The 487,587-nt window shown below is 45.8% G+C and overlaps 1 protein-coding gene across 4 annotated transcripts; it reads left to right on the forward strand.

Moving 5' to 3' along the window:
- Positions 1-99,466: 99,466 nt before the first annotated feature.
- Positions 99,467-477,166, forward strand: SEPTIN8 (septin 8). 4 transcript variants are annotated; one of them, XM_078653090.1, is made up of 10 exons: positions 99,467-99,801; positions 259,878-259,995; positions 296,450-296,645; positions 307,261-307,447; positions 395,417-395,578; positions 430,768-430,864; positions 435,844-436,012; positions 446,645-446,777; positions 449,186-449,376; positions 473,147-477,166. In XM_078653090.1, exons 1-10 carry the CDS (start codon positions 99,772-99,774, stop codon positions 473,148-473,150), a joined length of 1,287 nt encoding a protein of 428 aa, XP_078509216.1. In that variant the 5' UTR covers positions 99,467-99,771; the 3' UTR covers positions 473,151-477,166. The 4 variants fall into 4 exon arrangements, with proteins under 4 accessions (XP_078509216.1, XP_078509217.1, XP_078509219.1 ...); XM_078653091.1 differs by having other exon boundaries at positions 99,490-99,801; positions 259,881-259,995; XM_078653093.1 differs by having other exon boundaries at positions 99,530-99,801; positions 259,881-259,995; positions 395,417-395,569.
- Positions 477,167-487,587: the final 10,421 nt, after the last annotated feature.

Here is a 487,587-nt window from a genome sequence, read left to right on the forward strand (position 1 = left end):
TGGTAGATGGCGTTGTGTTGCAGGTGTAGTGTTATCAGTGTTACTTAGCTATGATTGTGCAGCAGGTGCAGTGGCACGAGTGTGGTGTAAGTATCTTTGGTGGAGCAGGTGCAGTGGTACCAGTGTGGCGTAGGCGTAGCTACCATTGGTGGAGCAGGTGATGTGGTACCAGTTTAGTGCAGCAGGTGCAGTGGTACCAGTGTGTGGTAGCTACCATAGGTGGAGCAGTTGCAGTGGTAGTGTTGCTTAGCTATGATTGTGCAGCAGGTGCAGTGGCACCAATGTGGCGTAGCTATCATTGGTGCAGCATGTGCAGTGGTACCGGTGTGGTGTAAGTATATTTGGTGGAGCAGGTGCAGTGTTACCAGTGTGGAGTAGGCGTAGCTACCATTGGTGGAGCAGGTGCTGTGGTACCAGTTTAGTGCAGCAGGTGCAGTGGTACCAGTGTGTGGTAGCTACCATAGGTGGAGCAGTTGCAGTGGTAGTGTTGCTTAGCTATGATTGTGCAGCAGGTGCAGTGGCACCAGTGTGTGGCAGATGGCGTTGTGTAGCAGGTGTAGTGTTATCAGTGTTACTTAGCTATGATTGTGCAGCAGGTGCAGTGGCACCAGTGTGGCGTAGCTATCATTGGTGCAGCATGTGCAGTGGTACCGGTGAGTGGTAGCTACCATTGGTGGAGCAGGTGCAGTAGTAGTGTTGCTTAGCTATGATTGTGCAGCAGGTGCAGTGGCACCAGTGTGTGGCGTAGTTACCATTCGTGGAGCAGGTGAGGTGTTATCAGTGTTACTTAGCTATGATTGTGCAGCAGGTGCAGTGGCACCAGTGTGTGGTAGATGGCGTTGTGTAGCAGGTGTAGTGTTATCAGTGTTACTTAGCTATGATTGTGCAGCAGGTGCAGTGGCACCAGTGTGGTGTAAGTATATTTGGTGGAGCAGGTGCAGTGTTACCAGTGTGGCTTAGGCGTAGCTACCATTAGTGGAGCAGGTGCTGTGGTACCAGTTTAGTGCAGCAGGTGCAGTGGTACCAGTGTGTGGTAGCTACCATAGGTGGAGCAGTTGCAGTGGTAGTGTTGCTTAGCTATGATTGTGCAGCAGGTGCAGTGGCACCAGTGTGTGGTAGATGGCCTTGTGTAGCAGGTGTAGTGTTATCAGTGTTACTTAGCTATGATTGTGCAGCGGGTGCAGTGGCACCAGTGTGGCGTAGCTATCATTGGTGCAGCATGTGCAGTGGTGCCGGTGAGTGGTAGCTACCATTGGTGGAGCAGGTGCAGTGGTAGTGTTGCTTAGCTATGATTGTGCACCAGGTGCAGTGGCACCAGTGTGTGGCGTAGTTACCATTCGTGGAGCAGGTGAGGTGTTATCAGTGTTACTTAGCTATGATTGTGCAGCAGGTGCAGTGGCACCAGTTTGTGGTAGATGGCGTTGTGTAGCAGGTGTAGTGTTATTAGTGTTACTTAGCTATGATTGTGTAGCAGGTGCAGTGGCACCAGTGTGGTGTAAGTATCTTTGGTGGAGCAGGTGCAGTGGTACCAGTGTGGCGTAGGCGTAGCTACCATTGGTGGAGCAGGTGATGTGGTACCAGTTTAGTGCAGCAGGTGCAGTGGTACCAGTGTGTGGTAGCTACCATAGGTGGAGCAGTTGCAGTGGTAGTGTTGCTTAGCTATGATTGTGCAGCAGGTGCAGTGGCACCAATGTGGCGTAGCTATCATTGGTGCAGCATGTGCAGTGGTACCGGTGTGGTGTAAGTATATTTGGTGGAGCAGGTGCAGTGTTACCAGTGTGGAGTAGGCGTAGCTACCATTGGTGGAGCAGGTGCTGTGGTACCAGTTTAGTGCAGCAGGTGCAGTGGTACCAGTGTGTGGTAGCTACCATAGGTGGAGCAGTTGCAGTGGTAGTGTTGCTTAGCTATGATTGTGCAGCAGGTGCAGTGGCACCAGTGTGTGGCAGATGGCGTTGTGTAGCAGGTGTAGTGTTATCAGTGTTACTTAGCTATGATTGTGCAGCAGGTGCAGTGGCACCAGTGTGGCGTAGCTATCATTGGTGCAGCATGTGCAGTGGTACCGGTGAGTGGTAGCTACCATTGGTGGAGCAGGTGCAGTAGTAGTGTTGCTTAGCTATGATTGTGCAGCAGGTGCAGTGGCACCAGTGTGTGGCGTAGTTACCATTCGTGGAGCAGGTGAGGTGTTATCAGTGTTACTTAGCTATGATTGTGCAGCAGGTGCAGTGGCACCAGTGTGTGGTAGATGGCGTTGTGTAGCAGGTGTAGTGTTATCAGTGTTACTTAGCTATGATTGTGCAGCAGGTGCAGTGGCACCAGTGTGGTGTAAGTATATTTGGTGGAGCAGGTGCAGTGTTACCAGTGTGGCTTAGGCGTAGCTACCATTAGTGGAGCAGGTGCTGTGGTACCAGTTTAGTGCAGCAGGTGCAGTGGTACCAGTGTGTGGTAGCTACCATAGGTGGAGCAGTTGCAGTGGTAGTGTTGCTTAGCTATGATTGTGCAGCAGGTGCAGTGGCACCAGTGTGTGGTAGATGGCCTTGTGTAGCAGGTGTAGTGTTATCAGTGTTACTTAGCTATGATTGTGCAGCGGGTGCAGTGGCACCAGTGTGGCGTAGCTATCATTGGTGCAGCATGTGCAGTGGTGCCGGTGAGTGGTAGCTACCATTGGTGGAGCAGGTGCAGTGGTAGTGTTGCTTAGCTATGATTGTGCACCAGGTGCAGTGGCACCAGTGTGTGGCGTAGTTACCATTCGTGGAGCAGGTGAGGTGTTATCAGTGTTACTTAGCTATGATTGTGCAGCAGGTGCAGTGGCACCAGTTTGTGGTAGATGGCGTTGTGTAGCAGGTGTAGTGTTATTAGTGTTACTTAGCTATGATTGTGTAGCAGGTGCAGTGGCACCAGTGTGGTGTAAGTATCTTTGGTGGAGCAGGTGCAGTGGTACCAGTGTGGCGTAGGCGTAGCTACCATTGGTGGAGCAGGTGATGTGGTACCAGTTTAGTGCAGCAGGTGCAGTGGGACCAGTGTGTGGTAGCTACCATAGGTGGAGCAGTTGCAGTGGTAGTGTTGCTTAGCTATGATTGTGCAGCAGGTGCAGTGGCACCAGTGTGTGGTAGATGGCGTTGTGTAGCAGGTGCAGTGTTATCAGTGTTACTTAGCTATGATTGTGCAGCAGGTGCAGTGGCACCAGTGTGGCGTAGCTATCATTGGTGCAGCATGTGCAGTGGTACCGGTGTGGTGTAAGTATATTTGGTGGAGCAGGTGCAGTGTTACCAGTGTGGCGTAGGCGTAGCTACCATTGGTGGAGCAGGTGCTGTGATACCAGTTTAGTGCAGCAGGTGCAGTGGCACCAGTGTGTGGTAGATGGCGTTGTGTAGCAGGTGTAGTGTTATCAGTGTTACTTAGCTATGATTGTGCAGCAGGTGCTGTGGCACCAGTGTGGCGTAGCTATCATTGGTGCAGCATGTGCAGTGGTACCGGTGAGTTGTAGCTACCATTGGTGGAGCAGGTGCAGTGGTAGTGTTGCTTAGCTATGATTGTGCAGCAGGTGCAGTGGCACCAGTGTGTGGCGTAGTTACCATTCGTGGAGCAGGTGAGGTGTTATCAGTGTTACTTAGCTATGATTGTGCAGCAGGTGCAGTGGCACCAGTGTGTGGTAGATGGCGTTGTGTAGCAGGTGTAGTGTTATCAGTGTTACTTAGCTATGATTGTGCAGCAGGTGCAGTAGCACCAGTGTGGCGTAGCTATCATTGGTGCAGCATTTGCAGTGGTACCGGTGTGGTGTAAGTATATTTGGTGGAGCAGGTGCAGTGTTACCAGTGTGGCGTAGGCGTAGCTACCATTGGTGGAGCAGGTGATGTGGTACCAGTTTAGTGCAGCAGGTGCAGTGGTACCAGTGTGTGGTAGCTACCATAGGTGGAGCAGTTGCAGTGGTAGTGTTGCTTAGCTATGATTGTGCAGCAGATGCAGTGGCACCAGTGTGTCGTACATGGCGTTGTGTAGCAGGTGCAGTGTTATCAGTGTTACTTAGCTATGATTGTGCAGCAGGTGCAGTGGCACCAGTGTGGCGTAGCTATCATTGGTGCAGCATGTGCAGTGGTACCGGTGTGGTGTAAGTATATTTGGTGGAGCAGGTGCAGTGTTACCAGTGTGGCGTAGGCGTAGCTACCATTGGTGGAGCAGGTGCTGTGATACCAGTTTAGTGCAGCAGGTGCAGTGGTACCAGTGTGTGGTAGCTACCATAGGTGGAGCAGTTGCAGTGGTAATGTTGCTTAGCTATGATTGTGCAGCAGGTGCAGTGGCACCAGTGTGTGGTAGATGGCGTTGTGTAGCAGGTGTAGTGTTATCAGTGTTACTTAGCTATGATTGTGCAGCAGGTGCAGTGGCACCAGTGTGGCGTAGCTATCATTGGTGCAGCATGTGCAGTGGTACCGGTGAGTTGTAGCTACCATTGGTGGAGCAGGTGCAGTGGTAGTGGTGCTTAGCTATGATTGTGCAGCAGGTGCAGTGGCACCAGTGTGTGGCGTAGTTACCATTCGTGGAGCAGGTGAGGTGTTATCAGTGTTACTTAGCTATGATTGTGCAGCAGGTGCAGTGGCACCAGTGTGTGGTAGATGGCGTTGTGTAGCAGGTGTAGTGTTATCAGTGTTACTTAGCTATGATTGTGCAGCAGGTGCAGTGGCACCAGTGTGGCGTAGCTATCATTGGTGCAGCATTTGCAGTGGTACCGGTGTGGTGTAAGTATATTTGGTGGAGCAGGTGCAGTGTTACCAGTGTGGCATAGGCGTAGCTACCATTGGTGGAGCAGGTGATGTGGTACCAGTTTAGTGCAGCAGGTGCAGTGGTACCAGTGTATGGTAGCTACCATAGGTGGAGCAGTTACAGTGGTAGTGTTGCTTAGCTATGATTGTGCAGCAGGTGCAGTGGCACCAGTGTGTCGTACATGGCGTTGTGTAGCAGGTGCAGTGTTATCAGTGTTACTTAGCTATGATTGTGCAGCAGGTGCAGTGGCACCAGTGTGGCGTAGCTATCATTGGTGCAGCATGTGCAGTGGTACCGGTGTGGTGTAAGTATATTTGGTGGAGCAGGTGCAGTGTTACCAGTGTGGCGTAGGCGTAGCTACCATTGGTGGAGCAGGTACTGTGGTACCTGTTTAGTGCAGCAGGTGCAGTGGTACCAGTGCGTGGTAGCTACCATAGGTGGAGCAGTTGCAGTGGTAGTGTTGCTTAGCTATGATTGTGCAGCAGGTGCAGTGGCACCACTGTGTGGTAGATGGCGTTGTGTAGCAGGTGTAGTGTTATCAGTGTTACTTAGCTATGATTGTGCAGCAGGTGCAGTGGCACCAGTGTGGCGTAGGTACCATTGCTGCAGTAGGTGCAGTGGCACCAGTGTGGCGTAGGTACCATTGCTGCAGCAGGTGCAGTGGCAGCAGTGTGGTGTAGCTATCATTGTTGCAGCAGGTACAGTGGCACCAGTGTGGCGTAGCTACCATTGCTGCAGCAGGTGCAGTGGCACCAGTGCGCCACATTGGTGTAACAAACTCACTACCACACACTCACCCCCACAGACTCACCACCACACACTCACCACTACACACACAACCACACACACAACAACACACCACCAGCCGTCAGTGCACGCTTTCACCAGGGCCAAACACCACCAGCCATCAATGCACGCTTTCACGAACCACAAACACCACCAGGCGTACAACACCAGCAGACAGTGCATTCTTTCACAAGGCACACTCACCAGCAACCGTCAGTGCACGCTTTCACCAAACACACACACCATCAGCCATCTGTGCACGCTTTTACCAACCACACACCCACCAGCCGTCAGTGCACCCTTCCACCAGGCGCACACACCTCCCGGCGGCAGTGCAGTCTTTTACCAAGCACACACACCACCAGCCATCAGTGCACAATTTCTACAGGCAGTCACACACACCACCAGCCATCAGTGCATGCATCAATTGTTAACGCATCCACAATTAACTATTGTAGCAATCTCAGTATGGTACACTTTACTTTTAAACATATTCACGTAAAGCACAGCATGCCACCATTGCTACAATTCCAATCTAACTCACATAATTCCACTACACACCACATGCACACACTCCATAACACATGGCGAAAAGACATTGCCATTTACAATGCCATTAGCTCAAACTCAAATAAATCCGAGCCCGATTGCATTTCCAATGCTTGTTTCTAGAGTCTTCTAAAAATACCACCTGGCTAGCCCTGATACATCTATGAACACCCATAACCCCTGTGTTCAAAACCAGTCCAACATTCCACACAAACACTTGGGGGCCCGGTGTATTTAAAGTTCCCTGCCATGTCGATTGAGAGTTTTTGTTTGCAACTGCTCTCATAACCCAGCAGTAGTACTTTTGTCAAAAGTTATTTCCTATCAAGCTTGCAAGTCATGGAGGTGTGAGTACAATTCGTATTTAGACGTATTGTTATATGAAAATTAGTATGAATCCGTTTAGTCTAGTTAGTAGGTGGAATTTGCACTTTATATATCCCAATGTACTTTTATGAACAAGCACTTTATATCTCATGTATGTATGCCTTGTAACTCGACAAACTTGAAGTATTGTTAATTTTTTTAATAATGGTATCTCTGCATTTTGTACACTAGATTTTTCTTTTGTATTAGTATGTGTCGTTTTTTAAATGTTAATGAGGATTTCTTAAGCTGTTAAAATTGCATACCTTTTATGACACAATGTAGGAATGTTTATTTATTAGTATGCTTTTATGGTGGTATTTGCTGCAGCGAATAAAGCTATTTTGAATTGAATTGAGTACTAGTCCTCATTTTGTATTATTCAGAAATGATCCTAAAGCAAGGATTTGTTTCTGGAACCCAGTGCATAAACGTCTCTGTTATGCAGTGAGTTTTCCCCTAGTCTGTCAAAAACATTTCTTAATTGTTTCTAACTTACTCTCTCCATGTCTTTCATGAGAATCCTAAATAGTGAAAATCAGAATAATTCTGAAATGCCATTGGTCCTGTGACTGGTAGGCCACCTGATAAGTGCTTATTTCAGATGAACCGAATGAAGCTCCCCATTGAAAAATTGACAGTACCCTCAACTTCAAAAAATGCGGGGGAACCAAGAGGTGCGCAGAACAGATATCTACTGACTTGCAACCGATATCCTGTTACTTCCCACCTCAAAGGAGACCTTCCTCCATGAAGTATGGCAGACGGATGTATGACGTTACAACGCATACTTTTACAACGCCTACCTTTACATCGCAACTTTTACAACGCATACCATTACAACGCATAATGCTTTTAGGCGCTGGATAGTGAATAGTTTAATTTACTATTCAAACTCCAGTCCCCGTGGATAGTAGGGAAGGTTATTGGATAGTAAATTAACCTATTCCCTATCCTAGAGCGCCCCCCAGAGCAATGCATTGTAATAGTTTGCGTTGTAAAAGTTGCGTTGTAATGGTAGTTCGTTGTAAAAGTTTCGTTGTAAAGGATGTTTCCCATGGCAGACACACCAGGGAGGTCTGAGGGTGATAGATCATTTTTCATTTTAGGGCTCAGATCCCAATGATTGTCTAGTGTGTCGTGGGCGTCTGGTGGGTACATGGTCAAAAAATCGATTCCAAAATATAGACTAACACAAATATCGATTCCAAAATATAGAATGGACAAAATATCGAATGGACAGAATATAGACATCAAAAATATCGTTTTTAAGGTAAGTAATGTAATATCGATTTTAAAAATATAGAAAGTCAAAATATCGAAGTACATAATATAGGTTATTATAAATATCGAATGTTTAATAATATCGAATTTAAGTGTTTTGTATGTTAGTATATGTGTGAAAAGTGTAGGCCACCAACTTTCAAGTACTTAGTCACTTACTCATCATCCTTGATAACCTCAAGTCTGGAAACAAGCTAACAACACATGACCACTGCTAAAAAGAAATCCACCCAATCCTGCTCATTTTCAGTCTATCTCATTGGTGCCCCTGGACTCTAAGACCTTTGAACGTTTGATTAACAATAATCTTTCTCTATGTATTAAGCATACTAGTTTGGTATACTCTGGTCAAGCACGCCTCTGCCTTTGCCACACCACGGCACTCGGGCTAGTGGCTGCTATAGACAACTTTAGACTCACCGTGGGTGATGGTGGGAGGGCATCCCTATCGCTGCTTAACCTCTCCACATCTTTGGACACTGTCTGCCACCCCACCCTTGTGAATTGGCTCTTCAAGGTGGGGGTAAGAGGCAGTGTACTTGAGTGGCTGCCCTCTTTCTTCTCTGGCTGATCGCAAGACCTTTAAGTCTAATTCCAGGAGCGGCTCGTGCAGGTTAGAGCAGTGGGGCTGGGTTTGGGGGTATTCGACAGACGACCACGAGGGAAAATTAAATAATTAATTTTCCATTGTCGTCTGACGAAATCAAACCCCCCTCACCCGGCCCCACCGCTCTCACCTGTACGGGCCGTAGCTGTCCAATTCTAGGCCTCTCCCGCGTGGAGTTCCACAGGTCTCCTCACTGCGCCCTCCCTTGTTCAACATATATGCCTATCCTCTTGCCACACTTATCTAGTCTGGCAAATTGAACTTGTTTTGTTACATGTATGACTGACAATGACTTGACTTCTACATCACCAAAACTCAGGACTTTTCCAGTAGTGTCTATCAGCCTCTTGTGTGAGTTTCAATTCATTAAAGTGCAATTGAAAGACAGACGTTCCTATATTTGTGGGCCTCACCTACTCTTGGGCTCCCCTTCAAGCCCTGCTATGTTTGTTAGCAATCTTAGCATCCTCTTCGAACCACATCCTTCTTTCCAGGAAAATTTGAACAAACTGACATCCGTGTTGTCTTTGCGTATGTACTCCCTCACCTCCTGTTACAGTATTGCAAGCCTGTCACTCACGTCACTGTGCACCTGGACCATTGCAACAGTTTATCTAGGCCAACCCACATGGCCCCTCAAAAGGCTACATTCAAAATGCTAATGCTTCATTTCTCTTCGGTTAGCACCCAAGAGTCTCTCTGCTAACGCAGGGATATACTCTCCTGTGGCTACTGTTGCAGCTGAAATTTCTCAAAGAGTTTATGTATCTCTAGCTGGGCGATTTATAACCTTGGCCGTCTGTTCGTTCAGTCCCATAATTTAATACCCAAACCACCCATGTCCTCCTCCAATCGTCTGCTGAGTTGCGGAAGGTTCCCATGACCACCACTCTCAGTGGGAAGGAAGATCTTCGTCGTCCATAACAGTCAAGCTTTGGAATTATTTTCCACTCTCTCTTTGATGTCTACCTAATCTTGCCATCTCTGGCCAACATCTTAGGACTTCTTTTTCCTGTAGATCTGCCGCTCATTAGTCTGCCTGTTGCCTAGACATTTGTTTTCCAGAACTTTTTGCAACCCTGTTGAGGTCATCAGGGTGCTTTTTCAAAAGGTCTTTCATTTAATCTTTTATGCATTTCGTTGCCGTGAATTATGTTTTCCACTTGGGTTGCCAGGGTCCTTGTGCGTGTTTTTTTTGCCATTGGTATCACCCCAGTTCCCATGAAGGTCAGAGACCTTTCGGCCGCCTGTCAGGAACTAAATTTGTCCGTGCTGAATGCGAATGTATTGACCTGGTATCTCCACCACCTTTGTGTCGTGAGATATCTGTACTGTCCAAGACTAACGCTGAACTGGCAGACAAAGACTGCAAATAATGTCTGCCCACAAAGGCATTGGACTATTCCGAAATATCAGTACATTAAGAGGATCACGATCGTCATTGTTTGATAATGTTAAAAGAAGCATAGATTTTAAGTTCAAGTAATGATTGTGAACAGTATTAATTTCTAATTTGGCTGCAAGTAGTTGTAAATTCTATCTAGTTTGTGATACTTTGTTGGTTTTTGAGTTGTACATTTATTTTGTTTGGGTCTACGTTTTAGTGTACATACATATATATTTTAAGGCATTGTTAGGGTGGTATTCATTCTCAAAAAAATTACCCTGGCAGGGCATTTTATCCTTATAGTAAATGTGACAACTGTGCTATGCTGTACATGCTACCCTGCCCCCACGCCTCTCCCTCTCTCTCTCTCTATATATATATCTATCTATATATCTATATATATATATATATATATATATATATATATATATATATCAAACAAGTGCAATCACCCAGGCTCCGACCACAGCGACCCAGGAAATTACGCGGATCCAGTAAGTATGAAGCACAGATTTTTATTTACAAGCTGAACCAAGCAATCTGACGCGTTTCGGGCATCCGCCCTTGCTCATATATATATATGTTTTTCTTTTTAGTACGCAGTGGCAGTTGCCACTGAGTAGTTATAGTTAGGACCACGTTTCCATAGGAAATTGATTTTTCTGATTTTCTAATGAATTTGGTACCGTTCACAAAACCTGTCAAAATTGTCTCATCCACCTAGGCTCTTTTCTGGAAAATTTTGGGATGCTCTATCAAAGGGAGAGCAATAAAACAGGGCGGTCCCAAAAAAATAAGTTTTCCCATGGAGTTTCTCGTAGAAAACTTGGACACAGCTACAGCCAAAACAGCTGAACAGAATTACACCAGGTTCGGCACACAGCTAGATCTTGATCCTGAAAGTATGCTTTTTGTAATTTGGTGTAAATCCGTTCTGTAGTTTTTGAGAAATTAAGGTTCAAAGTGTCTGTATATTCACCTTGCTGAGGATCCACGGACCAGACAGATCAGATCTCATTGGCTGCAACAACTTCAATAAAGATGTTGCAACAGCCCTTTTAGAACTCATTCCTCTGTCCTGCAAAAAGGTTAAAAAAAAACACACAGGGGGCAGGTTAGGGATACTTACATTTTGATTTTACCTGTACCTTTGACTCACAGAGTGGGCCAGGGCCCAGTGAGTCAGTGCAAGCGTATATTTTGGGGAGGTGGATGTGCGACTTTTCTCTCCGAGCCAGTAGAAGTTCCTGGGGACACAATCCACTGGGTCCTAAGTGCTTATTTTTGACTGGGGGTGCGGTCCCACTCTCTAAGCCTTTAGAGGGCCCCTAGGTCCCCATCCCTCTTGTCAATGTAGTTAATTTGGGGAGGGAGTGTGTGACCTCTGCCCTGAGCCAAAGGAGGGCCCCGGGGACCCCATTCCGAAGAGCCTGAAGAGAGACAATGTCCAGGGGACGTCAACTCTCTGAACACTGCCTTGTTCCCTGCCTGCGAGGGTGAGGGCAGGGAATATAACTGTAATTCCCTGCAAGCACTCTCCCAGGCAGGAAACTTAGCGTTGCTTCTGCCCAGCAGGAGCAGAAATTGGAGCTGCTCCCACTGGATGGGAGCTAAGTAACAGAGGCACACTCGTCGGCTCTCATAGTAGGTGCTGGCAGGGATACCGGTGGGGGCCATAAACTAACCTTTGACACCCCCAAAGATGGCATTGATGTTGGTGCCTCAGTGGGACCAGTCACCCACTTAAACTCCCCTAAATAAATGAACATTTAAATTACATTTTAAAAAAGACCAGGAAAAAGTGGAGTGGGCTCCCCAGGCTGTATTTTTAAAAAGTTAATAGAGGTAGCTGGTGCCGTGGGGGAGACCGGCATTCAAGTACATATTTAAAAAAATATATATTGAAGTGGTGAGGTCGCTAATAAATTATCCACTGCTCCCTCTCTGGAGCTCACCATCTTGCTCTGCATGGGCATTTTAAAACAAAGTATGCTTGTTGTGGTGTCCCAAGGCCAGGCACCTCAAAAAGTGTTCTGTGAAGCTACAAGGAGCACAGCAGCACCCCAGGAAAGTTTTGATTTTTAAACTGTAAGGATCCTGGGTCATTAAATGCATGATCTCAGGAGAGCTTACCATAGTTTTAAAGCACTCCAAGCTGTAGCTATATGCTCCTCAGCTGGGGTGTGGGGACCTCTTGTGGTTGGTTCTGTGGCTAAAGTTTGTGGCCTGAGGAGTGTTAAGGAAAGACTCATACACACATTTAGGGCCAAATTACAAGCCTGGCGGTCCTCGGACCACCAGACTCATGGTGGGGCAGCGGTGGTGGTCTTCCGATCACCACTTTACGACTTTGTCGTGCTGCTCTGGGACCGCCGACTCCGTCAGGGAACTGCCACTGCCTGGCAGTGGCGCAGCGGTCTTGAGGCATCAATATGCTTGCAAGGAATTTGCAACTTTCTTCACCGCCACTGGTTTCATGGAGGTCTTTCCTCCATTAAAACAGGTGGGCACAACATGTTCCGCCCTGTGTGCATGCACCCCAGTTCCAGCACAGCATGGAATTCACAGTCCATGCTGTGCTGGAGCCTCCTTTACCATGCTGGAACCTCCTTTGACGTTCTCATTTCGGTGTCTATTTTATAGGCACAGCTGTGGGAATGCCAAAGAATCGTCTGTCAATGACTAAAAAAGTAATAATATGATGGGCAATTCTCATGCGGGTTTGGAAGTGTGGTGGCAGGGGGTGGTCCCGCCGCCGCACCATCCTACTGGTTATTGGGCCCTTAGAGTTGTTTGGAATAAAAATTGTTTACTTCCAATATTTTTGTGACAATAATTTTATGCATTGCCATGTGGTTATTTGTGAGGATTATTTGGGGATATGGGGATTGATAAATTATTGTGGTGACTTTTTGACAAAGCGAATAGCTCTGCTTTATATAGGTTGATCTGCTGACTCCTTGCTAAAGCCAATAGACCAGCTTTTTATGTTTTGGTGTTCTAACTCATTGACAAAGCCAGTGGGCCTGCCTTACTTGAAATGACGTCTCTTTATATTGTTACTTGAAATTTTTTTTAATACTCAGAAATTCCCTAAAAAAACAAAGGTTAAAGTTACATAGTTAGTTCTGGCAATGAGATATTACTTTACATTTAAAAAAAACAGGAATTCACTGAAAAAAGCAAAGGTTAAAGTGATATTATAATTATTTCTGGTAATGATAACTCCCCCCCTCCTTTCCTTTGCATCTTTCTCGGCTCACTCCCGATCCTGCCTCTGGCGATTTAGCAGTATTTAGCACGGGGACACACTGTTTTTTGTGCAGCCAGGCGCTCTAAAAATGGTTTTATTATTATTATTATTATCTATTACTTTACCTTTAAAAAACATCAGAAATTCACAGAAAATTCCAATGGTTAAAGTGGCATTATAGTTAGATGAAATGTAACATTTAAACTCTAAAAACCACTGAAATTTACCAGCTATGGTTAGCTGAAGTAATTATAACTGGCATCCTCACCATGCACTGCTTGTAACCTCACATATATATCACTCATGACATGTCCTATGACATCATTGTTAAAATCACAGATCTGAAATTACATTTATGACAACACTGAGCAATATACACAGTTATAGCTAATTCAGATAACTATACCGGGTGAATTTCAGTGGTTTTTAGTGTTTAAATCATTACCTTTTGCCTAAGTATAATGTCACTTTAACCTCTGTTTTTTCAGTGAATATAGATATATATTTACATATTTTTATATTCAACCACAACTTTCAAACTAGTTCCTTTGAGAAAGGCCTTTTCTTCTTGAACACCCTATCCCCGATAATCATCAAGGCTTAGAAATCCAACATTCCCTTGCAGACCGAATGGTCTCAACAGAACATTCCTTACACCTTGCTGTTTTGTCAACTACTAATATGTTTATTTTTTGCAGTACCAAGGAGCCTACTGGTGAACATATGGCTCGAGTCACTAAAGCATTTATGAGTACTGGAAGTAGTACTACAGGAGAGCTCTTTTACATAGTCTTACATAGCCTTAAAGGCATTTGTCAATCCACCAAGGAAGGTCCAATTTATTATTAGAAGAAGCGCAAAGAGGGCACAGTCCTCTCTATTTGCCCTTTCTATTCTTATTAATTATATATGAATATACCATGGATAGTACAATTTTCTTCCCAGGTAAGATTTTTTGAGGACTATTCACTATGGCATATATGAGCACGTAAAAGAGTACTGCAGGAGTATTCTTTATGTACTTTTACATGTCTTTGTGAATTTGCCCCATGCACTTTAGACTTATACCATGACATATCTTAGGATACATTAATGAAAAACCTATGCATTCATGGATATAATGCTCCACACAGATCCATAAAAGAATGTAGTTGGACATCAGCAAAAGAAATCACTAAACAATACATTCATCTACTTCAACCTTTGGAACTACTCTCCAATATAACTCAACTCTAAACAGCACGAAACACAACTACATGCAATAGCAAAAAGCATTTACAATGCAATGGTCTCGGCGTCATTAAAGGTAGAGCTATTGGCATTGCTCATGACATTTTTGTTTTTTTGTTTTTTAATCATCAATGGATTTGGTGTTGTGTGCGTGGTGGAAGTCTGCACTGGCGCATGGTGTAGTTTGTGCTTGCTGAAAGCGTACATTGATGGCTGGTGGTGTGTGGTTTTGTGTGTGGTTGTGTGTGGAGTGGTGAGTCTGTGGGGGTGAGTGTGTGGTGGTGAGTGTCTGGTGGTGAGTGGGGATGAGTGTGTGGTGGTGAGAGGCTGGTTAGTGTGTGTGTGTGGTATGTGTGTGTGGTGTGTGGTTTTATGTGTGTAGTCCTATGTATGTGTGTGGTGAACTTAGTTTTAGTGTTTGTCTCCTGCACGCTCACACAGTATCCCTACACACATACACTGCTCACTCTGCACATCCACACTGTTCATCCTGCATAGTCACACACTGTTCATCCTGGACACTCACACACTTTGCACCCTGCACACTTACACACTGTTCACCCTGCATACTCACATACTCACACACGGTTTACCTTGCACACTCACAGACTGCAGTCACTGTCACTCTGCAGTCACTGTCACTCTGCAGTCACACTCATGCTACAGTCACTCTGCAGTCACACTCACTCTGCAATCAATCTGCACTCGCAATCACTCTGCACTCACTCTGTACCTGCACTCCCTCTGCACTCACTTTGCACCTGCACTCACTCTATGCTCACTCTCCAATCACACTCACACTGCAGTCACTATGCAGTCACACTCACTGCAGTCACACTCACTCTGCAGTCATTCTGCACTTGCACTCACTCTGCACCTGCACTCACTCTACACGCACTCTGCCCTCACGCTTATTCTGCACTCACTCTGCACTCACATTCAGTCTGCACTCACTCTGCACCTGCACTCACTGTGCACTGACTCTGCATCTGCACTCACTCTGCATTCACTCTGTACTCTGCACTCACTCTTTCTGCACTCACACTCACTCTGCACTCATTCTGCACTCACTCTGCACCTGCACTCACTGTGCACTGACTCTGCACCTGCACTCACTCTGCACTCACTCTGTATTCTGCACTCACTCTTTCTGCACTCACTCTCTCTGCACTCTGCACCTGCTCTCACTTTGCACTCACTCACTGTGCACCTGCACTCACTCTGCACTCAGTCTGCATCTGCATTCACTTTGCCCCTGCACTCACTGTGCACTCACTCTGCACCTGCACTCACTGTGCACTGACTCTGCACCTGCACTCACTCTGCACTCACTCTGTACTCTGCACTCACTCTTTCTGCACTCACTCTCTCTGCACTCTGCACCTGCTCTCACTTTGCACTCGCTCACTGTGCACCTGCACTCACTCTGCACTCACTCTGCATCTGCATTCACTTTGACCCTGCACTCACTGTGCACTCACTCTGCACTCAGCACTCACTCTGCACTCACTGTCATTCTGCACTCATTCTGCATGCACTCTGCACTAACTCACACTCTGCACTCACTCACTCTCACTCTGCAGTCATTCTACTTTCCCTCTGCACTTATTCAGCACTCACTTCTGTCACTCTGCACTAACTCTCACTCTGCACTCACTCTAACTCTGCACTTACTCTCACTCTACACTCACTCTCAATCTGAACTTACTCTCACTCTGCATTCACTCTCATTCAGCACTCACTTGGCACTCACACTGCATTCACTCTCACTCTGCACTGATTGTGGTATAATAAACCAGATGCGGACTTATTTTAAGCTTTGTACAAACGTATAGCGAGAGCCCAGATTTTAGATTACGTGCCACTGCTAATAGTTTTTAAGCACAGGACTCCTGTTACTGTGACTGAGAAAATATGCATTCACCGAAGTAATATTAAACTTTATGCGCTAATATTGACTCCGTCATTTAAAATAGTGTTCCCTAAATGACAAATGTATTTGTTTGGCGGCGTTTTGAACTTTTTAAATACATATAGTGTGTCTGCTTGCGTGTATGTTTCGAACAGCACTCGCCGACGCCCAAGTCACCGCCGAAAGAATTTATTTAACAGGGGTTAAGGGAAGGGTGACTGCATCCTCTCTCTCTCTCTCTCGAGGGAGAGTCTACGAAAACTGAGATCCCTGGGACACCGTTGATAATACCCTGCTCGTCTCCCAGACCATCCAAAGGGGGGCCGCGGCTGTGAGACAGAACACATCTGAATTCTAGCACTGGATTTCCCACTTGACCCTATTGACTTAGTTCTGGTCACTGCAATCTCCCTGTGTCTCCATTAGCTAAGAAGACACATTTAATAGCGCTTAGAAACAGGCGAACACCCATAGCTGCTCTGTTAAAAAAACAGGCACGTAGATTAATTTACACATCACACAAGCAGCGCGTTGTTTGTTTAGCAGTTCTCAAAAAACGCAATGGTTGTTACTAGCATGAGACCTCTGGCCCACTCTGAGCGCTTGGAAGAGCCCTGGGTTTACCTAAGCGCTATGGGAGTACTGTACGCAATTAAAAGAACATCAGAGGATAGAGACAAATCGCAAAGAACACAAACCACCTTGCATCGTATTTGAGACAGGGAAGCAGTTAAAGAGTGGCGCCGTCTATAGAAACAGCTAACTGTGGCATGGACCTGCCAACCCCGTGCTTGGGGAAGTGACAGGTGCCCACACAATGCCACCCACTCCGCTGGGCGCCGGAGGCAGGGGGTGGGGAGAGTACCAGCCTGCGTCGCACTTCCTGTAGTGCAGCCCTGCAGACACACAAACCTGAACCTTGGCACCTCAGTCCGCCCGGCCAGCTGAGAAAACTGATTGAGCCACGTTTAAAAACATTTACTTTATAAATACAATGCCATCAGAAATGCTGTGATTTTGAAAAGTGCTGAACGCGCGAACAGGGGGGGCCTGGTGCGAGTGCAACGGGGGTGGCAGCGCAGTCATCGTGCTCACCGTTCCACTACACACACAAGCTTTGTCAGGGAGCCAGCATGCGCGCACACACAGCTGAAAAAAAAAGTAACTGGAAAGTGGTGAATGCGCGCCGAGCATCTGGCTTCAATTACCGTGGCCCCTGACAGCTGGTAATTGATGAAATATGGCCTTCTGCTGCTCGTGTCCGCACGGAATATGCAGGAAGCGGAGCAACTCTACAGCCTATGGCCTATTGCGTGCTGCCTTTTAAAAACACAGGCATACAAGGCCCAATTGCCATGCAGCTGCCATAAATAACTACCAAAAATCATGCGCTTTTCTGGAATTCGTAGGTTAGATTTTCAAAGTCCTCAGAAAAGGTCTCTTAAGCCACGCACACTTCGTGGGACGTAGGCCGAGTCCTAAAAACTAAGGTTTGACTCTAAGAAAATCCAATAGAAGAATGTTCCAAAATCAGGACCATACTGTGGTGAGTTATAGATAAGCCTTCAACATAACATATTTAGAGACAGGCTGTATTTTATTGGGGTGAGGGACCGAGTCACCCAAAATGGTAATGTCTGGCTACATTAGGGTCAGCTGGGTAGAGGACACCCTAAATTGTGTTATTGACTGAAGAACGGCCTTCCCAGAATAGTATAGGCAGGTGGCAGTGACGTAGACTACAAGTGGTGTGGTCCATTGGTGTTGCTTGATCAGAGTGGACATGACCTGGGGAGGTGGGATAAATGTGAGGGGTGGCACTTAGACTGGAAAGACTGTGTTCACATCCCATTTTAAGTTTAATGAATTGTGCAGTGCTTCTTTATATTCAGTGCCCTACGATTAAGGAAAGCTTGGGTGCCTACAACGAAGAGCATCTATCTCCTACCTGTGTATGTCAGAGGGAGGAGGCAGGTCTGAGGAGGAGGTCAGATTGTAGGGACACTTCGAACCAGCAGAGTGGAGCCTTGTTGCCAAGGCACAGAGGTAAGGTGAACAGGAATTCGTATGCCAAGAATGTATTTTTTTTACTTCTTTTTATTGGTAATACAACAAAGTATACAGCAGCAAATACACCAGAGCTGGTGTGGGCGTAAGCAGGTTATACAGCATTCAGATGTACACTGTTAAGACAGATTCCCCTCTCTGGTCCCATTGTTATGTTCATCAAAGACATTGAATCCCAAGGCAGCGGTTCTGTTGAGGACACCTGTGGATGCAATCCAGCTTATGCTCTGTGAGACAGACAAAAAGGGCACTGATATAATCATCTTTAGCATTATTTAGGATGCTATTCACTACTGCATTCATTTTGGGGGGCTGTAGGGTAGCATGCCTTGATCGAGGTCACTATAATGGCTGAGCCCCAGTGCTGGTAATGACCCTTTCTGCAGGGTCAATACCAACATTTTCACCTTCCTCCTCCCGTTTTTTGCTGAATATTCTTTTTGTTGGTTTTAGGCCTCTGGGCACTTTACCATTGCTAACCAGTGCTAAAGTGCTGTGCTGGACTGCTGCTCTGGAAGAAATGCTTTTCTGCTGCGCTGACCTGTTTGCTGCCTGCTGCCCATCTTGCCTGTGAGAGAAGGACTGGACTTAACCCAATTGAACTCAGAGTTGCTCCAAGGGTTTGTCTGCTTTCCTCCTGTTCTGAGTCTTAGGGACATCAAAGACACTCCTTCACCTGCACCAGCACATGGTCTTTGCCTGCTTCAAGTCTTGCCTTGCTAAGTGGTTCCACTCCAGTCCTGGGTCCTTGGGAATAGGTATAAATTGACGAAGCTACCAAAATCCATGCATCGACGATGTTGCGCTGTTCAGAACTGACGCATCTCCCTTTGCATCGCTGTGTGCTCGACTCCCCACCTCCAGCTCCCAAAGCATTGCCTACAGTTTGCGGCTCGACGACGACGCATTCCCGATTTGCATGGCTCAATGACGACACATCACCTACAAATCCTGTACTTCGCCGTCAACACATTGCCTCCTGCTCCATGCATCTCTGCTTCATTGACGGTGCAACCAAGGAGCTTTTCAGCTGGACCAACTTGGTTCCTTTATCTGACCCATGCTGCATCATTTTCAGATTTGACCCGTTCAGGTGCAAACAGATAGCCCCAGTTGGCCCTTTGAGCTTTTTAGCACTACATTTCAGTATATTCTTTAAAAATTCATAAATCAGGTTCTGCTTGTTGGAGTTTTGTCTCTTGGTCTTGTTTTGTTCAATAAATAAATTTAATTTTGCACAAATACTTTACACATTGCCTCTTAAATTAAGCCTGACTGCTCTGTGCTAAGCTACCAGAGAGAGAGCACAGGTTAATTTAGGGTGTGTATCTGACTTAACCTGACAAGGATTGTGGTTCCTGCTTGGACCAAAAACATCAATTTCTAACACCCAGGTTTGTAGCTGCTGGACAACACTGATAGCGTGCCTGAAGAGGTCTCTCTCAGGTTTAGTCCAATTTGTCTTATCATGGTTAAAGTTTGAGGAGTCCAAAAACGGTTCTGTTAATTTGTGTGCAGTCACATGCAAACAAAAAGCCTTTGTACAACTCTTTTTAAGTTTAAACCTAAATACATTTTCAACAATCATTTCAATAACACACTGGTTAAAATGTACCTTTTGCGATGCACCGATCAAAAGCAAACATAAGAAAACGATTGCAAGTTTATGAACTAAACTGGAGTAAAAGGGGCGTGTACCAGTGCCTCCCTTCTTGCAACCAACCACTCACCCACCCCAATCCCTTCCAGGAATCAGAATCTACTTGAGGGATTTTCACATAACACAAATTTGGCAGACAAATTGCCAACAGAATAAAAATGAACTATTCAAAAGGATATGATTATTGACACTAATAATGAACCTGCCCTAATAGTGTCTTGACAAGTTAGCTTAGCATGAAATAGATTGCATTAGCATTTAAGCATAATCAGAGGCTGCAAAAGTAATTAACAGTATACACAGTTGATTAAAGGTAGGAAAATTACGATCGTATGCAAGTCTAAGCTGTAGCACCAAATTGTGGAAAGTTGTATTTGATAGATGAGTGACTTTAGCGGAAGCAGGTTCTTAGTGATTTTAATATAATTTTCTGGGGCTATTATATACCGCCGTGCTCTCTACGGTGATCAATGCAGCATTTGCCGCACACTCACCCCGGGTGCAGAGTCTTTGGTCAGTTGAGGATACCTAGGCGTTTTAAAGCATGGGCTACGTGGGTAATTGGCCAGGTTCCCCAAATTTCAAGGGACCCTCTGGGAAAGGGAACTTTCTCTCTTTGACCTCTGTCTATTCTATTTCTCTATATAGAACCCTCTCCCTCTCTGCCTACTTCTACCTCCTGTTATCTTTGTGTGAGCCTGTTAAATTTTAAAATATGATTTAATATTGTTTGGCATCATGCTTAAGATGGCACTGCAGTTTGAAGCTCGATGCATGGATCCTCTCGTACATGGTAATGCAGTCTAAGAATGAAGTGCAGCGCCACCACCCACATGCCTTAAACCAGCACTGAATCCCTATCCAGCAACAACAGGTTGTACTTTATGTTCCAAATTCACATACTACCTACTCCACCCATTGGACTAGGACAAAAACACAGGCATGGTCGAGGAAGAGAAAGTTAGCCCGCATATATATGGTACCACTTCCCCTGGGATCACAGTTTACTGGACTTTGGGCGCAGCTATTACTCGTCTACCGGTTTGTGTCACCGTCACCCTCCCCCTCTTCTTTCATGCTGTGTCTCTCACCCTCCCCCTCCTCTTTCCCTCCTTCTTTCTCTGTCTACTTCCCCTGCTCCTTCCCTCTCTCCCCTTGACTGCTTTTTCCCTTTCGTATCTGTCCATATTGTTTGTCTCAACCTAACATGTAACTATATAGCTATGCTCCAATAACTGTGTAACCTTTGTAACAATGTAACCTGCAACTATGGTCTGATACTTATGTACAGCGCTCTGATACCTTCGGGTCTACCCAGCGCTATATAAAACCTTTCAAATAAATAAAATAAATAAATAAAAATGTTTCTATGTGGGTGTTTCTATGTGTGTGACATGCAAGCATCTCTTGCCCAAAAGCCCTTGATAATTTTCTTCACATATACTTCAGCAATTACAGTAGTGGTACACAAACCATTAAGTAATCAGCATACCCTTCCTGCTCTCCATTAGGGACCAGCCCATCTTAGCCACCATCAAGGAACCAGTCGACCTTGGCCACCAGTAATGAACCAGTCGCCCAGGTCACAAAATTATCCAGCCACCTTACGTATAAGAAGATTATCAATAATTCCCCGGATCTACTCCAGCCACTTAAAGGGAAGTGGGAGGTGGACGGGTTGGAAATCGATGAGGAGGAGTGGAGGTGTGCCCTGGCGTCCCCAAAGGAAGTGGCCATATCGGCCAGACTATGGCTGATTCAGCTTAAGATTCTTCATAGAGTCTAGATATCTGGTACTAGGTTGAAGTTGATGGGCCGCAGTGAGGACGGGCTCTGTAGAAGAGGGTGTGGGGGGAAGGGTCGTTCTTCCACATACTGTGGGAATGTCCGCTGGTCCAAACCTACTGGCGCCCATTCACCGATGCATGCAAGAGGTGTGGGAAGTGGCACTGAGAGTAGAGGCAAAAAGGTGTCTTTTAAACATTTGGGAGCCTAATGACTTATCCACGCATGGGAGGTTGTGGGCCACGTTAGGATTTGCAATTGCTAAACGGAACATAGCCAGGCTATGGGGGGCAGGTACACCTCCGAAACTGGACTCATGGAAAACTGATATGGACTGGTGTATGCTCCAGGAAAAAACAGTATACGTGGCCAGAGGCTGTCCCCAAAAATGGATTGGTGTTTGGGCCAACTGGAACGAGTACAGGGGTCATATCTGCGAACCCCCCAAGCGGCCCCGGCTGACCACCAAACCGTAGGGCCTCATGCTCATTGAAGGACTGAGATATTTGCTTGTAACCACCAAAGTTACGTGACGAAGGGTTTTACCAGGGATATTTGTAATCCACTGTATTGAATGTACGTGACAATCACCACTGTTTATTTATAACTAATAAAAAGAATTTTAAAAAAATTTTCCAGCCACAAAAAAGCAACCCATGCTGGTTTACTGTTGCTAGTTCTTCTGCAATTCCCCTATGGCCAGTTATTAGCGGCATAGCTAGACCTTTGGCTGCCCATGGCGATACCTGCGTTTGCAGCCCCACAGCAGCTGCATGTAAGAGCAGGGGCTGCTGGTGATTCCTGCGTTTGCCGCCCCGCGACAGCCGAAAGTAAGAGCGGTTTAGGCCACCGCCCCCTTGCTATGCCACTGCCGGTTATGTCATCCAGACCCACCTACAACCCAGGCCAAGGCTCAAGTATCACATTGAGAAGCGCTGCTTCTCTTCATGCTCATATGTACACTCACTCATGCTCTCTGGGTAACACTCTCCCATATGCTCACTTTAACTTTCTCAAGCAATCGCTCGAGCATTCCTGTTTGCTAACATGCTTACACACACACATGCAATTGTATTTCTCGTTTATATGGATTCGCTAGTTCTCTCATACAGTCTCTCTCTCTCTCTCTGTCTCCCTCTCCCACCCTCTCATTCATTCTCACTCAGAGGGTTGTAGCCAGCATGACAACAACAGTGGGACAGACTATGTAAAATGTCCTGGTGATTTTGGGTGTGGTGTGGTGTGGTGCACGTGCCCAGCACATATAGTTAAAGAGTTAGGGAAAAAGTCAACAGAAGTTTAAAGGTAAGTGGTGCAGGTGAACTATCAGTACATTAGGTTTCGACAAATGACCAAAGCAGGCAAGATTTGAAGCCCGCTTTATGGATGTTTTGGATCTTTCCCATGAAATTTGGGTGACTGTGCCAAAAGGTACAATTTTAAAGAGATCAGACTAGCTTTGTTGGCACTTAGTACAGCCAGGACGTCACGGGACCTGAACCGAAAAAGGTTGCAGAAGAAAACAAACCAACAACAGACACTCCCCGTGCATGTGCCCGGGGTGTGGAACGGCATTCCCATAGCCATCAGGTCAGGGCCAACCCTACTCCTTTTAATGTCATGCCCCTTTAAAAAATACTACTTCAGGAGGCAGTTAACAGTAGTTCAACTACCCCTCCACTCACACATTGACTTTATGTTTTTTGTGACCAATCAATCAATCACGGGTTTGTTAAAGCGCGACTACTCACCAGTAAGGGTCTCAAGGTGCTGGGGAGGAGGGGAGGTGCACGTTCCAGTCCATCAAGGAGGGGGTCTGTGAACTGTCTGTATAGTTCTAAGCTGCCATTCGGTTTGGTCGGTACCATACTAATAAATATCACATATGTAGTGGGTTGAACAAAAGAAAACGTGGTAGGATTTAAAAACTACTTTACAACACAAGTTGAGTTTTTTCCCCCAAACAAATTTGGGACAAAGTTAGCTATTAATTGTAGTTGTACAACTAGTTGCTATAACTTCAATCAGCTCCTACCTGCAATTCATTTACTATCAAGATCAATGAGTGGTTGAGGACGGCATTCTGCTGCCTTTCCAGGCTTTGTAGGATAGGTACGAGCTACCCAAAGGCGATTATCTGTTACATTCAGCTCTGGTATCAGCGATTCAACAGCACTGGGGAGGGAGACTGTAAGAGCAACGAACAGCCCTGGCCTGCCAGTATGTTGTGATGGCGGCGGGCACGTTTAAAGCTATTACATGTTTATATTAGCGAATGCTGACTGAGGGGGTGAAACCATTAAGTAAGCTGCAGTAGAAATGGGAGGCTGACATTGGTAGGGAGATCCCTGAGACCACATGGACCCAACTAGTTGAAAGAGCATGGAAAAGCACACGCATTGCCAGGTTTCAATTGGTTCATTTTTATATATTGCACAGAACGTATTTGCACCCGGATAAGATTAATAGGTATTTTAAGGTAGATACTGCCCAATGCCCGCGTTCTACCTTAGCGGGGGCGGACTTTCCCCACATGATGTGGAGCTGCCCGCAATTGGGGACATATTGGGAGGAGGAGGTTGATCTGCTAAAGGAAGTCACAGATCGACAAATTGAACCAAACATGGGGGTGTGCCTACTGCACTGGTTTCCACAAACAACTAAAACGAAAGTTACAAGCAAGTTTTGGGACCTGGGTTTGTTATTAGCTAAGAGGGAACTAACAATGCATTGGAAATCTAGGCAGGGCCCTACCGTTGTACGGTGGAAGTCTGAACTACTTAAATGGGCGACGAGTGAGATCATGGCTCATCTCCAACAGGCTAAGAGAGCTAATAATGAAAAAGCACTTGAAACTGCTAGAGCGTGGGAAGCATTAGTTAGATTATTACATGAGCCAGATGTAGACTCAGACGGGGACGCTATGCTAGAAGCACAAACAGAAACACCTGCTGAAGCTGACTAACAGGACAGTTGTGGGGATGACCGAGTACCTCAACAGGGTGAATTGGGCTTGAACATCATGTGCTGAGTACCCAAGTAATTATAGTACGAATTAAGTTTGTACATTGCAGAGCAAGATTTCTTTACTATTGTTGTATATAGCCTGAACACGCCAATGGTTCGAGATAGGTAAGGGGAGGGGGGGGGGGAGGGTTGGACTGAACTGGTTTGCTTATTAATGTTGCGGTCACCTGCCTATCAACATTACTGTGTCTTGTTTGAAGAGCACTTATGATGTTACATTTGTAAGATAACACCTATATAGCCGTAAAGGACTGAAGCAAAGATTACCATGGATGGAACTGTAATCACATCGTCGTAAATCCTAATAACTGGACACATTTATTGAACAATGCTGGTAGGAAATGTACTGATGCACTGTATGCAACATATGTACCAGTCGGTTTGGTTGAAAAGTTAATAAAATACACTTGGAAAAAAAAACAAGATCACTGAGTGGTCACCTTAGCGTGCACAGACAGAATATCGAAATGTCAACATACACAAATATCGAGTTAGAAATATCGTGATGCAGAAATATCTTCAGCAAGTCATTAATATTGTTTGCAAAAATATAGTTGTTGAAAATATTGATTTTTTAATTAGTGTTACTGTGGGCGTGGGAGTAGGGACGGCCGTGACACCAGGTGTTGGATTCAATTATGGTTTTATTTTTAAGGTTCTCTTAGGTTTTGACATAAACGTCTTTGTGTTTCGGAAGGTCAGTCTCTCTCTGGCAAAGGTGCTTTGGTCCGTGGCGGTGGTCTTCTTCCGTTTCTTACTGAGGTCTGGGGGTTCTCTACACCGGACACCGTCAGCTCCGTACCATGTAAGAGACCAAAAACAAGAGGGAGGCCGTTAGGTCACAGTCCTCTATAAGAGTTGCACCAGGGGGACCGGGGAATGTGATGGCGAACCCAGTGACTCGTGCTTCCTCTATATACAGTGCTCTGTGTTTTGACGTGAGGATCAGAGGGGTGGGGGTAATGGAAGTGGAAGGGCAGGGTAACGACAGAGGGAAGTGACAGATAGGGACATACACACTGCTACTCTCTAGCACTCCGTCTCCCCACCCAGGCTGCCCAACGCCGCCGTACCTGTGACAGCCACACTCCTCCCTCGGGAGTGTGGCACGGCGGTTCACGGGGTCGTTGGCCTCCTGGCTCTCCTCTGGTCTCAGACCCTCCGTCCTCTCCGCGTTGTTCCTTCTGGTAAACTCTTTCTTCTTCTCCTTCTCCGCTTCGTTCGCTCGCCTCCGTTCCACCTCCTTCCGCCTTCTCCTCCGGGGTGATTACACACGCCGTGTAAAACACTTCCTGGCTTTTACCCAATCTGGTTCCTCTGACGTCCTTCGGGGCCGGGTCTTCCTTCTCAGATGCATACGCCCACTTAAAGGACCCGCTCTCTTCTCCCTCGTCGTTTGATCCGTCCAGTCCGTCCTCCCACTCGTTAGTCTGTGGAGAAGGCGGAGATGCACATTCAGCTGGGCAAGGGCTCCACCATTCCCTCGTGGTACGTGTCCCTACTCCGTTACATTCCACCCCCCCTGGTTCCTCCCGATCGGGGAGAACTGGCATCCTGGAAAGGTAATCGGCATTCCCGTTGTCCAACCCTTTTCGGTGTATGACCGTGAAGGCAAAAGGTTGCAAGAAAAGAAACCAACGCAGTATTCTGGCGTTTTGGGAACGGTTTCTTTGCATCCACTGCAGGGGGGCATGGTCGGAATAAAGGATAAAGGCCTTACCCTCCAGGTAGTACCTCAGTTTGTCTATCGCCCATCGAATGGCCAGGCACTCCTTCTCCACCGTAGGATACTTCTGTTCCCTAGGATGGAGTTTCCTGCTTACATAGAGTATGGGATGTTCAGCACCATCCTCTCCTTCCTGTGACAACACCGCCCCTATGCCTGAGTCTGAAGCGTCGGTTGCTAGGGTAAAGGGTTTATCAAAGTTCGGAGGTATGAGGACGGGACTCGTAGTAAGAGCACTCTTTAGGGTCTGGAAGGCTTTATGGGCCTCTTCGGAGGGAGGGTTCTGAAGGGTGTTCTTGACGTTTTTCTGTAGGAGATCTGTTAGGGGACTGGAAAGATCAGCAAAGTTCTTAATAAAACGCCTATAGTACCCTATGAGGCCCAGAAATGCTCTCAGTTCCCTTTTCGTAGTTGGAAAGGGAGTATGGGTTATGGCCTTGACCTTCTCCTCTTGAGGGGCTATAACACCCTCCCCTAGCATGAACCCCAGGTACTTTACTTTTGGGAACGCTACTCTCAACTTTCTCGCGTTCACATGTAGTCCGGAGGCCTGTAGGGTGGTTAGTACTTAGGCTATGTGTCTCAGATGTTCATCCCAAGAGGCACTAAAGATGACAATATCATCTAGATACACCGAGCTGTATTGGGTGTGAGGAGCCAGGACGGTGTTCATTAATCGTTGGAATGTGGCAGGGGCTCCATGTAGCCCGAAAGGGAGAACATTAAACTCAAAGAGACCATCCTCTGTAGCAAAGGCAGTTTTGTGTCTGTCCTCCTCCCTCAGTGGCACCTGCCAATACCCCTTTGTCAAGTCAAGAGTGGTTATATATCGTGCCTCTCCTATCGGTTCTATTAGCTCATCCACCCGGGGTATCGGAAAGGCGTCAAATGATGACACAGCGTTCAGGGCTCGGAAGTCCATGCAAAAACGGGTAGACCCGTCGGGTTTTGTAACCATGACTATAGGGGATGCCCAGCTACTCTTGGAAGGTCGTATGACTCCCAGCCTGAGCATCTCTTGTACCTCCTTCCTCACGTCTGCCCTTTTAGCTGCTGGGATGCGATATGCTCTTTGTTTCACTATCTGTCCTTCTTTTGTGTGGATTTGATGTTCCGCCAAATGTATACAACCCGGGGTGTGTGAGAATATCGTTGAGAACGGGTATAGAGTCTTGGATAATTCCCTTCTTTCTGTCTGGGTCAGCTCTTGATTCACTGGGAGGTGCTCTAAGGACGACCCTGTATTACCGGTAGGTAGAGCAAGAATGGCCGGGCTAGGGGGTTGTCCTATCCATTTCTTTAGGAGATTGATGTGGAAGGTTTGTCTCCTAGTTGGTGACATGTGCAACCTGTATGTTGTATGCCCAATGGTCTCTACCACCTTATAGGGCCCCTTCCACTCACTCCGGAACTTTTGAGTGGAAGATGGTAGGAGCACCAGGGCCCAATCCCCTATCCCCAAGGTTCTCCATTTTTTTCCCTTATCGTAGTACCGTCTTTGAGAGTGTTGGGATTTTTCTAGATTCGAGTACGCCAAATCCCTCAGTTTTCCCAGTCTGGATCTTAACTGCTGGGTGTATTCCAGAAGGGTTTTCTGTTCGGCAGCTTCCTCCCGCTCCCAGGCTTCCCTGGTTATCTCCAGAAGAGACCGTGGTTGGCGGCCGTAGAGGAGCTCAAACGGGGAAAACCCCAAACTACTCTGTACCTGGGCTCTCACCACATAGAGGGCTAGGGGTAACATCCTATCCCAGTCCTTGTTTTCTGTGGTTAATAACTTCTTGAGGGTTGTTTTCAACGTCCGGTTGTACCTCTCTACGAGGCCATCCGTTTGAGGATGATAGGCGGACGTCCGGATGTGGTGGAGGTCCAGCATTTTACATACCTCTCCCATCATCCGGGAAACAAAGGGAGTACCTTGATCCGGTAGGATCTCTCGTGGAAACCCCACCCTTGAGAACAGCTCTACCAGTTTGTCAGCTACGTTCTTAGTAGTCGGAGCGCTAAGGGCAAAAGCCTCCGGGAACCGTGTGTTGTAGTCCACCACCACTAGAGCGTATGTATGTCCTCTTGAGGTACGGGGTAAGGGACCAATCAAGTCCATCCCTACTCTTTCCCATGGGTTGCCTATTATAGGAAGGGGTTGTAGGGGAACCGCTGGGGGTCGGGTTAGGTTCTTCTTTTGGCACACCTCGCATCGTTTACAGTAGGTCTCTGCCTCCTTATATATGCCTGGCCAATAAAAAAGCCTCAATATGTTGTGTGTCGTTTTCTCGGCCCCCCTATGCCCAGCAGTAAGGTGGGTGTGACCGTAGAAAAGGATCTGCTCCCTGAAGTCCTTGGGGACTACCAGTTGGGTTGGTTCTCCAGCTCTGCCTTCGCGATATAACAGATCATTGTCAATGCGGAATCTTGGGTACCCCTGGGCAGGGGTGGTCTGAAAGATGTGGGCCGCTTCCCACGCATTCAAGAGAGAGGGATCGTTGTCCTGTGCGAACTTGAAGCCCCTGTCCAACACCCAAGGTTCTATGGATAGGTAATTCCCTACAGGGAGGTCTTTCAATTCCCTTTTAAACAGTGCTAAAAAGTCCGGGTTGTCTACTCCTATGATTAACTCCTCAGGCAAGGATCTGACTACTCCCACCTTGACGGAACATGGTTCCCTACCTATTGGGTGTAGGGTTATGCGGGCCATAGGGTATGGTTTAACGTCGCCGTGAGCGCACCTAATGTGCACTGTTCCCTCATGGCCTACCTGGCTGGGGTGTAATAGTCGTTCCTGGACGACCGACTGTCGGCATCCTGAATCGAGTAAGGCTTTCACCTGTCTCTTGTTTACACGTACCCTTACGTAGAATGATGGGCCCATTTCAGCGGTGTACATCACCGCTTTGGGAATGTAGCCAACCTCCATGGGTTCTTCGGGGGGTCTTCGTTGGGGGCACATCCTGGCTATGTGTCCCCACTCTCCGCATTCGAAGCACTGGGGCCCCTTCATTATGGGTGCTTCCGGTTTGTATGGGCGTGGCTTGAGTGGTTCAGGGACAGTCTTTTTTTTCTCCGGTTTGGACGGAGTAGGGGTAGCTTTCCCTCCTCTTTCGGTATCCCACGGAAAAGTACGTGGTGCTGCCCTGTTATAGTTGACAGCCATTTCAATGGCTGGGGCCGCCGTCAGTCCTGGGTGCTGCCTTAGCCATCTCTGGGTCCCATAGGGTAATATCTCCATAAACTGTTCGAGGATGATACTGGACATAACTTCCTCCTTGCTTCTACTGTCGGGTCGGAGCCATTTCTCAGCGGCCATCTTTACTCGCAGATACATGGTTTTAGGATTCTCCCCCGCTATCCCCTTCTCCCTTCTGAAGCGGAGCCTATATGCTTCTGCGTCCATCCCTAGGTGGTCCAGAATCACCGCTTTTATGTCCACATAGGAGGACGTCCCCGAATGGTTTGCCACCTGGTAGGCGGTCTGGGCTTCTCCGGTCAGTAAAGGGGCTAAGAAGAAGGGCCATTTCTCTTCCGGCCACCCACATGCCCTGGCCGCGTGTTCAAAGTTCACAAGGAACGCATCGGGGTCTTCTCCTACCACGTATTTGTGTAACGCCACTCCCGACGGGTGTGGTCCGACCGGTCTTCGGTCCACCGGGGAGGAAGCGCTCGGGGCTTGGGCTACCTTCTGTATGGTGTCCAATTGTTGTGCCATAGAGGTTCGGAACAAGTCCCGATCTGCATCAGCGGTGCTGATCTGTTGGCCTATCGCCCATTCCAACTTTTGTTGACCGTCTATAAGGGTCTGTATCACCTGCTCCATTGCCATGGTCGCTTCTGATGGGGTTGATCCCACTTCTGACACCAGTGTGGACGTGGGAGTAGAGACGACCGTGACACCAGGTGTTGGATTTAATGATGGTTTTATTTTTAAGGTTCTCTTAGGTTTTGACATAACCGTCTTTCTGTTTCGGAAGGTCAGTCTCTCTCTGGCAAAGGTGCTTTGGTCCGTGGCGGTGGTCTTCTTCCGTTTCTTACTGAGGTCTGGGGGTTCTCTACACCGGACACCGTCAGCTCCGTACCATGTAAGAGACCAAAAACAAGAGGGAGGCCATTAGGTCACAGTCCTCTATAAGAGTTGCACCAGGGGGACCGGGGAATGTGATGGCGAACCCAGTGACTCGTGCTTCCTCTATATACAGTGCTCTGTGTTTTGACGTGAGGATCAGAGGGGTGGGGGTAATGGAAGTGGAAGGGCAGGGTAACGACAGAGGGAAGTGACAGACAGGGACATATACACTGCTACTCTCGAGCACTCCGTCTCCCCACCCAGGCTGCCCAACGCCGCCGGACCTGTGACAGCCACACTCCTCCCTCGGGAGTGTGGCACGGCGGTTCACGGGGTCGTTGGCCTCCTGGCTCTCCTCTGGTCTCAGACCTTCCGTCCTCTCCGCGTTGTTCCTTCTGGTAAACTCTGTCTTCTTCTCCTTCTCCGCTTCGTTCGCTCGCCTCCGTTCCACCTCCTTCCGCCTTCTCCTCCGGGGTGATTTCACACGCCGTGTAAAACACTTCCTGGCTTTTACCCAATCCGGTTCCTCTGACGTCCTTCGGGGCCGGGTCTTCCTTCTCAGATGCATACGCCCACTTAAAGGACCCGCTCTCTTCTCCCTCGTCGTTTGATCCGTCCAGTCCGTCCTCCCACTCGTTAGTCTGTGGAGAAGGCAGAGATGCACATTCAGCTGGGCAAGGGCTCCACCATTCCCTCGTGGTACGTGTCCCTACTCCGTTACATTCCACCCCCCCTGGTTCCTCCCGATCGGGGAGAACTGGCATCCTGGAAAGGTAATCGGCATTCCCGTTGTCCAACCCTTTTCGGTGTATGACCGTGAAGGCAAAAGGTTGCAAGAAAAGAAACCAACGCAGTATTCTGGCGTCTTGGGAACGGTTTCTTTGCATCCACTGCAGGGGGGCATGGTCGGAATAAAGGATAAAGGCCTTACCCTCCAGGTAGTACCTCAGTTTGTCTATCGCCCATCGAATGGCCAGGCACTCCTTCTCCACCGTAGGATACTTCTGTTCCCTAGGATGGAGTTTCCTGCTTACATAGAGTATGGGATGTTCAGCACCATCCTCTCCTTCCTGTGACAACACCGCCCCTATGCCTGAGTCTGAAGCGTCGGTTGCTAGGGTAAAGGGTTTATCAAAGTTCGGAGGTATGAGGACGGGACTCGTAGTAAGAGCACTCTTTAGGGTCTGGAAGGCTTTATGGGCCTCTTCGGAGGGAGGGTTCTGAAGGGTGTTCTTGACGTTTTTCTGTAGGAGATCTGTTAGGGGACTGGAAAGATCGGCAAAGTTCTTAATAAAACGCCTATAGTACCCTATGAGGCCCAGAAATGCTCTCAGTTCCCTTTTCGTAGTTGGAAAGGGAGTATGGGTTATGGCCTTGACCTTCTCATCTTGAGGGGCTATAACACCCTCCCCTAGCATGAACCCCAGGTACTTTACTTTTGGGAACGCTGCTCTCGACTTTCTCGCGTTCACATGTAGTCCGGAGGCCTGTAGGGCGGTTAGTACTTTGGCTATGTGTCTCCGATGTTCTTCCCAAGAGGCACTAAAGATGACAATATCATCTAGATACACCGAGCTGTATTGGGTGTGAGGAGCCAGGACGGTGTTCATTAATCGTTGGAATGTGGCAGGGGCTCCATGTAGCCCGAAAGGGAGAACATTAAACTCAAAGAGACCATCCTCTGTAGCAAAGGCAGTTTTGTGTCTGTCCTCCTCCCTCAGTGGCACCTGCCAATACCCCTTTGTCAGGTCAAGAGTGGTTATATATCGTGCCTCTCCTATCGGTTCTATTAGCTCATCCACCCGGGGTATCGGAAAGGCGTCAAATGATGACACAGCGTTCAGGGCTCGGAAGTCCATGCAAAAACGGGTAGACCCGTCGGGTTTTGGAACCATGACTATAGGGGATGCCCAGCTACTCTTGGAAGGCCGTATGACTCTCAGCCTGAGCATCTCTTGTACCTCCTTCCTCACGTCTGCCCTTTTAGCTGCTGGGATGCGATATGCTCTTTGTTTCACTATCTGTCCTTCTTTTGTGTGGATTTGATGTTCCGCCAAATGTATACAACCCGGGGTGTGTGAGAATATCGTTGAGAACGGGTATAGAGTCTTGGATAATTCCCTTCTTTCTGTCTGGGTCAGCTCTTGATTCACTGGGAGGTGCTCTAAGGACGACCCTGTATTACCGGTAGGTAGAGCAAGAATGGCCGGGCTAGGGGGTTGTCCTATCCATTTCTTTAGGAGATTGATGTGGAAGGTTTGTCTCCTAGTTGGTGACATGTGCAACCTGTATGTTGTATGCCCAATGGTCTCTACCACCTTATAGGGCCCCTTCCACTCACTCCGGAACTTTTGAGTGGAAGATGGTAGGAGCACCAGGGCCCAATCCCCTATCCCCAAGGTTCTCCATTTTTTTCCCTTATCGTAGTACCGTCTTTGAGAGTGTTGGGATTTTTCTAGATTCGAGTACGCCAAATCCCTCAGTTTTCCCAGTCTGGATCTTAACTGCTGGGTGTATTCCAGAAGGGTTTTCTGTTCGGCGGCTTCCTCCCGCTCCCAGGCTTCCCTGGTTATCTCCAGAAGAGACCGAGGTTGGCGGCCGTAGAGGAGCTCAAACGGGGAAAACCCCAAACTACTCTGTACCTGGGCTCTCACCACATAGAGGGCTAGGGGTAACATCCTATCCCAGTCCTTGTTTTCGGTGGTTAATAACTTCTTGAGGGTTGTTTTCAACGTCCGGTTGTACCTCTCTACGAGGCCATCCGTTTGAGGATGATAGGCGGACGTCCGGATGTGGTGGAGGTCCAGCATTTTACATACCTCTCCCATCATCCGGGAAACAAAGGGAGTACCTTGATCCGGTAGGATCTCTCGTGGAAACCCCACCCTTGAGAACAGCTCTACCAGTTTGTCAGCTACGTTCTTAGTAGTCGGAGCGCGAAGGGCAAAAGCCTCCGGGAACCGTGTGTTGTAGTCCACCACCACTAGAGCGTATGTATGTCCTCTTGAGGTACGGGGTAAGGGACCAATCAAGTCCATCCCTACTCTTTCCCATGGGTTGCCTATTATAGGAAGGGGTTGTAGGGGAACCGCTGGGGGTCGGGTTAGGTTCTTCTTTTGGCACACCTCGCATCGTTTACAGTAGGTCTCTGCCTCCTTATATATGCCTGGCCAATAAAAAAGCCTCAATATGTTGTGTGTCGTTTTCTCGGCCCCCCTATGCCCAGCAGTAAGGTGGGTGTGACCGTAGAAAAGGATCTGCTCCCTGAAGTCCTTGGGGACTACCAGTTGGGTTGGTTCTCCAGCTCTGCCTTCGCGATATAACAGATCATTGTCAATGCGGAATCTTGGGTACCCCTGGGCAGGGGTGGTCTGAAAGATGTGGGCCGCTTCCCACGCATTCAAGAGAGAGGGATCGTTGTCCTGTGCGAACTTGAAGCCCCTGTCCAACACCCAAGGTTCTATGGATAGGTAATTCCCTACAGGGAGGTCTTTCAATTCCCTTTTAAACAGTGCTAAAAAGTCCGGGTTGTCTACTCCTATGATTAACTCCTCAGGCAAGGATCTGACTACTCCCACCTTGACGGAACATGGTTCCCTACCTATTGGGTGTAGGGTTATGCGGGCCATAGGGTATGGTTTAACGTCGCCGTGAGCGCACCTAATGTGCACTGTTCCCTCATGGCCTACCTGGCTGGGGTGTAATAGTCGTTCCTGGACGACCGACTGTCGGCATCCTGAATCGAGTAAGGCTTTCACCTGTCTCTTGTTTACACGTACCCTTACGTAGAATGATGGGCCCATTTTAGCGGTGTACATCACCGCTTTGGGAATGTAGCCAACCTCCATGGGTTCTTCGGGGGGTCTTCGTTGGGGGCACATCCTGGCTATGTGTCCCCACTCTCCGCATTCGAAGCACTGGGGCCCCTTCATTATGGGCGCTTCCGGTTTGTATGGGCGTGGCTTGAGTGGTTCAGGGACAGTCTTTTTTTTCTCCGGTTTGGACGGAGTAGGGGTAGCTTTCCCTCCTCTTTCGGTATCCCACGGAAAAGTACGTGGTGCTGCCCTGTTATAGTTGACAGCCATTTCAATGGCTGGGGCCGCCGTCAGTCCTGGGTGCTGCCTTAGCCATCTCTGGGTCCCATAGGGTAATATCTCCATAAACTGTTCGAGGATGATACTGGACATAACTTCCTCCTTGCTTCTACTGTCGGGTCGGAGCCATTTCTCAGCGGCCATCTTTACTCGCAGATACATGGTTTTAGGATTCTCCCCCGCTATCCCCTTCTCCCTTCTGAAGCGGAGCCTATATGCTTCTGCGTCCATCCCTAGGTGGTCCAGAATCACCGCTTTTATGTCCACATAGGAGGACGTCCCCGAATGGTTTGCCACCTGGTAGGCAGTCTGGGCTTCTCCGGTCAGTAAAGGGGCTAAGAAGAAGGGCCATTTCTCTTCCGGCCACCCACATGCCCTGGCCACGTGTTCAAAGTTCACAAGGAACGCATCGGGGTCTTCTCCTACCACGTATTTGTGTAACGCCACTCCCGACGGGTGTGGTCCGACCGGTCTTCGGTCCACCGGGGAGGAAGCGCTCGGGGCTTGGGCTACCTTCTGTATGGTGTCCAATTGTTGTGCCATAGAGGTTCGGAACAAGTCCCGATCTGCATCAGCGGTGCTGATCTGTTGGCCTATCGCCCATTCCAACTTTTGTTTACCGTCTATAAGGGTCTGTATCACCTGCTCCATTGCCATGGTCGCTTCTGATGGGGTTGATCCCACTTCTGACACCAGTGTGGACGTGGGAGTAGAGACGACCGTGACACCAGGTGTTGGATTTAATGATGGTTTTATTTTTAAGGTTCTCTTAGGTTTTGACATAACCGTCTTTCTGTTTCGGAAGGTCAGTCTCTCTCTGGCAAAGGTGCTTTGGTCCGTGGCGGTGGTCTTCTTCCGTTTCTTACTGAGGTCTGGGGGTTCTCTACACCGGACACCGTCAGCTCCGTACCATGTAAGAGACCAAAAACAAGAGGGAGGCCATTAGGTCACAGTCCTCTATAAGAGTTGCACCAGGGGGACCGGGGAATGTGATGGCGAACCCAGTGACTCGTGCTTCCTCTATATACAGTGCTCTGTGTTTTGACGTGAGGATCAGAGGGGTGGGGGTAATGGAAGTGGAAGGGCAGGGTAACGACAGAGGGAAGTGACAGACAGGGACATATACACTGCTACTCTCGAGCACTCCGTCTCCCCACCCAGGCTGCCCAACGCCGCCGGACCTGTGACAGCCACACTCCTCCCTCGGGAGTGTGGCACGGCGGTTCACGGGGTCGTTGGCCTCCTGGCTCTCCTCTGGTCTCAGACCTTCCGTCCTCTCCGCGTTGTTCCTTCTGGTAAACTCTGTCTTCTTCTCCTTCTCCGCTTCGTTCGCTCGCCTCCGTTCCACCTCCTTCCGCCTTCTCCTCCGGGGTGATTTCACACGCCGTGTAAAACACTTCCTGGCTTTTACCCAATCCGGTTCCTCTGACGTCCTTCGGGGCCGGGTCTTCCTTCTCAGATGCATACGCCCACTTAAAGGACCCGCTCTCTTCTCCCTCGTCGTTTGATCCGTCCAGTCCGTCCTCCCACTCGTTAGTCTGTGGAGAAGGCAGAGATGCACATTCAGCTGGGCAAGGGCTCCACCATTCCCTCGTGGTACGTGTCCCTACTCCGTTACATTCCACCCCCCCTGGTTCCTCCCGATCGGGGAGAACTGGCATCCTGGAAAGGTAATCGGCATTCCCGTTGTCCAACCCTTTTCGGTGTATGACCGTGAAGGCAAAAGGTTGCAAGAAAAGAAACCAACGCAGTATTCTGGCGTCTTGGGAACGGTTTCTTTGCATCCACTGCAGGGGGGCATGGTCGGAATAAAGGATAAATGCCTTACCCTCCAGGTAGTACCTCAGTTTGTCTATCGCCCATCGAATGGCCAGGCACTCCTTCTCCACCGTAGGATACTTCTGTTCCCTAGGATGGAGTTTCCTGCTTACATAGAGTATGGGATGTTCAGCACCATCCTCTCCTTCCTGTGACAACACCGCCCCTATGCCTGAGTCTGAAGCGTCGGTTGCTAGGGTAAAGGGTTTATCAAAGTTCGGAGGTATGAGGACGGGACTCGTAGTAAGAGCACTCTTTAGGGTCTGGAAGGCTTTATGGGCCTCTTCGGAGGGAGGGTTCTGAAGGGTGTTCTTGACGTTTTTCTGTAGGAGATCTGTTAGGGGACTGGAAAGATCGGCAAAGTTCTTAATAAAACGCCTATAGTACCCTATGAGGCCCAGAAATGCTCTCAGTTCCCTTTTCGTAGTTGGAAAGGGAGTATGGGTTATGGCCTTGACCTTCTCATCTTGAGGGGCTATAACACCCTCCCCTAGCATGAACCCCAGGTACTTTACTTTTGGGAACGCTGCTCTCGACTTTCTCGCGTTCACATGTAGTCCGGAGGCCTGTAGGGCGGTTAGTACTTTGGCTATGTGTCTCCGATGTTCTTCCCAAGAGGCACTAAAGATGACAATATCATCTAGATACACCGAGCTGTATTGGGTGTGAGGAGCCAGGACGGTGTTCATTAATCGTTGGAATGTGGCAGGGGCTCCATGTAGCCCGAAAGGGAGAACATTAAACTCAAAGAGACCATCCTCTGTAGCAAAGGCAGTTTTGTGTCTGTCCTCCTCCCTCAGTGGCACCTGCCAATACCCCTTTGTCAGGTCAAGAGTGGTTATATATCGTGCCTCTCCTATCGGTTCTATTAGCTCATCCACCCGGGGTATCGGAAAGGCGTCAAATGATGACACAGCGTTCAGGGCTCGGAAGTCCATGCAAAAACGGGTAGACCCGTCGGGTTTTGGAACCATGACTATAGGGGATGCCCAGCTACTCTTGGAAGGCCGTATGACTCCCAGCCTGAGCATCTCTTGTACCTCCTTCCTCACGTCTGCCCTTTTAGCTGCTGGGATGCGATATGCTCTTTGTTTCACTATCTGTCCTTCTTTTGTGTGGATTTGATGTTCCGCCAAATGTATACAACCCGGGGTGTCTGAGAATATCGTTGAGAACGGGTATAGAGTCTTGGATAATTCCCTTCTTTCTGTCTGGGTCAGCTCTTGATTCACTGGGAGGTGCTCTAAGGACGACCCTGTATTACCGGTAGGTAGAGCAAGAATGGCCGGGCTAGGGGGTTGTCCTATCCATTTCTTTAGGAGATTGATGTGGAAGGTTTGTCTCCTAGTTGGTGACATGTGCAACCTGTATGTTGTATGCCCAATGGTCTCTACCACCTTATAGGGCCCCTTCCACTCACTCCGGAACTTTTGAGTGGAAGATGGTAGGAGCACCAGGGCCCAATCCCCTATCCCCAAGGTTCTCCATTTTTTTCCCTTACCGTAGTACCGTCTTTGAGAGTGTTGGGATTTTTCTAGATTCGAGTACGCCAAATCCCTCAGTTTTCCCAGTCTGGATCTTAACTGCTGGGTGTATTCCAGAAGGGTTTTCTGTTCGGCGGCTTCCTCCCGCTCCCAGGCTTCCCTGGTTATCTCCAGAAGAGACCGTGGTTGGCGGCCGTAGAGGAGCTCAAACGGGGAAAACCCCAAACTACTCTGTACCTGGGCTCTCACCACATAGAGGGCTAGGGGTAACATCCTATCCCAGTCCTTGTTTTCGGTGGTTAATAACTTCTTGAGGGTTGTTTTCAACGTCCGGTTGTACCTCTCTACGAGGCCATCCGTTTGAGGATGATAGGCGGACGTCCGGATGTGGTAGAGGTCCAGCATTTTACATACCTCTCCCATCATCCGGGAAACAAAGGGAGTACCTTGATCCGGTAGGATCTCTCGTGGAAACCCCACCCTTGAGAACAGCTCTACCAGTTTGTCAGCTACGTTCTTAGTAGTCGGAGCGCTAAGGGCAAAAGCCTCCGGGAACCGTGTGTTGTAGTCCACCACCACTAGAGCGTATGTATGTCCTCTTGAGGTACGGGGTAAGGGACCAATCAAGTCCATCCCTACTCTTTCCCATGGGTTGCCTATTATAGGAAGGGGTTGTAGGGGAACCGCTGGGGGTCGGGTTAGGTTCTTCTTTTGGCACACCTCGCATCGTTTACAGTAGGTCTCTGCCTCCTTATATATGCCTGGCCAATAAAAAAGCCTCAATATGTTGTGTGTCGTTTTCTCGGCCCCACTATGCCCAGCAGTAAGGTGGGTGTGACCGTAGAAAAGGATCTGCTCCCTGAAGTCCTTGGGGACTACCAGTTGGGTTGGTTCTCCTGCTCTGCCTTCATGATATAACAGATCATTGTCAATGCGGAATCTTGGGTACCCCTGGGCAGGGGTGGTCTGAAAGATGTGGTCCGCTTCCCACGCATTCAAGAGAGAGGAATCGTTGGCCTGTGCGAACTTGAAGCCCCTGTCCAACACCCAAGGTTCTATGGATAGGTAATTCCCTACAGGGAGGTCTTTCAATTCCCTTTTAAACAGTGCTAAAAAGTCCGGGTTGTCTACTCCTATGATTAACTCCTCAGGCAAGGATCTGACTACTCCCACCTTGACGGAACATGGTTCCCTACCTATTGGGTGTAGGGTTATGCGGGCCATAGGGTATGGTTTAACGTCGCCGTGAACGCACCTAATGTGCACTGTTCCCTCATGGCCTACCTGGCTGGGGTGTAATAGTCGTTCCTGGACGACCGACTGTCGGCATCCTGAATCGAGTAAGGCTTTCACCTGTCTCTTGTTTACACGTACCCTTACGTAGAATGATGGGCCCATTTCAGCGGTGTACATCACCGCTTTGGGAATGTAGCCGACCTCCATGGGTTCTTCGGGGGGTCTTCGTTGGGGGCACATCCTGGCTATGTGTCCCCACTCTCCGCATTCGAAGCACTGGGGCCCCTTCATTATGGGCGCTTCCGGTTTGTATGGGCGTGGCTTGAGTGGTTCAGGAACAGTCTTTTTTTTCTCGGGTTTGGACGGAGTAGGGGTAGCTTTCCCTCCTCTTTCGGTATCCCACGGAAAAGTACGGGGTGCTGCCCTGTTATAGTTGGCAGCCATTTCAATGGCTTGGGCCGCCGTCAGTCCTGGGTGCTGCCTTAGCCATCTCTGGGTCCCATAGGGTAATACCTCCATAAACTGTTCGAGGATGATACTGGACATAACTTCCTCCTTGCTTCTACTGTCGAGTCGGAGCCATTTCTCAGCGGCCATCTTTACTCGTAGATACATGGTTTTAGGATTCTCCCCCGCTATCCCCTTCTCCCTTCTGAAGCGGAGCCTATATGCTTCTGCGTCCATCCCTAGGTGGTCCAGAAACACCGCTTTTATGTCCACATAGGAGGACGTCCCCGAATGGTTTGCCACCTGGTAGGCGGTCTGGGCTTCTCCGGTCAGTAAAGGGGCTAAGAAGAAGGGCCATTTCTCTTCCGGCCACCCACATGCCCTGGCCGCACGTTCAAAGTTCACAAGGAACGCGTCGGGGTCTTCTCCTACCACGTATTTCTGTAACGCCACTCCCGACGGGTGTGGTCCGACCGGTCTTCGGTCCACCGGGGAGGAAGCGCTCGGGGCTTGGGCTAACTTCTGTATGGTGTCCAATTGTTGTGCCATAGAGGTTCGGAACAAGTCCCGATCTGCATCAGCGGTGCTGATCTGTTGGCCTATCGCCCATTCCAACTTTTGTTGACCGTCTATAAGGGTCTGTATCACCTGCTCCATTGCCATGGTCGCTTCTGATGGGGTTGATCCCACTTCTGACACCAGTGTGGGCGTGGGAGTAGGGACGACCGTGACACCAGGTGTTGGATTCAATGATGGTTTTATTTTTAAGGTTCTCTTAGGTTTTGACATAAACGTCTTTCTGTTTCGGAAGGTCAGTCTCTCTCTGGCAAAGGTGCTTTGGTCCGTGGCGGTGGTCTTCTTCCATTTCTTACTGAGGTCTGGGGGTTCTCTACACCGGACACCGTCAGCTCCGTACCATGTAAGAGACCAAAAACAAGAGGGAGGCCGTTAGGTCACAGTCCTCTATAAGAGTTGCACCAGGGGGACCGGGGAATGTGATGGCGAACCCAGTGACTCGTGCTTCCTCTATATACAGTGATCTGTGTTTTGACGTGAGGATCAGAGGGGTGGGGGTAATGGAAGTGGAAGGGCAGGGTAACGACAGAGGGAAGTGACAGACAGGGACATATACACTGCTACTCTCGAGCACTCCGTCTCCCCAACCAGGCTGCCCAACGCCGCCGTACCTGTGACAGCCACACTCCTCCCTCGGGAGTGTGGCACGGCGGTTCACGGGGTCGTTGGCCTCCTGGCTCTCCTCTGGTCTCAGACCCTCCGTCCTCTCCGCGTTGTTCCTTCTGGTAAACTCTGTCTTCTTCTCCTTCTCCGCTTCGTTCGCTCGCCTCCGTTCCACCTCCTTCCGCCTTCTCCTCCGGGGTGATTACACACGCCGTGTAAAACACTTCCTGGCTTTTACCCAATCCGGTTCCTCTGACGTCCTTCGGGGCCGGGTCTTCCTTCTCAGATGCATACGCCCACTTAAAGGACCCGCTCTCTTCTCCCTCGCCGTTTGATCCGTCCAGTCCGTCCTCCCACTCGTTAGTCTGTGGAGAAGGCGGAGATGCACATTCAGCTGGGCAAGGGCTCCACCATTCCCTCGTGGTACGTGTTCCTACTCCGTTACAGTTACATATTGCTTTTGTTTTTTAATATATGTGTTACATTTTTAGTAGTTATTAATTTTATATTAATTACATTTTAATTGTTTTAGTTCTGTAGCGGGTTGTGGGTTTATAGGGGAATAGGGTGGGAAATAAGTTAATTATAATTAGGGTTCCCGGTTTTCCGTTTAAACGGATTTTTACTTATAAATAAAGACGGAAAACAAGTTTTCCTTTATCTGTATTTATACATAAAAACGGGAAAATACTAGTACATTTTGTCATTGACCAACTGGTGTCTCCCCCTCCTTAAAGGGTTACGAGGTGTCAGCCTGGGCTGAGACAGCTTCCCGGGCACACACTCAGCCGCACCCTAGTACTTCACAGGTCTTTGAAAGACCGTTTGGTTGTTAATGAGGCTTTGATGTTCGTTAGCCTCTGCTGATTGCACCAGCACCCGTCTTTTCCTCCCAGACTGGGTTTTACAAGGGCAGCTTGCGATGTGCGCACATACAGGTGGTAGGTTAAAAAGGGCTGGTGCTGTATATTAAATCATCCAGTTTACAGTCTACGCCGACGCAAGGTCTCCGTCTCTTGCTTCCTGCCCAGACAAGACAAGGAAGGTGTGCGCTTCTGCACTGCCGTGGGCAGCTCCCCCCCTCTCTTTCTTACTCTTATTCCCTCTCTGTCTGTCTAACTCCTCCTCACTTACCAGAAACCGTGACTCAAGAAATGGTTCTCACCCTCTTTTTCTTCCCGATGTTCATTGTTCCCCTGTGAAATGGATGCAAAAAAGAAAAACACTTTTAATGGAAATGCCGTTTTGACATTTTTCTATTCCAAAGTGCAGCCACGGAAATAAAAGGTTCAAAATATGAAAAATCAATAACTAAGTAAAGCTCGACGAAGTGTACTTAAAGTGGCCGGATCGGTTTTATTCAAACCCCAAAAACATAAATGTCACTTTACCGAGTTTGCCGGTGAAGTGCTGTTTTCCCCTGGTGGGGAAGTGCGCCAAACCTGGAGGTACAGCAATACCTGGTTGATTGGTGGATTGGAAAACAAAATGTTACGGCGGCTTTTTGTTCACGAATTTGGTCTTTTTAAACAATACTGTTTACGTTGTAAGCATATAAGCGTGGACATTGAAATGTGTGCTTCCTGGGCCCTGTAGTTTTCTGGCATAAGCACTCACTGATTTCTGAATAGTGAGTGTAAAAGCGTTAAGTTCACCATGTTGTTCCTACTTATATTTAAATATTTAATCTTTCATTCCCTATGAATGTTTGATTTTTCCAGGGTGTTGTTACTATTTCCTTTAGGGAGCATATTGCTCTTGCCTAGTGCGTAATTTGAATTGAGTCGCACCCAGTTGTTTATAGCAGATCAAATTGGATTGTAGTTGAAGGTAGTGTGAATTTCTCTTTGTGGGGCAGTATGGTGTTCAATGAGGGAGCGGGTGTGGCACTCTGCCTATGACAGAAACTGCAAGGCTCTGAGACAAATGGCTTGTGATAGCACTTTTAAGCATATTTGGGACATTCTGCAAATGCAAAGTTTTCAGATGAATGTATAGTGTTGACCAATAAAACAAGCATTTACAATGCAATGGTTTTGCCTTTGACAATGTTAGAGCTATTGGCATTGTAAATGTTAAAATTTCCATCTATGTTTTTTTTGAGTAAACAGATAAATAAATGGTGTTGTTGTTTAGTAGTAAATAGCTTTATTTTTCGAAATTGTGAGACTTATTGCATTTGCACTTACACACACACAGGTATATGTACACAGAGCTATACATACACAGAGAGAGAGAGAGAGAGCTAGAGTGAGAAAGACAGAGAGAGAGAGCTAGAGGGAGTAAGACAGAGAGAGAAGGAGCTAGAGAGAGTAAGACAGAGAGAGAAGGAGACAGAGGGAGCTAGAGGGAGTAAAACAGAGAGAGAGGGAGCTAGACAGAGAGAGGGAGCTATAGGGAGTAAGAGAGAGAGAAGGAGCTAGAGGGAGTTAGAGCGAGCAAGACAGAGAGAGGGGGAGCTAGAGGGAGCAAGGGAGAGAGAGGGAGCTAGAGGGAGCAAGGGAGAGAGAGGGAGCTAGAGGGAGCAAGACAGAGAGGGAGCTAGAGGGATTAAGATGGAGAGAGAAGGAGCTAGAGAGAGTAAGACAGAGAGAGAAGGAGACAGGGAGCTAGAGGGAGTAAAACAGAGAGAGAGGGAGCTAGACAGAGAGGGAGGTGGAGTAAGATAGAGAGAGAAGGAGCTAGAGGGAGCTAGGGCGAGCAAGACAGAGAGAGAGGGAGCTAAAGGGAGCAAGGGAGCTAGAGGGAGCAAGACAGAGAGAGGGAGCTAGAGGGATTAAGACGGAGAGAGAAGGAGCTAGAGGGAGTAAGACAGCTAGAGGGATTAAGACGGAGAGAGAAGGAGCTAGAGGGAGTAAGACAGAGAGAGAGGGAGCTAGACGGAGCAAGACACAGAGAGAGGGAGCTAGACGGAGCAAGACACAGAGAGAGGGAGCTAGAAAGAGCAAGACATATAGAGAGGGAGCTATAGAGAGTAAGACAGAGAGAGAGAGAGAGAGAGCTAGAGTGAGAAAGACAGAGAGAAGCTAGGATTTATCATGTAGTTGGGGGAGTCTTAAATGCCAGTGTCCAGCACATTTACTCAAAATGGCCTTCCCTGTTCACTTGTAATATCTAGGAATCAACTTAGACATCACAGAGGCAAACTGTCCCCGTCTGCCTAAAAATGTCACGTTTCTACCGACAGGGGCAACCTCGGATGCCGGGATCCCAACGAGCCAATTGCATTTTTTCCTTGTTTCCCAGGAAACAAGGAAACTTTGTATAGGCCAGGCATAGGACCATGGATTGCCAGGCTAAAGTTAAGATAACATACACATGGCACACCACAAACTTCTTCAGCAGGATCCGAACGAATTTTACTTCTATTCTTACATAGGATATGGGTCCTTTTGCCCCAGTAGGTATAAAAGTGGCCTTGGAGAGCAATGTACTCACAATATACTACACCATTGTGGCATAATCTTGGCCATGACTAAAATGATTTGTGACTGCACGATTAAATTTCTCAAACAGCTTTTACGTGCACATTGAGCCAATTGCTCGTGTAACTTGAATTTACATGCGGATATGGCTCTGTGGATAGAGTCCTGCACAGGTGGTGGGCGAGCTGTCTGCCTCACTTGCAATATTTGTGGCTTTTTCAGCGACAGGAACGCTCAGTGCTCTGACAGAGAGACGCAATATTCGTACAGCAGGCCTCAGCTCTCTAAAAGAACGCTGTGCACCCGTCCGCCCCCTCCCACTCCCCAGGCACATATGACGTTGTGTCAGACTGAAAAGGCGCGCGCTCGCGCACCAGTGTGACTGACATCGCAGGGTGTGGAACATATGCCAGCCATGAACTTCCTGTTCTATTTCTGAAGCACGCATGGCACACAACCCAACGTGATTCTATAAAACATGCCCGATATATTTTTAGTAACTAACATGAAAATACGGTAATAGACTAATTATTCGTAGCATAATCCGTATTAGCAAGAGTTGCTCCAAAACCCGCCTGAAAAGACTTCTTTTTTGGACGGCCGCAAAAAAAAAAAAAAAAAAAAACCCCGAAACTCCGCCCACCGCCGCGATGACGACATCGCAGAGGCGGAGAAGGGAAAAATTCTCGGGAACGCCCCCGAATCTGGTCCGGCCTTTGACGGACAGATCCGGCTCCCAATGGCTAGCCTCCATTTATGGAGCTAGCCAATGGGAGGAGGGGGCGAGGAGGGGGCGGGATACCCAACCCAACAGAGAAACATAAGGATTTTGCTAGCGCATGCGTACTTCGTACGCATTGCCAGCAAAACCTAAAAATACCTCAATAGAAAGAAGTATATATATTTTTTAAACGGATGCTTCATCACATGTATGTGCAATTCACAACTGGAATGGCCTTTATTGTTGGGCCGTGTCGGTGGGGTTTTGTTTTTATTTGAAGACTTCTAAACATTGAGTTTTACCAAGCACATTGATAAATAGTCTTTTTTTCTTGAAAGCAGTGCATGAACGGTGTTCCTGCCCACAGTGCTTTAAGTAAGATAAAAAAAGGTGGTTGTTCCTGAGATGGGTGTGGCTTGGGAAGCCTTTACGAGATGTGGCCAACGTAATTAATACGTGTGAACTAGAATCCCGTGTTTGACATATTCATAAATTGTTTCCCACTGGACAAAGCATAATCAAAATCAACAGGCTATTTTATTTCAGAATATATAACACCTTTATTTAAAAGCTGTAACATAACGTGGCAATAAGAGTCTCAAAGTAGTGGCAATACATTAGTTATTCAGTTGAAATAAAATAGTGCTTTAGGCCCTCGAACACCAATGGTAAACAACAGTAGCCACCTGTCACTTAGTCCCTGTGTCACAAAAGGGACTTTAAGTGACATTCCAATTCAAATTTATTATATATGCATAATTAGTTAAAATCATTGCATTCAGAAGAGTAAAATATATCATCATAAAATTCTTAAAATCAATGTGAATATATAAATCAATGCCTTATCAGTTAAAGTTAATCTTTTACAATCTTCGTTTTATACTCAAGCTTTATAAAGGGGCAGTTTAAAATAGTGTCCGTTGGGTTAAAACCAGCAAGAACTCCTTCCGACAGGGGCGAATGCCACGTAGGTCAAAGGCAGCTCTTTTTTATCCTGCAGGAATGCCAGACAGATGCATGCCAGATGAATTGTGTACTCTTAATGGTACCCCACATAGACGGCAAGCATTTGTCTGACTATTTAGTTTCCATGGCAAGCTGTGCATGAGCAAAGGTAGATGACCAAAATGAAAGTTAAATAACTTGCCTTCTAGGAACGCTGAAAGACTCAAAGTAGGACTGTGATTTTAAAGTTGTGTTGTTTAACAGCGTTGAGGTGTGTGAACTTTTTGAAAATGTCACCTTGTCTGAGGCCAGCGAGAGTTCCTTCATGGAGCGAATAACCACTTATTTTTAGAACAGCATAGAAGATGCTTTCGGTTCCAGAGTGATTACATTTCAAGGGCTTGAAGAGCCAAGTCCTGATAGTTCCTTGCTGGCATAGTGGAGCAGTTAGCTACTGCGCACCGTAGAGTTCCATTGATCGATTTATCAGTTGTGGTTTTTAATTCATAACGCATATTTACAGTTGATTGTTTGATTAACCCAATTTTCCGGACGTATCTGGTCCAGCAAGGCGTTTGTAGGTAAATTAAAGATCCATCTGAACACTTTTGACATTATTATGTCCAGTAGGCCTGCATGACGACCTCACAAGACCTCACTGCCCTAGGTCAGGATGGGTAAAAGTTTAGCAGATACAATCTTTAAACAAGCGTTTACAATGCAATAGGTCTCGCAACATTAAAGTTTGAGTTACTGGCATTGTAAATGACAATGCTTTGCAATAATTTTTTTTTAAATTTGCAGTTGGTATATAAACATTGTTTGTGAATGGTTAGCTGTTGCTGGAACAGCTGGTGCTCGTGTAAAGCGCCCTGATACCTTCGGGTCGAGTTCGAGCTATATAAAACTGCAGAAAAACAAGAAATAAGATGCAATGCACTCTGACCAGAAGGATGCAATTTGCGTTGGGAATTTGACAATTCCGGGTTTAACCAAGAAGTTACCATCACGACAGGAAGGTGAGGCAGTTACAGTGGCAAGGCAGATTTGTGGCACCACACATTTGGCCATAAAACACTTTCTGACGTGTATTGCATTCATATCAAACTGGTAAGTTAACGTTATTCCCCCTACGGCCTTTGAATGTGTCCGACAAATTGCATGTACGTAGGGCAGGTGTGGAAATGTTGCATCACTTTAAAAAAGACCTGTATGTGCGATAACCGCCGCGATGACGACATCGCAGAGGCGGAGAAGGGAAAAATTCTCGGGAACGCCCCCGAATCTGGTCCGGCCTTTGACGGACAGATCCGGCTCCCAATGGCTAGCCTCCATTTATGGAGCTAGCCAATGGGAGGAGGGGGCGAGGAGGGGGCGGGATACCCGACCCAACAGAGAAACATAAGGATTTTGCTAGCGCATGCGTACTTCGTACGCATTTGCCAGCAAAACCTAAAAACGAGCGCAGGTGTGCATTGTCAATTTAAATAAATGTGGAAAAATACTAGCTGTAGCATCGTCTTTTGCTTGTGGCAAAAATAAATGTGGATAAATACAGAAAAAATGCCCAAAAAATAAATATGGATAAATACAGACGGAAATGGCAAAAAAATAAATACCATAAAACCGGGAGCCCTAATTATAATAAATGTATATTTTCTAGTGTTAATTGAGGGAATTAATTTATTATTAATTATTTATTATTTGCTTGTTAATTATTAGTAATTAATTAATTGGTAATTAATTATGTTAATTGTGGTGTTTTCTTAGGAGTGGGTGGTGGTGCTTATAGGGGAATAGGGTGGGAAGTAATTTATTTAAAATTAAATTATTTGTTAATTAATGCTAATTAATTAATTAAAATTAAATTTGTCAATTGTGTAATTAATCTAAGATCTTAGTTGTGGGGTTTATAGTGGTAAAGAGTGGGAAGTAAATTCTTTTACATTAATTAAGAAGTTGTTTTTAATTGATAATAATTTATTAATGTAAAATTAGTTATGGAAATTGTGTAATGAATTTTAGGTGTAGGTTGTGGTGTTTTTTGGGGTAGAGTGTGGAAAGTAATTTATGTTTAATTATTAATTAGTTGATCCTTAATATTAATTCATCAATTCATAAATATTCATGATAATTGTTTATTTTTATTTTGTGTGTGGGTTTTGGGTTTATAGGGTAACATTTGGGGAGTACATTAATTTGTATCTGTTTAAAAAATTTTTTAATTAATAATATTTCTTTCATTGATAATTATGTTAATTATGGAGGTGCATTTTTTATTATATTTGGATGTGTGTAGTGAATTGTGTAGTGTTAGAGGGTAGGAATTAAAAAAGATTACATTTATGTAATAATTAATGTTTTTGATTAGAAATAATTTCTATTAAAAATAGTTATTTGTTTATAAATAATGTTTACATTTTTTCAAAAAAATCTTTCTAGGTATTTGTTAGATCTGTTTAACATTATAATATGTTTCTATATTTTGGATTTTTTTTATATTTGTATATATGTTTTCTTTTTTTGTTTTTTTAAAAAACATTTTGTGTTGTAGTTGATATTTTGTTTGTTTTTAATTTTAAAGTGACCTTAATGGGAATATAAATGTTTACCCCTCTGCTATCCAACACTTTCCCTACTATTGCACTCACTGGAGTGGGAATAATAATTTTTACCCCTCCGCTATCCAACACTTTCCCTACTGTTGCACTCACTGAATGTCAAGCTTGTAAATATAGTTGCCTCGGAAACACCATGGAATTGACGTAATGTCCACAACTCCCCCTCACAGGTCCACTCTGCACCAAAGATATATTATAACTGGTAACAGAAAGTGATGCCAGTGTGGGGAAAGCAGGGAAACAAAACAAGGAAAGGCGGGGAAACACAGGGTCTGGGACGCAGGTAAGTTGTTCTTTTCAGGGGACAAGGAGACTTCTGTTAACCATTCCCTAGGAGGCAAAGAATAGAGGTTAATACCAATCCCTATGTTTCTAATGATATATGATAGTGAATAAAATAGTAGACTACCTGTCTGTTATACTGCATGAATATTTGTGGATTCTCCAATGTCCTGTTCACTTCACAGAATAAAGGGAGATAGGGAAAACAATGCCAGGAAATGTCTGGAAGGTAAATATATAGTATATCCCTAAGTGATAATACTTCAATCAAATATCGTGAAAAGCTGGAGGAACATGTGTTTACCTGCGTGTTGAATGCCAGTGTCTATATGGTGGGGATCTCCTGCGTGTTTAATGTCTTTAGATATTCTTCTGTTATCGTCACATCAGAATATAGATAACACTGCTACTGCATAAACCCTAAAATACATATGCAATACTGCTGTGAACCAGATCAAACCAAAAGGTCATGTATCAGAAGTTTCTAACTCTGATTACCTGTGTGAGGTCTTTATATGTGTTTTCCTGAAAGTGAGACTCTAACCGATGGTGAGTCAAAAACATAAATCAATAGACAACGCTCTAAACACTGCACTGTCGTTTAGGCACAATAAGCCCAAAAACGATACAAACAATATCATTACAACGGTCACTACCAAAGGACCAAGAAATAAGGCACAAGATAATTGCCTCCGTACAAAAAGAAAACGGTACCGACTCTCCGAGTACGAATACCTGAATTCGGCTAGGAAACCAGAACTGCGGGGAACTGCGAACGCCGAGAAGATTCCCGACGAGACCCGACTACCGCCACCACCGTGACCCGGAAGAACTGCAGCCACGACGTAACCCGGAAGGAACGCGAAGCATTTCCTGGATGTTGAGGAAGGACTAAATACTTATCACACGCCTGCGCTGACCTCCGCGCATGCGTGTTGGCGGCTCTCCGTGTTTTGCCAACCATCGTGGGTTCTAATATTGCCAATCACAGGACCACGATCGGTACAGGCACGACACTGAAGTGGCAATAGTAATTTTTACTCCTCCCCTATCCAACATTTTCCCTACTGTTGCACTCACTGGAGTGGGAATATTAAGTTATACCCCTTCGTTATCAGACACTTTCCCTACTGTTGCACTCACTGGAGTGGGAATAGTAATTTTTACCCCTCCTCTATCCAACACTTTCCCTACTATTGCACTCACTGGCGAGGGAATAGTAATTTTTACCCCTTCACTATCCAACACTTTCCATACTGTTGCACTCACTAGAGTAGTAATTTTTACCCCTCCTGTTGAAAGTTGGGCTGAAACCGTCAACATTATCGGCGCCCTCTTGCTCTCCTTAAACCTTTTGTGCGCGTAAAACAGCCGCCATTTTGGGCACCATGGCTTCCCTGCTCTCGCCGAGAGCCAGCGCGCCTCTCTCCCTCCTAGCTTCGCTGACAACCCCCCTGCCTGCACCTGCCGCGAATCATAAAACCCCTCTTCGGCGCTGCTCTGCCCCAGGCCCTCGTCTTGTTCCCAGCGCAACACCTCCCTTCTTCCCATTTATGATCCCCGGCCCTTTGATGCAAACCCCTTTTCCCCGTGTGCCCGTTTGTCTTCCCCGTTCCCAGGCCGACACCCAGCTCTGCCGATACCAATCCCTTGCCCCTCCCCGTACAATAGAAAGCTTCCCTCCTCAAAGGACCCCCCGAGATGATCAAAGCCCCCCCCCATCCCACGAGATCCGATCGAACCCCACACACACCGTGAATCGGCGGAATATCCAGCTGCGCGATGATCATCACCTGTTGTGAACGGGGCGGGGACTTCCACTGTAACCTTGCGTGGGAACGGGCTGGGAAGGGGGGATTCTGAGGATGTCTTTCCGTACATCAAAGTATCGACGAGAATGTGTTACATGCAATAAACAGATAAACGTGTGTATAAGAGGCCAGGCCTCAGGGATGCAGTTAGAGCACCTCAGAACGATACCTTCTGTCCGTTTCGTTGTGTTCTCCTCCGGAGAGAATAAAAACCTTGTTTCCTGCCTTCCAGACTCCAGCGCCTGCCTCTTCAATAGTTTAACTTCTTTGTGGGTTCAAGAGGCGACACCGCCGGGCAATACTTAAGGATCTTATATTCTGGTTGGTAGTGCCCCCCAATTATATTCAACAATTGGCGTCCCAAGCGTGGGGCCCATCAGCGACTCGTGGATCCAGTGGGAGAGGTCCCGACGACAGAGTGAATGACTGCAACGATCGGGAACGCGTCTGTCCGATAGACCCTCGTCTGACAGCCGATCATCCGAACTTCACTGGTTCCGAACAGACCTCTCTCGAGTGATCTACGGTCCTGACTGGGAACCATCAGGAGTGCCGCGAGGATAACGGAGAAGAGAGGACGATCGGGCGCTGGATTCGGAAGACAGGAAACTGTCCATGCGGTCCGGGTAAGGTCGTGTTACCACGACAAGTTGCGAAAAAATTGCTCGATTGCTTGTTTGTTTAAAAATACTAGTATTGCTCTTTTTATTTATTTGGAGATTCACTGTCTGCAAACGGAGAAACAACGGGCTCTCTCTTTGCAAGCAGTGGAAGATAGGTAGGGAAGCAGCCGCGCTTATTTTTTCTCCCCCACTCAATAATCACTTGAAACTGAACTGTTGTTCGCAAAACTATTGTTTCCTGGAGATTCCCTGTCTGCAAACAGGGAAGAGACCACCCTTTTTGCAGATAGTGAAAAGGGTAGGTAACGCAGATCTTTGCGGACCTACTCATTCTCCCCATTGTTATTTATTGGTCTTTTTGTTATTTTGATCCATGAGGTATTCACTGCCTGCAAACAACGTAGAATAGAAATATTCTGTCCAGTCTTTGCACCTAGTGATAAGATAGGCAGTGCTGACTTTTTAGTCCCTCGTTACGAGCCGTCATGTCTGTCTTCTCCCCACTGATTAGTAGCCTGTTTAGCCCGGACCGCCTATTAGAGATGGACCATCCAGCCCCACTGGAAGGCACCCCTAATAAGGACATGTTCATGAAGCATGGATTGACCGCTATAGCCTATAGTAAACTATGGCATAAATATACAAAAAAGGGTCAAGAAAGTCAATGGCCCCTGATAGGATCCTTCGATGATGATAAAATAAAAACGCTAGAAACTGCCCTGGGTAAAAACAAGACAACACCTACTATGCTTGACAGCTTCGGCATGTGGCGAAAAGAAACTGAACAACGTAAAAAGAAAACTGAGAGTAGGTTGGAAAAAGAGCTACGAAAAGCAGCCCACCTAGCTGCTCAGAAACTAAAAAAAGAGATAAAGGAAAGAGAGAAAGCTAAACAGAAACTAGAAATGGAAACGCCAAGCCAGTGTCCGGTTAGAACCCCCTCCATGCTCTACCCTGATTTACCCTCGAAACGACAAGCCAATGAGGACCTGCTGTTAGGTCCTCCTATCATCTACATGCCCCCTCCATATGCCCCTTCTCAACCCTTGGCGCAGCACGCGCCACCCCCAGGTACAAACGAAGGTACCGCCACAGCGTCGGCCCCAATGGCCTCTGTGCCAGCCGAACCCCTTGTATTAAAACCCGCATCAACAACAACGTTAGACGACCATGAGACTCGAGGGGCTGGCCCTGCAAGAACAAACAGACTAGACAAAGATGAGCGAGCGGGGATCGACAAAATAGCAAGGACACTGGTAGAAAGGAAGGATGATGAAGAGTACATCACAGATATGTTCAGCTCGTATACAGGGAGTCACAGACGACATTTTACCGTACGACTGTGTTATCATGTCTTGAATGCATACGAGGACCGATATCGAGACAAAGGTCCCGAGAGCCTAAGGACTCTGTACCGGAAGGTCGATATCGGGGATGAGGGCGAGTGTGATGTGTCGGACCTCCTTACGCGTACGCTTGAGGTTTTCCGCCACCTCACTGAACGAAAGCCGGGAGCTAAATCCGCAGCCTCCGTAGTGACCGAACCACCAACCGAGCAATCTAACACCATGATGCCGATACGTGAGGCTGCCCCTTACTGGGTTCCTCCTCGGGGTACAGGGACTCACGATGATGCAAACAACCAAGATGCGAAGGGAAGGGTAGTGTACAACTGGGTCTACCAGCCATGGGACCGGCAAGAGATACTGACATTCCGGAAATCTCTACCCGACCTACGTAAAAACCCCACTGCCTTCTATACTGAATTGGGTACAGCCCTGGGTTCAACGATCATGACCCTGGCTGACATCGACTTGTTCTTCGGGTTATGTCTACCAGCTGATGTGTGGAAGCAAATCCGGAAAGTCGACCACCTTGAGCTGTTTGGACATACCTGGTCACAACTCGATGACCTGGACAAACAACGGGGACCAGGACAAAAGCCGTTGAAATCCATTCTAGACCTCCCAGATAAAATCGTAGAGAAATTAAAAACCCTAATCCCAGAAAAGAAAGTGGACTGGTCGATAGTAACAGCCTGTCGCCAAAAACCCCAGGAGGATGTATCGGAATACTTCTCCCGGTTTGAAACGGTGTTCTCCGATTACAGCGGCCAGGACATGACCACTGCAACCGGACACCATCTGTTTGTCCAGAATTATGTTAAGGGCCTATCATCGGAAATCTCCCAGAAACTACAGGCCAGCGAGAGTAGTTGGGCAGCCTCCAAACCTACAGCGATTCTCCAAATGGCCCAATATTATGAGCATCAGAAAAATGAAAACGATAGGGCGACAGAGAAAAAGAAGAAGGACTTAAAAGAGAGGGTGATGATTGCCAAACTGCAAGGGGTGACTATAGGATGAGACCAATACCGGGGAAACTACCAGACAAACGTCCCTAAGACTACATTTCCCCAGGACCGCACTCTGACTTCCTACAGTGGACGCACAGACCTTAGAGAAGACCAGTGCGCTTTCTGCAAAGGGACTGGCCATTGGAAATCCCAGTGCCCAGTTCTTCTGGAAATGATCAGAAACAAAGACCCCAGGGATGTAGCAAACGGACCGAGACCTAAGGGACAACAACGAGGGCCCCCAAATGACGCGACTAATGACAGATCAAGCAGACCAAATACGTTCGATCGACCCAGGCAGAACCAATATCAACAATCTGACTATGACGACACTCACACCTTCGCATAGGACAGCCAAGGGCGAGGGAGGGATCCAGTCGAGCTCTATGTTGACCAGCAGGGCCCTTATGTCACTGCTAAGGTCCTGGGTACCAAGTCTCCATTTCTGGTAGACACTGGCGCAACACGTAGTGCGTTATCTAAACGACTGATTCCAAGGGCACCCTTGTCTGGCTCACTCATAACATCGACAGGTTTCGATGGAACGCCCTCCACCAACCCTTTGTCTGCCCCGATTCTCTTTGACGTAGAAAACAACACCACCGACACCACGTTCTTGCTTTCCTCCAATAGCCCTGACGCCATTATGGGACTTGACTTACTGAAACACTTCCGAGCGACGATTAGGTGTTCTCAAGATGGAGTTCGAGTGTTTCTTTACGACAACCCCGTTCTGCTTAGACATTGTTCCCCCCGACACATGTTTTCCATCACCGACGTTGACGCGTCCCTGCTTGACACTCTACCTCCGTATCTGTGGGCCAAAGCGGATTCGGACGTAGGGCGTATGTTAATTGACCCAGTGCACATTACTGTCCGACCGGACGCAACACTCCCAAAACTCCCACAATATCGGATATCGCCAGAGGGCGAGAAGGCATTGGTAATGATTATCCAGTCACTGATAGACGCAGGAGTGGTAGAGGAAGTGGTTAGCAACGTTTGCAACAGCCCTATCTTGCCCATTATCAAGAAGCAGGGAGAGGGAGATGAGAAAGCATACCGTTTCATCATCGACCTCCGAGAGATCAACAAAGTGGTGGTACCCCAGTACCCTGTGGTCTCAGACATCACCACCATCCTGACCTTGATTCCATCCACTGCCACCACCTTTTCCGTCATCGACCTCAAGAACGCATTCTTCTCCATCCCCATCCACCCAGACAGCCGATATCTCTTCGGCTTTACCCTAAAAGCCCGCTCATATAGGTTTTGCCGAGCGCCTCAAGGCTACACGGAAAGCCCTAGCATCTACAGCCAGGCCCTCAAAAGACAACTAGACCAAGTCCAGTTACCCGACGGGGTGGTGTTGGTACAATATGTCGATGACATCCTTTTGGCAGCCGACACCACCCCTCTAGCGGTTACCGCCACCATTCAACTCTTGCACTTCCTTGCGGAAAATGGCCACAAGGTCTCCAAGAAGAAGTTGCAATTCTGCCTACCCCAGGTCACTTACCTAGGCCACCTTTTGTCCAAAGATGGAAGAAAACTCACCCCTGATCGAATCCAAACCATTCTAGATACCCCTGTCCCTAAAACCCAGAAGCAGGTTCGCTCCCTATTAGGCCTCACCTCCTTCTGCCGACAATGGTTACCAAACTTCAGCCTCGTTGTAAAACCACTGCTTTCTCTGCTAAACAAAGACGTCCCTTTCCCACTCCCTTGGACTCCTGAGTGTCAAACTTCCTTCACAGAACTGCGAGATGCCCTTTGCTCAGCCCCTGTCCTGGGTACCCCTGATTACAAAAAGCCCTTCTCCCTTTACACTCACGAAAGGGAGGGGTGCGCTTTATCTGTCCTGACCCAGGCCATCGGCCCTAAGCAACGACCGTGCGCTTACTTCTCTGCCACTCTTGACCCTGTCGCCAGAGCCTTGCCTGCCTGCCTTCGAGCTGTAGCTGCTGCTGCAGTCTCTATCCGACAGAGTGAGGGGATTGTACTCTCGAATTCCCTCACGGTACTGGTACCCCATGCAGTCGACACCCTCCTGAACCAAACCAAGACGCAACATCTGACGAGTGCACGACTGACTGGATACGAACTGACCTTGCTTGCCCCCCATATCACCCTGAAAAGATGCACCACACTGAACCCAGCAACTCTGTTACCCTTGCCAGAGAACGATCCCAATGCGCACCCCGTACATGACTGCGTGACTCTTACGGACGAACAGACCAGGAGTAGGGTCGATCTCAGAGACACAGCTTTCCCTGACCCCGACGGGGAGTTGTGGGTGGACGGTTCTTGCATCAAACTCTCCGATGGTACCACTTCCGCTGCCTATGCAGTCACCACGGCTCGAACTGTAGTAGAAACAGCCCGCATCACCCAGCGATCTGCCCAGGCAGCGGAACTGATTGCTTTGACGCGAGCCTGCATCCTGGCAACAGGAACCACAGCGAACATTTACACCGACAGCCAGTATGCCTTCGGGGTGGTTCACCATTTTGGGCTCCTCTGGAGGGAGAGAGGATACTTGACCTCACACGGCACACCCATTTTGCACGGGGATTTAGTCTCCGCCTTAATCAAAGCTGTCCTCCTCCCCAACAAACTTGCCGTTATCAAATGCCAGGCACACAAGAAAGTGACAGACATTATTGGACAGGGAAATGCACTAGCCGACATCACCGCCCGAACGACAGCTGAAAATAGAACGACAACACATATGTACGTGACCAGGTCGCAAGCAGAAAACTGGACTGACGCCAAGGACACAATTAGAGACATACAAACGACTAGCACACAACACGAATTGACTGAATGGACACGGGTGGGATTGAAAGACGATGAAGGCTGCTGGCGGACAAAAGACACGAACAGATGGTTGCTACCTGATTCGTACTTGATTCCCATATTAACCATGGCACACTCCCCTGCCCACATAGGATCAGCCCCCATGATCGAACTTGTCTCCAGGGTTTGGCACAATGACAAGATCCCAGATTCCGCCAAACGCCTGGTCCAACAATGCTTAATATGCCTGCAACACAACCCCGGGAAAGGAACTGTAGTACCCCGGGGGGGATTTGGGGTCCCAAACCACCCATTTGAAGTCCTGCAGATGGACTACATCCAGCTAGACAGATGCCAAGGCCTGAAATATGTACTCGTCGTGGTGTGCGCATTTAGCAAGTGGGTGGAAGCATATCCAACCCGTGACAACACCGCTATGGCCACTGCAAAGGTTCTGTTAAAGGAGTTTTTCCCCCGTTATGGCCTCTGTCGTGTTTTATGGAGTGATAATGGCCCCCACTTTGTAGCCAAAGTTATCCAGCTCATCCTAAATGGGCTGGGTATTAAACAGAAATTCCACGCAGTCTTCCACCCTCAATCTGCTGGGCTTGTCGAACGACACAATGCCACACTAAAGCTTAAACTGGCCAAAATAGTGGCTACGACGGGCCTGAAATGGCCAGACGCCCTCCCATTGGCATTGCTATCGATGCGCTCTACCCCCACCCGACATCACTTAACCCCTTATGAAGTTGTCTTCGGTCGACCCATGAGCGTCTGGTCTGCCCCGAAACCAACTTCCATTCATGACGTTCCGGATGTCCTAATGTCTGATTATCTGTACAAATTGACTGAAACTTTGTCTGTCCTTCATCAGCAGGTGCAGCAGGCCATCCCCGATGCTTCCAGGGGTCCGGGTCACGCCATCCAGCCGGGGGACTTCGTGCTGATCCGAAATTTTCAGCGATCAAAGAGTTTGGAACCCCGGTGGACGGGCCCCTGGCAAGTGCTGATCACCACTCGGACCGCACTTCGAGTGGAGGGGAAGAAACACTGGCTGCACGCTCATCACTGCAAAAAGGTCTCTCCAGCCCTGGCCACGACAGACACCGTCAACACCCAAGAAGAGCTCCTGAACCAGGACCGACCATCGTTGAACTGCTACCCTGATACTGAGACACTTGAACTTTCAAAACATCCTGACCCCACTGTGCCATCTCGAGAAGGGTATTTCCTGCGTCGAAAGGAGGGAGCTTCGGCTAAGTAGGCCACGGACTAGGTTAAAGGATCTCAGAACGGTGACCCAAACTACCAAGGGTTACCTGGAGAGAAGCTAAAACTAAGTCTGTGGTCCTGCCCACTACCGAGCACCTTGAAGACGAAGATGATGGAAGCGCCAGATAAGAAGATGATGGAAGCGCCAAATAAGAAGCCGACGGAGACAGCAGGAAATACCCACTACAGAAATCCGAGAATAGACAGACTCCATAGCTCAAAGACAATTGCACTCTTCATCGTAATCCTCCTCTGTTTTCTCCTCATGACTACGCTCTGGATTATGGAAGAACACGCACCTGCTCACGAAACATTCCTAACCACTGCTCAGCCTACCACCATGAAGGAACATCATCTAATTTCGCTCTCTCCTCAACTAAGAGAGAGGCGAAAGGAGTTTTGGAACAACTCTTTCGTGCAGCTACTTCACCAGCACAATCTTGCCACCAACACCACCAACTGCTGGATCTGTGGGTTGCTACCCCATGCCACTGGACATTCAATACCATTCATCCCTTCACCCTTCTCCGTCCACGGCTCCTGCCTTGCCTGGCTGATCCTCCTGCAAGAGAGCTATACGGGCAATGCCACCTCCAGCAGAACTGCAGCACATTCTTCTCATGGGGCCGGGCGAAACAAGACAAAGACACACTTCTGCCCGCTGACCCCCAGCGACTCGATCCAAATGGACATCCCGGCCAAAGAACGAATCGAAATGCAGGTGTTCAACAATCCAACCAGACCCACCTTCTCCTATCTGCGGAAACGAACGGCTGCCACTCTGACTGTGGCCCTGTCGGTCATCAACGTCACAGGCCACATGTGTGTAGAAGGACTTGGGACACAGCTGGTGGGTCGCAGCGCTTGCCGCTTTACCAGCACTCTGGATTCCACGGATCCACCTTCCTTTGTGTCATCCCCAAACATGTATTTCATCTGCGGCACGAAGGCCTACACCTGGCTCCCCAAAGGCTGGGGGGGCACTTGCTACATCTCCTTCGTCCTTCCTCCAACTTATGTGGCCCCAGCGAATCACCACAGGCAAAAACGAGCCAAAGACGTTGAGCAAGCCGACTCAACAGGGGCGCAGTTCCTCGATGCTATGAAAGGACTCGTCCCCCTCTGGGGCCCGATGGCAAACAGCCGTGCCATCCGACATTTGACTCAGGCAGTCGAGACAACCATGAACATCACAGCGGGCATCTTTGCCAACAACACTGCCGAGCTCCAAGCGGTCCGTTTGGTGGCTCTTCAGAACCGCCTCGTTCTAGATGTGGTTCTGGCGGACCGTGGAGGAGCATGCCGCATTATTGGGTCCAGCTGTTGTACATACATACCGGACAACTCACCCTCAGTGTACAAAGCCATCGAACATCTTCACAGACTCTCTTCGGAAGTTCACCAAGAGCAAGAAGAATGGTCGCTTGGTGGTTGGTTCTGGGACACCGTCAAAAGCTGGGGCTGGAGACTGCTCACCATCATCCTGATTCCCGTAGTTGTAATATGTGGCCTATGCTTAGGAATTCAATGTTTGCCACCTATGTGTTCTTTATGTGCGAGTTGTATTTTTCCCAAAACTGTGGACATTGGAAGCGAACATATGAGAGCATTGTATGATACCGAAGTTAGGAATTTGATGAAAATTGACATTGAGTAAAGCAAGGTGGCTAGATATGTTGAAAAGGGGGGACTGTTGAAAGTTGGGCTGAAACCGTCAACATTATCGGCGCCCTCTTGCTCTCCTTAAACCTTTTATGCGCGTAAAACAGCCGCCATTTTGGGCACCATGGCTTCCCTGCTCTCGCCGAGAGCCAGCGCGCCTCTCTCCCTCCTAGCTTCGCTGACAACCCCCCTGCCTGCACCTGCCGCGAATCATAAAACCCCTCTTCGGCGCTGCTCTGCCCCAGGCCCTCGTCTTGTTCCCAGCGCAACACCTCCCTTCTTCCCATTTATGATCCCCGGCCCTTTGATGCAAACCCCTTTTCCCCGTGTGCCCGTTTGTCTTCCCCGTTCCCAGGCCGACACCCAGCTCTGCCGATACCAATCCCTTGCCCCTCCCCGTACAATAGAAAGCTTCCCTCCTCAAAGGACCCCCCGAGATGATCAAAGCCCCCCCCATCCCACGAGATCCGATCGAACCCCACACACACCGTGAATCGGCGGAATATCCAGCTGCGCGATGATCATCACCTGTTGTGAACGGGGCGGGGACTTCCACTGTAACCTTGCGTGGGAACGGGCTGGGAAGGGGGGATTCTGAGGATGTCTTTCCGTACATCAAAGTATCGACGAGAATGTGTTACATGCAATAAACAGATAAACGTGTGTATAAGAGGCCAGGCCTCAGGGATGCAGTTAGAGCACCTCAGAACGATACCTTCTGTCCGTTTCGTTGTGTTCTCCTCCGGAGAGAATAAAAACCTTGTTTCCTGCCTTCCAGACTCCAGCGCCTGCCTCTTCAATAGTTTAACTTCTTTGTGGGTTCAAGAGGCGACACCGCCGGGCAATACTTAAGGATCTTATATTCTGGTTGGTAGTGCCCCCCAATTATATTCAACACTCCGCTATTCATTTTTACCCCTCCTCTATCCAACACTTTCCCTACTGTTGCACTCAGTGGAGTGGGAATAGTATTTTTTACCCCTTCGCTATCCAACATTTTCCCTACTGTTGCATTTGCTGGAGTGGAAATAGTTATTTTTAACCCTTTGCTATCCAACACTTTCCCTACTGTTGCATTCAATGGAGTGCAAAATGTAAGTTTAAAGACTATTAAATATTTTAATGTTTTAATTTATAATATAATGTTATTTTTTATTCTTTTATTTATAAAGTTTTATATAGCGCTAGCTAGACCCGTAGGTATCAGAGCGCTTTACATACACAAAGGAAAAGAAAGATTGCATAACATCGCATGATATGAGGATGCATAAAGATATAAGCAAAGACATAATACTTATGTATCCAGTGAGGGGAGAGAGACGCAGGGGGTTGACACAGTCAGATAACCAACATCCTTGAAGGTCAAAGTGAGGGGGTAGTCCATCATGTTATTGATGTCTAGGATGGTTGACTTGGTCGGGAAAGTATTGGTTGAGGAGGAGTTTTAGGTCCTCTTTGACCTCAGATGCAACCCCTCCTTCCCTTGCTTCAATCGGGAGTGCGTTCCACATCCTGGGTACGTTGCCAGAGAAGGACCGGCACTGGGTCGTTTTCTTTTTCAGTTTCGGAGGGATGAGAACAAGTGAGTTGGTGCTTCTCATAGTTCTGGATTTTCCTGCTTTTCCTAGTTTGCTGTTTAGGTAGTTTGGGAAGTGGGTGTGAAGGGCCTTGTGTGTGATGCAGGCCAATTTGTAAATACATCTACCTTCCATGGGAAGCCAGTTGAGTGTTGAGGGCTGGTGAGATGTGTTTAAATCTTTTTACACCAGTTATGAGTCGGGCTGCCATCTTAAGAACTGTCCTTAGTGGGGCTAAGTGAGCTTTTGGTGACTCTGTTAGGGTGACATTTCCATAGTCCAGTTTAGAAAGGACTAGGGATTGTACAATTGTCTTGAGATCATCTTGAGGAATGAAAGGTTTCATTTTCTTGAGGTGTTTCAGAGAGTAAAGCGCTTTTTACAGAGATCTTGATGTGGACCTTCATTGACAAGTTATTGTCCAGGGTAATGCCTAGTGACTTTACCGAGTCAGATAGGATGAGGGAGCAGTTTAGAGCATCAAGCTCCTTAGGCCAGTCTTGGATTGGTTGGTGGTTACTTTTTGGAGAGAACAATATTAGTTCAGTTTTGTCTGGGTTCAGTTTTAATTGGTTTGCGTTAAACCAGGTTTGGATCTTGGTTAGCTTGCCATTGAGTTGTCGGACATCAATGGCTGATTTGATTTTGTAGTATACTTGTGTGTCGTCTGCATAAAGGTGGTATTGAATCCCAGCTTCTTTCAGAATAATTGCAAGGGGTTCCATGAAGAGATTGAAGAGGGATGATGAGAGGATCACTCCTTGTGGCACTCCAAGTTTGACTCGTGTTGGTACAGAGAGACAGGAGTTGATTTTAATCTGTTGAGAACGGTGTTGAAGGAAGGAAGTGAACCATTCTACTCACTGACCTTCAGGAGAGGAATTGAGCTGTTTGTTGTTCGTTTGCCAAAGGAGTGAAAGTCCGTCCTGCCTTTCATCTCGCTGTTCCCCGAAGCCTCCCCTCGACGAGGACTCGCTGGTGTGAGCAAGCCCTGCATTCGGCAGGGCTGGTGGCACGCTCCCAGCTAGAGACCTACGGGTTGAGGCTCGGGACATATCCTTTCAGCGAGCCGGGGGACTGCGAGGACCAGCATCCTTCAGGTAGCTGAGCTGGTTCCTCTTCCCCCGGCGCTCACGCCCACGGACATGCCCACCAACCACCGGGAATAACTTTCGTGACACCCGCTTCGCGGGCGCCACTCACTGACCTTCAGGAGAGGAATTGAGCTGTTTGTTGTTCGTTTGCCAAAGGAGTGAAAGTCCGTCCTGCCTTTCATCTCGCTGTTCCCCGAAGCCTCCCCTCGACGAGGACTCGCTGGTGTGAGCAAGCCCTGCATTCGGCAGGGCTGGTGGCACGCTCCCAGCTAGAGACCTACGGGTTGAGGCTCGGGACATATCCTTTCAGCGAGCCGGGGGACTGCGAGGACCAGCATCCGTCAGGTAGCTGAGCTGGTTCCTCTTCCCCCGGCGCTCACGCCCACGGACACGCCCACCAACCACCGGGAATAACTTTCGTGACACCCGCTTCGCGGGCGCCACTCACTGACCTTCAGGAGAGGAATTGAGCTGTTTGTTGTTCGTTTGCCAAAGGAGTGAAAGTCCGTCCTGCCTTTCATCTCGCTGTTCCCCGAAGCCTCCCCTCGACGAGGACTCGCTGGTGTGAGCAAGCCCTGCATTCGGCAGGGCTGGTGGCACGCTCCCAGCTAGAGACCTACGGGTTGAGGCTCGGGACATATCCTTTCAGCGAGCCGGGGGACTGCGAGGACCAGCATCCTTCAGGTAGCTGAGCTGGTTCCTCTTCCCCCGGCGCTCACGCCCACGGACACGCCCACCAACCCCAAGTACTTAACTACATCATCATTCCCGCGTCGCGGGCCGCCGGGCGAAGCCCGGGCAAATGGCGGGCCGTCTGTGGCCGTCCGAGGACGGGACGGGCCATTCCACTTATTTCTGTTGCACAAACCCCAAATCCTTTTGAGGTTCTACGAAAATATGGTCCTCTCCATTAAATAAATGATCACATAAATCGGCTTAATATAATAATCGCTACTAACGTGAAGTGTGATAGAGGAACGTCAGGAATCTACTTCTAACAACGGAACAAATTAATTCCTGGCGAAACTTGATATTAAGAAAGTATATCAAGCCGAAAATAAGTTCAGAAATGGGTTTCAAAAAATTGCGATCTCGCACAATATTTATGAAAAGAATGGGTACTGAGAACGCAGTACGGAAATCTTCTGATAAAGCTATCAAACAAGGACGATTAACTCACACCCCGGCAATTAGCACATATTTCTCTGCCCTTACAACTAAAGAGGAACCAGAAGCATATACTTCGGAAAAGGAAATTACTCTCAATTTATCAGTAACCACTGGGGCAGCAGAAAAAACCTTAACGAAACTCCAATCACAACTAAACTCGCCCTTAATGGATTCTGTGTTAAGCAAAAAATTAATCTGCACTCCAAAAGACCTTCAATCCTTGGATCACGAGGCAACTCATTTAAAAACCTCAACTCCTATAAAAAGCTGTAGGAGCTTTTCGCTGCTTGAGGAATTAAGCTCTAACAAATCAAATTTAATGAATCGAAAGTCAGAGCTTAGGTCAAGCAACAGTCCTCCGAAAATAACGTCTTCTCGAGCTCTTTCACTCGATTCTTCATTGGATCCTTTCAATTTCAAAAATGATAATATCATTAATACAGTTACACCAATGTCTAAGGCCCTTTTTTCGCTCCAAGAAATATTGGAATCTGTTTTATCTTTTCTGGGAAACATCTTAGAAAATTCTGACCAAACCTTGGACGTTCAAATAGGTATATTAAAACATCTAGTTGAAGAAAAAAGGAAAAAAGAAGAAAAAAGGAGGAAAAAAGAATTATCTGAAGCAGAGAAAAACAACTCGATACCAAAAACTAAGCATGCTCAACAGATTATTTTAAACAAAAACAACAACGATAAGGAGGAAACAAAACGTGATTTTGGTACTCAGACGTCTGAAATCCAAACTCAACAAAAGCAAAAATTGGATAATCAAAATGATTCAGCAATATATTCTATAAAAAATGTATTCAAAGAAAAACCTCAACAAAAAAATCAATACCCAATCTTTTCAAAAATAGGTATAACAGATAAACAAAAAAATTACTCTGTATTAAATGATCAGAATACATGCACCAATAATACATCAAGTAATGAAAAGGGAGAAATAATTGTTAGTAAAAAAACGGAAAATGAACAAAAAGGAGGAAAAAGAAAGAGGATAAAACCAACAAGAAGGATTCAAAAAAAGAAAATTCGCAAACTAAAATTCCAAAAACTTACCACTATTAATAAACCTCAAGAGGAGCAATCTGATGATAACATAAAGCCACAAACCATTGAAAAACAGGAAATCAGAAATAGAAATCTTGAGGAAAAGAAGCAATTATTGGATCCAAGAGCTGAAGAGTACGCTCCACTCAGACCATCAGTACAAACAGGCCAAAGAAACATAAAACCAAGTGAAGAAATTATTAGGTACAGTCAAAAAGGTGAAGAGACACACTCCAAAACTCTACAATTTGAGGAACTTTTCCTACTGACTCAGCTCCACTTAACAGAGGAAGGATTATTAACCTTCTACAACACATAAGGTCTTTACAATCACTGACCAGTAATGAGCTTGACTTAGTGATCTTTCCCAAAAAAGATAATAACAAATTAGTGACGGTAACATTCTGGTCATCAGTTATACCAGGGATCATACATAACGAAAAGGAGATATTACACAAACATGGATATGACGTAGTTGAAAGAGAGGACCTAATGGTAAATAAAAATCCAATATGGTACAATGACCAAATACGATCAATCTCCAACTCTCACGTAAAAAAATCCCATAGAAACGGAAACGTTATAGAAGATCTAGCAATACTGCATTCAGGAACAACACGTTTAGGGAAAGATACCCTAAAAATTCAGGTGGATAATGGAGAAAGGGCAGTATGGTGCTATGACTCAAAAGAAAACGAATATAACAACAGCATAACATCTTGGTCCTGGGTCTCGGAGACCTTGAATAGCAACAAAGTCACGACCATTCTACGACAACCTGTTTAGCACTGGATTAAAAATCATATCCTGGAATATCGCTGGTAGAACTATGAATAAAATGTCTGAAGTTTCGATCAACCAGCCTGATATCCTGATTTTACAAGAAACCTGGGCGACTGATCCCTTCTCCGAAAAAGGCTACTATGTCTATGACACTCCAGCAACACCGACCAAACGTGGTCACGCAAAAGGTGGCTTGGCCATTCTATTGAGGGAAGAATACTCGTGGAATCAGGAAATAGTATATACAAAACTAGATAATCTACAGTGCATTAAAATCTCGCTCAAAATACATAGTACAGTCGTAGAAAAGGCAATCTTGCTCTTTAACGTATATGCCCCCCCAGGCAAAAAACTAGATATCATATTTTTAAATATTATGGAAAACATTATGAAGATTATAGAAGACCAACACTTTTTGTCTTACTTAATTGTGGGAAATTTCAATGGTAAAATCTCCAACTCTGAAATCAACAAGTGGGCAAAATTATATATAGAAGAATCAATGGAATTTACGATTCCAAACTTTCCAAAAGGAATATCAACTGACAAAAGAGGCAAATTGTTATTATCATCACTGCCAAATCTAAATGGGGTAATACTGAATGGCAATACGGAAGGAGACATCCCGGCAAATTACACCAGACGGGGCAAGGGAACTCTCTCCATTATTGACTATATCATTAGTAGTATGGATTTACTGGAAACAGTTACAAATTTGAATATCCAGTTTACTCTTGAGAGTGATCATGCACTAATGCACCTAACTACAGACTGGATACCTAAATCTACACCAGCCCATCATATCATCTATCATAAAAGTACTATAATGATAAAAAGTGAACAGAGACGTATATTCTGGAACTCTTCGACGCTGGATAAAATCTCTGCACTGATTGATCACTCTCAACTTCTAGCAAAAATATACGCGGATAATCCAATAGAAAACTTTGATCTTATCATCAAGGATATCAAAAATTTTATTTTAAATGTGCTACATCAGGGAACAACAGGAAAAAACGAGAGGAAAGATAAAAATAAGAACAGTACTCAGAACTCTGTAATAAAGAAAAAGCTTAATAAACTTATACGTGCTCAATACTTGAACTCCTCATTATCTACAAAGAAGGAAATAAATAAACTAAAAAATCAATTGAGACGAGAGAACCAAAGCCACAAAAAAGAAATGCAGGATCGTAATTGGGTTAACATACAAATTGCAGCTAAAAGATATAATCAGCGCAAATATTGGTCCTTAATCGCAAAAATAACAGGAACAAAAAAGATAATTCAATCCATTCCGGTCCCACCGAATGACTGGGAAACTTACTTGTTAGATCTTTATAAAGCGAACCTATCAAAATTAGATGAAAATAATGAGGACTACATTAAGAAAAAAGATAATCGATCAATAATTAAAACCACAATAATATCCGTGGAAACTAACATTCGCAAAGCAAGAAGCACAGGTGCCTCCGGCCCTGATCAGATCCCGATCAAGGTTTTGCAAGCAGACCCAAAGGAGTGGAGTCAGTTGCTATGCCCCCTATTTAACTATATCTTTAACATCGGCCAAGTACCTAAATCATGGCAGGGGAGTATCATTATCCCCATACATAAAAAGGGAAGCAGGATCTTAGCAGGAAATTACAGACAAATAGCTCTCATGGACGCCGCAGGAAAAATATTTGCAGCAGAAGTACTAGATCGCTTGAAAGACTGGGCTTTTTCGTTGGGTCTGATACCAATGTTCCAAGCGGGTTTCAGACCGAAACATTCTGTTACAGATAATATCGCGATTATTCAGGCCACTCTAGATAAATATGTAACTCGAAAAACCCAAGTTGTATATGCAGCATTTATCGATTATTCTACGGCGTTCGACCGTGTTGACCGTCCAACACTATGGAAAAAACTAAGGAGGTTTGGAATTCAAGAACAACTGCTGCAAACCATAGTAAACCTTCATACTAATACTTGGTGTCAAGTCCAAATGGGGGGAGAAAAGGGCCTAACAAAAACAATCAAAACTGATAACGGACTAAAACAAGGGTGCCTTTTAGCCCCGATTCTATTCTCCCTATATCTAAGTGACTTGCCACATCAACTGCAAAAGGGCACGAGCTTGCCTCCAAAAATCGCTAAACAAAGCATACATGCATTGCTTTATGCTGATGACATAGTGTTGTTAGACTTAACACCTTTCGGACTACAAAGATCCTTGGATATTTTGGATAATTATTCCAAAGAAAATTTCTTAATCCCAAATATAAAGAAAACAAAAGTTGTAGCTTTTTCAGGGAGGAAACATAGCGCAAAATACCGCTGGAGGCTTGGAGGAGAAATGATCGAAGAGGTCAACGAATATCCCTACCTTGGCAGGATCCTTTCGAAGAATCTAACAAATACAACTCAGATAAAAAATCTCCAAAGGAAAGCCGAATTACATGCCACAGCCCTTTCAAGACTCTACAGTGCCACTGGGAACAGGCATTTTTCCTCAATGCTGAAAATTTACATTGTAAAAATACCGCCTGTATTATCTTATGCGACAGAGTATATCCCAATAAAACAATGGGGCTTTATGGATCGCAAAGAAGGAAAAATTCTAAGAAGGATCATGAAGGTCTCTGTCTCTGTACCTGTTCAAGCACTGAGATTAGAATTATCCATCACAAGTGCTTATGCCACAGCTGTGGCCAATGTAATCAGGTGGGCCTACAATCTATTGCATGCTAAAGAGAACACTTTAAGATCGTTGCTGAAAAAAGAGACTTTTGGGTTGGAAGCAAAAAAACAAATTTTTCAAGAGAATATGATTGTTGCATTCCAAATGGCAAAAATCAGTCCAGATATTCTACTCACCTGGTCAACAGCGCAAATGAAACTTTTCTTAAAATGTTTTACTCCGAAACTGAGCTATGAACTAGACATTGACCATTGTAACAAACTACCTACTTACAAACCCTTTGCAGACTTACTGGAATATAAACAAATCCAGCCGTACACTGGGTATACCTTATCGCATGGTGCGAGGAGGGTGATTACTATGTTTCGACTGGGCATCCTACCTGTATTAGCATTCACATCGAGATGGTTACCTGGAAAATCGCCAAAATGTACACTATGCGAAGGGGGTGTTCAGAATGTAGAGCATTTATTATTTGTATGTCCTAATCTCAATGTAACCAAAGCTCGTGCAAGAATCCTAGACCCGATCTATCGTTCCTGCAGAATTACAACGGTGAGAGAACTAATGATATTGTGTAAGCAGCCTCCGAATGAATTTGTATGCTATAATTTTTATAAATTTCTAAAGTTCTTTTTACTTTTATATTGAAAAATATTGTATTTTTTTAAATTTGGAAAAATTTTTGATTGTGTAAAAATGTATACTTTGTGGTCCTCTGTCGAGTACCAACACAAATAAACTTTTGACTTTGACTTTGACTTTGACTTTGACTACTACTGTGCCGTTAATGCCAGATTGCCTCCTCAGAGACTCAAGTAAAGCTTGATGGTTTATTGTGTCAATTGCTGCAGATAGGTCAATAAGGATGGGGAGACAGGCTTCACCTTCATCTAAGGCTCTGTGGATATCATCTGCAATATTGAGCATTGCTGTTTCAGTGCTACAACCTTTCCTGAAACCGGACTGAAAGGTGTCGAGGAAATTGAAGTCGTCAATATGTTTGTTAAGTTGTTGGAGAACGCACTTCTCCAATGTTTTAGCTAGGAATGTGAGGTTGGAGGTAGGTCTGAAGTTGTTGAGCTCATTGGGGTCGGCCCCTGGTTTCTTGAGTATAGGTGTGATGTGTCCTAGCTGAAGGGAGTCTGGGACACAACCTGATTTGAGAGAGGGGTTGATGATTTTTGTCCAGGAAGGGGCAATGACATGGTTGAATATTTTTACTATTGTGGATGGGAGGGGTCCATAGTGTGGGAAGTAGGCTTTAAGCTTACAATTATATTGAAGACTTCGATTTCCGACATGGGTTCGAAGTTTGACCAATTAGACAGGGCTGGACTGGAAACCGAAACCGGCCCTGGCAAACACCTCGGCCGGCCCCCCATGGAGGGAGGAAGGTGTAGCCGAGCTGTTTGCGAGGGCCGGTTTCAGATGATTTTGTTACAGGGGGCCGATATTGCCGACCCCGGTAACAAGAACGCCCCCCCCTATGGTGCAAAACCAGCCCCCACCCTGGCGTCTCACCGGGGAAACGCCTGGTGCCCGCTACGGCCGGGCCGGCCCTGCCAATTAGCGTCATTTTTCAGTTGGAAGCGTGGAAGCGGTCCTGGTTGTCCGTGGTATGATTTCGATTTGTTTGGTCACGGGCAGTTAAATGGGGCTAGGTTGCGAGGGAGGGAGGATTTGAGGTTTGGATGAAGGATTGCTCAATTTTTGTGACTTTATCTGCGAAGACTGTGGAAAATGACAAAATGTATATGTACATAAGCGGCGTTCATTTGTGTTCACCCTCGCCACTGTTGAAGGTAAAGAAAGTCACGAAACAGTGGCCCCGCCATCTTGTTCCCTTTTAGGCTCCAACACGAACATAGATAGTAGCCATCCTTGTGTCATGACCTCCCTGCCCATTGCCGATAGCCATCATCTCTCTCTCTCTCTCTCTCTCTCTCTCTCTCTTCCTCCAGCCCCGCAAGCACCCCGCGCCCCGACAGCCCCCGGTCTCTCCTGTTCGGGCCATAAACACACCGCTAAACACGACCTTGTCTCCGTGCTGAACCCCTGCCCCTCGCTCTTTCATTCTACTCATAGAACGGGCCCTTTTGGTAACCTCTTCCTCCCTGCCCGATTGCCCGGCCTGATCCCAGGCCATCACCTAGCCCAACAGATGCAGTTTATTGCTTCCTACAGTAGGACCTCGCCTCACATCAGAGGAGCGGTGATTAATCAAGGCCTTCACACCCCTCGATCTGACCGACACCCCCGCATCCCTCCCAGGAACACCCTTCCTCTCTTCTGGTGGCCCCCCCCCCCCCCAGCTACACCTGGCCTCTCGACCCAGTCCCACATCTTAAAACTAGGTCTCGTGGATGTACCCCTCCGGCCCCGCATAGCGAAACATGATCTTATCGCCCGCCCAATCTTAGATCTGACCACCCCCTCCTGCCCTCGTGCCCTGTTGGAATGTCCGGCTGCAGATTACAATCACATGTCACATTTGGGAGGGGAAAACAACATCAGAGCGGTCAGTATGGGAATGGGCCTGGAGCTGGGGTCCCAAACATGCCCTTTTTGTACTTCAAAGTGTCTTTATTGCAATAAGGAATGTTTGTACATCATAAACCTGTGTATAAAAGACGGAGCCGTAGAGAAACTTGTTAGAGCACCTCGAGAAGATACCCTGTTGTCTGATTTGACGTGTTCTGTTCCGTCAGAAATAAACTCCTGTTTCCTGCCTTCCAGTCTCCAGCGCCTGCCTCTTTATTTGGGTAATCGTGAGTTGGGTGAGAAGCGGCTAACGCCGGGCAAACCTAGAAAAGGGGTAAACTACCTGATCTGCCTGAACCCTTTTTCATCAATTGGCGTCCCAAGCGTGGGGCCCATCAGCGACACGTGGATCCAGTGAGAGAGGTCCCAACGACTGCAACGATCGGGAAGAGCTCCTGCCCGATAGACCCTTGTCTGGCAGCCGATCATCCGAACTTCACCGGTTTCGAACAGACCTCTCTCGAGTGATCTACGGTCCTGACTGGGAACCATCAGGAGTGCCACAGCAATTACGGAGAATAGAGGACGATCGGGCGCTGGAAACGGAAGACGAGAAACCGTCCATACAGTCCGGGTAAGGTCGTGGAAACACGACAAATTGCGAATTGATTGTTTGATTGTCATTGGAAAATACTAGTATTACGCATTTTGATTGTTTTGTCCTGAGAGATTCTCTGTCTACAAACGGGGAAGGATAGGAGTATTCTCCCTTTGCAGATAGTGAAGGGTGGGTAGCGCAGGCTTTTGCCCCCGTTGTAACCCGTCGCGCCTACTTCCCTCTCCATTTGATTGATTGTTATCCAAGCATTTATTGTTTTGGAATTGGTTCTTTTTGGATCATTCTCTATTTGCAAACAAGCACAGGGCTGCCATACTCTGTTTAGTCTTTGCAGATAGTGAAGGATAGGTAACGCAGGCTTTTGCCCCCGTTGTAATCCGTCGTGCCTATTTTTATCCCTAACTGATTGATTGTTTGACCGGACCTTGATCGTTCGGAATTGGTTCTTGGAAAGGATCTTCTCTGCCTACAAACAGAGAGGAACAGGAAGATCTCTCTCTTTGCAGATAGTGAAGGGTAGGTAGCGCAGGCTTTTGCCCCCATTGTAACCCGTCGCGCCTATTTTATTCCTCATTTGATTGATTGATTGTTTGTCCGAACTTGACTGTTTGGAATTGGTTCTCTCTTTGGGTATTCCCTATTTGCGAATACTGTAGAATAGAAATAGTCTACCTAGTCTCCGCAAAGTAGTGAAGGATAGGTAGTGCTGACTTTTGTCCCCGTTGTAACCCGTCATGCCTATCTCCCCCCCATTGCTCAGTAGTTGGTTCAGCCCGGACCATTTATTAAAGGTAGACGATCTGGCTCCACCGGAGGACACCCCTAATAAAAAGGACATATATAAAGAAAATGCGGATTAGCCGCGGTATCGTGCTAGCAAATAAAAGAACATAAGAATCATTAGGAAAAACAAAAGGAATCGAGTAAAGTCAGTAGGCCACTGATGAGATCTCTTTTCAACCTTACTGAAATGGAAACATTAGGAACAACCCCTCAGGAAGTATGAAACTAGTGAGGAAAGCCGAACTCAACGCCATGACGACTGCGAGACAGCTCGGCTCCACCGACCACCCCGCCCAATTAACGACAAACCCTAGGCAAATATTAGAAATATACAACACTATAGCAAAGTAACAGGTTAAAACGTTTTTATTTTGAACAAAAATATATTAAACAACTATTTACACGGCAAACGGCTGCAACAACAAACCCACAATGCATTTCGCCGTCTGCTTGACGCCGTTCCTGTCCCTCCTTCCCCAAAGTAGCAATGTCGGGCTACTTTGGGCTACTTTCTAGTAGGCTTTTGGGCGTCAGAAAGTCTACAAAAGCCGTCGGCGGCGGCCTGGGGTGGAGAACCATTACGCGAATAGTCCGGAGGCGACACCACGCGCCAAGGCCTGTCCCCGGGATGAACCAAGGGACCCGTTCCTGGGGCCGTGGCAAAGAACGGCCGGCCGCCGAAGGCATGGGCCCGACCCGGAATGAACTGGTCCTCCCATTCCCTTCTTCTCCCGGCGCCTTGCAGGCCACGGGGGGGGGATGTCTTGCATATGCCTCCGACCCCCCCCTCTTCTTCAACGCCTGGTCCGGCCATAACAAATGTCAGCGAGACGCCGTGGGGTGCACTGGGAGGGAGAGGCGGCGCGGGCGAGCCTCTCCCGCCTCCCCAGGTGGAGGCCCCTCAGCTGCACCCCCAACGCTCCACGCACCCGGCAAAGGGTTCGTCCACTCTTGCGGTGCAGTGTCGCTCCACACACCCGGCAAAGGGTTCGTCCACTCTTGCAGTATAGGGACGCTCCACACACCCAGCAGGGTCTCGTCCACTGTGGCGGTGCTACGACGCCTCACCCAACAGGCTGGAGTCCGTCTGCTCATTTGACCCAGTGACTGCCGGTAGCTGCAGAACTCCTAAAAATGGCGGTCGACCTTGCAGGAACGAACCTGGCGTGCAAGGATGGCCTGGTCGCTGGCCAACTAGAAAAACAAGTCCTCCGTTCAGAAACGTTCTCCTCAGCTTTGAAGATTCTACGAGAGTTGCGGAGGGCCCTCGACCTCCGCGGGCCCCCAACCGCCACCGATGGGAAATGACTGCCATGATCACCCGCAGAACGACCAAGACGTAGCCACGAGACGTCGGCGCCCTCATGCTGGCGCCAGCCTCAGTTTTGAATGACCCAAGATACTGCAGACTACCGATTTGATCAGTTCCGGTGGAACATCAGTACGACCCGGTAGGAAAGATTGTTGCCCCTCCCTTTTCTTTGATTGATGGTTCATGTCACCGGTCCCTTCTGTTGCCCCTTAACGAAACTTCTGGACTGCCGAAAAAGAGGTTCTGGTCCAACCACGAGTTGGTAGAGACATTTTGACTATACTTGGACCCGCCTGACCCCACCCAAAATGGCGCCGGTACAAACGAAACTCACAATTCCCAATTGTGTTCCGGATGCTCAGACTTGATATCGTGAGATATGTATGCAGTTTTGAAGCACATGGCGGGAGGGGATGAGTATTGCTTGAACATTCGAACAATGAATTTGATATTAAGTTCTGACGCATCATTGATTACAGTATTATTGAAAGTTCGAATCTTTTTGACACTGATGGTACTTACCCACAATGAATTTTCGATATGATTTTATTGCACTTATCGTACCTTGATGAAATAAAACAACCACCGACTCAGTTATGTTTTCCGCAGATAAATATGCTCTCATGTACAGTTCCAGTCTGCTCCGTGGCTGGCCCACGTGGTTGTAGGCCTGCCTTTGTACGTCAACATTTTTAAAATAAAGATTTTGTGACAAACAAATAGTCGTAAGCTTTTGGATTGGTAAGTTTTGAATACATAGCCCTTGTTTCCGATCTACGTAAAATATAGGCGAAATAAAGCAAGTCGATTACTGAAAGGTTAAAAAGCAAAGTACCTAGAAATATTGACAATGTGAACGATCCAAGTTGTTGCGTGTGTTTTTTTTTTACTTTTGTGCAACCTAAGGCAATCGATAAAGGTCCCGGTGTTCTGTTTTACTTTGTATGCCACATATCTCAGGGAAATTGTTCTAGATGCCCCTAAACCAGACCCGGTACCACTGTAGACCACCCCGACTCCTCGAAGAAGAACACGAGTTCACCCACTTTACCCTGATTGCCCATTTGTTTCGACCCCCCCCCACACAAGATCCGCAGTACCACACGTGGGCGATCTATGCAATGTGCAGTCCATAAATGATTATGCCTCCCGCACCACCAGTCCCATGGGGCTTAAAACGCCGAGATGGAAGGGACTGCACCCCGCGGAGATAGGTCGAAATACGTAGTAAGTAAAAAGCCTTTTAGGTTTATGCGCGCGAATGTGTCTTTAAGCGCCGCCCCCACCCCTTCTTCTTCCCCTTCTTTCTGCAGGTCGCATCAGAACATCGACTAAAGTGTGGAGAAGACCTAAGCAATGCGGATTTGGGTGATATGAATGCATGTGTGTATGACCGAATGTGTGTAACTCGACTGGATATACGTTGCACGCGTTGACCTGATAAGAGAGATGTCTTTGTACGACTTGAGTGATGATTGGACGGCCGATGGAATGGGGAAAAAGGGGGTCTGAACATAGCACCTATACACGATGAACAGACAGATATAACGAACCCTTACTTAGAAACGACCATCTCTCTAATAATGCAACCAAGAATGACGTGCACCTACAAGTAGATTCTTACGCCATGAAACTCGAAGTTGCCCATTGTTCCCCCAACTAACACCCTCCGTTGCCTTGGCCTGGATACCCGTCCGCTAAAAATGATTCAAAGATCCCACCGTAAGTACTAGCCCGACCAGGATAGTTCCCGAACAATTGACGAAAGTATAAGTATTTGCAACAGAGACGAAGCCAGGCGAATTAAATAGGAAACTAAGGATGCGCAGCATGCAGGAGGAAATGTCTTTGGCCAAGTACTGTTCTATGTTTTGTCTTGAATTCTGTATGTAAATGCATGTACCCCCCCCCCTCGCCTGAATTCATGTGTACGTGGTATATGGATTTACGTTGTCCCTCAGTCTGTGTTTCTATATAATATGACCCCTACTGTTTTGTGTTTTGTGCGCATCAAAATGGCCTATTATTGTACACGTTTCTCTCTCTCGTCCTTTCCCTTCATGTTGTACGTGTACCGAATAGTTCATTTAAAATGCGAACGACCCCTGCTCCCTCTTCCTCTGTGTGGTAATGTTGTGCCACGCCGGCACGAGCCTAATTGGTTTTTCGAACACAAAGGTGATCGACAAAATTGCCAGAAACTAAAACAATTGTAATTTGCCATGTTACTACCTCTCCTTTTCTGTAAAAATGACAGAACTCGAATTGGCTATAAGGAAAGGACAGGTAAGACGACTGATGTCCCCCTAATCTGGCCCTTTTTTATAGGAGGACTATACGTCAGTGGCCTTCTGCTCTCAGCTCGTTAGAAACACAATGTCCTAGGCCCAGATTGCCCCACCCCTCCGCACCCAAGTACGGATGTCCAAAACTTCCCCGTTTCTCCTGCTTGACCCCAGCTCCGTAAACTCGAGGTATAACCGATGACCCTGGTTAACTGTTGCTCCCCGAGAAAAGAGTGTTTAGCCTCTACCCCTCTCTCATGATGATAAAAGACTGCCAGGGCTAGGGTCAGAAAGCCACATGCGACATGAATGAACGCCAAATAGACCTAGTTCAAAATCAGTAGACACGCCTGTATATATACTCCACAGTGATAACTTCTGACCGTGACCAATGAAACGTACCCCCAGCTACCTAGATCTGGGACGGAATTGAAATGTATAAATGCCTTCTCTTGCCAGTTCGCTAAAACCTGTTTTGTACCCATTCAAGGATACACAGCCACCGGAGGAGAGGGGCCGGACGTGACGCACAGCCAGGCCCCAGATCGTGAGGCGCGTGTGACCTCGACCTAAGATGGAGCCACAGAGCAACGGGACGCGGGACGATGCACCACTCTCAAACGCAGAAAACGAAGGAATGGGGGGCTGCCTTGAAGCCCTCTACTTGTTGACCCACGCGTGCCAGAAGTCCCCGCCCCTTTGAGCCCGATTGATGGACCTGCCTGCGCATCACCCTTTTGCTCCCCTGGTCCGTCTCAAAGATCCGGTCCCACTCCGCCCTCTCCTCCCTCGATTATCCGACAAAACCCCTTCTATCCTTTCCACGTGGATTCTGATTCCGAGAAAGAAATGCAGGTGCCCAGCATAAGGCACCCTTAAGAGAGATTAGCTAGGAAACAGGACTGTGGCCTAACGGCAAAGGACAGATCACACCCTGCGACGTGTAAAGAAGGACCCGAGCTGGACCTATAGCTCCACCGCCGGTGCTCAACAGCGCCAACGGAAGAAAACGAACTACCAGAACCTACCAGTGATGACTCGCTACTAATAAAGACACTGTGGCGAAGACCCCCCATTTTTCGGACCTTTCTACACCCCTTGACTAATTGCTTGTATTGGACTAAATTCCTCCCTCAATCACTTTTGCCTGTAAAATGTTTGATCGGTCACTTTTAAGTACGACAAATGTAAATTTATATGTATTCCACCTCGTATGTCGCATCAACTACACACGGTTATATGTAAGTCTACCAATATTGACAAACGCTATTTCATTGACTACACACGACTATATGTATGATAAACACGGAAATGATCTATCTTATGTAAAAAGCGGCGACTGTGGAAAATGACAAAATGTATATGTACATAAGCGGCGTTCATTTGTGTTCACCCTCGCCACTGTTGAAGGTAAAGAAAGTCACGAAACAGTGGCCCCGCCATCTTGTTCCCTTTTAGGCTCCAACACGAACATAGATAGTAGCCATCTTTGTGTCATGACCTCCCTGCCCATTGCCGATAGCCATCCTCTCTCTCTCTCTCTCTCTCTCTCTCTCTCTCTCTCTCTCTCTCTCTCCAGCCCCGCAAGCACCCCGCGCCCCGACAGCCCCCGGTCTCTCCTGTTCGGGCCATAAACGCACCGCTAAACACGACCTTGTCTCCGTGCTGAACCCCTGCCCCTCGCTCTTTCATTCTACTCATAGAACGGGCCATTTTGGTAACCTCTTCCTCCCTGCCCGATTGCCCGGCCTGATCCCAGGCCATCACCTAGCCCAACAGATGCAGTTTATTGCTTCCTACAGTAGGACCTCGCCTCACATCAGAGGAGCGGTGATTAATCAAGGCCTTCACACCCCTCGATCTGACCGACACCCCCGCATCCCTCCCAGGAACACCCTTCCTCTCTTCTGGTGGCCCCCTCCCCCCGGCTACACCTGGCCTCTCGACCCAGTCCCACATCATAAAACTAGGTCTCGTGGATGTACCCCTCCGGCCCCGCATAGCGAAACATGATCTTATCGCCAGCCCAACCTTAGATCTGACCACCCCCTCCTGCCCTCGTGCCCTGTTGGAATGTCCGGCTGCAGATTACAATCACATGTGACATTTGGGAGGGGAAAACAACATCAGAGCGGTCAGTATGGGAATGGGCCTGGAGCTGGGGTCCCAAACATGCCCTTTTTGTACTTCAAAGTGTCTTTATTGCAATAAGGAATGTTTGTACATCATAAACCTGTGTATAAAAGACGGAGCCGTAGAGAAACTTGTTAGAGCACCTCGAGAAGATACCCTGTTGTCTGATTTGACTTATTCTGTTCCGTCGGAAATAAACTCCTGTTTCCTGCCTTCCAGTCTCCAGCGCCTGCCTCTTTATTTGGGTAATCGTGAGTTGGGTGAGAAGCGGCTAACGCCGGGCAAACCTAGAAAAGGGGTAAACGACCTGATCTGCCTGAACCCTTTTTCATCAAGAAGCTGCCGATTTCTTCGCATCAATCTTTGGTGGCTTTTATTTTTTGTGGGGTGTGCCGTTTGTTTGACTTTTGATAATGTTGAATAGTTCTCTAGGCCGATTTTTCGCCTGGTCTAGTTGGCTGCAGAAGAAAGTGGCCTTTTCTCTAAAGATGTGTTTTTTATATGCTGACCGGGTTGATCTAAGTTGTGCTAGGTGAAGAGTCGATGGGTTAAGTCTCCAAGTCCTTTCTGATTGTCTGAGTTGTCTTCTTTCGTTATTAAGATCCACATTGAACCAAGATTTTGATTTGGTAGATCTAAAATGTTTGAGTTTGAGTGTTGTTAATTGATCTAACACCTCTGTCATTGTGGAATTAAAGTGGGCTGTGAGATCAGCGGCCGTCATATTGGAAGGCTGGGGTTGTAGATGGGCATGAATCTTGGATTCCAGTTCAGTTATGGGAACTCCGTTGATGTTCCTGGTCCAGTGCTTAGGTTTTTCAGGTCGTCTTGGTTGGTTTCTCACATGTAAGTCAATATTAAACTGTATGAGGTGGTGGTCAGACCAGTCAATGGGAGAAATCGATCTCAAAGAGACCAGCTAATTTTTGGTGATGATCGTATCCAGAGTTGCTCCTTTGTTGTGTGTTGGTTCATTGCAAAGTTGTTTGAGGTAGGTAATTTCAAGCAGGTTGGAGAGATTCTAGTTTGTAGTGTCTTCTGGGTTGTTCCAGTGGATATTGAAGTCACCCAAGAACACGTCTTCCATGTCTGTTAGGGAGAAACAAGTTATTAGGTCGGTTAGTTCTTCAGGGAAGAGGGTACATTCACCAGGAGGATGGTAGATTGTGTGAAATTTGATGGGCGTGGTGCCTTTGACTGTAAGTTTAACACCTAGGTTCTCAAGAGTTAGGTATTCTGTTGATTTTAGTCTGGTAAACTGTATTCCTTTTTAGGTTTCGACTGCAAAAAGCTGCGCAAGCAGCTTTTGCGCAGGAGAAATCTTATGAGAACTGTAGTGTGGCTTTGGGTCGGCCCTCGTCATTCATTGGCTGGCTCCATAAATGGAGCCTAGCCATTGGACGAGGGGCCTGTCCATCAATGCCGGACCAGACACGGGGGCGTTCCCGAGATTCTTTTCCTTTTGCCGACGTCACGCGACGCCGGGAACGCCCCCGTGTCTGGTCCGGCCGGGCCGTGTTTGCTGTTCCCTCCTCCCTCCCGACGTCCGTGTCCTTTCCCGCCCCCCTCGTCCTCTCCCGCCCCCTCGTCCTCTCCCGCCCGCCCCCCTCGTCCTCTCCCGCCCCCTCGTCCTCTCCCGCCCGCCCCCCTCGTCCTCTCCCGCCCCCCCGTGTCCTCACAAACAAATATTGGTATCCCGTCCCGCCCGCGGGTTTCTTCAGCCGGCCGGCCAATCCCAGCGCGGCCGGCCGGAAGTGCCCGCCCCCCCCGCCGCCCAGCGCGAGAAGAGGAGCCACGGCGAGCGCTGGAAGTCTGCGCTGCTCCCGGCCGGGTGACAGCAGACTGGGAGCCCAGAGAGGAACTCCCGCAGCACCCGGGTGAAGCGAGGCGGGACTGGCCTGCAGCGCTGCCACCCCGGCCGCCTCACTTGGAAGGAGGAAGAAGCGGGCGAGGGTGGGGGGCTAACCGGACAGGAGCGGAGGGCCGGCCAGCCGAGGAAGTCCAGGTGAGTGGTTCGTGCTCAGAGCATGAAGCACAAAATAGAAGTTTACTGTCTGCGTTTTCTATGCGTGTTAGCTTGAATTTGCACAAATGATACCACAATGAGCTTTCAACAGCTTGTAGGTGAGCCCCGAGTATTTTAAGGAGGTCTTGAAACTGCCTAAGAGAAAAACTGGACGACTGGTCTGTAGGAATTAAGCCTCTCGCCACTACCCTACCTGATCTCTGGCAGTCGAATGCTTACAATTACAAAATCCACTCTTTAAATTTCAATTCATATCAAAAGGCACAGTTCTAGGGATCTGGCTACAAATAAGAAAAGGTTAAGGGAAAACAAACAGCAAATAAAATGTTACAAAAACGGGCAGACCTAGTTAAAAGCACTTTCATGTTTATAGGGAGCGTTAGTTTCTTTTGAATGACGTCAAGAGTCATGTAAATGTACAAGCTCCGATCCAACATGGCAGAAGTGTAACCCATTCTTGCATAATTATGGCTTCAGAGCCAACCAGGAGATGATTAGGTCAGAAAACAATTCAACCGTACTCTATTCCAAGGGAGTAAATGAACAAGCTAACTATTGCTCTGAACACACCAACAAACCGTAATGGTTAGTTAAATGCTATTTAGAGCAATGACTTCAGAAAAAGTAAAATGTGACACCCTGTAAATACATGTGCTAGCATGTACTGTTGTAGATTCACGTGCTCTGCCACTCCAGTCATCAAGTAGTGGGCTCAGATGTCGCAACATGTTTTTCTTTTAAGAACTTGGATTCACAAGACACGGCTCATAGTCCACACTACATAGGGACACAGGCTACACCTTAGATTCCCTTCTGTCCAGTGGGTGAGTAGTGTAAGGGTAGTGTCAAAGAGAAGTGTGAACATCGCCAGCTTCTGAGGAAGAGGGTGCGCATATGTGATCTATAGCACAACACGCTAGGAACAGATGCTTACAGGGTCAGTAATAACAGATATTTTATCTGTAGATACAAATGCTCTTTATAGACTTAAATGCATTTTACCCAAAGCAGTGGCTAGCGGGCAGATGATGCAGATGTTTGGAACAAAGCCATTGAAGTTTGGCCCACAAGTGCCTCTTGACGGGCTAGAATATACAATCAGAAATGTTTGGTAAATGTATGCGAGTTCACCAAGTGGCAGCTTCACAGATGACAGATATCAGGATGTTATAGAGGAAAGCCATAATGGCACCCTTTTTAAGCATGGTGTGGGCCTGTCTGCTTGACTGTTTATTGGTATTTGAAAATTCTGGGTTATTTTATGGGCTGTGGATGCCATTTTAGGAATGAAAGGTTTCGGGCATGGCAGTGTAACAGTGCACAGTGCGAACATATTTATCCAGTATGTTGGTGAATGCTGGTTAGATTTGTGTCTTGCATGTTGGCTAAGCGCATGGACATACTGCTTCTGATTTTATCGGGTACCTTTGGCATGCATGTTGGGGAGCTGCAAGTTCTCGCTGTTAGTCAGGCTTGGTCATGGGCTCGTTTCATGTGTATCTTCACGTCACATATTCAGTTTTGGATCATGTGCTGCATGTTAAGTTTACGTCTTGAACAGGCTAGTTGTGTTTTTTTTTCTTAAGTCAAACTGTGAGCAACATGTAAACAGACTGTGTAGTCGCTTACATCGTGTTATGTTTGTGTATAAGTCGTGGGCTTGCTTGTGTCATGTGTTTACTGTATTTAAGTCATGGGCAGACTGTGGGTCCCATGTGTTGCATTGCACCATGTTGTGGTTGAATCATGGACAGTCAATGGATCACAGCATGATTTGCTTGGACTAGTTGTAGTTAATAGACAGGCTGTGGGTCACGTGCACCATTGCAGAGGGTGTGCAATTCATGAGCAAGCTACGTAGTCCCATGATGATTGTTTTGGCTACATTGTGTTTGTGGTGTATTTGTGTGTGTATTGTGTTTGTTTTCCATGCTAGGTATAAACCGTGGGCAGGATGGGGCTGTCACATGCTTCTCACCATGGTTTGCTTTGTGAGTGTGGTAAATAAGGATGCCTACTTGTGCTTGTTGGACAGAGGGAGGGGTGTGCCCTGTATGCTGTGTATCTAGTGTCTGCTGACTGTGTCTATAGTGTCTGTGAAGTAATGTGCAGTATATTCTACCAGTCAGCTGGAAGAGCGAAGAAGTAGTGCTGAACTGCTGTCAACGTGTTCCTGGTGGGGGTTTATTGCCAGTGGACTTACTTCGTACAACCCACTTCTTGTGCCACATCGATATGCGCAGGTATGGCTTGATACGTGCTGTGGTCAGTTCCTTTCAGCCGTCTGCATTGGACATCTTGCTCTATATGAAGACAGCTATGGACTGAATTTCTGCTTGTAACTACCCCTCTTTGTGTCGACTTCTAGTAATAAATCTCCATTTGTGATACATTTTACCCGGATATATTGCTTACTTCGTCATTACGCTCCATTCACTATTGAACAATGAAAGTAAAAGTACATGACCTAGGAGATTCCTGTACGTTTACCCCCTTTTTAGGTCTGGCTTGATAGCCCATCTGCTGCGAGACCTTCTGTGATCATCAGGGGTACTACATAGAGTTGCTCCGGCTACGCACACATGTTGGTTGTCAGAAGCACAGCATGTGATTGGACATCAGTTGTAGTAGTCCGCCTAAGATATTGTTTAATTGCACTTATGAGTCATGCACCGTTCATGATATGCTTTATAGGTACTTTATTTTCCCCACATCGCCAAGGACTCGACCATCCCTCAGCACTGACACCGCAAGCTTTAATAACCACAGAGCTAAGGTTGAAAACAGTAGTGTCCGTCTGTCTGTGTGCCTGTAGTGTCCGTCTGTCTGTGTGCCTGTAGTGTCCGTCTGTCTGTGTGCCTGTAGTGTCCGTCTGTCTGTGTGCCTGTAGTGTCCGTCTGTCTGTGTGCCTGTAGTGTCCGTCTGTCTGTGTGCCTGTAGTGTCCGTCTGTCTGTGTGCCTGTAGTGTCCCGCTGTCTGTGCGCCTGCAGTGTCCATCTGTCTGATTGCAATGTCCGTCTATCTGTGTGCCTGCGGTGATCGGCTGTCTGCCTGCCTGCAGTGTCCGTGGTCCGTCTGTCTGTGTGTGTGCCTGCAGTGTCCGTCTGTCTGTGTGCGTGCAATGTCAGCCTGTCTGTGTGTCTGCAGTGTCCGAGGTCCGTCTGTCTGTCTGTGTGCCTCCAGTGTCCGTCTATCTGTGTGCCTGCAGTCTCTGTCTGTCTGTGTGCCTGCAGTGTCTAAGGTCCGTCTTTCTGTGTGCGTGCTGCAATGTCAGCCTGTCTGTTCGTTCCCCCAGCAAAAAAAAGTGAGCAACCACTGTCAAGGAAACCACAGTGTCATGGAGCAGCCCCTCTCCTATCTGTTCCTTCCTTCAACAAATCTCGCACAGGGTGAAACGCCGAAGATGCACCACTCCGTGCCAGCAGGAATAAGAGGACTTTGCAAACAGCAAAAAAAAAAATGGAGCACATTAAAACTTGGCTGCGCAGCCATGTAAGAGGCAGGGCATGTCTGCGCTTGTGCAAAGTAGTATATTATAACCAGCCACGTAAGAGGGCCGATCTGCGCTTGCGCAGAGTCCCCATCTCCAGACCTCACACGCGTCACCCAGCATCACAGGCACTGGTCACGCTCGAACCCGCGCCATCTTAAACCTTTGCACCTAGGATCTCCGTGCAAATCAGAGCGCTCCACAGCCCGGGGATGAAGTGCTGTGTAAATGTCACAGTGCAGTACATGGTATAGGCCAATTCTACTACAGTACCTGCTTCAGTGCACACTTGCACTGAGAACAACTGCTGTGCTGTGACAGCTGTGTGGGCGGATGGCTGTGAGAGCTGTGTGGGCTGTGAGAGCTGTGTGGGCTGTGAGAGCTGTGTGGGCTGTGAGGGCTGTGAGGGCTGTGAGAGCTGTGTGGGCTGTGAGAGCTGTGTGGGCTGTGAGAGCTGTGAGAGCTGTGTGGGCTGTGAGAGCTGTGTGGGCTGTGTGGGCTGTGAGAGCTGTGTGGGCTGTGTGGGCTGTGTGGGCTGTGTGGGCTGTGTGGGCTGTGTGGGCTGTGTGGGCTGTGTGGGCTGTGTGGGCTGTGTGGGCTGTGTGGGCTGTGTGGGCTGTGAGGGCTGTCAGGGCTGTGAGGGCTGTGAGCTGTGTTGGGCTGAGAGCTGTGAGGGCTGTGAGGGCTGAGAGGGCTGTGTGGGCTGTGTGGGCTGTGTGGGCTGTGTGGGCTGTGAGGGCTGAGAGAGCTGAGAGCTGTGTGGGCTGAGAGAGCTGAGAGCTGTGTTGGGCTGAGAGCTGTGTGGGCTGTGTTGGGCTGAGAGCTGTGTGGGCTGTGTTGGGCTGAGAGCTGTGTGGGCTGTGTTGGGCTGAGAGCTGTGTGGGCTGTGTCGGCTGTGGGCTGTGTGGGCTGAGAGAGCTGTGTGGGCTGTGAGAGCTGTTGGCAATATAAATAACAATGCCATTTATTTATAAGTAAAAAAAAAAGAAATGTCATGAGCAATGCCAATAACTCTAACTTTTCCAAAGGCGAAACCATTGCATTGTAAATGCTTGTTTATGAATGATAGCTAGGCCGCCACCTGTTCTGATCGGTCTGTCGCGTCTGCTGATGTTATAGCCTGGGGGGTGAGAAGGTCTAGGATGGGGGTAGAGTGGTCATTGAGCCAGGATTCTGTGAGGAATGCGATGTCTATTTCTTCCACGAGTATAACTTCAGCAATGTCAGTGGCGTTTTGTACTGCTGATCTACAGTTGAGGAGCATGCACAATAGAGGCTGGGGCACCTCAGTGTTGGTGTGTGCTGTATGTATAGAAGTGTATTGAGCCGGGGGTCTGGGCGAGATGAAAGGTCTAGGGATTCTATTAGTGCTAACTAAAACTGGGATTGCAAACGGGGCTGTGTTCAGGCTAATTTTGAGGTAAGAGTTGTTGATATCCTCTGCTTCTCGTTCTGAAATGGGTCGGAGAGCTCGGCTAGGTCGATGTGCCTGATTCCTCACAGGATTGGTGGGCTATTGGGTGCCAAGTGGAGCCATGGAAGAGGCTGTATGGGGGAAGGTGTGTAGTTACCCAGAGTGTGTGAGCAGGGGGGCTTCATCTGGTTGGGAAGGTTTTGTTGTAGGTGTAGAATATCTGCCGCTAGAGAGTCTATTTTCTGCTCCATTTGGGTCAGTAGCTGGGTAAGTGTGCTGAAAGGGCATGTTGCCTTCGTCGGGAGCAGTGTATGACTAGGGTCGGTGGAAGGAGAGGGTACTAGGTTGTGGGATTGAATGGCATCATTGTGGGTAGGAGTGGGGATGGATTGGATGTGAGGAGTCAGGTCGTTGTTGCTTCCGGTCAGGAGGTTAGGAGGGGTGTTGTGGGTCTTGGGTTCAATGGGAGGGGAGTGAGCAATGGTAAGGAGGAAGTCTGTGTCTAGGGCAGTGTTTCCCAAACTGTGGTCCGCGGACCCCCAGGGGTCCCTGACACATTCCCAGAGGGTCCGCAGACAGCAGTTTTAAAAGCACTGCAAAGTATCTTGTTTTATTAGCAGTTTTCAAAGAACAATAAAAGTGCCAAGATAACACCAGTGATTAATGTCCCTGCTGGAGAGAGGAGAGTTTTTTTTCTGGGGGCAGCTTTGACTTATCCAATGTAGCACAGAGGGTTAATATGCCTACTGCAAGAAAGTGTACCATGAATTTTAAGAAACAGTATTTTATATGCATAGGTCAGTGGGTTACTGCTTTTGTCACAGGGATTCTTTTGTTACTCTGCTGTTCATAAGTGACAGTCGTAATCTAGCAAATAGACATATAAACTGTCATCAAAGAGCTGCTTGCAAACTGTAAGGTACAAGTTAGTAACTTATGTTTTTTCCCAGTCTTTCATTATCTTGACGCTGCTAAAAAGGTTTATTTGGGTAGAAATACATTTTTATTGTTAAAGTAATTACTAACCCCTGTGTTATTTTCTGAATGCTGGGTTTGTGCTTCTCCAGAACAAGCACTCTTTAAAATGCCTACCAGTATGAATGACATGTGAATTCTACACCTCGTTGTCCCCTTTGCCTTATGTAAAATTTTCTATACACTGATTTACATGTATGATTCACTGTCTCTATATGTGTGTGATGTAAAGTGCTCTGAAATCACTACAATGGTATGAGAGATGCTATAAAAAAGGAAATACACGTGGCAGAGCGGGGCTATGGAGAGATGAGAAGCACTGTTAAAGAACCCCCAGAAAGATTGTTGTATTCTGGTGCATAGTCAGGTCTTCATTTACTATTCGTTAAAAGCTACTACAATTCAATATATAATGATATGTGTTGTAGACTGCACCATTGTTTCCTAAATTGCTTGGGGGGAGAGCCACCCAAAGTCCCCTTTGTAGTGGTCAGGCTCACTCACTGCACTCAGTATGGGAACTGGTCTGAAATCATTTGCAAGGGCTGCTTTGGGTTTCCAGTCTGGCCCTGGCAGGAGCAGGAGCCTTGTACTGCGAAATAAAGCCAACCATTGAAAAGTTAGTCACGGAGACGCAGCACCAACCCTCCCATTAACTTTTTTTGTTTTCTTGCAAATTCTTTCAATATAAAATACAACAGAAGTGGCAAAGAGTGTTGTTAGCCTCCTTGGCTTAACAACACACTCCACCACTTCAGAAACGCAGGGCTGCACCATATTTACAAGATTATCGTGCAGCCCTGCGTTTCCCCTGCGCTGGCGCTACACTTAACAGGCGAAGATTGTTTATGTACAGGAAGGTCCCCCTTCCTGCACATAAACAATCTTGAAGTGTTGTTTTGTCACTTCTATGTGTGCTGCTTAATGCAGCACACATGAAAGTTATAAAATGGCATCTTTTTTTAAAAAAGATTGTTGAGGTGCAGGAATGGTCACCTTCCTGAAGATAAACAATCCAAGGCGTTTTGCAAAAACGAGTAGAAATTAAGCATTTCTCCTGTTAAGACCCGGTTGTCCCTGGTCTCAATTTTGGCGCTGCCTCCCATTTACGCTGCCCTTGTAAATAGGGGGCAGCGTCAAAATCAAAGGGTGTTGCAGGGGAAATGCCCACGCAACACCCACTGCCCACCCTTTAACACTATGCATTGGATGAAAGGGGGTCTTATTTACAAGGCAGCGTTAAGCCATGTTAAGTGGCTTAACGCTGCCTTGTAAATAAGGCGTAGCCCCTATCGCCATGGGAACGCCGCAAAAAGAGATTTTCCATGGTGATAGGGGCGTGTAAATATTTCCCTAAAATCATTAGTAATTCGAGTATTTGTTTTGTGTGCAAACGTGTGTTCATTGTTTTCGAATTACTGTTTTAATGTTTGAAATTTAAATCCTACAAATTGCTTGGGGGTCCCCGGCTTCCAGTGGTGACTCAATGGGGGTCCTCAGGAGTCAAAAGTTTGGGAACCACTGGTCTAGGGGATTGGCAGTGTGATTCGAAGTGGGGGAGGTTTGCGCATGTGGCGGTGAGACGAGGGGGGGAGTGAGCAGTGGCTAGAGGGAGGTCAGTGTTCCAGTGATTATCGGTGACGTTGGGTATGGAGGTGGTTTGGGCAGGAGGAGTAGGGACAGTCGTGGAGTTAAGGATAATTAGCGAGGGTAGAGTTGGGTCGCCTGAAATTTTATGTTATATGTGTATGTATATAAATATAGATTTATTTGAAATTTTTTATATATTTATAAATTTTTTAAATACATTACAATTAATAGTTTCTTAATTGTTTTAAAGTAAATATATATATATATATCATTTTATGTATGTATGTTTAATTTTTTTAATTACATGTCTTATATTTGTTAAAATGTATATTAAATCCCCCCAAAAAATGTAAGTTAATCTAATTATTTAATATAGTTAACATTATTTTTTATATATATAAAAAATAGATATTTTGTACATCTATATTTATTACATTGATATTTTTATTTTGATATTTTTATAGGATGTCGATATTTTTTACATCTATATTTATGACTCAATATTTGTGTATGGGGATATTTTGGACTTCGATATTCTATCAATAAACTCACCTTAACAGCCACGGGGAAGCCAAGTCAAATCTTCTTTGTTCTAAACTCTCCTATCGGATGGCTTGTACTAGCGCTTCGAGGTTTGTTATTGGTGGAGTCTGATATACAAGTGTTGTAGCTCAAACGAGGCAAGTAGGGTTTAAAAACTTTATGGTATGGCTGTGTGGACCTGATTTTTTCATTAAAGTTAAAAGAACTTCACAGAGAGGCTAAGCTGTGACATTTCATAGCTCTTACTTAGTGCTTAGTCGATATGACTCTTTTCTTTTGCGGAAAAGGCCCACCTTTCTTGCCCACACACATACAACCCCAAATTAAGAAAAACATAGCTTCCCTTGCTTGAATGTTTGTATTGAACATGCAAAGGTATTATAAACATATTTCAACATCGTCAACAAACGAATTTTAATACTGACATTTATAAGCTTATCTGAATCCATTTCAAATGCAAAGCTTACAAGGAATCCCAGCAGCAAGTTCACCAGTACTCAATTTGCAAAAGAAGAAGTACTCAGGCGCAAAGTTTTGCTCAGATCAGGGCCAGACTGGGAACCAAAAGCAGCCCTGGCAAATGTTGTCAGAACAACCCCCATCCAGTGCATAGTGAGTGCAGCGAGCGAGCTTGACCACTACAAAGAGTGGAGGGGGGTTTAGCAGCCCCCCCGCCAGAAAATGTGGGGTCAAACAGTGCATTCTACAATACATTTGTCATTATATATTCAATTGTATTTGCTTTTAAAGCATAGTAAGTGACGACCTTACTGTGCACCAGGATGTGGCAATCCTGGTTGAGGCTCTTTAATGATTCCCTCATTATCACCCTCCAGCAGTGCCGCTCAGCTCTCCATAGCCCCTCTCTCACATGTATTTCATTTGTTTTATAGCACTTCTCATACCAGTGTAGGGTGTCGGAGCACTTTACATCACACACACAAACAGAGACAATGAATCATACATGTGTAAATCAGTGTATGCAAAATGTTATATAAGGCAAAGGGGACTACAAGGTGTAGGATTCCCATGTCATCCATACTGGTAGGCATTTTTGAGAGCGCTTGGTCTGAAGAAGCACAAATTCAGGATACAGAACATAACACAGTGGTTCGGGTTGACTTTAATAAATAAGTATGTATTTCTACCCTAACAAACCTTTTTTTAGCAATATAAGGATAATGAAAGACTGGCAAAAATACAACTTTCTAACCTATTCCCTTGCAGGTTCCAGGAAGCTGTTTGAAGGCTGCTCATAGCTCACTGTGCTAGATTATGATTGTAACTTGTGAACTGCACAGTAACAAAAGAATCTCTATGACAAAAGCAGTAACCCACTGAGCTATGCACATAAAATACTGTTCTTTGATTTGGATGGTACACGTTCCTTGCAACAGGCATATCAACCATCTGTGCTACCTTAGATGAGTTAAAACAACCACTAGACAAAACTCCCATCTCTCTTCAGCAGGCACATTAATCACTAGAGTTATCTAAACACTTTTATTGTTGTCCAAAAACTGCTGGATATAAAAGAAACTTTGCAGTGCGTTTACAACTGCTGCACTGCTACACAACTGGCCCCACTAACAAACCCCTCCCACCCACCCCACCCTTCCAGCCTCCTAGGGAAACGCCTGATGCCTGGTAAGGCCTGTCCGACCTTGACTCAGATGTCAGCGGCCGGTGCTATCGAAAGTCGAGGTGCCTAAAATCAATGTGCATTGTCTTGATTCCACCTCATGTCTTTTTCATCCACCACCGGACTCTACCTGCCTCTGTAAGGTCCTGTTACATCCCTGTATTGTCCTATTGTTATTAAGCACAACGTCACACGCAACCTCCGGCTCAAATTAAGCACTGCCTACCACTAATGCCATAGTCACTGTTCTAGCTTGCTTATTGGGTGTTTTGTTTTGGAGATTCAAAGACGTCATTATGTCCAGTGGACTACATTGGAAAGTCGTGCAGGATGAGCACAGCAATATCAGATGACTTTTGCCCATTGTCAGCCAGGATTGGTTGAAAGTGGGGCACGTGTCACCACTGCACGCTTGTGCTTTTATAACTAGCCTTGGCAAAACCAATAGGTCTGGCTTGCATTTTGATTCCTAACTAAACTCTTTTTTTTTTTTTACAAATCCTGCCTGATGTAGCGAGAAATTAAACGAACAACATTTGTGTTCTATGCATTTATGATAAATTAGATAATATGCCATGATTCAGTTTACTAGAGCGATGTAAGGTAGCCCCTCTTGCATTGCATTGCAAGCACATCCAAGGAGGTGGGACGCTACAACAAACAGCCAATAGAATGATGATATGAGAATGCCTATTTAGGGCGAACACAAAGCCCAATCTTTATATATTGTAAAGAATTAGTAAAATAGGCTTAACAGACAGCTGCACTGTCAAGCCGAAATCCTGAGCTAGACGTGATAATGTAACTTTGTAGTGTGTACAATTCTTCTTAAACATGGTGCTTAGGCCAGTCCTTGTTTTTAATGCAAAAGCCCCATTCACCATGTACATGTGGCCCTTATTTATAATGGAAAATTCACAACTGCAATGTCCAGAAGGTAAATCGCTATAGGATAAAAAGCTAGAAAGGGTTGCAATTGGATTGCAGCTTGTAAGCCACAAACAGGTTACAGCAAAAACAGAAATAAGGAAAGTTAGCCAAGGGTGTTACACTAGAAATTGAAAGTCACATAAAGCTTTTGGGACCTCACAAATGGAACATGTCCTAGGGCCTGATTGCAAGTTTGACAGTCTTCCTGCAGGCTATCATGCCAGCGCCCTGCATGAAGACCACCAAAGTCATATTCAGACCGCCTGCCTGATTACGAGTTGAATCCTGGCGGGTGGTGTGTGTTGCAGTGGTCCCACGGCGGTGCCTTTCTAAGACTCAAAGGAGAGCCATAGAAAGGCATAGCCGTGGACGCGCCGTAGCACGTTCCTGCACAGTAAGAAATGTACAATGTTGCACATTTTTTCCCTTGAAGGAACTGGGTGTGCAGAAATACAGGGGGCACACTATGTGCCCCCCTGCATGCACCCTTATGCACAGAGGAGACAGGAGGGCCTGCTTGGGCCCTTATTTTTCTCACCACCCTTTTCATGGCGGGCTCACTGCCATGAAAAGGATGGCGGTGAGTAAACTCATAATATGCTTGGCACAACAGGATATTGTTCCTCGGACCGCTGCGCCACCACCATGAGATTGCAGATCCCCAGCAGAACCGGTGCCAACCGCCAAAGTCATAATATGGAGGGTGGCTCACCAGTCTGGCGGTCCACAGACCGCCACAGCGTATTGGACCACCGTAGTCTTCATCAGGCCCCTAGTCTCTTGCTGTAGAGGGCACCCTGCCTCACCTGCTAACTCCCATTAGCTATGCTTCTGCATGTTGCACATGTGTTAGGGAGTGAGTCTTTACTAAATGTTAAAGAGCCCATTGTCATATTGACTGCCTTATATAGTGAACAGGAAACGCTGCATGCTTGGACTTACTCTCTGAAAAAGCCTTTTCTACTAGCTTCAGGTATTTGGCAGTGTCTCTCCTGTTTGCGCTTTTGTGTTCCTGACTGCCTGCTCTGCTTCTCTCAGCTTGTCCAACATTCTTATTGGTTAACTTGTTGCTGGGATTCCTTGTAAGCTTTGCATTTGAAATGGGTTGATATAAGCGTATCAGTTCAGTATCAAAATTAGATTGTTGAAGGTTTTGAAATGAGTTTCTAAGGGGCACATGCATCAAACAATTTTGCAATCGCAAACAGTGCGATTTGCAAAAATTGGTCGTTTGCGATCGCAAAATGGCATTTTCTAATGCATGAAATGTTTTTTGATTAGCAAATTAGGTTATTGCAATTTTTTACGATTCCCTTAATTGCTACTGCAAATAGAGAATTGCAATTTTTGATTCCCTAATGCACATGCAAGAAGCCTTTCCTAAATGCGAACTGTGCACTTAGGAAACGCTAATTACATCAACTTCAAGTTGATGGTAACCATGTGCATACTTTGAAAAATGCACAAAACTGCACTTTTCAAAGTGCCATGTGGCGCACACATACCCCTAGTCCATGTGTGTGCCTTACATGTGCACCTTTTTTTGTTAGGGGCACCTCAGGGGGGCCTTAGACCCCCGGGCACCTTTGCCTTTGCATTACCTAATTTGCTATTACCAATTAGGTAATTGCAATTTAGGTAATGCAACACCATTCTCACCTATGGGCCTTGAGGCACCTATGGGCCTTATGGGCCTTGAGGCCCATAGGAACTAATGGAGTCTCAATTACAATTAGCAATTCTCGAACTGCATTTGCAATTCTTAAGAAATTGCAATGACAGAATCGATATTTCATGTATGTTTTGTTACATCGATTACCAAATATCGATTTCTAAATAATCGCTTATTGGTAATCGCAAAATGATACCTTCATGCATGTGGCTCTTAAACCTTTGCACGTTCAATACTAACATTTAAGCAAGGGAATCTATGGTTCTCTTAATTTCTGTTCAAACATTTTATTGGGTTCATTTTACCCAGAAGCAAGACATGTGCAATCCAATACAAACATATTATTTCAAGGAGGGATCTATGCGGACATCTGTCATGGTTCGCTAAAACAGTAGGTGCCTGATGGCACTCTTCCCCTGTACCCTACACACATGGTCATAGGGTATCTCCTCTTCCCCTTCCCTACTCTTCTCCCCAACTACAGAGGAGTAAGCGTACCCAGTGTGTCCGCCAAATCACTTGGGCTCATAGTACTCTGTCTCTGGCCCAAAGGCCTGCTATCTTCTTTGGATACCCAACACTACCAAGTTGTTCTTCCTATTTGATAAGTAAGGTAAGACATCAAAAATAGCTTTGTTGTTCTCCTTTTAAGAGTGATTGATATGAAAATGAGGCTGATATGCTTTGCCTTAAAGTCATTACTTCCTTGACAATCCAATAGAACCTCTATACGTTTCAAGGGCATGTTCATATGCCCAACAAAATCTGATATATTTGTTGGTTGCAAACCATGCTCCCTCAAACACCCTAATGGATAAGCGGCTGAATCCGACTACCATGTACTCTGCTACCACTGAGGGGCTGAGATCCAATTGGGAAAATAGAGGAAATAATATACTGCTTCCTAACAGATTAGATGGACTGCTTGAGGTTTTTGCTTGGGGGGATTTTTTTCATGATCCCACTGTCATCGGGAAAACTTAAACAGAGAAAACAAATTAATAGACACTAATAGTGAAATAATGTAAAATATTATTTGTAGCACGCTTGTTTATTTGTCTGTTCATTTCCGGGAAATGGAAATATGAGAATTTGTCAACATTGTATCACACAAGAAAATAAAACCTGGTGGTCTCATTAATTTGTTAACAGTGCAGGTTATTCAAAAAGCAGAAAACACTTTAACCGTTATTTCATAACCACTGTTTCAAATATAAATTGTAATAGTATGTTGGGAAAGGAAACTTTTAAATTCTTTGAAAGCAGTAAATGAATAGAAAAATGAAATGTCAGCATCATAAAGACCAACTATTTGTTTTTTTCTTCCATCCTTACAGGTGTTCATTTACCAATCGGCAAAAGTGCTAAGTAACTTTTGTCATGTGTGGCACCTTAAGCTAGTTCTGATTTTTATCCACCAAATCTTTGCTCTATGTGATATATAGTTTTGTGCTTACCATTATAAATTTTGAATTAAACATCTTACCAAGATAAAATCTTTTGGCCAAAAGTCTGAGACTGACACAAGGACTTATAAAACCCACATAAGTCTAAGACTGACACAAGGACTTATAAAGCCCACATCTGTCCCTATAATCTTCTTGCCTATAATTCTTAACTTGCGTCTCTATGTCTTACTAAACCCTCCTGCTTGCTTAAGCATGCTTAGACTGATTTTCCCTCTAACAACAATATGCTTATCTGATAACATAGTACACTGGGGTATTTAATTATGGTATTGTACATATACTTTACTGCCTGCTTTCTGTTTATAAATTTATGTGGTGCGTATGGCTGTGGGTGAGAGTGTGTTTGTGTGCAAGAGAGTTGGTGTTTGTGAGTGTGTCTGTATGTGTGAGCATGTGTGTGCATGTGAGAGTGAGTGACAGTTGGTGAGAGAGATTCCGTGACAGATAGGCCTATCTCTCTCCTGCCATATCCAGTTAAAATCCTGGAAAAAGCAGTTAGTTGGACACTATCGTGCTATCTGGAGGATAATCACCTGCTTGATAGAGACCAATTTGGGTTTCGCCCAGGCCATGGGACTGAGACGGCTTTGGTCACCATGATGGATAATCTGCGCATGCGAGCCGACAACAGGAACGCTACTGTCTTAGTGCTTCTCGATATGTCGGCCGCATTCGATACGGTGAGCCATTCCATCTTAGTGGAGAGACTTAAGAAGTTAGGAGTGAAGGGACGGGCACTGCAATGACTTCAGTCCTATCTTGCAGGAAGACAGCAGGTAGTAACCTTAGCACCATTTTCCTCCAGTAAATCTCTGGTAGCACATGGGGTGCCACAGGGCTCTGCAATTAGTCCTATTCTTTTTAATGTATATCTGCAGCCCCTGCTCCCCATTATTAAGTCTTTTGGAGTCAGCCTAGTCAATTATGCCGACGATACACAGCTGGCATTCTCCCTAGAAGATGAACATGCAATCTTTCTGGACACATTCCAGCAGTGAATGCTGTGGACGGCTGACTGGCTCAGAATAAATTCCCTACAATTTAACAGCGGGAAGACCAAGGTGGTGTACTGCTCCTCTTCCAGGGTGCCCAAACCCCTTCCATTTGAGTTTAAACGTACTCCTGAGGGGGAACCACTAGTGCTGGTTAGTAAGGTACGCAATCTGGGGGTTTTGATTGATGACAACCTCCAGATGGAGTCACAGGCAAACAAGACCGCCAACGTGTGCTTCTCCTTAATGCATATGTTACGAAAAATACACCCCCGCTACTGCCAAAAGAGTCACGCTCATTGGTGGTAAGAAGCACGGTGATGAGCAGACTGGATTATTGCAATTCTCTGTATTTGGGGGCTCCACAATAAATCATTCAGGGATTGCAGAGAGTCCAGTCTGCAGCAGCAAAACTAGCACTTTATAGGCAGCGGTGCGCATCTACCACCTTGGCTCTGAGAGATCTACACTGGCTGCCTATTAAGGAAAGGGTCCACTTCAAGTCTCTCTGCCTGGTATTCAGAGCGGTGCATGAGCTGGGTCCAGTCCCATTGCAGGAAAAATGTACATGGTACCAGCCTAAGAGGCAACTTTGCTCCTCTAGTGCCAGTCTATTGATGGTATCCAGGTTCAAACGCTCCAAGTCGGGAGGGAGGGCATTTAATGTGGCCGATGCCCGCCTTTGGAATGAATTACCTTTGAACCTCAGACAAACTGACTCCTTGTTAGAGTTTCGTTGGAGTCTAAAAACCTGGCTTTTTCCTAAGGTTTAACCTCTGATCTCGTTTTTTCCTGACTTATTCCACTCTGGTCAATTCTTCCTAGTCTGAAGCGCCAGGATACCCGTAGGGTGACAGTATGCGCTATATAAGTACTAAAATCAATCAAAATCAATCAATAGTGAGTGAGAATAAGTGAGATAGAGTGCCAATGAGTATGAGTGAGTTAGAATGAGTGACAATAGGAGCAAGTGCACGTAAGTGAGAAAGTATTAGTGAGAGTTAGAGTGAATATGAGTGAGAGTGGGTGTGATTGAAGAAGAGCGAGCATGAGTGAAAATGACGGAGTATGAGTAGGTATGACTGAGTCAGAGTAAGAATAAGTGAGAGAGTGAGTTAGAAGGAGTGCAAGTGAGTGAGCAAGAATAAATGAGTGTGAGTGACAATGAAGGATGGAGTGTGATTAGGAATGAGTGTGAATGAGTGAAAATAAGTGAGCGTGAGCGAGAATGTGGTATTACTCCTGCTAGTCACCCATTGCCCTGGAATACTGGAGGTAATTCTTGGCTTTTAGAGGCACCCATGATAAAATACTGCTGCTGACATACTGGAGGCAATTGATAGCATTAGAGGCACCTCACCTGCGAAAAACACTGGTTCTGGCATGCTAAAGGCAATTCCTGCCATAATGGTCAGCTATGGAAAAATGCTGGCATTGGTACACTTAAGAAAATTGTTGCCATATGGGGCACCCGTGGCAAAATAATGGTGCTAACTCAACTGAGAAACTTGTTGGCATAAGGGAAAAAACCATGACATATGGGAGGTGGGCAACCATGACAAAATACTGGCCCTGACATACTAGAGGTAATTTTACATAAGGGTAACACAAAGTATACAGTGGCATTATCTGCATAATTCTGATATTAGGATATTTTAGGTACTGGCACAATGGAGTTGATATTTGACATAAGAGACCATCCATTGCACATTCTGAAAACAAAGAGGTGAACTCCTTGAGAACATCGGGTTTCATTAGCTGGGCACACCTTGAAAAGACGTGAATAAGAATGAGTTGCCTATAGGAGCCTATGGCTTTTTAGCAAATTTATGAGAAAATTGTGCTACTTAAATACTCATGTTCAGTCCTATAATTCTGAACTTCCTGGCTAACCTTTACTGATATCTCCCTCCTATAGTCAATGACTCAACATGAGTAAACATGTCATAAAATACATAAATCGGTACTCTCTAACAATATTATGCCCATCCAATAACGCAATGCACTAGGACATGTTTTCATGTTGAGTCATTGACTTTAGAAGGGAAAGCTCAGTAAAGGTTAGCCAGGAAGTAAAAAATGATAGGACAGAAGAGAGAGAAGATAGAAGAGACACACTCTCTGGTACTCCTGAAGACAAGTGTTTTTGGGGGGTAATCACAAGTCATAGATGTAAAATGCGGAGGCCCACCCAGACCCGCCTGTTGTCAGTAGCTCAGCTAAGGTCTCCCTAAATCAACCACCACTTGTGGCCCCCAGGCCAACGCAGAACACCATGACAACACAGATAAAAAAGAACCAGTGAGATTCAGAACACCTTATGCACTTCGTTTTTTGGCCAGCAGGGGGAGTAAAGCTTTATTCAAACAGTATTGTTAGATTTCGAGTTAGTGAAGCCTTTACCTGTTGAAGTCCAAAGTTGTGGATTGAGCCTGTCTGTCTCCTAGGCGACTCTGAACAGGAGCAAGCAGCTGCCCAGACCCCACCCCCAGGCCAGCAGCCCATTGGCTATTCAGCTACCAGGCAGGTCTGAGCCCTCCTTTCACACCTGCCCAGGCCCCTTGAGGCCTTGCTGGGTGCACCCCAAATCACTCTCTTCCACCTTGTGAGTTGCAGCCTACATGTGCCCCAGATTGCAGATTGCAGTGAGCAGAGTCCAGGAAGTGGTAAGAAGACAGACTAGTGCTGTCTCTTCCCAAGACAAAAAGTTGTTTAAAAAACGATTTTCATTTTCTGTGTTTACTGTCTATGCCTGTGGCTGTTACAGTTAAAAATTGTAGTTTTAGCCTGCCTGTAATTGCATATTTTATCACCTGTGTTGTGTTTTAAATGTGTGGTTTTCCCTGCCCATGATTGCTTTCATTTAGTGTGTTGAATTGTGGGATTTGCAGTCCAACCTCTGTAGTTTGTCCCTCTCATTCCTTGGTGACAAATCTGTTTTCCCTCCAAATTTCTCCTTTGCTCTGTGCTTAGGCCTGTGTGCTCAAACAGTGCACCCCCAGCCACCATTTTGTGCTCACAAGCCAGTGAGGCCAGCCCCCCTGCCTCCTCCCCCCCCCAGCAACAGGGATTTTCTATATCAGAGGGTGTTTCTGTGAGCTGCTTAAACTGTATTTACTGGTGCCTGTGCACGTCGTTTTTTGACCAGCAGGGGGAGTAAAGCTTTATTCAAACAGTATTGTTAGATTTCGAGTTAGTGAAGCCTTTACCTGTTGAAGTCCAAAGTTGTGGATTGAGCCTGTCTGTCTCCTAGGAGATTCTGAACAGGAGCAAGCAGCTTCCAACTCCCTGGCCAGCAAACCTTGTCTGAGGTTGCTGGGACCGTATATGGTGTGCTAGTGGTTGGCACATGTGTACTCTGATTGGTGGTTGTATCTGGTGTTTCTATTGGGTTAGGGTTAATGTCCTCATTGGTTGGGTATTTGAGGCTTCTGATTGGTTTCTCGGTCTGAGATTCAATCATTGCAGGGTTGGGACTAGGGCTAGGGTTAGGATTTCTATTGGAAGTCGGGACTAGGGTTTCCTATGTTATTGGTTGTTGGGAGTAGGGTGGGACTAGTGCTAGGGTTAGACCTTTAATTGGAAGTAGCTATTTAGGGCTTCTGGTGTGATTGGTTGTTGGACCAGTTGTGGGACTAAGAGTAGGGTTAGGCTTTCTATTGGAAGTAGGGACTAGGTCTACCTGTACCATTGGCTGCTTGGACTTGTGTTGGGACTAGTGGTAGGGCTAAGGCCTTTATTGGATGTTGAGATCAGGTTTTTTTTAACTGATTGGGTCCTTGGACTAGGGCTAAGATTGGCTGTAAGGTCCTGGTCTCCTATTGGTTCTAGATGTTAGGGCTAGTGTTGTGATTGGATAGTGTTAGGGCTAGGGTTCCCATTGGCTGAAGGGGTCACCTGATTACTAGGGCTACAAGAAAGGCCAGGCTTAGTGCGTCTCTGCCCGGACGTCGAGGCTAAGGGTGGAGAGGACAAGGGTAGTTGCCTGTTTGGGCCTGTTAAGGGTGGAGAGGACAAGGGTAGTTGCCTGTTTGGGCCTGTTTGAGACTGGTCGGGACTAGGGCCAGAAATGCTGCCCTCTGACTCCTTCCCTCCAAAACTCCTTTTTACTCATCCAAAAGCCTCTTCCTACTGCTAAGACTTATAAAAAATAAAAAAATCCTTCACTCTTTTATCCCTCCACTATCCTTTTTCAATCAAAATTAACAGACTAACATGTTCACTTCTCAAATTCCATATTCCATATTCAACTATACTAATAACTGAATAACATATCTACTACTCAAATTACTTCATATTTATACTATACTAATTTTCAACACTAATCCTTTATGGGTTCCGGAGTGGCATGCTACTCGCCAGAAAAGCGCTTCAACACCCATCAGGGGTAACAAGTGCTATATGAATGCAAATCTTTCTTTACCCTTTTATCCATCCGCTATCCTTCTCACTCCAAGTAACAGACTAATATCCACCACTGAAATTACCTCATATTTCACCATATTAATTCACCACTAATCCTTTATAGGCTCCCTGAATAGCATGCGTCAACAAGCGAGCGATAAATAAATACAAACCTTTGTCCTACTCTATCCTTCTGCTATCATTCCAAATCCAAATAACTGACTAACCTATCTACCACTTAAAATGTACTTGCATGTTTCACTATACTAATTCAACACTAATCCTCTGTGGGTCCCGGAGTAGCGTGCTACCCGCCGAAAAAGCGCTTTGACGCCTCATCAGGGGTAGTAAGCGCTACATAAATGCAATTACAATACAATACAATACAATTATGTGAAACTGACATACAGCAGGATGCAATATCAACACATTCAAATCTGAAGTAATGTTGTTACCCTGCCCAAGTTAAAAAATGAGGTGGGAGTCGAGGTTCTAGCCAAGTGACTGTCTAGACCAGAAGGCCTATATAAATAGCATAGGAGTAGCTTTACTGTGGTGACCAGCGCAATCATGTGGGTCGGGGAAACAAATCGACAGGCCCTTAAAGTAGTTGCAGGTAACACTTCTTGCTAAAGGATAACCTGAACAATGCTCGGGTTATCAAAATTACATACAAACTTTATAAATGTTTGCTGTCCGGGATTGCATGACATATCAAAGATATTTTTACATCTTATAATTTGTACAATGGGCTATCCTTATTAGTACAGACTATAACCAAAATAAAGTATAATAATAATAGTACTCATTATTCATTATCATCATCAGCTAATGATTGTCCCTGGAATTAATCATCATTTGTGCAAATGTTTAAGAATTCCCTGTATAAAGATATCGAAGGAAGAACGGTGGCCTTCTTAGCTTCCCATGAACATTTGACATTCATTAAATGTAACATCCTTCGTGATATTTTGGAAAAACATAGACGCAAATCTGCAGACGTGGCAGGCATGGGTTAAATTCCCTAGTCTTTCATTGAAAAAAAATGACAGGAACCACAGATGCATTCAAATACTACATCTCCCGGCATGACCAGGGGACGGAACCATTTCTCAGATCATACCAAAGCTATCCACTAGGTGTGCAGACTTCCGAATAACCTCGATATGATAACATTATCGTCAGTGATGAGGACTGTTTTGTTTCTGAGGTGAGCAGGTGAAGCCAAGCTTCCCTCATTTCCAAAAGATCGTTCTCTATACCTCGTAGAGAAATTGGTCTGTTCCAGGAAGCCGGGCAGCCATCTTGGACGGACTGAGCAGAGTCTGGGGCAGCAGCGGGGATTGCATCTATCCCGGGAGGAGGAGCGGCAGCAGCGGCAGCAGCAGCAGCAGGAGGCATTGCGTGCTCCAGCTCACCATGGCCGCCACCGACATAGACCGGTTCTCGGTGAGTACTGCAGCACGCGGGCCCCTTCGCCGCTGCAGCCCCTCCCTGCAGGCTGCGGATCATGAGGATATGTCACTCATGAGCCCTGCTGTTCTGTAGATGGCTGGAAGGTGGAGGGCACAATTGCAATATTTTGAGGCTTAATACTGTGTGTGTGCGCGTAGCTGTGCCGAGATTCTACAAATTCAGGGTTCTGCTTCTTCAGGAGAAAGGAATGTTACATTAAATAAATAAGCACCTCTTGTTTATCTTGCGCTGCCTAGGAGAGGGGCGTTTACATACACCACATTACCTGAGGTCTCTTCTACGTGTTGTGCTTGGTACATTGGGGTTGTAAGAGGGTCACACACTCTGAAGGTTCAAGGTTCTATAGAATTACCATGCGAAGAGTTTGACAGAAAGTTGGTGTTTGAGCGGCTAGTTTGTTTTTACCTTCTGAGACTTTTCCTTGATTTGACGCTGAGATCCATTGCGCGAAGGTGTTTCTAAACAGTGCACTTCGTTTGCATGCCAGGGTTTCAGTTTGATGCGATTACCTTGATAACTTGATGGATGTATTCTGCTGATGCAGTAGTTTGTCTTTTTGCTCCAATTCAGGGTGGGTTTTTTTCAATCGAATTTTTGTAACTCAGGACAGGCTCCTCTAATACTAGGCTGTAGCGAGGGTGTCAACATCTGGGACCCCTCCCCCATCTCCAAACTCCCTTCTGCAGAACAGCTGTTTCCAGTACTCTTTGGAGTGGGGGTAGGAGGTTGGGAGGACTGGGTGAAAATAAGATTCTGCTGTACATACGTTTTACAATGACCTCGCCGTGGTCCCCGCGCAGCCCCCACGTCCGATGACAGCAGCATCCTGTGCAGTGGAAGTGCAGACTGGGAGGGTGCTGTGGAGCCCGGGGAGGTGCTGATGAGGATCCAGGGCTCGGTAGGGCGTGGGTGAGTCGGTGGCTCTGCTGCTGGCACCAGCACCGGGTGATTCAGACAATGTACTCGCTTTGATCTGCAGTTGTCGCTTGGAAGCAGACATGCTTTCTTATTGTGCAGTAAATTAAAATCGTGCAGGACTGTGGTGACACTTGAATATTCAGCTGTTTGCAAGATGGAAGGTAGTGTCGTCCAATAAACTTTTGTAACTCCTACAACGATCTGTTTTTTTGGAAAAAAAATCTCCAACTTGGTTTGGATTTGTGCAAGCCTGTGTGCACGGTGACATAGCGCTGGGCACGGCAGTTAGCTGAACTTTCCTGTATCCACTGCAGTATTTGGTTACCCACTGGCTTGTGTTTGTCTTGACGTCCTGCTGTTGTTTCGACACTTGGTGTGTGACCATTAACAGTGTTTACAATCTACTAACTGCGAACTAGGTGCTCCTCTCTCGCTGTCATGTTACTGTTTACTGTGTGAATATGCACTCGGTCTAAAAGCGAGCCAGCCGCTCGACCACATCACTCTGTCTAAGTTATTACTTCTTTACTTTGTTCCTTAACCTTTCAAATCCACACTCCTCTTACAAGTGTGGAATTGTATCAGCATTTTCTAGATATTTTGATGCGCCCGCATGCCTTATTAGATAAAAAATGTTTCCTACGCAGACTTGAGCATATGTCGTGCACGATTCTTTGAAACGATTGTTTGTCTGATGTCTGGATAAAGACCACGTGGGTTGCAATGCTCCTCTATTTCTCTGTGTTATCTCCAATGAGCAAGCGATTTATCTTAACTGACAGATCCAGTCTTGCCATCAGCAAGCTGAAAATCGATCCACACTGCGTTTTTGTGATTTAGGTGTGAGTAACTCCCGAAAGTCCTCAAATAAAATAGCTTTCATGATCAAAACAGGGAGTTAAATATGGCCTTATTTAGTTGCTAGGTCAGCCCACTAGTATTTTCACATGTGCACCGGACACTGGTCGGCTAAGAACAGGGCTTAGTGTGATGGTGAAGGGGGGGGGGGGTCTCTTTAAGGAGCATGGCTAGAGGTGTGGCAGATTTTTCCCAGGAGACGTGGCCTATAAAATTAAGGGTGTGGCTTACAAGATGTAAGCTATTAATCCTGCGTGTCACACGTACCCTCTGAATTGTTTTTGGGTGCCTCTCTCTCTGAGCCTTTTGTTATTGCATCTGGGCATATCTCGCACAATAACGGGCAAAGTGTAAAATTTGCCAGGCCTACTGACTTTGTCAGCGCTTTTTATCAGATATCCGAGTAACAATTATATTGTTATGACAAATTAGAATTGAAAATGCTTCAATTCTGAAATTATGAGAGGGAGGTCCGTGTTAGGGTGTCTGTAAGGAGTTATGGTCTTCGGAGTGCGACAGTCACTTATCCCCGTCGCACCACTTTCCTCCACAGCCTCTCTGTAAAGCACTCGCACCCTTTTTTTCTCTTCGTATCTTTGTGAAATCCTCCATCTGCATATTTCACATCTAATCACTTTCCTCTTCCACACTCTCTTCTGCATGTACTGCCTTGCATCTCCTACACTTCACCCCCACACATTCACCTGACATTTTCTTTCAACAGCTTTGTACTTCCTTCACACGTTTTCACGTGTACTTCCAATTGGAAGTAGCACATGTCACTATTGCTTTGGGAAGAATCCAATGATTGCATGGGCATTTATTCTGAACATCTTTATTTCTGACTGACAGCACTGTGAGAACCTCGCACTGCTTACAGCCTCAACTCCATAGTTCTTCATTGTGGCCTGTTAGAAACACCCTCAACCTGAGCTCACATAGAAACCTACAGATGACCCAGTCCACCGTACGCACAACACAAGATTAATACACAGCATTATAAAACTAAGGAAAGACAGCCTTCTGGAAAAAGTAGCACTTAAGGAAGTAAATTAAGTAAAACATGAACTCTAAACAGGAGCTAAGTTATTGATATGGCTTACCTTAATGTTTTGGACAATCATTTTTAGGTTAGCCTGGGCAGCACCAGCGCTGCTCTGAGAGGCATGCTGTATTGAGGTATGGAATAGAAGCTCCGCCCATTTCCCACCCATCTTTTCAATTGGCTCCTGTTTCTGTCCTTTCAAAATGGTTGCTTTTCATTTGTGAATAGGCTTAGTAGTCCCTCCTTGGTAACACCTTGTGTGCATTTGTAACCTCCCGTAGGAACTGGACTTTTTAGTTGTGTTGTTACATGGTCGGCTTTATGTAGTCGGCACGCCGACAGCTTTTATATTGTTAATAGTAATGTATTTATTTATTGTACAGCACGGTCTGCTTTAGCTATAGCAGCCACGCGTATTTATTTATTTTACGACGCAGTTGCTTTCACTTTAGCGGCTGCGCTTATTTATTTATTTAATTTACAGCGCGGTCTGCTTTCATTTTAGTGGCCACACTTATTTATTTAACTAATAACGCAGTCCACTTTCACTTTAGTGGCCTCACTATAAAATCTTTCTTTAATTATTTCTTTTTTCTTTTTGGGTGAAAGCGCCCCATACCACGCTTTCACTGTAATGTTGGCCGTGCCCTTTTCTTTAGATGCTGCTCACTGCAACCTGAATGCGACATGCAGCGTCTAAAGAAAGGGGTGCAGTCATCCCAGCCGGACTGGGAACCAAAACCGGCCCTGGCAATGTGCTTGGCCGGCCCCCCCGCCCCCCGGGCGGGAGGGGGGCGAGCGCTTTGCCAGGGCCGCTTTTCAGCCGATTTTGTTACAGGGCCGATTTTGCAGCTATGCTGCAAAAACAACTCTGCAACAAAAACGGCCCCCAGGGCCCAAAACCGGCCCCCACCCTTGCGGCCAACCGGGGGATTGCCCGGTGCCCACAACGGCCAGTCCGGGCCTGGCAGTCATCTTTAAAGTGGTCTCGCATTTGCGAGAGTTTAAGCAGAATGAAATGACCATTCCTTTTATATATGTGTTGCGTGTAAAAACACATAAAAGGCATTGTTATTTACAATGCCAATAGCTTAAACTCTCGCAAATGCAAGACCTATTGCATTGAAAATGCTTGAAAAGATACTACAGTTGAGAAATTGATCATTCCTTTCACTTCTTAAGAACATCTGTATAGGCAGGATCGGATTGGTCTATAGGGCAATCGGGCAGTGCCCGAAGGGCTGGTCCAATAGGTCGGCTTGTGGGCCGGTATTTTGGAGGCCTGTGGGCCTTTTTTATCCTCTAGTGAGCTGGTTTCTGCTGTTGATTTCAATGATATTATGATAAACATAGCTTGTAGCGTGCACAAACGCAAGCAATGTCCCATACCTTCCAAAACATCTTTCCGTGTCTTTACAAGTTCAAAATTTCCCTATTTGAAAATGTGACTTATTGGTTTTTTCTTAGCTATATGATTCCCTAATGGGGACGACTTTTATTATGGTGTCTAGGCTTTTTTTCTGTTCCAGTCCAAACCTGTGTTTAGGGCTCGATAGGGACCGGTTTCAAAATTGTAACTACTTCTAGGGCAGAGGCCCCAAGTGACCTAGCCCACTTAAAGCCTTGGTTAAGAACATGAAATAGCTCAGAGCCTAAGAGCTATTTGTTGTAGGCATTTCTCCTTTGGTAATATTTATCGAGCGACAGTGTGTGAAATTTGGGACATGTTTGACACCTCTAAGTATCAAACAAGTTCGTACAAGTATGTATTATGCTTCATCCATTAGCTCTAGTACAGCATTGATGAAAAACAACGTGCTTGTTTCAGGCCTGTTTGTAAATATTTCAGAATTTTCTGCTATCCAAGACCAAATTATAAGTCCTTGTTTTCTTAGCACCTGCGTATTAGCTATTTTCAAACATTGTCCTAGAGACTCAAACGGTTAAAATGAGCTCATACAATTGAACTGAATCTGTATTGATTGGTATATGTAAACCATTAATAACAAAATTAATTATTATATGCATCAGTTACAATATGCTGCACCCATACACACAAAACATGAAAAATAAAACATTATACTTAGAAAAATTATGCAGCTGAAAGGCCTAAAGCTAAAGCTGCCTGCACACTGACTACACAAAAACAGAATTAAATAATCCTCATCACAAAGGAGTTCTAGGGGTCCAAGGGGGGATTTTTGCTTTGATGCAGTCAATATATATTGTCGACGTTTCGACCCTGATGTTCGTGGCGGTTTGAAACCATCTCACAGGGTCTTTTTTTCATCAGGACAAGGGGGGGGGGGGCAACCATGAGTTGCAAGAAAAGTAACCATCCACTGGGAAAGGTATCCTCTTTTAGGCACAAAAGCAAAGGCCCAAATATTTTTAGCTCAGCCCTATACTGGTTTCCTCCCGATTTAAAAATCACTTTCCTCGCTGGTTTCTCATTTTCCCAAATATGACATTAGAATTATATCTTATTTGCGAATAAGCTATTGGCACTACATTGCTTGTCCAGCGCAGCTTAATTCTTTGAAGTGCAACTACAGTTTGATTTAGTGAAACAGCTTCATCGACATATTTGGAACAGTGGTACTGCATTCCCAATTAACTTTTGTCTTTCTTGCCCTCCATTCAATTGGTCCCCTTGCCCGCGACGTAGCATTATTAACCCATTTATCATTTGTTATTACAAACCGTATCTATACTTTTTAGGTTTTGCCTAGCGAAAGCTGCGCTCTGCGCAGCTTTTCGCGCAGGCGAAATCCTGTTGAGAACTGTAGGGTGCTTTGGGTCGGCCCTCGTCATTGATTGGCTGGCTCCGTAAACGGAGCCTTGCCATTGGACGAGGGGCCTGTCCGTCAATGCCGGACCAGACACGGGGGCGTTCCTGACATTCTTTGCCTTTTGCCGACGTCACGCGACGCCGGGAACGCCCCCGAGTCTGGTCCGGCATTGCCGGCACCTCCCTTGCTCTACTGTCATCACCACAACACTGCGCCCATTTTATCCCAAGCTAAACACTCGGAGAGGCGCAGTGACCGGGTCTTTGAAGGCCGCTCTCCCAATGAAAACAAGTTTTCTCTCCGAGTCAGCACGAGCAGGAAGACGAGCAGCGCGCCTCCCAGCTGGCCTCTCGCATCAGCATCCAGAGCTGCCCTGCGCGGTGTGTAGCTTCAGTGGAGCTTCAGAGTGCAGAGTGGAGCTTCAGAGTGGAGCTTCAGAGTGCAGAGTGGAGCTTCAGAGTGGAGCTTCAGAGTGCAGAGTGGAGCTTCAGAGTGGAGCTTCAGAGTGCAGAGTGGAGCTTCAGAGTGGAGCTTCAGAGTGGAGCTTCAGAGTGGAGCTTCAGAGTGGAGCTTCAGAGTGGAGCTTCAGAGTGGAGCTTCAGAGTGGAGCTTCAGAGTGGAGCTTCAGAGTGGAGCTTCAGAGTGGAGCTTCAGAGTGGAGCTTCAGAGTGGAGCTTCAGAGTGGAGCTTCAGAGTGGAGCTTCAGAGTGCAGAGTGGAGCTTCAGAGTGGAGCTTCAGAGTGCAGAGTGGAGCTTCAGAGTGGAGCTTCAGAGTGGAGCTTCAGAGTGGAGCTTCAGAGTGCAGAGTGGAGCTTCAGAGTGGAGCTTCAGAGTGCAGAGTGGAGCTTCAGAGTGGAGCTTCAGAGTGGAGCTTCAGAGTGGAGCTTCAGAGTGGAGCTTCAGAGTGGAGCTTCAGAGTGGAGCTTCAGAGTGGAGCTTCAGAGTGGAGCTTCAGAGTGGAGCTTCAGAGTGGAGCTTCAGAGTGGAGCTTCAGAGTGGAGCTTCAGAGTGGAGCTTCAGAGTGGAGCTTCAGAGTGGAGCTTCAGAGTGGAGCTTCAGAGTGGAGCTTCAGAGTGGAGCTTCAGAGTGCAGAGTGGAGCTTCAGAGTGCAGATTCAGAGTGGAGCTTCAGAGTGCAGAGTGGAGCTTCAGAGTGCAGATTCAGAGTGGAGCTTCAGAGTGCAGAGTGGAGCTTCAGAGTGCAGATTCAGAGTGGAGCTTCAGAGTGCAGAGTGGAGCTTCAGAGTGCAGATTCAGAGTGGAGCTTCAGAGTGGAGCTTCAGAGTGGAGCTTCAGAGTGGAGCTTCAGAGTGGAGCTTCAGAGTGGAGCTTCAGAGTGGAGCTTCAGAGTGGAGCTTCAGAGTGGAGCTTCAGAGTGGAGCTTCAGAGTGCAGAGTGGAGCTTCAGAGTGGAGCTTCAGAGTGGAGCTTCAGAGTGGAGCTTCAGAGTGGAGCTTCAGAGTGGAGCTTCAGAGTGGAGCTTCAGAGTGGAGCTTCAGAGTGGAGCTTCAGAGTGGAGCTTCAGAGTGGAGCTTCAGAGTGGAGCTTCAGAGTGGAGCTTCAGAGTGCAGCTTCAGAGTGGAGCTTCAGAGTGGAGCTTCAGAGTGCAGAGTGGAGCTTCAGAGTGGAGCTTCAGAGTGGAGCTTCAGAGTGGAGCTTCAGAGTGGAGCTTCAGAGTGGAGCTTCAGAGTGGAGCTTCAGAGTGGAGCTTCAGAGTGGAGCTTCAGAGTGGAGCTTCAGAGTGGAGCTTCAGAGTGGAGCTTCAGAGTGGAGCTTCAGAGTGGAGCTTCAGAGTGGAGCTTCAGAGTGGAGCTTCAGAGTGGAGCTTCAGAGTGGAGCTTCAGAGTGGAGCTTCAGAGTGGAGCTTCAGAGTGCAGCTTCAGAGTGGAGCTTCAGAGTGGAGCTTCAGAGTGCAGAGTGGAGCTTCAGAGTGGAGCTTCAGAGTGGAGCTTCAGAGTGGAGCTTCAGAGTGGAGCTTCAGAGTGGAGCTTCAGAGTGGAGCTTCAGAGTGGAGCTTCAGAGTGGAGCTTCAGAGTGGAGCTTCAGAGTGGAGCTTCAGAGTGGAGCTTCAGAGTGCAGCTTCAGAGTGGAGCTTCAGAGTGCAGAGTGGAGCTTCAGAGTGCAGATTCAGAGTGGAGCTTCAGAGTGCAGAGTGGAGCTTCAGAGTGGAGCTTCAGAGTGCAGAGTGGAGCTTCAGAGTGCAGAGTGGAGCTTCAGAGTGGAGCTTCAGAGTGCAGAGTGGAGCTTCAGAGTGCAGAGTGGAGCTTCAGAGTGGAGCTTCAGAGTGGAGCTTCAGAGTGCAGAGTGGAGCTTCAGAGTGGAGCTTCAGAGTGCAGAGTGGAGCTTCAGAGTGGAGCTTCAGAGTGCAGAGTGGAGCTTCAGAGTGGAGCTTCAGAGTGCAGAGTGGAGCTTCAGAGTGGAGCTTCAGAGTGCAGAGTGGAGCTTCAGAGTGGAGCTTCAGAGTGGAGCTTCAGAGTGGAGCTTCAGAGTGGAGCTTCAGAGTGGAGCTTCAGAGTGGAGCTTCAGAGTGGAGCTTCAGAGTGGAGCTTCAGAGTGGAGCTTCAGAGTGGAGCTTCAGAGTGGAGCTTCAGAGTGCAGAGTGGAGCTTCAGAGTGGAGCTTCAGAGTGGAGCTTCAGAGTGGAGCTTCAGAGTGGAGCTTCAGAGTGGAGCTTCAGAGTGGAGCTTCAGAGTGCAGAGTGGAGCTTCAGAGTGGAGCTTCAGAGTGCAGAGTGGAGCTTCAGAGTGCAGATTCAGAGTGCAGAGTGGAGCTTCAGAGTGGAGCTTCAGAGTGCAGAGTGGAGCTTCAGAGTGGAGCTTCAGAGTGCAGAGTGGAGCTTCAGAGTGGAGCTTCAGAGTGCAGAGTGGAGCTTCAGAGTGGAGCTTCAGAGTGCAGAGTGCAGCTTCAGAGTGGAGCTTCAGAGTGCAGAGTGCAGCTTCAGAGTGGAGCTTCAGAGTGGAGCTTCAGAGTGCAGAGTGGAGCTTCAGAGTGGAGCTTCAGAGTGGAGCTTCAGAGTGGAGCTTCAGAGTGGAGCTTCAGAGTGGAGCTTCAGAGTGGAGCTTCAGAGTGGAGCTTCAGAGTGGAGCTTCAGAGTGGAGCTTCAGAGTGGAGCTTCAGAGTGCAGCTTCAGAGTGGAGCTTCAGAGTGCAGAGTGGAGCTTCAGAGTGCAGAGTGGAGCTTCAGAGTGCAGAGTGGAGCTTCAGAGTGGAGCTTCAGAGTGCAGAGTGGAGCTTCAGAGTGCAGAGTGGAGCTTCAGAGTGGAGCTTCAGAGTGCAGAGTGGAGCTTCAGAGTGCAGAGTGGAGCTTCAGAGTGGAGCTTCAGAGTGCAGAGTGGAGCTTCAGAGTGCAGAGTGGAGCTTCAGAGTGGAGCTTCAGAGTGCAGAGTGGAGCTTCAGAGTGGAGCTTCAGAGTGGAGCTTCAGAGTGGAGCTTCAGAGTGGAGCTTCAGAGTGGAGCTTCAGAGTGGAGCTTCAGAGTGGAGCTTCAGAGTGGAGAGTGGAGCTTCAGAGTGGAGCTTCAGAGTGGAGAGTGGAGCTTCAGAGTGGAGCTTCAGAGTGGAGAGTGGAGCTTCAGAGTGGAGCTTCAGAGTGGAGCTTCAGAGTGGAGCTTCAGAGTGGAGCTTCAGAGTGGAGCTTCAGAGTGGAGCTTCAGAGTGGAGCTTCAGAGTGGAGCTTCAGAGTGGAGCTTCAGAGTGGAGCTTCAGAGTGCAGAGTGGAGCTTCAGAGTGCAGAGTGGAGCTTCAGAGTGCAGATTCAGAGTGGAGCTTCAGAGTGCAGAGTGGAGCTTCAGAGTGCAGATTCAGAGTGGAGCTTCAGAGTGCAGAGTGGAGCTTCAGAGTGCAGATTCAGAGTGGAGCTTCAGAGTGCAGAGTGGAGCTTCAGAGTGGAGCTTCAGAGTGCAGAGTGGAGCTTCAGAGTGGAGCTTCAGAGTGGAGCTTCAGAGTGGAGCTTCAGAGTGGAGCTTCAGAGTGGAGCTTCAGAGTGGAGCTTCAGAGTGGAGCTTCAGAGTGCAGAGTGGAGCTTCAGAGTGGAGCTTCAGAGTGCAGAGTGGAGCTTCAGAGTGGAGCTTCAGAGTGCAGAGTGGAGCTTCAGAGTGGAGCTTCAGAGTGGAGCTTCAGAGTGGAGCTTCAGAGTGGAGCTTCAGAGTGGAGCTTCAGAGTGGAGCTTCAGAGTGGAGCTTCAGAGTGGAGCTTCAGAGTGGAGCTTCAGAGTGGAGCTTCAGAGTGGAGCTTCAGAGTGGAGCTTCAGAGTGGAGCTTCAGAGTGGAGCTTCAGAGTGCAGAGTGGAGCTTCAGAGTGGAGCTTCAGAGTGCAGAGTGGAGCTGCAGAGTGGAGCTTCAGAGTGGAGCTTCAGAGTGGAGCTTCAGAGTGCAGAGTGGAGCTGCAGAGTGGAGCTTCAGAGTGGAGCTTCAGAGTGCAGAGTGGAGCTTCAGAGTGGAGCTTCAGAGTGGAGCTTCAGAGTGGAGCTTCAGAGTGGAGCTTCAGAGTGGAGCTTCAGAGTGGAGCTTCAGAGTGGAGCTTCAGAGTGGAGCTTCAGAGTGGAGCTTCAGAGTGGAGCTTCAGAGTGGAGCTTCAGAGTGGAGCTTCAGAGTGGAGCTTCAGAGTGGAGCTTCAGAGTGGAGCTTCAGAGTGGAGCTTCAGAGTGCAGAGTGTAGCTTCAGAGTGCAGATTCAGAGTGGAGCTTCAGAGTGCAGAGTGGAGCTTCAGAGTGGAGCTTCAGAGTGCAGAGTGGAGCTTCAGAGTGGAGCTTCAGAGTGGAGCTTCAGAGTGGAGCTTCAGAGTGGAGCTTCAGAGTGGAGCTTCAGAGTGGAGCTTCAGAGTGGAGCTTCAGAGTGGAGCTTCAGAGTGGAGCTTCAGAGTGGAGCTTCAGAGTGGAGCTTCAGAGTGCAGAGTGGAGCTTCAGAGTGGAGCTTCAGAGTGCAGAGTGGAGCTTCAGAGTGGAGCTTCAGAGTGCAGAGTGGAGCTTCAGAGTGGAGCTTCAGAGTGCAGAGTGGAGCTTCAGAGTGGAGCTTCAGAGTGGAGCTTCAGAGTGGAGCTTCAGAGTGGAGCTTCAGAGTGGAGCTTCAGAGTGGAGCTTCAGAGTGGAGCTTCAGAGTGGAGCTTCAGAGTGGAGCTTCAGAGTGGAGCTTCAGAGTGGAGCTTCAGAGTGGAGCTTCAGAGTGCAGAGTGGAGCTGCAGATTCAGAGTGGAGCTGCAGAGTGCAGATTCAGAGTGCAGAGTGGAGCTTCAGAGTGCAGATTCAGAGTGGAGCATCAGAGTGCAGATTCAGAGTGGAGCTTCAGAGTGCAGAGTGGAGCTTCAGAGTGCAGATTCAGAGTGGAGCTTCAGAGTGCAGAGTGGAGCTTCAGAGTGCAGATTCAGAGTGGAGCTTCAGAGTGCAGAGTGGAGCTTCAGAGTGCAGATTCAGAGTGGAGCTTCAGAGTGCAGAGTGGAGCTTCAGAGTGGAGCTTCAGAGTGCAGAGTGGAGCTTCAGAGTGCAGAGTGGAGCTTCAGAGTGGAGCTTCAGAGTGCAGAGTGGAGCTTCAGAGTGCAGAGTGGAGCTTCAGAGTGCAGAGTGGAGCTTCAGAGTGGAGCTTCAGAGTGGAGCTTCAGAGTGGAGCTTCAGAGTGGAGCTTCAGAGTGGAGCATCAGAGTGGAGCATCAGAGTGGAGCATCAGAGTGGAGCATCAGAGTGGAGCATCAGAGTGGAGCATCAGAGTGGAGCATCAGAGTGGAGCTTCAGAGTGGAGCTTCAGAGTGGAGCTTCAGAGTGGAGCTTCAGAGTGGAGCTTCAGAGTGGAGCTTCAGAGTGGAGCTTCAGAGTGGAGCTTCAGAGTGGAGCTTCAGAGTGGAGCTTCAGAGTGGAGCTTCAGAGTGGAGCTTCAGAGTGGAGCTTCAGAGTGGAGCTTCAGAGTGGAGCTTCAGAGTGGAGCTTCAGAGTGGAACTTCAGAGTGGAGCTTCAGAGTGGAGCTTCAGAGTGGAGCTTCAGAGTGGAGCTTCAGAGTGCAGAGTGGAGCTTCAGAGTGCAGAGTGGAGCTTCAGAGTGCAGAGTGGAGCTTCAGAGTGCAGAGTGGAGCTTCAGAGTGCAGAGTGGAGCTTCAGAGTGCAGAGTGGAGCTTCAGAGTGCAGAGTGGAGCTTCAGAGTGCAGAGTGGAGCTTCAGAGTGCAGAGTGGAGCTTCAGAGTGGAGCTTCAGAGTGTCAAGAGCAATGCCAATAGCTCTAACTTTAACAAAGGCAAAACCATTGCATTGTAAATGCTTGTTTTGCACTGTCACAAGCACTCATTAGAAAATGAGCTGCAATTATTACGCCCCTCATCTGTTTTCATAAGCGCTCATTTCCAGACTTTACTTGGTGTTAACGGTAATCAAAAAGGCACCTGATCCAGGCCATGACCTTTGTAGTGATGTAGTAAATTGAAGACGGAATCCTCATTTGGAAAAAAAAAACATTGGAAAGAGTGTGTTTGCAGCAGTACACCACGTGCTGACTTGTTAGAATGCATTTTACTCATGCAGGATGACGTATTTTCCAATTGGGATTCACCAGACACCCCTTTACCCTTCAAAACGTCCTCCCAGAAGCTCCTTAATCCTCTAATTGCCAGAGTGCGGGCATCGCCGGGCTTTGATTCTTGGCGCGCTGTGCGCGAGCCCCGGTGCCGGCCGTCTGGGTGAGTCAGAGGTCACACCTACACGCCGAGCATTTCCTGTAACGAAGCCTCGCCGCTTCCGAGACACGCATGATGTCGCTCTGCTGTGAGCACCCCCATGCCAACCTTCACAGGAAAGAGTGCGGAGGCAAGTAAAATCCCCGATGGTGTGCATCCGCCGCGCCTCACGGCCTCTCTTCAGTGGATTGCACCCCAGAATCCAATCCCACGCTGAAGCTCGGTGAAGGCGCGTTTTAGACACCCTGTGCTCCTTCGGTAGTTCAAAGAACGCAGATTACAGTGTAGCCCTTCACTGTTCAATTGTGCAGTGCTGTAAGAAGAACCTATGGGGGATTAGCTCCAGCCCCAGCCTTTACCTGCCCTTTGTAATGTTTTGACGTTTCCCTTTGTGAAACAAAATACACAAGGCACTTGAATGGTGAGCTCCTGCCTGACCTCTGGTATTAGTGCACAATGACAGAGGGCGGCACGCATGATCCAAGGGCTGATTAGACTAAGCAGGGATTACTTCACCCCCTGGGAGGGACAGGGGGTGGAAGTGTTGCCCTTGTTACCATAGAGGTTTTGAATCTAAGAGTCTTGTCTGAAGGAAGTTTAAACCTGGGTACACTTGGGGACGTTCAGGCGGCCTGGGCTTTTTTTTTTTTTAGTGAAAAAGAACAATTGATGGACAAAATGTAGAACAATGTCATACATTCACCTCAAGTTCAGAGATCTGGGCATAAATCCATCGTTTTTTTGCTCACCGTGCTATTCAAGTTTGGACCCAGCCATATGCAAATCAGTCTTGACCCTGCACCAAATGGGAAAAGTCCAGCCCCAACTTCCAGGCTGGAGGAGAATGTGAATTATTCAGCATTCCGTCTATCTTTTGTTGCATTTACACTTTTCACCCTAAGTGGGACAGGTATAACCATATGTGGGTCCCTTGCTCACTGTGCCACTGGATTCAAGCTAGCCTGGCTGATGATGGATGACATACCCTGAAACCGGTCCAGAGGATGCTTGTTTCAGGTCCAGGTAGGACCTGGCTTGGCAGTTCGGTCTGGACTATTCCCATGAGGCACAGGGTCAAGACTAATTTGCACATGGCTGGGTCCAAACTGGGGTGACGAAGTGAGCTAAAGAATGACAGATTTAACCCAGATCTCTTGACTAGGGGAGAATGTTTGAATCATTCAGCATTCCGCCTATCTTTTGTTGCAGTTACGCCTGACCTTTTTTTTTAGCACACCCTGGGTTAGGAGAACAATGTGGCTGTCTATCCACATAAACACCACTATGCTGAACAGGGGAAGTAAAGTTCTGCATAATTTCTCTGGGGAAAGTATTTGGCTCTTTTTACACTACTATTGTACTAGCTACTAAAGAAGTCAGATTCCTTGTACGTGTTTGTGCACAAGTGCCTGTAATATAATACGTTGTCTTTTCCAACCTCCAAGAGCTAGTGTGTGCTTGTTGACCCTTTTACACCTCCCCCTCTGATCTCTAAGAGGGGTCGAACAAGACCTGAACCGGATCTGTCTTTTCGCAGGGAGCTTCTCTCTGTCTCTTGTAGCTATCACAGTATTAACGGGTTGCCTCCGGGTGATGCAGGGCCCTCTTCTAACTAACCAAAACGATAGTTTAGCAGTACTTAAAGGAGTCACCTTCTCATTCCCCCAGCATCACATGCATAGTGTACTTGAGCTCCATTTGTTCAACTTTTTCCTTTTACAGGCGCCGCATGCTTCAGGTGTACACCTGCATTTAGGAGCCCAGAAAGGCGTGGTCTGTTATTACAACATAGTTTCACAGGCATTCAGTATGCGGCGGAGCTGCATACCTTCACGCTGCCTTCTTCGGTCATTGGACTCCCCTAGTTCAAAAAATGTCTTAAATTGTGGCTCCATGACAGACAAAATGAGGTCAAACCGTGACCACTCACGTGTTTTGTCGCCTTCTCTAAGTTGACTTTGCTGTCAGAAGAGATACTGTTTAGTTAATGAATTGCTTGCTCGAATACTTGAAGCCCCAACTTCCCCAGAATTTTTTCGTAATAAACAGTGTATCTCCTTAAGTCTCTTCTTATCTGCTGAAAAAGGTCAGTGTTCAGAAGTGTGCTAATGCCATTGAGCTATTTAAGAGCATAACCTCCTTGTCAGCTGCAATCACATGTTTAACCACTCCAGGCTCTCGTGTACTCTCGTGGTTACAGCAGTTCTGCATGTTGAGAGGAGAGCCGGTATCCCAAGATGGCCACCGACCTCGAGACCCCTGCATGGTTAACTTAATATAGTCGGCCATTCAGATGAGTTTAAAAACCTTCTGGTGCACTCCTCTTTCCGCAGGTTGTGTTTCTGCAAAATGTAGCCCTTTGAGTCAAATGGAGTTTCTGAGACATCTCCGAGGTCGAGGAATAAAATAATAACCTTTGTGTTTATGAGATGTAATGGAACTGGTGCGATTAACGCAGTTTATTTGAAATCTTGAAACTAGTAATGTATCTAACTGAACCGCTTGTTGCTAAAACAGCACCTCCTATGGCTACTATGTAGTCTTTTTGATGTATTTGAATAAGTGGCATTAACTTAATGTTACTGATTTGTTCTATCTTTTAATTTAAGAAAGAATGTATTGAGTTTTCATGAAATAATGCCATACACAGAAACAAACTGTGTGGCCTAGTGGGGTAGATGGCAAAACCAGGTTCTGTGTAAAAAGGTTATAGTATATATTCAAAACATTATTGGATATTAAGCTGTGTATACCAAATTTACTCCCACACAAATTGAAAAGTCTTTAGAAGGAAAGGAGAGAGTTTGAACTAAGGAATAGAGAAGAAAAAGAGTGACAGGGGAAGTATGAGAGGTTATCAGGAGTGGGGGCAGAGATGGTCTAAGTGGAGGTTTATATTCTATCTTCTTATGATGGATTCCATACAGAACAAGTAATATTAGCAGGCTCTGTAATAAATGTTTGTGCCAGACACTGTGGTACTCTGGATCACTCTCACCCTAGGAACAATAATGGAATACATGGTTCCTAACGGTGTCCAAATTTGCAGTGTGGGTATTGTTCTCTGCAGCGACACAACTTACTGAGCTATTAAATATGATGTAATTAATGCACGTTTATGCATTTTGTTTACAATCCGCGACATTGGCTAAAAATGTGCATTGTGAAATTATGAGAAGCACAAAAAAACGCATCACATTGTCCTCAATTTTTCTTCAGATCTTACTGCTGAGCTGTATGAGGGTGTGCTGTGAGTTCTAGCAGAGTACTTCCCTTATACAGTTTGCATCTTATACTTTTTATGTCATTCTAAGGAAATAAGTGATTTTGCCGCTTTTGCTGGCTATCCCATTTGTGACTAATTTTCAACGTTTTATTTGATCGTGTCTGTAAGTTTCTGTATACCACAATTTCAAAATGCACCTTTCTGCTGAACAACATTGTGATCCTTGGCAAATCATGGTAGGTATCGACCCTCTGCCTCTGCTCTCCATTTGCCTCCCCGCCAAAATCAAGTCGAACTTCAAAACTTTTTATTTTAAAACACTAGTTTTCCTGGCAGAAAATGTTCTCAGACCAATGTAATACCATTATAGCGCCTGTCTTTTTTTTTTTTTATATATATTTTTCAACAATTATGCTTGGTTCAAGGAATGATCCTGCCCTAATCTTGTTCCCCCAGAATCGTAAAACAGATTGCGCTCTGGCTAAAGCTGCCAGGACGGTGGACGTCCTAGGAAGCGTCCAATTGATGTGAGAAGTTTGGTTGAAATGTGAATAACCTTGTAGTAATTCTTCCGCCTTGACTGAACAGGGGCGAGCCAACTCCCAGTTCTCCCTGGGCCGTTTCAGTTGCGGTGAGGAATCTCACTACGGTATTTACGGCCTGGTTCACAGCGAAAACTGGTTTAACTGGCGAGGCCGCGTTTTTTTTCTCCAATGCAGACGTGGTGAGCTTGTTTATGTGGCATGGCTTGAATGCTGATGCGGTGGGAGATAAATGCCTCTGAAAAATGTGTTTTTGCATCCTTCTTTTCAGCTTTTGGAAGGCCTGTGTTACTTTGTGCCTTTTGTGAAGATCCTGACTAGGAACTGTTTGTAACTCTGTGTCTCTTGTAATCCAGAGTGAAACTGAGTGACGGTTTGAGTGTGTGATCCTTCTTAGCCAAAATCCAGGTTGCAGTTTGCTATTCACTGTGAGAACAAAGTAGGCTGGTTTTTCATCCATTATGAAAACAAACCACTATTCAAATTTACTACCCATTGTATGAATGTGGCATTTCTATAGCGTGATCCTAGCCAAAAGTCAGTGGAGTGCTGTACATGGTCAGACCAGCTTAACCCCTTGTATGCGGTGCGGATTCCCCCGCTGTGCTGGGGGGCGGGGACGCGCACAGCGCCCCTGTGCTCATGACGAGCTCAGCTCGTCATGCGCCATGGTGCTCATGTGCTCATGACGAGCTGAGCTTGTCGTGACCACACCCGTTTGTGGAGAACTTTCGCACAGCAGGGGAATTTCCCCAGCGTGCGAGCGTTCTAACGGTCATGACGAGCTGAGCTCGTCATGAGCACACGAGCACCGTGTCTCATGACGAGCTGAGCTCGTCATGAGCGTTCAAGGGGTTAAAAGCAGTGAGTAATGGTCAGTGGCGGCTCCTCCGCTATGACAGAGGAACATCACTCACCCTTCCATCAGGGTAAAGAAAATACAGATAAAATGATAATAAACCATAGTCTATTATCGTTTTATTTTGTGTCCCGTAGTCTTGGGGGTGGGGACAGGGGGATAACAGGCATCCATGGGGAGTGGTATGCACTGTTATTAGTGTGCAAGACCGTTTGGCCTGCCGTCTCATAACTGGCAAAACAGTCATGTGCACATTGTATGTTCTCCATGCAGGCTGCATAACAGCCTGGGTGGAGAACATGCCCAGGCTCTCAGTCCCTGGCTGAGCGCCGAATCACGGCACTCAGGCCAATCACAACTCTGCACTGCAGTGTTGTGATTGGTTCAGGGGAGCCTGGGTGCTTCCTTCCGGAGCAGAGCAACGACGAGGAGAGGCGACTAGAAGAGCTGTGGGGCAAGGAGGTAAGTTATTATCATTAAAAAATGTTTTACAACCTCCTTGCCCCGCTTCCTACCACCTCTGATCTGGTAATGGTACAGGAACCGGAGTTGTGGACGGTTAATGCTTTTTGATGTAGTGTTTAAAGAAGTGTGTTCTAATGGATACGTGGATGGTGTTCAAAATCATGGGTGCATATATGGAAAAAGGCATGCAGTCTTGTTTTTCTTTTCTACACTTTTGCAGTCTAAGAAGTGGCTGTGGGTGTGCTGAGAACCACCAGGAATGCTGAACTTCTCTACAAGATAAGCAGGAGTGCTGGTTGTGATGAATTTGTAAACAATGTCTCTGGTTTAAAGATAGTGTTGTCTGGCAAGGGGAGCCAATGGAGTTCCATCAGGGTGGTGGTGATTTGATTATATTTCTTCAGAGCATTGGGGAGACGGCCTGCAGTGTGTAGGATGCCCCGAAGGGCTTCCTGTGTGGAGTCTTTAAGGCCATAGATTAGGGCAGTACCACCAGCCAGATATGAGAGGGTCTATGAGATTAAGTCACAATTTAATACTATCTGCTGAAAGAGTAGACCACAGTTGGTGTCTGCTGTCCACTATGAAAAGATTATCAAAATAAGTAGGTCATACACTTAGAAATGGCTACAGTTCAATATTGTTTCAACTCTGGGAGTAAGTGATGGTTGACATTTGTGAAACTAAAAAGTATTTTTCAGGTAAATCATTTACTGGTTCAGTATTGCTCATGTAAGACTATACTAAGGATCACTACCAGCCACTGTACAAAAAACACAATTTAATCTTTCCATCCACAACCGAACAGACCAGGAATCAATATCCTGTTCATCCTAGAGCAAGCTACGACTTTCTACTGAGACCAGGACGAGATTCAGTGTGACTTTCCACTATGAAAACAGACTACAGTTTACTTGTGGTAACCACATTGGTAATACAATTAGTTAACTAAGCACACAGAGGATAAGACTGTTTACTTAAACAGTTCCCCATAGTAGAAAACCTACTTGTGTTATCTACTGTGATCATTTGTTGTGATCCAACATTGCTGTCCACTCTGAGAAGAGGTGCTGGTTGAATTTAGAAAGAAAATGTTCTTATTCAGATATGCCATCAATAATAGTATACCCTGTGAGAAACGAGGAGGAAACATCATTGCCGAACACTTTGAGAATAAGCCAATGCATAATGTTGACACCCGTATAAGAAAAGCCACAACTTAGTGTGGATGTCCACTGTGAGAACAAGCCACTGTTAAAGTTTGGTATCCACAGTGGATAGAACTTGGGTTATCTATTCAGTGAGAGAATAATTTATTGTTTAAGTAGACCAACAACTTGGTAGAATGTATTCTGGTCCAATATTGCTACCAACTATGAAAAGAACAATGATTTGTAGTTGAGAGTTATAATGTTAACTACAAAATACTTAGAGTGCTGTTTTTTTTCTATTTGGGAAAGTAATTACGTGATTTACAAGTCTAGGTCCCAACATTGTTTTGATTCCAATAATGAAGTGCAATGGTTACGATCCCTAAATATAGCCAACATCGGGGAACTAGTATTCACCCTGGGGAGGGAAAATATTTAGAAAAAGTAAAGCTTCGGGTGGGAAGAAAAGCAATTTCCTTTTACGTGACCTTGAGTTGAGGAAGTTAAGAATGCTTGATGTGTGAGAATTCCATTGCCCAAATTAATCATTTCGGGATAGAAAAAGCAAAACAGTGGCATAGTGTTCAATGTCATTTACAATACATTTACCAGATGAAAAGCCAAAAGTTATTACATAAAAAGAAACTGAATCTGAATTTATAATTATCATTGTCATGCAACCCTTTTGGCTGGAAATCCGCCAAGTGGGGTTATTTATTTTATTTTCTCCTTATAATAAGCACTGCCAAGGCTGGGTAGGTTTCAAGACCTGCAGAGCTATTCACAGTGTCTTTATTCATCCTCATTTAACTAGCACTGCAATTAAGGCTGTTCTTTCCTTTCCGCAAAACATATATTTCATAGAGTGGTAGATACATTACGGGTTATCACATGATAAATACATGGTATATCGATAATCCTGGGTGTTATAATTGAAGAAGAGATCAAACCCAATGCAGTGGTGTCTCATGACGATCCAGCAGCAGGCACCATTCGGCATCCATTGTTGCCAATTGTTGATGTTTAACTTACACACTCACCACAAGTATTCAGGGGGTTGGGTGGGTGTGCAGGGTATGGGGGTGGGACAGGGGAGTCAGCTCAAGGGCCACATCAGACCCGCACAAACTGACTCATTTAAAAGGCCCAGGAGACCGCCCTTAATTTCTGCCAAGGCGAACCTCCATCAAGAAATACCTAGAGTTCTATGTTCCCATTTGCCCACCAACCTTAGAGAATTGTTTCCTTTTGCAACTTCTCGATTAAGTGTTGGTGTCATTTATTAGCATTCAGATGTCCAATACTGTTGCGAGGTCACAGTGTTTTCTGTGTGGTGATCACAGAATGTTTTAAGAGCTTTGAGGAAATGTAGCAAACCTTTCATTAATTGGTCCACTCGGGTGAGGCACCAAGAACGGCAACTGTTTGAAAATCCGCCACTAATATTTGTGGTTGTGTGTAGGTTGAGGCCATTTTTTGGCCTAGTTTCGTTACGTCCAAATGAGCCGGTTGTGGTTAGAGATGGTACAAGCTGATCAGGCACAGAAATAACTTTTCTTTAAGGTGACACAGATGTGACACACAAACATCGAATTAGGAACTATTGCAAATGGCATTCATTTTTGTGTCTCAGTTGTCCCCAGAGTGGATTAAGCATTAGAAGAATGACTATGCCGTAAATACGGATTAACTGACAACTTTACTCACAGCATGAACCCATTATACAAAAAGGCACAACATTCCTTCTGTAAAAAAACGACATTTTTTGTTGTTAAATCTTAGAAACACCTAAAGCCATTAAAAAGATAAGATACTCAAGCACCCATCATCATAGTGCAACATCACATAACACACATAAGTGTACAATAAATCAGTCTAGAAGAAGAATGTACTTAAACATAGAAAAATGGCCTTAAAGATTTTTTTTAATTCTTTGAATTAGCTATAGAAACAGCAAATCGATATCCTCATACATAAACATGTTCTGATTATAAAGTTTAATAGTACTCAAGTTATTTAACCTCGAAAAATCTCACCAATCAAGCAAGTGACCTGCAGGTTTCCTAGTTTTAGACAGCAACAGCAAATAGACAACTGTCCTAGTCATCCTTCTTTAATAAATTATTTTTTAGATCTTGCCTATCAGAAAGCACAAGCGGTCTACTTTTGAAATGCCTAGTCTGGGCTCATCAAACAATCAAGTGGGCTAACGGCCCACCCACTCCTTACCATTTGTTGTCTTTTATTGTCACTCTTATTTGAAGTCTTGCCACTCCCCTTCTTCGGTTTGTCCTTCTCCTGAAACAAACTTTTTCACCATTCTTTTGGCTCAATGACTTGTATACTTCCACTGCTCACATTTAGGGAACTACTTTTTGTATTCTCTTACCGCACGCCATGCGTGTGCTTCTGTTTGAAGCTCTTTTCCTCCTGTGCTACTCCAACTCTTGTGCTCCTGCTCTGACCCTCATGGCTCATGTTGGTCTCTCCATTGTGTGCTGCTCTCTCCTGCCTGTTTCTCCCTCACGCTCCATGTTGTCAATCTTGTGTGCTACTTTGCTTCTCTTCCCCCACTGGCTTTATGTTATTCCTCCTCTGTAATTCCCGCCTACCTCCATTGCACCCCAACCCCTTGCAGGCATGTCAAATTTTTGGCCACTTTTTTGTAAGGGGCCTAAAAGCCGCCATTTGCTGCTGGACGCTCCAATTCTTCAAAAGTGTTTTTGAGCACTTAGCATCTTATTTATTTTTTTATAAATAATTACACGATTTAATATCTGTAAATTTAAAAAAAAAAAAAAGTGAAAGGAAACTGAAGGTACCTACAAAATGAATTAACTGTTAACATTGTGCCATTTTTGTGCCGATGCTACACAGCATCGACAATCTGCGTTAGCAAAGCCAATAGATCCATCCAAAAAGCGAGATCTACTAACTTTGCCAATGATTCTTTACTAAAGTACTCTGTGCAACATATGACTATTTCATAGCTCTGTAAATACTGCCTGTTCCCATTATTCCAGCGCAATGGGAGGATGGAAAGCGGCGTCGGAAATGACTTGGAAGATTACAGACTTAGAAATTGTGCTTAAACCACACTTAGCTCTAAAACGTCTATATTCGTTTGCTCGTCGGTGGGGGCAATTTGAGTTAAACCATAGGTACTCTATGATTTATAACATAGGCCCAACAATGCCTATTGCAAGAGACAAACAAAAGATCTCGTTTTATTACCAAAAAAGGTGTGTTGTGAGACGGGGATTACTATATAGCCTTCTGTGCAGTGGGAGGGGGATTATGATCCATTTCTGCCCTTCAACCTCAACACGTCTCAGGTTAGAGCCTCACCTCGGCTCAATTACTAAGGATTACACTTCCACACCTAAACCTCCCCTCATTAAGGAAAATCCCCACTTAGATTATCTGCCGATTTTCTGCCTTGTTAATGTGTGTTGTAATTGTTAGGTGGAGAGTAGGGAAAAACTCGTGTTGACAGATCTGCCGCAAGAGCGGCTGGTGCAAGATTCAGTTGGAAGGCGTGACCTGGTAAGAAGGACTTCAACACGTCTGCTCTGTGCTTCAGAAACCCAGATTAATTCACACAGAGGAGAACACTGCCTGCCTTCTTGCCGTTTTTACAGGTGATTCATGTTTAACTTTACCCTGAACTGGCAAAAGTACAAATAACAAAATAATAATCCTCTTTTTAGTTGGGTACACGAAGCAGGACGTTAATGAAACCCCAGCTACCCTAATAGCCAGAGTTTTTGGAGCACGTGAGAAACTTGAGATAAGTGTGTCTAGGAATGGGGTGGCCAGTGCACAGGTTGTTAAACTCCTCAGTTTGTTTGCACCACCCCCTGCTAGCGGTCCCCTAAAAAGCTGTGAGCCCCCCCCTCCCCTCTCCTTACTGAAGATAGGACACCCTCTAATGCATGCAGAGGTTGTCTGAAGATCATGCAGGATTACAGGAGGGAGTATGAAAAGGGTACCTCTGCTTCTGGCAGGAGCCAGTTCGGAGCACTAAATTGCAAGAATGAACTCCAAGGATTTCACCGGTCACCAAATAGCACAGCAAAAACGTACAGGGTTCCTTCTGCTGCGGCATATTGGGTAAGAGCAATGGGACCAAAAACTGAGTATTTATAAAAATTAAAAAAAAGAATCTGAAATGGGGATGCGAGACACCCCATCACTCAGGAAATGGGAGGAGGGAACGCTGCAAAGTCTTTCAGTGAGAGGTATACATGGGCAGGGGTTGTGAGAAAAAAGTATGACATCATCTGGGGAACCTGGGATCCTGGAGACATAGAATAATCGACAGGAAGGTGAATGACGACATTGAAAGAAGTGAAGTGGACAAGGGAGGAGGGATGAAGGAAGATGGGACTGCATGCAAAGAGGATCAACACAAGCTGGGACTTTGCAACAAGATATATGGGAGGCATTGCCATACAGTGGGAAGGAGAGGGTAAGAGAGGAGGGAATGGTTTTCATGCACTTTTATTGTTTATTATAAATTTAAAAGAAATACACATAATTAACATTTAAAAAAAAAAAGAGCTCAACAACACTGTTAGGCCAATTTAAATAACTGCAGAGAACAGGAGAGGCAAGTGGGGGTGCAAGATGAGAGGGGTAGGGAACAGGAAAGAGGAGGCGCCTGCCAAGCTTATGTTCTCCTAAGTTGAAAATTGACAATGTAAAGGAAGGAGATTAGGAGCAGTAGTAAAATTATATAGTGGAAATGAAGAGAATAAAATGTATTGTTCATAGGGGGGGGTGGGGGGGGGGGGGGAGAATAAACAAATGGAGACCTACCCACTTCCCCACCCCCTTCTGCATAACACCAGGGGAAAAATCATCCCCATTCCTTGGCTGTCAGGCAAAACAGTCATTCCCTTGTGCGCCCCCCCAGTATCCCTCCACAGCCTGTCTAAATATAAAGTGAGAATGTACCCGTGTAAAACATGAAGAGCGTCTCTACTTAACCTGATAACTAGTCATTCAGACCCCTTCTTTTAGTTTGTGTGATTGCTGGAGAATACCTGTGGCTTCCTTATATGTAAAGCAGATCCCACGCGCAGCTCCCAGCAGGTAAAGCCGGGCTCCAGCTGCTTGGGGCAGATCGATCCTTTGCCGCCACCTGCGAGTTTACAAAAATCAGAGCAAACAAAAAAAGAAATAGATCCACTGACATTCGAGCAGAAGGCCCAGCCTTCCGGTTCCAGTTTCTGTATTTTTAGGACCAACAGCACAGTTTAATTCTCTCATTTATGCATATGTTCAATAATTTGTACTTTGCGCTCTTATACATTTGTAATTTAATGTTCATTTTGGAATTTGTAATTTTGTATATGTTATGCATCGTGTTTTTTGTTTAAACCCTATTGCAATAAACTTAAAATTTCTACACAAAAATAAATAAATAAAGGTCAATTAGAATAAAATGGTATCTCGGGTTCTGGGAAAGCAATGGTAAACAACGTTATTAACTCTGTTGCTTCAGCCCCCCTGTGGCCAAGGCGCCTTCCACAATGCCATGGTGCTGCGCCCCCAGCGTGTGACGAGTACACAAACTTTTTTTTTCCAGCCAGTGAAGGAAAGAAATAGAGGGACCCATGTTGCCCTGGTTCAATAGCTATTTTTATGTCGAAGCCTACTAGACGCCGCATTTGTCTGGTTGCAAAGACATTTTGGGGACATGCTGAAAGCTTCCCTTGGAATTCATTCCACCCATTGCTTACCATTGGCTTTGTTTTGTAACTCACATTTGGTTGCCTTCTATTTGCTGGCTTTATGTGTGTTAGGCTGCCAGCATGTCTTGTCTCTCTCGTTGGAGCATAGCATGTTTACCACCTCTCTGACTGAGTCCTTGTATTCTTCCACGAGTGCTCGCTTTATGGCAAATCCTTTCATGAAGAAATCCACAAGAGTCCACTTGTTTTCAGTTGTGTCACTTGTAGGCTAGTTCAAAGCAGAACACATGCTGTATTTCTGTGAAAAGGTTTCCTGCCTCCTATCTTTCTGCTTGACTGATTCTACTTCTCTCTGCCACTATCAGTTAATCCTTTTCACATGCCTGTCAAGAACAATGTTATGTCTATGAGCTTGTTTATTTTGGTCAGTGCTCCTTTCTAATAGCATAACTTAAACAATCTTTCTCAATTTAACACCCATGTTATAGGCCCTGAAAGTAGGGAAGTAGTGGGGGCTGAAGCACTCCCTCAATAACCATGCTGGAGTTCAGATGTGAATTTGTAATGAACAGGCTTGTAAATCTTATCTGGTCACCTTTGCTGTGCATTCAAAGACAGAGGTCAAATGTCAGGCTCTTTCTTTTGAGTGCTGTTTGTGTTTACTGTTCTTTCTCTGTAAAGTGAGAGGATTTACATGACTATCTTCCTGGGTACTGGAGGTGTTAATGAAAAGGCTGAGGGATGTTATTTTTCTATCTCACAACAAAATGTAAATGCCAGTAAATGAACTGTACCAATATTTTAGGATTAAAAAAACACTTTTTTTGTAATTATGAAGTGTGGTGGGAAATAAATATTCGGATACTATCAAAACAAGCCAGTGCACTAGGTGGTGCTGACTTCAACACATTGTTTTGTGCGCTATATAGTTTTATCAGTAAAACTGGATTTCTGTGTAAATGTAATGGTAATTTCCGCTGAAATTGTTTTGTCTTTAATGGCAGTGCGGTACCACACCATGCATACTCCACTCTTTGCCCCTTCACTCTACTCCTTTCTACTCTACCTCTCCACTCTATGCCACTCTACTGTACAGCACTCCACTGTATGACACTACTACATTCTATGCCACTCCATGACAGTCGAGTCTATGACACTAACTTTTAACCATACTGAACAGCAGCCTCTATGGTGTATAACATGGCTTAAACTCATTGGCTTTGACAATAGCTATTGCATAGGCGCGACCTATTGACTTTGCCGATGCTTGTTGTTTTTTTTTGCTGTGGCAGAGCTCATCCCTATCCGATGCTAGCCCAATTGGAGCATTTAAGGGTCAACAGCCACATGCAATGTTTTTTTGTCCAGGCTGAGCCTTGGAATTCACAACTGACTTCTCTCTGCAATATCAAACTGGACTCCAGTGCGTGGCGCACAACCCTATAGTCTATCAAAGGAGACAAATACCTGCAGTTAAGGCCAGACTACTTTTTAGATGGCATGGTCATGCTGATCTGCATATGATTTGACACACTCTTGTGGCAGAACATCTGAGCGAAGGTTCAGTTGAAAGCAGACCCCAAAACGGGAAAACTGAATTTCCCTGCTGCCTACCTTAGTTACCCGATGAATCCCACTTTGGACTTACCTGGCTTGTTAACCCCTTCGATGCTCATGACGGAACGGTTCCGTCATGAGCGTCGGTTGAGCTGTGCTCATGAAGGAACCGTTCCATCATGAGCCCGTTGGCTCATTAGAACGTTCAGCACAGCGCAGGAATCTGCGCCGCGCTGAAGCGGTTAAGGCAGCATGGTATCTGCCTCTCCATTATATAAAGCGTGGCTCCTGATTTTTGGGCAGTAGGGAGCTAGTCATAAAGTCCAGATAATGGAAATCATATCTTGCTGCAGTCTCGAAACCTTGAAGAAAAAGAAAGTGTGAGCTGGAGTCCTTTACAAGCTAAAAACACACAAGCTTTCACTGAAGCAGCTAGTTCAGCAGTTACAACGAGATCTTGAACACTCAAAGCCTTGTCAAGGCAACACTAGGCTGGAGGAGACCTAAGGCCATCTTTTGAGAAGCGTGTGAAGCCTAAAACACCTCCTCCAACCCCAATGCCTCTGTCCTCCCAGGATACCAAGCACCAAGGGAAACAAGCATTTGCAATGCAATAGGCCTCGCATTACTAAAAGTTTGAGCTATTGGCATTGCAAACGATAATGGTCCAGTACCACAGGTTGTTCCTAGGTGTCCCTGTGGAATTGTAAAGGGACCTCTATTAGCCACATAAAGGGCTGCACCCTTACTTATGCTACTGCAGGGATATAATATATATATATATATATATATATATATATATATATATATATCTAACAAGCATTATGATTTGCAACGCCAATAGCTCAAACTTTCCTTAATGAGATGCTTAAAATATAATCACAATTACAAGGTTGCCAAGCACTGCCTATGACCAGGTCCTACTGTGCTGCAGACCATCTACATGTAATATCTCCGAATGACATGTAACTTTATTCTGGCAACAGAGTAGTTTCTTAAACTCAGTGCTTTTACAGATTAAGATCTCAAAGCAAAGCAAAAACTAAGTACAAAGACACCCAATGTGGCAAGCTGTGATGGGTGAATAATGTGACAGCTTCCAAAATGAAGTTTCTTTCTTAACCTTGTATACCTAAATAAATCCATTTGTGGAAAAAAGAGATGGGTCTCACTAATTTCAAATAGGAACAATGTTGTGAGTAATACATGGAGAACATTTACCAATGTTTTTAGTGACAACAGTATTTATAAACTAAATCACAAACGCCTTGCTTTGCAAGGTGCTGCTACTCAGACTATCTGAGGCACACGTGAAAGCAAATCATCTCCTATAAATCAAACCGTATGGTATTACAGCTGTAAGCTACTGTGGCCAAAGAGTCTACACTATTGTAAGAAATTGGGTTATTAGCTGTGAAAGATGCAATACCTTCACAAGAAATAGGCCCACTGTTGCCTCCTTACTGGGAACTAAGTACCCCATTGTAGCACTAAAATCTGTCAGGGTAGAGAAGCTGGGCAGTTCAACGCCTACTTAAGGGAGGTGATTTGGGCTAGTAATCTCCATCCTCTGGTACATAAGAACACTCGCTAAATGATTATTCACTCAGCCCTTTTATTACACCCACTACTAAATATTAGTCATTAATTTACAAATAAATACAGCAGGTAGATGAAAATACCTTTTGGTGATATTTGCAAATCACATTTGATAACTAGTGTGTCATGACCTCACAATCACAATGCCTCTCTAGCTATATCAGATGAAATATAGCAATATAAGGCAGTGTCATTTTAAATAGAGTAGGCCTATTGGCTTTATCAAGGGGTAACTGTTTAAGAGATAAGGCAGGCCTATTGACTTTGCCAATGTCTGGCCCATGAATAAAAACAATATTGAAAAGTTGGGGATCCCCATTAAAACGAGAGGAATCAACAATCCTATTTAAATGCAATCATTCCCATTAATAAAATCAGTGCAATGTCACTCAATAATCGTTGTCAATAAAGCACTTCATATAAAGTATTGCAAATCTAAATAACAAGTGTCGGAATCTTGGGGGCGTGGCCAAGAGCGCGATGTAAGAAGACGTGCCCGGGTAGAGCTCCGAGCGAAGCTCCCCTTCCACGGGCGATTTCTCCTCCAATTCCTGTGCATTCGGGCCCAAACTCGGACCGAGTGCACCCGGGGTCCTGCCCAGCCATCCCTAGAAATTTCAGGAGGATCGGAGTACCGGCCCCTCCGACCGTCAGTTGCCGCTGCATCTGCCCGCCCAGGGCTCACTTCCGGTCGGCGGCCCCAACTACCCAAGACCGGGGATCCGGCCCAACGAGGTAGGCCGCAACACGAGTGCACTCCCCGGCGCGATCCGGAGGGGAAGGAGATCGCGCCGCGACGCCGGCCGCCCACCAGCGCTCCGGCCGTGCAGGGGCCCCAGATTCAACTGCAAGGCATCCGACCCTGGCCCACGACGGCGGTGTAATCGGCCCGCCCTGCCGACCGACCCTGGAGGCATCCAGCCAGGCCCAGTGAGCACCGGAGAGGGGGAACACTCGGACGCCTGGGGGTCCATTTGGTCGGCGTTGCCCCTGGCTCCCAGCAGGTCACAGTGAGAACAGACCCGCTATGCCCCCTGGCCCCTCACACTCGCCCGCCGCCTTGTCACTGGCCCAGCGAGGGGGACGAGACATTACCACGGCGCGGGGATCCCAGAGGCTACGAGCTGGCACGCCACACTGACCCGCGGCGCCCTGCACTGCTGACCCGCCCTGCCTGCCGGCGCTGGGGGCTTCCCGCCGAACCTGGCGGGAGCTGGAGGACAACCGCACTCCACTGCTTGGAGGCCCGCACCGTCGACGCCGTCCCTGGGCCTGAGTGATCGGCGACGGTAGCTGGGTGGCCCCACCTCCTGGACACCAGAACCCACCCGCTGTTCAGATACAACCGCTGGACAACGTTGGACCCATCCAATACTGAAGAGCCCGGCCCGCGCGGCACACGGACCGTGGCCGCGTCGAGACAGCCCATCTCACAATTGGCCTTACACCAGGGGACCTGCCCAGGCCCACGCGGGTGAGCGCCCAGAACACGCCCGCGTTCTCCACCTCGGCCAATCCGGCACTGAGCTCCACGGTGCCCCACGCAACGTCGGGTGGCACCCAGGATCCCGCGCACCGCCCGGCACGGGCTGAGCTGACGACCTGGCCAGGAGAGGCTAGTACGCACAGGCCCCAACAGTGTTCACCGAGAAAGCCTGCCTGACCGGCTGCCTCCCCGTGACGACCACCCACATGTCAGGGGGGACTAGAGCAAAGACCGGCACCGGTGGGACACTGAGCAAAGGAAAGATGGTGAAGAACACAGACGCTGACCAAACCGCCTCCAAACTGGACACAATGCTGGCGGCCATGGAACGCCTGGAGGAATCCATGCAACTCACCCGTACGTCGCTGGAGAACAGGATCGATAAAGTGGCTGTGGACTTAACGCTCCTTCGAGCGGACCACAAGAAACTATCCGACCGCACCACAGCCTTGGAGCAAACGATGGCAGAGACCACTCCCAAGCTGACGCAAACAGATAAGCACGTCCGTGACCTACTCAACCGGGTGCAGTTCCTCGAGGACAGAGCGGAGGATGCTGAAGGACGGGCCAGAAGAAACAATGTACGCATAGTGGGCCTTCCGGAACGATGGGAACGGAGGGAGACAGCGGAACATATGGAGACCTGGCTCAGAGAGCTCCTGCCTGAAGGCACACTGTCACCACATTTTGTGGTGGAAAGAGCGCACAGAGTACCGTCCCGTCCACCCCCGGAAGGCTCCAACCCGAGGCCAATGCTCATGCGGGTGCTGAACTACCGTGACCGGGACGCCATTCTCCGCGAAACGCGGAAACTGTCGGACATACAGGTGGACAACGCCAAGGTGATGTTCTTCCCTGATTACACCATTCAGGTCCAACGCCGGCGTCAATCGTTCCTCGAGGTGAAACAACGGCTCAGGCGCCTGGCTCTCAAGTACTCCTTGCTGTTCCCGGCACGTCTCAGAGTGGTGGCGCAGGACAAAACCCACTTCTTCGACACTCCGGAGGCGGCGGCGGCCTGGCTGGATTCGGGAGTGGATGCGAACTACGTACCTGCGCCGAAATCGAGGTACCCGCAGGCGGAGACAACGGCACGCCTCGAGGCCCGGGTCGCCGACCACAGACGCAGAAATCGGACCTACCCCAGAGCAAATACTGATTGAACATCGAGAGGCCATCCGGAGAACGGCTGAGATCAGTGGATCACAATCGCCCATCCTGATCTCCAACGCAAGCCCAAGATCACGCGGGAGCGAGGACGACGACTTCATATACGGACTGCCAGATGACCCGACCACTGAGGGCTTACCGGTTGTCACACCCCAAACATCGGATCTGATAGCGTAAATGACCCTCCTCAACCTAGCCCAGGCCTGGGCATTGCGATTGGCATCCTGGGACAGTTTGGTCGATTTCAAAGCTGACCTGTCCGGAAGTCCACAACAACACTTCCGAGACCCACGGCAGCTACATACAGCCCCATCTCCGTGATCTGAGCTCCACTCCTGATCCCCCTGCCTGCCGGCCCGGCCCAGTCCGCCGTGACACAGAGAGAGAGGGGCAGGAGCGGTCCCATTGGTACGTCACTGGGAGCAAGCATCTGGCGGGGTGGACGGGCCCCTAGAGGAGAGTGACCCCCCCTGAGGAGGTAGCAGATGGGATCCCCCCCCCAGGGGTGGACTGTCCGAGACCAGCGACATTGGGAACCCTGACCTGTCTGCGGACACTGCCACTGACATTTGGTGCCCCTAGACACACTGCCCGTGGTGGGGAGCCGCCACAGCTCCCTTGGCGACTTGAACGGACTTGCATTACTCACGTGCTGAACTTTGGCATCCCCCCATTGAACTCACGGATTGATTAAGCTCGATAGAGCATTTGGGCGGCGACTCGTTCTGCCGTTGCCCTTTTGGTATTATGTTTCTGTTAAAGTTCTTCCTTTTGAGACTAGTGTGGACATTGCAATGCTGCTACGTGCATCCCTGGGACTGTGGGAGTGGGCGTGGGGTAACATTGGCTACTGTCCGCGGCCGCTGTGTGTGTGCGGGTGGGGTGGGCTGGGGGTTGGGGGGGGGGCCGGGTGCTTGGGCGCGATGCATGCTGTGATGGCTACGGTTAAATTCTGTACCTGGAATGTCAGGGGCATGCACACACCCTCACGTAGATACCAGGTGTACTCATACCTTAGGCGACATCAGGTCCAGATTGCACTACTACAGGAGACTCACCTGGTCGCTGCTGAGGTGGCCGCACTTCGCCGCCGGTGGAGGGGGCAGATATACGCCACGACCTTTTCAGCGTTCGCGCGGGGGACCCTGATCTGGGTCAGACCTGGGGTTCCATTCGCACTAACACACAGCAACATCGACACCGAGGGACGCTATGTCTTCATACAGGGCAGACTAGACGGGCAGCGAATTGTCATAGCCTCCATATACGCGCCCAATGTGGAACAGGGGAAATTCTTCATGCGCTTGTCGGCAGTAATTGCGCCCTGGCCAGACGTACCCTTGATGGTGGGTGGGGATTACAACTGCGTACTAGATGTCTCCCTTGACCGCTCGTCCCCCCCAGCAGCAATCGCCCCAGCGCAAGCGACATCCAGGGCCCTGACAGATTGGGCAACGCAATGGAACCTGCACGATGCCTGGCGAGTCAGGAATCCCACCGCCCGGGTGTATTCCTATTACTCGGGAGCCCATTCTCTGCATGTTAGGTTGGACCGATACATGCTGTCTCGCAACCTGCTTTCCTCCGTGACTGACGCTGACTATCTGGGACGGACACACTCGGACCATAACCCGCACACACTGGTCTATGGATGGCGGCGCCCACGTCCGCCAGTACCCACATGGCGCTTGCAGCCGGACCTCCTACTCGACCCGCCATTCCGGGAGGAGATGTCCAGGAGAATCTTACAATATTTTGAAGACAACACCGACTCGGCCTCCTCCCCGAGAATTGAGTGGGACGCCTTCAAGGCAGTCACCCGGGGAGGCTGCCTTAGCGTGCAGGCGGACCTACGAAGTCAGGTGGAGAGGGATCTGATAAGGGCGGAGGAGGCGCTAGTGGATAAAGAACGGGAGGCGACGGGAGGCGATGATTCCCAGCTGATCTCGGCCAGGGCGGATCACGCTGCGTTGATGTAGCGCCTAAAGAACATTAACTTTGCGGCCCACTCCACACGCACTCACAACGCGGGGGACAAACCTGGCAGACTGCTGTCATGGCTGATACGGCAGGACACGCGGTCTGCGCCGGTCCTGTCGATCCGTACGACACAAGGCGTCGAGGTCTACACCCAGACACAGATCCACGAGGCGTTCACGTCACATTACAAGTCCCTGTATAGCACACGGCTGCGGGCCACCGTGGCGGAGATCGAGGACTATCTAGCGACTCTACGGCTCCCGACAGCTACTGCTGCCCACCAAGCGGAGCTGGGTGCTGCAATTACCGGTGAGGAATTACGGGACGTGATTTTCTCCCTTTCCAATAGCAAAGCGCCGGGCCCTGACGGGCTCCCGGCGGAGTTCTATAAAGCCTACTCACTGGTGCTGATACCTGAACTGTTGAGAATGTATAAGGCGGCATTGGAAGATGCTGAGCTCCCGGCGTCCCTAAACGAAGCTAACGTGGTCTCTCTGCTGAAACCAGGTAGGGAGGCGACAGACCTTGGCTCGTACCGACCATTGGCACTCCTCAACACCGATTACAAAATATTGGCCGCGACGCTCGCCCGGAGACTTGCACCGTTGGTCCCCACGCTGGTGCACGCTGATCAAAATGGCTTTGTGCCCACCCGGAGCACGTCCTACAACCTACGCCGGTTTTTTAAGATCCAACGGTATGCGACCCCTACCTGGCCGCGTTCAGGGTGCATCGTGCTCGATCTGGAAAAAGCGTTTGACTCGGTGGAATGGCCATATCTCCTCCGAGTCCTCGAGAAATACGAACTAGGCGACGCCTATATCCAGATGGTGGGGCTCCTCTATCAGGCGCCCGAAGTGCGTGTCCGGACTGGGCGGTTGTTTTCCGACAGGATCCGCATTGGGCGGGGTACCAGACAGGGCTGCCCCCTCTCCCCTATGATATTCGCCCTGGCGATGGAGCCATTAGCGGAGCTGCTCCGCACCTCCGGCGCCGCTTGGGGCATCCCACTAGCGGACGGCATGCACTCGGTGTCTCTCTATGCCGATGATCTCCTACTGTATGTCAGAGATCTCACATGCATACCTGAGGCGATCGCGGGCATCTTCCGCACCTTCGGAGATATGTCGGGGCTCCATGTTAACTGGGCCAAATCGGGGACCTTCGCATTCAGTAGCGAGATGCCGCAATGTGAAGTGCGCATGATGGGGGAGACGCTCCGATGGCACCCGACGGTATTCAGGTACCTCGGGATCTTGATATATCGAGACCCCGTGGATCTCCTGGAGGGTAACCTGGTGAGGGCTATATCCTCACTCACGGCCCAGGTCACGTTCTGGAACTCCCTCCCGCTGAATGTGCCGGCCAGAGTGGCACTGACCAAAATGATAATGCTCCCCCGGCTCCTCTATTATTATGCCAACCTGCCAGTGTATGTGCCAGCGCGCATATTCAGAGAGCTGGAAACTCTCACCAGGTGCCTTATTTGGAACAAAGGGAGACCCCGGGTAGCGTTAAGGACTCTATATGCAGCCACGGACGCTGGAGGCTTGGCCGTCCCCAACCAAGAGCTGTATTACTTGGCGGCCCAGCTACAATGGGTCGCTTACTGACTGAGCGGCAAGAACCTGATAGACACGGCCACGACTGATACCACTCTGTCCCCCGTGCAGGTGCTCACACTCTTCCACCCCCTAACGCAGGAGCGACACCCCGCCCAAGTCCATGTGGCGATCGCGAAGCGGTGCTTTGTGCGGGCCCTCAAACTTACCAAAGGTACAGTGCCCTACGCCCCGAACCTACCTCTACTGGGAACTCCCTTGGGCACTAGCATACTGTCCTCGACTGCGCTACGCTGCTGGACGGCGGCAGACCTGGACGACCTGAGCGGCCTATATAGCGACGGAAAGCTGCTGCCCTTCGGGACCCTGTCCACAGACACCGGGCTACCAGTGGGTCAATTCCTGGCACACGCCGGACTCCTCCATGAACTGACGAAGGCATGGGGTGACATGGGCCAGGAACCGCCCACTCATCTTCTCATCCAGTACCTACACGTGATGGGCGATGGGTCTCATATAGTGCACTGGCTAGCGCAGGCACTGCACACCCTCACTCAATTCTCCTCCCAAAGGCTGAGGGGGAAGTGGGCGACCGACCGGGGCTCCGACTGGACGGACAAACAATGGACCGCAATATTAGCGGGCGCTAGAAATGTTCCCCGCAACGCGCGATTTAAAACCATCCAATATTATATCATTCATCGAGCATATTTGTCTCCTGACAAACTGAATCGCTATTTCGGACTCGCTTCATCGGCATGTCCCAGATGCGGCCTCCTAGACTCAGATTTCCTGCACGCACTCTGGAACTGCGCCCACCTCGCCTTGTACTGGTCAGCGGTCACTGACACGCTGACGGCGGCCTCAGGCGAAACTCTCCCCAAGACGTGGGAAGTATGCCTACTGGGGCTTTACAGGAGAACCAAGCAAACCAAGCTGCGGGCACGCTTTTGGGACTTAGGCCTCATTACGGCTAAACGCCTCATTACGAGACGGTGGAAAAACGCCAACCCACCGCGCCCTGCAGACTGGCGCCGCTCTTTTAGCAACTGGGCCAGTGCGGAGAGTGTGTCCCTACACAGAGAGGAGACCGCTGGCCTACGGACATACCCGATCGCCCAAGACTGGGACGCTGCCCTGATCGCGTACCACAGGGCATGCGCCCGGGCCGGTATAGAATGCCAACCTGACGCGGACTAGAAGAGGCCCTGTCACTTGCTGTCCATATAGAACACGGAATTTGCCCCCCCCCCTCCGCTGCCGCGTCCTCCCCCCCCCCCCCCCCCTGCCGCGCTCCCCCCTTCCCCCCTGCCGCCAGCCCCGCCTACCGAGATCTTCCACAACGAACGATGTCCCCTGCCGCTCCCCGCCGCTCCCCTTCCCCCCCCCGCTGCCCCCTCCCTCCCCTCCCCGCCCCCGCCTGGCGGCTGTGGCGACACCACATCCTCGATCACCCCCGCCCCTGCGCAGCCCACACAGGGTACACCACACACAGCCAGGATTCAAGACACACTACCACATGCCCGTACACTAGTCCAGCAGTTGTTGAAATGTTTCTCCCTCCCCCTCCTCTTTTAATTCCCAGTTATACCTTTTGGTTGACGCAGAGACTGTTGATTTTGTACACGCGCTGATGCTCGACCCCCCCCCCCCTCCCTGTTTCCGTATCATACAATGGCACCTGGGTGTTTTCATGTACAGGCAGCAGAAGCCCAGCGATCCATGTGACGGCGGGGGATACGATCCTGCTCTAGCTCGCTACTGTACTGAACAGGGAACATAACTTAATGCAATGACTGTTGGATTTCTTTCAGCACCCTGGTCCTAGCGCAGTGCCATGAGCCACAAGCGCTGCGGCACGAGACATTTACTAGCACCGCTACTTGTGAACTAATGCATTACCACTAGCTACTGTTTATTTTCACTCGCATTCAATTGGCATGTCATTATGTACTGATAGCCGAGTACCGCTTGTAGTAGTGGTTTATTGTTATGACACTGTGTGACTGCTGTTTACCTTATCTGTGAAACTAAATAAAGTTTGGGACCGTTGGTCTAAAAAAAAAAAAAAAAAAAAACAAGTGTCGGAATCTTTCTTTACACTATCAGGCTACATAAACTGCAGCCATAGGCCCAACCACTTGTGGTCTACTCCTGACACTCTGAACCTGTAGTTCAAAAGTTCCAGCTCCAGGAGTATTTGAAAAGATAGTCTGCCCAGGTCATGACTCCACGGACCAGGAAGACAGTTAATTTTCTTTCAACACTCCTGTGGGGCTGCTGCAACTCCTGCAGCCCCCCTCCTCCCACAACACTTCAAATAGCATTGGTAGTGACCCTTTCCCTCCTCGGGGCACCACACGATCCCTTGCTGAAGCAGTGAATATTTGAACAGTGGGCTTCACACGCTGTTCTTGCTGGTCTTTGTCAATGCAATTATGCCTGTTTTCTTCTTTGTTGCTTGTAATATTGGTTGTCCGCAGCCTTCCATAATGTTGGTGTAGCGCGGGAACCCACTCCCACATTGCCCTGCAGGTCCCCGTCTTGCCTCAGACTGGTGCTGGAACAGCACGCTTAGGCTCTGTACCTTCCCGCTCCACCCCCCTCCCCCAGTCACAGTGAGTGGGGGCGGGGCAGTACCGTGAAATGGGTGTGTACAGTGGCACCACTCTCCTTCTCCTCAGTGTCCCTCCCTAGAGATATGGGGTCCCTGAGCCAGAAGTGAATGTTGGGCTGGCTGGCAGTGCCTTTTTTGTCTCCTTGCATTAGGCCTAAGGGATGGGGTCCCCAGGCCAAAAAGTGAATCTAGGGAGAGGGCACCATGCACGCCCCCTTCCCAAGGTTATAACAACAATAGTTGTGCAGCCCCCCCATCACTGACTCACTCTGGGGATATGTTGAGAGAATAGGGCTGAGCACCATGGGCTCCGTTTCTTGTTCGTAGGGAGGTTAAAGTAGACACTCTTCAAAAGGTGCATAATATGGGCACTGCTGGGCCAACTTGCACAATCTTGGGCTCCTTTTACTCCTGGTGTTGAGTTCTAGCCACCTGGGCCATTTTCAACTGGCCTCTAAACGGTGCCCTTTGCAGGGAGCTAGTTTTACTGGTTCCCTGCATTAGTCTCCTCTCATGGCTGTTTGCGCTCCTCTCCTGGTGGTGGAGGCTTTTTGAGCACACCTTTCGCTTCCAGCCAGCAGAAATCCTCCCGCCCACACTCCCAAGCTCCAGAGCCCCCTAGCTGTCGTGCAGGGCATTTGGGGCGGCAGTGGAGTCCACCCCTTCCCCGACTTGGTGCTCAAGGGGTAAATGGCGCCAAAGCCATTGGCCCTGGAGAGGCCCATCTATGCTGGGGGTCAGCAGGTGAGGAAGTGCTTACCAGGGCCTCGGGTGCATTTTCCTTCAGCCTGTCCATGATTCAAGTATCGTTGCCATCTAGGTCTAGGTTCTTGCTCACTGTCTCGACCTTGTGAAGGGATTTATAGGTATGGGTGGAAAGTACTACAGTCCTGCCCATCCTAGGATGCCACATCATCCCTCCACCCCCTGTTCCAACCCTCCTGCACAGCTTTCAGGGATTATTCCCTAGAAAAACGTTCATGTTTCAGATGCTGATTTTGAAAGGGAAAATAATGAACAAAAAGAGTGCAGGCGTCTGCTGTTATATGGTGAAAATACACATACCGTGCAGGCAGAAGATGAGGCTGTCAGTATATGTTTGGAATGGTTTCTAAATACCTTACAAAATACTCATCGAAGGTTTTGTCGGTGCGCTGAGAAAACAGTTGAACACAATGCAAAGATTATTTAAAAGGAGAATGATCACTTGAGCAGAACCCCACAACCATGCGCTTTTGCGTGCACATCCTTGCTTTTACCGTACACAAGCACAACCCTTCAAACCATCACAGATGATGCACTACATTCTTTCACAATTAACAAAAAAAGAAAACTGATGTATTGGCATTATTGCTCATTCTGAAGAGTCTCCAAACGAAGAATGTCTTAGCTATTGAGGTCTATAGAGCCACCAGATATGTGCAACTATTCCAACAAGCAGCCAGCGGAGGCTCAATGGTTTTGAAGGCCTGTACCACCATGCTGAACTGAATCCTCAAAGCTATGGCCCTTCAATCAGTGAAGACTAGATCATTCTAAAAGTGACTGGCCTGCTCTCATTAATTTTCCTGCCCAAATGTATGTATTTATGCATTTTTGTATAGCATGGTTACTTACCCAGGCAAGGGTGTTACAGCGCTTTACAATAAAACTGGTTTCATTGCAAAATTGACTCCTAACCTACACTTATGGTGGATTACGATGTTAACCAAGTAGCTCACTCCATAGAGCATTCCATTTAAATCCATATGCATATCTCATTGAGAAGATCAAATGGTGCATCCTTTTGCTGTGTATAACAAACCATAGCTTTCACTGTGTGCCTAATTATGTCTAACCATAACCTGTTCAGGATGGTGCTTTTGAACAGTCTGAAGTATGGCAGATTGCTCCATGCATAAACACTGCTGCCTACTCCACTCCCCATGTGCTTGGATTATTTTGCACTTCTTGCTTGAGCAAGGTAGGTTTATTCAGGCATTTGTTTTACTTTCTTCACCCCCTGTATCCTGCTGGAACTAAGGGGTGCCTATGATGTATATCTGTTGTTAAGGTGAGCCTTTGTGGAGTCTCTCTCCATCTCTTTCTTTGGTGTACAGCGGTTCGAGCTGTGATGCTGTGATGAGTAGCTGCAGTGCTTGCCCCACAAGAAGATACTGCCAGAAAAACAATCCTATTACCTATGAGATGCTTCATGATGAGCGGCCACAAACGTATTGATGAATTATTGCTCTTGGTTACTTTAATGGATACAATGTAATTTCTGTGAGATTCTGGCTAATTGATGTCGACTGTGACAATTGCTTAAGCCCCCTTGGTGTGTCACACAGCCACAGATTTCCAATACTCCGCTATGAATTCATTTGATCCCTGCTTCCAACGTTGTGCAGGAGGCGAGCTGTGTTCTGCCAGTCACAGTTTGTGTTGCTTCTTCGGGTGTGAGCTAAATTCCAGGTTTCGATAACCGACGCATAAAACTGTAATCACGTCCACACGAGCAGTCTTTGTATTTTTATTCACTGCAATACGTGTTCTGTACTTCGTCCATGCACGAGTCCACTGTGCCCCTCGTGGTCTGATGGAGAGGTGGGGATACACTAGGACAGAATGGAGGCTGGGTATGAAAAGTGTCCGCTGTGTGTACTTGAGCCAAGGTTCACACACAATATGCTCCCTATAAAAAGCACAGGAGCTGTACATGTCAGGCCTAACAGCTAGGCACTTCATTAAATGTCAAAACATGAACTTCTCCAGTTATTTAGGGCTGCTCAGTTTGCTCCAGATCGATAAGTTGAAGTATCTGTGCACATTTAATATTGCTTCAGGGCCAGTTTATCAGTGCTGTACATATACACACAACTCGCATCTTTTGTTTTCTCTCTGGTTCCTGGACAAAGACTGTTTTTGCGAGATCCCTCTTTCGCTCTCTGCCTCTCACGCATATATCCTGCTCCGATATCACGCTCTCTCCTGTCATGCATTATCCCTGACCCTTTACAGCAACTCCTTCTCTATTTTTTTTTTAATTCCTTATTCCATTAGTGTCATTTATTTTCCACCTCCCTCCCTTTTAACCTATTTCCCATATTATGGTTCTCTAGCCCTGCATGGTAATATGAATGGCAATAGTGCTATGCAAATATAATAACTCCACTACAAACAAAAAAAAACACAAGAAAAAACATTGTCGAAACAGCACCCATAGCTCCAACTTTCACAAATGCGAGGCTGATTGCATTGCAAATGCTTATTTTCTGTGGCTTCAGGTTGGGAATGTTCCCTTACCCTATAGTAGTATTATTGAAATAGATGTTTCTTTTAAGCGTACAATGGCATGTTTAAATGTTGTCACTTGAAAGATTTATCGAGACTGATGGTTTATTTCCCTATGTGATTAGTCACGCTTTAGCATCTATGTTGCTTGATTCCCTTCAGTGTATCCCAGCTACCTCCCCTCCACCAGGGTACGCAGTTTTAAGTGATTCAGGCAAACTTATTTGTATGGCTGATATGAGGAGAAACTGTGCAGGGCCAGGTTTTAAAAATATTGATAACTTGCATGGCTACTTAACCTTGAATAGTGTCACGTAGATTTGTTCCAAGTTTATATAGCTGTACAATAAAGGCCTCCTATGTGCTTGTAATACCCTGTGGATAATGGGGGTTTAACGTGTTAGTTCTCTTTAATCTGCCAGCCTTAATGCCAGCATCAATCCAGACTGGCAATCTTTGCCACCAGTGGAGGCAGTCCATTTTTGGATGAAAATATTTTAAATGAAAATATACCAAATATGATATGACCATCAACACTATTGCTCTAAAAGCAATGTTTGTTTCTATGTGTATGGATTACACTGCATCACATGCAATGCCTTGGTGGTAGCTACCTTTGATTTTTATGTGATCCACATTACGCAGGACTCCGAGAATGGAATCTTTACTTAACTGGGATCCATAGTGCATGTGTTTGCATGAAACAAAGGCTTGTTTTATGTTCTCTTTCGTATAGCTGCATTGAGATGAAGATAGCCGCTTGAAAGTGATGGACGTTGTGCCTGAGAATTGCACTAGCCATGCCCCAAGATGTCACCCCAGACCATTGCCCTAACGTTGATTTCCTAGAAAGTAGAATGTGCATGATGCCTAGTTTAAGATATTGTCAGATGTTTTTTAAACTTCCCAGGGACTGTCGGTGGTGTGGCGTAGAACTCTGTTGAGTATGCTATTATAAGGGTGGTCAATGTCCCTTTAATTGTGAGACCTCTCATCTAGTGTTCAGAGTGCCTGCCTTTATCTCTGCTTTGACTAATGCATTCTTCACGTGTCATTTTGCCAAGTTTTTTCATTCTCCAAATGTTTGTGTCCTTTCCAAAATCTGCTGATCCAGCCATGCTAATTTTTTTCTTGACACTTTCGCTACAGTGAATGCTAATTGAATGATGTCAAATCCACAATCTGAAGGAAGTGCAGGATGAAATTTGACATTTTGTCTATTAAGAATTTACAGGGCGATGACTACCCACTCTTTCTTAACTCCATCACAAACGTATCGTATTCTTTTTTTACATTTTTCAACGTCCTTAAATTAAAAGCTACTATTGGGAACTTCAGTGCACAAAGAACGAAGGACAGTGTTCATTTTTTTTATTGTTGTTTGACACTTCTCCGTAATGCAGCAGACTAACATAGGAACGCTGCCTCTACATCATATAAAATTCTAAAAGGTGTCCTGCGGGATTCTAATCATAAAAGCTTACTGTAATAGGCTTAGTTCTATACATTTATCGAAAACAGTTGCACTGGGCAATCCAACAGGACCAATATTTTGAAACTCCACTTTTTACAACAAACCTCTTATTTTCATCACTCAAGCAAGATATATGCTGCTTCCCTGTAAACCGAGGACTCCCTTAAAGAAGTTTAAGAATCCTACATAAAAAGTAATGACCTTTGGATAACCTTTCCTGCCAAAGCTATACTAAGTCATAAGAAAAACGCTGATAAATTGTCATATCACTTATGGTGGGCTTAGGTTTGCTTTACTAAGTGCTGAAATAATGTAAGGACTGTAGGTGTAACCCAACCACCAACCGGTGACCTCTGTGGTGTATCTTTCCTCTTTACCTACAGCTTTTAAAAGCTCCTCCGGTACCTCAATGCTATTTTTTTCCCCAGTCAACCACACATTTTCCGGGATCCCAGTCCTCTGTTTTTTTTTCGCTTCTTTAACGTTTCTTTAGTCTGTTTGTTTTAAAAATTTGCTCAAATAACACCATATAATCGCAGTAAGATATACTGAAGGCTCCGGGCTTGCTCACAGGCCTAATTAACGTGCCTCACTTTAGTATGCTCGTCCTAATGTAATTGCACCACTAGGTCTGCCTCACCAGCATCCTCATTGCATCTTTCTCTCTCCTTTTCTTTCTTTCTTCTGACCCTATTTTTTGTGAACGATTGTCTAGGCATATCTTTCCTTACGGATTACCAGAAAGCCTGCATTTTTGCATAGCTGCAGTTCACCGCAATCTAGTGCTGCTGCTGTTTGTTTTATTTGATATTATGCTCCTTTTCTCTGTTTGACTGTTTCCCAGTTAAAGCCTTGCTTAAAGTACATTTCTGATACTTATTGACAGCCTACTAGCGATGAAAGTCCTTCTGCTCCAGAGCCACTGTTTTACTGTGTTGGGAACTGTGAGGTGAGGAAGGGTGCCTTTAAGTCATGACATTTTGTGAATTCCTGTATGCGTATCCTACAGTGTGTATGCCTTTTGCAAAAAAGTTCTGAATATAGATAAAATAGAACGTCAGGTGGGATGCCGAAGGTTACACCATTTCAGAGTCTGAGGTCCTGCAGCTGTTCCCTTAAGATCCAGAATTTGGAAGGTGGAACATTGTGCTTATTTTGAAATAAATATTTCCAGGAGGTCTTAGCTGAATAAGGGTGTTGCATGTGGAATCTTCAGAGGTCGACTCATTTGATTCCCTAATGTTGTGCATAATTTACTGAAGCTCCTGCCTGTTTTCCTATGAGCGTTACTTCAGGGCGGCTCCTCTGCTAAGGCGGAGGAGCGTCGCCCCACTGCTTTCAGAGAAGGAAAAATTAAATGATAATAACGTCGTTATTATCTGTTTATTTCGTAGGTTTGGGGCTGGGTTAGGGCTGGTCAGGGCTGGTGGCACAGGGGGAAGAGTGGTTTGCACACTCCAAGTGTGCTTGACAGCTTGGCCGGCCAAACAGTCATGCGCACTTTGTATGTTCCCCACCAGGCTGTAATACACATGCACAGGCTCACTTTCTGAGCACAGATCCATGGCACTCAGATCAATCTCAGTGCTGCATTGCAGCCTTGTGATTAGTTAAGGGGAGCCTTTTTGTGCTTCCTGGTTCTGGCACTTGCTGGAGAAGGAGAGACAATGGTGGAGAGATGTCTCGGCAGCTGTAGGATGGAAGTGTTTATTTGGGATATGTTTCCCCCCAAACCCCCACATCACCCCCATTCTCTGCCTGCCGCTACTGGCGTTACTTGATCATCAGTGAGTAACGTTGGTACTAGAAATTAATTTTCCATGTTGGATTTGGCTGTGTTGTTGCCCACAGTAAAATAGAACCACCCTAGGTTCCAAAAACGTTAGGGTCCCTTGTCGAGAGAGACTAAAAGAAACATCTTGGTAAACGTGTACTTTAACTTTGAATAAGAAAGTTAAGGAGTGCACATAACGTGCACATAACTGTTGGGTATGTTAGTCTGCACATTGTTTAGTCAATCATACATTCCCTTACTAGTTGCAGTTATTAAATGTACAGCACAGACGTATTGAGTACATTTCAAAGATTTCCATTGTGATTAAACCATTTACACTTTGTTTCTGCTAATCTGCTCTTTTGCACATGTATCTTCCATAATTAAAACCCTATGTTGTTCTTGTATCCTGTTGCATACTGTATTCTACTGTCTTGTAATAAATATATAGTGCATACTACCTCTATGTATGGTGCTGAAGCACATGCCTGCATGGGTAGCTCATTACACCACGTGGGGTATGTTGTTGGGAGTGTGTTACTTTTTGATACAGTGTGGGAAGTGTTTCTGTCATGTGAGGACCACTGAGTTGTTATTATTGTGAAGTGGGATGCAGCGTGTGATGGATGAAGAAATATGAGAGTGAGGCTCACTGTTATGTTTTTCAGTAGGCTGGTAGCTTTGAGCAGCTGTGCAGGCCCCTTTATGGTAGATCTCATGAGGACTAAGAGATCTGCTGTGATGGACTTTGTTAATATCATCCATTATCTATCATTGTCAAGAAGCAGTTGTAGTATGTTACAGATGGGACCTGCAGTGGTGGACTAAATGAAATCCTCTGTTGACCAGCAGCATATGGCAATATCTTCAGTTATTCAAACATTGTGCGGTTGGTAATGAGTCATGTACTTGCTGTGGACTGGTACTGGACTGCCCTCTTAGCAGCTCTGGCTTATTCTAAGTGTGTCTGTCAAGCAGTAAGTAAATCTGTATGAAACCTGTAGTAACTACAATTGACTGCCCAACCACTGAGTGTTATGATATTAATTGATTAATTGTGTGGGTTTTATATTGTATTTCTATTGTAATTGCATTTAGATATCACTTACTTATGATGTGTAGTAACGCTTTATGTTGGGCAGCTTGCTGATGTAGTACCCAAGGTTATTTTTTTTTTGGGGGGGGGGGGGTTATTGGGATTGGTTTTGCGCTCTTTGTAAAACCACGGGCGGTATATATTGCTGATTCCATGTGGTAGGTTACATTAATAGGAGTTGGCTTTTGATCTTTAGTTGGGATGGTGATATGTGAAATCATGTATTGGTTGGTGATTGTAATAGATTAGGCTACAATCGATTACTTTAGAATGTAATAGATACATAGAATGTTCGAATGCTGGAAATTAGTTTGAAATGAGTTGTGGGTAATTTTGCACAGATACAATGATTGAGGTTAAGGCAAAACAAACACGTGACTTACATTTGCCCATGCTCAGAGAACGAAGGCCTGCAGAGGTTTGAAAGGAAGAAGACCTGAGCATTAAAATAAAAAAAGGTGAGTTGACAATCAGAAGTTTTAAGTCCAGGTCCGTTTTTATGCAAGACTTGTAGGAATAGTGTGGAGGCAGATGTTACCACAGTCAGTCAGTGAGAACTAACCCAAAGATAATGTTTTAAAAAATCAATGCTTCTCTTTCTAGTTGAAGCTTCTCTCTAAGACATCTGCATGCCATTGAACAGTGCTTGTTCTGGCCTTCATCTGACCCTCTGTGTGGAAAAACTTTGAATTGGTAATGTGGCTGCATAAATCCACATGTTTGAGGATTGTTCTCGTCCCTTGATGTTTGAGCAGTAATAATTTGTAAAACAAACCTGCAGAATATTGTGGAATGATTTGACATTTCTTTTGAAATGATGAGGAAGTCTAACTTCTGTGGGCATTTACCATACTTTGTAACATAGTTACATAAAAATATACAAATAACATGGACTTCTGCAGTCTGCTGAGTCAGTTTACCGAAATAGTAGGTGGTGCATGAACTGTTAAATAGTTTCTTGCTGTGTTGTCGGACATGGTGGTTTGGTGAACAACAACTTTATTTCTGGTTGAGTTGGTGAGTCCATTTAGAGTGTTTTTCTAAAATGGTACTGCCAGCAGGACAATTATTTTAAAGCATGCTGTCACCCTGATAAGATGTCAGTACGGGGCTGCACATGTATCTCTGCTTCCTCTCGCACTTAAAGGTCAATCCCATATAAAAGTATTATCACTTTTTAGGTGGAGCCTAGTGACAGCGCGCATGCGCTGCTCGCTCTGCGAGGCATGCAGTAGTCTAGTATGCTGTGGAAGCCTCGCCTTCTCTCAGCCCATATTTTTGACTGGCTTGTGTCATTGTCCTTGGTAAATGCTGGCTTCCGATTGATAATGAGGCTTGTTAGTTCCTCCTTGTTATTGCCCTGTTGCCATTTGTTACCTCCCGTTAGAACTGGATCTTTTACTTGTGGCATCACACAGTCTCCTTCATGAGTCGGTAAGCAACATTTTTTTATTTTATTTGCAGCACGGTCCGCTTTCACTATAGCAGGTGCGCTTGTTTATTGAATTTGCCGTGTGGGCCGAAAGGGAGCGTTTCTACTCACTAATCTAACAAGCATTTGCTATGCAATATAATATGTCTTGTATTTACGCAAGTTTGAGCTATTTACATTGCAAATAACAATGCCTTTTATTTTTGTTTTAGTTTTTAAAACATAAATAAAAGGCATTGTCATTTACAATGCCAATAGCTTAAATTTGCGTAAATGCAAGACCTATTGCATTGCAAATGCTCGTTATGTAGTGTTACTGCCTTTACCTGACAGATGCCTCTGGGTGCGGAGTTGCTTAAATTCTAGAAATAAAATAATAAAAATTGGAGTATAACTAAATAACAGGATACATACTATTTTTCGATGTCTATCCTATACTGCAGGATCCAGCCGGCTACAGAAGTAATATTTTGAGCAACTTCCTTGATCGCATACCATCAGTTTTTTCCCACAATGAGCATTCAGAATATTGTATTGTACTGTATTGTTACCAGCAGTCTGTGTACTATTATTTTAATGTGCTGTATTGTCACTGAACAGAAAGCTCCCCAGGGTTGTATTGGAGAGCTAGCTGCCATAGGTAGTGCATGCCTTTGCACCGAAAGTAGTTTCTTATGCATGTTGTATAATCATGCTGCTGTAGAACTTGGCTAAAAAGTATTGACACAGCCAATAGATCTTGCATAGGTGGGATCTATTTGCTTTGCCAATGCTTATTTTCAGTTAATGATATTTCCCAAGTTTACTGTTTAAATATTTTTTGCTAAAAAGCTCAAGGGTTATAATATCAGTTAAAGTTAGGGATCCTTTGGTAAGGCTGATGATGGAGACTCCAAGGGCCTTTAGATGGGGAAACCTGTGACCAGATGAGTTAGTGTTTTTTTAGGTTTCACCTAGTGGTGCAGCGCATGCGCTGCTCGCCTTGGTGAGATCTATTGTCGTCTTGATTGCCGAAGGGGGACAGGACATGTGCACACGTACAGAGGACAGGAGATGTGCATGTGCAAGGCTCGCGGCGTAATCCCAACACCTGCTTGCACCATATGCGTGCACATCTCCTGCCCGGGCCCGTTGCAGCAGCTCGATGTGCACGCGTACGGCTCGCGGCATAATCACAACTCCTGCTCACACCATATGCGTCCACATCTCCTTTCTAGGCCCACTGCAGCAGCTCGAGTGACCCAAGTGCAGCTCGACATAGGCTTGACAACACTGCTAGAGTCACAACAGCGGCATGGACCAGAAGCACGTCATGGCCAAGTGGAGCCCTGTGTGACGTTAACCCTCAGCGAGAGGCAGAATCACGTCACAGCGAACAACCACGGCCCACCCTGGAGTCAGAAACACATCACAATGATCAACGACCACCACAGCCCTAGTCAGACACACGTCACAGTGACTCCCAAAGGCTGCCACAACGCGAGTCAGAGACGTGTCCCAGAGACGCGTCCCAATGAGCAACATTTGGCACAGGTACGCGAGCAGGAGGTACGTCATAAGGAGCAAGAATGGTTGCAGCAATGTGAGCTGGGAACACGTCCAGTGTGTTCAACAGGTTTCACAGGAGGGCTCTCTTGGGTCTGGATGCAGTGCTTTCCGGTTTTGGTGAGGTTCTCAAAAGTCCTTTCTAGTTCAAGGGCTGGAGGCAGCTGAAGTGGGTTGTTGGCCAGACAATGCCCTATCCATGATTTGCAAGCATGAGCCTCTGCTTTTACTGGGCGCATAGGTAAGTTTTAGCTTTTTTTGTGATGTTCTTGGCACACAAGGGAATCATGCGTGTGTGCTGAGAGCTGCGGTTTGTAGGCACTGTAAAGTGCAGTAACTCAGTGTCGATCTGTGGTATATAGAATGAAGCAATAATATGACTTCTGTAGAGAGAGTGACCAATGTCCTCTCACTGGATTGTAAGGTATTGCCACAGATGGCAGCCTGATTTATTACTAGAAGGGAGCAGGGTCCCTTTACTGACACCTGAGGTGGGTGGCCTATTGGCTTCGCCCTTGTAAATTAATAAGTACAGCTGTACTCTACATTAATTTTCTGTGTACGCACGTGTAGCGCTTGTTTGTTGGCATACCGTCAGTATGTGTCAGAAATGTTCAAGGAGTTTGTGTGCTATTTTAAACCAATAGGTATTGTATACAAAATGGAGAGACAGAAGTCGCCTTCCAGATGGGCTAAGTGAATTGCAGATCCCTGATACAGACTTAGCTTTTTGGTAACTAATGAAAGCAGTGTGTGTAAGGACAGGTGACCAGGGGTATCTTGGAAGGACAGTGGTGTTTCCTGTCCTGGCTTAAGTTCCGCCAAAGGCGCTACATACAAAAGCTAGCCGTTTTGGAAAGTGTGTCAGGGTTTTGGTTAGCCCTGAGAGAAGCATCACATAGTCTTTTTGTGAAAGTCATTCAGCATCAACAAAACGTGTCTGAAAGAGCTGTTTGAAGTATGGCTCTAGATTCCATTCAGTGTTTGCGAGGGTTTCCATGACTAAAGGAGTGCACCCAACAGGGTATATGAGAACGTCCATGATCCAGGGCTAGAGCCTCTGACTACCAGTTTCCCCAAGGGTGTGAGGGACCATTTACCCTAGACTGTATCCTGCTGTTGAGTCTGCCTAGAAAAGCGGACTGCTGAGTGATTCACACTGGAGTTGTTACTGTAAGCGTCTGCCCAGCTGGGCAGGATAGGATATCTGGGGTCAAGTGTCCCACAGTCATGGAGGGGCTCACTACTGGTACCATTACACAACAAGCATTTGCAATGCAATAGGTCTCGCATTTGCGGGAGTTTAAGCTATTGGCATTATAAATGACAATGCCTTTTGTTTATTTTTTAAAAATCGATACGTAGATTTCAATTTCAATTTTTCAATTTCAAAATGCTTTATTCGGTATGTATGAATACAACCATATAGCAACAAGCAAAATAAGATTAAATACAACATACATTTGTGTCAGTTTTGATTTGCCAGATGCCATCATTACTCGAGTACAGTATACATTTACCATCACATGTCCGGCAGTCTTAAAGTACTTTTTAGTGCGTTTGTCTACAAGTACATGTGCAAATTTAGCAGTATAAAGTGCAAAATTAGCTAGACCATCCTTACTAATGTACAGTATACATTGAACAGCACATGTCCGACATTCTTAAAGTGCTTATTTAGTACCTAATTCTAGTAGTACATGTGCAAAATTAGCAAAATAAAGTGCAACAATGGCTATACCATCCTTCCTGAAGTGCAATATACATTTAGCAGCACATGTGCGACATTCTTAAAGTACTTATTTAGTGCATACGTCTAGTAGTACATGTGCAAATTAGCAGAATAAAGTGCAAAATAGTTACACCATCCTTCCTAAAGTACAATATACATTTAGCAGCACATATCCGAACAGTCTAAAAATGTTTATCGATACATTCTTCTAACAGTACATGTGCAAATTCGCAATATAAAGTGCTATAAATGGTAGAGGTACTCATTTTCAGACACATATGTAAAAAATAGATATGTTAAAACAATTTTATCAAGTGCAAAACCGTCAGTAAAGTGCATCACGGATTAAAATCCTACGATAATTGATTTCCGTGCAAATATACATTTTAAAATATAAGTGGCCACATAAAAACATACATCTGGGGTCTCTAAGTTAAACATCAGTTGCATCGCTGTTTTTGTATTACGCGTATTATATTTTAAAAAGATGGGTTTCAAATAAAATTTCCTAAAATAGGTATAAAAGTTACAAAATAGCATAAAATGACAACCACTCTGTTTAGATTTACCATCACATGGACATAAACACGTCCCGGGTTTCTTAATTGTAGGGAATGCCACTAGGTGGTGCACAATTCCCAACCGCAAGCGAGTTAATACAAAATGGTGGGAACTGTTACTTACAACGGTAAGGTAGGTTTGAAAGCCATCATTGATGTTATATTCCAAATAAGAATTAAACGTACTTTGTTTTGCATATCTGTTTGTTCTGGTCCCATCTGTATATTTAAGGAATGTGACTTTAAGCTCCTGCTTAGACAACACTGTCCCCGTTGTTGAATCTTTAAAGATGTTACAGCCATACAGTGTCTTACACCAGTGTTGTATATGGCATAACCAGGGGATCTTTGAGCAGCGGTCAAACTTTTAACAATCATTGATCACATCCTGGGTGAATTTTGTCTCTTCTTTTGCCCAAATTGAGCGCCACAGGGACAAAGGGCGTAAAGCGATTAAGTCATTAACATGGTTTAGGCCAAGTTCCCTGTGTACTATCTCAGTTGAGGCCGTAGACCGGGCACAAAGTAATCGTTTCAAGAACGCATTCTCCTCACGCTGAATCAAGTTAGCACTCTGGGCATGATATCCCGGCCCCGTATAGGGCTGATGTTATACATCTTGGGTTATATATTGACAGCATCTCGCGAATTCTGCGACCTCCTAATTTGGCCTCAAATCTAAAAACACAACTTATATTCCTAGCCATTTTAAAATGGACACGGTCTTGTTCATTGGCCCATCTCCCGTCTCCTGAAAAAGTGATGCCTAGGTAACAGAAACTCCTAACGGGTTCTAGTTTCTCCCCGTCTAAAAAGAAGTACCTACTTTTTTTTGGTTTCTTACCACATGTCATTGTGAAAGTCTTTCCTTTGTTAATTTTCAACTTCCTACTTTCAGTGAATGTGTAAAACCTATTAATCAATTGTTGCAATCCATTTTGGGTCCTGGAGAGAAGTACCGCGTCATCCGCATATAAAAGAATTGGAATTGAGTTACCGTTAATAATAGGTGCATCTACATTAATTTGTCTTAAAATTTGGTCTACTTGATTTATAAAAAGGGAGAACAGGAGTGGGGCAAGTACACATCCTTGTCGGATACCTCTATTAATTTTAAAAAAGGGGGTGCACTCTCCATCTGATCCAAATCTAACTTTGCTGGACAGGTTGTCATACAACCTGGCCAGGAGATGGATGATCTCCATTGGGGCGCCCATGGCCAGCAGAACAGGCCAGAGCAGTGCGTGTTCCACCAGATCGAATGCTGAACTCAAGTCGGCAAAGCACAGAAATAAGTTACAGTCTTTAGCTTTGGTGTACTTACTGACTATGAGTTCCAGGTTCACGCACTGCTCCATTGTTCCCATCCCCTTACGGAACCCGTACTGCACTGGGGATAAGATGTTATTTTCCTCGACCCAGGCTTCCAGTCTCACCAATAGAACTCGACTAAGGATTTTAACTGACGAGTCCAGGAGTGAGATAGGACGGTAATTTCGTGCTTCTGACCTGGAACCTTTTTTATAGAGCGGCACAATAATTGACTGCCCCCATGTTGTTGGTAGCCTATCTTCTATGGCAGCGTTAACATAACGTGTCAATATTGGGGCCCATAGAGTCATTTCATATTTATAAAAGTCCATGGGCACCCCATCAGGCCCAGGGGCTTTGCTACCCTTACTGTTTCTGATTGCCTCCGTAACCTCATTTAAGGTCACAGATAGCTGCATTTTCTGCCATTTAGAACATGATGCTGTGTCTACAGTTAAAATTGGCCCATCTGGATTAAAATCAGAGTTAAAAATCCCAGTAAAATGGGCGATCCATGCGCAGCAACTGACATGGGAACTCATTTCAGGGATGTTATCATTCTTTAGAAAGGGGCTATTTACAATTTCCCAGAATAATTTATGATCTTTTGTTTCTGCAGCCATATCCAATTTCGACCATGCTTCATTTTGCAACTCTTTTCTTCTGGATGCTAAGGCAGTCTTATAATTAAGGCGCTCTTCTCTAATTTTATCTATATCTATGGGCTTAACATCAAGCACTTTTTTTAGCCTTTTTAGTGACTGAGCACAATGCTTATCAAACCACACAGCTTTGATTTTCCTTGGCTTTCTATTTCTTGCTACAAGGGAGTTCTCAGTTGTTTTAGTTATATGCAGAAAGTTAGAAAGTAAAATGGACGGGATCACATTAGGTGCTAAGCAATAGCCCACCTCACTACTGCATTTAAGGATTATATCCACCATAAATTGTATAGGGTCTATTTTGATCCACTTGATCCTCGTACCATTTGGTCTCAGCCGTGATCCCTTGAATAGGTCTTCCATACACTTTTGTTTTTGGGCCCCAACCCATTAACTCCATTGATATGCTGTTGTGGTCGCTTACTGGCTGTTCTGTTACCCAAACATTAGAATAAACTGATCAGTTAGATACCAGGATATGGTCAATGTTTGAGTGGGCATCTCTCCCTCTAAATGTTGGGCACTTCTCATTATTTTTATTCTTTGTACATTCTAGTAGCTCCAGATCTAATTTAGCTACTAGATTGTTCAGTGCACTTCCGTAATTAGTATGTGGGAAATGGTTAAATATTGTGCTATCACCACCAGAGTATTCCTCACGATGACCACAGATCCCCTTCTGAGCGTGACTACATGCTTTAATATTAAAATCTCCTACCCAGAGTAATACTGGGCGGTTACTTGATAACGCAAGTGTATCTTCTATTGCCCGCTCTACGTCCAGAACAATCATACCCCGGTTTGGACCGACTATATTGTTATAGAAGTTGACTACAATTAGATCCCTACATTTACTATGTACCAGACGTAAGACTGATGCATGCTGGCCCACCTCCACATATCCATCAGGGCTAAACTCCGTTAGGGCAGTGGATACCAGAGTCAATAAGCCACCCTTTGCTCTACCTGCCTGGGATGCTACTGCATTCACGCTATAGGTAGTGTATCCTTCAACTTGAATTTGTGCACTATGCCACGTCTCTTGTAGACAAATTATGTCGTAACCCTGCGTGATAAAATTATCCCAGAATGGAGTGGTTACTTTAGCAGCAATTCCCGCTATATTCCAGGTAATAACCTTTAAAAAATCAACAGGGTTACTTTGTAAAACATCAAGATGATCAGTCATTTGCGGTGTTTCTAAACTCGCGTTCAGATTTATGTCTGTAATGGTGGTTACATTGGACATGGTTATATCATCGTTTTTACACTGGTCAATATTAGTCCTATTTAACACAATATCACCTTCTGCCCCAATTTTACCCCATAGCCCCTGTTCATTTGTGGCTATTTCACCAGGTACAGTAGAATCAGAATGTAAAGCCATACATGATTCCTTCAGTCAATCGTTCTCCTCTAGTGAGCTAAACACCTGAAAACTATTAGAGGTCGGGATTGTGAAGTTATCCCATGTATTATACAATGGTACTGATTCGTAGGCTGCTTTGGAATGGTTGAGATGTACAGCCCTGGGATAATTAAAAGTCTGCATTGTGACTGATCTTCCTAACTGTTTCCTGTAGAAATAGTCAAGGAGGAGCAGGGTAGTATTATATTCATGATTAGATGGTATAGGTGCATTCAAAATTGAGTCTCTAGCCCATTCAGTAATCCTGAAGTTTATAACTATACAGTCCCCATCTATCTCTTTTTTGCTTGGTCCCACCCATCCTACTCTCTGTGTGGAAATAATCTGGTTTGCCCCTCGTGTTGGAAATCCACAGTTTTTAGCAAGCCAGTACAGGGTTTTGTTTTTCAAAGTTTCATGGTTTTCGAATTGGGTGGGCTTCAATTTAGGGACATCAGCAAGGATAGCTACATACGGTCTACATTCTGGTGGGAGGTTAATCGTGGCGGGGATGATATTATTAGTGTGGCGCCGTGGTGTTGGCAAATTCTTGTTGTTGTGAATGGGGCCACCTGTCCCCCTTTGTCCCACATCGACTTTCTGGCCCGTTGTTGTATTTGGGGCGATGGTGGGGAGCTTGTTCAGATCCCTTGCGTTTACTACCGAAGTTGGGATGCTAGGTGCTCTAATTGCACAACTTGGCGTTTTAATGCTGGATTTCCCATTTGGTGCGTTATTTGCAGATAACTTGACTTGAGTGCCAAGATGTTCTAATAAGTCTAAGTTGGCTATACCCAGTTTTTCCAAATTCTCCACCTTTTCACTTAAGGACTTTAACCTTTCAACCACTGGCGCAATATGTGATTTTATCATACTCTCTAGTTGTTGTGATAGTCCCTCAGTATTTACTAGGGTTGGATTTTGCTGAACAGTTGTATGATTTTCCTTTGAGCGTTTGTTTCTGTTCTGCTGCAGTGTTTCACCCTCCCTTCCATTATCTAGTGGTGTTTGTATTACTTTCTTTCTTTTGTGTCGATGTCTCTTGCCCAGCCTATTAACAACCAACAGTTTCCTACTATGAGCGGGATTGTATTTAGGCCGGTTAGACCCGAGATCGCTCGCACTACTTAGCAAACTGGTGTTAGATGAATCAACTATGGGAATAATGTCGTTAATGCCACAGCCATCCATCTCCACTGTAACATTAGGTACATCATTCATTATTATAGGTTGGGGTATCTCACTTGTAGGCAGGTTCGGAGTTAATGACAGTCTGCTCTCCCTAACAGCAAACACAGTAGGTTCTAATGGTTGAGGAGCATCAGCTTGAATCGACTCGTTCCCTGTCAAACCTGCATAGGATTGTAATAGAATAGTCATGTGATAAAGTTGTTACATTTGAAACATTTGCAGGTAAATTTACTGCTTGTGGCGATTGGGTGGGTTATAAGGCACATGCTGGGTGGTAGAGACAATCGTCTCTCCGTACTTTCAATTGCATTAACAACGACCCCAATTGTTTGCTGCAGCATTCTGTCAATTGCGGTTAGGGTGGGTAATGGGGTTTGCGCCAATGTTAATTTCCTACTTACTGATCGTGTATGCATAGGAGTCTTTTTGGCTATGGCCCTGCTTTTAGCCTCCATCAATGCTAGCTACCACATATTAGATCGTAAGGGGTGGTTACCTGCGTCGGTGTAATTACAATGCCAAGGGGGAGGCCCAGCCCAGTCTCTTACGGTCTCTGAGGGCCTCGGAAGCGGGCGTAGCTTTATGCGCCTCCTGGCGCTGTGTGATGAGGGGGGAGGCGTCCTGGCGTCGAGGCTGCTGGGGGCTGTAGTCCCGATGTTGTCCCGACCTGCGGAGCCAAGCCCGGCCAGTCAGGAAGTGCAGGGTGATGGTTTTTGGCGGAGCAAAGCCCGGCCTCCCCACAGGAACAGGAGACTAGCAACACGCCTCAGCGGAGCAAGGAGAAGCTCGGCCGGCGTGGAAACCCTCCCGAAAACTGCCACCAGGTCCTCGGCAGCGGGCGTAGCTTTATGCGCCTCCTGGCGCTGTGTGATGAGGGGGGAGGCGTCGAGGCTGCTGGGGGCTGTAGTCCCGATGTTGTCCCGACCGGCGGAGCCAAGCCCGGCCAGTCAAGAAGTGCAGGGTGATGGTTTTTGGTGGAGCAAAGCCCGGCCTCCCCACAGGAACAGGAGACTAGCAACACGCCTCAGCGGAGCAAGGAGAAGCTCGGCCGGCGTGGAAACCCTCCCAAAAACTGCCACCAGATTAAAGGCATTGCCATTTACAATGCCAATAGCTCAAACGCTCACAACTGCAAGACCTATTGCATTGAAAATGCTTGTCTTTGTATTCACATAAATGAAGCCTGGCAAGTTTAATGTGCATTTGAGTACACCAGGATACACCTTTCTAGTTCACTGCCCTCCTCGTATGCGTTGATGTGCAGTGTATTTATTTAATGCAGTGGTTTTGCAAAGTGAAGACCTGTTGCTTCACAGTCCCTCCAAAACACTTGTTTCATACCGAACCTAGGTGTGTAAGTGTTTGAGCATGGGGTTGCTCCTGAACTTGACTTGTTTTATATGTCAAAAATAAATGCGAGACACCCTGTATTCCAATGGAACTGTGAGAATTAAGGTCATGCATTCAGAACAATGTTCCATTAGGAATCACTTGGGTACACTAAATGTTGCATTGAGCTGGAACTAACCTTCGTAATGCCCTGCTGTCACTATTGATGACCTTGAAACATAATTATTTAATCCATCTAGATTTAATGTACATGTACATGCATCAATCCATATATATATATATATATATATATATATATATATATATATATATATATAGGAATTCCACGGCGACATGGGATTGAATCACTTTCTCTTGAGCTCCTCAGCTATTCAAGCACGCTGTGGCAAGAAAGGCGAGTTCAAGTTTCTCCCCGCGAGTGTGGCTGTGTCTTTACACGCGAGCGCACATATATATATATATATATATACACTGAGTCGGTCGAAACGCGTTATGGTGGACAAAGCTTGAATAAATCGAGATAATTAAATCTGCCGGTAGTGGCTGCTTTAATCTTGTGGAGAAATTTTGGATTGTAAACAAGAATATTTATACAATCTTTTCAGTGCAGTGCTAGTGCAAAATGAGTGCATAAATCATACACAAGACAGTGCACATAACACATAGCTGTCTTAACCATATGGACATAATTACATAATCCCGGAAATAGAATCCAGTCAAAATAATAATTCAGATTGTTCAGCATCCGGCATCAAATGCAAACACGATTAAGATCAGTAGTTTGACTATTCTATAGCCGGCCTATATTTAAACGGGGTCTTCCTCAGGACAGAATAGTAGCAATCTAGGGGAAGATAAAGGAACTGTCAGAGTATCCCTTAGGATAAAAGAGAGAAAATGAATCACACAACCAAAGGTCCTAAATAAGTGACAACATGATACTGGTCACCTGACCAAAGACATAAAATAATATAATGTGATGTCAATAATGCAAATACAAGGAGATGATGGACAGAGCGCTGAAACTTTACAGACACTCCCTCCCAGTCACAGATCTGGGTTGAATCCATCATTGTTCTTTAGCTCACTTCACCACCCCCGTTCAGACCCAGCTATATTCAAATCAGTCTTTACCCTGTGCCTCATGGGAACAGTCCAGCCCGCACTGCCCAGCCAGGACTGGTTTTGGGTAGCACACCTCATCAGCCAGGCTAGCTTGAATGTGATGGCAATGAAGGCCTATAAATCAAGGTCATAAATGATCTGAGAGATAGAAGTAAAGGAGAGCAGTAATGAGAAGAATTATAAGTGAGAGCTGGTAAGAGACCTTATAAATTGTGTCTCAAAAGTCAAATTACACCTGTGGCAACATGCTTCAACCATGCAGGATGCATCGATGTGTTCCAAAATATGTCTATGCATGCATCGAACCATTTAAAAAAAAAACTCCATGGACTCTGTAATGAAACTGCATAAACTCTGTAAAAAAATAAAAAAAATGGATGCAAGTTTGTGCTCAGATTCTTCTGATCGCATGATTAATGCCATGCCCAGGCCAGTCTTGAAGCCATTGCATGAAGCCATTTTCAAAATTAAATGGTGTTTGTAAAAACGACATTACTTTTCATTAGTATTTCGTGGTCCATAGCAGGGTCAGACTGGGTTGCGTTTTGCCCCCCCCCCCCTTCTTTTTGTTATCTACATCAATTGGACTGAATAAATCTTTAAAATCATTAACTCAAGATGTCCCAAAAATTAATGGAAAACCACTCCCCGCACTACTGTATGCAAATGACGCGGTCATCATGGGCCGCACTCCGAATTCCTTGCGTATGCTAGTGCAGGGCTTTTTCAACCATATGGATAGCTTGGACTTACGCACTAATTTTAAAAAGTCATTTATAATGTCATGTGTCCAAAGAAACGTCAACTTAGCTCCATATCTGTGGGCAACCAGAAGCTGATGAGTACTAGCACCTTTCCTTATCTTGGGGTGGTCTTTGCTGCGGACGGCTCCTGGAGTGAGCATATGGCTCACGCCAGGAGCAAGTTCTCAAAGGCGTCCAACTCGATCTTCAGTCTCTCGCCCAAAGAGAACAGGTGGCATTTACATTTTTTTTAAGTCACAATGTGTGCCAACAGCTACGTATGACGCTGAGGTTTGGGCCTTCGCCAATAGTACCTGCATCCAACAGGAAGAGAATAGTTTTAGCAGGAAATGATTAGGCATCCGAATCTCCACACCCCAATATACCTGCCACAATGAACTCAACCTACATTTTATCGAAAACTTCATAGGGGCTCGCCCTGCCCTTTTCTGGTTATTGGTCTGGAATCATTAGTGACTGCATAGGATGTGTGAAAGGGAAAGACATACCATGGCTGTCAGTGGTGTATCAGAGCGTCTGTAGCGTCAATAAGGGATGCATTTATATAGATCCCAGCACAGTAATGGCCGCAAACAAAAGTCAACTTAGGAGTGTGCTCTATATTCATTATATAGAGCAGAAAGGTTCGAAAAGGAATGTTTATAGCTACATGGCCATTGGAAATTCTGCACACCCGCTGGCTAATTATATTACCCTGCCAATGAGCCATTGGGAGAGGAGCCTTTTGTTTCGTTTAAGGGCTTGTACTATTAAATTTATATTATGTTTTCCCCTTGGCCTTGATTGCATTCCCTGCCCATGTGACGGCCACAGTGGCCAATCTATTTTGCACTTTCTGTTCTTCTGTAAATACTATTTAAAGTATATTAAGGGGTTTTTAACTCCGTATTTTAAAAAGCATATGCCCATCAGCCTGGAACATGCTCATCTAAGACTACTCACCCTGGATGATGAAGAGTTGGTCTTTCGTACAGGCACTTTTTTGAGAATTCCAGCCCGAGCACGCCAAATGATGTCCAATCCCTGAATTTTTACGATTCCCATTAATGAATTTTTTATGAATCTAAAGATTACTGTATATTGTACGCTGCTATAGTTTTATTATGACTCTTTAATTTGTACATTTTCAACCTGTTTGTTGTTGTGTTTTGTGCTTTTACGGATACGATGTTATCCGAATAAAGTGTCTTTGAACCTTGTGGTCCATTTTGTTGAATACTGCTAAGTTGAGGAGAATCTATTTGGCATGTTATTTATCCATCAGGGGGAGTGTCATTTTAGTAGGCCAGTACCATTTCTTTCCACCTTGTAGGTTGGAAACTACATGTTACTGAAGTGGTTAGTCCACATCTTTTCCTGGGTCTCCCTTGCAAAATGGTCTGCTATGGCATCCTTTAGAGGGGCGAACAATGATGGTGTGCTTCAGGGGTTCGTGTATAATCCACTTAGTTAAAGATATTAACTTTTTTGATGTCTGAAATGAGCCTTAATAGAAATTGCAGAACATCGTTTGACTGATACATTGGAGGTTTAATCTTGATCAATAGTTCTGGTTCTGGTACTGGCTCAAATGTCATTGCCATTGCCTCCCGTTTTAGCTGGTGCTATGGAAGGGTATGGCAGAGCTTCTAAAGTTTATATCCTTCATGGATGTGCTTATCTCCGTACATATGAATGTGGTACGAAGCCCCATTTCATGTTTAAGCGTTGCCCCAGCTAATAAACCACTCAGAAATAAGTGGTCGTACTTTAAAATTTTTGGTTAGAAAAATATGGTGAACCGTTTTGAGATTGAACGTGTTAACCTATAAGCATCCTTTTCCATTTAGATGAACAGGTGTTGTTCAGCATGGGGCGCGTTATAATTTTTATGCTTTGGAAGGAGACTTGGATCCACGTGAGTCTGGGTAGAGACCACCAACATGGCTGGCTCTTATCCATCCTTTTGTGTCCTTTGATTTTGGATTTCTCTTTTGTGCAAAGACTAAGTCTCAGGCTGCTTTATATCAGGGAGATACAGAGCTCTTAACACCCCCCCCCATCTTGAGTTTCTAGGTGCCTTCATCCAGTAACCATCTGTCCCATGGCTTTGATTCCAGTTTGCGGTTTGTAAGACAGTAAATGAACTGTAGCTGTGTCTGGTGCATAAAGACTGTCTTCTAGCTACTGTCACACTGTGTGGCAATGATCCTTTGACAAGGAAAGGAAACACGAGAAATGAAGTCTGAGGAGGGAGGCTGAGCGGTGAGACAGAGACCACCAATTTCCAACTACCCAAGTTCTTTGATTTTTGCACAAAAAATTGCAGTTTATTTGTCCTTCGAGTATCTGTCCTGTGACCATCCATGAGTAAATTAGCATCCCTTTTGTTAAATGTGGGTGGGATTGAAACTGTGACAGGATCATAAGTAGATATGAACTTGTTTGAATGTATTTAGAGGGGAATGCATTTATAAGCAAACCTCTTGATATTGCCTTGCAGATTGGGCTTCTTGGGATGAATAAGGGTTCAGCATGCTGGATCATCCTAAAAAAATGTGCATAGTTTGTCATGTCCCGTGGTACCCGCATCTTTGATTGTAATCTCCATGATTCACTCTTCGCAGTGTTTTGCCGCAGCAGTCTGACTGATGATACTTCTGAAATCCAGCACTACACACCTATCCATCTTCTTTTTACATCATCCTGCAGACAAGAATGCTGGTTCTTAGATTTCACACTTAGAGTTATACATTTTTTCCTCATGAGACAATTTTTGTGGTTGCAAACCACAGACCGCACACTAGGTCTATGCTGTGTATTTCTCAATACTAGTATGTGTTGTGTTTTTCTTTTTGGTGCGAGGAATATGAAATATGATAGAAATCCAATTTTAAACAGACATTTTTGTTTTAAGTTCATTAAAATACCCAAGATAAAAATGCTAATATTTTATGTGTCTGCTTTCATAGACTAACATTGTGTTTATCCCATTTGTACACACTTCTTAGATTGGCTGTTTTGGGAAATAAGGTATAAGCAGATAAAGTAGCTTGCCCAGAATTAGACAATTTGGTCAATAGGAGTAGCTTGAATGAGGGCCTTGGTGTTCAGCAACTCCAACAGGTTTTAAAAAAAATACTTTACTTTGCCTTTAGGTATAAGTAAAGCAGTACACTGGGACACATAAAATCCTTGGGTAAGTACAGGCCGATAAAATATACACCAAATAAGGCTCAATCAATGTCTCGTTGCAATCACATGTTACACAAAGCAAGTCCCTCGGACCCCAACATTGCTACTGTCACAACCGTTTCTATAGCTGATTCACGCGGCGCATATGTTCATGACATGGGTATATATCAATTGCCTTAACAAGGAGAGATTTCAGCCTCCGATATAAGCGATTATTGACATGAATCGTGGGACAGCTTAGCTCACCCCGGTTGGGACTATGCCCTGTTCTTTCTGCGTAGGGTGGTCTTGCCGCTGCGCCTGTAGATATGCTCTGAAAGGTCCCCAGATATCTTTGGGCATAGAGGTGGGGGGGATTGTTGTTCCGTATATGTCACTGTTTGTGGTACAGGATGCCATGCTCTTCAGCCACCCCTTCACTGCGGGTGCTGTTATGCCACCCCAATGAATGGCTACTTCCCTTTTGGCCGAGAGTAAGCTAATAGCAACAAACCTACGAGTTGCCTGTGGTAACTATTTAACATATCCCAACAGGGCAATCTAAGGCAAGGGGGTCATTGGAACCTTAACCACGTCACTCACTATCTTGTGTATTGCTACCCAGTATGAGTGTATGTTCGGACAGGTCCAGGCGAGATGAGCGAAGTCTGCATTAGGACGCAGCATCTGGTACAATGGTGCGATCTGACAGGGTCTATCCTATGGAGTCTTGAGGGGGTAATGTACATCTTACGAAGAAACTTAAAGTGGATTAATTTGTGGCGACTGTTAAGGTAAACCTTTTTCATAACTGCACAGCAGGTGGCCCACTGTTCGTCCGTGATCGGATTTCCCAAGTCAGTCTCCCAGGCTTTGCGTATTTTGTTATCGTTAATCGGCACAATGGCAGCGCATGCCTTATAGAGCTGGGACACTAGATGTATCCCTCTCTCTCTGCCTATCACCGTCGTAAGTGGGAGGAAAGAAGGGGTCTCCAGAGGGTAGTCCGGGAAGATAGCACGCAGGGCTGAACGGATTCGTAAAAGGACTAATCTGTCCATGAATGTGGCACCAGGGACCAAGGATTCATCATTGGGGTAAAAAATGTGCCAGTTTAGAAATAGATCGCCCATCTTAGTAATGTCAAATTTAGAGCATGTCTTCTGTATTAGCTTTTCGCTGGTTATAGGTATCCATTTAGGGTTTGGGAGTGGGAGATCAGAGGAGTAGAGCAATGGTGTGTGCGTAATGCGACACAATTGTTCCCATGCTCAACTAGTGGTCGATGCGGGTTGGATATCTTTGGGGTCTTTGGGGAAACCTTTCGGTAATATGGCCGCCAAAGTGTCCGGGAGGGCTAGGTCAGACTCTGGTCGGAGATATGGAATTCTGGCGTCTGGGTGGTACAATGTTTGTGCAAAACTACACTGCGCAGCTAAATTATATAGTTTTAAATCAGGGACTCCGAATCCACCTCTATCCCAGGGGGGTGTCATCACCTGCCAGTTTACCCTGGCGTGTTCGCCACCCCATACTAATCTTATTAAGTGTGAAAGGACAGTTGAAAATAATTTGTGTGAGTGGGATGGGGATGTTTTGAAATAAATACAAAAGTTTAGGAAGCACAACCATCTTGATGAGGGAAACTCGTCCTGCCACGGGTAGTGGGAGCTTTAGCCATTTCTCGATCTGCATCTCTAATTTGGAAATAGCTGTCCCGTAATTGCGGCGGATGATCTGCTCTGTTTCGAGGTGGATATGTATGCCCAGATATTTAACCAAATCAGTATTCCATTCTAGACGGAACTACAAGTCCCACTTGTCTGTACTGGCAGTGAGGGGAAAAATGACAGATTTGTCCCAATTGATTCCCAGTCCGGTATGTGTGCCAAAGTGCAAAATTTCGCAGATAAGGGTATCCAAATTAGTCTGGGGGTTATGAACATATAAAATTGTGTCATCTGCATAAAATGAGACCAATAATGGGCCGGTATTAAACTGTAATCCCCTGTGGAGGTGTTTCTCTTGGAAGTGCCGTATAAGTGGGTCCATGGCTAAAATGAATAACAGGGGTGACAGCGGGCAGCCCTGCCTAGTGCCCGTGAAAGTGAGAATGGAGCCATCAAGGTACCATTTAGTCGGAGTCGGGCCAGCGGTTGACTATATAGCAGGGCGGTCGTGGCAATGAAACCAAAAGGCATCCCCATGGGCTGCCTGATGGATAAAATAAAAGTCCATTCAAGGGAGTCAAATGCCTTTTCTCTATCCAATAGAATGGCCGCCGCAGGGATTTCAGGGTTAATTCTATATAAAGTGTTAAATAATGTGCGTAGATTGAAGGCTGTCGAACGGTGAGGTATGATCCTTACTCCTCTCCTCGCTTATGTTATAATGTGATGTATTTGCTCGCTGCATGTGATATCCGGTTTAACTGTTTTCTACGTTTTCCTATGTTATTGTGAAGCGCTCTGATACCTCCGGGTCTAGCCATCGCTATATAAAACTTTTCAAATAAAATAAATAAATCCAGATTGGGCCGGGAAATTATAGATTCCATTAAGAGAGACAGCCGACACGCCAGAGCCTTTGCCAGTATTTTGTAGTCTAGGTTTTAAAGTGATAATGGTCTATAGGAACCGTACAACAGGGGGTCCTTGCCAGGTTTGGGGAGGAGAATGATGACTGCCTCACGTAGGGTGGGAGGAAGTATGTGCCTCTCAAGGGCTTCTGCTTACATTTCAAGGAGATGAGGTATCAATAAGGAGATGAGGTATCAATAAATCTTTATAAGCCTTATAAAATTCCGCTGTGAAATCGTCGAGCCCCGGAGCCGAGGAACTCTTCAGGGCAGAGATGGCCTCATCTATGCTCTCCTCTGAGATAGGTACAGCGAGGAAGTCCTGCATGAACTTGTCACTAAAGCAACCTCCGATAAATAACTCTCTTGCTCCGTTCTATCTTTACCCAATTTAGCGTTGTGTAAAGTTTTAAAATAGGACAAAAATTCTCCCTGGATGTCCAGCGGGTCAGTGATTCGTTGTCCCGATGGGGTTTTCAACTCAGGGATGTATGCCTTACCATATGGAGTTCTAATCATCTGTGCTAGGGATCGACCTGGCCGCTCGCCTTTGCCGTTTTTCCTGGCGTTGTATTACTTCCCCCATAAAAAGTATCTCTCTTTCAGAGGTATCTTTAAGTGCAGTAAGCAGGGACAGCCTACGCTTGTCTAGGTCTGGACCTGTCGCCTGGCGCTGTTCGGTGTTTAATGCCCCTAATTCCTGTTCCAGGCGGGCTAACGTGTTGCGCAAGCCTCGCAATACACCGGCATTCTGGATATACACACTCCCCTCATGTATGCTTTAAAACCCTCCCATAACATTGCCACGTTGTCTACTGAACCAGTGTTAAGGGCGAAGTAGTCCTCTATTGCCTCTCGTAATTCCTGTCAAAACTTCATCTAGTGCACGGCTGGGAAATCACGACTGCAGTTTAAAACCCTCAAGGCGTGGGACCTCTAAAGTTCACAATACTGGGGAATGGTCTGAGAATGTACGAGGGAGTGTCCTGACCACTTGGCACCAACTGATTCTGGGGATACCAGCCAGTAGTCAAGCCTCGTCCACGTGTTGTGGCTGCCAGTGTAGTGAGTGTAGTCCGTGCAATGCGTATTTTGCGTCATACCTATGTCAATTAAGGCGAATTGATCGCAAAGTGAGCTCAGCGCCTTCTGTGCCCGCGGCTTGGGATCTGGTGCTCTTGAGGTGGTGTCACGCAACAGGTCCTGGACTATATTAAAATCCCCCCCACTAGAAGGGGTACCGGGCCTAGCTGTGCCAGTTTAGAAAGCAGGGTATAATAAAAGTCTGGGGAGTCACTATTGGGGCCATGTACACAGACCAATGCCACCCTGTGGCCCATTTATGTGCCCAGGACAATGATGTATCTACCTTTGCTGTCGCGTATTATGGAATGCAAATGGAAGGGTAGTCGTTTATGTATGAGTATTGCAGTACCCCTTGCGAAGTTGCTGTAGTTTGCAAAATATCTGTGTGTTCCCCAGTTTGTGGCAAAGCGGGCCTGATCACTAGGAGGCAGATGAGTTTCCTGTAAGAAAGCTACATCTACCTTGTGACGTAGTAAATACTGTGTTATCTGCCTTTTCTTGCGAGTATTGTTCAAGTCGCGGACGTTCCAGGTAGCCAAGACCACCTCCGAGGGGCCAGCATTATGCCCTAACTGAGCCATGGTGGTGGTGAAAAAGAGTGCTTAATGAAAATCAACCGTATGTACTTGCTGTTTAGCTCAAATTGTGTACCTAACGACGTCCCAGTGTATCTAAACAATGTCTCCCCCTCAACCCCCAGTACGAGTATTTCATCTGTATCACTGAAAAGCAACCATAAATGGTACTTGCTAAATACACACAACAATTGTAAGGTGAACACCATTAGGGGTGGACGCAGTACCCCTACGGCTACGTGGCAACAATCCTATTATACTAGAAAGTGGTTGAATGAAATCCCAACATATTAAAGTCTCCATGTAAAGGAAGGTCATATGAACAGTTCAGCCGTGCCCAGATCCAGAGAACAGCTACATGCTGGCGTCCGAACCACTCTGTGGAGGGGAAGGTCTGTTGTCCTCAGTTGGGCGTTTGTTATTACGTTTGCGAGTGTGGCAGAACTCCTGCACCTCTGCAGGATTGTCAAAAACACGGGCTCTCCCATTGACCTCTACGCGTGACCGAGCTGGATAGAGCATACCATATTTCAGTCCTAGGTTTCTGAGCGTTGTCTTGACTCCAGTGTATTTCCGCCTGGCTTCTTGTACCGTGATTGTAAAGTCAGGGTAGAGGGACAGCTTGGAGCCCTGCCATAACGTTCGCCCCGCTCCCGTGCCAGACGCAGGGCGGTGTCTCGATCCCTGAAATTCATAACACGTGCAATGATGGGTCTGGGCGGGCACCAGGGTTGGGCCTTGGTTCCAATGATCTATGAGCGTGTTCTGTCACAAAGCTCGCAGTGAAGACTTCTCTACCAAACAGGTCTATCAGAATAGTTTCTACCAAGGTGTCCATGCGACCAGTGGCTGTCGATTCTGGAGCGCCCAAAATACTCACGTTATTTCGGCGACTGCGCGCCTCCAAGTCCTCGTTCTTGATCGCGGTTTCTTTGAGGATGCGTTCAATTCGGTCGAATCTTTTCAAGGATTACGCCAAACCATCTTCTAGATCTGATGTGCGCGATTCCACCACGTCGAGACGTCGGTCGTGAACTTGGATCTTCGATCCCAGGTCTGCCATGTGCTTATCTAGTGCATCAAAACGCACATCTAGTGCTCTGAACCCCGCTCTCATCTCTTGCAGCAGGGAGCCTAGTTGGTTGGTTTCCCCCTCTGTTGTTGCGTCTTTCTGGCCACCTTCCGCCATGTTTTCAGTGGCGTCTTGGGCAGCTTCAGTAACTTTTTCGAAGGGGAGAAGGCACTGCTTGGGATCTTTGCAGCCATGCCGTTACTCCACCCAACCAGTGTTAATTAGGCCTGATATCAGAGTCTACTGGATATGGCTGCAGAGTAATTGTAAAAAGCTGGCGAAGAGGGATTAGACGAGGGATTAACTGTTCATGAATGGGCCTCCAACCCGTGGTCGCACTGCCCTGGCAACAGAGGATTCTGTGGATGTTTCTCAATTGTCTCCCATTATGTGGCGTGTGGCACAGTAGTGAGCCAGGCACGGTGCCTTCACGGAGCCTGCTATCTGGAGACCAGGCAAAAGGCGGTGGGCAATTAACTCTTTCCTGGCAACATGTGGGGTTGTGGGAATTTCGCTGTTGTTTCCCCCCCATGAAGCGTGTGGCGCAGCAGTAGTCCAGTCTCAGCGTCTCCGCAGAGCCTGTTACGTGGAGACTAGGCAATGTATGGCAGGCTGTTACCATTTTTGGCTTGCTGCAGCTTGCATTAGTGGCAGGGGTGGAGATATTGCTGAGGGTCAGATGTCGTTGTTTGCTCCGGGCGCCGCGTGGCCATGTTGAACAGCGCAATTACGATGGAGCCGTGCAAGGGGGGGGAGAGCAACACGGGCCGCGAGCAAGCACATATTCGGAGAGGGAGGATACCCAAAGGCGCTATGGCAATGCCCTGCCAGGTGCAGCCACGGCAGCGAACATAGGCCTTGTCCCTGCGCGCCTCCGCGATCTGCACCGATGTGTAAGTGCTGTACTCAGGGATGCCGGAGGGCAAACTAACCTCCTGCGATTACAGAGCGCTGCTTTACCCAGTTTGCTGCTGCTTAATGCCCCGGCCCACAGCCCGCAGACTCACCACGCCACAGTCGCAGTCTCAGGCTCCCGGCAGCAGCTCCCAGAGACTTCTCACTTCGTCGATGCCGCCATCTTGGAAATCTTCCGTCCGTTTTAAGCTGCCGAATTCTGCAGTTTTGATGGATTTCTCGCAGCGATCCATCATGCCTTTCAATCAGGATCCCTTCCGTTGCATTCTGGCGTCTTTTTCCTGCCCGGTGGCGTCGCTGGAGGATGGGAAATCACTTAGATGCCACGTCGGCCGGTGGAGCTTCAACGCCGGGCGACCATCTCGGTCTCAGACTTGGCCACGCCCCCAGCATCTCTAACAGGTCAATCCCCCCCAGACACTTAGTTGAGCCTTCCACCGTCCAATTTCCCTGTCACAGCGTGTCTAACTGCCCCCAAAGCACCATGTTGTATAGACATACATTTATGTACGATCTAGTGAGCAATTTTACCTTGGAAAGTTTGTGAAAATTGTTTTTCTGAAGAAGCGCTTTATCATGATCATGTGCATCTTCTAATTTGTTGACCGTGGTGTCACCAGGGAGGGGACAGCTAGGGCCATGTCCTTGTACATTCCTCCTCGCCCAACTTGTGCCCCATCACCACGTAATTACACAGATCACTTTAAACAAGCAGCATGTAGTATTCCAGCTGTTTAGCTAAGCTTGCCGGAGGAAGCAGAGCTTTAGGGTAAGAAATAAAGAAAATGTTAGATTTATATGGAGATGTAGTAGCAATTTAAACAAGCATTTGCAATGCAATAGGTCTCACATTTACAGGAGTTTGAGCTATTGGCATTGTTAATTACAATGCCTTTTATTTATGTTTTGGTTTTTAAAACATAAATGAAAGGAATTGTCATTTACAATGTTAATAGCTCAAACTCTCGCAAATGCGAGACCTATTGCATTGCAAATGCTTGTTTATTGTTCCTACGTCTCCCACAAAGTATAAACTGCGAATGCTTTTGAATTCCGTTACTTTTCACCTCCTCTGCTCTTCACCTGGTGACAACTTCTAAAAAGCTAAAGCACCCTTCAGTAACTTTCTCTCATTCGTCTAGTGGATGGCTCGTTTCAATACATTGTGTAAGGGCCTCGCTTAAATTGGCAACACTGATAAACACGTGGGTCATCCTAACCCCATCCAATCCGCCAACCCCGGCTTAAGCAGCCGGATCCACTGACGAAATTTGAAATGTACCGCTAATGGGGTAGCAGTAGGTGCGGGCGAAATTGTATATGTTCCACACTTAATACTTCTAGTTCTCGTGAAAATCATATTTCTGTTGTCTGTGTAAAAATTGCACGTGAGGTACTTGTGTAAAAAAAGTCATGCATGAAGTCTTCCCAATGTAGTGGGTTGTCGTCTGCATGAAAAGTGTACTTAAGTTATACCCTCCGGTACAAAAATCATCTCAGACACCTACTCGGGTATTGGCTGGTGATCATCACTGACATTCTCTACTCAAATCAGCCTCACAGTGCGAAAAGTACGTGAAAAGAATAAGCGTGTAGAAAACAAGTTCAAGATTACTGAATATAATGCTTGCGATAAGAAACAAGCAAACTCACCGCCGCAGCCCGGCTTCAACAGGAAGCCAGGCAACCTTTGTTGAGACGGGGGCGGGGCCTGACAAAAACAGGAAGCAGGCGCTCCTGTGCCCGCCGGAGGATTTCCATGTTAGCTAGGGGGCCCCCGTGCTCGTGGAGAGCCCCGCGCCCCCCGCCTGTTAACCGGAATGACCCGCTGGCTGCCGAGGGACACGCAAGAAGAACCTGGTGAGTGGGGTGTGAGGGGGATGTGTGCGCGCGCGTGTGTGTGTGTGTGTGCGCGCACGTGTGTGTATGTATGCGTGTGTGTGTTTGTTAAAATAGCACGATGACTGGTTGGTGGTGGGGGTGGGGGGGGGGGGTAGGTGGTGTGTAGGCGGTGTGTAGGCGAGTGTCTGTCTGCCCGTTTGTCTGTTTGTCTGTATGCACGCGAAAGCAGGCGAAACAGCGCGCAAGCAGCCAGCAGCAAAGGCACGCTCACGAGGAGAAATCTGAGACAGCAAAGGCTCGTGGCCGAACGCTGTTTCAGATTCCCCCGAAAGTAACAGCTATAGGTCCTGAGCTAGACAGCGCATGCTACGCATGCGCAGCTCTACGCTTGACCTAAAAAGAGGAGAGTAAAAGAATTGAGAAGAATGACAGAAAAGTGAAAGAGAAAGAAATATATGAGGGTGAAACAGAATAAATAAATTAATATTTGAGAAGGAAAGAGGCAAATGCTGTTTTGTGCCTGACTAATTTGTCCTGAAAAAAAGGAATGCTGCTGGTAATCATAAATGTGTGTGAAAACATAGCTGTGACATTAGTTAAGATATCTATGCGATGCGATCAATCTAGGTGAAACATCCAAAATCTAAAATGAAATTCCTGTAGCTGCTCACATCAATGTTTTGGGATCATTGATTGTGATTTGAAATTGTCAGCTATGAATTCTTGAAGGTCTTTAATGACCGTGAGGAAGCGGAGGGAGATGTTTTGGCTTTGTTTTAGCATTTGTAGAATTACGGCCACCTATGGTGTTAAGAACATGTTGAAAAAATTTGGAGCCGTCATTGAAAAAGGCACTTCTGAGACATGGTGATGGATACAGAAACTCTGGCAGATTATACTATTGTCCTGAAGGATGTTTTTTTGGGGCATTAGCCGTTTTTTGAAAAATCCATAATGTAATAAATTGTGTGTAGTATTTTTTTATGATAAAATACATTTTATGTATTTGTGTATATCCTATTTCAGGTCTTCATAAAATGAGGGAAATAGTTATTGCATAAGTAACTAGTAAGCTTCAAATTACTGGACCCTACATTATTTATCTATCTAATCCAAAGTGTGATATATATATATATGTGTGTGTGTGTGTTTGTATATGTATGTATATATATGTGTGTGTGTGTGTATATGTATGTATATATATATATATATGTTAGTATATATACACACACAAACACTCAAGTGTTTGCGAACAGTCTTGACGTTTGTCGAATATATTTTTGTTTATCGAGAAACAACCAGGAGATTTATTAATCTGCCCCTGTATACTTGCATGTTAGGAATGTGCTAAATCTGACCCTCTTGTTTCATATGTTTGTCGAATATATGTAGACGGCCTTATTTGTCCCCTCCTCCTTAAATTAATTTCTAGACACACCACTGCCCATCTGCCATGTAGAAGCGCTGTATCGGTTGTGGTGAAGCTTACATGCGCTTTACACTATGTACTGAAAAGGAGCGTGAGATCCCAGTTAACGAAAGGGGGAGGGGAAAGAATACAGTAAGCTGTCATTACTGGTTGTTAAGGGGGTACTAGTCTGTTCCTAATAACATGCTTGTGTTCACAACCTCGCCCCCCCCCTGGTCTTGCCGAGGGCATACTATCTGTAACAGTAAAGGAAGTAGTCCAAATCTCCTGATGGCTACTTGTGAGGAGTTGCCCAGTAAAAGATGCAAAAACCTTTTCTTAAATATTTGCACAATGTGTACTTGAGTACATTTACGGCCACATGGTGAATCACATTTTCTGTGTTGCAGTGCAGTTTTCCTCTCTTGAGGTGCACTGGCTCCAATGAGGTCCCTTTTGATATATTATTAGATTTATTAAGTTATAAAATGATAGATCTCCTGTTTACTGTGAATATCTTAAATTACGTATTCAGGTGATCATTATCCATGAGGTGACTGGTTGTTATCTACAGAAGTGCCAGTTACTTACTCTTGCTCACTGGGGCCTTAAGGGGAGGGGGTGTTATCGGATTAGTATGTTTCACTTTTTTATAGCTTTTTGGCTGCTAAATGGTTGAATATAATTTACAATCTCTGACATGATACATGCAAAGGGAGCACCGCTACATTGTACTTGTACAAATCCCAGCAGCGGATTAAACCTTAGAAAAAGCCAGCATACACGCCCCCTGGTGGCAAACATTGAGGTTGAGTGGATTCACATGAGCCTGAAGGAAGGTGATTCTCCCAAGCTCTACATGCCGCATCACATATTTTCTCATTCAGGGGTGCTGAAGGTACACAGACATGAGTGCTGGTGGGCCGGATAGTACAATGCCTGTCTTTATTTAATAGCAAATCCAGTAGAAGGTTAAGAAAAACCTATAAGATATCAACCCCCAGAGGAAAATATGTCCAGGGAGAGTGCAGGGGAGAGGAAGGAATAGTTTGTTTTATCTTTAAATGCTTTTTTAAAAATAAGGTAATCGTGTTGGAAAATAAAAACCGGTTGGTCTAACATTCGTTGGAAAGAGTATGATTATAATGGCCATATTTTTATCATATCTGGACCAAATATATCTTAGCATGTCCCCTCCTCATCATCTGCTTACCTTCCCCATCCTTCATCCAGTTATGTGCCAATATGCAACAGTTACAAGTCATGTTGGATGGTATAGCATTTTTTTAACTTTTTTGCATGAATAAGCGGCTTCAGAGCAATGTTGCACAGCAGAAGAGAGGCCAGATTTTGTTTTGCACTTGTGTATCCTTCCCTCTTTAACAAGTGTTTTCATTTTGGTTTGTTTCCTTTCATGTGTGCTTTAGATCACTACTGCGAAAGATGGCAAGGCAAACGCATTGTAAATAAAATTGAAATTGAGCGAACATGTGATGCAGACATGATATTAAGTTATGTTTGCTGCATCTATGATGCTTATGCTGATTAAGTTCCACTTCAGAGGGCTGAGCGAAAGCTGAAGCGCCAAGATAGACTTGGGAGGGGAGTCTACATATAGAGAATATGTGCAGGAATGTGATTTCATCGATAGCTTGCAAACTGCTGTTGATATGTAAGGCTGTCTCTTCAAGACTATGGGTACAAAAGAAAGGAGGGCCAATCATTTGTTGCATAGTGTCCTTTTTAGGGCTCGCCTGCTGATGCGCTTCAGCGCATAGCTGGCGAAGCTCTATAGGGGCTTATCCAGTGTTTATCCACTGGCGATTCCACTGGCGATTCCTTCAAGTGCATGTGCTTTTTAGGTCATTGCGCTTGCGCAAGCCCTAAAAAGCGCGTGCACAATGCCACCAGCCGCCTGCCTGCCTGCCTCGCATTACCACATCAAAGGCAGCCCTCCGAGCGCATTTCTCACCCCCTAATTATTCACGGCCGGCCGGCAGGCACATCAAAGGCTGCTGCTGCCGTGACTCGCATTTCTCCTCCCTCCTCCCCTATCACTGCCCAGGCCGGCCGTACTTTCTCTTTACAAGGGCGCCCATTCCTGAATCACTTGAAATCTCTCCACATTATTTGCATTTTGTTAATTAAAAAAATTAACTTCAACACAGCGTTGCACATTTTTCTCGACTTCGGAAGGATGAGTCCCAATCTCATTTGTACAAAGTGTTGTAATGGGATTATTGGAGAGTTAGAGAAACGTGCTCACAAGTTACATTTTTATGCAAATCATCTGAGTAAATAAACAATAGCATGGTGCCGTTTGCGTCCTTGACTTGATCTGGTTTTTATTTTTATTTTGCTATTCTCACAAAGGCTAAGAAGGTCTGCCTACTTTAGTATTAAGTGCTATACGTCGCATAAGCAACAGCTAACCATTCACTCACCCACGCAACGCCACTCACCCACGCAACGCCACTCACCCACGCAACGCCACTCACCCACGCAACGCCACTCACCCACGCAACGCCACTCACCCACGCAACGCCACTCACACACGCAACGCCACTCACACACGCAACGCCACTCACACACGCAACGCCACTCACACACGCAACGCCACTCACACACGCAACGCCACTCACACACGCAACGCCACTCACACACGCAACGCCACTCACACACGCAACGCCACTCACACACGCAACGCCACTCACACACGCAACGCCACTCACACACGCAACGCCACACACACACGCAACGCCACACACACACGCAACGCCACTCACACACGCAACGCCACTCACACACGCAACGCCACTCACACACGCAACGCCACTCACACACGCAACGCCACTCACCCACGCAACGCCACTCACCCACGCAACGCCACTCACCCACGCAACGCCACTCACCCACGCAACGCCACTCACCCACGCAACGCCACTCACCCACGCAACGCCACTCACCCACGCAACGCCACTCAGCCACGCAACGCCACTCAGCCACGCAACGCCACTCAGCCACGCAACGCCACTCAGCCACGCAACGCCACTCAGCCACGCAACCCCACTCAGCCACGCAACGCCACTCAGCCACGCAACGCCACTCAGCCACGCAACGCCACTCAGCCACGCAACGCCACTCAGCCACGCAACGCCACTCAGCCACGCAACGCCACTCAGCCACGCAACGCCACTCAGCCACGCAACGCCACTCAGCCACGCAACGCCACTCAGCCACGCAACGCCACTCAGCCACGCAACGCCACACACACGCAACGCCACACACACGCAACGCCACACACACGCAACGCCACACACACACGCAACGCCACACACACACGCAACGCCACACACACACGCAACGCCACTCACCCACGCAACGCCACTCACCCACGCAACGCCACTCACCCACGCAACGCCACTCACCCACGCAACGCCACTCACCCACGCAACGCCACTCACCCACGCAACGCCACTCACCCACGCAACGCCACTCACCCACGCAACGCCACTCACCCACGCAACGCCACTCACCCACGCAACGCCACTCACCCACGCAACGCCACTCACCCACGCAACGCCACTCACCCACGCAACGCCGCTCACCCACGCAACGCCGCTCACCCACGCAACGCCGCTCACCCACGCAACGCCGCTCACCCACGCAACGCCGCTCACCCACGCAACGCCGCTCACCCACGCAACGCCGCTCACCCACGCAACGCCGCTCACCCACGCAACGCCGCTCACCCACGCAACGCCGCTCACCCACGCAACGCCGCTCACCCACGCAACGCCGCTCACCCACGCAACGCCGCTCACCCACGCAACGCCGCTCACCCACGCAACGCCGCTCATCTATATGCAAAACGAAAAATGTCAAACTCTTCTATTGCGAGACCTATTGCATTTTCAATGCTTGTTGCCCTTGTGAAGGGATTGTTTTCGTCGATGGAATCCAATAAAGTGAGGGTAGTACACTTCTTCTGGTAGGCTGAAGGGTGACTCTACACGATCAGCACCCTCTGAGGATGGAACTACTGAGGGATAACCATGTGACCTCTGTGACAGAAACATGTACAGACTGTCTTAGACCAGATAACCTTCTTAGACCAGGTAGTCTTCAATGCTGCCCGTGGATCTCTGTCTAAGCCCTTTTTTTGGAGATCCCAAGTCTTGAATGCTAGAGAATTGCGGCCGCATCAATGAGCCATTGAGAAAGAAGACGTCGTCAATGAGTTATTTTGTTGACCACATTGTTTTGTTATAGTAACAACTCTCATGAAGGCAGTGTAAGGAAGGACATCATTTTTGTCGTGGTCTGGACATTTTTTCTTGTCTGAAGTCAGTGCACACTGCCGACCAATACTGTGGCTTTTGTATTGCCCACTAAAATGCTAATTGCCTCCTGCTTGTGCATTGGCCACAATGACTGAGCAGAGAATCTCCTCAAACTATTGATTAGTTTAACCAGATTGCGTTTATTAAGCGGTACCTTCTCCAAAATTAATAACGCTGTTCCTGATGGGGATTGTACAGGTTCCCAAAAAATAAATGTATGCTCTTTACTAGTGCTACGCTCCATTATGCATTAACTAATATTATTAGGTCTTCTGAAGTATCTGTTGCTTAGTCACATTCTTGCTTGCAAAACTAATGTGTTTTTTGCTGACTGTTAGCCTCGTGCTATTTATGTATTTATTCTCGGGGATTCTGAATTTGTAATTCATCTGATGTTAAAACATAATTTTTCACCACTATGTGCACATCTCAATCTACTTTTGTATGTTCTCCATGCACTGTTTTATACATAAGTAATCCATGATCAATGTTGTTCCGTAATCAATCTTTTCTGCTACTAGTTCAGTGCTGCTGCCTTATGCAAAAGTCCCCTAATGCCCATCAGCGGCCCCTTCCCTATACCCGTCTCCTGCCCTTAAACTTCTATTACTGGAATCTCTGCTTGTTCTGTTGCTCAGTTAGGCCACTGCTTGTCCTGTGGTGAGAAATGTTGCTCTAAGTCATTTATATCATTTACAGTCATGCTTCACATTATTACAGTCGATACCTTGTACTGAGTTGTTGGTAACCATGTGTGCTCTGTTCTGTTATCCTACCAGCAAATGCATGATTGACCTTCTGCCTGGTCTTCTTGCATCTGTACTGCGCTCTGAAGCCCGGTTGGGTGGAGTTGGCTGTACCTATAAATTGGTATTAGCTATGTTAAGTAAAGAGCACAACCTGAATTGGAGTGCTTTTGCTGGTAGCTTGGCTGCCCTAACATTTCAACTACTGTTTAGTGGCCTATACTATTGGCACATTGCTCATACATGAAAAAAACACTACTAAACGCCCAGGGCTTAAACTTTATAGCTTTCTCTGACTTCAAAATAAGGACCCTTTATTATGTTGTGTTTGTATTTATTTTGAATATGCCAGTTGGCATTCTGTTTCGGGGTTTTGCGCATTTTTTAGGTATCAGTCTTAGCGTTCAGTTAGTTTCTGTTCTCGTTTGATATAGGATTGTGTATAATTGGCGATACAGCTGAAAACACAATGCACACAGTATGTTAATTTTATGAATAAAACAAACTTTCTTACCAACTAATGCGCAAACAGAACGACTGAAGGATATGGCTGTGGCTCTTCTAGTGTACTCTTTACAGAGGCAAGCCTAAAGTGAGAGGCTTCTCACTGCTCTATGAACATGTGATAAAACGAGAAAGAAAATGTTTGTGAAGTGACTGGAACAGCATCATTCAGTTGAGATTTTAATATTTACATGGGTATGGGCTTGCCAATGGAGATGTTATGTTCGTGGTTGAGGCTCATGAAGCCTATAAATGTGACGTTTTTTATTCCTAGGTTTATTTTCTGGCATTTGATGCATACATACATGGAGGCTGCAATTCTGGCTGCCTATAGACCTTATGAGTATTTAGAAATCCTAATAACTTACCAGGATCACCATAATTGGGTTAGGCACCCTCCCACATATCCATCGGAATGTAAGACTGGGCTCTCTCAGTAACAATGCGGGTAACCTGTCGGTCTTAGCAGGGTTTACAGCGTTTAACTCACAGTGACACTTGCTCTCTTACACCATGTGGATAGACTGTTTGACTGGAATAGCATCATTCTGTTGAGAGTCTCAAGTTTTTCCAACGTTGTAAATGCTCTGGAGTCTGGTTATATCTGCACCTTCATTGGCCTTATCAGCCTATAGTGGGCTTAGAGCCTGTCCATAGCTTACAATGGTTTGGTTTTTTGTTACTCGTGTTTCCTCCTTTTATTAGTTAGCTTGCGTAGGCTTCACTTCCTCTTCTTGTTTGCCCCTCACCAGGAACATGGCCGCATTGGTGGTGTCCTTCAATTTCTCACTCTTCAGGCACTTTCTTTTTTCTTTTTGGTTAAGTGCTCCACAAGAGTGCACACGTTTCCCAGCTGTCTCCCCCTCTTCCCCCCCCCTCTGCTGTGCACCCTGTGGATTTCTTTCACTCATGCACCTCTTCTCCAGTGCCTCCTTTTCGTAGCAATTACATTTAGTCTCCATTTTAGTTTTCCCTTCTAACTTAGCATCTTATTAAGATGGTGCTTTGAATATGTTTTTTACTAACCTGAGACAATGTCATACACACATTTCTTTTGGTAGACATTGTTGTTCTATAGTCTGCACTGTTAGTTCCAGGGAGACACATATTGGAACTCAATGTTCTGGTTTATTTTATGTTCGTAGTAGTCTTCTCTTTCCTCCGACCAAGTAAAAAGGTGCTCATTTGCATCTCTGGCAGAATAAGATAAAGCTGTTTTAAAAATTATTTTCTTTACATTTAAACAGCATCCGTTTTGGATTCTGTGAGGGGCACTTCACACTGGAGTTATCATAGAAGCTGCTCAGAGAGCTGCAACTAAGATGCAGCTCCGCATGCCCCGAAATTCATCCTGAGAAGAAACATACCTGCAGGCAGATGTGTGCAGGCTTGCACACCCAGCTGGAGTGCATTTGTTAATGCATTGATGCCGGCTTCCTGAGACATTACACCAAGGTATTAGATTAGATCATTCCAACTGGGTCTGACAGAAGGGGACGCCCACAATGCCGGAATAAGGCTATTAGTGGCAGATGGGAGTAATATTAGGGGCATTTAAAATGGTTGATTTGTTTGTGTATTCACCATTCTACTATTGCTTATAACAATAATTTGTCTTATCTGTTTAACAATTGCAGTTCTTTTAATTTACAAGGATTTGCTCTTAACAATAAACATTTGAAATGTATTATTGTTTCTCTTCTTTGTGAAACTTTAAGCATGCAAAAGTGACAAACGAAAGGGTTAGATCTGGTTCCACGAATTTCTTGGGAATCTGAGTGGTCCTGTTTGAGGTTGCTGACAGCAACTGTAACTCTGGAGGTTTAGTAGTTTAGATGCGTTACTGTGAGCTAGCCGAGCCAACATTTACTGATGATATAAAAGACTCAGTCCCTATATTATGAAGTTTTGTTGATCAAATACACAGTCCTACTAAATTCGTAGAACCTGTATAACATGGCCCCACCGGCGTTCTAGGTTTAGTATCTATTCATTGCGTCTCCTGAGTACTTTTCTTTTGTGTGTCTAAAGGTTCTTCATTACATTTCAATTGTCATAAGGGTTTATCTTCCTCAGGTTTAATAGGAAGCACCTTTTTATTTGTGTCGGTTGATCAAGTTTAGTCTAATAAAAGGATAGTCCCCTGTAGTGTTTCCTTTCTTTGAATTCCATTAATTAAATATGTCTGAAACAGTGATTCTTGCTGTTAATTGTAGACAAGCAGCCACTAATCATTTACATAGGTGTGGGCTTGCCAATAGAGATGTTACGTTCGTGGTTGAGGCTCATGAAGCATAGAAATGTGACTTTTTTATTCCTAGGTTGATTTTCCGGCAGTCGATGTAAATTCACAAACATTTCACACATACTCAACTGAGGCTGCAGTTCCGGCTGCCTATAGACCTTATGAGTATTTAGAATTCCCATTAACTTATCAGGATCACTATAATTCGTTCCAAGGCACCCTCCCACATATCCATCGGAATGTAAGACTGGGCCCTCTCAGTAACAATGGGGTAACCTGGCCGGTCTTACCAGGCTATGCGCCCTTTCTGGATGCACATCGTTTAACACAGACAATGCCACTTGCTCTCTTACACCATTTGGTTTGACTGTATCGACGTCTGATGCAGTTTATAATGCGTACCCTAAATGCTGCCCAGGCAAGGTAGATACAGGATGGGCTTGTCCGCCTGGGTATAAAATCTGCCATAAACCTAGACTGAGTGGGAGGGGTGGTGGGGTGGGTGTGATCCATAAAGACACCTGGAACATGGTTGCCATTGATATCGATGCTATTTAAGGTTTTGAACTTCTTTGCTTCGCCATCAAGAACAACCATGGACATGTTTTAACCGGGATTATCTGTTATAGGCCCCCTGGGGCCTTTAGTGTGTATCAGCAGCAATCATTGCTGGAGATTTTCACCAATATGGCTGCCACTCACAGCAGACTAGTGATTTTGGGTGTCTTCAATCTCTGGCCGAATGGAACCCTGGATTCAGGCTATTATAATGTCCCCCAATCATGCGAAGGCCATGGCCTGTTCCAGTGGGTGGTCAAGGCTACTCTTAAGGGTGGGCATATACTTGATTTATTTTTTTCACGGGTTTAACACCTTAATATTGTGGAAATTCTGCCTATGGATTGGTCCGACCACTCTTTGATTTAATTCCATCTGGATATCACTATTCATAATTATCAGGTAGCCTGTACTACGAGTAACTATGTTAGTAGAGACTGGAAGGCTCTCCTGCGCAAGAGGGGCTTTGCCCCTATGTTCCAGGTAGAGGACTGCTTTTCTGCCGATAAGCAGATGGAGGAGAACTATATATCCTTCTGCTCTAAGATTACTGCGTTTTTAGGCTCTATGGCTCCTCTAAAAAGTCATAAAAGAAAGGGTAGACCATCGGCCCCTTGGTTCAATGACAAACTAAAAAATTTGAAATCTGATTGTAAACAGGCGGAAAGAAAGTGGAGAAGGGAATATGAGGATAAGGATAAACACATCTGGAAATCCATGCTTGTGTGTTATAAGAAATAGATTAATAGTGCCAAAGCAGAATATTTCTCTAACACTATTTTTAATGCTTCTAATAGCTCTAGAAGTATTTTTAACATTTTGAGTAGTCTAACCAGTCCCGACTGCACTAAGAATTCGATACCACCCTCTCAGGACCTTTGTGATAGCTTGGCTAGGTTTTTCGATGATAAAATTCAAATTATTATTGATGACCTGGAGGGGGACCATCAGCAATCCGAGTCTGTGATTATAGACACTATGGGTCTTAGTGGTACTGCTGAGAGCGGCTCCGATACCTCTATCAACAGTTTAGAGAGCTTGGCCATCAACAATTTAACGGACTTTGCGCCACTGTCAGTGGAGAACTTTAGTAGGGTAGCCTTCTGAATCCCCTTTAGATCCTGTGCCACAAAATATTTGGAAGGATTTTGAGCAAGAGCTGTTTCCTACACTTCGGCTAATCTGCAATCAATCTTTCCAATGGAGTGGTTCCGTCTCACTGGAAACAGGCATTGGTGACACCTTTGTTAAAAAAAAAACCACACTGTACCCGGCCTGCCCAAAAAATTATAGGCCAATTTCCCTTTTGCGGCTAAAATTGTCGAACGAGTGGTCAGCAGTAGTCTCTCTAATTATCTGGAACATAATAAACTGCTAGAGGATGTACAGTTTGGTTTTCGACCTGCCCACGGTACAGAGACGGCCCTGGTGACCGTGATGGACGAGCTTCGGATGTGGGCAGACAGGGGTCAAGCAGCTGTTCTTATTCTGCTTGACCTGTCTGCCGCATTCGACACGTTTAACCATGGGATCCTGCTGGGTAGGCTGAGGGAGGTGGGGGTGACGGGCCATGCTCCGAATTGGTTCCAGTCTTTTCTTTCTGTTAGGAGGAAATCAGTGTCTCTCCCCCTTACCAATCTGCCTTTACTAACATCACGAATGGCGTGCCCCAGGGCTCGGCAATTAGCCCAATTCTATTTAATATTTACATGAAACCCCTGTTTGCGGTCATAAAAGAGCATAACATCAGCAACGTAAATTATGCAGATGACACGCAACTGATTCTCTCCTTAGAGGGAGATCCGGCGACATCTTTGGAGGCGTTTCATGGCTGCCTACGTGCCACGGCTCGCTGGTTGAGGGAAAACTCTTTGCAGTTTAATGCGGGTAAGACCGAGATGCTGTACTGCTCAGTGGGTAGGGTTCCTTCTGTGTTGCCTGGTAGCTTCTAGCCACAGATACATCGACCGCAGTGAGGCCGTTAGAGAAGGTTCGTAACCTGGACGTTATATTTCACAACAAACTCACAATGGAGGCTCCGGTTACCAAAACGGGGGGAGGCTGTTTTGCCATTATTAGAACTTTACGGAAAATGTTCCCCTGCTCCTGCCTCGTGCGCTTGTGATAGTAGTCCAAAGTACCATTTTAAGCAGGTTAGACTACTGTAATGCATTACTGTTAGAGTCTCCGAAATATCTTCTGGACAGAATCCAGAGGATTCAGGCTACGGCAGCTAAGCTAGCCCTAGGATGGCCCAGAGTTTCTTCATCTTCATCAGCCTTAGCGGAGCTGCATTGACTCCCGCTGAGACGGAGAATTCATTCAGTTTAAGTCTCTGTCTGGTGTTCAAGGCTCTGCATGGGTCTAGACCTGCTGCCATGCGGAGGAAATTTGAATGGTATGCTTCAGTAAGAAGCCTTCGCTCCTCATCGGCGAGACTGGTGAAAATACCAAGAGTTAGGAAAGCAAAATCGGGTGGCAGAACTTTTGGCGTAGCAGCTGCCAGACTTTGGAATGCACTTCCATTGGAATTGAGACAAGTGAGCAATCTCCTTCCCTTTAGTAGGAAACTTAGAACTTGGTTCTTCCCCAAGGTCTAATTAACTTGGATTGTCACTCCCCGGTCACACTTTTAAACTGTATTCTGAGTTTGCTAGCACCAGGATGCCTGCATGGTGATAGTGCGCTTTATAAATGAAATAAATAAATACATTGTTTGCTTGTCTCTATACTTTTACACATGGGACTCCTTGACTTGCTGTTTTGCATGAAGTGCTCAACCCGATTCCAACAGAATATGTAGCAGCCTCTGCCCTGGATTTGGGGATGAAACTTATTGGCAACTTTGCCACGGTGTCCTCCGTTATTTTAAGTAATACCAGCGGGGAGGCAGCTTCATTGGTGATATGCCAATGGCTTGCTTTAGTTCCCACTGTAGATCAGAGGTCGAGATAGTTTGGAAACCAAGGCTAATAAGCCACAACTTAAAGGCAAGTCATAAGTTAAAAATGTCAAGCAGACACCTAGTCTTCTAAAAGAATGCTGGGATAAAAATAAAGAACAGACTAGAACTAAAACACGGACTGGATCTCTGCAACTTGCGTCTTCTGAAAAATTGTTATAATTTATGTGACCGTGATAAACTTAAACAGCCTGATAGGTATCAGTATTCTGATACACGCCCTTCTCATTCCTTATAGGAGTCTCCAGAACAAGTGGTCAGAGAGAGGGGGTTAGGTGATCGCAGGCAGGAGGAGTATGTGAAACCAAAGGCAGATTCGCAATACTCCTCTGACGTAAGTATTAAAAAGGAAAATAAGATTCAACCGCAGAAGCGCAATTTAAAAGGAAGAAAGTGGCAGGAATTTCCGTTAAAATGCCACAAATGCTCAGAGCTCTTCTTCAGAATAAGACGTGGGCAGAACTCTTCTGGACCGTGCAGCAGAGGTCTCAGTAGTTCATCAGACTCTCAGAGGTTCTGGTGGCGAGACCGACTGATGAATATGTACAAGTTGAAACTTCAGATCAGCTGCTTAGCCCCCCAGATAGAATTTATGATTTGGACATATAAATGGAGGGCGATATACCGTGTACTATTAAAGTAATATTCTGGCAGAATTTGACCAGTGAATACGACATTTTCTTGACTGAGCTTGATTGGTTTATTTAATGAAGAAGAACCGTGCCAATGGCATATAAATCACATTTGTATTCCAGTGCAGAAATGCGTTTTGCATCAACAGAAAATGTTTTGACTGCAGTTCAAACAGCTATATTTCACGTGTTTTTTTTTTTATTACCAATCCAATTCTGATTGGTAAATAAAGGGAAAAAACTACCCCTTTCATTTTGGAAGCATGCCCATAGATGGTGAATACCCCTACAAAATGAAGTTGCAGCCAGTCGTATTCTTTTAGAAACACTGCAAAGCATCACTAAAATACATTAGCAAAGCCGGTAGGTCCCAAAGACGAGTGCTGTTGCCTTTGCCAGTCCTTGTAGAAGTATTACGTTTACTCAACCTAGCATTAATCAACATGACAATGTTGTCAAAGCCACTTATTAAAATGGTAGTAGTAGGGGAAATAGTTGTGGTGACAGTGATGATCCTTGAGGCCAACCACATTTATCTTCCACTGCAGAACATAGAAAAGGGCTAAGTTTAACCTGTTGTGGTCAGCTTTGCAAGAAGGTTTGGACCTATCCAATTGCTTCATCCAATACAGCAGAACTGTTTGAACTAAAAATGCACAACGGTACCCTTGAAGTTGATCGGTGCACGTAGTCCATGAATGCACATCCTTTGAAAGTTTGTACTTTTCTAGTTGTTGTTTAAAAGGGTTCATTCACCTTGTATTGTTCCTCATGTGTATCTTTCGTCCATTCCTACTTCAGTGTTCTAGATGTGTTGAGCTTGTGTTGGTCTTCAGAGGATATTTTTGATTCACTGGATACATATGTTAATTTTTTTCAGTTATTTATACACACACTGCACACTCTTCCAATCCTCTTCCCTCCACTGAAGCACTGCAGCTTAAGGGATTGTGGTAAAAATGTGTTTAATTATTTCAATAAAGGGGAAGGCGGTGCCGTTGGCTATGCAGGCATCCTGGGTGACACAGAAATTGCTTTTAATTTGTAGCCCCTAAGCAAAGAAAGCTGGCCCAACCTATACATCTGTAGCTGAAAGTGAACCTGTTTTTCAGAGGCATAGGAGATTGGGACAGAGCCTCTCTCCATGACCTCTTCTCCTTGTATACATGTTGTGAATAATTTGGATCATGAACCTAACTGGGAAGCAGTGGAGAGGCGAGCATTTGACGAGAACCCAGGGAGCATCGTATTGCTTCCAGTGAGGCAGAAGATGTACGAGTTACTGTTAGATAGAGGGGTAATATATTTTGAAGAAATGTCTTCATTTTCTTCCTGGAGTTGGACCAGTTCTGATGTCAGTGGAAATACTGTTCCGGATTCTGGATGCATAGATGTAGAAAGCTTGTCTTGTGTTTTTCCCCTTTACGCCCTTCTTCGCCTCCTCACTGATAATGTGCTGGAACCTGGTGTGGCACTGTCTCACTTAAACAGCTGAACACCAGTGTCTTTTATGACGAGGTGTACAGGAGTATCATTTCTGATGATCTTCTGGATGATGCAACTGGCCATGAAGATGTTGCGGGTCTGGAGGCAGTCTTGTACGTTTATTGTTGGATTGATAGGATTAGATGTATTTAAGCCCTTGTAGTGACATGTATGTGGAGTGCCTTGAAAGGGTGCCAGAGTAATGTCTAGGAGGCAGTTGAGCATGGTGTTGCTCCATCGAGGCAGGAGATGACTGGATCTTGCTTTGTTGCTCTGATGTCAGCTACTGCAAGAGCGAATTTCACTTTTTCCATGAGGGTGAGCTGGGACCATGCTTTTTTTGGTGTCTTGGTGATATGTTCTCTGAAGGTGAGGTCTGTCAATGGTGAATACAGCTTTTGCATTGCTTGTCTGTTTGGGGGGGGGGGGGAGTTTCAAGCTATCTAAGTTCATGTCATATAAGAAGTCTTGAGGCTGATGTCAAGCAGGACTAATTGTGTATTTATTGGATTAATTGTTAGTTAGCCATGTGACTTCTTAATAACTGATCATACTACTCAAGAGCATGCAGCGAGACTTCTTGAAATTCTGTCTTTACCCAGTATTTTATTTAACCGACTTGCTTCTGGCCCTTGAGAGGGGGGTAGCCTGATGAAGACTTGTTCTGAGGGACCTGCTAAATGGAAGATTGATTTGAGTGGATGTAGTGTAGGATGGAATAGTCATGGTTGAGTATGAATCGATGTGTGCCTTCTATTTCAGCACATCAAGATGCAACTAGGGTGCAGTGTTAAGTTTCGTCATATTGCTCGGGGTTCTGAAGTCAAGAAGTGAGCATTGGCCTGAGTAAATGGAAAGAGTCGCAGTTAAGAGGACTCTTGAAGATGTCTCAGTGATCCACTTTGTAGCTCAAAATAAGACTATGCGAACTCAGTTATTTACGTGAGCAAAACAGCTTCTTTCTTTCAACAAAGAGTGCCATACTGTCATGATGCTACAGTAACCTCTCTGTGGGAAAGTATGCTGCCGTCTATAGTTCATGGTCTGCTGTCAGGCTTTTGCACGTCTCCTCTGCCGAAGAAATGTGAATGAACGGTTGCCAGAGATGTTCTGGACCCAGCACAAGATCTGGAAGCTCGAGTGAGGAGGTCAGTGTAGAACGAGTTAATATTTATCTATACTGTCCTCTGAGAATGTGTGTTCTGCATTGTCTTTACCTTGCGCACCATATGCTCCTCCGTATTTGACAGGACGAGGTCTGCTGTATTTATTTATTCATGCATTTTAGAGCGCACATTTAAGGTGCTATAGCACAATACAATAGAAATATGTCATTACAAATAGTATAATATTGGTACAGTTAGATTTCCAAATAACGATGGATTGGGATACGACCCGAGTAATTACCAATGGCTGAGATTAATTCAAGTATTTCATCCAGCACTCCCCACCACTGAACTCTCTACCACTGAACTCTATGCGATTGCACTCTACCCTGCCCCACTCCACTCTACCCCAGTCCCAATCCACTCTACCCTGCCCCAATCCACTCTACCCACCCCAATCCATGCAACATCAGAGACAATCTACTCTATTCCGCTGCACTCTACGCCACTTTAACAACTCTGCACCGTTCTACGCCACTGTACTCTAAACCACGTCTGCCAAATCATTATACACCATTTTTACTCAAAACAAATGCACTCTACACCAATGCACTCTGTGCTACCTACTCTGCACCACTGCACTGTACGCCACTATACTGTACTCTGCAACCCTTTAGTCCACTGCATTCTGCGCCACTCTATACCATTGCACTCTACACTATTGTACTTTACACCACATCACTGCACTCTACGACACTGTACTCTCCAAGACTGCTCTCTCCGCCAGTGAACTCTACTCTGCACAACTGCACTCTACTCCGCACCACTCAACTCTTCGCCACTCCAGTGCACTCTGCACCACTACACTCTGCGCAACTCTACTCTGCATCACTTTACTCACTTTAATCTACTCTGCACTGCAGCACTCCAAGCCTCTCTACACCGCTCTACTGTACACATCTGCACTCTACTCTACACCCCTTCACTCTGCTGTGAAACAATCTACTCTGCACCACTACACTCCACTCTGTGCCACTCCACTGCTCGACACTCTGCGCCACTCCATGCCACTGCACTGCCTTCGGCGTCACTGCACTCGGCGTCACTGCACTCGGCGTCACTGCACTCGGCATCACTGCACTCGGCGTCACTGCACTCGGCGCCACTCCATGTCACTGCCCTCTGTACACTGCGCAATTCTACGTCATTGCACTCTGCGCCACTTTACGTCATTGCACTCTGCGCCACTTTACGTCATTGCACTCTGCGCCGCTGTACGTCATTGCACTCTGCGCCGCTGTACGTCACTGCACTCTGCGCCGCTGTACGTCACTGCACTCTGCGCCGCTGTACGTCACTGCACTCTGCGCCGCTGTACGTCACTGCACTCTGCGCCGCTGTACGTCACTGCACTCTGCGCCGCTGTACGTCACTGCACTCTGCGCCGCTGTACGTCACTGCACTCTGCGCCGCTGTACGTCACTGCACTCTGCGCCGCTGTACGTCACTGCACTCTGCGCCGCTGTACGTCACTGCACTCTGCGCCGCTGTACGTCACTGCACTCTGCGCCGCTGTACGTCACTGCACTCTGCGCCGCTGTACGTCACTGCACTCTGCGCCGCTGTACGTCACTGCACTCTGCGCCACTGTACTTTACTGCACTCTGCGCCACTGTACGTCACTGCACTCTGCGTCACTGCACTCTGCGGCGCTTTACGTCACTGCACTCTGCGGCGCTTTACGTCACTGCACTCTGCGCCGCTTTACGTCACTGCACTCTGCGCCGCTTTACGTCACTGCACTCTGCGCCGCTTTACGTCACTGCACTCTGCGCCGCTTTACGTCACTGCACTCTGCGCCGCTGTACGTCACTGCACTCTGCGCCGCTGTACGTCACTGCACTCTGCGCCGCTGTACTTTACTGCACTCTGCGCCACTGTACGTCACTGCACCACTGTACGTCACTGCACTCTGCGCCACTGTACGTCACTGCACTCTGCGCCACTGCACTCTGCGCCACTGTACTTTACTGCACTCTGCGCCGCTTTACGTCACTGCACTCTGTGCCGCTTTACGTCACTGCACTCTGCGCCGCTTTACGTCACTGCACTCTGCGCCGCTGTACGTCACTGCACTCTGCGCCGCTGTACGTCACTGCACTCTGCGCCGCTGTACGTCACTGCACTCTGCGCCACTGTACGTCACTGCACTCTGCGCCACTGTACGTCACTGCACTCTGCGCCACTGTACGTCACTGCACTCTGCGCCGCTGTACGTCACTGCACTCTGCGCCGCTTTACGTCACTGCACTCTGCGCCGCTTTACGTCACTGCACTCTGCGCCGCTTTACGTCACTGCACTCTGCGCCGCTTTACGTCACTGCACTCTGCGCCGCTTTACGTCACTGCACTCTGCGCCGCTTTACGTCACTGCACTCTGCGCCGCTTTACGTCACTGCACTCTGCGCCGCTTTACGTCACTCCACTCTGCGCCAATTTACGTCACTGCACTCTGCGCCACTTTACGTCACTGCACTCTGCGCCACATTACGTCACTGCACTCTGCGCCAATTTACCTCACTGCACTCTGCGCCGCTGTACGTCACTGCACTCTGCGCCGCTTTACGTCACTGCACTCTGCGCCGCTTTACGTCACTGCACTCTGCGCCGCTTTACGTCACTGCACTCTGCGCCGCTTTACGTCACTGCACTCTGCGCCGCTTTACGTCACTGCACTCTGCGCCGCTTTACGTCACTGCACTCTGCGCCAATTTACGTCACTGCACTCTGCGCCACTTTACGTCACTGCACTCTGCGCCACTTTACGTCACTGCACTCTGCGCCACTTTACGTCACTGCACTCTGCGCCACTTTACGTCACTGCACTCTGCGCCACATTACGTCACTGTACTCTGCGCCACTCTACCTCACTGCACTCTGCGCCACTCTACCTCACTGCACTCTGCGCCACTCTACCTCACTGCACTCTGCGCCACTCTACCTCACTGCACTCTGTGACACTTTTCCTCACTACAGTCTGTGCCACTTTTCGTCTCTGCACTCTGCGCCACTTTTCGTCATTGCACTCTGTACCACTCTACGTACCTGCACTCTGCGCCCTGTGCTCTGTACCACTTTACTCAACACCAGTGTACTTCATGCCACTGCACTATATGCCCATATACTTTGTACTTTATGCCTCTACACTCTAGGCAACTCTACTCTACGACACTACTCGCTACAATACTCCACTCTATGATGCTTCACTCTATTAAGCTCTACTCCACTCTGACACTGTACTCCACTCTAAACCACAACACTCAACTCCACTCTGCCACTCTACGACGCTACTCCACTCTAGCAGCTCCCTCTATGCCACTTTAATCCACTCTATTTCATGGCACGCTACTCCGTGCCACTCTATGCCACTCCACGCCACTCCACTCTACTTCACACTACTACACTTAATGCCTCTCCATGACACTCTACTCCACTGTATGCCATTCTACTCTCCTACATTACTCCAATGTATGACACTCCATCCTTCAACATTCTACTCAACTTCTGTACAATTCTCTGCTCTATGCCACTCCACTCTGATACTCTACAACACTTTACTCCACTCTACACCCTTCCACTCTGCGACACTCTACTCCCTCCACAACACTATTCCACTCAACTCTACATCACTCCATGTTGCTCTACAACACTCCACTTTACAACACTCCACAACACTCTTCATTATGCCATAATCGTTTAGCGGTGCTAATTAGCAGTCATACTGGTGTACAACATGGCTAAAATATATTGGCAAAGCCAGTGGCTATTGCATTGGCGAGACCTATTGGCTTTGCCAGTGCTGGTCTTCTCCCGTATTAGACATGCTCCAACCTGCTTCATTGCAACTGTTCTTTCGGTGGGAGCATGACCACAAACTTGTACTTTGATTTTAGGAAAGTGCCCTCCATCTTACTTCTGGTTTTCCGTCTTTATGATTCTGCAGTGTTGTGAGATGAGATGTATAGGTGCAAAACTCAAGATCAAAGGGAAATTTAAAGAAACAGAGAATGTAATATTCCCAATAATTTGTAATGGAACAGAGAAAGTTTTAAGCAGGAGAATGCTAAAAATATCTTTCCTTTAAAAACTAAAAATCGAAGTCTCCTGCCTAAGGCGTTGTTTGTATGCAGGTGAATATTCAGCATGGTGCAGTTTGATTCTTTTTGTTCTTACCAGACTTACCTATAAGAACAAATTTAACTCCAAATCACTTTATTGTGCATTACCATATGTGAGAAACGAATTCGGTTCTGAAGAACAATATATTTTTGGCATACTCGTACATATGGGTCATACATTTCACCTTCAGGTACCTACATATAAAATAATGCACTATTGTACATTATAAAACCTCTATTAGTTAATGCACTGCAGATGTTTGTGTGTGTAACTAGGGAGTGACATCATTGAAACCTGGTTGGTGCAGTGGAGAAAAGTGACTTGCGTAGGCTTAGTGCTTCGAGGTCAATCTGTGATAGAAAGCACTGTGTATATTTCAATCATAATTTTAAACTTGGATTACACAAATTATAGGATAGACTGCCACATAGTGCGGTAAAAGGTTTAACAAAAAAAAGTGATTCCAAAAAATAGATTTTAATAATACCTAGATTTGTGTAGTGCAATTTTATTTTTTATAACTGTAGTTTAAAAGCTCACAGCTCAAAAGGTAACTCACTTGCAATACCACTCAAAAAGTAATACATCTGTGTTATCAGGAAGCTTCAAGTGATTCTGTTAATTAAACAAATATCGGCTTCCAGGCACCTTTTACATTTGAAGATTGACCGGTAGTGCACATTTACGTTTCTTTCAGGCAAGCAGGCACCTAGGCAAGAACGCGTGTTTATCTGCCTGCTCCTCCCCCTTCTATTCATTGCACAGGAGACTTCCTGACTTATGCTTCTGCTGAAGCATTTCAGCTGTCGGATTGGCCGAGCCTGTTGTCTTTTCACAAAAAATAGGGGAAATGTTTTTATTAAAATTAAGTATGTGCACGTCTTTCTCCCTCAGATCCTGCCTACTTTGACCACTGGTTGCATCTTCAATAACAGTTGATTTCTACTACCTCAAAGATTTTTGTAATCCAGAACCAGCCTACAACCTAGCTGGGGTTCGGAAAGATGTTAGCTGTGGTCTGAGAACCTGCTACTTAAAGTCAGCGAGCTCAGAGTTGCATTTTACTGTTGGGTGGATGGGATGAGTGCCTAGGATAGCGTGAAAGTCCGAGGGCTTCCTCTGGTCTTGTAGGACAGGGCTGCACGGTTTGGGCATCACTCGAAAGATTAATTCAGTGTTAAGACTCAAATATGTGATAATCTCTGATACCGCTAAGCCTCTGAATGAATCCCTGTTGTTTTGAATTTCTACTTCATTTTTTTAAAGAGGAAATTGTTCATCTGACCAGTGGCTTTCTGTGGGTAGTGCATTAGGCGAATCTGTGAATGAGCCCATTTTGAATGTTGGCCAAAAATAACTATTTTTTGCAGCAAAAGCGATGATTTCTGTTGAAATTGGAGAGCAGGGCCTGCATACAGAAATCTGCGACACTGTAGTTGGAGGCAAGTTGCTTATTTCATGTTGGGCCCTCTTGGGGTACAGCAACAGCAGGTAGGATCTATCATGGCTTTATTCTCCCAGTTGACCTTATTGCCTGGTTTCCACTACACCCCCCATTCCATTACATAATTCACCCTCGGCATTCCAGACACGGGAGAATGGGAACATATGGAATTATACAGTTTCTGTTGTTTGCTTGAGGATCCATGGTTTGGCGTTCTGCAGCAACACCAGCAGGATTGAGGCGTCGTTGTTTGATTTCAGTCCGTTTTGCCTGAAAACAGAAGGGGTTAGAAATGTGGGATGTTGTGGTACGCCTGAGCACCATACTCGTCCTCAGTTAACTTCACAACTTTAGAAAAAAAAGAACAAGGATTATCGCTTAATTGTGGTATGCCCCGGATATTAAAATAAGCTGGCTCGTGTGCTTGAAGTTGATTTATTTTCACAAATGGTGCAGGAACGTTGTCCTTTTTCTTTTTTTGCATTTTGTTTGCCATAGTATGCTAGGCATTCCAGGCGTATGAAGAGTGGGTTCCTCTGCTTTGTTTCCCACTCTACTAAAATACCCAGTTTTTCTCTTTTAAGCAGAGAAAACGATGGACAGCTAGAGTTTATTGCAGTTTTGTTAGAAAATGTTTTTTTCCATCATACATTAATCAATCAATAAGCAGTAACGTGGGCCTGAAATGATCATTGCAGAGTACTCATTTATTCATGCTGTTTTGGTCGGTATTGGCCGTTCTGAGGACTGTAGGACCATCTGTGTTCATTTGTTAAAATCTAGGTATTCGAAGAGAATGGAGTACTCTTATTCACTTTATTTGTTGCTCGTTTTTTTAATAGTTGTATTTTCAGCAAAATTTGGATTTTGTATATCAATTTTCTTATACGTTGGAGCACTACTCAAAAATGCGTCTGAAAGGAGGTAAAGCGACACCCAAGTTTGCACATATATAAATTTCAAAACACGTCAAACAATAATGTTCGTAAATAGCATGGGTACTCGCAAACAATTTCCAAGGGGCCTCAAAGTTTGGTCTGTGTTATTTGTTCCGTGTTTTAGGTGTTTAGCAATAACTGATTGAAAACTGGATCAATTATTCGATTATCCATTAATGGAACCCATTTGCAAATCATTTATAGATTGGGACTTTTAAACCTGGAGAAGTGTTACATATGCTTGCTAAAACCAAATTGTCCTATTCTCTAACAATTACAAAAAGGTTTTGTTTTGAGCTGTTCATTTTAAGATCTGATATGTTTTGTAAACTCTTTTCGCTATCTTCAGATTAGTATATGGATAAGACTTTGCATTCAACTTCTGAGTATGAACATTTTGTAGACTGTCCCATTGGTTTACTGCATAACGACTGTTGAAACACTGTTACTCCTTTGACACCTTTTTGGAAGTGATTGGAGGAATACAAAGTATTGTGAAATCATAACTTTACTAAAACAAAACTATTTTGGTATATCCGTATTATTTGTACTGCTCGACTGAGAACACAGATACCACTAAAGTTGCTTATGAGAGCGACTTGAATGGTAGGATTCCTCTGCCTAAAGATTAAACAATGTAGCTTGTAAATGTTTCTGAAAATATGAACATAACAGCTCATGAATTAGTATGTCCTCTGTGGCAACTGGCACGGATCAGGCGAGCGAAGGGGGCGATGTAAAAACAATAAGAAATACTTTGCTTATCTTGCATCTCTTCTCTACGTCAGACTCGGGCTGGAACAGGAAGCACCTAAGATCCCCTGACCAATCACAATGCTGCAATGCAGCGTTGTGGTTGGTCTAAGCGCCGTGGTTTGCTCCGACGGGGACTAGAGGCCTGGGAATGTTCTCCACGCAGGCTGTAATTCAGCCTGCGTGGAGAACATGCAAAGTGCGCATGAATGTTTGTCCGGCCTGAGAGGGCTGGCCAAACATTCATGCGCAATTGGAGTGAGCAAACCTCTCCTTCCTTGCCCTGCTCTGAGAGCAGAGCAGCCCCAGCCGCATAGCAATAGGAACAAATAAAATGCTAATAGCATTGAGTTATCCTTTTATTTTTCCTTTAGTTTCACTGTTTAAAAGCAGTGGGGCGATACTCCTCTTCCTTAGCGGAGGAGCCGCCACTGTGTGTACTAAGTAAATGTGCCTCTGAATTACATTACAGGCCTGGCCAGGTTCCAGAATGTTGACGTGAGATACTCTGGTCAATGAGACTGATGTTCACTTGATCTGTACTGATTGATTCTTTTTCATTAGCGCCATATGGCAACAGTGCTAGGTTCTCTCTTTTGGCCTTTTTTGAGTTAAAGTAACACCATAGCCCTTAGTGGGGTGCCCTTAAGAGAAGCACGCTTGTACAATGCATAAACTAATCCAGAAGGTTTTAGGAAATATAAAGCGAGTGGACGTCAGTGAAACATTCTTTGATGTGCCTGAATCAGAGGACCGTGGTTTCGCCAACTGGGGGTACTGGGAATTAAACTTTTTCGTAATACAAAATGGATTCAAGGACCCACCCCCTGTTGAAAACGTAATTTGGCCGATTGTATCCAAAGTGACTTGATTTTTTGCCAGCATACTTCTCCAAACCATGCATTTTCTTTTTCCTCTTATGAAATTCATGTGTTGATGTACATTTGGAAATGCATCGATTAATGATCTATCTTGGCTGTTCTTGGTATGCATTGCAGGCCTTGCATACTTGTTTATTCCTTTTGGCCGAATGCTGAGCTGTCGACCAATGGGAATTAGTTATGTAGTGAAACTACCCTTAATTGTGTCTTGTAGGGCGTTGAGTATGAAACAAACTAAAAGTATGTGCTCAGACTTGACTCGTGCAATGCTGATGTACTCTGGAGCAGTACATGCTACATGAATAACCCTCCTACAAAATTAGAAATTGGTCTTGTTGGATCACTCATGAGATAAATGAATAGCTTGCTTGCTCCTAAACACGTGAACACGGGGTATTTTTTGTAGCTGCTGCAAAGGTTTCTGTTTCTACCACGAGAGGCCCACTCAATATATGCAGATTTGCAGAATATGCATATATTTAGAGCTTGCCTTGTGATATGAGAGGCACGCTATATTTAGCGAATATTGGCCACCCTGCAACTTGATGAATCTGAGCCAGTCACTGGTTATCTTTGCACATTTTTTCCATTAATTGGTATTTGACTGTTATGTATTTTCTTAAAAACAGTTTGTTTCTACTGGGGTCATTTTAAGGTCGTTTCATGTAACCTGCAATCACAAGATTGCTCCATGTGCTGGACTCATCAGTGCAGGATCCCTCAAGTTTCCTGCACGGGGACCTTTAGCACCGCAATCTCATAGCCAGGCGCACATACAATTACCCTGAACAAATCAACGCAAAGGTAAAGTCTACAAGTGAATGACTGAGACCACACCATCTTGTTCGGAGAAGGTTATATTGCAGGTTTATTTGGTACAGTAATGTGTTCATTTAGAGGCAATCTAACGGCAACCAATGAGGATATTACCTAAGCTAGGTGCCCTCCTGATTAGCCAGTGAGGACGAGGACTATACATTATCTGGTGCTGACCCTTTGAGGGAGGGGAGAGGGGTTTACTCCAGATCTTGATACCCATTGTCCAGGTGAACTCACGCACAGAAGCGGAGCATCACCAGGCAAGCCCCTAGTTGCTCAGTCTTACGACTGGCTGGCCTTGGGGATAACTGGGCACTGTCGCTTTCACCCCGAGGCCCTGCCATGTGGACTCCTGGGGTATTGGCATGAAGTTCCAATTGGCTGTTCCTTGTGGTTGCTTTTCGCATCAATCTCCTTTGGTTCGCTCTGTAACCCTGCCTGCAGTGCATGAGCAAGAGAAAATAAAACATCACAACACTAACATTACATCATTAATCACCAACAATCCAATAATGGTAAGAGGAAAGGTGGGTTTCACTGTGCAGGCTTGCCCAAAGAGGGTGACCCCAGGAGCCTTGGATCCTTACCCGGAAGTGACTTCCCTGAGGGTGAGTTAGGACTTCCTCCCAAATGCAAGCACTCCTCCACCAATCAACAACATGCCGTGTGATGGATAAAGCAGATAAGAGGTTGTACAGCCCAGCAGGGGAATGCTGTGCTAAGCTGCTGCCTGCCAATATGTCGCCCTGAGTGCGGCACATGCAGCGTCATGTCCTTCATTACTTGGTAAACAAACCGGAAATAACGGTCTGCTTACTTCACTTGTATTTTGTTACCTGTTCCTCCAGCGCGTTCTGAAATCCATCTTTGTGGGGTGAAGTGCTTGACCCTTAATGAAATAAAATAAATACAAATTTCCCTTTCCCCTGATTGATACTCCCCTGATAACCCATTTCAATAGGAGTTAGTAGCGCAGCTAAACTTTGGAGTTGGTGTGTTTGGCATTAAAGGATCGAACACAGGGGCGGACCAACACATTGGCTGACGTTTTACATCGGAAAAAACATGACACACTCTGGATGCTGGGGGGATTGACGTTTTTTGTTGTTGTTTTTTTTAAGGAGTGCCCCCTCCCCCGCTGCCCTCCCCACAGCCTTTTCGCCCCTCAGAACTGCAGTACCGTTAAGTTAAGCGCTGCAGCGCAGGTGGTGAAGTGTCCGTCGGCATAATTAGAGCAAGCATGCTGCACTAAGCCATGTTTTAAGCCGTTCTCTGCGCCTTGACACCTCGTTTGATCTTGTTACCTCCACTGGGAGTTTCTGAGATCGGCGTCCCTGTAGGCAGTCCGCATTATACGAGTGTGGATGGTCTTGAAGGGTGTTGGCAGGTTGCAACGTGGAAGGTGGGTCGGATTCACGCTAGGTCTAGTAGGCATTTTTACGAACTTTGCGCCAGAACCATTCTATAAGACCCTGTAGTTGGGTTACATGGAAGCTGGCTTGGGGTTCAGCGACCACAGAGTCTGTTTTAACCCGGCTTGGGGTTCAGCGACCACAGACTCGGTTTGGTTCCGTTTCATCCTCTGGCTGCCTCAGAGCGGAAGTTCCCGAGGCCTGAAATGAAAGTTCACCAGACTCGGCTTTGTGTACCGCGCATCCTTTCTCTGCTGACCGTGCACCGGTGAGCAGCGCCTCCCAGCACCGCTCATTTTTCATTCCTAAAACAAATGAAGAGCCTTGTAATCTCAGATATTGATTTCAGATAAAACACGCCGACCTGTGTAGACTGATGGCCTCTCCGAGGCAGATGTCAAGTGGTTCCCGCCTGATGCATGCATCTATCTGTCTCTCCAAGAGTGCGAGCCAGCATGGCGTCAGCCCTGAGCACGAGTACAAGCTCACAAACGAAACCCTCTCCTTGTATTAGTACGATTACAAAGGCATCTTCCGAATTCCACAAAGGGGGGGGGGGGGGGGTGAAATATTGTTTGATAATCAACGCTGTTTTGACTGGGGCCCGTTTTAAACCCTGGCGAGGTTGATAAGTTGTTTTTCACATTCACTGCTCAGCGAACCAGGCCAGCGTCCTGCAGTTTCATCTCTGCTTAGCTCCTGTACCTGTTTAGTGTTCCTGCTTGCTTGAGCGTTAACGCTGCTTGATGTCCAAGCAAATTTCTATGCTGAATTGAAGGCAAGTCATGCTGTAATTGAATACCATTTATATCTTTCAATCTTTTTTTTTTTTTTACGAATAAATCCAAAATTCCAAAGGAGCGTAGAAATAAATCCCAAACAGTGGAACTTGCAGGGAATAGCTGCTACTTGTTAAGTGCTCTATAGTTCTTTTCCTTTCCTGTAGCTGGGAAGGATTTTAGTCACAACAACCTGGCTCGTACAGCAAGTCCGCAAAACCATGTTAAAGAACGTCACTCCTCATAATGATGAAGGTGTGCCCTCAATAGTAGGAGAAAGATACTCCTGTGCTGCTCAGACAAGTGCAAGCTTCATTTGTGGTCACCACTTCGATTTCGTGGAGGTGGATAACCCTGCCAGCCAGCACCCAAACTCTCCTCCCACCAGCAGCACCGGAAGTTCAGGGTCTCCTTCAAGAGTGCCTTCTGGCCGAAAGTTCTTAATTTTCTACTGTTTTTTTTTTTTGCCATTGTCCCTCTAGAACAACACTCTTCTCATTTCTCAGCAGTAAAGCTGCAATGCTGCCAGTTTTATGTCTTCACATGGAAGGAGAGGAAAAAGTGCTGGTCCAATGCCATACCTGGCAGGTGCTCTTGTACTCCTACCCCTGTGGCATCTTCTCACCCACGTCTTAGTGGCACGCCCCTTGCAATCCTGCTTGGGAGAACTCTTAGAGAAGAATTGAGCAATGCAGGCAGGGGGCCCTCTCGAGTTCCCAAGGTGCTCTCAGATGTCATTGGCCACTAGCCCACATATCGTGGACAACCGCCATCTTTAACGCATCTGACACAGAAAGACTCCTCACTATGGTGCCACTAACCTCTGCATGCCACCAGGCACCAACCCCAGTATATTACATCCCCAACTCAGCCTCGGGCACCCAAAGCTGGAACTTCTTAGGAGCTCTCACAGAGCACTGCGTTTCAGGCGCCAACAGGATCTGCCTCTTACATTTTAAATTTTAAAATGTTAAGTGGTTGAAGCATTTATATTAGCAAATTTTAGTTCCTCGACTTTAGAATACAGCTGTGAAAGGAGGACACCTGGTATGTTTTTTCTTTTTTTAAAACCGATTTTACTTTACGAATGCCTTGGCTTCAAAGTTTTTATTTGACAAACATTTTAAATACATTTTTAGGTCTGGCCTAAAGGCAGCTAACATTTTTTAGTAGCCTCAAGTGATCTGACAAAAGCATTAAAAATAAATATAAAAAGAGAGAGTGTGTCTTTGGAGCCCCCTCTTCATCCACTAGTCTTGTAAACGGTCATTCACATTTCGCTTCAGCCCCCTACAGCATGCAGCATGTGGCAGTAGGTCAGCCCATTTTATTCATTGACTCTTTTGCTCTCTGAATGTTGTAATTTTGCCTTATCACATATGCACATTCACCTAAAAAGTGACTTTTAGTGCCAGACCTGGTGGCCCAGTACTTCGTTTTGACAATACTTTTTTCTTTCCATTCTTACATTTGAGAGCCTTGAGTTGTTTTCTAGGTGTGATATGACAAGTGTTCTTTGTGGAGCTGCTGTTTATTGTCCACTTATAGAATAACATATGAGCTAGTGTCTTAGTCATCCAGGAAATGTACACCGAATGGTGAACAGTTCTGGCACTAGACCGGGGAATTGACCTTCCTCTATCGATTTGGTTTACTTCCAGTTCAGGAGAGGTTGGAAACTGAGATGCACAATTCTCAGACCTTCCTGGAGTGGTCACCACGGTCTGTAAGGCAAAGCCCAAGTCACCTACTGATCAAACAGGTCTTTTGCTCTGCAATAGGAAAGCTGGAATTGCCACGTTTGCTGGCTGTACACAACTCGAAGAACGTTCTGCAACCACTCCCAGCATGTCCACAATTCTCTTCTCTTGAAAAAGACAGTGTCTAGCTCTGTTCGCTGAAGCATTCATGAAAGGATCCCTGTACTGTGTAGATCTATCCTTGATTATGTATGCGTCCCTTTAATCTACCACTGCTAAAGCAGCGGCATCTAGAATTGTCGTCTCTCTGAGGTGTGGGTCAACCAAACGAATCCTACACATGTGATACAAAATTAAAAGTAATGTTGTTCAATCATGAATTTGGGATGCATCAGGCAAGCAATTAATTCTACATGTCTAATGTAGTGTTAGCCATTACTTTATCATATCAAGGAAGGCATGTGAAAAAACACGAACCTGAGAAACCGGAAGGAAGTGTGGCTTTTTGTTGCTTTACAAGTGAAGGTGGGCAGCAGTGGTGTAGCCAAGGTAGCATTTGCACGCCCCAGGTTTCATGTCGGCATGTCTTAAGCAGAAGCACAAACATTGACCTAAGAAACCTTTGGCTTCCTTAAAGCTACACAGATCCACCGAATTTGATGAGGACCTCTCACTTCTTTGTTGTAAATGGATGTGTCTGCTACAGCAGTCCATTGCTTACATTCATCTGTAAATTCGTCTTAGAGTTTATTTACACTCATTTAATTCCCTATCTCCACAACTAAGTAGACGGTGTTGCGAGACGTTTGAAAAGGCAAATGTAAGAAGTGATATCAGATCTGGCTGGACTCTGCAGTATACGAGTCCTAGTTTAAACTTTGAGTCCGCTACTAAAATACCCCTCATCTTGCTTCAGGGAGGATAGAGAACAACATTAAAGTCTACGTTTTGCCTAAATTGTTTTCTGCACCGGTTCTTAACCTTCTCAAGAGCGGCATATATTTCTGCTGAGTATATCCTCATAGACCATAGGGGGCTCTATGTATAGTTGGAATATATGCTGCCATTTCCATTTATTAGCTTTGCAATCCTGTCTTTTCTTCAGAAGATTTTGTCATAATCCAGTATTATGAGCATGATGAGCTGATCTGGATTTAGAGGCTAGAGCCAGAAAATATTATTTTCAGTATTGGCTAAACCCTCACCTACATGCCAGTGAATGCTCATTGCTCCCTCTGAAATCGCTGCTTTAGAACTGTTAATGGCCATTATACATAATGCTGCATTATACAATTGGATTAGAGCCACCGATTAAGACTACATGTAATAATGTGCGATGAATGAAATCTAGCCTGGTTGATCTGTGAACTAATTTATCCACTGCTGGAAGCTGGGCTTGCTTGACCTCATTGTCACGGTTAAAATCCAAAACGTACAATACGCCTTTCATGCTTCCTCAATCGATAAAATATGGACCATTGGATTGTGATAGTAAACATCTGTTAAGGAATTGCAAGATACCCTTTGGGGTCAACATCTGGTTCACCAGCAAATGTTAGCAGCTGATAACTGGTGTAGGCAGCTCAGGGGGTTCACACATTTTTATGTCTCTGAAAGATGACAGGTTGAGTGGACTCGCAAAGGATTCAAACCATTTAATTCAGGTTACACACATTTCTCTGCAGTGGCTGTGATAGCCAGTTAGCTGAATGGTGCACCAGTTTTTTCTTCCAACAACTTCCTCATCTCTTAAAGAAACATTCTGTTACCGTCTCCCCAAAAGTTCCTGCGCTCCTTCATGGTTATTCTCCCGTTGGTGGCTCTAGAGAGATTGACTTGAGCTTTGTAATATGAAGAATAATAACCGGGATACAGGGTGTGGGTTTTGGCTCCAAAAAGACAATAAAAGCTTGTGATGCGGGGGATGCATGCTCAGGGTAAGACACTTGTTTAAACAAGGTGAGAAAAGCACCCAAAAATTATCCTCGACTTTAGCCCATGGATAGCTACAATAGATAGAAGTCTAGTTTGAGCAATTGTGGGCATCATCACGCTGCTAAGGCACTTTTATTTCCCCTTTTTTTTATCTGATGGAGAAAATAAATCTAAATTGGCACCAAAATACAAAACCTGGGTCATATTGTGTGGCCTAGTGCGTAGTAACTCCTTTATAATAAACGCATTATCCTTTTATTTTGGAATCTCACGCGTTTTTCGTGTGTGTGAGACGGCTCCTCAGTGACCTATTTGGCCCTCTCTTTGCATAAACCCTTCTGTATGTGACACCATGCCTTGATCTTTCAGTAGACCAGTCAGAAGGGTTTGCCAGTTGTCTAATTGCGCTCGGACTCTGGGAATTTGATTTGACATCCCAACACATCCAGGCGCCGCTCAGTGTGTGTTAATTGGACCGACACGCGGGGACCCTTTGAAAGGAAAGGCCCAGGACGGCTGGCGTTCTCTAGAAACACGGAGTGCGCAGTGTGCGCCTGGAAGCAGGCAGGAGGGCTGCTATTGGGAAGCATTGGTTTCTCCCAGGAGCCTGAGGGGAGGGGGCGGTGAGTGTGCCATGATGGGTGGGGTCCGGTTGAGCGAGTTTGTGGTATTTTATTTTGGGTCGGAGTTCCTCTAAAGCTGGCTTGTGTAAACGTCAGCAGTTGCAGTTGGCACCTCAAGCCACGCCGTCGAGTTTTATCTTTAAAACAGTTCGAGGTTTTTCAGCAGCATGAACTCTTTCTTATTCTCTCTCTCTCTCTCCCCCCCCCCCCTTTCTCTCTCTCTCCCCCTTTCTCTCTCTCTCTCTCTCTCTCTCTCTCTCTCTCCCTCTCCCTCTCTCTCTCTCTCTCCCTCTCTCTCCCCCTTTCTCTCTCTCTCTCTCTCCCCCTTTCTCTCTCTCTCTCTCTCTCTCTCTCTCTCTCTCTCTCTCCCTCTCTCTCTCTCTCTCTCCCTCTCTCTCCCCCTTTCTCTCTCTCTCCCCCTTTCTCTCTCTCTCTCTCTCTCTCTCCCTCTCTCTCCCCCTTTCTCTATCTCTCTCTCTCTCCCACCCACTCCGCCCATCCATTATACCTCTGAGAGTGATCTGCCACTCTGAAGCTTGAATGGAGACATTGCATGCACTCTAGAGTAGACCTGCCACTGCAAATGAGCGGTGACTGGGAAATTCGAGGAAGGAAAGACACCCCTCTGTGTCTTACCACTAAATTCAATTACTTTTGAAAGAAACGAGGAGTGAGTCAGAAGCGAACTGATCAGAGGCCAGGTTTATAATTTTGACTGTTGTGTGGCAGGGTTTGGGAGCAATACAGTATAGCAATCATCGGGAGATGAAACATGAGATGTACATGGAAGTGTCCAAATGACCCTCCCGTGACGGAGTCTGGGTCTTCGTTTAATTCTGCTCAGCATGTCGGGTTATTCTACAAAGCGCCACGAAAGGTTGTCGCAGCGACAACATTGTGGGATTCTTTATCAAGGGGCGTCCTTTGCATAGAGAGTAATCAGCTCCATTTCAGTCACACACGTGGTAATTTCTTCTTAAAAAAGCTATGCAGTCGAGCACTATATAACAAGCGTTGGCAAAGCCAATTGGTCTTGCCTGTGCTAGAGCAATTGACTTTGCTAATGTCTTTACGCCACGTTGTACAGCAGCATGGAGTGGAGTGGCGTATAGTGGAGTAGAGTGGCATAGAGTGGAATGACATACAGTAGTGCAGAGCAGAGTTCAGGGGCGCTGAGTGCTGTAGAGTAGAATGCAGTGGTGTAGAGAAGAGCAAAGTGGCGTAGAGTGAACTGGTATAGAGAGCAGTGCTTATGAGTGGTGCAGAGATGAGCAGAATGGCATAGAGTGCAGTGGCATAGAGTAGTGCAGAGAAGAGCAGATTGGCGTGGAATGCAGTGGTGTAGTGTGTTGCGGTATGGCACAGAGTGCAGTGGCGTAGTGGTGCAGAGTAGACTGAAGTGGCGTAGAGTACAGGGTGGGGGGTGGTAGGGATATTAAGCTACATGATTGGGGATATGGGAGACGGTCTAAAAACGCAAGCACTCACATGGAGTGCTTGAAAACCAGAAAAAAAGTAACTCCAAAAATGGGAGCAGTGGAGGGAACAGGCAGTTGCTCCAGGGTAGGGTCAAACACAAGGGAAGACAAGATGATCGCATGCCGTAACAAATGGGGACGAAGGAAATAAGAGCAATGTTGAAGCTAACAAATGGTAAGCTATGGTCTGAACGTTAGCCCAATGTGTGTAATCAACATGTCTCGCAGAGACTGCGCATGTTCTGTCTAGGCAAAGTCAAATAAAATGTAAAGCAACACGCTGTTCCATTGATCAATCAGATAGTCTTGTACAAGGTACAAGATAGTGTAGTAAAATTATGAGATGTGCTTTTAGGCAGCCTTAAGAACTGAAGGGCATCCATTTCCATACATTCACTCTCCTTTGGCTCCATGATCTTCCTTTCTCCAAGTAAGGGCCTGGTTGGCAGTAAAACAGAGTTTTTAGGCAAGTATCTGCATGTTGCTGCTGCTCCTGAACCGTTTGTGCCTGCTGGCCGCTCTCTGCCATCACTGCAGGGTCTTCTATCTCCTCATTTCTGAGTGCCCATAAAGAGTAGCAGTCCTTTTGAGACATTGGTAGCAGCTGGCCTCAGTAAAGGACAACCTGTTCTTTACACCGGTATTCCTGCACGAGCTGTTAACGCAAATAACTCATCCCTGTAAGGAATTTTATTTAAACAATTTGTTTTGGCAAGATTTTAATGTGATTTTTCGGTCTAATATATCAAAATAATTATCAAAAACATGTTGTGCCCAAAGTGTAGGGGAAATTTTGAAAAGGGCCCGGTTCAAGTGTGTTTTTGACGGAAATTATTTTAAACGAGGCAGTATCTCTTATTCCAGCATGTTTAACACAAAACATGGTGTTTTGTAGGCATTACTACCTTCTATTTGGCAATCAGAGCGCAAAGTGAAGTAGTATGTTAGTTTTCTAGACCGTTTAGCTTCGCTATTCTTTTGCATTCCAAATGCTTTTTAGGTCTCACCTATTAGCGCCTGCACTGCCTGTTACAAGACTTATTATTAGCTTACAGTGAGAAGACATATTTTACAGTGCTTACCCATGTTAGCTTGATCTCTTGTCTTCCCTGTTTTCTTCTATTTCAAATGCTTTTTTAGGTCTCGTCTACTAGACCTGCATGCACTGCCTGTTGCAAGACCTAATAAAGTACAGTTGGATTAGAGCCTGCCCATTGTTTACCATTGGTTGGCTTTACTGTTTGTTTGATTGCTTCTTATTGCTGTGCATGGGCTTCCTTCCTCCTCTCCTTCACTTGGAGAATGGATACATTACTGTGTCCTTCCACGGCTTGCTTTTTAAGGCAGTACTTTTGTTTTTATTTAAGCACTCTACAAGAGTGCATGTGTTTTTCAGCTGTCTCCCTAATGTGCGTCTCTTCCCCTCTCCGCGCTGCTCCCTCTTCCTTGTGCCGGGTAATTGTTGCCTTTAGATCTATCATACAACTTTATACCCAGGCCACTCTCCCCTTCCCCCGTAGAGTTTGTGTTCCTAACTATAATGGAAAGCTCCATTTTCTCCACTGATGATGAGTCCACACTTGCCCTGTTGCCTACATATAGGGTAGGCTTTTGTGCTGGCTGCACCCGACCTGTGGTACAACTCAACCAGCATCATTCGGGCTAGCGACGTTCAGCAGTGTTTTACTTGTTACCGAATTGAATAAAAACAGCATTTCCCACCATTTGTAGACACAAAAAAACTGTTGACTTAGTTCAAAATATTTTCCGACCATACCCAAGAGCGCGCACATGTACTTGGGTTGGTTTTAACCTGATTTCGTTTATACCCAAGGCAGGATCCTTTAAAACTGTTGGCGACGAGAAAGCTCTGCAGCAAAATCCAGAAGCACGTTATGAATTTGCTGTACATTCTTTTTCACAACTTATCTGCCTCAAGTACAATAAACAAGTGTTTGATGTTACTTGAGATGCAGGAATGTGGGCTGTGTGCATATTAACGCTCCCATGTTGAATGCTGGCTGTGTTAAAGCAGTTGTTTATGCAACTGGCGCGGAGAGAAAATATTAATTCTATATATGGCAGTTCAAAACACTGTAAATGCTTGCTGGTTGCAAAGGAATTTATGTACATTGACCTCAGGCTTTTTTTGGCCTTTGGCCCAGACATTTCAGTTAAGCCATTTAAAAATAAATTGACCATTGAGGTTCAAAGTACTTTGAACGCAGTGTCGTATTTTTAAATTCCCTCCTCAATCTTTTCTAGACGTTTAACCACAATGCGCATATCTAAATAATATGGAGACTTTTAAAATAGATTTTGTGCTTAAAAAAAAGAGTATTTGTCCAAGGTGTCAACCTTACCACAAAGGAAACTGAATTACTTCTCTCATGCAGAGATCACCGCAGGCACAGCCTGTTGCAGTACTATCTAATATATATATGTGTGTGTGTGTGTGTGTGTGTGTGTGTGTGTGTGTGTGTGTGTGATATATATATATATATATATATATATATATATATATATATATAATCTAAACTCACACACAACCCCCCACCACCAATTTGGGGGGAAAAAGAGCATTGGCCACTTGCTGATCTTTGGTTTTAGGTTGCAAAAATACTACTTCTTCAGTTAGTTACCCATTGTATGATTAACTACTGGCATTCTGTGCATCTGAATGTAATGCTTACAACATTTGCATGACCTACGGTTATCCTACATTGCCAAACACACTCAGGAGGAAAACTTGCGCCTAAAAAGCCTGTCAGTCTAGACATAATCCTATGAAAGTCTTTCTTCACGTTGTCTGCCTTTGGTGGGCTTCAAGTCCTGTGTCTGCCAAGGCACATTAAATTGGCACACCGCGTGCATAACTTTCCAAGGGAGAACCGTACCTCCGTTCTGCAGTTCATAATTTTGCTGAGGTCAGCTTAAAGCGAGGGAGGCTGTTTCCCTCCACGTTCCTGACCGATTACTTCACTCGCCTTGGCAAGTGAGTTACTGTGCTAACGTGCATTTGTCATGAAATTGTTACGTTGAGAAAAATATTGAATGCATATGTATGCACCACATTCGAAGTAGAAAGAAATTAAAATAAACATGTTTCTACATGGTCTAAAAACCTTAAGAGTGAAAGAACCTCCATATTGTGGACCATCGAAATATAACCCATGTCTAGTTTGAAATATTTTCTATTTATGGATCTTTATATGTCAACTGTATATGCTCTGACTAGTTGTGCGTGGAAAGTTTCGGGGTGATCCTTCAAGCGGGGAATGAGACAGAGGGTGGTCAAAAAATGTGTTTCTCCCATGTTAATTCCCATAGAGATTTTAGACACAACTACATCCTGAGCTGCTGAAGGGAATTACACCACATTTGGCAGAAAGCTGGATATTTGTCCAGAAAGAGTGCTTTTTATGATTTTGTGTAAATCGGTTCAGTAGTTTTTGAGAGATTCAAGCGAAAACTCGTTTGTATAGCTAAAGGTGTGGACCCTCTGAATCTGATTAGTTGCCAACACTTCAGCCAGGAAGTGTTGGCAGTCATTTTGGGACTCCAACTTGAGTTCCAAAAAAAAAGTTTAAAAATAAGAGAAGGGGTCAGGATATGCATACCTTGAGCCCTAGGCCTGGTGTTGGGCTCCCCCAGGGACCCCGCTGAGGGCCAAAACGCATTAAAAAAAATGTTGCTATGAAAAGCGCAGAGAATCCTCAAATCCACTCAAAAAATTAAAAACAAGCGCGTTCTCCTGCGCTTGTTTATAATTGAGTTCCTGGTGGGGCAGGTCCTGGGGGCATACTATGATATATATTATGGGGAGTGCATGCACCCCCCCCCCCTTCCCATGGCTGATATGGGCCCTGGGTACAGCCATCTCCATGGAGCCAGGCCAATGTGCATTTATGAGAGGTGGGCCATGCAGCCCCTTCTGTTGGCCTTTTACCACCCTGGGGGCTACCACCTCCCCTGGGCTTGGTTTTAAAATAAGAGGGGTACGTGTGGACCCCCCCTTACTTATAAATTGCCCTGGGGACTAGTACCTCCCATGGGTGGAGGGAATTTTGAAAGAGGGAGCCAGGGCACTCGCAGCCCCCCTCCCAGGCCATAGTCTGCCCCCAGAACCACCACCTTCCCCAGGCCATGGCCAAATTTTAACTGGGAGCAGGACCACTCAGCCCCGCTCTCTGGCTGTTTTCGACCCCGGGGACAACCAGCTCCCTGGGGTGGCCCTACGTAAACAAAGGAGGAGGGCCACGCGGCTCCCCTCCAGGGCCATTAATGGGCCTGAGAACCGCCATCCCGTCGGAGCCGGCTTCCTATGTCCTGAGGTGCCCACCCTCAGGATATAGTTGTTTGCTCTTGCTTGGGGGTGCTTTGACAGCACCCGCCAAGCAAGAGCACTCAGTAAGTCTGCTCCCAGTGGACGGGTGCAGGAAAACTGCTCCCGCTCGCTAGGAGCAGACTTATCTGGGTTTCTTACTGCTGTTAAGCGGGCAGGAAATCAGAGGAAAGAATTTCTCCCACATATAGGGAGCAGCATTTTTGGTATTCTCCCTGCCTGCAGGAGTAATGCTGGCAGGGACTGCAGGGGCACTAAGGCTTCCCTCGCAGTCACCAGCACTGCACTCTGGGTGCCCTGGGTGGAGCCAGAGCACCCAGCATCAACTGGCTGGGCCCCGGGGAATGAGGTCCCCGGGCCGAAATCTGCCTGGGAAGGGGTGCTGTGCAGCCCCATTTCCCCATTAAGTCTTGGCCGGGCCCTGTCAAATGGGGTCCCAGGGCCAAAATCAGCCCGGAAATAGACCCCCCACCCCCCCCCGCAAAGCCAAATGATCCTAACTGCCTGGGCTTTGCGAAGACAAAGCAAGTATGTTTTCTCAGCAATTCTGCATTAAGAGTTATCTGAAATCCTTCTTGAAGGTCAATACATCGTTGATCTATTGGAGTCCAATCTGTAGTGACTGTGACAAGTGAGCTCTTTCTTGGCCTTTCCTGGTGAGAGCAGAGTCCATGGTTTCTCCATTTAAGTTACTATGAGTATGCAAATGTACAAATCCATCAGTTGGAAGCCTCTATCGTTTGTCCCCGCTCTGTTCACCTAAAGGTCTTCCCACCTTTTGCCAATATGTCTCCCAGCCCGTTTCCCGCTTATTTTGGTGACGCCTTCTTGATGCTGAAGAATGAGGACACTGCCACTAAAAAAGAAGCGCTTACTTGATTAGTTAAGAGGAAGTACCCTTGTTTGGTGGAGATTCAACTCTTTGTAGTCTAGTCATATTCTCTATAGGAGAATTCATGATATCACAGATATCTGGAAGAAGACGCATGAGGAACAATCACATTGCTGACATTAAACGCACAGAAGGACACTGGAGACATTTACTCCTGGTCTATTGTGCAGCTGTAATGTAGAGTATGCATTTGACATTTACCCAACGAGTTAGCACTTTCTAATTAATAAATTAAAAGTACTCCAGTTTGGTAGATAATGTGTGCAAAACTGTGGACTCTTGTTGGTTAATGGGGCATTTGAGGTTCTGTTCCGGCCCAGTCACCCACCCAGCTACTTACACACCCATTCAGCCACTCTCATATCCACTCAGATACTCTTGCATTTACTCACATACTCACACAGTCACTCACTTGCACACCCACCAACCCATGCAGTCACTCACTAATCCACTCACACACCCATACACTCACCCACCCACAAAACCATTGGCGTACCCACTCACAGACCCATACAGCTGCTCACACACCCACTCAGACTCATTCAACCACCCACACCCAATCACACTCATCCAGCCACTCACAAACCTACTCACACACCCACACAGACTCATCCAGCCACTCACAAACCTACTCACACACCCATACAGCCGCTCACACACCCACTCACAGACTCATCCAGCCACACAGACTCATCCAGCCACTCACCAACCCACTTTCACATCCAGTCACAAGCCTACTCCATTCCCTCACAGCTACTCACAAATCCATTCACATACCCATACAGCCACTCACACATTGATTCATAAATCAACTTACATACCCTAAAAACTACTCGCACACACCCACATGCCCATTCATCCACCCACACACCCAGTCACTGACTCATACAGCTACTCACCCACTCATAGATCCATACAGCCACTCTCACACCCACTCGCAGACCCATACAGCCATTCACACACCCACTCACACACCCATACAGCCATTCACACACCAACTCACACACCCATACAGCCACCCACACACCCATACAGCTACTCACACACCCAAAACTGTGGACTCTAGTTGTATAATGGGACATTTGAGGTTCCTTCCTGGCCCAGTCACCCGCACAGCTACTTATACACTCACTCAGACACTCACCCACACACCCATTCAGCCACTCTCCTATCCACTCAGACACTTTTACATCCACTCACGCAATTGCTGTCACTCACTAACCCACTCACGCATCCATACACCTACCCACCCACAAAACCACTCATGCACCCACTCAGGCTGATACAGCTACCCACATACCTACTCAGACTCATACAGCCACTCACACACTCACTCACACTCATCCAACCACTCACACATCCACTCACAGACTCATCCAGCCACTCACAAACCTTCGGACACACCCACTCACAAACTCATCTAGCAACTCACTAACCTACTCACACAGCCACTCAGACCCATACAGGTACTCACACACCCACTCAGACTCATCCAGCCACTTACAAACCTACTTACATATCCAGTCGCAGGCCTACTCACATTCCCTCACTGGTACTCACACACCCACTCAAAGTCCCATACAGCCACTCACATACAGATTCATAAATCCACTCGCACACCCTCAAAACTACTCACTCATACCCACAGACCCATACAACCACTCACACACCCAGTCACTGACTCATACAGCTACTCACTCACAAATCCATACAGCCACTCTCACACCCACTCATAGACCCATATAGCTACTCACAGACCCACTCACCGACCCATACAGCCACTCTCACACCCACAACACCCCTCACCAACTCACAAAACCACTCCCACACCCACTAAACTCACAGACCCTTACAACCACTCACACACCAACTCACAAACGCATACAGCCACTCACTCACCGACTTATACAACCACTCACTCACCGACTTATACAGCCACTCACCCACGCTCAACAGTTACACGTTACGGTTAGGAAATACCATTTTAAAAAGTTGAAATTCACAAAAAAAAAACAAAGGTTACGGGGTCGTTATAGTTAGGAAATAGAATTTTAAAAAACCTTTGAAATTCACAGGAAAAAAAAGATAGGTTACAGGGACGTTCTAGTTCGTCTCCAATTTCACATAAACAAATCCTTAGAAATTAAGCAGTTATGGTTATCTGAGCTAACTATAACTTGTGCCCCTGCAGTTCACTGTTTAGATCGCGTTACATCACTCATGACACAGTCACATCACGTAATTTTGACGCCAAGCTGTCTCAGAGCTGCCATAATTGTGAATCTTCTCAAGGTATATTAGAAGTGGAGTACATGGTCACAGCAGAATCTTGGAGCTGTGACAGGCTGACTCAATCCACATGGGTGCAAATCCTGGTACTATTTTAGTACTGTTAGTACTTTCACTCCTGCTTGGGTGATAAGGTAGGAGTCTTGGAAGCTAAACGGGAGGGGGTAGGGGAGGTGAGCAAAGCGCATAGTTGGGAGACCGACATATTCGCTTACAGTTTAAAAAAAAATGAACATGTTCATTTATTCCTAGCTAACAGACACAATGTTTCACATTTTCTCAGCTGATTATCCGTGTTCTGTTTAACTTTTTTTTAAAGAAATTGTATTGATTTTTTGAAAAATATTTTTACTGCATTTAATGATCTAGGTACAGGACAGATGATCGGTCCTGCTGGCAAAATACCATTATAATGGTAACTATGCAACAGGACGGTTTAAGGTAATAGTGTGGGTCACTTCTGAAGGTTATCTGAGAAGTACAAGGGCAATAAGTAGCAGTACAGATTGGAAAGAGGAAAACATGGGTGGTGGAACGCGTTTCGGACCCTATAAAGATCCAAGCTGAGCAGGTTGGGTCCGGAGCGTGGGTGAAGGCATTCTGGAGATGTGGGATTGGCGACCGTCTCGCCAATCAAAAACACTGTGCTTCCAAAGACTGACAATGTGTGACCCTGTACCACAATACAATTGAAAGTACATATGAGTTGGTTACATCCCTAAGTGCCATCCACTTTCATCAGTGAGATACAATGTTGTCTAAGTTGGGGGAACCGTGTAGGATGGCATCTCTGATGATTGAAATGGTCAGTGACTGGTACCTCTCAACACTTGCCACACCCCTCATCAGTAGGGACCATAATATGTGCAACAAGTCACATTCTGGAGCCATGTTTCTCCAGTAGAGATCATGCATGGTCATCTTTGTACTTCATAATTCGGAAGGACCAATAGTGTAAAATCTTACGAAGTGTATTTCAGGAAATGTTCCCTTTCATGGGTATTAAGTAGGGACTGCAAGTCTCCCTCTGAGTTCCCCCACACCTAGTAAGGTCTGCCAGCAATACCTTGGCTCCTGAACCACTTAGTTGAGATGAAATATCATATCCGTGCACTAAATAACCCTGACTCCTCTCCCTTAACCTGGCCCTATTTCATAATATCTGTGATTCTGGGAGAGAAAAAGGGCTGGGGCCAAGCTTATCGGTCAAGCAATGCACAAGGTGTTGAAATGTCATCATTGGGAAGGTGGTAAGTGGAATTTGAGGTGCAATTTATCAAAAGTATTCTAAGCATTGTGGACGCTATTGCTTAGATAACCTGCATAATAGTCATGCACCCATCGCTGGTTCGGGAACGGTGCTGTCCTCAACAATAGGTGAGGCAATATGTCCCTAGTGATAAGATTCATAGCAGCATTTCAAGATACACTCAATAAGACTGACTCATAAAGGAATATGAATCTGCAAATTTGAGAAAACCTTGAAGGTTTATTAAAATATTAAAGTGCAATACAGAAGACAAAAACATAGTCGGTTTGAAATAATCAGTCATAAGGCCTATGAAACGATTGCCAGAAGGGCGCTGTAGCAGTTAAGATATATGTCACAATAACAAACCTGAAAAATAGACTAAATCCAGAATGTGCAGCAAATCATCAGAGAACTTGAAAGTATCCCTAGTAAAGACCCAAAAAGATCTCACCCAACACCCCACACCCAAATTGAGGGTCTAATATAGCAATTTTCACCACAGAACGTAATAGAAATCATATAGTTAGCATGGTGTGGTCTAATGTATCAGCAAAACAACAAATCAAAATTCAACACTACAAGGCGTCTAATAATACCATTCTCCTAGCACTCTCCCCCACATGAATAGTAATTATGCCCCTTCTGATCTAATGCCATCAGAGGTGTCAGAACAAATACGGTTACTTAAACATTGAAAAGACTCATGAGTGAATGAACTCAAGTGTATGAGCAGGAAGAGCCTTGAAAGGTTTACTCCGGAATTCTTTGAAAACAATAGGTTATTACAAAACAAACTAAACAATTCACATTTTGTTGCATGTGGTGTCAACTAGAAATCTAAACGCACAAATGAATATATAATGAAAGAGCTGCCATTTTAATTCAAGATGGAGTTGATGTCAAATGGTGGCCTAGTTAAGATAGGTCAGAAAAAGCATAATTCTGTGCACCTCAGCATTTTCGTTTCAATTGCTAATGGCTCCTATTAATAAGCACATATGATCCTAATCAGGAAATAACCCCCACAGTATCCATCTACACTGCATCGTCCAGGAATGAGTCATATTAATAAAAACATTCTATTCTTGCACATATGAGGGAGTGAGACTGAAGCAATGTTAGAATGTGTGGTGCTTCTCCTGAAACCAATTTATCCCTCAAAGCAACATGAGGTAAGAATTTTGGATTTATGGATTTATAGCAGTTATTGTTCCCATGTGTTAACCAGAGACCGGTGGCCAAAAGCCCAGTAAAGTTTTTTTGTGCTGCTTCATTTTCGGTTACATTAGTTTGGTGTCTTTGTGACAGACTAGAAGATTAGCTGACGTTTCCATTTATTGAAAAATTTCACCCGCTCCTTACATTTAATTCTGTACTTGTTCTGTATTCATTTAGAGCGACTTCTCCGAGGAAGTTGCCTGCTGGATCGCTGGGACTTTGGCAGTAAAGACAAACCTTCCACACATACAAGAAAGTCTACATCAAACGACGACTGTATTTCTGGTGGATTTAGTGTAACTAAAAGAATTGTCCCTGGCCAAGGGAGGGTGGATCTTGTTCCTAAGCCTGTGTACTGAAAGTCGGGATAAGCATGTTGACACACTTTGATTGTAGACAAATTACTGTATTCAAAGGTACTTGTTCCTTCACTGTACACCTGAGGCAGCTTAAACGCTCAATGAAGTTGCTGTGTAAATACAGCCAGCCTTTACATTTTCTCGGGGCTGTGGTTCATGCAGGACCGTAAACAGGAATTTAAAAAATGTTCGCCGAGTTGGCTGTGCAGATACTGTTTACTGCGCTATTGACCACAAGGTTTGCATCTGGCCTCTGTCAGCCTTCTAAGAGTATTTTCTATCAAACCCAGAAATAAATAAAGTGAAGGTCATACTTTGGGGGTTGCTTATTTAATGTTCACTCTGCTCTAACATAGAGAGAGAACTTGTGTCTTTTTCAGCTTTCCTTCTCTGTTTATAGTATTCAATTAAGGCTGTGTAGTCTTTTGTTCTTTAATCTTTTAAGCTGCTTTACTCCATGAACACCAAATATTAATTGTAAATAGCAATTATCCAGTGAGTAAGCTTGGCTGTCTAATTGTCACATGGGTGTTTCAGATCATTTACATGAGTTCTCCAGTTCGGAAATGTGTGTGTTGGAGATGGTAACTGATAAGTAGAAGGAGCACAAGAGAATCCTTTGGATGCATCTTGTGGTTACAGGATGTACTTGTGCCGTCAGGGATTTCAAGAGTCCTGTGCAGTGCGGAGACTGCAAAAATGTTTTTTTTAATTTTTTTAACTTGCCCCTGGAATTGTGTTAGACATGAAGAGTTTCTTCCGGACTGCCCAAGATGTTCAATGGAGTTGATTGAGTTCAAGCACAACGACTAATACGAAAGAGCAGTCTAGACAGGAAGTAGGCAAAGAGATGCACTGCAAAAGGAAAGCAAATCCAGGATTAAATCAGCACTGCCAGATGAGACCCTGGGGAAAGCCTAGGAGAAACTGATAAACAGCATTGGCACAGCAATAGCTCTCACCTTTGGGACCTAAAGGCTTTGCAAGTCTTTTTTTCTTTTGCACAAAAAAAAGATGAAGGTGTGATAGCCACATCAATGTGTAGGAAAGCCATCGAAGAAACAAGCAAGTGATAGTATTAATAAAGGTAACAATGATCAGCAAGGGGTTAGCGATAACCCCAAGGGAGCTCTCAGTAAGACTTTAGTTGGTCTTTTACAACCAGACAGCTGTGCAGGTAGACTGGACATAGAACAACAGATCCTACATTGAAGGTTGGTCGGCTGGAAGAGGTGTGGGCAGAATCCATAAAGTGTCTGTGGATTTCTGAGCAAAGGGCGAGTGTATAGTAACAAAAGGCTGCTTTCCCCTTATCTTAAGGTCTTGCTTTTTTCATTCTGAGTGATCTACTTAGTGTTGCATCTCTGGCAAAAGGAAAATGCCCTGTTGTCCCCACAAATGCAAGTGCAGATGGTTGAAATACTGTTTTGTCTTCCATGATAACGTCTTCTCCTCCACACATGCAGGTAAGGTACGGAGGGGTGGGCATCTGTTGCCACTGAAATGCAGCTATGTGCTATGCTGAATTTTGGAGGTATGAATTCATATTCCTAGCTTGCAGCATGCATAGAACACCAAGCACCGAGCTACGGGTGTTGAGCCACCACAGACTTTATTGGAGGTGATATTTAAGGCATGGTTTTGAGGTTAAGTCTCGTAATGGAACTTGTTTTCCCTTGTGTATGTAAAGCGCTCTGATACCCACGGGTCTACCTAGCGCTATATGAAACTTATAAATAAATATAGTAGACACCCCAGTCCCTGACCTCCCCAGTATAGATTGATAAAACCAGACCGGATGAGTCACGAAAGGCTATTCTCATGAGTGTTGATGGTCCAAGATGATCTGGATGGCTAGGCACTCTGAATGGTCTGGATTCACGCGGCGGCAAGGGTGCAGACCAGCAGTTATCTTGGAGTCTTAATTATTGCAGATCCTTGTAGATTCCAATAACTGTATGTCTGGGAAAGGATAACCACTATCTAAGAGATAGAGAGCTAACTGCTTTCTTCACGGTTTGTTTCCCTCTTAACCTTTACAAGAAATCGAACTTGATCACGTGCTTTCGTCCTTGATAAGGTCATCTCATATGTTTTTTTGTTTCCAACTTTAAGGTCCTAAGTGCTTGGAACCGTTTCCCAGCAGGAACACTGTTAGAAGCAAGCATATTTCTAAGTTTATTAAAATACCTACCAAAGATGCAAGCGAGTAGATGGTATTTGGACAGCTATGTTACAGTAGTAAAATTAGATTGAGCAGGCGGTCATGTCTGCAGTTATTGTTTGTATTTCTGCATGTGTGTGTGTTTGTGTCTGTATGTTCAAAGTGCTAAATGGAGAGGTGGGGGACTGTGATACTTGCGTCAGGCCATAGGCTCCACCCATAGGACTTACTGGGCTTTAAAACACCCATTGGACAGTATTGTACGTTGAGGAGTCTCATTTATGTTTCCAGAATATAGGATTTATAACATGTTTTTACTTGTCTGTCTAGTCTTGAAAGATGCTAATCAGAAATTGAAACGTCCAGTTTTAATACCAGAATAATGAGGGCAAAGGAAGCTTTGTCAAATCATGACCCTCGCCTGACCAATAATGCAGATGCTATACTCTTTTAATTCTTGGTATAATTTCTAATAATGTATATCGGGTGTTTTGAATTGTATTTTACTACTCACATCTGGTTCCTTGTGCGTTTGTAAAGAAAAATACAATTTGAACATAATGTGTTTAATGATCTTAGAAAGTCTACCTAAAATGCGATGGATCGGAGTACAACTCGTTTTTTCATTGTTCTGTGAATCGCGCATCACCTGTAGCACTTTTGGTGTGTATCTGAGGCCCTTAGACAGGAGCCATCTAAAGCCATTCATTCTTTAGCCAGTGGCAACTACGTTTATATGCAGGGCTTCTGGTACCATGATATACAGGCATCAAAGCAGATGACCGGTCAGCAGCCTGACATCACAATAAACGCGAGGGAGCGAGTGCAAGGTGGCTCCGGTGCATATAAATATAGTAGAGAGGTACCCCCTAAATTAGTTTAAGGTTCAAGAGGAGGGGGAAAAAAAGACCACAAAAACCTGTAAAGGACCTCTTGCAGAAACTTTATTCCTTTTGATAATAGTTCAAGATAGAGAGAGGTACCCCTTATTGTCCAAAGGAGATAGGGTAAGTTACCAGTATAAAAGATGTTCCCAGGACCCACAAGTTAAGCACAGATAATCTGACTGTTATAAAAACATTTCATTTATTAAGAAATTTTTCTAAATTAAAAACGCAATAATTGCACAATATTACTTCACAAATCTTTAAAATCAATGTATAAAAACAAAAAATGACAAAAAATATAACAAAGTATACAAGGGAAAATTGCCCACAGAGTTGATGACAGTTAACAGAATATCATTATGACCCGCATAATTGTGACAGACAGAAAACTATATGACATGAGATTCATCAATTCCTATTTGTACATCCAAATTTTGCTCTAAGATCCTGTTTCTTATACCAAGGAAATTAACATTTCGAAACAGAAAATTTGTTGAAGGATTGTACTACTGGTTGCGTCGACGCGTTTCGATGGTTCCTTCTTGATTATACCATCTTTGTCAAGACAATCTTATTTGTTCTGTCTTCAAGTACAATCTAAGTGATCTCCAAACTCCCTGCAGAGCAGTAAATCAAAGCTGTCACCTTCAACAGGAGTCAAGATGGTTGTTAAGAGCCAATATAAATATCCGGCTGTTACTGGACCACGTGATTCATGTCTATCCTAAATCGCCGTGCTGTATTGCCGCCTTGCTGGTCCAGCAAGGCGGCAATACAGCACGGCGATTTACGATAGACCCGATTTTAAAGATTTGTGAGGTAATATTGTGCAATTATTGCGTTTTTAATTTAGAAAAATTTCTTAATAAATGAAATGTTTTTATAACAGTCAGATTATCTGTGCTTAACTTGTGGGTCCTGGGAACATATCTTTTATACTGGTAACTTACCCTATCTCCTTTGGACAATAAGGGGTACCTCTCTCTCTATCTTGAACTATTATCAAAAGGAATAAAGTTTCTGCAAGAGGTCCTTTACAGGTTTTTGTTGTCTTTTTTTTCCCCCTCCTCTTGAACCTTAAACTAATTTAGGGGGTACCTCTCTTAGGGAACATATCTTTTATACTGGTTCCTTTTGATAATAGCCCTTGGCTTATATAATCCCCAAGAACAGACGCATGTTTCTTCCCCAAAAAGCAAATTTTCTTTAGAAATAACAAATTATATAAAAAACATTATTTTTTATGTTTCATATTTTGTTTTACAAAAAGAGGATTTTCATTTGAAAGAAGTGCTAAATACACGTGTATTTAGCACTCTTTTTTCAAATGAAAATGGGGGATTATATAAGCCAAGGGCTATTATCAAAAGGAACAAAGGTTCTGCAAAAGGTCCTTTACATATTTTTGTTGGCTCCGGTGCATATGTCATGGCCTGCTAATAGTCCTACTTTAAAACATGGTAACTACCATTTTTTTGCATGAGGATTTTTGAAAACTCACTCCTTTGTTTCTTAAAGTTAAGCAACAGACCGAGGAAAGAAGAATCCAATAATATCCACAGATTTCCTTGCTATGTTTATTAGGATGTTGGATGTTTGAGAGCTCCATTAAAGACATTGGATTGACTCAGAGCTGATAATGGATGATAGTCTAGACCTTCTGCTCCAAATTCCCAATGTTTGCATTTCTGTATCTCTCTTTTTAATTAAAACATTCTACCGGGATGGGTAGAATGTTCTAATAGCTTTATAACCCTCCAGCATCAGGTCGGAATGGTTTTAAATACCTTCCTCTTTGTTATAGCCTATAAACTCTGGCTTGGTGCCTTTAACAGCTGTTATTGCCCTGAACAGCGGGCTGTAATGGTTGATTAATGCTAAACCTTTGAAGTACCTTTGAGTATTATTTTGCTGCAACATATTTGATGTTACTGAAACTCTTCCAAAAACTTTTGTCTGCCCTCGATGCCATTTCGGTACAATTTAAGTGGTCGTGCGTCGAAGAAAGGAGGGATTTCCTTTGTAATAGAAAGTACATCTTAAAGGCATAGTGGGAGACTACCCAGTGTGACCTCAAAACTTCACAGATTACTAGAAGCCGAGAACAGGATGTACCAGCAGCCAGTGAAGTGGCCATCTGCCGCCAAGTGTTTTGAGAAGCTGCATTCTCCGAGACTGTACATTTTTAGCATTCTTGCTTAGTATTTCGCAGACGTGTGGCTTGGACATAACCAGGAACATCTGCTTGGATCACAGTCCTGAAGCAGCGCTTGCTTAGAGCGGCCTTGCCTTTCTCCACTCTTCATAATTTGTTTTGTGACTGCCTTGGTATTTATTCTGACATGTGTGTTAAAGGCAACTCCCAGACTCTTGATCCCAGTTCCTGTCTTTTTTGTCACTTTCAATAAGAGCGACGATATTGAATCTGATGTTTAATTTGTCACCTTAAGTGCTGCAAAAATGTTTGTGTATTTCTGGAACTAATCTCGCAGATCTTACCACTACCTAGCTCACAGCCTCCATCAGGCATTAAGTTAATGTACAGCCAAAACTCCCAGATAACTTTGGTTGTTGTCCAGTAGTATAATGTAAGAGACAGCCTGCAGTCAGATGGTCTTTTAGTTAACTTGCGAGTTAGCTAGAAATGGTTTTTGAGAGGAGATGACTTGCACAGAAAAGGAAATTTGCCTATTAAAAGTCATTGTCTTCTTCCCTTAGAAATGAGGAATGCGTTGACGTACTGTTCAGTCTATGCCTACTGACGGATTCCATTTCCAGACCCTGTAGCAGTATCTGTTGAAAGTTGCTGCTATCAAGGCAAACGGACTGGAATTTGGCACCATCTTGATATGTGCCAATTGATTGCATTGACCTTACCTGAAATTGATCCTCATGGGTGTAGAATTGTTTGATTCCAATCCTACCTATATTGTCTATACATTTTCTGTTTCTAGTACTTTGGTGGTGTTAGGATGGACAAGGGTTTTCTGGCACAGCATATCTGGGGAGAACTTTTTAAGTAGGGGATAAACTAGTGGTGATTTGATGCATTCTAAATCTTCCCTGCTGAAGGGTTGCATTTCTTATACCATTATTGGAGGGAGCGTGGGCTCAGCGTTGGTCTTCATATGCCAGATAATGCTTGTGGCAGTATGTTTGGCTAAATACTGGAAGCAGTTGTAAGGGCACTAGCCCTGGGGTGTGCACTGTCTGGAACCCCAGGGTGTCCAATGGAAGCTGTGTGATGGACACATGGAGCTCTTGATGGGCATTTTTATCCCAGGGATGTTCACTAGAAGTCCTCTTATAGGCACTAGGATGTGATGTGCACTGGGAGACCTAGTATTAGTGCTGGCAGTCCTGGGACATGCACTGGAAGTCTTGTTATTGGCGCTGGCAGTCCTGGGATGTGAAGTGGCAGCCCCGGGACATGCAATGGAAGCTTTGTTACAGGTACAGTTAGCTAGCTGTTGTCTCTGTTAAAGCAAAAACTCCAATTAAACTATTCAGTTTTATTGACTTTTGAGAAAAACGGATGATGGACTGCGGGAGAGGACAGTACGACGACAGACCGCAGGAGGGGCCGAAGGGGGCAGCAAGATGAGCAACAGTGCAATCAACGACTCGAGCGGGGCGTATGTGAGTCGGCCTGCAAACACATGCACTCTTGTGAAGTGCTGCAAGTGTCATTTCTGAAAAGTACATCCAGAAGCATGCATCCAGAGAAAGGACTCTGGCAACCAGAAGCAGTACGTGGTCCAGGCTCCAAGGCACCACAACTGAGGTGAGGAGGAGGCGGTGACCAGCAAGGAAACAAGAATGACGTGTGAGCCAGTGAGTGGAATGTACAGTGACCTAGGAGCTGCATGGGAGCCAGCCAATGGTACATAAAGTGACCTTGGAGCCTGCCAATGGAAAGTAAAGGTAAACAAGGGGCAGATACTAAGTACCTTTTACGATTTTTATTTTTTTTGGTAAATACATGTAATTTTGCAAGTGCTGTGCAGGTGAAACCTAAAAATGGGGTTAAGGAGTCCAGGTAGTTACTTTTGCAACCCCTCAAAAAAATATGGGTATATTTGTTTGGCTTTCCTTAACTATACCCAAAATGTGAGGTAACGGCATTCGTTGTAATGTCATACAACCCTCTCGCTGGTGGTGGATTGCCAGGGGCCACCGTGTTATCATTTCCATGGTGAGTTCTAGTATTAGAACTATTCGTGTTTGATGTCAGGGGCTTTACAATGATTTGTACTTTGTTAGAATGGGTGCAGTAGTTGTGAAGGACAATAAAAAAAAGCTCCCCTGTGGTTTGCTTAATTCTTGGCTGTGCTTGGGATGGAGCCACATACAGGATAAATTCTGCACAGGAATCATCTGTTGCATAAGCGTGGCTGTGACCTAATGAGCAGCGTGTCAGATGGGAACTCGAGAGCGCTCTCGTCCCATTATTGGGCAGACACTGCTCATTCAGCCGGCAGCACAATGCGTGCATAGTTCGAGTATCCGACAGGGCTTTGTGCCCAGGAAATATTGTTTTTCACTGACCCTGGTCCTCCTGTTTCAGTCCTGCAGCTCAGCATGAATGAAGGTACATGATCACAAAGTACTTAGGCCGTGGGCGGAATGTGACGCCTCTTACAGAATGAACATGCGCGGCCACCGCTGGAGGGGAAATGGCGGGGTAATTCCAGCGTTTATCGCAGCCGCGAGACACCTCGCGCCCCCCCCCCCCCCCCCCCCCCAACAGACCTGGAGGTCTGTCTGGCCGCTTGTGCTAGCGTGATGCCCATTACTTTACTCCCCGAGTTAAGCTGTGTTGCAAAATGCGCTTTTTATCGGGTTAAGTGCTGTATTTTTCCGTTGAGTTAAATGTACAACACTGTATTTGAGGAGAGTCCTTCAAACATAAGGTCAGGCCTCCAGCATAGAGGTGTGATTGGGATCACCTCGCGGGGCCATGTGCATACATTCTTAAGTGATCAGCAACAAAGTAATTATGCTGACAAGTAGATGTGCGGTGAATGTTCAATCTGTCCAGTACCTTACAGCTCACACACACTGTCCTTTTCTCAATAGACTATTCGATGTCTCCCTCATTGGGCCATTGCAGGTTACAAGTACAGAGTGGCAGATAACACTGCAAAGCCATTGATTCCTTACATGCCTGCATTCCAATACATCCCTCTCATCCTAATTCTTCTCAGCCTATTATTGGATTGTACCGCCTGTATGGCAAGTTATTTGAACCAAAACTGTTCTCACCTCAAAGATGTCAGCTGCTTGAGTGGAATACCTTTGACAAGTCCGACATGCCCTGGTGGCATGGAAGCCTTGTCCGCTTTCTTTCTTTTGATTTTCCAATAAATACCCCCGCCCCCAAGCAGGGGTTAGTCTATAATAGACAATAGAAAAGTATTCTCCCTGGCAGGATGGGATTTTTCTCCCCGCATGTCTTTCAGTCTTTCTCCTGTCTGCTACAGCCATGGTTAAAATGGTGGATCCACAGAGGAAAGAAGCCTGCCAAAATACCAGGTCCAGTTCACCAGTTTATGGTTTTTCTTATGCAAAAGACAAGTACTTTCTTTTTTCTTTCTCTCCCTCCTACCTCTACTAGACAAAATACAGAGAGTGTCATTGTCACAAAGGCAGGTCTATTTGCTTTGTCGGTGTGTCACCCCATTGATAGTATAAATATAGCATAATAAACTAATACAACACAATTGAGTACAATTGGTGTGGTATATCTTATATTTCTCTTCATTATATACTGTTCACTGGCAACATTATTAGCAGAAAATAGCATTTTCCAAATAATTCAGTGTGTGCCAAAATCTTTGTTCTCCTTTTACACTGCTGCCACTTCAGCTTTAAGACCAACCAGCAGGGTGTCCCCTCACTCCAGATCTCTGTGCAAAAGCACAAGCTCCAGGAGTGCTTGAAAACCTTGAAAACGCATCACGAGAGAATTGATGCAGCTCCTAGCAAATAATGGAAAACTCTGTGGGGGCTCTGGTGGCTTCTCCTTTTGGCTGGCCATTCTTTCGTTGTTGCTCCAAAGTCCAGTGTTTTCTCAACAGTCTCTCCCTTGTGCAGGGTTTTTTAAATGGGGGTTGCCGTATCAACACTTTACCCTTGCCCCGGTCCTCCTGCACACCCTTCTGGGACATTGCGGCCACCAATGAAATCTGGACCATCCTTGACCACGGAGATACCACAGCTCTCTTCCAGCTCGATCTCTCTGCAGCCTTCGACACTGTCTTTCACTACACCCATGTCTCAAGATTATACCACACCGGAAAACAAGGTACAGCTCTAAAGTGGCTAGCCTCCTTCCTCACAGGCAGAACACAGTCAGGCTCTCACAGTACACCTCAGAACTTAAGAAACTCATTTGCGGAGTCCCATAAGGACTATCCCTTTCAGACCAACACTCTTCAACATCTACAATGTACACTTGCAGGCATCAACGAAACCAATGGATTCAACATCATATTCTATGCTGATGACGCAGCTCACGCTGTCCCTGACTGACAATGCAAACGCCACCAGAAACAGTTTCATACACTGCCTGACCAGTGTGGCTCTGGACAAAATCGACCTGCCTGAAGCTCAACACAGGCAAAACAGAAGTGGCCTCCTGCTCTCCAGCGGAGTAATAAAATTGTCCCTGGAATCTGATTATTGCTGAGCCAGAGAAAAATTATAATTCTCTAAGTGTCATAAGGTGTATAATAATCATAAAAGTTAGTGTATCTGTGTTTATGCTACCATTCATATCTGAACTGTATCTCTAGGGCTGAGTACAGCAAAATTCTGCTGTTGCTCAGATTTTACCCCTAAAGTATAAAGCAGTTTCATTAAGTACTGCAGATGTACACTATGAATGCCCACTCACATTATAAGGCCTACACCAGGTCAGTACCAATCTTTGAAAGGTCCTTTTTGCAGCTGATACTGAGCTCAGCAGTATGGTAGTCTCGCACACTCAGCCCGTTAACATGTGCTCATACGTTCATGTGTAACCAGTTCTGAAGCCTCTAGCTGTGCAGCTCAGAACCTCATTTTAAAATGTAGATCCTGGCAGTTAGAATGCTCAGTCCATTTCTACAGAGTTAACCCTGAGTGAGTCTCATCCACAGTTAAAGTTCAAAACTAGGTAGTCAGAAAGTGAAAAATCCAGTTGGGACTAAGGGGGCCGAACACATTTTGGTACCAGAGATGTTTCATCTCAGCATTCCTTTCCTTTGTTGAAATATGTACACTGGGGTGCAAAGGAGCCCGCATTTAGAGTGCTGAAACTGTATACTTTAGATTCTGATATACTTGAGAAGCACTGATAAATAATGGAGCGCTGCATCGCAAAAATGTGTAATTGTCCTCAGCACACCACTATCTGTTAATTGTACAACAGACAAGTAGCTGTTATGGTCCCCTCCTCTTAGTGCATTGCCTGCAAACAGCTGTCTGTTGCTGAAGCCCTATTGTGGATAATACTAATACTCACAGTATTAGTTTCATTCAGTTCATTGCTTGCCACTGGTTGTTTTTTTTGTTGTTTTCATTTGCTTCCATCTTATTTGATGGCTTACCTTTCTCTCCTTGTCTTTGTCCCTTTCCTGGTGTATATTTTCTTTATCATCCTATTAAGGTCTCAGCTAGCGTAGGCTGCGCGTATGCGCAGTCGGGCTGGCGAGATTTAATGTCTCTTAGTAGCGAGGTTAACCCCGCCCCTCTTCTCCATTGGCTGGCCTCCTAAACGCTGGCCAGCCATTGGAGAAGAGGTCCCAGTGACGATCTAAGTCCTGTCTTTTTCGTATTGGGGGGCATTTTTTTCATTTTTCTCTGTGACGTCCTCAGTCAAAAACACTACCCCAGTCTGAAAAGGACGGGGCTTAGATACAAATGGCGAGCGCTTGTTTTTTTAGCTTTCTCCAGACTAAAATTGTCTCAGATTTCATGTATGTCAATGAGGACTGCATTTATCTGATTTTCTTTTTGAAAATCGTTCCTGTCCAGTTTTAAAATGTTGCCATGCAAGCCTAACCACTAATTAAATATTGGAATACAATGCTATAATATAAGCATGAGACACGAAAAAATAAAAGGCGACGGCTCATTCAACAGAGTAAAAGAATAGCACGTTATTTGTGAAATATGTATAAACGAATTCCAAAAGCAAAATTTATGAAATACGTTGGCAAAATATATAAAATACTAAAATTACCTATAGAGAAACATAAAACTTTTTTAGCAAATCAAAGCGTCTTCAATACGCAAACGAGCGAAACACAACTGTAATGTTTGTGTTGATAGGAAAGCGCATCTTTTATACGTGTACTTTTCAGCCAATCGCTTTCTTTATAGAACTGCATGCTACTAAATCGATGCTTCCGCCTCTTTCTGTCTTTTCTTGACAAGCGGTTGTGCTTTTTCAGTGAAATAGGCTTGACGTCACGCCTTTGGCGGAAATTAGTCAGAGGCAAAGTGCATGGTTCATCGTGAGAACACCACATGTTTAAAGAAGGCTAAAAAATAACAGCATGGAACCCTCAAATTAGGGTGATGGGGGGGACAAGACATTCAAAGGCATCTGGGGTCGCTGGATCGGAGCAGGAGTCCTCTGCGGAGGGACAGGATACCCACCAACGTTCAGTATATCGGAGATCAAGAACAAGCATCGGCGGCATTTCATGTTCATGAAGCTCAAGCAAGAGAAGCGAAAGGTATTGGAGCAGACTGAGATTACAGGCTAGCCGAAGACGTGCGAGTCAGGCTCACAGTGACATTGGTGGGGCCTGGGTCACATGACTCAAATTGAGCTGAATTGCAGGTAGAACGGGAGTGCAGAAGGTTTATAATTTTTTATTAATTTTGAGATTATCCAGAGCAGTTACTTTAGTTGCGAAGTCTCTGCTGTTGCTTCCTCACCTCATACAGTGCACTCTCTGCTCTTGTCCCCCTGCCCACCAGTTGCTGCTGCCTGTGTGCTTCGTAAGAGGTGGGATGCTCCTCCCAACCAATTCCAGCGATCGTGCCACGTTTTAACTAGGAGAGTTCTGAGGGGGGGGGGGCATATTACTTTAAAGAATGAGGTTAAATAGTGCGTTTGAAAGCACAGTTTTTCTGAATTCTCTCCAGGGTGCCTAGACTAGAACATTTTGCCGTGGGTACCCCCATCTGGTAAGAATTACCCTTCACTTTAATTGGATCTGCATTTAACCACATCCATCTCCACCACCACATCCACCACCACCACATCCACCACCACCACATCCACCACCATCACCACATCCACCACCACCACATCCACCACCACCACCACCACCACCACCACCACCACCACCACCACCACATCCACCACCACCACATCCACCACCACCACCACATCCACCACCACATCCAACACCACTGTGTGTGTGTGGCTCTGTGTGTGTGTGGCTCTGTGTGTGTGTGGCTCTGTGTGTGTGTGGCTCTGTGTGTGTGTGGCTCTGTGTGTGTGTGGCTCTGTGTGTGTGTGTGGCTCTGTGTGTGTGTGTGTGGCTCTGTGTGTGTGTGTGTGGCTCTGTGTGTGTGTGTGTGGCTCTGTGTGTGTGTGTGTGGCTCTGTGTGTGTGTGTGTGGCTCTGTGTGTGTGTGTGTGGCTCTGTGTGTGTGGCTGTGTGTGTGTGTGGCTCTGTGTGTGTGTGTGTGTGTGTGGCTCTGTGTGTGTGTGTGTGGCTCTGTGTGTGTGTGTGTGGCTCTGTGTGTGTGTGTGGCTCTGTGTGTGTGTGTGTGGCTCTGTGTGTGGCTCTGTGTGTGGCTCTGTGTGGCTCTGTGTGTGGCTCTGTGTGTGGCTCTGTGTGGCTCTGAGTGTGTGTAGGTGGCTGTGTGTGTGTGTGTGGCTCTGTGTGTGTGTGCAAATGCAATAGGTCTTGCATTTGCGAGAGATTAAGCAATTGGCATTGTAAATGACAATGCCATTTATTTATGTTTTCAAAACCAACCCATAAATAAAAAATTTGACATTTACAATGCCAATAGCTCTAACTTTTGCAAAGGCGAGACCGTTGCATTGTAAATGCTTGTTACTGGATGGTTTGTACCTTTCCACAACTCTACACCCTGGAACTATTTTTTTCTTTTGTTTTTAGCACTCCATTGGAGAGCGTATGTCTTATCTTGCTCTCTCCTCCATGTACAGCTCTCCTCTCATACTCCACCCCACCCACTTGTTTCTTTTAATAATTTTTATTTTAAACAACCTCCAAGCTCATCTGCTGCCTACCAACTGCTTCAGCCATTCGTCAAAATGTTTCTTCACTGCTGCAATTTCCTTCATTGCCACTCACCACTGTTGTATTATTTTTTTATCTATTATTTTTTTTACTTTTGGAGGGCTCAGCAGTTGCAGATCGCACGCCTTCTAGTTTTTTCAATTTCAGTCAGTCAAACTCACCTTTATTTCGGATAATCAAATATCCATAAATGAAAAACCACAATAAGAACACATAAAAACACAAGTGCTAAAATATGGAATACACACAAAAGTGGCATATATAAAAGCACTACAGTTTCAACTGGGCAATCTTGACCAGGAAACATTACAGAGAATAAACACAATTCATTACACTAAAAACCAATGAAAGATTGATTTTACAGCGTGTCTTCACAGACCCTGAAATATTTTGACATTTACTGCTCCATGATAGGCATCCACCATGTGGAACGGTAAACTAAAATAAAAAGCAAAGGGCTGCAGTTTCATGATTAATGCATCATCACGCTTTGGCAGGTGTAATGCTATGATGCTTATGTGCAAATGCGTCATGATGCATGCATGTGTATACATCATCGTGTTGGCTTTCCCAGTACTTGTTGAATGAAGGCATCAAAATAATGTTTTCAACAGACTTGCTTTCAAGAAGATGGAAGTGTGTATCTCTTTAGTAGTGTGTGTATACTGCTTGTTTCTCTTAGGACGGCATCAAGGATGAATCGAACAGGGCCATCGGAACAAAAAGTGGTTGCAGAGGCTGTTAAAGGATAGAAGTGGCGTATGCAGCGGTTTCGTATGCTAACCTCATCCTCTTGGGGACATTCGCAAAACTTCCCTGGAAATGCATTCTGCCCATTGCTTACCATTCATTTGCTTTGTGGTTTGTAATTCACATTTACTTGCTTTCTATTTGCTGGCTTTATTCGTTTTACGCTGTCCAGTTTGAATTCATCCCTTCTCCCTAGCCCAAACACTATTTACTGTACTCATCCACGAGTACAGAATTTCTGTTAACAGGCTTTTAAATCTTGTTCTTATCTTGTCACATTTGCTGTGCATTTAAAGACTGAGATTGAATGTCAGGTTGTCTTTAAGGAAGCTTAGTGTTTTCTTTTCTTTCACTGACATTAAAGTGAGAGGATTTATGTGGCAGTCATGCTGGCTGAGGGGTGTGGAGTAGAAGTTAATTGTTTTCTAGAACAAAACAAAATTTAAATGTCTGTAAATTTACTGCTCAGATATTTCAGAATATGGAAAACACAAACAAAGCAAGTTTTTGGGTAATTCTGAAGTGTGGTAAAAAAAAATTTAATGCGAGCAATACCAATCAATATACTAGGTGATGACATTTCCACACATTATTGTTAGTGCGTTATATACGTTTATGATTAAAACTGTAATGGTCATTTCAATTGAAGAAATTGAAGATGTGATGCATGTAATGGCAGTACGCTTCCACACCGTGCATACTCCACTTTACCCCCACTTCGCTCTAAATCACATCACACCACTACACTCTGCACCACTTCACACTGTACCACTCCTCATCATCATTGCAAACTACTGAGCACCACTAAACTCTATGCCACTTCCCTCAGCACCACTCTACTGTACACTGCTCTACTCTGCCAATGTACTTAATCCCACACTTCTATGCACCACTACACTCTTCGCCTCTGCACTCTACTCCGTTCCACTCTAAGCACTCTAATCTACTTTGACACTGAACTCTACTCTGTGCCTCGACACCACTCCACTCAGAAACAATCTTCTCTATGCCACTGCATTCCACTCTGCACCACTCCACCACTCCAAAGCACTCTACACCATTCAATTCTATGTGTCTACATCCTATACCCCTACTCTGTGCCAAATCACTTTATGCCAATGCACTCCACAGAACTTTACACAAACCCAATACACTCTATGCCAATTTACTCGTCACCACTGCACTCTACACCACTGTACTCTACTCTGCAACACTCTACTATACTTCAATCTTCTCTACACCTTTGCATTCTACATCACTTTACTCTGCACCATTCTACCACTCTGCACTCTACACCAATGCACTCTACACCAATGCACTCTACACCAATGCACTCTACACCAATGCACTCTACACCAATGCACTCTACTTTGCAACGCTCCGCTATCTGCAACTAAACTCTATACAGCTCTACTCTGTGCCACTCTACTCTGCACCACTCTACACCAATGGACTCTACGCCAATTCACTCTTCACCATTCTAATCTACTATGCACCACTGCATGCTGACACAGCAGCCTAGGCCGCCTTTATTCTACACCACTCTACTCAATGTCGGTGCATTCTTTGCCGCTGCACCACTGTACTCTGCACCACTCTGCGCTATGCCTATGCACTGTACAACAATGCACTCCCACAAAGCACTCTACGCTGCACCAATCCGTTCTAAGCCACTCAAATGCACTTTACGCCACTACACTCAACGGCTACGCCAATGAACTCTACGCCACTCTAATATATTCTGCACCACATCTCTCGATGCCTCTGCTCTCTACATCACTCTACGCTACATCACTCTACGCTACACCACTGTACGCCACACCACTGTACGCCACTCCGCTTTACCCTGCACCACTCTGTGCCGCTGTACTCTACTTTACACCACTGTACTCTATGCCACTACACTCGTCACTTTAATCTAATCTGCACCACTCTACTCTATGCCACTGCACTTTACCCTGCACCACTCCATACCACTTCACTCTTCTCTGAAACAATCTACTCTATGTCCTTGCCCTCTAAGCCACTGGACTCTTTGCCACTCTGCACCACCCCACCCTACACAACTCCACGCCATTGAACTTTACGCCTCTCCAATCTACTCTGCACCACTCTACGTCACTGCACTCTACACAAGTGGACAATACATCACTTTACACAAAACTAATGTTCTCTACCCCAGTCTACTCCGCACCACTGTACTTTAATCTCCTTCACTTTAATCCACTCCACTTTACTCACGAAACCCCACTCTACGACACTCCGCTCCATGATACCCCATGCTGGCGCTCTACTCCATTAAACTCTACTCCACTTTATTACACTGTACTTCAATCTAAAAAACTCTATGCAACTCCCTGCCACTTTACTCCACTCTAATCTACTAAACACTTCTACACTCTACTCCACTCTGTGCCACTCTACGCCACTAGACTCCACAATACTCTACTCACCTACACTACTCCACTCTATGCCACTGCACGACAACCTACTCCGGTCTACATACCACTGTTCTACACTACAACACTCTTCTCCACTCTGCGGAACACACTCTACTCTACAGCACTTCAGGCCACTTAGCCCCATTCCACTCTGCACTCTTGAGCTCTGACGACACTCTGCTCCCTCCATGACACTCCACAACATCTTACACTACTCCACTATATGCCACTCCTTGACACACCACTTCATTCCACGCCACTTAACTCTACACCACTGTACTCCACTACATGATTCTCTATGCCACTCCATAACACTCCAGTTTTTGACACTCCACTCTCCTTTACCCCACTAACTTTTAGCCATGCTGAACAGCAGCCACGCTGGTGTACACTGTGGCTAAATAATATTGGCAAAACCAATAGCTCTTGCATGGGCGAGACCTATTAGGTTTGACAATGCTTGTTCTAGGAATGTCCGTCAACCAGTTTCCATACTTTTGGCTATTGATATTTTGGGTTACAGTATCAGCATGTGGAAAGATGTCTTCTTTATTAGTCTGTCTAAATTGACATTTCAATGCGGCCATCAGGCCGTTTTTGTCACGATTTATTTTAGTGACAATTTAAAAGTTTGATATGGTAATGCTGTGGTGCATTTTTTAGTCCACTTTTCTGACTGTATCTGAAGTCTTTCTTCTATTAGCTGAAGATTTGGAAGATGATCGTGTCACTGAACCCGAATTATTTATGATTTTTTAAAACTAAAATCTTAAAGGGTAAGTGACGAATCAGCCCAGTACCCCATCTGCTTCTGTTTCCAACTAGAAACATGTTAAAACAAGCATTGGCAAAGCCAATAAATCTAGTGGCTTTGACAATGCTTTTTGGTGCTGCTGTACAGTCTGCTTTTACCCTTTTTTTGCGCCATCAGTTGAAGATAAAAACAAATAAATATAAAAGGTGTGGCGACTTGACCCAGAGGGCACGTATGCATCATAATGCATATGCACATCAGCAGAATGGCTTGGACACCCTTTGCCTTGTTTATTTACTGATGCCACTTGAATTGATAAATTAAAAAATTAGGAATTCTGGGCGTGAAGCCACAAAATAAGAAAAAGGACAGCATATTATGTAGCGCAAAGGAGCAGCGGGTGGTGGGCGAGGGAAATGGCAGCGCCCGAGATGGAGAGCAACATGGCGTGGGAAAAGAGCAACATGGGAGGCAGGGGGAGGGGCACCTGATGCAGTGGTGAACGCAGCGCAGTAGGAGAAGCGCGTGAGCAAGCAGCTCATGAGGGTGACATCAACACAGGAAGCGCAGAGAAGCATATGGGGGGAGAAAAATACAGCGTGTGGGTCAATGGGGTAGTACACACACAGCCGGTGGTGGGTATTTGGCAGGGAGATCACACGGGTGAGAGACCTGAAAACACGTGCACTCTCAGATTGCTTAATAAAAAATAAAAAAGTAGTTCCCTAAAAGTGAGCAGTGGAAGGACCACTAGTCCGCCGTATGAAGAGGATGGGAAAGAGGCTGGCTCCAGGGCAGAGTCAAACACAAGACAGATCAGGAAAGACATCAAATAAGAAGTAAGCAAACAAGTGACTAAGTCAAGCAGTGTTAAGCAGTGAGTAGGCTAATAGCCCACGTTAAGTTCTTGGATAGCCCACAATAAGACTTTTCCAAATGCTGTCTGGTAGAGGAGACCTAATGAGCACAATGTCAAAAAATGTTGATTTGATCCCACTACTTATTTTTAATTCACAAATTCATGCCATCAAACACCCTCCATTGTCTGAGGATCCAATTTGAAACCATGACATTCTTCCTGCTAACCCATTATATTGATCAAACGTGTGGGCCACTTCCAGTGTATACTAACTGCTTAGAGCATTTTTCCTCAGCCCTTCTGCAGATCCTGTTGAGGAGCTCTCCAGGGTTACAGCCCTGTGATCGTGTAATACCAAAATAATTGTACTTAAAGTTCGACCTAATTCAATAGTTTAATAATGATAGCATTATAACCTGCTGCTGAAGGCCATGCCAGTTGCAAAAGTCTCCCTATTTAAGTGATAACAAGGGAGAGGGTCTTTGGCTGCTGGTATGGCCCTAAGCAGTAGGACTATGAAAATGCATTTCATCTGAAGATTGAATCATCTAAATTAAACGGGGAGAAATAGAAAGATGAACATTGGGATTTTGAAGGAGAAGGTCTATCTGAGGAATGCTTTCCAGTGTTCTCTTCGATGTTTTATTTAGCCCTTTCTCTATACATTCTTTCTCTAGATGTCCTTTTCCCTTTCTTTTCACGATCTGTCCAATTTTGCTCGATAGCAGATCTCAGTGTGTGAAACCTAGCATTCATTACTGATTGTGGTGAGAGTTCTGCAAGATCCTCTTTGGTAGCAGCTAGACACACTAGAATTGGGCCACACAATATTTAAATGTGTTCATGCACTTTATGAATTTATACATAGAAGACCCGGATAGAGGTCACAAAATTTGTGGGGGGGGGGGGGCTATTCTGATGACTGTGTTCGAACTTTAGACAACTTAGTTGCCATTTCTTTGTTTGCAGACTTTGGGCTTAGGCCTCCTGTTGTACCCATTCTCTTATATTTCGTGGTTACCTTGATTTCTGGGCTTTCTCCTGTCGTTCACTCTTTCAAAGAGTGTGCCGGCTGTAGGAGGCAGAATACATGGTTCAGTCACCCCAACACAGATGCCTCGACGTGCATACAAAAACACCTCTTATGATATATTGCTGGGTAATGGCGCAAGCTGCCAAAGCAGAAATCATAAGCTCACTGCAGTTAAGGGAAGAAAATGTGTTTAACCAAATATGCACAGGTGTTCGCATTCTGATGATGGGAAGCTGCTGTTTACATATTGGAACATGTGATTTACCATAATACTGCATACTTGTCTGTGTCTTCTCGGAATCCTAACTTGTTCTGGTACAGAGCTGCAATCACCAGCAGAGAAAGTTTGCAACAGCTGTCTGCTGCAATAAAAACTACAACTTTTGTCACAATCTTCTTTGTGTACCGGGGTAATTGGAGCTGACTCACCCACCACTGAAGACATTCAGTCTAAGTCTTGTTTAACTCCGATAAATCACCCCATGAGCTTCTTCGAGCAGCCAGGGAAGGGTAAAAAGGAACAAGTACATCTAGCTGAAAAGTTCACCTCCGACTGTCACAACCATCCTGTGGGCCAAAGAAGGGGGGCAGCACAGACCACAAAAGGCTCTATAAGTATGAAAAAGGCCCCTTTATTGAAGACCGGTGCACCTCATAAACATTTCCCTTGGCCTGTGCCGTAAAAAACTAAACCGCGCTTAGAGGTGTTGTCTTATGCTGACGACACCTAAATAATGTTGTTTATTACTCACAGTATTAGGGACTCTGCCACCAAATTTTAAAATTGTATGCAGGCAGTCTCCTCCTGGATGGTGGAAAATTTCATGAAACTGAACGGGGAGAAGACTGAGGTTTTGATATTTGGCAGCCAACTGGACATCTGGTCCCACGATTGGTGGCCGAACATGCTAGGCAGCGGCCCCTGCCCCGTATCCCATGGGAAAAATCTAGGGGTCATAGTGGACAATTCTCTTTCTTTGAGCCTGCAGATTAGTAGGACAGTGTCCACCTGTTTTGGGATAATCAGGATCCTTCGAAAAATCTCCCAGTTCCTCTTGTTTGCCTCACGCAAACAGGCTGTTAATTCCTTGGTAATGTCCAGATTGGATTACTGTAATGCCCTTTATTTGGGCATTAACAAAGGCCTGGTGCGACGCTTGCAGCTTGTGCAGAATGCTGCTGCCAGGCTGGTGATGGATCTCCCGAAATACCACTCTGTCTCTGCTTCCCTCATCACTGTGCAGTGTCTTCCTCTGGACCGTATAATTCTTTTTAAAACCCTTTGCCTGACTCATAATGCCTACTATGGCCTAGGCCCTGATGGTATTAATGCAGTATTCCAGCACTATGTTCCCACTAGACAGCTCAGGTTCGCAAATTAAAATCTATTAACAGTGGCGTTGTTTAAAAAGGCGAAATGGGGAGGTAGAGCTTTTTCTACTGCTGCTGCTAAGTTGTGGAACTCCCTCCCGGAAGATCCCTCTGGTCAGGTGTCACATTCTCTTCCGCAAGGCCTTGAAGACCTGGCTTTTTACACAGATCTTAGTCTGAGCATGTCATCTTGTCTGTATATTGGTCCCGCTATAGCGACTTGACGCCCTTGGGCAAAGTTAGCTCTCTATAAGTTTAATATTCATTCATTCTATACAGTTGTTCACCTACCTTGCCTCCTGCCCCCACCCCTAAGTTTTCCCCTTTTTCCTTTCATTGCAACTATTTATAAACCTCCACTCGTCATTTACTGTTGACACTTGAACCCTGTAACCTCTTACCTACTTCCCAAAACATCTACCTAACTAAGCATTTCCTATGTTAACTTCCCCTTATTGCTTGCTCCCGGAGTAACTTGTTCCCAACCGTAAACTTAACTGTAAACATATAAAAAAACTAGTTACCAAACACCTCGCACCTGCTTCCACCGACAAACCAAAAATACAACTTCTCCCACAGCCCACCTGCGCACAACAAAGCAGCCCAAAGCCCCAATTACTAGCTCGACTAAACTGAGCTCCCCAGCAAAGGGAGTGCGGGAGGTCAAATGTTTTTAAAAACCCAATGCACTGCTAACTCGGTACTCATACCAGCTGTTGGGTCACCTAAAATAGTGACACTTTGAACAAAATGTCCGGTTGTAAACCCCTCCCAAATTACCCCACTCCCCTCCCCCCCCACTCCCCTACCCCAAATGAAGCCCAAGGCCCAAAAAAACCCGAAGGGGGCAACCCTCCCTTTTGGTCGGACACCCCCCGCCCCCCTCCCACTCCCAACAGCCCCGTTTCCAGATTCTCCCTGTTGTCCCAGTAATGCTGGACTTTCACTTAAGTCAGTTGGGTGTTTTATTGTTTCATGGAGCATGTTTTGACTATTTGAAAAAGGAAAAGGGAGACCTCTGCCTTCCAAAACCACTTCACTTGTTTTCTCCGCATTTCAAATGGAGCCAGCATTTGTCTGCCAGCGTCTTGCAGCTGGTTTCCAGGGCCACATCTGGAACTGGGGGACTTGCAGGAAGTTTCATGGAGCACTTTAGGCCGGGAATGAGCGGAAGTGGAAATGGCTCGTGATGTTAAGGTGTGCTTCATGTGCAGCAGCCAGTAACGATGAAAGAAGGAATGTGCTTGCCAGTGTTACTCTGTGAGTTCCAGCTGCCATGGCTCAATGTGTGTGAAATCTATTATCACTGCGCGCTCCTGTGTTAAAACATGGCATTATATAGCACAATTCGCATAAGGTGTTCTCTCTACACGCATACCTGAGAGCAGTTAAGGTTGACACTTAACTCCATAGGAAATTCCCTTTTGCACCAGAATTAACTTTGTGCCCATGACCAATTTCTACCACACTTGGGTAGAAATAGCATTTAAAACTCAAGCCTTCAGCTTGCAAAATGTAGTGTTAATTGGTTAAACTGTTGAAAAGGCTCCAAATGCACTCAGCAATAGAATTGGCTGTTGGGGGGCGCTTTATTTTTTAATCTCTCTTAGTGAATATATACACTTCTGTAGTAGGGGATCTCTGTGTATAGTCATAATCTAGTGAATAGTCCCGCCCATGTGCGAGGACCCCGGCAATAAAAAATAATCTCTTAAGTTGTCAGAAAATTGCAGAACTGCAAAGACACTTAAGAGAAAATTTAAAGACAAATAATGCAGCCTATATTCACAGGCTACACTGTCCAGTACTTCAACTAGAAAATTCCACCAAAAATCCACAAACAGCAAAGCCTGTCCAGATTTCCCTTGCTTTAACAGCAAACACCCTCAGAAATGATAGAGAGGAAGGCATGGACAGACAAGCCCCATAGGCTGCCATTATGTGGCTTAAATAGGATACTGTGCCTTTAAGAGAACTTTCCAGAACTTCTCCCAGTATCCCAGAATGCATAGCAGGTCCCTCTCACTTTGAGTTCTTTTTTCCGGCTCCTGCTTACAGGACCCTGTGCATTGAGCTCTCCCTTTTTCAAGGGTTTATTGGACTTTTTTTGCACTTTTTGGATTTAAAAGTGTTCTCATTTGATTCTTGGTGTTTCCTTTTCACTTCTGTGTGTTTGTCAGGCTTTTAGGGATCTAAAATGCCTGCTTTATTCGACAAGTGCCCAGCATGTGGAAGGAAGAAGGCCAAGACTGATCCACACGACGTCTGCATTCTTTGCCTCCCTGATGAACCTGTCCCTGAAGATTGTGACATCTGCCAGACCTTTTCTACAAGGACCCTGAGGGAAAGGCAGAAGATTAGGCTCCAAGGCCTGGAAGAGAGGCGACTGCAGGCTGCAGGTGGGTCTGGGCAGGCTGGGAAGGCTCCCTCTGCCCCTGCTGAGGCCTCTGGGGGGCTCCCCAGAGGCAGGAAGACCAGCAAAAGGTCCCGGTCTCCGTCGACGTCGATAGCATCGACGACGACGTCGAGAGGGATGACGACGGTGTGTTCCCCTTCTCCCCGGGGCTCCGGGTCGAGACAGCGTGGAAGATAGACGTCGAGACGCCTGGCTAGGCCGCCGTCGAAGTCACCGACGGCGTCGTCGTCGAAGTCGAGGCATCGCCGTCGATGAAGGCACCGGCGCTCGCCGTCGAAGCGACACCGCCGGTCGCCGTCGACCAGTTCGACGTCGAGGGGCTCCTCGGCGTCGAGGACCGTGAGGAAACGGTCATCGAGGAGAAAGAGTCGACGCTCGCCGTCGAGGTCTGACCGCTCGTCGTCGAGGGGGCGACGATCGTCGTCGAGGAAGAAACACTCGACGTCGAGGAGGCGGCGTTCGACTCCAGAGTCGAGGGATCGCCGTTCCACGCCTGAAAAACGACGCTCGACGTCGAGCAGGAAGAGATCAGCGTCACCGAGGATCTCAACCTCCCCTAAGAGGCGCCGGAGGGATTCTGGCGCCAAAAGTCACGCTGGATCTGGTGAAGGACGTCGGAGGCGTCGCTCACGCTCTGGAGGGTCTGGGTCACAGGCCCCTCCCTCGAAGAAGTCATCGGGCACGGTGTACTCATTGGTATATACACCGCCAAGGCCTATGACCCCTCCTCCTCTACCGAAGGAGGCTCCTCCGGCTAAGCCGCCGCTCCCCTCCCTGCCCCCTCCGCCTCCTGCGGGGCAGCCTCCACCGCCGGTCCCTCCTCATAGGCCACCAAGGTCGGTGTCGCTGCCTCTGCTTCCGACACCTCCTAAGGGTACGCCTACCCCGAAGCCCCAGGATAGGCCATGGAAGACGCCTCCACGGAAACCGGTGGAGCGCCCACGTGCTGGGAGGTCGCGCTCCCGCTCCAGGAGAAGGGAACGTTCGCGTCACAGGTCTTCCACACGATCTAGACGGCGCCACAGGAGACACAGGTCTCGTTCACGGACCGGGTCATCTGGGACCAGGGACTACTCCCCGACCTTGTCAGATTCGCCGGACACGAGGGTTTCACCGGTCGACGATCTGGTGTCCTTCCAGGACGTGCTGTTACGGGGTGCGGCGAAATTGGGCATTACTTTGACGGTACCCACTCCAAAGACTTCGGTCATCTTCGAGACGCTCCATCAGAAGCATTTGTCTCGGCCGTTACTACCACTGGTGCCGGGCCTGGAAGAACCAGCCCTGGATCTTTTCCTCACTCCAGCGGTGACTAAGGCGGCACCTTCCAGACGGCAGAAGAAGTACCGGGCTCCGGACTCAGACCCGGCCTTTCTAAGGCTGGAGCCCCCTCCAGACTCGGTGATTGTGACGGCGGCGCGCAAACAGCATGCCACCACGCCTTCCTCCACAGTTCCGCCAGATAAGGAATCTAAGTGGTTGGATTCATCTGGGAGAAGAGTTTGTGGGACCTCGGCGACCTCAATGAAGGCAGCTAGTGCCACTGCCTTGTTGGGTCGGTATGACAGAGCCCTCTGGGAATCCCTTCAACAATTCGTGGAGCTCCTTCCGCTGGACAAGCGGGAAGACTTCCAAGAGGTGCTTAACGAAGGAATGTTGGTGGCGAATCAAGTCATCAGTGCTGCAGCCGACTCTTCTCTTCTGGCGGCGCATGGTTTCTGCCACGGAATAAACCAGCGACGACATGCATGGCTCCGCCTTACGTCTCTGAAACCGGACGCTCAGCAGAGGGTTGCCAATCTGCCATTCTCTGGCGAAACCCTGTTCGGGAAGCACGCTGATGATGAAATGGCCCGCATGAAGGCGGAAGCTGAAACGCTCACAGCGGTGGGTTTGGAGAAGCCCAAGGAGACCAAAAAGACGTACCGTCCGTTCCAACGCCGGTTCGGTGGTCAAGGCAGAGGGCGTGGCCAGTCTTCTGGACAACAGCAGCAACAACAACAGCAGCAGTTCAGAAGACCATTCCAGAAACGCCAGAGGGGCAGAGGCGGCCATCAGTCGGCACCAGCGACTAAGGGCCAGGCCGGGTCTAGGCCCTGAGCACTTACTTCCCCTACAACTGTTACCCGCTCCGGTGGGGGGAAGCATTCAATCTTTTCTGGCAGAGTGGAGAAAAATTACTCAGGACAAGTGGGTGCTGAATATTGTTTGCAATGGATACAGTCTTCGGTTCACCAGCCCTCCTCCATCGATTCCTCCGGTCGGCTCGCAGTATCAGCTGCGCAAGCTCCAGGCGGAGGCCGATATCCTGTTACGGAAAAGGGCGGTCGAAGTCGTACCTCTGTCTCAAAGAGGAAGAGGTCTGTACTCCCGGTTCTTTCTGGTTCGAAAAAAGGACAAGAACGAGTTCAGGCCCATTCTGGATTTGCGACAAGCAAACAAGTGGATTTGCAGGGAAAAGTTTTGCATGCTGTCGTTGCATCAGATTTATCCTCAGCTGCAACGGGGAGACTGGCTGTGTGCCATCGACCTCCAGGATGCTTATTTCCATGTGCCCATTGCACACAAACACAGGAAGTTCCTGCGGTTCCAAGTCGGCGCCAATCACTATCAATACACAGTGCTGCCATTCAGACTGAAGTCTGCGCCGAGAACATTCTCAAAGTGCATGGCGGTGGTAGCAGCACACCTAAGGAAGAACAAGGTGTTTGTCTACCCGTACCTGGACGACTGGTTGATCAAGGCCTCCTCCTTCACGGAAGCGCAAGCACACTTCCAGAAGATGTGCGTTCTCTTGAACAAGCGGGGGTTGCACATCAACATGTCCAAGTCGGTTCCGACTCCAGTCCAGTGCATTCAGTACTTGGGAGCCTCCATCGATACGCTGTCAGCAAGCGTGTCTCCTTCGGAGGAGCGACGATTATCACTGCTTCGGAAGGCTCGGGCTCTCATGACCGCTCCATCCACGACGGTGAGGACGGTGTCTTCTCTACTGGGATCGATGGCCCCCTGTATCTTCCTGACGCCACATGCACGGCTGCACATGAGACCGTTGCAAGAGTGCTTGGAGGATCAGTGGGATCAGAGGAGAGGATCTTGGGACGACAAGATATGTCTATCTCTGCATGCTCTTCAGTCTCTGAAGTGGTGGTGTTCAGCGGAGAATCTCCTCAGAGGGGTTCCCTTCCACAAGGACATTCCCACTCAGGTTATCGTGACGGATGCTTCTCTCCAGGGCTGGGGAGCGCATTCCGGAGACCTACAGATTCAAGGGACGTGGTCCCCGACGGAGTCCACGTACCACATCAATTTCCTGGAACTCAGAGCTGTTCACTTGGCACTGAAGGCCTTTCACCCGTCCTTCCAGACCGACTCTCTACTTGTGCAAACGGACAATACGACCACAATGTATTACCTCAACAAGCAGGGAGGATTGAGTTCACGCACCCAGTCGCAGGAGGCGCAGGCGATCTGGCGCTGGCTTCTGGCTCGAGGTCTGACGATAACGGCTACCCATCTACCAGCTGTGCAGAATGTTCAGGCAGACGCACTGAGCAGACTGATTCAGGAAAACCACAAATGGGTCATAAACGACGAAGTACTAGGAGAAGTCTTCGCAAGGTGGGGGACTCCAGACGTAGATCTGTTCGCCACCGCCGAAAACAGCAAATGCCGAGGCTTTGCCTCCAGGTACTACCAGCCGGGGACCCTGGGGAACGCGTTATGGATCGACTGGTCGAACAGCTTTCTGTACGCTTTTTCACCCATTCCCCTGATTCCGACGGTTCTCATCAAGCTGTCCTAGTCCAGGGCGCGGATGATACTGATTGCCCCGGAATGGCCCAGACAGTGGTGGTTCACGGACCTGCTTCACCGGTCTCTCCTTCCTCACATTCGGCTGCCGTGCAGGCCGGACCTTCTCACAAAGTTCGGGGGGCTGATGTTGCACCCCAACCTCTCGTCTTTGAGTTTGGCAGCATGGCTCCTGAGTTAGTGCAATATGGTCGTCTGAATCTCCCTGCAGATTGTATGGACATACTGAAGGAGTCTAAGAGACCTTCCACTAGGACTTCCTATGCTTACAAGTGGAAGAGATTTTGTATCTGGTGCAAGTCTAAGAACTATGATCCGACGACTTGTAAGGAAGATGTCATCCTTCCTTATCTTCTACAGTTGGAGCAGTCTGGCCTTAATGTCCATTCTATTAAGGTTCATCTTGCTGCTTTGACTGCCTACAGGAAATGCCCTTCGCAGACTTCCTTCTTCCAGATCCCTGTGATCAAAGATTTTTTGGAAGGCTTGAAGAAAGTGTTCCCTCCTGTCAGGCTTCCTTCGCCTTCATGGGAATTGAATGTGGTGCTGTCCAGGTTGATGAAGGAGCCTTTTGAACCTATTCATAAGGCTTCGTTGCAGCACCTGTCCTGGAAGGCGGCGTTCCTCGTGGGCATTACATCGGCCCGCAGGGTGAGTGAAATTCAGGCGTTGTGTTGCCAAGAACCTTATACTGTATTTCATGCTGCTAAGGATGTTATGCGTACTCACCCTAAATTTCTTCCCAAGGTTATTTCTGATTTTCATGTCAACCAGACCATAACTTTGCCTACGTTTTTTCAGAATCCTTCATCTCCAGCGGAAAGGTCGTTACATTCCCTGGATGTTAGGAGGGTATTGAAATTTTATCTGGATAAGACCAAAGGTATTCGTAGGTCTGACCAATTGTTTATCAATTATGGATCTGTCAGGACGGGTCTTGCTACCTCTAAGCAGTCTATCTCTAGGTGGATTGTGTCCTGCATACAGTTATGTTACCAAAAAGCTAATAAGATCTTAGGAGGTAAGCCTAAGGCTCATTCCACCAGGGGTAAAGCTGCCACGACCGCTTTGCTCCGTAATGTTCAGATTGCAGGAATCTGCAAGGCGGCCACTTGGAAGTCGGTTCATACCTTTGCTAAGCATTACTGCCTGGACACTGATGCCAGGGCAGACGCTCAGGTTGGGCAGGCTTCGCTGCGAAATCTGTTCGCACAATAGTGGCGTTCATTCTCTTTTCTCCACCGCCGCTTTGGTGTGGGGATGGGCTTGCCATTCTATTCACTAGATTATGACTATACACAGAGATCCCCTACTACAGAAGGAGTAGTTTCTGTCCTGTAACTCCAGTTCTGTAGTAGGGGTATCTCTGTTATAGTCATAAGCGCCCTCCCGCCTCCCCGGTGGAGAGAGATGTTCAGTTGAGGAATGCGACAGGTCTGGCGTGTTACGCCTTCAAAAAGAACTGAAAGTGAGAGGGACCTGCTATGCATTCTGGGATACTGGGAGAAGTTCTGGAAAGTTCTCTTAAAGGCACAGTATCCTATTTAAGCCACATAATGACAGCCTATGGGGCTTGTCTGTCCATGCCTTCCTCTCTATCATTTCTCTGGGTGTTTGCTGTTAAAGCAAGGGAAATCTGGACAGGCTTTGCTGTTTGTGGATTTTTGGTGGAATTTTCTAGTTGAAGTACTGGACAGTGTAGCCTGTGAATATAGGCTGCATTATTTGTCTTTAAATTTTCTCTTAAGTGTCTTTGCAGTTCTGCAATTTTCTGACAACTTAAGAGATTATTTTTGATTGCCGGGGTCCTCGCACATGGGCGGGACTATTCACTAGATTATGACTATAACAGAGATACCCCTACTACAGAACTGGAGTTACAGGACAGAAACTACTCCTTACCCACCCTCGGGCAAGGCAGTGGAGTGTTACTTTTTATGAGACTCTGCCCATATGCGAGGGAGCACAAACACCCTGGTGATCCCGGTCATTGTGCAAGGCAAGAGAAGTTAAATGCACACTCACACCCCCATCCTATACTTTTAGTTAAAATCTCCAAATGTTTCTGAACATTGAGTGTTAAAGTCAGTAATAGCTTTATTAGGCCAAAATGGCCATAAAAGAGTTGCAGCAATAAACATACAGTTGAAAACAATTTAGATGCAGACAGTGATAAGGTGCAATAAGAAAACAGTACAAGGCTAGTAATTTGCCAGATCCTTATGTCTCTTCTGATCCTAAGAGAATGACAAATTAAACTAATAACATGGCAAACCGATTCAGTTTTCAAACAAAGCAAGAGTTTAAGGGGTTGTCTAGCCATTCAACAATTATTTGACTATAAGATGGGGCGTAAAAATTTAATTCTGGGAGCAATATAAAAACTGTAAAAAAAACATAAAATGCGTAATGGCTAGCTGCTAATGTTGTCATATAGACAACCGGGGAAAGAAGGAAACCAGCTGCCATGTTGTGCAAAAGCATCCAGGAAGTGAATAACACACATCCTGAAGCGAGTTAGTTAAAATCTATGCTCCTGGTTAGAAGGTTCAAAAAGTTTATTATGTTTTGGCTCTCAATGAGGGCCACATAAAAATAAACACACAATTATACAGCATTAATTACAGTTAAGTCACGAAACAAGACAGAAAGGAAACACTTCTTATCCACCGTTCAAGCAATCATCGTACATCTCCCTATATATCATTAATAAATATCTAAAAACCCTTTAAAAAAATTAAAAATTCTGAAACAAAACATTTCATTTGGAGGACAGTAAAGTGCATGGAAAAAGGTTTTTACATTTAAGATTCCTAGTTGTAGACAAATTGGTTTTAACCATTTATAGCGCAATAGGCGCAGTGCGGGACAAATGAACAAGACATGATTACGATCCTGTACAGCATTATGACAGAGATTACATATTGGCGATACACCATACCACTTTGCTAAAAGGAGATTTAGTGGAAGCAGATCATGTCTTAAAAGGTACCATAACCTACGGACTCTTTGAGGAGTATTCCAAATAAGGTATTGTTGGGCCAGCTTTGGTGTATATGTATTTAACAGAGATTCCCTTTCTTTTTGTCTTGGTTGGGCAAGCATATCCAATTTATAACAGAGTTCCCAAGATGCACATTTTAATTTAGACTTTAGCTCAGAGAGAGTAAGTAAAAATAAAGTGCTTTCATCCAATTCTAACAGAAATACTGCTTTTCTAAAGTTTTTTACTAACAGAGAAAACTCGTTAAAGTTGCCCAAGAGTTCCCTTTTAATGGCTTCTCGTAAGGAACCCGATTTACCTCTGGCCAGACAGGCTACCCATCTTACGAGGGCTACCAACCCCTGTACCCAACAACTTCGGAGTCCGAATTCCAGCCTGCATGAAGATACAGAGCACGCTGTATTAAGGGAAGAAATTTTTCTTAGTACCTTTCCTTCCATTTTTTGCAAGAATCCCCATTGTTTTAACTCCACTAATTCAATTCCGTACAGTAGAGTTGCAGGTATCTTTGCTCTAAATACATCCAAAAATAGTGAAAAATGTCTCTTCCCTGTAGCATTGTACAAGGAACTTAACCCCATGCCATGGGCCAATGCTTTACGTGAATTGTGTTCAATGTGGGGATTCTCACTTAGGTTTGCTGAAATTATTTTACCTAAGAAGGTGTAGGTTTTAACCACCTCTAGTTTCTGTCCACCTATAGCCCAGCTATAACTTCCAGACCTACATTTTTTCTTTCCAAAAATGCACATGATTTTACTTTTCGATATATTAATTTTCATATAATGTGCCTCTGCAAATTGATTCAATGCATGCAGGCGATTAGACAGACCCTTCGGGGTTAAATCTAAAACGAGTATGTCATCCGCATACATTAAAACCGATATAGATGACCCTCCAATTATCGGGGCTAATCCCCCACAAACTGCAATGGAAGATGGTAGGTCTGCCGTATATAGTGAAAACAATATAGGGGCCAGTATACACCCTTGTTTTAACCCATTCTGAGAAGGGATAGATTGAGAAAGACCCCTTTCTCCGCCTTGTAGCACCTTACACCACGTGTTCGAGTGAAGAGATTTTACCAATTCGAGTAAATGCACTGGCATACCCAATACAGCCAGCTTTCTCCACAGCGTTGGACGGTCCACCTTATCAAACGCTGTGGAGAAATCTATAAATGCTGCGTATATGCCACCACCTCGAACACGTACATATTTGTCCACAATCACCTGTAATGATGTCAAATTATCTAGAGTTTCATGCTCTTTGCGAAATCCCGTTTGTTCCATGGGTAAAATACCATTTAATTCTACCCATTCAGTGATTAACATTAAAAGACATTTGGCGAAAATTTTTCCTATTGAATCCAATAGAGCTATTAGACGATAATTCGTAGGCTTATCCCGCTCTCCCTTTTTAAATATGGGGATTAATATACTTCCCCTCCAAGAGTTGGGGACTGATCTAGATATAAAGCATGCATGAAACACTGGGAGAAGAATCCTACTCCAGGAGGTGACGTCTTGCTTAATTATTGACATGGGCAATTCGTCCGGACCCATTGCTCCGGAGGAGCGCATACTCTTTATCACGGAAGCTATGGATTTCTCGGTCGGGAGTTCTATGTTATGCTCTCTATTTGGGCACTCCTGGTTAGAAATATAGACCAAATATGTCCAACACATTCAAAGGAGGTTCTCTCTATATAGTAGCGCACAGTGTCCATCACCTGAGAATTATTAGACCTCATTGAGTTGCTATTGGTTTGAAAAAGAGTGAATTTTGCTATACATCTTACTGGATGAATTAAAAAAGATGTGGGACACCAAGATCTATAAAGGATTTTCTAATGTATGCTTGCCAAGCGATGTTATTTCCATTATCTAAATTAATACAATCAGCTAAAACAAGGCAGCAGAAATTAGTGAGAGTTGAACTCAAGATGTTCACCCATATTAGGAGCGGTGCCAGTTTAATCTCGTCCTCAATGTACTGGAGACCAAACTCCGTGTGGGTAATGATGTTGGCAGTCTTTTTAGAAACTACCAACAACCTGGAGAGAAATTTATTTTCGGCTGTCTGTAAATGGCCACAGTTGTATACCCCCAGACTCCCGCCCCATAAGTGCCCACCGTTGATTTGTTTTTGTTTGAGTTTTTTAGCAAATGTAAAGATTGCGTCACCTGCATAGTCTGTTTTACTCCCTCAATGGGCCAGGAGCTTGTCCTAGTTGAAATTTATATCCAGCAAAATCCGTAAATAATTAAAATGTTAACTTTCATAATAGGGGTGTCATCAATAGTAAATCTGCGAGAGTGGGTATTTCTAGGGCTATAGGTCGTGATAGAGGATTTTTTTATGATTAACCCTTAACTTCAGGTCCACCTTGAAATAGTTAAGAGTCCAGCAAAAGCTGCAACCTGTTAGCAGTACGCAATAATAGCACAGCATCATCAGCCCAAATGTGTACGGGCACTGGCCGCTCCCCACCCTTCTTCCGTAATGTTTGATCAAGGGAATTAATATAAGAGGAATAGAAAGGGGGCTAACGTGCACCCCGTCAGACCCCCCCTTAACAACCTGAAAAGTGAGTGTTCCCTCCCCATCGGGGCCAAATAGTACCTGAGCTAAAGTATCTCAGTCTAAACACTTTAGGAGTTCAATCATGCCAATAACTACCAGGGCTTTACTCATTAGGTCCCGCAACCTGCCCCTGTGCACGAGGTAGAACGCACTTTTAAGGTCGATGAAATCAAGGTGTAATGAGCCTCCCCTGGCCTTGACATACTTCACCGTGATGAGGAGCAAGTTGAGGGAATGTTCCACCGTGCCCATACCCGGTTGAAAGCCAAACTGCTCTTCAGAAAGGAAGCCCCTGTCTTCCACCCACACCTCCAGCTACTAAGGAATCAACTTGCCAAGGATTTTGACAGAGGAGTCCAACAGCGAGATAGACCGATAACATGTTGGATTTCCTCTGTCACCCTTCTTGAAAATGGGGATGATGGTGGATTTTTCCAGGAACTTGGGATTTTTGCTTGGAATAGAACACAGAACATGTGTGTCAGTAAGGGAGTCCAAAAGGATTTATTATATCTAAAAACGTCAATCAGAACCCCATCTGTGCTGGGATCCTTACTGGGGATACTCTTTAAAATGGCAGAAGTTATATCGCTCATATCAATGGTAAAGGGAAGAAAATTACTACCAGGCTCAGAAGGGCAGGAAGGTTCATTCTAGTTAAAGGAGTGTTAAGGGGTTAGGCGACTTATCCTTGAAAATACATGAAAACTCAAGACTGCCTGTCCTCTGGTGAAACATGACAAGTGATTTTCGAGTTCTTATTGTGTTGTGGAAAAGTAAATTTTGTCATGTTCTGTGTCCCTACGTGTCATCCATCATATGTTATGTGTGCATGACCAATATGCATATGTTATTCCCCATGTCCGATTAATGACGCAATTACAGTTGTGTCCACCTCTAGTATGCTAGTTTCCAGTCCTCGTGAATACTACGAATATCAGGCCTATGTAAAGCTACGTTGCCACGTTTCTCAGTGTGCACGTTATTTCATTATAAAGTCCCCGTTTCTAGGCCTCAACAGGGCCCGGACATCAGATTCAGCTCCTGTCTCCTGAGCCTCGCTAAGGAGCGATACAGCCCCCACCTGTATCCTCGACCTTTCACTTACTTCCTGCCTCGCAGTGCCCGGTGCAGCTTGGCTCTGCCTCTGAGTCTGCCAAAAGTATGTTATGATTCCAGCTATCAGTTTAGCCCTCTTTCTCTGCATTCCTAAGCTACTGAACTGCATCAATAGTTTCCGTCATTGTCTAGCCTATGCGGCTCCATGTTAAGAGAAATACTGTATTTAATGGTCATTTAATATTCTTCATCACGCACTACATGTAGAATAAATGCATGCTCCAGTCTTAGAGTCCGTTAGCTTTTCCCCTCATGACTCTTAGTTTATATCAACATGTTCCCTAAACATCAGATACTAGATAGGGTTTAGGTACATGTCGCTCCGACCCTCCAGACTTTAGTCTCTGCTCCTAGCACAGAGTTCATAGCCCCCAGCTTCTCCTCGTAACACGTCATTGCCAGTTTGCGCGCACCATCAGGTTAGAGGTCCCGGCTCCTTAGGTAGCCCCCTCCTATGTTTCCGCCCATTCATGACATATTCTGTTACGTTTACATCACATGTCTGAGTTACGCCTTCTTTTTACTCTTATCTTTCGCGACTGCTACGCGTCACGCCTTCTGTTCCACCCACTGCTACGCCTACTGCAATGTAATGCTATGTGTTTGCGCTATGTATATATGCTCGTGTATTGTTATTACAAGTCAGCGCGCTCATCCCAGACCCAGCCCCAGCAGCTGCTGGGACCTGTCATCCTATTCCTATGCAGGTTGTCCTGTTCCTGTCCTTATGCTGTATTAAACCTGCAAAACTCCTACTACCTCGAATCTTGACTCTTATTTATTGAGCTATCTGTTATGATATATGTCTAGTCAAAAATAGGGTATTATTTATTTATTTACCACATAATGGCGCCCGAACAGGGACTTGCCCTTTCCCCACGCGTCGGTGAAGCCACGCCGACCCCCTGACCCTCTGCAGTCGTGACGGAACTCTTCTGCGCAGTGGCAGATATTTCTGCTCAAGTATCCCTCAGGCCCACGGAGGAGACGGAGGAGGCGGTCCAGCATCCAGACGAGACGGTGGAGGAACGCGGCGAGTCCCGACCAGAGCCCAAGCCAAGAGTCCAAGGTCCGAGGTATCCGGAGGTCCACCCGTAACTGAAGTCCGAAGTCCGAAGTTCGTCGTCGTAGCAGTCCAGTCCAGTCCGAGGCCTTCCGTTCTTGCTGCCCGGTGAGTACCGTTACTGGGGTGGTATCTAGACAGGGTCAATTTAATTGACTCTGGTCTGTGGGTTGGTGGTACACAGTCCCACAAACGAAGTGTCCACTTCGGTGGATGCGGGTCCTGACGTGTCTCTTTAAAGAGACCGGTAAGTTTCGTACTGTTTCAGCAGTGCATCTCGTTTCTGTTCTAGTCAGTTTCTGTTCTCGAGAAAATTCATGTGTTCTGTTCTCAGTATTTTCAGGTAGTATTCTGTTCGAGCTGTTATTTTAAATGTTTTTCATGTATTCTAATGTCGTGGTATGAATGGGAAATAAGTATCGTGTTCATTGTGTATTGTATTGTGTCTAGATTACAGTTCAGTCATGCCCATATTTTCCAAGTTACGTCAGTTAAAGACTAGAAAGGGTCTGCTGGAAGCAGCAGTTCCCGTCCCGCCCAGGGACAGTCCAGGTCACTTTATGTATCAGAAACATGGCATAAGTGCCATATTGTATCTAGATTTATGGGTAGAGTATACCAAACAGTTAGAAGAAAAGTATAGATGGCCCGTATCGGGTACATGGGATGCCGAATGCATCATGCGAGTAGAGGAAGCATTATGGAAAAAGAAAGCCAGACAATCACAGAAAGATGCCATCGAGTTATGGCGCAAAGAAGCTCATAAGAGAACCGAAAAAGAAATCAGAAAGTCAGAACTAAGTAGAGAATCCCAAGAACGAGCCCAAGAAAGAGAATTAATCGAGATAGGTGAACGAGTTAGAACTGAGCAATCAGACAGACAGAGGAATGCCCTCATTAAGGGTATGTATCCTCTTCTTGCTGAGGGCTTGCCAAAAGCGACCCCGGAGGCATCCAGTAATTTCCCGCCACCATTAGTTCCGACCAAGCTACGTCACAAACCGACCGCAGCTGATATTTTTATTTCGTCCTATCTGGACGACACAGTCCCAGAATATGCAAATCCTGTTCGCGCTCCGCCAGTCCCTGTAAATCAGGTAATTCCTGCTCCTCCAGACACCGGGGTGCCCTTAACAGCTCCCCCGGGTCAGCCCGCCATACAAGTCCAGCCCACGTTACAATTACCGACCCTGCCAGGACGAAAAGCATCAGTTGATGATTCCAGTCTAGGGGCCGCAGGAGGAGGTCTTCCTCAAACCCCGCCGCCATACAAACGTTTATCAGCACTCGAATTACATGCTCAAGCATCACAGCGTACTCCCAAGAGTAATAAGTCTGTTGCAGAAATCAGGCAAACCCTTGGCGAATGTGTCTATGACCCAGTTCCAGGCGAGTTTAATATGGTTTTATATTCCGTACGCGTAAGGAGAGTGACCGAGTATCTAGTCACCCTGCCGAATATGAAAGAAGATCTAGACAGGATATATCGTTTCATCTGTACAGGGGATGACCCACAAAGTATTAGTGATGCCATGTCTCAAAGGAAAGCCGAGATTCAGCGCATGATATTAAAGTTTTTAATTAACTGTCTAATAAGAGAACAAGATTACCCGTCTAAAGACCCGGAAGAAATGAAAACCCTGACAAAGTGGAGTGATAATATAGCCGAAGGAAAACACAATACCATTGGTGCCATGGAAAGTATGTACAAGAAAATCCGTAGAGAGATAATAAAGATACACGAACAGCGTAAAGCAGCACAAGTAAGCGAGAAAGAAAGTACCTCTGATCCTGAAGAGGAAGACGATGAGAATACTGCCAGAATAGCGTATGTAGGAAAATCTAGATTTCCAGATCGCCATTTACGTCTAGAACACAAGTCAATTTTCCATCATTCAGCACCAGAACAAGGTTCCCTAGAACAAGTATTCCAAGCTACCGATCACATTCTGAAATCACGAATCGGTTATAGTGAGTTAAGTACCATGCATGAACAGGAACTAGTCCGATCAGCAGTCAGATGGATTACTGATCCTACCACTTTTCCAGACGAAATAGTGGCACAAATGTTTCTGAAATTGCCCCCAGCCGAACAGCGACTGGTGGGTATGTATATGATTCAGCACCTCATTACACTGTATGAGGGTCAACATTCTGATCCAGGTCCGTTACACGATATCCTGAATGAATTACTCCAGTATAAATGGAGAGGTCTAGGTACCGATTTAATTAGTGTCATTCTAGAACAGCGTCACAAATATAGAACATTCTTGAACCCGCATTTTGTTCATGTCTCACCCCCAGAAAGTAAATCATTCTACATAGACAGACAGAATCCGTTACGAGAAGTCCACCCAGTCAGAGGAACGGGTGGCGAAATGCAGCGAGTGTTTGTATACACTCCGATAACAAAGATGGAACTCCTCGAAATGAAGAAATTAATTCCCTGTCATGATAAAGATCCAGCAGGGTTCCATAGAGAATTAAAAGACATGCTCCGTATGGGAGAATACACTTACCCGGATATCATTAAAATGTTAAAAGTTCTGCTACCCGCAGGGGTGTATGAAAAGCTAAAGGAAAAAGAATGGGAGGTGGGAGAGAAAAAGATAGATTGGGCAGTCCTAGAAGCAGAAGATAAGATACGTGTACCAGGTACTGGTCTTGGAGAGAAATGTAAAGAATTACCAGAATTATTAATTCAAGTTTTACCCAGATTATTGACAACTAGAAAAGAAGACTGGGATGCAATCTCAGCCTGTAAACAGAAACAAGATGAAGATATTAGTGATTTTTATTCTAGGTTTGAAAAATGCTTTAGTATCAACAGTGGCCTCAAGACAAGTAGTGAGTCATACCCTCACCTTTTCGTTACTAAATTAGTCGAGAATTCAAGCCCACAAATTAAAAACCGAGTTTTGAAAGTCGAAAGCACCTGGCAAGCAAATACTCCGTCCCAGATGCTCCAGATGCTCCAGTACCACCAGAATAGAATCAGGGAAGAGCAAGAACACGAAAGAAAACGTATGAAAGACACGAAAATGAAAGTACTAGTTGCACAATCTGTTCCTCAAGACAGTCAGAAGAGGGGTCCGAATCAAGCCAGTCATCCTGCAGCTCCCGTTAAAGGGAACTGCAATTATTGTAAACAGCCAGGTCATTTTATAAATGAGTGTGCAGTTCTGAAACATAACATAGCTACTGGTAAGACTAAAGAAAGACCGCGTCCGCCTAGACAAGAACAAGTTTCACAGATTCCTCAGTCACAGAATGCACCACAGACAGTTACAGCACCGCAGCCTATTGCTGCAACACAGCATGTTACATCGCAGATGTACCAGTATGCACAGTCTGAGTATCCAGAGTACCAGCCATATTCATGAAACAGCCTAGAGAGGGAGGTAGGCTTGCCTCTCATCGAGATACCTGTAGATCAAGAAGGTCCCTATGTTCACAGTCAAGTATTAGGGAAAGACAGAAAGTTTTTGATTGATACAGGGGCAAGTAGGACCACAATTAGTCATGCCGAAGTTCCAGGGGCTCCGCTCTCAGGCTCAAGAAACGTTTCCCTTGGATTTTCAGGAAAGCCTATCGTTAATGAGATTTCAAAGCCAGTTACTCTAGAAGTAGGTCCATTGTCCCGCACTACTGATCTGTTACTTACTAAGTCATGTCCAGAAAATCTATTAGGCATTAAGACACTGAAAGAGTTAGGTGCAGTTATATGCTGTTCCCCAGAGGGAATACGTCTGTTCCTACGTGACTTTAAGGGTCACTATGTATTACGAGATTTTGATTCAAGACTGTCTAAAGTTCCGCAGCATTTATGGGCGCAAGGTCCAACTGATGTAGGTTACATGCAAATCACACCCTATCGTGTGACCCTGAAACCAGGTGTAGTGTTACCACGAATCAGACAGTACAGATTGCCACCTGAGGCTGTAGCAGCCTTATCCAAAATTATTGACGAGCTCATGGCTCAAGGAGTAGTTGTAGAAACTGACTCCAATGTATGCAACTCTCCGATCATTCCAGTCATGAAACGTACTGATCCAAATGCACCCCCAGTATATCGATTAGTGATTGATTTACGAGAACTTAATAAATGTATTATTCCGCAGTACCCAGTTGTCCCAGATATCTCTTCCCTATTGACAGCCATTGATTCCGAAGCCACGTTCTTCACTGTCATAGACCTCAAGAACGCATTTTTTAGTGTTCCGATTCATCCAGACAGCCAGTTTCTTTTCGGATTTTGTTTAAATGGAAGGAGCTATATGTTCACACGCGCTCCTCAAGGTTTCACAGAAAGTCCTAGTATTTACAGCCAAGCACTTAAGAGACAACTTGACAATATTCACATGCCAACTGACACTGCCCTGCTCCAGTATGTCGATGATCTACTGATCACAGCCCGTTCTGAACGTGACTGCGAGCGAGCGTCACTTACAGTTTTGTATTTCCTAGCCGAGATGGGGCACAAGGTGTCCCCTTCGAAGCTTCAATTCTGTGTCCAGCAAGTGGTCTACTTAGGACACTTACTGTCCAAGAGGGGTAGGCAGTTGACACCAGACCGTATCCAGTTGATAGCGAGTCTTCCCCAGCCCAGAACCCAGAAGGAGGTACGTGCCTTTATCGGCCTTACTTCTTATTGCAGACAATGGATTCCTCAGTATGCATTTCTAGCCAAGCCACTGATACAGTTAACGACACAGGAGGCAGCCGTATCGACTGTCCTCCCTTGGACATCTGAACATACACTTAGTTTCAACGAGTTAAAGAAAGCTTTATGTCAAGCTCCAGTTCTAGCTACACCGAACTACAGTAAGCCTTTTACACTTTTCGTTACTGAACGTGAAGGTACAGCATTATCTGTTCTTACACAAGATCAAGCAGGACAATACAAGCCCTGTGCTTATTTTTCGAGCACATTAGATCCAGTCGCCCAGGCGTTGCCTGCGTGCCTCAAGTCAGTTGCAGCCACAGCACTAGCTATCAGACAAAGTGATTCCATAGTTTTAGGACACTCCTTGACAGTACAAGTCCCACACTCCGTGGAAGTTCTTTTAAACCGAACACAAACACAGCACTTGACAATTGCACGTTTAACAGGTTATGAATTGACACTGTTTCAGCCACACATAGAAATTAGACGCTGCAACATCCTGAATCCTGCTACACTGTTACCATCAGTTAATTCAAATTCTGCCACACATGATTGCGTGGAAGTAGTTAACATTACGACAAAGCCAAGACAAGATCTGACAGACATTCCGTTACCAGATCCTGACCTGACACTTTATGTGGATGGTTCATGTATGAGAACTAGTACAGGAGAACTAGTCGCCACGTATGCAGTGACTACTGACACCGAAGTTATTAAAACACACCGTATTGATACCCTGTCCGCTCAAGCAGCAGAGCTAGTTGCTCTGACACAAGCCTGTATACACGCCAAGAACCTGAAAGTTAATGTTTACACAGATTCACGTTACGCATTTGGAGTCGTTCACGACTTTGGAGTGCTCTGGCAGGAGAGAGGTTTCATGACTTCTCATGGAACCAAAATTCAGCATGGTTTCCTTATCCAAGCTCTGTTAGATGCCATACACTTACCGACATCTATTGCTATTATGAAATGCAAAGCACATACGAAAGTTACTGACATTATTTCTCAAGGTAATGATCTAGCAGATCGCACAGCCAAGCTTACAGCACAGACTCTAGACAGTCCAGTTAACATGACACATACTCCAGATCCGACTACATGTATGACAGTTAAGGACCCTACTCAAGATGTCATAGATATCCAGTTACATGCTACTCCCGATGAAATCAAGAAATGGTCTGAACAAGGAGGGGTCCAGACAGATCAAGGATGGGTGACGAAGGGTAGGACCGCATGGTTTCTCCCCGACTCTATGGTTCAAGTCATTATTAATACCGCACATAGTCCAGCACATTTAGGAGAAAAAGCAATGTTAGATAGTATCCAGAACATTTGGTTTAACAAGCATTTACGAGCTGCAGCCAAGCAGAAAGTCCGTACCTGTATGATATGTTGTCAGTTTAATCCAGGTAAAAGTGTCCCGGTGGAACAAGGGGGTTTCCAGCCTCCTGACCACCCTTTTGAGGTCCTCCAGATGGATTATATTCAGATGGAGCGATGTCGAGGTTTCAAGTATGTCCTTGTAGTTGTATGCGCTTTGTCCAGGTGGACAGAAGCATATCCAGTCCCCGATTACACAGCCGCGACCACTGCCAAGCAGTTGGTTCGTGAGTTTTTCCCTCGATATGGACTCCCTAGAGTCGTATATTCTGATAACGGTCAGCCATTCTCATCTGAGTTGATGAAGCACGTTCCCCTGTTGTTAGGGTACCAGTGGAAGTTCCATTGTGTACGCCATCCTGAAGCAGCCGGTCTAGTCGAGAGACATAACCAGACTCTGAAAATCCGTATTGCAAAAGTGTGTAAAGATAAGGGTGTGGACTGGCTAGTAGCTCTGCCAGTCGCTTTATTTTACATGCGCATGGTCGCACATTCCAGATCAGGTCTGTCCCCGTATGAGGTCGTATTCGGCCGCCCCCCTAACATGTGGGGTACTCCTAGACCCCGAAGTATTACTGATGTTTCATGTAATATGCTGACAGATTACCTAGCTTCCTTGATGTCTGCCCTCAACTCATGTCGTTCACAGGTTGCCGCCGCATTTCCAGACAATACCGAGGTGGCACCGCATGAGATCGTTCCAGGTTCGATGGTGCTCGTCCGGAACTTTGACAGATCAAGTCCGCTGGAGCCACGTTGGAAGGAGCCCCGTCAGGTCCTCCTCACCACCCGTACAGCCGTGAAATTGGAAGGTCGCCGCGGCTGGGTGCACCTTTCGCACGTCAAGAAATTCTACGGATTAAAACCGGTCTTTAAAAACATTTCCCAGGATATCAAGACTTGTCAAAACATTGTTCCTAAGGACTGTCCCGCAAATGACATTGATTCAAAACCCCCCCTGTTAGAGAAAACTCCGCAGCAGGAGTATAAGCAAAAACTCCGGTCTAGTAAAATAAGTCAGTCAGTTTGATTGTCTAAGTCCTCCCCTAGGTGAAACGGTTAGACTGTTTCTGACATGTATAAAATAGACCCCCACAGTGAGAGAGTTATTTCAAACTCAAACCGATGTATCGTTTTTCTAAGTTTCATATTATTTATCAGCATAATGATTTCCTGCACTAGTTACGCATTTTTCCTGTGTTTTCCAGTTCCTCATGTAAATAAGCATTCTAATGTTACCGTAGAACACACGTTTAGTGATCTGCCTCCTCACGAATATTCATACCGCCTCGCTATGCGCAATAACTCATTTATCCGCATGTTACATTATTCACACCAGACCAGCAATGCCACTAATTGTTGGGTGTGTGGTCGACTCCCCCCTTTCCAGACACCGAAGGGAGTTCTGCCACTCTTTCCTTATCCGTTTTCACATAATGGTTCGTGTGGAGCATGGTCCACGTTAACGTCATCCTTAACAGATATGTATTTTCTTAACAGCACATGTTTCCCAGACAAGCAAGGTTTCCCCCACAGAACAGGTTTAGATCTAGAAAATGAAGTGTATAATTTAGGTAACTATTCGTCGAACTTCATGGTCCTGAATGTTCAGTCTGATACTACTCCAGACTCACCTGCTATTTCAGTACTACCAGTCAAAGGCGAATTATGTGTCCGTAATTATGGTTCTGTACACGTAGGACATAGTGATTGTATTACTATTATCAAGTATAGTGACAGTGGGAAATCTATTTTTAAAGCTTCACGTCATTCTTATTTTGTTTGTGGTCAAACCGCATATGTTCGTCTGCCCCTCGATTGGGAGGGAACCTGTTACATTGCCTTCCTACTGCCACCTGTTTTTCTAGCCCCACCTGACTACCATAGGAATTCCTACCTAGTACATACTAGACACAAGAGAAACCTCCCGATTGTCGATTATACTGAAACTGCTGCAGAGCAATTCATTGATATTGATAAAGGTGTGTTCCCTTATTTAGGTACAGTTGTAAATAGTAAGCTAATTCGTAGGTTAACAAGAACCCTTGAAGCAGTAGTAGATGAGACTGCCTCCGCTCTAGGTAACTTAACCGAAGAGCAATCCTTTATGAGAATTATTGTGCTCCAGAATCGTCTCGTCCTTGACGTCATACTGGCCGATAGGGGCGGGGCCTGTAGAGTCCTCGGATCCAGTTGTTGCATTTTCATTCCAAATAACGCGCCGTCTGTTTATTCAGCTATAACCAGACTTCATAAAATTGCCCATCTGTTACACCAAGATCCAGGCACCTGGACATGGTCCGGTTGGTTCTGGAATATAATTTCTGCATGGGGATGGAAAGTCCTGTCCTTTCTAGGTATTGCAGTAGCGATCATATTCAGCTGCTGCCTCTGTATACAATGTGGCCCTGCGATTTGCGGCATGTGTGCTACCTCTTACATTCCTAGTGCCAAGCCCCGTTCTAAATCCCGTTCCAAGACGATTCGAGATGAACAAATGGTACTGTATGAAATGATAGATGGTATCATGAATATTGATGTTTCCTGATGGAAACGTAGTGACAAGGAGGGAATGTGGAAAAGTAAATTTTGTCATGTTCTGTGTCCCTACGTGTCATCCATCATATGTTATGTGTGCATGACCAATATGCATATGTTATTCCCCATGTCCGATTAATGACGCAATTACAGTTGTGTCCACCTCTAGTATGCTAGTTTCCAGTCCTCGTGAATACTACGAATATCAGGCCTATGTAAAGCTACGTTGCCACGTTTCTCAGTGTGCACGTTATTTCATTATAAAGTCCCCGTTTCTAGGCCTCAACAGGGCCCGGACATCAGATTCAGCTCCTGTCTCCTGAGCCTCGCTAAGGAGCGATACAGCCCCCACCTGTATCCTCGACCTTTCACTTACTTCCTGCCTCGCAGTGCCCGGTGCAGCTTGGCTCTGCCTCTGAGTCTGCCAAAAGTATGTTATGATTCCAGCTATCAGTTTAGCCCTCTTTCTCTGCATTCCTAAGCTACTGAACTGCATCAATAGTTTCCGTCATTGTCTAGCCTATGCGGCTCCATGTTAAGAGAAATACTGTATTTAATGGTCATTTAATATTCTTCATCACTCACTACATGTAGAATAAATGCATGCTCCAGTCTTAGAGTCCGTTAGCTTTTCCCCTCATGACTCTTAGTTTATATCAACATGTTCCCTAAACATCAGATACTAGATAGGGTTTAGGTACATGTCGCTCCGACCCTCCAGACTTTAGTCTCTGCTCCTAGCACAGAGTTCATAGCCCCCAGCTTCTCCTCGTAACACGTCATTGCCAGTTTGCGCGCACCATCAGGTTAGAGGTCCCGGCTCCTTAGGTAGCCCCCTCCTATGTTTCCGCCCATTCATGACATATTCTGTTACGTTTACATCACATGTCTGAGTTACGCCTTCTTTTTACTCTTATCTTTCGCGACTGCTACGCGTCACGCCTTCTGTTCCACCCACTGCTACGCCTACTGCAATGTAATGCTATGTGTTTGCGCTATGTATATATGCTCGTGTATTGTTATTACAAGTCAGCGCGCTCATCCCAGACCCAGCCCCAGCAGCTGCTGGGCCCTGTCATCCTATTCCTATGCAGGTTGTCCTGTTCCTGTCCTTATGCTGTATTAAACCTGCAAAACTCCTACTACCTCGAATCTTGACTCTTATTTATTGAGCTATCTGTTATGATATATGTCTAGTCAAAAATAGGGTATTATTTATTTATTTACCACAGTGTGAGAAGTATGGATGGTCAATCCTGTCCCAGAAGGCCTTGGAATCCCTAAGTTTAGCGGTTATAAGTAGATCCTCCCAGGATTTCTCTAATTTCCCTCCTCCTTGTTTCATGTGTTGTCTTGTAAACACTCCCAACATGTCTGATGATGTCCTCAGTGTTTCTGGCAGAGGACTTAATTGGCAACTTAAAATTTTTGGAAGCATCCGAACAGCGAGCTGGGGGCGGAAGTTCCTACCCCAGCATGAACCCCGAGCACACAGTGAGGCATCCCAGTGTTAAAGTAGAATCCCAATAATCAGCCCAGCTGATCAATAAGAATACATTGAAAATTAAATGATTTAAAACATAAAAAAATCAGTGGAATATATATTTTTAAGTTCAAGCATAACTAGCTAATATATGGAGACTGAATTGAGGAGTATTATTCTCTTGTAAGAAAAACTCTTCCAGTATTAAATTTAGTCCATTGCAGTGCAGTTCCATACCTATTTAACGCGAACAGCCAGAGCCTTAGCCATATTAAGGCCATAGGGGCCTTTTGGTTAATATCCAGAATGAATCTTGATTCCATATGCAGTAATTTTACCACACCCACAACCATTCTCTAAAATCATATCAAGACCAAAAAAGAAATTCTACAAATGCATTATTCTACTGGTATTTTTTTAGAAATGCCTCACAAAAGAGTAGGACTAGTCTTTGTTTTTAATTACCCGCAAGCGTTACAAAATGTCTCTGCTTTGCTAAAGAGATAGTTTGGAAACCCATATGGACAAGGCACTGGCAATCTGGTCAGAATTAGAAATAACTCCATAAATGAAGCATAGTACAACTAACTTAGATCTGTTTACGTGTAAACAGTAGCTCGCTTTTGCAAAGATCAATAAAACAATCAATGGAAAGAAAGTTAATTTTTAGACCAGTTCATGCCGAAATAAAGTTAATTGTAGCCACTTCAGTAAGATTTGATACAGAGCGTAGACCTAAATCAAGAGTCAATGTTTCCGCACCCACCAAGCTTGGCATGTTACGAGGCTTTTTACTTTATAGCCCGCGCATACATATGAGGAGGCTCCACAAGCAATGCTGGATGACCATAATTGAGGATGTGTACTTTCCAGAATAAGCCTTCAAAAGCGTAGTAATCATTGAACCAACCTAATTATTAAATCTGCACAATCCAACCGTCTCTGTGTGTGTCCTTGAAAATGCATGCTTAGTAAAGGTATTAAAATTGATTGTTGTATCGAACTACACAAACAGTCACAAGAATGTACTATTTCTAGTTATATTTTAAAAATGTACCACAGAAAGGAGGCTAGTTTGATGCCAAATATCAGAACCTTTGTTTTGGTTGTATTGATGGTAAGTTTATTTTTATCAACAGTAGGCTTCAAGAGCATGTAATTGTCTCTAGAGTCCTATGGGCATTCAATAATAATCAGATTTTCAGCCTAAAGGAGGTTGTTCATGTAGAGGCATCCCAAATTGACAACACCTTATTTACATTACTCCTGGCAACCCTACCTGAAAGCTGTGATCACTGCTAGTAATCTTGCGTGGGATGGCCACTAATATAATATTGTCTGACCATACTAATGCAATACTAAGACTTTGATTAAACATAAGTAGCTCTTGTTGCAAAAAACGATGGAGCCCCCTATGTTAAAATGTATCATTTCCCTTTGTCTTTTAGAAATGAAAAAGCTTCAAACTACCAATTAGCATGTCGAATTTTCTATATTATTTTGATTGTAATTTTGAGTCAATATTTCATAATTTGTACCTTTATTGTATACTTGTTTCTGTATTTTTGTGAGGTTCAAATAGTGGAAATTGCTCTGGCTGAGGTCCCTGCGTTCCATGATGAATACCACAGAGTTCCACATTAGGCAGAATTTTAAAAATCACTGGTGTAGACCGTTTTTAGGTCTCACCTCCAAGACATGACCAACTTTCTGTAGGAGAAAAGACCTTTGGCAGCTTACCGCTGGCTTACAGTCAGCCCTTTGCTTATCATTGATTGACTTTATTATCACTGTAGTTTGCTTGCTATTCATATCTGCAGCTTGTGTAGGTTTTCCCCTCTTCTTGTGTGTGTTCCTCCACTGAAACATGGACGCACTACTTTTGTCCTTCCAATGCTCACTTTTGAAATACTACATTTTAAATTTTTTTTGTTTAAGCTCTTCACACGACGGCATGTGTTTTCCAGCTTCCTTCTTTTTTTAACTGCTTTCTCACTCCACACTCTGTTGCTCTCTCGCCCAGGTGCTTCTCTGTCTCAACCCGCTTCGTGTTATGCTCGACCATGTGCTTCCCCAACAGTATCATGTTTCTCTCTCTCTAGCTTGTGCGCTTCTCTTTACTCCCCTGTGATCCTCGTTCTTTTCACAAGTGTTGGTTCCCCACAGTCCTCCATATTGCTTTCCACACAAGTCCCTCTGTGCTGATTTTGCCCGTGTTGCTTAGCCCCAATATTTCTTCCTTCCCCACCCGTAGAGTGACCAACTGGCATGGGTGCAAATTCAGGATGGTGAGTGTTAAAATGTAGGACAAAGGGTCAAAATTCAGGACAAATATTCAGGACAGGAGGTCAAAATTCAGGACAGGAGGTCAAAACTTAAGGGCAAAAGGTACGTTTTACAGACGCATCAGAGGAGATCGCGGAATAGTATATAAGTAAGCCCATCCATAGCCAAACATATTCAACCATTTGCAAACCTATCCATCATGTATCCGTCCATCCATCATTTCACTCAGCCATCCCTCCATCCACCCTTTCCCTCATCCATTCACCCTTTCACCATATCCATCCGTACACTCATCCATCCACTCTTACACCCATCCATCCACTCTTATACCCATCCATCTACCTCCATCCATCCATTTACCCCATCCAGCCATCCTTTCACTTACTCATCCATCCACCCAGTCACTAATTCTTCCACCCATTCACCCTTTGTAATCCATCCTTTCCTTCTCCCCCATCGACCCTTTCACTTAGCCATCCTTCCATCCATCCACACGCCCATCCATTTACTCATCCACTCATGAATCCATCCATTGACCCGATCACGCATCCATCCTTTCTCTCATCTCCCCATCCTTTTATTCATCTACCCTCCCTTTCACTCTCATCCATCCACCCTTTCACTCATCTGTCCATCTATTCACCCTTTCATTTATCAATTCATCAATTATCCATCATTTCACTCATCCAGCCACCCACCCATTCATTCGCCCATCCATCTACCCTTTTACCCATCCATCTACCCTTTTACCCATCCACCCACCGTTTTACCCGTCTACCCGTCTACCCGTCTACCCATCTACCCTTCCACCCATCTATTTACCTTTTCTCTCATCCATTCTTCCACCCACTCATCCATTCATTCATCCTTTCTCTCATCCATTCATTCGTCCTTTCTCTCATCCATTCATTCGTCCTTTCTCTCATCCATCCATTCACCCTTTCATTCATCCATTCACCCTTTCACTAAGCCAGCTAGCCATCCATCCATCCCTTCACTTACTCAGCAGATTCCTGACCACTGAGGCCTTGACTCTGGTCGTTCTAGCCTTGGTAATTTTGCGTATTCATTACGCCAACTCACTATATGTTGGTATCCCAGCATATTAACTACACCGTTTGCAGTTGGTGCAAAACCACACAGCCAGGTTAATCACCCATCAGCCCAGCCGACATCATGTCAAACCTCTGATGAAGAGCCTACACTGGCTTCCAGTGGCCAAACGCTGCGCCTTTATACTGGGTTGTACCATCTTTAAAGCCCTTGCTGGGAATGGCCTAGCCTTTATTTCTTCTAGAATCGAGTGTTGGTGTGTAGATTTTTGTTAGGAAATTTACAATTTCTGCTTAACATTACAGCGGTGGGTTTATCCTCTTGCCTACCTCACTAATATCATTAGGTTGTATTTTTTGTTCCTCCCATCTATAGGCCCTTTCGAGAAACAGGGTATTCAAATAGTATTTTCAAGTTCTTTCTAGTTGATCCATGGCCCGGCCTTCTGCTCCTCCGAAGATTCCCAGTCAAGATTAGATTTTCCCCCCTGATGTCTTGTGCGGTAATTGTCGGTATGCCCGGAATGTGGCAAATCAAAACATAATAATGTCTCTGCAGGGAAGAGGGCTGGGGAGGAATGGAGCGAGGGACGGCGAGGCTGGGAACCACGGCTACTTTGCGCCGGCCATGTCACAAACCCGCACTGTTTCCCAGGCCTCGCGCCGCTGCCCTTTCGGCTTGTTATTTCTTTTTTTAATGTAGTCATACTGAACCAATTCATTATTTTTAGCAGAATGAAGACAAGCGGAATCTCTCCCTGGGGGGCCACGTGGGCTTCGACAGTCTGCCCGACCAGCTCGTCAGCAAGTCTGTCACGCAGGGGTTCTGCTTCAACATCCTCTGTGTGGGTGAGTAGGCTTAATGTCATATAGCGCCTACGTGCAGAAGAGTGAAATCAGTTGCATTTATCAAACCTGATTGCTTTATGGGAGGATTGATGTGCTGCGGTCGCTTTACCGCGGTGAAAATATGTACATTACTGTTTTTTCTCATTTTCAGCTGTTGACGCGGGAGTCCGGGTTGGCTGCAAAACGCTTGCACTGCTGTAAACCATCTGAGGGATGCTGCGATGGTTTAAAGCAAACGCTGCTGCATTATAATGACTCCCAGGAACAACCACCGTGCTCAACTTAACCTTTAAGCTGAATAGTTGCATCGTTTCATAGCAGCAAAATTCCGAATTCTACATTTGTGACGGAAAAAGTGATTTGACCCTGTCCTGCAGGTTAATTCTTCTCTCCAGTGTGGTCTGTGTAGCGATAGGTGTGGAACCACAAGGGTAGGGTGTGTTAGCTGCAGGGGGCCACATAAGTGTACTACCTCACTTGAAAAAGAAATTGAGGTTGCTAACCTAGCTTGTTGCATGCAGCCGGTTCAGCGGTACCCCAAAAGAACACTTGGTACTCGACTACAAAGTCTGTTATGTTCTATGCAGCGCACTTGTCACCCGTGCTAGAATATAAAGATAGTTGAATTAGTGGAGCAAGTCTCCGTGTAGTTTCTCAGTTGGAACAGACTGTTCTTTAAAGGCAGTGATAGGTGAATCTGGCTCACGAAGACCAGATTTTTTAAGCAGTGTGTCTGGGCACCTAGGGTTCCATTCAGTAAAAGGTACTACTGATGAGTTACCGACTTGAAGTGACCTGAGGAACTACCCAGACTCCCTCGCAGAGCATAGTGCCACCCAGGCACTGCCACCTTTGTTGGAGTGAGGCGCTCTAAGCCCTTCGTGCCCATGTGACGGAGGGCGACTCTGATTTGTAAATGAGCATCAGACGCAGCCTGTGAGCAGGTGCCTGGGTGCCCTCAATGCAACAACACTACTATTCTCTCTGATGTTATGTTATGTGTATTTGTAAAGCGCACTGTCACCCTCAACGGTATCTTGGTATTGACCAGGTGTGTGTGTGCGGCCAGTCTTGCCTATGCATTCGGGAGGAGCACGTCCTGGGATGTCAATCTTGTGCTGACACCTGATGAGGTTGGCGTGTGAGACCATGACAAATGTGCAGAGGGGTCCAGGAGAATGAGGACTGCTGTCTCTCTTCTGTCCTGGATCATGCATGTCTCCTCTGTGGTGGTGAGTGCCAGTTCTGTATAGTGGTTGAGCCTGAATGCGGACTGCGTGCCATTAGAAGTTAGTGGTTACTGAGGTGTCTGATGAGGTATCAGTCGATTAGTTTCTCGAAGACTTTGGTCGAGTATGGTAGAAGGGAGATGGGTCTGTAGTTGGAGAGCGTGGCTGGGTCAGCGGATGATTTCTTGAACAGGGGCGCAATGATGGTGCCCAAGAATGTACCTGAGTCGATGGAGGCATTGAGGACTGGTGTTAGCGCTTCGCTGAACAACAGGAGTCCTTTAGTGAAGGTGTGGTGGGGGCAAGGGTCAGATGGGTTTGACGGTGGTGATGTCGAGCCACAAGGTCCGGGTTCGTTCTTCAGCCATGATTGGAAGTTGAGTTCTGTAGTAGGGGATCTCTGTGTATAGTCATAATCTAGTGAATAGTCCCGCCCATGTGCGTGGACCCCGGAGCAATCAAAAATAATCTCTTAGAGTGTCGAAAAATGAAGAAATGCACAGACACTTAAGAGAGAATTTAAAGACAGATAATGCAGCCTAAAAAGGCTACACTGTCCAGTACTTCAACTAGAAATTCCACCAAAAAAATCCACAAAACAGCAAAGTCTGTACAGATTTCCCTTGCTTAAACAGCAAAAACCCTCTGGAATGATAGAGAGGAGGACCTGGACAGACAAGCCCCATAGGCTGCCATTATGTGGCTCAGAACAGGATACTGTGCCTTTAAGAGAACTTTCCAGAACTTCACAGTATCCCAGAATGCACTGCAGGTCCCAGTTACTTTCCGTTCTTTTTTCCGGCTCCTGAAAGCAGGACCCTGGAGCATTGAGCTCTCCCTTTTCAAGGGTTTATTGGTGTTTTTTCACTGAAAAATCGATTTGAGTACTTTCTAAGTACTTTTGGGCTTTTCTTCTTGGTTTTTGCACTCTTTTTATGTCAAATATGCCTTCATTATTTGACAAATGCTCGGAGTGCTCCAGGAAGATGGCTAAGTCAGACCCTCATGAGGTGTGTATCCTCTGCCTGCCCTCTTCCCATGTTCCAGAGGAGTGTGAGATCTGTAAAGACTTCTCTGGCAGGACCCTGAAGGACAGAATGAAGATCAGACTTCAGGGCCTCGAGGAAAGAAGGCTCAAGGTGGGTCTGGTGGGGCTTCATCTGCCCATGCTGAGGCCTCTGGGGGGCTCCCCAGGGGCAGGAAGTCCAGCAAACGTCCACAGTCTCCGTCGGGGTCGGTAGCACTGACCACGACGTCGAGAGGGAGGTCCACGGCCGGTTCCCAGTCTCCCCAGGGCTCTGGGTCGAGAAAACGTCGCCCGTCGACGTCGAGGGACTTGCACAGGCCGCCGTCAAACCCAGTGACGATTTCATCGTCTTCGGCGTCGACGTCGAGTGATCGGCGTCGACGGGCCCGGCGTCGGCGCTCGCCGTCGAGGCGACACCGCCGATCGCCGTCGGCGAACAGGACATTGTCGTCGTCGTGGGGATCCTCGTCGTCGAGACCGCCGTTGAAGCGGAAGAGGTCGCCGTCGAGGAAGAAGAGATCTCCGGCGAGGCGTAAGAAGTCGCCGTCGAGATCGTCGAGGCGGACGAGGCCGCCGTCGAGGTCGCCGTCGAGGCACAAGAGCTCGCCGTCGAGACATAAAGGATCGTCGTCGAGATGGTCGGGATCGACGTCGAGGCATAGAAGCCGTTCGACGCCGAAGCATGGAAGACGGTCGACGCCGAAGGGGCGCTCGACGTCGAGGGACCTGCGCTCGACGTCTGAACACCGTTCTTCGACGTCGAGGGGTCGTGCTGACAGACCTAGGACTGTGGGGGGCTCCCCTCAGTCCGGGAAGGATGGCGGGTCACCGGGATCGGTGTACTCGGAGGTGTATACTCCGAAGAAGTCTGTTACACCTCCGCCTCCGTTGCCAAGAGGTCCACCTCCGAGGGCTCCAACCCCTCCTCCGTTGCCTCCTCTGCCTCCACTTCCAACAGGACCACGGGCCCCTGTGCCTGTCAAGCCTCCACCGGTTCCACCGAGGTCGGTCTCGTTGCCCAGGCTTCCGACCCCTCCCAAGAAGACTCCTAAGTCTAAGGAACCTCCTAAGCCCAAGACGTCCGCCCCGGGGAAACCGGCAGAACGTCCCAGGCCCAGGAGATCGAGGTATCACTCCAGGAGGAGAGAAAGATCGAGGAGCAGACACAGGTCCTCCACTAGATCCAGACATCGCCATAGGAGGCATAGGTCCAGGTCCCGTTCAACCTCTAGGACCCGTTCCTATTCACCTACGTTGTCAGACTCCCCGGAGACTAGGGTGTCTCCGATCGATGACATTGGCACGTTCCACGAGGTTCTCCTGAGGGGGGCTGCGAAGTTGGGTATCACGGTGACGGCTCCTACACCTACGACGTCCGTGATATTCGAGACTTTGCACAAGAAGCACCTGTCTCGCCCTCTACTGCCGTTGGTGCCAGGACTGGTTGAGCCTGCAGAACAGCTTTTTCTTACGCCAGCGGTGGTGAAAGCCGCTCCCTCCAGACTTCTGAAGAAGTACAGGGCACCTGACTCTGACCCGCCTTCCTATGGATGGATCCAGTGCCCGATTCGGTGATAGTGACGGCGGCCAGGAAACTACGTTCTACTTCCCTGTCCTCCACCGTGCCTCCAGATAAGGAGAGCCGCTGGATTGATTCGGCTGGAAGGAAGGCGTGTGGAACTTCTTCCACGACTATGAAGGCTTCCAGCGACTCGGCGTTACTGGGGCGGTACGACCGTGCGCTGTGGGATTCCATGGAACAGTTTGCGGACCTTGTCCCGCGTGACAGGAAAGAGGACTTCATGGAAATTGTCAAGGAAGGGATGCTGGTCTCGAACCAGGCCATCAGCGCCGCGGCGGATATCTCCCTGTTGGCCGCACATGGATACTGCCACGGTATCAATCAGCGACGCCATGCTTGGCTCAGGCTTACGTCGCTCAAGCCTGAGGCGCAACAGCGAGTGGCTAATCTGCCGTTTTCCGGTGAGACTCTATTCGGGAAACATGCAGACGACGAAATGGCCCGGATGAAGGCCGAGGCTGAAACCCTGACGGCTGTGGGCTTGGAGAAGCCCAAAGACAAGAAACCCTACCGCCAGTTCCAACGACGGTTTGGCTCGCAGGGGAAAGGAAGAGGACAGTCTTCTGGGCAACAGCAGCAGCAACAACAGCAGCAATTCCGAAGACGCTTCCAAAAACGTCAGAGGGGTAGAGGTTGGCAGCAGTCCTCTACCGCGAACAAGGGCCCGGCCTGGTCTCGACCCTGAGCGGTTACTTCCCCTTCATCCGTTACCCGCTCCGGTGGGGGAAGCGTTCAATTTTTTCTGGCAGAGTGGAGAAAAATTACTCCGGACAAGTGGGTGCTGAATATTGTTTGCAATGGATACAGTCTTCGGCTCACCAGCCCGCCTCCATCGATTCCTCCGGTCAGCTCGCAGTATCAACTGCGAGAGCTCCAGGCGGAGGCCGATATCCTGTTAAGGAAAAGGGCGATAGAAGATGTACCTCTGTCTCAAAGAGGAAGAGGTCTGTACTCCCGGTTCTTTCTGGTCCGCAAGAAGGATAAGAACGAGTTCAGGCCCATTCTGGACTTGCGACAGGCAAACAAGTGGATTCGCAGAGAAAAATTTCGCATGCTGTCGTTGCATCAGATTTATCCTCAGCTGCAACAGGGGGACTGGCTTTGCGCCATAGACCTACAGGATGCATACTTCCATGTGCCCATTGCACACAAACACAAGAAGTTCCTGCGATTTCAAGTCGGCACCAATCACTATCAGTACACCGTTCGGGCTGAAGTCTGCGCCCAGGATGTTCTCGAAGTGCATGGCAGTGGTAGCGGCACACCTGAGGAAGAACAAGGTGTTTGTCTACCCGTACCTGGACGATTGGTTGATCAAGGCCTCCTCCTTCTCGGAAGCTCAAGCACACTTCCAGAAGGCGTGCGTGCTCTTGAACAAGCTGGGGTTGCACATCAACATGTCCAAGTCTGTCCCGACCCCGGTCCAGTGCATCCAGTACTTGGGAGCCTCCATCAATACGCTGTCAGCAAGCGTGTCTCCTTCGGAAGAGTGGCGTTTATCACTCCTTCGGAAGGCTCAGGCTCTCATGTCCACTCCATCTACGATGGTGAGGACGGTGTCTTCCCTACTGGGATCGATGGCCTCTTGTATCTTCCTGACGCCACATGCGCGGCTGCACATGAGACCGCTGCAGGAGTGCTTGGAAGATCAGTGGGACCAGAGGAGAGGATCTTGGGACGACAAAATACGACTGTCTCTACATGCTCTTCAGTCTCTGAAGTGGTGGTGTTCAGCGGAGAATCTCCTCAGAGGGGTTCCCTTCCACAAGGACATTCCCACACAGACTATCGTGACGGATGCTTCTCTCCAGGGCTGGGGAGCGCACTCCGGAGATCTACAGATTAAAGGGACGTGGTCCCAGACGGAGTCCACGTACCACATCAATTTCCTGGAACTCAGAGCTGTTCACTTGGCACTGAAGGCCTTTCATCCGTCCTTTCAGACCAACTCTCTGCTTGTACAGACGGACAACACGACTACAATGTATTACCTCAACAAGCAGGGGGGCTCGAGATCCCGCACTCTGTCGCAGGCGGCACTGGCTTCTGGCCCAAGGACTGTCGATAACGGCCACCCATCTGCCAGGTGTGCAGAATGTTCAGGCAGACGCACTGAGCAGACTGATTCAGGAAAACCACGAATGGGTCATAAACGACGAAGTACTAGGAGAAGTCTTCGCAAGGTGGGGAACTCCAGACGTAGATCTGTTCGCCACCGCCGAAAACAGCAAATGCCGAGGCTTCGCCTCCAGGTACTACCAGCCGGGGACGCTGGGGAACGCGTTATGGATCAACTGGTCAAACAGCTTTCTGTATGCTTTTCCACCCATTCCCCTGATTCCGACGGTTCTCATCAAGCTGTCTCAATCCAGGGCGAGAATGATTCTGATTGCCCCGGAATGGCCCAGACAGTGGTGGTTCACGGACCTGCTTCACCGGTCCCTCCTTCCTCACATGAAGCTGCCGTGCAGGCCGGACCTTCTCACGAAGTTCGGGGGGCGGATGGTGCACCCCAACCTCTCGTCTTTGAGTTTGGCGGCATGGCTCCTGAAATAGTGCAATATGGCCATCTGAATCTCCCAGAGGATTGTATGGACATACTGAAGGAGGCTAAGCAACCTTCCACTAGGACTTCTTATGCTTACAAGTGGAAGAGGTTTTGCATCTGGTGCAAGTCTAAGAACTATGACCCTACGACATGCAAGGAGGATGTCATCCTTCCATATCTGCTACATCTGGCGCAGTCTGGCCTTAATGTCCATTCCATTAAGGTTCATCTGGCTGCTTTGACTGCCTACAGGAAATATATAGTAAACAAAAAGGGGGAGGGAGAGGAGAAGTGGATTCTGTCTCCCCTAGAGGTATGCATAAACAAAAAGGAATCCACAAGGTTGGGTTTGGTGATCCCTACAGTGGTGGGGAGCAACCAGTGTTGTTTAAATACCCCTCACACACCAAAAGGCCCCTTGGTGTCATGCTTCATCATCGGGGTCTTCGCAAACCTCTACGGAATGCGGCGTGCTACGACTCACGACTACGCAGGAGCACTAACATGTGAACTATGTGTTGGTGTGTGTGGGTAAAATAGTGTGAGTGGTGAGGTGAGTGAAAAAATAAAAAAATACCTGGCTCGTGGGTTTCCAAACAACTTTATTCAGTCCCCGGCTGGTATCATTAAAAAGTGCTAAGGAGGTAGTCTTGTCTATTAAGGGTAAGACTAACTCACAAGTGCGTCGTCGACATGTTTCGGAGTTAGAAAACTCCTTCTTCAGGACAAGGATATGCACTAACTATCCTCACCTTACTCACATGGGTGTAAATATAAAAGTGTGCTCTACAAAAATAAGTCTAGGTGAAATGTACCTATCTGTTTTATTTATTTAAGTTCGTTGCGCCCAGTTGGCGAGAATACTGAACTTAAGAAAATGGGTCTAATAACCTCATGAGCCAGGTGCGTAGTGTTGGGGGTCTCCTGTCCTGCCCACTTTGGCAACGATTGCAGCAATGTTTGCTTGGCTTCTTCCCCTCAACGCGGCTCCGACGAATTGCTGCAACCGTTGCCAAAGTGGGCAGGACAGGAGACCCCCAACACTACGCACCTGGCTCATGAGGTTATTAGACCCATTTTCTTAAGTTCAGTATTCTCGCCAACTGGGCGCAACGAACTTAAATAAATAAAACAGATAGGTACATTTCACCTAGACTTTTTTTTGTAGAGCACACTTTTATATTTACACCCATGTGAGTAAGGTGAGGATAGTTAGTGCATATCCTTGTCCTGAAGGAGTTTTCTAACTCCGAAACATATCGACGACGCAATTGTGAGTTAGTCTTACCCTTAATAGACAAGACTACCTCCTTAGCACTTTTTAATGATACCAGCCGGGGACTGAATAAAGTTGTTTGGAAACCCACGAGCCAGGTATTTTTTAATTTTGTCACACACCTCACCACTCACACTATTTTACCCACACACACCAACACATAGTTCACATGTTAGTGCTCCTGCGTAGTCGTGAGTCGTAGCACACCGCATTCCGTAGAGGTTTGCGAAGACCCCGATGATGAAGCATGACACCAAGGGGCCTTTTGGTGTGTGAGGGGTATTTAAACAACACTGGTTGCTCCCCACCACTGTAGGGATCACCAAACCCAACCTTGTGGATTCCTTTTTGTTTATGCCTACAGGAAATGCCCTTCACAGACTTCCTTTTTCCAGATTCCTGTGATTAAAGACTTTCTGGAAGGCTTGAAGAAAGTGTTCCCTCCTGTCAGGCTTCCTTCACCTTCATGGGACTTGAATGTGGTGCTGTCCAGGTTGATGAAGGAGCCTTTTGAACCTATTCATAAGGCTTCGTTGCAGCACCTGTCCTGGAAGGCGGCGTTCCTCGTGGCCATTACATCGGCCCGCAGGGTGAGTGAAATTCAGGCGTTGTGTTGCCAAGAACCTTATACTGTATTTCATGCTGCTAAGGTTGTTATGCGTACTCACCCTAAGTTTCTTCCCAAGGTTATTTCTGATTTTCATATCAACCAGACTATAACTTTACCTACGTTCTTTCAGAATCCTTCATCTCCAGCGGAAAGGTCTTTGCATTCCCTGGATGTTAGGAGGGTGCTGAAATTTTATCTGGATAAAACCAAAGATATTCGTAGGTCAGACCAATTGTTCATCAATTATGGATCAGTCAGGACAGGTTTTGCTACCTCTAAACCGTCCATCTCGAGGTGGATTGTGTCCTGCATACAATTGTGTTACTACAAAGCTAATAAGACCTTAGGGGGCAAACCTAAGGCTCATTCCACCAGGGGCAAAGCTGCCACGACAGCTATGCTTCGTAATGTTCCCATTGCAGAGATTTGCAAGGCGGCCACTTGGAAGTCGGTCCATACCTTTGCTAAGCATTACTGCCTGGACGCTGATGCCAGGGCAGACGCTCAGGTTGGGCAGGCTTCGCTGCGGAATCTGTTCGCACAATAGTGGCGTTATTTCTTCTTTCTCCACCGCCGCTTGGTGTGGGGATGGGCTTGCCATTCTATTCACTAGATTATGACTATACACAGAGATCCACTACTACAGAAGGAGTAGTTTCTGTCCTGTAACTCCAGTTCTGTAGTAGGGGTATCTCTGTTATAGTCATAAGCGCCCGCCCTCCTCCCCGGTGGAGAGAGATATTCATGTACGGAATGCTACAGGTCTGGCGTGTTGCGCCTTCAAAAAGAACTGAAAGTAACTGGGACCTGCAGTGCATTCTGGGATACTGTGAAGTTCTGGAAAGTTCTCTTAAAGGCACAGTATCCTGTTCTGAGCCACATAATGGCAGCCTATGGGGCTTGTCTGTCCAGGTCCTCCTCTCTATCATTCCAGAGGGTTTTTGCTGTTTAAGCAAGGGAAATCTGTACAGACTTTGCTGTTTTGTGGATTTTTTTGGTGGAATTTCTAGTTGAAGTACTGGACAGTGTAGCCTTTTTAGGCTGCATTATCTGTCTTTAAATTCTCTCTTAAGTGTCTGTGCATTTCTGCATTTTTCGACACTCTAAGAGATTATTTTTGATTGCTCCGGGGTCCACGCACATGGGCGGGACTATTCACTAGATTATGACTATAACAGAGATACCCCTACTACAGAACTGGAGTTACAGGACAGAAACTACTCCTTACGACTTTGACGGAGTCCCCTTGAGGGTCGAAGTTGCCCTATATGGAGGTGAGTTTGTTAGAAACGAATTCAGAGAGATTGTTGCAAAGGTGTCTTGCAAGGTGCTGATGTGGCTGGATGCAGCAGGAAGCGCAGTGAAGTCTTTGATGGTGACGAAGATTTCCTTTCTGGTGTTTGAGCCTGCATTGATGCGGTGTGCAAGAGCTGTGCGCTTGGTGTTCTGTATCTGCTAATGGTAGCATCTTAGGACGGATTTAAAGATAATAATAATAACATTTATAAAGCACATGGTTTCTCCACTGAGTGCCCCAGCTCTAGGGTACTGACACAGAGCAGGGAAAGGGAAACCTAAACTGATAAAGGGGTTACTTTAGTCCAAAAAGCCAGATCTTTAGTTTCTTCCTGGAAAGGGGTTCAGATGTAATTAACCGAATTTCCATGGGAAGGTTATTCCATGTAGTAGTAGCTAAAAAGCCAAATGAAGTGCCTCTTGCTCTAACTCGTTTGAATTTCGGCTCAATGGCCTGCTTAGCTGCCGCCGATCTCAGATTTTTAATGGGCACATAAGGTTTCACCATCCTCTGTAGATACTGGGAACACTGGAGGCAGAGAGCTTTAAAAAGATCCCTATGCCTTAATGTAGGCCAATGTAGTATCCACAGCGTGGGTCTGACAGAGGCCCGCCTTGGAAGCTTAAACAAAACACACGCTGATGAGTTCTAGACCTGTTGCAGTCTATTTAACCGGGCCCCAGATACAAGACGTTCCATAATTAAGCCTGGACGTGACCAGTGCTTGAATCATCCTCTGGGAGGATATGAAGCACTTTCCTCAATTATCTCAATAAGCCAAGATACAAGAATAGGATGTCTTTAGCCGTGGTGTCGACCTGCTGTTCATTTGCTCTCCAGTTGCTGATAGTGACTTTTTGTCTGCCTGAGTTCCTATTTAGTTTCTTGATGGCTTCCGTCAAGTTACTGGTGTGTTTGGGTCGGTGCCTGCAGAGGGCAGAAGCCCAGTCCTATTTTGTGACGCTTTTCCAGCTCTGGTGGTCAGATGGGTCTCTGGTGGTGCGGGATTGGTCTGCTGATACTGACGAGCGCATGGTCTATCCATGTCATAGTTGCTGACTTGTCAATGGTGATGTTGCTGATTGAAGAGAAAATCAGGTCCCATAGGTGTCCTGTGGTGTGGGTGGGTTCAATAACGTGCTGGGTGACAGAGGTTTCTAGGGTTTGCTAGAAGGTGCTTAGAGTTTGGGTTGGTGCTGTCATTTAGGTGAAACTTAAGAGAATTCATGTGCTGGCGTTTGTGCGACGAAGTCTGTGATGTCGCTCACAAACTTTTTGCGGAGTCCTTGTGGTCTTTATTCTGCCCAGGGAGAAATTGGTTGTGATAAGTATGTTGAACGTGAGGTGTTCCATATTACTAGTGGGTATGTCTGTGTAGGTGGGGCAGCTGATAATATCTTTGAATTTAATATTGATATTGGCTCTGGGCTTGTGCTGATGGTCTTGCCTTGCGATCTTGTAGCTGGCGGGGGTGGCTATAGCAATGTCCAGTGCAGAGGTTAGGTTTAGCCATGTTTCTGTGAGGATGAGCAGGTCCAGAGTATTGTCATGCAGTAAGGCCCATATCTCTGTGGCATGTTTTGTAAGCAAACAGGTGTTGGGAGGCCTACATGTGGCTTGTTAATGTGAATGGTGGTTGCTCTGTATAAGCGTGTGAGGGTGGCTGGTTTGGGAGAGTGTGAGTGCGGTTAAGGGTACTGTTTTTGAGGATGTAGTCTTTGTAGGGTGTGAGAGTTCATGAACACTTTAAGGAGGCATGTGAATGCTTCCACCGTGTTGTGTGGTGCGGTGTGACAGCAGTGTGGGGAATGGCATCAGGGGTTGAGAAAGTAGAAGAGTGCAGTAGGCTGGCGATGGGTAGAGAGAGGAACAGGGTTTCTGGATCTGGGAGCAGTCCAGGCACAGACTGGATCAGACAGGTTTGACTTTGATGCACCAGTTATGCTCCTGCTGCCCATGTCTGCTGGGCTGCCATTAAGTAGGTTCTGGGAGGGGGTGGAGCACAAGGGAGCAGTGGGCTTTGTGCAGATGGATGATGGGAAATGGAGTCCTCTTGCTCTGCTTCTGATTTTAAAGATTGTTTTTGCCAGAAACCAGTGATGTCACTTGTTGCCGGAAACCAGTGATGTCACTTCTTGTGAAGGCGGATAATCAGAAATTAAGTCCTCATGCTTGGCTACTGATGGTTACTTCTACCAGCAGATTCCTCATCTGTAGAGTAATTGCATGTGCCATATTGGATCCCGTCACTGAACTTCAAAGCTCTCACGTCACCTGTAGGGGCTGCTGGCAGGGTGCACCACAGGACCTCACCAAAGTCATAAAAGGCGCACTTTGCACAACAACGTTGGCTTCCTTTTTTCAGCATCCTTCGTTGTGTACCTGGAGCTCGTTTTCTCTTGAGATCCCTGAGATTTACTCTCAACAGATTTAACTTGTACTGTACTATGCTTCCTCCAAAACATTCAGGCTTAAAGCCCTGTAGTGATGCATGGGGCACACGACTATCACTGACCCGCACACCATCTGTTTATGGTGCTTGGGGTTTGACCACCATTCATGCTGCTACAACTCCTTCCAAAGTATGCTACCCATTGCACAGAAGAGGTCGAGGCTAGTCCTGGGCAGTGAACTCCACTCCATTTGCAGAGTTTTTCGCACTCCGCACAGATCATGAAGTCCCCAAAAACTTGCTCTGCATAGCTGAGCAGAGTTTTTTCTGCACTCGACATCAGTAAGGTGGTGAGCGCGAGCGAGGAAAATTCAACACTAGACTGCTTCCCAGCTAGATTTCTCAACACGGGTGGTCACTGATGGTCGCTACCGCTCATGTTAAGAAACCTTCTGTTTGCATTGAGGAAGCTGCCGCCTGAGTAGAACTTCTGCTCGAGCAGCAGAAAGAAGCAGCGCCCTTTTGTGCTGTATGTGATACCGTTCCTGCTGATTTTACAGCGTGGGACAAACACCCGGTGCTAAAAATCAGTGCAAACCGCACTAGGCAATGCACTCCACAGCTCGCAAAACTCTCCGTAGCTAGGCAGAGTTTTTTTGTCACTACGCGGACCCCGCTAACTCCGCCTAGGCCTGGCTCCAGATCTCCCTCCTAGCACTCTTCAGGGAAAAAAATCATAGAAAGCAAAAAAAAACATGGAAAAGGTAGGTCTCACAGAGGATCCCGGTCTCCCACAGGATCATCTTCGGAGCAGGAGTTAGTTGTGGTAGCAACTTCTGATCATCCTCCTGGAGGCTTCACACCAGCTTCTCAACCAGGCCAATCCCACTATCGTCGGTATAGACCTCTTTGAACCTACGGGTGCCGGCTCCGGTAATACCTATATTTGTTGCATGCCTCCATCCTTCCTGGTGCCAGGTACGAGCCTTGCGGGTTTCCTAAACACCATGTTCAGCATTTTAGCCGGGGACTCTACTCCATCTGGTACACCTTGGGGAGATGGGGTACCTTTCGGCCTCCCAATGTTGATGCTTTTGGCACCTTACAGTACAGAACCTTCAGCTCCATATGCTCTTACCTTTACTCCGGCACACAGCTATACTGTTCCACCATTGGAGCTGTGCTCGGTGCTGCGACAGAAGCTCCTGATCAGTGGCGTAACAAAACTTGAGGGGGACCCCCTGCAAAGTACATGCTAGACCGCCCTCCAGACTCACTCAGGAGCTCCAGGACAGGGTACTGTGCTGAGGGGGCTCCCTGGAGAGCGTGGCTCTCCGCACAATGGGAGTTGCAGGGGCCTTTGTTATGCCACTGCTCCTGATTCCACCTTGCCACCCTCCCATCCTCTGCCGAGTTCGGAGCCAGTGGCTCATTGAAGAAGACGAATATTGGTGAAAAATCCATGACCTTTTCAGGACGGACCCTTGACACCCTGAACATATATGTCCATTGTGATGATGATGAACAGCCTTATGAGGTGCCTGAGCTGTCCTGGGCAGTGGGCTTGACACTTGAACAGAGATGGATATAGATTTTCCCACTAGGCAGCTAACGCCAGAGGTCGTGTCGTTTCCCACCATGTTCAGAAATGCAATGGAAGTTTTGGATCTGAAGCTACCTTTGGTAGATGTAAAAACTTATGTTCTCACAGAGGTCTCGATTCCATTGGCTCCTACGTCAGAGCTATTTCTGCCCTTAAATGAAGACTTGATAGAACCTATCCTGGCAACCTGGGAGAAACTCTTTGGCACCTGCAGATAGTAGACTAGCAGCAAGATGTTATCAACCTGCTCCTGGGGACCCAACCTTCCTCTCCGCACACGCCTCTCTTGAGAGTGTAGTCATCCAAGCCTCCTGCTCCATAATCCAGATGGCGGGCAATTTTCCAACAACTGGAACAGCAATTGGAAGCATAGGGAAAGAGGGTTTTCTCAACTGGCAGTGTGGCACTAAAATCCCTGATCGCTAATTGCCTGTTAGCTCTTTATACGTACACTTTATTGGACATGGTGCAGCTGGTCGCGCCGCATATCTCTGAGGCCATGCAAGAACACTTCAAAGAGATATGAAGAATGAACAGAAAGCTTTCATGCATATCATCAAGTTGGGCCTTCGTACTTCATAAAATAAAGTAAAGGAGTTCAATTTGGCATCAAACCTCTCTGGGCGTGATCCGCAATTATGTGGTGATCCTGAACTTGATATCCTCTCCTTTAACAACAGGCAGTCTGCAGTGTTAGAATCCATTGCTCTGGTCAGAAGAAAAAACTCATCTAGAGCCCACCCTTCTGCTCCTTAGTTTATGCCCGCTTGCACTAAATCCAATTGTAAGAAACGTCAGCGTCCTTAGAGGAAAGGTTTCGGGGACACTGAGAAAGCAGTTTATTATTGGGGCTATCCGTAACGCTTAATTAGCTCATTTTCCAATTAAATTGCAGCCGCTTCGAACCAGTGCTTTATTTGAGCCATTTATATCTGGTGCTTGGCACCATCACTTAATTGTCCGCACCCGCTCTAGTGACAGTCCACCACATGGTGGTGCGTGCTGTTGGTCTAATTTTGAGGTGAGCCCAACAACTGTGTCTAATAAGTCAATATACATTATAATAATACCTGCTGCTCACGCCATGGGTGGCCTGGAATAATCTGAATTGTCACACTTGTATGAGTACAGTGTTTATTAGTTGTGTTGGTACTGTCATTTTGGCAGTGGTAGCAGGGCAGTGAGTGGTATAGACAGCACTGCCTCCCAAGAAGGGCCCTGGTACTTACTCCCCCCCCTTTTTTTTTTTTACAAATTAAGTACAGATTCCAAATCCCAAAATATATTATTTTCATTGTTCAATCGGTACTGTCACCATAAGCCTGCTCTCAGCAAATCCCCCATCAGCAGTTTTATGTGGAAAACATCTCTCACTTTTTTCAGGAAAAAACGCTAACCTTTATGGTTGAATTTCAGGATGATGACTCACCCGCCTCGATCACTGTGTCCTGCGTGTCTGTAAATCCATCTTGGAGGACCTCACTTAGACTCAAAAGGTGCATCTTTTCAGATGCTTCGGCTCAGGCTACTCTGAACTGCAGCTCGGGATCCTCGTCGGATTCCTGTCCTCCTGCTGTTCTGCCTAAAGCTTGACAAATGAATAATTAGGGTGACCAGACGGCCCGGATTTGCCCGGAGGGTCCCCGTTTTTCACCTGCTGTCCGTGCAAATTTCAGGAAATTTAGCTCCTGTCTCGATTTTTAGAGAGGGGCGAATGAAAACTGTGGGAGTTGCTTCTTTGTTTTACAGAGCAGGGATAGTTAGCAGTTGTTTCAAGAAAGGAATCTAATTAACAGGCAAGCTACTGGGTTTCAAAAATGCATCTTATGTATGTTCTAACTGCCTGTTCTGTAATTCTCTGCTGAGGAGCGCGTTCATCGCTTGAAGTAAAGTTGTAGTCCTTCTTCTATTCTCGTGAAATGCCCCGGTTTTTGGCTTTAAAATTCTGGTCACCCTATGAATAATCCATTTGCTAACGATTATTTAAACAACTCCCTTCATCAGACTGTAGTTCCTACGTCTTGGTAACCTGCTTATTTCCTGCCCCTCGTAAAAAAGGCTATCTTCTGATCCAGACGTCCTCTCCAACTACAGGCTTATTTCTCTGCTTCCGGCTCTATCCAAGTTACTTTGAAAAAGTGAATTTTCAACGTAGCCATTTTCTAGAAGCTAATAATCCTCTTCTGGACTCCTAGTTCGGCTTCAGGCCTTTGTTATAGCACCGAATCGGAGCTGCTGTAATTCACTGAATTTGTGAAACCAAATCTTGATCAGGGGCGCGCTGCAATAGTGGTTTTACTAGATCTGTCCACGGCCTTTGATACAGTCTCGCTCCAGATATTGCTTCAGTGTTTATCTTGTTGTGGCACTGGTGGCCTGGCGCTAAAGTGGTTAAGGACTTATTTATCTGACCGATCTCAATCTGCCTTTCTGTCTACCTTTAACCAGATCGATGCTATGCATTTTCCCCTCCTGTGCTGGGATTTGATCATTCCCATGTTTCATGACGAGCTGGGCTCGTCATGAGCGTGCGAGGAGGCTACCTCATGACGAGCCCAGCTCGTCATGAGCGTGGAAGGGGTTAAGCCTCTTCTTTATGGTGTCCCACAGGGGTAGGCCCAGACTCCCACTCTTCTCAGTGTCTATATGGTTACCTAGAAAGGAAATGATTCAACCTCTTGGGATGAAGATGGTGTCATATGCAGATGATACTTTGAAAAGAACTGGGGCCCCAGTATGCAGGATATTACTGCCCAGACAGGGAAAAGACAACTGGAAAAGGAAGAACCTGGGCAAGGTTAATCACAATATGACAGGCAACCCAAACATTTTGCGACTAAATGATTTACTTATTACTCATCTCACTAGGTTTACAAAAGTCGATATTTATTGATAAGTCAACATCCTTTTTCTTTTTTCTTTCATCAATATCTGACATATATGTATAGATCAATATTTATATTATTTTCATTTTTTTACATAAGAAAAAACTTGTTTTTGGAGACAAAACATACAAAAAGTGAGCTTTAAAGCAAGAACAATCTGCGAGTGAACATATGGGACAATTTTATAAATAGTGAATAAAAAATGTATACAGTCTTGAAAGTACATTGATGATAATTCGAAGACATGATCAGGAACTGACGGTGTATTTCTTAACCTACGCGCGTTTCGGCATAGCCTTCATTAGGTATCCGTCTCTGTAAATCACAACTGTATAGCCAGGTAGAGTATTAGGTGTTCGGAGTATCTCTTAAAATTCTTTAAATGGAGCAGCAGACTCTATGTTCAGCAGATGGCTCAAGGGTAATATCAATAATGGTGGAATTGGCGAGAAAGCCTAGACCTATTATAGGTTTATATTGAGGTCCTCAAATTGTCTGCGTGGATCCAAACGTGAGGGGCATCGTTTCAGGTGAAAGGGTGCGTATTCGGTTATGTGTTTATATTGAGGCCCTCTAATTTTTCTTTTTGGGCCCAATAATAAAGAGCACCGTTTTGGGGATTAAGGGTCCGTATTCCTTCTTCTGTAGAATGTTAAATCTTGATGGCAGCCCGCTTACTTATGTTAGATAAAATGCTCCATTATAGTCATCCTTTAAACTGTGGTTGTCGTGGCTGTATTTTTTTATATACAAAACACGGCTTGCTTCGACGGGCTTACTGAGGTTTACAGTGACCTTAAGGTTTTGTTATCAATACGATGTCTCCATATCTGCAGATGATACTCCACTCTTTTTTAAAAAAAAAATATACAAACGGCAAGCCAAGGATTACATTACATGAAGCACCAATTCCAGACGGGGAAGGAAGAAAAAACAATACAATGAAATCAACCGTTAATGTTAGGGAAGGGAGGGAGGGCAAGGGTAAAGGAGATGTTCATACAATAGAATAATCAGAATGCGGGGTCAGGGGGAAAGTGATGGGTCAAGGTTATCTACTATAGGTGGTGTACATATATCTCCACGGTAGCTATTCCAAGGACCCCACATTCTACACCACTTTCGGGGTCGACCCCGGGCCAAATACACTGTTTTTTCTCTAAACATGCACCAGTCTTTCCACACTCCTACTGTAGGTGGCCTTTGGGAGCCCCACAATTGAGCAATGTCTCGCTTGGCAATCATATTCCCCAGGGCCGCCAACTGAGTCTGAGCTGCAGTGTAATCTGTGGGCTCCCAGACATTCAATAAACATCGTCTGGCCTCCGGCAAAAGGGCAATCCCCGTCACGTCCTTCATTACATCATGTACCCCACTCCAGAAGGTAGCCACCTCTCGACATTCCCAGATAATATAGAGAAATGTCCCTACCTGCCCACATCCTCGCTTACACAACCCATCCTCGGAAAAGCCCATGCGAACCAAACGTGGACCCGTGACGTATATCCTATGAAGGATCTTTAGTTGAACAAGCCGGAGTCGAGCTGGAATTGCGACCTCCTTCGGAGAGGAGATTGCTGATTGGCAGTCCTCGTCATCCAGCTCTAGGCCGTCACGGGTCCACAAGTCACGAAGATGTGATAGGAGGCCTGATCTATCATTTATTAATTTCTTGTAGACTAGGGAGATTGTGCTGTCTGGCACATGGCCGTCCAGCAACCTATCTTCAAGCGGGGACGATTCGGGGACCACCTCCCCTTCCGGGAAAACACCGCAGCGCGTGACGAACCTGGAGATACCGGAAGTATTCCGAAGCACCTAACTCTAACTCTTTCTGCAATGACTCGAACGATTTAACCTGACCCTTAATCCAGAGGTCTCCTACCTTACTAATACCAATAAGGTCCCATTTATCGAACCCCTTGGTATTCCACAGTTTACCGAGTTTATCAGAGTCAAAAAGCGGGGTTGCTCGAGTCAAGCGATCTTTCCACCCCATTGAACTATTCGCATCCTGCCACAGGCGTACAGCTACCCTGGTGGGTCCCGACAAATCCTTAATCACCGAGTGTGAATACAGCGCTCTATAGTAATTACCCCCAGGTAACATCCATCTATCCATGGCAAAGGCGAGGTTCAACTCAGGACCATATATACTATGGCTTATGGCACTCAATTGAGACGCCCAATAGTAACGTTTCATATCAGGGAGAGCGATACCTCCGTCGTACCACGGGAGTGTTAATTTAGCTAGCGCAATACGAGGTCTCCCGTCCCATACAAACTTCCTCTGGAGATCTTCAATTGCCCGGAAATAGCTAGCCGGCACTACATCAAGAGTATTTTGGAGAGCATAAAGAAAACGAGGCAGCGACATCATTTTGAAGAGGGCCGCACGACCAAGCGGGGACAGCGGAAGCTTACGCCAACCCGCGACATCTTGCTTCAATCTAGACAGTGGTGGGAGGAGATTTTGCTCATATCGAATTGCGGGGTCCAATGTTATATAAATACCGAGGTATTTAAACCCCATTTGTGCGATCTGGATGGGACAGTTTTTCGGAAGAAGAGGAACGTCGCCGGAAAGGACATACAGATAGGATTTTGACCAGTTGATGATGAGGCCAGAATTCCTACCAAATAAAGGCAAAACATCGCACAAAACCATCAGGGATTTCCGGGGCGACGTCAAGTACAATAAGATATCATCCGCATAAAGCGAGATGCGATCTTCAAACTCCGAGGACCACCGAATACCCTTCATCGAGGGCTCCCATCGAATCCACGCTGCCAGGGGCTCAAGCACCAGGGCGAACGGGAGGGGCGATAAAGGACACCCCTGGCGAGTTCCCCTCCCAAGAACAAACGGAGCAGAGACTCGGCCGTTAACAACAATTTGTGCGAGGGGGTCCTCATAGAGAAGTCTCACCCAACCGATAAAACCGGGACCGAACCCAAATTTAGCCAAAGCGGCCCATAAATAAGGCCATTCCACAGTATCGAAAGCCATCGTGGCATCCAGCGACGCCAAGATGGCCGGCTCAAGCAACGTCGCGGCTCTCGCGAGAACCCCGTTCACACGCCGGAGATTAAGGGCAGTGTTCCTGTGTGGGATGAAACCAGATTGATCCGGATGTATCAACTCACTAATAACAGTGATCAATCGGTTAGCCAATACTTTCGCAAGAATCTTAGGTTCGGTGTTGAGAAGTGAAATAGGTCGGTACGACGCACATCGATCTCGCGGTTTCCCCTCCTTGTGAATCACCACAATAGTCGCTAAACGCCGATCACGGGGGAGAGAACCACACTTCCGAGATTCCAAGAACATGTCACGTAGATATGGCGCCATCTTGTCAGGCCGCAATTTATATAGCTCAATAGGCAGGCCATTGGGACCCATCGCTTTCCCCGAACGCAGGGAACGGATCGCAATAGCCACCTCATCAGCCGTAATTGCAGCGTCCATATGTTCTGGGCATTAGCCTGCTTAATCTCCACTACGGCCCCCCCGCGGCGGGATGCCTGGCTTTCACCTTGGGGATGCCCATTACGGGTATCTCACAGGGAAAAGGCCTGGACGGGTTCCCAAGGCAAGCGCCGAGATGCCTACGGGTAATCGAGCGCTATATAAGACCGCATAATAATAATAATAATAATATGTTCCCTGTCGATATCAGAGAGACGTGGTAAAGCAATATCTCGCAACAATAGATGTGAGTCCTCCTCTGGCCTGTCCGACACGGAGGAGTACACTGTCTGGAAGTGCTTCGCGAAACACTGAGCAATTTCTTTTGGATCTGAGACCCGAGTGCCTCCAGCCAACTCGACCACAGGCACCACCCGACTAGTTCTATCTTTCTTATCCAGCCATGCAATCAATTTACCAGCCTTATCACCCACATCATACAAACGTCCCTGCTGCTCCCTACTCCTGATCTTAGCCGCGTCGGTAACCAATGCCCTGTATTCAAGTTGTTTGAGCCCTAGAACATGTGTCGCAGCACGGGTGACCCCCCGCTCCAGGTCAAGCTCCAAGTCTGCTATCTCCGTCTCAATCCTAACAACCTCCTCATCTCGTCGTTTCTTAACATCCACTATCAACAATAGGGCCTGACCCCTGAGGACGGTCTTGAAAGCCTCCCAAAGCGATATGGTAGATGAAACGGAACCCTTGTTTTCCCAAAAATACAGGTCGAGAGCTTTTATCAGGGCAACACGAGTTTTAGGGTTACGGAGATACCAAGGGTTAATCGGGGCGACACGTCCCTCGGTCCCCGAGTCCAACTCTACCCTAAGCCACAATGGGGAGTGGTCCGAAATTCCCCGAGCCAAATGCCTGGCCTCAGCGATAGTGGGGGCCTGTGCAGACGGCACCAAGACATAGTCAATCCTAGAGAGACTACCATGAGCGCCCGATAAGAACGTAAACTGCTTCTGCGTAGGATGCAACAACCTCCAACAATCCACCAGTCCCAAAGTGTCGAGGAAATCATGAAGCCAGTTCTGTGCTCCCCTCAGGTCCCTGGGAGGGTGCCGATCCTCCAGACCGGAAACTACTGCGTTAAAATCACCACCTAAAATCAATGACCCCTCAGGGAGAGCGAGAAGAACTCTCCCCAAGTCTGCGAAAGTGGTGGACTGCAAGCCAGGGGGGACATATACGGAGACTAGGGAAAGAGTCCGGCCCTCCCACCTACCAGTAAGAGCGACATAGCGCCCCTGATCATCTATGACTGTGGAGTCAATCTCAAACGGGAGAGAGTTTTTAATGAGGACACCGACTCCCCTGGAGCTGGAGGAACACCCAGAATGGGCGACCAAACGATAACCCTTCCTGTTGAGAGCATGACAAGTATTACCAATCAAGTGCGTCTCCTGAAAAACTACATCAGGGGAGAAGCGCTTCAACAGTTGCAACACCACCCCACGTTTTATCCTATCCCCCAGCCCATTCACATTCCAACTTATCAATTTCAGCCCTCTACCCCCAATCCATAAAGAGAAAGAGGATCCAACCCCTAACAGAACCCGGCACTTTGATCAAACAATCAAAGGATACATAGCCTTGCGGAAAAAAAAATACACACCCCAACAGAACCCCCGATCCCTCCCACCAACATCCCGTTACAAAACCCCCCACCCTGCACCCCTGCTCAAGACTAAAAATCCACCTCAACTTGCAGTGTGCCTGTCGCCCCCACATCTACCTAAGCTACAAAAAGAAACTCAGAGGAGGAAAAGGACCCACCAATGGCCCCACTACCCCCCTCCCCCCCATGTCCCATTGATCAATTGTCAGGATTATCGAACCACAGTTTGAGGCCAACAATAGACCCCAGAGTACTAAGCAACCGGTGTCTATTCCTGTTCCGTCGGTCCACCTTCTGCCCCGCCAGACTGCTCCTCCGGTGGATACTGCTTCGGCAGAGCGTCCAACCAGTCAGAAACCACTTCCGGGCTATCGAAAAAATAAGTCTGTTCTGCATGTTCGATTCGTAGTTTGGCTGGGAAAAGCATGGCGTATTTGAGACCCATGTCGCGCAATCTCCTCTTCACCCCCAGAAATCCAAGTCTTTGTTTCTGGACCGATTGAGTGAAGTCCGGGTAGAAACTGATGGTAGTATTCTTGAACTTTGTGGGCCATCCATCCGGGAGGCCTGCAGGATAGCGTCTCTATCACGAAAATTGAAAATTCTCGCAATGATAGGCCTCGGTGGCGCACCCAGTTTCGGCCTTCCGCCCGGAACCCTGTGGGCCCGTTCATCCGCATAAAACGTACTCAGTCCCTTAGGTGCAAGGTGGTTGACAATAAGATCCTCCACAAAGAGGTCCAGCGCTGGTTCTGCGGCTTTCTCCGGAACCCCAATAATACGAACATTTTCCGCCTGGCCCTTCCTTCATAATCCTCCAGACGACGTGCGAGGATATCACTGGTAGTTCTCAAGCGACCGACTTCAGTCTGTAGACCAGCGACATCACCCGTCAGACTGGAAGTCTTGAGATCCAAAGACTTGACTTTTTCATTAGTCTTCGCCAAGTCTGTACGGATCAAATTGGCGTCAATCACCACAGTATCAAGCTTATGGTCGAGAGTCGCTATGTTGTCGCAATGAGGACTTAATCCCCTCGATCGCGGCCAATACATCCTGTAAGGTCAGCTCAGTCGCAGGAGTCGATGGGCCTTTCAAGTCTTCCTGTGACCTACCCGATCCACCGGGGGATCCCTTAACTTGGGCATAGCGATCCATGCTATTAGTCTGGGTATAGCCACCTCGCCGAGTGCTCTTAAGTTTCTGCGTGGCACGTTCCGGTTTCCCAGTCATTGCGGGCGATAGCCGGACCTCGGCCGATGAGACAATGCAGGAAACTGGCGGTCTTCGTCCCACCTCGGGCTGAAGGAATCACAGCTGGAGGGCACAGGTCGGATGGTCTCAAAGATCAGCACCGCGATGAAGAGTGACACTCGTAGGTGACACAGGGCGGCGATACTCGGGACTGGGGTTGGCTCTTCACCAGTCACAGGTCTTCACTGGAACAAGATCGAAAGTGAAAGTAACCAGACCGGACGTCCCAGCCCCCCGCAAGCCGATGTTGTTCAATTACTGCTCGGGCACCATGCCAACTCCACAGCCGGGCTTCACACAGACGTAGGCCTCAATCTTCGAAGCTTTGTAACACCGGTTCCCGGGGTCCGATTCAGGATCTGAAAGCGAGTTTCGCCTCACTTGCGGTTCACCTTCACGGAAACGTCAATGAGGAACAGGATAAATGACAGGATAAATGCGGGAGGTTACGAGGGTCTCGGGAGCCCTAAGCTCATGCGGCCATCTTGGTTGCGCGCGAAGCTCCTCCTCCGATACTCCACTCTTGATCTCCTTTTTTGAGGCCAATAGAAATGTAAACATTCTTTCCAATCTTGTCTGGTGAGAGTAGCGGACTGGATGAAGCACAGCTGTCTAAAGCTGAATGCATCAAAAACTGAGTTCATGCTTTTCTGCTGTTACCTTCTCTTATGTCTAGCGCCTGGTGGCCTGCTGAACTTGGCCTTCCTCCCTCCTCTGTGGATGATGCCAGGAATCTAGGGGGACAGATTTGATAATGGTTTTCCCTTTGCCCTGCATGCAAAGGCTCTCTTATTACTTGTTTCTTATATTTGAAAAAGTCTTAACAATTTTTTGATCCTGATCGCTGAATTTTATCTGAAAACTATCGTGCACTCTTTGATCACTTCTGTGTTTTGGGCCTACCAGGTTATCTTCTCCAGTGCCTTCCGTTGATTCAAAATACTGTTGCATGGCTGATGCTCAAGATTCCCCGGCATAAATCAATTTCTGGCCACCTCAAGTCTTTGCATTGGCTCCCAGTCCACAAGCGCATTTCATTTAAATGCTTGCTGCTTACTTTCCATGCTTTCCATCACAAAGGTCCTGTCTACCTAGGGAACAGAATTCAGCATTATGCTTCCTCTAAATCGTTGAGAGCTTCTAATCAGTTGCTGCTTGTTTTAGTTCCTACTGTGCCATGTGCTCACATGGGCGGTCAATCTTTTTCCTATCTGACTCCTAAACTCCGGAACTTTTGGCCATTAAACATGTAAGCTTCTCCCGATTAATTTTCATTTAAGAAAAGTCTGAAAACCTGGCTATTGCTGTCCTGCTAGTCCTATCTAGGCAGCCATCATTTCAACTCTTCTGTCAGTAGCGCCGGGACGTCTTCCAGACAGCTGTCACTTTACAAATGGCATTCATTCACACTGCTGACTACATGGCAATGACTGATGGCTACATGACTCAATCTCCATTCCATTTAATGCCATGCCTGGCTCAGGACCTCTGGATTTTCCAATGGTGCAGGCTATCCTGACGGCTCTCCTATTTGATGGCACTAGTTTATTTGGGGGAAAGGCTGCTGCATTAGAGCATTTGAAGGCACTATCTCTTGGCCTCCAGCAACCTCAACCCCAAAGAGACTACCATCAGTTTTGGGAATTCTGTTGGTGCTTCTCCTATCTGCGGTTACCACTCTACCAACCGCAAATGCAACAGCCCCAGAAACTCCTGGTCTGCAGGTATGGGGGTAATGCCAGCGGTAAAGGCTGTAGATCTCTCCAGCAAGCCTCCTCCTCTTCCTTGTCCTACCCTGCCTTTCTAGGACATCAGTCTTAGTTCTCTTCCACAACTCCACTCAGACTGTGGAAGGGCAAGTGTTCTCCTTTTTACCATCTGGAAAACCATTACTTTGGACCAGTGGATCCTTTAAATAGTAGAAAGAGGTTACACCCTTCCCTTCCTTGAGGCTCCACTTGACATTTCACCCCCGCATTCTTGCCATCCTCCAGACCACCGTCCCATCCTACTACAGGCTCTTCTTTGGTTCCTCTTCGGAAAAGAGCAGTGATATTCGTGCTGTACGAGCAAAAGGGACAACGATGTTATTCACATTATTTCCTTGTACCCCGGAAGGGCAGCTGTCCGCATCCAATCTTGACCTCATGGAGCAGAATTTCTTCCTCAAAAAGGAACATTTCCCAATGCTGACCCTAGCTCAAGTGTTACTGGCATTCAGAGCTGGAGATTGGATGGTGTCACTGGACCTCCAGTATGTGTACTTCTATATCTCAATCCTGAAGTCCCACAAGAAGTATGTGTGCTTTGTAGTGGATTATACACACTACTGTTTGCAGTGCTCCCTTTTGGATTACCTGTGGCACCTCAAATCTTCACCAAAGTGATCACTGTGGTTGCTGTCCATCTCATACGGTCGGGCATCTTGATTTTCCCATACCTGGACGACTGGCTGATCACAGGTCGGTTGCCACAGGTGGTGGTGCACCATCTGCAGTCAACGGTGCCTCTACAGCAGAGGCAGCTCCTCCATTAGGGCAGAGGAGGGTCGCCCCACTGCTTACTCGCAGTAGAAGCGGAAACATAAAATGTATTCTAAATACCCTTTTATGTTTCTGCTTCTCGCGCTGAGAGAAAGCAGGAGGCAGGGCATGCCTGGTTTGGGGCTGGCAGGCGGGTCCGGGAGGAGTGGCTTGCCCACTGTTGTGGGCCCTGACTGTTTAGTCGGCCCTCTGGGGCCGAACAAACCAGTCATGCGCACTCTACATTTTCTTTATGTAGGCTGCATGCAGCCTACATAGAGATAATGGCCTCCCTACAGGCGTGCGGCTGGACGCTGTCCGCACCAATCACAACGCTGCCATTGCAGCGTTATTGGCTGAGAGGAGGGAATATGCATGCTTCTTGTTACTGCTGCTGAACGCTGGACCCAGCCAGGGGCAGAAGCGGCGCGGGACCCGGTAAGGTAAGTTTAAAAAACAAATTTGCAGCCCCAACACCTAAATCCCCCCCCCCCCACCCCTCCCTCCAGGTTGTGGGATGGCCTTCACACCCCTTTAAAAGTGACCACGGTCCTGAGGGTTGCCTCCATCTCTGGGTGTGACGGATTCTTTGGAGGATTTAGATATCTAGTGCCTCTGGTCTCCGGAAGAACAGGCTCTTCATTTCAACCTGTTAAAACTGCGGGTCATTCGGCTGGTGCTAAAGGCAGTCCTCCCCTCTATCCAAGGTCGGTCTGTCCAAATCTTGAAGGATAACAAGACTGTCATGTGGTACGTCAAAAAACATGGGGGTGTAGGGTTTTCCTTCCTTTTGTTGAAAGTATTGAGGCTGGGGTTTGGGCACACCTCTATGATATGTGGCTCTCAGCCAGTCACTTAGTCATAGTCTTTGTCAGAGCTGACAGCCCGAGCTAGTGTTATCTTGCTGACCACAAGTGGCAACTTCTATTGCATGTAGTCCAGGATATCGTCGCCCAGTGGGGCACTCCTCAGGGGACTTGTTTGCTTTCTCAGAAAATGCTGAATGCCAGCAGTTCTGTGCCTTCCAGTATCCATTGAGGGGAGACTTAGGAGTTGTGTTTCAGTTGATGTGTATCTTTCTGATGCACTACGTGCTTCCCCCAACCCCCAGACCCTTGATTCCTCGTATTCTGAGGAAGATCTATCACTATTGGCCCCAAGTCATCCAGATTGGCCATGGAGGTTGTGGTATGGTTCTCCATATGCCCACCGCTCAAGCTGCCATTCCATCCGGACCTCCTCTTTCAATCGGAGAGTTGCTACTGCACTCCAATCTCGGAGGTCTCCTCAGTCATACTTGGAAATTAAGTGGAGACATTTGAGCTCTTTCCAACTACCTCTGGAGATGGCTGTCTACATGCTTCCCATTCACCAAGTGAGCTTACTCTGTACGATGGGGCAACTTATTTGCAATTAGACCTCTTGCGGCTACGTTGTCCAAACTCTTGCAATTTGCACTTTCCCTTGATCAGAGGGGCTGTGTGAATGGCACTAACAAGGGATAGATGTATTGCTAGCGTTCATCTGGCTTCCAGACCAGCCATCCCTTTTTAATCTCCCATTGTGATGCATTTTTTTAAAAGGGTTGACAAACCTGTATCCACCAACCCCCTTTCTTGTTTCCCAATGGGCCCTTAATTGGGGTCAACATTTTCTAATGGGTACTCAGTTTGAACCCATACACTCTTCAATCAGGAACATCACAGTTGTCCCTAATGGATGTTAACTTTGAAAAGGGTTTTTGGCAGCTATTAATCTCGCATCTGACACCAAGACTGATTCTCAGACCACTGTGGATAAGTGGATATTTACCTTTAGAGCAGGATGGAGTAGTTGAAGTGTGACATGACCACACTGGGATGGAGTGATGCTTCTGAACATTACTTACTTTTTAAAATTCAAATGTAAGCATGTTCTTCATGTACAGGATGATTAGCTTATTAATACTTTACATTTTTGGAACAGCCACCTGGGACAGGGTACCTGCTCACGCAGGTAATATTTGTTTTTAGCTCTAGATTCATTTATTCTCTGCCCCCTCTGGTGAGACAGCGAACAATGTATTTTTTGTGCAGCTTGTTTTATGCGAAATAGATAAATACTGAGCATCAAAATCATGTTAACAATAATGATTTTTCTGCATTTCCAATGTAGGCTAAATGTCAAAACTTCTTTTGACACTGTGGTGGCTAACTAGATGAAACTGAGAGATGTGTACTGGTGCTCTGAGAGGAATGTGTGGCTGCTGAAATAGTGTGATGTGTATTATGCAGCTGCTGTATCCTGGTTATTATATGATACATGCTATAATTTTTGTTAACAAAAAACAATAGAGAGAGTTATTAAAATAAACACTGTGGAGGCACTTAATTTGTCCATGAAAATAAGTATCACTGTAAAATAGCACATACTGCCAAACAAATCACCAGGTAGTTCTCTATCTGTGGTCTACAGGGGACCAACAATTCCACAGTAATCTCCTGCGATCTGGTTGGCTCTGAAAACCTTTCTTCCATCCATCAAGATGCCGGAGTAGGACCCGACAGACAACAAAAGAGTCATGTGGTACTGAAACAAGCAGGGTGGAGAGTCCTCGTTCTTGTGCCAGGAGATACTATGCCTTTTGTTGTAGCTGGATTTTCCTAGTAGCCAATTGACTGGTGGAATATCTAAATGCCAGTGCAGATTATTCCAATAATTAGAGGCAGCGGTTCATACTTCTTGAAAATATCACAGGGTCAATGAGTGTTGAATCCCAATTTTATTATTCACGTTTCATTCACCAACTGGCGACAGCTTCCTTTGTGAACATAAACGAATCCAAATTTACTCAAAACATCAGACAGCCGACACGTTTCGTCCAATGAAGGACATCATCAGGGCTTTCAAAAGTTAGTTTGACAGATAAATTTCTCTAATCCCAGTAATAATAGGTTTTGATCATAATTCGATATCTCTTTATTAAATAAAATCCGAGTTAGGACCTCAACTTCCCTTTGTGTTCCTCACGTCTTCTGCTAAAAGTCTCTGTAAAAAACAATATAATATCATTTAGCTATCCATCATTCCCTTCAGCGTTTCTTCAAATACCCAATCTCTATATTTCCTATTTAGGTCTCGTTTTTCCTCTTGCTTGCAGTTCCTTAATTCAACACCAAAAAGTTCAAATATGGGAAGTCTCAGTCAGCGGCGACGGGCATATCTTCTGTCCTCCGTGCACATACTGCCAAACAAATCACCAGGTAGTTCTCTATCTGTGGTCTACAGGGGACCAACAATTCCACAGTAATCTCCTGCGATCTGGTTGGCTCTGAAAACCTTTCTTCCATCCATCAAGATGCCGGAGTAGGACCCGACAGACAACAAAAGAGTCATGTGGTACTGAAACAAGCAGGGTGGAGAGTCCTCGTTCTTGTGCCAGGAGATACTATGCCTTTTGTTGTAGCTGGGTTTTCCTAGTAGCCAATTGACTGGTGGAATATCTAAATGCCAGTGCAGATTAACTCAGTAGGCGTCAACTTGGCCTGCAGTTGGCATTTTTTATCCATGGGTGGTTCAATACATCTTCAACCAATGCAGTTTGCCCGGGCTAGATTTCTTTCACCACCACAGAGAACCCCCAGTGTGGAGGTTACTACGCACTAGAGTTTTCACCAAGGACGTCCTTGGGGGATGCATTCAATCTACAGTCGAGCACAGTCCCTCTGTATGCATTTCCACCACTGCCTTGTGTTCTGTGAAACCCAGGAAAGACACGGTCCAGATCATTTTGCCAGCCTCAGAATGTTCCATAACAGCGGGGTACCCTGAACTGTTGAATCTGATCATTTACCTCTTTGGGTGGACCTCTTATTTCTGCAGCAGGGCAAGTTTGTGCTTTAGAATCTCAACAGAGCGGTGACAGCTGAGCAGTTTCGATTTTCCAGCTGAGGTAGTGGACACTATTTTTTTTTTTTTTTTATTTTATTTATAAAGGTTCAAGACATAACAACATTTCAGCACATAATCGCCATGTATTATACTTTTTACACTTCCTCAGCGCATACATTCCCATAGGTCTCTTGGTTACATAAAATTTCCGAGACTCTTGGTTACACAGCTGTTTAGCCAACAACCCAGCGTGGGCAGGCAGCGACCTCCACAGAACTCAATACCATCCAATCCAGGTGACCTTTATTACACATTGCCATCACACACTTTTCCCTGGGCTGTCGCCCCCATTTCCTATTGTGGGAAGTCTTAACTCTGCAGCCTTCGTCTCAACCAATTGTCGTCTCCTCATCACTCAGATTGGCCTCCCCTGCGTGTGCGTCTGTGACTTCTCCCGCTTCCCCAGTCTCCCCATGTTTATGTGTCCTATACAAACCCCAAAAATTCTTAGCTCTGCTACGTGGTGGGAGCAGTTCACTATAATTCTCTGTCTGTGTGCAGCAGTATAGCATATCATGCGACCATCTTTTCACTGTTGGTACCGGCCCCCTCATCCAACGTAGTGCCACTACCCTTTTCGCTATTAGAAGTCCTATATCTACAAGTCTGTGCACGGCCTTGGGCAGTGATTTGGGATATCCTAATAAGACCAGGGCTGGATCCGGAGCCAGCCCCATCTCCACTATCTCCCCAAGTTCCGGAAAACCTCTTCCCAGTATGCTAGTATACCAGGGCAGTTCCAAGCTAGGTGTATGAAATCCGCTGTATGTGCACGGCACCGCTCACACTTCGCCTCTTCTCGGAGTCCATATCTGCATAGCCGTTCTGGCGTGTAGTATACTCTGTTAAGAAATTTTAAGTGAATTAGCCTGTGCTTTCCTTGAAGTGATAGGGAGGACAATACGTACAGATATTCATACACTCACTTCACTCTAACCCTAATGGCACCTGCACTTATAACCCATAAACCGAAAGTTTGGCAAACACTTAACAAGAAAAACCTCCGTGATCGGGAAGACGCGGTCGGAACGCCCCGGGGAAATCTGCTGGCTAATTTAAAAAGCCACATTTGATGAATACCCGGGCTGAGGAAAATAATCACATTTCCAACAAGCACATCACTGAAAAGCTGTTTTTAAATAAGTAAAGAGAGCGACAGCTGCAACTATAAATATAACATTCGAGGAAAGTGATTGAAAGAGATAAATAAATTGTCGAGGTATGTATGAGCAACTTCGGAAAGAACCTTGACAAGAAGAACGCTAATCAAGTCTCCTTAATACAGCTGAGGTTGAAGGCAAGGAATATAGAAACGCCTCACCGTAAGAACAAAACGCTTCATTTAAAAGCTCCTCACCAAGATGCTTTTGCACCGGTGACAGTTTAGATGTGGAGAAAGACATTGAAATTGTCCTGAAGAAGGAGGCCATAATCATCTAAGGCTTCCGAAACGCGTCGACGCACTACAAAAGGGTTAAAATTCAATGTTGTCAACGATTAATTGGGTATAGGAAGGGAAAGCCTCCCCACTGTTGTCAACAAATGATTTGAATTAACCACATAAGAAGACAAAGTGTGTTGTCTCGATTACATTTCTCCATCTTCCACACTAGGTGGTTTTTGTCTATTGTGTTTTTTAATGATTTTGTATACGGATTCATGTTTTTAATCAATAATCAATGTACATTATTTTACATTAATGTGGTTTTTTCCTTGTTAAGTGTTTGCCAAACTTTCTGTTTATGGGTTATAAGTGCAGGTGCCATTAGGGTTAGAGTGAAGTGAGTGTATGAATATCTGTACGTATTGTCCTCCCTACAGAAAAAACAATTTTTACCTAACAGTACACTGGAGCTCCATTTTCCCTTGGGTTACATCGAGCCCCTCTCTTTTTGTTAAAGACTTTCCTTGAAGTGAAACATGCCGCGTGTTCGAGCAGCAGTATTTCCACATCTTGTCATCTATTACTGTTTGCAAGTCCCTCTGCCAGGCCAACCTAGCTGTTGTGTATTCGTGTGCCCTATGCGTCATCGCTATTCTGTAAATATTGGTTACTATCTTGCGAGAGGAGCTGGATTTGATGACATACGTTAGTTCAGGGATTGCCGGAGGTTCCCGCATGTCCTCTCCGAACTCCTCTAGCATAGCCCGCCGCACCCTGTAAAACTGGAAGCGCTGTAATTGTGTGGCCGCCTCCACTCCCTCAACTACCTGTTCCCAGGTTTTTGCTGCCCCTTCATGAAAAAGATAGCCCGCAACCCTTATATTCAACTCTTGCAGTGCCCTAATGACTCCTCTGTCCCTGCAGAGTCAGCCAGCGAGCCCATTCTATGGGCATGGACGGTGTGTACAGTAATGCTCCTGCCTGCAGTTGTAACAGGCAATGCATGTCTGGTAGCATTCATCGAGTCAAGGAAGCCGGTTCTACGATCAGGGTCTTCAAATATAGTCGCTGGTGGCGAGTGTGGGGCGGCAAACAGCTTTTCCATATGCAGGAATGGTGTCCCTGCCTCGCCGTGAATCCAAGCATGTAGATGGGAGCATTGTGCCACCCTATAGTAAAGCTCCAATTCCTGTGCCCCTAAACCTCCCATACTGTGAGGTAGTATAAGAACCCTCCATTTAACCCTCGTCTGCTTGCCCGCCCACGCCAGCTTCAGCATCAACTGTGTGAGTCTTTGGAAAAAGGCACGTGATAGTACTATTGGTATATTAGTGAAGAGGAACAGCATCCTAGGCAGTACCACCATCTTCATAATTGATATCCTTCCCATCAAGGACAGGGGAAACTTGCACCATGCCTCTACATCGTCCTCCAATTTATCTATTGCCTTGCCGTAGTTCTCCCGTAGTACTGTCTCAAAGTCAAATCCCTAAGTGTCGGACTGAGTCTGTGGTCCATTGCAGTGGATATTCCATCTCAAATTCCTCCGTGACAGGGGTTAGCGGAAAAACTATGGACTTGGTCCAGTTAACTTTCAGGCCCGACAAAGCTCCAAAATGCACCACCTCACGAAGCACCGCCATCAGATTTTGTTCGGGTTGCCGTATCATCTGCATAGGTGGATATAACTATGTTATATGTCGGAAACCAATGCCTTCATGACTGTGATATTCCCTAAGGGCACATGCCAAGGGCTCCCCAACCAGGGCATACAACAGTGGTGATAATGGGCAGCCCTGTCTGGTGCCTCTAGTGATGCTGAATTGGTCTGTGACTAAGTTACCTATACATACTCTAGCTGTGGGCCTGTGGTACAATGTGCCAATAAGTTGTAAATAAAACTGGCTCCAATCCCATCCTTGTCAATACCCTCGCATGAACGCCCATTCCACTGAATCAAAGGCCTTTTCCATATCTAGGAAAACCGCCACCACTTTAACATCCTGTCTCACATGTTGCATAGTGCCAAAGACAGTACGGATATTGTATGTGAGGTTTCTGTTCGGTATAAATCCTGCCTGTTCTGGAGCCACCAATACCGGAGACAGGAGTGCCAGGCGGTTGGCCAGAATCTTTGCGAATATTTTCGTGTCCATGTTTAAGAGTGACAATGGGCGATATGAGCTACATTCCTCCGGCGATTTCCCTGGTTTAGGGATCGCCACTAGAATCGCCTCGCTAATGGATCTCGGCATGGTACCCTCGACACACAGATCATCAAAGAGCGTGGCCAAGTGTGGCAATAAGATATCTATGAAGGCTTATTAAAAGTTGGACGTGAGGCCATCCGTCCCCGGCACACTATTTGATTTCATGCCCGCAAGAGCTTCTAATATTTCATCTTTTTCTATTGGAAGCATTAGGAACTCTCTATGCACATCTGAAAGGGATGGCAGTGCTATATGTTCTAAGTAGTCCTGCATTTCCTCTTTCATTGCCTCTGACCTGGATGTGTAAAGATCTGCATAATATTGTCTGAATCTCTCAACAATGTCCTCTTCTGTAAGCAAGTCTCCCTCCGCCGATCTCAACTGTGTTATCAGTGTCTTCCCCCGTTTTGCTTTCAAGATCCGAGCAAATACAGAGCCCGGCCGTTCCCCCTTCCCGTATGTGCGAGCTGTAGCATATTTGCCTAGATGTTTAGTTTCACTGTCTGCTGCCTCATGGTATTCTTCTAAGAGGACCTTTATCTCATCCTCCCGTCCCCTTCCGTCCCTTGCTGATCCTCCAGTTGTTTTAGCTCCCGTTCTATGTCTGTCAGTCTCTGCCTTATTACCTTCAGTACCCCAGAATGTTTGGTCATTGCGATACCGCGTATATATATACACCTCGAAGGCCTTCCAAACTGTTTGGAAACAGATCCTATATTGACCTCTAACAAAGTTTCTATAGCTTACGCTAGTTCCCCCTTAAAGACAGGGTCCAGCAGCGAGTACGGCGTGAAGCGCCAGGTAAACGGAGGAATAGTTTTCTTGGGGGTAACCAATGTTAGTAGTACCGGCGAGTGATCCGAGAGAGTACGTGGCAGTACTTTACAGGCTCGGACATTTGCTAACACTGTTATGTTATGTTATGTTATGTTAATATGAATCTATAAAGCGCATTATCACCCAGGGGTATCTAAGCGCTATCAGCGGACGTCCCACGCCAGTGAGGAGAGCAAACCCTGCTCAGAGGGGCCCCCATGCCTCCAAGAAAAGCACAGTCTTCAATTTCTTCCTAAAGGGAAGGAGATTAGTTTCCTTCCGTAGTTTAACTGGGAGGCTGTTCCAAGCCTGAGGGATAGTGGTTGAGAACGCTTTACCACCCATGGACGCGAGATTAAACCGGGGGCAGACCAAGTTGCAGGCATCAGCTGACCGAAGCGTCCTGCTCGGTGTATAGTTAATCAGTCTGTCTTTAATATAGCTAGGGGCTGAGCCGTGAATGGCCTTGTGCGCAATATACTGCAGTTGAGGCTAACCAGAAATCTTTACGGGTCTGTATATTATGGTATGCTGAGTAGTGTGTGAAGCCCCCCTGGGAGCAGGTTATGTGCCCTCCATACATCTGCTAGGTCCATGCATGTCATCACCTTTTCCAGCTCCCTTGCAGCCGCTGATGGTTTCCTGTATGGGCCTGCCGACTGATCTAAACTGGGCTCCCTGACCATGTTGAAGTCCCCGTCCCCCCCACAGGATCGATGCACCCCCTAGTGTCTGGGGCATGGATATTACCCTTTGTGAGGTTAAAGCCACTCTTGTATACATTGCCTTGTGGCTCCTTAATATATTCTTAGGTTTTGCCTACGGACTGCATTTTGCCAGCCTCTTATAGTTAAATAAAAAAACATAAATCAAAAAGCGTACATATAGAGGGCCTCGTGTCCGCCCTCTTCATCCTTTGGTCTGTTGAGCTTTCAGCCACAGTTTACTTGCGTCCACCACAGCAAAGAGCATCAAGAAAAGGTTCAGCCAACTTGAACCCTTGGCTCTCTTGTACTGTGAGTTATGGCATTTATTCTCTTCATATGTACACATCCACTAAAAATAAATTGCACATGTTAATGGTAGAGCAGGGGGACCACTATGTCCTTATATATATTTTTTTTAATGTCCTTCTCTTTTACTCCTAAACTTTTAATTTAGATTGCATATGCTCTACCCCTCCTTGCATCATCTCATACCTCTTTTACTATTCTGATCCCAAAAACACAAGCCTTTCTAAACCCTTCCCTCGGACTCTTCCCCCCTTCACCTCCCTTTTACTCACCCAAGCCTCCTCCTACTGCTATGAGCTCAAAAACAAAAAAAAGATCATTTCTAAATCCTTCCCTCTGCTATCACTCCACTATCCTTTTCAATCCAAATAACAGACTAACATGTCCACCACTCAAATTACTTTCATATTTCTCTATACTAATGCACGACTAACCATTTATGGGTTCCGTAGTAGCATGCTACTCGCCGAAAAAGCGTTTCAACACCCCATCAGGGCTAGCAAGTGCTGTATAAATGCAAACCTTTTTTCCTCTTCTATCCCTCCACTATCCTTCCCAATCCAAATAACTGACTAACATATCCACCACTGAATTTACTTTCGTATTTCACTATACTAACTACCCACTAATCTTCCATGGGTTCCGGAGTAGCGTACTACTCGCAGAAAAAGCGTTTCAACACCCCATCAGGGGTAGTAAGCGCTATATAAATGCAAACCTTTTTTCCTCTTCTATCCCTCCACTATCCTTCTCAATCCAAATAACTAACGTATCCTCTCAAATTATTTTCATAGTTCACTATACTGATTCATCACTAATCCTTTATTGGTTCCGGGGTAGCTTGCTACTTGCCGAAAAAAGCGCTTCAACACCTTGTCAGGGGTAGTAAGCGCTACATAAATGCAATTACAATACAATATGCTTGCAGAAATAAACACATAAATAAAATAGCATAGTTGCCATGGCCAGACCTATTGCCATTGCTGTGTATTTTTGTGTGCGAGGGCCAGCCTTGTGTGCAATGGTAACAGAAGTGCAGAAAGCCTCTAAATCTGTCATTGTAACTTTGCTCGGGCAACCCAAGCATATGCTCGGACAACCATTTTCACCTTATTTTTCAGTGCATTAACCTAGAACCTGTAGCTCCTCTGCTCTGTTTCTCGGGTAGAGAGGTATCCGGGAACATATAGACCTGTTTATGTATCCTGGATCAGAGAAAGGTACAGTAAGGAGTACGTGCATGAACCTGCTGCGCTGTGTTCGATTTCCAATGTGTGCATTCATGCGTGGGAATAAGGTGTTCAATCTCAAGTACTAGTGTACAATTTAGAGGTGCTTCTCTGAAACTTGTCGAATGTTGCTTTACAGTAGTAAAAACGTAAGACCTTTTAATTCATTAACCTTGACTATAATTAAGAGACGCAGTACACTGATATATTTTCAGTAGTTTACTCTTTTACTTTAGCTATAATGCACGGATGGGAATTAATCAGAATTTGGAAAAAAATGAAAGCGAATAAGAAAAATTATTCTTATACCTTGTTTCATTAGCATGCTACATAGTTCAATCTGTGTTCGAGTTGTCTTTATACATCCGATGCATTTCCTTAGATGCTTAGATCGGTCATGTTCGATTGTGGGCCCGTGCTGGTTTGAGGACATGAGCATAAGTTAAGTTCTTTTGTTGCGTGTTATGGTGAGTGCTCTTACACGGTCACCCCAATTTGTCTCGCTCTGGCGACACAGAATTTGACCCTAAGCACGCGTTTTCTTTTTATTCCAGGTGAAACTGGCATTGGAAAGTCGACGTTAATGAACACACTTTTCAACACGACGTTTGAGACGGAAGAGGCCAGCCACTACGAGAACGGAGTCCGCCTACGGCCGCGCACCTACGACCTGCAGGAGAGCAGCGTGAACCTCAAGCTGACAATAGTGGACACTGTGGGGTTCGGAGACCAGATCAATAAGGATGATAGGTAAGTCCAGTATTCTGTGATTATTTAATAAAATATGATGGTAGTTGCTACAATAATATATTTCCACAGCATTTCCTACCATTTACTCCTGCATTTGAAGTACTGTAATTAGCATTTCTTTAAATATGCAATTCAAGTGATATGTGTTATTTTTTTTGGTTAATCGGTTGTTGGAATGATAAACGGTGAGTTTTGTTGTCAAGATTCAAATTTGTAGCTTGAGCGCGGACAAGATGGCTGCTAAACTCAGCAGCTCTGCCGCAATGATGAGAAAATCAATCAATCAATCAATCAATCAGGTCATTTGTATAGCGCACTACTCACCCGTAGGGTCTCAAGGCGCTGGGAGGGGGGGGGTGCCGCTACTGCTCGAACAGCCAGGTCTTGAGCTTCTTCCTGAAGGAGAGGTGGTCTTGGGTCAGGCGCAGATTGGTCGGAAGTGAGTTCCAGGTCTTGGCGGCCAGGTAGGAGAAGGATCTTCCTCCTGTTGTCGCTCTTCGGATGCGGGGGACGGCGGCGAGGGCGTGGTTGGTTGATCTGAGGAGGCGCTTGGGAGTGTAGAAGTTGATCCGGTTGTTGAGGTAGCTCGGGCCTTGGTCGTGTAGGGCTTTGTGCGCGTGGGTGAGGAGCCGGAAGGTGATTCTCTTGTTGACCGGGAGCCAGTGCAGATCTCTCAGGTGTCCGGAGATGTGGCTGCGTCGGGGGATGTCGAGGATGAGTCTCGCCGAGGCGTTCTGGATTCGCTGGAGTCTCTTCTGGAGTTTGGCAGTGGTTCCGGCGTAGAGGGCGTTGCCGTAGTCCAGTCGGCTGGTGACGAGGGCTTGGGTGACCGTCTTCCTCGTCTCGGTGGGGATCCACCGGAAGATCTTACGTAGCATGCGCAGGATGTTGAAGCATGACGAGGAGACGGCGTTGACTTGTCTGGACATGGAGAGGGAGGAGTCCAGGATGAAGCCCAGGTTGCGTGCGTGGTCCGTCGGTTTGGGTGCGGTGCCCAGGGCGGGGGGCCACCAGGAGTCGTCCCAGGCGGAGGGCGTGGAGCCCAGGATGAGGACCTCCGTCTTGTCTGAGTTCAGTTTCAGGCGGCTGGTCGTCATCCATTCGGCTACGTCTCTCATCCCTTCGTGCAGGTTGGCTCTGGCGGTGGCGGGGTCGTTGGTCAGGGAGAGGATCAGCTGGGTGTCGTCGGCGTAGGAGATGATGTTCAGGTTGTGTTGGCGTGCGATGGCCGCGAGGGGGCTCATGTAGACGTTGAAGAGGGTTGGGCTCAGCGAGGATCCTTGGGGTACGCCGCAGATGACTTTGGTGGCCTCTGACTTGTACGGTGGTAGGCGGACTCTTTGTGTTCTTCCGTCGAGGAAGGAGGTGATCCATTCCAGTGCCTTCTCCTGGATTCCGATGTTGCTGAGGCGCTGTACTAGGGTGCGGTGGCAGACAGTGTCGAAAGCCGCGGAGAGGTCCAGGAGGATGAGGGCCGCTGTTTCTCCGTTGTCCATCAGAGTTCGAAGGTCGTCGGTGGCGGCGATGAGGGCGGTCTCGGTGCTGTGGTTCGCTCGGAAGCCGGACTGTGAGGGGTCGAGGGATCCATTCGTCTCGAGGAAGGCGGCCAGCTGTTTGTTGACGGTCTTCTCGATGACTTTGGCCGGGAACGGGAGGAGCGAGATGGGACGGTAGTTCTTGAGGTCGGTGGGGTCTGCTGTGGGTTTCTTGAGGAGAGCGCTGAGTTCGGCGTGCTTCCAGCTCTCAGGGAAGGTGGCGGAGTCGAAGGAGGTGTTGATGATGTCCCGCAGGTGGGGTGCGAGGACAGCGTCGGCCTTGTTGAAGACGTGGTGAGGGCAGGGGTCAGTCGGAGATCCGGAATGGATGGAGTTCATGGTGCGGATGGTGTCTTCGGTGCTGATCGGGGTCCAGGTGCGGAGGGTGGTGGATGGTGGCGTCGTTGCGGTTGTGGCTTGCGTTGGTTGGTTGTTGAAGCTGTTGTGTATGTCCGTGATCTTGTTGTGGAAGTAGGACGCGAGGGAGTTGCAGAGGTCTTGCGACGGGGTGATGTCGTTGTTTCCGGCGTTGGGGTTGGAGAGCTCTTTCACGATGTTGAAGAGTTCCTTGCAGTTGTGTGCGTTGTTGTCCAGCCGGTCCTTGTATGCATTTTTCTTGGTGGCGCGGATTAGTTGGTGGTGTTTCCGGGTGGCGAGCTTGAGGGTGGTCATGTTGTCCGTCGTTGGTTCCCTTCTCCAGGCTTTCTCGAGGGCTCGACAGTTCTTCTTGGAGCACTTGAGTTCGTCGGTGAACCATGGTGTTTTTCTGCTGCAGGATCTGCTGGGCGGGGTCCTCAGAGGGGCGAGTTCGTCCGCGCAGTTGCTGATCCACTTCGTGAGGTTGTCGGCGGCCTGGCTGGGGTTCGCTGAGCTGGCGGGAGGGTGCTGGCTCAGGGAGGCGGTGAGCTGGTCGGCTGTGATCTTGTTCCAGCTTCTTCGAGCAACCTGTTGCTGGAGGTGGTGGATCGTCGTTCTTCTGAAGGTGAAGTGGACGCAGCTGTGGTCCGTCCAGTGGAGTCCTGTTGCGTGGCTGAAGGTGACGTCTTTGCTGGATGAGAAGACGGCGTCGAGTGTGTGTCCGGCGAGGTGGGTGGGGGTGGTCACTAGCTGCTTGAGTCCGAGGTTGTCGAGGTTGTCGAGCAGGGTGATGGTGTTGCGGTCGTTGTTGTTCTCCAGGTGGAAGTTGAGGTCCCCCAGGAGGATGTAGTCGGCGGAGGGGAGAGCGTGCGGGCTGACGAAGTCGGCGATGTCCTCGCTGAATCGTGTGCGCGGTCCCGGGGGTCGGTAGATCAGGGTGCCTCTTAGGGTGGTCTTCGGGTTGGTGTGTATCTGGAAGTGTAGGTGTTCGGCGGTGGTGAGGGTGTCGTCGGTGTTGGTCGTGATGCGGATGGTGTCTCTGTGGATGATGGCGATGCCTCCTCCGGTCTGGTTGTCGCGGTCCCTCCGGGTGATCTTGTAGCCCTCTGGGATGGCGATGGCGATGTCTGGGGCTGAGGAGGTGTTCATCCAGGTCTCGGTGATGAAGGCAACGTCGGGGGCGGTGGTGTCGAGCAGGTTCCAGAGTTCTACGGCGTGTCTGTGGACGGAGCGGGTGTTGAGCAGGATGCACTTGAGGTGGGTGCTGCTGGAGGTCGGCTTTGCGGGTGCAGGGAAGGTCCGGATGCAGGTGAACTTGCAGGCGTGGCAGCTGAAGGGTCCGTGGGTGTGCTTAGGGGCGGCTCGGTGACATCCTGGGATGTGGCCGGTGTTGAGTGCGGTGAGGTCGGCGGCGCTGTAGATTCGTCGGGTCGGCTTCCGTCGGTGGGGGCCAGGGGTCCTGGCACTGGGCGCGGTCCAGGCGCGGACGGGCTTACCTTTGGCGCGCCTTCGGCGCACAATCGGCGCGCCCGCTGCGCGTCAACGCTGCGCGTTCGCACGGTCGCCATTTAAGGCGAAGTGCGCGGGTGGGCGGAGCAGCTGGGAGGCGGGAGCGGGGAGGGAAACAGAAGAGAAAAGGGGCGGGGCTGAAGGCGGTGGCGGGAAGCGGGAGCGGGGGTCAACACGACGAGAGACGGCAGAAACAGGAAAAACAAGCACAAAATCAGGACAAAACGGGGTAAAAATGCAGAGACACACGAACAGGGCACAGGAAGAAAAAAAGGAAGCAAGCACAAATTCTGGAAAAAACGGGGGAAAAAATACTGTTACACGCGATCAGGGCACAGGAAGAAATAATAAAGAACAAGCACAAATTTTGGTCAAAAAACGGGGGAAAACCAAGGAGAGCTCTCAGGGCGGCTGCGAGGCCGGCGCTGAGGCAGAGGCAGGCACTGGGGGGCACACGCAGCAGCTGGTGGCCGTGCGGCGCGGGGGTGTCCCACAAGTGGGTCACACTCACCTGCGTCGCACGGTCGCCATTTAAGGCCAAGTGCGCGGGTGGGCGGAGCAGCTGGGAGGCGGGAGCGGGGAGGGAAACAGAAGAGAAAAGGGGCGGGGCTGAAGGCGGTGGCGGGAAGCGGGAGCGGGGGTCAACACGACGAGAGACGGCAGAAACAGGAAAAACAAGCACAAAATCAGGACAAAACGGGGTAAAAATGCAGAGACACACGAACAGGGCACAGGAAGAAAAAAAGGAAGCAAGCACAAATTCTGGAAAAAACGGGGGAAAAAATACTGTTACACGCGATCAGGGCACAGGAAGAAATAATAAAGAACAAGCACAAATTTTGGTCAAAAAACGGGGGAAAACCAAGGAGAGCTCTCAGGGCGGCTGCGAGGCCGGCGCTGAGGCAGAGGCAGGCACTGGGGGGCACACGCAGCAGCTGGTGGCCGTGCGGCGCGGGGGTGTCCCACAAGTGGGTCACACTCACCTGCGTCGCACGGTCGCCATTTAAGGCCAAGTGCGCGGGTGGGCGGAGCAGCTGGGAGGCGGGAGCGGGGAGGGAAACAGAAGAGAAAAGGGGCGGGGCTGAAGGCGGTGGCGGGAAGCGGGAGCGGGGGTCAACACGACGAGAGACGGCAGAAACAGGAAAAACAAGCACAAAATCAGGACAAAACGGGGTAAAAATGCAGAGACACACGAACAGGGCACAGGAAGAAAAAAAGGAAGCAAGCACAAATTCTGGAAAAAACGGGGGAAAAAATACTGTTACACGCGATCAGGGCACAGGAAGAAATATTAAAGAACAAGCACAAATTTTGGTCAAAAAACGGGGGAATACCAAGGAGAGCTCTCAGGGCGGCTGCGAGGCCGGCGCTGAGGCAGAGGCAGGCACTGGGGGGCACACGCAGCAGCTGGTGGCCGTGCGGCGCGGGGGTGTCCCACAAGTGGGTCACACTCACCTGCGTCGCACGGTCGCCATTTAAGGCCAAGTGCGCGGGTGGGCGGAGCAGCTGGGAGGCGGGAGCGGGGAGGGAAACAGAAGAGAAAAGGGGCGGGGCTGAAGGCGGTGGCGGGAAGCGGGAGCGGGGGTCAACACGACGAGAGACGGCAGAAACAGGAAAAACAAGCACAAAATCAGGACAAAACGGGGTAAAAATGCAGAGACACACGAACAGGGCACAGGAAGAAAAAAAGGAAGCAAGCACAAATTCTGGAAAAAACGGGGGAAAAAATACTGTTACACGCGATCAGGGCACAGGAAGAAATAATAAAGAACAAGCACAAATTTTGGTCAAAAAACGGGGGAAAACCAAGGAGAGCTCTCAGGGCGGCTGCGAGGCCGGCGCTGAGGCAGAGGCAGGCACTGGGGGGCACACGCAGCAGCTGGTGGCCGTGCGGCGCGATCAATGGCATGATTATTGAAGCCTGCTGTATATTTTGCATGCCTTGCCAATAGCTGGAGGTGAAGACTGATCACGAGTAGCTTCTCGATGCCTTTCGTTGCATCTAGTGCTACATCAAGAAGCGATTCACCCAACAAAACAAAATGGCACCTCCCGCAGAGCCCTGCACCGGCTGACTCTGCTAGCTGATGAATAATCCCGGAAACCTTAAAGATGTCCTTGCTGTGTCATGCTGTAAGATCTGTGGATCAGAGGAGAACTCAATTGAATGTCCCATTGATATCTTTGGTAAATGGACCAACCAGTGATGTGACCTGTGATGTGGACTGCAGAATCAAAAAAGTATCTGCAGAAGGTTCTTCTGGTGTAATACCTGGCTGATCCTCTTATAGTCACGCAACATCCAATAAAGAGCCCTCGCCGGATAAAAAGCCATTTTATCTAATTAATGTGCGGGTAAATCTAACAGAGACCCGGGATAGTTCACTGCACTGCATACCGCACTTTTCCTCGGTGCGCACAGACTGCCGCTAAAATCGCTGCCTGCTCTGCCTTCATTGCCCACTCATGCCCACTGTTGCCGAACTTGCAGTGGGGCTTGGACAATGCTGCTTTCTGCCCTGGGTGCGTTGTGCGGGCATTGCCCTTGCCAATACGAGCACTGTTAAAGCTCTTGCTTCCCCGATCTTAATCTCAGAGGTACCATCCTGATCAGTTTTTGCTGATTGCTGACCAAATGATTGCTTATTCTGCTGAATCAGAGTCTAGTATCCCTAGCATGCCTTGTTGGGCCCTGACTGCTCTTATGGATACCAGATGAAGAAAATCAAGGAGACTTTCAGCATGGTCACCTACATTCATGACCTAGTGAGGTCGTGTGGAATGTATCAACATGATGATTGCTCCACAAATAAACGTTATCACCTCCATACAATGAATGGATAACCTCTTCAAATGTATATACTCTGCAATTACCGAATTCCTTTGGAAAGGGAATAAAGGTAGAATAGCCTTCTAGAAACTAAATCTATGTTAATGCTCTCAACGTCCCCAACTTCTTCAAATAGCAGCTTGCCTCCCTAATCAAACAAGCCACTTGGTAGGTACAACCCTAAACACAAGATGCTCCATTATGGGAGCACATCGAAAAATCCCTGTAAAAACCGTATGCTATAATTTCTTTGTTAACGATGAAAACATTTCCTCTCCAATATTCTCATCAGAACTGATATAATGAAGCTCTGTTTCAGGGGCAGGACAAGCTGTCGAATAAGGAGCATGGTAGAGAGATAGACAAGAAAGCTATCCAATCATGAGCAAGGGGCTGACACAGAACCCACTGTATATTGTATTGTACTCTTCAGCAATAAACGCTAAAGCATATGTAGGGTGAGACCTAAAAATAAATCTGAGGTTCTTTTTGCACATATGTGTCCACATGTACATTTACTGAAATATAATGAATGCTTTTCGTATGTTGTTATGGTCCAAAACCTTGAAACACTGAAACTTTCTAGCACCAGAAACGCCCTTACCTGTATGCTCTACTCAGGCACTGTATATGACCTAGCACATAATCATGAGTGGCACTGATGTCACAATGTAGCAACAGATTGAGTGCTGCACAGAGATGAAATGTCGCTCGATTTTCACTTAGAAGTAATGGCTAGCCCGACAGACATTAAAGGTGCGTAAAGTGGCATTAACACTCCCCATGTGTAAACGTCCTTGCAGATAAATATTTATGGAACAGAAAGACTTCTGCGTTTGCAATCACATTGCATGAATGTTTACAGAAAAAAACTGTAGTTGTGAGGCTGGAATTCTCCTGCCATCTATTTGTTCACATAGAAATTATATTGTACTAAAAGCTGAAGTTTTTATACTCACAACCACTAGCTATTTTAAAAATGTTGAATGCAATTTTAATTTTAAGGTTTCAATTCCACTGTAAACTCCTAAAAGCCAGTAGTGAAATTATATACCAGAAAAAAACAATACTTTGCCTTTCGGTGAACAGATCTCAGAAAGTGCAATATGTGGCTTATGAATGATGCCATTTGTGATTTTCACAAGTAGTTGCTTCGGAGGCATTGCATTTATGTAGCTCAGCAATATTGTAGAATTTCAGTGGCTATTACTAGGTCATTTCCATATGGTTCCTGATACTATTTTAAGAAAAATCTAATTCTTGTGTTTTTAGGTCAAACCCACAGACCGCTTCAGCTGTCTATTCTCGAAAGATCTATTGTATACAATAGCAGAACTTTCAGTGGGCTTTGGGCCAGACCGTTGCTTAACATTGGATTGTGAATCTCGTTTGCTTGCTTCCTATTCGCTTCATTTAATTTTCTCATCTTGCGTTTGTTTCTCTTTCAGAGCATAGTTTCTTTACCATCCTATCAAGTAAATGACTTGTAATTTTCCATTACTTGCATTCAGCGAACTACTTTTATTCTTATGCTTCCAGGTAGACTGCACATGCTTTCTTGCTCGCTCCTCCTATGTGCACCTTCCCCCTTCACTATTCTCGTCCCTCTGAACTTTTAACCCCTCCCAATCTCCTCGGTTCATTGATCTGTTCTGTTGCTCCCCACCGCTGTGAGAATCATTAACTTGTTCTTCTCACATCCCTCCGCTTCTCCATGCAGCACCTCCACTATGTGGCAAGTTAATTTATTTCCAGTTAATTTTTTTGTTTTACTTTTTATGAAGGCCTGTTCCTAAATACACGCGTTAATGCTTTTATTTTTGTTTTGTAAATTATTTACCACATAAGATAGATGCCCTCCATCTTGGAATGGTAAATTGAAAAAATGAAACGCTGCCACATCATGCAGTGTGGGTGCATTAATGGTGATGCATGCTCATACCTAAGCGCACTGAATCCTTCATAGCATTGTGATGCATACATGAGCATGTGGTGCCACACGCGTGTATACATCATCATGCAGGAGCTTTTTCTACTTTTTGCTGATTCTGTTCAGCATTTGCAGTAACCATTTTTTCTTTGGTGCTGGACAGAGTCCTCCACAAGCATTGGCAAAGCTAAAAATTGAGACCTATTGGCTTTGCCAGTGTTTGCCTAAAGTATTATTTAGTTACTGATTTTTATACAAAGCCATGTTGTCTGTTAACAAATATTTTTCAGACAATTTTGTGGAATTTGCCTACGGCCATGCCCTCGATGAACACTAGTGATAACCTGGTTCATAAACCTAGCTGAAATTATACCCCTTAATGTTTCTTCCATAATCCTTTCAGAAACTACTGAGATGGTTTGCACCGACCCGAGCAGAGTATCAAAAATCAACAAATTGTTACTAGATCTACCAGTTGAGTAACTTGTTAAAGTTACGAGGCATTGAAGGTACCCAAGAAACCTTGTTTTGATAAAGTAGGATTAGAACATGTAAGTACAGATTTATTGATTCATCAAGATTCTTTGGAATTCATTTTCATCATGCATTACAGTGGTGCTGTTTTGAAGTCTGTCATATATATACCTCATCTGCTGTTTCATCAGGTCCTGTGTATTTTCACTGCTTACATCTGAAACCTGCTGTCCGCATCCAGGTCCAGTGTGAAAGTTTACTGGTAGGCACCTGGCGTGAGGCTGAGATTTTGAGGTGGGAGATAGTCTAAAAAGACATGCTGCACTTTTCTCTAATCTCCCTTGTGTATATATTTCCTCCACTTTTCAGCGAAACTATAGATTTGTAGTAAAAGCCACACAGCAGACACTGCCCAAAAACCGTAAGTTGCTTCCCTCTGCACTGCCAGTGTTCAGCTCCACAGGCTTCTAGGAGGTCATGACTCCCAGGAAGAGGACGCTTCTGAACTACAGACTACGTTCAGAAACCCCTGCCTCCGGTCCGTTCCAGGTGTCCCCCTCAGTAATAAGCCTCTGATCTTGCCCTGCAAACCCTGCCAGTGCAGAAGGTCGGAGGCAAGCGGGAAACACACCTCCAGCCATACCAGCACAGAGAGCCAGGAATGTTTGGGTGGAGAGAGACTATGCTCTGCAGTCGCATACCTGTCCTTCTTTAAAGTCTTACTTGTAGTCCATCATCACCTATGGCAGGTAATCCTAGCCAAAGGGAATACCCACAAAGGATGGTTAAGAGGGTGGCTCTGCCAGGGTTTGAGGAGGCTAGCTAGTAACCCTTCTTTGAGTGTCACCTGCGTCCAATCTGTAGGGTATCATCCATGGTTGTTCATTGCACCACTGCCAGCCTTTAGCTTGCTGTGTACTTTTAGAAATCTCCATGCACTATTATAGGTAGCATCTGTTAGTTGTGCTAGGACAGGCACATGCCGCTGTTGGTCTCATCGACAGCTAGGAAAGTCCACACACTGCTCTAGTTATCTGCTCACCCCTTCCCCATCAATTCCTCAGTCCAGACCTAGGGTTGTACATCTTAGAATATTTTCTGTCAGTCCACCGTAGCCTTCCCTTAATTGGACTCCGGTTTATGCATACTGCTTTCACATGAAACTGAACAAGAAGGTAGGTATGTTGTCTGGTCCCTTATACCAGCTAACCATGGAAAGGTGGAGTGGAATGTTGAATTGAAGCTCAGGTTGTTAGATTGGATCTTTGACTTGTAACCACTTCATGGGCTGCAGTACATGTGCACTCCTTGCTTCTAAGCTAGATGTAGATTTTGTGTAAGAGTGAGTGGTTTAATTTGTCACTGGACTTTGAGGAGGAAGATAAATCCCCTCTTCTGTCCCCTTAATAATGATTCACTGAGAAAAATCTCAGTTTTCAATGCATGTCTGTTTATAAGCTAATAGAAACACTCCAGACAAGATTCCTTTAAATTTTCCAATCAAGCAAGTCCTGCACTATTTTGGCAGTCTACTGGGCATGTTTCCCGTGGGAGATATTTCCCCTGGGAGGGAACCTTGAGTTCCTTGGGCTTTAATGATTGTCCTAACCTCAGTGTCTAAATATCATGAAGGTCATAATCATTCTCCGTTACACCTATTGCAAGATTTTTTGTTGCTTGGATATCGTATCAGGGAAATGGAATGTGCATACACCTTGAGTAAGCGTGGGAAAGTGAGGGTTGTTGCAACCATGTTCAGTCTCAAATTGAGATGTATGCCTCAAAACGTTTTCTGAACTTGCAGTGCAGCAAACAAAAGGTTTGTGTCAACATGACCAGCTATGCACATGCAAGGCTGAAGGGTCATTTGAGAAGCATTTGTCCTGATCTTTGCAGAGTCGTGGGTGGAGAGAGAACATAAAAAAACTATAGTAACTTGTGCAAATGTAGCTGAAGTTAACATCCACTCTTTCTTTTCAGTTACAGACCAGTTGTGGATTACATCGACACACAGTTTGAAAATTATCTTCAAGAAGAATTAAAAATTAGGCGTTCACTTTTCAACTACCACGACTCACGAATCCATGTCTGCCTTTACTTTATAACGCCAACTGGACACTCGCTCAAATCTCTGGATTTAGTTACCATGAAAAAACTGGACAGCAAGGTAATGTATTCACTTGATATTGTTTTAGCATTGCAGGGCATATTTTCCGGGAATCACTATACAAGTCCTTGTTTTCTACATGGCAGCCTTTGCCTCCAACACTACAAAGGTACACTTTTTAGATTTGTAGGATTTCATAAATGCAAAAGAACATAGAATAGATCTTGTAAATTTGGGATGAGCTCAAAATATTGCGGTCTTCATATTTATGAAAATAAAACCAAAATATTGGTGGCACCCTCCAAACCTTTGCAATATGAATTGTGTTTTAGTGGATGGATCAGCTGATGTAGTCTCATGTGCGCTCCATTGCTTATACACATAGTCTCGCTTTACATTACTACAGGCTCGCTGGAATGCTACCAGTGAGCTTAGACATGGCCAGCACAGGATTTAGTGAGCAAGAAAAACTGGGGCCTTCTGGGATTCAAGCTTTGAGGCATTACTTGGTTCAGAGAAAAATGGAAATATAATGCATCTTTAAGAGATGCTGGGCAAGAATCCCTCTCTTCATCACGGACTATCGATGAGGCTGCCCCAGTGGAGGTCACCTCTGAATGTGAGATGGCGGTGGCTGTAATTTTCTGTTGCCAAGTCGCCGATACCTGTTTAATCGAGATTTTAGGCCTAGTGGTTTGTCTGCTCATTAGATAACCTAAAAAGTATACATGTGTGCAGATTTAAAGGTCTACCAATTGTAATAATTGCGGGATTAATTAATAGAATCCCTTCGTAATTGATTCCTGACTTCCTGATCCACAGGGAGAGATTGTAATGTGCGCTAATAGGTACAATATTATTCAACACCAGTGGTATCCAGCCTTGAGACCTAAAAATGCTCAATTGCCTCTGGCACTCTGTAGATACTTGAGTGTGCCATGAAAGACGCCCAGTGGAAAATAAAAGAATTCCACAAATGGGTTTCCATGGTCCAAAACCTTGAGCCTAATGATATATACATCACTCCACCCACACGGAGCGCCTACAAATCCAATCAGAGCAGAACTGTGAACCAAAAGCGGCCCTCGAAAATTGAGTAACACCAGCCCAGTATTGCAGTAACCAATAACCCGGAGTAAGCTAACTCCTCTGTACAGGTGTTTGGGGTGGCGATCCTTCCACAATCAAATTTTGACAAATTGAGCACATGCTGCATTATTGTTAACCATTGTAACCCAGAGCAATCTACTTCTGCAGTAACAAAACCGGTCCATATTTTAGCATTTCACCAGGAAATATCTTGCTTTTGTTAATCCTCAGTCCAGTCCTGAATGCATGCTCTCTATCCCCATATCAACTAAATAAGTGAGCATGACCATACACGCGGTCATAGGGATAATACTGACATGACTCTCAGGCTGGCCTAATCCCAAAGGGAAACGCCAACCTCTTCCAGCCCATTGGTTTAAAAAGGAAAATGCCTCCCTGATCAGGAAAGTTAGAGAGCTACAGAGTAGTGCATCATTGCTCTCGGATGCAGCTCTAGCCCATAGTTGCTCGTGGTGAGGAGCCTCGCCTTCATCTCGTCAAGCTTTTGGGCGGGAGCAGCATGAGCTGGGGAAAGAAAAGAGAAATCCGTTTTTGTCAGACGTGGGTCCTGGCAGAAAATAGAGATGTCTGGTAGAACACAAAAAGCAGTGAAATTTTGGGCAAGTGTCAGCAGAAACACCATCTGTTGGCCAACAAAATCTGTTTCCTCTCGGCAAAGCTGCTAGCAAACCTGTGTCACATCTCACTCTGGTCACATCTCACTCTGGTCAATCACCCATTGCGGCTCACCAACCGCTCTTTTACTCTTCCTCCTCCCTTACCAGAGGATGATTCGAGCCACCACCAGCCAATCACACCCTTACTAGACCCACTGTAGATGTCTTCACCTTACTCTGTATTCTTGCACCTTCCAGGACATCCGGCATCTGCATTTCCACGCAGCAGCCACCATGTCATGCCCAAGGTCTCCATGTTAATCCTTTTTATTAATCTGTGCAAACTCCTCTATATCTGGGATAAAGTAAAACATTAACCTCTACTACTGGATGACACATACCTTCCAAAAGAAAAAAAAATGTGTTTAGTTACTTTTATTATAATAATTAGCATTGCTGTACTACCCAAGAAACTCTTTGCACAGTTTAACACAAGTTATGAATATGCATTTATTGTAGTTTACATTTTCGTTTCCTTGTATCTTGCTTGTTTTTAAATTATTATTGATCCTTTTGTTCTTGTTGTTGCAAAAATTGCACTTTAAGGCTAATATTTAATCATACTATCCTTTAATAGCATGTTGAAAAGCATACATGTCTATGAAAAAGTGAAACCATGATATTTCCTTCCTGTCCTTTTAGTTGCAGACTGAAGTGTACGGACAGAGTGATTTATTGTACCTGTGAATGAATGGTTTTGGGTCGAATGGACAGCTGTGTTGAGTCATTTGTTTAATTTTAAGATTTCTTATGATCATGTCACCTCCTGTTGGTAATCTTTTATTCCTCACTGTCACGTGATAGTAATCATTGGATGTCTTTTACGAAGTCACTAAAGACTGCTTTGTTGACGTCCCACAGTTGTGCGGATTGTATGCCATGTTCAGCCCAAGGGCTTAACCCAGCGTTAGAAACAGTTGTCAGTTTCCAAAAATAAGTTAATTCTTTATGATTAAGAATCTTAACTTGCTTCGTCTAGTTGAAAGTCAAGTCTCGACTGGACTGAGCATAGACTGGAGTAGCTATGGTTGGTGGGTTGTCAGTATGTCAGCGATTGTCGAGATGCTTCAGACACTGTACAGCGCAAGGCACTTTTGGGAATCTGATTACCCCGAAGGGACATATGCATGTTCCTTGGACAGCTGGTTAAATTGAATGCGTAAGGAAATACATTTCAGAAGCAACAAGCTAACTATGTACTACCTAAAATTAGGTGGTTATATGCATCCTTAATTTATATGCAAACCAGGAGAAACGGAAAAACCAAGGAAGCAAAGATAAGTATAGGTATACAAAGATGTTAGTTATGTTTACTTTTTGTGTATCTTCATTTTTTAGGAAAAATAAGAATGTCTCCTTTTAAAAGTATGTGCAGTTGCCAACATGACAGTATAATTACATGCCTTCCACTTTTTCCCACTGGTTTCTGTTTGTGGCTGTATTACACAAAATGGCACTTACACCGTGACCTAGTCACCCAATTAAAATGGCACCCAAGACAATTCTTTAGACCCCAAACTCGACTGCTTCCTGGGTTACAGCTTCTTAAATGTAATATGGTAAAACCAATGTTATCCTATTAGAGAGGTAGGCCTTGCAGTAGTGAAAAGCGAATTTAAGAGTTTTTCACTACCAGGACATAGTACATATGCAACTTTTAAAATAATCTGCCCTCTGAGCGGTTCAGGGCCTACCCTAGGGATGGATTTAAAGTATTAACAAGCATTTGCAATGCAATAGGTCTTGCATTTACGAAAGTTTGAACTATTGGCATTATAAATGACAATGCCTTTTATTAAAGTGTTGTTTTTAAAAACAGATAAATAAAAGGAACTGTAATTTACAATGCTAATAGCTTAAACTCTAGCAAATGCAAGACCTATTGCATTGCAAATGCGTGCTATACATTTTTTTTTTTTTTTTTTAAATTGTTAGGAGAGAGGGTGTCCTGTCTGCAACAGCAGGCAGGACAAAGCTATTTGAGAAAATAGCGTTCAGAGGCTGCAATTAAAGCCTACAAAGTAACAACACTCGTAACAGTGGGTGTCAGCATGGGAGGTTACAAAATGAGACAAGGCGGTACCTAAGGAGGAACAACTAAGCCTTTTGACCAATGAAAAGCCACAGTTTACAGCGGATAATGACACAAGCCAAGGAAAAATATGGACAGAGGGTGGGTGGAGCTTAAAGTCCCTACCTCAATACAGCATACCTCGCAGCGCAGAACAGGGCATGCGCTACCCAGGCTCGACCTAAAAAGGAAAGTTTGGGCCTGGCAAAAGGCGTTCGAGGCATGTGGGCTGCTAAATTCAAATCTTTAGCATAGATCGCCGCCTAGTGTTGGGTCCGGATGATTGCACATTGTTGTCCTGGAAGAGTCTTCGAAGTATCACGAGATAGGTGGCTCCTCCCCTGGACTACAGTGCGCATGGGCATCGGCTCCATCCCCAGATTGTTTTTTTCCGCCATTGGGTTCGGATGTGATTTCGACGCCGCCTTGTCGGAATCGAAAAAATTACTACCTTAAGGCCACAAGGCCTTCATCTTCGCGTCTGTATTGTTTGCGAACGGTCCCGAGCATCGTCCGACTCTTCGTGTCGGAATTCTGAGGAGTTTCTTACTCTTCGCATCGAGGCCCTGTGCTCGCAGCAAGACCCCGACGAACTCATCATGGAACGGAGTCCGTTCAAGCGCTGCCCCGTGTGTGGGTCCAAGTACCCACACATCGACGTGCATCCAGTTTGTAATAAATGTCTCTCGCCGGATCACGACGAGGACAACTGCATGGCCTGCTCCAAATTCAGGTCAAAGAAAACACTCAAGCATCGGCGCGCGGCGCGCCTGGAAGCTTTACACGCAGCCCCGGCACCCAACGACATATTCGACGACCCCGCAGAAGAGGGCCTAAGCCATCATCTTCAAATTTCGCCACCATCGACGGAGGTCGAGGCCGATCCAGAGGAATACATCGAAGGACAGTACCAAGACCTTGAATACGTCGATGAGGTAGGGGACGACGAAGAAGTCTATGGGGCCGCGGAAGATAGCTCAGAGGAAGAGCTATGCCCCGAACGTTACTCGACTCAGGCTCAGGTCACAGGATCGCCACTCGGCCTTACCCACGACCCCGCCTTCGGGCCCGGCCACGGATACACCGGAGGAGCCGTCGTTGCGCGTATCAAAACCAAAACCGCAACCATTGCAGTCGACAACATCTAAGATGGCCGGCGTCACGCCTAAACCGAAACCGAAACCTACAGCCTCGACGGCACCTTAGGTGGCCGGAAACCCGTCGAAAACGAAACCGAAACAAACGGCTTAGTCGACGTCTAAAATGGCCGACGTCCCGTCCAAGATGACGAAGCCTGCTCCGTCTTCGACTCCGTCGCCCTCAGGCCCTCCACAGTCGAAGAAGGCTGTCGAGTCACCTGCGCCACACACGGTGGCCAAGGACACATCCTCGAAGAAGGTAGTCCATCACGTCTCGACAGCTGCAGCGTCGACCTCCAAACATACGGTCGAAGCGAAGATCACTAAAGGCCAAGATCCAAAAGCCGGAGCCACTACTCCTCGGCACAAAGATGCCGGATCTGCATCAACGGCGTCGGCGCCTAAGACTGCTACAGGGCAGCGAACCGTTGGAATCGAGGATTCATCGGTGCCTACCTCTGCCACGCCGGAATCCTCCCAAGCGGACGAACATGAAGCATCGGTTACCAAACCCTCGGCTTCATTTACAAAGAAGGTCTCCGACTCCCTCAAACGGATTCGGGTGAAAGCCGTGCCGTCGACGAAGGCTGCGCCGTCGGATCCAAAACCAGTGGAGCCAACTGCCAAACCGTCGACGAAACTTCTCTACACCCTGCCACCGAAGGTGGCACCAAAGGCGTTTGCACCCAAAACGGTGCCGAAGACCTCGGGAACGTCGGAATATTCGACACCCGGTGCTAATTTGCCTCGACAAACAGCGTCAGAGGACGAATCAGAGCATTATATCGATGCACACACAGGGACACTGACACTTTACAAGAGAAAGATCACTTCCCAGCCACTGGAGTCTTTTGTTATTCCACTAAAAAAGAAAAGGCAATCACAGGACATACCTGCCCTTGTTGAACCTCTTCACCCTCCACCTAGGAGGAGTCCAACACCTTCCCCCAACCAATCAGGGGGTGAAGATGAACAATACAACTTCCCTACTGGCAATGACCCTGATGTACAACAGGACTCGTATGACGACGCTGGGGACCAGGGAAGCCATCAGGTGATACAGGACCCACAGGGTTTTGGGGCACGTACATCACCAACAGAGGATTCAGCAGCTTTCAATGCTTTAATAGAGAGGGCAGCTGCAAATCATAATGTAGACATGCATGCTGACCCGGTGGAAGAGGATTTCCTGTTTGACACTTTCTCTGTCTCCGAAAAAACAGTCAAAACACTTCCTATGTTGAAAGGTGTCCTTAAACATGCGCCGGAGATCTTTAAAGAACCTACAAGAGCGAGAGTGGTAAACCCACGTATCGAGAAAAAATACAGGCCAGCACCTGGGGACCCTGCCTATATTCGGGGACAGTTGCCTCTAGACTCCTTGGTGGTCGCAAATGCCCGCAAGAGGGCCAACTCCCAAACAACGGGTGAAGCTCCTCCCCCCGACAAGGAGTCGAAAGTGCTTGAGGCATCCGGCAAGAGGGTAGCTGCGCAGGCTGCCAATGTCTGGCGTATAGCAAACACACAGGCACTATTGGCACATTATGATAGGGCGCATTACGACACCCTAGAACAGCTCCTTCAACACTCACCTGATCAGTTTAAGGAAGGGGCCGAGATGCTCATACAAGAGGGAAAACTCATCTCAAACGCTGCAATAAAGTGTGCGCTTGATGTGGCTGATACAGCGGCTAGGGGTATTAACACCAGTGTCATGCTGAGAAGACAGGCTTGGCTTCGCATATCTGGATTTAAGCCCGATATTCAGACAACAATACTCAATCAGCCTGTCAATCCGGACAGACTGTTTGTGCCAGATGTTGACACCACCCTGGAAAAAATTAAAAAGGACAATGAGACTGCTAAATCAATGGGGGCACTTCAGTCTCAACAATTCAGGGGAAACACTTTTCGTCGCTCAGGTGCGCGTGGTGTTACCAGAGGACAATTGGGTCAACAAACACAATTCACAAAAGGTGGTGCACAATCCTCGTACCACAAGCAAGGTAGAGGGGGTTACCGAGGTAACAGTGCCAAAGGCAGAGGGAACAACAACTCCCGTTCCTCTGCCGCAAACAAACAGTGACTCCCTGTCACTGCCCCCCGACCATCCAACACCTGTCGGGGGGAGACTCCAGCAGTTCCTGCCGGTCTGGACGTCCATCACCATGGACAGGTGGGTGAGAAAATTAATCCAGTACGGTTATTGTTTGGAGTTAACATCCACTCCTCCCAACATTCCCCCAAGACAACGTCCTATATCGGCAGAGCACTTGCACTTATTGCAGCAGGAAGTGCTAGTAATGCTGCAAAAAGGAGCAATCGAACTCGTGCCAGTGGAGGAGGAAGGAACAGGGGTCTATTCCCTGTACTTCCTCATCCCGAAGAAGGACGGATCCCTCAGACCCATTCTGGATCAACGCCCTCTCAACATGTATACACTGTCAGAACACTTTCACATGCTGACACTGCAACAGATCCTTCCCCTTCTAAACCAAGGGGACTTCCTAGCAACCTTAGACCTCAAGGATGCTTACTTCCACATCCCACTCCACCCGTCCCACAGAAAATACCTAAGGTTCACCATTCTCAACAAGCACTACCAGTTCAAAGTCCTACCCTTCGGGGTGACTACTGCCCCCAGAGTGTTTACAAAGTGTCTGGCGGCAGTGGCGGCGCACCTCAGGAGACAGAACATACATGTCTACCCGTACCTCGACGACTGGCTCGTTCAAGCAAAGTCGGAAAGACAGTGCGCCTCACACATGTCCCACACTATTCAACTCCTTCACAGCCTGGGGTTCTCGCTAAACTACCCAAAGTCGCACCTTCAACCAGACCATGTGCGGCAGTATCTGGGCGCGACAATAAACACCCTGACTGCTATGGCTCAGCCAAACACAGTCAGAATCAACAGCATTCAGTCGCTGATCCAACGATTCAGACCGCAACACTCCCTGCCAGCGAGAGTGTTCATGCAGTTGATAGGCATGATGGCCTCCTGCATCTTCATAGTCCCGCACGCAAGGTTGCACATGCGCCCCCTCCAGGAATGCTTGGCAAATCAATGGACACAGGCTCAAGGACAACTGACAGACCTAGTGTTGGTGACCGGTCGGGCATACAACTCTCTGCATTGGTGCAATCCACACAACCTTTGCAAGGGATGACCGTTCCAAGAGCCTGTGCCACAGATTGTCCTAACGACGGACGCATCTCTCCAAGGGTGGGGAGCGCATGTGCTCCACTACACGGTGCAGGGACTGTGGTCGACCCAGCAACAACGATTGCATATCAACTACCTAGAATTGATGGCAATCTTCATGGCGCTCAAGTCCTTCAAAGTACATCTGTGCAACAGGTTGTGTTGATCCGGACGGACAACATGACAGCCATGTACTACATCCAGAAGCAGGGAGGTACTCACTCGCCACAGCTGTCTCATCTGGCTCAGAGCATGTGGAAGTGGGCCATTCAGAGGAACATCTTCCTCATGGCAGAACACCTCCCGGGCAAGGACAATCAGATGGCGGATCTGCTCAGCAGGTACAGCCATCAAATGCACGAGTGGGAGATACATCCATCAGTACTCCACCCGTATTTCCAGCAGTGGGGTCATCCAGAGATAGACCTGTTTGCCACAAGGGAAAACGCAAAATGCCAAAGCTTTGCCGCCAGGTTCCCTCACCCGGAATCGCAGGGGAATGCGATATGGATGAACTGGTCAGGCAAATTTGCGTACGCTTTTCCCCCAGCGCCTCTCATTCCGCTGGTGGCAAGAAAGCTAAAGCAACACTCGATGACTCTCATACTGGTTGCTCCAACATGGGCACGCCAACCATGGTACACCACGTTTCTAGAACTTTCCGTGGTACCGCATCAAAGGCTGCATCTCACCCCCAGCCTCTTGACGTAGAACCATGGCGACATTCAGCATCCAGATCCGCAACAGCTCAATCTGGCGATCTGGCTCCTGAGGTCCTAGAGTTTGGCTACCTCAACCGGCCTCCTGAATGCATGGACATCATCAGAGAGGCAAGGAAGCCCACTACCAGGGCTTGCTATGCAGCAAAGTGGAAGCGGTTTGCCATTTACTGTACTGACAACAATATCAACCCGCTAGATGCATCCATTCCTAACATCATCTGCTATTTGTTACATCTTTACAAATGCAATCTAGCGTATGCTTCCATTCGGATACATTTATCCGCCATAGCGGCTTATCTCCAGAATAGACAGCACCTCTCTGTTTTCAGGGTGCCTGCCATTAAAGCCTTCCTGGAGGGACTGAAGCGAGTCATTCCTCCAAGAACACCACCAGCTCCAGTGTGGAACCTCAATGTGGTCCTCACTCGGCTGATGGGTCCACCCTTCGAGCCACTGCACTCCTGTGAAATTCAATTTCTAACATGGAAAGTGGCTTTCCTCATTGCTATTACATCGCTCAGGCGTGTTAGTGAGCTGCAGGCGCTCACAATCCAAGAGCCTTTCATCCAAATACATTCTAACAGGGTGGTGCTACGCACTAACCCCAAATTCCTTCCTAAGGTAGTGTCACAGTTTCATATCAACCAAACTATTGACCTACCCGCATTCTTCCAAAACCCTCAAACAGTAGCTGAACGAATGCTCCATACTCTGGACGTTAGGAGGGCGTTGATGTACTACATTGACAGGACACAACACTTCAGGAAAACTCAACAACTTTTTGTTGCCTTCTCAGCACAGCACAAAGGCAACCCCATTTCCAAAGCGGGAATAGCCAGATGGATTGTTAAGTGCATCCAAATCTGTTATCAAAAAGCTAAGCGCACTTTAACAATACCCCCAAGGGCGCACTCCACACGCAAATTGGGGGCGTCCATGGCTTTCCTGGGGAACATTCCTTTAGAGGACATTTGCAGAGCAGCCACATGGTCCACACCGCACACATTTACAAAACATTACTGTGTGGACGTGCATTCCAAGCAGCAAGCAGCTGTAGGACAGGCTGTTCTCAAGACACTTTTTCAAGCTTCTGCAGCTGGCACGGGCAACCGCCCTTAATGGAGGGACTGCTATGTATTCTATGCTAAAGATATGAATTTAGCAGCCCACATGCCTCGAACTGAATATGCTACTTACCAGTATGCATCTGTTCTTGGCATGTAGGGCTGCTAACATTCATATCGCCCTCCCTCCTCCCCGGTGCCCGTAGCGGCTGCAGATACTATCTTGCATTCATCATTAGCATGGACATCCTTTACACTATTTCACTCCATCTCTGCCACAATGGCTAAAAACAATCTGGGGATGGAGCCGATGCCCATGCGCACTGTAGTCCAGGGGAGGAGCCACCTATCTCGTGATACTTCGAAGACTCTTCCAGGACAACAATGTGCAATCATCCGGACCCAACACTAGGCGGCGATCTATGCTAAAGATATGAATGTTAGCAGCCCTACATGCCAAGAACAGATGCATACTGGTAAGTAGCATATTCATTATTTTGCGCGTGGAAATGGCAGTTTAAAGCAGCACACTCAGGCTACAATGGCAGGCCTTGGGTATGTTTGCTGGGCCACTAACGTGGGTTGCCCAATAAGTGATGCTGGTCCACTAGTAGCATTTAATTTACAGGCCCTTGGTACATATAGTACCACTTTACTAGGGACTTACAAGTAAATTAAATATGCCAGTTGGGTATAAGCTATTCTACCATGTTTAAGAGAGAGCCCAAGCTCTTTAGCCCTGGTTAGCAGTGGGAAGTGCACAGAGTCCTAAAGGGCAACAAAACCAGGTTCAGAAGACAGGAGGGTGAAGGCAAAAAGAATTGGTGATGCCCTTCAGAAAGGGCTATGACCAACAGCACTTCTGTTACTGAGTGGTATGATTTGGCATTTGGCCCAAAAAATGAGTGTTTTGCTGATTTATATAGACAAAAGTTATTCAACTGATTTACAAACCAGCTCAGTCATTCAAATAATGTTCAGCCCATTTGAGCTATTCAGGCTTCCCTGCTCCCACCCACATCGTGGTTTCCTTCCTCCATGCCAAAGAAAAATATACTCTAGCTAGGCTCATTCAGAGATGTACACCTTCAAGCAGGATCCATAAGGACCGGTATCCCATGTAAAATAAGCTTATTGATGGGGGGAGTAGAACTAGTCTCTGTCCTCCTATTCTAGTGAAATACCCTGTATTTCATTTGTCCTAATTCTGTGACTGTCAGCAGTCCTATATGGCATTCAGGGATGAGCACTGGCCCTCCTTGTACTGCATCGAGCCCCAGAATCCTAGACCGCCACTTCATACCCGAGGAGAAAGAGCAGGGCACTCCTCCACCTAGGACACAGTTAAGTTGAATTATTTTTGTTTGGATGAAGTAGCGCGTGGTTTACAAATCTGAGGCCATTTTATCTTGAATGAAAAGTTCCAGTAACAGGATGATTTTGAGAACATGATCTAATTATGCTAGGATGTTAGAAGTGTTATGATATAAGTGAATAATATCTACATGTAAACGGCTAAGACCTTTAATTTTACGTACATTTCGTGTTATTATGGCAGTGGTGCATTGTTTACATCCTTCAGTTTTTCTGCTGAGCCCTTTGGACTTAAACGTGCATAGAAGAATCCCTGAATATGTGATTCCTTTAAAGAGATATTTAAAGAGTACACCTGGAGCCATGTTCCAAAATCTTGACTACAGGAACGCATGCACTTTAGCGATACCGTGCGAAGCGACACTTTCACATGTATAAATAAAAAGAATCACCTGGAAAGCAGCGTTTGTCAGCTCTAATGTACAGGGTTGCTGAATTGGTGGAACTTTGTAATGCCTCAGGTCTGCACTCCACTTAGACGTGTTAAAGTGTGTAACTAAAGCTTTTTGGCTTTTGACTTATAGTTATTAGAATTACAGCTCTGGTTTCCTCTCAAGCAAGTGTTCTGAGATCATTGTGAATTGAGGTCGTCACTCTGTCACATCACTGAATTTACAGGTTTCCACAACCCAAAAAAACAACAACAAGGCATTATTGTCTTCCTGTGTCCACAGACACCTGGACCACTACATTAGACTGGAAACTCAACTACGTTCACACAGTGTTGTCCGTTATCTTGTGAGGTTCATTAATATGGGTGACTTGTTATTGATGACTGCATAGTATAAGACGTTCCAGGGCTGTAAATCTGGGATTTGCACGACATTGTCTCACACACCGTAAGGTGCAATCTATGAAGCCGCGCCAGAGGGTTGAAACCATAACCAACGTGTTGTTAGGCATGTGCTAATGTGAATAATTCAAACAAGGTCACTGATGTTCAATTTTGACTATTTTCTGATTCGAGTGTTTAGGTGTTGAATGCCCATAATCATCAGCCTGGTTGTTCTCTTCTAGACTTGGAGGATCTGAGTTGCTATGCTATTGACATCTCTGCTGCCTTGGAAAGAGGGGCCTTGAGAGCCTCATGAGAATAATTTGACATGCTGGTCTATTACTTGGAACAATTCATAATCCTGTAGCCGGCGCACTCTTTCTCTCCCAGACTTTATCTTTGTGAGACATTAGAGTCTGTTCTTGCACATTTTTTTTACTCAGCCAAATAAATAATTCTTTGATTATTTTGGAACATGTTATCAGAGCCCTTATTCCCATGCTCTGTTTACATTCCCTTTGCAGATTCTGGGAAGTGCTCCAAGATTTCCAGGATACAGTAAGTACCTTTGTGGGTCTCATAGATCACAGTGCTTCATTTTGAGACTGGCGTTGAGGTGAAAGTGCAGCGAGAAAGGCAATATTCAGGTAGCAGAATGAATACACTCTCAGTTGGGATAAATGTGTTGGTTACAATACACAAACCGCCATTGACAAGCACGCTCTAGAATCTACTTTAGTGGAAATAAAACGTTAATGTTGTCATGGTGTGGCAAATAGACTGCAAAACTTTAGTAGGGTCCTGGTGTTGATGTGGAGGGGTGGGACGGGTGATGTTAAGGTGCATGTTTCACAACTGAGCGCCTTTTTGATTGCTTGACAAACTCATTTACTAAGGACTAGTATATGGATTATAGTGGTGTGTGCTCTTCTGTTGTGGGCCAAAGTTTAAAAGATAATTGTGCCACAGATTGGATGTTTTCTGTACAGTGGCAAGCTGTGGGATATTTTTTCTTGGTAGGGTTGAGTAATACCGAAAACAAAAAGAGCCAATCGGATATCTATGATCTAACCCTCCACAAGGTGAAGAGAACAACATCTTTTAGTCTATAACCCTCACCCATCAGGGTTGCCCCTTGGTGGCATGCTTCATCATCGGATCCATCCCTTTTGGCTGCAGAACGGGACGTGCTGTGACATAAATTATGTAGGAGCACTTATAGAGGTATATTATATGATGTAAAAGTTTGATGAAAAAATAGGAGTGGGGTGGTAAGAAAAGCCATCCGGAACGGCTTGAAACATGTTGACCCTTAGAAAGGCAGATACATAGTTAGCAACTTTTTCTTATCCCCATTTTTAGGTCTCGCCTGAGACAGTGCATGCGCTGTATCTTCAAGACATTTAGTAAGTGACTTTTAAAAGTGCCACCAGAGACTTCTGCTGGCCTATAGCTTGCATTCACGAGCTCGTGCACATTCACAGCTGTCATCTGTGTTTTTATTGCTGTAATCAGGCTCCTCTCCCTTTTCCCCCCTCCCTCCTGGTCAGCTTCATTTGTGTCTTCTAGCTGTGTATCATGCTCCTCTGCTCTCACTCCCCCCTTCCTTCTTCCCCTCCCTCTTCGTCAGTTTAATTTGTGTCTTCTATCACTGTGAGTGCTCCTGCTTCCACCAGGCACACCACCAGCCGTCAGTGCACACTTCCACCAGGCACACACACCACCAGCCATCAGTGCACGCTTCCACCAGGCACACACACCTTCAGCCGTCAGTGCATGCTTCCACCAGGCACACACACCAATTTATGTCTTCTATCACTGTGAATGCTCCTGCTTCCACCAGGCACACCACCAGCCGTCAGTGCACACTTCCACCAGGCACACACACCACCAGCCATCAGTGCACGCTTCCACCAGGCACACAGACCTTCAGCCGTCAGTGCATGCTTCCACCAAGCACACAGACCTTCAGCCGTCAGTGCATGCTTCCACCAGGCACACACACCACCAGCCGTCAGTGCACGCTTCCACCAGGCATACACACCACCAGCCGTCCGTGCACGCTTCCACCAGGCACACACCACCAGCCGTCAGTGCACGCTTCCACCAGGCACACACACCACCAGCCGTCAGTGCATGCTTCCACCAGGCGCACGCTTCCACCAGGCACACACACCACCAGCCGTCAGTGCACGATTACACCAGGCGCACACACCACCAGCTGTCAGTGCATGTTTCCACCAGGCACACATACTACCAGCCGTCAGTGCACGCTTCCACCAGGCACACACACCATCAGCTGCCAGTGCACGCTTCCACCAGGCACACACACCACCAGCCGTCAGTGCACGCTTCCACCAGGCACACACCACCAGCTGTCAGTGCACGCTTCCACCAGGCACACACACCACCAGCCGTCAGTGCACGCTTCCACTAGGTGCACACTTCCACCAGGCACAGACACCACCAGCCGTCAGTGAACGCTTCCACCAGGCACACACACCACCAGCCGTCAGTGCATGCTTCCACCAGGCACACACATCACCAGCCGTCAGTGCACGCTTCCACCAGGCACACGCACCACCAGCGGTCAGTGCAAGCTTCCACCAGGCACACACACCACCAGCCGTCAGTGCACGCTTCCACCAGGCATACACACCACCAGCCGTCAGTGCACGCTTCCACCAGGCGCACGCTTCCACCAGGCACACACACCACCAGCCGGCGGTGCACGATTACACCAGGCACACACACCACCAGCCGCGAGTGCACGCTTCCACCAGGCACACATACTGTAGTGTAGTTCCTATTATCCCAATAGGCTCTGCGCATTGGAATAATACCTTCAATAGTATAGGCCTAGACCAGACGTTAACTAGGTCTACTACTGTCGATATTAGACTTAAAGTTTTGGGTTTGCCAGCTAGCTCAGAGTTCACTAGAAACTTTCTCGAGTAGGCATGGAGGAGTTGAACCTCCCTGGATAGACAAGAAGGGATTTAGTTTCTGACAACCATAGAACATGACAACTTTGCTCTCCCCTAATCAAGAGTGTATCTCGAGAGTCGTGTGAAAACAAAAGGCAATTTATTTTACTCAGTCAGTACGTGCATTCTTAGTCTCATCAGATTGTAGAGAAAAGGAAGAGACGGGCGTGTTCAATAAAAGATGTTATTTATTGATCAGTCTCTTTTCTCGTACAAGAGAAATGGATCGATATTATTGCAATACTTATGGTTAAGTAAAGTGCATACATTAAAAGCAGAAGTATAAAATAATACTGTAAAAACATTGATATGGTTTCTAGGCCATATGAAGGTTTAAAATGAATAAGATATATTACATACACATATACATTTGACTAATCGTACTCAACTGGTGTTTCTAACTACGCCTACCCCGTGTACCTGACCTAAGTCTAATGCGTGGGCGGGAATAGAAAGTTACAGTTTAAGTTAAGTTTGTTTTGCCAAGTGACTGACTAAAGAATTCTCTGTGAGGGGTTATTCAGTTCTGTACCTGGAATCTAGGATGGATGAGGGATGGTATCTCTCGTCTCTGGTCTCGATATTCCAGGCTGCCTGCGAGGGCTACCCGGAAGCGCCGGAGCTGGATTTCTCGGCAGGAGAAAAACGGCTTCTCGTTCTCAGCGCGTCAGGAAGGCGGGGCTGCGCCAGCGGGGTCTGCTCTGCTCTGGGTTTCGGCAAGTCTGGCTGCTCCGTCCTCGTCACCACCGCGTGTGTTTGCATAGGGCAATATCGGTAATATTTATACCTTTAAGGTGCCGAGATTGACGTAAGGATGGACATAGATACGTCAATAAGGATGTCATACGACCAGGTCGTTAGCACATTCTTTTGCTGAAGTTCTCGGTGAAATCAAAACAATGGCCGCAGGGTTTTTCCCAAGGTGTCATAGGTTTGATTTGTTTTGAGAACTCCGTATGCCTTATCAGGGGCTGGAGGAATATCGCTTGTCTAATTAGATGGCAAGCGTTATGACCTAATCAGATAACACGCTCCTGTGCCGTAGTGTGGCTTTATCAGATAACGGTTCCTGCATCATTGGGGTTTTCTGCCTCATGGGATGGCTGCTAGTTAACTTGTTAGTTTGTTAACCAGAATAGGGTCAGGAATAGGGGGATCGATACAGAACCTATAGGAATACATCACACCCACTCCACGCTAACTATGGACATATTTACTAATCTATGCATAGTAAAACCTACTGTAGAGTATCGTGTATACCGTACCACCCCAAAATACATAAATGCATTTTGAAATTATCAAATATACGGAAAAAAAGCATTTATATGTATTGTATGCACTCAAGCTGTGAAATAATGCTAAAGTAATCACGCATTTGTATACATTATTGCTAAATGGTATATGAGAATTTACACATGAAATGGCTCTTAATACAGAAAAAAAGTTTCGAGACCATTCCATCACAGAATAAAATAATTATGAACATACCAGCGGGCAGCTAATGTCTATAAGCTATCTAAAAGTAGAAATCTTAGTTCTCTAAGAATAGTTCTTACTTTAAGCAGAAGATAGTGTCCCGAAAAATATGCAAAAATATTTTGGGGCTGTTGAAAAAAATTGCTGTCCGTGAACTGGAGGGAAAATTGTTCATGGTATTTTGCTTTTCTAGTTGAAGGTCAAAATCAGGGAACGCCGTGTACGAGCTTGCTCAAAAGTCTCTATTTCTGCTCTGGTGAGAACATCATATCATTTAGACTCTCGAAAAAGTTGTCAACAGCTTCCTGGGAGAGTTCCACTAACTCGGAAATAGGTGTAACCATGCATTCGTGCGCATGATTGTCTCCATTGATATTCCGATTTGGATTGCTGACAGAAGGTCGTACCTGATCGATGCTGCTTTCATTTTGAACCTCACTACCCCTTAATCGTAGTGGTGAAGCTTCCACGAATGCCGTCATCAGGATTGGTAGCCGTTGAGGGCAGCACAAAGCATGAGCCTTTGTTGGACTCAACAATGTTTCTGCATCCATTGGCGCATCCGATTGTAGCGTCAGACAGGTGTCTAACACGCATTCTTCTCCGCATAGCAGGCACCTTAATACAGGTAAAACACATCGTTGCCACATTGGTCGAAATGATAGAAACCAAGTCATGTTCAGGTCTCTAAGCCGGGATAGTCCCAGGATTTTTGATATCCGGTCCCGGTATCCAATGGCTAGGATTGTTTCTTCCCTTGTCGCAGGTGTTTTGTCTGTGACATGGTTTGCCATAACGAAATATAAGGACTAAGAGTAGGATTCCTGCAATTAGTCCTAAAATGAGGGGAAGTCCGCCAAAAATCGAATGGACGAAATCTGGAAAAATACCCAGTATGGCTTTGAATGGTGTTAATGCCATCGAAAATACTGTCTTAAATACTTTTGAGACTCCACTGGTATCAGAAATATTTAAGATTTCATTCAGGATTTCTGCGAAATGTATGGGGGAATTAGTCGATAACAATGAATGTATCTCTGCAGTCGTCCTTGCGACTAGGAGATCATACGTTTCTTTTGATGACGTGAGCCTTGTCGGCGTCCGAAGAAGCACTGTTTTCATTCTGCTTAAAGTATCTATTCGAATAGAAGTAATTTTCAAGTTGGGCCATGCCCTTGCCTCCCTGTCTGGAAAGGAGCTGGGGAACAATAAGCGTCCAGAGCACTTGACCTTCGCAGTCGTAGTTACGAGATAAGGAGTCCCGGGCATAAGACTACAGCATCTGCGGTCTACAATTAGAATGTAACTCCCATTATAGAGTCTTTGAAAGAATGGTTCTATCTCTGTAGCAGGTGTGCCTAGCTGGTGACATGAAAGGTTATTTGAGTTCCCTTCACAGGCTCCATGCAAACTAATTCCGTTACACAGAAGTGTACCGCTTAGTGACATCGCACAATTATCGCCACTAAGAAACACTTTCTGTCCTTTATTACTGACACATGCATGTGAATAGGGCAGGTTCCATGTTGTTTTAATGTACCCTTTTCCCAATTTTTCGTACATGCCAGCCTGTATATATTTCTGGCAGTATTGAAACCTGAAGGTTGAGATTGGAATATTAATTATCCCATGTATTATCCATTCACTGACAGGTCGTTCTGACATTGTCACTGGTAATCTTTCGAGTTTTTCAATGCTCAGGATTGTATAATCAGCACCCTTCTGGGCCATACTGATTTGTTTATCAGTAAGGTTAAAGATATTGAAAAGTGACGTTGTGTTGATTAAACGCCAAGGCACATAGCGTGAACGCAGATTTTGTAACGTCCAGCCAAGCTGTACAATAGAACGCAATTGAGACTGACCGTGTTGTAACAACAGTAAGTCTTGCGATATTATGTCGATTGCTGAAGACACAATGCTGTCCAGAGAAAAAATTCTGGAGGACAGAGTCATTAACCCATTGTCCACTACAGAAAGTGATTTTTCCAAATTAATACGGTCAATTTCCCGTATTCTTTCTGCTGTCTCAATTTGAGTAACCTTCCAGGCCTCGTTGTATGCTGCATATACAGAGGCTGCTATGAAACGTTTCTGACGCTGTTTGCGCGGTCCCATAATGAAATCACGCAAGTCAGCACCATCAGTAAGTAAAGTTAGGTGTCGCTTAATTTCTGCCAGTGTGGAAGTCTGTAGCCATTGAAGGCATAATTTGCCCACACTGTAGGTGGTTATTATTCCTGGGTGTTGTCTTTGGGAATATCTAGGGTCTGGCCTGGTCATTTTGAACCCCTGTGTTTTGTTCAGGAATCTGTCTTGACAGTTATTAGTATCTGTGGGCCAGATCAACCACTGTTTCCAATCAGGATGTGTTCTGTTTTGGTTTAATACATAATTTACGTCTATCTCTTCGTCTGTGGAGCTATTGCTGTTCAATGTTGGTTTTGGAATAGACGGTTTATTTAAGTCTTTGATTTTGGCTAGGCCAAGACAGGTAGTTTGTTGAACAGTGTCATTTAAAAATATAATTTGTTCTGGGATCATGCAGGCTCTAAACGAAGATTCTATACCCTGTACTTGCCATTCTTTTGTGCCCCAAACACTTTTCAATTCAACATTTTTGTCCCAATAATCAAAACCAAAAGTATTCATTTGTTCAAAGAAAGAGTCTGAATATATCAATTTTGTGTTGGTTATCATGGTCTTTGTCCCTGTCTTATTTGACAATTTAAAATCAAATGTTTCAGCATTACTTATGTTAAACCCTGAAAAGTATGAATATTTGTCGTAAACGGTTCTTGAGCTTCCTTTTGGAGGGGTTGCACAATGTTCCCATTGATTATAATTTAAAACATTTCTAGGTTGTGCAGATCTATGTAGAAAATGGTTACCATAGTGGTTATAACAGTACATACTATCATAATTTGTCGAACCCTGCAAATAATCATGTTTGGTAAATTTAGCAGACATCACTAAGTCAGACATATTTTTTATACTTTCAAAGTCCCAATCATCAGCAAATGTGCTTGGTTTTACGAAGTCACTCAATGAGATTTTAATTTGGTGTGGATATTTCAGGATTTCAACCGGACCATAGATTTCGTAGTCCGTGTTGTCCCATGCTACCCCACCCGGTATAGGATTGGCTGTGAAGTTGACTGAAGAAAGGTCTCTTTTCTCGACGTGTGAAGATGTGTGTGGTTTGAGGATCAAGTTGATTTTCTGACTTGCTGTGTCCATTTTTAGCATATTTTCCCTCAATGAAGCGTCCCAAAGTTAGTATCATGATGAGCCAAAGTATGAGGATAAATGCACCAAAACCCACCCAAAATTCAATCCATGGAGAAATCAGATATGTTTCTTTCAGTTGTTTCAAAAGTTCTTTAGCTTTATCTATAAAGGTTTTTGATGATGGCTGTGTTTTTGATTCAGTGAAGCCTTCAGAGGAATCATCGAAGTTTATGAAGTAGCCGGATGCAGTTCTGTTTATTGTTCCAATTGTTTCAGGATTACTGTTTCTTGCATAGTCGTTTGTTACTTCATTATAGGTTGGTGTGTCTCTGCTAAATGTTTTTATTTGGGTGTTCAGAGGTCTAAGTTCCATTGCATTGTTGCATAGTCCTTGTTGTTCTTCTGTAGGCGTTTCGAATGTGATTAGCCTCTTTGTTAGGACCTCTCTACTGGTAGCAAACCTTGGTGTTCTGCTACTCATGGGGAGTCCACTTGGCCTACTGTTTGTTATCGGCCACATGATTGTGGTTTTACCAGGTCGATGGATACAACTCGGTTCTCCTTTTTACCAGCAAGCTGCGGTAGTACAACTGATCTTGTCCCGTTGATAGACAAGACAGGAACTGCTTTTCTGTAAGAAGGCCCAAATTCCTTCTTTACCGCGATCTTTTCTCTGACTAGATCCCCGACTTTTGGAATCCAGAAAGGTCTTGCTGGGACAGGTGGTGGTTCTTCAGTGGTTGTTGGCTGTTGTTTCAACTTTATGTTGCTCAGGTCTTTTCTTGTTTCGTTTAAGTCCTGTAAAATAGCCAAACGATCTTTGATATCAAAGCTTTTTTCCTTTACCACTGAAGTCTGACTGTCAAGGTCAGAGATTAACATCCTAGTTCCAAATAATAATTCGTACGGACTGAATCCCTTCAGAGAATTTCTTGGCAGGTTATTTAAACTATGTTGGACACTTATTAGATGTTTGACCCACCCAGCTCCCGAACCTAATATCCTTTCCGTTATAGATTGCTTTATGCCTTGGTTTTTTCTTTACACCATCCCGTATCCCTCAGGAAGGAAGTGAGAAGATTTCCGCTGTGCTATGCTCATTTGGCCATGTTTCCCCTCAGGCTGGAGGGCTAGAGTGAAACAATGGTCAAACGTAGCATGCTCTTAGCGTATATGCCATTTAGACTCGCAAATCTTTGTATAACAGTCCAGACGTCAGCCGAGTGCTGGTGATCTACATTATAAGTGGAAACTAGCCTGTATATGTTAATCGCAAGCCTTGCTTTTTAGGTCTCGCCTGTCGATGCGCATGCGCATCGAGCAAGCGAGACTATAGGGGCTCATCGACTCTTTATCTAACTTGCAAGGAATCGTGGCGATTCCTTGCAGTGCCCGTGACTTTTAAGCTCAATGCGCATGTGCATTGAGCTTAAAAGCGCGTGCACAGCCGCCCGCATTCCTCCGACACCTTTGAAGTGAAGCTTAGCTTCACTTCAAAGGCCCGGCTTCTTCACACCCACATGCCGCTCTGCCCCGCTCCGCCCCCTCCCCTGAGTCAGCACTGCAGAGAAAGCCGCCTCACGCTTTGAAGCCTGTGCATCGGCCATTATCTTTCGCCTTCCTTCTCGCTCACTTAAAATGGCTTTCCAGTCACCACGGGTGGCGGCAACACGAAGCGCAAGTCTTTTGTTGCTTCGAACGAGATATGCAAGTAGCCAGCCTGAACGCCTCACCCCGGATTCCTCTGTTTGTACACGCTTGATATATTTTATTCCTGCAGTATTTGTTAGGCTTCGGTGGGAGAAATGACACTCATTTCGCGTACACAAATGTTTTTTTGAATCTGAGCATATTTATACAGAAGCCCTTGTGTTGTATGGAAATGAGATTAAACGTGTATTACCACCTCCGAACCTTATTGTTTTTATTCTTTTCTATTTGCCTCGTACAACGCATTTTGCACCTTCAATACAAGAACTATCGCATATGGCTACACGTCTAGGCAGGAGGAGTACATGATTTCGAGAATGCCCTATTAAACTGCATTATTTTGGCGTATACCATAAAATCGGTGCAACTCCCACGGTCTGACTACCAGTTACAGTCCCCAGGGGGTTATTTCTCCATAAGACCCTAGTACTGTTCGTGGTCTTTGCAGTTGTGTCGCACGTGCATTCGGCTTCTGTGTACGACTCCGGCCTCAGTCTCTACCTGGGGGAGGGGGTGGGCTGGGCAGCTCGGTTCTCCTGCCTGTGAGCGTCGCACGCACTATGCTTGTCGCAGCTCTACACAATGCTTGTCGCAGCTCTACACATTTCACGCACCGGGCGCCACGTGTTTGAGTATATCTCACGCACCCTGAATCTCGTACAGGCATGGTACCGGTGTTCACCTCACACACTTTGTTTTTGAGAGTCACACACAACACGCTTATGTTTCCGAGTATCTCACACTATTCCTGCGTCTGTGAGCATCTTCCATGTTATTTTTTTCATTTATTTTATTTAATGCGATTTTATATAGCGCGAATATTATCCAAGGTGTCAGAGCGCTTTACAGGGGCATCACAGGCACACACCAGGTGTCTCGAGAGCGTCAGACTCGCCCATACTCGGCGTCTATCTCACACCCGTGTGTGTGAGCCTCTCGCGCTCTGAGCGGTTCACACGCACTGTACACGCTCGTATTCTCACACCAGGGTTACCCTGTGTGGTAAAATCACACACAGGGCTCGTTTGTTGGCACCTCACACCAGTTTCCCATGTTAAACGATCTTTTCCCACCTCACACGTCTGTGTTTCTATTCCTTCTCCACCTTCCCGTGTGTGAGGAGCCCCACGCATTACATACAAAATGCTTCATGTGTTTGTCTCCCACATACTTGAGTTTGTTGTGCTTGTGTTGTGAGCATCTCATGCACTGCTCTTTTGTGACCTCGTGCGGTGTACTCGCTTGGAAATGTTTCTCACAGTTTTCAAGTATCTCCCTCGGGCTCTCTTGCTGTGTTCATCGCAAACACCACACTTCTGAGTACCACCCACACACAGCCACCTCGTTCTGTATATCGAACTATGCTCATCATTGTGCATTTCCCGCTCCACATCAGGGCTTCTCGCGCGTGTACCTGTATCTCACACACGCCCGCGCATCCTAGCATCTGGCATGCTGCAAGCTTTTCATATTTGTAAGGTTCTCGCACCGTGCGTCTCCTTTTGCACCTCACTATGATACAGGCGTGAGGCGTCTCATAACTCACTCACCCTCACTCACACTCACTCACACTCAGTCACTCTCACTCACACTCAGTCACCCTCACTCACCCTCACTCACCCTCAACCCCTCACTCACCCTCACTCATCCTCACTCACCCTCAACACCTCACCCTCACCCTCACCCACCCTCAACCCCTCACCCTAACTCACAATAACCCTCCCTCACCCTCACCCTCACTCACTCTCACTCTCACTCACCCTCAACACCTCACTCACCCTCAACACCTCACTCACCCTCAACACCTCACTCACACTCAACTCCTCACTCACCCCCACCCTCACTCACCCTCAACACCTCACCCTCACACAGTGCAATAGGTCTCACAGGATTTTTAGTTAAAGCTTTTACAAATGTTTATTGCTTTTTTGATTTGTAATTCTTTAGCATTGGCTACAAAAAATAAAAATGCAAAAGATTTACAACAAAAAACCCATAAACAATTCTAAATGCACTAACTCTAATGCTGCGAGACCTATTGCATTTCCAATGCTTGTTACTGTTGATTTTTTTCTGGAGTGACACGACACGGTATTACACCGTTTCTCTCACCACTGCGATTCCTGTTGCAGTTGGGGCACTTTTTTACAAACATGGTGTGATGCAGGCTCATGCCTGGCCACCAGTACCTTGATTGTAATTCTTCCAGAGAATCTTTTAGTTTGAGGTGTCTGAGACCCTCGCCCATATGTGCGTCTGCGATTAACAAGTTTCTCCGGTCCATGTTTGGAATCACTCTATCCCCCACTCCAGGGATTCGAGCAAAAGGGACGGAGTTTGCATCGATTATGTATGTATAATTGAGTGGATAGTTGATCGGTAGCGCTGAGGAGTCGCCTTTTGATGACGTTTTCACTGCCAGCACTGTTTCACCGTCAATATACTTCACTGTACGCTTTTTTCGAGCTACGGAAGCCGATTTAGATGCTTCCGCTGTGGCTGTTTCAGCCAATGAATTCCCTGCAACGTGAACGCCATCACGCTGATGACTCAGTGAGTGTGTCACGTGAGTCTTTGGTAGTTCTTTTTGTAAAAGAGCTATTTGTTCCCAGAGCAGTTTCTGCTTTATTGTTGCATCTGTGTCATCTTTGTAACCGTTTTGAATCCATGTCTGCAAATCCTTGTTATATGATTTGACGCAGTAATATGAATCGGACACTATAAGTGTCGGGAATTCGCGATCCGCATTATCTAGCGCCATTTTCAATGCTATTATTTCAGTCTGTTGTTCTGAATTAGTTTCTACTGAGTGTGTTTTTGTTAATAGAGGTCTTAGTTTACCTCCGCGCCACACTTCTTTTGTAATCTCACATGTGGGGTTGTATGCTTGTTCTCCCCAAACGGAAGGTTGAGCATGTCCGTCTGTATAGATTACACAAGCGTATTGTCGTAAGGGCAGAATGTCGATAGGCAGAGGGAATGTTCTTTCATATTCTAGATTTTTCAATTCCTTTAGTTCTGGATCAAAGTAGTAGTATACTTTGTCCGTTGTAATTGAATTCACCCATTGTATCCATTCCGGATTCAATGTTGTTGTTGGTAAATTACCCGGGGTTGTTAATGCCTCAAAGGCCGATTCTGCTGTTCTGACTGTGATATGTCTACCGTCCGCTTGATCTTTTTCTCTAGCTATTGCGGTTTGAACTGCATGAACAATGTTTTCCTTAATGCTGAATTTCTGTTCAGCTTCTGTGTACAAGTGTGATTTGAATGCAATTGGTACCTTTTCTCCCTCATTAGAGGTCAGGTATGTGAATCCGCATGTTCCTGGGATGACTCGAATCACAAGATTGCGTGTGTTATCACGTGTTTCTAATTTTGTTTTAATTAACATGTCTGTTTGTAAGGATCTCAGAATTTCTGTGTGTATTTGAGTCCAATTGGTTCTTTTAAAATCTGGTTTTATTAGATCATAAAGGGGTTTGACCCTTTCTTCGTAATTTGCAATGTATGTTCTTCCGAAATTTAGGAAGCCTAGAATTGACTGTAGGTTTTTTAGTGTTTTAGGTGCTTGGAGTACGGCACATTTCTCTAGGAAATTGTCAGCCAGGCTTTTGCCTTCACTTGATAATTCATATCCTAAGAACAGGACTGTCAGATGGGCAATTCTGGATTTTTTAAAGTTGAATTTGTAACCCTCTGCTGCGAACCCAAGTATTATGGTGTTCACTCTCTTCAAGTGAGTCTCCAAGTCATCATCTATTAAGTATATGTCGTCGACATATGATAATGCTTCGTCGTCATATGTTTGTAGTAATTCTGTTACTCTCGCTGAGAATACTCCCGGGCTGTTCTTGTACCCCTGGGCTAACCGACAGAATTGTTTTTGAGTGCCATTTATTGAGAATGCAGACAAATACCTGCTCTCTGGTGCTATGTTTTGACAAAAGAATCCATTAGAGATGTCTAATGTTGTTTTGTATTTTTTGCGCACTATGTTATTCATTAGTGCAGCACTATGCGAGTTTTGTACTGCAAACGTTTTGCAACATGAGTTAAGGTGTCGGTAATCCAAAACTAGACGATATGAATTATCTGGTTTGGAGACCGGAAACAAAGGGTTGTTCATTTGTGAGGTGCAAGTTTCAATCACCCCCTGGTATTCTAGCTGATCTAGGATTTCTTTTACCTGTTTTTTAGCTTCTTGCTTAATTGGGTACTGCCTCTGTGCAGTAGGTTGTGATTTTAACTGGATTTTGTGAGGAGGAGAGTCCTCATCCCATCCTACGTGATTTTTATATAAAGCAGGAGCTAGGGCTACTGCCCACTTTCTAGCAAGTGTGTATTTTTTATGAATTGGGATGTGATTTGAGAAGGCAGGCATAATTATTTCTTCGCCATGAGGGCACTCCCTGACAAACTCTGGTGGCCAGTCTTTTTCAGCTAGAAGGATGTCATAGCCCTTGGAGAGATTATCCCAAAATAGTCCCCTTATTTTTCTAGTCTTATCCCCCTCTATACGTAAAGTTATTTCATATATTTTGTGAGGTTTGCTAACTCTGGTGTCTGCAGTTTCCACTTGAAGATATTCAGTCGTGTCCACTGTCTCCAGATGATTCATAAGGACTTTGCGAGCTATGCTCACTTCTGCTGCGCTGTCTAGCATTGTCTGAGCCCATTCTCCGTTTTTCAGTTGTGTCCTCAGTATTCTCGGCATTGTTGACTACCTTGATACTAGCTACCTTCTTTTTTGGAAATTGTAATTTCTTTTTTAGCTGAGCAGGTTCCTTGTCTTTGGACTTGGTGTGCTCTTCTCTTTGTTCTGATCGTCCTCTTCTTTCCGATTTCTGCGAGGAAGTCTGAAAAGATTGAGAGGGACGTGTATCAATGTCTTGATATCTATCAGGCTTCTTTATATTATCCCTATTTCTAAGGTTATATCTTTTCCCAGAGGGGTCACTTTGGGGTGACCTGTGTCTTTGGTTCGGAGATTTTTCTCTCCGCCGAGGAGACCTTCCTCTGGACTGGAATTTCTTTTCTTTAGGATTGGATTGTTTGTTTCCATCCCAGCTCTTTTTTTGTGATGTTGAATTATTATTAAAAAATATTTTTTCAGGACTTTCAATCAGTTGTGGTTTTACTGGTATTCCACCTAAACTATCTCTACCTAGTTCCTCATAGGATTTTTCTATGATTCTGGCTATTTCAGCTGGTTGGTCTGCTACATCTGTCTCCTTTAACCTCTGGCGGATCGCCACGTTTGCTGCTTGTCCCTTTATGTTGGCTAATAATATAGCCGAGACCTGCTTGAAGTCTTTTAGTAATTTCATACCAAGAGTTAAAGCGGGCTCTGGACCATATTCGTCTTGAATTTGTTTTAGCACATCTGGTATTACCGAAATGGATGGAACACCGTGCGTTTTTGTGTAGATGGAAGCAAAGACTGTACCCCAAGTGTCACAGTCCTCAATGTGTGGTGCGATTCCCATTGGAAGACAGTCAGAATCCTGTGTTTTTCTTACGGGGTGGTGTCTGGAAACACCGCCTCTATTTGGGTGATTTTTTGTGCTAACCAGAATGGTATTTGTTCCTGTTTAGCTGGTACTTTACCTAGGCAGGATTGTATGTTCTGTGGTGTAATTTTATTTGTGTTCCCCTGGTGAGGGGTCAGCTGTGGAATTTTAATTGCTGGTTGAATTGTTGAAGTCCGCATCACATATTGGACTAATTGTCTATGTAATTTTATTAATTGTTTCAACTGTGTTAACAGCTCTGCTGCAGACATCCCATTGATGTCTGGATGTGGTGTGTATCCGGCTAGGACCGGCCACGTTGCTCCTGGTCTACCTAAAGGACCGAGCCTGGTGATGTGATTATTGTGTTTTAGGGCGCCATTAAATAAGAGCAAATGCTCTTGAAATTTAAGTGGTACTTCCACCTCCTCGAAAGGAGTGTACTCTCCAGGAGGTTCATCTACTTTGTAATAGTGGAAGTACTTTGTTACAGCATTTGCTGCTGGAAAATGTATCCATGAATAGTATACCTCTGTCTGCCGATATTCGTGTGCCTCAATTACGAATGACTGTACCACCTCTAGGTGTCAGTCCATTATCTATAAGTTTTAAAGTTATAGATTTCCTCTTAATGACCGGGATGAGTATTATATCCTGGTCTGCGTCTAGCAGTGCAGCATCAGCTGCTGCGAGTTCAGTTGCTAATCTAACTGCCTCTCTTTCTCCTTCACTGTCTGACATTGTACTGTCCAGAAGGTTATTTTGTTTGTTTGCAGATCAGGTTTCTTATGGAAACAAAGATTAGATGCACAGTATTTTGGAACGGTTTATCCTTCAACGTTGACTAGACCAAGTACCATACATAGGAGTTTCCTCCTGCGAGGTTTGGCGGATATTACCTTTCACCCACTCCAGACGTCTTTGGAGTATTATGGGAAAAGGGGTCTGAGTGAGAAAGCACGACTGAGTTACTCTAAATGTCTTAGGTTAATTTTATCGCCCTTCCAAACGCGTTGGGCGCCGTGTAGTTCCTATTATCCCAATAGGCTCTGCGCATTGGAATAATACCTTCAATAGTATAGGCCTAGACCAGACGTTAACTAGGTCTACTACTGTCGATATTAGACTTAAAGTTTTGGGTTTGCCAGCTAGCTCAGAGTTCACTAGAAACTTTCTCGAGTAGGCAAGGAGGAGTTGAACCTCCCTGGATAGACAAGAAGGGATTTAGTTTCTGACAACCATAGAACATGACAACTTTGCTCTCCCCTAATCAAGAGTGTATCTCGAGAGTCGTGTGAAAACAAAAGGCAATTTATTTTACTCAGTCAGTACGTGCATTCTTAGTCTCATCAGATTGTAGAGAAAAGGAAGAGACGGGCGTGTTCAATAAAAGATGTTATTTATTGATCAGTCTCTTTTCTCGTACAAGAGAAATGGATCGATATTATTGCAATACTTATGGTTAAGTAAAGTGCATACATTAAAAGCAGAAGTATAAAATAATACTGTAAAAACATTGATATGGTTTCTAGGCCATATGAAGGTTTAAAATGAATAAGATATATTACATACACATATACATTTGACTAATCGTACTCAACTGGTGTTTCTAACTACGCCTACCCCGTGTACCTGACCTAAGTCTAATGCGTGGGCGGGAATAGAAAGTTACAGTTTAAGTTAAGTTTGTTTTGCCAAGTGACTGACTAAAGAATTCTCTGTGAGGGGTTATTCAGTTCTGTACCTGGAATCTAGGATGGATGAGGGATGGTATCTCTCGTCTGGTCTCGATATTCCAGGCTGCCTGCGAGGGCTACCCGGAAGCGCCGGAGCTGGATTTCTCGGCAGGAGAAAAACGGCTTCTCGTTCTCAGCGCGTCAGGAAGGCGGGGCTGCGCCAGCGGGGTCTGCTCTGCTCTGGGCTTCGGCAAGTCTGGCTGCTCTGTCCTCGTCACCACCGCGTGTGTTTGCATAGGGCAATATCGGTAATATTTATACCTTTAAGGTGCCGAGATTGACGTAAGGATGGACATAGATACGTCAATAAGGATGTCATACAACCAGGTCGTTAGCACATTCTTTTGCTGAAGTTCTCGGTGAAATCAAAACAATGGCCGCAGGGTTTTTCCCAAGGTGTCATAGGTTTGATTTGTTTTGAGAACTCCGTATGCCTTATCAGGGGCTGGAGGAATATCGCTTGTCTAATTAGATGGCAAGCGTTATGACCTAATCAGATAACACGCTCCTGTGCCGTAGTGTGGCTTTATCAGATAACGGTTCCTGCATCATGGGGGTTTTCTGCCTCATGGGATGGCTGCTAGTTAACTTGTTAGTTTGTTAACCAGAATAGGGTCAGGAATAGGGGGATCGATACAGAACCTATAGGAATACATCACAATACCACCAGTCGTCAGTGCACGCTTCCACCAGGCACACACACCACCAGCCGTCCGTGCACGCTTCCACCAGGCACACACACCACCAGCTGCCAGTGCACGCTTCCACCAGGCACACACACCACCAGCCGTCAGTGCATGCTTCCACCAGGCATACACACCACCAGTCGTCAGTGCACACTTCCAACAGGCACACACCAGCTGCAAGTGCACGCTTCCACCAGGCACACACACCACAAGCCGTCAGTGCGCGCTTCCACCAGGTGCACGCTTCCACCGGTCACACGCACCACCAGCTGTCAGTGCACGCTTCCACCAGGCACACACACCACCAGCTGTCAGTGCACGTTTCCACCAGGCACACACACACCACCAGCCGTCAGTGCACGCTTCCACCAGGCGCACACACCACCAGACGTCAGTGCACATTTTCACCTGGCACACACACTACCAGCCGGCACACACTACCAGCAGTCAGTGCACGCTTTCACCAGGCACACACACACACCACCATCCGTAGGTGCACGCTTTCACCAGGCACGCACACCACCAGCCGTCAGTGCATGCTTTCACCAGGCACACACACCACCAGCCGTCAGTGCACGCTTCCACCAGGCACACACACCACCAGCCGTCCGTGCACGCTTCCACCAGGCACACAAACCACCAGCTGTCAGTGCACGCTTCCACCGGGCACACACACACACCACCAGCCGTCAGTGCAGCAGGTAGGCTCTTCTCAGAGTTTCTTGATAAATATGTGTTCGATGCCTGGGAGGGAGTGGATCGAGTTTCCATAAACCATGCTGAGTATGCAGGTACAGTGCATGAACTCCTGTGTGAGGGAGTCATGCTGCCGGGGGCTCACTCACTCCACACTTGTAAATTGCGCCTGCACCAGGCGTTTTCTCATTTGCAAAGTTTGGCGCATGCGCACAGCTAGGCAGCCCCCACGCCCCCGGGAATGACGGCATCCTACAACCAGAATGGAAACAACATTTAGAGCAATGAAAACAACTTCATTTGATGCAAAGAACTGGTAACAAAAACCATGCCAAGCTATTGTAGATCTAGCAACTTAAACAAAACAGCAGCAAAAAACAAACAAGCATTGGCATAGCCAATAGGACTCGCTTTTTGGACCCTATAAATATTTAGTTATGCAGCAGAATATCCTTGGTGCAACAACACCAACTGTTGCTTGGCTAAACACTTATAAGGTCCCAAATGCAAGACCTTTTGGCTATGCCAATGCTTGTTAACCATACTGACTAGCAGGCAAAATAAATCATAATTGACCTCCTCGGCAAGTATTTTTGATGTCGTCTTTCCACATAAAAATTCCCTCGCTCCATTTTTTCGTTCTTATTTTCTTATCATTTTTTAAAATTTCTTTTTATTAAAGCATTTAACAACAGAAACAAGAATAAAAATCAAGGCAGTACAATAAATCGAATGGCAAAGCGTCCTGCGGGGAGGAAAGCATAAGAGCATAATACAATCATTGACATTACAGGATTGGAGGATTGAGGGATGCAGCAAGTCCGGAGACAGTTCGAACAACATAATAGCAGGAATGTCGGGTCAAGGGGAGGGAGGATCCGCCACCAGGTGTGTGAAGGGAGGTGCACATATTCGTCCCCGGTATGAGTTCCATTGACCCCAAATCTTACACCACTTGCGAGGCCTGCCACGTGCCACATACACCGTCTTCTCTCTGAACATGCACCAGTCCATATTCTCCTTCCATGCCAGAACTGTGGGCGGCCTCTGAGAACCCCATAACTGGGCGATATCCCTCTTAGCGATCATGTTACCAAGGGTCACCCACTGAGTCTGTGCCAAATCATAATCATTGGGTTCCCAAACATTCAACAAGCATCGTCTTTCTTATCATATTTTGACATCATATAATATACACCCAGTGGATGGTGGTGGAGTCCAGAGTGGGATGTAATGGAGTCATTATCAGAGGGTCCATGGCGAGAGGTGATTACTTTACAAGTAGGGGAGCTGGACACGGTCATGGGGATAGTTTAGGGTGAAGAGGGAATGTTTGTATGCCGGGTATATTTTATAGCTGTATCAGGGCCAGCTATAGGGTGATGCCACTGGTGCAGCAGCACCTGGTGCTGAACTTGGGGGAGCTGAGTTTAGAAATAACTTATGGGTATAAAAACACCTACTGCAGAGTTTCTTGTGTTTCCAGCAGTTTTCAGGCAACAATAAAAATGCCATCTCTGGTGATTAATGTTCCTGCTGAAGAGAGGTCAGAGTTTTGTCTAGTGGCAGTTTAGACTCGTCATAAATACAGCATAGGATTAATATGCCTTCTGCCAAACAAGTGTACTGTGCAGATCACAAAACTATATTTTATGTGGATGATTCAGGAGTTGCTGTTTTTCTCAGATAGATCCTTTCGTTAGAGGCAGTTCATTAGTTACAACCCTAATGTAAAAACAGTGACGTATGAACTGCCATCAAGGAGCTGTATGCAAACTGCATGGTATAGGTAAGTACGTGTTGTGTTTTCTCCAGTCTTTCATTATCCTAATGTTGCTTAAAAGGGTTCATTTGGATAGAGAAACCTTCTTATGAGTAAAGCCAACCGCACCAACTCTGTAACGTTTTAAATCCTGAGTTTGTTCTTCTCTAGGTAAAATACTCTTAAAATACTCTGCCTACTAGTATGGATAGCTTGATTCCTACACTTTGTAATCCTCATTTTCTTATGTAACATTCCCTATAGGCTGGTTTCCACACATATGATTCATGTCACCGTATAACATGTGCATGATATAAAGTGCTCTGACACCCTTCACTGGTATGAGTAGTTCTATTAACCCCTTGGACGCTCATGACGAGCTCAGCTCGTCATGGAGTGCCCATTCATTTCAATGGAAATATACAGTAAATTGCTCCACATACCCTAGCATCCAAGTGGTTAAACAAATTAAATGAGAGGGGCTCTGGAGAGTTGAGGGATGCTGTTGGAGGGTGGTATTGAGGGAATCCATGGAGGTCATTTGGAGGGGTTGGGCCCTTAAAAAGGATGTCACGCAGGGTGCCACCAGCGCTAAAACCGGCCTCGGGCTTTGCGGTTTTCACTGTTTAAAGTGGAAGAGGTCCAGCTAAGTTCTCCTCTCATAACCAATGCATTGAAGGTCCAAGCTACAGCAACAAGGGGAAAGTCATGTCACAGGATGAGATTTATTAGTGGGCACAGTCCAGATAAGGAGACAAAGATTTTAGTGAATTTCGTCGCATCATTCTTAACTTGCTGAGGAGTCGGTGCATTTCAATCAACTTAGACTTTGTGTTACATAGAATCAATTCACAGTCTACAGTGTGGGACAACTAGGGGGGTGTGGGACTGTTGTCTGCAGTCCTGTGTGTTGGTATATCTCCACAGTAGGAGTTCCACGGCCCCCAGACCCTGCTCCACTTCCTAGGGCACCCCCTGGCAACATAGACTGACTTTTCTCTGAACATGCACCAGTCTAGGTCTTCTTTCCAAGTTTCTACCCCGGGTGGTTGAAGGGCTCCCCAATGTCGTGCGATGTTTCTCTTAGCAATCATTACTGCCAGTGTAGCCCAGAGCTTCATGCAGGAGGTGAGATTCGTGGGTTCCCATATGTTCAGGATGCACCTGCGTGCCTTCGGTAGCAACTCAATAGCGAGCACCTCACTGAGAATGCGATGAATAGCGCGCAAGTAAGATTGTATTTGGTCACATTCCCATATTATGTGTATGAAGGTGCCCTCCCCATTTACCTCTACATTCCCCACTTTCTGCTCTACCCATACGCACCAGGCACGGTCCCGTTATGTAGATTCTGTGGAGTATCTTGAGCTGCACCAAACACAATCTAGCCTGAATTGCTACCTCCCTCTGGGAAGAAACTGCCTCCCGCCAATTCTCCTCGTCAAGTTCAATTCTGTGTCTCACCCATTTCTCTCTATGGAACTGAAGTGGGTCTTCCATATTATTGATTAGCTTTTTATAAATTAGGGAGATGGCCTTTTCGGGCAGGTGGCCGTCTAGTATCCTATCCTCCAGGGGAGAGGAGTCTGGGAGGGAGGTGCCCTCAGTGAGATGGGTCCGGAGGGCATGACCAATCTGGAAATATCTAAAGCGTTCTGTGTCCGCCATTCTATACTGGTGTTGGAGGGAGGCAAACAATATTACATCATCCTTGACCCAGAGATCCATGATCTGGGAGATCCCAATGAGGTCCCACATATCAAATCCCCGGGTCCGCCACTGATTTTCCAGTTTCTCAGAATCCCACTAGGGGGTCGCCAGTGTGAGTCTGAGGTCCCAGCTAAAGTGTTTGTTGGCAATATGCCACAAATGGACCTAGTGAGAGGTTGGACTCGTCAAGGGATATTTACGGGATCGAGAATAGAGCGCTCTATTGTAGTTCCCTCCCGGCAGGAGCCATCTATCCATGGCGTATCCCGGGTCATCAACACGACCGTAGGACCCCGTGATTTATGGCCGCAAGGTGGGATGTCCAGTAGTACTTTTTAGGTCTCGCCTGTCGATGCGCATGCGCATCGAGCAAGGCGAGAGTATTGGGACTTATCCGCGCTTTATCCACACTGCAAGGAATCGTGGCGATTCCTTGCAGTGCCCGTGACTTTTAAGCTCAATGCGCATGCGCATTGAGCTTAAAAGCGCGTGCACGTCCGTCTTTGTTTACCCGCTCCGCCCCCTCCCCTTCCCGCCGTCTCGCATTTCCCCTGTCGCACTTCTCCTCCCCCCTCCCCTCTCTTCCCTCCGTCTTGTTTATTGTACCCGCTCCGCCCCCTCCCCTTCCCGCCGTGTCGCATTTCTCTTCCCCCCTCCCCTCTCTTCCCTCCGTCTTGTATGCCACTCGCAACGCTCCCTGTTGCTGTCTCACACAGATCCGACATTAGTTCATGTTAACTTTGTATGTGGTCATCGATTCTTTAGGATGTTAAAGTTCACAAACTGTTCTCCTGCTTGCAATTGACAATGTACATAACATGTACTGTATTGCGCAAAACACATCCTGCTGACAAATTAGTTAATCCCTAAGCTATAACACGCAATTCTCTGGACTACAAGTTAATTTCAACAGGTATGCTCGAGAAAACCTCCAGTTCCAGGTTTTAAACTCAGCGCCATACACAGGTTAGAACGTGCATGCTAGCACGTTGGCCACGCCACGCAGTATTTAAACAGGACCTCACACGCGGCACTTCACGCATCACCAGCCACATCAAGAAGGAGATAGACCCTTGCAGCTCTGCTCGAAAGTAAGTCTGCCCCACTTTTGCTCTCGCTAGACGGCAGAAATCACCATTTTAAACAAGACACCTTACCGGCACAAGTCCACGAAAGACCCGTATTAACAGCTCACGGTTTGTTTAACTGATTGCACCCAATGTTTATGAGGATAACAATTACCGTTGGTCCTCTCTTTAGACACTTCCTGAATCACGCTAGGTAAAAAGAACTCCGCCCGCGCCTACTATAATGACGCTTATTCTGCATGTTTATTGTTTTCAACGAGTGGCACATATGGCCGACCAACTGCATTATGAGCTACCTGAGACATTCTGATGTTAGGTTTTCCTATTCTTTATCCCCGCAGGTAATCGCTTTCGCTGCACTTAACCCCCACCCCCCCCATTTGCAGCAGCCCTACTGTCCTGTACCTGTACTCACAGTGCAAGCACCCAGTGCAGCCCAATCCAGACTTGCAGCAGCCGTACTGCCGCTGTACTCGTACTCACACTGAGATCAAGCAGTGCATCTTCTTAATCCCTACTTGCACAACTCCCTACTTTTTCATTACCAGGATACCAAGCAGTTGTCCAGCCTTGCAACCTGACCTGCAGCGCCCCCTTATGTCCCAGTACCGAAGCACACACACATACAGTCCCGTCACTACCCTAACTGTCGGACGCGTCCCAGCATCACTAGTTTGTGGCACTCACCCTAGACCCCCCGAAAACAGCAGCGCCGTGTCCCGCTGCTCGCATTCTTCCCTGACAGCACCGCGCATCTTGCCCGCCTTCGGCTCGAAGGAGATTATCCCCCACAGCTGCCCCGGAGCGTGGCGGGAGGAGGGGCAGGGACCAGATAGACTCGCCGCCTCCCTCCGTCCAATCGCATCGTCTGCAATCTGGTATCAATAATTTAATTTATAGGCACGATAAACGCTCCCAGCTCTGGCCGGTGGGGGGAATTTGCTCAGCGTTTTTGCATCGGTCTAATTTGATGTGGTGTAATTGGTTATTTAGATCCGCTCACCCACACTCACCCTCACTCACCCTCACTCACCCTCACTCACCCTCAACCCCTCACCCTCACTCACCCTCACCCACACTCACCCTCACTCACCCTCAACGCCTCACCCTCACTCACCCTCAACCCCTCACTCACCCTCAACCCCTCACTCACCCTCACTTACCCTCAACCCTTCACCCTCAACCCCTCACTCACCCTCACTCTCACTCACCCTCACTCACCCTCACTCACCCTCAACCCCTCAGCATCACCCTCACTCACCCTCACCCTCACTCACCCTCAACCCCTCACCTACCCTCACCCTCAACCCCTCACCCTCACCCTCACTCACCCTCAACACCTCACTCGCCCTCACCCTCACTCACCCTCAACACCTCACCCTCAACCCCTCACCCTCACTCACCCTCACCCACCCTCACTCACCCTCAACCCCTCACCCTCACTCACCCTCACTCACCCTCAACCCCTCACCCTCACCCACCCTCAACCCCTCACCCTAACTCACACTCACCCTCACTCACCCTCACCCTCACTCACCCTCACCCTCACCCTCACTCACCCTCAACCCCTCACCCTCACACAGTGCAATAGGTCTCGGAGCATTTGAGTTAGAGCTTTTAGAAATGTTTATGGCTTTTTTTTTTTATTCTTTAGCATTGGCTACAGGAAACAAAAATGCTAAAGATTTACAAAAAAACCCATAAACAATCCTAAAAGCACTAACTCTAATGCTGCGAGACCTATTGCATTTCCAATGCTTGTTAATATCTGGGAGACTAATGCCACCATCATACCAATTGAGGGTGAACTTAGCTAGGGTGATCCTGGGTTTTCCGTCTCATAGTAGGTCTCTCTGGAGGCTCTCAATTTCTTGGAAATAGGACTTGGGAACAGGGTCTAATGAGTTTTGGAGGACATACAGGAAGTGGGGCAACGCCATCATTTTAAAGAGGGCCGCCTTGCCCAGCAGGGAGAGCGGCAAAGATTTCCAGCTCCCTATGTCATGCTTCAATCTTTGTATAGGGGGCAGGAGGTTCTGGGTGAAACGGAGCATGGGATTTAGTGAGATGAAAATACCAAGGTAGTTGAAGCCCTCTGTTGTTGTCTGTATTAGGTAATTCCTTGGTAGAACCGGTAGCTCCCCTCGAAGGACATAGATGATGGATTTGGTCCTGTTGATTATGAACCCTGAATACCTGCCAAACACCGCCAGAATATCTAGTGTGCATGCCAAAGAGGCTTTCAGGGAGTCCAGATATAATAAGATATAATCGCGTATAGAGATATCCTATCTTCCCAGTCCGGGGACCAGCGCAGACCACCAATGACCGTGTATTTGCTAATCCATGCAGCCAGGGGTTCCAGGGCGGGAGCAAACAGGAGAGGGGACGGGGGTATCCCTGGCATGTACCGCGGCTTAGTTGGAATACCTCTGATTTTCTATTGTTTAGCACGACTTGTGCCAAAGGTTCCGAGTATAGAAGTCTGACCCTGCCCATAAAATTGGGCCAAAACCCCATTTTTTAGAGTACCGCAAAAAGGTATGGCCATTCCACCATGTTGAACGCCATGGTGGCATCCAAGGAGACCAATATCACGGGTTCCTGGATTGTGACTGCTCTTCCCAACACCCGTGCACTCTGCGTAGGTTTAAGGCTGTATTCTGATGTGGCATAAAGCCCGATTGATCGGGATGCACCAAACTATCAATCACTTTCACTAATCGAATCGCCAGCAGTTTTGCAAGGAGCTTGGGTTCTGTGTTAAGGAGGGATATCGGCCTATACGAGGCACAGTCGGTTTGGGCATTTCCTCCCTGTGGATTTTAACGATATTCGCCACCCTTTGGTCAGTTGGGACCCTCCCCTGTTCTTTGCGGTCTATAAACATCGAACGGAGGTGTGTGGCTATCTTGTCATGTCTGAGCTGGTAGAGCTCAATGGGAATGCCATTGGGACCCGAGGCCTTCCCTGATTGCAATGACAGTAAAGCTTGAGCTGTTTCATCGTCCGATAAGTCAGCTTCGAGATAAGTGCGGGTTTCTTCTGTCAGGGTGGGAAGTGTAATGTCCTGGATTAAATCTCGGGAGTCTTCTTCGGTGTACTGTCCATTCGTGTGGTACACTGACTGAAAGCGATTGGCAAATTGATTGGCAATTTCCTGTGGGTCGGTGATTGGATCAATATTCTCTCCCTTTAGCTCCGGCAATAGACGGCTGGCCCATTCCTTCCTGTCCAACCATGCTATCAGTATCCCCGCCTTATCCCCATGCTCATATATTCTACTTTGCGTTTCCCTCCCCTGTGCCCTAGCTCTGTCTGTTACTAATGCCTTGTAGTCATCTTGTTTTAGATGTAGCAAGTGTAGTTTCTCAGGGGTCACTGCCCTGTCCAAGTCACCCTCCAATCTCTGAACGTCGTCCTCTGCCTGTACTATGTCTTTTTGCCTATCTTTCTTCTTATTGGCTATTAAGGACAAGGCCTGTCCACGGATTACGGATTTGAAGGCCTCCCATAATGTTTGGGCAGAGTCCACCATTCCCTCATTCTCCTGAAAGTAATGATCAGTGGCCTGGATAAGATCTTTCCTGACCTCCGGGACTCTGAGATACCACGGATTGATGGGAGCCACTCTCCCAACTCTCATCTGGCCTATGACAACATGTACCCAAATCGAAGAGTGATCTGATATTCCCCTAGTTAGGTGACTGATTTCACGAATACTGAGTGCCTGGGACCAAGATATAGTCAATGCGGGAGAGGCTGCGATGAGCCCCTGACAAGATGTACTAGATCCTATCTGGGTTGAGTGTTCTCCACCCATCCACCAATCCCATAGCCCCGAGAAAGTCGGGCAACCACCTATGTGCATGTCTAATGTCTTGCGGTGGGTGCCGATCCATAGTTCCCGATACCACTGCATTAAAGTCCCCCCAACCATGAGCAAGCCTTCGGTAGAATAGTGCCCAGATCCTTGAATGTATCACCCTGGAGACCCGGGGGCACGAAGATCGAAATGAAACTAGCTGCTTTACCCTCCCATAGACCTGAGATTCCTATATATCTACTGGGTCATCTGACCACGTGGACTGAACGGTGAAGGGGAATGAGTTCTTGATCATTATACCCACCCAACATGAACCTGTTGGGAAGCCCGCGTGCACTAACAATTTGTACCCCCCCCTAAGCATCGCCTTGCAAGTATTCCCCACTAGATGCGTTTCTTGCAGTAGGATAACGTCTGGGGCTTGTCTCTTTCCCTATTGGTGTACAGCCCTGCGTTTTACTTTGTCGCCCAGCCCATTGACGTTCCAGCGGAGGACCTTAATCCCCGTGTCCAACTGTGTACACATCGAAATCTATGTTTATGCACTGCTCCTGCTTTGTGGTACCTACTGGTACTATCAATAAGACGTGTGTTGCTTTACATAAAACAATAACAATACCCCTCCCCAACTGCCCCCCTCCCTGCATTTCTGCACTCTAGGCTTCAAACTGCCCATGATTCAACTTGCAGAGTGCCTGTCGCCCAAAAAATTCACTAAATGTAGAAAAGTGAGGATGCGTGCTCCTTTGCCCCCCCTTCAGGCATAACTATAATAGGGCCCCTTATACGAAAGTCAGTTATTTGCTAGAGTCTTTGCATCTGAGAAATTCTTTTCATGCATAGAAGTCTAACGGTGCTCACCAGCATCCGCCCCATGTTCGCGCCATAATCAAGCTTACTTACACGCAGGCCGGGCCAATTACCTTCGATTGTTGGCCAACCGCCGCCATTTCCAAAGAGAGTTCACCCCACCAGTAGCATGTTTTGCAGCTCAGTGGCTCTCCAACCAGTCTGCTGCTGATTCCGGGTGGTCGAAGAACCAGGCCCTACCATCCGCCTCCACCCAGAGTCTGGCCAGGAACAACATGGCGAACTTGTATCCCTTGTCTCTGTGTTTTCTTGATTCCCAGGAAGGATCGACGTTGCTTTCTGGACCATTTGGATGAAATCCAGGAAAAAGGTTATGTCCGCATTTTTGTAGCGGAGTGGTGGTCCCGTCCTGGCGTGCTGTAGTATGACGTCCCGGAAGTGGAGGACTCTGGCCAGGATCGGGCGAGGAGGGGCCCCAGGCTTCGGGCGACCCCCAGGAACTCTGTGGGCCCTCTCTATGATGAAGAACTTCCCCAGACCCTTGGGTTGCAGGTGATTAAGGATAAAGTCTTCAACGTAGAGATCAGTCACCTGGCCCTACAATTTCTCCAGGACCCCTAGTATGCGCACATTCTTGCGCCATAGGTGCCCTTCATAATCGTCCAGCTTTGCTTCGGCAAACTTCCGGAAAGCTTGCAGGTCTTTCACATCTGTTTGAAAGTTGGACGTGTCTTCCACCAGACTTGTGGCCGTGATTTCCACCTGTTTAACTCGCTCCCTATTCTTAGTAAGGTCCGCTCTCAGTAGGTTGAAATGAACCGTGATAGAGTCCATCCTTTGTTCCAGCGAAGTCTTGATTCCTGCCTTTTTCTTTGTCTCCAAGCTTTTCCCGAGTGATGAGGGATCAGATAGGGACGATTTGGGGAGAGTATACCGGTCCAGTCTGTTTTGTTGGGTCGGTTTGTTGCCTCTCGTGGATGACATTGCGCCTCACCTAGGCAATCCCTTTCCCGGCAGTAGTGAAGAGAGCGATGTAAGGCCAGGTCCCCGTAACCTCACATATGGCACCCTGGACTAGGCCGGAGATGTCACCACGGGGTCCAATACCTCTCAGGAGAGACCACAGGGCCCCCCGCCACTCCACGATCACAGTTGAGGCGTCTGTACTCCGGCATTGTGCCTCATATATTGCCCCGCTCCAGTTTGAGGTTGGCTGGTGTGGAGACCTGGCCTGCAGTGGCAGCAAGTCGTTGCACAGGGGAGACCAGCCACTGCCCCCCAAGTGGCAATGTGGTCCGTACACGGGCGGTACGATCCGACGTTGGCCGCTCTCAACTCCTGCCCACCCGCCCTTGATTACTGTCAGGGGATGTGGCTCTGATGAGTGGACTCATCCGCCGGGGTCCCGCGCATCCTCCAATGGCGTCGGTTCAGTTGTGGGCCTGGCGCGGCAACACTCTGCTTCGTTGCTTCCTGCACGTCTCCCAATGAAAGGCGGGGCAGTCGGCCCTCCGGTTCCCCCAGGCCAGATTCCCCGCTTGCGTGTCTGAGGCAGGGCGGCTCGGTAGTTCCGTGACCTGCAGCCCAGTTCGCCTGATTGGGTGAGCACGAATGCCGCCTCAGCTTCTACGCAAGGTCCGGCGCATGCACCCGCTGCAGGCTGCACTCTGCCGTTGGATTTATCTGGGCCCCCCCGATGGTCGATGAGGTCCGCTGTTTCAGGAGCGGGCACTGGACGTCTCGCGCCTGATGAATCTCCGATTCAGGGTAACGGATGGATGTGCGGATATGTGGGGGAGAATCGAGCTTAACGGAGGTCTGCTAAGCGGCGGCCATTTCTCTTCGCCGCTCAACCACGCCCCCCAGCAGTTTTATCGATTTTAGTGAATTTCCTTCTGCTGATGGAGAATTAGATAGGGTCGCATGGACAAAAATGTGTTTTCATGAGAAGGTGGCCATTGAATATCATAGAAATTTGACATGATGAAAAATTAAACAAGGAGATGCAGTGGGTATTTGTAAGTTGTGGGAGTTCAACCTGACTGCTAATATTGACACACAGCTTCAGGTTGAGAAGAGGGGGGAGAGTGTGTTTTTACTTGACAGTGTGTCAAGAGTAAGCTATAGCTTGTAGACTGTGTAATGGGTAGCACATGGAGTATGTGTTCCAGGAGTCCATATTCAAATGTAAATAGTCCGGTATCAGAGTGAGATTGGGCAGTCTAAAGAGATTGGGTCAGGATGGTGAAGTGAATCCTATTGAGGAGGAACCAACTAAGATGATGGAGCAAGTAGAATGAGGGAAATTTGTACAGTGAGTAATGGTGGCTTCTGGGGTTGCTTCCTTTAGTTTACATTTTGCCATAAGGCACTTCTCCACCTGTCCCCAAACAGTGTTAAAAATCTGCTATTCAGGAACACTGTGTTTATGCTGCCTACACTTCATTGGATTGTGAAATAGTAAAAGAAGGTAGAGGTTGCCCTAGCCACTGCCTTATAGCGCTGTCTATAGCCTGTCTTATAACTGGCCAGAACTAGTGTGGTTTAGATCATTTGCTTTGGCCGTGTGGCAGTTCATCAGAATAGTTGGCGCAGTTAACAATTTTCTGGACTACTTGACAGTTCTGAAAGACACTAATGTCTTGCATGGAGTTGGTGGAAAAATACCAGAACTGTCTGTACGCCCCTGCAATAATCCGATATAACATACTGATTGACTAAGAGGACTATGGGGTGCCCGGTGGGAGGCGCATTATACATGAATGCTGTGAACTGTAGGGATGAGGTGGGATCGCTCAGTTGACTATAGTGGAGTCTGAGTAGTTGGGCAAGAGCTGCTACTTAACAGCGAACATAAAATGCGCTTTGTTTCTAATACTGTTGTGTAGAAGTCATCAGTGGGGCATTTACGGGGTAAGTTTGAGTGCTGCCAGTTTTTGGTTTTGCCCTTTAAAGGTAGAGGAGCAGTTTATCCTATGTATCAGTTCTTGAAGTTAGGTTGGAACTGTAGATTTCACCTTGAAGGGGTAAAGTGGAAAGGCCTCACAAGTGCCGGTAGGTATGGGTTCACTTCAGAGCTTGTGCCAGATTTTATTTTTTGTAAACTGTAGTCTTAAGTGTTCTTAATGGATGTTAATTGAAGACCTTCACTATGAATTACTAGCTGAGCATTCTTTGAGAACAGAAACCCAGGCAGAACATTAACAAAAATTGGCTTTAGTTGTTACTCAAGATGTGAAAGGTTTTTGCAGCATGTATGAAGGTCCAGGTCGAACAGACATGTAGATATGCAAGTGAAAGCTGTTGCATTTATTTCTAAAATTGTTCAGATGGCCACAAGATTAGATTCAACCAATTTCAAACCCAACACAGGTTGCACTTTATAATTTCAGGCAGACGCAGATATCACTATAGCTTTTTCTACGAGGTGACAAGAAACCGAAAAAGAGTTACTTTGAAACAAGGGCGTGAATTTCACAACTTGTCTGCCTGCGAAGTGTGGGGGGAAGCACCGGTCGTATTTATTTTGCTAACAAAATGGATTACGGGAATCTATTCATACTTCCGCAATTCTTAATGGAACTGTTTGATTTATTGATTTTATTGGGGATTGTGTGTGGCATAAATAATATCAACTGTGGAAGCAAAGGTTCGCTTTCAAATCCAGTCTTTCTTACTTGGCAACGCCTTATTATCAAAAACAAAAACATTTTATATACTCGTGAGCCTCAGAACCCTTTGTGGATACATTTGGGATTGCCTGTAAATGCGATTATGTTTTTTTAGAAGCGTGTCATCTAAATGTATATTGACTTCGAGTTTTTTCATAAGCATTAATTCCAGCAGGAAGGCTTTCTTGGGTATTGTTTGCTCCTCTGAAAATGGTTCTGGAGACTCCGATTGTGGAGCTGAGCCACACTAGATGGCAATGTTTTGGTAAACTAGCCAAGACGGTGACCCTCATCTACCCTAACCTACCAGTTAAAAGACAACAGAGCAAGGACAAACTAAGAAATGTACTTGTCTTCTCTGAACTTTGCACAGCGCTATGCAAGCTAAGTCGGATCAAAACCCCGTGACCGATATTCCATCCACAAGTTCAACATCCAGGATAGTGTTTCATCCCCTCAGTGGCACCTGTTTGTTGGCCACCTTTCCAGTCTTCTAACATTCATTCGTAAAGGTGGGCACTAAAACAACCTGATTGTACCCCGTGGCCCTCACAAGTACAATGCTTCGTTGCAACTGAAGCTTAGCATCTAAATACTTCGCATCTAAATACTTCTGTGCATCTGATATCTGCATTAATCCTTGTATACTGCATGACACTCCGGATCTGTATTTTTGCCAAAAATCAGTTGAATTGGACACAATCTTGCTCAAATCCCTGATATTTAGTAAACAATGGTGCAACAAATGTGCTATTTACCACTTTGCTGTTCAGATCAGATTGGAACCCTGGAATGGAACATTGATATTAAAGTACTTGAATTCAGGGAACTGTATGGCCCGTTGAGAAAAAAAAAAAAAATATATATATATATATATATATATATATATATATATATATATCAATCAATCAATCAATCAATCAATCAATCAATGTCCACAAAAGTCTCCGAAGGAAACAAATGAAGCCGCACACCAGTATTCTTCTTTTAGGGCATTTTAATTTATTCTTGAATCCATTTTCATCGCCATTTACAGGACCAACCCACACGTTCCGGTATCTGCTATACCTTGTTCACGGTTTGTTTGTTTAGCTTTTTTTGCTTTTTTTTATTTTCTAATTCTGCAGGAAACTCTATACTGCATAATTTCCTGCCCTACATATTTGACACCAGTAATCATTCTAAACTTTAGAATCACCATTTCTACATAAAAAATAATATTCCTCAATGTATATTGGCCCTTATTTCTGTAAATTATTTCTTTACACAAAACGGAACTAATCTTTGATAATCCAAGGTAGTAGTTAATAAAGATATTTACACAGAAAACATCTCATAAAGCATTGGCAAAAACAATATTTTCACAAAACCTTTGTTTTTACATTATGGGACAACCCTTTCGAAAATGCCAATGATCTGATAGTTCCTAACAAATAAAATTAGATTTTTCTGACCGTTTATACATTTATAAATGTCTCATTTGAATGAAGCCCTCCAGTGGGCATGTTTTTACAATTTCTTATGTAGTCCTTCATTGGTTTCTGTATTGGTATTTTCCGGTGCATATCTATGTAAAAGTCTGATAGAAGCTGATCATTTATTTACAGATGGAAGTATAATTCTTCCGATTGATTAAGACCGAAAGGAGTCATAGTTCGGAAATTCAGTATGTGTCGGGACTCTTTTTGTCGCAAAGCTTTTTCTCGGTGGCCTCCTCTTTCACTTGTTGGAACCAGTTCAATGCCATAGATTTTTAATGTTTTCCAATCTCCATTATGGCGGCTTTCCATGTGTTTTGCCACCGCATTATTTCTGTCCTTGTTGTTGGTGGCTCTGACGTGCTCCAAAATGCGTTTTTTAAGTTCGCAGATGGTGCTGCCCACGTATTTTAACGCACATGGGCACTCGATGATGTATACTGCATATTGGCTCTTGCACGTGATTAAATCTCTGATTTGTCACGTTTTTCCATTTGCCATTTTTACATCCTTAGTGGGCTTTGCTATCTCACAGATTTTACAATTATGGCACTTAATGAAGCCCCTTGTATTTAGCCATGTTGTTTTTGCTGTTTTTGGCCTGTAATGGCTGTGGACTAGCTGATCTTTTAAATTCCTTGCTCTACGGTATGTTATCACTGGATGGGGCCCCATTTTTAGGGCTCGGACTCCTCCCCACTGAAAGTGGGAGGAGTTTCGAGAACTAATGTTAAAGAAGAAAAAAAAGAAGTATCTCCTAGGGCTTTGGCCGAGACAAATTCCACACATTCCTTAGCGTGTTCTGTCATCTGGCCAGTGATTCGTCTTCGTTGTGTTGTCGTTTTAATAGGCTTAAAGTGATAGGGTAAATGTAGTTTTGTTCCGCCATTTTGGGCATATTTCGTTCGTGCTCGCGCAAAGAAGTACATTAATTATAATTAGGAGCTGTCAGGGTGACTCCGTAAGTGAATCCAGATGGCCGGGCGCGTTCACCATTCAGCAGCGCTCAGCGCGCAGCTGCTGCAGGCCAGGCCGGGAAAGGGCTTCATCAGCCTCACTTCACTTTGTAAGAATTCGAGAGAGTGCACTGCGTCATATTTGATTGCTGGGCTTGATTCAATAGATGTTGAATACTCACTATTATTGATGTAGTAAAGTTGCGTTTTGGTATTATTTCCCCAGAGCTGCATACCTATAGCAGCCGCGAACCGCGGCTCTGTACGTCATTCTACAAACTACAATTCCCATCATGATTGGCGCCCGGTGTTTTTCCTGCAATACTAGGCTTTTCTCAACTAGTTTCCTTTTCCTTCCTGCTTGACTGGCTGAATCGCGGGCTGAATCGCACCTCCGTTGCCACAAAAAAGTAGTAGGTAAAGCTTTCTGGTGTTCCCGAAAGCTTTTGACGTTGGGTTCTTTCTCGATTTTTAAGCTCTGGCAAACCTCTTTGTGAGAGGTTGCCCCTCCCTTTTCACATTCATTACAGTGGTCGCGTGGACGCTTCTTTTTCTTACAGCGCCCACTGTCGCTCACACTCCAGTATTCGGCTGCCTCCCCGCCAACATCCTTCAGGGTCTCTACGCGGCCCTTCTCGGCTCCGCCGTCCTATCCGCACACTTCCACACGCCCCTCGTCCTATTCGGGTTTCGGCCACCATCATACTGCAAGACAGCACCTCTGCAGTACGCCCCGAAGTGACTGACATAAACGGCCTTCTTAACCGTCGCCTTCATAGGCGTTGCCTCAAAGAGGAGTTTTGCGGTGTGAGCAGCCAGTCTCAGAGGTGCCGCTCCGGAGGAATGGGGAGTAAGTATCACTGGTGTTGAGGCGACCTCTCTGGCAAAAGCAGCCCCTTCTCTGTGGTGCACAACACCGTCTTCCGATTGGTGAAGGGCGATTTGGTGCCTACCAGGCAGCGTTTTATGTACGCCACTTTAGCTGTTGGCACTGATGCTCGGAAAGAGGACTCCGGGATGGTAACCTGCTCCATGGTAGTAAAATCATTGTAAACCAGAACCCGGGCTTTGTATAGGCACAGCACTATCTCGTCCCCTTTCTAATCACTTTTATACATCTGATTTTGTAAACCCACACCATCCGAGCAGCTGCCAGCTGGGGTCTTAATTTCATGCGTAGGCAGTGTTTCAGGGTCTATGCTCATGCAATCCTTGGCCTCTGTGCCGATGCTTTTAAGAGCAGCACAGACGTATTATCACTCAACCAAGCAGCACTAGTTTTATTGTACTTTTTATTGATGACATCCCTTATTTGACATCCCAAATTTGTTGATGTGATCCCGGACCCTCCAACTTGGCTGCACAGATGTTTGGAGTAGGCTAAACCCACGGAGCTGTCTTATTAGAATTGGATCGGCGGCGTAACGCAAAACAAATCCCTCTTCCCCCGCAGAATGTCATGAGGTGCCCGAGTCTCCAGTGTCTCAGAGACTGTAAGTGACATTGGACTGAATGGGGGGGCCCTTGAAGAGTTGGGAGGCCTTTATCACGCTCCTGAATTAGATCATGTAACCAACACATTACATAGAAAGCTCTAAACTGTAGCTTAAACCTACTGAAGTGTTATTGTGGGTTCGGTCAATGTAACTTGCAAAGTGTACTCCAGGGACGTCCAACATAAGACTGCACTATGGCTAGACTTGCTGAGTGAGTAGCTCTATAACTGATTAACATATATATATATGTATGTATATAAATATATATATATATATATATATATATATATATATATATATATATATATATATATATATGCGCTCCATTCGGGTTCATTGTTTCACATATATATTATTCTAAACAGTGAAAATCGGACATGTATTTTAACTATTTTGGGCACCTATGTTTAACACAGACCTCGGCAGCGGGTGTTTACCCCGACTGAGCTATCTGAGTTCGACTGAAACCTTTATATTGAATTCGTTCAGTCAGACCAGGTACTTAGAGCTGGCAGTCACCATAACCTTGTGAGCAGGGGTATGACCTTTGGGTATCTTTCTAAACCAAGATGCTTAGTCTGGGGAAACCTGATTTTACCATGAAACGCGTTAATAGCTGCTTCCGGCTTTAGGGGACAGCCCAGCTCTGGACTTTATCTTGAAGTGTTGCTTTGTAGATCTGGGCGCCTGATTGGGGGGGGAAATAAGTTACAATGCAAAAGGTCTCGCATTTATGTGAGTTTAAGCTATTGGCATTGTAAATGGCAATGCCTTTTTATTTGTGTCTTTAAAACCAAAACATAAATATAAGTCATTGTCATTTAGAGTGGGGGTGCAGAGTGGGGGTGCCGAGTGGGGGTGCCGAGTGGGGGTGCCGAGTGGGGGTGCCGAGTGGGGGTGCCGAGTGGCGGTGCGGCGGTGCAGAGTGGCGGTGCAGAGTGGCGGTGCAGAGTGGCGGTGCAGTGCAATGTTGGTGCAGTGGTGCAGAGTGGCGGTGCAGTGCAATGTTGGTGCAGTGGTGCAGAGTGGCGGTGCAGAGTGGCGGTGCAGAGTGGCGGTGCAGAGTGGCGGTGCAGAGTGGCGGTGCAGAGTGGCGGTGCAGAGTGGCGGTGCAGAGTGGCGGTGCAGAGTGGCGGTGCGGAGTGGCGGTGCGGAGTGGCGGTGCGGAGTGGCGGTGCGGAGTGGCGGTGCGGAGTGGCGGTGCGGAGTGGCGGTGCAGAGTGGCGGTGCGGAGTGGCGGTGCGGAGTGGCGGTGCGGAGTGGCGGTGCGGAGTGGCGGTGCGGAGTGGCGTTGCGGAGTGGCGTTGCGGAGTGGCGTTGCAGAGTGGCGGTGCGGTGGTGCAGAGTGGCGGTGCAGAGTGGCAGTGCAGAGTGGCGGTGCAGAGTGGCGGTGCAGAGTGCAGAGTGGCGGTGCAGAGTGCAGAGTGGCGAGTGGGGGTGCAGAGTGGGGGTGCAGAGTGGGGGTGCAGAGTGACAGTGAGTGCAGAGTGACAGTGAGTGCAGAGTGACAGTGAGTGCAGAGTGACAGTGAGTGCAGAGTGACAGTGAGTGCAGAGTGACAGTGAGTGCAGAGTGACAGTGAGTGCAGAGTGACAGTGAGTGCAGAGTGACAGTGAGTGCAGAGTGACAGTGAGTGCAGAGTGACAGAGTGCAGAGTGACAGTGAGTGCAGAGTGACAGTGAGTGCAGAGTGACAGTGAGTGCAGAGTGACAGTGAGTGCAGAGTGACAGTGAGTGCAGAGTGACAGTGAGTGCAGAGTGACAGTGAGTGCAGAGTGACAGTGAGTGCAGAGTGACAGTGAGTGCAGAGTGACAGTGAGTGCAGAGTGACAGTGAGTGCAGAGTGACAGTGAGTGCAGAGTGACAGTGAGTGCAGAGTGACAGTGAGTGCAGAGTGACAGTGAGTGCAGAGTGACAGTGAGTGCAGAGTGACAGTGAGTGCAGAGTGACAGTGAGTGCAGAGTGACAGTGAGTGCAGAGTGACAGTGAGTGCAGAGTGACAGTGAGTGCAGAGTGACAGTGAGTGCAGAGTGACAGTGAGTGCAGAGTGACAGTGAGTGCAGAGTGACAGTGAGTGCAGAGTGACAGTGAGTGCAGAGTGACAGTGAGTGCAGAGTGACAGTGAGTGCAGAGTGACAGTGAGTGCAGAGTGACAGTGAGTGCAGAGTGACAGTGAGTGCAGAGTGACAGTGAGTGCAGAGTGACAGTGAGTGCAGAGTGACTGCAGAGACAGTGTGTCAGGGTGCACATTGTGTGAGTGTGCAGAATGAGTGTGCAGGGTAAACAGTGTGTGACTATGCAGGGTGACATTGGGAGTGTGCGGGTGAGCAGTGTGTGAATGTTACGGGGCAGTGTGTGTGTGTGCAGAAAACACCACACACACATACACCACACACACATAACGCACACACAAACCACACACCTCAGTCTCTCAACACCACACACTTGTCACCACTCAACACAACACACTCACCACCACACTCACTCCCCAGGCTCACCCCCGCAGACTCACCAGCACACACTCACAAGCACACAGAAAACAACACACACAACAACACACCCCCAGCCGTCAATGAATGCTTTCACCATGCACAAACACCAACAACCATCATCCATCTGTGCACGCTTTTACCAAGCACACACCCACCAGCCGTCAGTGCACCCTTCCACCAGGCACACACACCTCCAGCCGGCAGTGCACTTTTCCACCAAGCAATCGCAGTATGGTACACTTTACTTTTAAACATATTCATATAAAGCACAGCATGCCACCATTGGTAAAATTACAATTCAACCAACATACTTCCACTACACACCACATGCACACACTCCATAACACATGGCAAAAAGACATTGGCATTTACAATGCCATTAGCTCAAACTCAAATAAATCCGAGCCCGATTGCATTTCTAATGCTTGTTTCTCCTATGGTTGAATCCAATTGGAGAATCTTCCAATTTTTTCTTATTATCCTTGTGATTTCTTTGGATTCATGACTGTAATCCAAAATGAGTCTTATGGGTTCATCCTTCACATCCTCTCCCTTTTCTTTCGATGCTAGACATTCTTCTCTTGTTTTTTCATTTGCTTTATTCCAGCATCTATTATACATATATACATATATATATATATATATATATATATATATATATATATATATATATATATATATATTCAGCTCACGGTTTCAAAAGAGACAGCTTGAGTCAAGGAAACCACGCACTCCAGGGTAGCTCTTAATATTTTAATCTCGCAACAGACGCGTTTCGGCGCTCCGCCTTTGTCAATGTTACAAACATTGATGGTCGGCGCCATGTTTTTAACAGCGTGCACGTGATCATGGGCAAAACAAACAAGGGACTAAAATTCAAAACTCCATATTGGATGTTGTTCATAGGTTTCATCGCAGTTTTAAACAACACATGACGCGAGGGTATATATCCCATCTTTAACCCATATCAATGCTTTGCAATATTTTCAAGCATAAATGGAAAGAAAATAATTCAATTTCATTGCACGCAGAAAATAAAATCTTTTCCATTTCCACATGCAATTAACCTAAGACGTGAACTACGATTTCGCCGTGTATCGGCTTTTTCAAGTCACAACATTCTTTCCCTAAACGAAAGTGTTGCTCACAACTCGCGATGAGTAAGACTGATACTACCGTGGATCGGCAATTCTCCCTTGAGTTTCAATTGCTATGCCCAAACACTAGATTCTAATTTAAATCATTATTCTGAACTCAAAATTCAAATTTCAACATTATGGAAGGAATACATGAGTAATTTGACACGAATTTTCAACATTATTGCACCTAATATACCCTTCTAACAGAAACCATGTCTCAGAATCTCCTAATAGATGACATTTTCATGGGGATAAGTTGGTAAGGAATCATAAATTCATAAAACAGTTGTAATTACATTACCCTACATAGTCATCATAGCAATATCCTGTGTTAAATTCCGTACACGGATCCAGTTATTATCATACAATAGATTTTATACACTTGGAGTGTTTCTTGAATCAGATTTAGAAGCCTATGTGAGATGCCAGTTCCTCCCCAGCATTCAACCCATTCGGATGTTTAGTCATTAAGTCAATGATATATCGGGACTCAAGCCTTCTAAGTCCATGTAGCCTGTCTCCTCCTCTCGGATTCTCTGGTATAAAATCTATACCAAAATATTGTAGATAATGTCTGCTGCTAGAATGTTTTTCCTGAAAGTGTCTCGCAACAGGATAGGATTGATCGTTTTTGTCAATCGCTCTCATATGTTCAAGAATCCGTAACTTCAGGGTTTTGATGGTGCTTCCGATATACATCAGTCCACATGGACACTTGAGACAATACACCGCATAGGGAGTGCCACAGGTAAGGTACTTATTGATTGTTTTCACTATTCCTGTGTTTGGAATCTCATAGGTTTTCACTCTCTTGCTGTGTGCACAGGCTTTGCAGTGATGACATGGATGGAAACCCTTTAGATCTGCAAGTGTGTTAGGCTTCTTTTCAATTTTTTTCAGATGACTTTGAACCAACATGTCCCTGAGAGACCTTGACTTCTTGAAGGTTACTAACGGGTAATCTGGAATATCATCTTTAATGCTACTGTCGGTTTTCAATATGTGCCAATTCTTTCTTAGCATTCTTTTCAAATAGTTCGCTTCCGCCGAATAAGGAGTTACCAGCCGGAATGTTCCCTCTTCGTTGTCAGCCTTAGTTGTGCTGCCGCATCAGTTAGCAAATTTGATCTCTGTAATGCATTCACCTTATGCAATGCATTTTGTAGTGTGGCCATCGCATAGCCTCTTTTCTGGAATCTGCTGATACAAGCTGATGCCGCAAGTTGGAAGTCTGAGTCCCTGGAACTATTCCGTTTGAGCCTTAGTAGCTCTCCGTAAGGGATACTTTGGATCAGCGCTGTTGGATGGTTGCTTGTGGCATATGGTACCGAATTTCCCGCTGTACTTTTGCGGAAAAGAGATGTTTCTATCTTATTATTGACTAGAAATACCTTCAGGTCCAAATATTCCACACTGATATTGCTTATTGTTCCACTGAAATGCAGATTCACATCATTCATATTGAGCACGTCAATGTAGGCCTTGGCAGTATGTTCCGATCCTTGCCGGATTATAAACAAGTCGTCTATGTAACGACACCACTTGATTACACTGCCTTTTTCACCATCCACTTCCAGCGACCTGGGCACCTGCTCCTCCCACCAGCCTACGAATAAATTCGCGTAGCTGGGGGCAAAGCAGGTACCCATCGCCGTGCCAGATGTTTGTCTGTAATAGACGTCCTCAAATAAGAAAATATTATTTTCCAGACAGAATTCCACAAAGTTTGCTAACATCTGATTGTGTTCCAGAAACCGCAGTTGTCGTTTTTTGAGGTAATACTCCACTGCCTTGATGCCTTTATCATGACTGATGCAAGTGTACAAGCTTGTTATATCCAGTACTAGCATTGTGTAGCTCGGGTCCCATTTTGTTTGTTCGATTTTGGACAAAAAATCTTTTGTATCCTTTATGTGGGAATTCAGCTGTTGTACCAACGGATTGAGGAAGTGATCAATAAAATTGGATAAATGTTCGGTTAGACTGTTTTGGGATGAAATGATGGGTCTGCCCGGGGGATTGATGCTGTTTTTGTGAATTTTGGGAATGTGATAGAATGTTGGAATCGTTGGATTATTGCTTCGTAGAAATAAATATTCTTCTTTACCTAGCATGTCTCTACGGTACCAGGTATAAATCAGTTCGTCATATTTTTGTATGCTTTTAGCATAATATTCTTTCGATGATAATTCATAATTTGTTATATTTTGCAGTTGTTTATTTGCCTCTTTGCAATAATTTTCCCTGGTTTGCAGGACAACATTACCGCCTTTGTCTGAAGGCTTTATTATCACACTCGTATCATGCATCAAATCCAAGATGGCTTTCCTTTCTTCCTGATTTATATTGTCACTTCCTCTCTTTTTGTTAGTCTTTGTGGTCTGTGCCCTATATTTCTGTAGGTCATTTGTCATTGCCTCCGAGAATACATCTATGGCATCTAACGTCAATTGTGGGTTGAAATGCGATCTTAATTTATAGCCGCTCTCCTCTCTTTCCTGGTCGATCCCCAAGATTGCTGCTCTGGCCGCTTCATCCTCGGTAGACGACGGGAGCTGGCTTGTGTATTCTTCAAGTGCAAGACCTTGCAGTGTCTCAACAGATGATAGATCATTCCCTTTCAAAGCATCAGTAGCAGTGGCCCTCATATGTGTTCCAGTATAGTTCTTCACCGCAGGTCTTGTTTTAAAATATTTGTGCAATTTAATTTTCCTGACGAAATTGAATAGGTCAATACGCGTTTGCGTATATTCGAGGTGACTTGTTGGGCAAAAGCTGAGCCCAAGGCTCAGCACTCTGTTTTCGGTGGCAGTGAGGACTCTTGGTGTTAAATTTATTACAGTGATGTCCTCTGTTAGATCCTTGGGTATACTTATTTCTTCCTGTTCACCCAATTGGATCTCTTTGGTCTTCCACGACCTCTTCCACTTCCTGCCCCCGCCTCCTCTTCTCGTTTTTCTTCTTCTCGCTCCGGGGGTTTGTTTTTGCCCCCCCGTAGCCATGCCTGTTGAATTACTTGAAATTCGTCTTGAAAAGGTGTCGTCTTAGATGTCGTCGCTTGGCTTTTCTCCCTCATAGTTGTATCATCAGCTGAGTCATTCTCCGTTGCACTAGATTCGGAGGTTTCTACTCTGCGTGTCGGTGCCTGTCCACTTTTCTTATTTAATTCCTTTCTGGGAGCATCAAATTTTCGAGCAAACGTGAGAATACGGCCCTGCGAGTAATCTCTTTGGTCTCGATCAAATTTCTCTTGTTTGCGTGTTTTGATCTTTTGCTCATATTTGCCAAGTCTTATCTTCATCTGTGTCCTCATGTTATCAATCATTTCTTTATCCTCCTCCATTTTAGCCAGTTCTTCCTCTATTGTTTTTATCTCGATTAATGCCTTTTCACGATCACTCCAGGCATATTTTATCAGGAGACCAAGGGTGCCCTTACAGTAATGTGATGTCAGTTCCTCCCAATCCGTTAGCAATTGCGGGTCGGGGTTCTCATACGACGGGACTGTATATACTCTAAGCCCCCTTGGTACCATCTGTTCATCGAAATAATGCTGCAGGCTCGTCGCCTCCCACCACTTTCTGACCTCTCTTTCATAAAGCCTTTCCAGGGCAATCAGTCGGTCACTCAATTTATTTGGCGGGGTGGCTTTGGAGGATGGTATTGTTCCTTCCTTATGCTTTTTGAACATTCCTTTGACGGCTTCATGCCGTGACGCCTCGTTAAACATAGCGCCATCCATTTTTGTTTTATTGGCGCTTCTCTTCCACAATTGAGAGCATTTACCCCCTCACGTCTTGCCCAGTATGCCGTGATATATAAAAAAGGTTTGTTTAAAACTGCGATGAAACCTATGAACAACATCCAATATGGAGTTTTGAATTTTAGTCCCTTGTTTGTTTTGCCCATGATCACGTGCACGCAGTTAAAAACATGGCGCCGACCATCAATGTTTGTAACATTGACAAAGGCGGAGCGCCGAAATGCGTCTGTTGCGAGATTAAAATATTAAGAGCTACCCTGGAGTGCGTGGTTTCCTTGACTCAAGCTGTCTCTTTGGAAACCGTGAGCTGAATATTTATGCGGATCCTGCTACCGCATCACGCACCCGTCTGAGAGTGCTCTCAGAACCTGCAGGAACTCGAGCTGGATATATATATATATATATATATATATATATATATATATATATATATATATATATATATATATATATATATATATATATTCATAAACCACTCCCCACCTGGAAAGTACGTGAGTCGCACACGAAGCTTCTTTTCTGCCGGTTTTATTTCATGATTAGGACAGCATGTGGCATTTTCCTGACGCGTTTCGTTCTCCTAGAACTTTCTCAAAGGTGAGCCATTACACCAAGGCACGCCGTTTGGTTACTGCAGTCCAATGTAATATTTAAGTTCATTTCCTCCAATGGTATGTTAATGTCAGGATCACTTCCTGTATAGAACTGCATTCTGGAGCCTGTAGTACCAAAGGCTGTGTCACATTTAAAACCCTCCAGTGGGTAGTGTCATTTGCTGCTGTCCCAACGTTAATTCATTTTAGTTTAATTAATCACATTCTTGGGTGAAGTTAGTCGGCTGAAGTTCCCCCGTGTCAGCTCACTTTTAAAACTGACTCGGGTCCAATACCATGGAAGGTCCTTGGCGGCACCGCATCCCCCTCTGTGTTTCCACGTCTCAACACGAAGGCTCAGGGTCGGAGGATGATGGCGCTCTTCTGGTGGTGCGTTACTCTTCGGCAGAGCCAGCCGATTTATATTCACAAACCACTCCCCACCTGGAAAGTACGTGAGTCGCACACGAAGCTTCTTTTCTGCCGGTTTTATTTCATGATTAGGACAGCATGTGGCATTTTCCTGACGCGTTTCGTTCTCCTAGAACTTTCTCAAAGGTGAGCCATTACACCAAGGCACGCAGTTTGGTTACTGCAGTCCAATGTAATATTTAAGTTCATTTCCTCCAATGGTATGTTAATGTCAGGATCACTTCCTGTATAGAACTGCATTCTGGAGCCTGTAGTACCAAAGGCTGTGTCACATTTAAAACCCTCCAGTGGGTAGTGTCATTTGCTGCTGTCCCAACGTTAATTCATTTTAGTTTAATTAATCACATTCTTGGGTGAAGTTAGTCGGCTGAAGTTCCCCCGTGTCAGCTCACTTTTAAAACTGACTCGGGTCCAATACCATGGAAGGTCCTTGGCGGCACCGCATCCCCCTCTGTGTTTCCACGTCTCAACACGAAGGCTCAGGGTCGGAGGATGATGGCGCTCTTCTGGTGGTGCGTTACTCTTCGGCAGAGCCAGCCGATTTATATTCATAAACCACTCCCCACCTGGAAAGTACGTGAGTCGCACACGAAGCTTCTTTTCTGCCGGTTTTATTTCATGATTAGGACAGCATGTGGCATTTTCCTGACGCGTTTCGTTCTCCTAGAACTTTCTCAAAGGTGAGCCATTACACCAAGGCACGCCGTTTGGTTACTGCAGTCCAATGTAATATTTAAGTTCATTTCCTCCAATGGTATGTTAATGTCAGGATCACTTCCTGTATAGAACTGCATTCTGGAGCCTGTAGTACCAAAGGCTGTGTCACATTTAAAACCCTCCAGTGGGTAGTGTCATTTGCTGCTGTCCCAACGTTAATTCATTTTAGTTTAATTAATCACATTCTTGGGTGAAGTTAGTCGGCTGAAGTTCCCCCGTGTCAGCTCACTTTTAAAACTGACTCGGGTCCAATACCATGGAAGGTCCTTGTATAATCATATATTCCTTGTTGCTGCCCCCAAACAACACAGTGATGGAGGGAATCCTTCATTTAATCTCGTCCACTGACAATTGCTCAGTTTTACATTCCAGACCTGTATTTTTTTACCCACAATGCCACTCTCGACGGAGAAAGTCATATGCAAATCGATCTTTGTTCTAAAACTCTGGAAGATGCTGTTACTCTGCCAGATTGACACTGTCAATCAATCAATCACTGCATTTCTAAAGCGTGCTACATACCCGTGAGGGTTTCAAGGCGCGGGGGGGCTGCTACTGATCGAAGAGCCAGGTCTTGAGAAGTCTTCTGAAGGCCAGCAGGTCCTGGGTCTGTCGTTGGCTGGTAGGGAGAGCGTTCCAGGTCTTGGCGGCGAGGTAGGAGAAGGATCTGCCGCCGGCTGAGGTTTTCCGGATGCGGTGGACTGTGGCGAGGTTGGCAGAGCGGAGGCTGCGAGTGGGGGTGTGGAAGCGGAGTCGGTCGTTGAGGTATGTAGGTCTGGTGTTGTGTAGTGCTTTGTGTGCGTGGATGAGGAGTTTGAAGGTGATCCTCTTGTTGACCGGGAGCCAGTGTAGGCCTCTCAGGTGGGGTGTGATGTGGCTGCGTTGGGGGACGTCGAGGATCAATCGTGCCGAGGCGTTCTGGATTCGTTGTAGTCGTCTCAGGAGCTTGGTTGTAGTTCCTGAGTAGAGGGCGTTCCCGTAGTCGAGTCTGCTGGTGATGAGGGCCTGGGTGACGGTTTTCCTCGTGTCGGGAGGGATCCATTTGAAGATCCTGGGAAGCATTCGGAGGGAGTTGAAGCAGAATGCGGAGGCGGCGTTGACTTGCTTGGTCATGGAGAGGGTGGAGTCGAGGATGAACCCCAGGTTGCGTGCGTGGTCGGTGGGTTCCGGGGCTGTGCCTAGCGATGTGGGCCACCAGGTGTCGTCCCAGGCTGATGGGATGGGTACGAGGATGAGGACCTCCGTCTTGTCTGAATTCAGCTTCAGTCTGCTGTCCTTCATCCAGTCGGCGACTGCCTTCATTCCTCTGTGGAGGTTGGCTTTGGCGGTGTGGGGGTCTTCGGTGAGGGATATGATCAGCTGGGTGTTGTCGGCGTAGGAGATGATGTTGAGGTTATGTTGTCGTGCGACGTGGGCGAGCGGTGACATGTAGATATTGAACAGCGTTGGGCTGAGGGAGGATCCCTGTGGGACGCCGCAGATGATCTCGGTGTATTTTGAGCGGAAGGGTGGGAGGCGGACGCTCTGGGTTCTGCCGGAGAGGAAGGATGTGGTCCAGGCCAGGGCCTTCTCTTGGATTCCGGCGTCATGGAGGCGTGCTGATAGGGTGCGGTGGCAGGCCGTGTCGAAGGCTGCTGATAGGTCCAGGAGGATGAGGGCAGCTGTTTCTCCTTTGTCCATCAGGATCCTGATGTCGTCAGTGGCGGCGATGAGGGAGGTCTCGGTGCTGTGGTTGCTGCGGAAACCGGATTGGGTCTGCCTGAACCTACTTATTTAGATAAAAGCTAAAACCTGTTTTCAGGCAATTTCTCTCTAGCATAAGCTTCCCATCCTAATGCCACCTGAGGATCCATGTCTAGCCACAAAAAGGTCTGATGTTATTACCAGTTGTATGTTGGAGCCACGCATGCCTTTACAACGCAATGCTTAGTACGTGGTACGGTTACCGCGCGTTACCTTTTCCATGCAGGATGTTACAACGAATATGCCTTTACCACGCATGCATTTACAATGAATTTTGGTGTAAAGGCATGAATGGTAAAAGCATATGCTTGGTGAAGGTTATGTGTGGTAACGGTACCTGCATTGTAACCGCTGGCTCCTACCAGGCCCTGAGCCCTAAAAATCCCCTGAACCCAACCATGAACCCTAAGACTGACACCCCCCATCCTCCAGACCCAATCCTCTTCTCTACCCCTAAGCCATATATACCACTCCTTCCCTCTTCCCCAGCCCTGAAATCCATCCCACCCTGAGCGCTAAAACACAGCCCCCAGCTTTGAAAACTACCCCAACCCCAGCGCTGACCAGAAGACACTCACCCGCACTAAGCCCTAAAACCTGGCCCCTGCCCTGAAAACTACTCACCAAGCCGTGTCCCAATCCCTTTGATGTCCCCGCGATTTTTACCTCAAACACCTCCCATCCCCATCCATTCACTCCGAAAGCGGTACTGTGCTGAGTCTAGAGCGATGACTACCTTTACCACACATGTGCCTTTACCGCCTTTACAACGAAAATCGTTAGGAAGCCATACGTGGTAAGGCATACATGTTGTAAACTCATGCGTGGTAAAGGCTATGCATTGAAAGGTAGTTGTGTTGTAAATGTAACACGCAGTAACAGCCGCGTTTTAATGGCTGTTTCCCATTCTTACCCCCTCACCTACAGATAAAAATGTGAGTATAGCTATATGGCTAATGAGTTACGATTATTCAGGGTCTTGTGAATGTGTCAAGATGTAGGATTCCTCCATGAACTTTATCTCACCGAACTCAATGTGTGTCAGCAAGATGATTTAAGGTTGCTCTACACTATGCTGACAGATCCGCTTGCATGTCCAAGGCTCTGAGTACATTTTCAGTTCTGCTACTGGTATCAGCAAGATAATCTCAACATAAAATAACTCTATTTCCACTACGGTCTCTTTTGCTTTCACCATATGCTCTTAAAATGTATTCATATACATGCCACTGATAAAAATCCTTAATATGAGTATAGAATGACTTGACTAACTCTAGAGCTTTACTGTTTTGTGACTTGTAGCTCCTTTGGTAAGACTGTGTGTTTGTTGAACAACAAACGTCCGCATTGTGCCAAACTGGTTCTGTGCACGCCCTTAGGTTATTTTGGCTCCATGTCCATACTAGCCACAGTGCACCGTCTGTACCCTTAACTTTACAGGGCAACACATTTATGTGCAACCCTAGAACATGACCACCCTGAGCCTCCAAGGAAATCATGGTAACAGATCTAGAATCTTTTCGTTTGGATCCTCATGCATACCCAAATAAGTGCACAGGAAATACTCAGCAAGGCTTTCCAAAATGTATTGTAGCATTGTGATTCTTGCATAAAATACGTGTGCTGCGATTATGAGTAGTATGAAACAGATTAGCATAATTAGCATTACAATAACAATGAAAAGGATGAACATTTCCACCTTTGTGCTAAGACAGTGAATATATGCGGGCATTAGGTATTGTCTATATGTGTACTCCTAACAAGCACTCCCTAACCCAGTCTTGTCTAGGGTGGGTCAGCTACCAAATCCCTGCCGGGTGGTCTAACTCCCCGTTACCTGCGGGTAAGTGTCATTAGGCTGTACATCTTGATGTAAAGCTGAAAATCCCTCATGTTGGTGCACATGAATCTGTTGAGCTGGAATTTCGACATTTGGTAACCCTGCAGTGTCCGCTGAGTGCTCCTCTGCCTAAACAAGGGAGTGGTTGTGTATTTATAACAATCAAAGCCATGTGGCCATGTCGCAGCCCCTGTTTGGACGTAATTTTTTATTCGAGTTGGATAGCATTGGCGCCTTTCGGACAATAACCTAAATAAGATTTGTGCAGTAAACTTTATTCCTTGTACTGAATGTTCAATGTATTGTGATAGTGTGCCTACAAAGCTGAAATGTAAGCAGTGCAAAGTAAGAAAATGATATTCTGCATGGTTCAAAACACAGTGTATAAACGAAAAGGTAACTTAAGAAATGTGCATATGCAAAATGGCAGCGTTTCTAACCGGGCGTATTCTGACCACGTGACAGTACCGCTGTACTGGTGCCTGTTTTTAGGAAGCATTTCTAGTATTTTAACAGATATTTGCCGTCCTAATTAGCTCAGTCATGAGCTTGATAAAGGTCATAAAACTACAATACTTTTTCTTTTTTTATGGCACATGACCTACGGAAACTCCAAATCTGTCTACTTGAAGACATAGACATCATATTTCCTGATATAAGGCAAGATATTATTTGTTAAATGAGGTTGGAGAGCCTTGACTAGAGAAAATCGAAGAGCCCAGATCATTTCTCAATGTCACCTGGGCTAGACTTCTCTTCAGGCGCAACTTTTCCTGTTTCTGCGGTCCCTTCTTTAGAAAGTTCATTCTCCCTAATCCTTCTCCTGTCAACCAGCCAACTTGAGTCAGAACACAATGCATCTCTTATGCCAGAGGATGGATTGGCTATGCAGCAGCCTGTTAGGATCAAGGCCATGTTCAATTTGATGAATTTATGTAAAAACCCGTTTACATTTCATGAACTCAGTTGACAGAGAGGTGGGATCAAGGCTAGTATAATTTTTACACTTCATTGATATGGTTGATCTGGATAATTAATTGGCATTTTACTTGTCTTTATTTATAATGAAACTGATTAATTTTGACCATGGTCGTTTATTCAACATAAGATTTGTTTCCAAAATGTATGTATGATATATTGTTGTTTTAAAAAAAAAAAAAATGGTATGAACACTATAAAAAGTCATATTGGAGGTAACGTTTTTTCGGACAGTCTTCTACCATGAATCACTCAGGGCCAGATGTAGGTGTCCAAATACCGGTCGGAAACGGCCGAAAATACAGATTTTCGGCCGTTTCCGGCCGGTATTTGGACATTGGTATGTAGGGGCATGTAAAATTACAGAATCGGTAATTTTACCGATTCTGTAATTTTACCGATTCGGTAAAATACCGAATTGGTAAAATTACCGATTCTGTAATTTCAGATGTAGGTAGCACTGTTTTCAGTGCTACAAGGGTTTAAGAATTCTTAATTTACCACCAACTAGTAGTTGGTGGTAAATTAAAAAAAACATTTAAAAAGCATTTTTTTTGCTTTTTAAACAGTGCCATGTTGCAGACATACATGCCCTAAGGGCATGTATGTCAGCAACATGTGCACCCATGCACAATTGAGGGGTGCAACAGGGTGTCAAAGTGACACCCTGCCACCCTTCAATATTTCCGAATCGGTATTTACCGATTCGGTAATTGACATTGATTCCTATGCGCCTCAAGGCCCATAAGAAACAATGGCAGTTACAGACTCGGTAAATACCGATTCATTAATTACCGAATCATACCGATTCGGTAATTAATTCGGTAAATATACCTACATCCCGATTGCCAGTTCTTAAATACCGAATCGGTATGATTCGGTATTTAAGAATCGGTAATCGGGGATTACCTACATCTGGCCCCTAGTATCTATATTTTAGACCTATGAAGCTACTCCTCGGAAATTGTGTTGAACTGCACGTTTTTCTCGCTCATCTAATGCAAATGGATCCATACAGCTCTGCTTCAGTGGATTTTTAATTATCAGTCTTGCATTTTGGCCTACCTGCTGCAGTAAGACATCCATGCCACCTGGCGTGATGCCTTAGTGTATATGTTCATAGATGTGCAGGGTGTGGTCCTCTAACTCTGGTTCAATCACTTGCATGGGTCTGTTTTGGTAATGGTTGTTGCTACTGATAAGACAACAGCTCTCTTTTGCCTGGACAAGTCTGAACCATTATCAACAAGAAAACATTAAGCTCTAATTTCCTCCTCAGTCCACAACGCCAGGTGCAGATGTGAGTCCATCTGCAAGATCTGCTTAAGTCAGCAACATCCCCTGCAAAAAAATATTTTTTTTATGCCACTTTGGAAGTAATTTTTTTTTTAATATATGATAAAAATGAAGAGCTCTTTCCGGATGTTTATGCTGTTGAGTTACTTTCTTCTGGGATTACTTTCTTTTCCATTCAAGTCGTAAGTTTAAGTGGTCTGGTTTAGAAATTATCTGAAGATGTTATTATACTTTTACTTTTCCCCATACCTTGCATTTCCCTTCTCTTGTATGGCCTGAAGAGCATGGTCAGCTGAGCCTGCTTGCTTGTAGTTGCTTGCTTTGTAAAAAAAAGTTACAATATTCTACATCATTGAATGCTTCTCATTTTCTGAACTTTTTTTGTCCCATGCCTCATTTTGACTTTAGTTAATCATTAATCCTTCAAGACACTGTGGCTCAACAGCTTCACACAGCTAGCCTTATCCTTGAAGCTGTATTCAGTGATTATATGTATGGAATTTGCTGGCAGTTAGCAGCGAGAAGGCGCTGTGGCGGGGGCCTTTGAGGAATAGCCCCGTCTTCTGGTCAGCCTAGCGCCCCCTGCTTGCTTACAGCTTGTGGTTGCAACCGGTGTTCGTGGTCCTGCAGGCCTGATATGGGAGAATAAGTGTAGACGCCCCCGGGGTGCAGCCCAGTGCAGAATCTTTCACAGCATTGTGGAGATGTTCCTTGATGCAGGAAATGCACAGCACATTTCATTTACTGGGTTAATTCACTTAGAACCATTTAAAGAGGACTATTTCCCACACCTTTAGCATCAAGGGAGAATCCCAGTACTCTTACGAAATACTTTGAAGATTTCAATTGAGAAACGATTGTTGGGATTAATTAAAAGAAACACCCTAGAATTGGCATGAGTTTGCACCAAGTTGGGTTTGTCTGGAAAAAAGCCCAGTTCTGTTGGCAGAGCATGAAAGGGAATGAACTCTGTGCTTCCGGGTATTTCAGCCATTTAAATAGATGGAACACTTGACAGGCAAAATAGAAAAGCAACAGAAAAATATAGATCTCCTGCAAGACTGCGATGTTTGTGCATTAGTCCTTCCAAGTGCACCTTGCAGCGTACTACCAAAGAATGGTGAACTGTGGTACTGCTAAAGAGGTCAGCAGCCTCTCGCTGTCCGGCCTGGGCGTGGATACAATTGAAATCCATGTCGGTGCATCATTTCCTAAGTGATTGTTGATACTACATTGGTCACTCGACTAAACTAGAAATGTTTTCCATCAAACTGCGTGAAGGTAAAGAGTAGTGCTATGTCAGATCTTCGAAAGAACAGGTAACTATTGAATGAGAAGGGTGTTTACTCCGTTCATATAGAAGCATCGCTTTAAACTGCTTTGAAAATGTGGAAAGTGTTTCATGGTGCCACTCCCTCCTTGGTTTCCCAGGCGTTGAGATGGTTGCCGGTGGAGAATGTGATGTGCAGTCAGTCTTGACTGCGGTCGCCTGGCATGCTTGCAGCTTGTAGTTGGGTCTGTGTACATCTCTCAGGTGTACTAACAAAATACAGAGACTAGAAGTTGTGCATTTTGACGTTTGAGTACGGTCGAACCATGCAGTTAGTCTTGTAAATGTATACATTTACCAAAGATATTTTAACATCTAGCAATCACAACAACAGGCTCGCTCTTCTTGATGAATCAGGAAGCTGTTTTGCCATAGATAGGCAATCACGGATACACATAATTGCCTATAAGATTACTTGACTTTCTCTTATGTGAGATGCTTTGCTGAGATGTCTTTATCTCGTTGGCACAATGTGAAGCAGTTGCTCCCTTATTTCAACGTGGCCCTGGGAAAATGATTGAACTGCCCATGTCCTGTGCCATATTACACATACATGATCTTGGACAAAAAGACCCTCGGGAATGCACAAATGGTCCACCATGAGGGAGATGTGTCACAGCGCACCCTAACTGTGCTCATGATGTACATAAAATACACAAAGTGAGGTTTGTACATCAAAGGGTGTATGTTGGGGTGTTACTCAGCTAAGCTTCCAGTAGTTCCTCAAAATCATAGCGGTAATGGAAGGTATGTCACTCACAAGATTTTCTCACGAGCCTACCTCTTCATGCCGTAGTTGCTGAACACCCGGCTGCTTAGTTTTGATTCCTGCTCATGTCTTTCTTCCACCACTCACCTTCTCCTCTGTCTTTACCTCACTCTAGCAGGTTCTTTTTCTTCTCTGCTCTCTCCCTTTGTCACTGGGATTCAATGTTTTGCTTTTTCTTTCCCTCTTCTGCCCTACTCATTCTATCACACTCTGTCAAAATCTATTGATGCTGAAAAATAAGTTCTTGTTCTTAAAACAAACAAATGCCCGTGTCCATCAAGAACTGCCCGACTTGTGCATTTTGTGTTCTTTTCTTTTCTGCACTGCAGTACACCAAATAAATTGGTTAGTTAGCCGGCGTAATTGTTTTAAGTTGCACCTGCTTCTTCCCTCCATTCTCCCACCGCAAATACGCTACTTGCTTTAATTTGTAGGTATCACAAAAAACATTGTGTGCTTACCAAAACCTTAGAGGCTTGATGGGTTCACGTTTAGGTCTGGCGTAGCCAATACCTTTTGTTCTTAATAAATATGTATGTATTATACATTCTTACTTTATAGTGCCTTTGAGTCAGTCTGCTTCATCTAATAGTGTGCTGCTGTGCCTTTCATATTTTGCTTTCACCTACCCCAGCGTCAATATGGGACACAGGGTCAGTCCACTTCAGCCATTGGCTTAACTTGATGTAAGTGACAGTATTCTGCTCTTGCTCAATGTGCACTTCTGCTCAATCAGTAGTCCCTTTCAGTGCTAAGAGTTACTGGTGCGTATACATATATACTTTAGCTTTTAGGCAATGCTTGTCTTCATATAATGCGCGTCTCCAAACAAAAAACATTCCAAACGAAAAAAAGCACTGCCAAAGCCAATAGGTCACTAGTCGAAACTGAATATTGGCAAACCCTAAAGATCCCAAAGGTGAGGCCTATTGGCTAAAAACACTGACAAAGCCCATAGATCTTGCATAAGCGAGACCTTTTGGCTTTGCCAATGCATGTTCTTTTAGGTGCTACTTTTTTCTTTCTGTTTCAACACTATCCGAGTCTTATTCAGCTGGCTCCGTCATGTTGTGTACTTCTCCCCCCTCAGCGCGTCTCCCCCTATCCTTCCCTCCCTCTTTAGTGTTGCCTGCCCCCACTAGCCCTCCCTACACACTCACTCACTCCTCCTCTCTCATTTGGTTGTCGCCCGTCACCAGCCTCCTCCTTTCTGGTGTAGCCTGCATTCATCCTTTTGCTGTTGCACTTTGCAGCTCTCACATCCAAAGTGGCAGGTACTATGCTGGCTCTGGAAAAGAGAGCGTACTCAGGAGTACATTACTGCAGTTTCTCTGGCATTGAAACCTTTGATTTGCGGTAGTCGCATCCCCTAGCAGCAAGTGCTTCCTCTCTGGTAGGTGGCCCCCATCATGCAACTGCACAGGACACAGTGCCATCTCCAGGTGGAACGAGCAGACTCCGTGTAGCAGTCAAAGCACACTAATCCGCAGCTAGGTTTCGCCTTCTCTCCCACCGTGGCCGCCATCGCAATAGAACTCTAAGAACCCTTCCTGTGTTGCCGGATAAGGGCGTTTGAGGCAAACTTTGTACTCACCACATGCGAAGGGCCCTTCTAAAGTGCTTAGTTAGTTTAAATAAAGGCTCACCTAACCTGCATTTGTGTTTATTTCTGAATTATACATTTAACTTTACATAGAGCACCTCGATATTGAGCAGGAGAGTTCAGTTCAATGTCCAGCGTCGTACTTTGCATAAACCTTGATTACTACAGAAAGGCAGTGCTTTAAATGGAAAAAAATAAGTGCAGGTACTCACCAAATTGAGATGTGGGCGGAGTTAGGGGCGGGCAGGGCTATGGGGGTGGAGCCATGGGGGCAGGGCTACGGGTAGTGCTAAGGGTCCATTAATTAAAATCATTGCTAAAACCTCATGACCAAATGAAACTCTTCATTTAAGATTTTGTTTCATTGGCTCTTTATGTTAGAAATTGTTTCAAATGCACGAAGAAAAAAGTTCACTAAAATTATGTTCTAATGTCATAAATATTTTACTTTTAATTGAGTGTAAACCCCTTCTTAAATTGTTTCCAGTGTAATAGCGCCTTGGATCTCACAAGCATTGGAAAAGTGCTAGAGAAATCAAACATACATAACACAATATCACAAACTTTCTTGATCAATTAAATTTTAAAGGAAAAGCATGTATATTATTACTCCTCTTTATAAGTTAAGCTCTGACAAGCTATGGCTGCAGTGTGTTTATCAGTAGGGAGAGGGGTGAGATGCAAATTTGGCCTTTCATCTGTCCCGCACCAAGTCGTTTAACACCTTGCAAATGGGTTGAAGGGAACTGGACAGCAGGGGGTACATGAAGAAATTTTAAAAAACAAAGCTTTCGCTACTTTTCGAAGGTGTTTGGATGGCCAACAGAGCACAATAGCCCAGCGTGCAGGTCTGCTGGAAGAATCTCCTGTGTCCAGGAGGCTACAGCAGCCCGGGCTAGAGAGCACAACAGGAGGAGGGGCATTGCTCAATTAGGAGATGTTAAGGGGAGATTAGCACTCGAGCGCTTCACAAAAGCGGACAGACTCGTTAGCTGTGTGTCGTGCTTTTTTTTAGAAGCCAAATTAAGTTGGGCTGCTGCTCCATGAGTACCTGTACTGTCTTTGAGACAAGAGAAAGTTCTGGTACTCAAGCGCAGAAAATTTAGAAGTGCCGGTACTCTGTACCGGTGAGTACCGGCCCATTTAAAGCACTGCAGAAGGGGATGCCATTATAACTCCATACTAGTCCAAGATGGCCACCGCATTGCCTGAAGTCAAGATATACTTCATGCTTGTGGGGTTGATTGACGATTAATACAAGGTTGGGGAAGCAGCTTAATGCATGCCTACTTTTGTTCTCCATCTGCCCTCCCATTCTCCACCCCTCTCGATTGTTAAAGTCAAATGCTTGCTCACAAGACCTATTGGCTTTGCCAGTGCTAGTTTATTTTAGGTTAGGCACTCAATTAGAGTGTATCTATTTTGACCAACACCTCCCCTCCCCACACACATACCCGGAGTCTTTCTCTTCTTTTTGTTTTGTTGCTTTTATTCCCCATATTTTGGAGAGCCCGGTATTAAATTGCTTCTACTATTCCACCTCACAAAATGTGCTTTTGTGCTAGTGAAATGTCATTTTTAAAAAAATTAATGATCCATCTATAGACGGTAAATATAAAAAATGGTGTCTGTGTCATTTTGAAGCCGCATGCACTTGCATGTGCATAGGTCATCAAGGCCGCATTGTTGCACCTTTTTTCCCTTCATTTTGGGGCTGAGGCTGCACCAGATGGAGCAAAGTCTTTATCGTGCTGTAAGCTTTAGGAAGAGCTCTGAGGGGAGGTCTTTTAATTCGAGATTAACATTAAAGAAAATGTGCTTGACTCTTATTTCCTTCCTTTGCTCCTGCGTCAAGTGGAGAGGCTCAGTGTTCAAAGAAGCTATTTGCTTGCGTTGTGTTCTAAATAATTAAGCATACATTTAAAGACGAGAAAAGCCTAAAACGGAAACGCTAGATGTAAGGGAACACATCCCAGTATGGCAGTCTGACAGTAGTAAAGCTCTGCAAAGTTCCCCAAGAAGATTAACCGTGTGGGACTATTTGCATATTATTTCACTGTGGTAATAACGTTTTGTATAACAGCAGTGGACAGTCCTTCTCTGGTGAGTCAAGTGGACCACCTTAGAAAGGCAGAGCAGGATATCTCTGCGTGGTCCTGCAGCTGCGGATCATCCCATTGGAGCGCACCGGCCTCCCGCCCCGGTGAGCCCTGAAGCCCCGGATCTGGGTGACCTTCACTGGAGCACTGTGGGCCTCTGGGAAAGGCATTGCGTTGTTAGTTATTGTGGACATAGTCCGAGCTGTATGACAGAATAGGGTCGAAGAAAGTCTGAGGTACAAAATTAAGAGTCAAGATTTAAAATCAAACCTAGAAAAATAAGTATATATAAAGTTCGGCTTGGAGGACATACTTTCTCTTAGTAAATTGAGGATGCAACAAAATGTTTGTAAGTGGCTGCTGTGAGCATGGTCCTCGCGTGTGAGAACACAGAATTTCTTATTAATACCCAGAGAAGTGCTTTCTGATGGGAGAAGGCAAAGTTCACCTTAGCTTGGATGCGGCCGGGCTCTTCCACGCCCTCCTGTCACGCTAGTTAGCCGTCTTCACACAGGATGGCCTTTCCAATGTCTCTAGTGGTTTCATTGTCCGCACTCCTTCATGTTTGGTTTGCTTTTTATGTTTATCTTTCTTCTTTATCCATCCTCAGATTTTAATATATGCTCTTTTTAAATTGTCTGAATTTTTCTTGTTTATGCTTTTATTAGGGTATCACAAACTATAACCAGTCAGTGGCGACATATCATTATATGGGCAAAATCAATGAATCGTCAAACAGCATAAATCTGTTCAATTCAATGTGTCAGATCATCGTTAGCATCCGGTGTTTAGGCTTCGATCTACTAATCGAACGTCCCTCAGGGAAGCAGCAAGAATGTCTTTGACTGACTCATATTGATGCTACTTCTGCACTTTCGCTCCTACTACATGGTTCTTGATGTTATTGCTAAGGTCTGCGTTTTAAGGTGTGAAGTTACAATACGTTTGTCAGTTGTTAGAGCACAGTTGTTTTCCTCTGTTCTCCCCTTGCTTGCTTGCTTGCTTTATTTAATCTTTCTTTCTTTCTTTCTTTCTTTCTTTCTTTCTTTCTTTCTTTCTTTCTTTCTTTCTTTCTTTCTTTCTTTCTTTCTTTCTTTCTTCTCTTTCTTCTCTTTCTTCTTTTTATTTCTTCTCTTTCTTTCTAATACAAGAATTGGCAGCGTCTAATTTACTCCTGTTAACCGTGGTTGTTTTTGCAAGCTCTTGTGCTACGTTGGCAGATTCTCTCGGTTAAATCCTGTTGCTTGGTTTCCCGCCTGCTAATGTGATGCCAAATATGGAAAAGCCGTTCGTTTTAGAAGCCCGTTTTGGCATTTTTCGAGCTCATGAGTGGAGTCCCCTGTCCGTGCGCAGGCCTGCCAGCTCCAGGCAGCCCTCGGTGTGAACAGCTGCTGTTTCACCCCTGGCTTGGGAGCCTGGGAACGGAGCGCTACCGGCGCGCGCTGTGTCACTGCGGCCTCAACAGACCCTCTGCTCTCAGGCGCCGGGCCTCGCGCAGGAACTGTTCTGACTTGGGTTTCAGGGCGCGTACTCTGTCCGCTCTCCTTAAATGCCCGGATCCTCATAACAAGCATTTGCAATGCAAAAGGTCTCGCGTTTGTGAGAGTTTGAGCTTTTGGCATTGTAAGTGATAATGCCGTTTATTTATGTATTTGGGAAAACCTGCAAGCGGTGCATAAACATGCACTTTGTACTTATAGTCAGTCGATGCCTTCGAGAAGCAAGACTGGCAGTAACAGCACCTTTTTTAAATACAAGACATTGTCATATACAATGCCAATAGCTGATTTGGTGGCTAGGCAATGCCATCTTTCATTGCACAATAGCAAGTTGCCTGGAGTTTGACAAGCCTCCAACCAACAAATGGCAGTACAGTCCATAACAGCTGTTGGTCGGCGTGTCCCTGAAAGAGAGTGTTTCCTTAGTAAACTGACTGAATGCACGTGTCAGCGGTACCTATGCAAGATCAGCAGGCAGATTGAGTTTATAAGGCGCCATGTTTCTTAAGAAGTAAATATACCAGCATTCCATCTAGAAAGGGCGCTTCATTCTAATGATTCTTGACCATTGAAGATGGCACTGCTAATTGAGCAATGATTAAGCGATTCGACACCTCGTAAGCGCTATATAAATCCAATTGCAATACAATTCAATTATGTCAAAATCAGGTAACACATTTAATTAGGCTGAGAGTTCCCTTAGTTCTGGTCGCAGGCAGGCATTTTATGAAGAGCAGCTATACTGTCCGAAGTAGCATATTCATGTTGTTGGTTTCAAACACAATTTATTCTCTAATGAAGCACGTGTAGCATACGCATTAGATGTGTTCACTGAGACACGTGTTGAAAGTGGTTGCCACTCTAATAGCGTTGTTTTATTTGCTTTCTGATGCACAGCTACAGATGGTGCATCTCTCCTGGCCAGCCAGAACCAGCTGACCGGATAATGGCATTCCATTCTCTCCTGACATCACTGATCAATCCCATAATCCGTCTAAAAGCTACAATATTATTCAAATTGATTAAGTATTGCAATGTATCATTCTCTACAGTAGAATAATAAAATATATTTTTAAAACGACTCCACGGTTGGTGAAATCAGCCTGAGGGGTGGGAGATAGGCACATGCTCTCAGTGGCGGTCTCGATGAAGATTGCATGATTGGATGATAGACTGGTTGGCTGACAGACTGAATGGCCTCCTGCTTGGTTGGGTGACTGCCTAGCTGATTGACTTGTGGACTGGCAGATTGAATGCCTGACAGAATACTGGGATGGCTGGCTGACTGCTTTACTGGCAGACTGACTGAATGACAGGCTGACTAGCTGTCCATCTGGCTGGCTGTCTGGGTAGTTGTGTGACAGTCAGATTAGCGGCATGTCTGACTCGCAGGCTGACAGACCGATTGTTTAGATATTTCTGGAGATGGAAATTCAAGTGGCAATGTGAGTAGCTCACTCACATTAGAATTTCACTCACCTGGTTCAAGAACTCAACTGTCTCTGTCAAAGCATAGCTCCCCCACCCCCTCTTTGGGCAGAGAACATCTCCAAGATTTCACAGGTCGGAAAAAATGTCTGTGCTGTCCCTGTCACCTGGAATTAACAAGGTCGTACAAGTAGTCCACCGCATGGCACTCCGAATAGGCTGCAAAGCACGTTTTAGCACTGTAGAAAACGTCTTGAATAAAAAAAGAGTGAAGCCTGGAAATAGTGACTCTGGTGCAAAATACCGAGCCTCTGCAGACGCTCCGTGACTCTGAGGCTGTTTGACTTAAATTTGCTTCGAAACCTATTCATTTCCCCTCATAGAACAAGACCAAATCCTTACATGATCCCTGAAATGAACTTTCAGATGAAGTGATGTTTGTTTACTTTCACAGGTGTCATCTCAGAAGTTGCGCTTTGTTCGGATCACCGGCTTGTAAACGGCAGGGCAAAAACCACAATTGATGGACAGAATGTAGAACAATGTCTTACATTCACCCCAGTACAAAGATCTGGGCCTAAATCCATCGTTTTTTTGCACTCCACACCACCCTAGGTCAGACAATGGCTATATGCAAATCAGCCTTGACCCTGTGCCTCATGGGAACAGTCCAGCCCGAACTACCAAGCCATGTCTTTCCTAGACCGGAATCAAGCATCCAAGGACCGGTTTCTGGCTATCAGCCTTCTTCAGCCTGGATAGCTTGACTCCAGTGATGTGGAGAGCCTGGGACTTACGTCTGAGCATACCCAGCCCACTCGGGGTGAAAATTGCAAAAACCACAGTTGATGGACAGAATGTAGAGCAATGTCTTACATTCACCCCAGTACAAAGATCTGGGCTCAGTTGTAGGAAGCCAAGCCTGTGGGTCAGTGTGCCTACTGCAGAGGTGTTTGTGCCCCGCAGAGAACCGGATCACAGGCACAGTTTGGCTTCAGAGAACGCAGTGCGCATCATCGAGCCTTGGGAACCAAAAAAGGGCGCAGTAGTGCACCTAAGAGCTTTAAGACACCCCTCACCCAAGTCTTACCCACTGGCCCAGGAGTGCACATTGTCGTAATGCAAAATGTTTGGGCCTCCATGCTTGCCGAATGCAGCGGCCCCGTGTTGCAAATACGAAAGCGGGTGCCATGCTAACATATAAACGCAGCGCCCGGGCATGTAAAACTTATGAGCATCGCAGCAAAAAGAACAAGTGGTATACCACAGCAAAGACGCTATGGTCTAGAGGAGAATGCAACGCAGCAGTTTTGCCTGATAAAGATGTAACACATATTTGTGATGAACCTTGCGCCGCTGCTTGTAAAAGCGACAACATACAGTAATAGCCATTCAGTAAACGCCATAAGTGCTATATTTTAGAACATCGCAGCACTGTTTATAAAGTGAACGCGAAATAAAGATGTAAAACATTTTTGTGACAAACGTTGCGCCGCTTCTTGTAAAAGCGAACAACATACAATAAACGCAATATAGTGTCAAAAGATTACGTACCGGAAAATGCAGCTTTGCTTATACATTGAAGCATGTAACACCATGCAAAATCTCCAGTCTGGGTGGGCGAACCAAAAAGGAGACCGGGAGAGAACAAACAAGCTTCACTTGCAATGAAAAGCGAGCGATTATGACGCGCGCCAATCACAATAGATCTCGCAGAGCGAGCAGCACTTGCGCTGCAACGCTAGGCGAGACCTAAAAACGGGCTGGACGAGGTTGAAACTGCAAGTTAAACATCTGCCAGTGCACGTGCAACTTCAAGATGAGGGAATATCATTGGATGCTGACAGTACTTGAAGTTCTTGTAGACAGCGACTGATCACACAAGGATATCTGCAAATACAAATTCATAAATAGCACAATGTGTTATATTACACTGAACACCTGTGTTAATGTGGAGGTTCTTTATTCTTATTTCAAGTTTTATTATAGTTCTTCATGTGTGGTGTCCTTCTGGTGATTATCCACACACCAGGCAGCCACCTGCATCCCTTTAACCGTAGGATTACCTTCCTGAAGGTCTCTAGCCGTTTCTAGGAGAGCCACCCATCTGTGAAACCACTCTCTAGTTTCTAACAAAAAATGATCCCTCTTACAGTAGTGATAGCATTAGACAAGATTACATTAGTGACCACCCCTGCAGGATAACCATGGGCTTGATGTAAGATTATCGATAGTAATGCCACAAATTGCTTTGTCAGGGTGCCTATATATGAATAATTAAATAATGATCATAGCAGTATGAGCCCTCTGGCTCCAAGGATTTAACATCCGCAATATGTCTTTTTAACTCTGGGTGAATTGTCATTCAATGATTATCTTTAAATACATTTTGGGAATATTAGCATTTTCTCTCCAAACATCTGCGTATCAGTTTCTGAAAATGTAGTTCTCAAATGCAGGATTTTAAGTTGGCTAAACAAACTCCGAACCATCAAAAATAATCTTGCCATTTTCTGAATAAAAAAAATAAAATGGCACTGTTTGCCTGTTAAATATATATTTAGTCCCCAAAGATCAGTGTGTCATTTTCATCAAGTAAAGTTTTTTGGTCTCTGCGCACACTTATATTTCGAGCGTTTTGTTTTGGTTGTACGTAATATTTTGTTTAGCGCTACAAGTTGTTACACGATGCCTATTCGTGTCTTATATACAGACGAATTCTGTGAAAGATAACCAACTTTCACTAACTGCGCGCTAATGTTTCACTTGAAACTTTTAAATGTTTCTTCTCCTTTTTTTAACAGTTCATTGACACAAATTCATGACTCCATTTTTTTTCGTCAATTTCTGTTTTTATTGATTATGCAGTTTACTTCTTTCATTATAACGAGTTTGTCAATCACTTTCTTTTGATTATCAACATATATCCATTATAGCTCTGCCCAATGCATTTCGGGTCAGATCATGTGACCCTTCGTCAGGGGCCTGTGAACAAGACGAATACAGGACCTTAGCCAACATCAATATATAAAGTAAAGTTCAAACATATGCATTAGGGTCATGCAAATGAGAAATCACAGTATTAGTTAAACATCATGAAATCCTATGTATTGTCGCATTGTTAAGCAAGTCTAACCACAACAGTGCATAAAGTGGTGTGAAGGTAACTTACAGAGCATAACAGTGCCAAAAGCGGTGTATTGGTGAAAATCAAGAGGGTAGGTGAGGTGAAGCGCATGGATTGCGGAAAACAGGTTTCAAATCGCGCACATGAAATCTGGGAGCACTTACGAGAGTAAGGATAACGCATTGAACGCGCTCTTTTCGGGCGGGTGGCTCGGGTAGCAAAGGTCAATGCCGGACGGGTAGGGGAAAACAGTGTACGGCTGTGTTTTAAACAAACATGCTCAGTTCCGATCACGTGATCGGGTGAACAATGGAAGTCGAAGAAAGACTTCTCGGGAGTGTTATGAGTAATATACCAGCTCGAAATACAAAATACTACAAGTAGTGTTAAAAAGAGAAACGATATGAGGTTAACAAATATGGAAGAAATGGAGTGAAAATGTGTGGAGTGTGATCAGTCTGACATACGAGTGCCGGTGAACCGAAGGATGATGAAGGAATGAAAATAAAAAACGGACATTAGAATGGACATGGAAAATATACATGATGTGTAACCCAGCAATATAACTTCAATACTGGACATATAATAGCTGTAACTTTCATTACGGTCATAGAAATAACATAATAGTCAATAGTAATAAATGGTTGGATCAACATTATAAGTGTCGAAGAAGGGATCCTATACATAAAATGTTGAATCTGATGGGTTCAAGAGAGGGGGTTAGAAAGGTCCTTAAAGATGCCATTTATAGAAAACATGAATATTCAATCCGGTCATTCATTCCGGATGGCTGCAGACTGTTCAGTTTTTTGATCCAAAAATATTCAGCTCTTAGTCTTTGTTTTGTGGGGTCCATATCGCTGCGATGTGGTATAGTCTCCAATACCGTAAATCTCAGTTGGGAGATTTGATGGTTTGCTTCAGCCCAATGATTAGCCACAGTTGATTTCTGATTGTGAAGTCGGATATTTGATTTATGTTCTGTTATCCGTACTTTAATTTTTCTTTCGGTTTGGCCTACGTATAACTTGCCACATGGGCATTTGATAGCGTAGATAGTGTTAGTTGTATCGCAGGTACTGGTATGTTTGAGATCAATTTCATAGCCTTGAGTAGGATGTCTTAATTTGTTGCCCACTATGACGTTGTTGCAGTGAGTGCAGTTAAAACATTTACACATTCCTTTGAATTTCTTCATTTTCTTGGGTTTGGTAGTTAGGATTTCTTTTAGATTTTTTGATCTTTGGAACGCAAATGTAATATTGTCATTGTACAGATCCTTCAGGTCTGGTTCCATTTTTATTAAGTTCCAATGAGTGTTGATAATTTTTTTGATTTTCATAGCTTCAGTGGAGTATTTGAGGACACATACTGTTTTTTGTTCTGTTGTGTTAGTCTTGGGTGTGAAAAGTTTTTCTCTTGGGATGATATTAATTCTTTTCATAGATTCATCTAGAACAGTTGTAGGATATCCTCTTACCAGATATTTGTTGATTTGATCTTTCATGGAAATTTCCAATTGTTGTGGATCTGAAGTGATGCGTTTCAACCTGATTACTAATCAGGTTGAAACGCATCACTTCAGATCCACAACAATTGGACAAAACAAAAAACAGTATGTGTCCTCAAATACTCCACTGAAGCTATGAAAATCAAAAAAATTATCAACACTCATTGGAACTTAATAAAAATGGAACCAGACCTGAAGGATCTGTACAATGACAATATTACATTTGCGTTCCAAAGATCAAAAAATCTAAAAGAAATCCTAACTACCAAACCCAAGAAAATGAAGAAATTCAAAGGAATGTGTAAATGTTTTAACTGCACTCACTGCAACAACGTCATAGTGGGCAACAAATTAAGACATCCTACTCAAGGCTATGAAATTGATCTCAAACATACCAGTACCTGCGATACAACTAACACTATCTACGCTATCAAATGCCCATGTGGCAAGTTATACGTAGGCCAAACCGAAAGAAAAATTAAAGTACGGATAACAGAACATAAATCAAATATCCGACTTCACAATCAGAAATCAACTGTGGCTAATCATTGGGCTGAAGCAAACCATCAAATCTCCCAACTGAGATTTACGGTATTGGAGACTATACCACATCGCAGCGATATGGACCCCACAAAACAAAGACTAAGAGCTGAATATTTTTGGATCAAAAAACTGAACAGTCTGCAGCCATCCGGAATGAATGACCGGATTGAATATTCATGTTTTCTATAAATGGCATCTTTAAGGACCTTTCTAACCCCCTCTCTTGAACCCATCAGATTCAACATTTTATGTATAGGATCCCTTCTTCGACACTTATAATGTTGATCCAACCATTTATTACTATTGACTATTATGTTATTTCTATGACCGTAATGAAAGTTACAGCTATTATATGTCCAGTATTGAAGTTATATTGCTGGGTTACACATCATGTATATTTTCCATGTCCATTCTAATGTCCGTTTTTTATTTTCATTCCTTCATCATCCTTCGGTTCACCGGCACTCGTATGTCAGACTGATCACACTCCACACATTTTCACTCCATTTCTTCCATATTTGTTAACCTCATATCGTTTCTCTTTTTAACACTACTTGTAGTATTTTGTATTTCGAGCTGGTATATTACTCATAACACTCCCGAGAAGTCTTTCTTCGACTTCCATTGTTCACCCGATCACGTGATCGGAACTGAGCATGTTTGTTTAAAACACAGCCGTACACTGTTTTCCCCTACCCGTCCGGCATTGACCTTTGCTACCCGAGCCACCCGCCCGAAAAGAGCGCGTTCAATGCGTTATCCTTACTCTCGTAAGTGCTCCCAGATTTCATGTGCGCGATTTGAAACCTGTTTTCCGCAATCCATGCGCTTCACCTCACCTACCCTCTTGATTTTCACCAATACACCGCTTTTGGCACTGTTATGCTCTGTAAGTTACCTTCACACCACTTTATGCACTGTTGTGGTTAGACTTGCTTAACAATGCGACAATACATAGGATTTCATGATGTTTAACTAATACTGTGATTTCTCATTTGCATGACCCTAATGCATATGTTTGAACTTTACTTTATATATTGATGTTGGCTAAGGTCCTGTATTCGTCTTGTTCACAGGCCCCTGACGAAGGGTCACATGATCTGACCCGAAATGCATTGGGCAGAGCTATAATGGATATATGTTGATAATCAAAAGAAAGTGATTGACAAACTCGTTATAATGAAAGAAGTAAACTGCATAATCAATAAAAACAGAAATTGACGAAAAAAAATGGAGTCATAAATTTGTGTCAATGAACTGTTAAAAAAAGGAGAAGAAACATTTAAAAGTTTCAAGTGAAACATTAGCGCGCAGTTAGTGAAAGTTGGTTATCTTTCACAGAATTCATTTTCATCAAGTAGTCACATATACAACTGATTCCAGTTTACTGTGCCTCTGGAATTAAGCTATACCTGTCTGATGAGGCAGTTCGGGCTGTACTGTTCCCATGAGGATCAGGGTCAAGGCTGATTTGCATATGTCTGGGACCTAACTGAGGTGGCATGGTGGATGAAAAATGATGGAATGCGGGCCGATCGATCACCAGTGGCTAAGATTAATTGAAGCATTCGATTCATCACTTTGTTCTTTGAGGCCTTAAGCGTGACTGGTATGCCCAGGCGTGGGTCACATGCTCATTGTGCCACAGGATTCGAGCTCTTCCTTGCTGATAAGCCCATAATAAGATCAAAACCGGTCCTCTTTGCTTGTGTTCTCGTTCGGTGAGGGCCTGGCCTGGCAGTTGAGGCTGAACTGTCCCCATAAGGATCAGGGTCAATGCTGATTTGCATACGACTATATCCAAATTAAGGTGGTGGCATGGTGGACGAAAAACTATGGATTGAGATGCGGCACACGCGATCGCCAGTGGCTGAGATAATTTAAGCATTCCATCCATCACTTTGTGTTTTTGATGACAGTTGTTAGTCATAAATGTTATGAGGTTTTTTCTCTGGCATTGGAGTCCTTTGTCCAGATTTAGGTGGTTGTGGAACAAACCTGTGCCTAAGAAGAATTGATGAGCTGCACTGACGGCCACGAAAGTAGAACAAAACCCATAAATAACTTATTTAATTCTCTCACGCATGGCACTGTTTCATTGTCAATATTCCTTGTATTCATATTAATCTTTAAAAATCGCATTTTGCAAGGTGATTGTTAATTCTATATTGCTTGTGTTGATGTAAGTCAGTATTATGACTTGTCTGGAGCCCCCCTTCAATTTATTAGCGTCCGAGTTTGATTGCCTATTTGCGAATGCTAATGAGATCAATGCAGGGCCACCACATGTCTCAGATGGTTATAAGTTGCCATTGACTTTACATTATATTAATGGTGATGCGTTGGATAATGTAGTGCCTAAAGTCATGTTCTACTTAACAATTCCATATGCATGGAGTAAAAGTGCCAGTATATATTACATGCATACATTTCTTTCGAGCTCTTGTTACATCAGTGCAATGCAAGCCAGCTATGTTTGCTTTGCCAATTCTTGTTTAAAATGTCCTAATTTCACAGGTTTCCACATCTAGGAAGTTGTTCCGAGTCTCCTTGTAATACCCACTTATTCTCAAATTGCTACCAGTAATGCAATATGTCCACTTGAACTACTGTCACATCCGGGTTTTCTGGGAACACTGGTGTTGTTTGTCCCAGGACAGTGACCCGGAATTACAGGTATTACCCTAAAAAATGTATGTGGTAACAATGAGTACATATATATGATTACTCCAGTTCCCCATTCCACTAGGAAAAAGTTGCAATGCCATATTAATATTGAGTTCCGCAGTTACCGATTCCTAAGAAATCAGTAATTCCAGTTGTAAATTTACCATTGTGGAAACGCTGCATGGCACAGAATGAAGGCTTCGGCGAGTCACTTGTGAAAGGAGCATTTTAGTTGGAGCGTCCTTCATAGAATAGAGAGGTTGTTCCTGTCAGACCATACGTGGCCATTCTGTAAGAGGGCATAGAATGTTCAGGGTTATACGTTTACTATTATGGGTGCACTCCTGTGTATATAGTGCAAAGGGAAGCAGGCCTTGAACATCCCAAGGTTCAAATAGTGTGGAACCCGGAAACTCTTTCCCCAGCTGTGTGCCTTAAAATCGAGGACGCCTCCATGCCTGATCTGAGGTTGCCCGATCCCACACAAGAGCAGAGTCAAATGATTCCTCTGTTAGCAGTAAAACTGATGAAGCCGCATCATGTGTTATGAAAAACTGTGTGCGCGCACAACCAGCTGGAGGACTCACGACAATTGTCACCTAGAAAACACCAGTTCAACATGTTTGCCACGATGGGAGTATATGTTTTTGATGCATGCAACCTTCATGCATTTTAGTTATTCTTTTGCTCTTGTGTAATTCCATATGACCAATGATTTAGCTGTGTCCTAGTTATTGTTTTCCACAAAGATGTACCTGATTTTTATTCTATTAAGATCTGTACTCTCTATTGCAATCTCATGAGTATCAGTTGTCTAAAGTTTATTGATCCTGAGGGACTCCTCTATATCTACTGTAGGAAACAGCAGGTGTACATGCACTGAATGACTATTCCAGTGTACGTCCCATAGCATGTTTTCAAATATTGAACGTTTGCCAGATATATACTTTATAATTTGCTGTTGCGCCTATATTATCTCTGCAGCCAATAGCACAAATACTGTCACCATACTATTAAGTATTCTTAAGTTGTGTTTCAAATGAAAAAGGTGAAAAGATGCATCTTGGATATGAGTAAGTTTGATTTAGAGTTGTATCCAGTATCACAGCCTTTGGGATTGTGGGAGCAAAACTGTACCCCAAAATGTGAACACCTCAAAATGTACCTCTCACAGTTTACTGGATCGAAGACTTTGTTTAACATCAGCTTCATGAGACAATGTGTCTCCGCATTAAGGCACCTCTTGGAACATCAAATTAGAAGTTACAGATCAACAAAAAGTTAAAGGATTATATTATAAAAAATTTAAATCAGCGGTAAAGAATAAAGCCATGAAGGCTATCAGATGCAAAGTCAAACAGAGTGTGCCAAAATCAATATTGTAAGTGCCAATGGACAGCAAAATCATTAGAAACTCTGGCAGCATTCCCAGCAGCATAGATCAGCTCAGGAAAATCTCTTGCTCACCCTGAAAATTCAAGGACTTCTTATTCAAATTTTTGCATTGGAAATGAGAAATTCTGCAAAATCACGGTGGTTCTAGCAAAAGTATAATCTATTTAGCAAATCAGAACGCAAAAATGTTACGTCATTGCCTTAACACATAAATACATCCCAATTCTAAAAAGAAATTATTCAACACCCGCTATGCTAAAGTCGGGGGGGGGGGGGGGTTGAAGTACTGCTCTCCCTTTTGTTACATGGGCAATATTGCAAAACCGGCCCCACCCTTCCAACCCACCTGGGAAATGCCCAATATCCACTACGGCCAGTCCTGCCCTGTACAGAGATATTCTGACAAATATAAAACATTAAACAATAAGACTTTCTCTCAGTGTAAAACTCAGAGGAGAAACAGCGCTATATAAAAAGTATAAAAACATAAACTGTAATAGATACTTGTTGCAATCTTACACCCGCACCGCAATGAAAATAAATAAATATATATGACCTCAGGTTGATTTTGTGCTGCGGAGCACACGTGGGAAAGCAGGAGTGAGTGATGGAGATGACATCCATTGTGTTTAAAATGGAGGTTTACAGAGAAATCTGGTATAACTAAAACCCATTGCAATTGTTAATTCAGTCGGCATATGTAAAATAAAGTGTGAAAAGGCGTATTAGTTGTCATTATGAAAGCACAAAAAATAAACCCGAAAAAATAGTATGCTTGCCTCTCCAACAAAAGAGTAAACACAAGAGGCCATAAAGTTCCTCTCAACTAACTTCATGAAGTGAATGCAGCCACATGTATGCATTAAACAAATATGAACGGTTGCTCACCCCTGGTGTCAGAAAGTCAGGGGCCTGCAGACAGGCGGGAAAGAGGAAGTGTGTTTTTTCATATTCTTCCCCATGAACACCGGGTGTCTGGTAGGCAAGGGGAACAGTCTAGCAAAGTTGTGCTTCCTTCACAGACAGTCATGTTGTGGGACATTTCATCCAGTGCATGCGGAAACAGGATGTGTGCGTTTTTTTGCTGCGTTCATTATGGAATATTTAGGGATTTGTTTTACACTTTTCTTTGCTGCGCCAACCCTTGAAGGTGCAATGCTCTCCCTTTCATCACCTCTTTCGCGTTTATGGTCGTTTAGAGGCATCGTTTTTTTTTTCTTGTTAGAAGTAAACGGTCACTTATAGAGATTATTATAAAATACAGTAATTAATTAATACGGCTTAATACAAGCATTTAGGTCATTTATAAGACCTTGCATTTCTAAACGACTATAAAGAATGGGGTCCAGACAAGTTAAGTTTTTCCTCAGAATTATTCAAGTTGGTTAAGTATGGAAACCGAAATTTGAAATCCGGTAGGACCAGGGTCACCAATGTAGTCGCTGGCTGTCTCGTTTATAATCTCAACAAGACAGTACTATTTCAAGGGCTGATGGGTCTGTAAGAGAGCCAGTCGTGTGGTCGACTGTGACCTACATCGCTCCACAATTACCCATATCTATATATTTTTTTCACTTTTCATCATATGTGGTGTCTTAAGATATTGTCAGATACTATGCAGTTTTTGTTACTATTATGTCATGTTAGAAAGTTGTGTTTGTGTATTTAAGTAAAGTTTCGATGTGTGTCTTATGTCTTGAAAAGTTCTGCTTCAGGCTTTTTATAGTTAATTGAGTTTGTACTTGTATTTGTAAGAATTTTCATTATGAATGCATTTAGTCAGTCCCCAGTGGTTGAATTCGTCTGTTTTTGCATGATCGTTTTATTTTCTGTTATGTTTACTGTAGTGTTTTGTGTGATCTGATGTCTACTAGGACGTACACAGCGCGAAGCGCTATCACGAGCGAGCTCTATTGCTGTGGACTTGCCTCGGAAGTGGGACAGGAGATGGGCACGCGCAGAGCGATTGGCGATTTGAGCAGGTGCACCCGCACGTAGACCCATGCGGTGTGCACGTCTCCTGTCCCACTTCTGAGGCAAGTCAGCCTGCTGCAATTGCATTTTTTTAAATAGTCACGCGCACTCCACACATACAGCATGCCTTACTTATCGGGCGGGGTGGGGTTCCGTGGGACTTCAATCTGCGGGGTGCGCTCCTTCAGGCGGGCTGCAACATGCGTGGCTCCCTCAGCTCACAGGAGCCCCGGACACTGCCGCGCGCTCCATCCTCGCCCATGTCCCAGGCAAGGTTGGCAGCACGCATGCTCAGTACGTAAGCGTGTGTGCACGAGGAGCTATTGTGCCGCGCGCTTTATTTCCCTCCCCGCCCGCTTGTTTACAATACCGATCGCGAACGCTTGTTTTTAAAGAAATGCTTAATGCAGTGCCCTCTCTTTAGCTATTTTACAAGCACGAACCTACGTTTCTCCGATTTCGCCCGCTCAAAGTAAACATCGTGGCTTCCACAGCCGCATTCCTGGCTGGATCTCAAGGTACCTGAGCGCGTAAAAAGGATCCAGGGAGGTGCGGGCCCTCTAGCAATTACACAGAGCCGAGAAGGCGGGAGCACGGATGGGTCACGAAAAAGAACATATATCCGATAAGAAATATAGGATGTGCCTACTCTGACTCCCTCTTCAGGATAAACAAAGCATGCAAGAAACCTCGCGTTTCCATTCAGCATTTCCACCCGAACGGGTACCAGCTTCACGCTCTGTCAAACAAGACTCGATCTGCCCTTAAAATCCAGCTCTTCACTCACATTTGGAACTGAAATCAACGCTGAAAGTCTTTTTTGCATTTGCTGCAGTCATGCTAGACCCATTTTGTTGGCATCACACATAATGGACCGCAATATCCGTATGCGTTTCAAGAGCAGTTCACTCCACTGTATAACACCGTCTTTTATAAACCTTGAATTTATGATTTAATAATACACACCACAAATTTAACAGAGCCAGAAAACCCTGCTGACGTCTAAGCTGATGGGCACAGTCGAAGCACGAGAAACAAACTAAACAAGAAACCTTTTAGAGCCCTCCTGCAATGAATCCGCGGAGCAGTAATGAGGCAGGAGTTGAGACTGCAGAAGGGTGGCCTTAGTTTTGTGGCTGGTACTCAAAATGGACTCACCTAAACTCAGGGCTTTAAGTGGGATGAAAAAGCTGGGAAGGTCTCTCAAAAGGGGCGTGGCTAATGTAATTAAGGGCATGGCTTAAAAACATGCAAGCTAAAAACCTGTGCTTAGCATAGTGTGGCGCCCGACTTGTATTTTGCTGTTTCTGTCATTGCATCCAGAGATGTGAGACAACAAGTAACATCATACCTACAACAAGTCAGGACTATTGGCTTTCTCAATAGTTGTTAGTTGCATAAGATAAACAAGCAGCAACTATGGCTTGTTTACATATTTGTTCCAGCTTTTGTGTGATGCTTCGTCAAACAATATGTATTCAATGTCCTTTTACTATAGTGGTCCCACTGCATCTCGTCCCAGCGGCTCTTCCTAAGGAGTCCCTGTATACACATATTCTGTGCACATAAGCAAGCAAAGGCAAAAACTTACACACTTAATAATAACGCTGTTGATTTAGGCAAAGAAAGCCAAAGCAAACAGAATTGTCTGCAAAGTGGAAAGTGTTTGCGCCAATGTAGTACCTACCGCTTATGCCGGACAAAGACAGCTAAAAAGCTGAAATAAAAACATATGTCCTATGTGCACATCGTGGTTCGTACCTGTTACATTAGAGTCATAGTTCCCTAGATAACCGAAAAATAATGATGAATTCAGTGTGTATTCATAGTTTTCAAAACCCGTACCCCATCCTCATCTTTGACATTTTACTTTGTGAAAAACACGTGTCCTGTCCTTACCCACGTCAAGTCATGAGTCAGTGATCATATGGGCTCAGATCTTTTGGTGTTAGTGTCAGAGTTACAAACGTGCATTTTCCCAAGCGACAGACTGCTGCTGTGTTTACCCCGTGTGCCCTGGCATGACTCTAAACACTTTCGAGCTGGACACCCCCCCACCCCCACCCCCCCAAGCTCCCATTAGTGTTGATGGAACGTAAAAGTTTTAGCCCGCTACTTACTTGTTGATGTCTTAACTGCGATCCTGAGAGGGGGGATGGAGGGGGTGGGGGTGGGCGAGGAACTGGAGTCTTCCTGAGCTGGACGCCAACTCCTCATATCTCTGCATCTCTTATCCTTACAATTAATCCATTCCCTAGGAAACGCTCCTTGGTGACGTAGTTATTTTGCTGTGTGCCATCTGTAGCCCTACTTGCAACTTGCAAGTCATTCGATGGGGGAAGATGTGGCCTTAAGTCTAGAGCGGCTGACCTCGAAGCTAGGAAACCTGGTTCGAGTCTCGGTGGGGAGGCCCAACCATCCTGGACCAATCACTTAATCTCCCCACACCTAGCAAAAACAAGCATTTGTAATGCAATAGGTCTCGCAGTTGTGAGAGTTTGAGCTATTGGCATTGTAAATGGCAATGCCTTTTATTTACGTGTTGGTTTTTTAACCCCTCCGCTGCACCGAACGTTCCGCGCTGGTGCGGAACGTTCTATTGCGCGGGCGGGGCCAGAACGTTCAGTGGACGTGCGCAGCACTACCGAGGTAGTGCACGCAACGTCCACTGAATGTGCGCCGCATGGAAGGGGTTAAACATAAATGAAAGGCATTGTCATTTACAATGCCAATAGCTTAAACTCTTGCAAATGCGAGACCTATTGCATTGCAAATGCTTGTTTAATTTAATTCACGGTCAGTTGAGGATTCATAGTCACCTAAATTTAGCAACTTGTTTACATGTTAGAACTTTGCATTTTTTAACATTTTAAATTATTGTTTACTGTAACCATTCCATTTTAACATATTTTTCCAATTAATGTTTTTTGTTGTTTTTTGTTTTGCGGAGCACCTAGAGTTTTATAGAGCACTCCAAGGAGCTCTTCTATCTGAATGTATGAATGTATTTTCTGTGCACATTTGTGTAGTGTTGCGCCTGATTAAGTGTCTGGTGTTTACTGATGGGTATTTTCTGTCCATGAGGTACACAGTCTGAATATAGTACAGAGGCGTATTAGGTCTGTGTTGAGCACCAGTGACATTTATTAAATTCTGCCTGTTGTACACTAACTAAACTTACAGACTGATATTGCAGTTTGTACAACAGTGTCCCCAAAAGATGTGTAATCTTTGAGATTCAAAGAAGGGTTCATATGCACAAGTTTCTGAATGTGTTCTTATTGGGCGTGTGCTGGAAATGAGGGGTGCATAAGTACAGATTCTTGCATGTCATTGTTGGTATTTAATCTGATCTAGTAGATTTGTGTAGCGCAGTGGTCTTAAAACTTTTTAATGCTGGACCACCCAGGTGAAAAAAATTAATCGGGCCCCAAAGAATTTGTCACAATTATTTTCTTAAATTGGCAATTTTAAATACGTCTAGACTTATTTAAATGCTGCAGTTAAGATCTGTTATCATTTTCAAAATATAATCAAATACAGGATTGCTAAACATACTATTCTGGTCAGGCAGGCTTTACTAACGTGTACAAGTATCCACAGTGTGATTATTAGAAGTAGGGGGTGTTTTGAAGAATATTTGGAGTCCCTTCCCTTTTGACACATACTCCTAGCTAAGATGTAAATGAAACCTGTTACTGATGGCACATTACAGAGCGTCTTACTGCCGCTCATGTTTTCCAGCTTAAAACAGCCCTGTTATCAGCATAATGCTTCTTTTGGCCAGGCCCTGGCACCCCTTCGGGGGCCCGGCCCCCAGTTTGAATACCCCTGGTATAGCGCATGGCTACCTGGAGGCTTCCCAGTGCTGAATAAAACCAGCAGATCAGAGCCTGCCCAGCTAGGATCTTAGCAGAGGAAGATTCGAGAAAAGCCATGTCTTTAGAGCCTTCCTGAAGGTCAATTCAGAGTCTGACTGAAGCAGTGTTAGAGGCAAGGAGTTCCAGAGTCTAGATGCCAGAATGTTTAAGGAGCGGCCAACCCATCTGATCTACAGACACTGGGCGTTGTTACGAGAGGCTGACCTTAGGGATCTACTCGGTGGTAAGGTTCAACCAGGGTGAAGAGAATTTGAGGCCCCTTCCTGTGGAAAGCCCTGTTGGTGATTCACAGGCATTTAAATTGAACTCCTTGCAGCCAATGAAGGTCAGCCAAGGGCCTCCTTGTGGATTGGCACCTTGGAATATTGAAGAGGAGACGAGCTGCAGAATTTTGGATAATTTGTAGCCTCTTCTTGACATAGCAAGGGGACCCTAAATATGTGGAATTCCCGTAATCAAGTCCGGAGATAATCAAGGCCTGGATATTGAGTGTCTGTACCAGAGGGGGCAAAAGATGTAGCACTTTCCTCAGAAGTCTGAAAATGCCAAAGCTTTTCCAGCTAGCGAGTTTGCCTGGTATTTCGATTGTAAGCCTATCATCTAACCAGATGCTTAGACTTTATATTTTATTTTTTGGGGTTGGGGCAGCTCCTAGGCATTCCGGCCAGGGGAAAGGCTATCTCGTAGCCTCATTATTTCTTAACAGGATGAGCTCCGCCTTATCCCGGTTTAGTTTGAAGGAGCTTTTGGCTATCTAATTGGCTAACTCTTTAAGACAGGGGGCAAGTTGATTGTGGTTAGATTATTGTTCTAGAGTGATCGATGCAACTAATTTTGTATCGTCCACATACAAATCTATAGACAGGCCAAAAGACTGGACTAGTTTTGCGCACAGGCGCAGATAAATGTTGAACAGAGTGGGACTCTATGTGGAACACTGAAGTACTCAACATTTCAAGGACAGGATGTCACAAAAACATACTTGGTCCTGCAACTGCAAAGTTCTGTCCTCGAGGAAGGATTTAAGCCAGTGAAACGCACAGTCACCTATCCCACCGTGGCGAGCCTCTATTCAAGTGTTGTGTGGTCCAATGTGTTGAAGGCTGTGCTGAGATCCAAGAGTTGTACCACCCTGATCAAGAAGTCTAAGGTCTTCAGTTATGGCTAACAGTGCCATCTCAGTGCTATGTAATGGGCTGAATCCAGTTTGGGTGAAATTAAGGTTTTTAGATTTTAACCCCTTCCCCACGGGGCTAATTCCCCCGCAGTGCGGGGAGAGGGGGGCCGCACGCTGCACCGCTCTGCTCGTGGTGAGCTCAGCTCGTCATGTTGCACAGTGGAGCTGTGCTCATGACTAGCTGAGCTCGTCACGACTACGCCCACTCAATGGAACGCCCCGCACAGGAGGGGGATTATCCCCACACGGGTGTTCTGCAGTGGTTATGACTAGCTCAGCTCGTCCTGAACACAGCTCCACTGTGCCTCATGACGAGCTGAGCTCGAAGGAGTTAAGAACATGGTGAGATGGTGACTAATCTGTTTCTCCAAAAGTTTTGATATACCTGGCAGCAAGGAAATGGGCCTATAATTTCCCAGACATGAGGGGTCGAGATTTGGTTTTTTTAAGGGCTCCGACATGTATTCGGTTTGTGTGTAGTTATGTGAATAATTGAGGCAAATGTTCTGACTTAGGATAAAAATGACTCGTATCCTGGTCAAGGGCTGGTGCACAAATATAAATTTGATAGTTTTTCATTTTTTTCCTGGTGTATATGGCTTGATCATTATTTATGTCTCGCCGACAGACAGTTTTTAGCTGTCCGTTGTCGAAAGACCTATTGTGTAGAATATCATTGGTTGGCTTTCTCGTCAGTCTCTTTAGCTTTCCTCTTAACAGATAGTTTCCCTTCCTCTTCTTGTGTTTGTCCCACCACCAGAGCCCAACTTTTTACCTTCGTTTTGATTTAGCACTTCAAGATGGAGTCCGCCATGCATCTTGGAACAATAACAAAACATGATTGGGACTTAATAGGTGAATGGTTTATCACTTTCTTATTGAAAGTGCCATGTAACCATAACTATGATATGTTAGTAGAGCGCAATATATGTAAATGCATGTGTGAATGTAGGTGTCTACCTGTACGTATCTGCTTGAGTTTGTATGTTTAAGACTTTCGCTTTCATTTCCTTTAATGTATAATGTTTAACAGCTTTTATTGCTGGATGATGAGTAAAATTGTATTTTCTTGATGTTTTCTTAACAGGTGAATATAATCCCGATCATTGCCAAGGCAGATACCATCTCCAAGAGTGAATTACACAAGTTTAAAATTAAAATAATGAGCGAATTGGTCAGCAACGGGGTTCAGATTTACCAGTTCCCCACAGACGATGATGCAGTTTCGGAGATTAATTCGGTAATGAACGTAAGTAACATAACCTTAGTGAGAAAAGTGCATTTATGTGTTTAACAGGCAAAAGGGCAGCCCTCAGAAGATCACCTTCAGGGATGGTCTTAGGACTCCATGCAATAACTCTCCTCATTTACTTATAAAAAAAAAAGGTAATTTGCATCCATGTTCTTTCATTAATACCGAAATAACTCCAAACTCAGGCACTATATAAATGGCAGACCTGATCTATAAGCCCCGAGTAGTAGCCCTGAATATAGGCCTCAAGCAGGAAACTACTTGTGGATTTCATTTTGCAGTGTAAAAAATCCTTTGGAATATAGATTGGGATGTACGAGTAAGGGTTTGAATTGCATGCCTTAGGAAATAGTAAGACATTGAAATGCGGAGAGAATATGGTGTAACGGCCAGAGCTGCTGACTTTGGAAATGGGAACCAGATTTGAGTCTCGATGTTGGCTCAACATCCTGCGATTCTGGCCAAATCACTTAATTTCCCCGTGCGTACAAAAATGAAAGTGTTCTTGTGTAATGTAACTGGGCTCATGTACAGCGCTCCAGTACATTTGGATCCAGTTTGTGCTATATACAACTGCAAAAAAGAATGCAAGCAAATTACCTAGTTAATTTTACCTTTAACAATGCACTCTGCTCTGACTGGACCATTCTTCCAAAACTCTAAAATATAGTACATTTAATTTGCAATATTGTGGTACACTGTGAAAGTAGTACTAGCAATAACTATATCGAGATTACAGGTTTATCTCTGAAGAGATTTCAATTTGCTTGAGATTTAACTCCAAAGTAAAGTGGAATGGACCAGAGATATGCTAGCTTTCAAATTCCAAGAGAGAAAGGGACAAAATCAGAGGTAACAAAATTCATCATGATTGTAATAATCGACCATAGGTGTTCTGTATTTGGTAATACCCAAACTGTGGGTTCTGTATCATTCTTCAGCATTTACTTTTCCGAATGGTTTGTCATAGTTTTCTCTCTTGTGAATGCAACACCATTTCTTTGAACCAATTTACCTTTTCTTTTTAAATTCATCTAAACAAATTATTGTGTTTAGCCATTGAACAAAACATTAAAAACACTGTTGCTTGTTACAATGCAGTATCCTCTTGGCCATGAAAAGTCTGTGAAGATTAAGAACTGTCCTTGAATCTCTTCTAAACTCTTTAAAATGCAAATGCATTGTATCCAGTCGTCTTCGGTTGAGGATTAGCTTCGGTCCTCATGATGAAAGTTTCTAAAGTAACATGAAGACTCTTGATTCGTTAACGTTAGCAAGAAATGGCTGTGAGGTTCCGTTGCACTAATGCTTACTGTGTTGACAAACTTGGGGAGCTGGGTTTAAATACATCATTTGAACCAGATATACCTCCATTTCATATTGCACTACTTCCGCATCAATTACAGTACCTCAAACACATCTACCAATGTGTTGGAACACTGGGAATGTGATGTTGTTAATCTGTGACAAACAGAACAGTAAATTAAATCCCTGCTATGCCTCTTGTTTGAAGTTTGAGCCAAACTGCATGTGTGTTTTACGAGAAAGCACAACCTTCTCTTAAGTAGATGATTCGATTTGTACGCACTGACTATCCAAAGCCTACGTGTCATGGCTTCACTGCCTCGCGTCAGATCTTGGGTCTTTTTCTTATGGTGCCTCCTCACATCTGTTTCCCTCCTGCATAAGATATTATCTTATAAATCCTGCATGAGGTGCTGTCCCGTAGGGCGAACATAGCTGGTTTAAATAATGATTGCTTTTTGATGATCTTGACACAGTGGTGCACTTTTATGCTCTTTTCACATTGCCTGGTTTGGGGTCTTACTTGATCTTATGTGCCTCAGTTTACTTAAATTCCTGCAGTAGGAAAGGTGGCCGAGTATACCTAGTTATCGCTGAGATGTCCAGAACGTTCACGTTTGTGTGGAAACAGTTGGTTTTATTCACACATGGACTACATATATTGGCAGCACTAGTTAAAACTGTCTCCAAAACTAGAGCAGAATGTTACAGATGTTAATGGTGGGGCCTCACCTGATAGTGCCTAAGACACCAATGAGATTGGTCTTACCACTTTCAACCTATTATTAATTTAGTTGTTATTCCTGGTCTGCTGCTTATATTGGCAAGTCAGTCAGTGACATTCCCTGTGCCTCTTTCAAAAGACTAGGAGTGTTTTGGTCGCTGAGGGTACGATGTTTGATTTGAAGTAACCCCAGTATGTAGTACAAAACATCATGTTGCGGCTGATACCATCGTACCCCGGTATGAATACGTAATAATTAAGCATCTATTCGCCATGGGCTTGGATGAAAGGAGCAATAGCCAATCAAGTTTGCACCCAGCCAGGCTGCCCTGGAATAATCAATTGTCAAAGCCTGACTTGGTGAGGCAGACTATTGTAAATCTAGATCTCTGATATAGATAAGAGGATTAGAGTTGTGACTTTAAATTTAAAACAAAATCGATTTTAGGTTCATGATATGAGTTTAGCTGTACAATGTGGTAGTGCCATATGTAGAATCAATGTGAAGATTGTTGCTCGATGCGATGAGATATAGGTTTTCAGCTTCTTTCTAGAATAAGCCCTGGGGAAATAAAGAGCATAGTAAATTAAATATCACAATGAAGTAATGATGTGGGTCGGTAAAGGACCCTAACATCAGGTTGGCGCCAAGTGAAATGGGATGACCATTGTATTACAGTAGTTCAGTTGGCGGAGTGCTTCCTGCAGAGGTCTGTGTGCTACCTGCAGACTGAATCAAAGATGGCGGACTCAAATATTTAACCCATCCTAGGTCATCAATATAAGTAACGTAGTGGTAGGTCAGGGGTGGCCAACATGTAGACCAGTGGTCTACGAAGCCCGGATCAGCACCAACCAGCCCAGTCAGTCAGTTGATTCTGCCTGACATGTGCAACCTACTGCTCCCCAAATCGAACCCCAGCAGGCTCAACCCAGTCCCCCACTCTACCAAGGTAGATAAACTGAGCAGCAGATGGGAACAGTAACATCTATAATTGATGACACCTGAAAGCAGCACAATTATGTTATCGAACACTACATAGAACAATATTATTGCATATGTGATTTCTGTTCAAGTTAATTGCAACGATATTTATTCCATGTGGCTGTTCTTTAAACAGGTATGGTTTCAGTTTTTTGGAGTCGGCATTAGACCTCTGTGAGTTACATAGCCAGATATACTGACAAAATTGTTTACCCTGCTTGCTGCTGATGTGTGTTAGCCTCAGTGTACCCTATTAACCTGGTCCTCTCACAGACCTTCCCCACCACCAACCAACCACTTACCCCACTGAGCCTCCCAGGTCACATTCCATTCAGAGCCATACCACCAATATGCAACCCAACTGCGACCAATGCAATGCAGTTCTCCACCCACAGAAATCCATGGGACATCGAGCCCAATTCAATTTGGTCCAGCCACTGCACAACACAGGCCCATATTAGCGGTATCACCATTCATCCTGTCTGCAGTAACTGGAGCTAGACTATAACTCCAGACCTCCTCTCCTCACATGAATGCCACATCCCTACAGAACTCAATGTAAATGTCTGGATTGATGACCTTTGCTCCGGCGCCATGATCACCCCCCATCGTATGATCTCTGCTACATTTAGCCAGACTCCTGTAGCTCTTCTTTTCCCATCCATCCTATTCCCTAGCCGGATACAGTACCCCATAATGAGTTCAAGAGTGGAGACTACAAAGAAATTTCCATCCTCCACCCCTGCACTCTAGCAGGCTCTCCAGCCTCCCCCACCCCTGAGAGAGGTACTCTGTGGTACTAGAGGTTTCCCATTCCACAGTCCACTCATTCTGACCTCTGAACTAGCTTTGCTACCCCAACGAGTTTGTAGTGAAAGCTCTCACATCTCCAAAATAGCGCTAAGAACCTTCTTTTCTGAAGCACAGACTGCTGTCCAAAGCCACTCAAACTACTCTTCTTGCTGGAAGGAAAAAGTCACTGAGGGATCGACACAAGGCCCAGCCTACAAAGTATCACGCTGGACCCATTTCACATTAGCGAAGGACCCACCATCTGCAGACCAGGTGCTGAACTCCCTGTATCTCTCCCACTCCCTGCCCGCAGCAACCACAAAGTGTCTCTCCTCTGGAGGCCTTTCCCATGCCACATTCTATGGCAGCTCCCAGAATTGGATTACTGTTTCACCTTTGTGTTCATCACCCCCTATTGCGACTCAGCACAGAGCCCGTGGGCCAAGCAATCTCTCCGTCTGCAGCTCATTGACCAAAGATCTCTGTACATCCTCCAACTATGCAGCATCACACCGCTCTGCATCCCGACTCCCCAGAGCTGTAATGAGCCTACAGCTACCACAGATCAGCCTTTAGGGCTCATTCACTCCATGCTCATCCTGTGGATCCTTGTTGCAGCACAGAGTTGACTACTACGACGGAGCCAACCCCCTCGATATTGCACCTCTAGACGTCCCATCACTTCATCCACATAAACTCCATTAGATGGTACTTGGGTCAAGGTTGAGGTTTCAAAGCCAGTCACATACTGGAGTTCCAGGGGAATTTTGTGGACTTGGCTCCCAAAGTGATTGATGGATCGGAGTTGAAGACCGTTATGTTGACCATGATGCCAAAGGGTAACATTTACTTTGTTGATGTTTCAGAGGGGTTGTTTTGACTGTGATCCCAGCTCTCGTGTTGACTGGAGTTCTAAATATGGTTGTCAACCAGAGCTTTAGTGGGTGGCATGGACTGAGCCAGTGTACAAAGAGAGCGTTCCTTGGAGGTTTCAGAGGTCAGCATAGAACAGACCCAGGCTCCATAAGTGTCTCTGGTTGGTCAGGGGTTCAAAGGGAAAAGTGATCTAGCAAAGAACTTATCACATTGGGATTACACCACTGTTTATGCTTCAGATGTATGGTGTAGTAGTAGGAATGAGGGTTTGCACTTAACAGAAGATGGTACAATCTTCGCTGTATGTAATTCACATGACTGATCAGGATTTTGCGGGAATAACTGGATTTTTTAATGGAACACAGACTAGCAGTGGGTAAAGATCCAAGGATTCAGCGTGGGGTGATGATGATCAGGCTTGCATTAGACAAGAATGCATTAATCAGGTCAGCGTTGGGTGGATGCATAGATAGAACTGAATGTGTACATCCTCGGTAGACCAAACTGGGGTAAAAAAGGCCAGTGAACTTATCTAAAATAGTCTGGTGCGTGGTTGTATATCAATGGTGTGCTTCTTTAAAGCAAACTTCTTAGTTATTTATGCACCATGTGGCCATCATGTTTGTGGTGAAACACAAGTATTAGCAGTTCAATAAATGAGTTACAGCAGTCCTTTTAAAGGCAACATAAATACTGAAAATAATCTTTGAGTTTGACAACTAGTTGGAGTGCATCGCGGCTGAATCAAACCACGGCCAAATCACTGCTTTATTTATGGACCTTGACTCGATTAATTCATTCCTGTCAAACGAGATCCACCGACCCCCCCATGATACTCTTATCACGGGAAAGTGTGTATCATGCTTAACAGGAATGAATGAATGAATAGAATCAAGGTTCATAAATAAGGCTGTGATTTGGCCAGGGTTCTACGGAGTTGTGCTATGTAGGCTGTAATTGAAGTAGAAAGCACATGTTTTCTTTTTTTTTAGTATGTCGGAGTCTAAAATTCATGCGTCTAAAATTCATATCAGACTTCCTAATTTTCAATAAATGGAACCAGAGTAAATTAAGGACCTTCAGTTGTTGTGCTCTTTGTGGCATTCCACAGTACATCATGATGCAAAGTCATAAATTGGAAATGTGTGTCTGGTCGGAACTGGACGTGTGGTCTGCTGCCCTTTGGACAATGTAGGTACCTAGCACCCTTGGCAAACTACTTTCTGCACCTAGTGTCAGAGTGGTGCAGTGATCTTTTATTGTGGGGGCAGAGGCACAAGATAGTCTGGCGACGAGCCAATGAGGATTGACCTATTTTCCCTGACCGAGGGGGTGAGGATCACTTGCAAATGACCCGAGTGAAAAAGGGGTTGGTTCCGAAAATATTATGACGGATATGAAATTGAAGCCAGCTTTAAGCTGCTACTTTACCTGTGTCATTGAGCAGGTCCCTTCTTCATATGCACGTGCTATGAAGTCTTGATTATTCATGTTCTCCGGCTCTCCCTTGAATAACTTTTGCATTCTCCTATAGAACAAGGGAAGGCTAATGCGTTCGTGCAAGGCCCCTCTTAGAATCACATCTAATACAATGACTTCTGAAAAGTAAAGGGGGAAGTGGAGTTAAGGTCTGAAACATGCCTTTGGTAGAAGAAGAGAGTGGAGTTATGAATATAACTGGTGAAGAAACTGGGAATAGCACATGTTTGGGGATGGTGGTGGTGATAACATATCACAGATAAATGTATCTGAACTAGAAATTTCTGGGTGAGTTCTGATGCCATTGGTAACCCATGGGACCCCCATATAATCACTCCATCAGATCATACGTTCATGTATCTTTTGTGTGAACCTTTGGCTTTTCTTAGTTACATATTGTCTACTGGGTCTGGTGGCTTAGTGGACTAATGCATCCACTGTAGGGGCCTGTGATTGACCTCCTGGTCACCGGTGGGGCCACTCAGCCTTTCATCCTCCTGAGTTCGATAAAATGAGAACTATTGAGTTGGGAAACAATAAACTTCTGTTATTCAGCGAAAAGATACCCTTGGGTGAAGTCGCTCTTTTCAAATACACGTTATGTTCTGTTTATGTAAGAAGTCTTCAAAACCAAAATATGGTTTGTCCTTTAAAGCACTCAGTTTGGATGCAGGTAACTCATTCACCTTTACAGAAATATTATGTTATCCAACCAACACATTTGGTGCCCCAACCCATTCTAAAATACCAGAGGTTTTACAGCCATTTTGATCTGGGTGGACTATGGGGTCTGCCCTTGAGAGGAAGGATAGACAACTCTAAGGGAGATTGGCCAAAACAATTCATCCACAGAACAAACTGTAAATATTTTAGAGTACTAGTTCTGTAAGAACGTTAAGAAACATATTTTTTTTGTCATGTGAATTTAGCTGATACATGCCCTTTGTCACTAGCCAGCTGGGGTGTGCAACGTCAATAAAAACTTGAATTTGTTTATCAGTTAGCCTCTATTCACATTGTGGAGCGTCTGTTTGAAAGTATAAAAATCCACAGGATAACCACAGGATAGCGTTCCTATTGTTTTCCTTTTGGCCATGGTAGAGCAGTCCCATGACAAATACCAGACAAATTTCCACAGAAGATGCTCTAAAGCCCGCAAAGCATGTTTTCTGATAATTAGCTGGCTTGTAGTCAGTCACTCATAATTTTAAAAAAGCCGTTTCTTGTGCTAAATGTATTGTTGTAAAACAGGCAGGAAAATCATTATTGATATAGCATTATATCCCGCTGCTGAGGGCTATATCATTTGTTAAAGGCCCTGAACCCGAGTTATAGGCCCTGAACCCAAGTTATTGGGCCTAAGGTGCATGGGAAGGATCTATAATGAAGGTGATGATCTTTAGCAATCCATCTAGGCCGAGACAGGAGGGCTGAAATGCGATGAGAACATTCTGTCCACTGAGGATAGAATGTTATGACTTAAAACGTGAGAGACAGACTAACTTTAGATAGTTGGAGCAGAAGGCCTGTACCAGCCATTATTGGCCCCGAGCCACTCCATTGTCTGCAGTGGAGCTCTCGACATTCCAGTGTTCTAATAATAGTTAATTAGTGGTCCTAGGTTTCCATTAGACAACATTTGGCCTATCTACTGTTTGTTCAGTGCTATGACATTTATTTAGAGGCTGTACCTTGTCAGCTCCTTGTTATCAACGCATCAGGCTAGGTCATCCGTGTGATTATCCAGTAGAAAGCCAGAACAACCAGAATCCCTTGGGGATAAAATACTAAACCAGCCTCAGCAGGGTTGTACCACTTGGCCATTCTGGCGGCAGTCACGCTTTCCTTCTTCTGGATGACTTTACAGCCACATAATTGCTGATTTCCTTCTTTCGCGTGGTCTATAGGCACTATATATCCACGGAGGAGTGACGGCGGATTGCAGGCCTCATGGCTGCAAGTTAAATGTTTATTTTCGAAGATGGATGGGTCCAAGGAGCGAATCCTTAGGCCGTAGACCGCGTTTTCTTTGGGCGTACATCTGTGGTCTTGTGTTTTTCTTCTTTTCCTCACTGCTGTCTTTCACCGGAAGCCCGAGGGAGCGAGGCTCTGCTTGGGAATTGCCGCATCGGATGTTTTCTTTCGGGTTGTTTCAGTTTGGGCGGCGTGTGTTCACGTTTAATCCCTGAAAGTCGCACAGTCTCGGCTTTGATACACCGCTATCTCCTCCCTGCAGTCGGGCTCTGCTCTGGCAGATGGCTGCGGAGCGCAGAATCATCTCTTGAAACAACATGACTCGTCCAAGAATTATTTGCGTTACGTTTGTTTGCTTCCGCATTACATTATCATATATATGCACAGCCAGTAATAGGTTAGTCACGCGTCAAATATTCAGCAGGCTAAGATTGTCTGCGCGGTATGTAAAATGGCAAAAACAATTTGCACCGCCTGCTTCTGTTTCTTTAGTGTTTGTCCTTGCCGTCACTCCTGTGCTGTTATCTTGCCCACAGAGGCGTGCAGGTGTGCGCATGCGTAGACGACAGTGGTGCAGCACGACAGAGGCATGCAAGGGAAATGACGTTGGAAGGCGCGGGGTAAAGCATCCTAAGCGTTTAAAACTTTAAAGTGCAGGTGCAGTGTTGACTGTTTCTCTCCAGTGTATATTTTAGAGGTTGGGTGTTCGAAGTTTCTATGGGTCCATTACACAAATCTCCCCGAAACAGTAAAAAATCTCTGCGAAGACGAAATTCCGCGAGCAAGCGGAATTGCTTGTTCGCAATGCTTTTTTCCTGCTCGCAATTGTTGTTGCGTGCTCGGGGGAAATATCTTGCGAACACGCATTTTGAGAACGCGAACAAGCAAAAAAAATTGCGGAACACAGAATTTTTGGGCAATTTCGCATTCTCGCGGAACGCGAAATAACCCAAATTCCGCAAATTCTGCAAGCGGAAAAGAATTTACCGCCCAGGCCTAGTCCTGGGTCAAAAACACAATGCGGAACACTATTAGAAGAGTCTTTCATTTTACCAGGTGTAAACAAGCATTGGCAAACAAAACAGGCCTGACTTTAATGCACTGATGAATGCAAACTGCATTTGTGTATGCCTATATTTCGATGCGTTCCCACATTAAAGCTGTTTGCATTGCCAATGCTTGTATTGTTGTGGGTTGTGTGCCTTTAAGGCTGTGTGTCTAAAACATATATGTGAATTTGTGTGTGATACATTTCCTGACTAAAACATTTAGAAAACCCTGATGTTGGAAAAAGAAATACAGAATTAATCTCAGTATGCAGCGTATGTATGAGTTGTACTTTTGAGATGTAAAATAATGCCTCCTGCCTACACAAGAGGCATGAAAAGACCTTAGGCTGATAATGTAGCAAGAGGTGAAAAGAAAAATAGTCGTCTGGACAGAGCCAAAGTCAACTTCATGTATTTTAAATCATTGACAACAATAGATCTGCAGTCAGCTAGGCTGTCAGACCAGACTTAAAAAGCACACATCCTCCAGGGAAAGAGAAAACACAGCAACTCTGGCCTATGAAGCCATCTGGCAGTATGGCCATGTATATGGCCTCATTTGTAATAAAAGAGTAGGATTCCTTTAAAAGAAAATCTAAAAATTTGCAAAAAAACATGACCGTGCACATAAAACTCTCAAATGCTGGAGTGGGAAGAGAAACCTTTTGAAACAAGCATTGGCATAGCCAATAGGTCTCGCCTTTGGGATCTTATAAGTGTTTAGCCTTACAACACTTGATGTTGTTGCACCAAGGATATTGTGCTGGATAACTAAACACTTATAAGGTCCCAAAGGCGTGACCTATTGGCTATGCCAATGCTTACTTTGTTTATTGTTGGGTTTTTAATGTACTGGATAATTGACGCTGCAGTGAAGAGTCATCCTTCTTTTATATGTTGAGTTTTTAGTTCTCTAGATCAGATGCTCTGTGGTATCACTATATTATTGTGGGTACATACATATTGTAAATATTTTTGATATGATATAATATTAAATCCTTACACCTGTGTAACAGTCACTAAGAGTGACTATTTGATGAGTGTGGTGCGAACTGTAAGTGAACAGTGAGTGGATCACCTCCTGAGGGGAGATAAGCTTCTGGTTCTCAGCCTGACAGTCTCCAGGGAGGCACTTCTTTTTGAAACAGATGAGTCCAGCAGAGGAATTACTCATGCTGAGTGCAATGGGGGCAGTGTCAAAGGGTGGGGTTAGAGTCACAGAAATGGCTTAAAATGACAAATTATCCTGTAACTATTCTGTTGCTCTTTCACCTTCAGTTAGCAGCATATCAAATAACACATACTAAAGATAAATGCAAGTTAGAGTATTCAGCGGAACATGCACTCCTTTACATGATGAAACGTCAACTGGTTAATGCAATCACTGCAGATATCTGTGTGTAACCAGTAAGAAACAGGTTTGAATCCTGTTTGGGGTGTGAATATCACAATTTCAGGAGCAATAGAAATAAATATGGAGCTAAACAGTATTAAAGACATATACATGCAACCTCTTTTCAGTAGTATCAAACGTTTTTTCTATTTATTGTTATTTTTATAAATAGATAAGGCCAAATATAAAACATATCGTCCTCTGTATGTATGTTTGCACTGGGTACATACAGTCAAAATACAGACATTTTTTACATTAATGAAATGGCATATATAGTGCACACAGTGTCAATCATTGATATATGGGAAATTGTTGGCAGGATACAATGAATATCAACAACATACATTCAAAATGATCATATTGATATATTCAGAGGACAATCATTTCTGGCATGGCCTATAAAGAGGGTGCATGTACAAACAAAACAAAGATCAATATTAAGAACAAAATCAACATTCCTATTACAATATTAGCTACCATATGGTATGCGAAAGATACAACTCAGACCGAAAGCGGCTGAGGAATTAAAAACGCTAATTGCAAGTCATTTATAACTGTCAAAAACACAAGACAAATAGTTAAACTTAACAGTGTGCCATTTCTACTGAATGTCCATCAGTGAAACCAGCAGTGCCAAAGATACCTAGAGGTGAAAAGATTAAATGAAGCAATAGTGTCCCAAGAATAGAGTAGAGAAGCCAAGATAGCCTTGGTGGCAATTATGTAACATGCAAAAAATAAATGAAAGGAGCTAGTATGCTATTGATCCAGTGACACCATATTATAAAGGGATTTCTCAGGAGAATCATTTATTAAGTACCTTATTGGGACTTATGAGGTAGATCACTTAGGATAGTGTGAGGCCTCAGGTTGGATAGATGGTTCTATATGGGAACAGAAAGAACGATTCAAGGTATGTACAAGAGTAAACTCTATCTACATTAGTATTGAAAAAGTAAAAGAGCCACTACTCATGTAAAGGGCATTACCAATCAGTAATGAAAGTCTGGCGTTATGATGGAACCTATGTAGGTAGTGGTCCTCAGGTCCAGATAGAAAGGTCTGGATTGCAATGATGTTATTTTCGCATCAATAGCGGCCGCAGTCCACTAGGCTGTGAGACCGTGAGTCTAAACAACATAACATAGGTACGATTCGACATTAGATTGCAAAGAATAATGTGGGGCAGATATCTATCTTGTCAGATTATTCAAAAGTTAAGAAGAGGGGATATATATATTACTCTGCATGTAATTAGTGAATTCGATAGCTGCGAAGATCACATGATATCTACAATGCATCAGGCCTGCTTAGCTCACACTAGCTGTACCGGGATGAAAAAACGATGTATGTCCTACTTGAGAACGAGTGGTAAATAAATCAGAAAACGTATTAATCCTATTGGAGTGCGCATGTATATAAGCAGTCTAAATAAATACTGCCTACTATGTATAATTAAAGGCGTACATATTGCGCACTGCATGCTCATAGTTGGGTCAAAAGGAGCTCTGAGTATACAAAGGTAGGAGAATGCTTTGCGCCGGTGCTTACCAATGAATTAGTAGGGTCACCGCTAAAAGTTGATTAGTGTCTTGTCTTATATTTAAGTAATTTGCAGGGGCTCACGATACGGCTAAAGACAGAGTGAAACAGCAATGAGCAGGTTACCGACATAGAACAGAATGTATTACATAATTATAGAGAAGGAAAGGGAAATAAGGGGAAGGAAAAATGGCAGAGACTCACATGGCCTGAAGCTTGCCATCGGTAGCAGTATTGAAGAACAGTGGACTTTAATTAGTTAGGCTGCAGAGAAAAAGGATTACTCGAAGTTACTGAGTGAACACACTGCAGTAGCAGAAGTGGCAGCAATATCGGGCGAAGCGAGACTGGGGCATATGGGTTCTTACCTATGGTATCGATGGTTACGAAGACTCCAAGGAGCCAGATCACTCTATGCAAGCCAAGGCTGGAGGACGCCACAATAGTTGATCCTTGTTGAAGCCGATCTTTATTTCATGATCCCATGCGTCTTGAACGCTCCACAAACCGAGCTACAGCAATGCTGATATGACGTGTGTTACATGCCAGCAGCTGCTGGCTATTTAAACTTTGTTTGTGAGGAATGCGCGCCAAGCCCTGACGGCAATGACGTGCAGAGTCAGAAAGTAAACATAGGAAGAGGGCTACGAGATGAGCACTCAAAGGAATAGTGATCGTCGCCATGCTTGAGTGGACCCAATAGAGTAACTATTCATTATGGAACATTAGCGAACCAAGTTTGGCAAAGCTAACTGGAAAATGCTGCATGTATAGTGCAAATTGATATTAGCTTGCCTCGAAAAAACAAAATAGACCCGGGAAGCCAAACGATGTCGGAGTTATTATGTCAACGAGTGCAATCGTTGCCACCTTAGAGCATTATGGACGTAGTCAATTCAACAGTGCACTTATTATAAAAGAATATATCCCTATCTTTTTGATGATATAACAGTACTTTTAGTGAGAAGGATTTGGTTGCAAAGATTGGCTGAACCAGAAGGAAATACCATTCAGTATGTAATACTGTAAGCCAGATGCAACCAGATTATAGCATATATACTACTATGTGAAGGTGCCATGCCTGGGAGGGTTGATAAAAGAACAAGGAGAAACACGAGAGACGGCCTGCGGCCGTCAAAGTGAAAGTACGGCCGGCGGAGGAGAAATGCGACACGGCGGGCAGGGGAGGGGGCGGAGCGGGGAGAGCGGCATGAGGGTGTGAAGCAGCAGGGGCCTGAGATGCGGCCGCCTTTGATGTGATAATGCGAGGCAAGCAGCTGGTGGCATTGTGCACGCGCTTTCACATGCACTGGAAGAAATCGCCTGGGAATCGCCTGATCTCGGTAAGCTCTGTTTAAGCCGCTATATATCGAGCTCCCGCTCAATGCGCATGCGCATTGAGATAGGTCGCTCGACCTAAAAATGAACTGTAATGGTGTGGCACTGTACCCTGGCACAATCACACGACTGGGGCAGCTTGAAATCAGAGAGGTGCTAGGGGACTCTGGAACGCTGTGCACTCGTTATGGCACTGCCCCAAACTATGTACATGTTGGGAGGAAACTCTTCAGTCTGTTGACACTATATTCAATATCCTTCTGCCTATTGACTCTGCAACTATCCTACTGTGACTTCCTACCCCAGGGCATACTCCCCGAGACCTACCAGAAAGAAGCAGCTGGAAGTGACATCTTACAAGCCATCCTCACGGCTTGGAGACAGGCTCGGGGTTACTTGTGTTGTAGTTTTTTTATGTTGGTTAACCACTATCTTCCATTTGCCTTGCTGGCATAAATATGTAGACCGTGGTATGTGTGAAACATAAAAACGCTATTAAATCTAGAAGCTGTATACCTACGTTTTGCTCCAGGATCGCAGGACCGTGAAAAGTACAGGGTCTGGTTTATAATGCTCTCACCGCCGCCACCCTCATGTGATGACCCTGAGGAAGCCTGTGTCTATATGACATGCTTCATATGTGACCATGACGTGACCAGCATTGTGCACAATTATACTAAGGAATGGCTCGCTCAGGTACTAGGAGGTGTACAGATGCTGGAGGTGCAAGTCGGCAACGGATGTGCTTGATCGTGGTAGAGCGTGCAACAAGCACATTTAAGTGGGCAGAGTAGTGTTCAGATACTTGTCCATCAGATAACCAGGGTTTGTTAAGTGATTGAAGGGGTGCCATCCAATCTTTAAAATGTTGCGGACCTGAAAACATGACTGGGTCGCAGTATGAAGATATGGAGCGGTGCCGGATGCATAACAGACCGTAGTTAGTAGCAAAGAAGCAGCCCGTTGCAGATGCTAGTGGGCACTACCCTCGTGTGGAAGGAGGCTGCTCCCTAGATGCATAAACCAGCAAACATGTCCTGGGGCCAGACAGGCAGGTGGTAATTCACAAAACCATACACACCCTGGAGCGAGGTAGTTAAATAGGCAAGCAAGCAGCAATTCATAGAGCAGTATGGAGACATTACCCAGGTGCAGTATGAAACACTTCTCATGGTACATGGGTACAAGAAAAGTGGGCTCAGGTCACTCTAAGCGGACACATGGAACAGGGCAGGCGCTGTTAACCAAGGAGGTGTCTGCTGATACAGCTGAGTATGGTTAACGTTTTGTACCACAAACAGTTCTTTGGTTGCCTGAAGTGATTAGGTGGAATGTAGGTGTAGAAAGAGTCTTAGCAGGGGCCCTGACCATATGTCCTCCTATGCCCTAACATGGCCAAACTGGGAAGTTGATTCAGGAGGTCATGCTTTTCTGCTTTGGCCATTGGCTGCTCCTCCTGGGCTAGAAGCCCTGGGAAGAGGACGGGATAGGATAAGAAGGCGGCAGCACCGTCCTGTACAATAAAAGTTGCATCAAAGGTTACGTTAGGTTAGTTGCCTGTAAAGTGCTGCAAGGGGGAAGGAGAGAGAAGGAATGTGAGAAGAGCCATGTCAGTGTAAAGAGTTTTCCCACAAATACTTGTATTCGTCAGATTGGTGGAGCATTAGTGCATAATGTGTAGCCAGCCTTATGCACCGGATTGTCTGGACTGAGAAGGTTACAGCATAAAAGGCAAGGCTCGGTTAGAAGTGGCATGGATGGCAACTCATTATAGACTAGAGATACAAGCTGGCGCCTCTTGCTGTATCAAGTGTACTTTTCAGTGCAACGCTGGGCCTGGGCAGGTCCTTTCCCCTTGTGCCTGACTTTTAAAGCAAGTGCAAGACGGCTGACGGCCGAAGAAAGCCCATGACCTAATTCATGACCACGAGTGGATCCGATTGCTAACAGCTCCAGAATCAGGCCTGGAAGCCCGCAGGGGGCAGACCGCCATCCTTGCTTTGAGTTTTGTACTGCACTCTCCTTGTTATCCTTTTTCTTAAAAGGTTGGATGCCACGATTCAACCAGCGTTGGCAAAGCCAATAGGTCTTGTTTATGCAAGAGCTGTTGGCTTTGGCAAGGTGTTTTCGCTATGTGGTAAAAGTTAGGGGGAAAAAGGCAGTATGATATGGCCAGTGCTGGATACTTACTTTTTTATGGCAGTCAGAAGAGACATGCAAGAGTGGGGGGAGTGGTTGCCGTTGATGGGCAAGAAACAACAGGGGGATGGCATAGGGGGCAAGATTACGGTGCAACCAACAATGAGGGTAGGGGGTCAGAGGGATGGTGAAGCACTGGTGGGGGTATAGGTAACAGGTAAAGCAACAACACGGGAAGGGGAGCACAACACTGCGAGCAATGACGATGTGGCGACAGCACTGGAGGGAGGGGAAGGATGGGGCCAGAAACAACGCAGAGCAGGTTGGGGGGAGGAAGTGAGGAGGCCTGTAAACACATGCATTCTTAGTGAGTGCTGCCAGTAGAAGAAAATAGTAGCTCGAGCCAGAAAGCACTTGCAGCAGAAGGACACTTGGGCCATGCCCCAGGGGAGGGAGAGAAACATGAAGAGGAAGTGAAGCAGGCACGCGCTGACCATACAAGCAAATAAGAGTGAAGATGAAGCCAACCAGTGGTAAGTAATGGGCGGGGATCTAAGCTACCTAGACGCTAACATAATGTGTTACAAGCCCCAGCACATGCACTGTCTCAGGCAAGACCTAAAAAGGGGACAGACACAGAAGACTTTGTGCCCCTAGTGATACAGATTACATTTCCAAAAGTGATAATTTTAGAAGAGACTGCAAAATCGTCATCGGAAAAGGCCTGCTTTCCAATAGCAAAGGCAGGGATAAAATCAAACTCCATTTTCTGTAAGACTCAAAAATAAAGATGCTGCCACCGTGCACGTGCACACTCCACCTCTCTTCTGCCTGTATAATTTGTGTTAAACTGAGTTACTTCATCATATGAAGTGAATTTGCTGTCCTGTGTTCCTCAGTCAAAAGAATTCTGAAGCCCTCAATGTATCACTAAATTTGGTAGCAAGTACTCCTGCTATTTATAGCGCTTAGTGGCACACACCCACACCCGGCTCTCTCTACCCCATAGGCTGTGGTCAGTGCTATAAAAATCGGTTTACTTCCTGCGGCGTGCTATGAATGGAGCTGGCAGGATAATGAGCCACCATATGTATTTTAGACCACGTTGCTCAGGGGCGGCAGTTTTGTCGAGTTGCTTTACAGTATAAAAAAGTTTGTAGCCATACTTTCTAAAATAAAACGCAAGAGGAGCCCTATTTCAAATGCTGCACGTGACAGAGCAATTTTAAGAAACACCCCAGAGGGACACGTTCTCTCGAGTGACGTGAAGGAGGCAACCTGGCTCAGTGCAAGAAGCGCGTAAAATGTAAATATGATGGAGCCATCTCAAAACGAGGCAGAGGGGAGGGTGAAACCACGCGCTGCCCGTGATGAGCACGCGTGGATTGCGGACTTCGCACAGTGACCGCAGACACTTCATGTGCTGCTGAGTGACTATACCGGGCACACACCTGACTGGCCTGGGGCGGTATGCGTCCCTTGTCACCACGCCCTCAGTGTGTGCAGGGTAGGCGCTTTACCAAGTTAAAACTCCCCGTGTTAGCAAAACATTGTATACATTCTAAAACACGTCCATATAAATCAAGTGTGTAAAAAAAAGTCAAAGGTTAATTATTAAATAATAAAACACAAGCTGCGAGTGAACAGCTGAAAAAGAAAGGAGTGTGTTTATAATGCCGTAATAAATAAAAACGACAAGTTGCCAAAAAATACATTCTAGAAACTAATAGAAGCTCCAAAGCTTCATACTTTCGTTATGTAGAAGGCAGGGCAGTGTGTGTAATCTTCTCTTACTGCGTAATCCCAATCCATCTAACGCCACTCCACACAGACCGGAACGTTGTGGCAGCTCTGCTTATCTGTCTAATGAACTGTAGCGAACAAGAGGAAGGGTGTTGTAAAACAAAGGCAGAACTTTGGTGTGTGTTGAATGTAAAGAAGGTGAAACCAAAATCCTTCTAAAGGTGTCTGCTGTGAGACAGGCAAAATGAAACCGGCTTCCATTGACCAATCAAAAAGAAAGATATGATTGACATTCAAGCCAACCAATAGTTATTAAGCAGGTTTAAGGCCCTTTTTAAGCTTTAATTAATAAAAGATCTTGCAAGCGATATCCCAGGTGAGACCTACAAATCTTAGTGATGATTGGAAACATGGGTATCTCGGGAGAAGGCAGTACGTCTCGGAGATCACTTTGTGTTTTCTGATGATGGCAGCTGATCTACATAATTAGTGGAAGCTGTCTTTGGTGAACCTCCTTCTGACTTGAGTGGTTTAGGGCTGCTTTCTTTGTAGATGTGGTCACAAACCATTGGTTTGTGTCCTGGTACAGTCCCAAGGATTCACCACGCCCCTTTGTAATTGGCAAATTACCACTTTGCTCATTTAAAGCATGAAGCTTTGTGTTACAATAGCTGTGCAAATACAAGCCAATTTATGTATCTGACCCTTGATTTTTTTTGTAATCAATATGAATACAATACAATAGTTTTTAAATTGAAGACCGGGGAGAGTGTTTTCTATCTATTTAAAAAATAAATATTTTACTGAAGCAAAGACGTTCTTTTGTACTGTACGGCAATCGTAGAGGCCATAAAATTTGAAGATCACGAAGTGGGGGTCGTCTTTTCTCTTATAATATTGCCAAATTATGGAACTGCCTTCCTCTCCAGAATAGTCTTGAGGCCAATTATCGAACCTTTCGAAAACAAATTAAAACCGTTTTGTTTCCCTAATTCTGCTCCGAGTTCGTGATTGCACTGCTAGTAGCATTGGGATGCTGATTCATTCAGTATAGTTTCTTGCTTGTTAGTAACAGAAACAATATGTGATAAAAAAAAAGTAATGTTTGGGCTAGCTATGGCACAGGCAGGGAGCCAGAAATTTAGCACCTGTAATGGGGAGTCAATTGAGTTTATTTGTTGTTTTAGACTGTTCGAAATAAGATTAAGAACTATGGTTAACAGCCTAATCCCAACATTTTAATTGAGCGTGTATCCATCGGTTAGCACAGAATGGAAGTGTTTAGCTTACTCCTGGTGTAGCTATGTAAATTGTTGGATCGGAACTGGTCCAGTAGATGACCTTATCCAAAGGAGCTTGTGATGAGCGTGCTATTGTCTTTACACAGATTTGAGGGAGGGAAGGCTGAACTGCATTACGCTTGCACAGAGAGGGCCAAAGTGCTCCTGAGAATAAAGATGGGACCACGATGGCTCCAAACTGAGAATTTTTCCCTGGATACCACCGTCTCGCAGCCATACTGGCGTATCGCTTTTGAATTGTCTTTCCAGCATGTAATGTTCTTTGGAAGGGGTCCCATACAAATGGATTCTTTAAAATGTGCCGTATATCTAAACTTTTTCATGAAACCAATGTTAGTTAGTTGGAAGTGCTTGGTGCCACACTGTGGGACGTTTTCTGTTTGTTGTGCCACCATCTTGGTTTTTTGTTATCCCTTTTTCTTCTGGATTAGACATTTTGGAAACTCCTGTCAACGTGCTTCTGCTCAAGTAATCCATGTGCTCTTCTAAAATCCAACTGCTGCTTTTCCAGCCCAAAATATTATATGATAAACTGAGATCGCATGTTCCCACCCACATCTGAACTCCAAAGATGGACAAACTGAATTGGAACGGTGCTGCTAATAAAACCTCCTTAAATGATGGTAGTTTTATCAACTTCACTGGTGACTCTGCCTTTGTCCTTGTGACGAAGTGTGTGCTAAAGGCAAGAGGCAGACCTGTTTTGTGGTAACAGATGTAAACCAAGTGTCTGCAGAGTTCAGACTTTTAATGTAATTTTTAGATCTGGCTAAAGGCTGGATATGCATCTGTCGACGTCATGTCATCAATACCTTATAGAAGTACAACAAGAATTAAAGAGAGAATGAACTTTGGGTCGTCCCCCGTCAAGCTATTGATTTTCAAGTGTTTTTCATGGTTTGCCGTGGGGGGAGGGTTTCTCCATTCAAGCTGTCATTTTGTGGATGAGTAGTTAGTTTTTTTGGTGATTTGGTATCAAATACTTGTTTTATTAGACTGTGGATGTATTCTGAGATTTGTAGTTTCCAATTACGAGTCCTGATGTGTTCTTCAGTGTACCTTTTTCGCTGACAAAGTAACGTTTTAAGTGCTGATGTAGGGTTTATTTTTTTGTTTCGGAAGTGCTCGCATTTTTGGGTGCCCAACACCTCTCATAATGGCAAGAGTGCTATTGACAAAGTGCCCTTACACATTCATTTCTTTTACTTTGCTGTCATAACATGTTGTTGGTTTTGCTGCTTTTTTGTTTACTAAGTAAAGGGCAGTGTCTTAGGCTTTTTTTAAAGTGCAGTGGGTATGCGGACTCTTTGTCAAAAGCATTTACTGTGCCATATTTTGCGATGTATGCCTTTATAAGTTCACTAACTACACTGCAACCGTCATCTCCTAACGCATTTTAATAACACCCTTTTAGAGGGTTCAGCGTAATATTGCTAATGCCGTCAGCAATGGGGCCCGACCCCAGCGTCTGTATTTTTGTAACCCAAGATGTTTCTTCATTATGACATTTTGGTTCCAGGACAGCTGAGTGCCACTCACACAGTCGGCCAACTATTACCAGTCTTCAGCTAATAAACGCCACATCTAATGGCTTTGCCAATGCTTGTTACGTTTTTCACTGACTTCAGTTTGGTAAACGTTCCCAATGTTGAGTGGCAGCTGAGCTGACAGTTAGAATGCGAGTGATTTCTCTCTCCAGTCTGTCTGTGAGTCACTGGGCCTCGGTGAACCCCCAGAAATCTGCTGTTGGGGAGACTGCGCCCTCTTTGTTGTCAGACAGCGAGGAACGCATTTCACTGCCGAGAACGGAAGTGCGCCCTCTGCTGCCCCATCTCTCTCCTGCATCTTTCGGCTGCCTCGGCCCTTAGTAATTATATGTAATTCCACGCGTTATCTCTGTCAGTGGAATGAAGATTGTGTATTTGGACAGAAAGTGTTTTCCATGGCCCAGAACGATGCAGCTGATAACGTTGTAGCTTTACAAAGAGCTTTCGACGGGAACATATGTGGGGCATAACGAGAACAAGTAGGGCATTCATGCCAGCGCCAAAGTATTCACAGCAGAAAAATAACACTGGTCCTGGGGCTATCGGGTGGAATCGGCCAGTTTGTTCAGTGCTGACTTCAGAATCACAGGCTTTGTATCTGAAGGGCCTCTGAGCCATGTGCACTGTAGACAGGGCTAAGCTGGGCACTGAGAAAGCATAACGCGTTTACTGACCAGGCATAATGTGTTTACTGAGAAAGCATAACGCCTTTACGTTCTGCGTTGCGCACCCTCCAGCTGATTTAAATAAGATTGCAGTCAGAGAGTGGTAAGTATTAGGAGAAACAATTCAGAAATTCCCTTTGCACGTACAAAGCAAGCGTTGGGTAAGCCAACAGGTCCCATAGGTCTTGCCTTTGGGAACTGTTGGCTTTGCCAATGGTTTTTGTCCTGCTGCCTAGCATCCCTGATGCTGTGCTGCATGGCCGATGAACCTGAAAAAAGCCATGGTGACTGGCTGTATCATTTTCTTTCAGGCATGAGCACACCTTCAAAATGACGCAAGTTTTTTTTTCTTTTTGTTTACCGATCAGAATGTGATTGGTAACCCAAAAAAATGTACAGGTGAAAGTGTATGTATGTGAGAGCGGATGGGAGGGAAATTAATGAAAAATTACATTTTCATAATGTTATGAAAAGAAATGTGCTGGGAGAAGTGGGAAAACAGAGAATGTGGGAAATGGATGCACTCTCATGGAGTGCTTTCAGAAAAGGGAAAAAAAGTTCCTGATAAGCAGACACTTGTGGAAGGATGGAAAGAGAGATGGTAAACAGACTATGCTCAAGGGGAAGGACAAAGACTAGATGGACAGGGCTAAAACAAATAAAACCATTGTGTGAAAAACCAAAAGCTAGTGGAATAGAATGGTAGGAGTTGCTTTATAGGTCAGCCGTCAACATGTCCCTAGTAAGTCCTTCGCAATCAGACCGATGTGCTGTCTGGCAGGCTTCAACCTAAAAATGGCCTGGGTTCCTACATAGCTTCTTTGACTTTGTTGGATGAGTGAAACGTACAGCCAGTCTAGCACATGTTTATATTTTGGGCACAACTCCACCATTGTAGACCCTGATAGACCTGTATCACGTAGCCCTGAAGAAGTGTTATATTTCATTCAAGCGCACTGCAATGACATCCCTGGGCCACAGTTTTTATTATTTAACAGCTCAATACAGATCTGTAACACGAGTAACATCCGAGATGGAAAATTGAGTTTGTGGACTTACCTTACATATTCCAATAATCCATATTTCAACTATTAAACAGCCTTAGATACATTTCCTATCCAGGGTGTGAGCAAACATGGCAGAATCTTGAGCTATACTATGGCTCATTCATGGTACCTGAGAGCTATTTACTGTCTCATAAGCAACAATTAAATTAAACAAAGCAGGATCTCTGACTCGGGCGATTACGTGTTAACAGGGTCTGTTACATAGCTCTGTACTTGTCCTTGTGCTTCTTTGATTTCCCATAATTGATCTGATGGCCTGTCTTGAGCTGATCAGGTAATTTGCACCTGAACTAGGTTGCAGGAGCGCATATGCATGCCTTGTTCTTCGTACAGAATGAGATTCAATACTATCACACTTGTGTAGGGAGTACACCCCAGCCTTAAATCTCTTATGACTAAAGCACAGAGCGACCACCTAGTAGTTGTTACTCTCCCTGGGTGTATGAGAACCAAGGTCCAGCTGGTAGTTTAGGTCCAAAAAACAGGAAGTCATATTAAAAATAAATACATAGACAATGCTTTAGCCAATCTGCTGTCTTGGCAGCCTTTGCTAGAGTCTAGGTGGGTGAGCTAACACAATGTAACAACAGGTAGGGGAAGAAAAGGATCAATTGTGATCCAATAGGGCTTAGATCACCATTCAAAGGGAAGAGAATGGAACGCCCAGTCACAGCCGTAGCCCCAGATATGTAGACAACAAAAGGAGTGACTGGGCTGTTCCTAGAGGAAGAAAGAAGAAGAAGAAGAAGCTCACTAAGGTGTAAGGGCTAGTACTCCATGGAGGACCACCCCTGGGTATCCAATTTGTTGGATATAATGGCCTCACACACCCTTGCGAGTGTCATGCTTCATCATCGGCAATGCTCCTCGTTGGACAGGCGGTGCAATGCCCAACGGGCTCACCTCAAAGAGGGGCTCTTTATCGGAGATCTTTTATCCAACTGCCTATGGGTGAGGTGAGGGTGAGGGGCCAGGACAGAGTAGATAGTGTGGGTGAGGATAAAATGTGGCACAAGGTACCGGAAAACAATTTTATTCTGGTGGTCCTCTGTCACAAGTAAAACAAGGATAGCCGGTGCTCGCGGGAACTATGGTTTCCCAGAGTGGACCAGGGCTAAAGTGCAAATGGTGTGGTCGACATGTTTCTCACTTCTAGTGCATTGACTGCGATTCTTCAGGACCTAATAAAAACTACAATCTACAACACATGACCTAATAATTAGTATCAGTTTATATACAGCACATAAGTTGTACTACCTGTTTGACACTGCTCTTTCCTAAAAGGGGAGATAAAGGAGAACATTACCACAGGCAAGTAACAACATGTGATCCTATAGTGACCGTGGACACACTGTGATGAAGTGACATACTAGTGAAGATTGTGACTAGTATGTGATTAAAAACAAATTAAAAACTGATAGCAGCAGTATCCATTTGAATTCAATCGCGAACCCGAGGGATCGGTTGTACTGTTACTCACCTAGAGGTTAGAGTATCGGGGTATCAACAGTACCCGGTAGGTCTGACATCAAGGGAGAAGCCATTATGGTTGAGGCCGAGGAGGGTGGGATAAGGGCGGGATGATATTAAGGTAAGTGTTAACTTAATATGATGGGCGCATGCGTCGCCAGCTACACGGAAGACCGGGTTAAAACCTTGCAAGAATGGCCAGTGTCCAGTCTGTGTAAAATTAAATGTAAAAGAGCCATCGCATGTGGGGTGTCTTAAGTCTGTGCAAACCCCTTAAGAAATGTAAGCCATGGTGAACAGGGTCTCGAATATAATGGGTTACAACTGTGAAGGAGATTAAGATAAGCGGTACATATGTGCCCCAGTATCAGGAGCCCCAGGGTACAATCGCTCTGTCCCCGAGTTAGCAAGCCTAAGAAAGATAATGGCCACACGGTGTGCATCAAGGACGCTCAGGAGGAAAGAATTACACCCCTCTTCCAGTCAAGCGTGACCCCTTACGCATAGATGGATTGGAATCACGGCATGTAGTTAGGCATATATCGCACAGTCTGAGTACCAGTTTTAGAGCGTTGCGGGTTATGCTGCACTATGTGAAATAGACGTATGAGGCCCGAGTCAAGGGGAACTACAGCGCGGCATAGGAAACGGCCATTAAGGATTCGTGATGCCTAATGCTGTAAATGCGGTTCACTTACTTTCTGCTACTTGTGTCAGTGCCAGTTAAGCCTACCCATCTCTACCGGGTCCGGGTCATGGAGAGCCGGTCGCGTGTTTCCTGATTAAATAACACGCCGGGCGTGGCCCAAACATCCCAAACAGGAAGTAGAAAGCCCCAGTAGATCATGTGATATCGCTAGTGGATGGGGCGGCCATGATGGAGTGGAGGGAAGTAAATGAAGAGTAAGTGAACACAAACTAGGTGTTGTCTCCATATTATTATTGTCTCCATATTATTCTGATCGGCTGGTCTCTTAATCTGACGTACGTCTGTGTGGTTAGAGAGGTATTATTACAGAGTTAATGTAGCTGGTATTCTCAGTTCGGGTGACTAATGCCTAAGGATCTACGCCATGCCAACGAAAGGTCCTAACCAAGCAGGCTGTTAATGTGTTCAAAATTGGAAGTTAGGAACAGAGTAGCCCGCCCCTCTCGTTTGTGGTCAAGATCCCGTGGTAGATTGGTCTGTGAGGTTCAGTCATTAGGACGTAGGCTAGTCTCTGACAGGTCAGTGATGTGCAGGTGTCGGCTGGGAGGAGGCACTGTGGTTAGCAGTATTAGAGTGGAATCCAGAATGACACATGCGCCTAGTGTCAAATGACCACAGTGTCGGCTTGTGCCGGGCATATATAAGATCATATTGCGGTGATTTTATCATGGAACACTACCTCGAACGTACAAAGACCATAGTGTGGGGTGGTGGGATACTCCATGGAATATGCAGTGACCATAGTGTAGAATGGTTGGGGTGTAAGGCATATTTGGAATTCCATTGCGGTGGAGTATTCGTGGAGCACTCCATGGAGTGTAAGATGACCATAGTGTCAGATATTGGGGCAACCCATCGGATGTTCATTGAACGAAGCATTGATTTGGTGGGAACGCAAGGCAAATTAGAGATATATTTGCAGTGATGTGTTCAGAGAGCGCTCCACGGAATGTCCTATTGAGTCCGCGGTTATCAGTGGACAATCGGTGTATCCACCTCTGTTCCTTCAGGAAAAGATTGTGTTTGGATTTGTCTGGGGAAGTTTCAAGAATCAGCCAAGACAATGAGTCTGCCGTGTGATTCTGTTCTAAGTAGTGTCTGCACATCTTTGTGTTGGTTTTCTTGCAACGGAAGTTGCTTCTATGTTCATAGATACGGGTTTTCACGGGGCGGGAGGTCATGCACACGTATTGCAGACCGCATGGGCATCTCAATAAGTAAATGCAGTTGGGAGTATTGCAATTTGTATGGCCCCGTAATTCCCAACGGAAGGTGTCCGTCAGAAGGATAGTTTTGTATGTGCTGGTGAAGGGGCACACACTGCAGGAGCCGCACGGGTAATGTCCCCGTACAGGCGGTAATTGCCACAGAATGGTTTGTTTAGGTGGCTCAACCTTCTTTGGCCTAGTATGCACCAGAATATCCTTAATATTCCTTGACCTTTTGAAGGCAAATCTAGGTGTTGCAAGATTTAGATTACCCGTGTTCAGAATCTGCCAGTGTCGTTTGATTATCTTTTTGATCTCATTTGAGGCTGGCAAAAAGGTGGTGACACAAGTTAGGAGATCTGCCTCCTGTGACGTCGGGATATTGTATTCAAGGAGGGCCCCCCTATGGTTGTTCTGTGCATGTTTGCGTGCCCTAAATATCTCCCTAGTGGGGTATCCTCTATCCCTCAGATTTCTGGATAGTAGGGAAGACTCCGTTTTGTAGTCTGTCAGGTTGGAACAGTTGCGCCTGACCCGTAGAAATTGTCCGAAAGGCAGATTCAGTCTCAGGGCCTTAGGGTGGTGGCTGGTAAAGTGGAGCAAACTGTTGCGGTCTGTTGGTTTGCGATACATGGTGGTGCCGATTTTACCGCCCTCCAGACTGACCGTGAGATCCAAGAAGGCAATCTTGGATGTAGAAGCCGTTATGGTAAAGTGGAGGTATTCGTTCAGCGTGTTTAGCCAACTGAAGAACTCCTTGTATAGATCTTCAGTACCTGTCCAGAGTATCAGGATATCATCAATGAACCTCCTCCATAGTTTGATGTTAAGGTGGTAGGGGTTCATTGGCCCACTGAGCCAACACAATATCAGGGACTGCTGAACCAAGGATCTGCTTTGGCTCTAAGGGTCTGTGCATGAGCCGAGCCTTCAAAATGTTTAGTTTAGCATGTGAATCATGCAACTAACATGTAAAACTATGATCACGCCTCTTCAGAATTTGAAGAAGTGTATTTCTTTATCATGCAGAATCGTTTTACCTTAGTACAACAGCTCATGTCACTGCATTAAAAGATTTGCTACAAGAATTTAGAAACCTTCCTGCCCAGTGTTCCCATGATAATGCCATTAGTGAACTAACGCTCAAGTCAGGTGTCGTCTGTATCCTAAATGTGGCCTAGATTCGTTTTAAATGGGGAGCAACATTATAGTTTACTTAATCAAGCACAAGAAGTTTTTGTGCAGCCCACATCCTGAAGTCACGTATTTGCAGGTACTCTCCTTTAACCGCATGTGTGCCGCCGTTCTCCCCTCGGTATGCGGCACTTTTCAGATTACCGCGTTACATGACGAGCTCAGCTCGTCATCAGCACACGGTAGGTAACGCTGACGAAAAAGGAGGCTTGGTGACACAATTGCCTAGTATTACATCATTTTGTCAAGCGGGGAAGCCAAGATTGATCACAGTTATTCTGGTTCAACATCGTGCAGTTCTCGCTCCTTTTATACATCACAGGTTAATGCTTTATCTTTAAATCTTAGCACATGAAGGTAGAATGTAGGTGGCAGCCAGAAGCCACATAAATGCTCGACTTGTTTTGGGCTCGAGAGTCTAAGCAGACCTTGAGCTGAGCCAGAGCCAGGCATCTGGTTCGCCCACTTCTAGCCCAGGGATAGTACTGCCAACCGTATTAAAAATGACCTACAGCAGTTTCATTACAGTTACATTGGCCTGGAATTAAATGTGATGCCAAAGTAATCTTTATTGCAACATATGTGACGGAGGTGTAGTTTACAACCTTCAAAAATAGTTTTGCCTCCATAGAAGGGCATTTGTGAAGGCATGCTCTATAGATGAGGAAACAGCTATCCCCCTGGAGGCATTTAAGCTGGAAATGGGCCTGGATTCCCGGTGGGGACTTGCATTGGCTGGCACCCTTGCATGCCAACATCATTTCTATTGCGCTCAGGTGGCACTGTACTTTCTTTACTTTGATTGTGTTTCTATTCTGTGGTGGAATGAGCCGTTTTGGGACAGGTGGCTATTAAATATGACTTAAAGAGAAGAAGTCTTGTATCTATGCGTTGGGGATTGTGTTGTGAATACAGACTTGCGATCCTACTGAAAAATCATTTCTTATATCTACTGTAAATTGTGAGTTAGACGCGTGCATGCATTCTTGGAGACCCGCCTCAAACCAGAGTAGAGGAGGTGATTCACCTGTGAAGAGCTCATGTCTCGCTTGCGTGACTTGTAATACATCAAGTGGAAGAGGTTGATGGACTGGAGGAATGAGCAGAAATTAAGTTCAAGTTAATGGTGACATTGGTATGAATGCGTTACCAAAGAATTGAAAGGGTTGATACTGGTTCTAGGAGATGGAAATGTAAGAAAGCGTTTTTTAAATGTGTTGAAATGGCGTATCGCCAATAAAACTGATATTTTAAAAAAAGAATGGGTCTTGCATAGCTGAACTCCTTTCACATTAACTATGCACCAAAGAACGTCGATTGGAACTAAATGATTCCAAAACATGATTATGTTCAGCTCCTAGAAAACGTCTCTAGTATTGGGAGAAGCTGGTCACACACTGCTTTGCCAGGCCTGCTCCCCAAGGCGCCTCCGGCTTCAGAACTAAAATCACATTTTAAACCAATACTCTGATAGTGAAAGGCTTACTTTATAAAAGTACGAAAGGAAAGGGATCCGTTCCACACAAGCACTCCACTTCATTACTTGGTTCAAACCGCTCTAGCGCTTAGAGCTTTGTCTCATCTTATTTCAAGAAGAAAACTAAGGCTCAGGGAGGCGTAGCCACCCAGGTAAGAAGGCTGGACCAGGCCTGGGGTTCACAGGCCTGTCCTACTGGGGACGCATCCTTCACTGCAGGAGAGATTCATGACTGAATTTTAAAAAGCCGGTAAGTATCTTCAGCCACTGCCTGTTGAAACCGGGTGATTTTGCTGTGGATTCTTGACTAAGCACAAGAGCCAGAGATCCTGAGGACAAAACACAAGTCTAGTATCTTTTCGCCAATTGATACTCCACCTTCGTTTTTTTGTTTTCTTTTTAACAACTTTGTCTAATATTTTACCAGAAGTACATATCGCAGAAGTAACTTGGGTGGCTGCACTAGCGCTTCAGCGTCAACGGACAAATATTCAAGCATAACACGAGGCAATTCCCACAGCATCATGATGTCATTTAGCAAATAAGAAAAGGGTGGAGAGCAGCGGGGGGAGAGAGAGTCAGAGAAGACAATAATAACAAAAGATTATGCTTGTTGGATCTATTAATATTACCATTAGAATTATGTACATGGGTCGAGAACATGAGCGAAAGGAGGCCTGAGGGCAAATCTCCTACGCTGTCAATCAAACCTTCTAAGCTTCATGGCCAATATTCACATTAAGAACTAAACATTTAAGGTGACGAGCGTGCATAACCAAATGTTTATGTGGGTGTCAAAGGGGCCCACACACTCTTGAATAGTTGCCTGTTTCTAACAGTTTTTTCCATAGTACATATGTGCTGGACCTTTGACCACCACAATCCCATGATCTGGTCAGAGGCTTTCCACTTCAGGTGATTGACTGTTTGTCAGTCCAAAGCAACCGAGGGATTAATGTGCCTGACGTTGTTTTCCTGATTTAAATCTCCATGCAATACAGTTAGCGGCTCCATCGGCCATTAAATATTTGCAGTATCTTTGATGGGACATAAAACCTCCTTAAATAATATTTGAATCTCGCCACAATACCACAACATATGGTATGATGTGCATGAATCACTGCATCCCTTCCAACACTCGCGGCCCCACCAAACATGGTGTTTAACATCACCCTGCTCTCAACATTGCTTTAAGAGCTCTTTCTTTGATTTGTGTGCAGATAGAAGGTTTAGCTATCCTTTGTCAAATGTTAATCAAAGAGCCTTCATATAAGTTAATGTGCACACCTTTCGCCAGCTCCTTCATATATTTTTTTTGGTTGACTGCTATGATCCATCTTAAAGGTGGAGATGCCTTGGGTGATTACCCTTCCTCCATAAAGAGTTCGATTCTTGAAGTTTCCCTGTTTGCCCCTCTACTTTACCCTTTCCTGAAGTGGTCAGTGCGGCAGCTGCTTTTATAAGCACACGTCCCTTGCCCTCACCCAACATTTGACAGAGCATTGTTCCCTACTTTTAAATGTACCATTACTATATCTGGCTCCCAAATTGGAGCATATCTTTTATGCCTGGTTGAGAGTCGGGATTGGCCACTATTTGCATTAGAGGAGAAGGGAACTTGGCGTGTGGCGCCTTATACCCTCTTTGTTCCAATATCTAGAGTGGTTTTGGTGAGAATAAAATGGAGTACAGTCTATCGTGACCTCTTGGTGATAACCATTAAATAAGAGATGGTTCCGTTCAATGCTGGGCTCAGTTGTGACGCCATGATATAGCTACCTACAAGTGGGACATGCAGGCCACCCATTTCGGATGTTTTAATAATACTGATTTGGCAATCTGAGGTGCCAAGTTATTCCAGACAAAGTTCCAGAACTTACTTTGAGTTATTAGTCTTTTCTGGAAATTGTACCGGGAATGCCCTAAACACATAATAGCAGCCTGGGCATGAAATTTATTTTGACTGAAGTTTGTATTATCCATCCAAAAGATCTTTAGCTTTACATGACATTAGAAGTCTTTGCAAAGGGAATGTGGTAATTGTGGTATATTGCCACGGCAAGTGTCCTCCACACGAAGAGGGAGAAAACTCCCAAATATTCATTCCTATCTGGCCTCTGGTCAAATCCATGCCTTCTTTAGGTCTCCATTGCTTGCTTCTTAGCTAGTGACTACTCCCATGTCTTTGAACTTTTATTAGTTAATGTTGATCCCCAAGACCTGGTAGAAATGCCTTCGTTCATCAGACAGTACTGGGGGCAGTTTTTTAGGGTCAGCCAAACTATATTAAGTCATTGGTTAAAAATTCCACCTTCACATCACTAAATTCGGTACAAATGCCTATAATGCTGGTATTAGACATGTTTTGGACCACTGACTTCATCAAGAGGGCAACAATCATTGGTGGCAAGTGGTAGCCTTGTTATATCCCTCTTACCAGTACTATGAGATATGAAAAATAGGAAGTAGCTTTGTTGTATGAACAATTTTACTAAGATTTCTTTGTTGAGGGAGCGCAGTTGGGGTTCTTGGCCAGTTTCTACTGGCTTTTTTATGGAGGAAAGTCCAATCCACCCTGTCAAATACCTTCCCTGCATCCTGTGAGAGAAGGGCCATCTGAATATTTTGTTCAGTTCGTTTGTTCAGAGCATCAGTGATAAGTCTCACATTTTCCCCAGTCTGGTGTTCTTTACAAAACCGCTTTGGTATGGGGATATTAGGTCTGGCCAAAGGTTGTGAAGTCTGGTTGTGAGGATCTAGGTAACAAATTTTAACATAGGTGCTCAGCAAGGTAGAGAAGCCGCACAAAATGAGTCCTCGGTAAGCTTCAGTTACAGTGAGCACCATCATACTGTGTGTAACGTCTCCAGTCTTGTGGAGTGTTAAAAATATTGGTCATGGTAGGGGCCGTTCTACTGTCGAACACTTTATAGAAAGAGGGTGTACAGCAGTACACCACTGATACTTCATTACCGGTCAGTTCAGAAATGGCGCACTCTAAAAATGCATTCCCGTATCCTCCTTCTCTGTGCTGCTGCTTGTATTCTTATCCTCCTCACCATGACTGTACAGCGCGGCCATTGTGAAACATTCTTAGGCCTTCTGGGGCTGTTTAAATAGTTTTCACCTGCTTACCACCTGATTTGAATTGGTGCTATTTTACAAGCGCGTAAATTGCTAAACCTGGCACATTCGCAATTTGCGAATGCTTCATGCATAGGTTTGCGATTACCAAATAGAGAATTCGCTAATAAGTAATCGCTAATTGGAAATTACAAACCGGAATTTCAAATTTAGCGATTTTCCAAGAAATTATGCGAATTTTGATGGTGCTTTGCTTAGTGCTATTTTTTCGATCGCAAACAGTCAATTTTTGCGATTTGCACTGTTTGCAATTGTAAAATAGCTTGATGCATGTGCCCCCATGGGCTTATGCCTCTCGAAAGAGAGCTACTGGGCAACTGTTGGGCCTAATACTGCATTAAAATTCCCTCTGCCTCCCCCTTTACCCCCCCACCCCACCCCCGTTATGGTCAGCATTAATTGGAAAGAATGATGAGTAAAAAGTGCCTGCGGTGTGATTGGGCCATAGCAAAAATGTGAAGGTTTTTTCCTGAATCCGTTCCCTCAATCCCAAAACACTCCCATCCCTGTCTCTGCAGGCCTTGTCAAAGTCAAAGGGAATTCCCAGCCGAAATAGTACATGCAGACCCTCACCCTTGTATTGTGCTGTAGAATGAAACTGCTCTGGGCAAAAGAATCTGTGGACATCACCAACCAAAAGGTGCATCAACCCCTTTGATTAACAACCGCTGTAAAACCACCTTTCTTTTAATGCGGGAATTCAAGCCCTGCACTTTAAAAGTCACAGTTTTAATAGTAATGGCGTATTTATTATTTATTTTTATTATTTATTTTATAGCATTTATAAGGCGCACAGCTACCCACAAAGGGTAGCCATCAAACCACATGGAAAGCATTTCGTGGGTGGCTTAAGCTAGTGGCTCGGTGTCCCCCTATGCCTTTCAGGCTATGCCTGTACTGGTTGTGGCACATTTCACGTGGATGAGGCGTCTGCAGTGCTTTGAGTGTCACAAACGTTAATGTACCTGGTGTAATTGTCATCTCTGTGCTGTTTTGGAATCCCATTGACACCATTTGGCAAATTAAGACCCTTACAAGCGAGAAAAAGCAATAGAAATCTTGGTGTTATCTTTGTTACAAGTAATGTTTGCTTACTAATAGGGACAGTGATAAGATGTATAGAACTGTGTTTCCTGGACATAGGCTGAAATAGGCCTGGACTCTATCTATCTATGTAGTCCTGTTTTTATTTCTGTTCGACATTGCATGCTGAAGAATGTGCACTGGTGCTTTGTGTTGACACGATGTCCTTCGAGATCTTCGGAGGAAGATCTTTAGTTTATTTGTTGCTCTCCAAGGTCTATTCCTGCTTGTTCACTGTAGGCCTATTCAATTGCAATACTTTTATTGCCTGTTACCCGATTTGTGTAACATGTCCGCATTAGGTCAGATGAGATTCTTTATTCATTTAGGGGGATAGTGGTAGGTTGGTGTTATTACATGACTTTTTTTTATAATCCTGCCTTATGATTTGATGATTTGTTGATACATTTGCTCAACCTGTGCTGACTGTGCAATTTTCGTTGCCGTCTATGTTTGATTTTGTTATAAAGGGATGCGTTTTTTGGCGTGAGCCACAGGAAAACCTTTGGTCTCCTGGGATGCTGCCTGATTTTCTATGAATTTGCTGCATATTCTGGACCTAGATTATTTTTTCAGATTTTGTTCTTGCCTCATATATGTTGATTTCTTAGCTTTATGCTTGTTTATTCTTTATGGTTAGAATATTATGCACCTAATAGATTTTGAGACGGCTATATGTTTGCTTTCTGTATTGCATTTTAATACTTTCATTAAACCTTCATGTTTTCCAAATTGCTGATTTTGAGCTTCTTTGAGTCAAAGCTAATCCTTATTAATTGCTATTTGAATTGCTGTTTTGAATGTTATCTTTAGGGACACATTTCCTCATCTAGTTTTCAGGACAACACTGCCCAACTCCGAATTATGCGCTTTATTGCGAACATATTAAACTATCAGAAATACCGCCAGTGTAAATGACAAACTTCCAGAGCATTAAACGTTGTGGAACAAAAACGAATACATATGTTAAGCAAATCTGTAATCACATGAGGTGGGCCTAACACAGCGCATCCATTTAAAAACCTTTCCAATCAAAAGAAGGCCTGCGTCGCAATGATCTACTTTCTATCTTCTGGTTGCTCCATGCTCTGGGAGGTCTGTGCATTAGGAGCTTGGGCATGTAAAGAACTTGCAAAAAGTGGCATTGGTGATGTTTGTTTAACTGAATATTCCTAGCAAGACCTTAAGGCTATCCTACCTCGTCCGGTCCGCGAGCGTGTAAATCAAGCGGATGTTCAGTGCTTGAAGATCACTTGCCACCGAATCTTGCACCACATGTTTTCAACCGTGCTGCTGTGGAAGCCATCGGTTCTTGCTCACCAGTTTAGATGATGGTTTGGAGATCACCGCCTTGAATGTGGCACAGCAAACCTGAGAGCTGATGTGACTGAGCAGGAAGAGAGCCTGTACAATGTACTCAAGAGTGACCTGAACTGGAGTTCTCAGTCCTTGATGGATCCAGTGGAGGACACTTTCAGGGGACACTGGCTAAACTATGCACCTGTGCCTTTTCTGTGAATTAGTACTTTTAAAAAAAGAGCACTTCATGCCACACAAGGGCCATTTCTAAGTTTTGTAAGTGCTAAGTTTTATTGTTACCTAACGTAATGGTACTCAATTTACCGATCTCAGAAGGATGAAAGACTAAGTTGGCTTTGCTGGATTTCAAACGTGTGATCTGTGCCCCCCAGGAGATGCCAGAGGTGAGCGGTTACTGCCGCGAGCCAAGACCTGAGGATCCCAGTATGTATTCGGAAACGCACAGCACAACGTCCGAAAGCGGTTTCCTGCTCACCCTCATGGCTGATGTCATTAAATAAATCTGTCCACCTCAATTTTTTTCCTGCTTATAATTTTAACAGTCTGAGTAAAATTGCCATACAGTTTTAAAAGCCTATATCTATGTAAAAAAAATGTGTAGTTGCCAGACTGACGAGGGAATACCATCCAACCACAGCATTTTGTATTTCCTTGTAGAGAAATGGCTTGACAGTGGCTGGTTCATTTAATGGCTTTGTATAAAGGGGGATGGAAGCAAACATTAGCTTGGGATGTGACATGCTTAGTTTTCACTCGAAATTTTGTTTGGATAGTTAAAAACTGGAGAATTCAGTAATAGTTGCTTTGTGCCAGGGACACAAACTATATTCACAAGTTACGTGTATACCCACAAATTTACAAGTTCACATGCCATACCTAATATTACATTGACAAATGTGGTAGTTTTTCTATAGTAGTTTAATTTCCGAACTCATAACTACACCGTGCACATGCAAGACTACTGCAACCCGGATTCTTTGAATGACGATTAGTGTTTGCTCAATGCATTTTATGCACAGTCCACACCTACCTTTAATGTAGGTACACAGAATTCATAGTGAATCCGGCTCTCTGCTTAGAGTATATTGCAGGCTGCAACTCCGTTTACCTAAGAATGATTTAATGGATGTGTTTGATTTAGAATGTAAAACAATTGCCTGTACGTCGTTGACTTTGCTGTTAACTCCTCCTGTTTGAGCGACGGTTTGACTTTCAAAATTAAATTAATAAGCATACCAAAGTAGGGCGATTTATCATGATTTCAACACCTTAAAGAGGCTGATTTAGCAGCAACACTGCCACCCGGAGGTTTCTTTTGGTAAGACGCACAGAGGGAAGTCTGTGGCCTGCTGATAATCCACAAACCTACCAATATATTTAGGTCTCTCGCTTACGAAACATGTTGTTTACATACAGGGGGCTTAGATGCCGCCCATCACTTAACATTCGTAGGCTTTATTGTCAAACCTTTTTTCTGGCTTCAGTTTGTACAGCGCCTGCTGGGCTTCAGTATAAAAACCATTACTGTGTTTGAAGTATTAAGTTGAAAAATCTCATTTTCGATGCCATATCAATGACCTGTTGTGTGCTACATACACATGAAACAATTCTGTTAATGTTTTCAGATCTTCTGTCTGAATTTGCTGTTCGTTTATTTTTCAGGCGCACCTACCATTTGCTGTCGTGGGAAGCACGGAAGAGGTGAAGGTGGGAAACAAGTTGGTGAGAGCGAGACAGTACCCCTGGGGCGTTGTACAAGGTAAATACACAGTATTACAAAAATATAATAGAATGATTGCGAACTGCACGAGCCTTTGCGTCTCTTCTGTGCGAGTATTCCATTGCTCTCCACAAAAGTAGTTTTTTCCTGACTCGGTCCGCTGGCAGTACATGTTCTGCCTCCTGGAACATATGGGCTTTGGCCCTCCTTTCTGCCGCTGGATCAAGACACTCTCTTCCGGGCCATGGGTCTGCGTGAATGGAGAAACTTCTCGTCATTTTCCCGTAGAGCGGGGCACGAGGCAGGGTCGGATTGGGATCACAATTCGGCCCGGGCACTGACGAAAAAAGTGGCCCACATTACAGAGGCGTGGCCCATATTTAAGGGGCGTGGCCAACATTCAAGGGGCGTGCCCTTTCATGAAACACCATTTGCACAGACAAGGAATGAAAGTGGGAGGATACTGTTCTTGCACAGGACACAGGGCCAAGGTGACAATGGCCTACATGCTGAGCAACTAAAAAAAATAGCAAGGCCCCTTTCTGTCACAAAATTATTCCAGCCCTCCAGCACAGGAGCACCTGAAAAGCAGCAAAGCCCCTGCTATTACTAACCTACTTAGCCCTCCCCAGACCTTCAGCTCAGGAGCACATGAACAGAGGTAAGGCCCCTGCAATTAATAAATTAATCAGCCCTCCAGGCCTCGGGAAAATGTCCTGGCAGGGGAGCACAATACACAGCTTTCTGGGTCATCCAAGGTAGCCAGGTAGCCAGGGGGGAGGCTGAGGTGAAGCTGGAGCATGGGAAGTGTCTTCCCAGTGTGTTCTGGCAGTTTGAGTGTTTACCATTTACTGTAGTATTACCCTTGTACCTGTGTATGGTACCCTTTTGTAACTTGCACACGTCACTTTTCTCTGGTATCACACTGTATGCTACCTCTCACTTTTGTTTGCTTTAGATACTTGCACAAGTGCCACCATTGCCTACGTAATGTTTGTTCTTGTGCTGGAGTGTCTGCCATTTATGCAGTATTATACCTCTACTTGTACTTTGTACGCTTTTGTAACCTGCACACATATCACTTTTTCCTCCTGTAATGTACCGATTGCTACCTCATCTATTTTGGTTGCTCACTATTGTCACTTTTGATTCATGTAACTTAACGTTTGCTTTTGTAATTTGTCCACTTGTAATTTTTCTCCTCATGTATTATTGCTGTTCCTAGTGTGAAGCGCTCTGACACCTTCAGGTAAAGTCCGCGCTATATAAAATCGCATAAATAAATAAAATAAAAAAATTCCAAACATCACCTGGCCCCCACAGCAAGACTCATTCTTCCTCGCCCACTATGCCCTGAATGTGAAGGGCTGCGGGCGAGGTGTTAAGACTAACACCGTTTCTGGGCTGCATGGGCCCCAGGGGGGCCCAGGTGAAAATGGCTCAAAGGCCTGAGAAACACCTGGCCCCCAGGGAGGCCGATTCTTGCAAACAATCACCCCTCCCCAGCCCAGCCTCAGCTTGATTGCTTGGCAGGGCAGGGGTGAAGGAGAGGCCACATAGCTGACAATCGCTGTCCGGCCGCACAGCGAGGCTGCTTTAATTTTCTCTGTCTGTCTCCGTGCACTCTGTGGGCCGTTTTTTTTCTCCCCTTTTCCTAGTCCACTCTCTGTGGACTGGGTGGGACAGGGGAGAAAAAAACGGCCCACAGAGGGCACTGAGGCACCGGCCCTTCGGTCCATGCCCGAATGCCCGCCTTGCCAATCCGCCCCTGGCACGAGGCAAGGTTTCCCTCCCGCATTCCTCCTGTTCGCGCTTGTTATTGAACCATTGGTGGAATGGATATGACGGGATGCACAATTTTGCGCATTATGGTGGCCCAGTGGCCATGAGGAGCTGCTTTCGCTTTATGCAAATGATCTCCTGGTTTATCTAAATGAACCGGAAACCTCTGTCCCGCGTCTATTGAATATACTACAGCTCTAGGATGAGGCATCCGGCCTCACAGAGAATTGGCCTAAGTCCACGTACATCCCCCTGTATGGTGCTTACAAGGACATTCAAGCTATGATCCCATTCGCACTTCAGGTACTTTGGATGCACATCCCATTTACCTGCAACGGGTGTGGGACCTCAACGTAATGCCTCTGGTTGCCCAGACTAGAAAGGACATGACTCATTGGGCTATGCTGCTACTCAACATAGTGGGTGGAGGGGCTCTGTTCAGAATGGTTGCTTTACTGCGCTTTCTTTACATCCTACAGAATTACCCATCCCATTTGCCTTCTTCTGCGCACTACAATCAGAGGTGGTGCGCTTTATATGGGCAGGGTGTCAGCTGCAGATTTCTTCCTGTAAATTTGATCAATCCATACATTGGCGGGTTTGGGTTTGCAGACCTTCAGTTGTACTATTGGGCCAGTCACCTCCTTTCCATTGCTTGAGTGGTTTCTTGTGGACCGGGAACACCCCCCCTCCCAATTAGCCCCCCCCCTATCAGTGGAACCCAGTGAATTGGACTAGTATGGCATGCTCAACCTCCTCTACTGTCTCAGCAGCCCCAAGACCCCTTTGCCCCAGACTCAGTCGACCCTGCTTAGTTGGCACCAGGCCCTGCGGTGGATTTGTTGATATGACATGCTGATGGCGACAACGCCGCTTTGGCCTGGGTCCTGACTTGCCCACACACCTGTGCTGGAGGGATTCTGAGCGTGGGACTCCATAGGTATCTCCACTTTTGTGGATGTCTGCGGGGCACCTCTATGTGTACATTTCAGCATCTCGCAGCTATATACACCGTGCACAGGACATAATGTATCGTTTTCTGCAACTACGGCATGCGCTCGAGGTTTCCCTCAACTTCTCAAAGCCCCTCCCCAAGTGCAGCACTCTAGAGGCACACCTGATGGAGCCGGGACTGGAGGGGGAAGGGTATTTCTAGTCTATACCGCTCCATTGTCAACAATACCCCAGAGCCTATGACGATACTGATGGAAAAGTGAGAGGGCGACGTGGTCCCCTTCGATGACGATGATTGGGCGGAAGCCAGAATGCCCCCAGGACATTGGCATTCTCCGTGAAACTACACCTCCTACAGCTGAAGTACTTGCATCACATATACTACAGCCCCACAAGGTTGCACAGGATGAGGACTGGGCTACCAACACAGTGTTGGCGCTGCCAGCATCCAGCAGGCACCTTTTTTCACAGGGTCTGGGACTGCTGGTATGCACCATATTTCCCTGATTATTGGCAAGGACAGTCTCGGTGGACCGGAAGCTGGTTCTGTTAGAATTGTTGGATGAATGGTGAGAGCTGTCATGTCAGATGGTTGGTTAGCATAGGCTTCAATATTGCTAAAAAGGACATTGCCCTGCACTGGTGCTCGCGGCTGGCTCCACCATTCATAGAGTGGCCACACGGGGATAGACTATGCTGCCACAGCTAAAACAATTGTGTAATAAATCAGGGTGATGCCCAGAAAAGCACTACAAGTTTTGAGGTGAATGGGCAGTTTAATTGGAGACTCGATAATTCAAGGCTAACTCATGTGTGCCATTCTGTCCTCGACTTTTCTAGCTGGCTGAAGTGGGATCGGGGACCACTGCAGCTCTGGTACCAAAATTGTTGCTGATTTCTTGTGTATAATCTGAAAACGAATACACAGAGTTATATGTAAAAAAAAGTTGTCTTTTCCATCAGGGTGGCATCAGTGATTAGCCAACTCCATTTGTGCGCAAAGAGGTTTGATTTGCAGCCCAAATCATGATATTTATAGATGTACGAGGTAACCTGTGTGTGGTATAATTCTGTGCAGAATACGGTCACCATCAGTGCCCCACTTAGAAGCAGTGCCTAATCAGAGACCTTTAGACTGGTTTTATTTATGTGTGCACATTCTATTATTTCTTGGTTCAATACATTTATTAGTGTAATTTTGTTAATCTCTCAAACATCGATTCATATATAATAGACATACTGGATAACATATGCATACACTTGGTTTCCATCACTGAAGAGAGTGTAAATAAGCCTATTGGATTCAAGGCAAACACTAAATGCAAGGAATGACCCTTAAATTAAGACATATAATCAAAACCAAATAAAAATCATTACAAATAAACCGTATAAAAGTGATTGCAAAGAGAGGAAAGAAACACAAAAGGTGTTTTGTGTGTGTGTGTGTGTGTGTGTGTATATATATATATATGTGTGTGTTTGTATGTGTGTGTATATATGTGTGTGTGTGTAGTTGCTATTTACATGCCGCAACTTGGACAAATGATGCAAGTTTCCTGGATGTTCAGGTGATGACATCCGTGTTACCATGTCTATAGCCAGGCAATAAATTCGATGCCGGTTGTTATTGCCTTTATAATGGAGCAGGTATTCTTGACGAATGCTGAAGGCAACATGAAAATGAGGCGAATGCCTAAAAAGCATTTCCCATTTTGAAGAGATTTTGCTGGGCCTTTTCACATCAGATCATTAGTCCGTGGACACGTCCTCGTTTGATTGGTCCGATGCCATGCACTAATATCTGGGTCATGATAGTCAGGGGGGCTCAATAATGTACAGAATGGGCTTTATCCAAAAATGTGGCCATGCATGTGGGAAGCGGGGATTACAGGAAATTTCCCCAGTTATTTACTACAATTCTAGGTCAGTCCTCATTTGTGCCTTTTTCAGTCATGGAAGAGCTGTGTGCGCACCATGGCACCTACTGATATATATCAATGCTTGTTCATAATCTGTGTCTAGTGCAAGACTCACCCACATCAGCTAACAGAGCAGGAAAACGTCTAATGCTTTTATTTTAAAGCTGTCCTTTTAAAAGAAACCCTAGTTTTTTTAGTCAACTGTGTATTAAATATAAAAAGTGCAGAATTTCGGAAACAAAATAACCAATTTTGGAACTTTCTCTTTAGTTATGGGTAGTGCCTCCCTCGATTCCATGTTGCGATGTTTCTGATTGGCATTGCAAATGGTTAGTTCTGACTTCATGTTTTCTGCTTCTACAGTTGAAAACGAGAGCCACTGTGACTTTGTGAAACTGCGAGAAATGTTGATTCGCGTCAACATGGAGGACCTCCGGGAACAAACTCACACCCGTCACTACGAGTTGTACAGGCGTTGTAAATTAGAAGAAATGGGCTTCAAAGACACAGACCCGGAAAGTCAGCCATTCAGGTAATCGAGTGAAATTGGACTGGGAAAAGTATTGTTTGGCGTTGGCGTGTCAGAGATCTACACCTTTACTAACACAAAATATCAGTACATAGAAGTTTCACCATACGTACGTAAACATGAGATTTCTGTTCACCAGCTGATTACTGTCAGTAAGTTAAATTCAATGTAAATCTTAGACTCTATGCTAGGTGTGTCGAAAAAAGTAAAACATTTTTAGTTCTAGGCTTAAACCACAGAGATGCATGCACATATAGTCGTCATTCCTATCTTGTACCCCTTCTTTTTGACAACTTCAATCATAGGTTCCTGTAAATCAGCACCAGGATGTTCTTACTGGTGTAATCAGATTTAGCCTCTGTGATATGATGGCTAGTTTTTGGTTTTTTAGAAGGCCGGTTATGGGTATCGGATTTGGAACAGCCATGCCTGTTTGTTCCTTTATATTCATTTCTAGAACAACAAACCTATCACCTAACAACTACTCCAAAACACTAATCAGTTAAGTCTTGACTAATGCTTGTGTGTTTCATTGGGGTATATTTGTGGTAACTTGTTGAGATAACTTGATTAGGATCTTTATTTTGAAATGTTTGATATATATGCTACTTAAGATCTTCCGATGGATCCCCACCGAGACCAGGAAGACGGTCACCCAGGCCCTCGTCACCAGCCGTCTGGACTACGGCAACTCCCTCTACGCCGGAACCACCGCCAAACTCCAGAAGAGATTCCAGCGGATCCAGAACACCTCAGCACGACTCATCCTGGACATCCCCCGACGCAGCCACATCTCCGGACACCTGAGAGACCTGCACTGGCTCTCGGTCAACAAGAGAATCACCTTCCGGCTCCTCACCCACGCACACAAAGCCCTACACAACCAAGGCCCAGGATACCTCAACAGCTGCCTCAACTTCTACGTTCCCAAACGCCAGCTTCGATCGACCAACCACGCCCTCGCCGCCGTCCCCCGCATCCGAAGAGCCACCACAGGAGGAAGGTCCTTCTCCCACCTGGCCGCCAAGACTTGGAACTCCCTTCCGACCCACCTCCGCCTGACCCAGGACCACCTCGCCTTCAGGAAGCAGCTCAAGACCTGGCTGTTCGAGCAGTAGCAGACCCCCTTCCCCCAGCGCCTTGAGACCCTCTGGGTGAGTAGCGCGCTTTATAAATGCTTTGATTGATTGATTGATGAAAACATAGTGTTGTCCAGGGTGTTGGTGGTTATTGGTGGGTGAGGTTTGGTACCTATTGAACAGTTATGCAAGCTTCCCTTGGCCTTCCATGCCACGGGGCCCGGCTACAGCAGCACCCCTCCCTCTGCCCCTTCATTCAGTAGGAGCATCTCTGGCCAGCGCGCAGCAGCGGTGCGTCCATAGGGGCGTAGGGGTGTAGCCCCACTAAGCCTGGACGCACCGGATACACAAATAAATATTTGAATTGAATATTGAAGTCACAGTGCAGCACTTCAATCCGGGTTGCGGGTCCGGTCGGGACCCACCCGATTGAATAGGGAGTGTGCGCAGGGGGTGGGGCTGACTGGCAGTGGCTGGTCTGCTGAGTGACAGTCTGCAGAGCGCAGACGTCAGCAGGCCAGCAGCAGTACGGTGTGCGCTGCGCATGAGGAACTTAGGGCTGCACCTAGCCCGAGCATGCGCGCTGGCCAGAGATGCTCCTACTGAATGAAGGGGCAGAGGGAGGGGTGCTGCTGTAGCCGGGGCCCCGTGGCATGGAAGGCGCCAGGGCGAGGAGTCAGTGTGCCCCCCTAAGCGCCAGGATTGGCTGGGTGACACAGTGGCTCAGGCTCAGCACTGCATGACCAATCACTGTGTGACTTCATTGTGAAGCCATGCAGTGATTGGTCATTCGGACTCGCGCGCCGTGACGTTGTCCTCAGAAGGCCGCCTGTGCTCAGCTAGAGAGAACCCCGTAGTCGTCGGACCCATCCAGAAGCTCAGTAAGTTTTTTACTTTTTTTACATCACATTTTAATTGTATTAAACCGCCTGCAGCCCTCCTGCCCTTCACACGCAGTCCCCGGGTTTGTTTCTGTTTTTTTGCTTTATCTAGCGCAAAGTAAGCTGCTATGTTATTAGAGTCGCCCAAATATCGTGATGCGCCCTGGCTCGTAGTTTCTGTGTAAAGTGCGAAAATCAGAGAACGCTTTCAAGAGGGTGGAACTGCGAGGCCGTTCCCTGTGATATCGGAGCCAAGGTTTTCGAGCTGTTTTTCTTTTGATAAAAGCTCGCTGAGGTTTAAGGTTTTGTATGAGTCATCATTAGGCAGGGGGAAGTGGGCAACAAGGAGGCGTGTGTGAACTTATTTTAATTTTAAAATCTGCTTTTCTTCAAACGTGAACGGCTGCCCCTTACAGTAGCGACATCTGCCCTCCAAATTAGATCCCGGGAACAAATGTGGCCTACCGACCAGAGCTGCGGAAGCACCTTGGAGTCCCGGAGTCGGCTCAACAGCAGGTGTGATTATGAGCAAAACAAATCACTTAATCTCCACGCACCTAATGTTACGCAGTATGTATGCGCTTCAATGCAGTCCGGCAGATTTCGGGGTATAAAAAAAAACTGCAAAAAACATTTTTTTAACAAAAACACAGTTGCAGTGGAGCGAAGTGATGGAGCAGGTTTTGATAATGAAGATGAGAAGTGAAACTCACTGAAGCTGAATATTTTCACAGGGCGCATGTGTGCTGCTATCAGGCAGGCATTGCCATGAATGGAGGAACCTCCCAGGAACATAACACACGTAGAAAAGCTTCAAAGTATGTCTGCCGTGTGATGCTGAGGGAAAGAGGTGATCTAGCCTGGATGGGATACATCTTAATGACGCTCATAGCCCTTTCGCCTCTAGTAAATGTGCTTTTATGAGCCCTGTCAACACTAGGCCGAAGCAGAAGAACTATGCACACCCAGGCACAAACACCGGAGCGCAGTGATATACATTAATTTGTGGAGCTAAGTGCAGCCACCAGAGAGACTAAGTGCAACTCATGGAGCGACCAAATGAGGCACATTCTGGGGCTAAGCGCAGCCAGCAGGGTGGTTAAAGTACAACCCCAGGGGCTGTAAGTGCAGCTACCAGAAGGACTCAGTGCAACCACTGAAGGGTTTAAGAGCATTCTCTGGAGGGGCTGAGTGCAAGCACTGCTGTGACCACATGCTGCACATTCTGAAGCTCTGTGCACCCACCAGAGGGAGTAAAGCACAGCCCCATGAGCTCTAAGTGCAGGTTCCAGAGTGGCTAGGAACAGCCACTGGAAGGGCTAAGTGCAACCACTGAAGGGGCTAAGTGTAACCACCAGAGGAGGTAAATGCATCCTTCGGTGGAATTAAGTGCAACCACCAGAGGGGTTAAGTGCAGCCAACCGGTAGGGCTAAGATGAGCTACTTGAGGGGCTAAGCATAACCACCAGACTAAATCCATCCATCAGTAGCTCTTAGTGTAGCCATCAGATTTACTAAGCGCAGTCATTTGGGTGCTAAGCATAGCCTCTAGAAGGGCGGAGTGCACCCTTGATGGAGTTAAGTGCATACACCCTCGAGGTAATTGCATCCATTGGTGGAGCTAAGCACAACCACTAGCCGTGCTCAGTGGGACTACGGGACTAGGTAAGCTTTCATGTATGTTTTGACGAGCTGCACAAAAATGCAGAAATCTCCAAATCTACCCCTTTAAAAATATATCTCCCCAGCCAGCTACTTGTTTGCGCTGCTGCAATGGCCCAGACTAGAAATTTCGAGGGCTCTTAATATATCACCCCATTCAGCCAAGACGTACTTATCTCCCTATTTTACAACTAAGAGGACAAATGCAAATGCGTTCCATTCAGACAATGAGGCCTCCCCTCATAATTTATTGTCAATTTATGATGGCAGACGCTCCGCTGCCATTTGATTTTTCATTCAGAAGCTGGACGTGGAGCAAGTTGCAACCCGTGATTGATTTGTGTCCAGCGGGTTTAATGGGTAATGCTGAGGCTGTATATTGCGCATTTTCGCCTAACAAGACTTTGGTGCTGAGATGAAGTTAGGCCGTTAATAGTTCTCCGGGGCTGGTGGTATGTATAAACAACTGGGGACTACACAGCAGGGCCTCCGGAGCGTGCTTGTGAGGAGAGTATCAGATCCCCTCTCAAAGGTAAGCTGACATTACTAGTTATTTATTATCACTATTAGTGACAGGCAGCATGCGTCTCGGCGGAGTGGATGTGCGTTGGGAGAACCGAACGTGCTGCTAGGGCTGGAAAGGCTGGGCAAGCAGAAGTGGCTATGTTAAAATAACAGGGTTTGCATTTGTTCATTTTTTAGGCATCCTGGGTGCAGTGGCTGCTTTGTGGCCCGCTCCTGGCATGAAGGGGTGCGCAGTAGGGGTTAGGGGTGCTGTATACCAGTTCCTTGAGTTTGCGTGGGCTTGGTTGCTGCAGTGTGTATGGCAAGGGAAGTGGGTAACTTAGTTGTGTTGGAAGAAGCGCAGTGCCAATATGGAACAATGGATGCTTCTGGAATGAAAGGCATATTGCATCTGGTTTATAAGGTGTATTTCGTATGAAGGTTGGCGTGATAGTTAATTGCTGTCGCACTGCAGTGTGCACTTGATGGTCTATGGGAGGGAGTGTCTGCTTCACCAGGTGTCACTGGAGCCAATTTAATAGGTAAATTGGCCGCCTTTTGTTTTACTGGTCTAATAGACAATGAAACCGCAGCACCACCACAACGTGTGATCCTGTGCACTTTCAAATTCTACTCCCCATCCAGTGGCTGAACTGCTTGCCACACAAACAGCGCGGTCTCCAGAGCTAAGACTGGGATGTTTCTTTCTTTTTTGGGATGGGGATATTAGATCTGTGGTTTCCGTTGTTTCTAGTACTGTGCCCATAGTTCCACGAGGTACTGGAGCATAACAGAAGTAATTGTGCCTCAGTTGATAAATGCACGCCCTCCTCTGGGTTTATGGGGGGCAAGGGGAGTGAGCTGCAGTTTAAAAATGACAAGAAAATGTCAGGATATCTGTGGTGATGTTGTATCCTGGTGGTTTGGACTGAACATGGAAAGTCAATATGCTGCACATTTTCTCCCAAACGAATTCTCGGCTATGTCAATTTTAACACTAGGGGAGCTACCGTTTTTGCCTACTATTGCAACACATGGCAGTGCTTTTAATAACTTTGATGCATGATAACTAGCAAGTAAGTAAGTAAGTAGTAAGTGGGTTGGGAGGGGTATATCGGTATTGAATAGAAATGGGCCACAACAGTGCAAGCTAAATTGGCAATAAGTTTATAGCGCTGGTTTTCCACAGTCAGCACTTACATGAGGGAAGCGTGGCTTAGCCCTCTCCAGGACATTTGCTTCTCTTTGCGGACATGTGTTAGGAGGCTTTGCTCCTAATTAATTAAACTTGAATGACCTAGGACAAACGACATTCACTAACAAGGGGTAAACATCGCTATTGCATTCCACAGAAGTGCAGGCAGAGCTTCGTGGGTGCACCAGTCGCGATCAGGGGCTGTGCCTCTCAGGCGAAGTGGTTGGGCATTGGCAGAGCGGTGCTGCTGGTGTTCTGTTGACCGGGACAGCTGGGTGGATGGGTGGAGAATGAGATAGTGGTTTGGGTTTGTGGCCTGTTTCGGGGCCTCGTGACCTGCAGGGGCTGCTTCGGGCTCACTCCTACCATTTGAGGAGGGAGTGGGTAAGTGGCGGAGGTAGCTAGTTAGGGTTTTGTTAGATGCCAGGCAGCTGTTATGAACTTGGGAAAAATAAATGCCTGCTTGATGAAATGGAAATTCAGTGGAATTATGGAAATAAAATGCAGCAATTTGAAGACGGACTTTCCATTTAGCATGCTTGACATGGGGCAAGGACATAGCTATTCTTTACTTCCAAGCATTGTTCTATTATATCTACAAAGATCTCACGTTGTCCTGCGTCATGCGTGACTTGTACTGCTTTTATTTTGCCTTCCTGTATTCCAGTGTTTTTGACGATAAAGGTAAAAGTCAGCAATTAAACCAAGAAAACTTTGAACTACTCATACCTCACTTGCTCACATGCGCAACTGGGACCCCTGGTTTGGCATTTCCCTTTCTATGCCGTCTGGCTGCTCCCTCCATTTCTGCACTTCGCTGGAGCTGAAAGCTGTGTACAAAGTGCAGTTCTTTCAGAAAATTACAGGGACATATTACATAAAATGGGAACATGGCAGCCATTTTAGCAACAGCCTACACAACTGATTGCACTGGGTGAGCTTCCAACGACAATTCCCATTATCCCAAAAAGTAGCACTATGTCCCTGCCCATGCTCATAGCCAGTGGGTGTATGTGATCTGGGAAACAGTATTGTGTTGTAATTGCTTTTATATAGCGCTTACTACTCCTGACAAGGTGTTGTAGCACTTTACTCTGGGAAGCACTCTGTTCCAAGATTAAAAGACAGCAACGATGTGGCAAAAGCCAACACATGAAAGCCTGACATTGCACTGTTCTGTGGGAGTGTGCTGGTGGCTGCCTCGTGTGTGAGGTGGATCTGGAGATCCGCATTCCTCCCACAGGGCTTGATGAACAAATGGAGTCCTAGCAGCACAGACAGGCTGTGTGCATGTGCAACTCAACTTCTGGTTTATAGGGGCGCAGAAGTCACCCTCATAGGTTAGTACATTTCATGTCATGAAGCACATTATGTGTTGTGTTGTTTGCGGTTCACCACTGTTTGCTCCTTTATTATTCACTTTTTCTTTATTTTGTTATATTTTTTTCCCCTCACAGCGGGGTGCCCATCATAAACCTTTCTCTTCTTCATTGTCTGCCTGGTCCTTCCTTTCTATCCCTTGCGATGGAACTAGTCTGCTCCCTTGTTTACGCTGATATCATGGAAAGAATATGTCAGGCTTCACCTTAATCTTTATTGCTGACAGTGAATCTCTTACAGATTACTCTCTTAATCCCCTGTGGTCCTGTATATCAGCACCACACACTGTTTTGATTTATGGGCACACTATATGACTCTATTAAGCAACCAGTGGCAGCTACCTATGTTATGCCATCTATTAATGTAATAACTGCACTTTGACAATTGCTTTATTAACCTTCCTGGTTTCTCAAATTTCCTTGAAAATGCACGATTTTTCTTTTCTTTTTTTCAAAATTTTCGGGTTCTGGCTCGCGAGCTGCGCTCGCTCGCTGCGGTGCTCTATGCGAATCACTTTGCGCCCCACCACTTTAAAATCTCACCCACCGCCCCTGCCTTTCTGTTCTCTGCATGGAAAGTGTTTTCCGTGCTGAATTAGGGTCCTCTTGGAGGATGTGCATGGTGTCGAAAATAACCTGTTCCATGATCAGGCCATTTGAGGCAGGGCCTTGACTTGAAGTTTCTATGAAGAGCAGGTTACAGATAATTCTTGCACTTTGTCTTTTTAGACAAAATGGGGACTCCTGGAGTTTAATTTACTCTTGACGTATTTATTAGACTAGTGCAGAAGAGTTATAAAGTAATTTCTAGGGGGGAAAAACAGCTAAAGCACACTTTTCTCTTTAATCTAGAGCCTAGCATTGCTGTAGCTTCTCAAGATGGTGCTTGATGTTTGGGTATAAATGGAACGACCAATAAATAGTACTTGTGTCTGCTCCCAATTGCACATCTAGGCCAGATGAGGAAATTCGGAATTCAGGAAACCTCTGTTCTCTTTATTAAAAAACGCATCCTGTATCATACCTTTAAAGTTAAATCAACCCGGGTCTGCTACGACATCAAGGAGATGTAATGTTTTGTGCCTGGTAAGCGAACTTTCTGTGCTTAAATCCACCTCCGCCCCTTTTGTTCTTACTTCTCAGAGGTATATGTGCCCATAATACTTTGCCAATGTGGCATTGTGGGATGCTTCCTTCAGAACGCATTATTGTTAGATGCATCTTTCAGAGAAGATACTCCGCGTGGCAATGCTCTTCTTCATAATCAGTGAGGAAAAAATCGTATATATATATTTAGCAATCAGTTTCCAGTCTTGCCGTCCGGGTCGTTTCACACTAATTTGTGGCAGCAGAGTGCCGGAAAAGTAATAATAAAAGAGGGATTGGGTAACTATCAGTGTTTTAAATGGGAAAGTAGTGTTCGGTACTCAGTACCTGCACTTCTTACATTTGAGAGGCTGAGTACTCGCACTTCTGAGAAATGCAATTCCTTTAATGGGAGACTACTAGCACTTCTCAGTAGTAAGCAGGTTCTCTTTGATAGTAAGTACCTGCTCTTCTAAATTTCAATTTCAAGCCCTTCTAACTATCCATTCTTTCCTAAGCACCTTTAAACCTTAGCACCCAGCAGTGACTCGCAAAAATGAGCCCCAAATTGTATTAATTGTGATTTTGTGTGTGGAGGAAAATTGATGAGTTAGTGCCAGAACTGGAATTGGAAAAACCTTACTCTGAAAAGCCATATATAGGGGATCAAGAATGGCAACAAAAAGGGGGGTAAATTCACAAGGCGTGGAGTCATCTAAAGCAGACAACTTCTACAATTAGTTTTTAAAAACCTGTTGCAAAGAAATTAGCACCAAGGAGAAACGTCACAGTGAATCTGTTCTGGCTTAATCGTTTGCAATGGTAGCATTATAAAATATACTAAGGGGTTAAAAGCACCTTCTGCATAGAGCTTGTGTACCCAGTAAATCACAGGGAATAATATTAATGGTAAGATAACTCTGGTGGTTAAAGCATTTGCTGGCGATATCTGTGTTTTGTTTAGTCTTGGGGATTAATGTGTCTCCTGTAAAGCGCGGTATGTAGCATGTTTATGAAAGATTATTTTGGTATGTTGCTCGGTAAGTGGGTCACTGCTTTAGAAATAGAGATCATTTCATTACTTGCAATTCATAAATTGAAATCCTTTTAATGGAGCACAGTAAGCTATAAATCAGCATCAAGGACCAATATGCAAAATTCAAATCATGGGTTTAGAACCTTATTGGTTGTTCCTCAACCCGATATTATTATGCTGCTAAAAAGGGGTTCTTAGAGAAGTAAAAAAAAAAGAAAAGCCCCAAGCACTGGGTTACATTTTAAATCCTGACTTTGTTTTTCCCGGCCATACAATCATAGCATATAATCCCTACCAGTAAAGACAATGTGTGACTCCTACATCTTGAAACCCTGTTTGACTTATGTACCATCCTGTACATTTATTTACTCGACACACGTGTATGATTTATTGTGAATGTGTAATGTGTGCGTGATTTTTAGCGCTCTGACACCCTATAGCGGGATTATCAGTACTATAAAAGTATTAAATAAATTTGCAAGCGCTATTTTAACAGTTTTCGTTTAAATACCAGTACATACTTATACATCTGACATTCTTGCAGTGCATGCATACCTCTTTCATATAGGTGTTGAACAAAGTCAAAAACTAGCCTCCAAATCATAGTTTCTCTTAAGTACTTGTGAAGTGTTAATAATGTGTGCGCCTTTGTTTCCCTATTGCATTGGCATCTAGGAGTTACGGTGCAGATGGCTCCCAGCAGGATTATAGTCGAACAAAAGGGGGGTGGATGGTCTATTAAATTCGCCCTTTGTTTTGCACCATAGCTGGAAATTAAAATAAAAAATCTCCTTCACCACTTTCACCTTGCTGCTCCTAACAGAAAGCAGACCACGTGTGGGCGCTGCTGAATTGTCTTGGTGTTGGCAGATTACGCCAGGACCAATTCAGCATATTTCACGGGGCCATCAAATGCCCGATCCAGCAGAATAATAGCAGCCGGATTAGGATCCGGCTGATTCTCTATTCATTCCATCACTGGTTAGTGCTGGATGCAGACCGCCAACTCAGTTTTACTTCAGATGGAAATTATTTCTGCACTCGTGACCTGACAGGTTACAGCAAGACAAGTAAGAATCTAGGTTTTTTTATTTTATATTGAAATACATTTCTTTTCCATGCCCCAACGTGTTGGACATTTGCTCTTCCCTGGAAGGATTTAAACATCCATATGGTTTTATAGGTTAGTGGATCAAAATGTATTGGCGAATTCCTAGAAAATGGGCCCTGAAATACTGTACAAACGACCAACTCACCTAACACAGGCCTTGTGCTGTTCTGTAGATGTCCAAGAAATCTGAAAGACTGGCAAATGTCTGCATGTGGGTTTACTTTTAAAAGACAATATAGTGTGTCCAATGGGGAAACATCACTTACAACGCAACTTTTACCACGCAATGCTTTTACATCGCAGCTTTTACAACGCAAACCATTACAACGCATTGCGCTGGGGGGCGCTCTAGGATAGGGAATAGGTTAATTTACTATCCAATAACCTTCCCTACTATCCACGGGGACTGGAGTTGGAATAGTAAATTAAACTATTCACTATCCAGCACCCCAAAGCGCTATGCGTTGTAATGGTATGCGTTGTAAAAACCGCGATGTAAAAGCATGCGTGGTAAAAGCATGCGTTGTAATGTCGTACATCCGTGTCCAATGTCATGCCCTAGGTAGAGACAGCAGTATGTTTTTTAAGTTGCCTTTTTTTTTATTGTCCTTGGTAGTAGGGGGGTTTCTGATTTGGTGGCTGTTAGTGGGCTACAAGCTTCATTCTTCAAAATGTGATTGCATTACTCTCTTGTGTCTTCAGTCTTCAGGAAACGTATGAGGCGAAGAGGAAAGAGTTTCTTGGTGACCTGCAGAGAAAAGAGGAGGAGATGAGACAAATGTTCGTAAACAAAGTCAAAGAGACAGAAGGAGAGTTGAAAGAAAGAGAGAGGGAGGTACGTATGTAATGTATTTGAAACAAAAACTTCTATCTCTTGACAAATTCCAGTTGCTTAGTGGCTCATGGGTTGTTATACATGGAACAACACATGGTGGCGACCGCCCCCGGAAACCCACCTACCCCCTCAGACCACGCCAAGAACCTCCGCATCATACTAGACTCATCACTCACCATGAACCGCCAGGTCAACGCCGTCACCTCCAGCTGCTTCAACACCCTCGCATCCTCCACAAGACCTTCAAGTGGACTCCCCCACCCCCCTCGAGTCAAGGAAGACAGTCACCCCCGCACTCATCACCAGCAGACTGGACTACGGAAACACACTCTATGCCGGCATCAACAAGTCTCTACTCAGCAAACTCCATACTATTCAGAACACCGCTGCCAGACTTGTCCTCGGCATCCCCCGGCACGAACACATCACCCAGCACCCACATAGACTGCACTTGGTCCCGGTGGAGAAGAGAGTCACCTTCAAAATACTCACTCACGCCTACAAGTGCCTACACAACAACGGACCCAAATACATCAACGACATATTGAACTTCCACGTACCTACGATCGTCCAACCTTGCACTGGCCGAAACACGCGCATCCACAGAGCCAGAGCAGGTGGGAGATCCTTCTCCCACGTTGCAGCCAAGACATGGAACAACCTACCGGCAAACATCAGACGAGCCCCCTCCCTGAACACCTTCAGGAAGACCCTCAAGACCTGGCTCTTCGGCTAGACAGTTCTACTGACTCCACTTGCCACCTCCCCCCCCTCAAGTATTCAGCGTGTGCAGGACTTACTGCAGATAGCTAAAAATTGACCATTGGTAGTACTCATTTCCGCTATTAATGCATGAAGGGCACTATACTTTGCACGGGAATTCTAGGCACATCAGAGCGACAGTCTCCAGTGGCCACTAAACTGCTTTATTTAAGAAACAGCTTAACCAATTATTAGCCATGTTTGTAACATGCTAAGTATTAGACTTGCCCTAGGTGTGGTACTGCCTCTGTGCCTTGTTCTTAGACTCCCAGTGAGACCAGATGACTGCAGTCCAGTAACATATGTTTGTCTCTTGGAATCTGGTGGAACCTGCCTGGGACACATACTTATTTAACTGTCTTGTGCACACAACTGTTTTGCAACAAATGTTCCTGCGTGTAGCAGTCTGTTTCCAGTTGCCTGTGCTTAAAGCTGCAAAAGTACTTGAAACACATTCCTTCTTTGTATACCACAGAAATGCACGTGGTTAGCACAGTGGGGGTGCATTGGAAGAACTCTGGTGTTTCTACGTTAAAATGCTGCAACGCTGGGTGTGATCCTGTGCGGTAGCAGCACAACTGAATAAATGACACACTTGGTTGCATCTTTTCAGCTCTACATGGGAAAGCTAATTTATTTGAGTCTTTTTATAAGGTTTATCTACTAAAAAGGGCAAAAGCTGTAACAAAGCGGTCGATAAGAAGGAAGGTTGAGATAGAAGCAGCAAAGGTGATCAGGAATATGATTGGAGGACAAAGAAGACATGTCCATGGTACTCTAATTATCTATTGTATTTCTCAGTTGTCTTCTGTCTCTTTAACAAATAGCCCGTATGTGTTTGTGCGAGTCCTTTGCGTCACTTACTTGCACTATTGCGGTCCTTTGATCTCATATGTTTTGGTATTCCAAAGCCTAGCTGTATGCTTTTTTATTTTGACACACCGTAAGATAGTTCACACTACATGTCACTTTGAAGTATGTACTGCAGCTTTCGAAGGAAGGAAAATGCAGCGTCTTGTAAGAGCTTAGCTTTAGAGATCTGTGGTCTTATTCTGCAGGACAGTTCAAGAGGAAGGTAAATGACCCAAAGTGGCAGGAAGGGATATCGCAATGCTGACCCCAAGAAATTCCTGTAGGCTAGCGTGTCGCAGTGATAACCATACAAACAGTTGGCCTTTTACCTTGCTGCAGCACTGCATACACAAAAGACAACTATGTGAGTTCCTTGCAATCCTATCTTAAATAATTAAAACTCCTATCGGCAGATAGGCCCACTGCAGCAGTAACTGCAAGAAAGCCCAAAGTAGCCAAAGTGTTGTTATAACTGCAAGACAGGCACAACCCTTAGGTAGGCCTGCCTTAACGTGCAGGTGTGCCTGCAGCAGTGCGGTTTGCAAGAAAGGTTGTTAGGCAGATTTGCTAAAGTTCCGCCTGCAGGAAAGGTGATCTGGTAAGACTGCTGCAGTACGTACTTTAAAGAAGACAATCAGGTAGACATGCTGCAGTTCATGGCTGCAGCCAAATGACTGCTTGCTGTCCTACCGGCATGGTAGATTTTACGATAGGTCTGCAGAGCTGCAAAGTGCTAGAAACGCAGGCCAGGAGGCATGCTGCGATGCTAACTGATTGTGTGCTCGCTTTTTTAGCTTCAAGAGAAGTTTGAACATTTAAAGAGGATTCATCAAGAAGAGAAGAGGAAGGTGGAAGAGAAGAGGCGGGAACAGGAGGAAGAAATGAATGCATTCAACAGAAGGAAAGTGGCAATGGAAACCTTGCAATCGCAAACTCTGCAAGCAACTTCACAGCAGCCTCTAAAGAAGGACAAAGACAAGAAAAAGTAAGCATTTTATTAACTCCCCTTCTCTTTTTCTCACTAATTTTAATTTTTCTGATTTTATTTTCATGAACTTCTTTAGCATTTTGTTTTGATTCTACTAAATACATCTGCAGTCAATACTTGCTGTGTAACGTCCACTATCTGTACTCGCCAGCCAAGCCTGGTTATTAATAGTGCAATATCACTAATGTTCTCAAGACAACAATTACAAAAATTAATCTCTTCACTCAAATGTATATCTACGCTTATTGGCAAACAGTAACATGCACAAAATGTTGAAGTTCTCCTGTTTTTGGTGCAGATTAGCAAGTAGTGTACGGTCATAGTTACTGCTGCTCAAAACAAAATATTTTATGCTTGAAGAAAACACGTAGCAGAAGGTAAGTAATGGACGAGTTCTTGTTATTAACATGCCTACAACCTTGTAGTTTCGGTGACCAAATCAATTCTTAAACATTGATTTTGGGCTTTGACACAAGAAATGTTCATTACATTTATGGTCTACAAGTCACTCAGTGCGTTGATTGTGAAGGTGTCAGTCTAGTGTATTCCTTTTTACCCTTGACTGGATTCATTTTAAAGCATAAAGTGCAAAGTTACTCTATCTGTGGGCTATGGATTAAACCCTGGAAACTTGAAAATTGTAACCATGACTACCTAATAGGGCTATAAGTTATTTTAATGCTGCGGATTGAGGAGTAACCAAGTACGTAAAAATGTCAATAGTATGTTTTCTCCACTGAAGACTGAATGGGGGCATTACAGATGCCCTATAACCCGTTCAACTGCAACCCAGCCTGTAGACGAAGTGAGCAGTGATGTAGAAATAGCCATGTTTTAGTAGGTGTTATAGAAGATAAGACGGTCTTAGCTAGCCAGGACAGAAATAGTCCCATACAGTCTCCAGGGAAAGACAGATCAATAACACAAAGGGTATGAGACAAACAAGGGTACTTGGGGGCGGTGTGTCCCACAAGCCACGGGAAAGGGGAATAAAGGGTCCCTAAGGTCTGAATTTGAATCCAGTGTTTTTGGATGGCGAAGCCTCACCCACGTAATGTGGCATGCTTCATCATAGGCATCCTCACCCCACCCTGCTAAGATGATGCTACTGGGGTGGGCAAAAGAGGGAGTACTTGATCAGAAATATTCGCTTGGATAATTCTGGGATCCAGATATCAGAGGTAAAAATACCTTAGGGTGTAAACCTGAAGGATATCCCTTTGTTTTTAGGTATCCTAGTTATGATCAAAAGATTACATGGAGATGTTATAGGTACTATGGCCTTCCCATCCACTCGTTTGTCAACATGTTTCTGCCCAGTTCATTGCCAATGTGGACGTGAAGGGCATTCATCGGGGCTGGGTATCCCTATCTAGCTTCACAAAACTTCATGCAGGTGAGATTGGGATTTCCTACCTTCACTTAAAGAATTGTATATACCTAGGAACAGACAAATCAATCAAGGAATTAGAGACTGCATCATTTTGATTGCACAATGTCATCTTTTTAGTGTAAAACGTCCTTCAGCACAGCGTGGTCCGTGGTATATCGCTGCAACCACAAGGAACAGCGTGAATATGCAAAGCTGTGAGGAGACAAAAAAAGTTCACACAATTGTGAATATAAACGTACACTACTGAGGGCAGTGTTTAACATCGTCTATTCTCAAGGGTGGCGGTTAAAAATATTGGCGGTTGCTCTTAGGTCGGAGTTAAGGGTATTAGTGTAATTATATCAATTAACTACTGAAAGCATTTATATTTATGGTAGGTTCTCTTTTGAAAATGCAATCAGAACCACGTAATTAATACTTAGAGTAAGGCTCAAATACGATTGTGGGGAAGTCGTGCTACTTAAAAGGCCTCTCAAAAGAAAATGCAAGCCTACTTTAGTTAAACCTATTATTGTCCCATTTACTAATTCCTAGTATTTTACAGTAAAATAACAAACCTTTAAGGAACATCTCCAGTTACCCATTTGTCTCCCTAGAGAGCCGAACTCTTACCTATCACAGGTGGTGCCTGGTAAATAAAGAGTGAGCTGCCATGTTTAAGAGAAGTTGCTGTGTAAATGCTGGTGCATGCGGGAACCGCGGAGATGTGTACTCTGTTTATTGGCTCATCGCTCCCGAGATATCATGGGAAATGTAGTCATTGCAATCCGCGTCCCAGTATTTCAGTCTCAAAATAAAGTGGTGAGTTTGTTGACAAACTACATTGTTTAACCTTGACAATGAAGGTTAAGAATTGATATGAGCCAAGAAGCAGGTGATTTTTCATTTGTAAACATGGTACGGTCTGACACATCCGTTCATACCTAGGACATGTGCGTGTCAACCTTCATGTATTTATAAAAAATACCAAACACAGAGGGATAAACGAGTGAGGTCCGTCACCACGAAGAATAGGAACTCATTGCCAAGTAGTATCACTAATTATTAGAAAGAAGAGTAGTGGTAGAAAAAAGACAACCAATGTGGTCCAACACTATCATCAGTCAGTGATTATAATGTACACCTGGCAACAAAGGGGTAATGGGGTAGAGAGATTGGCAATGGATAGTTTCTAGCTTAATCCTCCTGTAGTAAGATGGTGTCAGGCTACTGAGTCTACAAGCTAATAAAGGAGACCCTACAGCAGTTCTGCAAAGCTATATGACTGTTATAGAGGTCCTATCACGTTTTTTAACCAGTGACCAAGCGATGTCATCATTCCAACCAAATTTCTCTTTCTGTAATCCGTAAATCCAACATTGTTCAAACCGGAGAAGGATTACAGTCCTATCAAAGTAGGATCTTTGCAGTTTTCTCAATTAATTGACCATTCTGTCATCAGCACAATGTTCCATATCAGGGTAGTCTTTGGTTAATTTAGCTTTGTTCTTTTTGCATCTGATCGTACATCGGTGCTCATTTATCCAAGGTTTTACTTTCCTTCAGGATATAAATCAGACTGTACGGACACTTAATCAGGTAAATCACCTAAGTAGGCCTGCGGTTAGTAAACCCCTTGAATTGCCAAGTTGTTTCAAGGCCCTACTTCAGTTGTGTATTTTTGTTTGTGAATTGACAGACCTCACAGGTGCCACAGGGAATATGCCCTCTAACAGGGGAGTTGTCCCAAAGCGTCAATGGTTGTGTGATCCTAAATATTTTCTTAGGTAGAGTGTGGACCAATGTGTCACATAGAATGTGTCCTCGCCGGATAGAGAACATAGGCTTTTAAAACTGAAAACCACCTCAGTTCAGTGTACTTCAGTGTTTGATGACTGTTTTAAACTCATGGAAGTTAGGACAAAATGCAGCTACACAGATAAGTTTTTCCATATCATTTTCTTTTTCCTGAGTTGATAGTAGCTGTTCTCTATTGTTATAGAGCTGATTGGGGTTCTTAGCTCAGCTTTAAAAATGCCAGGTTTTTAATACTCGATTTAGAGAGGAAACCTTGTTAAGTAAATTTGTGTCAATAATTGGAGCATTGTGGCCATACAATCTAATGTTAGGGTAAGGCTTGCAAGGCCTATCTAGTCTGCTCTTTCACTTTAACTGTGTAACTAGAGAACCACTAATGAATAGTTTGCAATACCTATTCATTATTATGCATGTGTATTGTGGGTGACGGCGCAAGCATAATTAATGCATGAATTGTCATTCATACTGTTAAAAATGATCAATGTCAGTTACTACAGTCTTGTGTTTATTAGGCCTTTTATAAATGCGCAGTGCGCCAGCTTCGCATTAATCGACTCCTGTTAAGCCTATAAGTACCAATATCTTCTCAGTCACTCTAACCCAGTATGATTACAGGTAAGAGAAATACCACAACATATGTTTAAGGTCTGCAGCCAGGGTAGCACATCTGGTACAGGAATCCGAAGCATTGGGATAGATTCTAGAATCAGTTTCGGCGACAGATGAGCCCTGTGTAGAAGATAGCTTGAGATGAGACCTGTGTAGAAGATAGCTTGAGATGAGCCCTGTGTAGAAGATAGCTTAAGATGAGCATTGTGAGAAATCTTGCAGGGGTACTCTAGAGCTCTTGCCCTCTCCCTATCGTGCAGGGTTCTGCCGAACTATACCACCCAGATGTCTATCAGGGATTGTAACAAGCTCTGTTCTTGAGTAATTAGCACCCTGGAAAACCAATGGACAAGCCTTTGGCCGCTCCCCATTGTATGTAGGAAATTTGAGTTGGTGAATGGCTCACTCAGTCATCTACCTCCCATGTGTCCCTGACGATGCAACCTAAAATACCTCATACAAGAAACTGCCCACCATGAAGGTCAAATTGTTACATGAGAGCCTCAAAAGACAGGAGTCGACTGCCCTGCAAGAGATCGTCCAGGGTGTAGATTCCAGGTTAGTCCCAGAGCCACTACTTATGACCTGTGAAGCTTCCAAGCCCTTTACATCCAAGCCCTTTAGCGAGTTCCAGGAGAGGTATAGTAGGGGCATGAAAGAGAGACTTCTACTAATCCAGCGACCTCCAGCAAATCACTTTGTCACCTTTAATAGGCGGGAATGGTTGATCACAGGGCTGCCGTCTGAGGCCATCCAAGTCAAGATAGCAGCAGGTCAAGGTGGGGGTCGAGGGCACATGTGTAGAAATTCTCTTGACAGTGAGCAGGATAGCTATTGCTGCTAAGCTGGGCTTATAATAACAGAACTCAAAATGGGGAGCGCCCAGATTTTCCTGAGTGGGAGGGAGCTGCAATTTAGATAATGCTACCCGGTGGTAGCCAGATGAGCTTGCAGAGCAATTTATCGAGGGCCCAAAAGCGTCTTGATGGTGTACTGTTGAGAGGTTTACGAAATGGTAGAGAAGCCATGGGAGCATCACCTTCTTCCAGTTTGCGATTCAGCCTATAACTGGTAAGAGAAGGGATCACCAGAAGGCAACTCGATCCTGGAAGAATGCCACCACGGCAGTAAGGTTACCATCTGGGGGTCCTGTTCGGCTTGAAATATCCAAATTCTCAAATATCGGAATGACCTATTCCCCTACGTCACCAGACTCTACCATAAATCTAATTGTACCGGAGCAGCAGTAGGGGTTAGGGGGAACAGGCCAACTAACTTACAAACCTGGTATTGCTCCAGAAGTTATTAAGAGATGTGCAATAGTGAAGAGGTCATCGTGCAAATCTTTAAGGTAGAATAGCACGTCATCTCTGTATAGTGAAATTGCTTGATTCCTCTCCTGTAAGGGGATGACCCATTCCATCCCATAGAGGCATGCGTCACCTGCTAGAGGTTCCATTGCTAATTAGAATAGGGGATAGAGGGCAACCTTGCCTGGTACCTCTTCCAACCATTATCAATGCTGAAATCATACTCCCAGATCGGACTCTGATGGTGGAGTCTGAGTACAGTAGTGGGACCAACATGATGGTGCAAGTTCCATAGCCAAATTGGGTTTGTATGTTAAACTGTAAATTTTTCATAATTCTATATAGCTGTTGGATGTTTGAGGAAGTGTTTCTGACGTGGACTTATCCACTTTGGTCAGCATGTATTAGAAGAGGAAGTTCTGCTGAATACAGTTGTCCAAGATCTTACTCAGAATTTTAAAGTCTATGTTTAAGATATATTGGGCAGTGAAATGCTGGGTTGGTAGGGATCCTTCATGGTTTTAGCAGAGACACCAGTGATGGCTCACGTAGGTTGGTGGTAAGGTGTCTGGCTTCAAGCGTGGTGTATACAGCTTGACCATCTTTGGTGCCAAGGAGCCCCCAAAAGATTTATAAAATTATGATGAGAGGCCATCAGTCCTGGGAGTTTATCCAGCAGCCAGTTTGGTAATTACTTTGTCTTGGCGTTAATAGGTGCATCTATCTTTCCGCATTTTAATGAAGGTTGTCTCGTAAGGGAAATAACTTAAAGTAAGTACTGGATATCAACTTGTGGAATATCAGGTGAAGTATGAAGTAAGAGTTTTTAGATTGTTACAAAGGGAGGTGTGGCCAAGATGGTGGAGTGAGCGGACGTGTCCTGCTCGTACTCTGCTTCCGCCGGGCCTTTAGCATACTCTAGAGCACCCACAGCACCGGTATCACCTACCAGAAGTCGAAGGACTTTGATGCGCTACAGGCTGGGAGCGAAGAACGACTTGCATGCTTGCCTGTGAGAAGCCGGGCCTCCTCTGAAATTCCTGCCGCCCCGCGAGACGTTGAGGAGCTGAGGCAGTGAAGGGCGCGGGTTGAGCGCTCAAGGAGGCCGTGGTGGCACACGGACCCCATTGCCACCCTTGCAAGGGCCCCCACAAAGAAACGTAATGCCTTGCACGGTCGCCGCACTGCGGCCCTGCCGAGACCGGCTCCCGGGCCTGTGAGGCGCCCTGCGGTGTGACACGAGGCCTCGGTGGAAAACCCGCCTTGCTCTCTGCTGTCTGGGGGGGCCGGGTCACTCGCGGCGCCACGCCCGGACGGAGCTCTGAGTACAGGTGGGCATCCATCGACTTGTCTGGCTCAGACCCTGCCGCCTGAACGGCATGCACAGTCTGGGTGGGGCCTCTCTGCAGTAGTGAGAGCGTCGGGAGGCCTATTCAGAGGAGGAGCCGGGCGACCACCGAGCTGAGCCACGCGCTACTCTACCGGTGAGCCACTAAGGAGTATTCAGGCCCAGGAAGCGAGTGACTCGCAGTGGTGTGTTTGCGGCCTGCGCTGTGCCCCTGTCTTTGTGACTGAGAAGGACGCGACCTCCTGACACCTTGGGGCCCTCTGTGAAGAACCTGGGCTGGACAGCGGTGCGGCTTGCAGGGCAGTGGAGGCACCAGGATCTCTCTCCCTTGTTTGGGCCTTTTAGAGTGGTGTATGCGCAGGAGAGGCCTATAACTCAACACAGAACCTGGTGTCATTGACACTTAGCATCGCTCTTGTGTGACTAGAACCTAGCGGCGCCTCTGGGCTGCAGCTGGGCGGATCTACTGGGTGCACAGTCCGAGATCTTCTTATGAAATCGGCTGGGGACTCTCAAGGAGCTGGTCCGGTCTCAACAGGGGATGACTTAGAAGGTGCGGTCACGAGAATTTCTGGGAGCCCTGTTTGCTTCCTAGAGGGAAGATATCTTGGCCTTCAAGACGGACCTGCAGGCAGATCTCCGGGAAGTACGGAGAGATGTGGACGCAGTAGGTGAACGGGTGGCCGCACTGGAGGACTCGTCCACTACCAGGGACAAAGAGCTCACTGCACTTCAACAAGAAATCCTACGGCTGCGGGATTAGCAACTGGACCTCCAGTCACACTCCGAAGATCTGGAGAATAGGTTGAGGCGGAACAACGTCCGTATTCGTGCTGTCCCAACCGGAGCAGAAGATCTGGAAGGAGATATTTAAGACCTCTTCCGGGCAGTTCTGAACGCAACGGCGGAATCCTCCATCATGATCAATCGATGTCATCGAGTATGCCCCCTCCGCAGTCAGCCAAATCGCCCGCCTGCAGACATTCTGGTGTGCGCGTTTCCATGAGCACACACCACAGCTCTTCCAAGACTTGGCAGCCAGTACCCTTCTAAAAAGAAGAGACTCTCTCCCCCCACCACCCCTCCCCATCTCCGACTAATGAGTATTTCCTATTCCTGGGGGCACCTGTTTCGTCGCATTTTCCATCTCAACGGTAAGCTACACCAAGTTCACTCTATTACCATGGCCTGTAAGGTGCTTCACTTAAACCTCGACAATCTGACCGCCCAGTCTGATGCTTCGTGGCCGGGAACCCCCGGTCCCTCAAGACGTGGCCCCCAGAGCGGCCGGAGCGGCCGGGGCCTTGATCGCCTTCGCCGCGACCCGGCTACAATGCTCAAAGATCGTTCTGCAGTTCTCCTGACCTTCGCTGGTACAGAGGGGGACTCTCTGGACTCTAATGCCTGAGGGTAACGTATGTGTGGGTTTGTTTTCTTCTCCCTGGGCCCGGCAAGGCGGTGGGACTTTTCACTTTGCTAAATGGTGACGTCCCTCACTCTTTTGGCAGTCTCCACTTCTTTCTGGCCCTCTGTTCAGATGAACTTTGTGTGCTGGCCTTTGATGTTGGCTTATTGTTTTAGGGTTTGTTTACATTGTTATTGGGTGGGGGAGGGTCCTCTCTCCGGTGAACTTTTTACTTATGGCCCTTCTGGTTAGGTTCGCCCAATCGCATATGCTCGGGTGGTCCCTTCCGTGGTCTGTTCCTCTCTATCGGCTTCTTACCATTAGACATATAACCCAGTGGTTCTTTACAACCTGATGGAAGTTAAGGTAGTGAGCTATAATGTCTGAGACCTTAACAATTTTGCCAAGCGGAAGGCTGTACTCTCCTTACTTGAGCATTCGGAGGGGGATATATGTCTTCTTCAAGAAACTCACCTGCTTCACAAAGACACGCACCGTATGCAACGCAGGGGGTTTCCCTTGCAGTTCTGGTCTTCAGGGACGAGTAAGAAGGGCTGGGTGGCCATCTTGTTCTCCAAATACTTTAGAGGTTACTTAGTGGGCTCTGTGGCAGAGATTATGGGGCCCCTCTTAGCGCCGAGGATTCAAACCAGTACCTCCAATCTCACGATAGCCTCAATCACTTCCCCAAATGGACATCAAGAGAAGTTCCTGACTGGGGCCCTGGCCGAAGTTCTCCACACGCCCGATTCCTTGGTAGTGGTGGGCGGCAATTTAAATTTAGGTATGGACGGACCGTTCTAGCTCAAGGACTGGTGGAGCGGGAGCTTTGTCAGGGAATGGTAAGGAGTGGTTAGAGGACTATGGGATCAGGGATGAATGGCACAGCATCCACCCTAATGATAGAGACTAAACCCATTACTCTGCAGCCCATAAGTCCTATGCCCGACTGGACCACTTTCTGGTCACCCAGGCTGCGCGGGCATGCACTCAGGCATCTACTTTCAGACCGTGCACAAATCTGAAAGAAACACATTAGTGATAGATTCCTTACCTTAGAATTACCCCCAGGCGTCAGACTGGATCCGGGAAAGTTTTCGTCAGCAGTACCCCTGCGTGTCGGTAGGCATCGATGTGCGGCTTTGCGTATGCCGAAATGACGTCGCTGGAGCTACTTAGACGCGCACACGTGCGCTGACGTCCGTACTTTCTTTTTCCGGGCCAGCAAGCGCAGATCCGGAGAAAGCAGTACCCCCAGTACATTTTTGACTGAGTTATTTTTGGGACATTTGTCTCTGTTGTTTGGAGTTTTTGACTCCTGGTGTATAGGGATGCCCGTTTTAAGTCTTGCGCGGCTTGTCCTTGCATGATGTCGGTGACGGACCCGCACCATGAGTGTCTCTACTCCCTGGGGCGCGACCACAACTCCGAGTCGTGCCCCGAATGCCGGGCCATGGCTCCGAAAACTTTGCGGGAGCGGTCCTGAAAGTTGCAGGAGGCCCGGAAGTCGGCACCACGCCGTTCAAGGTCCTGGTCCTGTGGGAGGTCGAGGGACCAGTCGCTGAGCCACCACCACCATCGTTCGGCGAAGTCTTCATACTCGGAGTCCGGTAAGGCGAAGCACAAGAAGTCGAAGAAGCTTTGTCAGTCTTGGCCTTCCCCTAATCTGTCACGCGACATGGGTGAGGGTGGTGCCAACCCCATGGCTCCGGCAGAGCCTGCGCAGTTGCCGATGGCCTACCCGCCCTTCCCGGGTCTGTTGGCGACTCCAGCTCGGCTACAGGACTTTCTGTCAGCCATGGCCTGCCTTTTTGGCTCATCGGGCCCCCCGGCATGCCTTCGAGCCCCGCGGGTCCGACTGGCGGTCCTCGCACCTCTGCGTTGCAGGCTCCGGCCTGACGTCATCGACGACTCAGGTCTCGATGCTGAGAGACCCTCATGGATCCATGCATGGATCCCTGCCAATGTCGGTTGGCCTTGTACGACCTTCACCGATATTTTCCTGCAGGTTGGGGAGGACTGGGAGGGGTCCAAGTACCCTCTCGCAGCCCAGTGCAAGTTGAAATAATGAATGCCTCGCTTTCCCAAGGTTCTTTCCCTGACTGTCTAAAAACAGGCCAGGTCATCCCTCTACTAAAAAAACCTACAGAAAATCCTTCGGACCCAAACAACTTTAGGCCCGTAACAAGCATTCCCTTACTGGCTAAAGTGTTGGAAAAATGTGCCCAACAACAATTGAACCGTCACATCTCGGAATATAAGCTATTAAATGGCTCCCAGTCAGGGTTCAGACCAGACAACAGCACCGGAACAACAATTATGCACATAGCAGACGACGCGTTACTTGCTCTAGACCGTAACGAAACCGGTCTATTAGTCCACCTCGACCTATCATCAGCATTTGACACCGTAAACCATGGCAAATTATTAGACCTATTGGAGAATAGGATGGGTTTTTCAGGGACAGTCCTAAAATGGTTTAATTCCTTCTTAAAGAACAGATCACAAAGGTTCTTGGTGAACCACAAACTATCCCTTCCAACCCCGAGTCATATTGGTGTCCCCTCAATGCCCAACTGTATCCACATCCCTATTCAATCTGTACATCGAGCCACTCGCAGAAATACTGCAGCAGGCAAATATCTCCTTCCACAGGTACGCTGACAACACTCCGCTGTATATGAAGATCATGTCACTTGAAGAGATCAAAATAATTAACCAAGCACTACAAAAGACTGTCCATTGGCTTTCTCTCAATCATCTTAAACTCAACTCACAGAAAACAGAATTCCTTCTGATAGACACCCCCCCCCCCCCCCCGCTCCCCATAATCCTCCATGATGCTCAAGGAATGGACCAAAATGATCACAGGTACTCCGTTTCTAGTTGACTCTACCAAGTCTCCTGGAATCACGTTGCATAAGGATTTATACATGCAAGCACACATCAACATTATGGCAAAAAACGCCCGATTCCATTTGAGCTATCTCAGAAAATTGAAACCTTTCATAGACACTGCCGAACTAAAAACGGCTGTCCAAGCTTTGGTCATCTCGAGGATCGAGTATGGTTGCACAAGTCTGGCAGGGCTTCCAAAGATCTCAACAGCCCCACTGAAAGCCTGCCTCAATGCTGCAGCGAGACTTGTAAAGGGTACAAGAAAATTTGAACACATCACTCCACATCTGAAAGCGCTCAGATGGCTACAGTACGAGGCAAGAATTCAGCTTAAGACGGCGTGTATCACACACAAAGTTTTACACTACAAAACACCACTTTATCTTGCACAGCAAATCACGATTTCTGGAGGCCTTAGATCATCGAGGGGCCGCAGATTTCCTTCTGAAACCAGCAATTTTCCACAAGAAAAGAACGTATGATAGAGCATTTTCGGGAGCAGCACCAAGAATTTGGAATGCTCTTCCTCCAAATATTAGAAGAATCACCTCTGTCTCGCAATTCAAAAAAGAGGCTAAGTCCTTTCTCATGAGTAAATTGCTCCGGTAACTTACTATGGCCAGTTTGTGACTCTTTTGAGACCTGTAAACATCCCTGAATATTCGATTTTCTGATGCGTGAACAGGTGGAGATAAGCATGATGACTGTAATGTTAATAGTAAAGTAATGGCGCTTGGATAGCACAAGTCATTGTGTTTTCATCGAGTCTCACCCACGGACCTCAATCAGACCTGCATGGATTCACAAATCCATATGTTAGATTTAAGGATGATAACTAATGAAGATACGCACACCAGAGTCAAGGGCGATAGCTAGTGTTGATACTTCTATCAAGCAAGTTGATTACTGATACGTGCCGGTAACTGTGCATCCAGTCAGAATTCAGGTTTTCTTTTGAAAGGATATTCATTGTACATTACTGTTTTATGCTAGTATGTCATGACCTGTATTACTATAACCCTTGTGGCCGCCTAGTTAGACTGAATGTGTTATTAACTTAAAATTGGATAATGTGATTTAAATATGTTTGGTGCTGAACTGTAAAACGCTTTGACACCCAGGAATGGGTCACGTTAGCGCTATGGAAAACACTAAAAATAAATAAATAATAAAAAATAAATAGATCCGGACTGGTAAGAGGATTAGGAGGATGCAGGTGACATGGATTTTACTCCAGAACCTGGCACACTGTCTCCTTCTAAGGTGGCTACGAAGTAAGGTGGTCCATATTCTGTGGTGTTGCGTAGCGCAGCGGAGGCTCTCCACCTCGAGCTCCATACGGTGGCCGTCAGGACTGACCTCCTGACAGAAGTGCTTCAGCTGGCGTCTTCCTCTACGGAACCACTACTGCCCTTTAATGACGCACTTTCGTACGTTCTTTTGGGCACCTGGTCCAGGCCCAACACAGGGACTCCTGTGGATGAGAACGTTACCCGACACCAACACCGACCCCATTTTCCTCTCCCAACACCCTACCCCTGAGAGCTTGGTTGTCCAGGCCTCTGCGTCCCCAAGTGCTTTCCCTTCCGCACCACCGGACAGGGAATCCAAGAAACTGGAACAGTTTGGGAATAACATTTTTACTTCTGCCAGTTCAGGGCTGCGGTCTGCGAACAACGCATGCCTCTTGGGCCGTTATTCCCATTCTGTGTGGGACATGGTGGCGCAGGTGCTGCCTCAGTGTCCGGAGGAGGCCCGGGCGGTGCTCTCCCAAGCTATTGCTGAGGAGAGAAACGCAGCCAAGTTCATGATTTGTTGTGGCCTTGACACCGCCGACTCGCTGGGCAGAGCAATTTCCACGGCAGTGGTGCTATGTTGCCACGCCTGGCTGAGGACGACTGGCTTTTCCGGGGATGTCCAAAACATTCTTATGGACATGTTCTTTGATGGCACTCGCCTTTTTGGTGACAAGGCAGATAGTGCGTTGGAGCGTTTTAAGAACTCACGGGCTATGGCCAAGTCCTTAGGCCTTTCAGCCACGTGCACTGCTTCCGCTTCTGCTTTTCGCTCCTTTCGTGGCCAAGGAAGGGTCATCCAAACACGTTTGTTTCAGAGCCACAGGCCTGCCCAGCAACAGTCTCAGCGCAGCCCCGGATGTGGGACCTGTCGAGGTGGGTCAGCGGGCCGGTCAGTCCACCACCTCCCCTGCTGCCACTGCCTCCAAACCTTCCTAGTCTGGTGTTTCATGCTCATCAAACACCAGTGGGTGGCAGGATTCGCCATCACTTCCCCACTGGCCCACCATCACTTCGGATAGGTGGGTTTTGCAGATGGTCCGAAGGGGCTACTCCCTCCCCTTCGAGTCTACCCCTCCAGCCATGCAACCTCAGTATCACCGCATGTCGGGGGATCACTTGTCACTTCTACAGCAGGATTCTGCAGCCCTCTTGGCCAAGGGGGCCATCGGTGCGTTATGACGCCAAAAGTAGGTTGTGGTCGTTACTCTCCCACTACTTCTTGGTTCAAAAGAAGGACAAGGGCCTGCTTCCTATCTTAGACCTTCAGAACACCAATTGCTTCCTCCGTAAGGAGAAGTTCAAGATGCTCACACTTGCTCCGGTCTTGTCTGCCCTTATTTTCATATTCCCGTCCTGCCAGCCCACCGGCGTTACCTGTGGTTCACGGTAGGCCACGAGCACTTTCAGTTCACAGTGCTCACTTTTGGCCTGACCAGCGCCCCATAGATGTTCACGAAAGTGATGGTGGTGGTCGCAGCTCATCTGCACAGATCAGGGGTTTCAGTCTTCCCCTATCTCAACGACTGGTTGGTGAAGGCGGGCTTGCCACAGGTAGTCGTCTCCCACCTCCAGACTACAGCTGACCTCCTGCATTTGCTGGGGTTCTCCATCAATGTGCCGAAGTCGCACCAGATTCCTTCTCAGAGGCTCCTCTTTATCAGAGCGGTTCTGGGCACAGTTTCGGGTTTATCCTCGTGAACAGCGAGTCTGGGACATTCGGGCTATGATTTCGATCTTTCGGCCCTTGTCCTGGGTTTCGGTCAGGATGACCTTGAGGCTGCTGGGCCTCCTGGCCTCCTGCATCCTGCTGACCAATCATGCCAGATGGCATATACGGGCTCTGCAGTGGTACCTGAAGTTCCAGTGGGCGCAGCATCAAGGGGACCTGTCAGAGTACTTCCATATCTCCGAGGGCACTGCGCAACAATTGAAATGGTGGCTCACGAACCAGCAGCAGATCACTCTCCCTTCCCCAACCGGAGCACACAGTGGTGACGGATGCGTCCCTTCTGGGATGGGCGGCCACATGGGAGAGGCGTAGATCAGAGGCCTCTGGTCTCCGGCGGAGTCCAGGATCCATATCAACCTTCTGGAGCTCCGGGCGATCCTACTTGCACTGAAAGCATTCCTTCCCTCTGTCAAGGGGAGAGTAGTGCAGGTGTTCACAGACAACACCACCGCCATGTGTTATTGCAACAAGCAAGGCAGGGTGGGGTCGTGGACGCTATGTCAGGAGGCTCTGCATCTCTGGACATGGCTGAAACGTCAAGGCATTTCCTTGACGAGTCAACACTTGGCAGGTTCTTTGAACGCCAGGGCGGACGAACTCAGCCGTAGGTGCATGATGGATCACGAAAGGCATCTTCACTCGGAGGTGGCACAAGGCTTTTTTTCAACAGTGGGGAGAACCTTGGTTAGATCTATTCACCACCGAAGAGAACGTGCAATGTCATCATATCTGCGCGTTGGAATTTCCAAAGCGGCACTCGCTCGGCGAAGCTTTTCGTCACGAGTGGAGCAGCGGTCTATTGTACGCCTTTCCGCCTATACCACTTCTACCCAGAGTGCTGAAGAAGTTCAGGCGCAACCGGGCCCAAGTCATTCTTGTGGCCCCGGACTGGCTCGAAGAGTTTGGTTTCCCGAGCTACTCAATATGAGCATGGATCCCCCGATCCGCCTACCTCTTCGGGAGGATCTTCTGTCGCAGCAGCAGGGGATGGTCCCCCACCCAAACCATGCATGGAGATTGAACGGCGACAGTTGATTCCATTTGACTTGCCTCCTGAAGTCTGTCTTATCATTCTGGCAGCCAGGCGTCCCTCCACTAAATCTGTATACGGCTGCAGGTGGAACAAATTTGTGGCATGGTGCACGGCAAAGACTGTGGATCCCCTTTCTGCCCCTCTTTCAGAAGTCCTTTTGGTCCTTCTTTCTCTGGCCCAGCAGGGCTCTGCTCTGGGCACTATTAAGGGCTACATTTCTGCAATTTCGGCCTTTCTCAGGCTCCCTGATCAGCCCTCTCTTTTCAAGTCCTCTGTTTTAAATAGATTTCTCAAAGGCATTACCCACCTTTTCCCTCCTATTCCGTTTGTGATGCCGCAGTGGGACTTGAATCTGGTTCTTACTTATTTGATGCACGCTCCTTTTGAGCCGCTTCACAACTGTCCTCTTCGTTTATAGACTTTGAAGACTGCTTTCCTGGTTGCTATCACCTCTACTAGGCTCTTTCCTATAAGCATCCTTTTCTGTCGGTTCATCCGGATAAGGTTGTACTTCGCACTTTTCCTTCCTTCTTGCCAAAGGTTGTCTCCGTCTTCCACATCGGGCAGACTATCACCTTGCCCACTTTCTTTCCGCCTCCGCACCCTTCCAGAGAGGAAGAAAGACTCCACCGTCTGGACCCAAAACGTGTACTCTCATTTTACCTGAATCGCACACAACAGTCACAGGTGGATGACCGGCTCTTTGTTGGCTACGTAAACGTCAAGAAAGGCCGGGCTGTACACACTAGGACTATCTCCCGCTGGGTCCTCTTGTGTATCAAGGCCTGTTATTCTCTAGCTAAAAAGGAACCTTGGGTGGGGTTTAGTACCCATTCTACCAGGGCGACAGCAGCTACTACTGCATTGGGACGTGATGTCCACCTGCAAGACATATGTCCGGCAAGCACGTGGGCCTCGCTGCACAGTTTTACTAAGCATTATTTCCTTGACAGTCAAGTCCGACTAGACGGCTTCTTTGGCTGTTCTGTTCTCCGTGACTTTCTGGTGTGAACTTGGTTCGCAGACTCACCACTGGGGTTGGTATTGCTGGGGTATCTATTCTAAGGTAAGGAATCCACTTTAGGAATACACTTTCTTTCAGATGAACAAGTTACTTACCTTCGGTAACGATATATCTGTAAGAAACATTAGTTAGTGATAGATTCCTTACCACTTCACCTATCCTCCCTGTTCTGCGAACTGATTTCTAGGGTTAAGGTAATCTCTTTCAAGGCCCTAGTTTCAATGCACCAGTGGTCAGTATCTTGCATCGCTCTGCATTCCTGGCGCGGAAAGTCCTTTACAGAACTGACAAAAGCGCGTATGGGCGCGTCTAAGTAGCTCCAGTGACGCCATCTCGGCGACTACTGCTCCAACGTTTTATGCGGAGCCGCACGATGACGCCTACCGACGCACAGGGGTACTTCTGATGAAAACTTTCCGGATCCAGTCTGACTAGGGGGGTAATTCTAAGGTAAGGAATCAATCACGAACTAATGTTTCTTACAGATATATAGTTACCGAAGGTAAGTAACTTGTTCAACGCTGACTCTACGTCTGCCTCCCATTCCTTCATCCCCCTCAAACTGGCACCTGCGAGACTCCCTATTGCAGTCCCCACGAGTGGTAAAAGACCTTCGATGTACATTGAAAGATTACATAACACTTAACGATGTTGGCTTCACAGCTTTAGCCTCTGTGTGGGAGGCTCTTAAGTTGGTCTTGAGAACAGCCTTGATTGCTAAAGCGGTTTATGATGATAAGACTTGGCAGGCCAAACGAGAGGAACTAGAATCTAAAGTTAAAGAACTCGAGGCAATCCACAAGCGCATGGGGGCTCCACGGGTCTGGCGCCAATTGGAGAAGGAGCGGCTCCAATTGAAGCGTTTGAATCTGGATAGGGCTGAACATGCAGTGATTCGGTTGAAACATAAATATTATGTGGGATCTAACAAGGGAGGTCGCATGTTAGCACTCTGCCTCCGCAGTAAACGACTGGCACAGGCAGTTAAGATGACGCGAGGGGAACAGGGTTCCAAGATTACGGATGACTCCACCATTGCGGCGGCATTTCTGACATTTTACGCGGATATCTACTCCGCTGAGTCCTCAACCCTCGTTGACCCCCGTGATTGTCAACGGGGCTACGGTCACCCCTCTTCTGTCCAATGAAGCAGATGGTCTGGAGGCCCCTATACGGATTGACAAGGTGATATCTGCTATTGCTCGTCTGAAGGTTCTGAAAGCGCCAGGCCCGGACGGTTTCAGTGCGCTGTTTTACAAGACCGTATGCGCCGACCTGGCCCCTCTGCTCACTCGATTGTTTAAATCATTCGCAGATCAGGGCACTCTCACTGCTTCTATGTTACAGGCGACAATTTCGGTCATCTCCAAACCAGGGAAAGACCATATTCTTTGCAGCTCATACCTGCCGATTTCCTTGCTAAACATTGATGCAAAGCTGTTCTCCACCATTCTGACCCACAGGCTTAACCCTCTGATGCCCGGTTTGATAGACCCGGATCAGTTGGGTTTCATGCCAAATAGACAATGTGGGGACAACACTAAACTGATCTGTCAGCTGATCGATATGGTATAGCGCTCCAAGGAAGAGGCGCTGTTGCTGGTGTTTAACGCCGAAAAGGCATTTGACCGCGTACACTGGCCTTACTTGTTTGCCACTCTGGAGCGCTTTGGTTTGGGCACGAAATTTCGTAAATGGGTAGCGAGCATTTATAGCAATCCATCTGCTGCAGTCAGGTTAAATGGGATTCTCTCACGCGGTTTTGCGGTGGGGAGAGGCAAGCAGGTAGGGCTGTTCCCTCTCCCACCTGCTCTTCGCTCTTTATATGAAGCCCTTTGCTCAGAGGCTCTGGGACAATCCACACGCCCAGGGCGTCTCTTTTGGTGCCGACCGCCACTTAATTAGCCTTCATGCCGAAGACGGCATTTTCTCGGTGATGCGACCCATGACTTGTTTGCCAGCCATTGTAGAAGACCTGCATGCCTTCGGTCGGGTCTCGGGATTCAAAATGAACCCCCAGAAATCACGGGTACTTAACCTTACCACAACGCAAACCACGATGGACACCTTATGCATTCAATTTGCCTTTAACTGGGTGACGGATGGTATAACATACCTGGGGTTGGTCCTTCATAAGAGTCTAGATAAGACTGTGGAAGTAAATTATGCTGCTTTACTCTCTCGCATCTGTAAAGATCTAACTCAATGGCAACATTTGCCTCTTTTGTGGCTCGGGAGACTAGCCATGGTTAAAATTAATGTCCTACTGCGGGCCCTATATTTTTCCCAAACCCTCACCTTATTGCCCCATCGAATACGCTCTTAAACATACAAAAGGAGATGGAGCGTTACATTTGGGGTTCGGTCTCCCCCCAGGTTGCAGTAGTCTCTGTTGCAACGCCCTAAATAGGAAGGTGGCCTTGCGTTGCTGAACATCACTCGATACTTTCAAGCCTCGCTGTTGTGCTGTCTCCTGGAATGGAACTGTCTAATGTCGGAGAAACACCGGGTATTTATGGACCAGATGGTGGTTGGCCATTACATCTGGAGGTAAGCTTGGCTACCTAGACCGTCCCATTCCTGGGGACTACACTCTTCGCCGGTCACGCGACCCACCGTGTTAGTATGGGATAGAGTGTCCAAACGGGCAAACCTCACAACATTCTCTTCGCCTATGTCCCCCATTTTTTTGAATCCCGAATTCCCACCCGGTACGGATAATGGGGTGGGTTCACGGTGGTTAGCGGGCAGCTGCAATCGTTTGGGACATTTATTTGACCTCCAGGGGAATATCCCCTTTGAGCAACTTCGGGCAGATTACGGCTTCACCGATTCAGACCACTAACTTCATGTGCAAATGCTGCACTGGGTGTCTGGGTCTCTAGTACGTCCTTTGGTCAGCAGGCCAATGCTCCTATTTGAAAAGTGGATTGTTCTTAAAAAAGATGATCGTAAACTCATCTCGGAAATCTACATGTTTCTCTCCTGGAGCACAATTGGGGCTCGGACGGCCGGACAGAGGCGGTGGGAGGCGGAACTCTGTCGAACCCTGTCGGACAAGGAATGGGAGGATATTTTTTTATAGGACCCATCCCACTGCACACTCAATTGGCCACACCGAAACTGCATTTAAAATTATATCTTACTGGTACTACACCCTGGCTCGTTTAACTAAATATAACTCACAGTGCGATGGTCTCTGCTGGCGAGGCTGTGGGAGTCCGGGTACCCTCATTCATTTGCTGTGGAACTGCCGAGGCTCACAAGATATTGGGACAATATCCTCAATGAAATCGATCAAGCTTTTGACACTACCATCCCCAGGTTCCCTGTATACACTATCTTAGGATTGCCCAATGCCCTGACTTTCCACTTGCGCTCTACCAAGGACAGACAGATCCCCCTGGCGTTGAATGCCGCACATCGGGTATTTTGATCTGGTTGGAAATTGGAGAGGATTCTGGATCACACGCAAAGGCTTCACCAGCTGTGGTCCCTTTTGGGCATGGAAAGACTCTCCATGGTTATCCTAGGGGATGAATCCGAATAAGCTAAGATATGGGCCTATCCTCTGAGTTTCGGGAATTGACATTCCCTGCTTACTTAGGGATACCTAAATGCTTCTGAAGGGTTCTTAAGTCCAAGCACTGTTGGTAACTATCACACCGGACCACATCTATTCGCATAAGTGCACTTACTGGCTCACCTGGAGAGGGTTGGGGAGGGGGTGGTGGGAAGGTCTCGGGTCTTCTAATTGTAGTTCTGTTAATGTTTCTCTTTTTGTGGTTCTTAATTTTCTTAAAAGGCAGCCTTTAATGCCCCAGACTAGCTAGAACAAGTCTTTGGCTTATCGGGCACTTGCATTCTCAACATGCTGCTGACCCATTCCAATGTTCAACCTCTATGGATCCTGGATCACTTAATGTTTTTTCTTGTTGGATGCGGCCGGCCCATGATGGGTTGTAGGCGGCATGCTGTGTATCTATACGGATAGCTTGTAATTCATTGGCTCTTATCGGCCTTCATGACTTTTATGCAGCCGGCCCGTTGGGTTGTAGGCAACGATACATTGTATTGTTATGCTATGAGTTCTGCTAATAAAACCGATTTTATTCTAAAATGTTACAAAGACCTTGTGGATGTCACATTGAGAATAAAGCATTTTGCCATCAGGATAGTGGAGTGTCTTTACTTGAGGCTATCTGTACTCTCTGTTAAACAACCAGGCCAGAAGGCGGCTGGATTTATCACCCTGTAAATGTGTTCTGGTTATGTAAGCTGATTAATCTAAGCAAAGCAGGTCTTCCACCAACCTGGCCTCCTTTTTGCACAACTAAAACAGTCAAGATTTGAGAGTCAGGGCCCCTATTATAGAAATAGCACACTTTTTTCCAGTTTGCACCATGGTGCAGCTTTAAGCAGGTGCGCTGGGTGCAAACAGGAATAGTACACCCTATCATGTAGAATGCGCTGCCCTCGGGGCAGCTGCGAACTCGCGTTGGCCTCGGGGCAGCGCATTCAAGAGAAATATGGAGCAGCTGTTAAAATGCTGCTACGAATTTCTCTGTGCAGGCGGCAACCTGCCTGCACTTTTAAAAGGGATTTGAGATCCCCTTGCAGGCGGGTGCATTGAGTGACTGCACCCGACTGCATGGGGATGTCTGGGGAGGTCCATAGACCCCCTTCGCTCATCCAGATGGCTGCCATCAGGGGCCATCCAGATAGAGCGCCACCTTTCAGGGGGCGCACTGTCAGGACGTCTCCTGACCGCTTCTTTGCCTGTGTGCCCTAGTCTATAAAACTGCACGGGCGCTGAGGCTAAGGGATTCCGTCCTTTGCATGGGGAAACGTCCTGAAAAGAAAATGGCCTTTTGATCCACAATAAGTTCGAGTTTTGCGGTGGAAGAGGAAAACAAATCTGTTTCCCATCTTTTTAAGCTTTTGTTTTACTCCCAGAAAAGAGGCCCTTTGGTGCAGAGTGTAAACTGGGAAGAGTTTGGAGGAGCCTCTGGATGGTGGCAGTGCACTGGTAACCGGTAGACTTTCTCTATAAAAAAGTATGATGTGAAATCTTGCTGGGGGAGCAGTTCCTCGAGCCACAATTCCAGAAAATCCACAAGACTGTGTCCTTCACAGCCTTCTGGGAGATCTACCACGTGTGCAATTGTTGCTGCGGCTTGAGCGGCCCTGCAGGAATCGAAATCTCTCAATTAAATCCCAGAGTTGTTGTTGGAGATCAGCTGTTTTGGCTGCAAGTCAGCAAGTGTTTTTTCTGACAGAGTGACCCGGTCAGTTAATTTCAAATGGTCATATCACAGCAGATTTACATCAGTCAATAATGCGTCCACTTTAGCCCTCAGAGAGATTTGAGATGTCTTAATTGCATTTAGGATAGCTTTGAGTTTATCCAGGTCTGATGAGGAGACCCTGGGCAAGGTGATCAATTTCGATGAACAGGGAGATTGGTTTGCAGTTTTAAGGGTTTTGGTGCATCCTCTTGTGAGAAGTTGGCTTTGAAAGTGGTGAAGCGGGGGTATACAGGTCAGCATAAAGGCCAATGCTTATGTGATCTGCCCTGTGGCAGCGTATAGCGAGCTGCCTAGGAACCACGAGTCACATGTTATTCACTGCCTAACATAGGGGTCTTGAGTCCAGGGCAGTTTAGATTTCACCAAGCATTACTCTGGCCCCCCGGTTCAGGGAGATAATTCAGACTCAGATGGGGCCCCGAGAGCAAGGCTAGACTCTGTTGCTTGCAGGAGTTGCTGCTGTGCCCGTGCTGCTCCGTGGCTAAAGGTCTCTCAGATGGGCCTCCAGGGTCCCCAATGTTTCTCTATAAAGCTGATAAATCCCATGGTGCAGAACCTCGAACCCCTCAAGGCCAGGGTTCCTTTGGAGAAAGAGGGAAGGGGAGTCCCCTCAGGTCTAAGGCGGGCCTTGGTCAGTCAAAAAAAAAAGAGTGGGGGCCGCACAAGTCCTCTTCGGGCCCTACCAGTAGCCCTCCAGCATGGTGGAGAGCACCAGTAGTGGTTGTGGTCCTGGTCTCAACCTGACAGCCTTTTTTCATGCGTGGCGGAGACCCATAGGGCCCCCAGTAGAGTGTCTATTGTGCAGAACTATCAGTGGGAAAGGAGAAGGCGAACCGATCTCCCATGGGCTCCGGTCTGCAGTTCAGTGATTTGGGCAGGGCCGCGCCAATTCCATCAAGATGACCCAAGTCAGAGGCTGGTGTCTGGGATCTACCACCCTCTGTCTGATGTGAGACCTGCAGTTGGGCCTCCAGTAGATGTCCCCACCTACCTGCCCAGTTGATGCGGCCCCCTTTTTGCAGATGTGAGGAAAAGTTGTTCAGAAGAAGCACGGCCGGCCCGCGCCCGTTGCAGTTTCATCCCCTGTTGGATCAGAGCGGCATCCTCCTTTCACATAGGGCTCCTCTACTCCCGCCACGCTGTGACTAACGCAAAAGTCACCCGATGCCAGATAAATTAGGCGGATTCGAGAGCAATGGGCTGAGAGATCTCGCCTCACATGTCTGTCATTGTGGCCAGCCACGCCATGTCCACTTCTTGTCTTTTTCCTTCATCAGTGTTTCAGTGATTATCTGCCACCGTTTTCTGAAATGAGGTATTAACTGTGGAATAATTGTAACTCTTATTGGCCAGAATATAGGTAAAGTTCAGTTTCCAAATTTGTTTTAGGGGCTTGTTTTATTGTTTCATTCAAGGTTACAGCCTTTTATGCACAAGAACTGTGCTTAATGCAGTTGCTGATATTTTTTTATATACATTTATGGATCCAGCCCCCACAGGGAACCCTCCACCTTCATGTCAGAAAGGCAAAAGTAACATTGCACATGTTCAAATAAGAGGTTGAGAGTACAATGGCTCAAAATCAACTTTAACAAAATGTGACACCTGCATGTTGTTTGAGGGCTCATCTATTAAAAGTAGTGATTCATATATAATTTGTATGATTATTTTTTCAGATTTTTATCCGGATAACTACAGATATATTCAATTATACTTTGCTTCATTTTTTCATATATTGTTTTGTCATTCTATTCTTTAATGCAACACAGTATATCCTGAAACAAATTTGTCTTTAATCACGTTCTTTTCTCACTCAAATAATTTCCACAGCAATGCATCTGCAATGCGAATTAGATAAGTTTTGTTTTGATTGGACTGAATGACACTTTTATCAGTTATGAGTAACTTCTATCAGATATGTCAGTTGGGTACCAAGTTGTCAGTCACAGCATGACAATTGATATAATACAACAGCACTGGAAATGGGTGTCCCCTAGAAGGACTGGAGCAGCTCTGTGAGGCTGAAGCACACAATTTATCAGTCCGCATTACATAGTCTAAAGATCGGTGACTTAAAAGGTGGCACTCAGTTGTTATGTGCATTAGAAGCACCATTTTGAATTAAGAGGTCTACTTTGTTATTGCAATGCCATTTCTCTGGAGCAAACTGTAGTTAGTGTGCCTTGAGAGTGCTTATTTTATTACTTGAAGAAGGTCACTTTATTTCAGTCTTAAATTTTGACTAGAGCTCGATATAAGAAGACTGCAGGTATTTATTTGTTCATAAATGCCATCTTTATTCCATAAAATAACCTTAACCCTACATTTTATTTAGCTGTGTCCTGACCCAATTCCACCTAATTTTCAAAGTCTCTTTCAGCAAAGAATCCAACAGTGAGAATGATAATATAGACACCAAGTCACCTCTTGTGTCTTGACACATGTCAAAATGAATAACGTATGTTAGGCCAGGGTATGCTTTGTTGCGGCCTCTTTCATTTCATTTGTTAGATATCAGTGTGCTGTGAAGCATTTTTCAATCTTAATTTTCTTTTTTGTTTTGCTGGTTTTCATTCCATAATTTTAATCTTTATTTCTATGTTTTATTTTTCAGTTAAATCATGCAGAGTAACATGCCAAGAGTGGACTTTGTGCTTTCATGTCTTTATTTGCATGAATTATCGTCATCTTGAGATCCTTCTGTCATAATATTCTGTGAGCGGACCAAAGCAAAGAAAAAATAAGGATTCCTCAGTGTTTACAATGTAACATTGTTCTATTTTATTCCACACAGGGAACCGGTTTTATTTTTAACCAGTGCCTGGCTGGTTACACTTTTTAAGGTTCTATGCAAAGATGTATACATATATGTATATGTGTGCATATGTACGTATGTGTATGTAAGTATTGTGAGCATATTTTAAACACATCCACATAACTAGGTAGATTTCAGTTTTAACTTTATAAATACCATGTGTTTTTACTGAAAAAAACCAGAATATTGACAATCTCCCTCACCCTTTTTACCATGGTATTGATTTTAAACAGTGTCTTCTGATAAATATAATCATCAATATCCTTATGTACAGAAGGCACATAAAATCTAAAGGGCATCAGGTCATTGCTTTGTACTTTTTTTTTCATTTCTTAATTTATATTTACCTTTTTCTTGTAACATCCATAGTAAATCATCAAAAATGAGGTGATTTATACACAAGTGCATTCCAACTAGATAGTCCCAGTAGTCCCTTTCTATGGCCATGATGACTGTGTTGGAAGCTGGTCATGAAGAAGCTTGAGGTCTTGTCTCCTTTACTTCTTTTCTCCCCTAACCAAAATGGCTGATCAGTCAGGCATTGGAGTCATGAGCCTAAAAGTTCGATTGACTGAGTGGCAGTTCTCACTCCTGGTGTTAGGCACTTAATGTATTCATCCTAAATTAGATTAACAAATCACCCTGCCTTTCATGTACAGGACTGTAAATGCCCCTTTCCTCCTGTATACCTTACTCTATACTCTTGTGTGTCCTAATCTAAATATTCACCCTGATATGTCTGATATGATCACATATTTGCCAAAAAAAGGCATTCCCTTGTCCCATCTATTCTATTTCTGATGTTTCTTTTATCTCCTGCTAGGATTTCACCATTTTGATCACATGCTACACTGCTGGGTCACATTTGTGTATCATTTGTTCGATGGATCAATTTCACTCTTAATAGTTTAACATCAGGTATCTCGCGGCCAGATCATCGCGACAGATGTGTGTTGCAATCTGTCAATCTAACCTTGCATCGATTAGCCAGTCCATGTTCTTGTTTTGCAACTAAGGGATGCTGTGAAGTGTGTCTGCAGTATTCCTGCACGTGTTTCCTTATAGTGAAACATCTTTTGATTGCCGCTGCGGATATGCCATAACTTGGGCTGGAGTACTTTCTCTATACTTTTTAAAAAAAATATAATTAAACCTTCACAATATTGTCTTGTAAACACCCTTATTTCACTAGGGTATCTTTTAATATCACATTGTAAAACTCACCCACCCAGAACCTTTGAAAAAACTGTTGAGAAGCTTTATGTGAATAATGTAAACTTTATTGCACACTTTAAATTGTTTAACTTAAGGTGGCACATTTTTGTAAGCTCTTCAAGTCACACTCCAGTTGCATACGTCTTGTTATTTTAAGCTGAATTTTTATGAACCTTTTCAGTGTCATATAAAGTATATATTAATAGTAGGGTTATGAAGCCCTTTGCGACAATGTTTTGAATTTCTTTACAGCTAAAATAGACATTTGTGTATAATCATGGAACTGCACACTAGAGAATTTCCTGTTGCAACTTGCATGTTTATTTTCCAAAGTGCTCTTTAGTGAATTCATGTATTTTTCAGTTATGCAATCCCAGTTAGATATGTTATTGTACTCATAGCACTTAAAGGAAAAATATATTGGAAATCTGAAGAGACAAATGTTCAGTATCCATCCGGATCTAATGGATCTGCCTCAGTTCATAGGTAATAATGGAGACTTTCACCCCTAACACTGTTTCAAATATCATGGACCCAACAGCGTTTGATTAGAAGACTGCATTACTACTAATGTAGATGTGTGAAAACATTTTGTTCTAAATAGAATAACTACATCTTATACCATGAAAAACAGCATTCTTCACCAATGATTTTGTTTCTAGCCTCTCAAGTTAACTTGTGAATATCATTTGATCATATGGTTGCACATTTAAATTTGAAGAAACATATGTTTCTTATGAAAAAGTATTATCTTTAATTTGAAAACATATTTTCTCATCTATATGAAGGCGAGTTAATAACAGTCTGATACGTTTAGATATCATGAGACCTTCAGTTTTACTGTCCAACTTTAAATCTGAAACCAAAGAATTCTCAGAAAACATTAGTGATGTTAATTTGATGTTTTTTCATTACTTTGATAAAACTATATAATATCGAAGGCAAACAGATTTGATCAAAGTGATACTACTTTTTATACGCTAGGACAGACTAAATCAGACTTTTAAACAACAAAACATGTAGTATGAAGATCGATTACACAATTGAGAGGATGATGCATTTGTTTAATGGATAAGTCACATACACAACTATCTAAAGAATTATTTTCAGTTCTGCATAATACCTCTGGTTGTCCATGAGCATAATTACTAAATACTGTGGTAGACATAAGATGTGTTTTCAAACGTGACTCGATGGAGGCTAGTGGCTGCACTTGGGTGAGTTCTTCTTTGAGGGTCAAGTGCTGGCTTTATATTACCACCAGAATTCGGTAAATCCGGGTGCATTTTTAGGATCTGTTCCCTGGGCTTCTCTTACTCACAGTACTACTTCAAATTCGCCCTGTATGCAGTAAGGCAGCCTACTTGTTGTGGATCATTGATTGTACTGTTTAATGGTTGGTATCAGAGTCTTTGTCTTACATGTATAGTGAATAGGCATCCATTTTTAATTGAACCAGGATTCAGTTCAGTTAAAAAGTTTTTTTATTTAGACCTTGGTCTATAAACATTACTAGGATTCTTGCAAACAATATGTGATGCTATACTTTAGGATTGAAATTACACCTGTTTGGCTAGTTGACTTTTTAACATAAAGACAATAGCCTATATTACCTAAAGATTGTTTGGACATGAGGAAATGTATGCACACAAAGATTGAAGTTTACTTGTGACTTTGTTTAAAACAGGATGTCAGTTTCCTTTTTTATTGTCTTGAAGTGACTAGCATAGTTGATACCATCTATTAATATAGTGTTAGACTACACATTTTAAGGCTGGGCTTCTCAAAATTTAACTACATGGTAAAAGGGGAATGTTTAAATATATAAATGGATTGTTTTTTAGAGACTCAACATTTTGTTAGGGATGTGCATAAAGGTGGTCTTTTACTTTTTCCTAACTTAATTATATTGTTTTGCTTAAACCAAAGACTGATACATTTGTGCAACTATAACTTGTACTTTCATTGAAGAAATAAGACAAAAAGGCACATTGAGAGAAACATTTGCTCACGTCTTTTGCGGACAAAGATAGATTACTGCAGATCCAAAATTGGATGAATGTACTTTATTTTTATTGTGGACCTAAGATATATTTTTCCAAAGCCAAAGAGGGTTGAGTGTTTTTCAGTGTCATATTTTTCATACGGCAGGTCAGTTGTCCTGACCAGAAAACAACCTACATACTAGCAGAAATCCACAACTTTAATCCAGAGTTACATTTCAACATTTATGTTGGTTCGCTTTGTTAAATTAAATGATACATATTGATAGATGAATTGTGCTGTCAGTTAATTGATGAAATGTGTACACTGTAAACCTATTTGGAGGGAGTTAAGAATATATTTCCTCCTGCAGTTTCCAGTGCACTGTGAGAAATAAGAGTGCGATGTGTACATGTATTCTTTTCACATTTATGTTATGTAGTGTATTACAATTTTTGTTTTCATCATTAATGTATTCATCATCAGGTTATGTTTGTACAAACTGAAACATGCTTTGGGTCATTTACTTTCTTGGGTACTATAGTTTGGGATCATCAGATTGTTTTTATTGTCCATAAATACTGACTCTACTTTATTTAACAATTAAAGGCATCAATTCCACCTCTTGCTTGGTGAGTATTCCATCTCGTGCTACTTTTTCCAGTCATTTCTCTTCCAAATATATAGAATGCATTCTTATCATTTAATCCACCCAGAGCAGAGTGAAAGGAAGAGTCATCACACAGCCTCCCTGTCAGTACAGTATATCATACACAATGCAACAACTTAATTTTTATACCAGACTGCTAGAGTTCCATAGGAACCAGGGTTTTCAGAAATCATGGTTCCTCTGGAACTCTAGCATTCACGTATAAAAATTAGGTTGTTGCATTGTGTGATATACTGAGTGCTTAAGACAACAGATGTCTTGATCCTGCAGGATGCTCTGTTCTCCAGTATACATGCCTTCTCATGAACATTTTGTTCACATCAAGGGAAAGTGTAATTCTCCTATTTGTGATGTTTCTTATAGTGAAAACACATTATATCCAGTCTTGGATCATCAAATCATAGTTCATTCAATTGTGCACCCCAAAATGCATTGCATATAACTGAGCAAGTCCTTTAGTGGGAAGTTCTTTAGTGGGAAATATGGACTTCTCTTGTTTCTGCCTCATACCAGTGCCAGTTCCAAATCTATACCTGTATCCTACATCACGAAGGATGGAGGAATCAGAGACAACTCTTTAACAGAATGTGGTTAACGCTCCAACCAAATTGTGAGAAAACAGAAAGTTTTACCAGTCCTTGTGTATATATACTACAGGGAAGAATGATCTTTTTTTATGGTTATGCCCCAGAGGCAGTGCATCTACTCTACATAAAAGACAAAAAGAGGATGCAAACTTCCCCTTGAATAAGATGCAATAATTCTTCATCAGACTTCTGTTCACCAAGACATGATCCCACATTTATTGTGGATGTCTTTGAGCTCTTATTGAACTTTTTTTTTTTTTATGAGAGTACAATGGTTGAATGTAGTAATCAGAAAGCAGATATCTGACTTTTGGAAAATATATATTGGGAGGTAATATGAGCTTTGTCACCTCCCTACTTAGTGTTAAAAAATTAGGGGGTCATTGCAACCCTTTATTTCATAGCATTGGTCGACATGTTTCTGCCCCTCGCAAACTTGTACGGTTCCTTTATCAGAAACTTGCTGTTCTGTTCTCATTAAAAAAACATACTATTAAAAGCCTAAGAAAATTCTGCCATAGATGCGGATCATTCCTTTGGTGAGGAGCAGACCTATGATAAAGTATATGCCACCCTGTGTGGATTAAGGTTTGTATCCTACAGTGGATCTATTGTCATGTCCTTTGGAACTCATCACTCGAAAGACAACATTTTCACTTTGTAGTCTATGATGTATTACAACATTGGAATATTGGGAGCTCTATTGAAAACAGTGGTGTGCTCCTGGGCTTCTAATGGCCGGTAGAAGCACGGAGGTCCAACATTCCAAAGTTGTTGTTCACAACTATTGATGCAAACAAAGGCCCACATGCCCCACGGGCTCCGTGAGGCGTTTTTATTTTTTGTTAGAACATTCTGCCCTCTAGTGTTGGAATGTTTTAATAACCTTGTCGCCCTCCTTAGCGGGGCTATACCGACATTAAAGTCTTGCTCCCCTGTTAAATGCTGTAAAGGGCCTTTAATGGCTGGTATAGCTTGCTATGGCGGGCTATTTTATTTATTTATTTATTTTATTTTGAAAGTTTTATATAGCGCGAACAAGATCTTTGCAGATAACGGAGCGCTTTACAAAGGCAAGGGGTAAGTGAGTGGAAGGGTAGGTAAACGAGGGAGCATAGTAGGAAGGTAGGTCATCAAATCAAAGTAAATAGTACAAATAATACAAATAGTACAAATATGAGGGAGCATGGGCATAGTAGGAAGGTAGGTCATCAAATCAATGTAAATAGTACAAATATTACAAATAGTACAAATATGAGGGAGCATGGACAATCAGGTAGTTCAATAATACAAGTAAAACATATGTGCATAGGAATCAGACAGGTAATACTGATCGACGCAAAGTAAATCAAAAGTAGTAGTTCAAGTGTATTTAGCCATGAGGATAGCTTTAACTTCTTTCTTAAAAAGAAGAGTGGAGGAGATGAGTCTGGTTTCAGGAGGGAGTGAGTTCCAGATCCTGGGCGCCATTCCTGAGAAGGAGCGTTTGTAAGTTTTTTCCTTCCGGAATCTTCGAGGCTTCAGCAGAAGATTGTTTGTACTTCTGGTGGTTCTGGACCCGCCGGAAATTGTCAACTTCTGCGTGAGGTAGCCGGGTGATTTCAGGTGTATAGCCTTGTGCGTCATGCAGGCAATTTTCAGCTGTATTCTGGCTTCAAAAGGCAGCCAGTTCAAGGATTTAAAGTCAGGGGAGATATGTGAATGTTTTTTAGATCCAGTGATGAGTCTTGCTGCCGCGTTTAGTGAAGCTCTTAGGGGTGCAGTTGTAGTTAGGGGGAGGCCGCAGAGAGCCACGCTGCCGTAGTCTATGCGAGGGATGACTAGTGCTTGTACTGCAGTTTGGAAGTCTTTGGCTGGGAGGAAGGGTTTAAGTTTCCTCAAGGCATTTATTTGGAAGTTCGCCCCCTTAGTTGCCTTGCTGATATGCTGCTGCATGTTGAGGTTGGTGTCAAGTGTTATGCCTAAAGATTTTGCTGAATCCACGATGGTCGGTTGGACATTGAGTGCTGTTAGGTGCTTAAGCCATGTTTGTGTGGTAGATATTTTCACGGGAGGTGAGATCAGGAGGAACTCAGTTTTCATAGCATTGAGTTTGAGGTGGTTATCGGCCAGCCAAGATTGGGTGCTTCCGATCGTTGAGTTCAGACGCATAATGTCTTTGGGGGATTGTAGCTTGAGATATAGTTGAGTGTCATCGGCGTACATGTGAAAGTGTACATTGGATGCTTGTAGCAGGGTGGTGAGAGGTTCCATAACTAGAGGAGAGGAGAGGGAGAGGAGTTAGCCTAACGGCTAGGGCGCTCGACCTCGGACCTGGGGATCTGGGTTCGAGTCTCGGTAACGACGCCAAAACCTCCTGTGAATCTGGGCAAATCACTTAATCTCCCCGTGCCTAAAATGAAAGTAACTGGAAACGTAAAAATGTAACGTAACTGGAAAAATATGTGAAGCGCTCTGATACCTGATTCGGTTCGGGTCTAGTTCGCGCTATATAAAACTCTGCAAAAAAAAAAAACTAGGTTGAATAAAGTAGGGGATAGGCATGAACCTTGGGGGACACCTAACGAAACAGGTACTGGAGAGGACATCAAATTTTTGCTCTTGAATTTTTGAGACCGGTTGTGTAGAAAGGAAGTGAACCACTGAAGAACAGTCCCAGAGAGACCCATTCTTGTGTTTGAGTTCGAGTAAGTTCTCATGTTTCACAGTGTCGAATGCTGAAGAGAGGTCAAGAAGGATGAGGAGGCAGGTATCATTTTGATCTAAAATTTGGAGGGCGTCGTCAATTATGTGAGTCATAGCGGTTTCAGTGCTGTGCCCTGCTCGGAAGCCTGATTGATGAGGGTTGAGGAGATCAAACTGTTCTATGTGCTTTGTCAGTTGTAGTTGAACGCATTTTTCCAACAGTTTGGCGAGAGTGGGAATGTTGGTAATCGGACGGTAGTTGTTTAGATCAGAGGGGTCGGCTGTTGGTTTCTTCAGTAAAGGTGTAACTTGTCCAACTTTGAGGGAGTCAGGGATGGTTCCTTGTTGAAGTGAGCTATTGATAATTTTAGTCCAGAGTGGGAGGAGCAAAGGGGTGAAGTCTTTTACGGCGTTAGCAGGAAGAGGGTCAGTGAGGTGATTGGATGGTTTCAGGGTGCTGAGTATTCTGTCAATTTCTTCTTCAGAGTAGGTGCCAAAGGATGACCACGTCGCATTGTTTTTTAGTTCATTGGGTGTTATGCAGTGGGGTTTTGAGTAAAGGCTTGCGTCAATGAGGAGATCGCTCCTTATGTTGTCAGTTTTTTGGTTAAAGAAAGCAGAGAAATCTTCACAGGAAGGAGCAATGCCCATAATGTCAACAGCTAGGGGTTGTTCCTTAGATTGTGATCGGATTAGCTCGAACGGTTTACTTGGACGGTTTTTTGCTTGGTCGAGCTGGAGTCTGAAGAACTCTGATTTTGAGCGTTTTATTTTCCTGAAGTATGCGTTTCTCTTTTTCCTCAGAATTTTTAGGTGCAGTGCCGAGGGAACAGATCTCCAGGTGCGCTCTGCCAATCGCATAGCCTGTCTGTCTTCATTGAGACTCCCGTTGTACCAGGGGTTGGATATCTTGGTGGAGACTCTTTTCAGTTGCATCGGTGCAGCCTCATTGATTATTGAGGCCATGGTGTTGAGATAGTGGTCAGTTAAATACTGAACGTCGGTAGGGGGGAGTAGGAGATTGCAGCTGTTAAGGGGTAAAGAGTTTGGATTGAGTTTCCTCAGGTCTCTTTTCCAAACTTTGGGCTTGGAGGATTGGACCGGGATACGTTTAACTTTTTCCTTGATGAAGAATGTGACAATATGGTGGTCTGACCAGTCACAGGGTTGGATTGAATCAAGTTGAATAGTGTCTAATAATTCTAGATTTGAACATTGGAATGTTGAGAGCTCCATTGAAGACAATGGAGTAGATCCAGGCTTATGATGGTTGGTATAAGCTCGGAGTGCCAACATTCAAATGTTTGCCTTCATGTTTCTCCCTTTTTAATTTGAAATATTTTACCACTAATGGGTGGAATGTTCTAATAGGCGTATAGCCCTTCTGCATCGGGCTATTCCGGTTGTTAAATGCGCTCTCCATCAATATAGGTATGGCTCTGATTCAGTGACTTTAACAACCACTATACCACTTGGCAGCAGGTTACAAGGCTATAGTGTATTGTGGTGCTGTTAGAGAGGGTTGTGAGAACTGACCAAGAGTTGGGATTACACTTTTGATGTTGGCATGTTTGTTCCTATTTCGCTGTCAAATAGATTTCTAGACAACTGGCTTGGGCTTTGTCTCGGAGGAACATCTCTTTTGAAATATCAGTTAGTGCTCTGGGTGTGGCTATGAAGAAATTCCATCAAACGTTTAGGAAAAAGGAGCACATAATGAGAAATCTGGGATTAATTACTCTATGGTACTAGATTCTTTTACAGTCATCCATTACATTTGGCTGAAAAAGTACATTTATTTCCTAATGATCTAAACTGTACTTTGAGGCTGTAATATTATAATGTGAGAGGTCTTCTCTATTGCATACCCAGAATAATTTATCAAATGCATGTTGCAAGATGATAGTTTTAGCTTGTATGAATCTAGTATGTGAAAGTTTAATACACTACTTAAAAACTGCTCCAGTCATTCATTCCCTCATTTCCTTTCATGTTGTTGTGATTGATACTTCATTAAATGTTTTAATAATTGGCCATTCTAATTTTTCTTTTATTAAAATCTCAAATTTATTTAACATAATTGTGTTTTTGTTTCACTCATTCACCTTCTGTATACGTATGTTCGAGGCATGTGGGCTGCTAAATTCATATCTATAGCATAGAACGCCGCCTAGTGTTGGGTCCGGATGATTGCACATTGTTGTCCTGGAAGAGTCTTCGAAGTATCACGAGATAGGTGGCTCCTCCCCTGGACTACAGTGCGCATGGGCATCGACTCCATCCCCAGATTGTTTTTTTCCGCCATTGGGTTCGGATGTGATTTCGACGTCTCCTGTTCGGAATCGTTGCAGAACTTTTTCAAGGCCAATAGGCCTTCCTTGTACCGTCGGTATTGTTCGCGTTCGGTCCCGTATACATTCCAACTCGTAGAGTCGGATATCCGGGGAGTCGTGTGACTCTTCGGTGATCGAGGCCCAGTCGACGCAGCAAGACTTCGACGGCATGGAGCGGAGTCCTTTCAAGAACTGTCCCGTGTGTGGATCCAAGTACCCACACATTGACGTCCATCCTGTGTGCAACAAGTGCCTGTCGCCGGACCACGACGAGGCCAACTGTATGGCCTGTTCAAGATTTCGATCGAAGAAGACGATCAAGCTTCGGCGCGTAGCGCGCCTCGAGGCCCAGCGATCGGCACCGGTGGACATCTTCGACGACCCCGACGCAGACGAGCAAGAGCTTCAACTGCAGATTTCACCTACACCGGTGGAGGTCGAGTCCGACTACGAAGCGGACGTCGAAGGCCAAGACCTAGAGGAAATCGTCGATGAGGTACGGGACGTCGAAGAAGCATATGGGGCCATGGAAGATAGCTCGGAGGAAGAGCTATGCCCCGTTCGTACTCTTACAAAGGCTCAGGTCGCGGGATCGCCACACGGCCTTACCCAAGACCTTACACCTCGATCCACGGCCCGCCTTCCGGCCCGGCTACCGACACCTCAGCGGAGCCGCCATTATCGAAATCGAAACTGATACTGAAACCCTCGGTGTCGACGATAACTAAGATGGCCGAGGCGCCATCGAAACCGAAGACGTCTGCTCCACCATCGACGCCGTCGTCTTCGGAGGCCTCGAAGCCAAAGAAAGCTGTCGACCAGGCAAAGGTGCCGAAGGTGGTCAAGGAACCAAGCTCGAAGAAGGCCGTCGAGCCGGTGTCCGGCAAGGCGGTCGAGCCAAAATCCAAGAAGGCTGTTGAGCCTACATCGGGAAAGTCTGTCGAGCCAAAGGGCAAAGGGCCCGTCGAGACAGTCAGCCAAGGGCGCCGAGCCGAAGTCTGGGGTCCCGACGCCAAAAGCAAAGGCTGCCGATCCGAAGCCGTCTGGGTCGACGTCTGCGGCCGTGGACAGTGATCGAAGCGCACCGGTCAAGGGTGCTCCTGCGCCTCGCACAGACAAACAGAAGTCATCGACGCTCGGGTCTTCCCCTGGGGCGGACCGAGGGCATCGGTCGGGTCGACGAAACCATCCACTTCCTTTACGAAGCAGGTCTCGGACTCCCTCAAGCGAATTAAGGACAAGGCAATGGCATCGGAACCGAAGACTCCTTCCGCACCGAAGCCGGCTGACCCACCAAAAAAGACCTCGACGCCGATCCTCTACACGTTACCGCCTAAGGTGGCGCCGAAGGCCTTTGCACCACGGTCGGTGCCCAGGGACACTGTGTCGAAGTCAACTCACCCGGCTGGGAGTTTAAGTCATCGACAACCTTTAATAGAAGAGCGGTCGGAGCATTTCATCGATGCCGACACCGGGAAGCTCACGCTTTACAAGAGGAAAATAACATCACAGCCTTTGGAGTCGTTTACAATTCCTCTAAAACGCTAGAAGCCTGCACCAGAAACACCAGTACTGGTTGAACAGATTCTTCCACAGCCTAGGAGGAGTGCAACACCTTCACCCACTTACTCTGATGGAGATGAAGGGGAGCAGGATGAGGAGTACAACTTTCCTGCAAACATAGAGCCTGATGAGCAACAAGACTCATGGATGGACACAGGTGATCAAGGGCACCAGCAAACAGTCCATGATCCTCAGATTTATAACGTAAAGACGTCTCCCACTGAAGATTCTGCGGCATTTAATGCCTTGATTGAAAGGGCAGCTACAAATCATAAAGTGGAAATGCATGCTGGCCCTGTGGAGGTTGACTACCTTTTTGACACTTTCTCCACTGCTGAAAAAACAGTCAAGACTCTCCCAATGCTGAAAGGGGTCCTTAAGCATGCGGCAGACATTTTCAAAGAACCCACGAGATCAAGGGTTGTCAACCCTAGAATAGAGAAGAAATACAGACCGGCACCTGGCGATCCAACCTACATAAAGGGCCAGTTGCCTTTGGACTCTTTGGTGGTTTCTAATGCCCGCAAGAGGGCGAACTCCCAAACCACGGGTGAAGCTCCTCCCCCAGACAAAGAGTCGAAAGTGCCGGAGGCATCTGGGAAGAGAGTAGCAGCTCAGGCGGCCAACATATGGCGCATCTCAAACACGCAGGCTCTGTTGGCCAGATACGATAGGGCACACTATGACACCCTAGAGCAGCTATTGCAACACCTTGCAGGCCAGTTCAAGGAGGGAGCTGAAATGCTTATCCAGGAGGGAAAGCTTATCTCCAACGCTGCTATAAAGTGTGCGCTAGACGTTGCGGACACGCCAGCGAGAGCAATCAACACTAGTGTGATGTTGAGGCGTCCGGCATGGCTCCGCATCTCAGGGTTCAAGCCAGAGATACAAACTACTATCCTCAACCAGCCCGTTACCCAGATAGGTTATTTGGACCAGAGGTGGACGCCACCCTGGAAAAGATCAAGAAAGATACTGAGACTGCAAAGTCCATGGGTGCTCTCCAGTCACAACAATTTAGAGGAAACACTTTTCGTCGCTCAGGCAATCGAGGTGTTAGAAGAGGGCACATGTCGCAGCAGACGCCATTCAATAAAGGTGGTGCGCAATCCTCGTACCCCAAGCAGAGCAGAGGTGGATACAGAGGAAACAGTGCCAAGGGTAGAGGCAGAGGCAACAACAGATCCCGTTCCTCTGCCACCAACAAACAGGGACTCCCTGTCACTGCCCCCGACCGTCCAACACCTGTCGGGGGGAGACTCTAACAGTTCCTGCCAGTCTGGAAGTCCATCACCACAGACAGGTGGGTCAGACAACTTATCCAGTTCGGCTATTGTTTGGAGCTAACATCCACACCACCAAACATACCCCCAAGACAACGTCCTATGTCAGCAGAGCACTTGCACTTATTGTAGCAGGAGGTTCTGGTGATGCTGCAAAAAGGCGCAATAGAGCTCGTGCCAGTGGAGGAAGAAGGCACAGGGGTTTATTCCCTGTACTTCTTAATCCCAAAAAAGGACGGCTCACTCAGACCGATTCTGGACCTACTCCCCCTGAACCAGTACATTCTATCAGACACTTCCACATGTTGACACTGCAGCAGGTTCTTCCATTGTTAAAACAGGGAGACTTCCTCGCAACCTTGGACCTCAAAGATGCTTACTTTCACAAACCACTCCACCCATCCCACAGAAAATACCTCAGGTTCACCATCCAGAACCGGCATTACCAGTTCAAGGTCCTCCCCTTCGGAGTGACCACTGCTCCCAGAGTGTTCACGAAATGTCTGGCGACAGTAGCGGCGCACTTCAGGAGACAAAGCATACATGTCTACCCTTGTCTAGACGACTGGCTCGTTCAAGCCAAGTCAGCCCAGCAGTGCGCCGCAGACATGTCCCACACCATTCACCTCCTTCACAGTCTGGGATTTTCACTAAACTATCCAAAGTCGCACCTTCAGCCAGCCCATGTGCGCCAGTATTTGGGCGCGACAATAAATACTCTGGCTGCCACAGCTCAGCCAAACCCAGCGAGAATCAACAACATCCAGTCGCTAATCCAGAGGTTCAGACCGCAACACTCACTCCCAGCGAGAGTGTTCATGCAGTTGATAGGCATGATGGCCTCCTGCATCTTCATAGTCCCGCACGCACGGTTGCATATGCGTCCGCTCCAGGAATGCTTGGCACATCAGTGGACTCAGGCTCAAGGACAGTTAAAAGACCTAGTGTTGGTGACCGGTCGCGCATACAACTCTCTGCATTGGTGGAATCCACACAACCTTTGCAAGGGCCGACCGTTCCAAGAGCCTGTGCCACAGATTATCCTAACGACGGACGCATCTCTCCAGGGGTGGGGAGCTCATGTGCTCCACTACACGGTGCAGGGACTATGGACGGCGCGGCAAAAGAAGATGCACATCAACTACCTAGAACTGATGGCAATTTTCATGGCGCTAAAGTCCTTCAAAGTACATCTGTGCAACAAAGTCGTGTTGATCCGGACGGACAACATGACAGCCATGTACTACATCCAAAAGCAGGGAGGTACACACTCTCCACAGTTGTCTCATCTGGCTCAGAGCATGTGGAAGTGGGCCATTCAGAGGAACATCTTCCTCATGGCCGAACACCTCCCGGGCACGGACAATCAGATGGCGGATCTGCTCAGCAGGTACAGCCACCAGATGCACGAGTGGGAGTTACATCCATCAGTACTCCGCCCGTACTTCCAGCAGTGGGGTCATCCAGAGATAGACCTGTTTGCCACAAGGGAAAACGCAAAATGCCAAAGCTTTGCCGCCAGGTTCCCTCACCCACAGTCGCAAGGCAATGCGATATGGATGAACTGGTCAGGCAGATTTGCGTACGCTTTTCCCCCTCACCTCTCATTCCGCTGGTGGCAAGAAAGCTAAAGCAACACTCGATGACGCTCATCCTGGTTGCTCCGACGTGGGCACGCCAACCATGGTACACCACGTTTCTAGAACTCTCCGTGGTACCGCATCGAAGGCTACACCTCACACCCCGGCTCTTGACGCAGAACCATGGCGACATTCAGCATCCAGATCTGCAACAGCTCAATCTGGTGATCTGGCTCCTGAGGTCTTAGAGTTTGGCTACCTTAATTTGCCCCCTGAATGCATGGACATCATCCGGGAGGCAAGAAAGCCCACTACTAGAGCTTGCTATGCAGCCAAATGTA

This window comes from Lissotriton helveticus, chromosome 7 (assembly GCF_964261635.1).
Source record: "Lissotriton helveticus chromosome 7, aLisHel1.1, whole genome shotgun sequence".
In the NCBI taxonomy this organism is placed as follows: Eukaryota; Metazoa; Chordata; class Amphibia; order Caudata; family Salamandridae; genus Lissotriton; species Lissotriton helveticus.

Excerpts from the sequence above, each read along its gene's own strand:
- SEPTIN8 (XM_078653090.1), top strand. The coding sequence starts at position 99,772 with ATGGCCGCCACCGACATAGACCGGTTCTCG. Across the intron at positions 259,996-296,449 it reads CTTCAACATCCTCTGTGTGG|GTGAAACTGGCATTGGAAAG; the intron begins GTGAGTAGGCTT and ends TTTTTATTCCAG. Across the intron at positions 296,646-307,260 it reads CAGATCAATAAGGATGATAG|TTACAGACCAGTTGTGGATT; the intron begins GTAAGTCCAGTA and ends CTTTCTTTTCAG.